Source organism: Heptranchias perlo, chromosome 10, assembly GCF_035084215.1.
Source record: "Heptranchias perlo isolate sHepPer1 chromosome 10, sHepPer1.hap1, whole genome shotgun sequence".
Taxonomy (NCBI): domain Eukaryota; kingdom Metazoa; phylum Chordata; class Chondrichthyes; order Hexanchiformes; family Hexanchidae; genus Heptranchias; species Heptranchias perlo.
The window spans coordinates 78,426,102-78,911,655 of NC_090334.1; the positions used below are offsets into that span (position 1 = coordinate 78,426,102).

At 45.3% G+C, this 485,554-nt stretch overlaps 2 protein-coding genes and 1 non-coding gene across 3 annotated transcripts in view; 2 read left to right on the forward strand and 1 right to left on the reverse strand.

The window, feature by feature from the left end:
- calm1a (calmodulin 1a) overlaps positions 1–12,711 on the forward strand; it is a 20,315-nt gene extending 7,604 nt beyond the window's left edge. Inside the window, exons 3-6 of the mRNA XM_067992067.1 lie at positions 365–508; positions 5,914–6,020; positions 7,943–8,078; positions 11,828–12,711. Of these exons, the coding sequence (XP_067848168.1) occupies positions 365–508; positions 5,914–6,020; positions 7,943–8,078; positions 11,828–11,856 (416 nt within the window). The 3' untranslated portion in view covers positions 11,857–12,711. The remainder of the gene's footprint in view (positions 1–364; positions 509–5,913; positions 6,021–7,942; positions 8,079–11,827) is intronic.
- A 27,771-nt stretch (positions 12,712–40,482) lies between these two features.
- Positions 40,483–40,589, forward strand: LOC137326815 (U6 spliceosomal RNA). Its single transcript, XR_010964277.1, has one exon. It is a non-coding gene; the product is annotated as a U6 spliceosomal RNA (small nuclear RNA).
- Positions 40,590–100,857: 60,268 nt separating this feature from the next.
- Positions 100,858–437,260, reverse strand: ttc7b (tetratricopeptide repeat domain 7B). Its single transcript, XM_067992068.1, has 20 exons — positions 437,059–437,260; positions 421,622–421,776; positions 408,299–408,467; positions 372,349–372,482; positions 348,968–349,089; positions 320,573–320,651; positions 314,784–314,956; positions 303,498–303,561; positions 298,599–298,736; positions 284,885–284,968; positions 278,903–279,007; positions 264,174–264,291; positions 263,323–263,380; positions 259,699–259,771; positions 256,416–256,576; positions 247,341–247,457; positions 229,590–229,687; positions 210,734–210,874; positions 198,350–198,552; positions 100,858–107,465 (listed from the first exon to the last, which is right to left on the reverse strand). The coding sequence occupies exons 1-20, from the start codon at positions 437,177–437,179 to the stop codon at positions 107,244–107,246; spliced, it is 2,535 nt and encodes an 844-aa protein (XP_067848169.1). The 5' UTR covers positions 437,180–437,260; the 3' UTR covers positions 100,858–107,243.
- Between the last annotated feature and the right edge of the window lie 48,294 nt (positions 437,261–485,554).

A 485,554-nucleotide genomic window follows, 5' to 3' on the forward strand; every position in this document is an offset into this window, starting at 1 on the left:
CAGTATGCTGGTGGTCACAATCTGATTGTATTATTTCATCCCCTAATGGAAAAGGGGTGGAAAGAACAGACTCGCCTTCAGTAGATAATTAAAATCCTAAACATTTTCCTGTGGTTTAGAAGGCAGTTTTCAGTGATTTATGCACATTGAACTGTAGCTGTAGTGTTAGCATGTTAATTGTTTGTCAAATCTGTTGCAGCCTGCTGGCACTGTTGGCATAACAAAGTTTTACTTTGTGCATTGCAAGACCTTCCAGGATAAATTGATTCGTTTTGAGGCTTGTGAAGTGTCAAAAGTTATGTTACGCAGGTTGTGTAATTGTAGTTTCCTCCCATTTGTTAACCTAACCATCTGTTCTTTTCAGAATTCAAAGAGGCATTCTCCCTCTTTGATAAAGATGGCGATGGCACCATCACAACAAAAGAGTTGGGGACTGTAATGCGGTCTTTGGGGCAGAATCCTACTGAAGCAGAGTTGCAGGACATGATCAATGAAGTTGATGCTGATGGTAAGTTTGGCAGTTGATTTTTCACTTTGCTACATGAAGGTAGCCAGATTGCAATCCATTCCCCCAACCCCAATTGTCACAATTGTTCATTAGCCAAAACTGGACTGCTTAGAACACCAGGGCTAGTATTTGCTGAGTTAATACTTATGAACCTGTTTTAGATGTAGGTGTGCTACACAGGTTTTTCCAGTGGTAATATGTTCTTGATGTGAGTAAATACAACACTGTTTTTAGAGAACTTGCTTGCTTTATACTGCCTTGCAGCTTTTGACTACATGCCAAATTGTAGCATAAACCAAACATTGAACAAACTTCTATCGCATACTGCTAGGGTTTGATTTGTTCACTTAATCACTGGCATCATTTACTAATGAATGGAGTGGGAAGGCTTGAAGTGTTTTTCCATTTGTGGTATTGGAGTAACTGGCTCAATATGAAATCCTTTTCACCTTTTTGAGGGCTAGTTAGTTTTAACCAAAAAAGTTTAGTACAGCAGTATTGAACATCATGCCTATAGGTAGTTTCAAAATGTAAAATTACAAAAATTCCAAAATAAGACTGCATCATCCTTTTGACTACTTGAATGTCACTGGAGATGAAAGTTGATGTCTGCCCAGTGAGTGGTGATGAGTTTAAAAATGATTTGAGGCTTGTTTTTGTTTATCACTTGACACATGCAGCTGAGCACAGCATTCTAATATTTAGCCTTTTGGGCTTCTAAGACTCTAGGGATTGTTCTTTCCCACAGAGTAAACATTATCTTACTAACTATTTTCTAGGTGTGTGCCCACCAGAAAAGGCTTGTTCCAAGTCTCATTTGAGAGCTGTTAATTTAGATTTGCTGCATCCCAGGGCTACACAGCCTGCATGCATTCTTGAAAGTAATATAGCATTCCAATGTACTCCCAACTATTATGCAAAGTATGTCAATCCTCAACCTTTGTTCTGTGCTGAGTCATTTGATATTGGCTAGAGAGGCAGTGGGAGCAACAGAGTTCTGCTTCCCTGGGCTAGGAGGAGGGGGATAAATTCAGTTCCTTGCTCCTGATTGTTGTCATTGGGTAAGAACAGGATCAGGCTGGACTCTGCTGTTCCTCACCCTCACAATGGTTAAAAATAGCCTGACACTTTTTGGATAGGGTCACATTATGGCTAACGAGTTGGGCAAGCTGCTGGAATCCTGGTACCCTTGGAAACATGTCCTCAAATCACCTGTTGGGGTGGGGGGGGGGGCGGCGGCGCAGAAGTCACACGTTACCTATTGACAAACATATAATGGAGGAAGTAATTTAATTGGGGTCTAAGTGAACTCAAACAGCAAGAATACATTCTGTTGATGGATGTCACTTTAAGCCTAAAATTTAATTAGCTTACTGAAGTCTTTGCTAACACTAACTGCCTTAGGATATATTGAGTGGCTGCATTATTAAATTAGGCCATTTCATTAATCCTTTGGATTAAATATTGGTTTCTAAAGTTAGTGCATCTTATATGCCATGATGTGGAGATGCCGGTGATGGACTGGGGTGGACAAATGGACACCTGGTGTTGTAAGACTCCTTATATTTGCATCTTATATGCACAAATCTTTGAAGCTGGCAGGACAGGTTGAGTGTCTTTTTTTTAAAAAGCATACGCAATCCTGGGTTTTATAAATAAAGGCATAGAATACAAAAGCAAATAAGTCATGTTTAAACTTTATAAAACACTGGTTTGGCCACATCTGGAGTATTGTCTGATTCTGGGCACTACACTTCAGAAAGGATGTGAAGGCCTTAGAGAGGGTGCATAAAAGATTTACAAGAATGGTTCCAGGGATGAGGGACTTCACTTATGTGGATAGACTGGAGAAGCTGGGATTATTCTCCTTTTTAGAGCAGAGAAGGTTGAGAGGAGATTTGATAGAAGTGTTCAAAATCATGAAGGGTTTAGATAAAGTAAATGGAGAAACTGTTCCCAGTGGTGGAAGGGTTGAGAACCAGAGGACACAGATTTAAAGTGATTGGCAAAAGAACCAAAGGTTATGTGAGGAAAAACTTTATGCAGTGCATAATTATGATCGGGAATGTGCTGCCTGAAAGGTTGGATGTGGCTTTCAAAAAGGAATTGAATGAATATTTTAAGGGAAAAAAATTTGCAAGGAAATGGGACTAACTGGATTGCTCAAGAGCTGGTGCAGGCTTGACTTCCTCCTGTGTTGTAATGATTGTGATTATATAGGAACCAGTCAATTTGCAGTTCTAAAGTTCTACTTAAATGAGTGTATTCTCAAAAGAATTTAAAAAAAGTGGGCAACAGTATATGACCTTACAAGTTGACTTAATTGAATTCCTGTCAAGCAGAACATTTTGACCCCTAATGGCTGAGAAATATCTTGCTTGATATGGTACTGAGCTGTATGCTAAAGGTCTTTGGTCTTAATTTGCTGATCTTGACTGAAGTGTCCTTGTATTGGGCTGAGGGGATAGTTAGCCCTTGCTGTGCCAGCAATTAACAATCCAATCCAACAGAATGCATGTTAACTTCTGGAGAATGATGTGGTGAAGAGCAGTTTGGAAATTACACATACTAACTTAAAATTAAATTTTAATGAGGATTCAGTTTTCTTTAATTTTCAAATTTCAAGACTTAGCTGCCATGGATGTGGCTGCTTTTGGATTAAAAACTTGGGTGGTCCGATGTGCAGTCTGTATAGACAGTTTTAGTCTTTTCCCTTCACCTCTGAATCACATCGTGTGTAATAGGCATATGGGAATGTAGCAGGCCTGTTTTTTCCAGTGCAGCGCCTCTCCTGTCGTTATATTGACATGCAGCATAAATGGCCTGTTTCTACCAACAGGGAAGGCACAGCTCTGAGCATTATGCCCAACTAATTAGTGGCATGACTCATTCATTACTAACCAAATTCAATCTATTCCTAACTTGGCTGAATGAGGACACTAATAATGACATCTTTTGTTTCATTTGAATCCCTAGCTAATTAACTAATTGCAGACTTGTAATACTTGAAAAGTGAAGACATTAAAAATTATTTCTGCCTTCTGGCAGCAATAAAAGATTTTTGTTCAGCTGACCAACTGGTTTGGGACTCTTACTCAGGTTTTGAACTCGACAGTCCATGGAAATTAAAGAAGGTAAATTACACCCTTATGAGGCTGCCTGTGTTCAAGAATGAAGTGACTTCACTGTCTGGCAAAAATATGAATTATCAGTTATTTTTGGACTTTGCAGTGTAATTCTGCACAGCTGTCATACCACTTTTGTTTTTTTTTGTAATTGATCACTTTACATGGCTCTGGTTCTAGTGAACAGTTTAAACATGTCGCTAGGGAAATTAGCAACCCTGATAGTGGCTAAATGGATTTGAGTAGCAGAATTAGTGTATGGCAGTAACTTGCACCTAAAATGCCACAATGGCAAAGGTCATGAGGCAGCTATAAAAATCTGAAATGCTTTTGGACTACAGACTCTTTTTACTACATTTCTCAAGTGGCTCACATGTGAAGTCCCTAATCTGGCTCAAACGAGTTCCTGGTCTATTGGGTTGCTGCAGTGTCCAAGTTGGGGAGAAAGAAAAATAGTCATCGTTTTTGCTGCTGACTGCTGTACAGCATTGGTTTTCAAACTGGGGTTCCCTAACCTGAGGGGGGTGATGAAGAAATCATGAGTGCTAAGGTCTGGAGTTCTGTGTTTTGACTTACTGATGCATTGTTTCTGTTGTAAACAATTTATTAGTATACAACAATGATAGCACTGTTTCCCTTTTGGGTAATTGGCAGTGTCTTTGGGTAGTTATGACAGGGATCCTTAGGATTGTGCATATTTGCAGAGGTGAAGACTGTTTTGTGATGTGTATGTGCCAAAATGTTTGTTTTATGCTTTGCATTCACCCACTTATTCAAGCACTGGGTCATATACATAATTCTTCAGTTTTACTGCATCCAGATTGCTGGTTTCAAATATGTAAAAGTGCCATTCAGAGCAACAAACTGGCTTTATTGAAATGGTAACATGCAAAGATTGCTGTAAAATGCATCACTGCAGTCTGTAAGGAATCTTACAACACCAGGTTATAGTCCAACAGTTTTATTTGAAAATCACAAGCTTTTGGAGGCTTTCTCCTTCGTCAGGTGTGTTCTCCTTTGTCACCTGACGAAGGAGAAAGCCTCCGAAAGCTTGTGATTTTCAAATAAAACTGTTGGACTATAACCTGTCCATCACCGGCATCTCCATCACTGCAGTCTGTTCAGTGCTGGAGTTCCATTTCAGTTCCCAAACCAGTTGATGCTTAAGCAGGATGAGATTCAGCATGGCAGTGGCCAATTCAGAAACTGACCTGTTTACTGTAGCTTGGCAGTCTGGTTTTGGTCAACATTGGTGCCATTCTTAAGGTGTAGTAAACCAGGATATTGAAGATGTTACATGCTCTGCTAGTGGTATATTTGGTTTCCACATCAGCTAGTGATATTTAAATATTAAGAAAAATGTGAAGACTGTACAGGAAGCAAGGTACTGAGACTTGTTTTATAAGGGTGGTACTTGGAGTATAATCCAAATAGTAATAGTGGAACTCTATCTGCCATAATTGAGGACATCTCCTTCCTCATACACACCAAATAATCGTGCCCCAAACATTGGCAGTTTGCTAGTTATAGGGAATGCAAATGAGTTGAAGGCATTGTACTTAATCTATCCTGAGCTCTGGTTGATTCCCGTTGGACAAGTTTGGTATTTACAATCTGCAGAGGCAAAAGCTTGCCCAAGCCTTTTGTCTTGCAAAAACTGACAATATCAGGAAGGTGGATAATTGGAGCACAGATACTGCTGGCTCTGCTGTATCCTGTAGTTAATTACAAGGTGAAAATTGTGCTGTTAAGGTACAATTGAAATGAGAACAATGAAAGCTATTATAGAGCATAATTAACTACAAACATTGAAGTTTCTCATTAACTTGGTGTCTCTGAACTTGCCTAGCTGGATAATTTCAGAAGGATCTATTTATGGTTTAATGAGATTGGATTGGAGCTTTAATTAGGTCAGCAGAAACGGTGTATGGGGTCGCATCCTGATTTAGAAAATTAAGATTTGCTAGCTGTTGAGCCGCTTTTAATTGTAGCTATGACCAGCATTTTTAACTCTTACAATTTAGATCTTGTGTAGTTGCATGTAAACATTGGATAAGTTCTTTAGTCTCTTAGTAAGTATACAAAACAAGTTTACCTGGATGGAAGTTGTTCTTTGCCACTGTTCAATATAGACTGTTAAGCTTGCATCTATAAAACTGGGTGCATCAGCCTGTTCTGTAAAAGACTGTGGCTTTTTGGATATTGTAGTATTTTTTGCTTTAAGCCTTAAATGTGTCATAATAGTTTGTTCTCTTGAATGAATGTTTCTTTTGTTTTTAGGTAATGGAACTATTGACTTCCCTGAGTTCTTGACCATGATGGCCAGGAAAATGAAGGATACAGATAGTGAAGAGGAAATTCGCGAGGCGTTCCGTGTATTTGACAAGGTATGCATTTAAAAAATACTGCTAGTGTAATATTGCACAAGGGTTGGAGTACAAGAGTAAGGAGATCTTGCTGCAATCATATAGGGCTCTGATGAGACCACACCTGGAGTACTGGGTACAGTTTTGGTCTCCTTTCCTAAGGAAGGATATACTTGCCATAGAGGAGGTGCAACAAAGGTTCACTAGGTCGCTTCCTGGGATGAGAGTTGTCCTGAGATTGAGTAGAATGGGCCTATATTCTCTGGAGTTTAGAAGAATGAGAGGTAATCTTGTTGAAACGTATAAAATTCTGAGGGCTTGGCAGGGTAGATGCTGAGAGGCTGTTTCTCCTGGCTGGAGAGTCTTGAACTAGATCATAGTCTCAGGATAAGGGGTTGGCCATTTAGGACTGATGTGGAAAAATTTCTTCACTCAGGATTGTGAATCTTTGGAATTCTCCACGCCTGAGGACTGTGGATGCTGAATCATTGAATATAGTCAAGGCTGAGATGGATAGGTTTTTGGACACCAAGGGAATCGAGGAATAGGGCAGGACAGTGGAGTTTAGGTGGATCTGCCATGATATTGAATGGCGGAACAGGCTTTGATTAACTTTGTGCAGATTCTAGCACCTGGTGGTTGGGGAAATATTTAAAATGGAAATCTGTATGGATTAGTATTTTGAAGTCAGTCACTATCCAGAGGGGGAGGGGTGGTGTTTTAAGACTAGAAACTTTTTGCAGAAGTCTCTTGGCTGTGGGGTATGGACTGTCTTTTGAACAGTCTACTGGTTTCTTCACTCTGGCTACAGTTGTAGAAGTTGTACAGATATAGAAGCTGTAGTTTGTAGGATATTTCAAGTTTACCAGAAACCTAAAGGTAATAAAAACAATGCTGTCAGCAAGTCAGGCAGCATCTGTGGCAAAAGAAAGAGTTAACGTTTCAGGTTGGTGACCCTTCGTCAAACTCCTAAAGGAACCTAGAAACCTAAAGGTGTTCCCAGGAGGATTAAACTCTTCCATTGCCGAGGTTGTGGTTCCCTCCATTTTTTTCCTCCGGCACTGAGCCCGCCACAGTCAATCATAGCTGAGTGTCAGGGTTCAGCTTGCAGATTGTTGGCATTAGAGGTACTTCAATGACCTTGAAAGAGTATACTTTCCCCTCCATTCTCTCACTGACTTGAGATTGAGGGCTTATTGCTATTAGTGTGGCAATATAACTTCAATTTGCCTTTACTATTTTTTGCTAACTCTAAGCCAACAATTAAGTCCTTTCCAGTTGTGCTTGTTGTAAGTAAATGTTGAAATATTAATGTACTTCAAGCAGATCCAAATACTTTTCTCTGGCATTCCTTTTAACCTGTGTAGATTACTTCATTGTTAAGTACCTTTCCTGTGCCCTCAAATTTGTTCCAGTCCAAAATCAGGTGTGTCAGTGATGCCTATTGCTGCTTGCTGCAGTGCTAGGCTTGTGGCATCTATCTGATTCATTATAAGATGCAGGAAATTCTCAGCTTGTAAGTGCTGCACAAGGTGCCTTTGGATCAAGGTGAATGAGTATTTTTGGATATAGGAAGGCTCTTTTGTAAACTCCTGGGGGGTAGAATCCCTCTCAAATAGTGGTGCCCTTTTAATTTGTTACATTGCTGATCCAAACATTGGTTATGTTTACAGAAACGTCAGTGGTGTCCTAGCAAGTTTAATGTGCAGTGCCAGAGTGACTGGACTTTGGATCATGCCCAGATTGATCCCAATCTGTTACGATGAGATGCCATGTTTCTTACAAATTGCTTTTATGTGCATCTCACACTGGTGTATCATAAATTCATGTAGGAATAGGTTACTGTTATTTCACTGATCTTAGTGTGAAGACCCTTCACATGGGAGAAAAATCTTTAGAAAAGAATTTAAATATTTTAAAAGTCCACTGAATTTCTCTCTCAGGATGGTAATGGTTACATCAGTGCGGCAGAGCTCCGTCACGTTATGACAAACCTAGGTGAGAAATTGACAGACGAAGAAGTAGATGAAATGATTAGAGAAGCAGATATTGATGGTGATGGCCAAGTCAACTATGAAGGTAAGTGCATATTTTTTTATCTAGGGTAGAAGTGGAACTAATAGAAGCTTGTGTATCCCTGTATGAATAGTACAAGAAATCTTGTCAATCATTTGTCAATCGCAATTTGATTACAGGCTCTTGTCTGCCACTGGTGTAAAACTGTATGCTACAATGTAATGCTTCCAAGTGATCCAAAAAAGATTGCATTTTTGAGGTTAACAGCATTAATAAATTATGAATGCAACCCTCCCCCTCCAAACCCCACCTGTTCTTTGGGACATGAGGCTTACTTTGTTTAAATAATTTGCTGTATGAGAACCACGTGTCAGTAATGTCCTGAATGCAGGGAATATGGATCAGTTTATATATTCATTCTCTTGTATTCATACATGCATACTAGATGTATTGATTTTCCTTTTTGTTTCCCTCCATTTTGCCTCCTTGGAAGGTGTCAACTTATGCTGTAATACATTCCACTGTGGCAGCCTTCCAGTATCTTGCCGTTGGCCATTTTTGTGTGAACCTGGGTATTGAGGCCATTCACTTGGGCGTCTCAGCGGAACCCAGTCCTGTCCATGGTTGCACTTTAAACTGGAGTTGTTGGGAGCAAAACCTCAGCCTTTCCCTTCTCTAGCCTAGATATATTGACAATCCTGTGTATTTAATTGTGCACCCTGCTGCTACACTGGCAAGACAATTTCTGTACCAGAGGGATTAAATTTGGGACCTTTTTGCAAAGTGCTCACAATTTGGGGAGTGGGGGGGTGGAGGAGGAGGCTGTTAACCTTAACTGTAATTTACAACTGCAGCAGAAAGGATTAAAATCCTAGCAGAACAGTATATTTCCAATCAAACAGTTGAAGGTTTTTTTAAAAGTCAACTAGAGGAAGAATTGAGCTAAATTATGTATTTCTGCTTTGGCTAGATTTCATTGTCACTTGCAGGGAGCTGAATTTAGACTTTACAAATAAGCTGCATTTTTTTTTTAAACTGTTGCATGGGTGATATATTTCCCTTGTGCATTTGAACTGCAAGGCAGTTTGTTGATTACTTGACTCCATTTCAAATAACTGGCTGGAAGCTTCCAATAGGCTTAGTAGGCCAGTGTGCTGCCTTCTGCAGTACTGAGCTGGAGACTAAAGGTCCTTGGTTTGATTTCTGATCTTCGGCTGATCTCAGCTGAGACTGTTGTATCGGCACTACAATTGCCCTTGGCATTTGGGCTGTGGCAGTTTTTTTAAAAAATCAGCCAAAGTTCTGGCTCCTGATCACATGATCTATGCTGGAAAGTGTGTAGACATCTGGTGAGATTAGGGTTGAGCTTGATCCTTTGTAGTCCATTAGCATACCAATTCTGGGGTTCATGTGTGGACTGGCCTCTTGAGTATTGGATGGGTGGGACCAGAACAGCAAGAATGAATTAATTCAGTATATACGATTGAAGGGCTTGCTTATATAAGTGAAAGTTTTGCCTTTCTGGAAAATGTGCAAACATGTTAATTTACAATGGAGAGTATTTATCAGATCTCCTTTGGATCGGTATATCCAATCTGGTTGTCAGCCTTGAGCTAAATGTGAGATGGTAAATATCACTTAATCTTGAATGTCGTCTGATCTTGGTAGCTTCATTTTATTTGAAGTAATAATAGGATTTACCCAACTTATCATTTTATATAGCTTGATAAAGTTCCCTTTCTTTCCTCCCCTTTTAGCTAACTCTTTTAAAGCAGGCCATGGGTTTCTTTGTAATGCATTCACTTTTTCCTTGGGATTATTCTTTTTGCACCCTCTCCAATCTGTTCTTTTCAGTGTGACCATTGTAAAGCCTTAATGTAACCTCAATTATACTGTTAATTATGTAGTCCAACATACTATTTGCTTTAAGTTGCTTTTCCACAGTCAAGACATTGAAAGTGACAAATCCATTAATTTCAGGTCACCATTTCTCTACTAATTCTGTTCCATTCATTGCATACTTTATATTACACTTTTTCACTTAATACACATACTTCACATTTGTCTGTATTAAATCTCATTTGTTTGGCCTATTGCATAACTGACCAGTCCTTTTTTCAAGTCCTATATTTCAGCATGCAGGTAACTTTATATAGATAAATGAGGTCTAGACACTGAGGCTGTGTGGAAATCCCCATCCCTGCCCAGTCTGATACCTTACAATTAAGGATTTACTTTTTAAAAACAGCTTCTTACATGGATTTGCATTCATGACCAGTGTACTGAAACCAAATATAAGTTTGGTCAAATTTTCTCACTGGAATAGAGGCTAGAAACAGAAGACTGGTTTAAGATTTGCAGTCAGTGTTATGGCAGGCTGGGAAGGTCCTAGGTTTGATCCCTGCTCTGTTCAGAGATGGCTAATCTCTGCTAGAGTAGTTGTGGGAATGCTTGTCCCTAGGCTACAGTTGAACAAGAGTTTCCATTTCTGACTGCTATCTCCCCTTCCCCTCCACTTCACCCCACCATTAATGGCTCTGCCTTCAGCCATCTAGGCCCCACGCTCTGGAATTCCCTCTTTTTAACCCACCTTCTAATATCTCCTCCTTTGCCTCAGTCCATTTTTTGATTATGCCTGTCATACACCTTGGGGTATTTTTCTATATTAAGTGCTATAAAAATGCAAGTTACTATTATCCACTGATTCTGGTGGGATGCTAAGGAGTGAATCTGGCACTAATATGCTGGCTATGGGTGAATTGCTTAGTACCTGTGAAGAATGGTTAGTTGAGCACTAATTGTGGGACAGGTCCTGGCATAAATCACTGCCTTAACAGGTGTGGCTGGAAAAATGACAGCCAAATATTAACCTTTAAAGAACTGAATTTTTACAAGCACTGTTGCAATATGGTGCAGAGTAAAAATGTCAACAACTTAAGGAAGTTCATAGAGGAATGCAAATAAAGCTGGCCCATGTTGCTGCAAGTGGCAGACTTGTTACAAATTTGACCATATTTAAAAGTTCTATAACATGGTAAATTCAAATTGTGGCCTATTGAGGTGCAGAGCAAGGTGGTTGCTAGGACTACTTTATTAACTATTAGGTCATCAAAGTTCCCAGTCTGCCTGTTTGTGTACAGTATACAACATTATCATATGTAGCTATGCAGGACAGACTTTTCACTGACTTGTAATTAATCACATGACTAGGAGAACTCTTAGACCAATCACCACAGAACAGTTCTGTCATTTGTTCTTAAGCATAACAACTGCTGAGTAATGGGTCTGTTTTCATAGGTGACGTTCATGCAGAACAAGAGAGTTACGAAAGATGGCTGCCTTTTCCCATCCCCCCCTCATTAAATGGCGGAGGGTCCTGTTTTTGCAGCTTTTAACAGTAGTTTTTCATTTTTTAAAGTCTGAAACATTACAATTGGCTAATTTTGCCAGTAGGAACATTTCTCAATTAATTGTTTTCAAATCTTGTATGATGGTTGCTTGAAATCGTAGTCTGCTATTTCCCTCTTACCAGCCGTGTTTACTTCAAATCAGTTATGTGCTGGCTCCTTCAGTTTCGAAGTAAACTATTTGGAAGTAGACAGCTCCAAACTCAAAAGAATATAGGGTGAAACGAGACACCAGAAATGTGTTGCCACATCGGCTCAGGCTTATTAGTGCTTTGTTCTGAAGCAGCTATCTTACCTTGCTGTGTGCAAAGAGGCAAATCTGAACAGCTGCTGATACTGATTTGTATTGAATTACTTTTTGAAAGCAAACTTCAATTAAATTCTCATCCTTGATTGTTTTTACAGAATTCGTACAGATGATGACTGCAAAATGAAGACTTTTACCTTTCCCCTTCCTAGAAAAAAAGTTGAAATCTTTTACTTACCTCTTGCAAAATGTTCATTTATTCATTCTGTTTCTGTATAGCAAAAGTTACTGAATGTCAAAGAAAAAAATAACCTGTCCACAAACTCTGCATGTAATGATCAGTGGTCCTGTCCCCAAAGATCTTCAAGCCATGCATCAGTAAAACTTGTACTACCTTAAAAACAAAAGCAATTGGACTCTATGAAGTTCCATACTAATAAATACACTGTTTGGGCTGGCCAGTTTTTCATGCATGCAGCTTGACAGTTGAGCACAGCCTGGCTCTGTTAATTCCACTTTATGTTCTTCGTGGGAGTAGTTTAGTTTTTTCCAGTTTGTATATTGTACCAGGATGATTGTTCCTGAAAAGTTGGTTAATTTTTTTGAATGCTAAGGCAAGCGAAAACTGCAATAGAAGGTTGTAATTGTATGACAGTCCCTGGAGTGGAATCGTTTTCATACTTAACAGTGTGCTCACAAAACAATTACCAGGATTGAAGATCTTAATTTAAAAAAATAATATAAAAAAATGGATGGCATGTCTGTATAAAACTTGGTTAACGTGTCTGCATTGCACTATAGTGAAACGGATGTCAGGCAATTTACCGTTCACTGAATTTTTAAAAAGTTACCTATGATAAGGGAGTGTCTTGGACTCTCGTGTTTATCTTCTGTTCTGTACCATAACTTGGAGCCGTCAGAGTATATATCTACATAGGACTTCAGCACAATGACGACATGGCTGTTCAGCAAATTACAATTATGTCCATTCCAAGTTGTAAATGCTAGTCTTTTTTTTTCCAATAAAAGACCATTAACTTAAGTCTCTTGGGTGCCAAATTTATTTATCCAACTATTTATCGGTTATTCACATGACCTGTAGGTGACTTCAAATTATTTTCTTGTTGGTTTTTCGTATCAGCCAATGATCGCTGTGTGCTTCAGCTTATGTAAGACCAGTAAGTAGGTTTGCAATGAAATGTTTTTTAAAAAAAAATAAGCCTATTGGGTGGTAAAGTCCACAGTAAAGGTTGAATGCACCAAAACCACAGTTTGAGACCACTTTACGGTGGCATGTATTTTAACTTCAGTATATCCGGATTTTTAAATTTTTTTGCAGTTAAATACTAATTTGCTTACTAAAACTTGTCTTTCATGTTACTTGTTGCTGCAAACTTACAATAAATTCATATCAAACCAAGCAATTTCTGACCAACTTTTATATTTAAAGATTCTTGTTATAAGAAAAAATACTGTTCCTGCTGTATGTAAAATTCAGATGTTTGAAAGCTGAATTAATTGAACATTAAACTACATGTTAGCCCTTGAAGAGTAGTTTATCCTTTTGGGTAACTTTGCAATGCACCTAGGTCTACCTTTTGTTCACAGCTGACCCTGTTGAGGCTATTTCCACCCCTTGGGGCTGGGATGTCCCAGTGTTTTGAAGCTGGGGAGCGGATATGTGAGAAGGCTGCATGTGATTATTCAAAATTCAAGGCTCCATTTGCAAAAAAAAGCCCTGCTCTACTCATACTTCCTGAAGTCTAGTTCTCCTATTTCCTTCCTCCCCATCCCCTCTGGTGTGCTGCTTCATCTTTTTGGTCACTGTACACCTTCAGAGATTCCATTATCTTACATTTAAAAAAAATCTTCACTTCAAAAGGTTGTCAGCAGGGGCAGAGGTCTGCCTGCAGGCACTAGAGAAGGACAGTGCTTCAGCTCTTCAACATTGACAGGCACGGAGGATTGATGATGGCTGCTCCGTGACTGGGGATTAGGGTCCAGGCCCAGGAACTTTTCATGGCTCGAAGATGCTGAAGGCAGCTTCACGCGCAAACTCAATGAAGCGATCTGGCAGGAGGAGCTTTCTTAGCCACATCAAAGAAGCTTGACCTAGTGGAAGGCAACCAAGACTGCGATAAGAAGCTGGCACTTTTAATTCCTGTGTTTAGCTAATGAAGTGAATTCTTTTGAGAATTGATATAGTATGGTCCAGTGGAGGAGGCCATTCACCCTCTTGGAAAGACTTATCCCATTCTGCTGCTCTTCCTCATAGCCCTGTAATTTTTTTCCCTTGCGTATTCATCCAATTCCCTTTTGAAAGTTACTATTGAATCTGCTTCCACTGTCCTTTCAGGCAGTGCATTCCAGATCATAACAACTAGCTTTTTTTTAAAAAAATGGCTCTTTTGCTGATCACCTTAAATCTGTGTCCTCTGGTTACCAACCTTTCTGCTACTGGAAACAGTTTCTCATTTACTCCATCAAAACCAATCAAATCTCCCCCTAACCTTCTCTGCTCTAAGGAGAACAACCCCAGCTTCTCCAGTCTCCACATAACTGAAGTCTCTCATCCCTGGAACCATTCTAGTAAATCTCTTCTGCACCCTCTCCAAGGCCTTAAACATCCTTCTGAAAGTGTGGTGCCCAGAATTGAACACAGTACTCCAGCGAGGCCTAATCAGTGTTTTATAAAGGTCCAGCATAATTTATTTGCTTTTGTATTCCATGCCTCTTAATAAAGCTCAGGGTCCCATATGCTTTTTTTAACAGCCTTCTCAACTTGTCCTGCTACCTTTTAAGATTTGTGTATCTGCCCCTCCCTTAAAATTGTACCATTTGATTTATATTACCTCTCATTCTTCCTACCAAATGTATCACTTAACACTTCTCTGCATTAAATTTGATCGGCCATCTGTCTGCCCATTTCACCAGTCTGTATGTCCTCCACATTATTTACTAGATTTGAGTTTCATGTCATCTGCAAACTGAAATTACACCCAAATCTAGGTCACTAATATATATCAAAGAGCAGTGGTCCTATTACTGACATCTGGGGCACACCACAGTATACTTAACTCCAGTCTGAAAAACAACCATTCACCACTACTCTGCTTTCTGTCCCTTAGCTAATTTTGTATCCATGGTGTCACTATCTCTAATCCTATGGATTTTAATTTTGCTAAGAAGCCTGTTATGTGGTACTTATCAAATGCCTTTTGAAAGTCCATATTCACCTCAACTTAAGTGTATGACTTCACATTTGGAAATTAAGTATCAAAACAACTAGATTTCACAATTTTCAGATTCCATAAATCTGAAAAATGGCATTCTGTAGATCATGGTAATGCATTATCAGCTTCTGTAACCTATCCTATCTGCTTAACCGCTCAAAGACCAATGGCCAGGTTTTGGATATAAATATGTAACTTCGAAAACTCAGACCATCACAGTTCATAGTTTCAGCTAGCCTTTTTCATAGTGCTCGATTACAGCTGTCATTTTTTGGTGTTATGTAAAGTATACTGTATAGCAGTATTGAGGCATGTATAGTTGAAGAGGTAGATGACTGGATTCTGACTTTTGTAGTGCCTGATGCTTTTCAAGGACATTCTGGGCACTGACTGACTGACTGACCTATGTGTAAAACTTGTGTACAAAAAGTATGGGTGCTGTGAGGTTTATATTTGCAGAACTCTAAAGTGAATGCATTATCACCATGCCCTAGGCATTGGCCGTATTAGTACATTTTATTTTTGCAAATCTGAAGCTTTTTACCCAATGATTTTTTTCTATTGGACAATTTAAATTGTATTGCATTCTTTTGCCCTTTTGTACATGGCACCAATGGAGCTGACTGACTACATGGTATTATTCCCCACACAATTTCCAGGAAATTGAAAATTTGAAATGCTTCACAAATTGATGAAATATGTGCAGTGATTGTGTATTAAAGGAATAATGTGTGTGTAGATGGGGTTTTGTAGTTGACATTAAACAGCAGGAGCTTCTTGTGAGCAGCACAGCGTACCATAAAATAAGTGCATTATTACCATTCACCATCAAAGTGGTTGTGAGGTGTAGAACTTCAGCAGGATTTACTGCCTCTGTAACCCAATTGTGATAGAAGGTGAACCCCAGATACAAATTTCTGTTGGTATGAGGACTCCTTCCACCAGCTATTGTCCCTAAGCGTAAGGTTTTCTCATCAGCTATATACAATGGACAGTTGCCAGCAATGGCGAAGCTTGCAGTGTGAGACCCAGCTAGCTGTGGGTGTCCCAAGTTCAGCGTTACTGGATCTCGTACAGGCTTGAAGAAGCGCCTTTTGTTCCATACCTCGGAGATCTGAATAAATAAGGGTTTAGACACATTCTTGGTACAAGCTTAATCTGTATTGGGACTTTCATTGAAGAAAGATGGAGAAAACCAATGTGCTCTTTTTCCCTTTTAAGCATCAACAACAACTTGTATAACACCTTTAACATAGCAAAACGTCCCAAGGTGCTTCACTGGAGTGTTATCAAACAAAATTTGACACTGAGCCACGTAAGGAGATATTAGGACAGGTGACCATCAGCTTGGTCAAAGAAGTAGGTTTTAAGGAGAGAGAGGCGGAGAAGTTTGGGAGGTAATTCCAGAGCTTAGGGCCTAGGCAGCTGAAGGCACAGACGCCAATGGTGGAGCAATGAAAATCGGGGATGCGCAAGAAGCCAGAATTGGAGCAATGTAGGGCTAGAGGAGGTTACAGAGTTTAAGAGGGGTGAGACGTTAAGATTTTGTCCAGGCTAAATGTATCCCTCCAGTTATTAATCAACAATTGATACAGATGCCCTATATATCTTCCAATCGGTACCTTTTGAGGTCCTCACTCTGCAAAGTCATAATATGGCACTTGAGGGCACCAATTACCATATAACTGGTCAATCCATTGTTTAATTTGATGAGTAGCTATCTAGGTGAATGCCAACAACAGTGTCACCTGCAAAAAAGAGCACTGCAGTTCTTCGCAAATGCCTGCAACAGACACTCTGATGCTATCCAACCCATTGAAGGCACTGAATTAAATAGGATATGATGGATGGCCTGGCCTCACTCTTTCATAAGAGATTGATTCAGTGAGTCTCCCATCTGCTCTTATTTTGATCTTAGGGGCCAGGATGAAATGTTACTATACACTGGGGAGATTAATTTTGCACAGTATTTTGCAGATGCATAGAGAATATGTCATAAATATTTCACTAACAGGACCAGAACAGCCAAGTGTTCTAGCTGAAGTTAACAAAATTCTTGAAGGAGGAAGGGTATAAATACTTGAGAGCAGTGGGAGGGAGGTGGGCATTGGAAAAAGAGGACTTAAGGCCAGGTATAAAACAATTTGAAAGATTCTAAAGCTCCAAAGTGATGGAAAGACAAGTAACTGGAAACTTCAAATAGGGAAAAAAATCAGCTGCTGCCCGCCCCCCATAAAAAATCAGAAAATTAGGCCACCTCACCCTGACACTATACCAGCCTGAGAGTTTCTTAAGGAAGTGGTGAAAACGTGTTAATATTTGAAAAATTACGGGATAGTTATCACATTTGCAAGGAGATCGATGGCCTGTTGGGATATCAAACATAAATTGTCTTCAAAATTGGAATGCCTGAGGTGACAGCCTCAGATTTTGCCTCCCTCTTATTGCAAAGTGTTAAGTACCATCTCTTGAGACTAGGACGAGACACTCTTTCAAAACTAGTTTCTTCCCTGTACTTTCCATTATCAGTGACCAAGACAGAGGATGACCATTCCCAGGCTTCTTCTGATCCAATGTCAGTAACTGGAATGGAAGGATTTTTCCTCCAAATTTCCCTTCTTTCTTTGAAGACACCCAACACTTTCCTGTCTGAGAGCAGGAGCTCAGCATGTGCAGTACTGAGTGGGTGCTGCACTGTCAGTGGTGCCGTCTTTTGAATGAGACGTTAAACCAGGGCCTCGTCTGCCCTCTCAGGTGGACGTAAAAGATCTTATGGCACTATTTCGAAGAAGAGCAGGGGAATTCTCTCCGGTGTCCTGGCCAATATTTATCCCTCAACCAATATCATTAAAATAAATTATCTGGCCATTATCACATTGCTGTTTGTGGGACCTTGCTGTGCGCAAATTGGCTGCCATGTTTCCTACATTACAACAGTGACTACACTTCAAAAAGTATTTCATTGGCTGTTAAGCGCTTTGGGATGTCCTGAGGCAAAAGGCGCTATGCAAATGCAAGTTCTTTCATAACTTGGCGTGTTGGGGCTCCAATGTACTGTGCCATTCAACCATGACTTTGTTGTTTTGTGAGTTACCTCGACAGCCTGCATCTTAGGAAAATAAATTGTATTTCCCAGCTGGCTATAACCTCTTCAAGGAATTTTAAAATTCTTGTTTGAAGAAACAAAATAATTTATTTAATTCAATTGTACAAGCTGTTGCAGGATGGAATCTTAAAGCAGATTTTGCATGAACTTCAAACCTGGGAAATCATTCAAGAAAACTCATTGGTAAAATGTGGCTGTACTTGCATATCACACCCAGGATGCTCCAAATGGCTGCTTTTACATCAACTTTTCATTACTCTTTATGTTGGAAACAAGGAAATTAAAATTAGATTGCCTCCGCTGTAAATGCTTCCTGGTTTGAAATTCCCATGCTAAGCTGCAAAATGGAGAGCATGGAAGGGAGGTAGTTCAGTTAATAACCCACGATGAGAGCAACAGTTTTGTGTTCATTTAAGAATTCTGCGTGGAGGTTGGAAGCAACCCGAGCAATTCTGAATCCAGACAAGTTTCATTAAAGCATTCGTTAAAAACTTTTGTTGCAATAAAGGCTCATAAATGTGTTATTTCCTATCTGTGTATGTTCTTTGTGCATGAACAGATGAGTGAGGTTATAGAGACAGCCGTATAACAATAGGAAATCTCGCAATAGAGGGGCAACATGATTTCTGACATGGAAAAGTTATGCAGAGCTCAGCAAGCTACGACTATGTGGGATTCTCAATCTGGGGCATACTACAAAGCCCCTCCTGATCTATCAATGCAATGAAAGTAGTACCCTTTTAAGACTTGCGTTTATATAGCGCCTTGCACAACCTCAGGACAGCCTAAAGCGCTTTACAGCCAATGAAGCACTTTTGAAGTGTAGTCACTGTTGTAATGTAGGAAACAGCAACAGCAAGGTCCCACAAACAGTAATGAGATAATGATCAGATAATCTGTTTTAGTGATATTGGGTGAGGGATAAATATTGGGGGAAACTCCCCTGCACATCTTTGAATATTGCCGTGGGATATTTTACGTCCACCTGAGAGGGCAGCCAGGGCCTCGGTTTAATGTCTCATCCGACAGTGCAGCACTCCCTCAGTACTGGCACTTGGAGTGACAGCCTGGATTGTGTGCTCAAGTCCCTAGAGTGGGACTTGAACCCACGACCCACGGCTGACAAACCATCCGATAACTTGACTCCCTTCCTCATAGAACTCAGGGAAGGGCTGGAATTCCTGAGGATGAGTGCATCACGACAACTTGCAGCAAGGCTGGCATTCATATGGAGAATTCTTTGCATCCGGTCACACACCCTCAGTACAAACAGCGAGCGGTACCCCTTTCTATTCAGAAAGTTTAAAGGTTTTACTGAAGAAGCTCGTAATTCTAAGTCTGTGCCAGTTGCTGCACCCTGCACTTTGAGGAACCCCGGGGCATGATAAAACTGCACGGTCCTAACACACTGTTGCCTTACGTGGTGCCAAACTGGATGAGTTCCTCAGTTCTGAAAAATACAAACCCAGACCGCACTCTGGGTGATACTGCGCTGATTCTCAACACCCCCCCACTCCCATGCTGCTGAAAGAATCAGTGGTATAACAGCTGAAAATGTTTGTCACTTTCAGAGGCAAAGCCGTCTGAACACAGCTCTTCACATAGCAAAAAGAAAACAGGAAGAACTTGCATTTATATAGCACCTTTCATGACTAAAGGACATCCCTAGGGGTTTACAGCCAATTAATTACTTTTGAAGTGTAGTCACTGTTGTAGGAAATGTGGCAGCCAATATGCGCAAACAGCAATGTAATAATGACCAGAACATCTGTTTTAGTGATGTTGGTTGAGGTATAAATATAGGCTAGGGCATTTGGAAGAAAGCTCCTTCTCTTCTTCGAAATGGTGCCATAGGATCTTTTACGTCCACCTGAGAGGGCAGACGGGGCCTCGATTTAACGTCTCATCCGAAAGTTGCTACCTCCAACAGTGCAGCGCTCCCTTAGCACTGGACTGGAGTGTCAGCCTAGATTTTGTGTTCAGGTCTCTGGAGTAGCTGGCTTCGTACCCCTAGTGCCTCTTTGGTGAAGCGCACTCTTCTAACACTGTGCTCCTTGCTAAGGTCATCACAGGATCTACGTGGCCTGTAAGTTCTTTGTGGGAGGATAATATCTTGTATGGTGATAATGTCTTGTTGCCTCACTCTCCTTTTCCTTCATCTTCTCCTGCTCCTCCTCCATTAAAATTGCACACAAGGAAATGTCCATTGGGGATCTTAAGGTACTCAGAATCTCTTATTGTGGGTGGGGGCAAAAGTTTTCCTGGTGGTCTCAGAGGCCCTCAGTCTGTTAGAGGCAAGTCCAGTTCAATCCAGGTGAAAGGCAAAAAAAAACCAAACAACTTGCATTTATATAGCGCCATTGGTGTAGTAAAACGTCCCAAGGCACTTCACAGGAGGGCAATCTGACAAAATTTGACACCGAGCCACATAAGGAGATATTAGGATACACAGGATGCACTGCAGCAACTCGCCAAGGCTTCTTCGACAGCACCTCCCAAACCCGTGACCTTTACCACCTAGAAGGACAAGAGCAGCAGGTACATGGGAACAACACCACCTGCACGTTCCCCTCCAAGTCACACACCATCCCGACTTGGAAATATATCATCGTTCCTTCATCGTCGCTGGGTCAAAATCCTGGAACTCCCTTCCTAACAGCATTGTGGGAGAACCGTCACCACACGGACTGCAGCGGTTCAAGAAGGCGGCTCACCACCACCTTCTCAAGGGCAATTAGGGATGGGCAATAAATGCCGGCCTCGCCAGCGACGCCCACATCCCATGAACGAATAAAAAAAAATTAGGACAAGTGATCAAAAGTTTGGTCAAAGAGGTAGGTTTTAAGGAGAGTCTTAAAGGAGGAGAGAGAGGCGGAGAGGATTAGGGAGGGAAGTCCAGAGCTTAGGGCCTAGGCAGCTGAAGGCACGGCCGCCAATGGTGGGGTGAAGGAAGTGGGGGGTGGGCAAGAGGTCAGAATTGGAGGAATGCAGAATTCTCGGAGGATTGTGGAGCTGGAGGAGGTTCCAGAGAGAGAGACGGGGGACGAGGCCATGGAGGGATTTGAACACAAGGATGAGAATTTTAAGTTGAAGGTGTTGGTGGACCGGGAGCCAATGTAGGTCATGGGTGATGGATGAATGGGACTTCTGTAACTCCAGCAATCTCTCCCGAAAGTTTCTTCAGGCTGCAGCCTCCAAAGCGAGGCATTTCCGCCTGATACCGGCAATTAATTACCTGTGGTGCGAAGGGAGCGCAAGCCATGGGATTTGGGGGAACTCCAACCCATTCTCCCTCGGTAAAATTTATGGCGATGAACATCCAGCAGCATCGGCAAGTGGGCACATGGAAAGCTCCTAGCAGGACCCATAACTGATCCAAGCACACAACATTGGTTTGTTTGTTTGAACGTGGCTTGCCTCCTGCCCTCAAGCTTTCTGTAACCTTGGAGACAACTCAATAAACCTTCACAATATTTGTATCGAGTTAAGCTGGACGCATGATTCTGATTGTAACTTTTTTAAACTCCTTGGAGCAGAAAATCTGCAGTGAGGGTGGTGGGGGAGGGGGGTTAGGTTTAAGTGGACCATATTTAAATATTTTTTAAAAACTTACCATCAAAGAGTGAGGTCCAGAGCTCGACGCCAGCATCAACCCTGCTCTTTGATGGCACTGCCACTGATCCTATGCCAGGTCTGCCAAGGGGAATTCCATCTAATGGGAGTCCCCGCCTCTCCTATGTTGCTGGCCTTTCGGTCCCAACTTAATTTCCGATCCTGCCGGCACACTCCCACCGGACTTGTGGCGGGAATGCACCAGAAGGGCCAAGGAATTTTTGGCCCCCCTCTATCGTGACATCTTCGGCAGCACGTCCCAAACCCGCGACCTCCACCACCTAGAAGGACAAGGGCAGCAGCAGAGAGCGTGGGAACACCATCACCTCCAACTCACACACAGCATCCCGACTTGGACATAAAACTAGGGGGCATAAATATAAGATATTCACTAATAAATCCAATAAGGAATTCAGGAGAAACTTCTTTACTCAGAGAGTGCTTAGAATGTGGAACTTGCTACCACAAGGAGTAGTTGAGGCGAATAGTATAGATGCATTTAAGGGGAAGCTAGATAAGTACTTGTGGGAGAAAGGAATAGAAGGATATGCTGATTGGTTGAGATGAAGTGGGTTGGGAGGAGGCTCGTATGGAGCATAAACACCAGCATAGACCAGTTGGGCCAAATGGCCTGTTTCTGTGCTGTAAATTCTGTGTAATTCTATGCAATATCGCCGTTCCTTCAACATCGCTGGGTCAAAATCCTAGAACTCCCTCCATAACAGCACTGTGGGAGCACCTTCACCACATGGACTACAACAGTTCAAGAAAAAGGCTTTCCACCACCTTTATAACAGCAACTAGGGAGGGGTTATAAATGTCAACCTTGCCAGCGATGCCCATATCCCGAGAATGAATTAAAGAAACACTGAGTTAAAGGAACCACTAAGACTAGATAAAAATGCTTAATTTTCTTTCCTTTTCACCGAAACACACTTTGGGGTACAGTTCCACAGGCGCTGGCTGCTCTCCGATATATCATCCTAGTGGGACGTTCTTCAGGTGTCAGCTTAGGGAGTGTTGTCAGGCTATTTGACTGTGGAGGGAATCACAGCTGAGCCTGAGCCTGTCCCCACCAGATGCACACACACACACACACACACGTGCTTTCCGGCAGGGGTCAATAGATTGTGATCAGGAGAAGGAACCCTGGCTGATTTTTTTTTTCCCTCTCTGGCCAAATGTGACACCGCCATTGCTGTCCCTGGCTGAGATAAAGGGTTAAATTATGAGGACAAGTTGCATAAACTTGGCTTGTATTCCCCTGAGTTTAGAAGATTGAGAAGTGATCTAATCGAGGTGTTTAATATGACAAAATGACTCGATTGAGTAGATACAGAGAAACTATTTCCTCTGGTGGGGGAATCCAGAACAAAGGGGCATAATCTTAAAATTAGAGCACGGTCTTTCAGGAGTGAAATCAGGAAGAACTTTTTCACACAAATGGTATTGGAAAGCTGGAACTCTCTTCCCCCAAAAGGCTGTGGCTTTTGGGTCAGATTTTTGTTAGTAAGGGTACCGAGGGATATGGATCAAAGGCGGGTAAATGGGGTTGAAGTACAGATCATCCATCATCTAATTGAATGGCGGAACAGGCTCGAGGGGCTGAATGGCCTCCTCCTGTTCCCAAACTAACTCAGCTCAGATTGGGGATCAAAGCTTTGTCCCTTCCTGGTCTGTGTGTGACTTGCACTGTACTGCCCACCTGAGCTCTATCTTTCAATCGAAAACAGAATCTACAAAGAGAAAAGAGAGGTGAATGTTTCGAGGGAGGGGAACTGAAAACCGAACGAATCTATTTTTTAACATTTAGCCCAAAAATGAAATGAACAGCTGGCTACCCTCTGCCCTAATATATTTCTGGTAGGTAATCTAAAGCTAGCTAAAATTTCAGGATCAGCTTTCACAGATTTTATTGCCTAAAGCACAAATCCCCTTGCAGAAATCAAGTCACTTAAACTCTGACAAAATTGGAGATAAATCAATCGGATTTGTAAAGCTGAGGTAATACGGGACTGGTGTCTCTGAGGACACTCAGTGCGGGAGGTGTGGCTGATAAACAGGCAGAATGGAAATTGCAACACAGGTTTATTGTGGTGAAAACAACGGGAGGGAGGAGAACTACAAACTGGCTGATGTATCACGAGAAGCTGGCCAAAGTTTCTAGGGGCGTTCGGTTCCGGTTACTCCGCCTGGAATTCTGTGGGAAAAGGCCTGGCCAGAGGATTCTGACTGCCTACAAGTTATCTCTGTTCCGACTCAACGGCAACAACAACTTGCATTTATAAAGCGCCCGTAACGCGGTAAAAACGTTCCAAGATGCTTCACAAGAGTGATTATCAGACAAAAAAAAAATTGACACCGAGCCACGTAAGGAGATATTAAGACAGGTGACCAAAAGCTTGGTCAAAGAGGAAGGTTATAAGGAACACCTTAAAGGAGGAGAGGGAGGTAGCGAGATTTAGGGAGGGAATTCCAGAGCTTAGGGCCTAGACGGCTGTAGGCAGGGCCGCCAAATGGTGGGGTGATAGAAATCGGGGATGTGCAAGAGGCCAGAATTGGAGGAGCGTAGAGATCTCTGAGGGTTGTTGGGCTGGAGGAGGTTACAGAGATAGGGAGGGGCGATGCCATGGAGGGATTTCATTGCAAGAGGATTTGAGTACAGGAGCAAGGATGTCTTACTGCAGTTATACAGGGCCTTGGTGAGACCACACCTGGAGTATTGTGTGCCATTTTGGTCTCCTTACCTAAGAAAGGATATACTTGCCATAGAGGGAGTGCAGTGAAGGTTCACCAGACTGATCCCTGGGATGGCAGGACTGTCGTATGAGGAGAGATTGGGTCGACTCGGCCTGTATTCACTCGAGTTTAGAAGAATGTGAGGGGATCTCATTGAAACATATAAAATTCTGACAAGGCTGGACAGACTGGATGCAGGGAGGATGTTTCCCCTGGCTGGGGGGTCTAGAACGAGGGGTCACAGTCTCGGGATATGGGATAGGACATTTAGGACTGAGATGAGGAGAAATTTCTTCACTCAGAGGGTGGTGAACCTGTGGAATTCTCTATCACAGAAGGCTGTGGAGGCCAAGTCACTGAATATATGTAAGAGATAGATTTCTAGACACAAAAGACATCAAGGGGTATGGGGAGAGAGCAGGAATATGGTATTGAGATAGAGGATCAGCCATGATCATATTGAATGGCGGAGCAGGCTCGATGTTTCTATGTACACAGTCTCAAGTTATTAATCAGCAGGATAATTGACAAAAAAACTCCTCAGCTCTTCAAAGGATTTTGTACCCCTTAATTTCTCTCCCTCCCCACTTCCCACGGACTTGATACTGGGTTCCCATTCCAAAGTCACTGGCATCCTTATACCTTGCCCAAGTCGTCATTTTTCACAGGTGAAGGACAAAGATAAAACAGGAGTAAAAGTTCTAAATTGGGAAAAGGCCAATTTTACTAAGCTGAGAAGTGATTTAGCAAAAGTGGACTGGAAACAGCTACTTGAAGGTAAATCAGTTTCAGAGCAGTGGGAGGCATTCAAGGGGGAGATTCAAGGGGTTCAGAGTAAACATGTTCCCACAAAGAAAAAGGGTGGGACTCCCAAATCGAGAGCCCCCTGGATGAAAAGGAGCATACAGAGAAAGATAAGGCAAAAAAGGGAAGCTTATGTCAGACGCCAAGAGCTCAATACTGCAGAAAGCCTAGAGGAGTATAGAAAGTGCAGGGGTGAAATTAAAAAGGAAATTAGGAAAGCAAAGAGAGGGCATGAAAAAATAGTGGCAAGTAAAATTAAGGAAAACCCAAAAATGTTTTATAAATACATAAAGAGCAAGAGGATAACTAAGGAAAGAGTAGGGCCTATTAGAGACCAAAAAGGTAACCTATGTGTGGAGGCAGAAGATGTGGGTATGGTTCTTAATGGCCTTCACAAAAGAGGGGGGCGATGTAGAGATTGTAGTTAAGGAGGAGGAGTGTGAAATATTGGATAGGATAAACATAGTGAGAGGAAGTATTAAGGGGTTTTGAAAGTAGATAAATTGCCAGGCCCACATGAAATGTATTCCAGGCTGTTAAAAGAAGCAAGGGAGGAAATAACGGAGGCTCTGATCATCATTTTCAATTCTCCCTGGCTGCAGGCGGATTGGAGGACTGCTAACGTTGTCCCGTTGTTTAAAATGGGAGAAAAGGATAGACCGAGTAATTACAGGCCAATCAGTCTAAACTCAGGTGGTTGGCAAATTATTGAAATCAATTCTGATAGACAGTATAAACCGTCATTTAGAAAGGCACGGATTAATCAAAGACAGTCAGCGTGGATTTGTTCAGGGAAGGTCGTGTCTGACTAACTTGATTAAATTTTTTGAGGAGGTAACCAGGAGGGTCAATGAGGGTAACGCGTTTGATGTAGTCTACATGGATTTTAGCAAGGCTTTTGACAAGGTCCCACATGGCAGACTGGTCAAAAAAGTAAAAACCCATGGGATCCAAGGGAAAGTGACATGTTGGATCCAAAATTGGTTCAGTGGCAGGAAGCAAAGGGTAATGGTCGACGGGTGTTTTTGTGACTGGAAGGCTGTTTCCAGTGGGGTTCCGCAGGGCTCAGTACTAGATCCTTGCTTTTTGTGGTATATATTGATGATTTGGACTTAAATGTAGGAGGGCATGATTAAGAAGTTTGCAGATGATACAAAAATTGGCCATGTGGTTGATAGTGAGGAGGAAAGCTGTAGACTGCAGGAAGATATCAATAGATTGGTCAGGTGGGCAGAAAAGTGGCAAATGGAATTCAATCCGGAGAAGTGTGAGGCAATGCATTTGGGGAGGGCAAATAAGGCAAGGGAGTACACAATAAATGGTAGGATATTGAGAGGTGTAGAGGAAGAGAGGGACCTTGGAGTGCATGTCCACAGATCCCTGAAGGTAGCAGGACAGGTAGATAAGGTGGTTAAGAAGGCATATGGGATACTTTCCTTTATTAGCCGAGGCATAGAATATAAGAGCTGGGAGGTTAAGAACATAAGAACATAAGAAATTGGAGCAGGAGTAGGCCAATCGGCCCCTCGAGCCTGCTCCGCCATTCAATAAGATCATGGCTGATCTGATCCCAACCACAAATCTAAAGAACACAAGAAGTCGGAGCAGGACCCGGCCACATAGCCCCTGGGACCTCTCCGCCACCCACAGGGCATTGACCGATCCGAACTCAGCTTCATGTCCAATTTCCTGCCCGCTCCCCATAACCCCTAATTCCCTTTACTTCTAGGAAACTGTCTATTTCTGTTTTAAATTTATCTAATGATGTAGCTTCCACAGCTTCCTGGGGCAGCAAATTCCACAGACCTACCACCCTCTGAGTGAAGAAGTTTCTCCTCATCTCAGTTTTGAAAGAGCAGCCCCTTATTCTAAGATTATGCCCCCTAGTTCTAGTTTCACGCATCTTTGGGAACATCCTTACTGCATCCACCCGATCAAGACCCTTCACAATCTTATATGTTTCAATAAGATCGCCTCTCATTCTTCTGAACTCCAATGAGTAGAGTCCCAATCTACTCAACCTCTCCTCATATGTCCGCCCCCTCATCCCCGGGATTAACCGAGTGAACCTTCTTTGTACTGCCTCGAGAGCAAGTATGTCTTTTCTTAAGTATGGAGACCAAAACTGTATGCAGTATTCCAGGTGCGGTCTCACCAATACCTTATATAACTGCAGCAATACCTCCCTGTTTTTATATTCTATCCCCCTAGCAATAAAAGCCAACATTCCGTTGGCTTTCTTGATCACCTGCTGCACCTGCATACCAACTTTTTGATTTTCTTGCACTAGGACCCCCAGATCCCTTTGTACTGCAGTACTTTCCAGTCTCTCGCCATTAAGAAAATAACTTGCTCTCTGATTTTTCCTGCCAAAGTGCATAACCTCACATTTTCCAATATTATATTGCATCTGCCAAATCTCCGCCCACTCACCCAGCCTGTCCATATCCCCTTGCAGGTTTTTTATGTCCTCCTCACTCTCTACTTTCCCTCCCATCTTTGTATCATCTGCAAATTTTGATATGTTGCACTCGGTCCCCTCCTCCAAATCGTTAATATAGATTGTAAAGAGTTGGGGACCCAGCACCGACCCCTGTGGAACACCACTGGTTACTGGTTGCCAGTCCGAAAATGAACCATTTATCCCAACTCTCTGCTTCCTGTTCGATAACCAATCCTCCACCCATGCCAGAATATTACCCCCAATCCCGTGATTTTTTATCTTAAGTAATAATCTTTTATGTGGCACCTTGTCGAATGCCTTCTGGAAGTCTAAATACACTATGTCCACTGGTTCCCCTTTATCCACCCTATACGTTATATCCTCGAAGAACTCAAGCAAATTTGTCAGACATGACTTCCCCTTCATAAAGCCATGCTGACTTTGTCCTATTAAATTATGCTTATCTAAATGTTCCGTTACTGTCTCCTTAATAATAGACTCCAAAATTTTACCCACCACAGATGTTAAGCTAACTGGCCTATAATTTCCAGCCTTCTGCCTACTACCCTTTTTAAATAACGGTGTTACATTAGCAGTTTTCCAATCTGCCGGGACCTCTCCTGAGTCCAGGGAATTTTGGAAAACTATCACCAAAGCATCCACAATCCCTACTGCCACTTCCCTCAAGACCCTAGGATGGAAGCCATCAGGTCCAGGGGATTTATCCGCCTTGAGTCCCATTATTTTACTGAGTACCATCTCTTGAGTGATTTTAATCGTATTTAGCTCCTCCCCCCCGAGAGTCCCCTGTTTGTCCAGTGTTGGGATATTCTTAGTGTCCTCTACTGTAAAGACTGAAACAAAATATTTGTTCAGCATTTTTGCCATCTCCATGTTTCCCACCATTAATTTCCCGGTCTCATCCTCTAAGGGACCTATGTTTGCCTTAGCCACCCTTTTTCTTTTTATATAACTATAGAAACTCTTGCTATCTGTTTTTATATTTTTTGCTAATTTCTTTTCATAATCTAACTTCCCTTTCTTAATCAATCCTTTAGTTACTTTTTGCTGTCTTTTGAAGAATTCCCAATCTTCTATCCTCCCACTAAGTTTGGCTACCTTATATGTCCTTGTTTTTAGTCGGATACTATCCTTGATTTCTTTACTTAGCCACGGGTGGCTGTCATTTCTTTTACACACTTTTTTCCTCAGTGGAATATATTTATTTTGAAAGTTGTAAAATAACTCCCTAAATGAACACCACTGCTCATGTACCGTCTTACCCTTTAATCTATTTTCCCAGTCCACTTTAATCAATTCCGCTCTCATACCATCATAGTCTCCTTTATTCAAGCTCAGTACGCTTGTTTGAGAATCAACCTTCTCACCCTCTAATTGGATATGGAATTCAACCATGTTGTGGTCGCTCGTTCCAAGGGGATCCTTAACTAGGACATTATTAATTAATCCTGACTCATTACATAGGACCAGGTCCAAGGTTGCCTGCCCCCTTGTAGGATCAGTTACATACTGCTCAAGAAATCCATCCCTGATGCACTCAATGAACTCGTCCTCAAGGCTGCTCTGCCCAATTTGATTTGTCCAGTTAATATGATAATTAAAATCCCCCATAATTATGGCTGTTCCCTTATTACATGCCCCGACTATCTCCTGATTAATACTTCTTCCAGCAGAGTTGCAACTATTAGGAGGCCTATATACTACGCCCACTAATGTTTTTTTTCCCTTATTATTCCTTATCTCCACCCAAACTGTTTCATTATCTTGATGCTTTGTCCCAATATCATTTCTCTGTATTACAGTGATTCCTTCCTTTATTAACATAGCCACCCCACCTCCCCTTCCTTCCTGCCTGTCCTTCCTGATTGTTAAATACCCTGGCATATTTAATTCCCAGTCGTTGTCACCCTGCAGCCATGTTTCTGTAATGGCCACAAGATCATACCCATACGTAGTTATTTGTGCCGTTAACTCGTCCATTTTATTACGAATGCTACTTGCATTCAGATAAAGAACTTTCAAATCTGTTTTGTGACGCTTAGTTCCTGCTTTTTCCTTTTTTAACACTTTACCTATTACTCCATACCTTCTGTCCCTTCCTGTTACGCTTTCCTCTCTCTCCCTGCTCAGGTTCCCAACCCCCTGCCACTTTAGTTTAAACCCTCCCCAACAGCACTAGCAAACACTCCTCCTAGGACAGCGGTCCCGGCCCTGCCCAGGTGCAGACCGTCCGGTTTGTACTGGTCCCACCTCCCCCAGAACCGATGGTTATGCTAGAACGGTTTAAAACATTAGTTTGGCCACAGGTTGAGTACTGCATACAGTTCTGGTCACCACATTACAGGAAAGATTGTACTAGAGAGAGTACAGAGAAGATTTACGAGGTTGTTGCCAGGACTAGGGGATTTTAGCTATGAGGAAAGATTGGATAGACTGGGGTTGTTTTCTTTAGAACAGGGGAAGCTGAGGGGAGATTTAATTGCGGTGTATAAAAATTATGAGGGGCCTAGATAGAGGGGACAGGAAGGGCCTATTTCCCTTAGCAGAGAGGTCAATATCCAGGGGCATAGATTTAAAATAATTGGTAGAAGGATTAGAGGGGAGCTGAGGAAATATTTTTTCGCCCAGAGGGTGGTGGGGGTCTGGAACTCACTGCCTGAAAGGGTGGTAGAGGCAGAAATCCTTGGATATGCACTTGAACCTACAAGGTTACGGACCAAGTGCTGGACAGTGGGATTAGTCTGGGTAGTTCTTTATTGACCGACACAGACACGATGGGCCGAATGGCCTCCTTCTGTGCTGTAAATTTTCTATGTTTCTAAGTCTGGACAGAGTTGGATACCAATCTGTCCTTGGAAGGGTGGAATACAGTGGCGGGGGATGGGGGAGGAGAATGAGTCGATGCATCAAATGTCCACAACCAGACTTTTATCAGGAGTCATTGGATAACAGTAGGATGGGAGTTCCTGGCAGATTTTCCCCCTCTCTAATCCTCTCTAATAGCAACTGTGCTATTCTCAACACGGAGTCTTTATGTGGCGGAGATCTGCTTACCCAGCACAGAACAGAAATCAAAGCTGGCAAACACATGGTGGGTTAAAGTTGCACTCTGTGATGTTAGTAATGACAGCATTAACGAAATAAAAGAAAGTGTGTTAATAGAAACATAGAAAATAGGAGCAAGAGTAGGCCATTCGGCCCTTCGGGCCTGCTCCGCCATTCAAAATGATCATGGCTGATCGTCTAACTCAGTACTCTGTTCCCGCTTTTTCCCCATATCCCTTGATCCCTTTAGCATTAAGAAATATATCTATCTCCTTCTTGAATACATCTAATGACTTGGCCTCCACTGCCTTCTGTGGTAGAGAATTCCACAGGTTCACCACCCTCTGAGTGAAGAAATTTCTCCTCACTCGGTTCCAAATGGCATACCCCGTATCCTGAGACTGTGACCCCTGGTTCTGGACTCCTCAGCCATCGGGAACATCATCCCTGTATCTAGTCTGTCTAGTCCTGTTAGAATTTTATATGTTTCAATGAGATCACCTCTCATTCTTCTAAACTCGAGTGAATATAGGCCTAGTCGACCCAATCTCTCCTCATACGTCAGTCCTGCCATCCCAGGAATCAGTCTGGTAAACCTTCGTTGCACTCCCTCCATGGCAAGGACATTCTTCCACAGATAAGGAGACCAAAACTGCACACAATACTCCAGATGTGATCTCACCAAGGCCCTGTACAACTGCAGTAGGACATCCCTGCTCCTGTACTCAAATCCTCTTGCGATGATGGCCAACATACCATTCGCCTTCCTAACTGCTTGCTGCACCTGAATGCTCGCTTTCAGTGACTGATGTACAAGGACACCCAGGTCTTGTTGGACCTCCCCTTTTCCCAATCGATCACCATTCAGATAATAATCTGCCTTTCTGTTTTTACAACCAAAGTGGATAACCTCACATTTATCCACGTTATACTGCATCTGCCATGTTCTTGCCCACTCACCCAACTTGTCTAAATCACATTGGAGCCTCTTTGCATCCTCCTCACAACTCACATTCCACCCCAGCTTTGTGTCGTCTGCAAACTTGGAAATGTTACGTTTAGTTCCCTCATCCAAATCACTGATATATATTGTTAGTAGCTGGGGCCCAAGCACTGATCCCTGCGGTACCCCACTAGTCACTGCCTGCCACCCGGAAAAAGACCCGTTTATTCCTACTCTGTTTCCTGTCTCTTAACCAATTCTCAATCCATGCCAGTATATTCCCCCTAATCCCATGTGCTTTAATTCTGCACACTAACCTCTTGTGTGGGACCTTATCAAAAGCCTTCTGAAAATCCAAGTACACCGCATCCACTGGTTCTCCCCTATCTATTCTACTAATTACATCCTCAAAAAACTCCAGTAGACTTGTTAAGCATGATTTCCCTTCTATAAACCCATGCTGACTTTGTCCAATCCCATTAATGCCCTCCAAGTGTTCTGTTATCACATCTCTTATAATAGACTCTAACATTTTCCCCACTACTGATGTTAGGCTAACTGGTCTGTAATTCCCTGTTTTTTCTCTCCCTCCTTTTTTAAATAGTGGGGTTACATTTGCCACCCTCCAATCTGTAGGAACTGTTCCAGAGTCTATAGAATTTTGGAAGATGATCACCAATGCATCCATTATTTCCAGGGCCACTTCCTTTAGTACTCTGGGATGTAGATTATCAGGCCCTGGGGATTTGTCAGCCTTTAGGCCCAATAATTTCCCTAGCACTATTTTTTTTACTAATACTGGTTTCCTTCAGTTCCTCCCTCTCACTAGACCCTTGGTTCCCTAACATTTCTGGGAGGTTATTTGTGTCCTCCTTTGTGAAGGCAGAACCAAAGTATGTGTTTAATTGTTCTGCCATTTCTTTGTTCCCCATTATAATTTCCCCCATTTCTGACTGTAAGGGACCTACATTTGTCTTCACTAATCTTTTTCTCTTGACATATTTATAGAAGCTTTTACAGTCAGTTTTTATGTTCCCTGCTAGTTTACTCTCATACTCTATTTTTCCCCTCTTAATCAATCTCTTTGTCCTCCTTTGCTGAATTCTGAACTGCTCCCAATCCTCAGGCTTGCCGCTTTTTCTGGCAATTTTATATGTCTCCACTTTGGATCTAATACTATCCCTAATTTCTTTTGTAAGCCACGGTTGAGCCACCTTCCCTGTTTTATTTTTGCGCCAGATAGGAATGAATAATTGTTGTAATTCCTGCACACGTTCTTTAAATATTAGCCATTGCCTATCCACCATCATCCCTTTTAGTAAAGTTCCCCAATCTATCATAGTCAGCTTGCACCTCATACTTTCGGAATTTCCTTTATTTAGATTCAGGACCCTAGTTTCGGATTCAACTACTTCACTCTCTTGATGAGGAATTCTATCATGTTGTGGTCGCTCTTCCCGAAGGGACCCTGCACAACAAGACTGTTAATTAATCCTTTCTCATTGCACAATACCCAGTCTAGGATCACCTGTTCTCTAGTTGGTTCCTCAACATATTGGTCTAGAAAACCATCACGTACGCACTCCTGGAATTCCTCCCCCACAGTATTATTGCTAATTTAGTTTGACCAATCTATGTGTAGATTAAAGTCACCCATGATTATAGTTGTACACTTCTTGCATGCGTCTCTAATTTCCTGTTTAATGCCCTCCCCTACATCTCCACTAATGTTTGGGGGCCTATAAACAACCCCCACCAACGTTTTCTGCCCCTTGGTGTTTCGTAGCTCCACCCATACAGATTCCACATTGTGATTTTCCGAGCCAATATCCTTCCTCACTATTGCATTGATTTCCTCCTTTACTAACAACGCTACCCCACCTCCTTTCCCTTTTTTCCTGACCTTCCTAAATATTGAATACCCCTGGATGTTCAGTTCCCATCTTGGTCACCCTGCAGCCATGTCTCTGTAATCGCAACTATATCATAACCGTTAATATCTATCTGCACTGTTAATTCATCTAGCTTATTGCGAATGCTCCGCGCGTTAAGACACAATGCCTTTAGACTTGTCTTTTTAAGATTGCTAGTCATCTTAGTTTTATTTTGCACTATGGCCCTATTTGTTTTTCGCCCTTGTTTTCTCTGCCTTCCACTATTGCTTCTTCCCTTTCTGTCTTTTGCTTCTATCCTTGTTTCCCCCTCCTCTGTCTTCCTGCTCAGGTTCCCATAATATATCACCTAGTCACATCTTCAGTTCATTACTATTGAAATGTAGCCACTGCTGTTATGTTCATGCAGCAAGATCCCGCAAACAGCAAATGAGATAATGACCAAGATAATCTGGGGTATTTTTTTTGTCGAGAGAAGAATATTGGCCAGGACACCACACAGACTCCTTACTCTTCTTCCAATAGTGCCTTTTGATCGATCTTTTATATCCACCTAAACGAGGCTTCAGCTCATTTATTACCTGGAGTGTCAGCCTAGACTTTGGTCTTAAACCATAAAGTGGGGCTTGAACCTACAATCTCTCATAGAATTACATAGAATGTACAGCACATGAACAGGCCATTCGGCCCATCAGGTCTATGCCTGTTTTTATGCTCCACACAAGCCTCCTCCCACCTTATTCATCTAGCCCTATCAACATATCCTTCTATTCCTCTCCACCTCATGTGTTTATCTAGCTTCCCCTTAAATGCATCTATACTATTCGCCTCAGCTATTCCTTGTGGTAGCGAGTTCCACATTCTAACTACTCTCTGAGTAAAGAAGTTTCTTCTGACTCAGAGGTAGAATCATGGGATTATAGAATCATACAGCACAGAAGGAGGCCATTCGGCCCATTGTGCCTGTGTTGGCTCTTTGAAAGAACTGCCCAATTTAGTCCCACTCCCCAGCTTTTTCCCCATAACCCTGTAAATTAGTCCTCTTCAAGTACATGTCCAATTGCCTTTTGAAAGTTCCTACGGAATCTGCTTCCATCACCCTTTCAGGGCGTGTGTTCCCGATCTTAACAACCCTCTGTGTGAAAAAATTTCTCCTTATTTCCGCTCTCGTCCTTTTCCCAATTATTTTAAATCTGTGACCTTTGGTCACTAACTCACTTGTGGAGAGAAACAGTTTCTCCATATAAGCTCTATCAAAACTCCTCATTATTTTGAGTACCTCTATTAAATCTCCCCATAACCTTCTCTGCTCTAAGGAGAACAACCCCAGCTTCTCCAATCTCTCCACATAACTGAAGTCCCTCATCCCTGGTATTATCCTCGTAAACCTACTCTGTACCCTCTCCAATCCTTGACATCCTTCCTAAAGTGTGGTGCCCAGAATTGAACACATTACTCCAGCTGCAGCCTAACCAGTGATTGGTAAAGGTTTAGCATGACTTCCTTGTTTTTGTATTCAATACCCCTATTTACAAGGCCAAGTATCCTATACGCTTTCTTAACCACCTTATCAACTTGCCTGCCACCTTCAAAGGTTTGTGAATATGCACCTCAAGGTCCCTCTACTCTCGCACCCCCTCAAAATAGTTCCATCTAGATTATATTGTCTCTCCATGTTGTTCATCCCAAAGTGCATAATTTCACACTTATCTGCATTAAATTGCATCTGCCATGTATCTGCCCATTTCACCAGTCTATGTCCTCCTGAAGTCTGCTACTATCCTGCACACTATTTATTACGTTGCATCGTCCAGTTTTGAATCATCCACAAACTTCAAAACTGTACTCCCTATACCCAAGTCTAGGTCATTTATATATAACAAGAAAAGCAATGGTCCTAATACTGATCCTTGGGGAACCCCACTGCATACTTCTCTCCAGTCAGAAAAACATCCGTTCACCACTACTCTCTGCCTCCTATCCCTTAGCCAATTATGTACCCAAGTTACCATCATGACTTTAATCCCATGTGCTTCTATTTTCCGAATAAGTCTGTTATGTGGTACTTTATCAAATGCCTTTTGAACGTCCATATATACATCTGCTACACTACCTTCATCAACCCTCTCTGATACATCAAAGAACTCAATCAGGTTAGTCAGACATGATTTGCCTTCAACAAATCCATGCTGGCTGTCCCTTATTAACCCATTCTTCTCCAAGTGAGAATTAATTTTGTTCTTGAAAATGGTCTCTGGTAGTTTTCCCACTACTGATATTAGATTGACTGGCCTGTAGTTACCAGGTTTATCCCTCTCCCCTTTTTTTTTTATTCGGGGTGTAACATTTGCAATCCTCCAGTCCTCTGGCACCACTCCCATATCCAAGGAAGATTGAAAGATTGTGGTCAGAGCTTCTGCTATCTCCACCCTTGCTTCCCTTAGCAACCTAGGATACATCCCACCTGGACCGGGTGACTTGTTCATTTTGGGTGATGCCAACCTATTTAGCACTTCCTTTCTATCTATTTTTTATCCTGTCCAACATCTCTACTCCCTCCTCCTCTACCACGACATTAACTTCATCCTCTTCTTTTCTGAAGAAAGATGCAAAGGCCTCATTCAGTACCTCAGTCACACTCTCTGCCTCCACAAGAAGATTTCCTTCTTTGTCCCTAATCGGCCCCACCTTTCCTTTAACTATCCATTGACGTTTTATATGTTTATAAAAGATTTTTGGGTTCCCTTTTATGTTACCCGTTAGTCTTTTCTCATACTCTCCCTTTGCCCTTCTTATATCCTTTTTCAATTTCCCCCCCCTGCACCCTCTGTATTCTGCCTGTTTTTTTATTGTATTCTGTATCTGACATTTGTCATAAATCTCCTTTTTCTGTTTTATTTTAACCTCTATTTCCTTTGTCATCCAGGAAGCTCTAGCTTTGTCCGTCTTATCTTTCCTCCTCTTGGGAATATGTTTGGTTCATACCCTAACTATCTTTGCCTTGGAGGCCTGCCATTGCTCCTTTACTGTTTTCTTGGCCAATCTTTGTTTCCAGTCCGCCTGTGCTAGATCCCTTCTCAAATCACTGAAATTGGTTCTCTTCCAATTGGGTATTTTCACCGTTTCTTTTTCTTCGTTCCTTTCCATAATTACTTTAAACCTTATTATATTATGATCACTATTACCCAGATGTTCTCCCACTGAAACACACTTCACTTCATTCCCCAGAATTAGCTCCAACAATGCTTCCTTCCACGTTGGGCAAGAAACATATTGATTAAAAAAAGTTCTCCTGTACACATTTTAGGAATTCTTCACTCTCCTTGCCTTTTACACTATTTTTTCCCAGTTTATATTAGGGTAATTGAAGTCCCCTACTATTATTTTTACATTTCTCTGAAATTTGCCAACAGATTTGCTCCTCTATCTCCTTCTCATTATTTGGGGGTCTATAGTAAACACCCAGCAATGTAACAGCTCCTTTTCTATTCCTTAACTCTAACCAAATAGATTCAGTCTTTGAACCCTCTAGTATATCGTCCCTCTGTAGAAGTGTAACATTATCCTTGATCAATACTGCCACCACCCTCTCCTTTCTTTTTTCCTTCCCTATCCTTCCTGAATACATTGTAGCCAGGAATGTTTAGTTCTCATTCCTGCCCATGTTTAAATCAGATCTCCGTTACAGTCACTATACCATAACCCAATGTGGCAACTTGATCCTGCAGTTCGTCAACCTTATTGGTAACACTCCTCGCAGTAACACACATGTATTCTGCTATGCTGCTTTACTTTTTTCCTCCATCTAATTCCTGCTCATTCTACACTATTCTTTATTCTGTTGCTACATGTCCCTGCTAGTTTTCTATGCACCTTGTTTCTCCTCTCTGTTGCTACATCTTGGTGCCCCTCCCCCAGCCAAATTAGTTTAATCCTTCCCCCTCAACACTAGTTAACCTCCCCTCAAAGACATTGGTCCCAGCCCCGTTGAGGTGCAACCCGTCCGGCTTGTACAGGTCCCTCCTGCCCAGAACTGGTCCCAACGCCTCAGGAATCTGAAGCCCTCCCTCTCCAACCATTTCTCCAGCCACGCATTCACCTACATTATCTTCCTGTTTCTGTACTCACTAGCATGTGGCACTGGAAGTAATCCAGAGATTATCACCGTTGAGGTCCTGTCCTTTAATCTTCTTCCTAGCTCCTGAAACACTGTCTGCAGGACCTCAACCCTTTTCCTACATAGAAACATAGAAAATAGGAGCAAGAGTAGGCCATTCGGCCCTTCGGGCCTGCTCCGCCATTCAAAATGATCGTGGCTGATCGTCTAACTCAGTACCCTGTTCCCGCTTTTTCCCCATATCCCTTGATCCCTTTAGCATTAAGAAATATATCTACCTCCTTCTTGAATACGTCTAATGACTTGGCCTCCACTGCCTTCTGTGGTTGAGAATTCCACAGATTCACCACCCTCTGAGTGAAGAAATTTCTCCTCATCTCGGTTCTAAATGGCTTACCCTCTATTCTGAGACTGCGACCCCTGGTTCTGGACTCCCCAGCCATCGAGAACATCCTCCCTGCATTTAGTCTGTCTAGTCCTATCAGAATTTTATATGTTTCGATGAGATCACCTCTCATTCTTCTAAACTCGAGTGAATATAGGCCTAGTCGACCCAATCTCTCCTCATATGTCAGTCCTGCCATCCCAGGAATCAGTCTGGTAAACCTTCGTTGCACTCCCTCCATGGCAAGGACATTCTTCCTCAGATAAGGAGACCAAAACTGCACACAATACTCCAGATGTGGTCTCACCAAGGCCCTGTATAACTGCAATAAGACATCCCTGCTCCTGTACTCAAATCCTCTTGCAATGAAGGCCAACATACCATTTGCCTTCCTAACTGCTTGCTGCACATGAATGCTCGCTTTCAACGACTGGTGTACAAGGACACCCAGGTCTCGTTGCACCTCCCCTTTTCCCAATCTATCACCATTCAGATAATACTCTGCCTTTCTGTTTTTACAACCAAAGTGGATAACCTCACATTTATCCACGTTATACTGCATCTGCCATGTTCTTGCCCACTCACCCAACTTGTCTAAATCACATTGGAGCCTCTTTGCATCCTCCTCACAGCTCACATTCCACCCCAGCTTTGTGTCATCTGCAATCTTGGAAATGTTACATTTAGTTCCCTCATCCAAATCATTGATATATATTGTGAATAGCTGGGCCCAAGCACTGATCCCTGCGGTACCCCACTAGTCACTGCCTGCCACCCGGAAAAAGACCCGTTTATTCCTACTCTCTGTTTCCTGTCTGTCAACCAATTTTCAATCCATACCAGTATATTCCCCCCAATCCCATGTGCTTTCATTTTGCACACTAACCTCTTGTGTGGGACCTTATCAAAAGCCTTCTGAAAATCCAAATACACCACATCCACTGGTTCTCCCCTATCTATTCTACTAGTTACATCCTCAAAAAACACCAGTAGATTTGTTAAGCATGATTTCCCTTTCATAAACCCATGCTGACTTTTATAATAGACTCTAGCATTTTCCCCACTACTGATGTTAGGCTAACTGGTCTGTAATTCTTACCTATGTCATTGGTTTCAACATGGACCACGACTTCTGGCTGTCCCCGAACCCCTCGCAGAATGTCCTGTACCCTCTCAGTGATCTCCTTTACCCTGGCACCAGGGAGGCAACACACCATTCAGGACTCACGTTGGTGGTTGCTAAAAGACCTGTCTAGCCCCCTGACTATTGAATCCCCTATAACAACTGTATTTCTTTTGCCCCCCTAGTGCAGCCGGGTCTCCCACGATGCCGTGGATTTGCTCCTGACTGCACTCCCCCGAGGTGTCATCGCCCTCACTGGTTTTCAACACTGAATACCAGTTTGTGAGTGCCACACTCCCAGGGGACTCCTGTACTGCCTGCCTGTTCCTCCCAGTCTGTCTGGGGTCACTAACTCCCTCTCTGCCTGAATTCTCTGTAGCTGTGGGGTGACCACCTCCTGAAACATGTTATCCACGAAACGCTCAGCTTCCTGTAAGCACTGTGATGACGTCAGCCGTCCCTCAAGCTCAGAAATCTGAGCTCGAGCAGTTGGTGGCACTTCCTGCATAAGTGGTTTTCCAGGACACACACAGTGTTCTGGAGTTCCCACATGGCACAGGATGTGTGTATGATGGGCCCCAGCTGTCCTACCATGTTAGCTAACTGTTATTTAAACTGTTTGGCTTTAAGGCTATTTAACAGTTTCGCTCACACTAAAATACTAACCACTAAAAACACTAACAAATAAACTAAATACTTACACTTGTTAATTGAATCCATGTGATTTATATCACTTAGTGTTAATTGTATTCAGGTGGTGTGTATCAGTTGGGAACTCTCTTGTATCCATTTATAAGAAAGCTGATCTAAGGTGTGCTGTGTAATGTGGAACTCTGTGAATAAAGGCTTGGAAGTAAATGAAGACTAGACTCTAGTATTTGATCCTTCACCACTGGGCTATCCAGCTTCTAATGACACTGACTTACCCTCTGTGTTTCTCCTTGTTTTGAAACGTTGGTTTTTGACTTTTTGATTTTTTTTTTTCCAATCTCTTTCAGACTTGCTGCTCCTTACGAGGTCACTCCTTGGACCACTTGTGATGTTCTGCTGGTTCTCTCCCACTCCTTATCTAGCCGCTTCTCTGGCCTCTCGCGATGCTCTGCCGATGTAGATAGTGTTTCGGTGCCATAGTTTTGATGGTCAAAGCACCTGTCTAGTAAACAAGAGATCCTGGGTCCAAGTCCCTGCGCTGCCTGTTTTCTGCAATTTATGTCAGGCCTTGGTGCAGTGAGTAGCACTCTCTCCTCTGAGTCGGTAGGACATGGGTTCAAGTCTCACTTGACCTCGAATGACAATCCCAGTGCTGGAGTGCTGCACTGTCAGAGGTGCCATCTTTTGGATGAGATGTTAGTGCTCCCTTCAGCGGCACGTATACTAAAATCGGACTGATACAGAGATGATTAGCATGGCCCCTGTGCAAGGATGACATGCAAATTTGTGAAGTGTCCTAACTCAAGAGGTCAAAGTACTACCAACTGATCCAAGCTACCACTTAATGTGTTGGTATTAATTCCCCTGTTGGCCATTTTAACAAAGTCATTAACCTGTTTCCTCCACTTGGGTTTGTTAAAATAGCAGACTGAGGAATTTCCTCTGAAAGTGTTAATCTATCTCTCAGTAAGATTGCAAAGCTAAGATTTTAACCCCACAAACTGAGCCATAGGGAGCTTGATATTACATTGTTAGTATTTTCTTTTCCTTTTCCCCTGACTACATCTTCCCACTCCATGCACCTTCCTTAACCGAGAGAATATGGTAGAGAACGTGTTACCAGTTTCGGCCAATACAGCAGCATGACCAGGTGCTAGGCGGTGCCCCGGGGAGAGCTTGTGTGACCGACCCTCTGATTTCCCTGTTCAGATGTCCTGTCTTTCACTCGTTGCCTCTGGGCGAGAGACCTGTTAAAAATTCCGAGAGGGAACTTAAGTCTAGGGGTAGGCTGCAGCTCACAAACAGTTCGAATGAAAGCCCCCCACCAACTGAAATCAGAAGAAAAGATAAACAGAATGTGAAAAAGAAACGAGAGTGAGAAGCAAGAGTGACAAAGGAGAGGGAAGAAAGGAGAAATTAGATTGGAAAGCCACAGATGTACAGTTGCGATGATTAAACCTGCAAAGGTGTACAAGGGAGGATGTTGTCTCAGACTCAAATATTTAACCATCTCCCAGAAATAACTGGAATCTAAATTATGCCGACTGCTTTGTAGTTAGGTCTGACACTATAATTAAGGGAAGGACCAAAAGTAACAAACCACATGTATAAAGCCCTTAGATCAGCAGAGGCCAGGCCAGGAGAAGAATTTAATAGAGTCTGGGAGGTGAATGTGTACTGGTTGTTACTGGACTAATGATCTAGAGACCAGGACTAATCATTCAGAAGAATGTGAGTCCAAATCCCACCATGGGCAGTTTGAGAATTTGAACTCAGTTTAAAAAAACAAATCTGGAAATAAAAAGCTGGTATCAGTAAAAGTGATCATAAAGCTGTCTGATTGTCGTTAAAAAACCCCAACTGATTCGCTTCCTTTAGGGAAGGAAACCTGCCGTCCTTACCCAGTCTGGCACCAACGTGATTGACTCTTAACTGTCTTGCTAGGCCACTGCAGAGGGCAATCAGGTCAATTAGGGATTGGCAATAAGTACCAGCCCTGCCAGTGACACTCACATCCTGAGAATTAATTTTTTTTAAAATACAAAATAAAATGACAGGAAGGAAATGGGATTTCTTTCCTCCTCCACCCTCTGCTCCTCAAAAATAACCTGCACCATTTATATAGAAAAGTATCCCAAGGCACTTCACAAAGGCTTGAGGATGATGGATGCTGAGCCAAAGACAGGGAAGAGCCAAGGAATGGGAGATTGACAGGTGACAGAAGCTTGGTCAAAAATAGTAAAAAGACAGCACTAGCATTCGTAACAAAATGGATGAATTGACAGCTCAAATAGAATTAAATATGTACGATCTGATAGCCATTACAGAGACATGGCTGCAAGATGACAAAGGATGGAACCTGAATATTCAAGGGTACTTGACATTTCAGGAAGCTAGGAAAAGGTGGAGGGGTCGCTCTGTTAATTAAGGATGACATGAGTATAATAGAGAGAAATGACCTTAGTTCTAAAGACCAAGATGTAGAATCAGTTTGGGGAGAGATAAGAAATAGTATAGGCAAGAAGTCACTTGTGGGAATAGTTTATAGGCCCCTTAACAGTAACCACACTGTAGGACAGGGTATACAGGAAGAAATAATGGGGGCTTGTGAGAAAGGAACAGTGATAATCATGGGCCGATTTTAATCTACTTATAGATTGGGAAAATCTGATTGGCAAAGGTAGCCTGGAAGATGAGTTCATAGTGCTTTCGGGACAGTTTCTTAGAGCAGCACGTTCTAGAGCCAACCAGAGAGCAGGCTCTTCTAGATCCGGTAATGTATGATGAGACAGGATTAATTAATGACCTCATTGTAAAGGAGCCTCTAGGTAGCAGTGATCACAATATGATTGAATTTTGCATTCAGTTTGAGGGAGGGAAGAGTAAGTCTAAGACTAGTGTTTTAAACTTAAATAAGGGCAATTATGAGGGCATGGAGACAGAGCTGGCTAAAGTGAACTGGAAAATTAGGTTAAGGGATAGGTCAATAGAGATGCAGTGGCAGACATTTAATGAGATAGTTCATATCACTCAGCAAAGATACATTCCAGTGAGAAAGAAAGACTATAGGGGAAGGATGTACAATCCGTGGTTAACTGAGGAAGTTAAAGATAGTATCAAATTGAAAGAAAAAGCATACAATTCTGTGAAGATTAGTGGCAGGTCAGAAGATTGGACAGAATATAAAAAACAGTAAAGAATAACCAGAAGAATAATGAGGGAGAAATTAGAGTACGAGAGAAAGCTAGCAAGAAATATAAAAACAGATAGTAAGAGTTTCTACAGGTATTTAAAAAGGAAAAGAGTAAGTAAAGTGAGTGTTGGTCCTCTAGAGAATGAGTCTGGGGAATTAATAATGGAGAATAAGGAAATGGCGGATGAGTTGAATAGATATTTTGCATCTGTCTTCACTGTACAGGATACAAATAACATGCCCGAAATAATTGTGAATCAAGAGGTGAAAGGGAGGGAGGAACTTAAAACATTTACAATCACCAGGGAAAGGGTTCTGAAAAAATTATTAGAACTAAAAGTTGACAAGTCCCCAGGTCCTGATGGACTTCATCCTAGGGTCTTAAAAGAAGTGACTGCAGAGATAGTAGATGCATTAGTATTAATTTTCCAAAATTCCCCAGATTCTATACCAATGACTTGGATGAAGGGACCGAATTTGCTGATGACACAAAGGTAGGTAGGAAAATAAGTTGTGAAGAGGACATAAGGAGTCTGCAAAGGGATTTAGATAGATTAAGTGAATGGGCAAAAATTTGGCAGATGGACTATAATGTGGGAAAATGTGAACTTGGCAGGAGGAATAGAAAAGCAGTATATTATTTAAATGGAGAGATTGCAGAACTCTGAGGTACAGAGGGATCTGGGTGTCCTAGTACATGAATCACAAAAAGTTAGTATTCAGGTGCAGCAAGAGATTAGGAAGGCAAATGGAATGTTGTGATTTATTGCAAGGGGAATGGAATATAAAAGTAGAGATGTTTTGCTACAGTTGTACAGGGCATTGATGCACAGACCACATCTAGAATACTGTGTGCAGTTTTGGTCTCCCTATTTAAGAAAGGACATAATTGCTTGAGGTGTTTCAGAGAAGGTTCACTCGACTGATTCCTGGGATGAGGGGGTTATCTTATGAGGAAAGGTTGGACAAGTTGGGCCTGTATACACTGGAGTTTAGAAGAATGAGAGGTGATCTTATTGAAACATATAAGATCTCGAGGGGACTTGAAGGGGTAGATGCTGAGAGGATGTTTTCTCTTGTGGGAGAGACTAGAACTAGGGGACACAGTTTAAAAATAAGGGGTCTCCCATTTAAGACGGAGATGAGGAGAAATTTTTTCTCTGAGGGTCATGAGTCTGTGGAACTCCCTTCCCCAGAGAGCGGTGGAGGCAGGGTCATTGAATATTTTTAAGGCTGAGTTAGATAGATTCCTGATCTAACAAGGGAGTCAAAGGTTATAGTAGGTAGACTGGAAAGTAGGGATGAGGTCAAAATCAGATCAGCCATGATCTTATCAAATGGCAGAGCAGGCTCGAGGGGCCGAATGGCCTACTCCTGCTCTTAATTCGTATGTTCGTATGTATAAAGAGCTTGGTTTTAACAACAACAACTTCCATTTATATAGCTCCTTCAATGTATAAAACATCCCAAGGTGCTTCACAGAAGTATTATCAAACAAAATTTGACACTGAGCCACATAAGGAGATATTAGGACAGGTCAAAGAGGTAGGTTTTAAGAAGTGTGTTAAAGGAGGAGAGAGGTGGAGAGGCGGAGAGGTTTAGGGAGTGAATTGCAGGGCTTAGGGCCTAGGCAGCTGAAAGCACGGCCGCCAATGGTGGAGCGTTTTTTAAAAAATTATTCATTCATGGGATGTGGGTGTCGCTGGCAAGGCTGGCATTTATTGCCCATCCCTAATTGCCCTTGAGAAGGTGGTGATGAGCTGCCTTCTTGAACCTCTGCAGTCCATGTGGTGAAGGTGCACCCACAGTACTGTTAGGGAGGGAGTTCCAGGATTTTGACCCATCGACAATGAAGGAACGGCGATATATTTCCAAGTTGGGATGGTGTGTGACTTGGAGGGGAACGTGCAGGTGGTGGTGTTCCCATGTGCCTGCTGCCTTTGTCGTTCTAGGTGGTAGAGGTCGCGGGTTTGGGAGGTGCTGTCGAAGAATCCTTGACGAGTTGCTGCAGTGCATCCAGTGGATGGTACACACTGCAGCCACAGTATGCCAGTGGTGGTGGGAATGAATGTTTAGGGTGGTGGATGGGGTGCCAATCAAGCGGGCTGCTTTATCTTGGATGGTGTCGAGCTTCTTGAGTGTTGTTGGAGCTGCACTCATCCAGGCAAGTGGAGAGTATTCCATCACACTCCTGACTTGCCTTGTAGATGGTGGAAAGGCTTTGGGAGGTCAGGAGGTGAGTCACTCACTGCAGAATACCCAGCCTCTGACCTTCTCTTGTAGCCACAGTATTTATGTGGCTGGTCCAGTTAAATTTCTGGTCAATGGTGACCCCCAGGATGTTGATGGTGGGGGATTCGGTAGTGGTAATGCCGTTGAATGTCAAGGGGAGGCGGTTAGACTCTCTCTTGTTGGAGATGGAAGATGGCAGGACAAGTTGATTAAAAAAAGTAAAGAGCAAGAAAGTTATGCTAAACTTTTATAATCACTGGTTGGGCATCAACTGGAGTTTTGTGTCCAGGCAACATACTTTAGGAAGGATGCTAAGGCCTTGGAAAGGATGCAGAGGATAATTACTAGAATGATATTAGGGACTTCAGAAAAAAAACTCTATATTCAAGGTAAAAGGCGGGAGGTTTAGAGGGGATTTGAGAAACAACTTTTTCACCCAGAGGGTGGTTGGAGTCTGGAACTCACTGCCTGAAAGGGTTGTGGAGGCAGGAACCCTCACAACATTCAAGAAGCATTTGGATGAGCACTTGAAATGCCATAGCATACAAGGCTACGGACCAAATGCTGGAATATGGGATTAGAGTAGACAGGGCTGATGGCCGGCGCGGACACGATGGGCCGAAGGGCCTCTATCCGTGCTGTATGACTCTATGACTCTCTATGACTCTATGGTCATTGCCTGGCACTTGTTTAGCATGAATGTTACTTCCATTTATCAGCCCAAGCCCCATAAAAATCAGGGATGTGCAAGAGGCCTGAATTGGAGGGTTGTAGGGCTGGAGGAGGTTACAGAGATAGGGAGGGGCGAGGTTTCAACACAAAGATAAGAATTTTAAAATTGAGGCGTTGCTGGACCGGGAGCTAATATAAGTCAGCGAGCACAGGGGTGACGGGTGAACAGGACTTGGTGCGAGTTAGGATACAGGATGAACTCAAGTTCATGGAGGGTGCAAGGGGGGAGGCTGGCTAGGGGAGCGTTGGAATAGTTTAGGCTGGAGGTAACAAAACAAAGGTCACTGGTAATTGAACAAAAATGGATTTTTCTGTGTAATTTGTGGCCATCTGAAGGGATTAAATATAAATGGACTTGTATGCACTGATTTGCATACAGTCTCAAACAATAATAAGGAACAGCGATACAATCTGTTAACAAGTGTCTGATATCAATCACTCTGAAGCTTTTTAATGCTGCTAGAAATCAGTGAAGAGCATCCTGTTAGGAACTTGTTTTTCCTGTGTACATAAGTACATAAGAAATAGGAGCAGGAGTAGGCCATACGGCCCCTCGAACCTGCTCCATCATTCAATCAGATCATGGCTGATCTTCGACCTCAACTCCACTTTCCCACCCGATCCCCATATCCTTTGATTCCCTTAATGTCCAAAAATCTATCGATCTCAGTCTTGAATATACTCAACGACTGAACATCCACAGCCCTCTGGGGTAGAGAATTTTAATAGATTTGTCAAACACTATTTCCCTTTCATAAAACCGTGTTGACTCTGCCTAACCATATTGTGATTTTCCAAGTGCCCTGTTACCACTTCCTTAATAGATTCCAGCATTTTCCCAACAATTGATATCAGGTTAACTGGCCTGTAGTTCCCAGTTTTCTCTCTCCCTTCTTGAATAGCGATGATACATTTGCTACCTTCCAATCCACTGGGACCGTTCTAAAGACTAGGGAATTCTGGAAGATCACAACCAATGCATCCACTATCTCTGTAGCCACCACTTTTAGAACCCTAAGATGTAGGCCATCATGTCCAGGGGATTTGTTGACTTTTAGTCCCATTAATTTCTCCAGTACTTTTTCTTTACTAATATTAATTACTTTAAGACCCTTGGTTCCCCACTATTTCTGGTATGTTTTTTGTGTCTTCTACTGTGAAGGCAGATACAAAATATTTGTTTAACGTCTCTGCCATTTCCTTATTCCCCATTATAATTTCTCCTGTCTCGGTCTCTAATGGACCCACGTTTACTTTCACTACTCTCTTCCTTTTTACATACTTGTAGAAGCTCTTACAATCTGTTTTTATATGTCTTGCTAGTTTACTCTTATATTCTATTTTCTCCCTCTTTATCAATTTCTTTGTCATCCTTTGCTGATTTTTAAAACTCTCCCAATCCTCAGGCTTACTACTCTCCATGGCAACATTATAAGCCTCTTCTTTTAATCTAATACTATCCTTAAATTCTTCTGATAGCCATGGATGGATCACTTTTCCCATGGAGTTTTTATTTCTCAATGGAATGTATATTCGTTGAGAATTATGAAATATTTCTTGAAATGTTCGGCATTGCTTATCTACCATCATATCTTTTAATCTAATTTCCCAATTTACCTTAGCCAACTCGCCCCTCATACCTATGTAATTGGCTTTGTTTAAGTTTAAGACTCTAGTTTCTGACTTAAGTACGTCACTCTCGAACTCAATCATATTATGATCACTCTACCCCAGAGGATCCCTTACTATGAAATTACTAATTAACCCTGACTCATTACACAAGACAAGATCTAAAATAACCTGTTCCCTGGTTGGTTCCACAATGTACTGTTCTAGGAAACTGTCTCGAATGCATTCCACGAACTCGTCCTCCAGACTACCTTTGCCAATTTGATTTGTCCAGTCAATATGAAGATTAAAGTCCCCCACAATTACTGTATTACCTTTGTTACAAGCTCCTATTATTTCTTGATTAATACTCTGTCCAGCAGTATAATTACTGCTAGGGGGCCTACAAAATACTCCCACCAGTGTTTTCTGCCTTTTGTTATTTCTTAGCTCCACTCATACTGATTCTATTTCCTGATCTTCTGAGCCAAGATCCTTTCTCACTACTGTCTTTATGTCTTCCTTTATTATCAGGGCTACCCCCCACCCACCCCTTTTCCATTTTGTCTGTCTTTTGGAAAAGTCAAGTACCCTGGAATATTTAGTTCCCAACCTTGGTCACCTTGCAACCATGTCTCAGTAATAGCTACTAGATCAAACCCATTTATCTCCATTTGTGCCATTAATTCATCTATCTTGTTATGAATGCTTCGTGCATTCAGATAAAGCACCTTTACTTTTAACTTTTTCTATTTTTCCTTGATTTGACCTTATTCACCGATGACTTAACTATTACTGTTAAACTCTCTGCCCCTTTCCAACACACTCTGCTTATCTCTACACTGGCAAATCGCTACACTGCTCTATGGCCTTGGCTTTTCTCTTTAGATTTATAAATTTACCCTTACCTGAACCTTCCCCCCCCCACCCCTTTTTAGTTTAAAGCCCTATCCATTGCCCTAGTAATTCGATTCGCCAGGACACTGGTCCTAGCCCGGTTTAAGTAGAGCCCGTCTCAATGGAACAGCTTCCTCTTTTCCCAGTACTGGTGCCAGTACCCCATGAATTGAAACCCCTGTTCTCCCACACCACTCTTTGAGCCACGCATTTAACACTCTGATCTGTTTGATCCTATGCTAATTTGCACGTGGCTCAGGTAGTAATCCAGAGATTACCAACTTTGAGGTTCTGCTTATTAATTTGGACCCGAGCTCCTCAAACTCCCTCAGCAGAACCTCATTCCTAGTTCTACCTATGTCGTTGGTTCCTGTGGACCACGACAAATGGATCCTCCCCCTCATGCTCCAAGTTCTTCTCCAGCTGCGAGGAGATATCCTTAACCCTGGCACCGGGCAGGCAACTCAGCCTTCGGGACTCCCGGTCGCAGCTGCAGAGAACAGTATCTATCTCCCCTGACTATACTATCCCCTACCACTACCACATTCCTTTTTACTCCCTCTTCTTGAATGGCCCCCTGTACCATGGTGCCGTGGTTAGTTTGCCCATCTTCCCTGCAGTCTTTGTTCTCATCCACACAGGTAGCTTACAGGTCTCGTACCTGATGGACATGGTCAAAGACTGAGGCTCCTCCATCACTCGATCCTGGGTCCCTATACCTGCCTGACTCGCAGTGACATCCTCCTGTCCCTGACCACTGACCAAATCTAAACTACTACCTAACCTAAGGGGTGTGACCGCCTCCCAGATCAAAGTGTCCAGATAACTCTCCCCCTCCCTGATGCAACGCAATGTCTGCAGCTCGGACTCCAGCTCAACAACTCTGAGCTGAAGTTCCTCGAGCTGCAAACACTTACTGAGGATGTGTTTGCCGGGATCTCGCTGGTCTCCACAAACTCCCACATGCTGCAGTTATGACACACCACCTGCCCTGCCATCCCTATCTAACCATGTTGCATACATTTAATTAATTAAAGTTTTTGTTCACTCGATATTTTTAGTTTTATTAACTAATTAGTTTATCTAGTTTAATTTGATGAAATCTAAAATCTGTCGAAAGATGGTGGCGTTGATCAAGTTATCGTGAAGCACGAGGGACTTGAAATACATGCTGCTCGCGGCCAGGATGTTTTTGTGGGCACGGAACAGGGCATTTACGACCACTATGATGTTGCAGAAGAATCCTTTGCTACTTTAATAAAGTAGAGCAAGTTGTAGTTTCCCTGCTTTTAGTTTAAACCACTGCCCTCGCTTCGAGTGCAAATAAAGGCAATACTCACCAACCAATCACCTACCTGTTGTCCTTGAAGTGATATGACTGAATGATGATTACAAACTAGTTACCAGTCATGAATTCAGAACCCAGAACTTTCTAATAATGAAAATATGTTTGGAATCTTAGAATCATAGAAACATACAGCACAGAAGGAGGCCATTCGGCCCATTGTGCCTGTGCTGGCCCTTTGAAAGAGCTATCGCATTAGTCCCACTGCCCTGTTCTTTCCCCATAGCCCTGCCAATTTTTTTCTTTTTAAAATATTTATCCAATTCCCTTTTGAAAGTTACAATTGAATCTGCTTCCACCGCCCTTTCAGGCAGTGCGTTCCAGGTCATAACAGCTCGCTGCGTAAAAACAGTTTTTCCTCATCTCCCCTCTGATTCTTTTGCCAATTATCTTAATGGTGATTAAAATAGTGATTAAAAATAGTCTCCCCCACCCCCGATGGGGCTGTGTCTGTAAATGCAGTGGGTCTCCCATGTTAATGGGACCAAGAAAGTCCCAGGCCTGGTCTGTGTTGAGTTGGTGATCTTGGTCAGGGGCTGAAGTAGAAGGACAGGTTGCATAGACTAGGCTTGTGTTCCCTTAAGTATAGAAGATTAAGGGTGATCAAATTGAGGTGTTGAAGATGATTAAAGGGTTTGATAAGGTAGATGGAGAAACTATTTCCTCTGGTGGGAGAGTCCAGAACAAGAACAGAACAGAGTCCAGAACAGAAATAGACAGTTTCCTAGAAGTAATGGGAATTAGGGGTTACGGGGAGCGGGCAGGAAATTGGACATGAATTTAAATTTGAGGTTAGGATCAGATCAGCCATGATCTTATTGAATGGCGGAGCAGGCTCGAGGGGCCGATTGGCCTGCTCCTGCTCCTGTTTCTTATGTTATGTTCTTAAAGGGGGCATAACCTTAAAATTAGAGCTAGGCCATTCAGGGGTGATGTCAGGAAGCACTTCTTCACACAAAGGGTAGTGGAAATCTGGAAGTCTCTTCCCCCAAAAAGCTGTTGAGGTTGGAGGTCAATTGAAAATTTTGAAATTGAGATTGATCGATTTTGTTGGGTAAGGGTATTAAGGAATATGGAACCAAGACAGATAAATGGAGTTACGATACAGATCAGCCATGATCTAATTGAATGGCAGAACAGGCTCGAGGGACTGAATGGCCTCCTCCTGGTCTTATGCTCCTATGTTCCTATGCTCTATTTCCACAACATCCCTAATCCAGAGAGGGAAGCATATTGGGGACTCCTGACCACTATTCGGTGTCCTGGAAAACGTTTATCCCTCGGAAAACACCACAAAACAGATTATCTGGTCATTTATTCAATTGCTGTTTGTAGGAGTTGCTGCGTGAAAATTGGCTGCCGTGTTTGCTACATTACAACAGTGGCAACACTTCGAATGTACTTCATTGGCTGTAAAGTGCTTTGGGATGTCCTGAGGTCGTGAAAGGCGCTATATAAATGCAAGTTCTTTATTTCTTTTTTTCTAAGGATGGGCAATAAATGCCAACTTTGCCAGGGCCATCCACAACCCAAGAATGAATGTTTGAAAAAAAAACACTCACTGTCTAGGCTCATTTATGAATGGACTTTTGGGTGAGGTGACTGAGGGTGAGCTGTGTCCCTGCTCAAGGGAAGAGGTGGAAAATGGGGATTTTAATGAGACATGAAGCCCGTGGAGAGTTTTGACTGAATTATGAATCATCCATCTCATAGAATCATAGAATGGTTACAGCACAGAAGGAGGCCATTCGGCCCATTGAGCCCATGCCAGCTCTTTGTAAGAGCAATCCAGTTAGTCCCATTCCCCCACTCTTTCCCCGTAGCCCTGCAAATTTTTTCCCTTCAAGTATTTATCCAATTCCTTTTTGAAACACACGATTGAATCTGCTTCCACCACCCTTTCAGGCAGCTCATTCCAGATCATAACAACTCGCTGCGTAAAAAAGCTTTTCCTCATGTCACCTTTGATTTTTTTTGCCAATCACCTTAAATCTGTGTCCTCTGGTTCTCGATCCTTCTGCCAATGGGAACAGTTTCTCTTTATTTACTTTATCTAAACCCTTCATGGTTCTATCAAATCTCCTCTTAACCTTCTCTGCTCGAAGGAGAACAACCCCAGCTTCTCCAGTCTACCCACGTAAATGAAGTCCCTCATCCCTGGAACCATTCTAGTAAATCTTTTCTGCGCCCTCTAAAGTGCGGTGCCCAGAAATGTACACAATACACCAGTTGTGGCCGAACCGGTATTTTATAAAGGTTCAACATAACTTCCTTGCTTTTGTACTCTATGCCTCTATTTATAAAGCCCAGGACCCTGTATGCTTTTTTAACAGCTTTCTCAACCTGCCACCTTCAAAGATTTGTGCCCTAGTGGTTGTGCACCCCTATTAGAATTTTACCCTTTAGTTTATATTGATTCTCCTCATTCTTCCTGCCAAGATGTATCACTTTGCACTTCTCTGTGTTAAATTTAATCTGCCATGTGTCCATCCATGCCACTAGTCTGTCTATATCCTCTTGAAGTCTATTACTATCCTCCTCACTGTTTATTACCCTTCCAAGTTTCGTGTCATCTGCCAATTTTGAAATTGTGCCCTGTACACCCAAGTCCAAGACATTAACATACATTAAAAAAAAGCAGTGGTCCTAGTACTGACCCTTGGGGAACACCACTGTGCACCTCCCTCCAGTCTGAAAATCAACCATTCACCACTACTCTCTGTTTCCTGTCACTTAGCCAATTTTGTATCCATTTTGCTACTACCCTTTTATTCCATGGGCTTCAATTTTGTTGACAATCCTATTATGTGGCTCATTCAGACATCAGTCACTTTGTTGACCCCAAACACTGATGTGAATGGATGAGCCTCCCACAGGATGGTACTCAGGAAATAAGTATTAAAAGCGATTGGCTGCACAAGTGGTTGTGAAATTAATCCAGAATTACTGAGCGGTTTTACCCCTCAGGAAAGATTGAACAGGCTGGGGCTCTTTTCTCTAGAAAAGAAATGACTGAGTGGTGACGTAATAGAGGTCTTTAAGATTATGAAAGGGCTTCGATAGGGTTGACTTAGAGAAGATGTTTCCACTTGTCGGGGAGACCAAAACTAGGGGCCATAATTATAAGCTAGTCACTAATAAATCCAATTGGGAATTCAGGAGAAACTTCTTTACCCAGAGCGTGCTTAGAATGTGGAACTTGCTACCACAAAGAGAAGTTGAGGCGAATAGTATAGATGCATTTAAGGGGAAGCTGGATAAACACATAAGAGAGAAAGGAATAGAAGGAAATGCTGATAGGGTTAGATGAAGTAAGGTGGGAGGAGGCTCGTGCGGAGCATAAACACCGGCATGGAGCAGTTGGGCCGAATGGCCTGTTTCTGTGCTGTACATTCTATGTAGTTCTATGCAATCTTGGTATAGAAGCTGCTTCAGCCACAGGTCTATTGGCCAGAGAAATTCTAGATTTAAACTTGTGCCACTTTGATAAATCATCTAATATATTATTTTGATTTCATACATAATTTGACAGAATCCAGCTGAAGATAATAAAATTCATAACCAGACTTGCTGAATACAATTTGAATGTTAATGAATCTTCTCCAATAGAAACTCCTTTACTGACCTGGATATCCACTGCTGACTTTTAGTTTTACATTTTCTTCCATTACATATCTTGAGTGTTCTATATTTTCCTGAGTAGTTGTCAGCTGTGGCTCAGTTGGTAGCACTCTGGCCTACAAGTCAGAAGGTTGTGGGTTCAGGTCTCAGTCCAGACAAATGAACTAATAATCTAGGCTGACAATCCAGTGCAGTACTGAGGGAGTGCTGCATTGTTGGAGATGCTGTCTTTCAATGAGATGTTAAACCAAGGCCCTATCTACCCTCTCAGGTCGACGTGAAAGATCCCATGGCACTACTTTAAGAAGAGTAGGGGAGTTCTCCCAGGTGACCTGGTGAATATTTATCCCTCAACCAACATCACCAAAACCGATGATCTGGTCATGACCACATGGCTGTTTGTGGGACCTCGCTGTACGCAAATTGGCTGCCGTGTTTTTTTTTTATTCGTTCATAGGATGTGGGCATCACTGGCAAGGCCAGCATTTATTGCCCATCCCTCATTGCCCTTGAGAAGGTGGTGGTGAGCTGCCTTCTTGAACCGCTGCAGTCCGTGTGGTGAAGGTTCTCCCACAGTGCTGTTAGGAAGGGAGTTCCAGGATTTTGACCCAGCGACGATGAAGGAACGGCGATATATTTCCAAGTCGGGATGGTGTGAGACTTGGAGGGGAACGTGCAGGTGGTGTTGTTCCCATGTGCCTGCTGCTCTTGTCATTCTAGGTGGTAGAGGTCACGGGTTTGGGAGGTGCTGTCAAAGAAGCATTGGCGAGTTGCTGCAGTGCATCCTGTGGATGGTACACACTGCAGCCACTGTGCGCCGGTGGTGAAGGGAGTGAATGTTTAGGGTGGTGGATGGGGTGCCAATCAAGCGGGCTGCTTTGTTCTGGATGGTGTCGAGCTTCTTGAGTGTTGTTGGAGCTGCACTCATCCAGGCAAGTGGAGAGTATTCCATCTCATTCCTGACTTGTGCCTTGTAGATGGTGGAAAGGCTTTGGGGAGTAAGGAGGTGAGTCACTCACTGCAGAATACCCAGCCTCTGATCTGCTCTTGTAGCCACATTATTTATGTAGCTGATCCAGTTAAGTTTCTGGTCAATGGTGACCCCCCCAGGATGTTGACGGTGAGGCATTGGCGATGGTAATGCCTTTGAATGTCAAGGGGAGGTGGTTAGACTCTCTTGTTGGAGATGGTCATTGCCTGGCACGTATCTGGCGTGAATGTTACTTGTTACTTATCAGCCCAAGCCTGGATGTTGTCCAGGTCTTGCTGCAGGTGGGCACGGACTGCTTTGTTATCTGAAGGGTTGCGAATGGAACTGAACACTGTGCAATCATCAGTGAACAACCCCATTTCTGACCTTATGATGGAGGGAAGGTCATTGATGAAGCAGCTGAAGATGGTTGGACCCAGGGCACTGCCCTGGAACTCCTGCAGCAATGTCCTGGGGCTGAGATGATTGGCCTCCAACAACCACTACCATCTTCCTTTGCGCCAGGTATAACTCCAGCCACTGGAGAATTTTCCCCCTGATTCCCATTGACTTCAATTTTACTAGGGCTCCTTGGTGCCACACTCGGTCAAATGATGCCTTGATGTCAAGGGCAGTTCCTCTCACCTTACCTCTGGAATTCAGCTCTTTTGTCCATGTTTGGACCAAGGCTGCAATGATGTCTGGAGCCGAGTGGTCCTGGCAGAACCCAAACTGAGCATCGTTGAGCAGGTTATTGGTGAGTAAGTGCCACTTGATAGCACTGTCGACGACACCTTCCATCACTCTGCTGATGATTGAGAGTAGACTGATAGGGCGGTAATTGGCCGGATTGGATTTGTCCTGCTTTTTGTGAACAGGACATACCTGGGCAATTTTCCACATTGTCGGGTAGATGCCAATGTTGTAGTTGTACTGGAACAGCTTGGCTAGAGGCGCAGCTAGTTCTGGAGCACTAATGTTTTCTACATTACAACAGTGACTACACTTCAAAAATACTTCATTGGCTATAAAGTGCTTTGGGATGTCCTGAGGTCGTGAAAAGTGCTATAAAAATGCAAGTTTTTCTTTCTTTCTGTGACCTAACACCATATACCCGCCTTAGTTCCATATCTCTTAATACCTTTGGTTAACAAAAATCTATCAATCTCAGATTTAAAATCTAAGAAAAGGATCAGGCTTCACGCTCGCTGTAGTCGAATAGCCTGGCAACACTCATCGTCCAGGCTCACGTATGAAGAATGGCTAACTAAATGAGGTACTAGAGACTGTGGAACCATAACTGAACAAGGCATTAGAGACTGTGGAACTATAACTGAACAAGGCATTAGAGACTGTGGAACCATAACTGAACGAGGTACTGGAGACTGTGGAACCATAACAGAACAAGGTACTAGAGACTGTGGAACCATAACTGAACGAGGTACGAGAGACTGGGGAACCAGAACTGAACGAGGTAGTAGAGACTGTTGAACCATAGAACCATAGAAAAGATACAGCACAGAAGGGGGCCATTCGGCCCATTGTGTCCGCGCCGGCTCGAAGAACAACCAGGTGCCCACCTCAACCAAGTCAACCCTCAGCCTCCTCTTCTCCAAGGAAAACAACCCCAGCCTATCCAATCTCTCCTCATAGCTGCAATTTTCAAGCCCGGGTAACATTCTTGTAAATCTTCTCTGCACTCTCTCCAGAGCAATTACGTCCTTCCTGTAATGTGGTGACCAGAACTGCGCACAATACTCCAGCTGTGGCCTTACCAGCGTTTTATATAGTTCCATCATTACATCCCTGCTTTTGTATTCTATACCTCGGCTAATAACGGAGAGCATTCCATATGCCTTCTTCACAACCTTATCTACCTGTACTGCCACCTTCAGGGACCTGTGCACATGCACTCCAAGGTCTCTCACTTCCTCTACCCCTCTCAATATATTCCCGTTTGCTGCGTATTCCCTTTTACTGTTTGCCCTCCCTAAGTGCATTACCTCACACTTCTCCGGGTTGAATTCCATTTGCCACTTTTCCGCCTACTCCACCAACCCATTGATATCTTCTTGGAGTCTGCAGATATCCTCTTCACTATCAACTACACGGCCAATTTTTGTGTCGTCTGCAAATTTGCCAATCATGCCCCCTACATTCAAGTCCAAATCATTAATATATACCACAAACAGCAAGGGACCCAACACTGAGCCCTGTGGCACACCACTGGAAACGGATTTCCATTCGCAAAGACATCCATCGACTTTTACCCTTTGTTTCCTGTTCCTGAGCCAATTTTGGATCTAATTCGCCACATTTCCCTGTATCCCATGGGCTTTTACCTTTCTGACCAGTCTGCCATGAGGGACCTTGTCAAATGCCTTACTAAAATCCATGTAGACTACATCCACTACACTACCCTCATCAATCCTCCTTGTCACTGTCTCAAAGAATTCAATCAGATTTGTAAGGCATGAACCTTCCCTGAACAAATCCATGCTGACTATCCCTGATTAAACCATGCCTTTCCAAGTGACAGTTTATCCTATCTCTCAGTATTGATTCTAATAGTTTGCCCACCACCGAGGTAAGACTGACCGGCCTATAATTGTTCGGCCTTTCCTTTGTACCCTTTTTAAACAATGGTACTACGTTTGCAGTCTTCCAGTCCTCCGGTACCTCCCCTGTATCTAGTGAGGATTGGAAAATGATCCTCAGAGTCATAGAGTCATAGAGTTATACAGCACGGATAGAGGCCCTTCGGCCCATCGTGTCCGCGCCGGCCATCAAGCCCAGTCTAATCTAATCCCATATTCCAGCATTTGGTCCGTAGCCTTGTATGCTATGGCATTTCAAGTGCTCATCCAAATGCTTCTTGAATGTTGTGAGGGTTCCTGCCTCCACAACCCTTTCAGGCAGTGAGTTCCAGACTCCAACCACCCTCTGGGTGAAAAAGTTCTTTCTCAAATCCCCTCTGAACCTCCCGCCTTTTACCTTGAATCTATGCCCCCTTGTTATAGAACCCTCAACGAAGGGAAAAAGCTCCTGAGTATCCATCCTATCTATGCCCCTCATAATTTTGTACACCTCAATCATGTCCCCCCATAGCCTCCTCTGCTCCAAGGAAAACAAACCCAATCTTCCCAGTCTCTCTTCATAGCTGAAGCGCTCCAGCCCTGGTAACATCCTGGTGAATCTCCTCTGCACCCTCTCCAAAGCGATCACATCCTTCCTGTAGTGCGGCGACCAGAACTGCACACAGTACTCCAGCTGTGGCCTAACCAGTGTTTTATACAGCTCCATCATAACCTCCTTGCTCTTATATTCTATGCCTCGGCTAATAAAGGCAAGTATCCCATATGCCTTCTTTACCACCTTATCTACCTGTTCCGCCGCCTTCAGGGATCTGTGAACTTGCACACCAAGATCCCTCTGACCCTCTGTCTTGCCTAGGGTCCTCCCATTCATTGTATATTCCCTTGCCTTGTTAGTCCCTCCAAAGTGCATCACCTCGCACTTTTCCGGGTTAAATTCCATTTGCCACTGTTCCGCCCATCTGACCAACCCATCTATATCGTCCTGCAGACTGAGGCTATCCTCCTCGCTATTTACCACCCTACCAATTTTTGTATCATCCACTATTTCCTCCCTGGCTTCCTTCTATAGCCTAGGAAACAATCCATCCGGCCCTGGTGACTTATCAACTTTCAAGGATTCCAGTCTCTCTAGTTCTTCCTCTCTCGTTATGTTTAACTTATCCAATATTTCACACCTCTCCTCTTTAACTACTACGTCCGGATCATCCCTTTCCTTTGTGAATTCCTTGGGACTAGAGACTGGGGAACTATAACTGAACAAGGTACTAGAGACTGAGGAACCATAACTGAATGAGGTACTAAAGACTGTGGAACCATAACTAAATGAGGTACTAGACACAGCGGAACCATAACTGAACGAGGTACTAGAGACTGGGGAACCATAACTGAACGAGGTACTAAAGACTGAGGAACCATAACTGAATGAGGTACTAGAGACAGCGGAACCATAACTGAATGAGGTACTAAAGACTGAGGAACCATAACTGAATGAGGTACTAGAGACAGCGGAACCATAACTGAACAAGGTACTAGAGACTGTGGAACCATAACTGAATGAGGTACTAAAGACTGAGGAACCATAACTGAATGAGGTACTAGAGACAGCGGAACCATAACTGAACAAGGTACTAGAGACTGTGGAACCATAACTGAATGAGGTACTAGAGACTGGGGAACCATAACCATAACTGAATGAGGTACTAGAGACTGGGGAACCATAACTGAACGAGGTACTAGAGACTGTGGAACCATAAGTGAATGAGGTACTAGAAGCTGGGGAACCATAACTGAATGAGGTACTAGAAGCTGGGGAACCATAACTGAATGAGGTACTAGAGACTGAGGAACCATAACTGAACGAGGTACTTTGTTTAATTGTCCACCATAATATGGCCCACTATATACCATAATATGGCCCCACTCTATACCATAATATGGCCCTAATATATACCATATGGCCCCACTATATACGATAATATGGCTCCATTATATACCATAGTATGGCCCCACTATATACCATAAAATGACTCCACAGTATACCATAATATGACCCAACTATATACCATATTATTGCTCCATTATATACCATAATATGGCCCCACTATATGCCATAATATGGCCCCATTATATACCATAATATGGCCCCACCATATACCATAACATTGCTCCACTATATACCATACTATGGCTGCACCATATACCATAATATGGCCCCATTGTATACCATAATATGGCCCTGCCATATGCCGTAATATGGCCCTGCCATATGCCGTAATATGGCCCTGCCATATGCCGTAATATGGCCCTGCCATATGCCATAAAATGGTCCCATTATGTACCATACTCTGGCCCCATTATGTGCCATAAAATGGCCCCACTATATACCATAATATGGTTCAGCTATATACCATAATATGGCCTAATGATGTACCATAGCATAACCACACTATATACCATAATATGACCCGACTGTATACCATAATATGGCCTCGCTATATACCATAAAATATGGGCCCACTATTTACCATGCTATGGTCCCACTATATACCATAAAATGGCACATCTATATACCATAATATGGCCCCACTATAACCATAATATGGCCCAATTATATACCATAATATGGCCCAATTATATACCATAATATGGCCCCACTAAATACCATAATAGTGCCCCACTGTATACCATAATATGGCCCATCTATATACCATAATATGGCCCCACTATAACTATAATATGGCCCCACTATATTCAATAATATGGCCCCACTATATACCATAACATGGCTCCATTATATACCATATATGGCCCACTATATATCATAATATGGCCCCATTATATAATATATGGCCCCACTATATACCATTGTATGACCCCCGCTATATACCAAATCATGACCCCGCTTTAAATCATAATAGGTCCTTACTATATAACATAACATGGCCCCACTAGATACCATGATTTGGCCACACAAGATTCCATAATATGGTCGCACTATATGTGCCCTACTATGGTCCCACTATTTTTTATTGTATGGCCCCACTATATATCATAATATGGTATGTAGTGGGGCCATCAGATAATGAAGCAGTCCGTGCCCGCATGCAGCAAGACCTGGACAACATCCAGGCTTGGGCTCATAAGTAGCAAGTAACATTCGCGCCAGATAAGTGCCAGGCAATGACCATCTCCAACAAGAGAGAGTCTAACCATCTCCCCATGACATTCAATGACATTACCATCGTGAATCCCCACCATCAACATCCTGGGGGTCACCATTGACCAGAAACATAACTGGACCAGCCATATAAATACTGAGGCTACAAGAGCAGGTCAGAGGCTGGGTATTCTGTGGCGAGTGACTTACCTCCTGACTCCCCAGAGCCTTTCCACCATCTACAAGGCAAAAGTCAGGAGTGTGATGGAATACTCTACACTTGCCTGGATGAGTGCAGCTCCAACAACACTCAAGAAGCTCGACACCATCCAGGACAAAGCAGCCCGCTTGATTGGCACCCCATCCACCACCCTAAACATTCACTCCCTTCACCACCGGTGCACAGTGGCTGCAGTGTGTACCATCCACAGGATGCACTGCAGCAACTCGCCAAGGCTTCTTTGACAGCATCTCCCAAACCCGCGACCTCTACCACCTAGAAGGACAAGAGCAGCAAGCACATGGGAACAACACCATCTGCACGTTCCCCTCCAAGTCACACACCATCCCGACTTGGAAATCTATCGCTGTTCCTTCATCGTTGCTGGGTCAAAACCCTGGAACTCCCTTCCTAACAGCATTGTGGGAGAACCTTCACCACAAGGCCTGCAGCGGTTCAAGAAGGAGGCTTACCACCACTTCTCAAGGGCAATTAGGGATGGGCAATAAATGCAGGCCTCACCAGCGACGCCCACATCCCATGAACGAATAATAATAAAAAAATAATATGGTCCCACTATATACTATAACATGGTCCCACTATATACCATATCATGGCCCCTTTATATATCATAATATGGCCCCCTACACACCATAGCATAGACCCACTATATACCATTTTATGGTCCTACTATATACCATAATATGGGCGCACCACATAACATAATATGGTCCCACTATATACCATACAATGGCCCCACAATATACCATGATATGGTCCCACTATATACCATAATTGGCCCCAATGTATACCATAATATGACCCCCACTATATACCAGAACATGGCCCCAGTATATACCAGAACATGGCCCCACTATATATCATAACATGGTGCCACTACAGACGATGATATGGCCGCACTATATACCATAATATGGCCCCACTAACTACCATTAAATGGCCCCACTATATCCTATAATATGGCCCCACTATATCCCATAATATGGCCCCACTAAATACCATAATATGGGTCCATGATATATATCATAACATGGTCCCACTATATACAGAAATTGGCCCCAATATCAAGCATAACATGGCCCCACTATATATTAAAACATGGCCCCAGTGTATACCATAATGTGGCCCCACTATATTCCATAATATGGTGCCACTAAATACCATAATACAGTACAACTAGATACCATAACATGGCCCCACTATATACCATAATATGGCCCCACCATATACCATAGTATGGTCCCACTTTATACCATAGTATGGCCCCACTATCAAGCATAACATGGCCCCACTGTATATCATAACATGACCCCACTATATATCATAATATGGCCCCGGTGTATACCATAATGTGGCCCCACTATATTCCATAATATGGTGCCACTAAATACCATAATACAGTACAACTAGATACCATAACATGGCCCCACTATATACCATAATATGGCCCCACCATATACCATGGTATGGTCCCACTTTATACCATAGTATGGCCCCACTATCAAGCATAACATGGCCCCACTGTATATCATAACATGACCCCACTATATATCATAATATGGCCCCAGTGTATACCATAATGTGGCCCCACTATTTACCATAACATGGCTCCAGTATATACCATAATATGACCCCCAATATATACCATAATATGTTCCCACTATATACCATGATATGGCCCCATTATATGCCATAACATGGCCCCACTATATACCCTAATATGGCCCTACTATATATTATAGCATGGCCCCACAATATACCATAACATGGCTCCAATATATACCATAATATGGCCCCACTATATACCACAACACAGCCCCACTATATACCATAATGTCACCCCACTATATACCATAATATGGTCTCACTATATATCATAACATGGCCCCACTTATATCATAACATGGCCCCATTATATTCCATAATGTGGCCCCATCATATGCCATAACGTGGCCCTACAAAATAGCATATCATGGCCTCACTATATACCATAATATGGCCCCACTATATACCAAATCGGGCCTCACTATATACCATAACATGGCCCCACTATATACCATAACATGGCCTCACTATATACCATAATATGGATCCACTATATACCATATCGGGCCTCACTATATACCATAACATGGCCTCACTATATACCATATCATGGACCCACTATATAGTATAACAAGGCCAAAATATGGACCTATTATATAACATAACATGGCCCTGCTATATACCATAACGTGGCCCCATTATATAGAATACCATGGCCCCACTATATACCAAATCATGGCCCCACTACATAGCACAACATGACCCCACTATATAGCATAATCTGGCCCCACTATATACAAAAAATGGTCCCACTATTTACCATAACACGGCCCCTCTATTTACCATAACACGGCCCCTCTATTTACCATAACACGACCCCTCTATTTACCATAACACGGCCCCCCTATATGTCATACAGCACTCCCTAAGCACTGGACGGGAATGCCAGACAGGATTATGTCCTCACCTCCTGTAGTACCACTTGAACCCAAAACCATTTGACACATCTGATCGCAATGTTGCACAGGAAGACGTAGAACAGATGTAGACAAAATAAGGAGATGCCAACACAAGGGAGAGCTACTGGAAACAGGACAAATTCCGCCTTGCAGGGAGGAACCGTCAAAAACAGGACAGTCAGCACAATCAGCTCAAGTTGTAATATCAGACGTATTTACAACAGCAGCAAACCAACGTCAGGGGGTAGCACTCTCACCTCTGAGTCAGGAGGTTGTGGGTTCAAGTCCCACTCCAGAGACTTGAGTACATAATCCAGGCTGACGCTCTCAGTGCAGTACAGGGGGAGTGCTGCACTGTCGGAGGTACTGTCTTTCAGATGAGATGTTAAACTGAGGCCCCATCTGCCATCTTGGGTGGATGCAAATGATCCCATGGCACTATCTGAAGAAATACTTCCCACCAAAACTGGCAGTGATATCACTCACCAAAAATAGAAAAGTTATTCTTTTTGCTCATCACGGTGCAGGTTACCAGTTCTGAAGAGCAGGGCAATGTCTCCACTTTTGTCACCCAGCGTCATCATGGGCTGTGAGCATGTCCCTTTAAATGTCATCTGCCATATCTGTCACATACCTTCACACCTTGCGGCTGCGCGTCACCATAGCAACTATACTTCAAGCTAATTATAAAATTAAAATTAAAAGCTCTGGAATGTTCATCATTAGAAATGTGCAGCAAGTCAGGTATTGTGCAGAGGGAAAGTCTAAAAATAAAAATTAACTCTTTGGGATCCAAAGAATGATGAGACTTTACTGTAAGCTCCCTGGATGTGGAGGGAGCAGGGCAGTGGGGTTAGTGTTGGATTGCTAGTGTAGACACATGGAATTACATAGAATTTACAGCACAGAAACAGGCCATTCGGCCCAACTGGTCTATGCCGATGCTCCACACGAGCCACTTCCCCACCATATTTCATCTAACCCCATCAACACACCCTTCCACTCCTGTCTCCCTCATGTACTTAGCCTTAAATTCATCGATGCCATTCACCTCAACTACTCCTTGTAGTAGCGAGTTCCTGTGGTTCATTCTCACCACTCTCTGGGTAAAGATGTTTCTCCTGAATTCTTTATTGGATTTATTAGTGACTATCTTATATTTATGGGCCCTAGTTTTGGACTCCCCCATAAGTGGAAACATCTTCTATACATCTAACCTATCAAATCCTTTCATAATCGTAAAGACCTCTATCAGGTCACCCCACAGCCTTCCCTTTTCTAGAGGAAAGAGCCCCAGCCTGTTCAGTCTTTCCTGATAGTTATTAGCTCTCAGTTCTGGTATCGACCTTGTAAATCTTTTTTGCACTTTCTCCAGTGCCTCTATATCCTTTTTGCAATATGGAGAGCAGAAGAGGATTAATTTGCAGGGATATGGGGAGAAACTGGGGCGGATAGCTCTATTCAAAGAGCCAGCATAGGCACGACGGGTCGAATGGCCTCCTTCTGTGCTGTAAGAGTCTATGATTCTAAGATTCAGAACTGTGCACAGTACAGTAAGTCTAACCAAGGTTCTAGACATAACCTCCCTGCTTTTCAATTCTATCCCTCTAGAATAGAATGGGGACATAAATCCATCCCGGGCGATAGCCAAAACAGGCGAGAACGAGTCGACAGCCTCTTTTGCACTCTGCCCGATTTGTAAAACGGACTGTCGATTCGCTATCATCCAAGACCATCACATACCCCATGGGCCGATTGGCCTCCTCCCACCGCTCTATGGTATCGTATCTGCGCATGTGACCATAACAAAGTCTCCATTTTGAAAGCTGCGTTGATGAATTTAAACTGCGGCGGGTTCACAGGGCGGTACAGCACTGTCCTGACCATGCTGGCTCTTTGAAAGAGCGATCCAGTCACGTTACGATTCAGCACGGCCGAGACTTAGTGCATCCATGTTCATGTGAAATGAACAGTCGGAAAATCGTGGGCAGTGAGCGCCTGTATTTGTGATCTGTGCTGGCAGCGGGTAAGGCTCTTGCACCCTGGTAGCGCCCGCCCTCCTGAAGGAGTGCTTGCAAGCCCTCGTTCTTGTGGATTGAGATGGTGGAAGTGCCTTTGGTCATTGAGGGGCTGTCGTAGATATGGGTTTCGGTGTGTTTTACATCAGGTGTTATTTCATTAAAAGATTCTTTTGACTTCCTCTGACCCTCTCCTGAACCCGATGTGATGTGGTTTGACAGGTACCAGCCCTGCCCTGGTACCTATTTTCGCATTCCCATTCTGCACCTCATGATCCTAGGAAGTGTCAGCAGGCTATTCAGCCAAGGGGGTGGTGTAGGTCTCTCAGCTGACCTCGCTCTTGTTCTCACCCAACAAGTAGTAAAGGGGTCAGTGGAAGGCAGTCAGAATCAGCTGCCCTGTGACCAGCTCACTCAATCAGGAGCGGCTCACTCTATTTGTTTAAACAAGGGAGAAAAAACTCACCAAATACCTTTTCATGAAGACATAACTGCTGTAACCATCAAAATCCTAGATTTCCATTTGACTAAACAACCGTGGGACTGTATTAGTTTTAATATGTGCGCATGTATTTGTATATAAGTGTGTGTATATGTGTGTGTGGGTGTGCGCGCATGTGTCTATGCAGCATGTGTGCGCGTTTGTATGTTTGAGTTTGTGTGTTAGTGTGTGTGTGGGCGTTTGTGTGTTTGTACATGTGTCTGTGTGTTTGTGCATGTTTGTGTGTTTGTGCATGTTAGTGTGTGTGTTTGTGTGTATGTTTGTGTGTATGTGTTTGTGAGTGCGTGTCTTTGTGCATGTTAGTGTGCATGTGAGCATATGTGTGTGCATGTTGGTATGTGTTTGTGTGTTTGTGAGTGTGTGTGTTTGTGAGTGTGTGTATGTTTGTGAGTGTGTGTGTGTGTGTGTTTGTGAGTGTGTGTGTATGTTTGTGAGTGTGTGTGTTTGTGAGTGTGTGTTTGTGAGTGTGTGTGTTTTTGTGTGTGTTTGTGTTTGTGTGTGTGTTTGTTTGTGTGTGTGTGAGTGAGTGTGTGAGTGAGTGTGTGTTTGTGAGTGTGTGTGTTTTTGTGTGTGTTTGTGTTTGTGTGTGTGTTTGTTTGTGAGTGTGTGTGTGTGAGTAAGTGTGTGTGTGAGTGAGTGTGTGTGTTTGTGTGTGAACTAACCTTTCAGCAATGACTTAAAAGAAAGGATTTATGTTTAAAGTTGTGGAAAGGCTCAGCAGAATTATCTATAAAAATGTTATGTCTTGAATAACAGATCCAAAGATCTAAGTGGAGTGTTCAGACCTGCTCTGCGTCTCCTCATGAGGACCCGGGGCTAACGAAACACCTGAGGCAGGCAGGAGGCCTTTTATCTGCCTAAAGGAAGGGATCGGGGCGGGGTGGGGGGATCCTATATCTGTCTAAACACTCGCAGTAACATCAAACTGCTAATCAGCCGGTGCTGCATTGCGCTGAGGAGTTAGCAGTCATAAAAAATGCCTCCTGCCTGCCCACGTACACATTCATTGGCAGACATGCATCAGAAACTGCTGCACTGCAGACCTTAACAGTATAAACAAAATAACCTCCAGTCTGACTCGAAGCAGCCCCATGTCCTGAATGTTGAGTGACTCCAGTGCTGCAGAGATCCTGTGTGATTTATTAACTTGTTCTGCTTCAGTTAGATTCGGCCTGGTACAGATTTTTTTTTCCAAAACGTGCGAACCTTTGGGACTGTTCCTCCTGCGGAGTGTTGGGAAACCTATCCTGGGATTTGCCTCCCTTACAGCACAAGGCTCGAGGGGCTGAACGGCCTCCTCCTGTTCCTGCTATCTTCCTAGCACTGCGCCCACTGCTTTGCCACAATGTTGGCAACCACCAAGAGGTTGACCACTGCCTTGCCAAATCCAAAAACCGGAAAGGGCGGGGTTTGGGGGAGCAATATAGGAGTGGGGCCTGGGGTGGGATCACAGCTTGGGTTCAGAGAGTAGAATCATACAGCACAGAAGGAGGCCATTCGGCCCATTGTGCCTGTTGCTGGCTCTTTGTAAGCGCTATCCAATTAGTCCCCAAAGCCCTGCAAATTTCTCCTTTTCAAATATATATCCAATTCTCTAGAAAAGAGAAGGCTGAGGGATGACCTGACAGAGGTTTTTAAGATTATGAAAGGGTTTGATGGGGTAGACATAGAGAAGATGTTCCCACTTGTGGGGGAGACCAGTACTAGGGGCCATAAATATAAGATAGTCACTAATAAATCCAATAGGGAATTCAAGAGTAACTTCTTTACCCAGAGAGTGGTGAGAATGTGAAACTCGCTACCACATGGTCTAGTTGAGGCGAATAGCATCGATGTATTTAATGGGAAGCTAGATAAACACATGAAGGAGAAAGGAATAGAAGGATATGCTGATAGGATTAGATGAAGAGGGGTGGGAGGAGGCTCGTGTGGAGCAAAATCTCCGGCATAGACCTGTTGGGCCGAATGGCCTATTTTTGTGTTGTGCATTCTATGTAATTCTAATTAATTCCCTTTTGAAAGTTACTATTGAATCTGCTTCCACCACCCTTTCAGGCAGTGGTATTTCAGATCATAACTGTCAATTGTTTATATCAATGTGGTTTATATCAATGAGTGTTAATTGTATTCAGGTGGTGGGTATCAATTGGGGACTCTCATATCCATTTATAGGAGGGAGCTTATCCAAGCTTATTCCTTTCTCCCTCATGTGCTTATCTAGCTGTAAGGGTGATCTCTGTGAATAAAGGCTTGGAAGCAACTGAAGACCAGGCTCTACAATTCTATCCTTCACCACCAGGCTATCTGACTTTTTACAATTACAACTTGCAGCGTTTAAAATCACTCCTCATCTCCCCTCTGTGTCCTCTGGTTACCGACCCTCCTGCAAATGGAAACAGTTTCTCCTTATTTACTCTGGAGTTCTGGTGTTTGCTTTCCTGCTGAACTTATCTGTAAACTTTAATAACATTTATACCTCAAGCTACACCATCAAACCCTGATGAACTTCTCGTTTATCTCATTTGCTGTGTGTGGGGCCTTGCTTTTCCTAAGTTGGCTGCTGAGTTTGTCTAGAAAACAGTGACTGCACTTTGAGAGTAATTCATTGGCCGTGGGGCATTCTGTGGACATGAAAGGTGCTATTTAGATGCAAGTTCTTTCGCATTTTTCATTTGTTCTCCGGATGTGGGCGACGTTGGCGAGGCCGGCATTTATTGCCCCTCCCTTGTTGCTCTGAGAAGGTGGTGGTGGGCCTTCTCCTTGAACGACTGCAGTCCGTGTGGTGTTGGTGCTCCCACAGTACTGTCAGGTAGGGAGTTCCAGGATAATGGCTCAGCGACTAAAGCCACTACCTCATGGGGCACCATAAAGAAAGTGGGAAAAATTGGACTTTTGTTTCAAAATCATTCCTTTGGAATTCACAGAATTAGATAGAATTTACGGCACAGAAGCAGGCCATTCGGCCCAACTGGTCTATGCCAGTGTTTATGCTCCACACGAGCCTCTTTCCTCCCTATTCATCTCACCCTATCACCATATCCTTCTATTCCTTTCTCCCTCATGTGTTTATCTAGCTTCCCCTTAAATGCATCTATGCTATTTGTCTCAACTACTCCTTGTGGTAGCGAGTTCCACATTCTAACCACTCTCTGGGTAAAGAAGTTTCTCCTGAGTTCCCATTGGACTTATTAGTGACTATCTTATGCCCATATTCGAACTCGCACCAAGTCCCGTTCACCCATCACCCCTGTGCTCGCTGACCTACATTGGCTCCTGGTCCGGGAACGCCTCGATTTTAAAATTCTCATCCTTGTTTTCAAATCCCTCCATGGCCTCGCCCCTCACTATCTCTATAACCTCCTTCGGCCCTACAACCCTTCGAGATCTCTGCGCTCCTCCAATTCTGGCCTCTTCCGCATCCCCGATTTTCATCGCTCCACCATTGGTGGCTGTGCCATCAGCTGCCTGGGCCCTAAACTCTGGAAATCCCTCCCTAAACCTCCCCGCCTCTCTATCTCCCTCTCCTCCTTTAAGATGCTCTTTAAAATCTACCTCTTTGGCCAAGCCTTTGGTCATCTGTCCTAATATCTCCTTACGTGGCTCTGTGTCAAATATTGTTTGATAATCACTCCTGTGAAGCACTTTGGGACCTTTCACTACTTTAAAGGCGCTATATAAATGCAAGTTGTTGTTATATTTATGGCCCCTAGTTTTGGATTCTCCCACAAGTAGAAACATTCTGTTCATTTTTTTACAAATTTCTGGATGCACCGTTCAAAGAAATAAATACAAAAGTCTGGTCCAAAACCCGGGGCGAATGGCAGCTCTACCAGAAACTGTAATGTGAGTGAGGTGTAACCAATGGCTCCATGAGTACCAATTCAAGCAAGTGCTTTATGTCTGGCAAAGAGTGTTCAACACTTGGGACAGACTCCCGGAATCTCCAATGTGGGGTTATTTTAAAATTCTCATCCTTGTTTTCAAATCGCTCCATGGCCTTGCCCCTCCCTATCTCTGTAACCTCCTCCAGCCCTACAACCCTCCGCGATCTCTGCGCTCCTCCAATTCTTGCCTCTTGCACATCCCCCACTTCCTTCACCCCACCATTGGTAATTGTAAACAATTTTACAACACCAAGTTATAGTCCAACGATTTTTATTTGAAATCTACAAGCTGTCGGAGGCTTCCCCCTTCCTCAGGTAAATGGGGAAGGAGGAAGCCTCCGAAAGCTTGTAGATTTCAAATAAAAATCGTTGGACTATAACTTGGTGTTGTAAAATTGTTTACAATTGTCAACCCCAGTCCATCACCGGCATCTCCACATCATGACCACCATTGGTAGTCGTGCCTACAGCTGCCTAGGCCCTAAACTCTGGAATCCCGCCCTAAACCTCTCCACCTCTCTCTCTCTCTCTCTCTCCTCCTTTAAGACACTCTTTAAAACCTACCTCTTTGACTAAGCTTTTGGTCACCTGTCCTAATATCTCCTTATGTGGCTCGGTGTCAAATTTTGTCTGATAATCGCTGCAGTGAAGTGCCTTTAGATGTTTTACTACGTTAAAGGCGCTATATAAATGCAAGTTGTTGCTGTTGTTGTTACTGTGAGGTCTTTCTGGATGGGTGAGCTAAGGTGACCTTCCTCACCCACAGTGATCTTGTGACAATTTTTTCCTATGTGCAGCCAGTTATAGCTTAGGAGACAGAACATTTTCTCTTCCTTATTTATTTTAAACTCAGGATGCTGAATAAGTTTAAGAAAGAAAGACTTGAATTTATATATAGTGCCCAAACACATCTCTGAGGAATGTCTCAATACAGTGACTGTCTTTGTGTCAGCAAGATGGCCGCCATTTGTGCACAGCATGATTCCACAAGCAGCAGTGAGATGAGGGACCGGTTAATCAATAATGGCTGTGTCAGTCATGGCTCATTGGGTAGCGCTCTCACCTCGCAGTCAAAGGTCATGGGGTCAGGTCCCACACTCAGGACTTGAACACAAAATCTAGGCTGACATTCCAGTGCAGTACTGAGGGAGTGCTGCACTGTCTGATGGTGCTGTCTTTCGGATGAGATGTTAAACTGAGGCCCAGTCTGTTCTCTCAGGTGGATGTAAAAGATCCCATGGCACTATTTGAAGAAGAGCAGGGGTACTCTGTCCTGGCTAATATTTATCCCTCAACCAATATCACTAAAACAGGTTATCTGGTCATTATCACAGTGATGTTTGTGGGATCTTGCTGTGCGCAAATTGGCTGCTGCGTTTCCTACATTACAACAGTGACTACACTTCATTGGCCGTAAAGCGCTTTGGGACGTCCTGCAGTCGTGAAAGGTGCTACATAAATGAAAAAATCCCTTTGCTTCTTTTCTTTTTTTTCTTTCATTTGTGATCGCATGCTGCTGATTCATTTTAACTACAAACCTATTCAGAAGTTATGGGTTAAACTTTCTTGACGGAGGCTGAAAGCGATTGTGTTCCAAGAAACCTGAAGCGAGCTGGGTGCAGCGGAGTCGATGCCTGGGCACCATCGACCCAGCCAAGTTTGAGGAAAGGTAATGCTGAGGCCCACAGAGTAACCTTGAAGCTCACATTAACCATATCACTTACGCTTGTGAGCTGTCACAACGGTTGAAGATGTTATCACATTGCTGAGGCAAAGTGGGCTCTGTGTGAAGTACTTAGCTTCATGGTTCCATTTTCTTTATAAATTGCTCATTAAAGATTCATCGGTGGCATTGTCTTTTAATCCATTCACCCACCACTTCCCATTTTACAGCTGGGGATTGTACTCAGTCAAGTGGTTTAAAGACAGAAGAGGTTTACTAAGCACCATATGGTCTGTGAACAATTGCTCTTCTATTTTTCATGAAGAGTTGGTTTGAATGAGAAATTGTTTCTGTGAAATGTTTTTAAAAAAATGTCCTTTCCTCCATAGAGAGGCACGGGAGAAGGTGCAAAAAAGATTTACAAGGATGATACCAGAACGGAGAGGTTATATCTAACAGGAAAGACTGAACAGGGTGGAGACCTGATAGAGGTCTTTTAAGATTGTGATAGGGTAGACGTAGAGAAGATGTTTTCATTTGTAGGGGAGACCAGAACTAGAGATCATAAATATAAGATAGTCACTAATAAATCCAATAAGGAATTCAGGGGAAACTTCTTTAATCAGAGAGTGGTTAGAATGTGGAACTCACAAGGAGTAGTAGAGGTGAATAGTATAGATGCATTTAAGGGGAAGCTGGATAAACACATGAGGGAGAAAGGAATAGAAGGATATCTATTTTGCACCTTCAGCAGTGCCTCTATATGGAGGAAAGGAAATTTTTACACTGTGAGTTGTAATGATCTGGAATGCACTGCCTGAAAGGGCGGTGGAAGCAGATTCAATAGTAACTTTCAAAAGGGAATTGGATAAATACTTGAAGAGAAAAAATTTACAGGGCTATGGGGAAAGAGCAGGGGAGTGGGATTAATTGGATAACTCTTTCAAAGAGCTGACACAGGCACGATGGGCCGACTATGATACTATGATATGCTGATAGGGTTAGATGGAGCAGGGTGGGAGGAGCCTTGTGTGGAGCATAAACACCAGCAGAAACCAGATGAGACACTTCGGATGTTGGTGTGTTTTGTGGAATGGGCCAGTATGTTTCTGATAGCAACAGATCGATATAATGTCACCCACAGTATGCCTGCAACTCGCCTTAAAATATATTCAAGGCTATGCTCACATCCACACTGAGCTTAACAGATAAAATTCTCACAAATGCTGTGAAAAAGTGCCAGAGCTGGTTTTTTATTATTAATATATAATTTATTCAGGAAAAGAAAATCACATTTGTTACGCTTGCTATTTCCCAATTAAAGCACAATGTTTTTTTCAGGGTTTGTTTTTTTGACCCATTTAAAAAATATATATTTTTTTTCCATCTTTTCATTCTCCTTCTCCCCTCCCCCTTTCCGTGCTCTGTTCTGCAGTGGAAAGATCAGCAAGGTACCTTTTGCTCGGCCGCCTGGCAATGGATTGGTGCCTACGTAGAGGTTGCCAACTCTGCTTGGCTTATTCCTGGAGGTTTCATCACATGACCTCCTGCCTCAAACCGCCCTGCCCAGTCAAACAACCGTTCCCACCCCACTCTCCCAACATCTCCAACATTTTTATAACTAATCAATAAAATTGTTCAAGGAACATTTAAAAAAATGCCCCGTAACTTTTCTCCTGGTTGTTGCTCGCAGCAGTGCCCAGGAGATTAATCTTTAATTCCTGGCGACTCCAGGGCAATCCTGGAGCGTTGGCAACCCTGTGCCTACACCCCAGCTGGTGATTCTCCATCATCCCAATGTTTTGCCCAGATTGAGTAACATAATGGTCTGGTCCTCGGTAGCTAATGCCTGGATTTGGGGAAGGGAGAGAATGAGGAACAGAAGAACATTTCCATAGAGGGCAGCAGGCGGGGATTGATTATGGAAAGGTCAGAATGGGCGAATACACTGCAGACTTGCTCGATTATCTTTGGGATCGGCTAGTTTTATAAACAACTTTCCCTCAAGTGACTAAATGGGTGGATAGAGTCCATGATAGGGGAGAGTGTATCTGGACTGTGGGAGGTTATTAAATGGGTGGGTAGAGTCCATGATAGGAGAGAGTGTATCTGGGCTGTAGAAGGAGATTAAATGGGTGGGTAGAGTCCATGATAGGGGAGAGTGGATCTGGGCTGTAGAAGGAGATTAAATGGGTGGGTACAGTCCATGATAGGGGAGAGTGGATCTGGGCTGTAGAAGGAGATTAAATGGGTGGGTACAGTCCATGATAGGGGAGAGTGTATCTGGGCTGTAGAAGGAGATTAAATGGGTGGGTAGAGTCCATGATAGGAGAGAGTGTATCTGGGCTGTAGAAGGAGATTAAATGGGTGGGTACAGTCCATGATGGGGGAGAGTGTATCTGGACTGTGGGAGGAGATTAAATGGGTGGGTAGAGTCCATGATAGGGGAGAGTGTATCTGGGCTGTAGAAGGAGATTAAATGGGTGGGTAGAGCCAATGATAGGGGAGAGTGTATCTGGGCTGTAGAAGGAGATTAAATGGGTGGGTACAGTCCATGATAGGGGAGAGTGTATCTGGGCTGTAGAAGGAGATTAAATGGGTGGGTAGAGCCAATGATAGGAGAGAGTGTATCTGGGCTGTAGAAGGAGATTAAATGGGTGGGTAGAGTCCATGATAGGGGAGAGTGTATCTGGGCTGAGGGAGGAGATTAAATGGGTGGGTAGAGTCCATGATAGGAGAGAGTGTATCTGGGCTGTAGAAGGAGATTAAATGGGTGGGTAGAGCCAATGATAGGGGAGAGTGTATCTGGGCTGTAGAAGGAGATTAAATGGGTGGGTACAGTCCATGATAGGGGAGAGTGTATCTGGGCTGTAGAAGGAGATTAAATGGGTGGGTAGAGTCCATGATAGGAGAGAGTGTATCTGGGCTGTAGAAGGAGATTAAATGGGTGGGTAGAGCCAATGATAGGGGAGAGTGTATCTGGGCTGTAGAAGGAGATTAAATGGGTGGGTACAGTCCATGATAGGGGAGAGTGTATCTGGGCTGTAGAAGGAGATTAAATGGGTGGGTAGAGCCAATGATAGGAGAGAGTGTATCTGGGCTGTAGAAGGAGATTAAATGGGTGGGTAGAGCCAATGATAGGAGAGAGTGTATCTGGGCTGTAGAAGGAGATTAAATGGGTGGGTAGAGTCCATGATAGGGGAGAGTGTATCTGGGCTGTGGGAGGAGATTAAATGGGTGGGTAGAGTCCATGATAGGGGAGAGTGTATCTGGGCTGTGGGAGGAGATTAAATGGGTGGGTAGAGCCAATGATAGGAGAGAGTGTATCTGGGCTGTGGGAGGAGATTAAATGGGTGGGTAGAGTCCATGATAGGGGAGTGTGTATCTGGGCTGAGGGAGGAGATTAAATGGGTGGGTAGAGACCATGATCGGGGAGAGTGTATCTGGGCTGTAGAAGGAGATTGAATGGATGGGTACAGTACATGACAGGGGAGAGTGGATCTGGGCTGTGGGAGGTTATTAAATGGGTGGGTAGAGACCATGATAGGGGAGAGTGTACCTGGGCTGTGGGAGGAGATTAAATGGGTGGGTAGAGTCCATGATAGGGGAGTGTGTATCTGGGCTGAGGGAGGAGATTAAATGGGTGGGTAGAGTCCATGATAGGGGAGAGTGTATCTGGGCTGTGGGAGGAGATTAAATGGGTGGGTAGAGTCCATGATAGGGGAGAGTGTATCTGGGCTGTGGGAGGAGATTAAATGGGTGGGTAGAGTCCATGATAGGGGAAAGTGGATGCAGCAAGTTTAATAGGCTGAGCAGACTTTGCTTATTCCTTTGGTTTTTCACTGGGAAATCCATAGATCATGTAAAAAAAATTAAACAACAGTCAATCCTAAAGAGCTTTGTGAAAATAGAGAACAGCAGCAGATCAGCGAATAAAAGCGGCTGTTTAACAAGGAGATCGCAAAGCCCATTTCCTTATCTACTGATGGCTCCACCAGCTGCTGTCCGATTCACCATCGACGGCACTCACTCACATCGCCCTGTGCTCAAACAGACAGGCTGTGACCCTCCACACTGCTTTTAAAATGAAGTGGGAGGTTAAGGAAAACGTTTAATTTGCTTCTTTCTTCCACCTTTCAGCCCCAACCATCTCTGAGGAACATCCAGAGGGGAAGCTCGATAAACACACAAGGGAGAAAGGAATAGAAGGATATGCTGAGAGGGTTAGATGAAGGAGACTCGATGGAGCATAAACACCAGCATAGACCAGTTGGGCCGAATGGCCTGTTTCAGTGCTGTACTTTCTATGTGATTCTATGTAACGCTTACAAGGCGGCTGCCTACAAAAGGCCAACACCCTTTGCACAAATCAGCTCGTTATAAGCAGCTCGCATTATAATTCCAGCATGGGATCTTTCCAAATATCTACCATTACAAGTCTACAATAGATCAAAAGGGGATTCATCACAGTGCAGTAATAGCTCCGTATGGCAACAGCTGGGAACCTGGAACGAGTGTTCAGAGAATCATGCCATCTTAAGAATTTTATAAGTTAGGCATCTATCAGTTTGCAGTAATTCAGATAGATGGCAGGTTAGTAAAATTGAGTCAGAAAGAAGTGAGCTATGGGAAGGAGTGTAGTGTATCTGGTTACGGTATTGGACTAGTAAACCAGCAATCAAAGATAAAGACTCACCATAGCAACTTGGGGAATTGAATTCAATAAATCTGCATGGTAAAATTTTTTAAATTTTTGATAGGTAAGGGTATCAAGGAATTTGGAGCTGAGGCGGGTAAATGAGGTTGAGTAAAGATCAGCCATGATCTAATAGAATGGCGGAACAGGCTCGAGGGGCTGAATGGCTGAATGTTCCTACGTTCCTATGACTGGTAGCAGAAACAAAATGGCCGTGGAAAGTGGGCGGATCATTGTAAAAACCTACCTCTTCACTAATGTGCTTCAAGGGAAGGGAACCTGCCACATTTCTTCTCAGCACCTCCCAAACCCGCAACCTCTACCACCTAGAAGGACAAGATGTGGAGATGCCGGTGATGGACTGGGGTGGACAAATGTAAGGAGTCTTACAACACCAGGTTATAGTCCAACAGCTTTATTTGAAATCACAAGCTTTCGGAGGCTTCCTCCTTCGTCAGGTGAGTGTAGGATTCCATAAAGGTATAGCATATATAGTCAGAGAACAGAAGGACAAGAGCAGCAGGCACATGGGAACAACACCACCTACATGTTCCCCTCCAAGTCACACACCATCCCGACTTGGAAATATATCGCCGTTCCTTCATCGTCGCTGGGTCAAAATCCTGGAACTCCCTTCCTAACAGCACTGTGGGAGAACCTTCACCACACGGACTGCAGTGGTTCAAGAAGGCGGCTCACCCCCACCTTCTCAAGGGCAATTAGGGATGGGCAATAAATGCTGGCCAGTGACGCCCAAATCCTGAGAACTAATTTTTTTAAAATGCACTATTAGGGCCCTATAAACCTCCCTCCCTAGCCCAGTGGGCTAGTGATCTGCCTCGTATATTACTGAGCCACAGGGACCAGTTGGGCAGCAGTAGGGGTGCTACAATTGGCTGCAGTGCCATGCACTAGGGCTGGGAAAATCAGCTCCTGGTCCAGGGACACCCACTGGACAATGTGTAGGAGGCTGTTGAGTGAGGACAGAATCCAGCTTCGCTGTGATGCTCCCCACAGTTGACTGGCCTGTTGTTCCTTACTATTCAGGCTCGTACGTGAAGAATAACCCGGAGGATGGAGTATCACAGGGTGACGACGCCAGCACGGGGTGGGGGGAGAGACATTTACAACAGTTTCTTGGGATCCAAAGAAAGCTGACAGAAAGAAAGGAAGGAAGGAAGGATTTGCATTTCTATAGCTCCTTTCACAACCTCAGGGCACTCCAAAGCGCTTTACAGCCAATGTAGTCACTGTCGAAATGTAAGAAACGCGGCAGCCAATTTGCGCATAGCAAGATCCCACAAACAGTAAGGTGATAAATGACCAGATAATCTGTTTTAGTGATGTTGGTTGAGGAATAAATATTGGCCAGGACATCGGGGAAAACTCTACTGCTCTTCCTCAAAATAGTGCCACGGGATCTATTACGTCAACCTGAGAGGGGCAGAACGATGCCTTGGTATAACGTCTCATCCGAAAGATGGCACCTCCGACAGTGCAGCACTCTCTCAGTACTGCGCTGGGAGTGTCGGGCCTATACTACGTGTTGAAGTCTCTGGAATGGGACTTGAACCCACGACCTTCTGACTCAGAGGCGAGGGTACTGCCACATAGAATCATAGAATCATAGAAGTTACAACATGGAAACAGGCCCTTCGGCCCAACATGTCCATGTCGCCCAGTTTATACCACTAAGCTAGTCCCAATTGCCTGCACTTGGCCCATATCCCTCGATACCCATCTTACCCATGTAACTGTCCAAATGCTTTTTAAAAGACAAAATTGTACCCGCCTCTACTACTGCCTCTGGCAGCTCGTTCCAGACACTCACCACCCTTTGAGTGAAAAAATTGCCCCTCTGGACCCTTTTGTATCTCTCCCCTCTCACCTTAAATCTATGCCCCCTCGTTTTAGACTCCCCTACCTTTGGGAAAAGATTTTGACTATCGACCTTATCTATGCCCCTCATTATTTTATAGACTTCTATAAGATCACCCCTTAACCTCCTACTCTCCAGGGAAAAAAGTCCCAGTCTGTCTAACCTCTCCCTGTAAGTCAAACCATCAAGTCCCGGTAGCATCCTAGTAAATCTTTTCTGCACTCTTTCTAGTTTAATAATATCCTTTCTATAATAGGGTGACCAGAACTGTACACAGTACTCCAAGTGTGGCCTCACCAATGCCCTGTACAACTTCAACAAGACATCCCAACTCCTGCATTCAATGTTCTGACCAATGAAACCAAGCATGCCGAATGCCTTCTTCACCACCCTATCCACCTGTGACTCCACTTTCAAGGAGCTATGAATCTGTACTCCTAGATCTCTTTGTTCTACAACTCTCCCCAACGCCCTACCATTAACGGAGTAGGTCCTGGCCCGATTCGATCTACCAAAATGCATCACCTCACATTTATCTAAATTAAACTCCATCTGCCATTCATCGGCCCACTGGCCCAATTGATCAAGATCCCGTTGCAATCCCAGATAACCTTCTTCACTGTCCACAATGCCACCAATCTTGGTGTCATCTGCAAACTTACTAACCATGCCTCCTAAATTCTCATCCAAATCATTAATATAAATAACAAATAACAGCGGACCCAGCACCGATCCCTGAGGCACACCGCTGGACACAGGCATCCATTTTGAAAAACAACCCTCCACAACCACCCTCTGTCTTCTGTCGTCAAGCCAATTTTGTATCCAATTGGCTACCTCACCTTGGATCCCGTGAGATTTAACCTTATGTAACAACCTACCATGCGGTACCTTGTCAAATGCTTTGCTGAAGTCCATGTAGACCACGTCTACTGCACAGCCCTCATCTATCTTCTTGGTTACCCCTTCAAAAAACTCAATCAAATTCGTGAGACATGATTTTCCTCTCACAAAACCATGCTGACTGTTCCTAATTAGTCCCTGGCTCTCCAAATGCCTGTAGATCCTGTCCCTCAGAATACCCTCTAACAACTTACCCACTCCAGATGTCAGGCTCACTGGTCTGTAGTTCCCAGGCTTTTCCCTGCCGCCCTTCTTAAACAAAGGCACAACATTTGCTACCCTCCAATCTTCAGGCACCTCACCTGTAGCGGTGGATGATTCAAATATCTCTGCTAGGGGACCCGCAATTTCCTCCCTAACCTCCCATAACGTCCTGGGATACATTTCATCAGGTCCCGGAGATTTATCTACCTTGATGCGCGTTAAGACTTCCAGCACCTCCCTCTCTGTAATATGTACACTCCTCAAGACATCACTATTTATTTCCCCAAGTTCCCTAACATCCATGCCTTTCTCAACCGTAAATACCGATGTGAAATATTCATTCAGGATCTCACCCATTTCTTGTGGTTCCGCACATAGATGACCTTGTTGATCCTTAAGAGGCCCTACTCTCTCCCTAGTTACCCTTTTGCCCTTTATGTATTTGTAGAAGCTCTTTGGATTCACCTTTGCCTGATCTGCCAAAGCAATCTCATATCCCCTTTTTGCCCTCCTGATTTCTCTCTTAACTCTACTCCGGCAATCTCTATACTCTTCAAGGGATCCACTTGATCCCAGCTGCCTATGCATGTCATATGCCTCCTTCTTCTTTTTGACTAGTGCCTCAATCTCCCGAGTCATCCAAGGTTCCCTACTTCTACCAGCCTTGCCCTTCACTTTATAAGGAATGTGCTTACCCTGAACCCTGGTTAACACACTTTTGAAAGCCTCCCACTTACCAGACGTCCCTTTGCCTGCCAACAGACTCTCCCAATCAACTTCTGAAAGTTCCTGTCTAATACCATCAAAATTGGCCTTTCCCCAATTTAGAATTTTAACTTTTGGGCCAGACCTATCCTTCTCCATAGCTATCTTAAAACTAATGGAATTATGATCACTTGTCCCAAAGTGATCCCTCACCAACACTTCTGTCACCTGCCCTTCCTTATTTCCCAAGAGGAGGTCAAGTTTTGCCCCCTCTCTAGTCGGGCCATCCACATACTGAATGAGAAATTCCTCCTGAATACACTCAACAAATTTCTCTCCATCCAAGCCCCTAATGCTATGGCTGTCCCAGTCAATGTTGGGAAAGTTAAAGTCCCCTACTATTACCACCCTATTTTTCTTGCAGCTGTCTGTAATCTCCTTACATATTTGCTCCTCAATTTCCCGTTGACTATTTGGGGGTCTGTAGTACAATCCTATCAAAGTGATCTCTTCCTTCTTATTTTTCAGTTCTACCCATATAGACTCAGTGGGCGAACCCTCGGATATATCCCCTCTCACTACTGCCGTGATGTTCTCCCTAATCAAGAACGCAACTCCCCCTCCTCTCTTACCTCCTGCTCTATCTTTCCTATAGCATCTGTACCCTGGAACATTGAGCTGCCAGTCCTGCCCCTCCCTTATCCATGTTTCAGTAATAGCTATAACATCCCAGTCCCATGTACCCATCCATGCCCTGAGTTCATCTGCCTTGCCCATCAGACTTCTTGCATTGAAATAAATGCAGTTTAATCTAGACTTCCCTTGGTCTTTGCCCTGCTTTCTCAGACCATCTGTCCGGTCATGTTCTGTACACTCTCCCTTACTGCCTTTTGTTTCTGTCACCATTTTATTTCCCACTGACTTCCTGCATCGGTTCCCATCCCCCTGCCACATTAGTTTAAACCCTCCCCAACAGCACTGGCAAACACTCCCCCTAGGACATTGGTTCCAGTCCTGCCCAGATGCAGACCGTCCAATTTGTACTGGTCCCACCTCCCCCAGAACCGGTTCCAATGGCCCACGAATTTGAATCCCTCCCTCTTGCACCATCTCTCAAGCCACGTATTCATCTTAGCTATCCTGTCATTCCTACTCTGACTTGCCCGTGGCACTGGTAGCAATCCTGAGATTACTACCTTTGAGGTCCTACTCTTTAGTTTAACTCCTAACTCCCTAAATTCAGCTTGTAGGACCTCATCCTGTTTTTTACCTATATCGTTGGTGCCTATATGCACCACGACAACTGGCTGTTCACCCTCCCCCTCCAGAATGTCCTGCAGCCGCTCCGAGACATCCTTGACCCTTGCACCAGGGAGGCAACATACCATCCTGGAGTCTCGGTTGCGTCCGCAGAAACGCCTGTCTATTCCCCTTACAATTGAGTCCCCTATCACTATAGCTCTGCCACTCTTTTTCCTGCCCTCCTGTGCAGCAGAGCCAGCCACGGTGCCATGAACCTGGCCACTGCCACCTTCCCCTGGTGAGCCGTCTCCCCCAACAGTATCCAAAACGGTATACCTGTTTTGGAGGGAGATGACCGCAGGGGACCCCTGCACTGCCTTCCTACTCTTCCTCTGTCTGTTGGTCACCCATTCACTATCTCCCTCAGTAATTTTTATCTGGCCTTTAACATGGTAAAACGTCCCAAGGTGCTTCACGGGAGCTTTATCAGACAAAATTTGACACCGAGCCACAAATGGAGATATTAGGACAGGTGACCAAAAGCTTGGTCAAAGAGGTAGGTTTTAAGGAGCATCTTAAAGGAGAGAGAGGTAGAGAGGCGGAGAGGTTTAGGGAGGGAATTCCAGAGCTCAGGGCCTAGGCAGCTGAATGCACGTACGCCAATGGGAAAACGGGGATGTGCAAGAGGCCAGAATTGGAGGAACAGAGAGTTTTACTACGTCAAAGGCACTATATAAATGCAAGCTGTTGTTGTAGTAGTAGTAGTAGTAGTAGTTAGTTAGTTTGGGGGAACAGAGGTGCTATTCTTTACAAGGCATGTCCTGGAGATGGCGTAGACACAACACAACCGGACTCCACCATTTTCTGGGGGGTAGGGGTGGGGTGAAATCAACTGTGGTCCACTGGGGACATCAGCAGCCCCCCACCCCCCCACCCCCCCGCCGATCTTCTGCCTCTGCACCTACGGTTACGCTTATGTTCCCCATCACAAATTTTTACATCCACCACTGTGAAAGACGCATTTTTATGTACTTCAGATTTTCCCTGGGACATATGGAGTATGTCAGAAGCTAAAGCTGCACCCAGCTCATATCCCACTGCACTCTCAGTATAACTACTTGTTTTCGCATTGTAGCCAAGGCCTGAAGCTTTTGTTTTTCACAGATAAAGTTGTATAAAGTAATCATGAAATGCTGGGGGAAAACGCTATGATCCTGTGCAATAGATCAAAATTCAATCCAGTTAGTCACCGTAAAACAATGGCCCTGGTTAAATAGGCCTACGTTCAGGCCTGTTTTTCAGTTGTTGGTTGTTTCTTGTTTTTGAAGTTTTCGATCACCTTTTTGTGAGTTTTCCAGTTTTGGGCACTTGTGAATATGCGCACATTGGGTTAGAAAGCTACTTATTTAAATTAGTCCATCACCGGCATCTCCACATCATATTTAAATTAGGTATCGGAGCTCTAAAAACGTGGCCTCCCAGAGGGGCAGGTCTTTTAGTGTTGGTCACAGGAGGCAGCCAAAATGGCCACGTTTTTAGAGCTCCGATACCTAATTTAAAAATAAACAGCTATTTGGAGAAGTTGAATCTTGTAGCAAAATAAATTATATAAAAACAGTAATGTGCGCATACAATGACTTCCCAAAACATATGCCTGCACATAAAAATCCCTTGAAATAAATAAAAACTGCATTACAGTTTTATAAGCAGAAAGTGCTGCTGCTTTAAAGTATGGCTTACATGTGACTGCTTGTGTTGGACCACTTAAATAGCTCCACAATTCAGGATGGTATTACTGATGGGTTTATGCTCTAATTTTGGCTCTCCTCCATGTAATGAAGGGTTTAGGTACAGATAAGACATCTATGTGGGTTGTAATTATCATTGAAAGGAAAAGGAGGGAATCATCTATGTGTGTACGGAGAATCATTTCAATCCATTTGTCTGCTTTATATATTTACTGTAAATCCTCTATGGTGGGACATTCTTTACGAGCTTGGTGCATCTTGTGTATCTGTTCCTGAGGTCCAAATGTTGTTAATGTTCTGACTGGTAAAATCACCGGATGCCTTGGTAGGTAATTCCATCACACAGTGCAGCACTGAGCTATACAGACCAGGAGGTTCTGTAATACTGAGCTATACAGACCAGGAGGTACTGTAATACTGAGCTATACAGACCAGGAGGTTCTGTAATACTGATCTATACAGACCAGGAGATTCTGTAATACTGAGCTATACAGACCAGGAGGTACTGTAATACTGAGCTATACAGACCAGGAGGTTCTGTAATACTGAACTATACAGACCAGGAGGTTCTGTAATACTGAGCTATACAGACCAGGAGGTTCTGTAATACTGAGTGTTGCAGACCAGGAGGTTCTGTAATACTGATCTATACAGGCCAGGAGGTTCTGTAATTATGAGTGTTGCATACCAGGAGGTTCTGTAATACTGATCTATACAGACCAGGAGGTTCTGTAATACTGAGCGTTGCAGACCTGGAGGTTCTGTAATACTGATCTATACAGGCCAGGAGGTTCTGTAATACTGAGCTATACAGACCAGGAGGTTCTGTAATACTGAGCTATACAGACCAGGAGGTTCTGTAATACTGAGCTATACAGACCAGGAGGTTCTGTAATACTGAACTATACAGACCAGGAGGTTCTGTAATACTGATCTATACAGGCCAGGAGGTTCTGTAATACTGAGTGTTGCAGACCAGGAGGTTCTGTAATACTGATCTATACAGACCAGGAGGTTCTGTAATACTGATCTATACAGACCAGGAGGTTCTGTAATACTGAGCGTTGCAGACCAGGAGGTTCTGTAATACTGATCTATACAGACCAGGAGGTTCTGTAATACTGAGCGTTGCAGACCAGGAGGTTCTGTAATACTGATCTATACAGGCCAGGAGGTTCTGTAATACTGAGCTATACACGAGGTGCCAGGTTTAGTTCTGTGGTGAGTTAGCTCATCTCAATTTGGCTAATGGGATAGTTGCTACAATTACCCTCAGTGTCCTTGGGTTAGGGAAGTAATAATTTATCCACGGTTCCTGCTCCCAGTGGGATCTTGCTGTGCACAAACAGGCTGCCGCGTTCCTTACATCGCAACAGTGACTACGCTTCAACAGTATTTCATTGGCAGTGAAGCATCTTTCTTCCTCTCACTCTCCTCACCAGTAACACAGTCACCCCTTCGTGGATCGGGGCAGCTGCCTATATCAGGAAAATGGCGCTAACCATTTCCACTGAAATCAATTAGAAAGATGCTGTTGAAAACACATTAACGGTGCTGACTGTTTCGGGCGGACTTTGTCGTCTCACTTTCCTTTCTTGCTCTGCCACTTCGGTCGTCTCCTGTTCAATTGGATAGAAGGTAATTTCAATGAGCTTCCAAGCAGTGAAAACTGTGCTCCCTGACCTACATTGGCTCCCAGTCCGGCAACGCCTCGATTTTAAAATTCTCATCCTGTGTTCAAATCCCTCCACGGCCTCGCCCCCTCCCTATCTCTGTAACCTCCTCCAGCCCTACAACCCTCCGAGATCTCTGCACTCCTCCAATTCTGGCCTCTTGTGCATCCCCGATTTTCATCGCTCCACCATTGGAGGCCGTGCCCTCAGCTGCCTAGGCCCTAAGCTCAGAAATTCCCTCCCTAAACCTCCCTAACTCTCTCTCCTCCTTCTAAGATGCTCCTTAAAATCATGATCGTGTTCAAAATCATGAGGGGTCTAGACAGGGTAGATGGAGAGAAATTGTACCTATTGGCAGAAGGGTCGAGAACCAGAGGACATAGATTTAAGGTGATTGGCAAAAGAACCAAAGGCGACATGAGGAAAAACTTTTTTACGCAGCGAGTAGCTATGATCTGGACTGCGCTGCCTGAAAGGGCGGTGGAAGCAGATTCAATTGTGGCTTTAAAAAGGAATTGGATAAATACTTGAAGGGAAAAAATTTGCAGGGCTACGGAGAAAGGGCGGGGGAATGGGACTAACTGGATTGCTCTTACAGAGAGCCGGCACGGGCTCGACGGGCTGAATGGCCTCCTTCTGTGCTGTAACCATTCTATGATTCCATGACTAAAACCTACCTCTTTGACCGAGCCTTGTGGTCACCTGTCCTAATATCTCCTTATGTGGCTCGGTGTCAAATTTTGTTTGATAATCGCTCCTGTGAAACACCTTGGGACATTTTGCTATGTTCAAGGTGCTATATAAATGCAAGTTGTTGCTGTTGTTGAATCAGCTGTATTAAAGTAGAACTTTAATGGCTCTCTTGCTCTTAAAAGCTCCTACAGTTGCATGATTGAGGTCAGGAGCGGTGAAGTTTAAGGTGGCGAGCAAGCAGAAGTGCTGAAAAGCAATCTGTGTAGTCATTACGATGATAGCACCTCCCCCTCAACGCTCATTGAAATTCTTATTGAAAGGACTGTGGCATTAATTTGAATCTAATTTGCACGATTTTCTCAGCTGTTACAGTCCGAGGACAGGTGATAGTTACTCACACGACTGCCTCGTGCCTTCCTGCGGCTTGTCATACCGCCCGCCGCCTATAGTGGGCAAATCTCGTTATCGCCAACGTGCCCGCTATAAGGGGTGGTGGGGATTGTATAACGACTTTTTACACCATCTCATTTGCCACCAGAACCTCAAAACTGTGGAACCCCTCATCTCCCTCAGTCATCCCCTTCCTCCTACAATCTACAGGCTTTAAAAACCCGAAGCTTGGCACCGCCTAACTGCTACAAGAAGATTTGCCACATCTTCCTTTAAATAAGGGTTGTGTCCTACGTCAAGGGCCTTGGCCCTTCTCAACATAAACCAATACCTTCTCCCTACTGCAAGAGATCACTTTGATTCCCTGTACTGTGTACAGCACCTTTGGTTTCCATTAACCTTCAACTCATCAGTGATATCCTGTTCCTCAGCAGAAATCCCGTGACTTCTACATTGTCACATCAAGCACGCACTCTACATGAACCTTAGGCTGACTTATCCCCAGCAACAAGTCCCTGAGCGTTCTTTGCTGTCTAGACTGCTAAAGATTGCCCATGTGCTCAGAATACATCGATGCTATGAGATGTGATGGTTTATTCTAGGCATGTCATCCCTGTATCCGTGGCTGATGGGCCCAATAAGTATAACCATCTGTATAACGCCATCTGTATGTCCTCCTGTCTATTTTAAAAGGTAAAATACAGGAAAAAGCCCAACATTGTTTTGTTGCATATAGAAAGGAACCACAGAATACAGTCCACACTACTGTCCTCACTTATCACAGGCGGCTGCCTATATATCAGGCAAACTGCACTAACCATTTGTCATCACCATAGGTGTCAATTGCAAAGCTGCTGCTTAAACCATATTAAGTGTGCCGAGCATTTTAAGAACATAAGAAATAGGTGCGGGAGTAGGCCATACGGCCCCTCGAGCCTGCTCCGCCATTCAATAAGATCATGGCTGATCTTCGACCTCAACTCCACTTTCCCGCCCGATCCCCAAATCCTTTGATTCCCTTAGAGTCCAAAGATCTATCGTTCTCAGTCTTGAATATACTCAACGACTGAACATCCACATCCCTCTGGGGTAAAAGATTCACAACCCTTTGAGTGAAGAAATTCCTTCTCATCTCAGTCTTAAATGGCCGACCCCTTATCCTGAGGCGATGCCCCCTAGTTCTAGACTCTCCAGCCACGGGAAACAACCTCTCAGCATCTTCCCTGTCAAGCCCCCTCAGAATCTTATATGTTTCAATGAGATCACCTCTCATTCTTCTAAACTCCAGAGAGTATAGGCCCATTCTACTCAACCTCTCCTCATCCCAGGAATTAATCTAGTGAACCTTTGTTGCACCCCCTCTAAGGCAAGTATATCCTTCCTTCAATAAGGGGACCAAAACTGTACATAATACTCCAGTGAGGTCTCACCAAAGCCCTGTACAATTGTAGTATGACCTCCTTACGCTTGTACTCCAACCCCTTTGCAATAAAGGCCAAAATGCCATTTGCCTTCCTAATTGCTTGCTGTACCTGCATGCTAACTTTTTGTGTTTCTTGTATGAGGACACCCAAATCTCTCTGAACACCAACATTTAATAATTTCTCAACATTTAAAAAATATTCTATTTTTCTATTCTTCCTACCAAAGTGAATAACCTCACATTTCCCCACATGATACTCCATCTGCCACCTTCTTGCCCACTCACTTAACACTATATCCCTTTGCAGACTCTTTGCATCCTCCTCACAGCTTACTTTCCCCTTTTTGTTCAGTTCACCCCTGTGCTCACTGACCTACATTGGCTCCCGGTCCGGCAATGCCTCAATTTTAAAATTCTCATCCTTGTGTTCAAATCGCTCCATGGCCTCGCCCCTCCTTATCTCTCTAACCTCCTCCAGCCCTACTACCCTCTGAGATCTCTGGGCTCCTCCAATTCTGACCTCTTGCGCATCCCCCACTTCCTTCGCCCCACCATTGGCGGCTGTGCCTTCGGCTGTCTGGGCCCTAAGCTCTGGAATTCCCTCCCTAAACCTCTCCGCCTCTCTCTCCTCCTCTAAGACACTCTTTAAAACCTACCTCTTTGACCGAGCTTTTGTTCACCTGTCCTAATATCTCCTTACGTGGCTCGGTGTCAAATTTTGTTTGATAATCGCTCCTGTGAAGTGCCTTGGGACGTTTGACTAGGTGCTATATAAATGCAAGTTGTTGTTGATATTGGGTGTGGTCAGGAGTGGACTTGGCCTTGAAGTGCTGCATGGTCAAACAATCTGCTGACCATCATTAGCCAGGCTTACATTTGAAGAATGGACTCCTTGGAATGAGGCAGCTGAGGGTGACTGAAAAACCACACGAAGCAAGAGTTAGTGACCTCAGGAGAGGAGGAGAATATACAATTTGCAAATTTTATTATTGGTGATTGTCCCATAGATTCATGGAATTTTACAGCACAGAAGGAGACCATTCAGCCCATTACGCCAGTGCTGGCTCTCTGATAGAGCTATCCAACTTAGTCCCATTCCCCCGCCCTTTCCCAATACTCTTCTTAAATGTTTATTTTTCCAATATTTGTTCACTTTCCTTTTACAAGCTATTAAGGATTCTGCTTCCTCGACGTTGTTTCTGGTCAGGCCGCCCATGTCCTAAAAACCCTCTGTAATCTATATTCCCTTGAGTATAGAAGATTAAGAGGTGATCTGATTGAAGTGTTTAGGATGATTAAAGGAGTTGATCGGGTAGACAGAGAGAAACTATTTCCTCTGGTGGGGGGAGTCCAGAATAAGGGGGAATAACCTTAAAATTAGAGCTAGGCCATTCAGGGGTGATTTCAGGAAACATTTCCTCACACAAAGGGGAGTGGAAATCTGGAACTCTCTCCCCCAAAAAAGCTTTTGAGACTGGGGGTCAAGTGAAAAATTCAAAACTGAGATTGATAGATTTTTGTTGGGTAAGGGTATTAAGGAATATGGAACCAAGGCGGGTAAATGGAGTTAAGATACAAATCAGCCATGATCTAATTGAATAGCAGAACAGGCTCGAGGGGCTGAATGGCCTACTCCTGTTCCTATGTTCCTACCTTCCTATTCGTTACAAATTCTCCTAACCTCTCTTTCTGAGGTGATCCTGAGTAAGATATTATGTATTGTTTCTCGGTGTTAGAACGGCCTACACCTATTTCACTGCCTTTAGTTGGACTGTCTCGAGGGCCGAGACTGAGTACTGCAGTACGGCCTCCGAATATCTCACCCACTCCATCCCGCAAACTTTGAGCAGTCCTTGGAAACAAAAAGCCTGGGTCAGTTTCCCAAACAAAAGGCCAAGTGCATTAGTTAAATAAGATCGTATGCAAAACATATTAAACATTTAAAGTCCCCGCAGAGGCATATGGCAAAGAAAGAGAGGTTTCATGATTTAATCAGCAGCATTGATGGAATCCCCTTGTCCAGCTGCAGTAAGATTAGACCGAGCTCCAGATGGATAACGAGCCCACAGAACATCTCTTCGCTCCCAGCCTCAGTGTAAATTATTCAGTCACAGATGAAACCCTGGCTGTTTGTTTTAAAACTGGCGTCTTGTACCTGAGCTCTGGTTGTCATCGTGTTATGCAATCACTTCAGTCAGAGTTCCAGAAAGTTCTTCCTTGGAGCTTCAAACTGCTGTGTGTGTTTTAATGCTTTCCAAAACCAGGGTTTTATTAACATTTCTTTCCCCCCCTCTGAACTATTACTTCATAGCACTCCAAGAAACCATTACAAAATAATCCCAATCCTAGCTAATTTCTTGTTCGCAGGAGATAGTTGCCAGCTGTGGCTGCTGAGGGAGAGCTGCACTGTCGGAGGAGCCATCTTTCGGATGAGATGTTAAACTGAGGCCCCGTCTCAGGTGGACGTAAAATGATCCCATGGCCACTATTTCGAAGAAGAGCAGGGAAGTTCTCCCTGGTGTCCTGGCCAATATTTATCCCTCAACCAACATCACTAAAAAAACAGATTATCTGGTCATTGCATAGAATGTACAGCAAAGAAACAGGCCATTCGGCCCAACTAGTCTCTGTTGGTGTTTATGCTCCACACGAGCCTTCTCCCACCTTTCTTCATTTAACCCTATCAGCATATCCTTCAATTCCTTTCTCCCTCATGTGTTTATCCAGCTTCCCCTTAAAGACTTCTATGCTATTTGCCTCAACTACTCCATTCCAACCACTCTCTGGGTTAAGGTGGTTCTCCTGAAATCCCTATCGGATTTATTAGTGACGATCTTATATTTATGGCCCCTAGTTCTGGTCTCCCCCACAGGTGGAAACATCTTCTCTACGTCTACCCTATCGAACCCTTTCATAATTTTAAAGACCTCTATCAGGTCTAGAGAAAAGAGCCCCAGCCTGTTCAATCTTTCCTGATAGGTATAACCTCCCAGTTCTGGTCTCATCCTTGTAAATCTTTATTGCATCGTCTCGAGTGCCTTTATATCCTTTTTATAATATGGAGACCAGAACTGTGCACAGTACTGTCTGTGGGACCTTGCTGTGGGCACATTTTCAAACTGACTGCCACATTTCCTACATTACAAAAGTACTTAATTGGCTGTAAAGCGCTTTGGGACGTCCTGAGTTCGTAAAAGGTGCTATATAAATGCAAGTCTTTCTTCCTTCTATGGGTAGCATTGATTGCTCCTCCCAAGTTGTCGAGAGAAGATGGTGGTGGACTTTCTCCTTTAAGCAGTGATTTTTTTTTTACAACTGAGAGGCTTGCTAGGCCACTTCAGAGAGCGTTAATAGACTCCAGTGTGGACTGGAGTCAGGTGTAGACCAGACCAGCTGAGCACCTCCGCTCAGTCCGCCAGCGTGACCCTGACCTGCCGGTCGCTTGCCATTTTAATTCCCCGTCCCACTCCCACTCTGACCTCTGTCCCTTATACTGTTCCAATGACGCTCAACAGAAGCTCGAGGAACAGCACCTCATCTTTCAATTAGGCAATTTACAACCTTCTAGACTCAACACTGATTTCAATAACTTCAGATCACAACCACTGCTCCCATTCTTTTCAGCTAGCAGGTGCTGGTGCTGCCATTTACAGCTCCTCTAGACCCATCTTTTGTTTCTTTACTTGTCCCATTCCCGCCCTCCTTGCCTTGCACCATCATCCCTTTTGTCATTTAATCACTCCTGCCCTCCACCCTATCACAGACCTTCCCTTTTGTTCTTCCCTCCCTCCCTTTCTCTGACTCTGTACTTGCTTAAAAACTGTTTAATCTTCAACTTCTTCCAGTTCTGACGAACGGTCATCGACCTGAAACATTAACTCTGATTCTTTCTCCACAGATGCTGCCTGACTTGCTGAGTATTTCCAGCATTTTCTGTTTTATTTTAGACCAGGTACAGTTGGGTTTGTACAACAATCCAGCAGTTTTCATGGTCATTTTCCTCCGCTGGTGCCAGCCCATAAATGATCCGATTTGTTGAATTTGATGTCACATGCTGAGATTTGAACTCCGTGTCTCTGGTCCCAGACCATAACCATTCTCCTACCCTACCCTCCTCTCCTGCAAGCACTGACTCAGGCTGGGTTACAGTTCCCTAGGTCATGGGCCACTAGTACTTTGCTCGAGAGGCCATTATTCATGTGTGAGCTGAGACAGTGAGTGTCGGCAGCCTATTTGACTGTGAAGGGCATCACAGCCGAGCCCAATCCTGTTCTCATGTGTCATCTGGCATACACCGGACCAGCCACATAAAGAGATTTTAGGCTGGATAGCTCTTTATTGGCTGGCGAGGACATGATGGGCCGAATGGCCTCCCTCTGTGCCATAAATTTCTATGATCCTATGATAGAGCAGGTCAGAGGATGGGTATTCTGTGGTGAGTGGCTCACCTCCTGACTCCCCAAAGCCTTTCCACCACCTACAAGGCACAAGTCAGGAGTGTGATAGAATACTCTCCACTTGCCTGGATGAGTGCAGATGCAACAATACTCAAGAAGCTCGACTCCATCCAGGTCAAAGCAGCCCGCTTGATTGGCACCCCATCCACCACCGCAAACATTCACTCCCTTCACCACCGGCGCACTGTGGCTGCAGTGTGTACCATCCACAGGATGCACTGCAGCAACTCGCCAAGGCTTCTTCGATAGCACCTCCCAAACCCGCGACCTCTACCACCTAGAAGGACAAGGGCAGCAGGTACATGGGAACAACACCACCTGCACGTTCCCCTCCAAGTCACACACCATCCCGACTTGGAAATATATCACCGTTCCTTCATTGTCGCTGGGTCAAAATCCTGGAACTCCCTTCCTAACAGCACTGTGGGAGAACCTTCACCACACGGACTGCAGCGGTTCAAGAAGGCGGCTCACCACCACCTTCTCAAGGGCAATTAGGGATGGGCAATAAATGCTGGCCTCGCCAGCGACGCCCACATCCTGAGAATCAGTATAAACACACACACGCTCTCCAGCAGTGGGCACTGACTAGCAATGAGGACCAGGAGTTCTGGCTGATTCTTTGCCCACCCCACCCAAGGCCAGGCCATAAACATTGAGGCCAACTGTAGTGCCCCCTGCTGCTGCCCCAGCTAAGGTCAACTAACTCAGCACAGACCTAGGACTCTTGATTTGGCTTCAAAACAAATCTAGGGATCAATGTACCATTTACAAATGGAGATTGAATTACTGTTTTTTTTCAATGACCTAAAATCCAAAAGAGTAAACATCAGTCAACATCTTAATCTGATTGCCGTAATGTAATTGAATCTCGAGCAACAAGAATAATCTGCTATTTCAATTTGTTAAAATCAAGGTGTTAAGTGTCGCCATGGCAAAAAAAAAATATGAGCCAATGCAAAATGTCATTGCCCATCTGCATTCCTCACGTGCGCGATGTGACATGATCGCTTTCTTGGAAATGGACTGGAATGTTAATTACTGCATTGTGTGGGGGGCAACGAAACAGACCATGGAATCGGGGCTTGTTTGCTGTTGACACTCACCTTTAGGCACATTCTAACAGTGAAAGACTAGACCCAAGGCTCCTCCCTAACTTAAATCAACACCTTCTACCAGACTGTGCGGCAGGTCACCCGGCGAGATTTCTTGTCCCGAGATCGGGGCCATCACACTCCTGACTTGTGCCTTGTAGATGGTGGAAAGGCTTTGGGGAGTCAGGAGGTGAGTCACTCGCCGCAGAATACCCAGCCTCTGACCTGTTCTTGTAGCCACAGTATTTATGTGGCTGGTCCAGTTAAGATTCTGGTCAATGGTGACCCCCAGGATGTTGATGGTGGGGGATTCGGCGATGGTAATGCCGTTGAATGTCAAGGGGAAATGGTTAGACACTCTCTTGTTTGAGATGGTCATTGCCTGGCACTTGTCTGGCGCGAATGTTACTTGCCACTTATGAGCCCAAGCCTGGATATTGTCCAGGTCTTGCTGCATGCGGGCTCGCATTTATTATTTGAGGGGTTACGAATGGAACTGAACACTGTGCAATCATCAGCGAACATCCCCATTTCTGACCTTATGATGGAGGGAAGGTCGTTGATGAACCAGCTGAAGATGGTTGGGCCTAGGACGCTCCCCCGAGGAACTCCTGCAGCAATGCCCTGGGGCTGAGATGATTGGCCTCCAACAACCACTAACATCTTCCTTTGAGCTAGGTATGACTCCAGCCACTGGAGAGATTACCCCGATTCCCATTGACTTCAATTTTACTAGGGCTTCTTGGTGCCACACTCGGTCAAATGCTGCCTTGATGTCAAGGGCAGTCACTCTCACCTCACCTCTGGAATTCAGCTCTTTTGTCCATGTTTGGACCAAGGCTGGAATGAGGTCTGGAGCCGAGTGGTCCTGGCGGAACCCAAACTGAGCATCGGTGAGCAGGTTACTGGTGAGTAAGTGCCGCTTGAATGCACTGTTGACGACACCTTCCATCACTTTGCTGATGATTGAGAGTAGACTGATGGGGCGCTAGTTGGCCGGATTGGATTTGTCCTGCTTTTTGTGGACAGGACATACCTGGGCAATTTTCCACATTGTCGGGTAGATGCCAGTGTTGTAGCCGTACTGGAACAGTTTGGCTAGAGGCGCGGCTAGTTCTGGAGCACAAGACTTAAGCACTACAGCCGGGATGTTGTCAGGGTCCATAGCCTTTGCTGTATCCAGTGCACTCTGCCGTTTCTTGATATCACGTGGAGTGAATCGAATTGGCTGAAGACTGGCTTCTGTGATGGTGGGGATATCGGGAGGAGGCTGAGATGGATCATCCACTCGGCACTTCTGGCTGAAGATAGTTGCAAACGCTTCAGCCTTGTCTTTTGCACTCATATGCTGGACTCCGCCATCATTGAGGATGGGGATGTTTACAGAGCCTCCTCCTCCCGTTAGTTGTTTAATTGTCCACCACCATTCACGACTGGATGTGGCAGGACTGCAGAGCTTTGATCTGATCCATTGGTTGTGGAATCGCTTAGCTCTGTCTATAGCATGTTGCTTCCGCTGTTTAGCATGCATGTAGTCCTGAGTTGTAGCTTAAATCATAGAATGATAGAAAGGTTCAAGCATGGAAGCAGGCCATTCGGCCCATCAAGTCCGTGCCAGCTCTATGCAAGAGCAATCCAGCTAGTCCCACTCCCCCGCCCTTCCCGCGTAGCCCTGCAAATTTTTTTTTCTTTCAAGTACTTATCCAGTTCCCTTTTGAAAGCCATGATTGAATCTGCCTCCACCACCCCCTCAGGCAGTGTATTCCAGATCCTAACCACTCGCTGTGTAAAAAAGTTTTCCCTCATGTCACCTTTGCTTCTTTTGCCAATCATCTTAAACCTATGTCCTCTGGTCCTTGACCCTTTCGCCAATGGGAACAGTTTCTCTCTATCTACTCTGACTAGACCCTACATGATCTTGAATACCTCTATCAAATCTCCTCTCAACCTTCTCTGTTCCAAGGAGAACAATCCAAGTTTCTCCTGTCTATCCATGTAACTAAAGTCCCTCATTCCTGGAATCATTCTAGTGAATCTCTCCTGCACCTTTTCAAAGGCTTTCACATCTTTCCTAAAGTGTGGTGCCCAGAACTGGACACAATACTCCAGTTGTGGCCGAACTTTCCAGCACCCGGTCCGTAGCCCTGCAGCTTACAGCACTTTAGGTGCAGGTCCAGGTACTTTTTAAAAGAGTTGAGGGTCCCTGCCTTTACCACCAATTCGGGCAGCGAATTCCATACACCCACCACCCTCTGGGTAAAAAAATTTTTCCTCATGTCTCTAATCCTTCCACCAATCAGCTTAAATCTGTGCTGGCTTTCCCTAATCAATCCATCCTCGTCCAAGTGACTGTTATAAAAGTTTCCCCACCACTGAGGTTAAACTGGCTGGCCTATAGTTGCTGGGTTTATCCTTACACCCTTTTTTGAACAAGGGTGTAACATCTGCAATTCTCCAGTCCTCTGGCACCACCCCTGTATCTGTGGATGTTTGGAAGATTATGGCCAGTACTTCCGCAATTTCCACCCTTACTTCCCTCAGCAACCCAGGATGCATCCCATCCGGACTGGGTGACTTATCTACTTTAACTACAGCTAGCCTTTCTAGTACCTCCTCTTTATCAATTTTTAGCCCATCCAGTATCTCAACTATATCTTCCTTCACTGAGACTCAGGCAGCATTTTCTTCCTTGGTAAAGACAGATGCAAAGTACTCATTTAGCACCTCAGCCATCCCTTCTGCCTCCATGAGTAGATCTCCTTTTTGGTCCCTGATCGGCCCCACCCCTCCTTTTACTACCCGTTTACTGTTTTCTTGCCTGTCGAAGACTTTTGGATTCCCTTTTATGTTGGCCGCCAGTCTATACTCATACTCTCTCTTTGCCCCACTTATTTCCTTTTTCTCTTCCCCTTTGAACTTTCTATATTCTGCCTGGTTCTCACTTGTGTTATCAATCTTACATCTGTCATACGCCCCTTTTTTCCGTTTCATCTTACTCACTATCTCTTTTGTCATCCAGGGAGCTCTGGTTTTAGTTGCGCTACTTTTCTGCCTCATGGGAATGTACCCAGACTGTACCTGAACCATCTCCTCTTTAAAGGCCGCCCACTTTTCAATTACAGTTTTGCCTGCCAATCTTTGATTCCAATTTACCGGGGCCAGATCTGTTTTCATCCCATTGAAATTGGCCCTCCTCCAATTGAGTATTTTTACTTTAGAGTGGCCCGAGTCCTTTTCTATAGCTATTCTTAACCTTATGATGCTATGATCGCTGCTCCCTAAATGCTCTCCCACTGACACTTGCTCCATTTGGCCCACCTCATTCCCTAGAACCAAGTCCAGCAATGCCTCCTTCCTCATTGGGCCGGAAACATACTGGTTAAGAAAGTTATTAAGACTGGTAGTCCATTCCAGTCCGTAACAACCTAAAGAAAGAACTTGCGTTTCTATCGCAACTTTCATGGCCCCAGGACATCCCAAAGTGCTTCGCAGAGAATGAAGTACTTTGGAAGTGTAGTCACTGTGGGGAAAGAATAGCACTGAGGGAGTGCTACAGTGTTGGAGACGCTGTCGTTCAGGTGTGATGCTAACCGAGGTCGTCTGTCTGCTCGGGTGGATGTGAAAGATCCACTTAGATGAAGTGTAATGTATCCAAGTTTGCTGATGATACAAAGCCAGGTGGGAAAGTAAGCTGTGAGGAGGACACAAAGAGTCTGCAAAGGGATATGAACAGTTTAAGTGAATGGGCAAGAAGGTGGCCGATGTGGGGAAATGTGAGATTATTCACTTTGGTAGGAAGAATAGAAAAATGGAATATTTTAAATGGTAAGAAACTATTAAATGTTGGTGTTCAGATGGATTTGGGTGTCCTCGTACAAGAAACACAGAAAGTTAACATGTTGGTACTGTAAGCAATTAGGGAGGCAAATGGTATGTTGGCCTTTATTGCAAGAGGGTTGGAGTACAAGAGTAAGGAAGTCTTGCTACAATTGTACAGGGCTTTGGAGAGACCACACCTGGAGTACTGTGTACAGTTTTGGTCTCCTTACCTAAGGAAGGATATACTTGCCTTGGAGGCGGTGCAATGAAGGTTCACTAGATTGATTCCTAGGATGAGAGGGTTGTCCTATGAGGAGAGATTGAGTAGAATGGACCTATACTCTATGGAATTTAGAAGAATGAGAGGTGATCTCATTGAAACATATAAGATTCCAAGGGGGCTTGACAGAGTAGATGCTGAGAGGTTGTTTCCCCTGGCTGGTGAGTCTAGAACTAGGGGGCATTGTTTCAGGATAGGAGGTCCGCCATTTAAGACTGAGATGAGGAGGAATTTCTTCACTCAGAGGGTTGTGAATCTTTGGAATTCTCTACCCCAGAGGGCTTTGGATGCTCAGTCGTTGAGTAAATTCAAGGCTGAGATAGATCGATTTTTGGGCTCTAGGGAACTCAAGGGATATGGGGATCGGGTGGGAAAGTGGAGTTGAGGTCGAAGATCAGCCAAGATCTCACTAAATGGCACAGCAGGCTCGAGGGGCCATATGGCCTACTCCTGCTCCTATTTCCTATGTTCTTATGATCCCATGGCACCATTTGAAGAAGAGCAGGGGAGCTCTCCTGTGGTCAGGGTCATTATTCAACCCTCGACCAACTCCACCAAAAAACTCTCCCATTTCCCTCCAATTTATTCTGACACTCTTCTCCAATCTCACCTTCCACTCTGTCTTGCCGTTTAGGTGTGCCAATGACAGTATTGTACTCATGCTTTCTCTATATTTTTTTCTTTTACTGCAAGACACCAGGAGATATGTTTGTGAACATATCTGCTGCAGAAGTCAGTCACTTTGCTTACCACCATTTTATTTTGACAGCTGCCCTCTCGCGGATCGCAACATTATCTGACCGATGCGTCACGCATGAGGATGTCTCTTGGCTGAACCTCGCTGACCGCCATCTCATGGCCAAGATCAAGTACTGCCCTCCTTACCACTCTTTGGCACGATGCACTGGCACAGCAAGATGGCAGCAGGGGGGCCTAAAGCCAGAACATTTTATCGGGGTAGGGGGCTAAATATTTGTCTTCACCGCCTGGGCAGTGATCCCATGGAGCAGATCCCCTGACTGTTCTCAGCCGTGGCTCAGTGGGCAGCAAACCTACCTCTGAGTCAGAAAGTCATGGGTTCAAGCCCGACTCCAGGGACTTCAATGCAAGATCTAGGCCTGACATTCCCACTGCAGTACTGAGGGAGTGCTGCATTGTCAGGAGGTGCTGTCTTTCAGATGAAATGTTAAACCGAGGCCTTGTCTGCCCTGTCAGGTGGACGTAAAAGATCCCATGGCACCATTTCGAAGAAGAGCAGTGTTTTTTTTTCACGGGATGTGGGCGTCGCTGGCAAGGCCAGCATTTATTGCCCATCCCTAATTGCCCTTGAGAAGGTGATGGTGAGCCACCTTCTTGAACCGCTGCAGTCCGTGTGGTGAAGGTTCTCCCACAGTGCTGTTCGGTAGGGAGTTCCAGGATTTTGACCCAGCGACGATGAAGGAACGGCGATATATTTCCAAGTCGGGATGGTGTGTGACTTGGAAGGGAACGTGCAGGTGGAGTTGTTCCTATGTGCCTTCTGCTCTTGTCCTTCTAGGTGGTAGGGGTCGTGGGTTTGGGAGTTGCTGTCGAAGAAGCATTAGCGAGTTGCTGCAGTGCATCATAAAGATGGTACACACTGCAGCCACTGTGCGCCAGTGGTGGAGGGAGTGAATGTTTAGGATGGTGGATGGGGTGACAATGGGTTGCGAATGGAACTGAACACTGCAATCATCAGCGAACATCCCCATTTCTGACCTTATGATGGAGGGAAGGTCATTGATGAAGCAGCTGAAGATGGTTGGGCCTTGGACACTGCCCTGAGGAACTCCTGCAGCAATATCCTGGGGCTGAGATGATTGGCCTCCAACAACCACTACCATCTTCCTTTGTGATAGGTACAACTCCAGCCACTGGAGAGTTTTCCCCCTGATTCCCATTGACTTCAATTTTACTGGGGCTCCTTGGTGCCACACTCGGTCAAATGCTGCCTTGATGTCAAGGGCGGTCACTCTCACCTCACCTTTGGAATTCAGCTCTTTTGTCCATGTTTGGGCCAAGGCTGTAATGAGGTTTGGAGCCGAGTGGTCCTGGCGGAACCCAAAATGAGCATCGGTGAGCAGGTTATTGGTGAGTAAGTGCCGCTTGATAGCACTGTCGACGACACCTTCCATCACTTTGCTGATGATTGAGAATAGACTGATGGGGCGGGTAATTGGCAGGATTGGATTTATCTTGCTTTTTGTGGACGGGACATACCTGGGCAATTTTCCACATTGTCGGGTAGATGCCAGTGTTGTAGCTGTACTGGAACAGTTTGGCTAGAGGCGCGGCTAGTTCTGGAGCACAAGACTTCAGCACTACAGCCGGGATATTGTCGGAGCCCATAGCCTTTGCTGTATCCAGTGCACTCAGCCGTTTCTTGATATCACGTGGAGTGAATTGAATTGGCTGAAGACTGGCTTCTGTGATGGTGGGGATACCGGGTGGAGGCCGAGATGGATCATCCACTCGGCACTTCTGGCTGAAGATGTTTACAGGGCCTCCGTTTACAGGTCCACCACCATTCACGACTGGATGTGGCAGGACTGCAGAGCTTTGATCTGATCCGTTGGTTGTGGAATTGCTTAGCTCTGTTTATATCATGTTGCTTCTGCTGTTTAGCATGCATGTAGTCCTGAGTTGTAGCTTCACCAGGTTGGCACCTCAGTTTTAGGTACGCCTGGTGCTGCTCCTGGCATGCTCTTCTACACTCCTCATTGAACCAGGGTTGATCCCCTAGCTTGGTGTACTGGCCAATATTTATCCCTCAACCGACCCCTAAAAAAGATTATCTGGTCATTATCACATTGCTGTTTGTGGGATTTTGCTGTGCTCAAATTGCCACGTTTCCTACATTACAACAGTGACTACTTAACAAAAAAGTACTTCATTGGCTGTAAAATGCTTTGGGACTTCCTGAGGTCGTGAAAGGTGCTGCATAAATGCAAGTTCTTCTTGTCGAGTCTGACTGATCATTGTTCAGTTGAAATCAGTGGAATTAGTATTGGGCAGGTTCTACAACGGGCAGGCGATTTGCTCCCAAGAGCTTAATGGCCAGGCGGTGAATACAGAAAATTCTCCCCAGTGTGAGACCCTCCCTCAGAAGCCTGGGGGGGTGGGTGGGGGAAGAGCACAGAAAATAAAACCGTCTGTGGTACAAATACCGAGGGAGACTGTGACGATGTTGAACTTGTTTGCATTGTAAAATGGAAGGGTGAATGATCTAGGCCGTTTAAAATGCTGAGGAGGCAGATCTGGAGATCAAAAGAAAATGTTTACTGCAGCGGGTAAGATGTCAGCTTCACTCCATGACACACTGTGCAATTCACGTTGGGGCCAGTCTTCAGAACCAGGACAGGCTGTCCCGAGGCACTGGCTGGCCAGGGACTTCACCCTATGATCTAGCCGCCAGGGATAGGAGATAAACCCCATGCTGCTCCCTCAGCAAGAGTTTGATGGGGTAACAAATAAACCCGATTCCTTTACATTTTGCGCTACTATTCCTAAAGTGATTAGCTCCCTAATTCTTCGTTACTCTGCACTTGTGGCTCGGGGAGGGTAACCAGATAACCTGGAAAATCAATCTTAAATGGAACAGATGTTAGAGTGTAATATGCACCAACTCACATAAACGAAAAAGAACAAACTTGCATTTATATAGTCACGATCACAGCCAATGAAGTATTTTTGAAGTGTAGTCACTGTTGTAATGTAGGAAACGCGGCAGTCAATTTGCGCACAGCAAGGTCCCACAAACAGCAATGTGATGATGACCAGATAATCTGTTTTTAGTGATGTTGGTTGAGGGATAAATATTGGCCAGGACACTGGGGAGAACTCCCCTGCTCTTCTTCGAAATAGTGGCCATGGGATCTTTTACATCCACCGGAGAAGGCAGACGGGGCCTCGGTTTAACGTCTCATCTGAAATGCCATAGCATACAAGGCTACGGACCAAATGCTGGAATATGGGATTAGAGTAGACAGGGCTGATGGCCGGTGCGGACACGATGGGCCGAAGGGCCTCTATCCGTGCTGTATAACTCTATGACTCTATGACAACACCTCTGATGGTGCAATACTCTCCTCCCTCAGTACTGGCACTGGGAGTGTCAGCCTGGATTTTGTGCTCAGGTCTCTGGAGATTGTGAACCCACGACCTTCTGACTCGGAGGCGAGAGTGCTACCCACTGAGTCATGGCTGACATTCCATTTAGTCTAATTTTCTCTGCTGCTCTCCTGAAGGTGATTCTGTACCACAAGTGTCGCCAGCCCGCTGGTACCTTGCTGTTCTTCATGTGTGAGCCCAGGTGGTCAGCAGGATATTCGACCATGGGAATCATCACTGCTGAGTCCAATCTTGTCCTCACCTGTCACCTACATAGGATTGTTTTCCAAAATGGGTGTCACTGGATGGGAACGAGGATGAAGGAGCTCTGGCTGATAGTTTCTTCATCTTTGGCACCGAGGCCAATCACAGCGCCCCTAACACCATCAGGTCTGGTCCTAGTTAACTCAGCACAGACCAGAGCTCCAACCTGGGATCTTCCTGGTTTCTTGTGGCCTAGTTCCACCCCCAAGATTGCCCTTTAAAGTGAAAAAAAATCAGGGAAAAGGACCACAGGTGATTGAAACTGGGTTAACTTCACCACAAACAAGGGTTGAAAGAAATGAGCACACGCTGTCAGATTGAAAATAAATTTAATAACAATAAATATTGACCTGCCAAAAAATAACTATTACACTGTGGGACAACACTGCAGCCACACTTAATTAACAATGCGATCTTTTTACATCTGTTGCACTGATAATGAATTGACAGCAGCCGACTTGAGTTCAACACAACACAAATATACATGAAATCTGTAGCTACAGTACAGCGTCACCCTGATGTACAGCACACAGTTAAAGTCAATTTGAGATTAACCCGGAACACAGGCTTGGTAGTGCCCCGAATTAGAAACACAAGAGATATTTTTACATAGTTTTAATTTTTAATGTGCCTTTCTGCTTTGCGTGTTTTTTTTAATAAAAGGATCCAGTATTTTTTTTCCAGACTGAATCTGACTCAGAATTCAGTGATAAATGTCACAGGCCTTTGCTCTTTCATTCCCCCCACCACTCCTCAAGGTGTTGACCCTTCCTAGAGTACGGTTTCTTGGGGGCACTGACACCCTCTAGAACCTCTACCCAAATGGCCATTCCTCGTGCTTTAGCCTACAAAAACGGGCTATTTCACCACCTGGGCACCCGAGCCCGATTTGATCCTGACCCCACATCCGGCCGTGTGCATTTTCCAGCAGGAGGCAGTAGCGTCTGGGAGTAGGAAGCCTCAACAGGGGCACTGAGGCTAATTGCATTTCCTCCTGCTCCTACCTTAGCTGAGTCAGCACGGACCAGGGATCGAACCTGGGACTGGCCTGCTCTGTGTGGCTGAGCTCCCTAGTGAGCAGTGCACTTTGCCTACCAAGGGGTAGGAGAAGCACAGATCGCTGTTTGTACACAGGGTTCATTATTATGGCTCCGGGGTCTGGCTGCAGACTCGGTCAAAGGAATTAACACACAGCGACCTTAGGATCATCGTAAGAAGGCAGGATAGCGCAATGGTTTACAATCCCAGGGAGATATCAGTGTCTGGTCGAAACTCTACACAGTCCTCATGTGTTAAGAATTTTGCCAGGATTACTGTTTTCTTTCCGTAACCCCATTTGGACCGTGCAGCTATATCCAGTGATGGTGAGAAGGGCTCACTTCCAAACATAATTACCTTGCACCAGGTTGAGTTTCTGTAAGAATTCTCCACGTACACCTCTCGAATACCGATCAAACGTCTCGCCCTTTCTACAGCACATCTCAGGGAGTGCTAATTGATGGGGCTTGTCAATTTGATATGCTATAAAAATCAACTATCTTACGCTCTGTGTCAGATTGATTTTCAGATGCTCAGTCAGTAAACTGATTATCTAATCCAGAAATAAATAACATTTACGTTTAAATGGAATTTTGAACAGGAGTGTGTGCGTGTGCTTTCAAATCCTGTTTCTAATTTTGGCCTCTAATGAACTGAGACACAGTTTCTCCACCTCTTTGGTACGTGAAGGAGCCTCCGTAGATGGGCATCCTATCTCCATATTGTGACATGAGTTGCGGGCCTCAGTTCTGAACAGTGACTTGTTCAAGGGTCACTCTTACAGAGCCACCAAAATGACTCCATCTACTTATTTTTGCATATTTTTCTTTTTTAAATCTCTCCCTCTTCCTGAATACCGGCTCCAGCAACCTGCCAGGGCTGGTGGGCTGTCAACTGAGGCCCTGAGTCACACGGAGCAAGAGGTCTGCCAAGGGGTTATAGGTGAAGGGTGATAGACACAGGTGAGGGGTGATATGTACAGGTGATGAGGTGATAAGTACAGGTGAAGAGGTGGTGGATACAGGTGAAGAGGTGGTGGATACAGGTGAAGGGTGGTGGATACATGTGAAGGGTGGTGGATACAGGTGAGGGGTAGTGAATACATGTGAGGGATTAAAAAGGTGGTGAATACAGGTGAGGGGATGGTAGATACAGGTGAGGGGTAGTGGATAAAAGTGAGGGGTGGTGGATACAGGTGAGGGGTGGTGGATCATAGTGGGGTTATAGATCCAGGCAAAGATGTGGTGAATACAGGTGAGTAGTGGTGGATACAGGTAAGGGGTGAAGAGGCGGTAAATACAGGTGAGGGGATGATGCATATTGGTGAAGAGGAAATAGAAGGACAATCCTTTTCATGTTAGTTTTATAGAATCCCCATTGAGATGTTCATTTTCTGCCTCCTGATCTTGCCCAATGTAACAACTGTGTTCTTTGCCTGTACAGGCAGGCTGAGAGCTAACTTGCTGCCATACTCAGTGTTTACTGGGAGTCTCTGGGAGTGTGTCAATAATTGGGAGTCTCTGGGAGTGTGTAAGTATTTGCTGGGAGTCTCTGGGAGTGTGTCAGTAACTGGGAGTCTCTGGGAGTGTGTTGATATTTACTGGGAGTCCCCAGGATTGTGTTAGTATTTACTCAGGGAGTCCCCAGGGGTGTGTCAATACTGGTTAGTGATCTCCAGGATTGTGTCTCGACGTTTGCTGAGAGTGTAGCAGTGTTTACTGTGTGTCAGTATTTATTGGGGGTCTTCAAGGATGTGTCAAAATCCGCTGGGGGGTCGCCCACATAGAAAAGTCTGAAAACCACTCATGTACATAGTTTTCTGATGTACATATTGCAACAGGTTCAGTGACTAAAGGCATCGCCTGGTGCAATATTGAGCCATAAAGGCCAGGATGCCCTGGGCTCGATCTCCAATCTCGGTCAAGATATGCGATCTAAGTGGCAAGTCCCCTGGCCACCAGGCAACAGCTTCCAGCAATGCTGCTCAAAGGTGCACGGAGACTGGCTCAGAATGACTCCTTCCAATTTCCCTTCCTGCAGCAATTCAGCTGAGCTGGGGTGGTGGGGCGGAAATTAAAGCTGCATCCTCCACTGCATCAACCAGATAAGCAGAGTTTGGCATGTGACTACTGGCAAGGACTGACCTTATAATGGTGCTTCACAGAATGCACAGGCATAACTAGGACTCAACATGCTGCCCACCGACAACCATCAGGCATGAAAGGGAAAGCAGATCAAAGGGTCTGTACGTTTCACAGCTGTCCCTTTCTCATGCAGCGACCCAGGGAGGGCTGATTTTCTTGAATGGATTCTGTATTGGATCTTCCTGACTTCATGATCGAAAGGTCAGGATCCACAGCCTGTTTCCTCAACCTACTTAATTCCGAGGTTCACCATTCAGAACAGTCTGGTGCTGCTCCCACTGTAAACTACCCCGCAGAGCTAGAGAGACAGTCAGAGAGAGAGAAAGAGAGAGACAGTCAGAGAGAGAAAGCGAGAGACAGTCAGAGAGAGAGATAGAGAGACAGTCAGAGAGAGAGATAGAGAGACAGTCAGAGAGAGAGATAGAGAGACAGTCAGAGAGAGAGATAGAGAGACAGTCAGAGAGAGAGATAGAGAGACAGAGAGATAGAGAGACAGTCAGAGAGAGAGATAGAGACAGTCAGAGAGAGAGATAGAGAGACAGTCAGAGAGAGAGATAGAGAGACAGTCAGAGAGAGAGATAGAGAGACAGTCAGAGAGAGATAGAGAGACAGTCAGAGAGAGAGATAGAGAGACAGTCAGAGAGAGAGATAGAGAGACAGTCAGAGAGAGAGATAGAGAGACAGTCAGAGAGAGAGATAGAGAGACAGTCAGAGAGAGAGATAGAGAGACAGTCAGAGAGAGAGATAGAGAGACAGTCAGAGAGAGAGATAGAGAGACAGTCAGAGAGAGATAGAGAAAGAGAGAGGCAGAGAGAGAGAGAGAGTGAGAGAGAGAGACTTGATTTCTATTGTGCCATTCGTGACCTCAGGACATCCCAAAGCGATTTAAAACCAATGAAGTACCTTTGAAGTGTAGTCACTGTTGTGATGTAGGATCCTGGGGACCCTCAGTAAATACTGACATACTCCCAGGGACTTCCAGCAAACACAGACACAATTCTGGGACCCCTAGTAAATATCTACAGTGCTGCATCTATATAGGGATTTGTTTCCCATTTTCTCTACGAGGCTATATTTTTTTGTATGGCACTAATGCTCCTGTTTACAGCACTCCCACCCCAAGTAGCATCACCTGACTTTGGCGACAAGGTTGGAAAATCTACCATACCCACTTGGTGGAATAGTCGGTGATGCTGCTGGACACAGCAGCGCCCCCCAGTGGCAAACAGAAACAGTGCTACCGCAAGCAGAGGCAGCTGGCCTTTCTGGCTATGGGAGGGCGGAGAGCCCAGCCCACTTGTACTGGCCAGTAACGTGGTTCCTCAGCCCACAGAGTGTGTATTTGCGCATTGAGTTAAGAGTCTGATTTCAACACGGTAGAAACAAACACAGTAGCTCACACGCTCAGGGTTGGGATTGATATGGTGGGGGGGGGGGGGGAGAGGTGACCGTGAAATATATCAGCGACAGCACAAAGCAGATGCTTATGGGACAGAATATCAAGTGAGGTGCGAGGGGTTTTATTCTACCCTTGCACCCACAGCCCAGCACCAGGCTTCTTTACACCCACAGCCCAGCACCAGGCTTCTTTGCACCCACAGCCCAGCACCAGGCTTCTTTGCACCAACAGGCCTCAATTTTCTTTTGACAAAGGACATTTGTTTTTTGTTAACCAATGAAATAAAGGAGAGCTCTCAATTTCTTTAGTCCCATATAAGGATTTAACCATTCAAAGGGCAGTTAGTTTGTTCTGGAAATAACTGTGATAATTAATCTGTGTGTTCTTTTTCCTTTAAAAATCCCTATTTTAGTGCTCCATTTATCAATGGTTGATCCCTTTCACTATATGATCCCCAATTTGAATCCAAGCCAGAGTTCAAAGGTCTCAGGATGGTATTCTAACACACTGGCCTGAAACCCAGTCCAATATGGGGTGTATAGTTCTAGATTTAAAGGCCAAGAATTTGGAATTACGCCAGTTACTAGCCATCTCTTACTGAATAAACTCCCAATATATAAATATAATATACACTGCTGTACATAAATACACACACACATATATATATTTTTCTATATATATATATATATATATCTATATGAACCATATATAGAGATTGACCACTTTCTAAAATTCATTTTGGTTCATGGTGTGGGCTACAAATCTCGAAAGAGGTGAATTTATAACAATTTATTTCAAGGTGTGGATCAGGGTGAATCCTATAGCACAGAGGAGACCTCGACAGGAAGGCATCGGGAGAGGGAGGGGTGCAGATTATGTAAACGGAGCAGCGATTATTTTAAGTGCAGCATTTTCCCACTGATTGGCTAAGGGAGGTAGATGCTGGGAAACTGAATTGTTTTCTGCTCCCTGAACTCAGTCTAAGCACCCTGCACTCCCAGCTCAGGTTCAGCATGGGTTAGACCAGAGGTTTTCGAATCCAGCTTAATCAGTTCCATTTGCGTTTATATTTCTCACTTACTGGTTTGAATTTTATGGACCTGGAAGTTTAGAAAGGGCGGTTCTTAGCACTGTAGCCTCATTGGTGGATCAATCCTAATTCAGAACACCAAGATCAGTTAGTATCAGCACCATGAGAAACATGGAGATTAATGGGAACAGGGATTTAACTTCAGATGTGGTCGCTGAGTCCCCAAGCTTCCCAATTATGCGGCTCACAACAGGCAGGAAGCTTGGGACACTCCTAGATTGGATGCAGATTAAAACTCCCTCTACACTGCCCTCTACAATCATGTTCCGTTTCCAAACATTCCTCATCTGGTTGAATAACTGATTCTCAGCAGAGCACCCCTTCCGCACACCAGGCTCTCTCACCTCAACCAATCCCTGTAAGATCCATAACTCCACGAAAGAGAGATGAGGGGGTTGTCATACCAACAGAGCTGGGAGTATGGTAAAAAGGAAGAGGTAGAAGATAAAATAAAGCTCCCAGCTCCCTCAGTGGCTCAGTTAGGATACGCACCGCGTGGCACTGAGGCTCACAACCAGGGAAAGGTTTCAGGTTGGCCTCCAATCTCCTGAGTTCGGGAGGTGAAAAATGAGCCAGTGACTCCCGCCGGAACGTGCACAGAGGCGAGCAGCGAGTGAAAATAGGAAATAGACTCAGGTGCGATCCCTGCTCATTTTTCCCACCCTATTCCACGGGAGACTAGCCCATCCAGCAGGCTGATGGTGCGTGAAGGACGGGTGAGATACCAGAGGGCACCTGCGGAACTGTCACCCAGCAAGGAGCACCAGTGCTTTCGTAGGAGGAGGGAAGCGTGAGATCTAGAAGAAATAAAAAGGGCGAGGGTGAAGGGGGGGTGGTGTGGTGACGGAGATCAAATCATTTGGTCCGCGGGATACTTTAATCCACAATAAAACACACCTGCACAATAAAAGAGAGGGGCGGGGAGGATTGTGCGTGCATTCAGTGAGTGGCTCCCAGCTGGTGTCTGACCTCTACGGGAGGTCAAGAGTTACCTCTTACTGAACCACACCTGCGCCAACGCTTAGGCTCAAAGTGTCCTGGGGATGATGGTGAAGGGGACGATGGGGCTGCTGGCTTCCAGCTCCAGCGCCGTGAGGAAACATTCTGTCGCCGCGCCGTCGCTGCCCTGGGCCTGCAGCACCTCCCCCAGGTTGTTCCACACCTCGTGGGCGGTGGAGTTGACCTGCACGGCGTCACGGAGGATCTTCTCGGCCAGGCTGTAGCGGCCCAGCTGCTGAAGGACCAGCCCCTGCAATAGAAGAAGGAGGAGGGGAGAAGTTTAACTGGCAACCCCTTTAGGTGCAATATATTTACCGACTGAATCACAAGAAAATGTACGACATTTATAGAATGATACAGCACAGGAGGCCATTCAGTCCATCGTGCCTGTGCTGGCTCTTTGAAAGAGCTATCCAATTAGTCCCACTTCCCTGCTCCTTCGCTATAGCCCTGCAAGTTTTTCCTATTTAAGTAGTTATCCAGTTCCCTTTTGGAAGTTTCTATTGAATCAGCTTCCGCCACCCTTTCAGGCAGTGTATTCCAGATCATAACAACTCGCTGCGTAAAAAAAGATTCTCCTCATCTCGCCTCCGGTCCTTTTGCCAATTACCTCAAATCTGAGTCCTCTGGTTACCGATCCTCCTGCCAGTGGAAGCAGTTTCTCCTTATTTACTCTACCAAATCTTGTCATAATTTTGAACACCTCTATTAAATTTCTCTTTTAACCCTCTCTGTTCTAAGGTGAACAATCCCAGCTTCTCCAGTCCCTCCACTTAACGGAAGTCCCTCATCCCTGGGACCATTCTAGTAAATCTCCTCTGCATCCTCTCCAAGGTCTTTCCTGAAGTGTGGTGCCCCGAATTGGACACAATTCAGTGAGACGTAGTAAAACATTCCATGCTGGCTATAAGGGAGTGAGTGTGCTTGCTGCTCTTTCCAGAAGGTGCTGTCCCTGGGGAGCTGTCCTGGGGGTGCTGCTCTACGTGTGCTGATTCTCCCCTGGATCTCGTCCAAGCAGCCATTCTTCACATGCGAGCCTGCACGGTTAGAGCTGATGGGCTACTGGGCCTCGGGCATCAGGGCTGAGCGCGATTGCCCGCTTACCAGTGCCCCCCCAACCCACGCATGCACGCACCCCACACCCGCCCCCCACACCACTCTCACACATACACAACCCAACCCCACATCCGCCCCCGCTCACCCCACACACACACCCCCGCTCACCCCACACCCACCTCACACACACACCCGCCCCCACATACACACCTCACACACACACCCGCCCCCGCTCACCCCACACACACACCCGCCCCCGCTCACCTCACACACACACCCGCCCCCACATACTCACCCCACACACACACCTGCCCCCACCCACCCCACACACCCCCGCTCACCCCACTCTCACACATACACAACCCAACCCCACATACACACCTCACATCCGCCCCCGCTCACCCCACACACACTCACACACACACACCCGCCCCCACCCACCCCACACACCCCCACTCACCCCACCCCCACCCCCACTCACACATACAAACCCCAACCCACAAACACACCCTACAAACAAACACACACATCACATACACACCCACCCATCCCCCCCACACACATACACATACTCACCCCACACATGCCCACACCCGCCCCCACCCACCCCCCACACACACACCCGCCCCCACCCACCTCCCACACACACCCGCCCCCAGCCACCCCCCCACACACACACCCGCCCCCAGCCACCCCCCACACACACACCCGCCCCCAGCCACCCCCCACACACACACCCGCCCCCACCCACCCCCCACACACACACCCGCCCCCACCCACCCCCTACACACACACCCGCCCCCACCCACCCCCTACACACACACCCGCCCCCACTCACCCCACACACACACCCGCCCCCACTCACCCCACACACACACCCGCCCCCACCCACCCCCCACACACACACCCGCCCCCACCCACCCCCCACACACACACCCGCCCCCACTCACCCCACACACACACCCGCCCCCACCCACCCCCCACACACACACCCGCCCCCACCCACCCCCCACACACACACCCGCCCCCACTCACCCCACACACACACCCGCCCCCACCCGCCCCCCACACACACACACCCGCCCCCCACACACACACACCCGCCCCCCACACACACACACCCGCCCCCCACACACACACACCCGCCCCCCACACACACACACCCGCCCCCACTCACCCCACACACACACACCCGCCCCCACTCACCCCACACACACACACCCGCCCCCACTCACCCCACACACACACCCGCCCCCACTCACCCCACACACACACACCCGCCCCCACCCACCCGCCACACACACACCCGCCCCCACCCACCCCCCACACACACACCCGCCCCCACCCACCCCCCACACACACCCGCCCCCACTCACCCCTCACACACACCCGCCCCCACTCACCCCACACACACACCCGCCCCCACCCACCACACACACACCCGCCCCCACCCACCCCCCACACACACACCCGCCCCCACCCACCCCCCACACACACCCGCCCCCACTCACCCCACACACACACCCGCCCCCACTCACCCCACACACACACCCGCCCCCAACCACCCCCACACACACACCCGCCCCCACCCACCCCACACACACACACCCGCCCCCACCCACCCCCCACACACACACCCGCCCCCACCCACCCCCCACACACACACCCGCCCCCACCCCCCCACACACACACCCGCCCCCACCCCCCCCACACACACCCGCCCCCACCCCCCCTCCACACACACCCGCCCCCACCCCCCCTCCACACACACCCGCCCCCACCCCCCCTCCACACACACCCGCCCCCACCCACCCCACACACACCCACCCGCCCCCACCCACACCCACCCGCCCCCACCTACCCCACACACACACACACCGCCCCCACTCACCCCACACACACACCCGCCCCCACCCACCCCCCACACACACACACCCGCCCCCCACACACACACACCCGCCCCCCACACACACACACCCGCCCCCCACACACACACACCCGCCCCCCACACACACACACCCGCCCCCCACACACACACACCCGCCCCCCACACACACACACCCGCCCCCCACACACACACACCCGCCCCCACTCACCCCACACACACACACCCGCCCCCACTCACCCCACACACACACCCGCCCCCACTCACCCCACACACACACCCGCCCCCACTCACCCCACACACACACACCCGCCCCCACCCACCCGCCACACACACACCCGCCCCCACCCACCCCCCACACACACACCCGCCCCCACCCACCCCCCACACACACACCCGCCCCCACCCACCCCCCACACACACCCGCCCCCACTCACCCCACACACACACCCGCCCCCACTCACCCCACACACACACCCGCCCCCACCCACCACACACACACCCGCCCCCACCCACCACACACACACCCGCCCCCACCCACCCCCACACACACACCCGCCCCCACTCACCCCACACACACACCCGCCCCCACCCACCCCCACACACACACCCGCCCCCACCCACCCCACACACACACACCCGCCCCCACCCACCCCCCACACACACACCCGCCCCCACCCACCCCCCACACACACACATGCCCCCACCCCCCCCACACACACACCCGCCCCCACCCCCCCCCACACACACACCCGCCCCCACCCCCCCCCCACACACACACCCGCCCCCACCCCCCCTCCACACACACCCGCCCCCACCCCCCCTCCACACACACCCGCCCCCACCCACCCCACACACACCCACCCGCCCCCACCTACCCCACACACACACACACCCGCCCCCACCCACCCCACACACACCCACCCGCCCCCACCCACCCCACACACACACACCCGCCCCCACCCACCCCACACACACCCCCACTCACCCCACACACCCCCACCCACCCCACACACACACCCGCCCCCACCCACCCCACACGCGCCCCCACTCACCCCACAGGCGCCCCCACTCACCCCACAGGCGCCCCCACTCACACATACAAACCCCAACCCACGCACACACACCCCACAAACAAACACACACATCACACACCCACCCATCCCCCCCACAAACCCACATGCCCCACACACACACCCACATGCCCCACACACACATACTCACCCCACACACACACACTCACCCCACACACACACACTCACCCCACACACACACACCCACCCCACACACACATACTCACCCCACACACACACACCCACCCCACACACACATACTCACCCCACACACACACACCCACCCCACACACACACACCCACCCCACACATAACATGCATGCATGCACCCACACCCACCCATCCCACACACACTCGCACAACCATCCCACACACACTCAGCACAACCATCCCACACACACTCAGCACACATGCACCCACCCCACACATTCACCCCCACTCCACACACATGCATGCTTTCCCATGTGGGTCACTGGACAGGAGTTAAAAGTGGGGAACTTATGTCCGATTTGCTCAAGGCAATCACCCTCTCCTACCATGGCTGGTACAGACCAGGTTCTGAACCTGGCACATTTCTGGTCTGCACACTTCAGATCTACATTGTACCATGCATTTGTACACGACCCTGGTCAGCCTAGTTCAATTTCATACTGGCAGGAGGGTCGGTAACCAGAGGACGCAGATTTAAGATAATTGGCAAAAGAACCAGAAGGGAAATGGGGAGAAATATTTTTACTCAGCGAGTTGTTATGAACTGGAATGAACTGCCTGAAAGGGCAGTGGAAGCAGATTCAATAGTAACTTTTAAAACAACATTGGATATATACTTGAAAAGGAAAAATTTACAGAGCTATGGGGAAAGAGCAGGGGACTGGAACTAATTAGATAGTTCTTTCAAAGATCTGGCACAGGCACGATGAGCCGAATGGCCTCCTTCAGGGCTGTATGATTCCATGAAATGTGCTGTGTTTATAAAGGGAGCGGCATCTATAAATGAGATATACATTTCCCACTTAGTCTCCAGACTTTTACAGCAGGTTTGGATTGAAATGGGTTCCTTCTCGTTTTGTAGCTGGAAAAAATAACTCAGAATGTACAGCTCCCGAGGGATCAGCCGTCTGACCTCCTGGCCTCTGGGGGGAAACTTCAACAAAACAAGCAGCTCTGGCATTTAACAACCAGGCTTCATATCTTTCCCTCCCAATTTAGTGTCACAATTTTGCAGAGTTATTTTTCAGTGATTTGATGAGAGGCGTTTCCCTTCCCAGCGCACAACCTGGAAAATTGGCAAAACGTGACCAACGGTTTCAAAAACAGCTGACAACATTCTATCACTTGTTAAATAAAAAACATAGAATAGAATCATGCAGCGCAGGAGGAGGCCATTCGGCCCATCATGCCTGTGCCGGCTCTTTGAAAGTGCTATCCAATTAGTTCCACTCTCCTGCTCTTTCCCCATAGGCATGCAAATTTTTCCTTTTCAAGTATTTATCCAATTCCCTTTTGAAAGTTATTATTAAATCTGCTTCCACCGCCCTTTCAGGCAGCACATTCCAGATCATCATAACTCGCTGTGTAAAAAAATTTCTCCTCATCCCCCCCCCCCACCACGGATCTTTTGCCAATTACCATAAATCTGTGTCCTCTGGTTATTGTCCCTTCTGCCAGTGGAAACAGTTTCTCCCTCCCTACTCTATCAAAACCCCATATAATTATGAATAGTATATATGTTTTACATATATATATGTATATCATACTATATATACATTTTATATAGTGGAAGATTTTGGCAGACGTTGCTGGGATTGTCCCTATTTCCTTGTGGAAATATTATGGGCTTTTGTAGATATGTATTGACATTCTTGTTACCATATTTGATTGTTAAATTGTATTAAAATTGCTTATCCAATTGCCATGCTGACATGTTGGCTCACTTCTTCCCCCTCACATCCCACTTCATGCAGTCATTCTTCTCCCCCTTCCCTCTCCATTCACTCTGGCGATTTTCTGCCCCATTTCATGCTATCACTTTGGTTCCTCCTCCCCTCTAGTTCATGCTTAGAGACTTCTCCCCTCCCGTTCATACAGTCACTCTCCTCCCATCTCCCCTCCCATTCATACAGTCACTCTCCTCCCATCTCCCCTCCCGTTCATAGTCACTCTCCTCCCATCTCCCCTCCCGTTCATACCGTCGCTCCCCTCCCGTTCATACCGTCGCTCCCCTCCCGTTCATACCGTCGCTCCCCTCCCGTTCATACCGTCGCTCCCCTCCCGTTCATACCGTCACTCTCCTCCCATCTCCCCTCCCGTTCATACCGTCGCTCTCCTCCCGTTCATACCGTCGCTCCCCTCCCGTTCATACCGTCACTCCCCTCCCGTTCATACCGTCACTCTCCTCCCGTTCATACCGTCGCTCCCCTCCCGTTCATACCGTCGCTCCCCTCCCGTTCATACCGTCGCTCCCCTCCCGTTCATACCGTCACTCCCCTCCCGTTCATACCGTCACTCTCCTCCCGTTCATACCGTCGCTCCCCTCCCGTTCATACCGTCACTCCCCTCCCGTTCATACCGTCACTCTCCTCCCGTTCATACCGTCGCTCCCCTCCCGTTCATACCGTCACTCTCCTCCCATCTCCCCTCCCGTTCATACCGTCGCTCCCCTCCCGTTCATACCGTCACTCTCCTCCCATCTCCCCTCCCGTTCATACCGTCACTCCCCTCCCGTTCATACCGTCACTCTCCTCCCATCTCCCCTCCCGTTCATACTGTCACTCTCCTCCCGTTCATACCTTCACTCTCCTCCCGTTCATACCTTCACTCTCCTCCCGTTCATACCTTCACTCTCCTCCCATCTCCCCTCCCCCGTTCATATCGTCACTCTCCTCCCGTTCACACCGTCACTCTCCTCCCACCTCCCCTCCCTTTCGTACCGTCACTCCCCTCCCTTTCGTACCGTCACTCCCCTCCCTTTCGTACCGTCACTCCCCTCCCATCTCCCTTCCCAGTTCATTCGGCAATCTTCTCCCATTCTTCCGTCCAATTCACACTGGCACCCTCTCCCCTCCCCTCCCCTCCATCACACCTACTCTGGGGGGTAGAATTCTGCCGCAGCTGGTGGGCAGAATCTTGCGATACTTATTCAAGGTCAGGAATTCCTGCTCATAGCATGCAGATGAATTCCATCACTTGGATCATCAGGTAGTAGAGAGCAGCGGTGGTGAGAGCCAAAGCCGGGGAGGACATGAATTCCAAAATGGGAAATTAGCCTTGATTTCTCTTACAACAATTTGCACGAGCACATAAGAGGGCAGACTGTAGGAATGCTCCTTCTCTACAGGGGCAAATTCTAGTATCCCTAGGACAGTAGGAGAAGGGGACACTAGTCCAAATAAGCAAACTGCAAATTTTGGACTGATATCAAGAAGTTTTTGCTCACACAGAGAGTGATCAACACTTGGAATGGGCTTCCAGCTGGGGTAGTGGGAGCATTTGAGAAACGGCTAGATCCCAAGATGTAGTTAATTTGTAGATGGATGAGCTAGGATGGGCTGAATGGCCTTCCTCGTCAATTATTGTCTTTACCTATGTGGGATTGGGGGCAGAAGGAAAATTGATGGGAAAGCAAATGTAAACCTGGCTATGTACAACGTGAGTGAATCGATTTTACTCTAATGTAACGTGCACTCCATTGCCATTGTTAAGAAAAGGGGAAAGAAGGCAGACAGGGTTTGTGCCCCCAATCACTATCCATGGAACCCTGCTGGAAAGTGCCCACAGGTGGGACTGGGATTATGCTGTGATGCCGCTCATAGTGGAATAGTCTACTGAGACTCTTTGCCCGGCTTAAAAATGAAGAATGGCTACTTGTGAGTGGTACTGGGGGTGACTTGATACCCATGGAAACATAAGCCCATCCTGAGTTAGCATCTTCAGGAGGAGAGAAGAAACAATTGGGAGTGGGGAAGGTGGAACACAAATGGGAGACAACACTCAAAATAATAGCAACTTGGATTTATATAGCGCTTTTAACGTAGAGAAAATGTTCCAAGGTGTTTCACAGAGGTGTGAGGAAAAGAGACATAGAATCAAAGAAGAGTGGGGAGGAGGGGGGTAGGTTGATTAAAAAGATTGATTGAAGAGTTGGGTTTTAAGGAGAGAGAGATGGAGAGATGAATGTCCGATCACGGGGCCTAGGTGGGTGAAAGCAGGGCCGCTAGTGGCAAACAAAAGGAAGGGGGATGCACAAGAGACTGGAGTCAGAGGAATGGAGAGTTCAGGGAGAGCGGAGGTTACCAAGATACTGAGGGGAGAAGCCATGACGGGACTTAAAGGTGAGGATGAGAATTTTAAACTCGAGGTGTTGGGGGACCAGAACCAACACACACAGCATGTACAACATACAAAGATTTTAAACCCGAAAATGATGGTTAAACCTCTTGATAACCGTATCATTAACCAAGCAAACACACCACTTAACCTAAACCTAACCTTAACTTAAGGCTGTACAGCAAATACCAACACAAGTTGAAATGCCTTGTGTACAATACATTGGGAGTCTTAACATTTTCTTATTTGTCCCTTCTCCCAGTGTAAAGATTTATTCACTCGATTTCCTCATCTTACTCCTAACTGACGGAGCGCACACAAAGAGTTATGTGTGATAGCTGCCGAGCCAAGATCTTTTATAATCCACCCACGCCAAATAAACACCTCTCCCTAACCATTACACAGAGATCTGCAGACAGGTTGCTAGGATGAAATCTGTTGCGTGGCAACAGCTTAAATCACCATCCAATTGTGCCAGCTTAAAGGGATGGTTCTAATCGTGATGGGACGTCCTCAGTAATAACTGGAAAAGAATCAGACACGGGACAAAGTGGGAAGGTGATTACTGGAAAGATAGCAGAGTTCTTTCGGGAGGGGTCTTTAATCGATCAGATTACAGTTTTGCCTCTCCCACAGTACCAGATAACGTGTTCCTGCGGAGCTGGCTGCCACAGTTAGAGTGTGTTCAGGAGACCAGCATCTTGGGGGGAGGGGAGGAAACTGACACTATTCATCAGAGCCTTCTCCAAGCCCATCTCGTGTAGACTAATCATCAAAATGGGGGAAATCTCTAAGGGAATATTTGTTCAAAAATGCTCCCCCTCTTCCAATCTCTATTTAAAACAGCCTAGTTGGTGATATTCGTAGAATCTCACAGGAGTTATCCCTGGTGTCCCAGCCAATATTTACTCCTCAACCAACATCATTAAAAAGATTATCTGGTCATTATCACATTGCTGTTTGTGGAAGCTTGCTGTGCGCAAATTGGCTGCCGCATTTCCTACATTACAACAGTGACTACACCAATAAAAATACTTAATTGGCTCTAAAGCGCTTTGGGTCGTCCTGAGGTCGTGAAAAGCGCTATATAAATGCAAATCTTTCTTTCTTCCTTCTTTCTTCACAGCACAGGAGGCGGTCATTCGGCCCATCGTGCCTGTGCTGGCTCTTTCTTGACCCTTTTCTTACTGAATCCAATCTCCAAAATGGATATGGAATATTTCAGAGCTCCTTCCACAGCGATAAAAAATAAACCCTTGCATTTATATCGCACCTTGTTGTGACATCTCAAAGCGTTTTGCAAAATGAAGTGCTTTTGATTGTTGTTATTTAGGCAAACACACCAGCCTTTCTGTAGCAGGAGCTTACCATAGTTTCACACATTGAGCCATACAGGCTAGGAGGATCCCAGACATACCCTCAATCTGTGTCGAGCCAGCGGACAGTGGGCGTGCTTTGGTCTAGTGAAGGAAAATTGAAGAGGTGCTACTCCTCATTATTGTCCAATGATTCCTGCTAGAAAATGCAGGTGTGCTAGAATCATACAATGCAGCAGGAGGCCATTCGACCCATCGAGCCTGTGCTGGGTCTTTGAAAGAGCTATCCAATTAGTCCCACTCTCCTGCTCTTTTCCCAAAGCCCTGCATCCCTGCATATATCCAATTTCCTTTGGAACGTTACTATTGAATCTGCTTCCACCACCCTTTCAGGCAGTGCATTCTAGAACGTAACAATTCGCAGCGTAAAAACATTTCTCCTCATTTCCCCTTGGCTCTTTTGCCAACTATCTTAAATCTGTGTCCTCTGATTATCAACCCTCCTGCCAGTAGGAACAGTTTCTCCATATTTACACTGTCAAAACCCCTCATAATTCTGAACACCTCTATTAAATCTCCCCTTAACCTCTACTGCTCTAATGAGAACAACCCCAGCTTCTCTAATCTCTCCAGATAACTGAAGTCCCTCATCCCTGGTACTATTCTGGTAAATCTCCTCTGCACCCTCTCTAAGGCATTAGATACGGAACGTTCGTCGCACTTTTCAGTCCGTTGTTTTATCATTTATCTTAAATGGTTTAACATCTCTGTTTGGGGAGTCAGTGATGAGGGGGGTCAATTTAAAATTGTAACTAAGACAATGTGGAGAGAGGTCAGGAGGAATTTGTTTATGCAAAGGGTTGCTGGCAACATCTTTTAAGGTAAAATTGGATAAATATTTGAAGCACAGCAGGGCTATGGGGCAAGAGGAGGGCAGTGAGGATTAGTATTGCATTATCCCTCAACCAACATCATTAAAAACAGATTATCTGGTCATTATCTCATTGCTGTTTGTGGACTCTTGCTGTGCGCAAATTGGCTGCCACGTTTCCTCCATTTCAACAGCAATTACATTTCAAAAAGTAGTTCATCAGTTGTGAAGGGCTTTGGGGCGTCCTGAGATCGTGAAAGGCGCTGTGTGAATGCAAGTCTTTCTTTCTTTATTGCTCCAGCAAAGGGCTGGCACTAACTTGATGGGCTGAATGGCCTCCTTCTGTGCTGTAAACTTCTGTGGTCGCCACTAAAATAGTGGATGGGGGGGAAATGTTACATGAACATGTTAAGCTTTCATCTGTTAATTCTGGCAGCAGTAACTTACAGGTTAATAGGTTTTTAAAAATATGTCGATGTTTTATTTACAGAGAACCGCCATTTTCGGTCTCTTCACCTGCAGAATCCTCCAACAATTTTACTGAATGGGAGGAGTGCTGTGTGAACCGCACCAGCTCCAGTGTTTGTAATGAGGCCACAAACTTGGACCGGCCCAGGAGCTGATACAGAACAACCTGACCCCGAGGAGGAAAAAAAAATCACACACACACATTGTTTTTATGTAGACAATAGGGGAGTACTTTAAATTTTAAAAAAACTTCCGCCCCACCCCCCACCCTAGACTTTTCTTATCCGTTAAGCAACGAACGCACCATAGTCTACAGACAAGCCACCTCACCAGCTCAGCGTAAGGTGATAACGTACAGGCAAGGGGTAGGAGAGGGAAGGGGGGGGGGGGGGGGGAAACAGTTCAAAGAAAGTTTAGTCCAATAAAGTCTAAACGCCATGGGAACCTCACAATCAGCACATATTATCTTGTGACAGAGGTCTTCTTTTGTTTCATGCAAAAAGGCTACCTGGAAAGTGAGGTGATGCAAAAATCTGCAATTAAACTGCACTCGCTGTGCTGATGGAATGTTGGCCTTTATCTCAAGAGGTCTGAATACAAAGGGGAGGAAGTGATGCTTTAGTTGTATAGTTGTAAACAATTTTACAACACCAAGTTATAGTCCAGCAATTTTATTTTAAATTCACAAGCTTTCGGAGGCTACCTCCTTCCTCAGGTGAACGATGTCCACATCGTTCACCTGAGGAAGGAGGTAGCCTCCGAAAGCTTGTGAATTTAAAATAAAATTGCTGGACTATAACTTGGTGTTGTAAAATTGTTTACAATTGTCAACCCCAGTCCATCACCGGCATCTCCACATCATTAGTTGTATAGAGCCTTGGTCAGACCCCATTTGAAGTACTGTGTTCAGATGTGGGCACCGCACTTCAGGAATAGATATATTGGCCTTGGAGGGGGCGCAGCGCAGACTCACCAGAATGATACCGGGGCTAAAAGGGTGAAATTATGAGGACAGGTTGCATAAACTTGGGCTGTATTCCCTTCAGTATAGAAGGTTGAGGGGTGATCTGATTGAGGTGTTTAAAATTATAAAATGTTTTGATAGGGTAGACACGGAGAAACTATTTCCTTTGTCGGGGAATCCAGAACGAGGAGGCACAATCTTAAAATTAGAGCTCGGCCATTCAGGAGTGAAATCAGGAAGCACTTTCTTCACGCAAAGGGTAGTAGAAATCTGGAACTCTTTCCCCCAAATCACTGTGGATGCTGGGTCAATTGAAATTTTCAAGACTGAGATTGACAGATTTTTTTTTGGGTAAAGGTATCAAGGGATATGGAGCTAAGGCGGGTAAATGGATTTGAGGTACAGATCAGCTATGATCTAACTGAATGACGGAACAGGCTGGAGGGTTGAATGGCCTACTCCTGTTCTTTACTGTTGAAGAACATAAGAACAGAATAGGCCAGTCAGCCCCTCGAGCCTTTTCTGCCATTCCATTAGATCATCGGGCTGGAGAGAGGTTTATGTGTTTTCAGCTGAGCATTTTTGTCTGTTGCATATAGTTGGGCGGAGGGAGGAGGAAGAGAAAGATCGGGGTAATGTCGACATCTGATTTTCACTATATAGAAACTGTGGTCACCCTGCCAATATAGGGTTAATTTCTCTACAAATCTTTTTCTGAGAAGAGTTCATCTTTTATTGACTCTGGAGGAACCCTTTGTAAAGGTAGAGAGGAAAAGGAGTTAAAGAAAAAGCATCTGTTGACTTAGAATTTACAGAGTTCTGATCCTAGATTAAATCTTGCTGACCTTAACCCAGGTTCGATCAAAGAATATTGGACCTGAGCTATGACAAATTAATGGTTTTGATGAAAGCATCATATTGCCTAATGTAATTTAATGCTTTTAATCTTTATACAAGCTGGAGAGAGGAGGTTCTTATCTAAATTTTAAGTTTTAGTCATCAACGGTTTCTAATTCAGAAGCAGATTGAGGAAGTAAGGAGTGTTAGGGAGTGTTCGTAACATGCTTCAGAGATCAGTCCCAGTAGTTGTAATCAGTGAAAGTATACCATAACTGTAAGTGCATGTTAACTGAAGTTGGAAGGAAGAAGACTGCAATGACTTACTTAAGGCGTTTTTATATTAATACCGCCTTAAACAAGAACAGCAGAAATGTTCTCTGTTTCTTCAGTATATCAACTAAAAAAAAAGGTAACTTTACCAAGCATAATCAGTAATCTTCTAAGCTGAACATTCTTGATGTATGTATTAAGACGAATCCAGTTAAGGCTGTGATACAGTGGTTCTGAACTGAGTTATGCAACATTAAATTGAACATAGTTCACAAGTTATTGTAATTCCTAAGCCAGTTTATTGTGCTGTTTGTGACTAGACAGAGGCACAGCAATAAACTGGCTATTGGTTGTGCTTCGAACTATGCCCTATTCAGTCCTAGATATCTTTGGGGAAAGCCAAGAGTTAAATGATTCCTTTTAACTCAATTGGTTTACGTTCAACAAATTCAAGAGCCAGCCAAGTTAGATATCACAAGGTAATCCTACACACAGACATAGATCTCAATCTATTGTTTGTACATTTACTTGTATTGTATAACCCTGAACCAGTAGTGACGGTATATATGGCACAAAGAGCCAAAGTTAAACGATGAGCCAATCTGCAAGAAAGAGTAAATCCATTTTAAAGCAACAAAATTAAGTAATGGATTTGCAATATTTTTATTTTACGCTGCTCTCTGGAAGGGTTAAGCTGATTGGCTGAGGCAGCAGAGAGCAGGAATAAACTTTACGTCTAGTTATTGGAAATGCTTTCTTTCTTTTAAACACTTGGGAACGTGTACAATGAGGTAAGCTGAAAGCATATATATGTAATTAAAATTCACCTTGCTCTGTAGCCTACACTCCGTGATACTGGCAAGTTAAACAATCACTGTTTGAGAGCGAGCTGCAGTACAGAGGCACTGTTCCTAATATCAGAAGTTAAAGTATTTTCAGCAAAAAAGAGAATTACTGATCAAACTGGCTTTAAGATGTTAATTTTCCAGGTAACAATAAATTTGACAGAGCTGCCATTTTTAAAATCAGGCCCTCCTCTCCTGAAGGCGCTGACCCTGTGCTGAGGTGGGGGTCCCACAGGCACCATCAGCCCTCCGGTCCTCTCACTCACGTGGTCATTCAGCAGGCGTGAGCCTAGACAGTGAGTATCACTGGGCTATTCCACCATGGGGAAGAGGAGAAGAAATCGCAGCTGAGCCCAGTCCTATCCTCACTTGACGCCCACATAGGCAAACTTTACAAGAAGGGTCACTGGACAGCAATCAGAAGCGGGAACACTGACTGAATTTTGTTCCTCCTTCTCTAGCTTCTGTCTGGGTGGCTCAGTTCCACACCAGGCAGCGCACTTAACAACTTAGCTATTCAGGGGAACCAACAAATCTGAAATTTAACCCTAAGATTGTGAGCAGGTTCAAGGAAAACCCTCCCTCTCCCTGGGCTGACTGGTTTTGTTTGTTTTTAGCTCATGAACTGTGCCACTGAAATAAACACTAATATTACAGTAATAAAACTATTCAAACATCAGAAACAGTAAACTGTAATACTAACCCTAAACTACTAAACACCTAACACTAATTACATATACAAATAAAAAACATCTAACGTGTTCACCCTAATGTCTTTTCTTCCCATTCTCTTTCCTTTTTAAATGTAATTTTAATTAGACCCTTTTTCTAACTAATATACTTTTTTGCTACTTATTCTAAACTTCTACATTTACTGGCAGAGTATGGGCGAGTAAACATGTAAATAGCCCCACATAGTCCCTGCATTCTGATAGCACTCAGACGAGTCACCTTGTCACCACCCACTGCCCCCCACTACAGCCTGACAGCACCCAGACAAGTCACCTTGTGAACCCCCCCCCAGCCTGACAGCACCCAGACAAGTCACCTTGTGAACCCCCCAGCCTGACAGCACCCAGACAAGTCACCTTGTGACTGCCCCCCAGTCTGACAGAACCCAGACAAGCCACCTTGTGACCTCCCCAAGTCTGACAGCGTCCAGGCAAGTCACCTTGTGAACCCCCCAGTCTGACAGCACCCAGACAAGTCACCTTGTCACCACCTCCCCCCCCACCACAAGTCTGACAGCACCCAGGCAAGTCACCTTGTGACCGCCCCCCAGTCTGACAGCACCCAGACAAGTCACCTTGTGACCCCCCCCCTCCAAGTTTGACAGCACCCAGACAAGTCACCTTGTGACCGCCCCCCAGTCTGACAGCACCCAGACAAGTCACCTTGTGACCGCCCCCCAGTCTGACAGCACCCAGACAAGTCACCTTGTGACCTCCCCCTGTCTGACAGCACTCAGGCAAGTCACCTTGTGAACCCCCCCCCAGTCTGACAGCACCCAGACAAGTCACCTTGTGACCGCCCCCAGTCTGACAGCACCCAGACAAGTCACCTTGTGACCGCCCCCCAGTCTGACAGCACCCAGACAAGTCACCTTGTGACCTCCCCCAGTCTGACAGCACTCAGGCAAGCCACCTTGTGACCTCCCCAAGTCTGACAGCGTCCAGGCAAGTCATCTTGTGATCCCCACCTCAGTCTGACAGCGTCCAGACAAGTCACCTTGTCACCACCACCCCCACCACTCAAGTCAGACAGCGCCCGGACGAACAAACAGATCCGCAGGGCTCAGAGGTTTAAGGGAACTTCTGTTCCCACACAGCCAACCTATAAAAAGACAATTCCCTCTTCATCATGACAGAGTGCGTCTTTGTAATTAGCTTTCCAGCCTTCACTTCAGCACCTTTCCGTTCACTGCTGTTAGCTGACAAGAAAATAACATTTAAGATTCAAACAAAATTACTACTTTCACCGCTTCACAGACCTGGCATTTGGTGGTAGAAATTAAATCCCAAGAGTACAATTAATACATTATACTGAGCCATGATACCATGTTGTGGGGATTGTTATTGGGGTGGTGGAGGGGGAATATTTTCCAGCGTACTCTCTGCACATTTTTTAAAAATCCAATTTTCTGCTCTCCTCTTCTGAGGTGGAGGTGCTACTATTGGGGTCAGCGGAGAGTGTACTTGGCCAGGGTTCCTGCTGAAACAGTTTTAAACAGTTAGTAGGACATTAAGTGAGGACAGGATTGGATTTGGCTGCGCTACTGCTCCACAGGTGCCAGGCATCCTCTAGTACCTCTGCCAAGTGGGCATTCTTGTGTGGGTTTAGGCACTTGTGTGTTGACTATGGAATACATTAACAACTTGCATTTATATAGCGCCTTTAACATAGTAAAACATCCCAAGGCACTTCACAGGAGCGTAATCAGACAGAAATTGACACCGAGTCAAACAAGGAGACATTAGGACAGGTGACCAAAGGCTTGGTCAAAGAGGTAGGTTATAAGGAGTGTCTTAATGGAAGAGAGAGGTAGAGAGGCGGACATGTTTAGGGAGGAATTCCAGAGCTTAGGGCCTAGGCAGCTGAAGGCACAGCCATCAATGGCGGAGTGAAGGAAGTTGGGGATGGACAAGAGGCCAGAACTGGAGGAGTGCAGAGATCTCGGAGGGTTGTAGAGCTGGGTGAGGTTACAGAGGTGAGGCCATGGAGGAATTTTGAACACAAGGATGAGAATTTTAAGGCCAGTCCTATTCTCATATGATGTCCACATGCAGTCTTCAGCAGGGAACCCAGATAGTGGGAATCCTAGTGGATGTCCCACTCCCTGAGAGGAGGTTCTACAATCAATTGTAGCACATCTACTACTGCTCTGGTTAAGAGCAACTTATTCAACATAGACTGGGGATAGATCATGAGATGTTCCCCATTGAGCAACTGAGGGACAGTGTGCATTTTAAACTGGTTAGTAAAAAACATTCCTTGCAAGGCAAATAATACATGGACAGCATCAGCCCAATGAAAACGCCTTCAAAAATATATTTTCATCCCCAACTTCTGAGACTGATCACATATAATCATTAAATATGTAGAGAAGTATTAGGAACAGGAGTAAAGAAGAAAGAACTTGCACTTATATAGTGTCTTTCACAACCTCAGGACTTCCCAAAGCAGTTTACAGCCAATGAAGTACTTTTTGAAGTGTAGTCACTGTTGTAATGTAGGAAATGCGACAGCCAATTTGCGCACAGCAAGGTCCCACAAACAGCAATGTGATAATGACCAGATCATTTGTTTTTCATATTAGTTGAGGGATAAGTAATGGGCAGGACACCAGGAAGAACTCCCCTGCTCTTCTTTGAAGTAGTGCCGTGGGATCTTTTACGTCCACCTGAGAGGGTAGACGGGGCCTCGGTTTAACGTCTCATCTGACACTCGGCACCTTCGACAGTGTAGCAGTACCTCAGTGCTGCACTGGAGTGTCAGACTAGATATCTGTGCCCAAGTCTCTGAAGTCGAACTTGAACCCATGACCCACTGACTCAGAGACGAGAGTGCTAACAACTGAGCCACGGCTGACATGCCACTCAGCTCCTACAGCCTGTTCCGTCATTCAATTAGATCATGGCTGATCTATACCTCAACTCCATTTACCCACCTCTGATCCATTTCCCTTGATTCCCATTTTTATTGAGACTATTGATCTCAGTCCAAAAAGGAATTCCACCTCAGGGGCAGCGCACCTCGGGAGAAACTACTGGATTATCCAAGGTCTGCGACTGTGACTCTGCTGAGATTCCAGGTAGGTATGCAGCAGCTGATGGGCTCTCTCTTTAACAGGAACGCTCCTTTCAAGGGGGGCGAGTACTCAAATCACGACCTGCACATTCTACTGGGACAGCATCTGGTGTAAAAGGGCAGCTCGAGTGGCAGGCAGTGCTGAAATTAGGAAAGTTGTTTGGGATTTCATTTTTTCCCCCCCAATATTAATAAGAACATAAGAACATAAGAAATTGGAGCAGGAGTAGGCCAATCGGCCCCTCGAGCCTGCTCCGCCATTCAATAAGATCATGGCTGATCTGATCCCAACCACAAATCTAAAGAACACAAGAAGTCGGAGCAGGACCCGGCCACACAGCCCCTGAAAACTTTTAATGACTTAAAAGTTTGCCCTTAAAAGTTTTCAGGTCGCTGGCTGACCTCAATCAATGTGCCCACCGACGCCAACTTGTGTGAAACACTGTGCTCATGCATCAGTTGGCCTGGTAACTTGGCAAGTCCACCCGCCTCATTCCCAATACCCTACTCTCCTCACCCACCCGCTTGTCTCAATCCCAATACCCTACTCTCCTCACCCACTCGCTTGTCTCATTCCTAATACTCTACTCTCCTCACTCACCCGCTTGTCTCATTCCTAATACTCTACTCTCCTCACTCACCCGCTTGTCTCATTCCTAATACTCTACTCTCCTCACTCACCCGCCTGATTCATTCCCAATACTCTACTCTCCTCACCCACTCGCTTGTCTCATTCCTAATACTCTACTCTCCTCACTCACTCGCTTGTCTCATTCCTAATACTCTACTCTCCTCACTCACCCGCTTGTCTCATTCCTAATACTCTACTCTCCTCACCCACCCGCCTCAATCCCAATACCCTACTCTCCTCACCCACCCGCTTGTCTCAATCCCAATATTCTACTCTCCTCACCCACTCGCTTGTCTCATTCCTAATACTCTACTCTCCTCACCCACCCGCCTCAATCCCAATACCCTACTCTCCTCACCCACTCGCTTGTCTCATTCCTAATACTCTACTCTCCTCACCCACCCGCCTCAATCCCAATACCCTACTCTCCTCACCCACCCGCTTGTCTCAATCCCAATATTCTACTCTCCTCACCCACTCGCTTGTCTCATTCCTAATACTCTACTCTCCTCACCCACCCGCCTCAATCCCAATACCCTACTCTCCTCACCCACTCGCTTGTCTCATTCCTAATACTCTACTCTCCTCACCCACCCGCCTCATTCCCAATACCCTACTCTCCTCACCCACCCACTTGTCTCAATCCCAATATTCTACTCTCCTCACCCACCCGCTAGTCTCAATCCCAATATTCTACTCTCCTCACCCACTCGCTTGTCTCATTCCTAATACTCTACTCTCCTCACCCACCCGCCTCAATCCCAATACCCTACTCTCCTCACCCACCTGCTTGTCTCAATCCCAATATTCTACTCTCCTCACTGACTCGCTTGTCTCATTCCTAATACTCTACTCTCCTCACCCACCCGCCTCAATCCCAATACCCTACTCTCCTCACCCACCCGCTTGTCTCAATCCCAATATTCTACTCTCCTCACCGACTCGCTTGTCTCATTCCTAATACTCTACTCTCCTCACCCACCCGCCTCAATCCCAATACCCTACTCTCCTCACCCACTCGCTTGTCTCATTCCTAATACTCTACTCTCCTCACCCACCCGCCTCATTCCCAATACCCTACTCTCCTCACCCACCCGCTTGTCTCAATCCTAATACTCTACTCTCCTCACCCACTCGCTTGTCTCATTCCTAATACTCTACTCTCCTCACTCACTCGCTTGTCTCATTCCCAATACTCTACTCTCCTCACCCACCCGCCTGATTCATTCCCAATACTCTACTCTCCTCACCCACTCGCTTGTCTCATTCCTAATACTCTACTCTCCTCACTCACTCGCTTGTCTCATTCCTAATACTCTACTCTCCTCACTCACCCGCTTGTCTCATTCCTAATACTCTACTCTCCTCACCCACCCGCCTCAATCCTAATACCCTACTCTCCTCACCCACCCGCTTGTCTCAATCCCAATATTCTACTCTCCTCACCCACTCGCTTGTCTCATTCCCAATACTCTACTCTCCTCACCCACCCGCTTGTCTCATTCCCAATACTCTACTCTCCTCACCCACCCGCCTGATTCATTCCCAATACCCTACTCTCCTCACCCACCCGCTTGTCTCAATCCCAATATTCTACTCTCCTCACCCACTCGCTTGTCTCATTCCTAATACTCTACTCTCCTCACCCACCCGCTTGTCTCATTCCCAATACTCTACTCTCCTCACCCACCCGCCTGATTCATTCCCAATACTCTACTCTCCTCACTCACTCGCTTGTCTCATTCCTAATACTCTACTCTCCTCACTCACCCGCTTGTCTCATTCCTAATACTCTACTCTCCTCACCCACCCGCCTCAATCCTAATACCCTACTCTCCTCACCCACCCGCTTGTCTCAATCCCAATATTCTACTCTCCTCACCCACCCGCTTGTCTCAATCCCAATATTCTACTCTCCTCACCCACCCGCTTGTCTCAATCCCAATATTCTACTCTCCTCACCCACCCGCTTGTCTCAATCCCAATATTCTACTCTCCTCACCCACCCGCTTGTCTCATTCCTAATACCCTACTCTCCTCACCCACCCGCTTGTCTCAATCCCAATATTCTACTCTCCTCACCCACCCGCTTGTCTCATTCCCAATACTCTACTCTCCTCACCCACCCACCTGACTCATTCCCAATACTCTACTCTCCTCACCCACCCGCCTGATTCATTCCCAATACTCTACTCGCCTCACCCACCAGCCTGATTCATTCCCAATACTCTACTCGCCTCACCCACCAGCCTGATTCATTCCCAATACTCTACTCGCCTCACCCACCTGCCTGATTCATTTCCAATACTCTACTCGCCTCACCCACCAGCCTGATTCATTCCCAATACTCTACTCGCCTCACCCACCCACCTGACTCATTCCCAATACTCTACTCTCCTCACCCACCCACATGACACATTCCCAATACTCTACTCTCCTCATCCACCCCCATGCCTAATTCCTGACACACTACCGGATTTGCCAATGGTTTGTCTCTCCCTGTTGCTGATTCAACTGGCTGCAATGATGGACAAGCTACACCAGCAGGTTCTGGCCAGATCCTATTCCCGGTAGCTTTGATTCAGCTGGAGCAGGCTGGTAACTGGAACCTGCCTGCCAGATGCCCATTTGTCCACATCTGCGTCTAATGAAAATAAAAACAATTAAACTTTAGATGACAGGTTGACTGATCTGCTCTAGCTTTTACCCTAACTCGATAAGCTGCGTTTTAAAATTTTTAATTTACAAAAATATTTCTGCCTAATCCTTTGAGCCTATGCTACAATGGAGAGGCCAAAATTAAAGACCGTCACCAGCCAACCTGTGTACTGTGGGCTGAATCACACTGACAACTAGCTGCATCGACTGGCTAATGCTGCCTTAAAACAGATCGTATGGCTTGTGTGCTGTGATGCAGCGCCTGCAGTCGGGAAGTCATGTCAGTGCAGTTTACTATACATTAGAAATCACCCAACTGGACTTGATCACCACTGACCGCTGCATCAGAAAAGAAAGATTTGCATTTGTCTGGAATGCACTGCCTGAAAGGGCGGTGGAAGCAGATTCAATAATAACCTTCAAAAGGGAACTGGATAAATATTTCAAGGGGAAAAATTTGCAGGGCTATGGGGAAAGGGCAGGGGGATGGGACTAATTAGACTGCTCTTTCAAAAGCTGGATAGACACGATGGACCGAATGGCCTCTTTCTGTGCTGTATTATTGGATTCTATAGCCCCTTTCACAGCCTCAGGATGTCCCAAATTGCTTTACAGCCAATTAAATACTTTTTGAAACGTAGTCACTGTTGTAATTTAGGGAAATGCAGCAGCCAATTTGCGCACAGATGGGTTCCACAAACAGCGATGAAATAAATGACCAAGTAATCTGTTTTAGATTTTGGTTGCGGATTAAATATTAGCCAGGACGCCAGGGAGAACGTCCCTGCTCTTCTTTGAAATAGTGCAATGGGTTCTTTTACGCCCACCTGAGGGGGCAGACGGGGCCTTGGTTTAACGTCTCATCTGAAAGACGGCACCTCCAACAGTGCAGCGCTCCCTCAGTACTGTACTGGAGTGTCAGCCTAGGTTATGTGCTCAAATCTCTGGAGTGTGGCTCGAACCCACAATCTTCTGACTCAGAGGCGAGAGTGTGACCACTGAGCCTTGACAGATAAGCTTGTGGGCCATGGAAATTGCTGCCGGTTTTAGGGAGGCTCCATCATGATTTATGGCTGCCACTTACGTTAGAGCTGGATGTCGCTTAAATACCCCTCCTGTAGATTTTCCAGTTAGTTCTGGACCCTTGCCAGTGAAATTGATCATTTTCTTAATCAGCAGTGCACTGGAGTGTCAGCCTAGATTATGTGCTCAAGATCCTGGAGTGGGACTTGAACCCACAACCTTCTGACTCAGATGCGAGACTGCTGACACCTTTTATTGACAGTGTAGTCGTGGAAACAGTAACTGTACACTCCTAAAAACATTCCTAGTGGTTTAATTGTCTGCAATATTAAAGTGCACGACTTATATAGAAAACAAACCGAGGTGACAAAATAGACTGAACCTGAGGCACCGGCAAACTCTACAATAAGCTTACAAACACTTCTACACTCAACAGGATTCTCACACACGAGTCTGCAAGCTCTTGACCTAGGACTGTGATCTCACACCTGTATGCATTGTGCTGGTGATTCCCATTTTTTTTTCTTTTTAACTGGACATTGAGAGCAGGCAAGAGAATCAACAATAGGGGCAGGGCTATCCTAGCATCCATAGCAGCTATGGAAGCTCTCTATTAAATCTACAGGCACGGCTGAGATATCAAACAGCAGCCAGCAAGGAGTAAATGCCTTCGGGAAGAGAGAAATAAAGGAAAAGTAGTTTTACTAGGGACTTCTACTGTTTCTGCAAATGCTGGGATAATACTCATTCCATGGTGTCCTATTCCTTTCTCTTGCAATTCAGTAAGAGAGAATAGTCACAAATCCCACAGTAAGGTGGGACATGACACAGAGAGAGAGAGAGAGAGAAAAAGTGAGAAAAAAGAGAAAGGGAAGGAGAGAATGAGAAAGAAATCAAAAACAGAGAAAAGGAGACGGTAAGGAAATTGGTTAATAGAAAGAAGCACAGAACACAAGATGGAGCTTTACATTTCAGCAATGCCTCAGGTAAACAGCTCAGTTCGTGGCCGGAAACCTTTCAGTGAGGATCTGTCCAGTGTCAACAGCTCTGACAAATAACTCTAGAAATGAAAGCTCGCTGCACACTGAACTCTAGTCTTCTCGGTATTCTGCTAAGTGTTTCTCTCTGCCCAGTGCTCAATCTCATTTATTACTACTGTTCTCCAAATATTTACATTCAACGGTGCTGCAAGAGTTGACTTGGTTGCGCAGTTCGTCCATTTAATTATTGTTTATGGAGGAGAGCCGTTTCCGTCCAAATGAACAGATTATTTTTCTTTAGTGCAACGTAAAACTAATTAGCGCACCCTCACCTCCACCCCCTCCCCCCACTGCCTTTAGTTAGTAAATACACTGCTCAGTATGATACTGAGCCATATAGATCAACAAGGTCCCCAGATCAGTCACGGGTCTGTGCCGAGTTAGCTGATCTCAGACAAGATACTTATATGGCACTACAATTTATAAATCACTAGTTAGGCCTCAACTGGAGTATTGTGTCCAATTCTGGGCACCACACTTTAGGAAGGTTGTCAAGGCCTTGGAGAGGGTGCAGAGGAAATTTACTAAAATGGTACCAGGGATGAGGGTCTTTAGTTATGTGGAGAGATTGGAGAAGCTGGGATTGTTTCTCCATCAAGATTGCAGCCCATGTAATAAAGGGGGCAGCAGCAACATGGATACAGAATTGGTTAAGGGACAGGAAACAGAGAGTAGTGGTGAACGGTTGTTTTTCAGACTGGAGGGAGGTTTACAGTGGTGTTCCCCAGCGGTCGGTGCTGGGACCACTGCTTTTCTTGATTATATATTAATGACTTGGACTTGGGTGTACAGGGCACAACTTCAAAATTTGCAGATGACATAAAACTTGGAAGGGTACTAAACAGTGAGGAGGATAGTGATAGACTTCAAGAGGATATAGACAGGCTGGTGGCATGGGCAGACACGTGGCAGATGAAATTTAATGCAGAAAAATGCAAAGTGATACACTTCGGTAGGAAGAATGAGGAGAGGCAATATAAACCAGAGGACACAACTCTAAAAGGGGTACGGGAACAGAGAGAATAGAGGCACAGAGTACAAAAGTATGGAAGTCATGAAGAACCTTTATAAAACACAGGTTTGGCCACAACTGGAGTATTGTGTCCAGTTCTGGGCACCGCGCTTCAGGAAAGATGTGAAGGCCTTAGAGAGGGTGCAAAACAGATTTACTAAAATGATTCCAGGGATGAGGAACTTTAGTTATGTGGATAGACCGGAGAAGCTGGGGTTGTTCTCCTTGGAATAGAGATGGTTGCGAGGAGATTTTATAGAGGTATTTAAAATCATGAAGGGTCTAGACGGAGTAGATAGAGAGAAACTGTTCCCAGTGGCAGAAGGGTCAAGAACCAGAGGACATAGATTTAAGGTGATTGGCAAAAGTACGAAAGGTGACATGAGAAAACATTTTTACACAGCGAGTGGTTAGGATCTGGAATGCACTGCCCGAGGGGGTGGTGGAGGTAGATTCAATCATGGCCTTCAAAAGAGAACTGGATAAGTACTTGAAATGAAAAAATTTTGCAGGGCTACTGGGATAGGGCAGGGGAGTAGGACTAGCTGGATTGCTCTTGCATAGAGCCGGCACGGACTCGATGGGCTGAATGGCTTCCTTCCTTACTGTAACCTTTCTATGATTCTACCTTTCTATGATTCTTAGAGCGTAGGAGGTTAAGGGGAGATTTAAAAGCGGTATTCAAAATTATGAAGGGTTTTGATAGAGTAAATAAGGAGAAACTGTTTCACTGGCAGGAGGGTCAGTAACCAGAGGACACAGATTTAGGATAATCAGCAAAATAAACAGAGGGGAGATGCGGAGAATTTTTTTTTATAAGCAGCGAGTTGTAATGGTCTAGAATGCACTGCCTGAAAGGGTGGTGGAAGCAGATTCTATAGTAACTTTCAAAAGGGAATTGGATAAATACTTGAAAAGGAAAAATTTGCAGGGGACGGAGAAAGAGCAGGGGAGAATGGAACTAACTGGATAGCTCTTTCAAAGGGCCGGCACAGGCAGGATGGGCCAAATGACCTCCTTCTGCGCTGTACGATTGATTCTATGATTTGGCTTCAATGCCTCTGGGCCAGGGAGGGGTAAAAATCAGTCATGGCGGGGTAAAAATCAGGCAGGGCTGATATATTCCTTTGGAAATATGTATGTGAGTGTAAGGATGTCGGGTTTGGGCTCGTCTTATGACATTCCCCCAGTGGTCAAATATCCTGCTGATGCCCACTGTCTAGGCTCACATAAGAAGGAGCTGCACTTGGATGAGGTACCACACTACTGCTGGCATCTGCAAAATGACTCAAAAATAATTTTAACTCAGTTAATCCAATACATTGGCTGCGACAGATTTGATGGATGACACAATGTCATGCTCTCCTTGACGTTGATACGAGCTAAGCTCTTGTGAGACACTTGGCACTGGCGAGACCTCTTGTGAAGGTGGCAAGGTCTGCAGATTGTAGTGTTGCTTAAGTCAGACTTTTGACAGGTCTCAGTTTTGGAAATTAAAAATTAAAATAGTCCAAACCATTTCAAATGGACCTTGTTGGCAACATGACATCATTTATGCACACAAGTGATTTTCTGAAAGCTTGTATTTAGGAGAAAAAAAAGGTTGACAGAAATATCTAGTTGCCTGAATATGAATATGGGATGTTGACAAGAATGTTAAATTGAGCTTCAAATGCTAGAATTATCCGACCACACAAAAAAACCTTCCATTTCACTGAAAATGTATTCAAATTCCATCCCAGTACCTCTATCAATTGACAAGTCCTGCTATTAAAAATCAGACCCTGGTATACACAGGTCACAGCTGGCTGATTCTGAACTCGACAAGTTCTGCAGTGGCTATTATGAGAGAGGCTGTAAGCTTTTTCCCTCCAGTATTCTCCACCTCCCTCTCCTGCTGGCTTTGAATCTTGCTGGGGTATGGCTCCACCATCATCGGCTTTGATCTGGCATGGGTCAAAACGGCTTCTTCACGTGTTACGTTCAGACCCTGACTGTAGAGGGGATCACAGTGTAGCCTGAGGTTACCCCTTGTCCTATGTCCGCACCTGTACTTTCAGATGACCCGTCTGCCCCCTCAGGTGAACGTAAAAGATTCCCCGGCCACTATTTCAAAGAAGAGCAAGGGTGTTCTCCCCGGTCTTCTGGCCAATATTTATCCCTCAGTCAACATCACTAAAAAAGAGTGGGCTATAAATTGGGCTGCATAACACCCGTTTGTAGGCGCTATGTGGCCTCCTAAGGATTGAAAATGGCATCCGGAATGCGTGCCTTCTAGCGTGACGTGCGCCGGGCACCATCTTGGTAAAGGCGTTTGTGCATGCGCAGTTAACGAATGTCAGCAGCATGTAAAGTAGGGAGAATATGTGGTCGATTAGTGTGTAACGCTGATTTAAAGGGGCAGATGCAATTATGGAACTCAACACTCCAGCCAACGCACTGTCTTAACCTCGCACAGCTGAACAGGCTGTAAACAGCATGGAGAATCCCCCATCAGCGCTATTTAAAGGGATCTTGCAGGAGTTACAGGTGAGTTGCTCGATTATTGCTTTTGGCTGCTGATGCATTTGTACCTGTTTTTGAAGGTCTCCTATACTTGAATATTAGGACTAGGGGACAGAGCCTAAAAATTAGAGCCAGGACTTTCAGGAGTGAAGTTAGGAAACACTTCTACACGCAAAGGGTGGTAGAAGTTTGGAATTCTCTTCCGCAAACAGCAGCTGACGCTAGCTCAATTGTTAATTTTAAATCTGAGATTGATAGATTTTTGTTAACCAAAGGTATCAAGGGATATGGGGCTAAGGCACATATATGCAATTAGGTCACAGATCAGCCATGATCTCACTGAATGGCGGAACACGCTTGAGGAACAAAATGGCCTACTCCTGTTCCTATAATAAAGTTTCAATACTCTACAGGGAGTGGGCTGGCTAGCTGACAGGCAACAGCAAGGGCACTGGCAGAGTGGCGGGGGTGGGACAGAAATGCTGTCATCCTGAGAGAGGACTGCAGGTTCATGTTCCATGAAGCCACTGCCGCTTGCTGCCTCCTGTTATGCGCCACCTTCTCCTGCAAGAAAGCGGGATGTGTGTTAGTGAGTGTCCTGCAAGATGTTTGGGTGATGTGCTTGTCATGGTTGAATAGCTGCCAGTGTGTGTGACCTGTGAGTTGTGGGTGTGTGGCTTGCAACAGTGGTAATATGTGAGAGTGGGAGGAAGCATCTGATTGGAAGAGTTGAGTACTGATTGAAAGAGTTTGTTGGTATGTGGGTGATGGGGTGTAGTGTGTGGAGCAGTGGATGCGGCTAGTGGTGCAGTTGGTAGGAGATGACGCTTGACAGTTGACCTCACTCACTATGAGCACTTGTGTCAAAACACTGAACTTCTTCCTGCACTGCATCCATGTTCATGGTGCTATGTGCCTGGCGTTGACTTCGTCCCCAACTGCCTTGGGAAAATATGTCTGGAAGGTCCCTTGCCCCTCTCTGCAAATATAGGATGCCTCTCTTTCTGTCCATCTCTTGCACCAAGGCCTCTAGTGCATCATCAGAGAACCTTGGCGCACGTACTCTCACAGGCCTGGCACAAACTCAGATCGGCAGATTGGTGAGGTCTGGTGTGCAGATTGGAGGATGTGGGATTTAGTAGTGCGCAACCATTATTCAGTGTTTTTAACATAACAACACTGTTATGTTGTTATGTTACGTGCGACCCCCACGCCCGGTTTTCAGGAGTTATCCAATTTAACCCTCATTATCTGGTCATTATCACATTGCTGTTTGTAGGATCTTGCAGTGTGCAAATTGGCGGCCGCGTTTCCTACATTGCAACAGTGACTACATTTCAAAAAAAGTACTTAATTGGCTGTAAAGCGCTTTGGGACATCCTGAGGTTGTGAAAAACGCTGTATAAATGCAAGTTCTTTTTACTTTGTATCCAGGGGTCACTGGCTGTCAATCAGGAGAGGGATTTGGCTCATTTTGTTCGCCCTCCCCAGCCCAGGACTGCTGAACCCAACAGCAGAGCTCCAGCTGAAATTGCCCAGAACCACAATAAGTGTTGCATCAGCCAAATGAATGATCAGAGGAGCAATGTTGCAGCTTTAAAAGTTATGCAAATACAACCAACTCTACTGTTAATTTCAACATCAATGCCGTCTTCCGAAGCTCCATCAAGATTTAATAAATAAAACATGTAGTGTTTTTTTTAAAAGGAAAAGATCTTTTAAGTAAAGCGTGCTTCCAAATAATCATCATTAATTTACAAGGCCTATTTTCTGGCCGAGTTGCTGTCTGAATACGATGCGGACACGATGCAGCACCTGTAACACAATCCACCATGGATCTTGAGAAGCAGCAAGTCCCCTGGCGGGAGAGGTTAACCTTGGCAAGGCTGTGCTGTCTCTCTTCTCTGGCACCATTTATTAATGAGCAACTCACCAGGCACACTCAGGACCGTGCCAGCGAGGCCCTCCCTTTGCTGATTCGTGGAGGGCCTACATGGTTTGTAAGGAATGGGAGCAGTAGTTTCTGGGCCCTTTCACCTACTGCTGTGTACTTCACTCTTCCCCCAGAATAAGATACTGGATACAGCTTCCATCTTACGTTGTTAGAGTAACTCTTATTGTCAGTTAGAATTATACTGTGAGTTTCAGTATCCAGTAGGGGTGGGACGTAGCCATGCAGACAATTGTGGGCGCAAATCTTTGCCTCGGTTATCCATGTTGGAAGACAAATACATCGAAACCTAGGCTACAATAGTGATGCTGAACTGTCTCCATATTCAAGCAGGTGACCTATGGCATTGCTCACAGTGAGTTGGAAGATAAGCTGCTTTATAACAACGGGGTTGTTAGCAACTAAGAGGGATGGGGAAAGTGTTGCAGGAAGTAAGTTTAACATTTACCGGAATTGTTATACGCAAGACATTCAATCCATCTATGTATTAATAATCTTATGTTTGCATGCGTTCCTGTCAACTTTTTCTATTATTAATTCCTATCTCCACATTTAAAATGGAAACTGCCTATGTAAACTTGTCACACTGTAATTACACCCTCCTTCCACAGGCGGCACTGCAGCACCAGAAATGCTGCACGCTGCCTGCAATAGCTATTTCATGCCTCTACAAAATTTAATTACATCATTAACTGCACTTTGAAACAAAGCATAGTACAAAAATATTAGAAATTAATATTTTACTAACAATTTTCTTTTTTTTTGGTCCCTCGCCTGATTTTGAAGTTGCCCACTCTTGCTGGGATACGGTTCTAAAGGTGCCAGCTGCCCTCTGTCACCTCAATCAGGTGGACATTCATCACGTGTGAGCCTAGACAAGGTGGCAACTGGCTATTTGACCGTGGAGGGAGGGAGGAGCGGGAGGCAGCATAGCCAATCTCGATCCTCTTCTCACCCAACATTCACATACAGGTGCATTTTGCAGTAGATAGCACTTTGGAGCAGGAACTGACGTTTAACTCAGGGCCACTGAGGTCGAACAAGGTCTGGGATAACTGAACACAGACCACGGATGACACCTGGAATCCTCCTGGTCATAAAGGCTCAGCTCCACACAATCCAGAGAGCAGGGGAGAAAAATGTCCGGGGGAGGGAGGAAAGAAAAAGAAATACATTCAGACATAATTTCACAAAAACTATAGCTTTGCAGAGAGGGTCTAATGACAGGATGTGGGGAATGGGTTAATAGACAAAGATTTGATTTAAATTAATTAAAAACAAAAACTTATTTGGAAAATTCAGCCTGGTGCACAGAATTAAATTGTGTTGCAATAATCAGCCTTAGATACTTACAGAAAATTCCAACCCTCCTACACAGATATTATATGATAACCCATGAAAACAACAACAACTTGCATTTATATAGCACCTTTAACGCAGTAATACATTCCAAGGCGCTTCACAGAAGCGTAATCAGACAAAAATTGACACCGAGCCACATAAGGAGATATTAGGACAGGTGACCAAAAGCTTGGTCAAAGAGGTATTACACAGAATGTACAGCACAGAAACAGGCCATTCGGCCCAACTGGTCTATGCTCCACACGAGCCTCTTCCCAGCCCTCTTCAATTAACCCTATCAGCATAACCTTCTATTCCTTTCTCCCTCATGTGTTTATCTAGCTTCCCCTTAAATGCGTCTATGCTATTCACCTCAACCACTCCTTGTGGTAGGGAGTTCCACATTCCAACCACTCTCTGGGTAAAGAAGTTTCTCTTGAATTCCCTATTGGGTTTATTAGTGACTCTCTTATATTTATGGCCCCTAGTTTTGGTCTTAAGTTTTAAGGTTTAGGTAGGTTTTAAGGAGTGTCATAAAGGAGGTACATTTGGAAAACCAAGACAGATTTGTCTCAACAAGCAAGTTGGTAATCTTCTCCTTACCGTGAAACACCATTCAGCCGTTGCGTCACTCTGTGCGTCTGGTTAACCCCAGGTTCAGTTTGATCAGCACTGCCGATCCCTTTGTTCTAAGCGGTCTGAGTGTCAGTGATATGAGCACAGTGGCCACACTCTGCCTCTTCATGCTGGAAGATTAGTGCGCCTTGATAAAGTTGTGCGAGCTGGGAACCTCAGAAAATCCCAACAGTGATTGCTCGAGGGAGCCGCTGAGTTCACTGACTGCCTTGCAATTAACTTTAAAACAACACTGCCATGGTTGGCCAAACACTGCGAGTGCTTAATCAAAGGTATCAGTCCTGGCTCAGACAGTCATTAGCAAACAGAATCCAAGAACCGGGGTACTAAAAGTTCCATTAGGAACATAGGAACAGGAGGAGGCCATTCAGCCCCTCGAGCCTGTTCGCCATTCAATTAGATCATGGCTGATCTACATCTTAACTCCATTTACCTGCCTTTCTTCCGTATCCCTTAATACCCTTACCCAACAAAAATCTATCAATCTCAGTTTTGAAATTTTCAATTGACCCCCAGCCTCGACAGTTTTTTGGGGAGAGTTTTCCAGATTTCTACTCCCCTTTGTGTGAAGAAGTGCTTCCTGGCATCATCCTTGAACGACCTAGCTCTAATTTTAAGGTTATGCCCCCTTGTTCCGGACTCTCCCAACCAAAGGAAATAGTTTCTCTCTACTCCTTTGATAATCTTAAACACCTCAATTTGATCACCCCATAATCTTCTATATTCAAGGGAACACAAGCCTAGTCTATGCAACCTGTCTTCATAGTTTAGTAAGCTCCCCAAATGGCTGAGTCAGTAAACGCAATGGCTCAATGTCGAACTTAGCCACACAGACCAGGAAAGTACCAGGTTTGATTCCCAGTCTGTGCTGAGTTCCTGATCTCAGTCTGAGTGGTAGTAGCAGCACTAGCCAAGGTGTCCCTGGGATAGATAGGGGTAAAGATAATCCCGAGCTCATGCTCTTGATCACACTTCAGCGACGCCTGTACTTGTGCGGATGGCAGACGAGGCTGTGGTCGGTGTACCTGCGATACCCTCCGTGGTAGAACAGCCAGCCCTGAACGCACTGTCTATGCACGATGATTGGCGAGTCTGGCGAGATATTGGAGGGTGCCCACGCAGCCATATGTTAGCGTGAGTCCGCACCTTCAGAAGAGAGGGAGAAGACTCGAGCTTCTAAAAGTATCAACTGTTCCTTCTTCAGGAACATAGGAATAGGAGTAGGCCGTTCAACCCTCGATCCTGTTCCGCCGTTCAATTAGATCATGGCTGATCTGTGTCTTAACTCCATTCCATAACCCTTAATACCCTTGCCTAACAAAAATCTATCATCTCAGTTTTTAGATTTTCAATTGACCCCCAGCCTCAACAGCTTTTTTGGGGAGAGAGTTCCAGATTTCCACTACCCTTTGTGCGAAGAAGTGCTTCCTGACATCACCCCTGAACGGCCCAGCTCTAATTTTAAATTAATACCAAAACCTTCATTACGAATGATCTGTTCAAGCCTCAAGCTATGAGCATTCCCCAAATTTAGGATTTCCACTTCACAGAAACGTTAAATAACCAATCCAGAAATGTTAATGGCTGACTACAAAATTGAATATAAAAACTGAATAAGAGGCAGTCAAAATATTAAGTAAATAAGGCACCGAGTCACACAGTACAACCCGACTCAGCCTGTTTGGAGCTGGTATTGGGCTGTGAAAGGTGTCAGCCGTGACTCAGTGGGTCGCATTCTCGCCTCTGAGTCAGAAGGTTCTGGGCTCAAGTCCCACTGCAGGGATTTACGCATATAATTCAGGCTGACACTCCCGTGCAGTACCGAGGGAATGCTGCACTGTCGAAGGTGCCATCTTTCGGATGAGATATTAAACCGAGGCCCCATCTGCCCTCTCAGGTGGACGTAAAAGATCCCATGGCACCATTTTGAAGAAGAGCAGGGGAATTCTCCCCGGTGTCCTGGCGAATATTTATCCCTCAACCAACATCACTAAAAACAGGTTATCTGGTCATTACCTCATTGCTGTTTGTGGGACCTTGCTGTGCGCAAATTGGCTGCTGCATTTCCTACATTACAACAGTGACTACACTTCAAAAGTACTTCATTGGCTGTAAAGCGCTTTGGGACATCCTGAGGTCGTGAAACGCATTATATAAATGCAAGTCTTTTTTTGAATTGAGCCAAGGTGGTTAGGGTGAAAATCTCTCTCTCTAATGGCTGAGCCCTTAGTGAAATGGATTTGGAGAGTCACACTCCAGCTCCCGTGGGCACTGGCCTACAGCCTGAAGTATTTTTAAAATCAGTCCTAATTGGCCTTAATGTCACGTTGAGAGAGACGAGGTGTAACACAGTGGAATAATGATTAAAGGTCTGCTGATTTCATTTTCCTGAATTAGGGTAAAGCAAACGGATAAAATCAGCTGCAAACATATCTGAGCTTTTCCAGATCAAAATGTGAAATGATGTTCCTGCTCAGAAAACTAGGAGCAAATAAATTAATGTAAATAACACCAACAACTTGCATTTATATTTGTAAACAATTTTACAACACCAAGTTATAGTCCAGCAATTTTATTTTAAATTCACAAGCTTTCGGAGGCTTCCTCCTTCCTCAGGTGAACGTTTGTTGGAAATGAAATCCTCGAAATGAAATCGCATTTATAATTCACAGAATGCGATTTCATTTCGAGGATTTCATTTCCAACAAACGTTCACCTGAGGAAGGAGGAAGCCTCCGAAAGCTTGTGAATTTAAAATAAAATTGCTGGACTATAACTTGGTGTTGTAAAATTGTTTACAATTGTCAACCCCCAGTCCATCACCGGCATCTCCACATCATTGCATTTATATAGCACCTTTAACATAGTAAAACATCCCAAGGCGCTTCACAGGAGCGTTATCAGACAAAATTTGACACCGAGCTACATAAGGAGATATTAGGACAGTTGACTAGATGCTTGGTCAAAGAGGTAGGTTTTAAGAAGGGTCTTAAAGGAGAGAGTGTTGGAAAGGGGGAGAGGTTTAGGAAGGAAATTCCAGAGTTTAGGGCCTAGGCAGCTGAAGGCACGGCCGCTAATGATGGGGTGAAGGAAATTGGGGATGTGCAAGAGGCCAGAATTGGAGGAGCACAGAGATCTCAGTGGGTTGTAGGGCCGGAGGAGGTGACAGAGATAGGGAGGGGCGAGGCCATGGAAGAATTTGAAAACAGGGATGAGAATTTTAAAATTGAGGTGTTGGAGGTCTGGGAGCCAATGTAGGTCAGCGAGCACATGGGTGATGGGTGAACGGGACTTGGTGCGAGTTAAGTAAACATTACATGCCTCATAGGGAAGTGGGTGGACTTTGTTAGCTGTGTCCTCGGCACCTCGTCCATTGTGGAACTTCAATCAGCCGCGTATATGTGATGTAGCGCCATACGACAGCTCTGATGTGCCATCTTCCAGCATAACTGCACCACAAGTCGATCAGCACAAGTGCACAGCGAGAAATAAAAGGGAGCTAACAAGCTGCCCATGTCCCTTCCCTCCACCCCCCTGCACCCACCCGCCTCTCTCCTGTAGGCACTTGGCTATGGTCCTATAGGTACTGGCAGTTCTCTGATATCTTGTCCAATTCCTCACCTGTGAGCCAACGTAAATAGCACTGACAGGTTGTTCAACTGCATCATATCTGAAACTAATCCCATCATCAATCGACATCAAGAGCTTTCTGGAAGGCGTGACTAGACAGTAATCTAAGAGTCTGTGCTGAATCCGCTGGTTACTTTCAGGGTAGTGGTCGGAGGACTTGCAGGTGCCCGCACATGAGAGAAGAGTTCTTGCACCTGATCATCATCCAGTGAGTGTGAGTGTGTGTCTGTCTCCGATGAGGGCAGGATTGGGTTTAGCTGTAATAACCCTCTCTCCCCAACACACCGCTGTCAAATAGCCAAGCAGCACATATTGTCTAGGCTCACGGGATGGCCAAGAACCGCAACCCAGTAGCGGTGGGAAGAAACCAATTATAAGAACATAAGAAATAGGAGCAGGAGTAGGCCACAAGACCCCTCGAGCCTGCTCCGCCATTCAATCAGATCATGGCTGATCTTCAACCTCAACTCCACTTTCCTGCCTGATCCCCATATCCCTTGATTCCCTTAGAGTCCAAAAATCTATCCATCTCAGTCTTGAATATATTCAACGACTCAGCATCCACAGCCCTCTGGGGTAGAGAATTCCAAAGATTCACAACCCTCTGAGTGAAGAAATTCCTTCTCATCTCGGTCCTAAATGGCTGACCCCTTATCTTGAGACTATGACCTCTAGTTCTAGACTCTCCAGCCAGGGAAAACAACGTCTTAGCCTCTACCCTGTCAAGCCCTCTCAGAATCTTATATGTTGCAATGAGGTCACCTCTCATTCTTCTAAACTCCAGAGAGTATAGGACCATTCTACTCAATTTCTCCTCACAGGACAACCCTCTCATCTCAGGAATCAATCTAGTGAACCTTCGTGGCACTGCCTCTAAGGCAAGTATATCCTTCCTTAGGTAAGGAGACCAAAACTGTAAAAAGTACTCCAGGTGTGGTCTCACCAAAGCATTGTACAATTGTAGTTAGACTTCCTTACTCTTGTACTCCAACCCCCTTGCAACAAAGAATAACATATTATTTACAAGTAGGTGTACAGGTGGATTCAGCGAATGGTAGCTGCGAGCAAGCTACAGGTCGAGGCTATTCTTTAACACTGAATCACATTCATCGTTTTAATCAGACTATACGGGAGGCACTAGAACAGACAGCCAGTGCTGTTGTAGAGCTGGGCTCACCCCCCCTCATTGTACATTTGCTAGGGTTCGGGGGTGGGAGGGAGAGGAGGGGGTGATCACTTCATGTGACAGTAGATTCTTGTGTTCATACTTACATCTACGGGCAGGTTTCATTTTGTCTAAATGATAGATTTTGCTCTTTATTTTCCAAGTTTATAAATTTACTTTGCAGAAAAATATCTTGTGCAACTCTGCACCTTCGATACATTTCATTTTGTACAAATGAAGATAACTAAAAAAACTCATCCCTGCATACAGTGCAGCTCGTTACAGCATTCTCCCTCAACAACCATCAAATGCAGACACGTGACTAGATTCTGCTCTTTATGTTTGCAACCCCTATTCTCTCCTACCTGTTTATTCTCTACCTTCAACGGCTGCTCCAAGAGCTGAGTGGGGCATCGTTGCAGGATCACAGGCAAGATTCAGGCATTGAATCTCATCCCTCCACACACCGCCACCACCCCCCCCAACAAAAAGAAATAGAATGCCTTACTCTGATGATAAGCCAATCCCACCCACCCAGCCAGTCCGAATGCACTGAAGCTCCTGTACCACATGGATACAAATTCTTTAACTCTTCCCCTCCCCCTGATTTTTCCACCAATATTTTTTTCATTGCTCCTCTTGAAGATGCTGTTTCAAGCTAGAAGTGTATGTATGTGCATGCGTGTTTATGTGTGCGTGTATGTGTATGTGTATGTAGATGTGTGCGTGTGCATGCGTGTGTGTGTATGCGTGTGTGTGTATGTGTATGTGTGCGTGTGCGCCAGTACCCTCTGGTGTCTCACTCAATTGGCCACCCCTCACATGTGAGCCTACAGTGCGTGTTGCTAGGCCTGAGTGACTGCAGATGGCATCAAAGGTGAGCCCAATCCTTGATGTCCACACTTGATGTCCACACTGTGTGGCATGGGGCACTGAAGCTTTGGCTGATGTCTCCACCACCCCCCACCCCGCCCCAGTTCCCTAGCCTGGGGCACTGAGACCAAGTTTAGTGTTTAAAACACCTACCCTGGCTGGGGTCAACCAGAAGCTGGGAATCAAACTTGGGATCTTCTGCCACAGGTACCACACTGGGTTGTGCACTTAACCACTAAGCAACAGATGCAATGAAATTCAAGTGTGAATACAGCAAAGTGTCGCAAGAGATCAATCCCACAATTCACTGCCTATTCTACTGGGTGCTTGAAGAAAGATCGCCAAGCACATCAATAAATCATCAGTCCCTTGATGGCTTGTAATAATTAACCAAGCTACATAAAAGCTTTTGATCTGCACTAATGAATCAATACAGAAGGATGCTGTTATGCAAAAGGCATAAGTACAGCGCGAGCAGCTGGATCTCTGATGGAACACAATAATCAGGGGTTATACAACGCGTGACACTGTGTGTCTGGCTCTGCAACAGTGCAACACAATCGCAGCCTCCACCTGCAGAGAGAGAGAGAGAGACACACACAGAGATGATGAGTGTCTTCAGGCAAGTCAGGATCAGGCTGGAAATAAAACACCACACGCTGTTCTGCTAATTTGTTGACAGCCCATTTCTTTTTCTGTAATGATATACGTTTTGTGCAATTTTAATACAAGGGAGACCATGTATAATTTACCAAATTACATCTGGGAATCAAGGCAGATAAAACTCATCTGTCCTGAGTTGAAGGGATTTGAGGGCCAATGGGACTGCTTTGCCAACATTTTACTGAGATTAAAATAATAATAATAATAGGCTCTGCCACTCAAACGAACACGAAGCTAAGGGTCAGCTGGAGAGCTTGAGGGGAAGTGCAACTGGTTTGGTCGGAACTGATTGGGAAAGCTGTGTGACACGTGTCATCACCCACAAGTCACATAATTCTGCAATTTGAATGATGTCATCACAACACGTATTGCAAACAGCTAGATGCATTTAAGATAAATACATGAGAGAGGAAGGAATAGAAGGATATGCTGATAGGGTGAGATGAAGTAAGGTGGGAGGAGTCTCATGTGGAACATAAACGCCAGCACAGACCTGTTGGGCCGAACGGCCTGTTTCTGTGCTGTAAAATTCTATGTAATTCTATGAAAAACCTGTGATTTTATTGTGGGGTCGGGTCAACTGGGGAGAGTGCAATGTTGGATCTGGTGATACCAATTCAGAAATGAGCTGGACCTGTTCCTGGCTGGGGCAGAGATCGCCTTGTATAAGAGGTAGGTACTATGTAACATTAATCAGGGATAGAGAGTGGCCTCCTGGACTAGTTTCGATCGCCTACGGGGGTCAGAGAGGAATTTTCCAGATTTCTCCCCCCTAATTTGACCTGGGTTTTTAATCGTTTTTTTTGCCTCTCCCTGGAGATTACATGGCACCGGATGGGGTGGGGAGTATCTGTATCGTGATGCTCATTTGTGTGGGGCAGGCTGGATTGACCAGTAGGTCTTTTCCTGTCTGTCATTTTTCGTATGTTCGTACTTCACCCACGTGCTCATTCCTCATGTCTGAGCCTTGACAGTGAGCGCCTGCAGGATATGTGAATGGGGGTGGGGCTGGGGAGAAGAGAAGCATCACAACCCAAGCCCAATCTAGTCCTCACCTGATGCCCACACACGCACTTTCCAGCAGGAGGTCACTATATAGTGATCAGGTGTGGAAACCCTGGCTGCATTACCCTCTTGCAAGCCCAAGGTACCAAGGCCTCCAACCACCCAAATTGAGGTCGACTAACTTGCCAAATGCAAATGACTGAAACAGGAACTTCCTTGTCTGTTTCCTATTGGGGAAACTTGTTTCCTGTTTTCGTTTCAGTCCCTTCTTATTATCCTCCAATTCTGACCTCTTGCACATTCCCGATTTTCATTGCCCCACCGTTTACGTCCGTGCCTTCAACTGCCTAGGCCCTAAGCTCTGGAATTCCCTCCCTTAATCTCTCCGCCTCTCTCTCCTTTCCAACTGATGCTGGTTAAAGTGTACCCCAGCAGCAGTCAATGACAAGAGGAGGAGGGAGGGGGAAAAAGAATTAAGGAAAGTGCTGGAGAGTTTGTTCTCTATCTTGTGTTGTTTACCTTCTCAAGCAGCACTGCCGTCTACTGCTCTACCACAATTATCCGCTGCAGACATAAAATGCACAATACCGACCTTAGCACTAAAAACTGACACAGTATTTTGACAAGCGAAGAGTTTAGATATGGCAAAAAAATAACCTCAGCTCTTTTACTGACACGCACAAGGAGAATTAAACACACTTTTGCTTGAAGTGATCATCCTGTAAAGCATAATGCTGAAGTATCACAGAGAAACAGTGACAACAGGAAGAGATGCATAGAAAAACCTCCATTCCACCGCAATATTAGCAGAACTTATTGTTTTAAGGTGGTATTGACCACACAAGGCAACTATAGATAAGAAACAACACTGAGAATGTTGGAAGTCTGAACTAAACACTGAAAACCAATGGTTTTCCATTTTCATTTAAGATTAAGGAAAACTGTTTCCTCTGGCAAGTGGATCAGTAATCTGAGGTGACAGATTTAAAACAATTGGCAAAAGAACTAGCAGGGAAATGAGGAGAAATATGTTCACACAGAGGGTTCTTAAGATCAGGAATGCACTACTTGAAAGGGTGGTGGAACCAGATTCCATAGGAACTTTCAAAAGAAAATTGGACATGTACTTGAAGAGGACTAACTTGCAGGGTTATGGGGAAAAAACTAGGACATGGGACTAATTGGACAGCTCTTTCAAAGAGCCGGCAGAGGTGCTGTGATTCTATGAAAAAGGGCCCATTGAGTTGCTGTTGGGCCTTGACAACCAACCAAGGTTCCCTCCCCCACTCTCCCCAACCAGTAAGACAGGGTCCGACACAAAATAATCAATCAAAACCGGTGATGGGTCCCATTCAAAACACAAACCTATCTTATCTCTTTCAGATGCTGCCTGACCTCCTGTGCGTTTTCCATCAGTAGGATAGAAGGAAAGAACTTGCATTTCTACAGTGCCTTTCACGACCTCAGGATGTCCCAATGCGATTTACATCTAATGAAGTACTTTTAAAGTGTAGCCACTGTTGCAATGTAGGAAACTCGGAGGCCAATTTGCACACAGCAAGGTCCCACAAACAGCAATGAGATAAATGACCAGATAATCTGTTTTAAGTGTGGTTGAGGGATAAATATCGGCCAGGACATCGGGGAGAACTCCCCGTCTCTTCTGAAAAATAGTACCATGAGATCTTTTACGTCCCCGAGGATTGGTTTAACATCTCATGCAAGAGGTAGCCAGGGATCAGCCAAATCTAACCTTCTGCAGAAATCGAACACAATTCTCACACAAATGTACATACACGATTGACATTCAACGACATTACCATCACCAAATCCCCCACCATCAACATCCTGGGGGTCACCATTGACCAGAAACTTAACTGGACCAGCCACATAAATACTGTAGCTACAAGAGCAGGTCAGAGGCTGGATATTCTGCGGCAAGTGATTCACCTTCTGACTCCCCAAAGCCTTTCCACCATCTACAAGGCACAAGTCAGGAGTGTGATGGAAGACTCTCCACTTGCCCGGATAAGTGCCGTTCCAACAACACTCAAGAAGCTTGACACCATCCAGGACAAAGTAGCCCGCTAGATTCGCACCCCGTCCACCACCCTAAACATTCACTCCCTTCACCACCGCAACGTGGCTGCAGTTTGTACCATCTACAGGATGCACTGCAGCAACTCGCCAAGGTTTCTTCGACAGCACCTCCCAAACCCGCGACCTCTGCCACCTAGAAGGACAAGAGCAGCAGGCGCGTGGGAACACCTCTACCTGCACGTTCCCCTCAAGTCACACACCATCCTGACTTGAAAATATATCGCCGTTCCTTCATCGCCACTGGGTCAAGATCCGGGAACTCTCTTCCTAACAGTACTGTGGGAGAACCTTCACCACACGGAGTGCAGCGGTTCAAGAAGGCGGCTCATCACCACCTTCTCAAGGGCAATTAGAGATGGCAATAAATGCTGGCGTTGCCAGCGACGGCCACATCCCATGAATGAATAAAAAAGCCACCCTTTGCTCCGGCTGTTTTGGGCCAGTTCCTGGCCTTGTGTCTAGGGCACTTCAGAAGCCACCGGCAGAGAATGGTTAGGTTGGGCTGGCTTGTCTGTTAAACATTACTGGAGCACTCAATTAGATGTGACCTAAGAAAACAAACCAGCTGTGGTGACAGAAAACTGCAGAATAAGGGGAGCTGCAATTACCAAAAGCTCCAAATTGGCCTTTGTTCATCAGTATTTTGGCTCCAGGGATACGAAACAGCAATGTGGAGTGGACTTTGTACACCCCATCTCTCGTGAAGGTGCTGACTCTTGGTGGGATACAGTTCCACGAGTGTCAGCATTCAGTACCTCTCCCAAAAGCTTAGCTATTCAATTGTGCACAGAACTCAGCCCATTCCTGTCCTGACCCGATGACAACACGCACGCATGCACATTCCAGCAGAGGTCGCTGGTGAGCAGTCAGCAGTAGGGAGCCCGGCTGTTTGTCTCCCCCTAACCCCTTACCATCACCTAACTGAAGGCACTGAGATCGACTGCAGCCAACAGGAGAAGTCCCACCCCCACCTTCCCAGGGCGGCGAAGGACGGGTAATAGAATCATACAGCACAGAAAAGGCCATTCAGCCCATCGTGCCTGTGCTGGCTCTTTCAAAGAGCTTTTTCCAGTTAGTCCACTCCCCTGCTCTTATCCCTCAGCCCTGCAATTTTGGCCCAGCCAGCATCACCCATGTTCTGAGAATAATTAAAACAAAGGATTGGGTTGTTTTGTTGGCAGTTCCCCATGGTATCTGGGCAGAAATCCACAGGGGCTACCCTACCAAATCTGGGGATTCCATTTGGTCGGGTCACCTTTGTTCCACCAGGTGGATGTGGCAGTGCCGTCTCATTTCAGCCCGGTCTCCTCTTGCTGGGGTGGGCTGGGGAGGTGGGGCAAGAGCTGTCATTTGTAAAGCAGGTAAAGTGACATCCTGTGAATCCACAGGCTGATAGGAACATAGGAATAGGAGTAGGCCATTCAGCCCCTCGAGACTGTTCCCTCATTCAATGAGATCATAGCTGATCTGTATCTTAACTCCAGTATCCCGCATTAACTCCATATCCCTTAATACCGTTACCTAATAAAAATCTATCAATCTCAGTTTTGAAATTTTCATTTGACCCCCAGCCTCAACAGCTTCTTGGGTGAGTGTGAAGAGGTGCGTTCTGACATCACACCTGATTGGCCTAGCTCTAATTTTAAGGTTATGCTCCCTTGTTCAGGACTCCCTCCCTCCCTCCCCCCCATCCAGAGCAAATAGTTTCTCTCAAATAGCCTATGAAATCCTTTAATCATCCTAAACACCTCAATTAGATCACCCCTTAATCTCCTACATTCGAGGGAATACAAGCCTAGTCTATGCAATCTTAATTGTCTAACTATTGCCGAATTATCCGATCATTTGCAAGGTTGAGCATTAGAAGCAGAGGAAGAGGTTATGAAAACAAAGTCACATTTTGCACAATGCAAAGGGAATTTATCAATCAATTAAGACAGTGCATTTTCAATATGGAAAAAGGGGAAGTGAGACATAAATAACATATCTGAAGAAGAAACAGGTACCAGTGCTTTTTTTTAGGGTGGCAAGTAATTGGCTTTTAAACAGAAATAGTCAGTATCAGATACAGCATTGAACAAGTGCTTTTTTACTGCAGCTCAGAGACAGCCTAAGTGAGCTTCATGTTATTCTCTCCATGACTGCAGAATGTTTTTGATGAGTACTGAAGATATGAAGAACATATTCAGAAGTGTTATTCTGTCAATTTGAAATAGGTACTTCATGGGGCAATAATAAACTGCAGCATCCCATCAAAGGCCTCACCTTCCCACTACATTCATCCCTGTAATAAAAAGACAGACTTGGATTTCTATCAAGCCTTTAAACGATCTCAGGACGTTTCAAAGCGCTTTACAGCCAATGAAGTACTTTTGAAGTGTAGTAAAGTAGGAAACTCGGAGTCTTTGAAATGTAGTCACTGTTGTAATGTAGCAAAAGGTGGCAGCCAATTTGTGCACAGCAAAGTGCCACAAACAGCAATGAGATAAATGACCAGATAATCTGTTTTAGTGATGTTTGTGGAGGAATAAACATCCACTTGAGAGGGCAGATGGGGCCTCAGTTTAATGTCTCATCTGAAGGATGGCACCTTCGACAGTGCAGCACTCCCTCAGTAATGCACTGGGAGTATCAGCCTGGATTTTGTGCTCAAGTCTCTGGAATGGGACTTGAACCCACGACCTTCTAACCCACTGAGTCACGGCTGACACACAGGAAACCAAAGCAGTAGCTTTTTAATTAAGGGAAATTTTATTTACTTCTTTCAATATCACCCCTCCTCCTCCTTGCGGGGTACGGTTTCATTCTTCATCAGTGGGCCTAGACAGACAGAACTGGCAGACTGTTCAAAGGCATCACGTCCGAACTTGATTCTCTGGTCGATAGGTGTGCTCATGAATTTGCAGCAGGTGGAAGCATCTCTCACCACCCCCCCCACCCTTACTCACGTGATGCCCTTGCGTGTGTAATTCATAGAATCTTACAGCACAGAAGGAGGTCATTCGGTCCATCGTGCCTGTGCCGTCTCTTTGAAGGAGCTATCCAATTAGTCCCACTTCCTTGCCCTTTCCCCATAGCCCTGCAAATGCTAAAAAAAATTCTCATCTCTCCCCTGGCTCTTTTGCCAATTACCTACTTTCTAGCAGGGGATAATAATCAGGAGCGGGAATTCTGGTTGGTTTTCCACTCCGTAGCACAATTAGCTGGAGCACTTCTACTATTCCCCTGGCTGAGGTCCATTGACTCAGCATAGATTGGGATTCAAACTTAGTACCTCCTGTTCTGTACGGCTCAGTCACTGCCTTTACAGACTGAACCACTGTCAGTATTTTCTGCCCTCAGGATTAGGTTTGCCAACCCTACAGGATTGTCCTGGAGTCTCCAGGAATGGAAGATTGATCTGCGAGTAACCCAGAAGAAAAATCATCGGAGCATTAAAAAAATGGTGTATTTTTTTTCATTTTCTTTGAACACATTTGTTTATTAGTTATAAAATTAGAGGAGTTGGGGAAGAAAGGCTGTTCTGACAGTCAAGAATCATCCAATTGAGTGATGAAGAGTCTGTTCGCTTTCCAATTGGCGGGTTGTGAGGATGGCAGCGGAGGCTCAAGATTAAAAGCGCGAGAGCACAGCGAGAGCGAGGCCAACTCAACCATAGGTAGAAATTTGAAAACATGACAGCAGAATCAGCAGAGAGAGAAAGGAGCGGCAGAACCCGGGGGAATTAAGATAAGCATCGAGGTTATGTATTGAGGTAAGGATCTAGGAAAAAGAACTAGAATAAGGATCTAGGATAATCTTTAAAAGAAAATTAAATTAAAAAGAAAATTAAAACCTTTAAAAGAAAATTAAATAAATAAAATAACTAGACTAACTAAGTAAATAAACAAATAAAAACTAGAAATGGCACTGCAGGTTATGTGTTGGGATTGGAGTTTGTGGACAGCGAGACTGTCCCACATTGCCACATCTGCAGTAAATGTCTCTGGCTTGAGACACTCCCACTCAGAGTCATGGAGCTGGAGTGCGAGTTAGAGACACTCTGGCACATAAGGAAGGGAGAGGAATATCTGGACAGTTTTCTCCAGAATCCAGTCACACCTCAGAGGATAGCACAGGTACAGGAGGGGGAGAGTGTGTCTGTTAGTAGCAGGGTAGTGGAAATAGAGGGGAGCTAGAGAAGGAGGTCCCAAAGACACTCGTCCTGTCCAACAGCTACAATGCGCATCATACCTGTGAGGATAAGGAAAAAGACTGTGGGAAGGACAACCAGAATGCTGACCAATGCATCCTGGAGCAGGAGGCTGTCTAAGGGGAGGAGGTGCAGAGTAGAAAGGTGGTGGTTATAGGAGATTCGATAATTAGAGGGATAGACACGATTCTTTGCAGTCAGGATCAAGAGTCCCTAAAGGTGCGTTGCCTACCCGCTGCCAGGGTAAGGGACATCTTGAGAAGGCTGGAAAAGAATCTGGAAAGGGAGGGGGAGGGTCCAGTTGTTGCGATCGACTTTGAAACCAACGACATAGGATAGAAGAGGGAGGAGGTTCTGCTAAGGTAATATCAGGAGTTAGGAACTAAATTGAAAAGCAGGACCTCCAGGGTAGTATTCTCAGGATTATTACCTGAGCCACGTGCAAATTGGCAAAGGGACAATCAGATCAGGAAAGTAAACATGTGGCTGAAGGAGTGATGTGGGAAAGAGGGGTTTCTTTTCATGGGACACTGGCACCAGTACTGGGACAGGAAGGAGCTATACCATTGGGATGGGCTGCACCTGAACCAGGCTGGGACCAAGGTCCTAGCGGAAAGGATAAACAGGGTGGTTAATAAGACTTTAAACCGATAAAGGGGAGGGGGGGGGGGGGGGAGGGTTCAGGCAAATATATTAGTAAAAAAGATAAAACAAGAGTAAGAAAAACAGACCAGAGTAAAGTCCAGGCCAGTGTTGTAGAAACCATAAATATTCCAGATCTGGGAAACAATAAAATAACTGAAATAAACACAGCCGGAGTGATAAATACTAAAAATGATAAGGTAAAAAGTGTAAAAGTAAAAGGAACAACTACTACAGACGATTTAAACTGCCTGTACAGCAATGTACACAGCGTCTGAAATAAAACGGAGGAACTGGAGGCAATAATCCGAAGCGAGGAACTAGATGTAGTAGGATTAACTAAAACATGGCTACACAAAGAACAGGACCAGCAACTAAATGTAGCAGGTTATAACTTAATCAGAAAGGATAGGGAAGGAAGGGGGGTGGATTAGCTGCACTAATCAGGGATAACATAATGGCAGTTGAAAAAAGGGACATTACTAACAGAAGAATAGAAACAGAATCCATATGGATTGAAATAAAAGATAAGGGATTGATCACGCTAATAGGGGTATACTTCAGACCACCTAATAGTGGAAAGGAGGTAGAGGAAGAAATATGTAAGCAAATATGTGAAATGAGTAAAGGGCGTAGAATAATAATCATGGGGGATTTAAATTATCCCCAAATAAATTGGCAAGAAGAAGTAGGTAGGGGTAAAGGGAATGGAGTTTTTACAATGTGTGCAGGACTCCTTTCTCACCCAACAAGAGAGGAAGCACTGCTGGATGTAGTAATGGGAAATGAACCACAACCGATAACAAAAGTAAGCATAGGAGAACATCTAGGCAATAGCGATCACAACATAATAAGGTTTAAGATAAAGATTGAGAAGGACATAAGTAAGACAAAGACCAAAGTGATAAATTGGAAAAAAGCTGATTTTGAGGGGATGAGAATGGAACTAGGAAAAATAAACAGGAAAAATTTACTGATAAACAAAGAAATAGAACAGCAAAGGGAAACATTTAAAATGGTGATCAAGAGTGTCCAGGAGAAATATATCCCACTAAAAAGCAAGAACAAACTAGCCAGTAATGACACACCATGATGAATAAAGAAACAAGGGCAAAATTGAACCTAAAGAAAAGGCATACGTCGACAGTAAAGGAGAGGATAACAAAAGAGAATACGAAAAGGTTAGGAAAGATGTCAAAAAAACAATTAGGGAGGCAAAAAGAAACCACAACATTAAATTATCAAGGAATAAAGTATTCTTCATAAATAACAAAAGAAAAATCGGGATAGCGATAGGGCCACTAAGGGGTACGCACGACATACTAACAGGCAATGACAGCGAAATGGCAGAAATATTAAATGATTACTTTGCTTCAGTATTTATCAGGGAGACGAATATAGTGGGCATGACATTAGAAGAAGAGATTAAAAAAGATGTAAAAACATTTAAGACAGAAAGATTGGAGATAATTGATAAACTAATCAAACTTAAAGAGGAAAGAACCCCAGGTCAGGATGGATTGCATCCGTGAATATTAAAAGAAATTAGGGAAGAGATAGCAGAGCCACTATTACATATACATAAAAAAATCATTCGAAAAGGGAACAGTGCCAGAGGACTGGCGGGCTGCTAATGTGATTCCTATATTTAAAAAGGGAGATAGAACAAGTCCAGGGAACCTTCGACCAATTGGCTTAACGTTGGTGGTAGGAAAGATAAAAGAATCTTTATTCAAAGATGGAACTGAAAGACATCTAGAGAATGAAAATATAATAAAGAATAGTCAACATGGATTTCAAAAGGGAAGGTCATGCTTGACCAACTTTATTGAATTCTTTGAAGAAGTAACAGAAAGTGTAGACAAGGGAAATGCAGTAGATGTAATATATTTGGATTTTAAACAGGCCTTCGATCAGGTACCGCATAGTAGACTCATGACAAAGGGGGGTCAGAGCATGTGGAGTCAGGGGACAAGTAGCACAACGGATAGCAAACTGATTACAAAACAGAAAACAGAGAGTAGTGATTAAAGGTAGTTACTCAAACTGGCAAAAGGTGGGAAGTGGTGTTCCACAAGGATCGGTGCTGGGACCACTGTTGTTCACCATAAGCATAAACGATTTGGACTTGGGAATCGGAAGTACAATTTCAAAATTTGCAGATGACACCAAATTGTGGGGGTATAGTTAATACTGAGGAAGATATTAATAAGCTTGCAGAATGGCCGTGTAATTGGCAAATGAATTTCAATATAAATATGTGTGAGTACATTATGGTAGGAAGAATAAGGGCGCCACATATTCCTTGGAATATAAGAGTCTAAATGGAGTAGAGGAGCAGAGGGATTTAGGGGTACAGATACAGTAAAAGTAGTGACGCAGGTTAATAAGACAATAAAAAAAGCAAACCAAGCACTGGGGTTCATTTCTAGAGGGATAGAATTGAAAAGCAGAGAAGTTAGGCTAAAGTTGCACAGAATGATGGTTAGACCACACTTGGAGTACTGCAAACAGTTCTGGTCTCCACATGACAAAAAGGATATAGAGGCACTGGAGAAGATGCAAAAAAGATTTACTAGGATGATAACAGAACTGAGAGATTATACCTATCAGGAAAGATTGAATAGGCTGGGGCTCTTTTTTCTAGAGAAGACTGATAGAGGTTTTTAAGATTATGAAAGGGTCTGATAGGGTAGACGTAGAGAAGATGTTTCCACTTGCGGGGGAGATCAGAACTAGGGGCCATAAATATAAGACAGTCACTAACAAATCCAATAAGGAATTCAGGAGAAACTTCTTCACCCAGAGAGTGGTAAGAATGTGGAACCTGCTACCACAAGGAGTAGTTGAGGCGACTAGCATAGATGCATTTAAGGGGAAGCTAGATAAACACATGAGGAAGAAGGGAATAGAAGTATATGTTGATAGGATTAAATGAAGAAGGGAGGGTGGAGGCTCATGTGGAGCATAAACACCAGCATGGGCCTGTTGGGCCGAATGGCCCGTTTCTGTGCTGTATATTCTTTATAATTCTTTGTAATGTGTTGGTAGACAAATGGCGGGAGCGTGGGGATGGGGCAGTAGGAGGCAGGATGTCATGTAATGAAACCTCCAGGAATACATCCAACCAGAGTTGGCAACCTTAGCTCAGGTGTAGTGTGAGGAATTGTAGCTGGTCTGAGTCCACTTTCTCCACATCAAGGGATAAAGTCCAGCAACATGTTCACTGGCCCATCATCTCCAAGGACACGGGTGAATCTTGCAGAACATGTGTCCATTGTCTCAGACTATGCTACCCACATTTTACTGCTCACCAGCACGTGTTCAAAGCACACTACTGTCATTTCAACCCTGAGTTAATAATGAATGAAGTCAGAAAAATCTAAAAGCACTGAAAATATCTTAGGTTTTCCACCGTTTTTCTTTTCAAAGTAGCTCAGCCTAATCCTTCACCCTTTTCCATCCTCTCACTCTAACTACTTCTCCCCAAAGGTGTAGTTTATAACTGCCTAAAAAATGTTAGGCATTCTGAATGGTTCCCTGGAGATATGCTGGTGCCAGCTGAAGAAGATTTTAGTCAACGGTTGCCGTGGTAACAATAATACAGCACTATCCAACAGACCTCACAGTACAAAGAGACTGAAGAACTTTTCCCTCTAGTTTCCCCTCTCTCTTTAAGGTGCTGACCCCTGAACACAGTTTCAAGAATGTTTGCAAACCTTCAGTAGCTTGTCTGAGCGGCCATTTTTTATTTGTAAATCTTGGACATCTGTTCAGCCATTGGAGGACATCACAGCCAAGTCCAATCTTGACTTCCTCCTTCCAGGTTCTGGTAGAAATCACTGAATAGCAATCAAGAGCAGGAGACCGACTTATCCCTAACCCAAGCGCACAAGGATGCTGCTACTATCCAGGCCCAGCTCAGTCAGCTCGGCGCAGACCTGGGCTTAAACTTGGGACCTTCCTGGTTGGTACAGCTCAGTGCAACCGGACAGTGCAGTCACCATCTGAAAAACCAATCTGTTTAAAGGATGAAGGTACGCACCAGAACGCAAGGTACGCACCAGAACGCAAGGTACGCACCAGAACGCAAGCTACAGCTATAATGTAAGGTACGCGCCAGAACACAGGGTACCCGCCAGAACAAGAGTTGCGCACCAAAACGCAAGGTACGGCTATAATGCAACATATGTACTAGGACACAAGGTACACACTAGAACACAAGGTATGCACCTGAACGCAAGTTACGCACCTGAACGCAAGGTATGCACAAGAGTGCAAGGCACGCAACTTAACACAAGTTTCGCACCAGAGCGCAAGCCAGGCACCAGAACAAAGGCTCTCCAAGTTAGTCCAAATCATACACTTCAAGTCTTATATAATTTTAAATTATTTACAAAACCAATTTGCTTTGGAGGTTGAATTATTTAAATTTTAAAAAAGGCACAGTTTGAATTAAAATGAAATGCTCCTGATTGATTACTAAAGAACTTTTCTTAAATTCTATTCAAAGTTTGTATTTTACTTCATCTCCAGTTACTGCACAATAGTGTAACTCCAGTGCTCAAGGACTCACTTGGCAGAAGTACCCAACTCACAGAGTTCCTTTATAAAATTACTGTATGCTATACTGTGCTTTAGACACAGGCAAGTGTCCATATTTAGGATATGCTTGACATTACACATCGCACACAAAAACAGTGGGCTGGAGATATTAATGAGACAGATCTACAATTGCATAGTATCAGAAATGGAAATGAATCAAAAGTCAATTTAGAGCAGATGTCGGGGTAAACTTTTGCTTAGAGAGAGAAGGGTTTGGGATAATCTTTCAAGCAAGTTAACAGGCAAAGGGGTTACTCAAAATTATTTGAACTTATATATCGCCTAATCATGTAGTCAAACTATCTCACACAGTGAATTACTTTTTCAGTGCAGTAGATACCATGACAAGAGAGTTAATAAGAACATAAGAAATAGTAGCAAGAGTAGGCAATACGGTTCCTCGAGCCTGCTCCACTATTCAGTAAGATCATGGCTGTTGTTCTACCTCAACTCCACTTACCCGCCCGATCCCCATATTCCTTGATTCCCTTAGAGTCCAAAAATCTATCGATCTCAGTTTTGAATACACTCAATGACTGAGCTTCCACAGCCCTCGGGGGTAGAGAATTCCAAAGATTCACAACCCTCTTGAATGAAGAAATTTCTTCTCATCTCGGTCCTAAATGGCCCACCCATTATCTTGAGACAATGACCCTTATTCTAGACTCTCCAGCCAGGGGAAACAGCCTCTCAGCATCTACCCTGTCAAGCCCTCGAAGAATTTTATACATTTCAATGAGATCAGCTCTCATTCTTCTAAACTCCAGAGAGTATTTTTTTTATTCGTTCATGGGATGTGGGCGTCGCTGGCAAGGCCAGCATTTATTGCCTATCCCTAATTGTCCTTGAGAAGGTGGTGGTGAGCCGCCTTCTTGGACTGCTGCAGTCCGTGTGGTGAAGGTTCTCCCACAGTGCTGTTAGGAAGGGAGTTCCAGGATTTTGACCCAGCGACGATGAAAGAACGGCGATATATTTCCAAGTCGGGATGGTGTGTGATTTGGAGGGGAACGTGCAGGTGGTGTTGTTCCCATGTACCTGCCGCCCTTGTCCTTCTAGGTGGTAGAGGTCGCGGGTTTGGGAGGTGCTGTCGAAGAAGCCTTGGCAAGTTGCTGCAGTGCATCCTGTGGATGGTACACACTGCAGCCACTGTGTGCCGGTGGTGAAGGGAGTGAATGTTTAGGGTGGTGGATGGGGTGCCAATCAAGCAGGCTGCTTTGTTCTGGATGGTGTTGAGCTTCTCGAGTGTTGTTGGAGCTGCAAGTGGAGAGTATTCCATCACACTCCTGACTTGTGCCTTGTAGATGGTGGAAAGGCTTTGGGGAGTCAGGAGGTGAGTCACTCGCCGCAGAATACCCAGCCTCTGACCTGCTCTTGTAGCCACAGTATTTATGTGGTTGGTCCAGTTAAGTTTCTCGTTAATGGTGACCCCTAGGATGTTGATGGTGGGGGATTCGGCGATGGTAATGCCGTTGAATGTCAAGGGGAGGTGGTTTTGTTGGAGATGGTCATTGCCTGGCACTTGTCTGGCGCGAATGTTTCTTGCCACTTATCAGCCCAAGCCTGGATGTTGTCCAGGTCTTGCTGCATGCGGGCACGGGCTGCTTCATCATCTGAGGGGTTGCAAATGGAACTGAACACTGTGCAATCATCAGTGAACATCCCCATTTCTGACCTTATGATGGAGGGAAGGTCACTGATGAAGCAGCTGAAGATGGTTGGGCCTAGGACATTGCCCTGAGGAACTCCTGCAGCAATGACCTGGGGCTGAGATGATTGGCCTCCAACAATCACTACTATCTTCCTTTGTGCTAGGTATGACTCCAGCCACTGGAGAATTTTCCCCCCGATTCCCATTGACTTCAATTTTACTAGGGCTCCTTGGTGCCACACTCGGTCAAATGCTGCCTTGATGTCAAGGGCAGTCACTCTCACCTCACCTCTGGAATTCAGCTCTTTTGTCCATGTTTGGACCAAGACTGTAATGAGGTCTGGAGCCAAGTGGTTCAGTATAGGCCATTCTACTCAATCTCTCCTCATAGGACAACCCTCTCAACCCTGGAAGCAATCTAGTGAACCTTTGTTGCACTCCCTCTAAGGTAAGTACATCTTTCCTTAGGTAAGGAGGCCAAAACTGAACACAGTACTCCAGGTGTGGTCTCACTACAGCCCTACATAATTGCAGCAAGACCTCCTTTCTCTTATACTCCAACCTCCTTGCAATAAAGGCTAACATACCATTTTCCTTCCTAATTGCTTGCTATACCTGCAAGTTAACCTCCTGTGATTCATGTACAAGGACACCCAAATCCCTCTGAGTACCAACATTTCTTAGTCTCTCACCTTTTAAAAAATATTCTGCCTTTCTATTCTTCCTACCAAAGTGGATAATTTCACATTTGCCCACATTATACTCCATCTGCCACCTTCTCGCCCACTCACTTAAACTGTCTATATCCCTTTGCAGCCTCTTTGCATCCTCTTCACAGCTTACTTTCCCACCTCGCTTAGTATTGTCAGCAAACTTGGATACATTACACTTGGTCCTCTCATCTGAGTCATTGACTAGATGGATGAGCTTTAATGGGCACAAAGGCCTCATCTCATCCCAGAATGTTTTTAAAATTCTTTCGGCAATCTCAGCATCGTACCAAATAAATCCCCAGTGTTACAACTCGTTTATATGGAGTTCTGGTGCCTTAACCCAGGATCAGTATTCTATGCAGATGGATTGAGTAGAGCTGCTTTCTTTAGAAAGAAAGACTTGCATTTGTGTTGTGCCTCTCACAACCACAGGACTTTACAGCCAACGAAGTACTTTTTGAAGTGTAGTCACTGTTGTAATACAGGAAACGCGGCAGCTAATTTGCGAAACAGCAAGGTCTCACAAACAGCAAAGTGATAATGACCAGATCACTAGTTTTAGTGTTGATGTTGGTTGAGGGATAAATATTGGAAAACTCCTCTGCTCTTCTTCGAAATAGTGCCATGAAATCTTTTACGTCCACCTGAGGGGGCAGACGGGGCCTCAGTTTGACATCTCATCCGAAAGATGTCACCTCCGACAGTGCAGCACTCCCTCAGTAAGTGTCAGCCTGGATTATGTGCTCAAGTCTTAGGATTGGGGCTTGAACCCAAAGCCCTTTAGCCCAGAGGTGAGAGTGCTACCCACTGAGCCAGGTCTGACACCTATTCAGAACTGGTGCACTTCAGAGTTACTGATACCCTGAGGTTGTGAAAGGCGCGCTATAAATGCAAGTTATTTTTTTTCTTCTAATACGCACAGAAAGATCCTGTACGTCAGGAAGCCAGATCACAGAATGGATTTGGAGAAGGAAAAAATAACAAGCGGCACTTTTTTTTGCATGTAGTCACAGACGAGTCCTACTATCGAAGACAAATGTAAATGTAAAATGGAACAATGCCTCAGGTTTCATTCAAAATTTGGTTGTTAATGTAGTCCAACTGTGCCAGGGTTGTGAAGCAGCATTTTTAAGTGACTTTTCTACCACTAAAGGTCCTGATTTGTATGTTTTCAAAATTCATACCTGTGGCCATTCTTCAGGTGAAGTCTAGGCGGTGTGGCAGAAGCCTACACCACCTGGGCTAACTTGTCTTTCCTCTCTCTGAGGATGCTGAGGCCAATTTATCGTGCCCTCACCATCGCGCCAGGTTGATACGAGCTGACTCAGCACAGAGCAGGGATTGAACATAGCACCTTCCCTGGTCTGTGTGGCTCAGTTCCATACTGAGTAGTGCACCTTCCAACTGAGTCATTCAAGATTTTAATGTGGATTTGGTTGAAAACTGCAATAAACCTCAGTGACTATATAGCGTGTTTTCATTAAACTGGGTCTTCAATTTGTGTTAAATAACAATCTTCACAAAATCAAGTTCAGTGAAATGAGCCTAGATATCCAATAACTGTATGTATTGCTACTCTTCTGATCTCCCAAGTTCTCACTTGGTACCCAGTGCTGCTAATTATTTAGGCATGGAGTTAATAATTAGACAGAACCGGTACAAGGCTTAGTGAATTTAAGTTGCAGAGAGAATGAGGCTCGAATAAGCAGAATCGCTATTCATAACTGCACTTATCACCTGACATGTCCGCTGTGTCTCGGTGGTAGCATCTCACCTGAGTAAGAAGGTCGCGGGTTCAAGCCCCACTCCAGGACGTAGGAGCTTAATTCAAGCATTGGAAATGGCTCAAAGGGCCACAAGGCTGATCCAAAGAGTTAAAAGTCTGAGATATGAGGGATGACTGGAGAAAAGTGGGCTTTTCAGCCTTTATAGGAGGAGTCTGAGAGGTGAGCTTATAGAAGTATATGATAGTTAAGGAAAAGGTAAATCTGGAACACTGCTACAAGAGTAGGACAAGGGGGCGCAGGTTTAAACCAGTAAAATGGCAAATTTAGGACTGATAGCGAAAAGTTTTTCTTCATGAAGGGAAATGTGGCAGCCAAACTGCGCACAGCATGGTCCCACAAACAGCAATGCGATAATGACCAGGTAATCTGTTTTATCGTGAAGTTGGTTGAGGGATAAATATTGGCCAGGACACAGGGAGAACTCTCCCATACTTCTTCGAAATAGTGCCATGGGATCTTTTACGTCCACCTGAGAGGGCAGACAGGGGCCTCGGTTTTACGTTTCATCTGAAAGGTATCTCTGACTGTCAATATCACTTGCCATGTCAAGGCCAGGCATTTCCCCACAGGGTGAAAAATAATATAAAGGACCAGTAGTTCTATAAAATGAATGGAGGCACAAATGCACACAAAGCCACAAATCTACTTAGGTGGGGAGGGGGCTGCTAAGGACGCCCGCCCATATTATGAGTACTATATAACTCAGACTGTCAGTAGGAAGGAGTCTTGCTGCTGGTTCTCCGTTGCCCTGTTCTTGCTGCCTGAAGTTTGGCTCTGTGTATAAAACAAACAAGAGCAGTGCAGGAAAACACTGCAGTGTTGGCATTGGCAACTGTTTCCAGGAGACAGCTACTTAAGAGTTTCTTTTTTTAAACAGCACCACACAGCAATGATGATGCAAAGGTTGTGCAGGGGCTTTCTTTAACACACAAAAAGTACAGGGCCAAAACCAAATGTTTTCTTTCCCGGTCGAGAACCAGAACCTGATGCGCACATGCACTCAACACAGTGGAGCAGCGGGGGTTGATGCAAAAGTACAACTTTCCTCAGAACTGCCCCTAATGGCTCAGTGGGTAACTGCACGGGCCAGCACGCTGAATGGATCATTTGGCGGTTTATGTCACATTAGCCGATTCAGTCGTTATAGCGTTTGAGGCACTCAGTCGGCCTCAGAACCTCCAAGCCTGAGATCAGCCAGAGTTGCTGCTCCCGGTTGCTATCTAGCAACCTCTACTGGTTAGCCTATATGTGGTACCCAAGGCAGGTTGATGGACTTAAGATACAGATCAGCCATGATCTAATTGAATGGCGGAACAGGCTCGAGGGGCCGAATGGCCTCCTCCTGTTCCTGTGTGTGTGGATGTTAGGATCGGAGGTGGCTGTGATCTCCCCACGGTTGAAAAGCCTGCTGCCACTTACCGCCATGGCTCAGGCATGAAGATTGGCCGCTTGAGCACCTTAGGATGTTTTACTACGTTAAAGGCGCTATATAAATGCAAATTATTGTTGTTGTTTCCATGGAACCGTACCCCAGTATAAGTCGGCACCTCTAAGAGAGGAAGGAAGATAATATGGCAAAGAGAAACTTTCACATTAACAAGGGTCAGATGAAATGCGACTTTCTCACTCACTGCTGTATATCTTAACCTTTAACAGTGGGGTTCTCTACTTGAAACGCCAACCTATATTTTTCTCTTTTCAGATGTTGAAGTATTTCCAGAATTGACTCTTCTATTTCACATTTCAAGCATGTTCAGTTTTCCCTTTCTCTGGGGTGGGTATGGATTTAATCCCTGGTGAGGTAATCAGAGTTGTAACTACTGGCAGATAGAGCGACACTAAGTGAGTGAGATCAAGAGTACACATTGTGGGACTTTCAGCACAAATAAAAAAAGATTACTTTTGATTAGATGCTATGTTTGAGCAGGCATTAGTTCTGTTTAATTATTATACTGGCAAAAATGAGCCTTTCTTCAGAAACAATGCTACAAGAGGTCGTTTTGTTAACGTTAAATGATCATATTTCCTCTTAATTTACTTGCAAAACAGACGGTGAATATTTTGGTTGCAGCTTGTAGTCACGAGTAAGTATAAATAGGTAAAATTCCGTTTCTTTCAGCCTGCGTTGTTTCATTTTGTTGTATTAGTTCAATTCTATCATTTCTTCACTATTCATGTTGAACCACACTGTTCACCACCTCAATGTCCTATTCAACCCCGAGTTCAGTTTTCAACCCCATATCCTCTCCATCACAAAGACTGTCTACTTCCACCTCCGTAACATCACCCGCCTCATCCAATCTGCTGCTGAAACCCTCATCCATGTTTTTGTTGCCTTCAGATGAATACTCTAATGCTCTCCTGGCCGGTCTTCCATTTTTCACGCTATGTAAACTTCAGCTCATCCAAAACTCTGTTGCCCGTATTATATTTCGTACCAAGTACTGCTCACTCATCACCCTTCTGTGCTCGCTGACCGACATTGGCTTCCAGTCCTCCAACACCACCAATTTTAAAATGTACGTCCTCATGTTCAAATCCTTTTGTGGCCTCTTCCCTCCTTATCTCTGCAACCTTTACCAACCTTACAATCATCTTCCACCCTCAACTCTCTGTTCCTGCGACTCTGACTTCTTGTGCAATTCCCCTCCATTTGCCCCATTGGTGGTCGTGCCTTCAGCCTTCTAGGCCCTATGCTGTGGAATTCCCTTCACAAATCCCTCTGCCTGCCCGCATCCTTCGCCTCCTTTAAGACCCTCCCTAAAACCCACCTTTTTGACCAAGGGTTTGGTCACCTCTCCTATTATTTCCTTCTTTGGATCAGTATCCATTTTTGTCTGATTACGCCTCTGTGAAGCACCGTGGGAGGATTTTCTATGTTAATGGAAACACACAAATGCTTGTTGTTGTTGATGATGATGATGGTCTGGCAGAATCCTTATAACCAGCAGACAGAGAGAGGAAACATTCCAGAGCATCATGGAAATTTACAGCACAGAAAAGAGCCAATTTAACCCAGTGTGTTTGTGCTAGTTCTTTGCTGGAGCAAACCAAAACTAACCCCACTCCGTATTCAATCTCCCGATAGTCCTGTATCAAACCAAAACTAACCCCACTCCCTATTCAATAAGGGTACGGTAGCATAGTGGTTATGTTACTGGACGAGTAATCCAGAAGCCTGGACTAATAATCCGGAGTCATGAGTTCAAAGCCCGCCAGGGCAACTGGGGAAATTAAATTCAATTAATAAAATCTGAAATTAAAAAAATTTATATCAGTAATGAAACTACCGGATCGTCTTAAAAACCCATCTGGTTCACTAATGCCCTTTAGGGAAGGAAACCTGCTGTCCTTACCCGGTCTGGCCTAAATGTGACTCCAGACGCACAGCAATGTGGTTGATTCTTAATTGCCTTCTGAAATGGCCTAGCAAGCTACTCAGTTGTACAATCTCGCTAAAAAAAGTCATAAGAATAAAACCGGACGGACCACAAGGCACCGGACACGACAAAAGCAAACCAAGCCCAGTCGACCCTGCAAAGTTCTCCTCACGAACATCTGGGGACTTGTGCCAAAATTGGGAGAGCTGTCCCACAGACTAGTCAAGCAACAGCCTGACATAGCCATACTCACAGAATCATACCTTTCAGCCAACGTCCCAGACTCTTCCATCACCATCCCTGGGTACGTCCTGTCCCACCGGCAGGACAGACGAACCAGAGGTGGAGTACAGTGATATACAGTCAGGATGGAGTGGCCCTGGGAGTCCTCAACATTGACTCCGGACCCCATGAAATCTCATGGCATCAGGTCAAATGTGGGCAAGGAAACCTCCTGCTGATTACCACCTACCGTCCTCCCTCAGCTGATGAATCAGTCCTCCTCCATGTTAAGCACGACTTGGAGGAAGCACTGAAGCTGGCAAGGGCCCAGAATGTACTCTGGGTGGGGGACTTCAATGTCCATCACCAAGAGTGGCTCGGTAGCACCATTATTGGCCGAGTCCTGAAGGATATAGCTGCCAGACTGGGCCTGCGGCAGGTGGTGAGCGAACCAACACGAGAGGAAAAACCTACTTGACCTCGTCCTCACCAATCTAACTGTTGCAGATGCATCTGTCCATGACAGTATTGGTAGGAATGACCACCGCACAGTCCTTGTGGAGACGAAATCCCGTCTTCGTACTGAGGACACCATCCAACGTGTTGTGTGGCACTATCATCGCGCTAAATGGGATAGATTCAGAACAGATCTAGCAGCTCAAAACTGGGCATCCATGAGGCGCTGTGGGCCATCAGCAGCAGCAGAATTGTATTCCAGCACAATCTGTAACCTCATGGCCAGGCATATTCCTCACTCTACCATTACCAACAAGCCAGGGGATCAACCCTGGTTCATTGAGGAGTGTAGGAGAGTCATGCCAGGAGCAGCACCAGGCGTACCTAAAAATGAGGTGCCAAACTGGTGAAGCTACAACTCAGGACTACATGCATGCTAAACAGTGGAAGCAACTTGCTGCAGACAGAGCTAAGCGATTCCACAACCAACGTATCAGATCAAAGCTCTGCAGTCCTGCCACATCCAGTTGTGAATGGTGGTGGACAATTAAACAACTAACGGGAGGAGGAGGCTCTGTAAACATCCCCATCCTCAATGATGGCGGAGTCCAGCATGTGCGGGCAAAAGACAAGACTGAATCGTTTGTAACCATCTTCAGCCAGAAGTGCCGAGTGGATGATCCATCTCGGCCTCCTCCTGATATCCCCACCATCACAGAAGCCAGTCTTCAGCCAATTCGATTTACTCCACGTGATATCAAGACACGGCTGAGTGCACTGGATACAGCAAAGGCTATGGGCCCCGACAACATCACAGCTGTGGTGCTCAAGACTTGTGCTCCAGAACTAGCCACGCCTCCAGCCAAACTGTTCCAGTACAGCTACAACACTGGCATCTACCCGACAATGTGAAAAATTGCCCAGGTATGTCCTGTCCACAAAAAGCAGGACAAATCCAATCTGGTCAATTACCACCCCATCATAAAAACAGATAGCAAGAGTTTCTATAGTTATATAAAAAGAAAAAGGGTGGCTAAGGCAAACGTAGGTCCCTTAGAGGATGAGACTGGGAAATTAATGGTGGGAAACATGGAAATGGCAAAAATGCTGAACAAATATTTTGTTTCAGTCTTTACGGTAGAGGACACTAAGAATATCCCAACACTGGACAAACAGGGGGCTCGAGGGGGGGAGGAGCTAAATACGATTAAAATCACTAAGGAATTGGTACTCAGTAAAATAATGGGACTCAAGGCGGATAAATCCCCTGGACCTGATGGCTTACATCCGAGGGTCTTGAGGGAAGTGGCAGTAGGGATTGTGGATGCTTTGGTAATAATTTTCCAAAATTCTCTGGACTCGGCAAAGGTCCCGGCAGATTGGAAAACTGCTAATGTTACACCCTTATTTAAAAAGGGTAGTAGGCAGAAGGCTGGAAATTACGGACCAGTTAGCCTAACATCTGTGGTGGGTAAAATTTTGGAATCTATTATCAAGGAGACAGTAGCGGAACATTTGGATAAACATAATTTAATAGGACAAAGTCAGCATGGCTTTACGAAGGGGAAGTCATGTCTGACAAATTTGCTTGAGTTCTTTGAGGACATAACGTGCAGGGTGGATAAAGGGGAACCAGTGGACGTAGTGTATTTAGACTTCCAGAAGGCATTCGACAAGGTGCCACATAAAAGATTATTGCTCAAGATAAAGAATCACTGGATTGGGGGTAATATTCTGGCATGGGTGGAGGATTGGTTATCTAACAGGAAGCAGAGAGTTGGGATAAACGGTTCATTCTCGGACTGGCAACCAGTAGCCAGTGGTGTTCCGCAGGGGTCGGTGCTGGGTCCCCAACTCTTTACAATCTATATTAACGGTTTGGAGGAGGGGACCGAGTGTAACATATCAAAGTTTGCAGATGATACAAAGATGGGAGGGAAAGTGGAGAGTGAGGAGGACATAAAAAACCTACAGGGGGATATAGACAGGCTGGGTGAGTGGGCGGAGATTTGGCAGATGCAATACAATATTGGAAAATGTGAGGTTATGCACTTTGGCAGGAAAAATCAGAGAGCAAGTTATTATCTTAAAGGCGAGAAACTGGAAAGTACTGCAGTACAAAGGGATCTGGGGGTCCTAGTGCAAGAAGATCAAAAAGTTAGTGTGCAGGTGCAGCAGGTGATCAAGAAGGCCAACGGAATGTTGGCTTTTATTGCTCGGGGGATAGAATATAAAAACAGGGAGGTATTGCTGCAGTTATATAAGGTATTGGTGAGACCGCACCTGGAATACTGCATACAGTTTTGGTATCCATACTAAAGAAAAGACGTACTTGCTATCGAGGCAGTACAAAGAAGGTTCACTCGGTTAATCCCGGGGATGAGGGGGCAGACATATGAGGAGAGGTTGAGTAGATTGGGACTCTACTCATTGGAGTTCAGAAGAATGAGAGGCGATCTTATTGAAACATATAAGATTGTGAAGGGGCTTGATCGGGTGGATGCGGTAAGGGTGTTCCCAAGGATGGGTGAAACTAGAACTAGGGGGCATAATCTTAGAATAAGGGGCTGCTCTTTCAAAACTGAGATGAGGAGAAACTTCTTCACTCAGAGGGTAGTAGGTCTGTGGAATTTGCTGCCCCAGGAAGCTAAATCATTAAATAAATTTAAAACGGAAATCGACAGTTTCCTGGAAGTAAAGGGAATTAGGGGTTACGGGGAGCGGGCAGGAAATTGGACATGAATTTAGATTTGAGGTTAGGATCAGATCAGCCATGATCTTATTGAATGGCGGAGCAGGCTCGAGGGGCCGATTGGCCTACTCCTGCTCCTATTTCTTATGTTCTTATGTTCTTATCAGTCTACTCTCAATCATCAGCAAAGCGATGGAAATTGTCATCGACAGTGCTAACGAGTGGCACTTACTCACCAATAACCTGCTCACCGATGCTCAGTTTGGGTTCCGCCAGGACCACTCGGCTCCAGACCTCATTACAAAAAAGCTGAATTCCAGAGGTGAGGTGAGAGTGACTGCCCTTGACATCAAGGCAGCATTTGAACGAGAGTGGCACCAAGGAGCCCTAGTAAAATAGAAGTCAATGGGAATCAGGGGGAAAACTCTCCAGTGGCTGGAGTCATATCTAGCACAAAGGATGATGGTAGTGGTTGTTGGAGGCCAATCATCTCAGACCCAGGACATTGCTGCAGGAGTTCCTCAGGGCAGTTTCCTAGGCACAACCATCTTCAGCTGCTTCATCAATGACCTTCCCTCCATCATAAGGTCAGAAATGGTGATGTTCGCTGATGACTGCACAGTGTTCAGTTCCATTTGCAACCCCTCGGATAATGAAGCAGTCTGTGCCCGCATGCAGCAAGACCTCAACATCCAGGCTTGGGCTGATAAGTGGCAAGAAACATTCACGCCAGACAAGTGCCAGGCAATGAACATCTCCAACAAGAGAGAGTTTAACCACCTCTCCTTGACATTCACCGGCATTACCATCGCCGAATCCCCAACCATCAACATCCTGGGGGTCACCATTGACCAGAAACTTAACTGGACCAGCCATATAAATATTGTGGCTACAAGAGCAGGTCAGAGGCTGGGTATTCTGCAGCGAGTGACTCACCTCCTGACTCCCCAAAGCCTTTCCACCATCTGCAAGGCACAAGTCAGGAGTGTGATGGAATAATCTCCACTTGCCTGGACGAGTGCAGCTCTGACAACACTCAAGAAGCTCAATACCATCCAGGACAAAGCAGCCCGCTTGATTGGCACCTCATCCACCACCCTAAACATTCACTCCCTTCGCCACTGGTGCACAGTGGCTGCAGTGTGTACCATCCACAGGATGCACTGCAGCAACTCGCCAAGGCTTCTTTGACAGAATCTCACAAACCCGCGACCTCTACCACTTAGAAGGATAAGGACAGTGGGCACATGGGAACAACACCACCTGCACGTTCCCCTCCAAGTCACACACCATCCTAACTTGGAAATATATCGTCGTTCCTTCATCGTCGCTGGGTCAAAATCCTGGAACTCCCTACCTAATAGCACTGTGGGAGAACCTTCACCAAACGGACTGCAGCGGTTCAAGAAGGCGGCTCATCACCACCTTCTCAAGGGCAATTAGGGATGGGCAATAAATGCCGGCCTTGCCTGCGATGCCCACATAAAAAAAAAATCTCCCCATAGCCCTCTATCAAACCAAAACTAGTACAGAAATTGGCTCTTTTCTGTGCTGTAAATTTCCATGATGCTCTGGAATGTTTCCTCTCTCTGTCTGCTGGTTATAAGGATTCTGCCAGACCATCATCATCATCAACAACAAGAAGCATTTGTGTGTTGCCATTAACATAGAAAATCCTCCCACAGTGCTTCACAGAGGCATAATCAGACAAAAATGGATACTGATCCAAAGAAGGAAATAATAGGAGAGGTGACCAAACCCTTGGTCAAGGAGGTGGGTTTTAGGGAGGGTCTTAAAGGATTTTCAATCTCCCCACAGCCCTGTATCAAACCAAAACTAATCCCACAGCCCTGTTCAATCTCCCCACAGCCCTGTTCAATCTCCCCACAGCCCTGTATCAAACCAAAACTAATCCCACTGCTCTGTTCAATCTCCCCATAGTCCTGTATCAAATCAAAACTAATCGCACTGCCCTATTCAATCTCCCCATAGCCTTGTATCAAACCAAAACTAATCCCACTGCCCTGTTCAATCTCACCATAGCCCTGTAGAATCACAGAAAGGTTACAGCACGGAAGGAGGCTATTCGGTCTGTCGAGGCCGTGCCAGCTCTATGCAAGAGCAATCCAGCTAGTCCCACCCCCCACCCTATCCACATAGCCTTGCAATTGTTTTTTTTCCAAGTACTTATCCAGTTCCCTTTTGAAAGCCATGATTGAATCTGCCTCCACCATCCCCTCAGGCAGTGCATTCCAGATCCTAACCACTCGCTGCATAAAAATGTCGCCTTTGCTTCTTTTGCCAATCACCTTAAATCTATGTTCTTGACCCTTCTGCCAATGGGAACAGTTTCTCTCTATGTATTCTGTCTAAAACTTTCACAATTTTAAATACCTTTATCAAATCTCCTCTCAACCTTCTCTGTTTCAAGGAGAACAACCCCAGCTTCTCCAGTTTATCCACGTAACTAAAGTCCCTCATTCTAGTAAATCTCTTCTGCACCCTCTCTAACGCCTTCACATCTTTCCTAAAGTGCGGTGCCCAGAACCGGACACAATACTCCAGTTGTGGTCGAACCAGTGTTTTATAAAGGTTCATCATGATTTCCTTGCTTTTGTACTCTATGCCGCTATTTATAAAGCCCAGGATCCCGTATGCTTTTTTAACCGCTTTCTCAAACTGCCCTGCCACTTCCAACGATTTGTGCACATATACCATCAGGTCTCTCTGCTCCTGTACCCCTTTTAGAATTGTGCCCTCTGGTTTATATTGCCTCTCCTCGTTTTTCCTATTGAAATGTATCACTTCGCATTTTTCTGCTTTAAATTTCATCTGCCACGTGTCCGCCCATTCCACCAGCCTGTCTGTATCCTCTTGAAGTCTATCACTATCCTCCTCACTGTTCACTACATTTCCAAGTTTTGTGACATCTGCGAATTTTGAAATTGTGCCCTGTACACCCAAGTCCAAGTCATTAACATATATCAAGAAAAGCAGTGGTCCTAGTACCGACCCCTGGGGAACATGACTGTACACCTCCCTCCAGTCCAAAAAACAACCGTTCACCACTACTTTCTGTTTCCTGTTACTTGGCCAATTTTGTATCCATGCTGCTACTGCCCCCTTTTATTCCATGGGCTTCAATTTTGCTGACAAGCCTATTATGCAGCACTTTATCAAATGCCTTTTGAAAGTCCATATACACCACATCAACCGCATTGTCCTCATCGACCCTCTCTGTTACCTCATCAAAAAAATCTATCAAGTTAGTTAAACCAAAATGTATCAAACCAAAACTAATCCCACTGCCCTGTTCTCTCTCCTCATAGCACTATATCAAACCAAAACCAATCCCACTGCCCTGTTCAATAATCCTCATAGCCCTGTATCAAACCAAAACTAATCCCACTGCCCTGTTCAATAATCCTCATAGCACTGTATCAAACCAAAACTAATCCCACTGCCCTGTTCTCTCTCCTCATAGCCCTGTATCAAACCAAAACTAATCCCACTGCCCTGTTCTCTCTCCTCATAGCCCTGTATCAAACCAAAACTAATCCCACTGCCCTGTTCTCTCTCCTCATAGCCCTGTATCAAACCAAAACTAATCCCACTGTCCTATTCAATCTCCCCATAGCCCTGTATCAAACCAAAACTCGCTGTGTAAAAAAAAAATTCTCATCTCACCTCTGGTTCTTTTGCCAATCACCTGAAATCTGAGTCCCCTGGTTACCATCTCTTCTGCCACTGGAAACAGTTTCTCCTTATTTACTCTATCAAAATCCTTCATGATTTTCAACAATTCTATAAAATCTCTCCTTAACCTTCTCTGCTCTAAGGAGAACAACCCCAGCTTCTCCAGTTTCTCCACCTAACTGAAGTCCCTTGTCCCTGGTACCATTCTAGTAAATCTCCTCGGCACCCTCTCCAAAGCCTTGACATCCTTCCTAAAGTGTGGTGCCCAGAATTGGACACAATACTACAGCTGGGGCCTAACCAGTGTTTTATAAAGGGTTTAGCATAATGTCCTTGTTTTTGTACTCTATGCCTCTATTAATAAAGATGTGGAGATGCCGGTGATGGACTGGGGTTGACAATTGTAAACAATTTTACAACACCAAGTTATAGTCCAACGATTTTATTTGAAATCTACAAGCTTTTGGAGGCTTCCTCCTTACTCAGGTAAATGTGCATTTACCTGAGGAAGGAGGAAGCCTCCGAAAGCTTGTAGATTTCAAATCTATTAATAAAGCCCAGGATCCCATATGCTTTTTTAATGGCTTTCTCAACTTGTCCTGCCACCTTCAAAGATTTGTGTACATACATCCCCAGGTGTCTCTATTCCTGCACCCCCTTGTACCATTTGATACTACTAAATTGTACCATTTAGTAGTATCAAACTAAAACTAACCCCACTGCCCTGTTCTCTCTCCCCATGCCCCTGCATCAAACCAAAACTAATCGCACTGCCCTGTTCTCTCTCCCCATGCCCCTGCATCAAACCAAAACTAATCGCACTGCCCTGTTCTCTCTCCCCAAACTCCTGTATCAAACCAAAACTAATCGCACTGCCCTGTTCTCTCTCTCCATCAGTCTGGCCTAAATTCAAACTGAGATTCAAGAGGTGAAATGACAAGAGTGTAATCGACTGAACCAAGCTGGTTCTCAATTTCTCCCTCTTCTCTCATTACTTTCAGTGAGTGGGATCTGAGATTGGACGCCTTGGTGCTGGCATCATTCTGACTAATGGTGTTTCACGGTGCTGGTTATTTTATCCCTCTTTTGATACATTGGGAGTAATATTAGCCTAAGCCACCTGTCGGGAAACTGACGGGATTGGGTGCAACGTTGGATTTACACCCTGCCCGATTTTACTCTCCACTGAAGTCAGCGGAGAGTAACATTGGGCAGGGTGTAAAACCGGCGTTCCACCTGATCCCGTGGGTTTCCCGCCCAATGAGTTAGGTTAAAATTATCCCCATTATGTCTGATTACAGCCTTCAAGTTGCAGTGCCTCCATTAGCAGCATGTACTGGTGCGATTTGAACACATTCACAGCAGAGCCAGAGCGAAACTTACCAGGGAACACAGTCCAAACAAAACAAACAGCAGCGTGATCAAAGCAAATAGACACAAACCCACACATGGAACCAAAAGGCAGGCAGACACTACGCCTCCTATAGGCAATTAAGACAAAGGTGCGGAAGGGCGTTAGGACTCAGACACCAAAAGGCACATTGCAACCCTTGTAAAGTGACGGCAGGCATGCTAGTGTACCTTCTAATAAGAGATTCTAGACAATAAAAGAAGATAAACCACATTAAACAATTTAAAGACATGCCTACAGATGCCGCTTGCGAATGAAAGCCCTGGGAGGGCGAGCGAGCAGCATGTGCCAGGTACCCTGCTGCTTTCATTACTACACAAGCTTCCAGCTCCTGCTAAGATATAAAGTATTTACACAAAATTACAGCACGAAGGAGCCCTTAAGGCGCAGCAGTGTACACAATGGTCCTCTCTTACGAGGCAGGTATGTTCCAATGTACCCAGTTTATTAAACTATTTTGTTTTGCTGTTGGAAGAAACTGTATGCTCCCCGCAGGGATAGGAATCATACAATTGGGTCGCGTGTTCCAGACTAGGATTCAGGGATCCTCCCTGAACCTTGCATTCAGGATACCTTCTTGCTTTTCAATATTCGTGCTGGGCAAAGTGAGGGATTAGAGTGCTGGGGAATGGAGCCCTTCCCATTTCAGGCACGACTTAGTTACCTGTGCATTAAATCTGATCTGCAAGAGAGCGACTGGTGTGTGTCCTTTGTTCTCCTGTCGGATCCATTTGGAAAATGGGAATCTCAGGCTTTGGCGTTCCTGCTTTCCGGTAACTCCTGCTAGAAAATGCCATGAGAGCATGGGGCAAGGACAGAATCAGCCTTGGCAGTGATGCCCCCATCCCATAAACTGCCAGCACTTGGGGAACCGTATGCCAGCACGGGACAGCAGCCTCCAGGAGAGGAGAGGAGGAAATCAGGAAGAAAAATGGGGGCAACTTGTTCAATGCGCACTGCAATGGACCAGGAGGAGAGGGATGCATTTCAAGTTGTGGGGGAATACAAAACTAGGTGCCGTAAATATAAGATAGTCACTATTAAATCCAATAGGGAATTCAGGAGAAACTTCTTTACCCGGAGGGTGGTTAGAATGTGGAACTCGCTACCATAAGGAGTAGTTGAAGAGAATAGCATAGATGCATTTAAGGGGAAGCTGGATAAGTACATGACGGAGAAAGGAATAGAAGGTTATGCTGATAAAGTTGAAGTAAGGTGGGAAGAGGCTCGTGTGGAGCATAGACACTGGCATGGACCTGTTGCGCCGAATGGCCTGTTTCTGTGCTATAAATTCTATGTGTCTGTGCCAGCAATCCAACACTAACCCCACTGCGCTGCTCCCTCCCCATATCCGTGTACAGGACAATAGAGGCACTGCTTATGGCAAAGTTCCATCATTTTTTGGATCCTGAAGAAAAATCAGCAGAGACTAGTTGGGTTGAATGGCCTGTTTCTGTGCTATAAATTTTATGTAATTCTATGCAAGTTACTTTCTTGGTTTGGGAAAAAGACCTGTTTATGTACAGATAGATATGTCGCATGACAGCACAGGGCTACGTGAATCCCTTTGCAACTGGAAGCTTCAATGTTATCACATTTCTTTGCATTTGTTTTACAGGAGCGATCAATCATCCGATAATGGATTAAGGTGCTGGAGATGTTTTACACAAACAAGTGGATGATGGCAATCTGAAAAACCAGGACTGGTGACAGAACAGCTGGATTCACTGGCGCAAAAATGCAATAGTATTTTGGGAGGAAAAAAGTCTTCATTGGGTTCCCTGGATAGCTCAGGTGGTTATGGTATTACCTGGTATGGTACTGAGCCACATAGACCATGAAAGTCCCAGCTTCAACCTGTGGCCTGTGCTGAGCTAGCTGGGTGAGGCACAAGTCACCTTCAGCCTTCCTGGGCTACTGATACTCAGTATCCTGAGATACACTTCTACGTCTTGGCAGCTCTATGTGTGAGCCTAGATATTGACTGTCTCCAGCCTACGGGGACAATGCAGTCCAAACATGTCCTCACTTGACATTAACATTCTCCTTTTATAAGGAGAAACTGTTTCCATTGGCAGGTAGGTCAGTTACCAGAGGACACAGATTTAAGGTAATTGACAGAAGAACCAGAGGAGAGATGGTGATAAAAAATTTTACACAGCAAGTTGTAATGATCTGGAACGCACTGCCTGAAAGGGCGGTGGAAGCAGATTCAATAGTAACTTTCAAAAGGGAATTGGATAAATACTTGAAGGGAAAAAAAATGGCAGGGCTATGGGGAAATAGTAAGGGAGTGGGACTGATTGATCTGTGTTGTATGATTCTAGCACACCTGCACTTTCTAGCAGGAATCACTGGACAATAATGAGGAGTAGCACCTCTTCAATTTTCATTTACTGGACCAAAGCACGCCCACGCCCTGGCTGGAGAGTCTAGAACTAGGGGGCATAGTCTCAGGATAAGAGGTCGGCCATTTAGGACTGAGATGAGGAGAGATTTCTTCACTCAAAGTGTTGTGAATCTTTGGAATTCTCTACCCCAGAGGGCTGTGGATGCTCAGTTGTTCAGTATATTCAAGGCTGAATATCGATAGATTTTTGGACTCTAATGGAATCAAGGGATATGGGGGATCGGGCGGGAATGTGCTGCTGAGGTCGAAGATCAGCCATGAACTTATTGAATGGCGGAGCAGGCTCGAGGGGCCGTATGACCTACTCCTGCTCCTATTTCTTATATTCTTAGAACTTAAAAAAAGGCTGGAAATGATAGAAAATGAGTAAAATTAAAGCTAAAGTAAGAAAATTGCTCTGAGAGAATGAGGAAAATAGGGACTACAGGGTGAATACAGATATCCTTTCAATATTTTATTGTTTTTGTAAAATTACATAGGAACAGGAGTAGGCCATTTAGCCCCTCGAGCCTGTTCCGCCATTCAATTCGACCGTGGCTGATCTGTATCTTAACTCCATTTACCTGCCTTGGTTCCATAACCCTTAATACCCTTGCCTAACAAAAATCTATCAATCTCAGTTTTGAAATTTTAATTTGACTCCCAGCCTCAACAGTTTTTGGGGGGAAAGTGTTCCAGATTTCCATTACCCTATGTATGAAGTGCTTCCTGACATCACCCCGAATGTCCTAGCTCTAATTTTAAGGTTATACCCCCTTGTTCTGGACTCTCCCAATAGAGGAAATAGTTTCTCTCTATCTACCCTATGAAATTCTTTAATCATCTTAAAACACCTCAATTGTGCTTTTTGTGCTTTGTGTTCATTTTAGCAGTTCAAGGTTAATATTACAGTGATGCAGCTATTGCTGATGCGTGAGCAGCTTTATTACTGTAATGTTCGGGTTTATGTCACAGTTCGCGAGCTGAAAACAGGCTATGACAAGGTAACAAGCTGCCCATTATCCTGCTCCATGGTACATACAATTGCTCAATGAATTGAGAGAAGATTTGAAATGCGTCTCATTCCGAAAATGTGGAAACTTGCAAACATAATAAACACAACTCAATAAAAGGCAGTAAAAGCTGCACTTAATGGAGCAAAGGGAAACAGCACATCACTGCTAGGCAGGAACAGCCTGGAATCTCATCCCTCTTTTGCTGGTTAATTGCGTAAACTGAAACAGCAGAAACAGTCTGATAACACAGCATCTCAGGCCAGCTGACCACGGGAACCCATCAATTTCCCAAAAACAATTCCACGGCTGCTGTGCGCAGAGACAGTTAAAGGACGGCAGAGTGAATTTTCAAATTCCCAGAGGACTGTAGCCTTATCTTGTTAACTGGAAAGCCAATTTGTAGCAGCAGCTATATTGCTGCACCAGCATTGCACTGTCACTTTCCTCATTCCTGTGCTTTGCAGAATTAAGATACCAAAACAGTTTTCTAAAAGCAAAGAAAGAAATGACCTGCATGTATACAGCGCCTTTCACAATCTCAGGACATCCCAAAGCACTTTACAGCTAATGAAGTACTTTTGAAGTGTAGTCACCGTTGCAATGTTGAGAACCATTTTTAATTAAATCAAATCAAATTAAAAATAACAGAAAATGCTTGGTGTGCACAGTCTGAATAAGGAAGGTTATTGCTTCAGGCGGGGGACCCTTCAACGCATCATTTCTGCTTCGACAGACCTATATTGCTGTTGTATTGCCCAGTTATCTGTTATTCTCTTCTACTTACCGCCCCCGTCTCATGAAGATGCTGGTTCTGGCTGGGCACTTGGTGACACTTTGCGATACTTTGCCCAAATCTACATGGATCAGTCTAGAGAGCGAGTAATGGCAGGATATTCAACTGTAGGGGCGTCACCTCCAATCCTGTCCTCACCACAACATGCATTCACGGTTTGTAGCAGAGGTCGCACGATAATGATCAAGAACAGGAACACTGGCTAATTCCCAGCAGATCACAAATCGGTCCATGAGATCACAAACAAGGTCGAGGAGATCACAAACCAGGTCGAGGCGATCACAAACCAGGTCCAGGAGGTCACAAACCAGGCCGAGGAGGTCACAAACCAGGCCGAGGAGGTCACAAACCAGGCCGAGGAGGTCACAAACCAGGCCGAGGAGGTCACAAACCAGGCCGAGGAGGTCACAAACCAGGCCGAGGAGGTCACAAACCAGGCCGAGGAGGTCACAAACCAGGCCGAGGAGGTCACAAACCAGGCCGAGGAGGTCACAAACCAGGCCGAGGAGGTCACAAACCTGGCCCAGGAGATCACAAATCGGCCCAGGAGATCACAAATCGGCCCAGGAGACTACAAACCCAGTCCAGGAGATCACAAGTCGGTCCAAGAGATCACAAACCGGTCCAGGAGATCACATGGACCATGTATTATCTATAAAGCCACTTTTCAAAGTGTAGAAAATGAAAGATGACCTTCCGGTGCAGTGAGGTTGGGGCTGAGGCACATTGTTGGGGGGAAGAGCAGATGAAGCATCTACTCTTACCTAACCTGTGCTATACCTGGGCTGGGACTCGCTGATGTTGACATCGCAGGTGCCTGTTCCATGGCCCAGCATAGATAGCCCTCCAAATTGAACACAATATTCGCAAACAAAAAAAAAAGTTAAAAAAAAATTTAGGCAGGAGGATTAACAGAAAGCAAGATGATAATTAATATCTAGATAATTGAAAGCAATATCTGTTAGGTCGGGCTAAATGATTATTTGGGAGATACTGCCCTCACACACGTTTACATTGATGAATGCTGTATCTGCATACTGCCACAGGCATGGCACATAATGATGTTCCTATCACCATGTAGCTAGAGTTCACCGAATAGAAAAATTGCTGTTTCAAATGAGATAAAATACCACAATATTCCTGCGCTTTATTTTCCATAATTTTCAATGCAGCTGCAGCCAGATTCCTTCAAAAATACAGACGCTTCCCGTTCAGAAAACGATATAAGGGAACTGCTGCTATTTAATTCTAAAATTGATCAGGTATTTTTCGAGTGGTCACTTCCAAGTATTATATACAGGTCTGCTGTTTCTGCACAGGGTGACTTTTTAACACAAAGGTTGATTCTTCTGCACTGAGGAGCAGGTTGATAACTCCAGTGCTGCTTTCTTAACACTAACAGGGAGAAAATAAACAGCACAGGCCTAGCAAGCAACTCAGTTGTATCCAGGGCACCTAGGGACCGGCAATAAATGCTGATCTTGCCAGCAACACCCACATCCTGAGGATGAATTAAGAAAAAGATATTATGATCCCCAGAGCAACACTGGCTGCAGCGCAGACATGAAGCTCTGTAGTGTGGATGCTGCACTCTGGTACCGTCTCATATTCTAACTCATTCTTTCCCAGGTCCATAAAACTGTGGAACTCCTCCACACTCCACCCCCAGTTTTCCCTTCCTCCTACAAGCTGCAGGTTTTAGAATCCCAAGCTTAGTTTCCTTAATCTACTACTTCTTGATTTATCTTATCTCCTCCCCTACTCTTTTGAACCTCGCTGATGTCCTGCACACTGGTCCTTCCCTTGGTTTTCTCAGTATGCACATATATAAAAACCCAACATGAATGCTTTTCAGCCCAGCTCCAAGTATTTTTTTTTAAACTCAGTGTTTTGCTCCTTCTAGTAACATCTGCAAATATTTCATAATGACGGAGATTTAAAGCAGGAACAGCACAAACTTATTCCGAGATCTCTGCGCTCCTCCAATTCTGGCCTCTTGCGCACCCCCGATTTTCATCGCTCTACCATTGGCGTCCGTGCCTTCAGCTGCCTAGGCCCTAAGCTCTCGAATTCCCTGCCTAAATCTCTCCGCCTCTTTCTCCTCTTTTAGGACCGCATAGTAGAGTCATGACTAAGGTCAAAGCATGTGAAGTCAGGGGACAAGTTGCAGAATGGATAGCAAGCTGGCTACAAAACAGAAAAGAGAGTAGGGGTTATAAAGGTAGTTACTCAGACTGGCAAAAGGCGGGAAGTGGTGTTCCACAAGGATCGGTGCTGGGACCACTGTTGTTCACCATTTACATAAATGATTTGGACTCAGAAATCAGAAGTACAATTTCAAAATTTGCAGACAATACAAAATTGGGGGTATAGTTAATACTGAGGAGGGCTGCAACAAAATACAGGAAGACATTAATAAACTTGCAGAATGGGTGTGTAATTGGCAAATGAATTTCAATATAGATAAGTGTGAGGTATTACATTTTGGTAGGAAGAATAAGGAGGCCACATACTCCTTGGAAAATAAGAGTCTAAATGGGGTAGAGGAACAGAGGGATCTGGGGGTTCAGATACACAAATCACTAAAAGTAGCGACGCAGGTTAATAAAGCCATAAAAAAAGCAAACCAAACACTGGGGTTCATTTCTAGAGGGATAGAATTGCAAAGCAGAGAAGTTATGTTAAACTTGTATAGAACCTTGGTTAGACCACACTTGGAGTACTGTGAACAGTTCTGGTCTCCATATTATAAAAAAGATAAACAGGCACTGGAGAAGGTGCAAAAAGATTTACTAGGATGATACCAGAACTGAAAGGTTATACCGAACAGGAAAGATTGAACAGGCTGAGGCTCTTTTCTCTAGAAAAGAGAAGGCTGAGGGGTGACCTGATAGAGGTCTTTAAGATCATGAAAGGGTTTAATAGGGTAGGCGTAGAGAACATGTTTCCACTTGTAGGGGAGACTAGAACTAAGGGCCATAAATATAAGATAATCACTAATAAATTCAATAGGGAATTCAGGACAAACTTCTTCACCCAGAGATTGGTTAGAATGTGGAACTCACTACCACAAGGAATAGTTGAGGCAACTAACATCGATGTATTTAAGGGGAAGCTAGATAAACACATGAGGGAGAAAAGAATAGAAGGATATACTGATAGGGTTAGATGAAGTAGGGAGGGAGGAGGCTCGCATGGAGCATAAACACTGGCACAGGCCTGTTGGGCCAAATGGCCTGTTTCTGTGCTCTACATTCTATGTAAAGACGCTCCTTAAAACCTACCTCTTTGACAAAGCTTTTGGTCACCTGTCTCAATATCTCCTCATGTGGCTCGGTGTCAAATTTTCTTTGCTAACTCTGTGAAGCGCCTTGGAATGTTTTACTACGTTAGAGGTGCTATATAAATGCACGTTGTTATGTTTTTGCAACCTCTGTTTGAAATGTAATGCAATTAAAACGTTACTAATGATTCCATTTATATGTATAGCTCTCCTACAAACAACTTGTTTTCATCAGTCCCAAAATTTTTTCCCCCTCATTAACTAGTACGCTCATTTGTTACGGTTACAATAGTTAATCTGTGTTAAAACGCTGGGGTATTCATGACCTTTCTCCTTCTCCAGGTATACTTTACCCTCCATAGTACATTGGGATGGAGACCTTTGTTCCAAGTAAGGAAATCAGACCCTTAAGGTGTGCTCTTAAGATTTCAGGAGCGCTTGTTTGATGTTGCAGGGCTTCAGATTAATCCACAATCTTCCTGCTAGACAATAGCAGGGCCAAGGAGATAGTGAATGAGGAATATTTCCATTTACAGTGACAATAATGAGTTATTAAATTGTCCGGAACTAAATCACGCACTGAATCTGGAGAGACTGGCAGGTAAGTGCTCATTTTCAATATGTGCTGCAGGCAAAATGGTAGCTGATAACAAAAATTATTAATTCCACTGGTAGGGGACTGGAACGGAATAGAATATCTACAAGAGAGGATAAAAATAACTATTAAGTCGCATCCAGTTTTAAGCTGAACGAAAACCATAAATCATGTTCGAGCCTCCATAAAGCAAGTACCAATTTCCATGCCTTACAGGCCTGGTCTGCCTGAAGCTCTTATGTTCATCATTTACACCCCTATTCCAGAGAAATACGAGTCAGGTCTTAGACACAGTTTCAAATCAAAGATGTGTGGCTTTTTTTTAAAAAACAAAGAGGAGTGTTTAACAGCCATATAAAAACAGATTGCTTCAGGCACAAAGGTACTGTTCCAGCTGCTGCTTTCTGAATGAACAGCACACTTACAGATGTTGGGTTTTTTATTTATACCATATTTGGGAATATCGTACCACTCATGCATTTACAGGATACTGATTCACTGTACATCCACAGAGACTGGGAGGAATGATTGGTGACACTTACTACTTAGAAATGCAATTAGCCACATGTGGCTAGTGGCTAACGTATTGGATAACACTGATCTAGAGCTGCAAGCACTTCGTGTTAGCACGCCCAGCTAGCAGGCTACTTGCCTAGGGCCAGACAGTTCCGGACAGGCTCCCAATCCAGTTCAAAGTTGTGGCCCTCAATGCAATGAATGGAGCTGCTCCATGGTGCACCAGGCTCCCTCCTGTATGTAAAGCGGCCCAGTGGCAAGGAGGCCCGTTCAATTTGAAACTGTGCCTCAGAGCAGGCTGCCTACCATGGAATAAGAGGGTAAATGGTGAATATAGGAGTCGTAAAGAAAAGAACTTATAATTATACAGCGCCTTTCTCGACCTCAGAACGTCCTAAGACGCTTTACAGCCAATGAAGTCACGTTGATGTGTAGTCACTGTTGTAATATAGGTAACGGGGCAACCAATTTGCGCACAGCAAGATCCCATTAAGAGCAGTGAGATATACAACCAGGTAATTTTTTTAAAATTGATGTTGGTTGAGGGATAAATATTGGCCAGGATACTGGAGAGAACTCCCCTGCTTTGCTTTGAAATAGTGCAATGGGATCTTTCATGTCCACCCGAGAGGCTAGATGGGGCCTTGGTTTAACGTCTCATCCGAAAGACCGCACCTCCGACAGTGCAGCGCTCCCTCAGTACTGCATTGGAGTGTCAGCCTAGGTTATGTGCTCAAATCTCTGGCGTGTGGCTCGAACCCACAACCTTCTGACTCAGAGGCAAGAGTGCGACCACTGAGCCTTGACAGATAAGCTTGTGGGCCATGGAAATTGCTGCCGGTTTTAAGGAGGTTCCATCATGATTTATGGCTGCCATTTACGTTAGAGCTGGATGTCGCTTAACAGTCTTATTTGTACCCCTCCTGTAGATTTTCCAGTTAGTTCTGGACCCTTGCCAGTGAAACTGATCATTTTCTTAATCAGCTCCTGTTCTTCCTGATGTGTGACTTGGGAATGAGCTCTGTTATCTGTCAGTCTCTTCAGATCACAGAATGATTACAGCACAGGAGGCGGCCATTCGGCCCATCGAGCCTGTGTCGGGTCTTTGTAAGATCAATCCAGTCAGTCCCATTCCCCTGCTGTTTCTCCATAGCCCTGCAAGTTTTTTCCCTTCAAGTATTTATCCAATTTCTTTTGAAAGCCACGATTGAATCTGCTTCCGCCATCCTTTGAGGATTCCAGATCGTAACTACTCACTGCATAAAAAGACTTTTCCTCCTGTTGCCTTTGGTTCTTTTGTCAATCACCTTAAATCTATGTCCTCTGGTTCCCGACCCTTCTGCCAATGGGAACAGTTTCTTTTTATATACTTTATCTGAACCCTTCACGATTTTGAATACTTCTATCAAATCTCCTCTCAACCTTCTCTGTTCCGAAGAGAACAACTCCAGCTTCTCCAGTCTATCCATGTAACTGAAGTCCCTCATCCCTGGAATCATTCCAGTAAATCGTTTCTGCACCCTCTCTAAAACTATCACATCCTTCCTAAAGTGCAGTGCCCTGAATTGGACACAATACTCCAGCTGTGGCCAAACCAGTATTTTATAAAGGTTCATCATAACTTCTTTGCTTTTGTACTCTTTGTCTCTATTTATAAAGCCCAGGATCCTGTATGCTTTTTTATCTGCTTTCTCAACCTGTCCCGCCACCTTCAAAGATTTGTGCACAGATACCCCCAGGTCTCTCTGTTCCTGCACCCCCTTTAGAATTGAACCATTTGATTAATATTTGCCAAAATGTATCACCTCGCATTAAATTCTCTGTGTTAAATTTCATCTGCCATGTGTCTGCCCTTTCCACCAGCCTGTCTACGTTCTCTTGAAGTCTATTACTATCCTCCTCACTGTTTACTACACTTCCAAGTTTTGTGTCATCTGCAAATTTTGAAATTGTGCCCTATACACCCAAGTTCACGTCATTAATATATATCAAGAAAAGCAATGGTCCCAGCACTGACCCCTGGGGAACACCACTGTATACTTTCCTCCAGTCCAAAAAACAACCGTTCACTACTACTACTCTGTTTCCTGTCACTTAGCTAATTTCCTATCCATGCTGCCACTGCTCCTTTTATTCCATGGGCTTCAACTTTGCTGACAAGCCTATTATGTGGCACTTTAGCAAACTAGGATGCATCCCATCCGGACCGGGTGACTTATCTACTTTAAGTACAGCCAGCCTTTCTAATACCTCCTCTATCAATTTTTAGCCCATCCAGTATCTCAACTACCTCCTCTTTTACTGTGACTTTGACAGCATCTTTTTCGTTGGTAAGGACAGATGCAAAGTACTCATTTAGTACCTCAGCCATGCCTTCTGCCTCCTTGCTTTGATCTACTTTTTGGCCCCTAACCGGTTCCACCCTACCTCTTACTACCCGTTTACTATTTATATGTCTATAGAAGACTTTTGGATTCCCTTTTATGTTAGACGGCAGTCTATTTTCATACTCTCTCTTTGCCACTCTTATTTCATTTTTCACTTCTCCTCTGTACTTTCTGTATCCAGCCTGGTTCTCACTTGTATTATCAATCTGACATCTGTCATATGCCCCCTTTTTCTGCTTCATCTTACTCTCTATCTCTTCCGTCTTCCAGGGAGCTCTGGATTTGGTTGCCCTACCTTTCCCCCTTGTGGGAAGTATCGAGACTGTACCCGAACCATCTCCACCTTAAAGGTTGCCCATTGTTTGATTATGGTTTTGCCTGCCAATCTTTGATTCCAATTTACTCGGGCCAGATCCATTCTCAACCCACTGAAATTGGCCCTCCTCCAATTAAGTATTTTTACTCTAGATTGCTCCTTGTCCTTTTCCATAACTAATCTGAACCTTATGACACTATGATCACTGTTCCCTAAATGTTCCCCCACTGATACTTGCTCCACTTGACCCACTTCATTCTCCAGAACCAGATCCAGCAATGTCTCCTTCCTCATTGGGCCGGAAACATACAGATCAAGAATGTTCTCCTGAACACACTTCAGAAATTTCTCCCCCTCTGTGCCCTTTACACTATTACTATCTCTGTTTATGTTAGGATAGTTGAAGTCCCCCATTATCACTACTCTACAGTTCTTGCGTCTCTCTGTAATTTCCCTGCAAATTTGCTCCTCTATATCCTTCCCACTAGTTGGTGGCCTATAGAATACACCAAGTAGTGTAATGCCACCACTACTGCTTCTTAACTCTAACCAAATAGATTCTGTCTTGACCCCTCCAGGTCATCCTCTCTCTCCAGCGCTGCAATATTCTCCTTAAATCAATACTGCCACCCCCCTTCTTTTTTTTCCTTCCCTATCTTTCCTGAACACCTTGCATCCAGGCATATCTAGTACCCAATCCTGCCCTTTTATGAGCCAGGTCTCCGTTATCGCCACTATATCATATTCCCATGTGGCTATTTGCACCTGCAGCTCACCAACCTTATTTACCACGCTTCGTGCGTTTACACACATGCACTGTATACCTATCATAGACCTTCTTGTATTCTCTCTTAGTCTGATCCCATGTAATACCGTACTATTTCTTACTCTAGTGCTATCTTTCTCTCCCAATCCTTTGTACATCTTGTTTCTCCTTTCCAATGCTACATCCTGGTGCCCACCCCCCTGCCAAATTGGTTTAAACCCTCCCCCACAGCACTAGGGAACCTCACTGTGAGTCCCAGCTCTGTTGAGGTGAAACCCGTCCATCCTGAACAGGTCCCCCCTGCTCCAGAACTGGTCCCAATGTCCCAAGAATCTGAAGCCCTCCCTTTTGCACCATGCATCAACCTGCTTTATCTTCAGTGTTTTAAAAAAAAATGGAGTTTGAGTAAGGAGATGGAACAAAATGTACTGCTCCTGGGGGCTTTCTCGCTTAAATTTAAATTAATGGTACACACAGTTCAAAATCCCACCACTGAATCAATGAATGTTGACCTGGAAAATAAATATAGTACAGATAGTCACTGCGTTGGTCACAGACCTCATGCCAGAGTACAGTTCCCAACTTCACACAAGTGACAATGCTTCATGTGTGAACCTGGACAGTAGCTGTTTTTACATTGGCACTCACTTAATCTGGATTCCAGGAGATCAGCTTCTGTGAGGAGGCTCCCTGCATTTACACTACTATACCCAGCACTGGCATTTACATTACTAAATCCAGCACTGACATTTACACTACTAAACCCAGCCCTGGCATTTACACTAATAAACCCAGCACCAGCATTTACATGACTAAACCCAGCACAGGCATTTACACTACTAAACCCAGCACAGGCATTTACACTACTAAATCCAGCTCAGGCAGTTACACTACTAAATCCAGCACCGCCATTTACACGACTAAACCCAGCACCGGCATTTACATAACTAAACCCAGCATTGGCATTAACATCACTAAACCAGCACTGGCATTTACACTATTGAACCCCAGCGCTGTATTTGCACTACTAAATCCCACCCTCAGATTCACATGACTAAATCCAGTCCTGGCACTTACACTATTTAACCCTGGCCCTGCAGTTACACTACTGAACCTATTCCTCGCATTCACACTGCTAAAACTGGCGCTCACCACAGCAGCAGAATTGTAGAACCAGTTTTTTGTATCAGAGCTGAGCCTGGTCCTGTCCTCCTCTGACATCCACACCCCGGGACTTCTCAGCAGAGGTCACTGGATATTGATCAAGGGAAGGAGCTCTGTGAGATTCTTTTCCCGCTCCACAGCTCTCAGAGGTGGTAGACAATCACCCCTAGGCTGGTGTAGTTGAGATAAGCTAACTCAGCACAGACTGGGGACCTCCCAGGTGTGTAGGGTTCAGTTCAACACCATTGGCATTTACCAACTAAGCCACTGGGTGAAGACTGCTGATAGTAAACTTTTCAATCATCAGGAACTGACTGGCGCTACAGCACCTACCTGAGTTTATAAATTTGCAAGTTTTAAAGCAGGACAAGCACAGTCTGCAGCGATACCTGTTCCCTTCCATTTTCTAAAAGGGTTAAATTATGAGGACAGGTTGCATAGACTTGGCTTGTATTGCCTTGAACACAGAAGATTAAGGGGTGATCTAATTGGGGTGTTTAAGGTGATTAAAGGATTTGGTAGGAGATAGAGAGAAACTAGCTCCTCTGGTGGGGGCGTCCAGAATAACCGTACAATTAGAGCTAGGCTGTTCAGGGGTGATGTCAGGAAGCGTTTCTTCACACAAAAGGGAGTGGAAATCCAGAATTCTCTCCCCCAAAAGTGAAGTTGGAGAAAAAGAGCGAAATGAGAGGGGGGGGGGGGGGGAGGGGAGGGAGAGGGAGAGATGCAACAGAGACTCCAATCAGGGGCTGGGAGTTAATGAGCTGAATGACCAGCAGACTGTAATGTTTTGGGTGAAGTCTTTCAGCAGTTCTGGTGAAGGGTTTCCCCATAACATACAAAATTGACGGGCAGGCTTATACTCATGACGTGAGCACCATGACTAAACACATCCTCCCTTCCCCCACGCGGCCATGTAATCTCCTGGGAGAGGCAAACAACCAGAGAAAAAACCCAGGGTCAACAAAGGATAAAATACTCTGGAAAATTCCTCTCCGACGCCCCTCAGGCGATCGAAACCAGTCCAGATCACATGAAGCTCTCTCTCAGTTGCTGCCTCACCTGCTGTGTAATTCCACAAATTTGCTGTTTTTATTTTAGATTTCTAGAGTCTGTGGTTTTATATCTCTGACATCTCTCACCTCGCTGATCAGAAAATACCTCCTTTTCCACCCCACCCCCAACTCCCACCCACCCCCTAAAATAAACTAGTAGCTTGTCCTGGGACCAGCAGGCTGACTGTGGGAGGTGTCTGAGTTGTTATTTGTGTCTGCATATTACCGGCTCCGATCCTTTCTCAGTTCATCTGTGGATTGTCTTCACAGTCGAGCACTTGCCAAAGATGCACCAGCAGCCAACGGAAGCATCTTCTGCGCGCCTTCTAGCTTCTGCAAACTGGATTCTTTTGGCTCAGGGTCAGGCAGACAGTTCTGCAGCTTGTGGTTGTGACGGTTCCACCATTCAGACCCACAGCAGCATACTTTTTTCCATTCCAGCCACAAATACACGAATCCTGTTATTTTTCATGCACAGTTTTCCACCCACGTGACATTACACAGGCTTACAAAAACAAACGGAAGTTACAGACAAAATGAGGAACTTTTTTTTTTATTCGTTCATGGGATGTGGGCATCGCCGTCATTTATTGCCTATCCCCAATTGCCCTTGAGAAGGTGGTGGTGAGCCACCTTCTCGAACCGCTGCAGTCCGTGTGGTGAAGGTTCTCCCACAGTGCTGTTAGGAAGGGAGTTCCAGGATTTTGACCCAGCGACGATGAAGGAATGGCGATATATTTTCAAGTCAGGATGGTGTGTGACTTGGAGGGGAACGTGCAGGTGGTGATGTTCCCATTCGCCTGCTGCTCTTCTCCTTCTAGGTGGCAGAGGTCGCGGGTTTGGGAGGTGCTGTCGAAGAAGCCTTGGCGAGTTGCTGCAGTGTATCCTGTGGATGGTGCACACAGCAGCCACAGTGCGCCGGTGATGAAGGGAGTGAATGTTTCGGATGGTGGATGGGGTGCCAATCAAGTGGGCTGCTTTGTCCTGGATGGTGTTGAGCTTCTTGAGTGTTGTTGGAGCTGCACTCATCCAGGCAAGTGGAGAGTATTCCATCACACTCCTGACTTGTGCCTTGTAGATGGTGGAAAGGCTTTGGGGAGTCAGGAGGTGAGTTACTCGCTGCAGAATACCCAGCCTCTGACCTGCTCTTGTAACCAGAATATTTATGTCACTGGTCCAGTTAAGTTTCTGGTCAATGGTGACCCCCAGGGTGTTGATGGTGGGGGATTCGGCGATGGTAATGCCGTTGAATGTCAAGGGGAGGTGGTTAGACTCTCCCTTGTTGGAGATGGTCATTGCCTGGCACTTGTCTGGCGCGAATGTTACTTGCCATTTATCAGCCCAAGCCTGGATGTTGTCCAGGTCTTGCTGCATGCGGGCACGGACTGCTTCATTATCTGAGGGGTTGCGAATGGAACTGAACACTGTGCAATCATCAGCAAACATCCCCATTTCTGACCTTATGATGGAGGGAAGGTCATTGATGAAGCAGCTGAAGTTGGTTGGGCCTAGGACACTGTCCTGAGGAACTCCTGCAGCAAGGTCCTGGGGCTGAGATGATTGGCCTCCGACAACCACTACCATCTTCCTTTATGCTGGGTAGGGCTCCAGCCACTGGAGAGTTTTCCCCCCTGATTCCCATTGACTTCAATTTTACTAGGGCTTCTTGGTGCCACAATCAACAAGAAAGTTATTCAAAAAGTAGTTACATGGGAAGGAGGTAAAGTGGAAAAGAAGGAAAAAACTGACATTTATATAGCGCCTTTCATGACCTCAGCCCGTCCTAAACTGCTTTACAGCCAACAAAAGACTTATTAAAGTGTAGTCACAGTTGTAATTTAGTAAACATGGCAGCAAATATTTGCACAGCAAGATCCCACAAACAGCAATGAGATAAATGATTATATGATCTGTTTAAGTGATGTTGGTTGAGGGATAAATATTGGCCAGGACACCAGGGTGAACGCCCCTGCTTTTCTTCTAATAGTGCCACGGGATCTTTTACGTCCACCTTAGAGGGCAGACGGGGCCTCGGTTTAATGTCTCATCAGAAAGACGGCACCTCTGAAAGTGCAGCACTCCCTCAGTACTGCACTAGAGTGTCAACCTGGATTATATACTCAAGTCTCTGGGATACGGCTTGAACTCACAACCTTCTGACTCTGAGACGAGAGTGCTACACACTGAACCGAGCTGACAAAATTAAGCGAGTGATGAGTTACAAAATGGTAAAGTTGAAAGGATTAAAGTAATAATTCATCGCAAAGTAAAGGCTTGACGTGTCCACGTGGCTGGTGAAAGCCATTATTACCCTGTCTGGGTGCACAAAAGTTTTAGGCCTTGCTGCAAATAGCATTCTGCTTATCCAGAGACGTGAGCATATAATCCAGGCTGACTCGCCCAGTGCAGTACTGAGGGAGTGCTGCACTGTTGGAGGTGCCGTCTTTCGGATGAGACGTTAAACCGAGGCCCCGTCTGCCCTCTCAGGTGGAAGCAAAAGATCCCATGGCACTATTTCGCAGAAGAGTTCTCCCCGATGTCCTGGCCAATATTTATCCCTCAATCAACACTACAAGGAAACAGATTATCTGGTCATTTATCACACTGCTGTTCGTGAGACCTTGCTGTGGGCAAACAGGCTGCCGCGTTTCCCATAGTACAACAGTGACTACATTTCAAAAGTACTTCATTGGCTGTGAAGCGCTTTGGGATGTCCTGTGGTTGTGAAAGACGCTATATAAATGTAAGTTTCTTTTTTTCTTTCTTTATAGTAAGAGCCAGTGATATAAAATAGGGCCAGCACTTTCATAGGAACATAGGAACAGGAGTAGGCCATTCAGCCCCTCGAGCCTGCTCCACCATTTGATAAGATCATGGTTGATCTGTGATCTAACTCCATATACCTGCCTTTGGCCCATATCCCTTAATACCTTTGGTTGCCATGAGTGGACTGATGTTCCACTAGTAGCAGTCCTGCATTATGATGTTGGTGCTTGTGTTCCATGAAACAGCGGCAGCACCGCAACAATTATGCGTGTGCAAGATTCGCCCGCATGCAGTTCCTCTGAAGCTGTGTTCACGACAATATGCAGAGAATGGATAAGTTAACGTTTTGGGTGTAACCCTTCATCAGATCTGAAAGAATGAAAGACAATCTGATGAAGGATTACACCCTAAACCTTAGTTTATCTGTTCTCTTCACAGATGCTGACTGACCTGTGTATTTGCAGCAGTTTCTGTTTCAGATTTACAGTGTTTTGCTTTTAATTCACAATTTTAGGACAGTGCCAGCTGACCTTTTCCTTGTGCCTCTGCAAAGAAACTGATTTATTTAGGTCCAACCAGAATATAGGAAACAGGGTCATTTACATGGTAATGGCAATGAATCATCACAGTTATCATCACTGGTTAAAAGTTCATTGCAGAGGTGCAGGCTCTTGTCACGAAGTGATGTCCTTTGGTTTGGCAATTGAATCATTCATTTCATTTGCGCTTCTAATCTAATCTAAAGCAGGGTGAATGACATCAGAAAACTGATGTTTTCTCTGGGATTCTGACACAAGATACCAAACCGTGGCTGCAGTGTGTACTATGCTGGTGCTAGTTTCAGACTGCAGCACCTCTAAAACCCATGACTTCCACCACCTGGAAGGACAAGGGCAGCAGGTGCGTGGGAACGCCACCAGCTCCAAGTACCCCTCCATGTCACACAACATCCCGACTTGGAGATATATTGCCTTTCCTTCATCGTCGCTGGGTCAAAATCCTGGAACTCCCTATCTAACAGCACTGTGGGAGAACCTTCACCACACGGACTGCAGCGGTTTAAGAAGGCGGCTCACCACCACCTTCTCAAGGGCAACTAGGGGGCAATAAATGCCGGCTTTGCTAGCGACGTCCACATCCCGAGAATGAATTATCTTTGAAGGCACTGACTCGTGCTGTGGTAAATACCACAAGTGACAGACGCTGTATAACGCCACAGGTGTCGGCCTTGGTATATTACCTTGGTGATGGGTGCGGTATATTACCATGGCGACAGTTGCCCTTTGGTACCTAACCCAAATTAGTATTCATGCGTCAGCAGCTATTTTATCGTGGAGGCCTTCAAAACCAAGCCTTGCCTGATTCTCAGATACACAATAGTTTCCCAGCAATAGTCACTGGACAGCTATGAGCTGAAACCCTGGTTAAATGTTCCCACTCCTAGCCCAGGGTTGTTGCACTAATTAAAGGGGCTGTTCTAAAAGATTTGGCGATATCGCTACAGATATGGATCAAGAGTTTTAGTCCTGGTAGATGGTCCAGGGAGGATTTCTGTTACTCACTGGATGGTGGAACGCATGCAAGGCAATATCATTTTTCTTTAATTGTTCACTTTGACAGCTGTATGTGAGTGGAAGTGGATGCAGGAAACGGGCTTAAAAGGGAAACGTGTGTGAAATTTGACAAAAATCTGGCAAAGTCACAAGTCACCAAGCAGCTCAGCCAGATGGGCAGTTAAGCGGTTTTCATAATGGCATTTGATGGGGTCGGGTTCCAGGAACCTGTGAGCATTTACACTGCTAAATCCAGCAATCTTATTCCCATGTCAGAGTTGCAGACCCATGAGAAACTGGGTCAATGCTTGTTCCAGCGGGACAAAGGAGCTAGATTTAGCGGGGAAAATGCGGGAGGAGGCTCATGGAGATCTGTGGACTAAACGAGTGCCAGTATAAAGGTGGGCACAGAGTCCATTATTCCTGCTCCTGTTGGGAGTGGAGGAATTAAAAAAGAAAACTGCAAGTCATTCATTCTGACAAGGGGTCTCACCTGTCTTTTCTCTTTAGAGTTGGTGATGGATTTACTGTGTATTTCCAGAATTTTCTGCCTAGATTTCAGATTTCTGACATTGTCAATTACTAAAGAAAAAGTGCCATGTAAAGCATGCTAAGAGTGACTGAAGGACATACTGACAACCCCTCCAGAACAGTAGCTCAGTGAAACCTGCTCCATTTTGTTTCTCCTGTATCCTGTACACCAGATGCCAACAACATTCAATGTGTTAGTTCTGAAGTCAACTAGCTGACTAAAAATTATAAACTTTTCCAAGGAAGGCCCGTGTGATTCTCCTTTAAAATATCAGAGGAGCTGCTACCCAATAAATACTGTTCAATTAATATTCTCGAGAAGGACATTGCTGAGGAAACAATTGCGCCGTCAAACTAACAGTGTCATCAGACTGTCTGACCCTTTAAAACAACTGCCCTGATTGCAGCCCACTTCACCAGGCATTTTAAAGAATAAAAATAAAATTTTACTCAAGGAAAAACTAGCTGATGGTTCAGGTCCGTCAAGAATCGAGCAACGTTTATTCTTGGCTGTTTTTTGAAAAGGCTCCCGGCCAATTCCCAAACGTTCCAAGCATTGGCCCACTTTCTTCCCCTCTAAAATACAAGCAGACCTGACACCTATTAAAACTCAAACCATTCAATTAATGCGCTCAAGCAGGACTATATGGAAACCGGCAACAAAATTTGCAGCACTATGGGGAAAGAGCGGGGAGAATGGGACTAAATGGATAGCTCTTTCACAGAGCCGATACTGGCACGATGGGCCAAACGGCCTCCTTCTGTGCTGTAAGATTCTATGAAATGTCAAAGGAAGACATCCATAAGCAGTAAATGCACCATTTAGGAGGGTGAGGTTGATGCTACATTGTGGAGGCTCATGCTTCTCTCTTTTGACACAAACTAATAATTACTGTATACGTATTTTTTTATTTGACCTAAGGACGTGTTTATTGCCCAACCTAGTTGCCATAGTAATTTTTTTTGTTGTTCTTTGCTAGACCACTTTAGAGGGCATTATGAGTCAACCACATATTGCATTTAAGGGAAGCTAGATAAGTACATGAGGGAGAAAGGAATAGAAGGATAAGCTGATAGGATGAGATGTTGTAAGGTGGAAGGAGCATAAACACTGGCACAGACCAATTGGGTTGAATGGCCTGTTTCTGTGCTGTAAATTCCATGCAATATTGTGAGACTAGAGTCACATGTAGGCCAGACCACATCAATGAACTAGTTAGCGTTTTTTTTATACACAACAATGCAGTAGCTTCCATGGTCATTTTTCATGTACTGAATCCAATTTCACAACATGCTACAGTTGCTAGCCCAGTACTATAGGCAACACATTACTGTACACATTCATAAACATCAGACACTCCTTCTAAGCCCTTACCACTTGAGTCTTTACAAACATCAGTAAGACATTACTGGAGGAGAATTATTTACAAAAATGAGAAATATTAAGAACATAAGAAGTAGGAGTAGGCCATGCTGCCCCTCGAGCCTGCTCTGCTATTCAATCAGATCATGGCTGATCTTCAACCTCAACTCCACTTTCTTGTCCGATCCCTTAATTTCCCTAGAGTCCAAAAATCTATCTATCTATCTCAGCATTGAATATACTCAACGACTCAGCATCCACAGGCCTCTGGGGTAGAGAATTCCAAAGATTCACAACCCTCTGAGTGAAGAAATTCCTCCTCATCTCAGTCTTAAGTGGCCAACCCCTTATCTTGTGACTATACCCTCCAGTTCTAGACTCTCCAGCCGGGGGAAACAACCTCTCAGCCTCTACTCGGTCAAGCCCCCTCAGAATCTTATATGTTTCAATGAGATCACCTCTCATTCTCCTAAATTCTAGAGAGTATAGGCCCAGTCTACTCAACCTCTCATCCCAGGAATTAATCTAGTGAACCTTTGTTGCACTGCCTCTAAGGCGAGTATATCCTTTCTTAGATAAGGAGACCAAAACTGTACGCAGTACTCCGGGTGAGGTCTCACCAAGGCCCTGTTCAACTGTAGTAAGACTTCTTTACTCTTGTATTCCAAACCCTTTGCAATAAAGGCCAACATGCCATTTGCTTTCCTAATTGCTTGCTGCACCTGCATGCTAACTGTTAATGCTTCTTGTACCAGGACACCCAAGTTTCTCTGGACACCAACATTTAATAGTTTCTCAACATTTAAAAAAAATTCTGTTTTACTATTCTTCCTACCAAAGTGAATCTCACATTTCCCCACATTATACTCCATCTGCCACCTTCTTGCCCATTCACTTAACCTGTCTACATCCCTTTGTAGAGTCTTTGTCCTCACAGCTTACTTTGCCAGCTAGTTTTGTATCATCAGCATACTTGGATACATTACACTTGGTCCCTGCATCCAAGTCATTAATATAGATTGTAAATAGCTGAGGCCCAAGCACCGATCCTTGCGGCACCCCACTAGTTATAGCCTCCCAACCTGAAAATTACCTACTCTCTGTTTTCTGTCCGTTAACCAAACCTCTATACATGCTAATATGTTACCCCCAATCACATTAGCCCTTATTTTGCGTAACAACCTTTTATGTGGCGCCTTATCGAATGCCTTTTGAAAATCTAAATATACTACTTCCACTGGTTCCCCTTTATCTATCCTGCTAGTTAGATCCTCAAAAAACTCTAATAAATTTGTCAAACATGATTTGCCTTTCACAAAGCCATGTTGACTCTGCTTAATCTTATTGTGATTTTCTAAGTGCCCTGTTACCACTTCCTTAATAATGGATTCCAGCATTTTCCCGATGACTGATGTCAGGCTAACTGGCCTGTAGTTCCCTGTTTTCTCTCTTCCTCCTTTCAGGATTACATTTGCTACCTTCCAATCCGCTGGGACCATTCTAGAATCTAGGGAATCTTGGAAGATCTTAACTAATGCATCCACTATCTCTGCAGCCACCTCTTTTAGAACCCTCGGATGTAGACCATCAGGTCCAGGGGATTTATCAGCTTTTAGTCCCATTAGTTTCTCAAGTACTTTTTCTCTACTTATATTAATTACTTTAAGTTCCTCACTCTCATTAGCCCCTTGGTTCCCCACTATTTCTGGTGTGCTTTTGTGTCTTCTACTGTGAAGACAGATACAAAATATTTGTTTAACGCAATTGTCATTTCCTGATTCCCCATTATAATTTCTCCTGTCTCAGCCTCTAGGGGACCAATGTTTACTTTTGGTAAGGAAACAATCAGTAAAAAAAAATCACCCCTTTAGGCTCACCTCAGTTAAGGGAATGCTGATGGATAATTCTCTTTCCCCCCTCTCCACCCAACACTTAGACTAATAAATTATTCATGTTTTCTGCAGCTTAGCATGTCTTGGTTACTGATCTAATTCAGAGGTAACGTGGTTTGGAGCATCACTGAGTTGGGAGCTGACTGCAGCTCCGGTAGAAACCGCTGGTAATTCAGGATTCGAGAGCCTTCATTTCCACAGTTTTCTCCCCTCCTCGTGCTGAAAGATTGACTCATGCTGGGTACAATTTCATGGACCCAGGTGGCCAGTTTTTGTGCGTTGGCCAAGGTATTGGATGTCGGCAGGCTATTCAACTGAGGGACGTAACCTTCATAACCTTAGAATTAGAGCTAGGCCGTTCAGGGGTGATGTCAGGAAGTACTTCTTCACACAAAGGGTAGTGGAAATCTGGAACTATGTCCCCCAAAAAGCTGTTGAGGCTGGGGGTCAATTGAAAATTTCAAAATTGAGATTGATAGATTTTTGTTAGGCAAGGGTATTAAGGGGTTACGGAACCAAGGCGGGTAGACGGAGTTAAGATACAGATTAACCAAGATCTAATTGAATGGCGGAACAGGCTTGAGGGGCTGAATAGCCTCCTCCAGTTCCTATGTTCCCATGTCACAGCCAAGCTCAATCCTGTCCTCACCTCAAGTCCCAGCAAATGTATTTTCCAGTAGGAGTCATGGATTTGTTAAAGGCAAATCATGTTTAACCAACTTGATTGAGTTTTTTGATGAGGTAACAGAGACGGTTGATGAGGGCAACGCGGTTGATGTTGTGTATATGGACTTTCAAAAGGCGTTTGATAAAGTGCCACATAATAGGTTTGTCAGCAAAATTGAAGCCCATGGAATAAAAGGGGCAGTGGCAGCATGGATACAGAATTGGCTAAGTGTCAGGAAACAGAGCATAGTGGTGAGCAGTTGTTTTTTGGACTGGAGGAAGGTGTACAGTGGTGTTCCCCAAGGGTCGGTACTAGGACCACTGCTTTTCTTCATGTATATTAATGACTTGGACTTGGGTGTACAGGGCACAATTTTAAAATTTGCAGATGACACAAAACTTGGAAGTGTAGTAAACAATAAGGAGGATAGTAATAGACTTGAAGAGGGCATAGAGAGGCTGGTGGAATGAGTGGACACAAGGCAGATGAAACTTAACGCAGAGAAGTGCAAGGTGATACATTTTGGCAGGAAGAATGAGGAGACAGTATAAACTAAATGGTACAGTTCTAAAGGGCGTGCACGAACAGAGAGACCTGGGGGTATATGTGCACAAACCTTTGAAGGTGGCAGGACAAGTTGAGAAAGCGGTTAAAAAAGCATACGGGATCATGGGCTTTATAAATAAAGGCATAGAGCACAAAAGCAAGGAAGTTATGTTGAATCTTTATAAAACACTGGTTTGGCCACAATTGGAGTATTGTGTCCAATTCTGGACACTGCACTTTAGGAAGGATGTGATAGTTTTAGAGAGGGTGCAGAAAAGATTTGCTAGAATGATTCCACGGATGAGGGACTTCAGTTACGTGGATAGACTGGAGAAACTGGGGTTGTTCTTCTTAGAGCAGAGAAGGTTGAGAGGAGATTTAACAGAAATGTTCAAAATCATAAAGTAGATAAAGAAAAACTGTTCCCAATGGCGGAAGAGTCGAGAACCAGAGGACACAGATATAAGGTGATTGGCAAAAGATCCAAAGGTGACATGAGGAAAAACATTTTTATGCAGCGAGTAGTTAAGATCTGGAATGCACTGCCTGAAAGGGAGGTGGAAGCTGATTCAATTGTAGCTTTTAAAAAGGAATTAGATAAATATTTGAAGGAAAACAATTTGCAGGGCTTTGGGGATAGAGCTGGGGAATGGGACTAACTGGATTGCTCTTACTAACAGCCAGCATGGGCCGAATGGCCTCCTTCTGTGCTGTAACCATTCTATGTTTCTATGACAGCAATCAGGAACAGGGACCCTAGATCTTCCCCCCATCCCCTGGTCCACAGTCCATAAGCATCACTACTGAGATCTTGAATGAGATCAGCTAACTCAGCACAGGCTGTGGATCGGACCGTACATTCACTCATTCACATTGGACTGTACATTCACTCACTGAGTCAAGACCAGTGAATTATTTAGGCAAATGTTATCCTATCGATATCATGATGGGTTATATAGGGAATGACTTTTTCCTCCAGTAGGGAATCCCAATCCAAACTAAGCCAGTTCAAAGTGCATCCAGAAAAATTATTTCTTCATACAAAGGGTTGTGAGATGGTGGAATCTACTGCTCCAGAAGATTGTTGATGCTAAGGAGAAAGATTTCTTAACTAAATGTTCAGGCGCTATTTCCATTTACCCAAAACAAATTTCTAGAACTGAAGGATACTTGGTGTTGAACTCATGAATCTCGCAATTGTCCCCTTTAGAAAAAATAATCTTGCAACAGTGCCCTATGACAATCAGGAGACGATCAAACGGGGACTCATCATTAGATTTCACATCATTAATTAAATCAGTGACTCCGATTTATTTTTAAATACTAGTTGATTTCCTGAAGCGTAGCACACAGTGAATCAGGATCAAGTTTTTGGGCGGTGAGAGGTTTTTAAAAAAATTATTATTTCTAGGGATGTGGGTATCGCTGGAAAAAAATGGCATTTATTGTCCATTCCTAGCTGACCTGAGAAGGTGCTAATAGACCTTCTCCTTGAATCTTTACGGATTGATACAATTGAGTGGCTTGCTAGGAAACTTCAAAGGGCAGTTAAGTGGTGTGGGACTGGAATTACAAATAGGTCAGACCAGGTAAGGACGGCAGATTTCCTTCCCTAAAGGACATTAGTGAACCAGTTGGGTTTTTACGACAATCTGACAGCTGCATGGTCACTTTTACTGATACCAGTTTTTTATTTCCAGATTTTTAAACTGAATTCAAATTCTCGGCGCAGGGATAATTGGATCAGGCATGCAGATGTAATTCATACAGTCAAAGATTCTGTCCTTATCTTGTACTTCCATTAAAAATTCTTGCGTGCACATTTATAATGGAAACTTTCTATGTAAACTTGTCACGCTGTAATCATACCTTTCAACCATTGGTGGCGCTGCAGCCATAACAATGTTTCTATCATAAATGCGTACATAAGAATTGATGATGGAAAAGTTTGACGGGAATGTTGGTGACGCTAGTGTTAATGGCACAAAAAAACCTGGATGGAAATAACATTGAAACCATCGATATAAAATGTTTTTTCACTACATGATTACGCAAATATAACTAACCAGAACAACTTAGGGGTTTAATTTACAGGCTGCAACATCAGTTTAGAAACACAGCTGTAATAATTCACTTACCAGCCTTTGCATTGTCTTGACGTGAGTGGGACTGATGGACAGAGCCTCTTCATACCAGCGCTTAGCTTCATCAATATTCCCTCGGAGCTCTGCCACTTGACCACGCATGAACAACACATTGTGCGACGTGGGGAAGAGGTTAGCTGCCTCCTGGATGCAGGCGGTGGCCTCAGTAGGCTTCCCTACTCCAATGTACACTTCAGCTGCAAGATAAATTGAACTGGAGCTTAATAACACTGCATATTCCCAACTTTCTCCACCCCTCTTCTGATGGACCTGACCTAAGGAGGTGTACAGTTAAACAGGAACTGGCAGCCATCAGCTGGCCCACCTATCGGCCATTGTTCATGTGCGAGTCCAGCCAGTATGCGTTGGCAGGCGAGTGCACCTCGGGGCGCATCACAGTTGATCTTGATATTTACTGCACCAATCCCCCTACCCATATGCTTTTCTATACTGGATAGCGACCAAGAGTTGGAACCTTGGTTGAATTTTCCCCTATCCAAACCAGCAACAACTGAAGCCATTCGCAGCAATTCAACTGCTGCCCCAGTTGAGATCAGTTAACCCCGCACTGGCTACAGATCGAGTCTGGGACCTTGCTGATTCGCATGGCTCGACACCACACTGGAAGGTGCGCTTAGCCACAATAAGGAAAACATGAGCGAGCAATTGGTTTTCTCTGAGAACAGAAGATAAAGCCCAGGGTGAGAGAAGGCCATTCGGCCCATCGATCTTCCTCTCTGGTATTTCAACTCACTCATAGCATCCAACAGCATCTTGAACTTCCCTTTACTACTTTGATTCCACTACCCTACCTGGTAGATCATTACAAATAATTTTAACTCTCGAGTAAAAATGGTTTCTTTCTAAGACCTGCTTTCAAGTTACATTTCATTAATTTAAATTTGTATTCTGGTGGCCTGACTTAAAAATTAATATTCTGGATCACCAACTGGCCTTCATGCAGCAGATTATTACATTCGGGTCAACATTATCAGTAACAACAACAACTTGCATTTATATAGCATCTTTAACATAGTAAAACATCCCAAGGCGCTTCACAGGAGCGTTATCAAATAAATTTGACACCGAACCACATAAGGAGATATTCATAGTATCATACATTTCTCATAGTATCATAGTAGGTACAGCACAGGAGGAGGCCATTTGGTCCATCGTGCCTGTGCTGGCTCTTTGAAAGAGCTATCCAATTAGTCCCATTCCCCTGCTCTTTCCCCATAACCCTGTAAGGACGGATATTAGGACAGGTGAGCAAAAGCTTGGTCAAAGACATAGGTTTTAAGCAGCGTCTTAGAGGAGAGAGGTAGAGAGGTGGAGAGTTTTAGGGAGGGAATTCCAGAGCTTAGGATCTAGGCAGCTGAAGGCAAGGCCGCCAGTGGTGGAGCAATGAAAATCGGGGATGCACAAGAGGCTAGAATTGAAGGAATGCAGAGATCTCAGAGTGTTGTAGGGCTCGAGGAGGTTACAGAGATAAGGAGGGGCGAGGCCATAGGGGCAGGGGTCGATTTGAAAATGAGGATGAGAATTTTAAAATAGAGGCATTGCTGGACCGGGAGCCAAAGTAGGTCAGCGAGCACAGGGGTGATGGGTGAACGTGACTTGGTGTGAGTTAGGATATGGACAGCAGAGTTTTGGATGAGCTCAGGTTTATGGAGGGTGGAAGATGGGAGGCCGGCCAGGAGAGCTTTAGAATAGTCTAGAGGTAACACAGGCATGGATAAAGGGCATAAATGGTTAAAATCTGTGGCTAACCAGCTGGCCTTCACTCAACAGATTACTGAGGTAGGGTCAACGTTTTCTATCAACAAATTAAACAGTGCAGTGGGTGGTAGGTTATGTAACCCAGCAGTTCTGCTAACATTACAGCCTGAGCATCGTATTTGTCTTAAAGGGACACTGTCATTATTTCAGGAGTGAATTGCAGCAGCTTTGTTCTGAAGGAGCTTATTTTCATTTCTCATCATTCTGATGTTACATGTGCTGTTTCTTTTTATGCAATGTGAATGAATGCACTGTTTATAAAAAGAACCTTTTATATTACAAAACATTCTAAAGCTCTTTACAGATAAAACAACAGACTCCGAGCAGGAAATGGGCGAGGTCAGGGAAAGCTGACCAAAGCTCTGTCGAAGAGAAAAGATTTGATGGGGCTATTGAAGGAATGAAGAGAGACAGCAAGGCAAAGAGGTTCAAAAAAGAAAAAAGAACTTGCATTTATATAACGCCTTTCACAACCTCAGGCCTTCCCAAAGCGACTCACAGCTAACGAAGTACTTTTGAAGTGTAGTCACTGTTGTAATGTAGGAAATGCAGCAGCCAATTTGTGCACAGCAAGATCCCACAACAGCAATCAGATTATCTGTTTTTAGTGCTGTTGATTGAGCGCTAAATATTGGCCAGGAAACCGGGCAGAACTCCCCTGTTCTTCTTGGAAATCATAGAATCATAGAATGGTTACAGCAAGGAAGGAGGCCATTCAGCCCATCGAGTCTGTGCCGACTCTCTGCAAGAGCAATCCAGCTAGTCCGACTCCTCCGCCCTATCCCCGTAGCCTTGCAAATTTTTTCCCTTCAAAAATTTATCCAATTCCCTTTTGAAGGCCATGATTGAATCTGTTTCCACCACCTCCTCAGGAAGTGCATTCCAGATTACAACCACTCGCTGTGTAAAAAAAGTTTTTTCTCATGTCACCTTTGGTTCTTTTGCCAATCACCTTAAATCTATGTCCTCTGGTTCTTGACCCCTCCCCCAATGGAAACAGTTTCTTTCTATCTACTCTGTCCAGACCCTTCATGATTTTGAATATCTCTAACAAATCTCCGCTCAACCTTCTTTGCTCGAAGGAGAACAACCCCAGCTTCTCCAGTCTATCCACGAAACTTAAGTCCCTCATCCCAGGAATCATTCTAGTAAATCTCTTCTGCACCCTCTCTAAGGCCTGGACATCTTTCCTGAAGTGCGGTGCCCAGGACTGGACACAATACTCCAGTTGTGGCCAAACCTGTGATTTATAAAGGTTCATCATAACCTCCCTGCTTTTGTAATAGTGCCATAATAATTAGAAAATAGTTTAGGGTCAGAGCTTCAGAGTGCAGAGGCATGATGACTGAAGCTCGGCCATTGATGATGGAGGAAGGGCCAGGAAATCTATAGTAGAGCAGAGTGAAAGAGCGGAGAATGCGAGCTGGGGTGCAGAGCTAGGCAAGAGTGCAGTGGCAGAGTGGAGCAAGGCTGTGGAGGGAGCTGAAAACAAAGGAAAGGATTTTGAAATTGACATACTGTGGGAATGGGGCGTTACAGTGGAGGGCTTCATGAATAAAGCTAGGGATTGGGTGTTACAATGAGTTAATCCACTTGTCTTTGGACCTGGGGTTGTTTCCAGTCCAGGCTGATGGGGCAAAATTCCCCACTTGATGATAGCTCTGTATGAAATGAGTTTGGACAGCCTCAACACAGTTCCTACTGGGCATGGACAAAATTATATATCTCACTCAGTGAGGCTAAAAGGATTGCATTTTGGGAAATGGAAATGTTACAGTGGTACAGTAGGCGGTGATCCTTTGATGTTAGAGGTACACAGTGGAGAGTGCTTTATTCTGTAGCTACTCTCAATCTTTAATACTAACACTGGGTGCCCAAAATGGGAAAAGGTTCCATTTCTCTGTGCCACAAGCCTTCACACTTGAGCACAAAATAAAAGGTCAAAACATTGCCAATAAATTTACAGAAATAATGATGCTCTTGTAAAAATGCTCTGCCACGGTCAGTGATAAATGCACCATACATTGTGGTACTAACCCATAAACATCAAGAAGGTCCCAAGTTTGGTTCTCCACACTGCACTGAGTTAGCTGATCCCAGCTAGGTGGGTTGTAGGGGCATGATAATTGGATGCAGAGCACCTGGGATAAGGAGCAGTAGAGTTAGACTAGAGAAGATCGGGGGTTCCTGCTCCTGATCAATACGCAGAGATTCCAACTGGAAAGTGAACACGTGTGGATTCTAGCCGTCATGCCCGTGACAAGAACCTTCGAGAGTCACGTGTGTAGAATGGTTACTTGGACGAAGTAGAAAAGAGCCGCCCCCAAGCTGTGGAATCGTAGCCCACCATGCAACAGCGTTGCGCCTGATGTGCTGTCACAGCCCACGCTGCAAAAGGGCTGCCCCCCCGCTGTGTATTATAGCCCATGCTGCAAAAGGGCTGCCGCCAGCTATGGTATTATAGCCCATGCTGCAAAAGGGTTGCCGTCAGCTATGGTATTATAGCCCATGCTGCAAAAGGGCTGCCGCCAGCTATGGTATTATAGCCCATGCTGCAAAAGGGCTGCCGTCAGCTATGGTATTATAGCCCATGCTGCAAAAGGGCTGCCGTCAGCTATGGTATTATAGCCCATGCTGCAAAAGGGCTGCCCCCCCGCTGTGTATTATAGCCCATGCTGCAAAAGGGTTGCCGTCAGCTATGGTATTATAGCTCATGCTGCAAAAGGGTTGCCGTCAGCTATGGTATTATAGCCCATGCTGCAAAAGGGTTGCCGTCAGCTATGGTATTATAGCTCATGCTGCAAAAGGGTTGCCGTCAGCTATGGTATTATAGCTCATACTGCAAAAGGGCTGCCGCCAGCTATGGTATTATAGCTCATGCTGCAAAAGGGCTGCCGCCAGCTATGGTATTATAGCCCATGCTGCAAAAAGGCTACCGTCAGTTATGGTATTATAGCCCATGCTGCAAAAAGGCTACCCCCGCCCCCCCAGCTGTGGAATTGTAGCTCAACCTGAAGAGTCAGCACCACCAAGAAAGAACAAAAAATTATAATTTTTTCACCTACTGTATTTTGTATTTAAAGTCAGTGAATTGAAAATGATGGTGCAGTTTGACGTTCTGATTGTTGACATTCTAGTCACTAGAAACATCTTCCAGCCAGGCTCATGATTAAATATTTTCCACTCACAGTACGCTGCCTTTATTGTGCCATTTAAATCAGTTTCATCTTGATTCACATGGTTTTACTGGGAAAAAATATGATTTACTGAAGACAATTCCAGACACAAGTAAAGCCACTGTCCTTGAAAGATGCAATTGCACCGCTCTTAAAAGGCTCTTTCTAAGGCTGATTTTGGCCGAGATCCCAGAGGAATAGGTGTCATACCTTTGGGCGCTATCATCTGGGTATATTCAAACAGTGGTAGCACTCTCACCTCTGAGTCAGGAGGTTGTGGGTTCAAGCCCCACTCCAGAGACTTGAGCACATAATCCAGGCTGACACTCCCAGTGCAGTACTGAGGGAGTGCTACACCGTCGGAGGTGCAATCTTTCAGCTGAGACGTTAAATCGAGGCCCCGTCTGCCTTCTTGGGTGGTAAAAGATCCCATGGCACTAATTCAAAGAAGAGCAGGTGCGTTCTCCCTGGTGTCCTTGCCAACATTTATCGCTCAATCAATATCACTAAAACAGATGTAGGGAAACGCAGCAGCCAATTTGCGCACATCACAACAGTGACTACACTTCAAAAGTACTTCAATGGCTGTAAAGAGCTTTGGGACATCCTAAAGTCACAAAAGGCTCTATACAAATGTAAGTCTTTCTTACTTTCTTGTGTTGGTAGGACTCAGTTTGGGCAGTGGTAGGGATACAACTAGCCTCAGTGCCCTTGTGTTAGGGAGGGGGATAAAAATCAGCTATATATAGTAACACAAGATGTGAACTGTTCATTCTTTTAACAATGTGGAACTGGCTCAGCAAATTTAGCAATCATCCGCAATGTCAATAGGGAATCAGTAAAGAGACAGGAGAGATGAGCTGCCCTGACAGAGGCCAGCAAACGTACATATTAATAAAATATCAGTGCGTGTGTGTGTGAAGTGTTTCTCTAGGGAAATGTACATCTGAATACATTGTCATCAAATATGTTGGATATCCCCAGTGTTTGTGCTGAGTTGGCTGATGTCACTGTGGGGGGAGGGGGGTGGAGGTAGAGGCGCTATTATTGGCCTCAGTCCCCCTGGGTGGAAATCAGGACTCACTGCACTAACTCCGACTCCAACTCATTCTTTCCCTTGATTTCAAAGCTGTGGAACTCTTTACCTCCCTCAGGCTTCTCTTCCTCCTACAATCCGTTAGAAGCCAACCTTGGTATTATGTGATCACAAACTCTTACACATGAATCTACAGGATCTGAAAGGCCCATTACAGTCCACCTGGCCAGTCCCAGTGTCTAGGAAATACCATATTGCACGATACCCAGCATACCCCTCTATCAGGTTTTTCACCAGGTACTTGAATTTGATGGGTACAGTCAACCTTGGCAGTTCTTTCCTTACATTCATTACCATCTGTGTAAAACAGTTAAACCTAAAACTGCCTTTTCATCTTCCATCTTCTGTGGCTGTGCCCTCATGATTTATCTTGCCTTCTCTTCAATCCGATTTTTGGTCTTGGACCAATAGCAAATCCACCATGGCCAAAGTTACAAATGACATCTTAGATGCCTGCACGGAGGGCACTATCCCTCCTCAACCTCTCTGTGCCCTTAGATGCAGTAGACCATTCCATCCTCTTCCACTGCCTCTCCTCCCTGGTCCATCACTGTGGCACTGTCCTCTCATGGTTGCATTCCTACCCGTTTTAATGCAGTCATTATATCTTCTCCAGTGACTCCTCCTGTGCCTGAATTGTGCCCCAGGTTCTATCTGTGTTCTCCTTTGATCTATTATCTATATGCTGTCCCTTGGCAACACCATCTGCAAACATGGAGTCAGTTTCCATTAATATATATCAATGATTTGGATGAGGGAACCAAATGTAATATTTTCAAGTTTGCTGATGACACAAAACTAGGTGGATCGTGAGTTGTGAGGAGGATGCAAAGAGGCTTCAAGGCGATTTAGACAAGTTGAGTGAGTGGGCAAATACATGGCAGATGCAGTATAATGTGGATAAATTTGAAGTTATCCACTTCCGAAGGAAAAACAGAATATTTCCTAAATAGTGATAGATTGGGACATGTTGATGTACAAAGGGACCTGGGTGTCCTTGTACACCAGTCACTGAAAGCAAACATGCAGGTGCAGCAAGCAGTTAGGAAGGCAAATGGTATGTTGGCCTTCATTGCAAGAGGATTTGAGTATAGGTAAAGGAGGTCTTACTGCAGTTATACAGGGCCTTGGTGAGACCACACCTGGAGTATTGTGTGCAGTTTTGGTCTCCTTACCTAAGAAAGGATATACTTGCCATAGAGGGAGTGCAGCGAAGGTTCACCAGACTGATTCCTAGGATGGCAGAACTGACGTATGAGGAGAGATTGGGACGACTAGGTCTGTATTCACTCGAGTTTAGAAGAATGAGAGGGGATCTCATTGAAACATATAAAATTCTGTCAGGGCTCGACAGACTGGATGCAGGGAGGATGTTTCCTCTGGCTGGGGATTCCAGAACGAGGGGTCACAGTCTCAGGATACGGGGTAGGACATTTAGGACTGAGATGAGGAGAAATTTCTTCACTCAGAGGGTGGTGAAGCTGTGGAATTCTCTACCACAGAAAGCTGTGGAGGCCAAATCACTGAATATATTTAAGAAGGAGCTAGATAGATTTCTAAACACAAAAGGCATCAAGCGTTACGGGGAGAATGCGGGAATATGGTATTGAGATGGAGGATCAGCCATGATCATACTGAATGGCGGAGCAGGCTCGAAGGGCCGAATGGCCTACTCCTGTTCCTATTTTCTATGTTTCTATGCTGATACCCAGCTCTACCTTTTCACCTCCATGCTTCATTCCATGACTGCCACAGTGCTGTTGGATTACCTGTCTGATATCAAATCCCGCATGAACCACAGTATCCTTCAGCTCAAAATGGCAAGACCAAAGCCATCCTGTTTGGCTCCCGCTGATACTAACTCACTCCCCAAGGCTGCTCATACAGACTGAATGTGATTTGGATGGGGTAGGAGACAGGATTGGGTGGGATAGGAGATGGGATTGGATGGGATAGGAGACGGGATTGGATGTGATAGGAGACGGGATCTAATAGGGCAGGAGATGGGATTGGATGGGGTAGGAGATGGGATTGGATGGGATAGGAGATGGGATTGGATGGGATAGGAGATGGGATTGGATGGGGTAGAAGGGAGCACAGCAGAGCCTGATCCTCTGCTCACCAGATGTCCGTGCACATAATTCCAGCAGCAGTCGCTTGATAACAATCAGAAGCAGAAACTGTGGCCGTTTTTATCCTCTAGGTGCAGAGTTTAACTGCAGCACCTTAGCCCGTGAACTAGCTAATTCAGCATAGATCAAGGATAAAATCTAGGATCCTCCTGGTCTGTAGAAGAACATAGGAAATAGGAGCAGGAGTAGGCCATAAGGCCCCTCGAGCCTGTTCCGCCATTCAATAAGACCATAGCTGATTTTCTACCTCAGCTCCACTTTCCCGCCCTATCCCCATATCCCTTCATTCCCTTAGTATCCATAAACTTAGCTTAACTATTCACTGGATAAGCTCACTGAGCCAGTGGGGGAGGGTACACTTTCCAACCTACTGTCCTGCATTATGAGCTTTGGTCTTTCACCCTAGGTTTCTCTCAAAAATCTAAATCACTTGCTTTTCTGATCTAGCAGTTTATGAGCTGCGATGTCACGCAACAACAACTTGCATTTATAAAGCACCTTTAACATAGTAAAACATCCCAAGGCGCTTCACAGTAGAGATTATCAAATAAAATTTGATACCGAGCCACATAAGGAGATATTAGGGCAGGTGACCAAAAGCTTGGTCAAAGAGGTAGGTCTTAAGGAGGAGAGAGAGGTAGAGAGGCGGAGGGGTTTCCGGATGGAATTCCAGAGCTTAGAGCCTAGGCAACCGAAGCACAGCTGCCAATGGTGCAGCGATGAGAATCGGGGATGCGCAAGATGCCAGAATTGGAGAAGTGCAGAGATCTTGGAGGGTTGTGGGATTGGGGAAGGTTACAGAGATAGGGAGGGTCACAGCCATGGAGGGATTTGAAAACATATGGTGGCTTATTTCTCAGTAAAATACTTCACTTCCAGATTTATTTTGTATTTCAAGTGCAGAATTATAACTCACTGATACTGAAATACGTATCCACAATGGGGCTGGAGAAGGCATTTTTCGTGAATGTTTAGATGTTGTTTGTTGATGAATACGTCACCGTAATACAGTCACACAAGCACGAAACTGAAACCTCAGTGAGCTGGAAGCTGCCACGTTTCACAGAAATCATCTGCATGCACACTGATCAGAAGGTGTTTACTTCCTCCGTATGTTCAAGCCGATTATTTAACATTCTCAATGCTGGATTTTTTTGAGCTGCAAAAATCTTCCAATCCAACGACAGAATTTTTTTAAAATCCTCTCTCTTGAAAGTTTCCACTTGCACCTTCCCAGGGTAAGAATGTGAGCTGGAGATGTGCTTCCCTTCTGCTAAAACTATTCTAAGAGGTCCAACAAACTGGGTGACCGGCCCTACAATTGGATGCGTCTGGCTTTCTCTCTACAATAGACACTGAGATCGGAAACTCACTGTGCACCAGGCTATTCTAACCGTTTGAGGAGTTCCAGCTCACCACCAGTGTTCCATTCTCCCCCTAATAAAAATCAATCGATCTCAGTCTTGAAAATTTAATTTGACCCCCAGCATCTACAGCCTTTTGGGGAAGAGAGTTCCAGGTTTCCATTACTCTTTGTGTGAAAAAGTGCTACAGTCCCCACAACTTAAAATGCCCACGTTTAAAACGGGCAGTCGCTAATATCGACTAGATATCCATCTGCATTAACGTCAATTTCAAAGTTGCTGGTTATAGAGTTTCAAGTGACGTTTATTTTGGGCAGAAACAGCTGGGTTTACTCACGTTCGCTGAATGTAATAAAAGGGCCTTAGTGAGGCAGACTTCACTTCCCTTAGGCTTTCATTTCTTCTAAAACAATCCGGATACGAGCCAGCGCTTAAGCAAATTCACTGCGGGAAGCACTTTGAGAAATTCCGATAATGTGACAAGGCGCTATATAAATGCAGAGATCTCTCTTCTTTAGATTTTTATAAGCAAAATAAAATTGGGTTTAAATGAGAGCTCCATCATTTTGCTGCATGATTATTTTTATGCCCTGGAGCTGGGAATGTGCTACATTGATTCAGATGTTACAATTTCTCTTAATACATGAAACCTTCTGATTCACAGCCTCTGCTGTTGATAGATAAAGTTAGGTTTGGTACCATCCACTGCAAACCACCCCCAATATTACTGACTCCTATATACATTTCACCATTTCCTAATTTGTAGCTTTTTATCTGAAATTTGATCATTCCGTTTCACTCTTAATTCTGGGCAAATGATTTAAAAAAAATTGTACTTCTAATTTCATTAACACTGGCCATCGCATATAGCGGGCAAATCATGTTTGTATGAAACCGCTCGTTATGTGGTGGGGACTGTACCCGATTTCATTCCGAAATGGCCTAGCTCTAATTTTAAGATTGTGCCCCCTTGTTCTGGATTCCGCCACCAGAGCCTCCCCACAGCTTCTCTGTATCTACCCTGTTGAAATGCTGAGTTTGAAACAAAAAGAAGAAATAATTTCAGTAATGTTTTTAGATCAATAAATTTTGAACACTGGAACCTGTAATTATAAATAAATAAACCGCCTTCTGTCGAGTGTTTCCTCCTATAGAAGCTGTCTCTCATTTACTTTATTTTACGTTCTTCTTTGGTTTTAACTGATGCTCCATTTAATTCAATCAACACCTAAAATATACCAGCATAACACATTCTCTAGTATCCTATATCATCTTCATCTCCTTATGAAACAACACATTATGTGCAAATATACAAACATTCATGGAGTTCGAGACTCATAGCGTTGTTGGTTCCCAGGTTGATGCCCATTTATCCTGTACTCCTTGTTTGAATCCCTTCAAGCAGGTTTCCGCCTCTCCCACTGCACCAATTAGCCCCAACCAAAGTCATGAATGGCATTCTCTGTGACTGTGGCGCATTATCCCTCTTCGTTCCCTCTGCTGCCTCAATCACACCATCCTCCTCCAATGCTTCTCCTCTGTTGTCCAGCTTGGTGGGACTGCCCTCACTTGTTTCCACTCTTACCTATCCAATTGTGGCCAGAGCATCTGTAGCAATGGCTTCTCTTCCCAACCCCCCATTGTCACCTTGGGAACACCTTGGACCCCCTCCTGATCTATATGGTGTCCCCTGGCCACATCATCCACGTGTACATTAGTGGCACCCAGCTCTCCACTACCTCTCTGGACCCCTCCATTGCTTTGGTACTATCCAACCTTTGATGAGCTGCAATTTCTTCCAGCTAAACATTGGGAAAACCAAAACCATCGAATTTAGTTCCCGACACAAATTCTGTACCCTTGCAACCGATTCCATCTCCCTCCCCGGTCACTATCAGGCTGAACCAGATTGTTGGAAACCTTGGTGTCCTATTCGAACTCCAGCTGAACTTCTGACCTCATATCCTCTCCATCACAAAGGCCGCCTACCTCTACCTCTGTAACATTGCCCACCTCCACTCCTACCTCAGCTCGTCTGCTGCTAAACCCTCAAACAAGCTTTTGTCACCTCCGGACTCAATTACTTCAATGCTTTCTTGACTGGCCTTCCATCCTCCACCCATCGTAAACTTCAAATTGTTCATATCCTTTCCCGCACCAAGTCTCACTTGCCCATTACCCCTGTCTTCACTGACCTATATTGGCTCATGATCCACCCCAATGCCTCGAATTTAAAGTTATCATCATGTTTAAATCCTTCCATTGCCGTATCCCTCCCTATCTCTATAACCTCCACCAGCCTTATAACACCCCTTCCGCATTCCAAACTCTACGCTCCTCTGACACCGGCCTCCTGTGTATCCTCCTCCCTTTGTCAGGCATGCTTTCAGCTTACTAGGCACCCCCCTCTTGATTTCCTTCGCTAAACCCCTTTGCTTCTCCACATTTAAGACTCTCCCTTACACCTACCTCTTTGACCAAACTTTTTGGTTTACCCTTCTAATCTCTTCTTTGGCTCGGTGTCTGTTTTTCCTTACACATCTGTAAAGCACCTTGCAAAGTTTTTCCATATTAAAGGCAACGCATAAATGCAAGTTGCTGTTGTTGTGCTTTGTGCAATACATGGTATAAAGCTCCTGTCAGTTTATAACTGCATAAAATGACTTACCAGGAGGACGTACCAGCAATGCTGCAGGAGATCTGCTCATGTATTTTGAAAAAACGTGTGTGCGCGCGCGCTTGGAATGTTGCTTTGCATCTTTTTAACCTCATTCTGTAGCTGAATACAAAAGTAGAAACAAAAGAGCGGCACAGAATCACCGCAAGTTAACCTGCATGCAACCAGATCTGGGCCAAGGTCATCCAGGGGTGCATCGGACCCTGCTTGGGCATGCTGCTCTGCAAGGACGAGGCCACCTCCGACAGTGCTTGCTCCACTCTTGAGACTGCGATCGACGTGGCGTGCACCGAACCTGGGGGCGCAAGAGAGATGGTCATCATTAACATCGGCAGTGGGCCAAAGTTTCACAAGGACTCAAAACAGAGGGTACAGCACTTCACATCATCAGGCTCAACCACCACAATGAAGCAGTCCTTCACCTGCCAACTCTAAGCTGCCCTTTGTAGAACTGTGTCAGGGGATTAAATGTGACTTAAAACCTACCTCTTTGCCCAAGCCTGTCACCAAGCCTAATATCTCCTTAAATGGCTTGGTGTCAAATTTTGTTTGATAACACTCCTGTGAAATGCCTTGGGATGTTTTACTATGTTAAAGCAGCGATATAAATGCAAGTTGTTGTTGTTTGGTCGGGATTTCTTTTCAATTTTGTATTTTAGCTGAAACTGTACAGAATGAAAAACTAAAAGGTTTTAGAGCTGTATTTTTATTAGCTATCTGAAGAAATGTTAATTTAATTATATTAATACGATATACAAAGATATATAAAAAGAACATTCTTATGAATGGAAATAAGTGAGACTGCGAGTTCTGTAATTGAGGACAGCTAAAAATGGATAGGTCGCCATTTACTTCTTCTCTAACAGGATGAGATTAATTGAAGATTTTTGATAGTATCAAACCTACTCAAGATTTACTTTCAGCTGAAGACATTGATAGGATCACAGTGAAAGCAAACTGCAGTCAAGCCCAGAAATGTGCTGGATTAACAGGGCTTTTTTCGGCTAATTTCTTGTATGGGTAAGAACTTAAGAAATAGGTTCAGGAGTAGGCGTGCGGCCCCTCGACCCTGCTCCGCCATTCAATAAGATCATGGCTGATCTTCGACCTCAACTCCACTTTTCCGCCCAATCTCCATATTCCTTGATTCCCTTAGAGTCCAAAAATCTCAGCCTTGAATATACTCAGCGTCCATAGCCCTCTGGGATAGAGAATTCCAAAGATTCACAAATCTGTAACAGCCCCAAGTTGGTGATGCCTACACTGCCACTGTATATATCCTGCTGAGTGTGCAGTTATACCGCAGGTACTGTTTTAGAGAGTGTACCTGTTTTTAGAGTCATGCAAGCTGCTGGTGCTGAGTTCTGCAGTTATCTCCACACCTCTCCCAAGCCCAGGAACCTGAGTGAATTTTTTAAAAGGTTGGTAAAGTTTAAAAAGTTCCCTGGTTGGATTGCCTTTAAGTTAGGTCTTTACCAACATTACAAACGTTACACTGTTCGCAGATATACTGGTTCATAGTGTGAAATTAACTACATGACGTGATCTTATATCCAAATCCAAAAGTCACTCAAAGCTGACTGGTGACCTGTAAACTGGCTGCACTTTAGAAGCCTGTTACTCCTTCCGTGTACAGAATGGCTTTACCCTACTTTCTTATGCATGTGCCTGTCTCTTCAGTGGATGCACAGTCTTCCTACCCTCCTATAGGAGTTGCTGACGCGGTAGGCTGCCAGTGAATGGAGGTGAAGGGTGTAAATTGGTAGTTGTTGCATCAGTTTGCAATTTACCCCACTGTGACCCCCTGCTGGAGGAAAGACATGTCTGCAGTCACCTGCCCATCAGCTGCAGCCCAGAGTGTGCATTTAGAAGGCATGTCGAGGGCTTAAACAGGAATAAACATACAAAAGAAAACAGAGTGTCTTGTGGACAGGAAATACATTATTATGCCATGTTTATAGTCAGAAATGGAATCCAAACCAAAAAATACCACAAAAGGCAAATCGTGTTTAACTAACTTGATAGAGTTTTTTTTGATGAGGTAACAGAGAGGGTCGATGAGGGCAATGTGGTTGATGTGGTGTATAAGGACTTTCAAAAGGGGTTTGATAAAGTGCCGCATAATGGGCTTGTCATCAAGATTGAAGCCCATGGAATAAAGGGGGCAGTAGCAGCATGAATACAGAACTGGCTAAGGAAACAGAGAGTAGTGGTGAACGGCTATTTTTCAGAATGGAGGGAGGTGTACAGTGGTGTTCCCCAGGGGTTGGTAATAGGACCACTGCCTTTCTTGATATATATTAATGACTTGGACTTGGGTGAACAAGGCACAATTTCAAAATTTGCAGATGACACAAAACTTGGAAGTGAGGAGGATAGTGATAGACTTCAAGAGGATATAGACAGGCTGGTGGCATGGGCGGACACCTGGCAGATGAAATTTAACACAGAAAAATGCGAAGTGATACATTTCGGTAGGAAGAATGAGAAGAGGCATTATAATATAAACTAAAGGGCACAATTCTAAAAAGGGTTTAGGATCAGAGAGATCTGTGGGGTATATGTACACAAATCGTTGAAGGTGGCAGGACAGGTTGAGAAAGCGGTTTAAAAAGCAGAGGGGATCCTGGGCTTTATAAATAGAGGCATAGAGTACAAAAGCAAGGAGGTCATGATGAACCTTTATAAAACACTGGTTTGGCCACAATTAGAGTATTGTGTCCAGTTCTGGGCACTGCACTTTAGGAAAGATGTGAAGGCCTTAGAGAGGGTGCAGAACAAATTTACTAGAATGATTCCAGGAATGAGGGACTTAAATTATGTGGATAGACTGGAGAAGCTGGGGTTGTTCTCTTTGGAACAGAGAAGTTTGAGAGAAGATTTGATTGAGGTGTTCAAAATCATTAAGGGTCCAGACAGAGCAGATAGAGAGAAACTGTTCCCACTGGCGGAAGGTTCAAGAGCCAGAGGACATAAATTTAAGGTGACTGGCAAAAGAACCAAAGGTGACGAGGAAAAACCTTTTCATACAGCGAGTGGTTAAGATCTGGAATGCACTGCCAGAGGGGGTGGGGGAGGCAGATTCAAAAGGGAACTGGATAAGTACTTGAAACTAAAAAATTTGCAGGGCTACGGGGATAGGGCGGGTAAGTGGGATTAGCTGAATTGCTCTTGCATAGAGCTGGCACAGACTCGATGAACCAAATGGCCTCCTTCCATGCTGCAATCTTTCTATGATTCTATGAAAAGCTGTATATATGTAAAGTATTCTGAAAACTTTTAAGCAGGGAATCCCTGCCAGTATAAATTCAGGTGGGCCTTACCTTGCATGATCAGATATTATGCGGAAGCTGAAATGAAACCCCTTGTGTGTAACTCAGTGAGCCTATTATGCTGCTGTACTGAGGGAAGTGCCTTGTTGTCAGGTATCCAGATGCTATATGTTGTTGGCCCCTTCCCTCTTTGCTGGCTAGTTCCACAATGGGGCTTTGCCAGTCTGACAGTGTGGATCCTGATGAAGGCTCCAATTCGTAGCAGGGCAGGTTGAGAAAGCAGTTAAAAAGCAGAGGGGATCCTGGGCTTTATAAACAGAGACATAGAGTACCAAAGCAAGGAAGTCATGATGAACCTTTATAAAACACAGGTTCGGCCACAACTGGAGTATTGTGTCCAGTTCTAGACACCGCATTTTAGGAAGGACGTGAAAGCCTTAGAGACGATGCAGAGGAGATTTACCAGAATGATTCCAGGGGTGAGGGACTTAAATTACATGGATAGACTGGAGAAGCTGGATTGTTCTCCTTGGAACAGAGAAGGTTGAGAGGAGATTTGATAGAGGTGTTCAAAATCATAAAGGGTCTAGACAGAATAGATAGAGAGAAACTGTTCCCATTGGCGGAAGGGTCAAGGACCAGAGGGTATAGATTTAAGGTGATTGGCAAAAGAACCAAAGATGATATGAGCAAAAACTTTTTTACACAGTGAATGGTTAGGATCTGGAATGCACTGCCTGAGGGAGTGGTGGAGGCAGATTCAATCATGGCCTTCAAAAGTGAACTGGATAAGTACTTGAAACGAAAAAATATGCAAGGCTACGGGGATAGGGCAGGGCAGTGGGACTAGCTGGATTGCTCGTGCATAGACTCGATGGGCCGAATGACCTCCTTCCACGCTGTAACCTTCTATGATTCTATGAACCATTAACAATGACAACAACTTTCATTTATATAGCGCCTTTAACATAGTAAAACGTCCCATGGCGCTTCACAGGAGTGTTATCAAACAAAATTTGACACAGAGCCACATATTAGGACAGGTGACCAAAAGCTTAGCCAAAGAGGTAGGTTTTAAGGAGCGTCTTAAAGGAGGAGAACGAGGTAGCGAGGGGGGAGAGGTTTAGGGAGGAAATTCCAGAGCTTGAGGCCTAGGCAGCTGAAGGCATGGCCGCCAATGGTGAAGCCATTAAAATTGGGGATGCACAAGAGGCTAGAATTGGAGAAGTGCAGAGATCTCGGACAGTTGTAGGGTTGGAGGAGGTGACAGAGCTAACCTCCCTCTTTCAGATGCTGATTGCCCTGCAGAGTATTTCCAGCATTTTCTGCTTTGATTTTATGGTTCTTTCACAGTTACTGCAACGCCCTTTAGAAAGGATGTGAAGCCCTTAGAGAGGGTGCAGAAAAGATTTACTAGAATGGTTCCAGGGATGAGGGATTTCAGTTATGTGGATAGACTGGAGAAGCTGGGGTTGTTCTCCTTAGAGCAGAGAAGGTTAAGAGATTATTGGATTGTCGTGTTCAAAATCATGAAGGGTTTAGATAAAGTAACTGAAGAGAAACGGTTCCCACTGACGGAAGGGTCAAGAACCAGAGGACACAGATTTAAGGTGATTGGCAAAAGAACCAAAGGTGACATGAGGAATAAGTTTTTTACGCATCGAGTAGTTATGATCCGGAATGCGTTGCCTGAAAGGGTGGTGGAAGCAGATTCAATCATGGCTTGCAAAAATGAACTGGATAAATATTTGAAGGGAAAAAATTTGCAGGGCTATGGGGTAAGAGCGGGAGAATAGGTCTAACTGGATTGCCCTTACAAAGAGCCGGCATGGGCTCGATGGGCCGAATGGCCTCCATCTGTGCTGTAACCACGCTATGATTTTATGTTAAAAAAGATTTAAAAGCTACAGGTTTAATACTAACAACTAACACTTCGTTTTTACTTGCTACTACTTTTAAGTTTCAAGATTAAAAGCATTCATGAGATTGCCTTAAAACCCCCCAAAAAGCAAAATTTAATATTGTATCAGAAGCTGTGCAATAAAAACAGGGAACATCTTATGTTAACTACTATGAAGAAAAATATATTTAAAAATGCTTGTTAAAATTTCTATGGCTTACTAGACTCATATGGCTGATGAACTAAAATGAAGAGTTACATTATAGAATTGATATATCGTGTAATAGCTAATGCTCCAATTGACTAAGTCACTCCCGTCATACTGTTCTACTTGCCTGGATTTACATTTCAATCGATAAAACATTTTACTGCACTAACGTTTTCTATTGACCAAGATCTGAACGCTACAGAGATATGACTCATGCAAAATAAATAGACTTGAGAGTCGGACACGCACAGAGAGACAACAAACACAGCGGCTGTGTGCAGCCCAGCAGCAGGCCAGCAATGCTAAACAACCACATGGTATCAGCCTCCGGCACATGCGGGGTGCGGGGGAGGGAGGGAGGGGGAGGAGAGAGAGGGCAGACTGCGTCGCAGCACGAGACAGGCAAGAGCAGCTTTGTAGACTTAAATCAATATTGCTGGCCGAGTGTACTCAGATCTCATGATTGTACCAGGGCCTGAAGAGGCAGAGCACGGGAAGGGGGGGTGGGTGAGGGGACAAACAGCGACAGCCTCAGCTTGTAGCACCAGAACACGCTCCTGCTGATGAAGACTCAGCGGTCACATTCGAAGGTGGACAATAACGTGACTGAATCGAACTAGTAGGGCTGTAAACAAACTCTTACTTACAAACTGAAAAAAGGGAGAAAAAACCATGAAAGTAAGCATCTGGAGGGTTGCCTTCAAACAACAAATCAAATCAGCAATTAAAATCTCATTAAAACCTCCTGCAAGCAGATTTGTGATTATCTTTCATACTTTCTTTAAAAAATAAAATTTTGTTGAGTGTACTTTCAACTTTTAAGTACCCATGAGATTCAGGTACGGATTGAAGTGGACGTCAGCCATTTTAGGGCAAGGTAATGGCAGATTCAAATACAGAAGTATCTCCATCTCTCCTGATGGCACTAAATCATGCTGAGATATGGCTCCACAGCCCCCCTGCACCTCGCCAGAATGGCAGCTTCTTCATGTGTGATGAGGGTCAGCAGGCTGTTTGACTGTGGAGGGCGTCAGAGCCAAATCTGAACCTGTCCTCACCCGACATCCACACGCACAATTTTTACAGGAGAGCTACCAGGAGCCGAGATCCTTGCCCATTTATAGCCCAGAGCTACAGTGGCTTATTGTAGCACCCCTGATGCTGCCTGGCTGAGGTCAACTTTGTATGGTCCTGGGATCAAGGGATTAAACCTGGGACATTCCCGGTCTGTTTGGCTGAACACCACGCTTAGCCAGTGCACTCACCAACTGGGGGAGCTATGGGATTGAAATCCTTTCCCACTGTTACAAAATGCATATTAGAAAAGCATGTACATCCCTGCTAACAAGCACTGCTCATTAATGTGACTGGAACATATGTCTTCTCTAAACTGAAGATAAGGAAGGGCATTTGAAAGCCTTTTGCTGTGAAGCAGAATAAATTGGTGGCCCGTGGCTCTGTGCCATGGGTTCACACCATTTATTTAAATTTGGGGCCAAGCAGAATGAAACACGGAAATCTGCACAGCCTGATAACATCCAGCAGTTTGTTGTTTACAAGATTCTGCTTGTCTTCTCTTGCAGCTTCTACTCAATGAGGAGGTACGGTCCCAATGGGTGCCCTGTACCTTGCACAAGTGGCCATTCTTCATGGATGAGCCGAGACAGTGAGTGCCAGCAGGCTATTCCTCAGGGAAGGGTTTCACAGCCTAGCTCAATCCTGTGCCCGTCTGATACTCAGACACACGAGACTTCCAGCAGGGGTAACTGGATCAGGAGTGAGAATTCTGGCCAATTCTCCCCCTCCCTAACCCACAGATGCTGATGCCAATCGAACACTAATTGTTATGGAATCAATGTTGTCCACAAGAATTTGTACAATAGCATCCATTGGACTCTCACAATACTGCATGGGAATCCTCTCCCTCTTTCATTCCAGTCTTGTTGTCATGAGCACTTGTAGACAGCAAATGTCTGGCTAAACCTTGTGTGGATTTCTCTATATCTCATTGTTATACTCTATTTCAGGTGTCGCTGGGATTTCAGTGAAGCAAAAGGTTGTGTGCATCTGACATTTTCATCTTATGTCAACTAGAACAGTGAAGAACATCCTGTACAATTACAAATTTTTCTCCTTGTAACCTGGGATTGTGTCTGGAGAAAGCATTTGGAGCTGTATAGCACTAAGGTGAAGTTAGAGGTCGGTCACTGATACTTGTAGTTGTGGAACCACTTTAAAGTGACTAGAGTTTCCAACTCTGGTTGAACGTAGTTCTAGAGGTTTCACCACATGACCTCCCGCCTCCAATCACCCCGTCCAGTCAAACAGCAATTTTTTCCCCCGCATCTTCGATATTTTTATAACTAATAAACTACAGTGTTCAAAGAAAATCAATTTTTTTAATGCCTCTGTTTCTCCTGGGTTGTTCACAACAGTGCCCAGGAGATTAATCTTTAATTCCTAGAGACTACAGGACAATCACAGAATTATAGAATGGTTACAGCACAGGAGGCGGCCATTTGGCCCATCAAGCTCGTGCCAGCTATATGTAAGAGCAATCCAGTTAGTCCCATTCCCCCGCTCTTTCCCCGTAGCCCTGCAAATTATTTTCCCTTTAAGTATTTATCCAATTCATTTTTGAAAGCCACGATTGACTCTGCTTCCACTACCCTTTCAGGCAGCACATTCCGGATCATAACTACTCGATGCGTAAAAAAGTTTTTGTTTCTCGATCCTTCTGCCAATGGGAACCGTTTCTCTTCATTTACTTTATCTAAACCCTTTGTGATTTTGAACACTTCTATTAAATCTCCTCTCAACCTCTGCTTTAAGGAGAACAACCCCAGCTTCTCCAGCCTATCCACATAACTGAAGTCCCTCCTGGAAGTTGGCAATCTTAGAGGTGACGGATTAACAGTTTCACACAAAAAGTGTATTGGCACAACACCAACTTGAATTGGCTTATGTTTTTTCTATTCCAAAGCTTATTGATGTCTGTACACTAAATCTCCAAACTGCAGTGCATGGGCTGCATGCAGCCTGAGCCCTGGCAATTCGTCCCGCGAAGCTCAGGAACTCAGTGCAATCTGTGCTTACATTTCTTATTCCTTGGTTTTCCAATGTGAATTTTGCGGGGCTGGTTGTTTGGAAAGGGCTGTTTTTAGTGGCTGCATATAGTGATACCACTATTTCCAGCCAGAATGGAGATGATTGGGTAATTCCCCCGTCAGGAGATCACACTACTGTAAGTGACTGGGATTGATTTTAGGCACATAATTTGTATTATGTAACTATCCCCCACTCACTACATTTTGCTGGAGAAATCACCCTGCTTTTATCGGGAGACGTTGCTGCTACAGAGGGTACAAAGGAGATTTACGAGGATGTTGCCAAGATTGGAGAATTTTAGCTATGAGGATAGATTGGATAGGCTGGGGTTGTTTTCTTTGGAAGAGAGGAGGCTGAAGGGAGATTTAGTTGAGGTATATAAAATTATGAGGGGACTAGATAGAGTGGATAGGAAGGACCTATTTCCCTTAGCAGAGGGGTCAATAACCAGGGGGCATAGATTTAAAGTAATTGATAGAAGGATTACAGGGGAGCTGAGGAAAAAAATTTTCACCCAGAGGGCAGTAGGGGTCTGGAACTCACTGCCTGGAAGAGAAGTAGAGGCAGAAACCCGCATTGCATTTAAAAGGTGCTTAAATGTGCACTTGAAGTGCTGCCACCTGCAAGGCTACGCGGATCAAGAACTGGAAAGTGGGATTAGGCTGGATGGCTCTTTTTCAGCTGGCACAGGTACGAAGGGCTGAATGGCCTCCTTCTGTCCCGTAAATTTCTATGCAGTCTCGGTCATGAGTTGGTTTGTTGTAGTTCGTAGAGACTCCTTTTAAATAGACTCTGTAGATTGTTTGCTGTGGTGCGGTGTTTAAACAGACTCTGTTTGCTGAGTAAATAGACTTTGCTTTGCTGTAAAAGAGATTTCCAGGGTTTCTCTAAAGGGGTAGACTTGGTGCTGTGTTTGCAATTGGCACAGGACATGCGCTCCCATGGAAATGAAGCTGGGAAGGGGGTCCTATCTCATTTTCCCCAACCAAAAGGCACCCAGACTTGGAGCAGCCCAAAGGGACTGGCAGCAAGTCTTGCACGGGGGACCCCCTTCAACTTGAGGGTCTGTTGGGTCCAGGCAGCAAGGTGAAGAAGGCACAGAAAAATTAGTGGCCTTTTTTTTTGCAGGGACCCTTGGGATCTTCAGGCCAGAAGATCCTGAAGCTGGCAGCCAGACTTGTAGCTATGCTGCTGTTTCCACAGTATCAGCTGTGGCTCAGTGGTGGCACTATCTGAGTCAGAAGGTTGTGAGTTCAAGACCCACTCCAGAGACTTGAGCACAAAATCTAGGCTGGCACTCCAGTGCAGTACTGAGGGAGCGCTGCACTATCGGAGGTAATGTCTTTCAGACGAGACCTTAAACCGAGGCCCCATCTGCCCTCTCAGGTGTACGTAAATGATCCCACAGCAATATTTCGAAGAAGAGCAAGGGAGTTCTCCCAGTGTCCTGGCCAATATTTATCCCTCAAACAACCTCACTAAAACAGATCATTTAGCCATTTATCTCATTGCTGTTTATGGGATTTTGCTGTGCGCAAATTGGCTGCCGCGTTTCCTACGTTACAACAGTGACTTCAAAACTACTTAATTGGCTGTAAAATGCTTTGGGACGTCCTGAGGTTGTGAAAGGCGCTATATAAATGCAAGTTCTTTCTTTCTTTCCCATCCTCAGTTCTTGGCATAAGGCCCAGTGCTTGGGGTGCGACCGAACCGCTAACGACCCAATTCAGGTGCTCTGAGGTCAGGACAGGTGGACCACACCTTGCGCACCCTCTGCCCCAGGCAAGAGGGCAGGGCCATGATGATCAGCCCCTATATCTGTCCCCGAGGCTCCGTGGTACACGTAACTATGCAGGCCAAGAAGACAAAATACTTGGACATCCAATTGTTTTCAAGTGTATATCCAATTTCCAATTGGATATATACTTGAAAAGGAAAAATTTGCAGGGCTACGGGGAAGGTCAGAGGAGTGGGACTATTTAAATAGCTCTTTCAAAGAGCCAGCACAGGCACAACAATGGGCCGAATGGCCTCCTTCTTTGCTGTATGACTCTATGATCCACTAAATGAGCCCGGTGACATAACTGGGAAAAGTGTTCAGATCCGAAGCTTCTGAAATAAAGATTTGACAGGAAAAAAAATGAGCACTAAGTATAACGTCATCATAGAGAATCTGTATTTCCAGGAGCCTCGGACGAAGAGAAAAGAATCGCAGCCCATTATTTCTGATTGTGCTGCTGCTGCTATTGCTGTTCGGAGAATTATTTACATATTTTACATGTAAACAACTGCTTGTGGCAGCAAGTTAATAATTAAACAGGATCTAGCCATAAATTCAAGAACACACCTGAGAACTCCCACGAAGGGTCCCATTTGAAACAACCTATCTTTGTCTATCTCAGCGCTTGATCAATCTAGAATCATAAAACACAGAAGGAGGCCTTTCGGCCCACTGTGCTTGTGCCGGCTCTTTGAAAGAGCTATCTAATTAGTCCCACTCCCCTGGTCTTCCCCCATTGCCCTCCAAATTTTTCTGTGGGATATTTCCAGCACGGCCTGTATTTTTTAACCCTCAGTTTACATAGGATGGCATAGAAAAAGGGCGTTTGGCCCAACTGGTCAATGCTGGTGTTTATGCTCCACACGAGCTTCCTCCCGCCCCATATTCATCTAACACTATCATCTATTCTTTTCTCCCTCATGTGTTTATCCAGCTTCCCCTTAAATGCATCAATGCTATTCGCCTCAACTACTCCTTGTGGTAGCGAGTTCCACATTCTTACCACTCTCTGGGTAAAGAAGTTTCACCTGAATTGCCTATTGGATTTATTAGTAACTACCTTATATTTATGACCCCTAGTTTTGGACTCCTCCATAAGTGGAAACATTTTCTCTACGTTTACCCTATCAAACCCTTTCATGATCTTAAGGCCTCTCAGGTAACCCCTCAACATTCCCTTTTCTAGAAAAAAGAGCCCCAACTTGTTCAGCCTTTCCTGATAAGTATAAACTCTCAATTTCACTTTTCTTGAAGTTACCCCTTACTATTTCCCCCCTTTTCCTCCAGAGCTCTCAGTGTACGTGCATTTTCCGTGGTTTGCGGGGGCGGGGGCGGGGGGCTGTGGTGTTCTTCAATTGGCAACTAGGAAGTCCCGAGGCCGCTGGAGGCGATGACCTGTTGGTCACCTCCCTGTCCACAGGCATATGGCAGGACTGCAGTGTGCGCTGCTCCGTGATGATGCCAGAGAGGTGTCAACTCACCGCAGAGGGAAATGCAGATCTGAGCTCATGTTGTACTGCATCATGGAATGGCTCCTACATGCCACCTTCTCAAGTATTATCCTATAGGTAATTATGATAGTTTCTCCTTATTTACTCTATCAAAACCTGTTTCCACTGGCAGGAGGGTCATTAATTAGAGGACACAGATTTAAGGTCATTGGCAAAATAAGCAGAGGGGACATGAAAAGAAACTTTTTTATGCAGCGAGTTGTTATGATCTGGAATGCACTGCCTGAAGGGACGGTGGCAGCAGATTCAATAGTAACTTTCAAAAGGTAATTAGATATATACTTGAAAAAGAGAAATTTGCAGGGATGAGGGGACCAGGGGAGTGGGACTAATTGGATAGCTCTTTCAAAGAGCCGGCACAGACACAATGGACTGAATGGCCACATTCTGTGCTGTATGATTCTAAGTATCAGCTTTGATCCCTGCTTTGTGCTGAGTTTGCTGATTTCAGCCAAGGCAGTAGTAGTAGTGCTACAACTGGTCTCAGCATCGCCGAGCAAGGAAGGGGGAACATCTCAACCAGGGCCCCTGCTCCTCGTCACTATCTAGTGCTGGAATGTGTCAGGGCATGTGTGTTGAGTGAGAATAAGATCAGGGATCGACGTGAATGCCCCTATGGTTATATATCCTGCTGACACTACATGTACTCACAAATGAAGAATAGCCACTTAGGCAAAGTAACTGCTGAGATATGGGCACCTTCATGAGCAGAGTAAACACAAGGGGAGAAAGGTTGTCTCTTCTTGCCACCAAAAATTTCTAGTGCAGATAATGTCCACGGTGGGCGCCAACATGACCTGCCTGGCTCAAGTTACTACACTCAGTGGCTCCCTAATGAGGTGCTGGCATCGTGCAATCTCATCCCATAATGGGTAACAACAAACAGAAATCCAATGAGAGATTGCTGTCCACTCACGTCACATAGCATACGCCTCCCTCACACACGGTCAAAACAGCTTCCAGTTCTGCATATAAATGCAGGCTATCTGCTATAATTGGGTAAAAAGCATTGTTCCCTCAGGCTACAGCCTTTCACTTCAGGCACAACAAATCATTCTCAGTCACTTCTACAACTGTCCCAAGGACACTCGGGTATCTTTGTGTCAACTAACTCCACTCAATACTTGTATGCTGTTTTAAATCAGTGTGACAGCACACATATGCCAGTCACGTCTTCTGGGAAGAATATGAAGAGTTATTCATTTTTCTAGGTTTTTCTCTGTCACTACTGTTTATGTCAAACTTGGGAATTAATAAACAGGACAAATTTATGCAGTCCTTGTGCAATAATGAAATTGAGCTCAAATCCATTTCTTGGAACAGTCCTGCTTTTCAAACAGATAGATAGACTGAGAGGATGCGTCAGGGAGCTGCAATAAATATCTCCAACAAAGTGACGCTGATTGTGTAGCTCAGGAGTGACAAAGTCTTGTTAGTCTAATGAGTGAAGACGTCAATCAAACTTCATGGCCGCCTGCACTTTATATGTTTGTGGTTGTACGGTGGCATTTTTGACTGGGACATCGGTCCCCACCTTCAAGGTGCGCTTTCTAGAATAATGGAGAATCACCTGTAGTGTTCCAGGGAAACCACAGGTAGGTGGGTTGATCTGAAGGAGGTCATCGGTAGCTGATTTGCTGCCTTATTTTTGCGTTGAAGTTCAGTACCTGGGTTTGAGCAGAAGTGGAGAGGCATTTTAACACGTTGAAAGGGCAACTGACTGTCAACGGGCCTTTTAGGTGCGAGGGAGTGCCTGGGTTCACCTTAGTTAAGAAGGACAAGACATAACTAGACACAATGAATTCTCAAACAATGTGACTGAATAGAAAGTAGTTTCCCTACATTACAACAGTGACTACACTTCAAAATACTTCATTGGCTGTAAAGCACTTTGGGACGTCCTGAGGTCGCGAAAGATGCTATAAACAAAAGTCCTTTTTTTCTTCTTTCTAGATCACTTTTGGGTTTGAAGTGAAATGAACTGCCATTTGATAAGAATGGGGAAAGATGTTCTCTCTGTGACTTGTGTGCAGCAGAATTATTAACCTGTTCTTTACGAACACCCCGACGAAATCTTCCCCCAATGAGGCTGAGCTCACATTACAAATATCTTGTTTATTTAGTGAAGTACTTTAAAAACATATCTTTTTGATGCTGGGATATAAATTACTGGAGAGGTTTTTAAAAACAGAGGTAAATGCTGAAAATCTGAAACAAAAATAAAACTGAAAATGACTGATACACAAGTCAGCATCTGAGAAATGGTTTGGGTGTGGCTCTTCATAAATTTGATTTGAGCATACCAGTGGACTAGGGGTTTCAGTTAAAGCTAATCAAAATGTTTGAGTCTATCTTAGCTGGTGACTGTATTGATACCATGTCCTTCCCAGCCCATTTCATTCTTAGAATGGATGTGAGCTGGAATTAGAACTAATGGATGATCACTATACCTTGATGTGACTGGGTACCTTGCATGTTGATATACTAAAAGATCTGGGGCAGTTAGATCAAAATCCTTCAACAGGTCTATTGTAATTATGTCTGCCTCCATGCAGTTCCAGCAACCGGTTTGAGGATGTGCAGGTACCAGTACCTTGTGCATCACATTTTTGGATCTGTCCTTCTTAGACACTGTGCTAATGTAAGTCTAGACCATTGCCCAAATTGAACGTTTCACTGTTTACTGGGGTGGCCCTCGAACACTCCTTTTGAGCACTGCCCAAGTAAATTGCTTAGTTTTCTGATGTTCTCTGACAGTCACTGAAACCCCATGGGTCCGCAACAAAAGGCTTATACCTGCAGGGGAAACATTAATTCCTTCATTACTGAAGAAAGCATTTAGTCGCGTAAATGGCGTCTCTACGTCAGGACAAGTCTTTCTGTGTCTAGTCTGTCACACGGGGAAATGGATTGGGCCAATTAAATTGAGCTGAAAGCAGGTCAAACCAGTTAATTGAAATGGGGAGAAAAATCCCACAGCGTACGTTAGGAATTGTTGTTTATCCTTCTGTTTCAGAACACTGTTTCCCTGTGTACAAATAGAATATGCACCCTGATCTCCAAAAAGTTCAACTATAATCTTAACCTCAACATATGTTTCCATTCATGATTCTTAACCAGACCTCTCACAGCTAAGGCTCCTTAATTAGTCCACAATACAGATTCATTAATGTCATTAGTGAGATTAGTGCTCAAATCACCCTTACAACCATCATTGTGACATCTTTATTCCCCTGCCTTCTCAGATCTGCATTTGGACTTAGTTTTAAAACGAGGGGATTTACATTGACTGCATCTTAAAGCTGAAATGCTAGCAAACTTGTAATTCAATCAATCATTACGCCAGCAACTGTACTGAGGACACCGTTGGTTAGTGCTCTGAATAGTTTTGGGAGCTGAGCCAGCCAAACTAAGGCTAGTTCCCTGGTCTGTACTGAGTTAACTGACCTCAGCTTAGGTAGCAGTAGGGGTGCTATGATTGGCCTTACTGCCTTGGGTCTGGGATGAAGGGGGGGGGGGGGGGGGGGGGGGAGAGAATCAGTCTGAGTTGAAGAGGAAAATAAGCCTGTAAGCCTGAGGTGGGGGGGGAGGGGTAGGGAAATGAGCCAGGCCGGGGGGGGGCGGGGGGGGGGGGAGGAAATGAACCTAGTGTGGGGGGAGGAGGGGAAATGAGCCTGGAAGTGGGGAAAAACAACCTCCAAGGGGGAGAAAATCAGCTTAGTTCCTACACCTGATCACCAGTGTCCTTGCTAGAAAGTGCAAATGTAGATAAGAGAGCCAGCACAGGCACAACGGGCCAAATGGCCTCCTTCTGTGTTGTATGATTCTATGTTAACAGGCAAGGAAAGGATTTACCTTGGCGTGAGGACAATCCCCACACTGGAATAGGACGTTCATTGTCCAAGCCCACACATAAAGAACGGTCACTTGGGTGAGATACAGGAGGGGAGCTGGTGCTAATGGAACTGCTCTCCAGCACAAGCAGGGCAAAAATAATCAGTCAGACCGCTTCAGAGGAATTTCTGCCCAATATAACACAGCACCGGCTGAGTACAATGACTTATAAAACGCAAATTTATATTCAGACATCAGAAGTTTCTGACTGGGATTACGATGCAGAATGCAACATACCATTCAATCAATGAAAAACATTAAGCAGACATGATTACAACTAAGCCTTCTGAGCCTCCCTGATGGTTCAGCTAGTTTACGTAGTGAGCAGCTGAGCCATGCCGACCAGTGTGATCCCAGAGTTTGATGCTGTGTGTGTGCTGGGTTACCTTATCCCAGCCAGGGCAGCTTCAGTGCCCCGTGGGTTAGGGAAGAGGAAATAAAATCAGTCAGCAGTCTCTCTCCCGATCCTGAGATGGCAACTCCCCTGGAAAGTGCACTGGTGTGGACAGGATTGGACTTGACCCTGATCTCCGTCCCCACCCCATGACAGAACTGCCTGTAGACATTCACAGTCAAGGCTCATGTATTAATGATGGGCACCTGGGTGGCCAGTGTTCATGCAAGTGTACACCAACAACAAAATGCTTTTTGGAAAGAGCACAGGAAAATAATTACCAAGGAAATTGGTGAGCGTGGTTTCAATTGATGGCAATCTAAGTGCTTAAGCAGTAACGTTATTAAACTATGTTTAACAGCAGCTTTGAGTGGCTATAAAATGGGCACTCAGTTCTCAGAACTGACTCAAATCTAATCTACAACCTCCTGTTGTTGCCAAACAAAATGGACTCACTCCGGTCCTGCTAGCTGCAGTTTGTGGAAAACCTGATCACTGATGCATCACAAATTCTGTCATTTTTCCCTGCTATTTTCTCTCCTTAATTTATTCCTTCATGTTTGCAACATCTTCCGTGGTCTGGAGAGCAGGATAATCCAGCCCACTTATGCTGTCGGTTCAACTCTTCGTTTGATCTAATTGGTGGCAAGCTTGAACTAAATGAAAGTGTGCCCTCTTGGAAAGTTTCACTCCTTTCACTCTACAGGTAAGCTCGCCGAGACTGGCAAACGTCTCTATGAATCCCCTATCCCCACCCCAAACTGACTGGAAGTGAAGTGTGCGCATGTGTGTATGCACAAAGTAGACCAAAATTGTCAGAGGAGACAGAGAGTGTAGTTAGCAAGCCCCGATACTGAGGGGGACAGGGTCTCAGGCTCAGAATGAGATAACAAGAGGAGGTCAGTTAAAGACAATTTAGCAGACAATGAATCAAGACACCTGAAAGGATATTGAGGTCAGCAGGAATATTGTCAGAAACTTGGCAGCACAGTGGATTTCGTTGGAATGTGTTGAAATGGGAAGGCAGTGACTAAAGCAGGGATTCCTTCTGACAGCTGGGTTATCAGAGATTTAAGCAGAAAAAGTACTAGGACAAATAGGGCAAATAATCAGACAATATACAGTAGAGGTTGGAAAGACACAGCAGCAGAAAACATATGGCACTTTTCACATACTGATGATGTCCCAATGTGCTTCAAGCCAATGAATTACTTTTGAAGTGGAGTTATCATTCTACCACATCATTATACAAACATGAAAGAAATGAAAGAATTTGCATTTATATAGCGCCTTTCATGACCTCAGGACGTCCCAAAGTACTTTACAGCCAATTAAATGCTTCTGAAGTATAGTCACAATGTAGGGATATTTGCGCACAGCAAGGTCCCACAAACAACAATGAGATAAATGACCAGATAATTGGTTTTAGTGATGTTAGCCAAGAAGCCTATTTATTAACAATCTGGAGCAGGGTATAGACAGCACAGTTATTAAATTAGCAGATTATTCCAAATTCTGTGGTAGAATCAGGACATTAGAAGGAAGACTTTGATTACAATGGGATCTAGATAGATTGAGGAAGTTGGCCCAGGATTGGCAAATGTCCTTCAATATAGATAAGTGTGCAGTTATGCACAAGGGCGCACAGAATTTGGATATAGAGTATAGCATGAGTGGGTGCAGGTTAGAGGTGACAGGAAACAAAGAGACTTGGATTGGCCATTGACAGTTCCCTAAAGGTTCAAGTGCAGTGTCAGGCAGCTGCAACCAAAATGAACAGGGTCCTGGGCTATATTGCCTGGATTGTTCAGTATAAAACTAGGGCCATGATAACAGGGTTATGTAAAGGCTCTGGTGAGACCTCTGCTGGACTGTTGTGTACCATTTGGCTTCCTCCCCTCCCCCTCAATCTTAAGGGGGACATTGTGGCTTTACTGGAGGTACAGAGAAGGGCAATGATGATGAGCCCCTGCCATTGAGGTGCATTGAGCTGTGGAGATAGATTTCATGCCTCGAGTTTGGATTCGCTGGAGAGGCGTAGGCTTAAGAGGGGGGAATCTGATTCAGGTCTCATTACTGAGGATACTGATAACATACAAATAGATAGATTGTTGAGGCGATGGAGCTGGGTAGAACAAGGAGTCGTTCATTTAAATATGAGAAAGCAGGGAGTGAGTTTGGACGTGCAGAAGTTTTATTCTTCTCGGGGGGTGATCGAACTGTGGAACAGCATTCTGGAAGTGGCAGTGAGGACTGACTCATCACAGTCCTTCAAGAAGGCATGTTTGGAAACAATGCGATTGCGGCAAAAGAAAGGTTAAATTTGGGGCAATAACCAAAAGGCGAGGGCCTCCTGGGGTTTGCATGATCGCCCTTGAGGGGTCAGAGGGTAAGTTTTGACAAAAGTTGCTTGAAATAGCCATCTCTGTGTTTTTTGCTTCTCCTAGGAAGGTGGGGGGGGGGAGAAGTAAGTGTGGCGGTATGGAGATGAATCCAGTAAGAAGTGGAACAAATACATATTGGCCTAATGACCGTTTCTCATCTTCAGTACTTAACATATCAAGACTGCAGCACACTGAATTTGTACACCATTACATTCTGCCACAGATGTAGGTCCTCCCCACCCACCCTCCAATTTAAAATGCATTTAAATCAGTGTACAAGTTACTTTAAAGTAGTGCTGGGCCTAGTCCATTTGATGTACGCATTACGCTATTTTACAGCTCACTGTGGGAGCCCACACCATGCTCACTGTGATCCCCGATCATCTATGTCAGCTGTTCGCCTCCTGTTGCAGCGTCTTAGAACTGAAAGTCTGCCGTATACAGACTGCAGAGGCGATGGAATAGGTTAATGGAGTGAACTCTTAAATCAGCAACACTCCCATGTAGCCCGTCCAGAATAAGACGATAATGTTTAATGAAGACAGAACATAATATTTACCTGTCTCGAGGTCACTGAAATCGGGCAAAGTGACGGTGTTAAGGTTCCGCCTGTCAGCTATGACTCTGTCCAATAGGCTGCTCCCTCTCCCTGAATCACTGCAACAGAGTCCAAAATTCACTACAACATGGTAAAAGAAGATAGGCTGAAAAGGTGATGGGCTAAACAGTTAACGTGTTAAGTGCTGCACAATCAGAAAGAAAGACATGCAATTCCATAATGCCTTTCACAACCCCAGGACGTCCCAAGGCATTTACAGCCAATGAAGTACTTTTTGAAGTGTAGTCACTGTTGTAAATTAGGAAAAATGCGGCAGCCAATTTGTGCACAGCAAGATCCCACAAACAGCAGTGTGATAATCACCAGATCATCTGTTTTTTTAAAAAGTGATGTTGGTTGAGGGGTAAATATTGGTCAGGACACTGGCAAGAACTCCCCTGCTCCTGTTCGGAATAGTGCCATGGGATCTTTTATGTCTACCTGAGAGGGCAAAGACGGGGCTTTGGCTTAATGTCTCGTCCGAAGGATGGCACCTCTGACAGTGCAGCATTCCCTCAGTACTGCACTGGAGTGTCAGCCTAGATTCGTGGAAGGGTCAAGAACCAGAAGTCATAGACTTAAGGAGATTGGCAAAAGAACCAAAAGTGACAGGAGGAAAAGCTTTTTTACACAGCGAGTGGTTATGATCTGGAATGCACTGCCCGAGGGGGTGGTGGAGCCAGATTCAATCATGGCCTTCAAAAGGGAACTGGATAAGTACTTGAAAGGAAAACATTTGCAGGGCTACGGGGATAGGGTGGGGGAGTGAGGCTAGCTGAATTGCTCTTGCATTAGAGCTGGTGCGGACTCGATGAGCCGAATGGCCTCCTTCTGTGCTGTAACCTTTCTATAATTCTACGATTTTGTGCTCAAGTCTCTGGAGTGGGTCTTGAACCCTCAACAATGCACTAACTCCACTCGGCTGCACAGTTTGTCGGTCTTTCTGTTCAGTAAGCAAAAACAAAAAGAAATACCACAGTTACTGCATTCACTGCTGCTAATTCAATTTCATCAGAGTGATCGCTAAGTCTGTCCTCCACTTCCAAGTAATCAGGTGAGATCACCAATGTCGCACTGATTTCAGATTTTATTTTGTTACATTACATAGAATGTACAGCACAGAAACAGGCCATTCGGCCCAACAGGTCTATGCCAGTGTTTACGCTCCACAAGAGCCTCCTCCCTTCCTACGACCAGAAAAGTTTCTCCTGAATTCCTATTGGATTTATTAGTCACTATCATATAATTTTAGGCCCCTAGTTCTGGTCTCCCCCGCAAGTGGGAATATCTTCTCTACGTCTAATGTTAATTTTGTTGCGATTGAGGTTAATGCTGGGGAACGGAATGCTTTCGATTTCAGACATCCTAGGTCAGCATCAAGCACTCCCAGGTCAGGTACTGCATGCTTAGATGCCAAGTGATTCTCCCTCTACACTGCCCCAACAAGAAGAACACTGTGCTTTTGCATCAGAGTGATGTTTTTGCTTTTCTCACATAGGTTAAAGTGGCATTCGTAACCCCGGTGTCAATTTAGCGCTGAAGTAGGGGCAGCCCATGCCCAATAGGAACTTGATTGAGACTTTCTCAAACGCATTTCATGTAGGCCCGTACAAGCCTATCAACACCAAAAGAGCAAAGGGAGTGGTTGGAAGAATTTTTTTTTTACGTGGAGGGTTATAGGAGATGGAACGCCCGACCAGAAATAGCAATGGAAGCGGAATCCATAATAACTTATAATATGGAAATGAATAAATATTTGAAAAAGAAAAATTTCAATGGGCGAAGGAATGGGACTAAGTGGATAGCTGTTTGTGAGCTGGTGCTGGTACGATGAGCTTAAAGGCCTGTGATGTAAAATTCTTTGATTCAAAGTACACCTCAACAGCAATAATTCCAGACTGAGGAATCTGTCAACTGCATTCTTTATCTGTTTAACTCTAGCTTAGAAAGAAAGAACTTGCATTTATATGGCGCCTTCCATGACTTCAGGACGTCCCAAAGCGCTTTACAGTGGGTCCCCAATGCCATTGGTTCGCTGAACTTTGGATTGTTTGCACTAAGAAATGTGGCTGAGGGAAACCTGTGCATCTGCCATCATCTGCAATTGTCCAGTGTAAAACCTCCGCTAGACTCCTGGCTGGCTCAGAGAAACTAGTGTCTTTTGGCCAAGTGTGTTTTTTCTTTCCTTTCAGCTCATGGACTGTGACCCTGAAATAAGCACTACAGTAATAAATCTGTTCAAACATCAGGACAGATTTAGTACTGTATATGGATCATTAACAACTAACACCCAAAATCAAAACTTTTCACAAAAGGTTCTTAAAAAATTACATAAATAGTTTACTTGTGTTGATCCGTTTCCTTTTCCCTTCTATTCTCTCTTTAATTTTAATTTTCACTTCTGTGAAGTACTTTGGGATGTTTTATGATGTTAAAAGCGCAATATAAATGCATGGAGTTGTTTATTTTAATTTTCCTCTTCTTCCTGATCTCTATTCTAATCCATTTTTGTTGTTTATTTTAAACTTTAAAATGTTTATTTTATCTCTACTCTTCTGTCTCCCTGCTCCTAACATCTAATTTTCCTTGGCTGAAATCTACTTTTAAAGGGGCAATGTTCTAGCCAATGAAAAGCTTAAATTCGGAAGACTGAAATGGTTTTAAGAAAAATACTTCATTAATTTTAACATGGTGGGCAGGTGGTTTGGGTTAGGGTTAGGCAGGAAAGAGATCCAAGTCTGAATGATTGGTACTTTGTGGAGCAGATAGACTATTTGGTGCAACTTCTATATACTCTGGAAGAGAGAGAGAGAGACAGTGTTTGTTGCGTGAGAGAGCGAGAAAGACAGAAATAGATAAGAGATATGACAGGTGGTTGGAAGGTAAATTACTGAGAAGTCAGTCTTGGGGTTTACACAATTAGCAAACACAACTAAATCCATTCTCAGGAACACATGGCTTTGTAACGCACCTCAACCATCCCACTGTTTCATATATAAAAGGGGAATCTATTAGCAGGTGCTGATCAATTCTCAAAGCTGATGCTGAATCCCTGTCTGAGACAAAACTTCTTAATTTCCACAATTAATACGATCTCCCAAATAGCCCTATCACTCAAAACTTGGTGTTAATGCTATTAGCACCATACTCTATGGATATAACAAGCTGATGACAACTGAGCACCTGCAGATTTTCCACCATAGTCTTTACTTAAAGGAACTATAATTAAAAACAATTAAAGCTTTAGTGACTTGATTTTCAGACCCAGCTGAACAATCTGTGTTTAAAGAGCAGCGCTTTTTGAAGATAAGTTTGCCAGCCTCTCTTGCTGGGTCAACAACTTGCATTTAAACATAGTAAAATGTGCCAAGACACTTCATAGGAGCGTTATCAGACAAGAATTGACACCGAGCCATAGAAGGAGGTATTACGATAGGGAAGGAGAGAAAGGTGGAGAGGCAGGGGTTTAGGAAGAGAATTCCAGAGCTGAGGGCCTAGACAGCTGAAGGCACAGCTGCGAATGGTGGTGTGAAGGAAGGGGGGGGATGGACAACGGGTCAGAGTAGGAGGAACGCAGAGATCTCGGAGGGTTGTAGGGCTGGAGGAAGTTAGAGATAGGGAAGGGCAAGGCCGTGGAGGGATTTGAAACCAAGGATGAGAATGTTTAAATGGAGGTGTTCAGGAGCCAATGTAGATCAGTGAGCATAGGGTTGATGGGTGAACGGAACATGATGTGAGTTAGGATACGGGTAGCAAAGTTTGGATGAGTTTTAGTCAATGAAGAGTGGAAGATAGGTAGGGAATTGATTTGAAGGTAGGAGACAGGGAGTAGGGATAATGGGTATGTACTCAAATTGGAAGGATGTGACTAGTGGTGTCCCCGAGGGATATGTACTGGGGCCTCAGCTTTTCACTATATTTATAAATGACTTAGTTTAAGGAATAGAGAGCCGTATATCCAAGTTTACTGACGACACTAAGTTAGCTGGCACAGTAAATATTGTAGTTGGGAGCAGAAAGTTGCAAAGGGACATTGATAGATTAAGTGAGTGGGCAAAACTGTGGCAGATGAAGTTCAATGTGGGGAAGTGTGAGGTCATCCACTTTGGACCTAAGAAAGATAGATCAGAGTATTTTCTAAATGGTGAGACATTAGTAACTGTGGAGGAGCAGAGAGATTGAGCGGTCCAAGTACAGAAATCACTTTACTTTAGAGGACAGGTTCAAAAAATAATGAAAACGGCTAATGGAAAGTTGGCCTTTATCTCAAGGGGGCTGGAATACAAAAGGATGATAGCTATGTTGCAGCGATCTAAAGTGCTGCTTAGATCCCATTTAGAGTACTGCGTTCAGTTCTGGGCACCGCATCTTAGGAAGGATAAATTGGCCGTAGAGGGGGTGCAGTGCAGATTCACCAGAATTATACCGGGGCTAAAAGGGTTAAATTATAAGGTCAGGTTGCATAGACTAGGCCTATAATCCCTTGAGTATAGAAGATGAAGGGGTGATCAAATTAAGGTGTTTAAGATGATTAAAGGAGTTGATAGGATAGGTAGAGAGAAACTATTTCCTCTGGTGGGGGAGTCCAGAACAAGGGGGTATAACCTTAAATTTAGAGCTAGGTAGTTCAAGGTGATGTCAGGAAGCACTTCTTCACAAAAAGAGTAGTGGAAATCTGGAACACTCTCCCCAAAAAGCTGTTGAGGCTGCGGGTCAATTGAAAATATCGGAACCGAGATTGATAGACTTTTGTTAGGCAAGAGTATTAAAGGTTACGGAACCAAGGCGGGTAAATGGAGTTAAGATACAGATCAGCCATTATCTAATTGAATGGTAGAACAGGCTCGAGAGGCTGAATGGCCTCCTCATGTTCCTATGGGAGGCCGGCCAGGAGAACATTGGAATAGTCGAGTCTGGAGGTAACAAAAGCATGGATGAGATTTAGCAGCAGATGGACGGAGATGGGCGATATTATGGAGATGGAAGTAGGTGGCCTTGCTGATGGAGAGGACATGGGATCGGAAGCTCAACAGTCCATCACTACTGCACTGGAGCGTCAGCCTAGATTATGTGCTGTAGTCCTGGAGTGGGGCTTCAACCCTCAACCTTCTGACTCAAGAGGCAAGAGTGCTTCAACTGTGCCTTGTTGACAATGGAGAGAAAATTGGAAAGGACAAAAATAATGGGGTAGTATCTTTATGAAAAAGTGGTTAGTAAAGTGATTTTGTTGGGTGGGGGAGATGAAGCCAAGCCAAAATATCTGCGTTCTGTTTTTCTGAAGTATGAGGGGCCCATCAATGCAGCATGTGGTTACGAACAAAATTAGTTTCTCATGAAGGCAGTGTCCCTTTAAAAAATCTGTTTCATTGACCCGGTTCTTTATATTTTTTTGAGGCTACACTTTTACCCACTGATTCAGTTGGGGAGCTGCATTCAAAGTAAAATGCGAACACATTGGTAGATTTTATTTCCAATCTCCTTCAGTAACTGCCTGTAAAGGACGAAAAAAATGGCACAAGTTTAGGAGATAATGTGCACTCTTTGAATAACTGATTTTGTTTAAGGTAATGAGCCTTTCCATTAGGGTGTGACTGGCTCTCAGTTCCTGCACTGTAATGAGTTGCAAGTCTGTTCTTCCTCCGTCGACTGGCAGTGGATATGGTGCTAATGAACAGCCCTGTAAACTGGGGAATGGTTTGCCTTTTCCCTGTGTATTCCCATGATCGCATTGCCATTCACTTAAGGGAAAAAAAATTTCTTGTTAAAGTATCCCCGTCATATAGGATATGATTTACTTCACTTAAAGCTACAGTTGATGTAAAACTGAATGGAGGGGTGTTTAACCCTTTTGTGTGCAAACATTTTTAATTGGTACTTGCGGCTGTTTTCACTGAAGAGCGAGAATCAAAGGATACAAGAGGAGGTGGAGCGACGAGATAGGATAACTATAATAAGGATGCAGTACTGATTCAGCTGGTGGAACACAAGAGTGGAAAAGAGTCAGGACCCCGATGGTGTGTATCTAAGGGAAGTCAGAGAGGAGACAGCTGAGGCTCTGACACAATCTTTCAAACATCATTAGAAATAGAAGTTTTGCCAGAGAATGTACCATTGGATGATAACTGCTGAAAGAATTATCTTGCACACTAACAACAACTTGCATTTATATACCGCTTTTAACGTAATAAAACGTCCTAAGATGCTTCACGGGAGTGTTATCAAACAAAATTTGACACCGAGCCACATAAGGAGATATTAGGACAGGTAGGTTTTAAGGAGCGTCTTAAAGGAGGAGAGCGAGGTAAAGAGGCGGAGAGGTTTAGGGAGGGAATTCCAGAGCTTAGGCTGAAGGCTGAAGGCATGGCTGCCAATGGTGGAGCGATTAAAATCGGGGATGCGCAAGAGGCAAGAATCGGAGGAGCGTAGGGCTGCAGGAAGTTACAGAGATAAGAGGGGGGGGCGAGCACAGGAGTGATGGATGAACGGGACTTGGTGCGAGTTAGGGCAGAAGAATTTTGGATGAGCTCAAGTTTACGGAAGGTAGAAGATGGGAGGCCAGCTAGGAGACCATTGGAATAGTTGAATCTAGAAGTAACAAAGTGGGGTCGGAAGCTCATCTTACAGTCATATAAGTTGTGAATGGTCTGGTTCAGCCTCAGATAGTGGCCAGGGAGGGGGATGGTGTCGGTGGCTAGGGAACGGAATTTGCAGCAGGGACCAAAGATAATGGCTTCGGCCCAATATTTAGTTGGAGGAAATTTTTGCTCATCCAGTACTGGATGTCGGACAAGCAATGTGACAAATGAGAGACAGTGGAGGGGTCAAGAGAGGTGGTGGTGAGGTAGAGCTGGGTGTCGTCAGCTTGTAGGTGTACAAAGGATATTTCACAGCTTGTTATGCACTAGTTGAGTATATATATTTCAGAGACATTTAAAGTACACTACGGTTATAAACTTAGGTAAAAATTTCTGTTTTATATCAACAATAGGCTGAGTTAGGATTGTTGGAGCAAGGTATCTACTTTGACTAGATCCCAGCTGGTAAATGAATCGTTACCAAAGGTTGTTTTCAATATCTCCCCTTGTGGCTGAACAACAACTTGCATTTATATAGCACCTGTAACGTAGTAACATGTCTCAAGGTTCTTCACAGGAGCGTTATCGGGCAAAATTTGACACCAAGCCACATAAAGAGACATTAGGAGAGGTGACCAAAAGCTTGGTTAAAGAGGTAGGTTTTAAGGGGCTTCTTAAAGGGGGGGGGGGGGGGGGGGGGGGGAAGAGAGAGTTAGAGAGGCGGAGAGGTTTAGGGAGGGAATTCCAGAGTTTGGAGCAAGGCAGCTGAAGGCACGGCCGTCAATGGAGGAGCGATGAAAATCGGGGATGCTCAAGAGGCAAGAATTGGAGGAGCGCAGAGATCTCGGAGGGTTGTAGGGCTGGAGGAGGTTACAGAAATTGGGATGGGCGAGGCCTTGGGGGGATTTGAAAACAAGGATGCGAATTTTAAAATCGAGGCATTACCAAACCGGGAGCCAATGTAGACTCAGCTCAGGAGGTGTATACGCCACCAGGCTTGCTTCACCACGTGTACAAATGTTGGGTGAGGACAGGGTCATGCTCAGACATGATGCCCTCGTCCACAGTCAGATAGCTTGATAGGTAAACACACCACCCTGTTTGCTTCACCACGTCGGGTGAAGACAGGATCAGGCCTGACTTTCCACAATGAAACAGCCTGTTGACACTCGCGGTGAAGGCTCACAAACAAATAATGGGTGGGTGAGAGCAAGGTACTGGAGGACGACGAGTGTCCACAGAATTCTACTCCAGCAATGAGTTAACATCTGCAGGAGAGAAGAGAAGTAGAGAATAGCTGACAAATAAAAGATTTAAAATGACAGATTTAAAATGGTTAACCACACAATTGGAGTAGGTGGTAATGTTTGGCTGTGGCATAGAAATGCTACAGAATGGATGCCAGCAAACTCGTGTGTAAATGTGACCATGATCCCGAAAGAGTTTATCCATATCAATCACAGTTTAAGCCAACTGCATATCTTCCCTGAATAACAGTCAGTAAAGTCTTTATCCTCAGAGCTATTCTTTCCCTTTATAATAGTTTCCACATGGTTCCTTGCAAACTGGTTGTTTCTGGATTTACTGCTGGCAGAGGTTTTTACAATATTCGTTTTTATTTTTAGTACATGGATCTAGAAAATCTATCTACAGGCGTCTCTTGTCATCACCGGTTGCATCAATACACCAGGCACACAGATTAGAAGCTGGGACTTATTTCAGCCAGGTTCAAAAAATAGATTGCATTCACTGACTGCCGAAACCAGAGGTGTCTGACCTTTCCTTTCTTCGTGGGCCACTTTGGTTTGTATCCCAGGTACCATTTACATTATAGGCTAGATCTTAGGATAGCAGCCTAAGGGTGCTGCTCTCTCAAAGTTACTTAAGGCTGGTTTCTCTCTGCAATGCTGCTGAAAGGTACATGCATGCACAGACTGACCGTGGCCGTATGACCATTGTGCACGTGCAAAGTATTTACATCAACACCAACAACTCGCATTTACATAGTGCCTTTAACGTAGTAAACATCCCAAGGTGCGTATGACGTTACTGCCTTCCTATCTATGTAGCCTCTTCCAGCCCTACAACCCCCCGCTACCCACCACCCCGAGATCTCTGTGCTCCTCCAATTCTGGCCTCTTGTGCATCCCGATTTCTATCACCCCACCAATGGCGACCGTGCCTGCAGCTGCCTAGAGCCTAAGCTCTGGAATTCCCTCCCTAAACTTCTCAGCCTCTCTACCTCCTTTAAGTCGCTCCTTAAAACTTCCTTCTTTGATCAAACTTTTGGTCTTTATGTGGCTCAGTGTCAAATTTTGTCTGATAACGCTGCTGTGAAGCGCCTTGGGACGTTTTTACTACGTTAAAGGCACTATATAAATGCAAGTTATTGTTGCCACGGGAGAGCCCTAGTCAAACTGGTGATGGCCAGGACGGCACAATGAAAAATGGGTCTCCCTTGTTACCAGTATAAAAAGCGCAACAGGTTTACATCGATATAGTTGCCGGCTGCAGGAGATTCACGCTACAGGAGCTGGGGAGGGGGAGGGGGTGACGGGGACGGGTAATATAAAATCGGCTCAAATTTAAATCCACGTTCCCATTAGTTTGCATACATCACAAGGTACAGATCCTGGTGTACTGATTGAGGATTTATCCATCAAAGAGGCCATAACCCTTTTCAAACCTCCAGCTCCATATTATTCAAATAGGATACACCAGCGAACAAGAAATATAAGTTCAAGTGGAAATGAATTTTCCTGGCTTTGAGGGCTTGTGTGCCAGGACTTGGGGTTGCAGGTGGCCCATGGGCATGGTTTAGAAACCCTTGGCCTAAACTACTAAGGTTGCAGGGAGCTCTTTCTGAACCTCTCTGCCTTGCCACTTCTCTCTCCACCCTCAAAAGTAACCTCGAACTCTTTGATCGCAGCCTCGTCACCTCTCTTCTCCTAACTCCCGCTTACTATCCGATTCCCACAGTGACGCTCTGCTATGTTAAAACTTCTCTATAAGTGCACGTCGTCGTTGTGGGTGCAGAAGGCTGTAGGTATTAAAATTTGTAATCGCTAAGTTAACCTGTAATAAGATTGTAAACAATTTTACAACACCAAGTTATAGTCCAGCAATTTTATTTTAAATTCACAAGCTTTCGGAGACTTCCTCCTTCCTCAGGCAAATGTTTTGCCTGAGGAAGGAGGAAGTCTCCGAAAGCTTGTGAATTTAAAATAAAATTGCTGAAAAACATTTGCCTGAGGAAGGAGGAAGTCTCCGAAAGCTTGTGAATTTAAAATAAAATTGCTGGACTATAACTTGGTGTTGTAAAATTGTTTACAATTGTCAACCCCAGTCCATCACCGGCATCTCCACATCATGTAATAAGATTAGCGGGAACGGATTTGGCAGCCACATAGCACAGTACTCCACAGACTGCACAAGACTGATTTTATTAGTGTGATGAAATGAACACTGGGATGTGGGTATAAATTTCAGTTTAATAGCTGTCCAACTGATGTGTACCAGATAAAAAATGTAATATCGGAGGCCTGGTGGGAGTTGGTGCAGGCAGTGAATTCACGCATCCAATTTCACACACAGCAGGCTGCCGATCGGGATGTCAGGGGGTAACAATTGCAAAGGAAAACGTGTTCATGGGAGAAACAAGGAGCGAGTCATCACTGGGTATTCTTGTGCATCTCCTAGTTGCTCATGACTGGATTAATTCCTGGGATGAGAGGGTTGTCCTATGAAGAGAGGTTGAGTAGAATGAGCCGAAACTCTCTGGAGTTTAGAAGAATGAGAGGTGATCTCATTGAAACATATAAGATTATGAGGGGGCTTGATGGGGTAGATGCCGAGAGATTGCTTCCCCTGGCTATAGAGTCTAGAACGAGAGGGCATAATCACAGGATACGGGATCGGCCATTCAAGACTGAGATGAGGAGGAATTTCTTCACGCAGAGGGTTGTGAATCTTTGGAATTCTCTACCCCAGAGGGCTGTGGATGCTGAGTCATTGAATATATTCAAGGCTGAGATCGATAGATTTTTGGACTCTAGGGGAATCAAGGGATATGGGGATTGGGCGGGAAAGTGGAGTTGAGGTTGAAGATCAGCCATGATCTGATTGAATGGCGGAGCAGCCTCAAGGAGCCGTATGGCCCACTCCTGCTCCTATTTCTTATGTTCTTATGTGACAGCAACTAGGTAGCCCATTTAGGAATGAAATCAGGAAGCACTTTTCCACACAAAGGGTAGTGGAAATTTGGAACTCTCCCCAAAAGGCTGTGAATGCTGGGGGACAATTGACATTTTCAAGACTGAGATAGATACATTTTTGTTGGTTGGGGATCAAGGAATATGGAGCAACAGTAGGTAAATGGAGTTGAGGTACAGATCAATCATAATGTCAGTGAATGGCAGAACATGCTTGAATGGTTGAATGACCTACTCCTGTTCCTATATTTCTGTATAAAGCCCACGTTACACCTCTATCATTAAAAATTGTTACTATGCAATTAACCTTTTTAGCTGTTCCTTAGGAAAAATAATAAAAAGCATTAAAAAAAACTGCAAATGTTGAAGATCAGGATCAGAAACCCCAAAATGCTGGAACCATAAACAGCAGGTCAGTCAACATCTGCAGAGAGAACAGATGGATCAACATTTCAGGCTGGGACCTACTTGAGACAACCCGTCTGTTCTCTCCACAGCTGCCAACTAACCTGCGTGTGTTTCCAGCAGTTCCTGTTTTTGTTTCTACAGATCAAGTCTATAAATACGATTCTTTTTTTTGAAAAATTCATTCATGGGATGTGGGCGTCGCTGGCAAGGCCAGCACTTATTGCCCATCCATAATTGCCCTTGAGAAGGTGGTGGTGAGCTGTCTTCTTGAACCGCTGTAGTTCGTGCGGTGAAGGTTCTCCCACAGTGCTGTTAAGTAGGGAGTTCCAGGATTTTGACACAGCGACGATGAAGGAACGGTGATATATTTCCAAGTCAGGATGGTGTGTGACTTTGAGGGGAACGTGCAGGTGGTGTTGTTCCCATGTGCCTGCTGCCCTTGTTCTTCTAGGTGGCAGAGGTCGTGGGTTTGGGAAGTGCTGTCAAAGAAGCCTTGGCGAGTTGCTGCAGTGCATCTTGTAGATAGTACACACTGCAGCCACGGGGGTGCGCCGGTGGTGGAGGGAGTGAATGTTTATGGTGCTAATTAAGCGCGCTGCTTTGTCCTGGATGGTGTTGAGCTTCTTGAGTGTTGTTGGAGCTGCACTCATCCAGGCAAGTGGAGAGTATTCCATCACACTCCTAACTTGAGCCTTGTAAATGGTGGAAAGGCTTTGGAGAGTCAGGAGGTGAGTCACTCACCACAGAATACCCAGCCTCTGACCTGCTCTTGTAGCCACAATATTTATGTGGCTGGTCCATTAAGTTTCTGGTCAATGGTGACCCCCAGGATGTTGATGGTGGGGGATACGGCGATGGTAAAGCCATTAAATATCAAGGGGAGGTGGTTAGACTCTCTCTTGTTGGAGATGGTCATTGCCTGGCACTTATCTGGCGTGAATGTTACTTGCCACTTATCAGCCCAAGCCTGGATGTTGTCCAGGTCTTGCTGCAGGTGGGCACGGACTGCTTCATTATCTGAGGGGTTGCGAATGGAACTGAACACTGTGCAATCATCAGCGAACATCTCCACTTCTGAACTTATAATGGAGGGAAGGTCATTGATGAAGCAGCTGAAGATGGTTGGGCCTAGGACACTGCCCTGAGGAACTCCTGCAGCAATGTCCTGGGCTGAGATGATTGGCCTCCAACAACCACTACCATCTTCCTTTGTGCTAGATATGACTATAGCCAATGGACTTCAATTTTACTAGGGCTCCCTGATACCACACTCGGTCAAATGTTGCTTTGATGTAAAGAGGAGGTAAGAGAGGAGGGGGAGTTGCGTTCTTGATTAGGGAGAACATCACGGCAGTAGTGAGAGGGGATATATCCGAGGGTTCGCCCACTGAGTCTATATGGGTAGAACTGAAAAATAAGAAGGGAGAGATCACTTTGATAGGATTGTACTACAGACCCCCAAATAGTCAACGGGAAATTGAGGAGCAAATATGTAAGGAGATTACAGACAGCTGCAAGAAAAATAGGGTGGTAATAGTAGGGGACTTTAACTTTCCCAACATTGACTGGGACAGCCATAGCATTAGGGGCTTGGATGGAGAGAAATTTGTTGAGTGTATTCAGGAGGAATTTCTCATTCAGTATGTGGATGGCCCGACTAGAGAGGGGGCAAAACTTGACCTCCTCTTGGGAAATAAGGAAGGGCAGGTGACAGAAGTGTTGGTGAGGGATCACTTTGGGACAAGTGATCATAATTCCATTAGTTTTAAGATAGCTATGGAGAAGGATAGGTCTGGCCCAAAAGTTAAAATTCTAAATTGGGGAAAGGCCAATTTTGATGGTATTAGACAGGAACTTTCAGAAGTTGATTGGGAGAGTCTGTTGGCAGGCAAAGGGACGTCTGGTAAGTGGGAGGCTTTCAAAAGTGTGTTAACCAGGGTTCAGGGTAAGCACATTCCTTATAAAGTGAAGGGCAAGGCTGGTAGAAGTAGGGAACCTTGGATGACTCGGGAGATTGAGGCCCTAGTCAGAAAGAAGAAGGAGGCATATGACATGCATAGGCAGCTGGGATCAAGTGGATCCCTTGAAGAGTATAGAGATTGCCGGAGTAGAGTTAAGAGAGAAATCAGGAGGGCAAAAAGGGGACATGAGATTGCTTTGGCAGATCAGGCAAAGGTGAATCCAAAGAGCTTCTACAAATACATAAAGGGCAAAAGGGTAACTAGGGAGAGAGTAGGGCCTCTTAAGGATCAACAAGGTCATCTATGTGCGGAACCACAAGAGATGGGTGAGATCCTGAATGAATATTTCACATCGGTATTTACGGTTGAGAAAGGCATGGATGTTAGGGAACTTGGGGAAATAAATAGTGATGTCTTGAGGAGTGTACATATTACAGAGAGGGAGGTGCTGGAAGTCTTAACGCGCATCAAGGTAGATAAATCTCCGGGACCTGATGAAATGTATCCCAGGACGTTATGGGAGGTTAGGGAGGAAATTGCGGGTCCCCTAGCAGAGATATTTGAATCATCCACCGCTACAGGTGAGGTGCCTGAAGATTGGAGGGTAGCAAATGTTGTGCCTTTGTTTAAGAAGGGCGGCAGGGAAAAGCCTGGGAACTACAGACCAGTGAGCCTGACATCTGTAGTGGGTAAGTTGTTAGAGGGTATTCTGAGGGACAGGATCTACAGGCATTTGGAGAGGCAGGAACTAATTAGGAACAGTCAGCATGGTTTTGTGAGAGGAAAATCATGTCTCACGAATTTGATTGAGTTTTTTGAAGGGGTAACCAAGAAGATAGATGAGGGCTGTGCAGTAGACGTGGTCTACATGGACTTCAGCAAAGCATTTGACAAGGTACCGCATGGTAGGTTGTTACATAAGGTTAAATCTCATGGGATCCAAGGTGAGGTAGCCAATTGGATACAAAATTGGCTTGACGACAGAAGACAGAGGGTGGTTGTAGAGGGTTGTTTTTCAAACTGGATGCCTGTGTCCAGCGGTGTGCCTCAGGGATCGGTGCTGGGTCCGCTGTTATTTGTTATTTATATTAATGATTTGGATGAGAATTTAGGAGGCATGGTTAGTAAGTTTGCAGATGACACCAAGATTGGTGGCATTGTGGACAGTGAAGAAGGTTATCTGGGATTGCAACGGGATCTTGATCAATTGGGCCAGTGGGCCGATGAATGGCAGATGGAGTTTAATTTAGATAAATGTGAGGTGATGCATTTTGGTAGATCGAATCGGGCCAGGACCTACTCCGTTAATGGTAGGGCGTTGGGGAGAGTTATAGAACAAAGAGATCTAGGAGTACAGATTCATAGCTCCTTGAAAGTGGAGTCACAGGTGGATAGGGTGGTGAAGAAGGCATTCGGCATGCTTGGTTTCATTGGTCAGAACATTGAATGCAGGAGTTGGGATGTCTTGTTGAAGTTGTACAGGGCATTGGTGAGGCCACACTTGGAGTACTGTGTACAGTTCTGGTCACCCTATTATAGAAAGGATATTATTAAACTAGAAAGAGTGCAGAAAAGATTTACTAGGATGCTACCGGGACTTGATGGTTTGACTTACAGGGAGAGGTTAGACAGACTGGGACTTTTTTCCCTGGAGAGTAGGAGGTTAAGGGGTGATCTTATAGAAGTCTATAAAATAATGAGGGGCATAGATAAGGTCGATAGTCAAAATCTTTTCCCAAAGGTAGGGGAGTCTATAACGAGGGGGCATAGATTTAAGGTGAGAGGGGAGAGATACAAAAGGGTCCAGAGGGGCAATTTTTTCACTCAAAGGGTGGTGAGTGTCTGGAACGAGCTGCCAGAGGCAGTCGTAGAGGCGGGTACAATTTTGTCTTTTAAAAAGCATTTGGACAGTTACATGGGTAAGATGGGTATAGAGGGATATGGGCCAAGTGCAGGCAATTGGGACTAGCTTAGTGGTATAAACTGGGCGACATGGACATGTTGGGCCGAAGGGCCTGTTTCCATGTTGTAACTTCTATGATTCTATGATTCTAAAGGGCACTCACTCTCACCTCACCTCTGGAATTCAGCTCTTTTGTCCATGTTTGGACCAAGGCTGTAATGAAGTCTGGAGCCGAGTGGTCCTGGCAGAACCCAAACTGAGCATCAGTGAGCAGGTTATTGGTGAGTAAATGCCGCTTGATAGCACTGTCGACGACACCTTCCATCACTTTGCTGATGATTGAGAGTAGATTGATGGGGAGGTAATTGGCTGGATTGGATTTGTCCTGCATTTCTCCAGTCGCATTGTGTCAGTTCTGTTGAAGGGTGCCACATTAACCTGTCGATCTCTTTACAGATGCCGATCAACCTACTGGACAGTGCTGCACTGTCGGAGGTGCCGTGTTTCAGATGAGACATTAAACTGAAGCCCCCTCTGCCCTCTCAGATGGATGTAAAAAAACACGTGGCACTTGTTTGAAGTAGAGCAGGGGAGTTCTTCTCGGTGTCCTGGCCAATATTGATCCCTCAACCAACATCGTTAAACAGATTGAGGGGTAAAATTCAACTTCAGCGGGGTATAAAACTGATAGTAGCGGAACAGCCGCCCGTTATACAGCACACCCGATCTTCCTTACCATTGAAAATCGAGCAGGGTGTATAATGGACTGTCGGTCCACTACCACCCATTTTGTGCCCCCTTCGAAGTTGAATTTTACGCCCATTGTCTGGTCTTTATTTCATTGCAGTTTGTGGGCCTTGCTGTGTGCAAATTGCTGCTGCATTTCCCTACATCACAATGACTGCATTTCAAAAGTTATTAATGGCTGTGAAGCCCTTTGGGACATCTTGAGGTCATGAAAGCTGCTATATAAATGCAAGTTCTTTCTTTCACTGGTGTAAAAATTAGCTCTTTCTCTCACGCGCAGAATCACACAATGTTACAGCATAAAAACCTTTATAAAACACTGTTTTGGCCACAGCTGGAGTATTATGTCCAATTCTGGGCACTGTGTTAATTGCATCTATGTGACTTATATCAATTTGTGTTAATTGTATTCAGGTGGTGGGTATGAATTAGGCACTCTTTCATAGGAGGGTGTATAATGTTGGCCTCTGTGAATAAAGGCTTGGAAGCAACTGAATCATAGAAAGGTTACAGCATGGAAGGAGGCTATTCAGACCGCGCGAGAAAGTTTACTGGCAACGAGTTCAGTAACAAACATGAATAACAATACCCAGGATTGATTGGACTCCGGACTGGTGGCTACCCAGAAGCTAGCTACAAATCTTGTGTAGCTAGCTTCTGCCACTGCCTCCCGTATTGGGAGTCTGCCGTAGCTGACCATGTTGAAGGTAAACCTGGCAGGACTTTTCACACCCGTGAAAGAAAGAAAGAACTTACATTTATATAGCACCTTTCAGGACCTCAAGATGTCCCAAAGGGCTTCACAGTCATTAATAACTTTTGAAATGCAGTCATTGTTGTGATGTAGGGAAATGCAGCAGCCAATTTGCACACAGCAAGGTCCCACAAACTGCAAAGAGAAAGCAGGCTCTAGTATTCTATCCTTCAACACCTGGCTATCCAATTTATAACACACTGCACTTTAGGAAGGATGTGATCGCCTTAGAAAGGGTGCAGAAAGGATTTACTAGAATGGTTCCAGGGATGAGGGACTTCAGTTACGTGGATAGACTGGAGAAGCTGGGGTTGTTCTACTTAGAGCAGAGGAGATTTGATAGAAGTGTTTAAAATCATGAAGGGTTTAGATAAAGTAAATAAAGAGAAACTCTTCCCACTGGCAGAAGGGTCGAGAACCAGAGGAAACATATTTAAAGTGATTGGAAAAAGAACCAAAGGCGACATGAGGAAAAACTTTTTTACGCATCGAGTAGTTATGATCTGGAATGTGCTGCCTGGAAGGGTGGTGGAAGCAAATTCAATTGTGGCTTTCAAAAAGGAATTGGATAAATACTTGAAGGGAAAAAATTTGCAGGGCTACAGGAAAAGAGCGGGGGAATGGGACTAACTCGACTGCTCTTATAAACAGCAGGCATGGGCTCGATGGGCCGAATGGCCTCCTTTCGAGCTGTAACCACCATTCTAGGGTTCTAGGCCATTTGTCCTGTCAAGTCTCTCAGTGTTTGTCTCCACATATGCGTTTCCCATAGTAAAATTCCTCTTTTTTAAGCGACTATCTAATCGGGACGTCCTAAGGATGTGAAAGGCGCTATATAAAAGTGCACGTTCCTCCTTTCTTTCTCAACACTACGTAAGGGCAGCTCCAACAAAGGGCCTAGTGTGACAAACCAACCGTTACTCCTAGCCTTTGTATTTTGCATTCCAACCATCTTTCTAATTACGTGACTCCATTCTCCTTAATTCCACGTGCCAGCATATTTGTTGTAAATCTCTTATGCGGTACCTTATCAAATGCTTCTTTGCAAATAACACACAAATCATATTCATTGCATTTCCTTTATCTGTCCTCTGTTTTTTCTTATAAGAATTCTAGATTTAGAGTTTAGATTTAGGAGCCCCCACTCTCTTACCTGGGGTTTGTGAGTTTGTAGCATGACTTCCAGATCTGAAGCATATGCTTGCAGGTGAGCAGAGCATCGTCAGGACCCCTGCACACCGACTCCAGCTTTACTTTAGTGAACAGCAATCTGTGGGAAAAAGAATGCAGGGTTAATCCTGAGATATCACAGAATCACATAGCACAGGAGGCAGCCATTCGGCCCATTATGCTTGTGCCGACTCTTTGAAAGAGCTATCCGATCAACTCCCATGAAAGTACGTTACTCAAGACTGCTTAAGAGAGCAACTGACGCTGTTGAATCCAAGAAGGTTATCTCCAGCAGACCCAAATATGTGATAATGACGTGAATAAGTTCTGGAATTTCCTCCTTAAACCTCTTCACCTCTCTCCTCCTTTAAGACATTCCTTAAAACCTCTCTCTTTGACCAAGCTTTTGGTCACCTATCCTAATTTCTCTTTGTGGCTCGGTATCGAGTTTTGTCTCATAACGCTCCTGTGAACTGCCATGGGACGTTTTACCACGTTAAAGGCGCTATATAAATGCAAGTTGTTGTTGTTGTTGATGATGTAGGGGTGTTAAATTGTTAGGGGAGAGGAAGCTGAAGGAGGTCAGGGGCTCCAGGGTTTTGAAGTCCTGAGAAGACGGTGATTCTTGCTGGGGTATGCTTCTCAGGAGCAGGCCATTCCCCAATATCTCACCCAACTGGCCCCCTTCAAGCGCAAATCTAGATAGTGAGTGTTGCCATCAGGCCATCACAGCTGGGCCCACTCCTGTTCTCATCTAATACCAATACCAATGCACTTTCCAGCAGGGCTAACTGCACAGTCTTCTGGAGCGGGAATCCCAGCTGATTTTCCCTCTCCCTAACCCAGGCGCACTCAGTCAATTGCAGCATCCTTATCATCTGAGCTGAGATCAGTTAACTCAACATAGACCAGTGATAAAACTTTCTCATTATTGATAGTGATCAGCAGTGGGAACCCTTATTGAAGTATCCTCTCCTTAGCCCAAGGATACTGCAGCACCCCAACCACTGCCATAGTTGAGAGCAACCAACACAGAATAGGATGAAGCCTGGGGTTTTCTAGTTTATGAGATTGATTTAAATGGCTCCTTTAATGGAGAAAAAGTCCCTGGCAATTCAGAGAAATAATGTGGAACAGCGCAGTGCTGGTGAACGTCTGAAAATATATTCTGCAGCCAAACATGGGATTTCGGGCTGAGTACCACAGCACCATTTACCCACTAATCCATTAGGGGAGCTGTCTGTTCCATCCTTTGACTGCAGGGATGTGCTAGCACTACATAACCTATTACACTAAAGGTGCTGAATGAATGTTGGAATCAATCGTTCCAATATTCCATCCCTCAAGTCTCTATAATGCAGCAAACAAGACTGTTAAGTTACTGAAGTACATTCCAACAGGCTCACTGTTCCCTCGACAATCAAATGTGATGGGAGGCAGGAACTAATTATTTTGCCCCACTGCCTGGAACTAGCTCAAACCCGTGTCTCAAAACTAGGCCTTTTACTGAGGTCCCATCTGTCGGCCCTGGTGCCTGATAATGGCTCTCACAAACTAAACCAAATTGCAAGGTGATAAGCCAGTGTCCAATATTCCATTAAGACAACTCTCCCGCTGTGCTACTTCACTTAAAGCCCCAGTATCCAAAACTAGGGGCCACAAATATAAGATAGTTGCTAATAAATCCAATAGGGAATTCAGGAGAAACTTCTTTACCCAGAGAGTGGTGAGAATGTGGAACTCGCTACCACAAAGAGTAGTTGAGGCGAATAGCATCGATGCATTTAAGGGGAAGCTAGATAAGTACATGAGGCAGAAAGGAATAGAACGATATGCTGATAGACTGAGATAAAGTAGGGAGGGAGGAGGCTCGTGTGGAGCATAAACACCATAGACCTGTTGATCCGAATAGCTGTAAATTCTATGTAATATGTAAATAAAATCAGCAACTCCTCTGAATAATATACTTTCAAATGGAGAAGAAATGGATTATTGATTCCTATAAAGAGTCAGTACTTTTGTCGGGGGGGCGGGGGGTGGGAGGGGCAGAAGAGAGAAAATTGGAAGGAAAAATAATAACAGGTGTACACATAACTAAGACTATCTTCAAGCATCCCAACAGGTTAGGAACAGGAGTAGGCCATTCAGCCCCTTGAGCCTGTTCCGCCGTTCAATTAGATCATGGCTGATCTGTATCTTAACTCCATCTACCCGTCTTGGTTCTGTAACTTTAATACCTTTACTTAACAAAAATCTATCAACTTCAGTTTTGAAATTTTCAATTGACCCCCAGCCTCAACAGCTTTTTGGTTAAAGTTAAGTAATGTTGAGCCTGTGGCAAGCCAAAATAATTCGAGCAATGTCAAGTTTATCAGCTACAGGTAATTCACACTGTATTACCTCAGTGTACCTGATAGTTATTGTACAAAATGTTTGTACATGGCAAAGTAATGCAGACAGGTGGCAAATCATAATGCAGCAAAACCTATAGAACTTTATTCAACATGTCGAAGAAATTACTACAGCCAAACCATCAGCAGAATTTTATTTCAGGTCTAACAAGACTGCAGGCCATAGCATGACTGTAACTGCGAAATATCCAAAGCAGAACACTGCTCAACATATGGGGCTGCATGACATTTCATCGCCAACAGTGTGCCTTCCAAGCATAATATTAAACATTACAGTATTAGGTATTAAATTAACATGCACAGGCTTCTCAAATAGCCCCATGGCTTCCCTGTATGCTTTCCAGCTCGATGACAGCTGTTACTTGTGTCCCTTCTGCTAACCCGCATCAAAATATCAGCATTCATTGTTTCATGGATCTGGTGTGAAGCAGTCACTTCACCGGCTTCCTCCATCTCAGGTAACAAGCACTGTCCAAGTGAACTCATAAAAGAAAGAAAGATAGAAAGAACTTGCATTTAGTCAGACCGATGGCCGGGAAGCAGATCAATCAGAAGCGCTGGGATATGTTCAGTTCTCTGCGGCACCAGATCCTAGGGTCAGACAGCTCGCCGACTATTGTTAATTAAACACCGTGGTGAAGTCATCTCGAGGGAGATGTTTACTTCTCATCAAGTAAAGTTAAAAAATTACGGTCCACCGGTTAAAAATCACTGGTCGGTAGAAAGAACGAACTTGCATTTATACACCACCCTTCATGACGTCCCAACATGCTTTACAGCCAACGAAATCCTTTTGAAGTGTAGTCACTGATGTAATGTAGGAAACATGGCAGCCAATTGGCATGCAACAAGGTCCCACAAATAGCAATATGATAATGACCAGATAATCTGTTTTTTAGGTGTTGGTTGAGGGATAAATATTGGCCAGGACGTCAGGGAGAACTCCCCTGCCTGCTCTTCTTCGAATAGTGTCATGGGATCTTTTACGTCCACCTGAGAGGGCAGACAGGGCCTCGGTTTAGCTTCTCATCCAAACGATGGCACCTCCGACAGTGCAGCACTCCCTCAGTACATCACTGGGATTGTCAGCCTGGATGTTATGCTCAAGTCTCTGGAGTGGGACTCGAACACACAACCTTCTGACTCAGAGGCAAGAGTGCTACCACTGAGCCAAGGCTGACACCTTGAATTAAAACATTTAGGATTTCAAGAAATTTAAAACTGGCACGATTACAGAAATATTAGCTGTGGGACTCGGGCACTAAATATAATGAAGATTTGACTCGGGCGGCAAATCCACTGCATGGCATTGGTACCAAGTCATACAGACAACGAAGCTCCCAGGTACATTTGAGTCTCTTGCTGAGTTATCTAATCTCAGCTAGGGTAACACTGGCACTTCAAAGGGCGCCTGGAATGGGTAGGGAGAAAAAAAATAATCAGCCAAAGCTCCTAAATCCGATTGCGATCCAGTGACCCCATTGGAAAATTGCAAACGTTGAGTGATGAAAAGATCGAGATCCCCACGATGACGCTCCTCAAGGTTAAACAATCTGCCAATATTCGCCGACATGCAAAAAGATTGGGCAAGATACTGGGGGGGAGCTCCTACCCAGTGGAACTGTACACCAGTACTTATGGGACAAAATCAAAGAATGGGGGAGGTGGACTGAAAAATACAAATACAGGCAGATGCCTCAGTCAGAAAGTTTAAACATACATTTAGTGCAGTGGCAGGCTCAGCCTTACATTCAATACTGCTCTTGCAATGACAAATTAATTGTGGAGGTGCTGTAGTATTTTAAGTAACTATAATTACAAGAAAAAAAAACTTGAATTGGGGAAAAAAAAGTCTTTGTGATTAGCTGACAATTCCTGCTGTTTTATTCCCGCACCCACCCACAATTTTCTCCCCTCCATGACTTCACCCAAGTGGCCATTCTTTACGGGAGGCTAGGCATTGGGGTGTCACCGGGCAATTTGACCATGAGGCATTATAGGAGAGGCCGATTCTGTCCTCGTGAGCGCATTTTCCAGGAGGGGTTACTGAATGCTGATCAAAAGCCAGAACAGTGGCCGACATCCACCACCCCCCATCCCCAGCCCCGGCCTAACCCATGAGTTCTCGGACCTTTACCACCACTATGGTTGAGGCCGGATAACTCTGCACAGATCACTGACCTGACCTGGAAACTTCCAAAGTAGCTACAAAGAAGTTAGTGCAATACAACAACATACTTTTATATAGCGCCTTTAACATAGGAAAATGTCTCTGGAGCTTCACAGAAGCATTATCAGGTAAAAATTGACACCGAACCAAAGAAGGATATATTAGGAGGAGTGACTAAACTCTTGGTCAGAGTTAAATTATAAAGAGGGTCTTAAAGGAGGAGAGAGAGGTGGATAGTGAAAGATAGCAAAGTTTGTAATAAACTGTTCCATGCTACTTCTTAAAATGGAAGGATGACAGCTGCGGGACCTCTCAGAGGGTAAAGTTATACTCTAGTACTTGACATCCTTTCACTCATATCTCTTAGCTCTCCTGTTTTAATCAGACGTCTCAACATAACATAGAATATACAGCACAGAAACAGGCCATTCGGCCCAACAGGTCTATGCCGGTGTTTATTCTCCATACCAGCCTCCTACTTCATCTAACCCTATCAGCATATTCTTCTATTCCTTCCTCCCACGTGTTTATCTAGCTTCCCCTTAAATGCATCTATGCTAGTTGCCTCAACTACTCCTTGCGGTAGCAAGTTCCACATTCTAACCAGTCTTTGGGCAAAGAAGTTTCTCCTGAATTCCTTATTACATTTATTAGTGACTATCTTACACTTATGGCCCCTAATTCTGCTCTCCCCCACAAGTGGAAACATCTTCTCTACGTCTACCCTATCAAACCCATTCATAATCTTGAACACTTCTATCAGGTCACCCCTCAGTCTTCTCTTTTCTAGAGAAAAGAGCCCTAACCTGCTCAATCTTAGAATCATAGAAGAATCATAGAAAATTTACAGCACAGAAGGAGGCCATTCAGCCCATCGTGTCCACGCCGGCCAAAAATGAGCCACCCAGCCTAATCCCACTTTCTAGCACTTGGTCCGTAGCCTTGTAGGTCACGGCACTTCAGCTGCACATCCAGGTACTTTTTAAATGAGTTGAGGGTTTCTGCCTCTACCATCCTTTCAGGCAGTGAGTTCCAGACCCCTACCACCCTCTGGGTGAAAACATTTTTCCTCAGCTCCCCTCTAAACCTTCTACCAATCACTTTAAATCTATGCCCCCTGGTTATTGACCTCTCTGCTAAGGGAAATAGGTCCTTTCTATCCACGCTATCTAAGCCCCTCATAATTTTGTACCCCTCAGCCTCCTCTCTCCAATAGAGAACATCCCCAGCCTATCCAATCTTTCTTCATAGCTAAAATTCTCCAGATCTGGCAACATCCTCATAAATCTCCTCTGTACCCTCTCTAGTGCAATTACATCCTTCCTGTAATGTGGTGACCAGAACTGTACACAGTATTCAAGCTGTGGCCTAACTAGTGTTTTATACAGTTCCAGCATAACCTTCCTGCTCTTATATTCTATGCCTCGGCTAATAAAGGAAAGTATTCCATATGCCTTCTTAACCACCTTATCTACCTGTCCTGCTACCTTCAGGGATCTGTGGGCATACACTCAAAGGTCCCTCTCTTCTTCTACACCTCTCAGTATCCTCCCATTTATTGTGTACTCCTTTGCCCTCCCCAAATGCATTACCTCACACTTCTCCGGATTGAATTCTATTTGCCACTTTTCTGCCCACCTGACCAGTCCATTGATACCTTCCTGCTGTCCACAACTTTCCTCCTCATTATCAACCACATGGCCAATTTTTGTATCATCTGCAAACTTCTTAATCATGCCCCCTACATTTATGTCCAAATCATTACTATATAATCGCAAAAAGCAAGGGATCTAGTACTGAGGCCTGTGGAACCCCCCTGGAAACAGCCTTCCAGTCACAAAAACAACCGTCAACCATTACCCTTTGCTTCTTGCCACTGAGCCAATTTTGGATCCAACTTGCCACTCTCCCTTGGGTCCCATGGGCTTGTACTTTTTTGACCAGTCTGCGATGTGGGACCTTGTCAAAAGCCTTGCTAAAATCCATGTAGACTACATCAAATGCACTACCTTCATCGATCCTCCTTGATACCTCCTCAAAAAATTCTATCAAGTTAGTCAGACAAGATCTTCCTTTAACAAATCCATGCTGACTGTCCTTGATTACTCCGTGTCTTTCTTAGTGATGGTTTATCCTGTCCCTCAGAATTGATTCCAATAATCTGTCCATCATCAAGGTTAGACTGACTGGCCTATAATTACTCAGTCTATCCCTCGCTCCCTTTTTAAACAATGGTACAACGTTAGCAGTCCTCCAATCCTCTGGCACCACGCCTGTATCCAGTGAGGATTGGAAAATGATGGTCAGAGCCTCCGCTATTTCCTCCCTTGCTTCTTTTAACAGCCTGGGGTAGGATTGGAAAATGATGGTCAGAGCCTCCGCTATTTCCTCCCTTGCTTCTTTTAACAGCCTGGGATACATTTCATCCGGCCTTGGTGATTTATCTATTTTCCAAGATGCTAATCCCCTTAATACTTCCTCTCTCACTAAACTTATCCCATCCAATATTTCACACTCCTCCTTAACTACAATGTCTGCATCGTCCCTCTCTTTTATGAAGACAGACGCAAAGTATTCATTAAGAACGATACCAACATCTTCAACCTTCACACATAGGCTATCTTTTTGGTCTCTAATAGGCCCTACTCCTTCCTTAGTTATCCTCTTATCCTGATAGGTATAACCTCTCAGTTTTGGTTTCATCCTAGTAAATCTTTTTTGTACCTTCTCCACTGCCTACATATCTTTTTTATAATATGGAAACCAAAACTGTTAACTGTACTCCAAGTGTGGTCTAAACAAGTTTATATAACTTCTCTGCTTTTCAATTCTATCCCTCTAGAAATGAACCCCAGTGCTTGGTTTGCTTTTTTATCGCCTTATTAACCTGCATCGCTACTTTTAGTGATTTGTCTATCTGTATCCCCAGATCCCTCTGCCCCATTTAGACTTCTTATTTTCCAAGCAGTATGTGGCCCCTTTATTCTTCCTACCAAAATGTAATACCTCACACTTATCTATATTGAAATTCATTTGCCAATTACACACCCATTCTGCAAGTTTATTAATGTCTTCCTGTACTTTGTCACAGTCCTCTTCAGTATTAACTATACCCCCCAATTTGGTGACAACTGCAAATTTTGAAATTGTACTTCTGATTCCTGAGTCAAAATCGTTTATGTAAATGGTGAACTGTAGTGGTCCCAGCATCGATCCTTGTGGTACACTATTTCCCACCTTTTACCAGTCTCGACATTGAACACCACTTGAGAAAACCAGCATGAGTGCACACGACTCCCAAGCGGACAAAAACTGGCTGATTTGCAGCTTCCAATGGACAACTGCACTCTTGCCCCAAATGCTGACTCAAATTCCACCCTTTTCGCACTCAGCAATTTAAAGGGAACGGTCTCATATGATGAGATACTGTCACAATCCTCCATCACAAAGTTTGGCTCATCTTAGTCAAACGATGGTTAACATATGGCAACTGCATGAACAGCAAAGCTGGGCAGTGGCAATGGAAATTAAAAATAAGGCACGAATGGAAAATCCTGGCTAAAGTAATGGCAACTCCCCACTTCGGAGTGGCTCTGCAATGTGTGTCGGAATTGGATTGTGTCTTCTCACTTTCGGGTTGCACACTTTCCCCGAAGTCAGGGGATGGTCCATACAGGCCTGCCTGCAGTCAGAGCAGAATAGTACCATGTGGAGTCTACTGTCACCCCCGTGTGTGTTTGGTCTCTTAGAAATTCACCTCAGCAGCTGGGTCTGGGTAAATGTAGAAACATGAATGTCACCTCATTTATATTAGGTGTCAGCCATGGCTCGGTGGTAGCACTCTCGACTCTAAGTCAGAAGGTTGTGGGTTCAATTTCCACTCCAGAGACTCCAGTGCAGTACTGTGGGAGTGCTGTACTGTCGGAGGTGCTGTCTTTCAGATGAGACGTTAAACCGAGGTCCCGTCTGCCCTTTCAGGTGGACATAAAAGATTCCATGGCACTATTTTCAAGAAGAGCAGGGGAGTTCTCCCCGGTGTCCTGGCCAATATTTATCCCCTAACTACATCACTAAAACAGATTATCTGGTCGTTATCACATTGCTGTTTGTGGGACCTTGCTGTGCGCAAATTGGCTGTCACTTTTCAACAGTGACTACACTTCAAAAGTAACCCACTGGCTGTAAAGCGCTTTGGGATGTCTTGTGGTCGTGAAAGGTGCTATATAAATGCAAGTCCTTTCTTTCTTTAGAATGATAAATTTGCAAATGCAACTTCACAGTAAGTGTGGAGACATCATTTGGTATGTGGCAGTGACGCCGGCAGGCTTCAACTTTAGGGGAATCAGGTGGATCGATATCCCACAATATAAACAGGAATTAAAACACGGGATGCTCTTCAGTGCAGTGACTGTAGTGTTGCAGTAAAGCTTATTAATTCCCCGCTAGTGTTTAGAAACAGAAAGGGTTAGGCACTCACATGAAGTGTTCAGGGTATTCGCTCAGTGCCATGTCGATAATATTTACAGCATCGTGATAGTGCTTCTGAGCCGAAAGCAGCAACGCCAGTAGGTGCAGAGAGTTCACGTCGTCTCCCTGCAGCTGCAAAGCTTGTCGGACGTAACCCAGCGCTTCTGGGATCTGCAAGTAACAAATCGGCGTCACACACAATAACACGGCAACAAGCCTGGAGTGCAATGAAATCCTCCGAAAGCACCGTGCTCATTTTAGTGCTGCTTTCAGTCTCATCACATTATTTGCAAATGTTGAATTGACCATTCCTGGTGCTCAAACAAGCAATGAGGAAAAAAAAGAACACCTGACGTGAGTTTGTGGAAACAAGTCAGATTAGAAAAGGGGACCCATGATAATTGAAGGGGAAGGAAGTTCAAAGCTATCCACGTCCGAACCCCGCTCCCCCAATTTATAATGAAAAAAATACAAATGAGAGATAATCTTTGATGTTTCTGTAGATAAATACCCAGCTGGCAGCATGTTTATCCAGAGTCACATGGCTCTCGATTGGTTCCTGATCAAAGTCACGACCCCCCGCTTGCTTCACTGGAGCCACTCTGACACGTCCTCTATTGATGGCATCAAAGAATGTAGCCGAGCAGCAAGATCATGAACAAGAGACATGGTCTTGTCCCTAACTGCCCTAAGAAGGTGGTGATCATTAAGAGCCAACCAGGTCAGGTGACCTAGAGTCATGAGGAGGCCAGACTGGGTAAGGATGGCAGGTACCCTTCCCTGAAGGACATTAGTGAACCAGTTGGCTTTTTGCAACAATCTGGCAGCTTTTATGGTCGCAAATCACTAGATTTATTAAATTCAATTTCACAATTTGCTATAATGGGATTTGAACTCATGACTTCCGGACTGTTAGTACCATACCGTAGAGATGAAGTCCCGTCTTCGCACTGAGGACACCATCCAACGTGTTGTGTGGCACCACCACCGTGCTAAATGGGATAGATTCAGAATGGATCTAGCAGCTCAAAACTGGGCATCCATGAGGCGCTGTGGGCCATCAGCAGCAGCAGAATTGTATTCCAGCACAATCTGTAACCTCATGGCCCGGCATATTCCTCACTCTACCATTACCAACAAGCCAGGGGATCAACCCTGGTTCAATGAGGAGTGTAGAAGAGCATGCCAGGAGCAGCACCAGGCGTACCTAAAAATGAGGTGCCAACCTGGTGAAGCTACAACTCAGGACTACATGCATGCTAAACAGCGGAAGCAACATGCTATAGACAGAGCTAAGCGATTCCACAACCAACGGATCAGATCAAAGCTCTGCAGTCCTGCCACATCCAGTCGTGAATGGTGGTGGACAATTAAACAACTAACGGTGGGAGGAGGCTCTGCAAACATCCCCATTCTCAATGATGGCGGAGTCCAGCACGTGAGTGCAAAAGACAAGGCTGAAGCGTTTGCAACCATCTTCAGCCAGAAGTGCCGAGTGGATGATCCATCTCAGCCTCCTCCCGATATCCCCACCATCACGGAAGCCAGTCTTCGGCCAATTCGATTCACTCCACGTGATATCAAGAAACGGCTGAGTGCACTGGATACAGCAAAGGCTATGGGCCCCGACAACATCCCAGCTGTAGTGCTGAAGACTTGTGCTCCAGAACTAGCTGCGCCTCGAGCCAAGCTGTTCCAGTACAGCTACAACACTGGCATCTACCCGACAATGTGGAAAATTGCCCAGGTATGTCCTGTCCACAAAAAGCAGGACAAATCCAATCCGGCCAATTACCGCCCCATCAGTCTACTCTCAATCATCAGCAAAGTGATGGAAGGTGTCGTCGACAGTGCTATCAAGCGGCACTTACTCACCAATAACCTGCTCACCGATGCTCAGTTTGGGTTCCGCCAGGACCACTCGGCTCCAGACCTCATTACAGCGTTGGTCCAAACATGGACAAAAGAGCTGAATTCCAGAGGTGAGGTGAGAGTGACTGCCCTTGACATCAAGGCAGCATTTGACCGAGTGTGGCACCAAGGAGCCCTAGTAAAATTGAAGTTCATGGGAATCAGGAGGAAAACTCTCCAGTGGCTGGAGTCATACCTAGCACAAAGGAAGATGGTAGTGGTTGTTGGAGGCCAATCATCTCAGCCCCAGGACATTGCTGCAGGAGTTCCTCAGGGCAGTGTCCTAGGCCCAACCATCTTCAGCTGCTTCATCAATGACCTTCCCTCCATCATAAGGTCAGAAATGGGGATGTTCGCTGATGACTGCACAGTGTTCAGTTCCATTCGCAACCCCTCAGATAATGAAGCAGTCCGAGCCCGCATGCAGCAAGACCTGGACAACATCCAGGCTTGGGTTCATAAGTGGCAAGTAACATTTGCGCCAGATAAGTGCCAGGCAATGACCATCTCCAACAAGGGAGAGTCTAACTACCTCCCCTTGACATTCAACGGCATTACCATCGCCGAATCCCCCACCATCAATATCCTGGGGGTCACCATTGACCAGAAACTGAACTGGACCAGCCATATAAATACTGTGGCTACGAGAGCAGGTCAGAGGCTGGGTATTCTGTGGCGAGTGACTTACCTCCTGACTCCCCAAAGCCTTTCCACCATCTACAAGGCACAAGTCAGGAGTGTGATGGAATACTCTCCACTTGCCTGGATGAGTGCAGCTCCAACAACACTCAAGAAGCTCGACACCATCCAAGATAAAGCAGCCCGCTTGATTGACACCCCATCCACCACCCTAAACATTCACTCCCTTCACCACCGGCGGACTGTGGCTGCAGTGTGCACCATCCACAGGATGCACTGCAGCAACTCGCCAAGGCTTCTTCGACAGCACCTCCCAAACCCGCGACCTCTGCCACCTAGAAGGACAAGAGCAGCAGGCACATGGGAACACCACCTGCACGTTCCCCTCCAAGTCACACACCATCCCGACTTGGAAATATATCGCCGTTCCTTCATTGTCGCTGGGTCAAAATCCTGGAACTCCCTTCCTAACAGCACTGTGGGAGAACCGTCACCACACGGACTGCAGCGGTTCAAGAAGGCGGCTCACCACCACCTTCTCGAGGGCAATTAGGGATGGGCAATAAATGCCGGCCTCGCCAGCGACGCCCACATCCCGTGAACGAATAAAAAAAAAAATACCATAACCACTACACTGCTCTATCCTATATATCCCTCCAATTACTTGTTCTCTAAACCGCAAAGGAACAGCCACAATTCACTGAACATGTTAAAGAAATCAATGTGTTGTGTCCATTACTGACCTGTCTTGATATGGCGAGCTGAAGAGCCAGGTAGAAAGCTGCCAGGTGATCGGTCGGAGATAAACCATGAGCTCTGGGGTGGGCAAGGGACAGGAAAAGCAATGGTGAGTATCGAGGCTTGCGTTTTCTCTGGAAAAAACAATTTAAAGCTGCAGTGCTCTGCAGAGGTCAGAACCTTTTCCCTGTTGGTTTTCTCCAAAGCTCAATTTATGGCCTCTAATCTTCCATGAAACTACAGCTCATCCAAAACTCTGCTGCCTATACCAAGTCCTGCTCCTCATCACTCCTGTCCATGCTGACCTACATTAGCTCCCAGTCTCCTAACGTCTCAAATTTAAAATGTTCATCCTTGTGTTTAAATTACACAGCATTGTGCTACAAGCACAAGCTAATGGATCCTGCACTGTGCTATAAGGACAAGCAAGTGGACATTGAACTGGGATGTATGGACAATCCAGTGGGCATTGCACTGAGCTATACAGACAATTTGGTGGGAACTTCACTGTTCTGTGCTATATGGACAAACTAGTGAGCATTGTATTGGACTATACAGGAGATCTAGTGAGCATTGCATTGGGCTATACAGGAGATCTAGTGAGCATTGCATTGGGCTATACAGGAGATCTAGTGAGCATTGCATTGGGCTATACAGGAGATCTAGTGGGCAATGCACTGGGCTATACAAGAGATCTAGTGGGCACTGCATTGGGCTATACAGGAGATCTTGGGTCTGAAACTAATGTATTAAACTTAAATAAGGACAATTATAAAGGAATGAGGGCGGAATTGGCTAAAGTGCACTGGGTAAACAGATTAGATGGTATCAATGCCACCAATCTTTGTGTCGTCGGTAAACTTAGAAATGAGACTTTCTATGCCTTCATCTAAGTCGTTAATAAATATTGTGAATAATTGAGGCCCCAAGACAGATCCCTGCGGGACTCCACTAGTCACATCCTGCCAATGTGAGTACCTTCCCATTATCCCTACTCTCTGTCGCCTTTCGCTCAGCCAACTTCCTAACCAAGTCCGTACTTTTCCCTCGATTCCATGGGCTTCTATCTTAGCTAACAGTCTTTTATGTGGGACCTTATCAAATGCCTTCTGGAAGTCCATATAAATAACATCCACTGACATTCCCCTGTCCACTACTTTAGTCACTTCTTCAAAAAATTCAATCAGGTTTGTCAGGCACGACCTACCTTTCACAAATCCATGCTGGCTCTCTCTGATTAACTGAAAATTCTCGAGGTGTTCAGTCACCCTATCCTTAATTATAGACTCCAGCATTTTCCCCACAACAGATGTTAGGTTAACTGGTCTATAATTCCCTGGTTTCCCTCTCTCTCCTTTATTAAAAGCGATTTTACAACACCAAGTTATAGTCCAGCAATTTTATTTTAAATTCACAAGCTTTCGGAGGCTTCCCCCTTCGTCAGGTTTCACATCGTTCACCTGACGAAGGGGGAAGCCTCCGAAAGCTTGTGAATTTAAAATAAAATTGCTGGACTATAACTTGGTGTTGTAAAATTGTTTACAATTGTCAACCCCAGTCCATCACCGGCATCTCCACATTATTAAAAGCGGAGTGACATGTGCAATTTTCCAATCTAGAGGGACGGTTCCTGAATCTAGAGAACTTTGAAAGATCATAATTAGGGCATCTGCGATGTGCTCACCTACTTCCTTTAAAACCCTGGGATGGAAACTATCTGGTCCTGGGAATTTGTCACTCTTTAGTGCTATTATTTTCTTCATTACTGTTGCTTTACTTATGTTAATTTTATCGAGTCCCTGTCCCCGATTCAATATTAGTTTTCTTGGGATTTCCGGCATGCTATCCTCTTTTTCTACTGTAAATACTGATGCAAAGTAATTGTTCAACATGTCCGCCATTTCCCCATTGTCAATGACAATATCCCCACTTTCAGTTTTTAAGAGGCCAACACTGCTCCTGACCACCCTTTTTTTCCTAATATAACTATAAAAGCTTTTCGTATTGGTTTTGATATCCCTTGCAAGTTTCTTTTCATACTCTCTTTTTGTAGCTTTATCTGTTTTGTGACCCTTTGTTGATCTTTGTATCTTTCCCATTCGCCAGGATCTTTGCCATTTTTTGCCTTTTTGTATGCCCTTTCCTTATGTCTTACACTGTCCCTTACCTCTTTAGTTGTCCATGGCTGTTTTTTATGGCAAGTAGAGTTCTTGCCCCTCAGGGGTATAAACTGATTCTGTATCACCTTAAATGTTTCTTTAAACATTTCCCACTGATCATCAGTCGTTTTACCCATTAACAGATTTGCCCAGTTTACTGTGGACAGTCTCTGTCTCATCCCATTGAAGTCGGCCTTACCCAAGTCCAGAATCTTAGCAGCTGATTCACTTTTCTCCCTTTCAAACACTGCCTTGAACTCGATCATGTTATGATCGCTATTGGATAGATGTTTACGCACAGTTAAGCTGTTAACTAAATCTGGTTCATTACTCATTACTAAATCTAGTATAGCTTGCCCCCTTGTTGCCTCTAAGACATACTGCTGTAGAAAACTATCCCGGACACACTCAAGAAATTCACTTCCTTTCTTACAGTTGCTAGTCTGCTTTTCCCAATCTATGTGAAGGTTAAAGTCCCCCATTAAGACCACTATGCCTTTGTTACATGCTTGTCTAATTTCTGCATTTATACAATCTAGCACTTCAGAGCTGCTGCCAGGGTCCTATACACAACTCCCACTATAAGTACTTGAAAGGAAAAAATTTGCAGGGCGGAGGAGTGGGACTAGCTGGATTGCTCTTGCATAGATCCGGCATGGGCTCAATGGGCCGAATGGCCTCCTTCCATGCTGTAACCTTTCTATGATTCTATACAGGAATCTAGTGGACATTGCACTGTGGATCATTGTTCCAGTTGAGACCGATGGGATAAATCTCCTCTGACTCGCACTTGTTAAGTGTTCCATCTGGAATGAACTTGGATTAACTCATAATGGGTGCACACCAACCGTACACACTGCTCTTATTTTGGCACTAAAATTTGCAATGTTGCTCAGACAGACTACAAGAATGGCTGGTGCGGGAGGTGGAATTCTTATATTTGCACAGTGGCAAACTACTGCCCTGAAGGTGGAGTAGCGTGCCATTAGCAGTACACTGTGGCCTTCTGAAAGTGGGCTGAGATCACATAGTTGGGGGATGATTAGAAGCAACTTTACTCTGCAGCTGGCTCTACTTGAAAAAAGATTGTTCCATTTTCTCAGTGCTAACATCCCTCCCATGGTGAGCTCTAAAACTCTCGAAAAAAGAACTCCATTTCCTCTTAACTTCCATGCTTCGGTGACGTGTTTTTTTCCCACACGATGACTATCAGACACCCACTCAAAAATATGCTCCAATTAATCCTAAAAATAGGACGCACACTGCTGGTAATTTGCTAGCACTTATCTTGTAGTAGGAAATGGTGCTTGCTCTCCACTGGAGAGCTCAGATAGTGCTGTGCGTGAGTAAAGCTCGCAAGGACAATTTCTCATCCATTTTAGTTGTCATGGTAATAGTAAGAGATTGTGACTTTCTGATGTCTTACCTTTTCTGATAGAGGTTTATATATATAAAAAAAATCTCACACACCTCTGAAATGCTCGAAGTGCTTTTTTCTGGAGATCCTCTTGCATTCCTCTCAATGTTGCTTTTTAAAAAAATAAAATCAACAGGTTGTTAATAAAATGTGTGCAGACCAGGATCATGCCTACCAGATTTAGCACGGCTTGTGACTTCACGATTTAGAAGGGGCAAGATCTGTATCTGCAAGACTTGGGTGAGATGCAAAATCAGACACTAATGTAATGAAGCACAGTTCTAAAGAAGGTGGCACTCATGGGCCTGAGTGAATCCTAGACATATCACATGATTAACTGTACTGCTCTTTGAGCATGTACACATATCCACAACACACACATGCCCTGCATAGGATGATTTTGTTTGGAGCAGCCAGGCCCACAAACTTATCTTCCATAGGCAATTACAGCCCGTACAAAACACAACTGAGGTCAAACACCACATAAGTGAAACCATTTTGTGACAATAGTTTCATACCAAGGGGTCATTTTAAAAACTGAATGTTGTTGGTCCATGAACTATGAAGATGAAACTTCTTGTCCTAAACTGGTTTGGCACACAGTGTGGTGAGTTAGGATTTATTTGTTAAATTGAGAAACCAAGGAGAAGGGCCAAGACCACAGTGCAGGACACCACCCAGTAGAGGTTAGGTGGCACCAGGCTTGGTTGTCAAAAGTCTGTAGGTTTTAGGAGGAAGGGAAAACTGTGGGAGGTGAGGAGCTCTGTCGCTTTGAAAGAATGAGTTAGAGTAGAAAACGATGATGAGCCTCAATTTCAACACATTGAGAATACAGGGAGGAGGAGGAGGGTGTGGCACTGCACATGCCATGGGGCCACGTTGTCAAGTTTTATGGTGCCCTTACCATCTGTGGCCTGGAGACTGTAGGTCAAGCCGAGAGCTAAGAAGCCTTTAGCTCGAAACTCAGCTGCTTTCTCATTCATCTCGGTCACCATCTTAGCAAACTGCTCGCCCTCTCCCAACTGAAGAATGGAAATAAAACAGAGATCAACGTTAGTTTTGTTAAAAGAAGAAAAATGCAGATGATAAAAAAAAAGGGGCAACATTGTTTACTTGCTTGTAAATCCTCATTTCCAGAATTTACCACGAATTAGGTTAAATTCAAACATAATAAACTTACAGGGTCATTCCATCAACTACCTGCAGTGAAACAAGCAAAAAAACAGAAAATGTTGGAAACGCAGCAAGCAAGCAAAAAACAGATGGGGCCAGCTTCTGAAAGAGAAAGATAGATTAAAGTTTTGAGTGTGACGCTTGCACAAGAATTAGCCTTTTGGGAGGTCTCGACCTGAAATGTTAACCCGTCTTCCTCTTTCGGATACCGACTGTGCACTCAGGTGTTAATTCAGATTTCCAGTGTTCATGGTTTTTCCTTCTCTCTCACCCTTCAATGACAAGTGGATTTCAGACTCAGAACCAACCAGTTCACTGATTTTGACATATGGCCATTAACATGTGCTACAATCAGCTTTTAAAAGTGTTCTTGTATTATTTTCCCACCAATTTCTCTCTGGTCTCTCCTGAAGGCTTTGACTCTTTGCTGGGACACAGTTCATCAGGTGCCCGGTGACCTCTGGTATCTCGTTCAAGTGGCCACTCTTCACACAAAAGCCTTGACGATGAGTGCTGACAGGCTAATGGACCCTTATTTCGGATGAGGCATTAAACCGAGGCCCCGTCTGCCCCCTCAGGTGGACGTAAAAGATTCCACGGCCAGTATTTCGAAGAAGAGCAAGGGAGTTCTCTCTGGTGTCCTGGAATATTTATCCCTCAATCAACATCACTAAAACAGGTTGCCTAGTCATTATCTCATTGCTGTTTGTGAGACCTTGCTGTGTGTTAGTATTTGCAGCGGGGTCTCCGAGAGTATTAATATTTGCAGGGGGTGCCTGAGAGTACTAATATTTGCAGCGGGTCCCTAAGAGTATTAATATTTGCAGGGGATTCCCGAAAGTGCTTTAAAAAGACTTGCATTTATATAGCGCCTTTCATAACCTCAGGGCGGCCCAAAGCGCTTTATAGCCAATGAAGTACTCTTGAAGTGTAGCCACTGTTGTAATGTAGGAAACGCAGCAAGATTCCACTAACAGCAATGAGGTATTGCATTGTGTGCTCAAGGGGCCAATTTTCGGATGGCCGAGCACATGCGTTGGTGGCTCCTAAAATGGCGGAATACCGGAGCGGGTTTGGAGCCCGGCGCCAACCCGATGACTTCCGGGTTCCCCAGTGACGCATTCGGGTGCGCGTGCAGCTCCTGAATGCGGGACTCTCACCGGCAATTAAAGCCGGTGGGATGCTGCTTTAGATAGTTAGTTAGATACTTGAGGTACTTGACAGACCTCATTGAGTGGAGATTTTGGCAGGGGTGCAATTTTGAAGGATCCTCAGCGTGTTTTCCATGCTGTAGGAACTACTCCCTGTTGGAGCAGACGTGTTTCAGCCAGCAGCCAGTGGGAGATGCAAAGGATTATTTGACAGGTGGGGGGAAAACCTCATGTATTGAGCAGGGCACTCTGTCACTTCAGACAAAGTTTTGACTGCAACACCTTTGTCTTTCCAAGCAAAATGCTTAATTTATACCTTAAACTCTGCTGTGCAAACATATTTACCCACTTTGCGGACCCCCTCAAACTCACACTGTCAGGATGGGGGTGGTGCCATAGCTGCAATCATCACTTCATCCGAGGATGAGCAACATCACCAGCCTCGCCAGGCACGCCGTCCACCTCCGTCACGTGGAGCTCCACAACACAGTGCTGCACCACAGGCACCTGCACAAAATAGTTGTGCAACTACACATACACCCACTGTAGGGTGACTCAATGGGCGGCATCAAGTGTGGGTGTTCATGGTGAACCTCATGAAACGGACTTACTACACAAGCCAGTCAAGAATGGCCAAGCCATAGCAGTAGTGGTGACAATAATAACATTTAATGTGCCATTAACAAAAATCAAATATAAATAAAAAACATGACAAACCTTCAAACACCCTTGTGCATCCCCTTTGTGCTCACAAAACATTTGCCGTACGCTTACGAGTACTCCTACGTGGTGCTTCCCCTGTGGCTGCAGCAGAGGTAGTGGCAGGTTGCTCTTGTTCATGCCCTGACCGATTAGACGCTTTGGGCCTACGCCCTCTGGGTTTCGGTGTCTGTGAAGGCCCCTCCAAAGACTGCTCCACCTACACTTGTGCAGGGGCAGACTCGACCACCTGGAGAGGAGGCAGCATTGCGGGTACTGGTTGAGAGGGGGGCAATAGGTGAGATGTGGGGGCGCTTTGAGTGGCGTCCCCACTTCCATGTCCCCTTTCGCCATCATTCCTCTCCTGGGCCAGGCCCACATCACTCCTACCACCCTGCTGGACGACAGTTTAGAGGACATGTGTGAAGCCTCGTAAGGCCAGTGCCAGAATATCTGCCTGCTTGTTTAAGGCGGCAGAAAGTTGTTCACCCTGAGTCTGAAGGGCCGTTGTCAGGGCCTCAATGGAATCATTGGTGAGCCGTGCTTGAAGCCCGATGGAGGCTAGCCTTCCCTCCATCGCGGACATTCCCGCACTTACCCACGACACTATCTCAGAGATGCCCTCATGTCCCTGTGACAGTATCTCAGAGATTCCCTCCTATACCTGTGCCACCATTCCACTCATGCAGGAGTTGGACTCCTCCATCCTCTGCGCGATTGTGGAGAGTGCGCATGGTATTTGTTCCAGCACCTTGCAAATGCGCTGCTGCCCCTTGATCATTCTCCTTTTCATGGATGGCCCTCAGGGTTCAGCAACTGTGTCCAGCTGAGCAGAGCCTGGAGAAGAGTGCTCCCACTGACGTGGACTCTCCACAGCTGCCCCTGCCACCAGTGTCTGCCCGTGCTCACATGTGTAGTGACTCACCCATGTGCGATCCCAACTAAGTGAGGATAGGGACCCACCGAGGAGTGCGCATCTGCGCTGGTGGATGGCTCGCTCAGATGTGACGGTGCCCCCTCAGAGGCTGGCTGGTGCTCTGAGGAATCGCCCTCCACCGTCACTGAAGGCCCTGTAAGAGAATGATGTGGAGATGCCGGTGATGGACTGGGGTTGACAATTGTAAACAATTTTACAACACCAAGTTATAGTCCAGCAATTTTATTTTAAATTCACAAGCTTTCGGAGGCTTCCTCCTTCGTCAGGTGACGAAGGAGGAAGCCTCCGAAAGCTTGTGAATTTAAAATAAAATTGCTGGACTATAACTTGGTGTTGTAAAATTGTTTACAACTGTAAGAGAATAGAAGGCAATATTAAGCATGATGACAGATGTTGAGGTGCTGAAGATGGCAAGGCATGTTAACATCATTTGCTATTGTGAGTGCTGAATGTTAAAGTTCTGTCACCAGATGTTTGTCGGATGCCAGTCTCGGCGTCCCCGACGGACAGGCACTTGAGGGTGCGGCTGAGTTCCAGAGCCTCCTGCTCCGCGCCTGTGAGGACAACCAGATTTTGCGGCCCCCCTTCCGGTGTTCGCCCTCTCCCGTGCATTCTGGGCTCTCTTCTCCTATAAGGGGAGAAAGTAGAGAGGCGTGAGTGAGGGATGGTGACGTGGCCAACCGTTGAATGCATTGGTTTGGGTGAGGCTGATCGTAAAAGAGATGCATCAGAGGGTGAGTATGAGCCGAGCCATGACATTGTATGAGTGGTGGGATGAGTACTGGGGAGGTGAGTAAGTGCAGGTAAGTTGAGGATGAGGTTTGAGTGAGTGTGAGGAGTGATGTGATAGAGTAGTGTTGGCAGTGCAGAAGGAGTTGTGGGGTAGGGGCGGTGATGTGGAAGATGGAGTGTAGGAGAATGCGTAAGTGTACTCACTTTGGCTGACCTGGTTAGGTCATTGAAGTGCTTCCTGCACTGTATCCATGTGTGGGAGACGTTGCTGCTGCTGATGATCTCCTCTGCCACCTCGAGCCAGGCCTTCTTGGTGGCAGAGGTAGGCCACTTCCTCCCGTCCGCTGGGTAGAAGATCTCCCTCCTCCTCCTCACTCCATCCAGTAGGACCTGGAGTGAGGCATCGGTAAATCTGGGAGCAGCCTTTCCCCTGGTCTGCTCCATTCTATAATTTTGGTTCTTTGCTGCAGGAGCAGCATTGGAGGACTGCCTCTTTAAATAGGGCTCCTCTAGCTGACAGCCTGTGATGTGGGTGCGCAGTCCGCCCGCTGCGCAGGTTGACAGCGGGAAACCCGGAAGCCAAGGTAAGTGGCTTCCAATTTACCCGTGATCGCGTGGGGAACGGACGGATTTTACTGGGCGAATTACCCACATGACCAGTCACCCCCCCCCCCCCCCACCCCGCTGCCATCCCGCCTCCCTGGTAATATCGGGGCCCAAGTCTCTGGAGTGGGACTTGATCCCATCACCTTCTGACCCAGAAGTGATAGTGCTACCACTGAGCCATGGCTGACACACTAAATATGTGCAGGGTCCCTGGGTGTGTGCTAGTATTTCCAGGGGGTCCCTGGAGTGTTAGCATCTGCAAGGGGTCCCTGGGAGTGTGTTAGTATTTGCAGAAAGGGCCCCGAGAGTGTTAGTATTTGCAGGAAGGCTCCCGGGAGTGTTAGTATTTGCAGGAAGGTTCCCGGGAGTGTTAGTATTTGCAGGAAGGCTCCCGGGAGTGTTAGTATTTGCAGAAAGGTCCCCGGGAGTGTTAGTATTTGCAGGAAGGTCCCCAGGAGTGTTAGTATTTGCAGGGGGTCTCCAGGGAATATTAGTATTTGCAGGGAGTCCGTGGAGGTGTTAGTATTTACAAGGTGTCCCTGAGAGTGTTACTATTTGCAGGGTGTCTCTGAGAGCATTACTATTTGCAGGAAGGTCCTTGGGAATGTTAGTATTTGCAGGGAGTGGTCCCCAAGAGAGTGTTAATATTTGCAGGAAGGCACCTGGGAGTGTTAGTATTTTCAGGGAGTCCCTAAGAGTGTTAGTATTTGCAAGAAGGCCCCTGGGAGTGTTACTATTTGCAGGTGTCCCTGAGAGTGTTAGTATTTGCAGGTAGGTCCCCGAGAGTGTTAGTATTTGCAGGGAGTGATCCCCAAGAGAGTAAAATATAAAACTCACTGCCTTATTGCTGCCCTGGCTGAGGTCAGCAAACTCTTCCAAGCACAGGGATTTTCCTGGTCTGTACAGTTCAGATACTCACTGCCTTGGTAGCTGACATATTTGTTTCACAGTAGTATACCAGGATGCCCACTGATTCCTTAAACATAGGAGATCTTCAGTGTGCTATTAATATTATAGCCATCTATTCTGCTGGGGTATAAATTTAGGCAACAATGTACAAAACCCTTTGTCGAGGGTTTTGCTCAACTGTGGGCTAGTTGAAAGTGCACAGGCAGAGCCTGCTGAGCTCAAATGCACCCTGATGTGTTCAAAGTCACGTAGGGAAACATTTGAGGTTATTTTTAGACTGTTTAATTACAGGCATGAGTTTTTGTTGTTCATTCTTTCCCTCATCTAGATTTCAGGGCTGGAGTTCTACCACAGATTAACGAGATGCTCTGAGATACGGTCTGTTATGTTCCTCACTCTCCCCGCCCCCGCAACCCCCCCCCACCGCCCCAAACAGCATCATTCTTTGAAACAATCAGAAATTGTTATTTGATTCTTATTCACTAACTTTTACATCACCAATAACCCCGACCAATGTGTTGCTTGAGGGTCACTCTCAGGAATGCGGCAACAAGGAGTGATAGGCCGGGAGCCTGCATTTATGATCCCTGCAAACATGCCACTTGGGGGCAGTTGCCAAGTGGAGGCTGGAAGAGAGAAATAAAACTCCAGGACCCACAGTTCCGCTCAGCAATCCTACTTCATTAGAACCTTTCCATTTGTTCTATGGAAGTTAGTTCTTCTTCACATTCTGTTGCCTTCTTTTGCTGGAGAGCAAGAAAAGGGAGGGAATGACACTGAATCCCAATTTGGTCAATGAGCTCCATGGAATAACCGAAGGTAAGAGAGAGAGAGAGAGAGAGAAAGAGAGAGAGAGAGAGCGAGAGCGAGCGCGAGAGAGGAGGGAGTTGAACAATTGCTCCCAAGGCTATGTGAAAAGTCGCAATGCTTTGAACCAATCTACCCAGCATCTAATGGAAAGGGCAGATTGATTAAAACCTGAGCATAAATCCACTAACACACTCCCAGAGACCCCCTGCAAATACTAACATACTTCCAGGGACCCCCTGCAAATACTAACACACTTCCAGAGACCCCCTGCAAATACTAACACACTTCCAGAGACCCCCTGCAAATACTAACATACTTCCAGGGACTCCCTGCAAGTACTAACATACTTCCAGAGACCCCCTGCAAATACTAACATACTTCCAGGGACTCCCTGCAAATACTAACACACTCCCAGAGACCCCCTGCAAATAGTAACATACTTCCAGGGACTCCCTGCAAATACTAACACACTCCCAGAGACCCCCTGCAAATACTAACATACTTCCAGGGACCCCCCGCAAATACTAACATACTTCCAGGGACCCCCCGCAAATACTAACACACTCATAACAACAATGAGAGGAAAGAACTAGGATTTGTTTGGTGTTTTATCATGTCTCTACAAATTACCCAAAAAGTGTTTTGCATACAGTGAATTTCCTTGAGGTGCAGTGGTTGCTGTTCTGAAGGCAAGTGTGTCAGCTAACGTGCACACAGCAAGATCCCACAGACAGCAATGATGTGAATGACCTGCTAATCTATATTTTTTAAAGTGATGTTGATTGAGGGAATAAAGTTGGCCACGATATCAACAGAACTCCCTGCTCTCCACTGAATAGTGCATCATGATCTTTTACATCACTCAGAAGAGTCAAACGTTTCATCCGATAGGACTGCATCTCCAACAGTGCAGCTCCCCTTCAGTACTGCACTGGAGTGTCAGGCTGGATTATGTGCTCAAGTTCTGGAGTGGGACTTGAATTTGTGACCTTCTGACTCAGAGGCGAGAGTGCTACCAAATGAGGCAAACTGACAACCAGCTAAGGAGAGAGAGACCAATTAGAGAGAAACAGCTTTCACATGCTATTTTAAAGGCTGAAATCATGATTTGAAATACTTGAGCTGCTTCTTTAATCCTAAGTGTTAATTAACTTGTTGCTGCAAATCACATGAGACAGAAGTCATTTATTATCATAAATTAAAGGATGTATATCCAATTACAGTATCAGTCCAGGTGTTTTCACTCAGTAACTCATTAATATTTCATTGCGTTAACCACTTTCCAGTATATCCCCCTCAACAGCACCAAGTTGGAAGAGCAACTAATTAAGTAATAATTAATTCCACTGTTAGCCTCTGGCTCACTTTGTCCTCTTATCTGTCTTTCGAAATGGACGGTAGGGACCTGCAGCAGTCCATCATTCAGAGCCATGCCTTCTAGGACATTTGAATCGAACACTTCTTAAACAATATCCATCTCCCCCTCTCCAAAAGACAGTGACTCTAGATGGGGTACATTTCACAGGCACTGGCCAGCTTCCAGTTCCTGCTCCAGGTGATCACTTCAATTTGAGTCTAGATAGTGTCAGCCAGGTATTTGTCTGAGGGGTGGGGGAGAGGCATTACTGCCACACTTGATCCTGTTCACACTCAGCATTCACGCACTCTCTTTCGGGAGCCATTGGGTGACGATTAGGAGCAGGAACCCTGGCTGGTTTCCCCCTCCCTATTGCAGGGATTCGAGTACCCCAACCACCATCTAGATCAGGGGTGTCAAACTCAATATGGTGGGCCTGTTTCGACATCCTGGCACTGGGCCACATTCAGCAGAAGTTATTTGGACACACAGGGGCAGAAATTAAAATGCATTTTGCCCGTTCTTTGGGCAGAAAACGGGCGCAATGAATAGTAATTTCTGGGTCAGAGGTTTCACCCCTCCACCAGCCGGACCCATTTTCGGTCACCCCTAAGTAGGTGCCGGCAGGGGGTGACGTCACGGAGGAAGTGGGGGGTGGGTAGGGTGGCTGCTGCGGCAAGAAATTTAAACGGCGCAGTTCTCCTGGGCTGTTAGAAGTGGTGCCAGGGAGATTTATGGCCCATTCAGGGAGACTAAGCACTGCACACTGCGGACCCGATGGAACTGTTCTACGATCAAGATCAGCTAACTCAGCACAGACTGGGGATCAAACATGGCATCCTCCTGGTTCAGTTCCACAACAGGCACTGCATTTATCTGCATATTTGTATTAAACAATTAGGAAACCTTGAGCCTGTCGCTGTATCCCTCAGATTTGGTTTGTGACAGGCTTATATCTTCCTTTTCCCTTTGTGGTTCTGTTTTGGGCTCTACTATTTCCCCCATCTGGCAGTAAGCCTGATTCTGAGCACCAGCGGTACCAACTAGTGGTAGCGATGAAGATTAATTAGTAAAACTGATTTGACAGCTACCGGTACCCACCTATGCTCTAAGGATCTTGGCCCTGCTACTCCACACTGAAACGCTAGTGACTACACTGTCTGCAATTTAATGAGCTTCAGTCTAACAACGTGGCACTCACAGAATGCTGAGCAGCCCAACCTGCTACGTCATGGATCAATGCTCTGGTTTACAAAGGGTTTTGAAAACAAAAAAACTTCATGTATTCACAGCCATCTTCACAAAGAGACTTGCTGTCTGCAAAACAACGGCTATGTACTTTTTTTTTATTCGTTCATGGGATGTGGGCGTCGCTGGTGAGGCCAGCATTTATTGCCCATCCCTAATTGCCCTTGAGAAGGTGGTGGTGAGCCGCCTTCTTGAACCACTGCAGTCCGTGTGGTGAAGGTTCTCCCACAGTGCTGTTAGGAAGGGAGTTCCAGGATTTTGACCCAGCAACGATGAAGGAACGGCGATATATTTCCAAGTCGGGATGGTGTGTGACTTGGAGGGGAATGTACAAGTGGTGTTGTTCCCATGTGCCTGCTCTGATCAGCATCTCTAAAGTTTGGTTAAAAAGGGTACATTTCTCATCAATCTCCTCTGTGCCCCGTGCATCCATCACCCTTGTGCTCGTTCATCGACAATTGGCTTCTGGTCTGGTCACCTCAATTTTAAATTTCTCAACCTTGTGTTCAAATCCCTCCATGGCCTCACCCTTCCTCTGTAACCTCCTCCAGCCCTACAACCCTCCGAGATCTCTGCGCATTCCTGAATTTAATCGATGCACCAATGGCGGCCGTGCCTTCAGTTGCCTAGGCCCTAAGCTCTGGAATTCCCTCCCTAAACCTCTCCACCAGTCTCTCCTCCTTTATGTTGCTTCTTAAAACCTACCTCTTTGACCAAGCTTTTGATCACCTGTCCTAATATCTCCTTATGTGGCTTGGTGTCAAATTTTGTTTGATAATCGCCCCTGTGAAGTGTCTTGAGGCATTTTACTACGTTAAAGGTATTGTTGTTGTTGTTCCCATGTACCCTGTTCTATGGAGGACAGATGTTACTTGTACGGTGAAGTGTCAGTGTATTAGTGCAGGAAGAGGGGTTGTGGGAGCACGCAATAACAGTAGTGGGATGTAGTATAGCAGGAGGGGTTTCTGAGGTCTGGGAGTAGCATGCCAGGGTGTAGCAGCAATGGGAGGGAGTGCTAGAGAGATAGTACTAGGGAGTCTGGGGTCTGGGTCTGGGTCTGGGAGTCATAGTATCATAGTATTGTACAGCACAGAAGGAGGACATTTGGCCCATTGTGCCTATGCCGGCTCTTGGAAAGAGCTATCAAATTAGGCCCACTCCCCTGCTCTTTCCCCATAACTCTCTAAATTTTTTCCCTTCAAGTATTTATCCAATTCCCTTTTGAAAGTTATTATTGAGTCTGCTTCCACCACCCTTCCAGGCAGTACATTCCAGATCATAACAACTCTATTCGTAAAAAAATGTTTTCTCATGTCACCTCTGGTTCTTTTACCAATCTGTGATCTCTGGTTACCAACCCTCCTGCCACTGGAAAGAGTTTCTCCTTATTTACTCTATCAAAACCGTTCATGATTTTGAACACTTCTATTAAATCTCCATTTAACCTTCTCTGCTCTAAGGAGAACAACCCCAGCTTCTCCAGTCTCTCCACATAACTGAAGTCCCTCATCCCTGGTAACATTCGAGTAAATCTCTTCTGCACCCTTTCTAAGACCATGACGTTCTTCCTAAAATGTGGTGTCCAGAATAGGATGCAATACTCCAGATGACCAGTGTTTTTTTAAAGGTTTAGCAGAGCTTCCTTGCTTTTGTACTTTATGCCTCTATTAATAAAGCCCAGGATCCCATATGCTTTTTTAACAGCCTTCTCAACTTGTCCTGCTATCTTCAAAGATTTGGGTACATACACCCCCAGTTCTCTCTGTTCCTGTACCTCCTTTAAAATTGTACCATTTAGTTTATATTGCCTTTCCTTGTTCTTCCTACCAAAATGTATCACTTCACACTTCTCTGCGTTAAATTTCATCTGCCATGTGTCTGCCCATTTCGCCAATCTGTTTATGTCTTCCTGAAGTCTGTTACTATCCTCCACATTGTTTACTACATTCCCGAGTTTCGTGTCATCTGCAAACTTTGAAATTATACCCTCTATACCCAAGTTCAGGTCATTAATATATATCGAAAAGAGTAACGGTCCTAATACCGACCCCTGGGGAACACCACCCTCCAGTCTGAAAAACAACCGTTCATTACTACTCTCTGCTTTCTGTCTCTTCGCCAATTTTGTATCCATGCTGCCACTGTCACTTTAATCCCATGGGCTTTAATTTTGCTTACAAGTCTATTATGTGGTACTTAATCAAATGCCTTTTGAAAGTCCATATATACATCAACCGCACTACCCTATCAACCCTCTCCGTAACTTCATCAAAGAACTCAATCAAATTAGTCAAATGCGATTTTCCTTTAACAAATCCTTGCTGACTTTCATTTATTAGCCCATACTTTTCCAAGGGCCAATTAATTTTGTCCCTGATTATAGTCTCTAAAAGTTTCCCCACTACTGACGTTAGGCTGACTGGCCTGTAATTGCCGGGTTTATCCCTTTCCCCTTTTTTGAACAGGGGTGTAACATTTGCAATCCTCCAGTCCTCTGACACCATCCCCATATCTAAGGAGGATTGGAAGATTGTGGCCAGAACCTCCACAATTTCTACCCTTACTTCCCTCAGTAACCTAGGATGCATCCATCTGGACCGGGTGAATTTTCTACTTTGAGTGCTGCCAATCTTATAAGTATCTCCTCTTTGTCTATTTTTAATCCTATCATGAGGTACAGACAGTATGAGGTGTCGGCACATTGGACTGAGCGTGGATAATTGGAGAATTGGGAAGGGGGTTACGGCATCTAGCTACATATGGGAAGAGGGTACCAGCGAGGATGGTTGGTGAGAGGCAGTAGGAGGGAGTGAGGCAAGGCACAGGCACTATATGCTGCATACAACAACTTCCATTTATAAAGCGCTTTAAACATAGTAAAACGTCCCAAGCTGCTTCACAGAAGTGTTATCAGACAAAAGTTGATACCAAGCCACAAAGAGATATTAGGACAGGTGACTAAAAGTTTGGTCAGAGAGATAGGTTTTAAGGAGCTTCATAAAGGAGAGAGAGGTGGAGAGATGTAGAGGTTTGGGGAGGGAATTTCAGAGCTTAGGGCCTAGGCAGCTGAAGGCTGTCAATGGTGGGGTGAAGGAAGTGGGGGATGGATAAGAGGCCAGAGTTGTAGGATCGAGATAGTGAGGGGCAAGACCATGGAGGGATTTGAACATGAGGATGAGAATTTTAAAGTCAAGGTGTTCGGGGACAGGAGCCAGTGAGCACATGGTGATAGGTGAACAAAACTTGGTTCAAGTTAGGATACGGGCAGCAGAGTTTTGGAAGAGGTCAGCTTTGGAAATAGGGTCGGCAGTTATAGGAAATGGATACAGGAAGTCTGGCAATACGCAGACTTTGAACATATTGAGTAATGAACCAGATTTAGTTAACAGCTTAACTGTGCGTGAACATCTATCCAATAACGATCATAACATGATCGAGTTCAAGGTAGTGTTTGAAAGGGAAAAAAGTGAATCAGCTGCTAAGATTCTAGACTTGGGTACGGCCGACTTCAATGCGATGAGACAGAGATTGTCCACAGTAAACTGGGCAAATCTGTTAATGGGTAAAACAACTGATGATCAGTGGGAAATGTTTAAAGAAACATTTAACGTGATACAGAATCAGTTTATACCCAAGGGGCAAGAACTCTAGTTGTCGATGACTTTTTTATTTGGCAAGTAAAGAGGTAAGGGACAGTATAAGACATAAGGAAAGGGCATACAAAAAGGCAAAAAATGGCAAAGATCCTGGCGAATGGGAAAGATACAAAGATCAACAAAGGGTCACAAAACAGATAGTAAGAGCTACAAAAAGAGAGTATGAAAAGAAACTTGCAAGGGATATCAAAACCAATACGAAGAACTTTTATAGTTATATTAGGAAAAAGAGGGTGGTCAGGAGCAGTGTTGGCCTCTTAAAAACTGAAAGTGGGGATATTGGCATTGACAATGGGGAAATGGCGGACATGTTGAACAATTATTTTGCGTCAGTATTTACAGTAGAAGAGGATAGCTTGCCGGAAATCCCAAGAAAACTAATATTGAATCGGGGACAGGGACTCGATAAAATTAACATATGTAAAACAACAGTAATGAAGAAAATAATAGCACTAAAGAGTGACAAATTCCCAGGACCAGATGGTTTCCATCCCAGGGTTTTAAAGGAAGTAGGTGAGCACATTGCAGATGCCCTAACTATAATCTTTCAAAGTTCTCTAGATTCAGGAACTGTCCCTCGAGATTGGAAAATTGCACATGTCACTCCACTTTTTAAGAAAGGAGAGAGAGGGAAACCAGGGAATTATAGACCAGTTAGCCGAACATCTGTTGTGGGGAAAATGCTGGAGTCTATAATTAAGGATAGGGTGACTGAACACCTCGAGAATTTTCAGTTAATCAGAGAGAGCCAGCATGGATTTGTGAAAGGTAGGTCGTGCCTGACAAACCTGATTGAATTTTTTGAAGAGATGACTAAAGTAGTGGACAGGGGAATGTCAATGGATGTTATTTATATGGACTTCCAGAAGGCATTTGATAAGGTCCCACATAAGAGACTGTTAGCTAAGATAGAAGCCCATGGAATCGAGGGAAAAGTACGGACTTGGTTAGGAAGTTGGCTGAGCGAAAGGCGACAGAGAGTAGGGATAATGGGTAGGTACTCACATTGGCAGGATGTGACTTGTGGAGTCCCGCAGGGATCTGTCTTGGGGCCTCAATTATTCACAATATTTATTAACGACTTAGATGAAGGCATAAATAGTCTCATATCTAAGTTTGCCGACGACACAAAGATTGGTGGCATTGTAAGCAGTGGAGATGAAAACATAAAATTACCAAGAGATATTGATAGATTAGGTGAATGGGCAAAACCGTGGCAAATGGAATTCAATGTAGACAAATGTGAGGTCATCCACTTTGGATCAAAAAAGGTTAAAACAGGGTACTTTCTAAATGGTAAAAAGTTAAAAACAGTGGATGTCGAAAGGGACTTAGGGGTTCAGGTACATAGATCTTTGAAGTGTCATGAACAGGTGCAGAAAATAATCAATAAGGCTAATGGAATGCTGGCCTTTATATCTAGAGGACTAGAGTACAAGGGGGCAGAAGTTATGCTGCAGCTATACAAAACCCTGGTTAGACCGCACCTGGAGTACTGTGAGCAGTTCTGGGCATCATACCTTCGGAAGGACATATTGGCCTTGGAGGGAGTGCAGCATAGGTTTACTAGAATGATACCCGGACTTCAAGGGTTAAGTTACGGGGAGAGATTACACAAATTGGGGTTGTATTCTCTGGAGTTTAGAAGGTTAAGGGGTGATCTGACCGAAGTTTATAAGATATTAAGGGGAACAGATAGGGTGGATAGAGAGAAACTATTTCCGCTGTTTGGGGATTCTAGGAGTAGGGGGCACAGTCTAAAAATTAGAGCCAGACCTTTCAGGAGTGAGATTAGAAAACATTTCTACACACAAAGGGTGGTAGAAGTTTGGAACTCTCTTCCGCAAACGGCAATTGATACTAGCTCAATTGCTAAATTTAAATGTGAGATAGATAGCTTTTTAGCAACCAAAGGTATTGAGGGATATGGGCCAAAGGCAGGTATATGGAGTTAGATCACAGATCAGCCATGATCTTATCAAATGGCGGAGCAGGCACAAGGGGCTGAATGGCCTACTCCTGTTCCTATATTCCTATGTTACTATATTGTTATAGATAAATCCCAAGACCGTATTGCTCCCCATAAACTATATAGAAGGCCAATGTGATTTATTTCAAATGCATTAATATAATTCAATTCATAGCACAAATCCATCAATATAATTTTTTAATGAAAAATTGCCATTTAGTTAACAGTTTGTACTAGTCTGAAAACCCACACAGGAAGGAAATGTAGTGTACAATGTCACTGCCCATAATCCAGATGATTCTGTAGCACCCTACAGAGGCAATTTGAATTCAGTTCTTAGACGGTCTTACTGTACCGCACATACAAAGAGAATTCACAGGACTTACCCAGTGAAGAGATCCGATGCACAATTTGGTAGCGAGGAGTGGAATTGTGGGATCATCTGGTTTGAGCCTTATACATTCTCTCAGCACCCTCACTGCCCGGGCAGACTAGGGAAAGACAATGGTAGAAAAACATCCTGTTCTAAAATTATTTCTAAATCCAACTGCCTCATTTATATTTGCATTTTGCTACGTTTCTGGTCCCATCCAGTTACATCACTATGAATCAGGAGAGGCTGATATCGACATTACAGCTTCAGTTCCAACCGCCACACTTAGAGTCACACAGAACAAAAGTAGGCTATTCTGCCCATCGTGCCTGTGCCGGCTCTTTAAAAGAGCAATCCAATTAGTCCGACTCCCCTGCTCTTTCCCCACAGCCCTGCAAATTTTTCATTTTCAAGTATGTATCCAATTCCCTTTTGAAATTTACTCTTGAATCTACTATCACCACCCTTTCGGGCAGTGCATTCCAGAACATAGACATAGAAAATAGGAGCAAGAGTAGGCCATTCAGCCCTTGGGCCTGCTCCGCCATTCAAAATGATCATGGCTGATCGTCTAACTCAGTACCCTGTTCCCGCTTTTTCCCCATATTCCCTGATCCCTTTAGCATTAAGAAATTTATCTATCTCCTTCTTGAATACATCCAATGACTTGGCCTCCACTGCCTTGTGTGGGAGAGAATTCCACAGGTTCACCACCCTCTGAGTGAAGAAATTTCTCCTCATCTCCGTTCTAAATGGCATACCCTGTATCCTGAGACTGTGACACCTGGTTCTGGACACCCCAGCCATTGGGAACAGCCTCCCTGCATCTAGTCTGTCTAGTCCTGTTAGAATTTTATATGTTTCGATGAGATCACCTCTCATTCTTCTAAACTCGAGTGAATATAGGCCTAGTCAACCCAATCTCTCCTCATACCTCAGTCCTGCCATCCCAGGAATCAGTCTGGTAAACCTTCGTTGCACTCCCTCCATGGCAAGGACATCCTTCCTCAGATAAGGAGACCAAAACTGCACACAATACTCCAGATGTGGTCTCACCAAGGCCCTGTATAACTGCAATAAGCATAACAACTCGCTGTGTAAAAAATGTTTTCCTCATTTCCCCTCTGGTTCTTTTGCGAATTATGTGAGCTGTGGTGCAGTGGGTAGCACTCTCACCTCTAAGTTAGAAGGTTGTGGGTTCAAACCCCACTCTAGAGACTTGAGCACATACTCCTAGCTGACACTCCTGAGCAGTAGAAGGAGTGCTGCACTTTTGGAGTGCCTTTTCGGATGAGACGTTAAATCGAGGGCCTGTCTGTGCTCTTAGGTGGACGTATAAAATCCCATGGCACTATATCCAAGAAGAGCGGGGGAGTTCTCCCCAGTGTCCTGGACAATATTTTTCCCTCCTTAAAACAGATTATCTGGTCATTATCACTTTGCGGATTGTGGGATCTTGCTATGCGCAAATTGACTGCCACGTTTCCTACATTACAACAGTGACTACACTTCAATGGCACTTCATTGGGTGTAAAGCAAGAGGGCAGGCCATATTAGATTTAATAATGAGTAATGAGCAGATTTAGTTAACAGCCTAATGGTGCGTGAACATTCATCTAATAGCGATCATAAGATGATCGAGTTCAACGTTGTGTTTGAAAGGGAGAAACCCGTATCAGCTACTAAGATTCTAAATTTAGGTAAGGCCGACTTCAACTGGATGAGACAGAGACTGTCCACAGTAAACTGGGCAAATCTGTTAATGGGTAAAACTACGAAGATCAGTGGGAGCTGTTCAAAAAAGAATTTCACCTGAAACAGAATCTGTTTATACCCCTAAGGGGCAAGAGCTCCACTTGCAAAAAAAAACAGCCATGGATGACAAAAGAGGTAAGGGATAACATAAAACTAAACAAAAAAACATACAAAAATGCAAAAAATAGCACAGATCCAGGCGACTGGGAGAGATACAAAGACCAGCAAAGGGTGACAAAACAGATAGTAAGGGCTACAAAAAGGGAGTACGAAAAGAAATTTGTATGAGATATCCAAATCAACACGAAAAATGTTTACAATTCTATTAGGAAAAAGAGGGTGGTCAAGAGCAATGTGGGCCCCTTAAAAACTGATAATGGTGATACTGTAACTAAAAATAAGGAAGTAGCAGACATGCTAAATAATTACTTTCCATCAGTATTCAGTAGAGGAAGAGGATAACATGCCAGAACCCCCCCCAAGGAAATTAATTTTGATTATTGACAGGGACTCACCATAATTAACATAAGCTAATTAACAGTAATGAAGAAAATAATGGCACTAAGGAGTGACAAATCCCCAGGACCAGATGGTTTCCATCCCAGGATTTTAAAGGAAGTAGGTGAGAACATTGCAGATGCCCTAACTATAATTATAAGTTCTCTCGATTCAGGAACTGTTCCTTTAGATTAGAAAATCGCACATGTCATGCCACTATTTAAGAAAGGTGAGAGAGAGAAACTAGGGAATTATAGACCAGTTAGCCTAACATCTGTTGTCAGGAAATTACTAAAGTTTATAATTAAAGATAGAGCAACTGAACACCTTGAAAATTTTCAGCTGATCAGTGAGCGCCAGTTTGGATTTGTACACAAAGACAGGCAGCATTGTAAACAGTGTAGATGGAGGCATAAAATTACAGACAGATATTAATAGATTAAGTGAATGGGCAAAGTTGTGGCAAATGGATTTCAATGTAGGCAAGTGTGAGGTCATTTGGACCTAAAAAGGATAGATCAAAGTATTTTCTTAATGGTGAAAAGCTCGAAACAGTGGAGGTCCAAAAAGACTTAGGGGGTCATAGAAACATAGAAAATAGGAGCAGGAGTAGGCCATTCGGCCCTGCGAGCCTGCTCCACCATTCAATATGATCATGGCTGATCCTCTATCTCAATACCATATTCCTGCTCTCTCCCCATACCCCTTGATGCCTTTTGTGTCTAGAAATCCATCTATCGCCTTCTTAAATATAGTCAGTGACTTGGCCTCCACAGCCTTCTGTGGTAGAGAATTCCACAGGTTCACCACCCTCTGAGTGAAGAAATTTCTCCTCATCTCAGTCTTAAATGTCCTACCCCATACCCTGTGACACCTCGTTCTGGACCCCCCCCACAGCCAGGGGAAACATCCTCCCTGCATCCAGTCTGTCCAGCCCTGTCAGAATTTTAGACGTTTCAATGAGATCCCCTCTCATTCTTCTAAACTCAAGTGAATACAGACCTAGTCGACCCAATCTTTCCTCATACGACAGTCCTGCCATTCCAGGGATCAGTCTGGTGAACCTTCGCTGCACTCCCTCTATGGCAAGTGTATCCTTTCTTATGTAAAGAGACCAAAACTGCACACAATACTCCAGGTGTGGTCTCACCAAGGCCCTGTATAACTGCAGTAAAACATCCTTGCTCCTGTACTCAAATCCTCTTGCAATGAAGGCCAACATACCATTTGCCTTCCTAATTGCTTGCTTTCAGTGACTGGTGTACAAGGACACCCAGGTCCCAACATTTCCCAATCTATCACCATTTAAATAATACTCTGCCTTTCTGTTTTTCCTTCCGAAGTGGATGACTTCACATTTACCCATGTTATACTGCATCTGCCATGTATTTGCCCACTCACTCAACTTGTCTAAATCGCCTTGAAGCCTCTTTGCATCCTCCTCACAACTTACAAGCTCACCTAGTTTTGTGTCGTCAGCAAACTTGGAAATATTACATTTGGTTCCCTCATCCAAATCATTGATATATATTGTGAATAGCTGGGGCCCAAGCACTGATCCCTACGGTACCCCACTAGTTACTGCCTGCCACCCTGAAAAAGACCCATTTATTCCTACTCTCCATTTCCTGTCTATTAACCAATTTTCAATCCATGCCAGTATATTACCCCCAATCCCATGTGCTTTAATTTTGCACACTAACCTCTGATAAAGTCATACATAAAAGGCCTTCTGAAAATCCAAATACACCACATCCACTGGTTCTCCCTTATCTGTTCTACCAGTTACATCCTCAAAAAACTTCAGTAGGTTTGTCAAACACGATTTCCTTTTCATAAATCCATGTTGACTTTGTCTAATCCTGTTGATATTTTCTAAGTGTCCTGTTATCACATCCTTTATAATAGACTCTAGCATTTTCCCTACTACTGATGTTAGGCTATGGGTCTATGTACGTAGATCATTAAAATGTCATGGACAGGTACAGAAAATAATCAAAAATGGAATGCTGGCCTTTGTATCCAGGGGACTAGCATACAAGGGGGTAGAAGTTATGCTACAGCTATACAAAGCCCTGGTTGGACCACACCTGGAGTACTGTGTTCAGTTCTGGGCACCGCACCTTAGGAAGGATATATTGGCCTTGAAGGGATTGCAGTGTAGATTTACTAGAATGATACCTGGACTCCAAGGGTTAAATTATGAGGAGAGATTACACAAACTAGGGTTGCATACCCTGGAATTTAGAAGATTATGGGGTGATTTGATCAAAGTTTTCAAGATATTAAGGGGAACTGATAGGGTAGATGGAGAGAAACTATTTCAGCTGGTTGGGGAGTCTAGGACTAGGGGACATAGCCTAAAAATTAGAGCCAGGATTTTCAGGACTGAAATTGGGAAACACCTCTACATACAAAGGGTGGGAGAAGTTTGGAACTCTCTTCCGCAACGGCAGTTGATGCTAGCTCAATTGTTAATTTTAAATCTGAGATTGATAGATTTTTGTTAACCAAAGGTATTAAGGAATATGGGACGAAGGTGGGTATATGGATTTAGCTCACAGATCAGCCATGATCTCACTGAATGGCGGATCAGGCTTGAGGGGCGAAATGGCTTACTCCTGTTCCTATGTTGTACTTAGACATACAGTCCAGGAACATCCCAGGTTCAATCTCAAGTCTGCGCTGAGCTAGCTGACTGGCTGTTTGGGCACTCCAACTGATCTTGACACCACTGGGATGGATAAGGGGGAGACCAACTGGGGGTTGTCACCTATAATCACTATCCAGTGGCACCTGCTGGCAAGTGCAGGTGTATGCGTGAGGACAGGATTGCGATGCCCCCATAGTTGAATGCCAATACTCACTGTCTGAGCCTATCTACGAAGAATAGACACTTGGGCCAGGTCTTGGAGGTCGAGGTAACAATGAAAATGGGTATCAGTGGTGAGGCAACATTATTACCACTTGATTTCATTGCAAAGTATCAATATGCGAACAGACAACACCCAGGCTGGCCTTATTTTGGGGATGTCCAAATAAAAATAATCGGTTAAGTAATAAAGGCCAGTGCAGTGGTCTTCAATGCAGCTCCCAATCTGAGTTATGCTGAGCGGTGAGGCACTACGTGCAGGATGTGATGTCTCCCTGCAAGGCTGGGGGGGAGGAAAGAAATCAGAAGGGAGAGAGAGCCCGGACAGTCTGTGGCACTTCCTGGCAGCTTGGCAGCAAGCCTCGTGTCTGCCGTCTCCCTGCCAGGTGACAAAATAAATAGGGATGCACACGTAAAAATAAGAGAAAGAAAAACTTGCATTTAAATAGCGCCTTTCATGACCTCAGGACATCCCAAAGCACTTTACAGCCAATGAAGTACTTTTGAAGTGTAATCACTGTTATGATGTAGGAAAACGCAGCAACCAATTTGTGCACAGCAAGATCCCACAAACAGCTATGAGTTAATGACCAGATAATCTGTTTCAGTGAAGTTGATTGAGGAATAAATATTCGCCAGGACACAGGGGAGAACTCCCCTGCTCTTCTTCAAAATAGTGCCATGGAATATTTTATGTCCAGCTGAGAGGGGGCCTCGGTTTAACGTCTCAACTGAAAGATGGTACCTCTGACAGTGCGGCACTCCCTCAGAAGGAACTTAGCAGATTACAAAAATAAAGGGAAATAATTGTTTTGGTAATTGCAATTTAAAAAAAAATTAACAACTCACATTTATTTAGTTTGTACTCACCTTGCCAGCAGCCATCAGGGACAATGCAAACTGGTACCAAAGGTGAAACTCTTCAAATGTAAACTTCATTGCTCGTTCCAAGCACTAGAATTGAAAAAGAAAATGAAAACATCTTCATTTCAAAATCTCTTGCATTTGCTTCGATATCAGAGCAGTCTAATTCTCAAGTGTTGAAAAGAAACTTTATTTCCTGTATTTTGTTTTTATTCATTCATGGGATGTGGGCATCGCTGGCAAGGCCAGCATTTATTGCCCATTCCTAATTGCCCTCGAGAAGGTGGTGGTGAGCCGCCTTCTTAAACCGCTGCAGTCCGTGTGGTGAAGGTTCTCCCACAATGCTATTAGGTAGGGACTTCCAGGATTTTGACCCAGCGATGATGAAGGAACAGCGATATATTTCCAAGTCGGGATGGTGTGTGACTTGGAGGGGAATGTGCAGGTGGTGTTGTTCCCATGTGCCTGCTGCCCTTGTCCTTGTCCTTCTAGGTGGTAGAGGTCACGTTTGGGAGGTGCTGTCGTAGAAGCCATGGTGAGTTGCTGCAGTTCATCCTGTGGATGGTACACACTGCAGCCACTGTGCGCCGGTGTTGAAGGGAGTGAATGTTTAGGGTGATGGATGGGATGTCAATCAAGGGGGCTGCTTTGTCCTGGATGGTGTCGAGCTTCTTGAGTGTTGTTGGAGCTACACTCATCCAGGCAAGTGGAGAGTATTCCATCACACTCCTGACTTGTGCCTTGTACATGGTGGAAAGGCTTTGGGGAGTCAGGAGGTGAGTCACTTGCCACAGAATACCCAGCGTCTGACCTGCTCTTGTAGCTACAGAATTTATGTGGCTGGTCCATTAAGTTTCTGGTCAATGGTGACCCCCAAGGATGTTGACCCCCAAGGTAGTTAGACTCTCTCTTGTTGGAGATGGTCATTGCCTGGCACTTGTCTGGTGCGAATGTTACTAGCCACTTATCAGCCCAAGCCTGGATGTTGTCCAGGTCTTGCTGCATGCGGGCTCGGACTGCTTCATTATCTGAGGGGTTGTGAGTGGAACTGAACACTGTGCAATCATCAGCGAACATCTCCATTTCTGACCTTATGATGGAGGGAAGGTCATTGATGAAGCAGCTGAAGATGGTTGGGCCTAGGATACTGCCCTGAGGAACTCCTGCAGCGATGTCCTGGGACTGAGATGATTGGCCTCCAACAACCACTACCATCTTCCTTTGTGCTAGGTATGACTCCAGCCACTGGAAAGATTTCCCCCTGATTCCCATTGACTTCAATTTTACTCGGGCTCCTTGGTGCCACACTCGGTCAAATGCTGCCTTGATGTCAAGGGCAGTCACTCTCACCTCACCTCCATGTCTGGGCCTAAACATGGAGAATGGGCATTTGGGAAAGGTAGCAGCAGGCTGCCGTCCATGGGATCATAATTCACCACATTTAGGAAACGAGAAGTGAAAGGTGAAAGGGCAGAGTCGCAGGATAAGGGGTTGGCCATTCAAGACTGAGAAGAGGAGGAATTTCTTCACGCAGAGGCTTGTGAATCTTCGGAATTCTCTACCCCAGAGGGCTGTGGATGCTGAGTCATTGAATATATTCAAGACTGAGATAGATAGATTTTTGGACTCTTGGGGAATCAAGGGATAGGGGGATAAGGCAAGAAAGTGGAGTTGAGGTTGAAGATCAGCAATGATCTGATTGAATGGCTGAGCAGGCTCAAGGGGTCATATGGCCTACTCCTGCTCCTATTTCTTATGTCCATGTAAAACTGGTGGATACGTCCTATGAAGGATTGGATTTTTTAAAAAAACCTGATCTACCAGCCCTTTCCACAATCTCTGACCCCAAGCAATGCTCTCCTGCGCATTTTCATCTGCTAAACACAGAAGGCTGTAATAGTTGGCGAATGATGCAACTAGGTTTGAGGCTCCAATTTGACAAGTGTTGCAAATGCAACATGATTATCAGAATATCTCAATTTATGGCAGCAAGCTGTAGTCTTGACACCAAAGAACAATTTTCTCCCACTTGGCCTCATTATGCCTGTAGAATGGAAAACAGTTTGGATGCCTGAAGTATATTTACCGCTGAAGGGAACATGCAGTAGCTAAACAATCTGTGCAGGGTCCTGAGAATAACTGCGCCAGATTTAACTGTTACTCTAGGAGGGCAGACCCAGCTTTGCGATGAAAATCTGGAAAAGTCATCTATCCAGCAGATCAAAGAATCAAACGTTCATGACAGGAGTTGGTCTAGCTTCACTCACCCAGAGCTTCTGACAATCTATCAGGATCCAAAAGAAATATCCAAATAGTTATTCCCCCCTCAATAAACCAAAGATCAAACAGTATATTCATCAGACTTGTACATAAGAACATAAGAAATAGGAGCAGGAGTAGGTCAGACGGCCCCTTGAGCCTGCTCCGTCATTCAATCAGATCATGGATGATCTTCGACCTCAACTCCACTTTCCCACCCGATCCCCATATCCCTTGATTCCCTTAGAGTCCAAAAATCTATCCATCTCAGCCTTGAATATATTCCATGACTCAACATCCACAGCCCTCTGGGGTAGAGAATTCCAAAGATTCACAAGCCTCTGTGTGAAGAAATTCCTCCTCATCTCATTCTTGAATGGCCGGCCCCGTATCCGGCAATTATGCCTCCTCGTTCTAGACTCTCTAGCCAGGGAAAACAATCTCTCAGCATCTACCCTGTCAAGACCCCTTATAATCTTACATGTTTCAATGAGATCACCTGTTATTCTTCTAAACTCCAGACAGTATAGGCCCATTCTACTCAACCTCACCTCAAAGGACAACCCTCTCATCCCATGAATTAATCTAGTGAACCTTCGTTGCACTGCCTCTAAGGCAAGTATATCCTTCCTTAGATAAGGAGACCAAAACTGTATGCAATACTCCAGGGTGAGGTCTCACCAATGCCCCATACAACTGAAGTAAGACTTCCTTAGTCTTGTACTCCAACCCCCTTGCAATAAAGGCCAACATGCCATTTGCTTTCCTGATTGCTTGCTGTACGTGAATACTAACTTTGTGTTTTTTGTACGAGGACACCCAAGTCTCTCTGAACACCAACATTTAATAGTTTCTCACCATTTAAAAAATATTCTGTTTTTCTATTCTTCCTACCAAAGTGAATAACCTCACATTTCCCCACATTATAATCTATCTGCCACTTCCTTGCCCACTCACTTAACCTTTCCGTATCCCTTTGCAGACTCTTTGTGTCTTCCTCACAGTTTACTTTCCCACCTAGCTTCGTATTGTCAGCAAACTTGGATACATTACACTCGGTCCCTTCATCTATGTTATTAATATAGATTGTAAATAGCTGAGGCCCAAGCACCGATCCTTGCAGCACCCCAATAGTTACAGCCTGCTAATCTGGGAATGACCCGTTTATTCCTACTCTCTGTTTTCTGTCCTTTAACCAATCCTCTATTCATGCTAATATATTACCCCCAGCCCCATGAGCCCTTACCTTATGTAACAACCTTTTATGTGGCACCTTATCGAATGCCTTTTGAAAATCCAAATATACCACATCCACTGGTTCCCCTTTATCTACCCTGCTAGTTACATCCTCTTTGTAGAGAAAGGGTTGGAAAGAAACCCACGCTTTGTTGATTTTGGGTCTAATTACAGATGTATTGCACATGTAATTATTATGTACTTTAGGATTTTAAAAAATGGATCCATTCTTCTCAGGTCAGTCTGGCCTGGTGCTGTATACTTCATTCAGCCAGAGAGACATTAGTCATCAGAGGGATCAGTAAACAGACCGTGTTTGGGACTTAACCCTTGCGAGACCATTACACTTGCGCTTCCTTCTCTAAACTGGCTTTATTGGTAAAATGGAATGGAGCCATACGGTCCAGAAAGGTTGCAGGTTTGATCCCTGGTTGGTGCTCTGAGTTTCTTGATCTCAGCCGGGGCAGTGCTGCAATTGGACTCAGTACCCTGGGGGAACGGGGGCGGGTCAAATTCAGCTAAAGTACGCTCATCTGATGGTCGTGCAGTGAGCCGTACAGGGAAAGTAAGCACGAACGGACTCTGGGTAAAGTTTGCTGTGAGTGTCGTCTCTCAGCAATTGCTTGCTGACACACTATCTTTAGGCTCATATATGAAAAGTAGTCACATGACCAAGACACCAGAAATATGGCTAGTGCTAGTACAAAATGTACCCTAGCAAGAATCTGCAGCACCAGGAAAGGATGGGAGGAAACCGGAAGAATTAAATGAAAAGCTTCTGCTGGTTCCTGATTAACCTCAAATATCTAACGTACAGTGCAGTGGATTGCCTCGAAAGGCAAGCACCCAAAGGAAACAGATAGCAGGATTTTCTGAGCAGCTCCAACATCAGCTGTGCCATGAGTATTGGAACCAGCTCCAACGAGGAGTGCGTTGTATCACTGTCTGACTTGTTGTATATCATTCCAAGAACTTTTAGAAAGAAAAAGACTTGCATTTATAGAGCGCCTTTCATGACATCCCAAAGCATTTCACAGCCAATGTAGTACTTCTTGAAGTGTAATCACTGTTGCAATGTAGGAAACATGACAGCTAATTTGCACACAGCAAGGTCCCACAAACAGCAATGTGATAATGACCAGATAATCTGCTTTAGTGGTGTTGGTTGAGGGATAAATATTGGCCAGCTCATCGGGGAGAACTCCCCGGCTCTTCTTCGAAATAGTGCCACGGGCTCTTTTACATTCACCTGAGAGGGCAGATGGAGCCTCAGTTTAACGTCTCATCGGAAACACAAAAGACCTTTGGTACGTTGATCTGAACGTCTGTGTGAAAACACCTCGTCAAATTTGGAAACGTTTTAGGTCTTTTAACTTGTTGTCATTATCAGCCAGAGATTATCATTTTGAATTACCAAAAAGACTGAGGTCCAGAATGAGTAGGTGAAGAGATCCAGCTGCTGGGAGGCCAGTGAGTACTATAATGAAAGTTAGTGTGTTCAAGCCAGCACCAAAATCAGGCAGTCCTGCACTTGCATCTGGTACTCCCACATCATCACTAATCAAACACGGAGCACATGAAGGGAATGACACCAGCGGCTGTACAGGTACAGTCCCCATTTTACTGTGTAATGGTTCACCAATACAGTGACATCTCAGATCTATTATATGACATTAAGATTTTATACTTACAGCAACTGAAACTCTTGTAAATGCGACTGAAGGTAATCCTACAATTTGGTGGACTCTGAATATTAAAGACAAGATCTCAAACTAGGTAGCCCACTGATAAAAGGCTATCCATGGTGGGTACTGATGGGTTACTTTTCAAAGTATTATCACATTTGTATGATAGTGGAGTTAAATCAGAAGTATTAGGGCTGTAGGGCTTCTCGTGCTCTCTCTGTATCCAATATGCAGCTGTTTGACATGAAGGAATTAACAGGACTCCTTTCTCCCTCTCTGAGGGCTTTGAATGATAACTTATTAAATCTATGAAGGGTTCTCAAAATTCCCACATTTTTCATATCATCAATGAGGATATGACTTTTGGACTTTTATGGCAGAGGACCCAACTGCTGGGTTAAATATGGATCCCTGCAGTCAGGAGATTCGGCCCATGAGGGCCTGGGACTGGACATGCCCGGGCTTGTTGGGTGCAGTGTGGATTGTTCCTGAAAACCAGACAATGAGAGAAGACAGAATATGCATTCTTCCCTTTAAAACAATCAACCCAGAGAAAGACTTCAGCTTACACGAAACTAAAGCCCATCAAAACCTTGCATAAATTATCGCTACTAACTACTAAAAGCAGGAAGGGAGCAATCAATGCAATTATGCAAACCCATCAATACAAAGGCTTTCAGTTCAAGACTAGTAACGGGGACAGGAAGCCAACAATCACCTGAAGAAGACAAAGAACTAACCTTGTTTTGGATTCAGATAAGAAATTCGAAAAAAACAGTATAACTGGGCCACCAGTTACGAAGCACAGGGGGGTTGGTTTTGGAGCAGGTTCTAAGCAGTTCAGTTTTAAACAGCAGTTTTGGAGCAGCAACAAGACAACCGCAGCCCTCCACGAAGATCGCCCACCCACAACTGCGCCTTACCGTACCAACAGACTCTATCCAACTGAAGAACCTTCGCAGATTCCACAGACCAGGACCACGTGGGGACGGCAGGGCCCAGAGGACACAAAGAGCGTACCCCAAAACTGCAACTGGCTTACCTGGCTGGATTTCGAACTGTCAAGGAACCCTGGTTTGGTGAGCATGATCCCTGACCTCTCCTAGTTCAATTTAGTTAGGTTTTGGGGGTGGGACAAGGGTAAGGGGATTAGTAGGGTGATTTTCCCTCGTTATGCCGTGTGTTCCCCATTCTTAACTAAGTGTACTTTGTATGTCTGTATAATCTCAGTGTTATCCTAATGTTATAAGTTCATTTGTGACTTCAATAAACCCAGTTTCTTTTCTTGTACCAAAACCAGTTGTCTGCTGCACTTTTTGTCACAACCCCCAAATAAGTCCAAGGTCTAGAACCCAGGGAGTGGGAGCGATTCGGACCACTCAGTAGTCAGAGGTGAAGCTGACACACACCACCACCCCCTACATCTAGGACCGCAAGGGAGCTGCGAACGAGCGTATATTTAAAAATAAACACACTATGCGTTGTACTGTACAAAGAATGGCAATTATTCATTACTGCAAAAATGTTTTTAAAAAGTATCCTGGCTAAAATCTGGTCAGAGCACCAAAGTATGAAGCTTCTGCTGGAGTTTAGGGGTCATCATAATAGAAAGAGGGAAATCTGGGAGATTTGATTTTCTATTCCTCAAATACGACAGCGAAAAGATCTCTGGTTGAAACGTTCTCATTAATTGTAACAGAATTTTGGGGGGGAAGAAAACTCAACCCATTCATTAAATGTTCAGCTCTTTCTGTGATGTTAATATCCCTAATGAGAAAGCTGCTGCTGTGGACCACATTATAAAGCACATTACTCTAGAATATCATTAAGGGAAAGTAAAATCCCATATGTCCCTTGTAACCTTTCTTCTATTTACACTGAAAAGTCAGTAAATGCTGATCAGTAGTAAAATATTCATAATGTATTCACTGCTGGGTACATGCAGGAACGACTTGAACTTACACAGCACCTTATCACATCTCTCCAAAAGGTCTCAAAGTGCTTCACATACAATGAAGTGCAGTGACTGTTGTTATATAGGCAATTTCCGCAGCATTTGCAATGAGATAAATGACCAGTTAACCTCTGTTTTTGCTGGCGCTAGTTGAGGGAGGAATGTTGGCCAGGACACCAGGATAACTCCTGGTTCTCCTTCAAAGAGTCCCATGGGATTTCAATTTTGATCTGAACTACTGGAAAAGGCAGTTTTATAGTCTCAGCCAAAGAATGGCACCTCAGACAATCCAGCACTCCCTTAGGGCTGTGCTGGAGCTAAATACTTAGATAGTGAGGTCAAACTCCCGACACAACCTTCTAATCCACATGCTACCACCTGAGCCAAACTGATAAGCTCTAGTTGACTGACATGCACTGTTTGCGAGCAGCAGGTAATTCACTGCCACCCTTTACCTGTATGTCAAGCAACTGCTTAATCTGGCAGCAGACTTGTCAAACTCTGGTCAGACGGCCGAGGCAGATTGAATCTTTTGATTTATAAAAGGAGAATTCCCATGGACGTGATAAGTTCTCACATGGAGTAGTTAGGGAATATTTCACCGACTCGTATAACAGTGGTGCTCATAATCCAACCCAAGGATTATTTGCAGCCTGCCTTTGCTTCACTCGTGATGTAGTCCTCCATTTATAAAAGGGCTCCAAATCATGAATAGCCCAGTTGTGGAACAATGCAGGCGATGCGCTTCAGCCACAGGATCAAAACCCTAATAGAACAATCAGTCCTGGAGATTTACTTGTTCTTTCCACTGAGAAACTCTCTCACTTGGGTACTATCTGAGATGGCATAATATAAATCCCTCTTCCTCGGTTCTAGTGACGTGAGGCAATTAAACACAAACAGCTATGTGAAATGATGGGCTTTACACAGGAAAGTGCAACGCTCACTGGCAGTCTACTCATAATTCTTAGCAAGAAATTCTGTTGTGACAACCCAAGTGATCTAAATAAGATGGACTGCAATATAGAAAAAGAACAGCATCAAAAACAGAAACAGTGAACAATGTAATTAAATGGAATTTATTTCCTCTTTGAAGAGTGTCAGAATGGTAACTGAGCCATTTAACTCCCTCAAAAAGGTGCAGGATAACATAGAATCATAGAAAATTTACGGCACAGAAGGCCATTCGGCCCATCGTGTCTGCGCTGGCCAAAAATGAGCCACCCAGCCTAATCCCACTTTCCAGCACTTGGTCTGTAGCCCTGGAGATTACGGCACATCAGGTGCACATCCAGGTACTTTTTAAATGAGTTGAGGGTTTCTGCCTCTACCACCCTTTCAGGCAGTGAGTTCCAGAGCCCCAGCACCCTCTGGGTGGGAGCATTTTCCTCAGCTCCCCTCTAATCTTTCTACCAATTACTATAAATCTATGCCCCCTGGTTATTGACCTCTCTGCTAAGGGAAATAGGTCATTTCTATCCCCTCTATCTAGGCCCCTCATAATTTTGTACACCTCAATTAAATCACCCTTCAGACTCCTCTGTTCCAAGGAAAACAACCCCATCCAATCCAATCTTTCCTCATAGCTAAAATTCTCCAGTCCTGGCAACATCCTCATAAATCTCCTCTGTACCCTCTCTAGTGCAATCACATCTTTCCTGTAATGTGGTGACCAGAACTGTATGCAGTACTCAAGAGCTGTGGCCTAACATCTGATTGGCAATGGGACTACGGGTTATAGGGATAGTTACAGACCAAGGTGATCAAACACTCCACAGAGCAGGATTGTACACGGGCTGTGGAAGGAGATTAAATAGGTGGGGTAGAGTTTGATGGTGTAGATTGTACACGGGCTGTGGAAGGAGATTAAATAGGTGGAGTAGAGTTTGATGGTGTAGATTGTACACGGGCTGTGGAAGGAGATTAAATAGGTGGAGTAGAGTTTGATGGTGTACATTGTACACGGGCTGTGGAAGGTGCCTGGAAGGTGCTGTGGAAGGAGGCTGAGGAGTGATTTAAATAGGTGGGGTAGAGTTTGATGGTGTAGATTGTACACAGGCTGTGGATGGAGATTAAATTGGCTGAGGTAGATTTCGACAGGGTAGACTGAATATGTATGGAAGGAGCAGGCGTGATGAGCCAAACAGTCTTTTCTCTAGGGTAGGGAGGGGAAAATCACTCCTCTCCTTTGGAAAATGTAGGGATATTGGATGAAGGCAGGACTGATTTCAGCTCTGATGTTCTCCACCTTCAAATAGATGACCTACTCACTTGTCTGGACCTGAAGAATGCCCACTCGGGTGGGGGCACTGTAGGGCTGTTGGCACCTTTGGGACCGCAGGACAACAAACGTCTGCTCTTCAAGAAAGAGGAGGAGAAAACTGGAAACAGAGATATATTTCCTGAGATCAAGCACTTCAAGTGTTGAGAAAGCTCATGGGCCCAGATTGAGTATGTTAATGTTGAATATGTGTGTAAGTAGCTATGCAAATGTCATTTTGTAGTCAATACAAAATTGATTCTAAAGAAACCTTAAGACGCTAATATAAAATTCAGCATAATAATATCTACAAGACCAAGTCACATATATACTACTACAGGTGGAAGGAGTATCAGTGGAGAGTATTTTGGTGGTAGTGATCATAATTCAGTTAGACAGGACAAAGTTCTAAATTGGGGAAAGGCCAATTTTATTAAGCTGAGAAGTGATTTAGCAAAAGTGGACTGGAAACAGCTACTTGAAGGTAAATCAGTGTCAGAGCAATGGGGGGCATTCAAGGGGTTCAGAGTAAACATGTTCCCATAAAGAAAAAGGGTGGGACTGCCAAATCTAGAGCCCTCTGGATGATAAGGAGCATACAGAGAAAGATAAGGCAAAAAAGGGAATCTTATGTCAGACACCGAGAGTTCAATACTGCAGAAAGCCTAGAGGATAGAAAGTGCAGGGGTGAAATTAAAAAGGAAATTAGGAAAGCAAAGAGAGGGCATGAAAAAATATTTATAATGTTTTATAAATACATAAAGAGCAAGAGAATAACTAAGCAAAGAGTAGGGCCTATTAGAGATCAAAAAGGTAACCTATGTGTGTAGGCAGAAGATGTGGGTATGGTTCTTAATGAATACTTTGCGTCTGTCTTCATAAAAGAGGGGGGCGATGCAGAGATTGTAGTTAAGGAGGAGAAGGAGTGTGAAATATTGGATGGGATAAACATAATGAGAGAGGAAGTATGAAGGGGTTTAGCATTTTTGAAAGTAGATAAATCGCCAGGCCCGGGTGAAATGTATACCAGGCTGTTAAGAGAAGCAAGGGAAGAAATAGCAGAGGCTCTGGCCATCGTTTTCCGGTCCTCCCCAGCTACAGGCGTGGTATCGGAGGATTGGAGGACTGCTAACATTGTACATTTGTTTAAAAAGGAAGAAAGAGATAGACCGAGTAATTATAGGCCAGTCAGTCTAACCTCGGTGGTGGGCAAATTATTGGAATCAACTCTGAGGGACAGCATAAATCGTCATCTGGAAAGGCACGGATTAATCAAGGACACTCAGCATGAATTTGTTAAGGGAAGGTCGTATCTGACTAACTTGATTGAATTTTTTGAGGCGGTAACAAGGAGGGTTGATGAGAGTAATGGTTTGATGTAGTGTACGTGGATTTTAGCAAGGCTTTTGACAAGCCCACATGGCAGACTGGTCAAAAAAGTAAAAGCCCATGGGATCCAAGGGAAAATGGCAAGTTGGATCCAAAATTGTCTCAGTGGCAGGGTAATGGTTGATGGGTGTTTTTGCGATTGGAAGGTTGTTTCCAGTGGGGTTCCGCAAGGCTCAGTACTAGGTCCCTTGCTTTTTGTGGTATATATTAATGATTTGGACTTGAATGTAGGGGGCTTGATCAAGAAGTTTGCAGATTTTACAAAAAATTGGCCGTGTGGTTGATAGCAAGGAGGAAGCTATAGACTGCCGCAGATATCAATGGACTGGTCAAGTGGGCAGAAAAGTGGCAAATAGAATTCAATCTAGAGAAGTGTGAGGTAATGCATTTGGGGAGGGCAAACAAGGCAAGGGAATACACAATAAATGGGAGGATACTGAGAGGTGTAGAGGAACAAAGGGACCTTGGAGTGCATGTCCACAGGTCCCTGAAGGTAGCAGGACAGGTAGATAAGGTGGTTAAAAAGGCATACAGGATACTTTCCTTTATTAGCTGAGGCACAGAATATAAGAACAGGGAGGTTATGCTAGAACTGTATAAAACATTGGTTAGGCCACAGCTTGAGTACTGCATACAGTTCTGATCACCACATTACAGGAAAGATGTCATTGCACTGGAGAGAGTACAGAGGAGAGTTACAAGGATGTTGCCAGGGCTGGAGAATTTTAGCTATGAGGAAAGATTGGATTGGATGGGGTTGTTTTCTTTGGAACAAAGGAGGCTGAGGGGAGATTTAATTGAGGTATATAAAATTATGATGGGGCCTAGATAGAGTGGATAGGGAGTACCTATTTCCCTTAGCAGAGGGGTCAATAACCAGAGGGCATAGATTTAAAGTAATTGGTAGAAGGATTAGAGGGGAGCTGAGGAGAATTTTTTTCACCCAGAAGTTGTTGGGGGTCTGGAACTCACTGCCTGAAAGGGTGGTAGATGCAGAAACCCTCAATTCATTTAAAAAGTACTTGGACATGCACTTGAAGTGCTGTAACCTACAGGGCTACGGACCAAATGCTGGAAAGTGGGATTAAACTGGATAGCTCTTTTTCGGTCGGCACGGACACGATGGGCCGAATGGCCTCCTCCTCTGCTGTAACTTTTGATGATTTCACACAAACAAAATCAAGGCACATATATACTACCTACTTCTCATAAATTTAAGATCAGTGCGAAAAGAACAAAGGGATATATTGAGACATTTTTTTAATGATTTAGTCCTTCAGAAAACAGATGGTAATTTCTAGTCCAGTGCAAAATTACAAAATAAAGGTAACAGTGGCAGCGTCAAGCACTCCTTGGTCAAGTACAGTACATCCATTCGCAGAGTAAAGCTCCCTCTAGTTTGTCCCAACAATGGGATGTAACCCCAGCCCCCAAAGGCACCCCTCATTGCACTAGTGTGACATTGCTTCCATTTCCCACACCAACCACTCCGCAGCCTTTCTGAGCGAGATCGCCAATCATGCCTAGTTAGGGCAGTTTATGCTGTCGGTCCATTCTCATTAGGAATTGGATTGAGATGGCCGATAACCATTGCATATAGGACCCTTACAGCCAGCAGACAGAGGAGATTTTCATCGTATCAGTCTGAGCTGGATTTGAACCCAAAGATGAAAGGATCTTTGTATTGCGCAGTTTTGTATTCTTTGTATTCCTCATAATTTATAAATTATAACAAACAAATGACTTGCATTTATAAAGCACCTTTAACAAAGAAAAATGTCCCAAGGTACTTCACAGAGGGGCAAAGAAAAAAAAACAAGAGGATGGCCAACAGCTTGGTCAAAAAGGTGAGTTTAAAGGAGGGTCTTAAAGGAGGAGAGGGAGGTAGAGAGACAGGGAGGTAGAGGAATCGCCATAGTTTTCATTCATTTTTACAACACTATTTCAAGGAGAAGCGTTTAGGTTTTCATCTATAGTTTACTATCATGTTAACTGCCTGGTTCTCACAGTACTACCCTACTGTGGAGAGGGATGGGGGGAAAGAGACAGAGGAAGAGTAAAGAAAATAACCAGGGGAGGGGGGGGAAGAGAGACAATGAAAAATAGACTGGGAGGGAGGAAGAGGGAGAGAGATCCGAAGAGAGGTAAAAGGGAGTCAGCGGGAGAATATACCCATAAATATTTTTCAGAGTATTTTTTTTTCCCTTATTGGCCCAGGGAATTTTCTCTTTTTTTTTGCCTCTCCCAGGAGATTACATGGCTGCAGGGGTGGGCGTGGGTGGGAAGAAGTGTTTAGTCACGATGGCCCACCATGAGGTGCGGAGCAGGCATGATGGACCAGTTGGTCTTTTCCTGCCCGTCAATTTTGTATGTTCGTATACAAAATAACTGGGGGGAGGAGGAAGAGAAGAGAAATATAAAAACAGAAAGGGAGGAGAGGAGGAAGAGAGAGGAAAGGAGACAAAGAGTAAAGAAAATAACTAAAAGGGGGAAAGAGAGAGCGCACGGAAAACAGAGGGAGGAAAGTGGGCAACAGAGAGAGAGAGAGGAAGAGTGACGATGAATGAGGAAGAGAAAAAAAGGGGCGAGTGGAGGGAAGTGGAAAGGGAGGAGAGGGACAGAGTGTGTGTGCACCCTTCCTTCCTTAAAGGGGAACTGTATGCTTCTGAACTGCTCCTTAATTCCTAAATGTAAAGAGAAAGATCTGTACATTTATCATTATCACTCAGTCATTCCCTGTCACTGAACTTTATATTTTAAAACTACTGGGAGTGTAGACATTTTCTGTGATGTGACATAAATGGGGAATAGTGGGCTGTGGGTAATACTCCATATCATCAGAGTGGAATGTCATGATGTCATGTGGAACATATTCGACTGGCAAAGTGTTTGTGTGAAGGTAAGCCTGCAATGAACTGGCTTCTGGACTGGACTCACCTCTGACAGCATTTCGTATTGACCTCTGCGTCCCAGTGCTATTGTTAGAAGATCATAGACAATAGACGCGCTCTGTAAACTGGTAATGCGATCGTTGTTGTGTTCTGGGATCCGGCTCAGCACTGCATCCCTGTTAGCCTGGAAAATACAACACAGTGAAGGACCTACACTGGAGCAGAGCCACTGGCCACACAATTACTTTCAGTACTTCAACAAATTATTATTTTGCCACGCTTAACTAAACAATCAGAATTGGAGCCATCTTAGAAACCAAGATTAAACATTTGTCTCAATACTTTGCTTAAAGCACAAATCTCACTGCCAATTAAGAAGTAGCAGCAGCTTTGGCATTCCTTTGGTTTTCCCTCGTCTTCTTTCCCGATCTCCTGCAGTGGTTTCCACAGGTGCTGGCAACCCTCCTCTACCTTACCTAAGGACCAGTCTTTTATGTGTGTGCCACGACTGAGGGGAAAGAGGGGAGGGGTTATTATAACTCAGTTTGACCGCGTCCTCACATAACTACAAGAGCTACAGGATAGTGACCAGGAGCACAATTCATTGATTGATTTTTTATTTTCCTCCTCCTCCTTACTTCAGGTTCACTGAAACTAATCGTACTGCCTCTTCCTTTAAGGGGAAGCTAAATAAGCACATGAGGGAGAAAGGAATAGAAGTTTATGGTGATAGGGTTAGATGAAGTAGGAGGAGGAACTCGTGTGGAGCGTGAACGCCAGCATAGATCTGTTGGGTCGAATGGCCTGTTTCTGTGCTGTAGACTCGTGTAATTCACTGATTAGCATAGGCCAACGAAAGAACGCGGAACCTTCTAATCTATACTCAGCACCAGACCACGGGCTACATTTACCCAGTGAGCCACCAGTGGAGCCCTCAGAGGACTGACAGCAGCTGAGTTTATTAGAAACAAAGAAAATACATTGCATCACCTTTCTGCAAATAGATAGCTTCAAAATAGCACACAATTACGAGCAGCATGAGGGAAACAGGGTGCAGCACACTTGACAAAAATACACCACAAGAAATTACATTCTAATCAATTTGTGTGGTTGGAGTACATCAGCATTTCACAAGAGATCAGAGGTACTGAACAGAGAACTGAATCTAGTCGTCTTCAAGGGATGGGATCAGTGAGGTTATGTCTAGGCAGAAGAAGTCAGAAGCCCCATTTATACCAGTACCTGTAACTGCTTAGTTTCAAACTGCATCGAGCATCAGGCAGTTTAACTATGAACTCCTTTCACACCACAGCACACATTGAGGGTGTTCTGTAAATTGACACATACCCAAATTTAATCTGCACAATATCAGGCAGGAAACAGGTGGGTAGGAAAATCACAATCTACATCATGACAACACATGCAACTCCTGACCCGACGTGTGCTCACAATAACATTTTAAATGATCACAGTTTTTTCTCAGGCACTTACATCAGTATCTCTTCTGATCCACACTGAAGATAGGATGAACTGGGCACTCAGTATGTTTTGTTAGTAAACAAATTTTAAACAAACAAATTTGTAAAAAATGTGTAGGAAGAGTACATGAGAGTTCTCCGACACTGTTTCTCGATAGGTCAGAGGTATTAAAGAGAGAACTGAATCTGAGAGATTCACCTCAACTTCAATGAGGGGTTCAGTCTAAAAATAAGATTGTAAACAATTTTACAACACCAAGTTATAGTCCAGCAATTTTATTTTAAATTCACAAGCTTTCGGAGGCTACCTCCTTCCTCAGGTGAACAATGTGGAAATCGTTCCACATCGTTCACCTGAGGAAGGAGGTAGCCTCCGAAAGCTTGTGAATTTAAAATAAAATTGCTGGACTATAACTTGGTGTTGTAAAATTGTTTACAATTGTCAACCCCAGTCCATCACCGGCATCTCCACATCATAAAAATAAGATGACGACTCAAATGGAGAAGTTAGAAAGTCCATTTATACTGGTACATGCAATTAGTTTCAGGTTTAAATATTGACGGTTTATATGGGACTGCTCACAGTAGGTGTCCAAAGTGGAAACATACTCCAATCTCCAACACTGGAATCCTCATTGAAAGCTATAAGTCACCAATGAAAGCCTTGATTTTAAAGTTCTCATCCTTATTGTCAAATCCCACCATGGCCTCACTCCTCTCTATCTCTGTAACCTCCTCCAGTCCTACAGCCCTTCTCAAATTCTACATTCCTCCATTTCTGGTCTCTTGCGCATCCCCGATTTCCTTCGTCCTTCGGTGGCGGCCGTGCCTTCAGATGCCTAGGCCCTAACCTCTGAAATTCCTTCCTAAACCTCTTCACCTCTCTATCCTCCTTTAAGATGCTCCTTATAACCTACCTCTTTGACCAAGCTTTTGGTCACCTGTGCTAATATCTCCTTATGTGGCTCGGTGTCAAATGTTTGTCTGATAACGCCTTTGTGAAGCGCCTCGGAACATTTTACTACATTAAAGGCGCTGTATAATGCAAGTTGTTGTTGCTGTTAAAAGCAATATCCAGTTTATAGTGCTCGTGCACTTGCGTTTTTTGTTCCATTGATATATCCGTAAAAATTTACGTCTTCCCCCACTTCTGTAGGTACACCTAGTCCACTCACTGTTGTCTACCTCCGAAGCCAGAAGGATAACCTCCCAGGCTGTTAATCTGATCCTCAGAAGATGCCTGAGTGAGTTCTGGGGTAACCCACCCACCTATTTCCTTACTCTCCACATGGAGCATGCCCAATCTTTGCTCAGCACTTCATTTTGATCAAGAACTTGCTGTGTGGGGAATCACTGATGCAAGTTCTTGATGGCAGTGCACTGTAGCACCGACGCTTTACAGCAAGGTTCAATTGTCCATTAATAGGAAAGGAAAAACAACGATAAAACAAAATAGGATAACCTTTTGAAACCTGAACTCTCTACATAGATTGGGTAACCGTAAACATTAAATAAGAACATAATAATAATTACAGAGAATTTACAGCACAGAAACAGGACATTTGGCCCAAATAGTCCATGCCGGTGTTTACACTCCACATGAGCCTCCTCCCACCGACTTTATCTAACCCTATCAACATACCTTTCTATTCCTTTCGCCCTCATGTACTTATCTAGCTTCCCCTTAAAGGCATCTATGCTACTCACCTCAACTATTCCGTTGGTAGCAAGTTCCTCATTTTAACCACTCTCTGGGTCAAGAAGTTTCTCCTGAATTCCCTACTGGATTTATTAGTGACATATCTTATATTTATGGCCCCTAGTTTTGGTCTCCCCCACAAGTGGAAACATTTTCTCTACGTCTACCCTATCGAGTCCCTTCATAATTTTAAAAGACCTCTTTTGAGTCATCCCTCAACCTTCCCTTTTCTAGAGAAAAGAGCCCCAGCCTATTCAGACTTTCCTGATAGTTATAACCTCTCAGTTCTGGTATCATCCTCGTAAATCTTTTTTTGCACCTTCTCCATAATTGTTATTGTGCTGGTTGATCTCCCAAACATTGCTCACAGAGCAAATTTTTTTTTTTTAAATTGCAGTTTGAGTTGCCATCTGTGGTGAATGTTAGGAGACATGGGTAAGAAAGGGTTAAAATGTAGCTTCTGTACACAGTGAAGCACAGGCAGGAAGGTTCTCTCTCCATACCAAAGCACTTGAGAGAGAGAAAGGTTCCATTTGGGATAAACTCCTGTATTTTCATCATGGCTTGGACCATGAGAGAATACTGCCCATTAAGACTTAATTAAAATGGTCACCTCGGGAATGAGATAAGGAAGCTGAGAAAATTGAAAAGAAAGATGATTGGAGAATTAAGTTATCTTCACCCATGTCAATCAATAGTATAACTTTATCCATTGATTTTATTTGTATATATATTATACAGCTTAGAGTTGCATGCCTTATAAGGGCATTTAGATTAGTGATTTGTAGTCAAGAAAGGTGTATAAAGCAGTTAATTACAATAGGAATTTGGATTCAATTCAGGAAGATTGAGCTCAAGAACTGTATATTCGACAGGCCCTGTTTCCCCGAATAAAGTTAAATTGATTTGTAAATACTTTACCTTATTTGGAGGATTAAACTTTGAATAAGTTAAACTTTGCTTGTGAGCATATTGTTTCACCATCATTGATTGAACTCACATAAACCTAGCTAGCTAGGTTTATGTGAGTTCAAGGATTAAATCTGTGATCTTCCTGTACAGCTCAGTGCCCCGCCAGTTAGTGCTTTAACCCACTAAACCACTGGCTGGCTGGGTGGGGGGAGGAGGTTGAAGCACCAATTTTATTCTGTAGACAATAAAAGTGGCTCAACACCAGGAGCAAGAGATGGGCCATTTGCTGAACCGAAGTGCTAGCCATGCCTCAGTGCGTAGCAATCTCACCTGTGAGTCAGAAGGTTGTGGGTTCAAGTCCCACTCCAGAGACTTGAGCCCATAATCCAGGCTGACACTCCCAGTGCAGTACTGAGCGAGTGCTGCACTGTCGGAGGTGCCGTCTTTCGGATGAGACGTTAAAGTGATGCCCCGTCGGTCCTCTCAGGTGGATGTAATAGATCCCACGGCACGATGTTGATAAGATGAGATGAAGTAAGGTGGGAGGAGGCTCGTGTGGAGCATAAACACCAGCACAGACCTGTTGGGTTGAATGGCTTGTTTCCATGCTGTTATTTCTAAGTGTTTGGAAGCTTGGAGTTCTCGGTAAAGTGCACAAGTATGATTTTTTTCTTGCTGTAGCTGTACAGCCCAAATAGCCTGTCAAAGCATCCAAACAGAATTTATTAACATGCTATTTCTTCACAACGGCTCCATTTCTCCTGCATCAAGTTACCATTTCCGTTGGGGCGATTATAATTACATGAAATGTCACCACACTGAACTTTTCTTTCAGCTGTGAAGCCATCACACTTACCATAGATTCACTAATGAGCAGCAGCAAAAGAGCTTCTTCTGTGTTTTCTTGAGGACAGAAAATGCTGGAATGATAAAAAGGATACAATAATGCAATTAACAGCTTCACTCGGTAGAGTTTTAAAAAAAAAGTTGTGAAGATAAATCTATAATTGCAATTTGTGAACACCTCGCAGGGTGTGGGGGGGGGGGGGGGCGGTGAAGTTTCTCCTGGCATAAATTTTAGCAAAAAAGTCAGTGTGAGGAGTTCCCATTTTGTACTCATGCTGATTTTTTTTTGCACTAAAAGCAATTTAATTCTCCGCCTTTGTGATCTGGCAAAACAGGCTAATATTCCCCACAATCGAGGGAAAGCTTTGGTCATCCTTGGAATCATAGAATCATAGAAAGGTTACAGAACGGAAGGAGGCCATTCAGCCCATTAAGTCCACACCGGCTCTACGCAAGAGCAATCCAGCTAGTCCCACTCCCCCGCCCTATCCCTGTAGCCCTGCAATTTTTTTCCTTTCAAGTACTTATCCAGTTCCCTTTTGAAGGCCATGATTGAATCTGCCTCCACCACCCCCTCAGGCAGTGCATTCCACATCACAACCACTCGCTGAGTAAAAAAGTTTTTCCTCATGTCACCTTTGGTTCTTTTGCCAATCACCTTAAACCTATGCCCTCTGGTTCTTGACCCTTCCGCCAATGGGAACTGTTTCTCTCTATCTACTCTGTCTAGACCCTTGATAATTTTAAATACCTCTATCAAATCTCCTCGCAACCTTCTCTATTCCAAGGAGAACAACCCCAGCTTCTCCCATCTATCCATGTAACTAAAGTCCCTCATCCCTGGAATCATTCTAGTAAATCTCTCCTGCACCCTCTCTAAAGCCTTCACATCTTTCCTAAAGTGCAGTGCCCAGAATTGGACACAATACTCCAGTTGTGGTCGAGCCAGTGTTTTATAAAGGTTCATCATGACTTCCTTGCTTTTGTACTCTATGCCTCTATTTATAAAGCCCAGGATCCCGTATGCTTTTTTAATCGCTTTCTCAACCTGCCCTGCCACCTTCAACGATTTGTGCACATATACCCCCAGATCTCTCTGTTGCTTTTAGAATTGCGCCCTCTAGTTTATATTGCCTCTCCTCGTTCTTTCTACCAAAATGTATCACTTCGCATTTTTCTGCATTAAATTTCATCTGCCACATGTCTGCCCATGCCAACAGCCTGTCAATATCCTCTTGAAGTCTATCACTATCCTCCTCACTGTTCACTACCCTTCCAAGTTTTGTGTCATCTGAAAATTTTGAAATTGTGCCCTGTACACCTAAGTCCAGGTCATTAATATATATCAAGAAAAGCAGTGGTCCCAGCACCGACCCCTGGGGAACACCACTGTACACCTCCCTCCAGTCTGAAAAACAACCGTTCACCACTACTCTCTGTTTCCTGTCCCTTAGCCAATTCTGTACCCATGTTGCTACTGCTCCCCTTGTTCCATGGGAAAAGTAAAATGGGGGCAGAAAGAACATAATAATACATAATTTGCAACAAATATATATTCATTTAAGGCACAAAAACCAAACAGGAAAAGTGGTCCAACCGTGGTTAATAAGAGAAATTAAGGTAGTATTAAATCAAAGAAAGAGGCATATAAAGTTGCCAGAAAAAGCAGTAAGCCTGAGGATTGGGGGCATTTTAGAATTCAGCAGAGGAGGACCAAGAAATTGATAAAGAAAGGGAAAATAGAATATGAGAGTAAACTACCGAGAAAGATAAAAACGGATTTAAAAGTTTCTATAGGTATGTAAAAAGGAAAAGACTGGCAAAGACAAATGTGGGTCCCTTACAGACAGAGATGGGAGAATTTATAATGGGGAATAAGGAAATGGCAGAGAAATTAAACAAATACTTTGTGTCTGTCTTCACGGAAAAACCTCCCAAAAATACTAGAGAACCAAGGGTCTGGCGAGAATGAGGAACTGAAGGAAATTAGTATTAGTAAAAAAAAAGAGAAATTAATGGGACTGAAAGTCGATAAATCCCAAGTACCTGATGATCTACATCCCAGGGTTTTGAAAGATGTGGCTATAGAGATAGTGAATGTATTGGTTGTCATCTTCCAAAATTCTATGGATTCTGGAACGGTTCCTGCAGATTGGAGGGTAGCAAATGTAACCCTATTATTTAAGAAAGGAGGGAGAGAGAAAACAGGGAACTACAGACCTGTTAGCGTGACATCAGTAGTAGGGAAAATGCTAGAATCTATTATAGAGGATGTGATAACAGGACACTTAGAAAATAATAATAGGAATTGGCAGAGACAACATGGATTTATGAAAGAGAAATCATGTTTGACAAACCTACTGGAGTTCTTTGAGGATGTAACTAGTAGAATAGATCAGGGGGGATTAGTGGACGTGGTGTATTTGGATTTTCAGAAGGCTTTCGATAAGGTCCCACACAGGAGGTTGGTGAACAAAGTTAGAGCACGTGGAATTGGGGGTAATATACTGGCATGGATTGAGAATTGGTTAACAGACAGAAAACAGAGTTAGGAATAAACGGTTCTTTTCAGGTTGGCAGACTGTGACTAGTGGGGTACCGCAGGGATCGGTGTTTGGGCCCCAGCTATTCACAATCTATATCAATGATTTGGATGAGGGGACCAAATGTAATATTTCCAAGTTTGATGACGACACAAAACTGGGTGGAAATGTGAGTTGTGAGGAGGATGCAAAGAGGCTTCAAGGGGATATAGACAGGCTAAGCGAGTGGGCAAGAACATGGCAGATGGAATACAATGTGGAAAAATGTGAAGTTATCCACTTTGGTGGGAAAAACAGAAATGCAGAGTATTTTTTAAATGGTAAGGTACTGGGAAATGTTGATGTTCAAAGGGACCTGGGTGTCCTTGTACATGAGTCACTGAAAGCTAACATGCAGGTGCAGCAAACAATTAGGAAAGCAAATGGTATGTTGGCCTTTATCACAAGAGGATTGGAGTACAGGAGTAAAGATGTCTTACTGCAATTATATAGGGCCTTGGTGAGACCGCACCTGGAGTATTGTGTACAATTTGGTCTCCTTACCTAAGAAAGGATATACTTGCCATGGAGAGAGCGAAACGAAGGTTCACCAGACTGATTCCTGGGATGGTGGGAATGTTGTATGAGGAGAGATTGAGTCGACTAGGCCTGTATTTACTAGAGTTTAGAAGAATGAGAGGTGATCTCATTGAAAGTTATAAAATTCTTACAGGTCTGGACAGGATAGATGCAGGGAGGATGTTTCCCCTGGCTGGGGAATCTAGAACCAGGGGTCACAGTCTCAGAATAAAGAATAGGCCATTTAGGACTGAGGTGAGGAGAAATTTCTTCACTCAGAGGGTGGTGAATCTTTGGAATTCTCTGCCCCAGAAAGCTGTGGAAGCTCAGTCATTGAGTACATTCAAAACAGAGATCGATAGATTTCTAGATATTAAAGGCATCAAGGGATATGGGGATGGTGCAGGAAAATGGCATTGAGGTAGAAGATCAGCCATGATCTTATTGAATGGCGAAGCAGGCTCGAGGGGCCGGATGGCCTACTCCTGCTCCTATTTCTTATGTTCTTATGTTCTTTTAATAAGATGACAAGTGGACCAAAATCTATTGACGGAAAAACAGCCTTCTTACCATGAATTAATTGCATCAGAGCTCTCCGTGGGTTCAGTATTCATTCCTTTCTTTTTCCTGCCCTGAAGTATGCAAGCATTCCACAGGTAACTTGCCTAAATGGTCTTTCTTTATGTCTGAGGCTAGGCAGCAAGCGTTGGCAGACTATTGCACCATAGCCTAGAATCACTGCCTCTTCCGTCTACATATGCAAACTTGCAAGCAGGAATCCAATGGATCTTGATCAGGAGCAGGAATGCTGGCTGATTTTTTCACCCCCTTCTCTAGCCAAGAGATATCTAAACCAACTGTACCATCGCTGAGATCAGCTAACCCAGCACAGAGCAGTAAATGAACCTCAGATCTTCTTGATCTCCATGGATTTGCTCTCTAAGTCATCAGGGGAGCCTATAATACATTGTTAAATGCTGTACCAGAAGGGAAACATCAGCCTTGCTTTTTGGAGTCCATCAGTTGCATCCCCATCTTGAACATGCCACCTGCTTCTGAGTTAAAGAGATTCTCTTGCCAGGATGAAACACTGGTTTTACATAGAATTTACAGCGCAGAAACAGGCCATTTGGCCTAACATGTCTACGCTCCACATGAGCCTCCTACCACCTTTCTTCATCTAACACTATCAACATAGCCTCCTATTCCTTTCTCCCTCATGTACTTATCTAGCTTCCCCGTGAATGCATCTATGCTAGTCGCCTCAACTACTCCATATAGTAACGAGTTCCACATTCTCACCGCTCTTCTGAGTAAAGAAAAGTTTGCTTTCCCAAAGCGATGCACAGTGATGTTTTGCTGACTGTCTCAGTATTTTCCTTTACTTTATGAGGCTGCAGCTGTTTAAAGGTCACTTCAGAACTGGAAAGGGAATTTTCTAACATGGCTTCAACTGCTGCGCACACAAGAAGTTTGGTAGACTAAAGGAAACAAAAAGCTCATCAATAAAAGTCAAAATTCGCCCCCATCGAAAGATCAGATTCACCATCTTTTCGTTCCTCCAATTCCTTCCCTCCTCTCCGGGAGGCCATGACTCGAGCTGGGGTATGATTCCACCACTATTGGCAGCTAGTGTTCACCCATCACCCATCACCCCTGTGCTCGCTGACCTATGTTGGCTCCCAGTCCGGCAGCATCCTTGTTTTCAAATCCCTCCAAAGCCTCACCGCTCCCTATCTCTGTAACGTCCTCCAGCCCTACAACCCTCCGAGATCTCTGCGCTCCTCCAATTCTGCCCTCCTGCGCATCCCCGATTTCCATCTCTCCACCATTAGTGGCCCAGCCTTCAGCTGCCTAGGCCCTAAGCTCTGAAGTTCCCTCCCTAAACATCTCCGCCTCTCTACCTCTCTCTCCTCTTTTAAGATGCTCCTTAAAACCTACCTCTTTGACCAAGCTTTTGGTCACCTGGGACACATCACTACGCTAAAGGCGCTATATAAATGCCGGTTGTTGTTGTTGTTGTTGTTGCTGCAGTGAGCATTTTTCGCCTGTGACACTGGACTATGAATGCTGGTGAGCTATTTGAAATAAATCATAGTTGAGCCAATTTTCTCACTTGAAGTCCATTGGGTAATTAAAGCCTTGGTCTTCAGCCCCTCCCACAAACGCCACTCCTTCACCACTGACTCCATCCCCCTCCCATCACTGTCTCCGTCCACATTCAGTTCAACCCCAAGCAGAAATTTTGATCCCAGATTCTCTCCATCAGAAAGGTTACCTATCTCCTCCTTTGTAACATTATCTGCTTCTTCCCCTACCTCAACCTGTCTGCCACAAACTATTATACATGCCGTTATCACATCAGGGCATCAAATTAGGGGGTATAGTTAATACCGAGGAGGACTGTGACAAAATACAGGAAGACATTAATAAACTTGCAGAATGGACGTGTAATTGGCAAATGAATTTCAATATAGATAAGTGTGAGGTATTACATTTTGGTAGGAAGAATAAGGTGGCCAGATACTCCTTGGAAAATAAGAATTCAAATGGGGTAGAGGAGCAGAGGGATCTGGGGGTACAGATACACAAATCACGAAAAGTAGCGACGCAGGTTAATATGGCCATAAAAAAAGCAAACCAAGCACTGGGGTTCATTTCCAAAGGGATAGAATTGCAAAGCAGGGAAGTTATGTTAAACTTCTATAGAAGCTTGGTTAGACCACACTGTGAACAGCTCTGGTCTCCTTATTATAAAAAGGAAGCAGAGGCACTGGAGAAGGTGCAAAAAAGATTTACTAGGATTATACCAGAGCTGAGAGGTTATACCTATCAGGAAAGATTGAACAGGCTGGGACTCTTTTCTCTCCAGAAAAGAGACGACCGAGGGGTGACCTGATAGAGGTCTTTAAGATTATGAAAGGGTTTGATAGGGTGGACGTAGAGAAGATGTTTCCACTTGCGGGGGAGACCAGTACTAGGGCCATAAATATAAGATAGTCACTAATGAATCCAATAAGGAATTCAGGAGAAACTTCTTTACCCAGATAGCGATTAGAATGTGGAACTCGCTACCACAAGGAGTAGTTGAGGCGACTAGCATAGACGCATTTAAGGGGAAGCTAGATAAACACGAGGGAAAAGCGAATAGAAGGATATGTTGATGGGGTTAGATGAAGTAGGGTGGGAGGAGGCCTGTGTGGAGCATAAACACCGGCATTGACCTGTTGGGCTGAATGGCCTGTTTCTGTGCTGTACATTCTATGATCATCTTACCTCCACTCTCCAGTTTGCCTAAAATTCTGATGATCATGTTCTATAACCAACCCAGTCCTGCTCACCCAACAAGCCCTTCCTCATTGTACTACATTAGTTCCCAGTTCATCCACACCTCAAATTTAATATTCTTGTCCTTATCTTCAAATCCCTCGCCCTTGTATCTCTGAAACCCGCTCCTGTCCTAGAACCCATACTCTCCGTTCCTCTGACTCCAGTCTCTTGCGCGCCCCCATTCCCTTTGCACCCAGATCAGCGGCTGTGCCTTTATTTGCCTGGGCCCCACACACTGGAATTCACTCCCTACTAAACCTCACCCCTCTCCTTTAAGACCTTTCTTAAACCCACTTCTCTGACGAAATTTTTGGTCACCCTTCCTCTGGCTCTTTTCTTCACGCCTCTGTGAAGCACCTTGGGATGTTTTTCTATGTTTAAGGCATTGCATTAATGTTAGTAGCAGTTGTTGTTGTACTAAACTACACCTGCTACCTACCTGCTCACTCTACTAACCTGTCTATGTCCTCCTGCTATCTCCCTCACAGTTTGCCATGCTCCCTAACTTGATATCATTATCAAACTTCATTCCTCTTGTGCCTATGTCCAAATCATTTCAAATGAAAAAGGAAAAAAGTCCCAGCATAGATCCCTGGGGCACACTGCCACCCAAATTCTACCAATCCAAAAAACACCCATTTACCCTAACTGGTTACTTTCTGTTCTGTAGCCATGTTATAGGGAGAGGTTGGATAGACTGAGACTTTTTTCCCTGGAGAGTAGGAGGTTTAGGGGCGATCTTATAGAAGTCTATAAAATAATGAGGGGCATAGATAAGGTAGATAGTCAAAATCTTTTCCCAAAGGTAGGGGAGTCTATAACGAGGGGGCATAGATTTAAGGTGAGAGGGGAGAGATACAAAAGGGTCCAGAGGGGCAATTTTTTCACTCAAAGGGTGGTGAGTGTCTGGAATGAGCTGCCAGAGGCAGTAGTAGAGGCGGGTACAATTTTGTCTTTTAAAAAGCATTTGGACAGTTACATGGGTAAGATGGGTATAGAGGGATATGGGCCAAGTGCAGGCAATTGGGACTAGCTTAGTGGTATAAACTGGGCGACATGGACATGTTGGGCCGAAGGGCCTGTTTCCATGTTGTAAACTTCTATGATTCTATGATTCTATGTCTCTATCCATTCGGCTGCATTTCCTTTAATACCATGTATCTTAATTTTTGTAACAAGTCGCTTAAGTGGCAACTTATAATATGCCTTCTGAAAATCCATTCATACAGTGTCCATGCCGTGATTCCCTCAAAAAACAGAATTATATTAGTCACAAATGGCCTGCTCCTTACCAATCCATGCTGATTGTCCCTGATTAGCCTATACCTTTCTAAGTGTTCACTAATTTCATTAGGGTCTAAAGCAGTTTACCTACTTTCGAGGTAAGATTAATTGGCCTATATTTCCCTGGTTGATCCCTTTCTTGAATGGGGTGCAACATGTACCACTCTCCAGTTCTTGGTTCCATTTCGGTCTCTAAAGATTTCTGGAATATTATGGTTAGTGCCACCACGATCTCTTCCCCAACTTCTTTCATTATTCTAGGATGCATACCATCTGGGCTTGGTGACCCAACATCATGCTACCTTCATCAACTGAGCCATAGATGGAGCTGAATGGACATTTTCATTCTGTTATCTCTGAAGTGTCTACGGTTAACAGAATTAAAGGAAACTCAAGTTGTGGATTTGAGTTTGGGTTTGACAGCTTACAAAAGCTGCTTTTTAAAAAAAAACTAGCAGGGGCTCCTTTCAGAATTATCGATTGCTTTCTGTAACAGCCAGGTAAATCTAATCGTACGCTGACATGGCATCTGATTTTAACGGAATAAAAGTAAGCCTCAAAATAAATTGACATGTACTGAGCTGCTTCCGGTGGCATAAGAGGATTAGGCAGCATGCACCTTGGGAAATATGTGTTCATCATGAAAATCTGGATAACTGAGCTTCTGTCCCAAATGTGCAATCAATACCCACGTTGTAATTTATCACCATAAAACCACAACAATTTTCTGTGCAAACTATCAAACACATTTCTTCAGTTCTTAAGGATCGCAATTATTACTGCTGCTGATATTAAGGACACTTTAATTAGTTAAATCATCTGGGGCCAAACATTGAGAAGCTTAAGCACCTAAATACCTCCCAAGGCACCTGAAATGGTCCATTCTGAAGCTGAATGCCGATTATTATATTTTATATGAAGACGGAACAATGGAAACGAGAGAGAGAGAGAGAGAGAGAGAGAGGAATTGAAATTAGCCTTCAACACTTCTATAAGTTTCATGATGTCATTGAGAAATTGTTAGCTTGTGCAAACTCTTTAACACTGTTGAAGGTTGATGAAAGACTTGCACTTATAGACCGCCTTTTACAACGTCCCAAAGCGCTTTACAACCAAAGCACTGCTGAAGTGTAGTCACTGTTGTAATTTAGGAAATGCAACAGCCAATTTGCACACAGCAAGGTCCCACAAAAAGTGATGAGATAATGACCAGATAATCTGTTTTTATGATGTGATGTTGGTTGAGGGATAAATATTGGCCAGGACACCGGAGAGAACTCCCTGCTCTTCTTCGAAATAGTGCCATCGGATCTTTTACGTCCACCTGAGAGGGCAAACAGGGCCTTGGTTTAACGTCTCATTCGAATGATGGCATCTCCGACTGTGCAGCACCCTCTCAAGTAATGCACTGGGAATGTCAACCGAGATTTTGTGCTCAAGTCCCTGGAGTAGGACTTGAACCCACGACCTTCTGACTCAGAGGCGAGAGTGCTACCAACTGAGCCGTCTTGACTCCTTGCCTTCTCTTTCTTTCCGAAGACATGGGACACCTCGTTTCCTTGGAGCCTTCTTCCACCATTCCTTGATCAAGACATTCCAGTCTGGCTTCTGCCCCAACCACAGCAATGAGACTGCATAGTCAAAAATCACAAATGACATCCTGTGTCACTACAACCACGACTGACTGTTGATCACTCCAACCACTCCCAGCGTCCCTCCATTACAATCATAGGAACATAGGAATCCACCAAGACTTCAGAAAGAAAGTATCAGGAAAGACTGAACAGGCTGTGGCTCCTTTCTCTAGAAAAGGAGGCTGAGGGGTGACCTACTAGATCTTTAAATTTATGAAGAGGTTTGATAGGGTAGATGTAGAGAAAATGTTTCCACTTTTGGGGGAATCCAAAACTAGGGGCCATAAACATAAGAAAGTTATCAATAAATCCAATAGGGAATTTAGGAGAAACTTCTTTACCCAGAGAGTGGTTAGAATGTGGAACTTGCTACCACAAGGAGTTGTTGAGGCGAATAGCACAGATGCATTTAAGGGGAAGCTGGATAAGTACATGAGGCAGAAAGAAATAGAAGGATATGCTGATAGGGTTAGATGAAGTGGGGTGGGAGGAGGCTCGTGTGGAGCATAAACACCGGCATAGACCAGTTGGGCTGAATGGCCTGTTTTGATGCTGTAAATTCTATGTAATTCTATATAACGAGAAGGCAAACAGTCAACATCTTCCAGAGAGGAGGAGGAGAAAACTAGATCAAGAAAGGAGATCAAAAATGGAGCCAGAAGCAGTATGCCCTTATCCCGGTTGGGCAAATATTCAAGCACTGGTTTGGCTCATTTTAAATGATTTAAACTAATGTGGCAGCTTCATATTTCTGAGTTTACCAGCTGGTAGCACTCTCGCCTCTGAGTCAAAAAATTGTGGGTTCAAGCTCCACTCCAGGATTTGAGTGCATAATCCAGGCTGACACTCCAATGCAGTACTGAGGGACGCCCTGAGGATGTGATCTTTTATGTCCACCTGAGAGGGCAAACGGGGCCTCAGTTTAATGCCTCATCCGAAAGACAGCACCTCCGAAAGTGCAGCACTCCCTCAGTACGGCACTGGAGTGTCAACCTAGATTATGTGCTCAAGTCTCTGGAATGGGACTTTAACCCACGGCTTATTACTTAGTATTGGAGCCCATTTGTAGAGGGTTGTCCAACTGCAAATGCTGTGGCGAGCGATCTACCCACTGAGCCACGGCTGGGTCCACAAGGTCTACCCCTGTTAAGTCAAAGTCATTTTTTGCTTGAAAAAAATTCTAAATGTTTCAGTTATTCAAATTAAGCAGTTTTGAATAAAACAGAACAGGAGGCTTTTTTTTGTTGCATAATTGGATTGGAATGAAGAGATAATTCAAATTAAGCAACTTCAATTTAAGACGAGGTGACTACACACTATAAAGCCAGAAGTGTGGAACTGAGCCAGTCAGACCAGCAAGGGCCCAGGTTCGATCGCTGGTACATGCTGAGTTTCCACATCTCAGCTAGGTCAGCGGAAGAGGACTATAATTGGCCTCAGCATCCCATCACTAGGGAGGAGAGGGAGGGGGAAAAAAAAAATCAGCAGATTTCCCCATTCCGATTGTTATCCAGTCACTTCAGTTGGAAAGTGCGTGTATTCCTTTGACTAAAGAAGATCAAGGGGTGATCTAATTGAGGTGTTTAAGATGATCAAAGGAGTTGATAGGGTAAATAGAGAGAAACTATTTCCTCTGGTGGGAGAGTCCAGAACAAGGGGAGATATCCTCAGAATTTGAGCTAGGCTGTTCAGGGGTGATGTCAGAAAGCATTTCTTCACACAAAGGATAGTGGAAATCTGGAACTCTCTTCCCTCAAAAAGTTGTTGAGGCTGGGGTTCAATTGAAAATTTCAAAACAGAGATTGATAGATTTTTGTTGAGTAGGGGTATTAAGGGTTATGGAATCAAGGCGGTAGATGGAGTTAAGATACAGATCAGCCATGATCTAATAGAATGGCGGAACAGGCTCAAGGGGCTGAATAGCCTACTTCTGATCCTATGACTCACCTATCTCCAGTGTACACTTTTGGCCTTCTGCTGAGTGCGTAGTTCTTGGTATTAGAGCCCGTTTGAGGAGGGTCATCCAATAGCGAATGCTGTGGGGGATCTTCCAGTGGATTCCAGTAACTCTGTTCACACATTCCTCGCAAGAGTATCTCTGCCAGCTGCCTGGCAATTGTCTGCAAGGTAAATGTGTGTGTGAAAAACGTGGGCACGAAACAAAGAGAAAAGGTGCATTCTAATATTATCAGTTTTACTACCAATAAAAATATATATTTCAGCGACAAACACTTTTACTTTGGTTCTTAGCTCCATATTTTTTTTATATCTCTCCCCTACAAATTCCTCCTCCAATTTTCTTCCTTACATCTCCATTCCTGAAGGCCCAGAGACAAAATCTATGCTGACACTCCAGTGCAGTACTAAGGGAATGTTGCACTGTTGGGGGTGCCGCCTTTCGGTTGAGATGTTAAACCGAGGCTCTGTCTGCTCTCTCAGGTGGACGTAAAAGGTCCTATGTCGCTATTTTGAAGAAGAGCAAGGGAATTCTACCTGGTGTCCTAACAATATTTATCCCTCAACCAACATCACTAAAACAGATTATCTGGTCATTATCTCATCGGTTTGTGGGACCTTGCTGCGTGCAAATTGGCTGCCCTGTTTCGTACATTACGATAGTGACTACACTTCAAAAGTACTTCATTGCTTGTGAAGGGCTTTGGGATGTCCTGAGGTTGTGAAAGGCACTTTTCTTTTATTCGTTCGTGGGATGTGGGCTTCGCTGGCAAGGCCAGCATTTATTGCCCATCCCTAAATACCCTTGAGAAGGTGGTGGTGAGCCGCCTTCTTGAACCGCTGCAGTCCGTGTGGTGAAGGTTCTCCACTATACAAATGCAAATTCTTTCTTTCATTTCTTTCTAATGGAACACTTTATACCAGTGACCAGGCCAGAGTATGGCAGTAAAAGGAGTCAAGTTCCACTGAGAAGCATTTGTTCATTTCTCTTGACTGCTCTCTTGCAGTAGCTGTTCCCAACTGTGGTCTTCCGTGACAGAGTGTTCATAATTAGTACATCTCTGCATTTTTGGAAAATGTCCCCGGTATCTTTTTTTGGACTTTAATTTGGACATTTAAAAAAAGGGTGAAAAAAGCGAAGGAAAAAGGTCACAATTTTGGTGGAAATTGGAGGGGAAAAATTATTTTACTTAGCTGGAGAAAGTTCTCATCGGTATTTATTCTTAATGTACAATTTGTAGCTGCAAGTGTGGAAAAGGAGAAAGCATTATTACAGGATTCCTAATTTCATTGGAATGCAGGCCACGAAGAGAAGAAAGGCTGTTTGGAAAGTCAGGAACACTTGCAGTTCAAATAAATGGAAAAAAACAGCTCTTGATTGGAGGATAATTAAACAGATGGCGAAGGGTGTGAATCAAGAGTGTAAAGAATGGTCCGAGGGGGAAAAATGCGGGAACACTTCTGTGAAAAGTGAAAACACAAAGTCCTGATAATTAAGAAGAAAACTCTTCAGTCTGTGTGACACCCACTCTGTCTATATTTAACTACAAATCTTCTGTTGGAAACAGATTTTATGCCAGTGAAAATGATTCAGCTTTCAGTTCTCCCAAAGGTCACATCACAGCCCATGGGATTAAAGGGACAGTGGCAGCGTGGATACAAAATTGGCCAAAGGACAGGAAGCAGAGAGTAATGGTGAATGGTTGTTTTTCAGACTGGAGGAAGTATACAATGGTATTCCCCAGGAGTCAGTATTAGGACCACTGCCCTGATTGATATATATTAATGACCTGGATTTGGGTATACAGGGTATCATTTCAAAGTTTGCAGATGATATGAAACTTGGAAATGTAGTAAATAATGTGCAGGATAGTAACAGACTTCAGAAGGTCATAGACAGACTGGTGAAATGGTGGTGAGTCTTCTTATCTAGTGGCAATCCGCGTAGCGAAGGTGCTCCCACAGTGCTGTTAGGTAGGGAGTTCCAGGATTTTGACCCAGTAACAATGAAAGAATGGTGATATATGTCCAAGTCAGGATGGTGTGTGACTTGGAAGGGAACTTGGAGGTGATGATGTTCCAATGCAACCGTTGCCCTTGTCCTTCTAGGCGGTAGAGGTTGCGATTTGGGCAGTGACCTAAACTGCAAGTGCTTGATGCTGACAGTGGGCCTGCAAAGTACAAAAGTATCTCATCACCTAGCAATGACATTGCTCATCTTGCAAATCACAACGAATTCACCAGAAAGAGCAATAGAGAGGGTGCGAAGAACAGAAATAATTCCAATGAAGAAGAGTTAAAAAAAAGGTAAATTTCTAAAGCGTAGAGAGAAGCCGTTAAGGGGGAAGGAACCTTGTGGAGCATATAAAATATTAAATGCGATTAGAGACGTGAAATCCCGAATATTATTTTAAAATAAGTCTGGATATTAGGACCAATGTTATAAATATAAACATGTGAAAAATTAATTTGGAAGAGACAAGAATGTCTTCATATAATAGGGTGATAACTGGAATAATCTGCCAGGCAGGGGAGTAGAGGTGCTGATGTTAGATACTATTCAAAACACAGCTGGATGCTAAGCTGGGGGAGCTTGAATAGTAGAGGGGTGAGCTATGGTGGGTGAAAGGCCTTTCTCAACCTTGGCTTTTCAATGCAACTATAAATTCATTGTGACTAAGTGCAGCATGTGATATACACATCACTGCTGAGATAATAATGCTTTGCAAAAAAAACGATATCAAGAGTTCTTCCAAATGAGTGCCAAAGGACAGGATTAAACTATCTCTCATAACAGCTAATTGTTATTTGTCTTGGTCTTGTATACATTAACACTCGGAAGCCTACAGCAAGCAGCATTCCTACATTACACATCATCACTAGGCTATAAGCATATTTAGGATGGAGCTGCGTAGTTATTATTCTAAGCTCAACAAAGTTACAACATCAACTGCTAAAGAATTTCAATATAGATAAGTGTGAGATGATGCATTTTGGTAGGAAGAATAAGGAGGCCACATACTGCTTGGAGAATAAGAGTCTAAATGGGATAGAGGAGCAAAGGGATGTAGGGATACAGATACACAAATCACTAAAAGTAGCAACACAAGTTAATAAGGTCATTAAAAGGGCAAATCAAGCACGAGGGTTCCTTTCTAGAGGGACAGAATTGAAAAGCAAAGAAGTTATGTTAAACTTGTATAGAACCTTGATAGACCACACTTCGAGTATTGTGCACAGTTCTGGACTCCATATTATAAAAACCATATAGAGGCATTGGAGAGGGTGCAAAAAAGATACACAAGGTTGATACCAGAACTGAGAGGATATCCTTATCAGGAAAGACTGAACAGGCTGGGACTCTTTTCTCTAGAAAAGAGAAGGCTGAAGGATGACCTGATAGAGGTCTTCAAAGATAATGATATGGTAGACGTGGAGAAAACATTTCCACTTGTGGGAGAGTCCGAAACTAGAGGTCATAAATATAAAATAATCGCTAATGAATCCATAGGGAATTCAGAAGAAACTTCTTTACCTGAAGAGTGGTAAGAATGTGGAACTCGCTACCACAAGTAGTTGAAGCAAATAACATAGATGCATTTAAGAGGAAGCTAGATAAGCACATGAGGGAGAAAGGAATAGAAAGGTATCCTGATAGGGTTAGATGAAATAGGGAGGGAGAAGGCTCATGTGGAGCATAAATGCCGGCATAGAACAGTTGGGCCGAATGGCCTTTTTCTGTGCTGTAGTTTCGATGTAACTTGATGTAAAGAACTTCCAACCTCATCTACCCAAGTGAGTGATGGAGTGGAAGAAGCTAAGTGATACGATGGCATCACCACAGGCTAATGTGGTGTATTCTTTTTGTTTATGGTCACTTGGCCTGTCCTCAACTAGTGAGTGGGAGAAGGAATCCGTTTTGTCTTTATGCCCTCTCAGAGGGCACTTTAAATTCCTCAGGGCGGATTCTTTATAGCTGTCAATTATTATCATCTGCTCCTGGTTCAATCAATCAAATGGGAATCTTAAAATTATCCCCAGATTTGAAAACCTTTTTTTCAGATCAGTGCATCATTCTCTAGCTCCCTCACTCCCTCCACCCCACTTTTTCCTGAAGGTGCTGACCCTTGCTGCAATATGGTTCCACAGGTGCCAATTGACTTCCTCGTTTTAGTAGCCATTCTTCACATCTGACAGCAAATGTTGAAGCAACAGCACAGCTGAGCCCAATCCTGTCATCCACAAACAGGGGTCACTGGATAGTGAACAGGAGTGATAACCTTGTTTGATTTTACCTTCCCTCACTCAACAACAACTTGAGTTTATACAGTACATTAGCATATAGAACAAAAACAAATCTCAAAGCACATCGCTGAGATGTAATCAAAAAACGGAAATTAAGGCAAGTTACAACACACCCATACTATTGTCCTGGCTGAGATCAGCTAACTTGGCAGAGGGCAGGGACCGATCCTCCGACCTTCCTGGGCTCTATAGCTCAATACTGCAGCCAATTGAACTATAAAGGCATCGGAAGGTGGGGGCCTCTGATGATCACTTTTAAATGATTATCCTTGCGGCTTGTACTTCTGTAAAATAGTGATTTGCAGGCACTTTTGCTACTAAACCATTAGTGACTATATGTGGATTCATTTAAACGGCTGTAAGGAGTTGCCGATAATTCTCTTCTATTTCAAATATGTGATTAACATGGCCTTGCCCCTCCCTATCTCTATAACCTCCTCCAGCCCTACAACCCTCCGAAATCTCTGCACTCCTCCAATTCTGGCCTCTTGTGCGTCCCCAATTTTCATCACTCCACCGTTGGCAGCCGTGCTTTCAGCTGCCTAGGCTCTAAGCTCTGGAATTCCCTGCCTAAACCTCTCCACCTCTCTCTCCCCCTTTAGGACGATTAAAACCTTTGCCCAAGCTTTTGGTCACCTGCCCTAATAGCTCCTTATGTGGCTCGGTGATTTTGTCTGAGTATGCCCCTGCGAAATGCCTTGGGACGTTTACTACGTTAAAAGCACTATATAAATGCAAGTTTTGTTGAACAGGATGAAGATAAAATGCCTCAGCTACTCTTTACATCCATTCTGTCACAAAAATAAATGGGACTTGAAAACTGTATCCAATTTAACGTGTGACCATTTTCTTATACAAAACATCTCCCGGTAGGTGAGCTGTACAGACCAGGAGTTCAACCACAGACTGTGCCGAGTTGGCTGATTAGCAACGAGGCCAGCAACTAAGGCGCTATAATTGGCCCCAGTACCAGGGCGAGGGAGGTGGAAAAAAATAATGAGCCAGGGTTCCTTGCTCTTCATCACTATCCAGTGACCCCTGCTGAAAAGTATACGTGTGTGGGCTCAGTTGTGATGCCATCCACTGTGGAGCAGCCTGTTCACAGATGAAGAACAGTCACTTGGGCAAGGGGACAGAAGGTAGCTGATGATCATGCCTCTGCATCCCAGCATCTTCAGCAGAGGAAAAGAAACTGGAGTTGGGAGAAATTCATTTTCTTCAAAAAGAAAATAACTGGAAAAATCTTCTGTAATTACCCAGAGTCCTGTAACACTGCCAGGGTGGCACAGTGATAGCATCTGGCTTTGTTTGGAATGCCCAAGGCAAGCAACCCCATTCTGTTAGTGGCTACTTTGGCAGTGTTCAGGTTGCTGTAACAAGTGCCTTACATATTACCGATCTCAGCTCACTTTTGATAGTGATAGCAAAGTAGCGAGCCCTCTCTCCCACTCTGTGGAGCACGTCTGGTCACTTACCATCCGCAAATTCTGCGTCGTCCTCGTTTCCACAGCTCTCAAGATTTCTCGAAACCGGGTAACTCCTCTTGTCAAGTTTCTGTACAAATGTAATGTACAAGAATTAATGACAGCAATAAGAAATTAGCAAAGATAGGTTTCATTCGAAGATGAGCACAATACCCCAACAACCGGTTTCAACTAAACAATACCACAGGCCTCTTAGCTGGTATTAGTAATAGTGACTTTGAAGCTGTCGGATTGTCATAAAAACCCAATGGTTCACTAATGTCCTTTAGGGAAGGGAACCTGCCATCCTTACCGGGTCTGGGCCTATATGTGACTCCAGTCCTGCACCAACGTGGTTGGCTCTTAACTGAAATGGCCTAACAAACCACTCAGTTGTATTAAAACTGCTACAAATAAGAATAAAACCAGATGGACCACTGAGCTGCAACCTCGGCATAAAATTCTCTGGCAAGGCCGGCATTTATTGCCCTTGAGAAGGTGGTGGTGGGCCTTCTTCTTCAATCCCTGCAGTCCGTATGTTGAAGGTGCTCCCACAGTGCTGTTAGGTAGGGAGTTCCAGGATTTTGACCCAACGACAATGAAGGAACGGCCAATATACGTCCAAGTCGGGATGGTGTTTCCATGCACCTGCTGCTCTTGACCTTCTAGGTGGTGGAGGTCGTGGGTTTGGGAGGTGCCACCGAAGAAGCCTTGGCGAGTTGCTGCAGTGCATCCTATAGATAGCATACACTGCAGCCACTGGGTAGTATAACAGTAATATGCTGTCAGACCACTTTAGGCAATAGACGCCGTAAGAAGTTGAACCTGGCAGTGGCTGGTAGCAGAGAAAAAAACTGCAGGATTGTAGTGTTATGCTGACAAGATAAATCTGGGTGGATTGCAGCATCCCTACTGCTATCCGAGGTAACTCAGAATTCATAAAATTGACATTTTGCTTTAAATTGAATTAAATAAACTCAGCCAATCAAGAGATCCTGCTTTAATTGGCCATTTCGTTATCAGGCACTGTCAAGGGAGAAAAAAAATCAGTCGGTTCAATTTCGGAAACTGTCGGGGGAGTTCATCTGATAAAGAGTGCTGCAACATTAAGTGCTGCAATGACTTGCTGTGTGATAATTTACAGTCTGCAATGGCCATTAGAATGGCCCTCTATCCTCTTACACTAAACAGAATTCCAAGCCTTTCTAGAAAAGTGAGTATCGTTAGAAAACACACATTCAATAAACCCAGTTATTGGTTGTTCTAAGACCGTAAGCATTCCTCCCTTCCCAGGAGTCTATCCACGGATTGTTTTATTTTTGCACCGTTCTGTCAAAGAAGCAATGGGAAAGTGTGGAATTTCACTGTAAGATTCCCTCCACAACACAAGACACAGCTCACTGAATGTTTTATCGTTAAATAAATTGCTGGTTCGTTCTGAATTTAATCTCACCTGCTCCACACCTGCATGTAAAATCAGCAAATTGATAACCCTGAGCCTAATCACACTATTAGCAGACAACCATTGTTAAAAGAACTGCAGTTAACCCTGTACATAACAAACAGCATTTTGCCACGTTAAACATTTGTGTGTGGGCGCTCAGTCTATGCTGGGGTATTAACTACAAATCTAATTATCCTTACACCCTTGGTCATAAAAGGGTGTAAGGATAAACCCAGCAACTACAGGCCAGTCAGTTTAACCTCGGTGGTGGGGAAGCTTTTAGAAACGATAATCCGGGGCAAAATTAATAGTCACTTGGACAAGCGTGGATTAATTAAGGAAAGCCAGCACGGATTTGTTAATGGCAAAATGTGTTTAACTAACTTGATTTGATTTGAGTTTTCTGATGAGGTAATAGAGAGGGGGTTGATTGGGAAATGCGGTCATTGTTGTATATATGGACTTTCAAAAGGCGTTTGATAAAGTGCCACATAATAGGCTTGTCAGCAAAATTGAAACCCATGGAATGAAAAGGGTAGTGGCAGCATGGAGACAGAATTGGCTAAGTGACTGGAAACAGAAAGTCGTGGTGAACGGTTGTTTCTCGGACTGAAAGAAGGTATACAGTGATGTTCCCCAGGGGTCGGTACTAGGACCACTGCTATTTTTTGATATATATTAATGACTTGGACTTGGGCGAACAGCGCACAATTTCAAAATCTGCAGATGACACAAAACTTGGAAGTGTACTAAACAGCAAGGAGGATAGTAATAGACTTCAAAAGGACAGACAGGCTGGTGGAATGGGTGGACACATGGCAGATGAAATTTAACTCAGAGAAGTGCAAAGTGATACATTCTGGCAGGAAGGAGGAGAGGCAATGGTACAATTTTAAAGTGAGTACAGGAACAGAGAAACCGGGGGGTATATGTGCACAAACCTTTGAAGGTGGCAGGGCAAGTTGAGAAAGTGGTTAAAAAAGCATATGGGATCGTGGGCTTTATAAATAGAGGCATAGAATACAAAATCAAGGAAGTTATGTTGAACATTTATAAAATATTGGTTCAGCCACAACTGGAGTATTGTGTTTAATTCTGGGCAGCGCACTTTAGGAAGGATGTAGAACCACAGAAAAGATACAGCACAGAAGGGGGCCATTCGGCCCATCGTGTTCGCGCTGGCTCTAATCCCACCTTCCAGCACCTGTCCGTAGCCCTGCAGCTTACAGCACTTTAGGTGCAGGTCCAGGGACTTTTTAAAAGAGTTGAGGGTCCCTGCCTCTACCATCAATTCGGGCAGCGAATTCCATACACCCACCACCCTCTGGGCAAAAAAGTTTTTCCTCATGTCCCCTCTAATCCTTCCGCCAATCAGCTGAAATCTATGTCCTCTAGTTCTTGAACTCTCCGCTAGGGGAAACAGGAACTTCCTGTCTACTCTATCTGGGCCCCTCATAATTTTGTACACCTCAATCAAGTCTCCCCTCAGCCTCCTCTGCTCCAAGGAAAACAACCCCAGCCTATCCAATCTCTCCTCGCAGCTGCAATTTTCAAGCCCTGGCAACATTCTTGTAAATCTTCTCTGCACTCTCTCCAGAGCAATTACGTCCTTCTTGTAACGTGGTGACCAGAACTGCGCACAATACTCCAGCTGTGGCCTTACCAGCGTTTTATATAGTTCCATCATTACATCCCTGCTTTTGTATTCTATACCTTGGCTAATAACGGAGAACATTCCATATGCCTTCTTCACAACCTTATCTACCTGTGCTGCCACCTTCAGGGTCCTGTGCACATGCACTCCAAGGTGTCTCACTTAAACTACCCCTCTCAATATATTCCTGTTTACTGCATATTCCCTTTTACTGTTGCCCTCCCTAAGTGCATTACCTCACACTTCTCCGGGTTGAATTCCATTTGCCACTTTTCCGCCCACTCCACCAACCCATTGATATCTTCTTGGAGTCTACAGCTATCCTCTTCACTATCAACTACATGGCCAATTTTTGTGTCGTCTGCAAATTTGCCAATTATGCCCCCTACATTCAAGTCCAAATCATTAATATATACCACAAACAGCAAGGGACCCAATACTGAGCCCTGTGGCACACCACTGGAAACGGATTTCCATTCGCAAAGACATCCATCGACTTTTACCCTTTGTTTCCTGTTCCTGAGCCAATTTTGGATCCAATTCGCCACATTTCCCTGTATCCCATGGGCTTTTACCTTTCTGACCAGTCTGCCATGTGGGACCTTGTCAAATGCCTTACTAAATTCCATGTAGACAACATTCACTGCACTACCCTCATCAATCCTACTTGTCACGTCCTCAAAGAATTCAATCAGATTTGTAAGGCATGACCTTCTCTGAACAAACCCATGCTGACTATCCCTGATTAAACCATGCCTTTCCAAGTGACAGTTTATCCTATCTCTCAGTATTGATTCTAATAGTTTGCCCACCACCGAGGTAAGACTGACCGGCCTATAATTGTTCGGCCTTTCCCTCGTACCCTTTTTAAACAATGGTATTATGTTTGCAGTCTTCCAGTCCTCCGGTACCTCCCCTGTATCTAGTGAGGATTGGAAAATGATCCTCAGAGCATCCGCTATTTCCTCCCTGGCTTCCTTCAATAGCCTAGGAAACAATCCATCCGGCCCTGGTGACTTATCAACTTTCAAGGATTCCAGTCTCTCTAATACTTCCTCTCTTGTTATGTTTACCTTATCCAATATTTCCCACCTCTCCTCTTTAACTACTACGTCCGGATCATCCCTTTCCTTTGTGAATACGGAGACAAAATATTCGTTTAAAACCCTACCCACATCCTCTGCTTCTACACACAAGTTACCCTTATCATTCCTGATAGGTCCCACCTTTTCCTTAGCTATCCTCTTGTTCTTAATGTACTGATAAAACATCTTTGGGTTTTCTTTAATCTTACTAGCTAATATTTTTTCATGTCCTCTCTTTGCTTTCCTTATTTCCTTTTTTACGTCATCACTGTACTTTCTATACGCCTCTAGGCTTTCTGCAGTATTTAGTTTTCTGTGACAGTCATAAGCTTTCTTTTTCTGCTTTATCTTGCCCCGTATATTTCTAGACAACCAGGGGGCTCTAAATTTGGCAGTGCCACCCTTTTTCTTTGAGGGGACGTGTCTGCATTGTACCCGTAGAATTTTACTTTTTAGAGCCTCCCACTGGCTTGCCACTGATATCTCCTCAAGTAGTTGTGTCCAGTCCACTTCTGCCAAATCACCTCTTAGTTCTGCAAAATTTGCCTTCCCCCAATTTAAAACATTTACTCCTGATTTAACTGTGTCCTTTTCCATAATAATGCTAAAACTAACTGAATTGTGGTCACTATCCCCAATATGGTCACTCACTGTCACTTCACCCACTTGCCCATGTTCATTTCTCAGGGCTAAATCTAGAATTGCATCCCCTCTTGTTGGGCTTGTCATGTACTGGCTAAAAAAGTTCTCCTGGACACCGATCAAGAATTTTGCACCCTCCGTGCCTCTCACACTGTTTAAATCCCAGTTGATGTGAAGGCCTTAGAGAGGTGCAGAAAAGATTTTTTTTTATTCGTTCACGGGATGTGGGCGTCGCTGGCAAGGCCGGCATTTATTGCCCATCCCTAATTGCCCTCGAGAAGGTGGTGGTGAGCCGCCTTCTTGAACCGCTGCAGTCCGTGTGGTGACGGTTCTCCCACAGTGCTGTTAGGAAGGGAGTTCCAGGATTTTGACCCAGCGACAATGAAGGAACGGCGATATATTTCCAAGTCGGGATGGTGTGTGACTTGGAGGGGAACGTGCAGGTGGTGTTGTTCCCATGCGCCTGCTGCCCTTGTCCTTCTAGGTGGTAGAGGTCGCGGGTTTGGGAGGTGCTGTCGAAGAAGCCTTGGCGAGTTGCTGCAGTGCATCCTGTGGATGGTGCACACTGCAGCCACAGTGCGCCGGTGGTGAAGGGAGTGAATGTTTAAGGTGGTGGATGGGGTGCCAATCAAGCGGGCTGCTTTATCTTGGATGGTGTCGAGCTTCTTGAGTATTGTTGGAGCTGCACTCATCCAGGCAAGTGGAGAGTATTCCATCACACTCCTGACTTGTGCCTTGTAGATGGTGGAAAGGCTTTGGGGAGTCAGGAGGTGAGTCACTCGCCACAGAATACCCAGCCTCTGACCTGCTCTCGTAGCCACAGTATTTATATGGCTGGTCCAGTTAAGTTTCTGGTCAATGGTGACCCCCAGGATGTTGATGGTGGGGGATTCGGCGATGGTAATGCCATTGAATGTCAAGGGGAGGTGGTTAGACTCTCTCTTGTTGGAGATGGTCATTGCCTGGCACTTATCTGGCGCGAATGTTACTTGCCACTTATCAGCCCAAGCCTGGATGTTGTCCAGGTCTTGCTGCATGCAGGCTCGGACTGCTTCATTATCTGAGGGGTTGCGAATGGAACTGAACACTGTGCAGTCATCAGCGAACATCCCCATTTCTGACCTTATGATGGAGGGAAGGTCATTGATGAAGCAGCTGAAGATGGTTGGGCCTAGGACACTGCCCTGAGGAACTCCTGCAGCAATGCCCTGGGGCTGAGATGATTGGCCTCCAACAACCACTACCATCTTCCTTTGTGCTAGGTATGACTCCAGCCACTGGAATGATTCCAAGGATGAGTGACTTCAGTTATGAGGATAGACTGGAGAAGCTGAGGTTGTTCTCCTTGGAGCAGAGAAGGTTAAGACGAGATTTGATAGAAGGATTCAAAATCATGAAGGGTTTAGATAAAGTATATAAAGAGAAACCGTTCCCATTGGCTGAAGGGTCGAGAACCAGAGCTCACAGATTTAAGGTGATTGGCAAAATTGGAACCAAAGGCAACATAAGGAAAAACTTTTTTACACAGTGAATAGTTATGATTTGGAATGCGCTGCCTAAAAGGGTGGCGGAGGCAGATTCAATTGTGGCTTTCAAAAAGGAATTGGATAAATTCATGAAGGGAAAAAATTTGCAGAGCTACGGGGACACAGCGAGGGAATGGGACTAACTGGATTGCTCTTACAAAGAGCCGGCACAGACTCGATGGGCCGAGTGACGTCCTTCTGTGCTGTAACCATTCTATGATTCTATGATAATTTTGCATATGCTGTTCTTCTGACACATTACTCTGCTCCACCCAACTGAGTCCTCTACACTAATCCCTTCCATGAGTCCCTGACGCTGCAACTTGGAGCAAGTCACCATCGCCTCCCCCGACAGTCCCCAATGCTGCGGTCTCTTTCTCCCCCGACAGGCCCCAAGGCCGCTATCTCTCTCTCCCCCTTCAGTCCCAAATGCTACTGCCTCCCTCTCCCCCGTCAGTCCCCAATGCTGCTGCTCCTCTTCCATTTCTGAATGATTCGGCCACTAAAAAAAGATAAATCAGGTGCAGATCAAGGCACCTTTTCTGCTGCCAATGGCCACTGTTCAATGTTAAAAGGTGAAAAATTCACAGATCTGTTGTCATTTGTACCATCACATTGCTGCCACACATTGTGGGAACTCCAGCATCCCAAAGGGACTAATTTGATTGTCGCAAACCTGTAATTCATTTATTATATTTGTGCGGTATTTACATAGAGTTAAATTACACTCTATTCATGACATTCAACTATGTGGATTACAGACAGGGATTTACTATAGGTGGGTGCACTTTAGGAGGCTCCTTAATGTTTGGTATGAATGAAACTCTTCGCTAAAGAACTAGTTTGGATGCTTGCTTATCCTTGCCATTTTCCAGCAGTAGCATCCATTTTTAAGCAACTTTATACATTTTTTGTAAAAAAAGAAAAAGGCTGAGGCAGCTGCAGCTGGAAGGACCAAGCTACTTGGCACAAAGATTCCAAAAAAGAGAGCAGGTCAATATAATTAGCACTGATTGCTCAAGCAGCATCTGTGCATAAAGAGACTAACATTTTACAGAATCATAATTACCTACTATGGGATTATGGCAACTAATTCCTTTAGTTCAAGAAAATCATATATGGCTCTCTCTCTCTTTAAATATAAAAAAATCTTATGGCTGCCTAAACGCAGCCTCGTCTATAAGCTTTAATACCTGTCACTGTTATTGGTCACACTTTTGTGTCAACTTTTCCCACTGTATGTTCCTATGTCCACATTTTCCATTCAATTTTCTTATGCCAACTTTCACCATCAAAGCTTGTTTGGAACCAACAAAACTGCTCAAAATGCTTTTAAAAAAAAAAATTGCCATTTTCTCAGTAACTGAAATTTCTAACGTCCAAAATAAAACATAAAATAAAAAATTAACATGTTTCACAATAACATGATTAAATTTATCAATTCAATTTTGTGTATTTTAATACCTTCATTAAAACTTTTACTTAAAAGCTTCAGCCTGTCCAAAAAGTATCGACTTTTTGCCAAGAGTGATAACTCTGTTAGCTAAAGTCGGGTCCTGTACTGTGAGTATATGCAGTGAACTCATTATCCCAGGATGCATCAGTAACAATTAAGCTGTCCAAATAATTGTCTGCTCATGGAATGCTTCCCCCTCCCCTATCAGTTTCTAACAAAATCTAGTTGGTTGTTTTTCAAAATTATTTGAAGAAAAGCTAGAAAACAAATTTCAAAAGTTTTATTCAGTAAAATTTATATTGACAGCTTATTTAAAGCAGCAAGGCTGTGTGTGCGTGTGAGTGAGTGAGTGAGAGTGAGAATGACAGATTACACATTTGTTATAGCTTTAGTGTATGAATTATGCTCTATAAAGAGCTAGAGGAATAGAACAATGCCTGCATGCACAAGGTAAGGGACAGAAGGGAAGGCGGCGCATGTGAACTGGGAGGGGGGAGCAAGAAGAAATGAAGCTCCATGAACTAGATGGATCAATAAACAATTTTAAAATAATTTAACAACTTTACAATCAGATTTGTACTTTTGTGCATACATATCACCGTAGTCTGCATTTTTGCAACAAGAAATGAGAAAAACACCTGCAATTTTTGCAAATCTTCTGTCGTTGTCCAATGGCCACCCCATAGCCTTAAATGCCATTCCTAACCAGTTATTTATCCAGCTCTTTTTTGAAGGAGTTAGTCAACTCAGGATTAACAGCTTTTGCTCTGTGGAAATCCAATTCTTCTAATCTCTATTCTCACTAAGGACATAAGAACATAAGAAATAGGAGCAGGAGTAGGCCATCCGGCCCCTCGAGTCTGCTCCGCCATTCAACAAGATCATGGCTGATCTTCGACCTCAACTCCACTTTTCTGCACCATTCCCATATCCCTTGATACTTTTAATATCTAAAAATCTATCGATCTCTGTTTTGAATGTACTCAATGACTGAACCTCCATAGCCTTGTGGGGTAGAGAATTCCAAAGATTCACCACCCTCTGAGTGAAGAAATTTCTTCTCATCTCAGTCCTAAATGGCCAACCCTTTATTCTGAGACTGTGACCCCTGGTTCTAGATGCCCCAGCCAGGAGAAACATCCTCCTTGCATCTACCCTGTCGAGCCCTGTAAGTATTTTGTATGTTTCAATGAGATCACCCCTCATTCTTCTAAACTCTAGAGAATACAGGCCGAGTCGACTCAATCTCTCCTCATACGACAATCCCGCCATCCCCGGAATCAATCTGGTGAACCTTCGCTGCACTCCCTCTATGGCAAGTATATCCTTTCTTAGGTAAGGAGACCAAAATTGTATACAACACTCTAGGCCCTATATAATTGCAGTAAAGTCTGGTTGATATTGTACATGTGGCCTACAGTTCTGTTATCATACCAGAGGCCAAAGAGCCAGCTGACATCATCATTTATGCTTCACAGCATTTTAAGGATTTCTTTGGTGCTCTGTGAACCCACTAGCACAGAAAATCAAATCTGCATGCGCAAATTTTAACGAATGGACTATTTATAGTTCTCTGTTTTTGGTTGCAAAGGTGGTGGGAAGTCCTACTCTTGGACTTCTACCAATTTTGAAACCAGCTGCTAAAAAGTACTTGAGAACACTCTGGAGATGCTTCTCTCTTTACATTTTCCCTCCCTCCCTGTGGAGAAGTGCCTGCATTCCAAACTGAAATAAACAGTTGTTTACTGCACCCTCCAGTAAAATTGCATGGGATCAGAGATGTTTATTAGGTTATATCATTACGCAGTCCCCACTGAAAGGAATGCAAGATGATATCCCATTTATATAGCCCTGTTTCTGTTTGCAAATTCACCAGTTTACACTGTTCTGGCAGCAACACCAGAACAGCTGTGAATGGGCAGTTTTTACAAAGTCACACCAATCGGGACACAGATCATCACTAATATCAAGACAGCAATGTTAAAATCAGATTACTGACCTAAATGGGCAGGCTGAGAGCTCAGCCCACTCACCGCTAGAACAAAAATATTAATACTGTAATGTAAATGGGTATTAGAGTCACTCAGTACAAACATCTATATTTCTGTAACATGCAAATTCTCCACTAAGTTAATAGGGCAGTACCATTTAGTGAGATAAATGTCAATATTATGATCAAATTGAGAACTAAAAAGTGGTTCATGATTTCGCTGTTTTCTTTACGTTCCTTAGTAACAGATGCTAAATACCAAAATGGAAATGCTTGTACTTGGGCTGCAGTGCAAGACCGATCACTTTAATGGAGATAGTCTAAATTGTACAAACATGCCCCATCTCACTTTTATAGAATTAAGGAGGCGGCACTGGAAAGCCCATAAATGTGATGGATTCCATCTTTCACACTTCGTTTCCCTGAACAATAACACAGGGGCGAGCAGCAGGAGTGTCACAGGCTGGCAGCCCAGACCCTGTACAAACAATGGGATTTGTGGTGGAAGCTGAAGCCAATTAATTTTTTGTTTGGGGGGGGGGGATGAGAACATGCTTATTTTTCCCCCTCTGCTATTTTTTTTAATGGGTAACTTCTTTGAGACTGTGCTAAACCAATCATTTAAATTAATCAGTCAAGTGATAGATTTAATTGACAGATATTTAAATAGAATTATATGGAACGTACAGCACAGAAACAGGTCATTCTGCCCAACAGGTCCATGTCGGTGTTTATGCTCCAGACAAGCCTCCTCCTTCCCTACTTCATCTAACACTATCAGCTTCCCCTTAAATGCATCTATACTATTCGCCTCAACTACTCCATGTGGTAGCGAGTTCCACATTCTAGCCACTCTCTGGGTAAAAAGGTTTCTCCTGAATTCCCTATAGGATTTATTAGTGGCTCTTATATTTATGGCCCCTAATTCTGATGGAACTAGCAAGTTTCGCAAGTGGATACATCTTCTCTACGTCTACCCTATTAAACCCTTTCATAATCTTAAAGACCTCTTATCAGGTCCCCCTCAGTCTTCTCTTTTCTAGAGAAAAGAGCCCCAGCCTATTCAAACTTTCCTGATAGGTATAACCTCTCAGTTCTGGTGTCATTCAAGAAAATCTTTTTTGCACCTGTTCCAGTGCCTCAAATCCTTTTTATGGTATGGAGACCAGAACTGTTCACAGTACTATAGTATGGTCCAGCCAAGGTTCTATATAAATAACCAGAATTGAGAGGTTATAATTATCAAGAAAGACTGAATAGGCTGGGGCTCCTTTCTCTAGAAAAGAGGCTGAGGGGTGACCTGATAGAGGTCTTCAAAATTATTAAGGGGTTTGATAGAGTAGACATAGAGAAGATGTTTCCACTTACGGGGGAGACCAAAACTAGGGGCCATCAATATAAGATAGTCACTAATAAATCCAATAAGGCATTTGGGGGAAACTTCTTTACCCAGCAAGTGCTGAGAATGTGGAACTTGCTACTACAAGGAGTAGCTGAGGCGAATAGCACTAGATTCATTTAAAGGGAAGCTAAATAAACACATGAGGGAGAAAAGAATAGGATATGCTGATATGGTTAGATGAAATACAATGGGAGGAGGCTCGAGTGGAGCATAAACACCAGCAAAGACCAGTTGCACCAAATGGCCTGATTCTGTGTTGTAAATTCTATGTAATTCTATGTAACAGATTAACTGCTAGGTTGAACCAGCCAACTCTAGCGTGGTTCAGCACTGGACAGGCATTCGATTGGCTATTGAGAGCTGCTCTGTGGTACACTGCTGATGTTTCTCAGTAGAAAACAATCCCTGAAATGAAACCACAGCTTGTTATTTGGGCAAGTTATATTTGTATTGACTGAAAAAACATAATGCAAGCAAGCTGATGTATATTCAGTGTGATCTTATTACAATGAAAGGCAATGAGACCTTTAACCTAGCAAGCAGCATGATGGCTACGATTGGTTATTGTGCCAGGTGTTTGATTTTATCGATTTAATTTCAAATTAGTGAAGCCTTTGGTGGAATACACAAACATCCCCAGGTCTCTGAACAAGTTTACTGACCAATGGTAAGAATATATATGATGTGGAGATGCCAGTGATGGACTTGGGTGGACAAATGTAAGGAATCTTACAACACCAGGTTATAGTCCAACAGTTTTATTTGAAAATCACAAGCTTTCGGAGCTTACCTCCTTCGTCAGGTGAGTGAGTGAAGGGTTCTAAGATATATAAGGAGCAATGTCAACCATGATAATAACCCAAAGGTCGGGAGTTCAAATGCCACCATAGCATACTGTGAAATTGAATTCAATAAATCTGCTCCCAGAAAATGACCATGAAAGCTGTCAGATTGATGTAAAAACCCAACTAGTTCACTAGCATACTTCAGGGAAGGGAAACCTACCACTCCTACTCGGTCTAGCCTACACCTGACTCCAGTACCACATTATGTGGTTGACGCTTAATGCCTCAAGGCAACTAGGGATGGACAGTGTCATCCATATCCCAAGAACGAATATTTTTAAAAATGCAATATCTCTCAGTGGGATGAGGTGGGGATGCTGAGGGTGGAACTGTGATGCAGACAATGGCCTGATGCTCAGTGAACTATCAGGCCTGACACACCTGATATGTGGTCATTGTGAGAGTTTGAGAAAGGAAGAATATCCAATGGATAGGGGAGAAAGAGACTCAATTATAGAGGGAAGACTGCGCAAAAAAGGGTGAAATGAGAGAAAATACAAATGGTGACAAGTATGTGACGGAAGAGAGAGGTAAGGAGGGATATCAAGCTAGAGAATGTGCTGGGGGGAGGGGTGAAAGAAAAAGACAGAGAGAGAAAGCACTCACACAGGTGAGTGAGAGACACAGAACTGCAACCTTACTGAAAATAATTTTGAATTATCAGGAATTTTGCTGTTTAATCCACTCTAATTTTAAACTGGCAGCATCTTAAGTCACAAATTTGCTTCATCACTGACACCACATCAGTAGGAACAGCAGTAGCATTCCAAAATAAGTTACCAGGAAAGGTCATTGAAGCATGCAGTATAAATAGGTTCAAAAGACAATTCGACAAATTTCTGGAACTGAAGGATAAAGTGACAAGTTAGGGCAATCGATAAGCTTGTTATCCTAATGCTCTCTATACTCTTATATAAACCTTAGTTTCCAGAGCAAGATGATAGTTTGACACGGATACAGCTGTCCTTATACTCTGCTCCTACTCGTTAATGATGACAGTTAACTGATTTATTCCTGTGCAGCTCCCAACACAGGAATAACCCTTTCTGAAGTGTCATTGCGATGCCCACTCTACATTGAGCGTTCCTCCTTTAATTTACTAACATTTCCTAATTCAGGGTAGAAATCCAGGACATCCCAGAAAATCCTTTCATTTTATCAGAACATACTTAGTAATGAAATTGATCTTGACTATCCACATCGGCAAGAGTACCTCAGTGGAATTTTCCATGAACTTCTCTGCAATAGATGTGTTTGCTGGTAGCTCAATCATACTTTGCCATTACTTGGATCTACCCACTTCATGTTTCAAAAAGCCTTTCAGGAGCTGAGGGCTCTTGATGAATAGGCCTGCCAGCCAACCTGTACAGGTGTAGGGGTGTATTCGCTCAATCTATCTCTCTTGCTGGCAGCAGCCATCTCATTTATATTTCAGACGTCTCTCTCTCTTGCTGCACAGGTCAAAGGTCTCTGCTGAGATCATTCTGACATGGTATATGGCATAAATCACAATTAACATCAGAGCAGAGGCAGACATGAACCTCAGGCTTCAGTGATGTGAGGTTTAATTACATTAAGATACATTTAATTAGCACAGCAGCCAGTGAGAATGCTTAGTGCAGTAATTTTGCCCAGCTATTGGGCTTGCTGCGGCTTATTGCTGTGGTATTTCACACATTTCTTCCCATCAGTGCAAAATAACAAGTTATTGCCAAATATAATAGTGCACATAAATGGTTAGATAGTGAAAGTATTTGAGGGCAAACTACAGCATTCAAAATGGACCAGGGAAAAACTAACTGGAGGAAGGGGCCTGCTCTGGGAAATAATAAGCATTTGGGAATCATGGATGGATAAAAAAAAAAAGGGGGTGCTGCAAGTTTGCTAATAAAACCAAAAGGGGCTCTCCTGTGCTTTTTACTTTGTAGGCAAATAGTCTAACGCACCAGGACGAGAGGACAGATCTTTACACCACAACAGATTCTGTTTCTTCACATGGGCCAGTACTTTTTTTTAAATGCAAACTTAACATGAAAATCTTTAGGAACAGGATAAGGCCTAGGAAGACTGCCCCATTTATCAGATCAAACAATTCTCCGTGTGAAATAAAAATGGAAATGCTTTATTATTTAAGTGGCCCTGCTGTACTGTGAATACTCCCTTCCCCTTCTTAAAAATAATGCCAGCATTAGTATGTATGTGAAACTTGACCAGAACAAGATGCAGTTTACTTGTGTCCCTATTACTCTTCTCAATTCAGAATCATAGGTTGGGTTTGTAATGTTTACTTTTTATATCATATGCATTTTTATTCAAAATTTATATAGCAATCAGAACAATTATACAGTACATTCAGACATGTAGTCAAATAGTACATCAACAGTCAAGCTATAGAACTGGATGGCCTTACTGATCTAACCCGGAAAGAGGATCCAAGATCACGGTATCCCTTGGGCTCCTCAGATAATTCTTTTAGAAGAAGCTGCCTTGTTTGGTAGCGCTAAACGCTTCCCCCGCAAAATGCTCTACCTTTACAGAATAGTCGATTTGATTTTCAGGACTAAAGAGCAAATCATAAGAGAATTGTTTCATTGGGTTACCAAGGGAACCAATCGTCAGATGATTGAAGGGGTAAGACCAGGCAAAGTTCTACAGTTCAGAACGTTTTTTCATATATATATTGAGAAATGTGGGTGGAAACACCAAACCCCACAGTGCAGGACACCACTAAGGCTGAAAAGAACAGTAGATGAGATAACAGAAAGAATGTGCATTTATATAGTGCCTTTCACAACCTCTGGACACCCCAAAGCGCTTCACTATCAATGAATTACTTTTGAAGTGTAGCTACTGTTGTAAAGTAGGGAAACGTGGCAACCAAGTTGCATATACAAGGTCTCTCAAAAAAAGAAGTGATAAATGACTAATCAAAGTGTTTTTAGGGATGTTGGTTGAGGGATAAAGATGAGGGTAAATCTAGAGGTAGTGGTTGGATGATTACTGACTTGGGTTTAAAACCCTGTGTATTGCAGAAAGAAGGTAAGACTGAGGGAGATAAGGAGTTCCACAGTTATGAAAGAATGAGCTACAATATCGGACAGTGTGATGAGTCCTGCTTTCAACACAGTGAGGATGGAAGGAAAAGGAAGGGCAGGTGGGACTACATATTGGGAGCTTGGAAGGAACGATGCACGGAGGTTTAGAGAGGCGCTATCTGCAGCAGTACTTACAAAACAGTAACGGCTTAGAACAGGTAGAAGAAACAGTATTGCTTCTCTGTACTCCCTCTTTCTGGAGATGAATCAACATAATAACGATACAGACATCTGCAATGCACCAGCTTGATCCCGGTTTATCCGATCAACATGCAGATTGTATCCCGACTGTATGAAAGCAGTTTCAACCCAAAATCCATGATCTATTATGAATCATCTGATCCCTTAGACTCACCATTTCTTACATTTGAAATCTTATTGAAGCTAACCCTGGTTTCATTTACTTGATTCTCCAACAGCATTTCTGACATACAGCATTTCTGACATACAGACCCCACTACACATCTTCTAACTATTTTGAGATGGTGTTAATTTTCTTTATACTGGGCAAAAGACATGGAAGGAGCTGGTGAACAAGTCACTAATGAAGATCAAGTGTAATTTTTTGCTCCAAAGACTACAACTTTATAAATCACTGGTTAGGCCTCAGCTGGAGCATTGTATCCAAATCTGGGCACCATACTTTAGGAAGGATGTCAAGCCCTTGGAGAGGGGGCAGAGAAGATTTACTGGAATAGTACCAGGGATGAGGGACTATGTGGAGAGACTGGAGAAGCTGGGATTGTTCTCCTTAGAGCAGAGAAGGTTAAGGAGAGATTTAATGGAGGTGTTTAAAATTAAGAAGGGTTTTGTTAGAGACTAAGAGTTCCAAGTATATGAATCATTGAAGTGTCATGGACAGGTACAAAAAATAATCAAAAAGGCTAATGGAATGCTGGCCTTTATATCTAAAGGACTAGAATACAAGAGGGTAGAAGTTATGCTACAGCACTCAAAGCCCTGGTTAGACCACACCTGGAGTACTGTGTTCAGTTCTGGGCACCGTACCTTAGGAAGGATATATTGGAGGGAGTGCAGCGTAGATTTACTAGAATGATACCTAGACTCCAAGGGTTAAATACCTTGGAGAAGAGATTCCACAAACTAGGGTTGTATTCCTTGGAATTTAGAAGATTAAGGGGTGATTTGATCGAAGTTTTCAAGATATTAAGAATTGCTGATAGGGTAGATAGAGAGAAACTTTTTCCGCTAGCTGGGGAGTCTAGGACAAGGGGACATAACCTAAAAATTAGAGCCAGGACTTTCAGGACTGAAGTTAGGAAACACTTCCACATGCGAAGGTTGGTAGAAGTTTGGAACTCTCTTCGGCAAGTGGCAGTTGATGCTAGCTCAATTGTTAATTTTAAACCTGAGATTGATAGATTTTTGTTAACCAAAGGTATTAAGGGATATGGGGCTAAGGCGGGTATATGGAGTTAGGTCACAGTTCAGCCATGAGCTCACTGAATGGCAGAACAGGCTCGAGGGGCTATACAGCCTATCCCTGTTCCTAGTAAATAAAGAGAAACTGTACCATTGGCAAGAGGGCTGGTAACCAGAGAACACAGATTTAAGGTAATTGGCAAAAGAACCAGGGAGGAGATTAGGAGAAATTTTTTTTACGCAGCGCGTTGTTATGATCTGGAATGCACTGCCTGGTGGAAGTAGATTCAATAGTAACTTTCAAAAGGTAATTGGATATATACTTGAAAAGGAAAAATTTGCAGGGCTATGGGGAAAGAGCAGGGGAATGGGACTAATTAGATAGCTCTTTCAAAGAGCCGGCACAGGCACGACGGGCCGAATGGCCTCCTTCTGTGCTGTATGATTCTATGATACATGTACTTTAATGATCGATATTAAAGTTAACTTGGAGGGTGTATTTACACTACACCTGCAGTCGGGGCAAAGCAATCTTGCTTCGCACAAAACTGAAGTTACATTATAAATGCAGCCTGAATCCAGCGTGTGGACCCAACCCGATATCAGAATGAAGCGGATTGTGCCATTGAGAGGAACAGGATTCTGCACGGGTTAGTGATGGAGCCACCTGGTCAATCCTTACTACCAAAAGTCTCAACATTTCCAAGCTGCTAATCTTCACCTGTTGTCAGCAGAAGAGGCAATGGGACAATAAACTATGTTGCTAGTAAAACTTATTGGGGAGGAGATAATGTTGGCTCTGACCAGAAGAACTTGACTACGATGGTTTGCTAGGGAGCACCAAGCCTCTTTTGGGAACCATCGAGGTTCCGAAGCGAGTGTACGTTCTTGCCCGAAACAAGCAGCACATCTTTTATCATCAATATTGAAGTTGCAGGCATCTGTGGAAAGCATACCAATGACAGCCGATTTGAATGCTGAGGCTCGACCTGATGCAATCTCACTGACGATGACTATTTGTCATATATGCGAGAAATGAAGACCCTTGGTCAGTGCTGGCTGTGGATGAAAAAGCCTACCAGTTGATCACCGGGATCAATCAGGAAGTGCAATTGGGTCACTGTTCATGTCCATCAGGAATCTCAAAGCTTCTATAGCCTCTAGTTCAGCCAGCTAGTTGTGAACTACAATGCTGTCCTGTTCCATGTTCATTACAACGACTGAGATCTGCTGGATCTCAATCCCTGACAAGTCAATCTTATTACTGAAGAAAATGGAATTTACCTGTTCAGACTGGTAACTCATCTTTCAGCCCTGTGACTCTCAAAAGATACAATGCTGTTGATCCCTGACTTTTATCCCTTGCTGTTTGAGCAGAAGAATCTTTCAATCTTTTTTGTGATGTGGAACATTGTGAATTGGACATTGCAGACACAGAAGATTAATTGTCTTGAGTTTTCAGTGCAGAGTGGCTGTTTTTGAAGCTGACACTTGTTTTCAAGGATTGGGAATGGAAACTACTATGGCCAAAAGTGACCATTCCAGCAAACAGATTCATACCATTTCTCAATTCATTGTTCATCTGGTGTTTGCATTTTGCTCCCTCCAATGTAAATGATCCCATCTCTTCACCTGTGCCGCCAGAAGGGGCAGCCTGCTCAGATACCCTTCAATGACCTTTTGGCCAGCCAGTAAGCACAACATCCTCATGTGGGAAGATATTGCAGACTCCACCCAGTGCCTCCTTACTTTGCGTGGCTTAGATTGGGAGTGGGGGAATGGACCTGCTTGCTCGCACTGAGCCTCCGAGGCTCAATTCATTTTGCTTCTCATCTACTTTTTAATCACACGTTCAAATCAGTGAGTCAGTTGGGTTCAATTGTCTATATAGCTGGGTTATATCGTACAAAAATAAATCAAATATTTTTATGGATGGCATTTGATTAGGAGCTCATTTTAGCAAGAGAGCCTTTCCAACATTCGTCAGTCATGAGCAATGCCTCTTTAATCTTTATGTACCATCCTCTACAGACTGATCAGTGTGATGACAGAAACCCGGGTTCACAATGGAGTTTTAATATTTGAGGGATACCCAAGCTAACTGGCAAGGATTATGGGTTCATAATACACACACACTTAGGTTACTAATCTATGTAGGAGAGATCTTGCAAATAACCACTAATCTGCACTGCTGCAAACTTGTTCCAAGGAAAACTGCAGGCTGGGCAGGGATATTTAATCAGCACTAACTAAACACAGTCTAAGTTGATGCTGAGCTCCAGAAAATACAAAAGCGTTGTTGTGGAAACAAACACTAAACAAAAGAACCATTGAGACTGAAACCCATTTTCCATAACTGGAATGAACCATTCCTGCTCTTTCTCATGAGGTGAAGAATGACAGCTATTTTAATTATTCAGTCTCTTAAACTTCTTAGTTACTTCAAACTGACCTTTCAAAGCTATTCTGTGTCTTTGACAACCAAAATCTTCAAAAAAAAAACTGCAACTTTACTGAACTCTGGGAGATGTGATTTATCCTGCAGTGCACAAAGTTTTCAAACTGGGGTTCCTGGACCCTAAGAGCTGTGTGAGGGGATCCCAGGACGCCCCGAGGCCATCTAGTTTCTGAACATGCAAAGAGACTTGTCCATTTGTTTCTCCATTGATTTATTTCATGTGATATTTCGGTTGCTCTATACTAATAAAAAACGACTTCTGCGATGATAGCACTGTTTGAATAGATGACATTATCTTTCAGAAGTTTGGACGGGGGTCCCCTGGAATTGTGTTAGTATTTGCGGGGCTCCTCCCCCAACCATCTCCCCACAATCACAGAAATGTTTATAAACCACTGCTGCAGAGATGCTGTGTGGCGTTTAACTATCCTGTTTACCTGCGTGCTCGTTCAGAAAGACCAGTACAGTTTGTGCATCACTATCCAGTGACTCTTCATCAGTGTCTAGTGACCCTTGCTGGAAAGTGCATGTATGTGTGAGGACAGGTTTGGGCCCAGCTGAGAGGTTCTCCCACAGTCGAATGATATGTTGACGCTCAGTGCTAAGGCTCACAATGAAGAATGACTACTTGGGTGAGGTAACTGGAGGGTGGCTGGTTCATCTGGAAGCCATACTGCCTAAGAGTCAGCACCTTGAGAAGCAGAGAGGAGCAGCGGGAATATACTTCAGAATGGGTGTTAATATAATTAAACAAACATTTTTCTTTGGTCTGTAAACAGTGTGTTTGTGGCCATACTTTGCTGCACAGGTTAACAGAAAACTAATTATTTTCTTGCTTGCAGTTTCATTCTTGATATTAATTGATATCTTCTGCTATTCCAAAAGAATATTTCATGTGTAACTACAATTACTGATGACCTTGGATGTATTTAAAACAGGACAGTGCTGTCCCCACCCACGCAGGGCACCAGTGATGAAACTGCAGCCTTTACTGGCACTAAGGAATTACAGCTAAATGGTACTTGCTGTATTGACATAAAGGGCGTGATTTTAACATTGAAAAAGGTGTTGTTGGGGGCAGGGGAGCATTCAAAATTACAACCATTTTGGACCCACCCTCATCCCACCCATTTCCGGTTTTCAATGGGGCGGGCAACCAAACCGCTCCCAGGAGGCAGGTTGGTCAATAAAGCCTTTCAAGGAGGCTGTGGGCCTCCACTTTTGCAGAATTTGCAATTTCAACCCCTGGGAGCCGCGATTTCTGGGCCTTCCCCTTCACGCCACGTGAAACGAGGTGAGAAGGCCCGAAACTGAAGGTAAGTGACTTTCTGGCACAGCTTGTGGGCGCGGAGGAGCAGGAGTGCTTCCCCTAGGCCCAACAAGCCTACTTGCAACGACCCCCTCCCCCCAACGACCTCGTCACCACCACCCCACAACGATTGTGGACCCACCCTCCCCAAACGATCGGAGACCCTCCCCCAATCTCCAACTCCACACCCCCCCAACGATCCCCGACCTCCGCCCACTCCAACGATCCCCGACCCCCCCCAAAATGATCCAGGACCCTCTATCCCAACACCACCCCCACCCCGCGACTGACCCCCGATCCCTCCCCCCGCGACTGACCCCCGATCCCTCCCCCCATGACTGACTCCCCCGTGACTCCCTTGCCCACTGGTGCCCACCAGTGCCCCATGCCCACCCGTGCCCCACCCCCCACCATCCATACAATCAAAGACTTAACTGAACACGTCCTCTCCCATCCAACTAAAACCAGCCTGTCAATCAAGCCGGTCAGTTGGACGGGAAACCGACAAAGAAAAGACATCCTTATGTCAAAGTCGTAAGGACGTCCGGGAAACCCATACTTCCATGTTTCCTGTCCGCAATTTGAGCCCTCTGCCCCTTCCCGGCTCGGGGTCAAATCATGCCCATACTGTTTACCTTCACAGAGATTCCACCTGGAATGCAATGTTAAAACAAGTGGTGTAATACGATTGAAATCTGTAATTGTGAAACATGTTCACATTCTTAGTTTGAAGTAGAAGAGTAAGTAGAAACCCTTGCAGAGAGGTTGGGATCAGTATGATATTGAAGATGGATCACCATTCTAAGTGTGATTAAGGATTCTGGTTCTGGTACTGTAACTTCCTCTTCCTGGAGTCTCCCTGCACTAAGCACCCTCCCCAGTCAGCAGTACAGGACAAATCTGGATACAGTAGTGGTTATGGTGCTGGACCAACAACAAAGAGGTCGCGAATTCAAGTCCCATCTTGGCAAGTTGTGAAATTAGGTTCAATAAATCTGGTAACTTATAGGCTGGAATGAAAAAAAAATGACCATGAAAGCTACCAGATTGTTGTAAAAACCCAACTGGTTCAATAATGTCATCCAGGGAAGGGAACAAGCCGTCCCTATCCGGTCTGGCCTACATGTATCTCTAGTCCCAATGTGGTCAACTCTTAATGGGCTCTAAAAACAATTGCTACGAATCGTCCAACACTTTCTCAGAGCAACTAGGGATAAAGGAAAAGAACAATCCTTTCACATCCTCAGGATATTCCAAAAAGCTTCATAGTCAATGAATTACTTTTTGAAGTGCAGTTACTGTTGACTCATCCTTGTTTTCAAATCCCTCCATTGCCTCGCACCCCCCCTGTAACCTCCTCCAGCCCTACGACCCTTCGAGATCTCTGTGCTCTCCCAATTGCGCATACCGATTTTCATCGCTCCACCATTGGCAGCCATGCCTTTCAGCTCCCTAGGCCCTAAGCTCTGGAATTCCCTCCCTAAACCTCTCCGCGCCTCTCTCCTTTCAGGTGCTCTTTAAAACCTACCTCTTTGACCAAGCTTTTGGTCACCTGTCCTAATGTCTCGTTATGTGGCTCGGTGTCAAATTTTCTTTGATAACGCTCGTGAAGCGCCTTGGGACGTTTTACTACATTAAAGGCGCTATATAAATGCAAGTTGTTATTGTTGTAATGTAGGGAAACCTGGCAGTCAATTTGCATATAGTAAGGTCCCATAAACACCAATTAATGGCATTGTTTAAGGGATAAATGTTGACCAGGACAGTGGGACAATTCCCCCGCGATAAATGCAGCCTTGCCAGCATCATACACACAGAAAGATCTGTTTCCAGACCCCCACCAAAAGGAGCTCAGAGGCACCCAGATTTGGGCTGAAGCAACACATCCTTTGATGGGCCCTCCCTCCCAAAGTGTTCAGTGGACAGTGCTGATCAGTCTAACAATGTCATAGTTTTATGCACCAGTTGGATTACATTCTGAAGCACAGGCTGTGAATACACCTAAACTAGGCTGAGTGAAAACAAAAAACTTAGATTTACCACAAACTCTAATTGGTTGCGTCTTTCAAACATTCATGTAGAAATTTAAACACTTGAAAAATGTGCCAATATGTGAAAACCCCCATTTCCCTTTCCAGTTTCCCAAGCCCCTGCATACCATGCATCTCTCGTGGCCAATGGGAAGGGACACCCTGTTCACTGTATTCAACCACTGCAGTTTAAAACCAGCTGCTGGAAGCTATGTTTTTGGCCAATATTTATCTCTTAACCAACATCACTAAAAGAAAGATTATCTGGTTATTACCTCACTGCTGTTTGTGGGACCTTGCTGTGCGCAAATTGGCTGCCTCAATTCCTACATCACAACAGTGACTACACTTCAAAAGTATTTCATTGGCTGTGATGCGCTTTGGGGCATCCTGAGGTCGTGAAAGACGCTATATAAATGCAAGTTCTTTCTTTCTTTCTATGTGAGCACATTCCCAAGGATAGAACTTGCTATTGATATTCCTCCTCCTCTTCCTGTGATGCGCTTTGGGGCATCCTGAGGTCGTGAAAGACGCTATATAAATGCAAGTTCTTTCTTTCTTTCTATGTGAGCACATTCCCAAGGATAGAACTTGCTACTGATATTCCTCCTCCTCTTCCTGGCAACTCCTATCAGGTGCAAGGCAGAGATGGGGAACTCAGTAGAGTGGGGAATCAGGCCAATGGCTCTTCTGATGCATCGCATCCCCTTAAATCCCACTACTAACATAATGGACATCTCTGTAATGATTAGCTGATCATTTTACACGCTCAGACTGACTGGTTAAATCACGCACTAACGCTCATATTTCAAAATTTGGAATTTAAAAGTTAACCACAAACAATCTATGACTAGCTGTGATGCAATCTCCATCAGGTTCAATACTGGAATCAGCGAGCGTGACCAGATCGAAGCACTAGGTTTTCATGGGCATGTGTAAGCAACTCTGGTCTCCTAACCCAGAATAAGAAACAGCATGAAATTGTACTATTTACTCATGTGGAAAGACATAAAATTTAATTAGAAACAGACAATAAATTCCTCAGGGAGGCAGTATGAAGTTTGGCAAATGTACATTTTCAAACTCTTTCGAGGTGAAACATAAAAATTTCCACTTATGTCCCAGTATTTAAAACTGAACCTTCTTTGACCCTTTGACACAAATGACTGTTATGTAATTGTGGAATGAATAAGAAATCAGGCCAATATCTTCCTCAATTCAATCATTGTGAACTCCCTAAACTCTCATTTTTTTTCCCTGTCCTAGTTAGTTATCAGTAACATCTACTGCAAACCAGAGGATTCCACCTGGGGTATGCACAGCGAGGCAGCACTCAGGAAATCACTCAGCTTATTGCACCCAGCAAATAACTGACTTTATTCCAGCAAGAAAAGTAAAACTCATCTTAAAAGCAATTCTACTGCCAACTTGTGCCAGTGGCTGTGCTTCAGTACTGTTTGGAAAAACATTGCAGGCCTTTATTTTTTCAGACTAGTCAATCTCCTGTGTTGTTGCACACAGGAAATCAAAGAGCAAGTGCAATTTTCCAGTGAAACGGAGTGAGAGAGTAGGGGATAATTGGACCAGGGTACGCAGATGTAATTCGGTCCAAAATTTGAAGTCGTATATTCTGTCCTTATTTCTTTATATGGTATTTTGATTTTATGTTTTCATTTACAGTTAAATAACAAAACAACAATTTGGGAAGCAGATTGGTTTGGAGTAGAGGTTGAGGAGTTGGGAGGCACTGTAGTGCCACCACTGGTGGGAGGGTGTAATTACAGCGTGTCAAGTTTACATAGGCAATTCCAGTTATAAATGTAGCCATATGAATTTATAATGTGAAAAAGTATCACAACAGAAAGCAGGGTTTTGCAGACGGGAAGTGCGCACAGATGATTTAAAAATTCATCCTTGGGATATGGGCGTCGCTAGCAAGGCCTGTATTTATTGCCCACCCCTAATAATATATTAGATATAGATTGACAGTTTTACACTGTTGCATTTTTTGAAAATACACAGCAGGAGAGAACTAGCTACCTTGATGGCTTCATGGATAAATGCGTCACTCTGTGCGGTACTGTGTCACACAGGCCGGTAAGATCCCAGGTTTGAATCCCTGACCTGTGAGAAGCTAGCTGATCTCACTCAGAGCAGAGTGCTACAATTGATCTCAGTGCAACCAAGGCCACAGAAAACATCACCCAAGGTTGCCCCTCCTGATCACAATTCAGTGATTTATTATTGGAAGTGCGTATTGGTGAGTCGGGTGAGGACGGTTTTGTGTTCCGCTGTGATGTCCGCCTTCGCTCTCTACCTAGGCTCACACGGGAAGAATGGCTTTTGGGTGAGGTACCAGATGTAGGGTTGCCAACCCTCCAGGATTGTCCTGGAGTCTCCAGGAATTGAAGCTGAACCTCCTGGACACTGCTGCGAGAAACACCCGGGAGAAAAATCACAGGGGCGTTGAAAATCTAACACTTTTGTTTATTCCTTATGAAAATATTGGAGATGGGGGAAAAAAACTCTTTGGGCATGAGTGGGGAGGTTATCTGATGAAACCTCCAGGAATGCATCCAATCAGAGTTGGCAACCCTGACCAGAGGTGCCCAGTGCCTGTTGGATAGTGCCCCACCAAAGAGTCTACAACTTTCAGAGTGGGTGGGAGGAAATTAAAAAAAGAGAGAAAATAGAAATAAACGGATTAAAAATAAAAACCTGTTTGGTCAAAAAAAGACAAAAATAAATTGGAACAGGAAGGAACTAATAGAAGAAAAAAAAATAAAAATGGGAATAGCAAAAAGAAATCCCTCCAAAAATGAAAAATATAATGAAACACAAATAAAGCAGCAGAAACCAGGAGAAGGAAAATAGGCAGGATTGGAAAAAGCAGGGGAGAAAATAAGAAAAGAATACCGGGGCAATGAAAACATGTCAGCTTTCCCTCGCTGTCGGGCCGAAGGTTAACGGTCGTGCTTATTAGTGCTGGGGTCCACTGGGAGCCAGCCTGCAGCTGCCAGAACTCATTTCAGAGATAAGGCCTTGCCATATAAACTCACATACAAGATGAGAAATTTATGCCCCTGTTTGAGCCTAAAAGCAAAGGAGTCATCTTATGCATTTCTTCTATTCTCCTCTGGTTTATCTCCTAGGAGAGAACGTTTACATACGAACATACGAATTAAGAGCAGGAGTAGGCCATTCAGCCCCTCGAGCCTGCTCTGCCATTTAATAAGATCATGGCTGTTCTGACTGTGACCTCAACCATACTTTCCCGTCTACCTACTATAACCTTTGACTCCCTTGTTAATCAGGAATCTATCTAACTCAGCCTTAAAAATATTCAATAACCCTGCCTCCACCACTCTCTGGGGAAGGGAGTTCCACAAACTCACGGCCCTCAGAGAAAAAAATTTTCCTCATCTCTATCTTAAATGGGAGACCCCTTATTTTTAAACTGTATCCCCTAGTTCTAGTCAATAAGATCATCTCTCATTCTTCTAAACTCCAATGTATACAGGCCTAATTTGTCCAACCTTTCCTCATAAGATAACCCCTCATCCCACGAATCAGTCGAGTGAACCTTCTCTGAACTGGCCCCAAAGCAATTATGTCCTTCTTAAATAAGACGACCAAAACTGCACACAGTATTCTAGATGTGGTCTCACTGATGCCCTGCACAACTCTACTTTTATATTCCATTCCCCTTGCAATAAATCACAACATTCCATTTGCCTTCCTAATCACTTGCTGTACCTGCATACTAACTTTTTGTGATTTCATGTACTAGGAAATTCAGATCCCTCTGTACCTCAGAGTTCTGCAATCTCTCTCCATTTAAATATACTGCTTTTCTATTCCTCTTGGCAAAGTGGACAAGTTCACATTTTCCCACATTATACTCCATCTGCCAAATTTTTGCCCTCTCACTTAACCTATCTCTATCCCTTTGCAGACTCCTTATGTCCTCTTCACAACTTACTTTCCTAACTACCTTTGGGTCATCAGCAAATTTAGCAATCATACATTTGGTTCCTTCATCCAAGTCATTGATACAGATTGTAAATAGTTGAGGCCCAAGCACTGATCCCTGTGGCACTCCACTCGTTACATCTTGCCAACCTGAAAATGTCCCATTTATGCCTACTCTGTTTCCTGTTAGCTAACCAATCCTTTATCCATGCTAATATGTTACCGTCTACACCATGAGCTCTTATTTTGTGTAGTAGCCTTTGATGTGGCACCTTGTCAAAAGCCTTCTGGAAATCCAAGTACACCACATTCACAGGATCCCCTTTATCCACGTTGCCTGTTACTTCCTCAAAGAACTTTAATAAATTAGTGAAACACGATTTCCCTTTCACAAAGCTGTGCTGACTGCCTGATTGCACTGAGATTTTCTAAGTGCCCAGCTATAACCTCCTTAATAATAGATGCTAGCATTTTCCCTATGACAGTTGTTAAGCTAATTGGCCTGTAGTTTTCTGCTTTCTGTCTCCCTCCTTTCTTAAATAGAGGAGTTACAGTCGCTATTTTCCAATCTAATGGGACCTTTCCAGAATCTAGGGAATTTTGGAAAATTAATATCAATGCATCTACTATCTCTGCAGCCACTTCTTTTAAGACCCTAGGATGAAGTCAGTCAGGACCTGGGGACTTGTCAGCTTTTAGTTCTAATAATTTTTTCAGAACCCTTTCCCTGGTGATTGTAAATGTTTTAAGTTCCTCCATCCCTTTCACCTCTTGATTCACAATTATTTCTGGCATGTTATTTGTATCCTCTACAGTGAAGACGGATGCAAAATATCTGTTCAATTCATCCGCCATTTCCTTATTCTCTATTATTAATTCCCCAGACTCTCTCTCTAGAGAACCAATGATCACTTTACTTACTCTTTTCCTTTTTAAATACCTGTAGAAACTCTTACTATCTGTTTTTATATTTTTTGCTAGCTTTCTCTCGTACTCTAATTTCTCCCTCCTTATTATTCTTCTAGTCATTCTTTGCTGTTTTTTTATATTCTGTCCAATCTTCTGACCTGCCACTAATCTTCACGGAATTGTATGCTTTTTCTCTCAATTTGATACTATCTCTAACTTCCTTAGTTAGCCACGGATGCTACATCCTGCCCCTAGAGTCTTTCTTTCTCACAGGAATGTATTTTCGCTGAATGTTATGAAATAGCTCATTAAATGTCTGCCACTTTTAGTTCATTTTTAAGGCCCCTGCAACAGAAACAAGTAAATACAACTTCCCCATTCTGAGTTTGTACCTTTGAGAACGGAGGGGGAAAAAGCATTGGTCAGAGGATTCATTTGAAATACATAGGAACAGGAGTAGGCCATTCAGCCCCTCGAGCCTGTTCCGCCATTTAACTAAATCATGACTGATCTACATCCCAACTCCATTTGCTCACCTTTGATCCATATCCCTTGATACCCTTACCTAACAAAAATCTGTCGATCTCCGTCTTGAAAATTTCAATTGACCCCCAGCATCCACAGCCTTTTGGGAGAAGAGAATTCTACATTTCCACTACCCTTTGTGTGAAAAAGTCCTTCCTGATTTCACTCCTGAATGGCCTAGCTCTAATTTTAAGATTGTGATTCATTTGAAACTAGTTTCTTTCTAAATTTGCATGACAGCAAGAAAATCTGCTCTTGTAACAAAACACAAAACAAATCAGAATTACTGCTCTCTATAAATGTGCAAGCATAGCTTAAGGTTAAATCAGTTACTCATTTTCACTCAGCTTTTTAAAGGAACAATTCAAGGTTTTTCCTCCCCTCCACAATCGTGGAGCTGTTCCAATAAATCCTTTTATTGGAATTCTCTTTCCTATCACATTTTCTCTCTGCAACTTTTTGGCCATGTTCCCTGAATGCATTTTAGTTGGAAAAACACAGACACACATGTGCAACTGCACTCACATGCACACACACACACAGACAGACTCCAGCAAGCTGACCAACACTCCCCTGCACACACCCATGCTACCTCATACACATCTATGCACTTACACACACCTGCACCCATAGGTGTGTGCACACACATGCATAAAGTGCCAACAAGTAACCCAGATCTCACCCATTTTTGAAATAAATGACGTGTGCTCTTTGAAGTCCTGTTTCAAGGAAGAATCCCAATTCTTGTTCTTGGAATGCTGAACCCGGCTTCGGACTCCTGTTCTGGATATTAGTGTTCAATACCTGGCTCCGAAAACAAGAATAATTCATTATTTTTTTGCCAATCTGGCTTAACTTGGTTAAGGAAAAAAATATACACACCTCTCTATAAATAAGCACATATGATTGAGATTGGATATACTGAAGAGAAAAAATATCCAAAAGAGGGGAAAATGCAGACTTTGAACTGAGGCTGTGTAGTAAAATATGTTTTAATTCTGTGTCAGTTATAGTACATGTTTTGAATTGACACAAAGCAGTTTCAGATTGACAGAAAATATGCAGCTTAAATCTGGTGCAAAGTTACCCAAATCGGTTTTAGACAAGGAATGTGAGACCATCCAGAGGCAGTATTTTGACTTAATTCCCGCTGCCGTATTGCTGCAATCTTTGTAAAGAAAACTGTGAATAATTTCAACTGACTGCCTGGGGGTGCTTTTGAAATAAAATTTTCACCTTTTTGTTAACAAAGTAGCTGTCTCTTTGACTATTTTTTACACCATTTCTACACCAGTGAGCAGAGCACTGCCCAGTCGTATATGCAAAACTTTGTCCAAGTGTCCAAGCATGTATGTATGTGGAGAGCTCTATCCAAGCTTACAAGCATGCATGCTTGTTGTAGGTGCATGCATGCGTGTGTGTGCTCCTATGGGTGCAGATACCTGTGGTATGAGGTAGCATGGGTGAGTGCAGTCGCGTCTGCGGGGAGTGTGGACTTGCGTGCTGGAGTGTGTGCGTGCATGCGCTTGTGCATGTAAGTGGGTCTGTTTTTCTTTAATTAAAATACTTTCAGGGAAAATGATCGAACAATATGTCCAAGCGTGTATACATGCATTGAGAGCTCGGTCTCCCCTCGCTGGAGAGCAATGTAGAGGCAGCAGTATAGCATGAGCGTGCCACTTCTACATTCCTCTACGCACATGCACATCTCAAACCGGAACCCTATGGTGTAACCGAGCCAAAAATACAGGAAGATTTCGGCTGGAACTTCCGTGGGTGGTGGGGCTCTTGCTGTAACCTCAGCAGGAGATTGGCAGGAAACCCGGGGAGACAGCCACTTACGCCGTTTCCCTGGGGTTTCAATCAATCTTCCACCAAAGTTATGGGGGGGGGGGGGGGAAGGGGAGGGGGGTGATTGGATAACCGCCAGCAGAAATTCTAGCACTTTATCTCTCTATTTGCCTAGATAGGAATCAAACCTATGGTATCTCAATCACAGGTCTTTTATGGTTTTTACAGGAATGTGTGAAAATAGAAACCAAATTATCATAGCTGGAATGTGATTCTGCCTTTAAGTCTGCAGAGTATACAGAGATAACAGGCATTTAAATTTACAGTACGTAGCCAGCAGTTTGAATACTGAGTACAACTATGATCCCAGCCAGAGAACAGTAATAACGCTCTCTAACTGTTCACCAGTTTGGTCTATATAAAGCAGGGCATTCTTAGCTTGCGGCATAAAATTAAAGCAGTCCTTTGTCAATCCAGATTTAAGAACCACAACAGAACTGCAATTTTCTTATAAACATACTAAAGCTTACTGTATTTTTGTGTACCAGCATGCATCTGTACATGGCACCCTCACAGACAGGACTTTGAACAACATTGCCCATTTAACCCTTTCAACAACATAAACGGTCAAGAATGTCGAGGGAGTCACTGCTGCCTCTGCCCATTAATAAATTCGCCTGTCCTTTTTGCTCACCAGGTAGCACGTCTGAATATTATGTCTCAAAAGTAAATAAAAATTTAGATATGAGAAATAAGAACCACATCCCCCCCCCCCCCACCCCTCTGCTTTTCACCCATAAATTATAGATGGAAAATTTCAGAAGCCCACAGTGCCATGCGACAGAATGGTGCAAAAAGTTAGTACATTACAAATCACGCAACACCGAAGTAGGCAAACAGGTTGGCAATTTTTAATACTTAGTTCTATAACTCCTCCAGTAAAATACTACTTTTCTTCAGTTCATATTTTAGGAGATAAAAATAACAAAATGAAAAAAAAGGGGGGCAATAACATAACATTAAATGTATCACAATACCATCTGATGCTGTTAACAAGAGTTATACCTTGACAACAACAACAATTTGCACTTATATCGCGCCTTTAACGTAGTAAAACATCCCAAGACGCTTCACAGTAGCGTTATCAGACAAAATTTGACACGGAGCCACAAAAGGAGATATTAGGGCAGATGAACAAAAGCTTGGTCAAAGAGGTAGGTTTTAAGGAGCGTCCTAAAGGAGAGAGGTAGAGAGGCAGAGGGGTTTAGGGAGGAAATTCCAGAGCTTAGGGCCTAGGCAGCTGAAGGCATGGTCACCAATGGCGGAGCGATGAAATTATTGACGGACAATCTCTGAAAGCTCCACCATGAGCACCTGTTGGGAAAGGAATCAAGGGATATGGGGGATCAGCCATGATTATTTTATCTTGCTCCTATTTTCTATGTTTCTATGAAATTACAGGCAACTTTTGTCCTAAGAAACGAATAGGCGTAAAATTGTGAGGAGTACGCTCGTGGTGCCCACTATCCACTGTCAGAGAAGTGGAGGCTCCACGTCGGGAGCATCAATTCATAAAATCGGCCTAGAGAAGTCCTTCAATAGGCATTAGATCCCTAATTTACATATGCAAGGGGATTAACGCTTGTCTTAGACGACCACCCAAAACGCCTAAAAATTGGTCTAGACAGATTTAGCACTCGCCCGAACACCCATGCAGATTGGGTGCCGACCGTCCCACTGAATCTGCCAGCATTGCCCATTTTAAGCCCAAAAAACAGGCGCAACGCATACCAATTTCATATTAGCCAGTATATTTGGAGCATGAGAGAAACAAGAGAAGGAAGTTCAGGGCAGCGGTGATCATAGTAGCATCAATAAAATGGAGAGAGGCAGGAAGGTTGTGAAGGAGTCTGCAAGATCCACTAAGGTATCTGAGTATTACCTTGCTGTATCAGGAAAGTCTCGAGTCAGTTTGGCTATTTCTAAAAAATTAATTTATAAAACAAATCAGGCAACAGAGCCCCAATACAATGATCAATGTGCCGCCACCAGCATTCTGCCTCCCTAAACGAAAGTAGCTGGGAGAGGAAGGGCAGAATTGGAAGTCTGAACACAGAAAGTAGCTTTGAAATGAATTTTGGAAAAGAAAAAGGGTCAGATGATTTTGGCATATTTGGTATTTGTGGCAGAAGTGCCTTGTACAACCTTGAATCTCCTGAAGACACCTGTGCATGCCAAGCCATTTCCTTCAAGTCAGTTTGTGGCCCAGTAATATTTGGCAGCAGTTTACATTACAACCAACATAGACTTCACTCCAGGATATGCGTTGGCTTCGTAAGAACGTGGTATGGCAGGCAAAATCAAGAGAAACAATTTACAGATTTTAAGGACTGAGTCACCTTTTCTGAAAGCTCAACAGAGAGACAGCAATGTGGGTAAAGAAAACGATATGTACTTTCTCCTACCAATGGTTGGTTCAGTTTTGAAATGCATCTATGCGAGTCAGCCATGGCTCAGTGGGTAGCACTCTCACCTCTGAGTCAGAAGGTTGTGGGTTCAAGTCCCGCTCCAGAGACTTGAGCACAAAATCTAGGCTGACACCGAGGGAATGCTGCACTGTCTGAGGTGCCATCTTTCGGATGAGACGTTAAACCGAGGCCCCGTCTGCCCTCTCAGATGGACGTAAAATATTCCACGTCACAATTTTGGAAAAGAGCACTGGTATCCTGGCCAATATTTATCCCTCAACCAACATCACTAAAACAGATTATCTGGCATTATCACATTGCTGTTTGTGGGATCTTGCTGTGTGCAAATTGCTTGCCGGGTTTCCTACATTACAACAGTGACTACACTTCAAGAAAGTACTTAATTGGCTGTGAATAGCTTTGGGCCATTCTGAGGTTGTGAAAGGTGCTATATAAATGCAAATTCTTTCTTTCCATAGGAATCTTGGAATTGCTAGACAAAAAAAGACCAAGATCCATCTAGTTCACCTTCTGCCATCCTGGTAGTCGCCTGATACAGCGATAACGGAGTTGTTGACTAATCATAGCAATCAATCTCTATTAGTTAGTTTACAACAGACCCAGAATTGACCCTCAAAATTCCAAGTTCATCTTTTGGTTTGTGGAGAGTTAGCTGATCTCACTCAGGCAGCAGATGGTTCTTGCATTTGGTCTGGGCCAGGAAGGGCGGGGGGAAAAAAATCTGCCAGAGTTCCTGATCCTGATCACTATCCAGCATTCCCAGCTGGAATGAGCACATCTGTAGACCCACGCAGATATGCAGTTTCCGGCAAGGGGGTGAGGAGACAGGAGAAGGTCAGGCTTGGCTGTGGCACCCCTCACGGTCCAATAGCCCAGCAACAGTCATTAGCACTCACAAGTAATAAATGGGAGTTTCGGGGAAAGTGCTTGGCACACATGGGGACCCATACTCCAGTAAGAGCCTCAGGAGAAACAAACAGAGGAGAGATGTGGGGAGACAAGAGTTTTGTGAGTGAAAGGAAAAAAACAAAGTTTTGCTTACTTTATTTGCTTGGAAGCTTGAAAAATATTCTATTTTAATGACTAAATGAAAGCCTTTACATAAAGATCAGAACAGTTTTTTTTTTGATGGTGGAAAGAAGTACTTGTGCAAATTACAATGTGGAATCTAAACTAATCTTTATGGTCAAGTTGGGACTTTGCGGCACAACTCCGAACAAGTCAAAATTGTGCTGCGGGTTTAGAAACATCCTTTCTTTCTCCACTCCTTCGAGCTGAACCGGTGCCAATTCTCTGCCACCTTGGAATGCAAATCAGCTCAGTTATGACAAACACGATTACTGTGGAAAAAAATAACAAAATCACATCATTTCATGACTTCAATCCCGAAATATGTCTTTTGACATACACAAGAAAAAAATTAATGATCTCCTTGGCTTTTCGAAGGCATTGTTAATGAGACAGGGTACGCAGTGAAGAGCTCCAGAGAACCTCACCCATACATCACTGTAATTAGCTCCATACACTGCGCTGCAGTAATAAGCCAGGCAGCAGTTTAGTGCTCCCCCTGTACTTATTTGGTACAATGACTTTTGTTATATGAATCCGCGGATGTTGTGTATGTCTGCTTGGGCACTTGGCATCTCCGGAATGGCATCTTTCCATTATACATCTGTTTTTCTAGAAGATAAATTATACTTCAGATTGCAGCTTATCAGTACTCTCAATCTAATCAGACATTTTCCACCTTCTCGGAGGAGGGATAAAGAAAGAAGCAAAGAGACAACCTGCTTTCATAGAGCGCTTTTCATAAACTCGGGACATCCCAAATCATTTCACAGCCAATACAGTGCTTTTTGAAGTTTAGTCATTGTTGTAATGTAGGGAAATGCGACAGCCAATTTGCGTACGGCAATGAGATAAATGACCAGATAATCTATTTTTTTGATAGTGTTGGTTGAGGGATAAATGCTGGCAAGAAATCAGGAGAACTCTCCTGCTATTCTTTGAATAGTGCCATTGGATATTTCTCATCCACCTGACAGGGCAGACAGAGTTTGGAAGAAAACAAACCTGCACCTTGGCAGAAAACATAGCAGGATAAAAACCAAATATGTTCACAAAATGAATGGCTAAGGAAGGCCATTCAGCTCACCAAATTTCATCTATCCAGAAAAACCCAACAGTTCCCTCCATCACACCATCTATTTTGCCTCCCAAATGATTCCAGGGTTTATGCACCATTACCCCACCTCAAATCCATTCTGTGTTTGTTAAAGGACTTCTTGACAATAGCCCTAAATTTTCCTTTTGCCACTTTGAACTTGGTGAGGACCACACCTGGAGTGCTGCATACAGTTTTGGTCTCCTTACCTAAGGAAGGATATACTTGCCTTAGAGGGGGTGCAACAAAGGTTCACTAGATTGATTCCTGGGATAAGAGGGTTGTCCTATGAGGAGAGATTGAGTAGAATGGGCCTATACTCTCTGGAGTTTAGAAGAATGAGAGTGATCTCATTGAAATGTATAAAATTCTTAGAGGGCTTGACAGGGTAGATGCTGAGAGGTTGTTTCCCCTGGCTGGAGTATCTAGAACTAGGGGGCATAGTCTCAAGGCAAAGGGTCAGCCATTTAGGACTGAGATGAAGAAAAGTTTCTTCACTCAGAGGGTTGTGAACCTTTGGAATTCTCTACCACAGAGGGATGTGGATGCTTAGTTGTTGAGTATATTCAAGACTGAGATCGATCAGGATACTAAGGGAATCAAGGGATATGGGGATAGGACGGGAAAGTGGAGTTGAAGTAGAAGATCAGTCATCTTATTGAATGCCGGAGCAGGCTCGAGGGGCTATATGGCCCACTCGTGCTCCTATTTCTTATGTTCCTATATTTCCCCAATCACAGTAAATGACACTGAATATGTAAATCCAGGATACTGCTTCTTATTAAACCATGTCACATACCTCACCTATTTGAGCTTGCCTTCCCCTAGCTCTCTCCTGGAAGGACTAACTCACCCTGGGCTGTGGCTCAACACCTCTTTCATTATGTTTAGTTAGTGACAAGGAATGCCCGATAATTTCACAATTACTATACCAGTTAGATTGACTTTGTTAAGTCACATAACGGCTCAAGAACAATAGCTAATTCGCTTAAAAAATAACTCCCATCCCCCCCTTCATATAACGTAATTTTACTTCAAAGCAAAACCCAAATTTAACCAAAATTATTAGCCCTTGCCAATAAAACATTCTGATCTGATGTGTACAACACTGGTACACCAGTACATAGAACAAAGCCAAATTCATTATGTTAGTGTTACTTCCTGTAAATGTCACAAACAGTATACAATTGAAATAGTACATAGATGTGTTAAACTGTGTAAAAAATGACACACTTGTTTGGCATTTTTATCAAAGCTCAGAATAGACATACAGACCAGAAAAGTCCCAGTTCGCTACCCCAACTGTGCTGAGTTAGCTGAACCCAGCTAGGGCAGCTGCAGGGGTGCTACATTGGGCCTCAGCCCCTCACCCCAAGGGTTAAGAAGGGGGAACCGTGCCCAAGGTTCCTGCTCTTGATCGCCATCCAGTGATGCTCTGCTGCAAGTGGACATATGGCGAGGAAAGAGAGCAGGCTGTGTTGCCATGCTTCCTTCTGTGGTTGCATAGCCTGCTGATACTCGCTGTGTAGACTCAGACAGTTACTTGGGTGAGGCACCAGAGAGCAACTGGTGCTCGAGGTAACCGTACCCCATCAAATCAATGTTATACAGAATGTAGAGCACAGAAACAGGCCATTCGGCCCAACTGGTCTATGCTGGTGTTTATGCTCCACATGAACCTCCTCCCTCCCCTCTTCATCTAACTCCAGCAGCATATCCTTCTATTCCTTTCTCCCTCATGTGTTTATCTAGCTTCCCCTTAAATGCATCTACGCTAATCGCCTCAACTACTCCTTGTGGTAGCAAGTTCCACATTCTAACCACTCTCTGGGTAAAGTACTTTCTCCTGAATCGCCTATTGGATTTATTAGTGACTATCTTCATATTTATAGCCCCTAGTTTTGGTCTCCCCCACAAGTGGAAGCATCTTCTCTACATCTGCCCTATCAAACCCTTTCATAATCTTAAAGACCTCCATCAAGCCACCCCTCAGTCTTTATTTTCTAGAGAAAAGTGCCCCAGCCAGTTCACTCTTTCCTGATAGGTACAGGCTCTCAATTCTGGTGTCGTCCTTGTAAATTTTTTTTGCACCTTCTCCAGTGCCGCTATATCCGTTTGATAATATGGAGACCAGAACTGTGCACAGTACTCCAAGTGCGGTCTAACCAAGGTTCTATACATGTTTAACATAACTTCTTTGCTTTTTAATTCTATCCCTCTAGAAATGAACCCCAGTGCTTGGTTTGCTTTGCTTTTTTTTTTAAAATGGCCTTATTAATCTGAGTTGCTACTTTTAATGATTTGTGTATCTTCAGGGGAGGAGGAGTGGGGAGAAAAGGGAGGAGGGGAGGGGAGGAAGAGAGAAGAAAATAAATTCCACATCTTTACTTTGGGTTTAAATAGAAATTCATACAAGGGCAATGAATGACTTAAAAAAAAGTCTGTTCTAAAACAGAGCACTGGAAAGCAGACATTAAAGTATATAAATGAAATGGTGGCACTTTCCACTGTGTAACACTTGCCAGCTGAGCTTAAACACCAGGGAGACATTGTTCTGATTGGGAGTATTACCGGCTGACAAGGAAAGGCACCATATGGCAACATAATTCTCAGATCCATGAATGACTCTCTGTGAAATCCTAATGTTGGACGGACAAATCTGGTGCTGTGCTCCACGTCTCCTCCCTTTAGCAAATCAGCCGAGCTCCCTGGCACCAGTGAGCGTGATTGTGCAACGGTTCAGTTCCAGGGCACCGTTTAATAAATCCTGGCTACTTGAGTTCTGCACTTTTGACCAAGGCAAGTTAATTTTTAAAAACTAAATATTGCTAGAACTGGTGAAAAACAAACATGCAGTTCTGAATACAAGTAACCCTTCCCTGCAGCACCAGCAGATCACAGCCTTGGATATAATACACTGCTCGTGGGCTACCCATTTAATATAGCATGCCTTCTCTTTGACTTATCCTTCATGACAACCTTGATTTTCTACATGTCTTGTCCTGAGGGACTCTTCCTGCCTGATTGGAAGAGCGGGCTAACACATGTTTTTTTTTAAAACCACCACCATCCATCAAGCTGATCCTGTCCTCACCAACGTCAACACATTCACAATGCTCGACAGGGATTAGTGGTAATCATCAGGAGTATGAACCCTGACTCATCTATCCCCTCCCTAGCCATGGGGCAATTGTAGCACCCCCAACTATTGCCCCAACTGAGGTCAGCAAACTCAGCATGTACCAGAGATTAAGCCTGGGACCTACCTGGTCCATGGAGCCCAGTACCACTCCTGGGGGTGCATTTACCAACTAGGCCAGGCTTTCTGTCTCCATGGACCACCTGTAAAGGTTTAAATGAACATGCAGCTTAAATTGCAAGTATCTCAAGCTGCTGATACTAACAGATCTTGGTGTTGTGAATTAGAATTCATCCGCCAAGCACTAATTACAGCCCTTTCCAAAATCTCCACGCCCACAAAATTCAAACAGGACAAATCGTCGAGTGAAAAATAGAAGCACAAATAGAACTGCGTTGCCTGGATTTGGTTGGTGTGCTGCAGTGTGAGCACCCATGCACTAGGTTATCAAGAGATCTGCCCTTTGTCCGATTTATACTGCACTTCAAACGAGGTCAGCTGCTGACATCATCCGAACTTACAGCTGATGTCAACATTACTGGCTAATGGGCAATTAAGCAGTGAGAAACATTAGCGCCTGAAAAATAGGTCTCGCATTATGTTTTATGCAGACAGAGGTAGGAAAGTACATTGTCACCATCAATCTCTACAAGCTCTACTCCATCATTCTGAAAATGGGATGACTCAATAATAGTGCATAATTGTACAATTATTAATACAAACCAGCAGATCTCCTATGGTGCTGCTCGTAAGAAGTCAGAGGATATGCTGTATTATAAAGACAGCAGCATTATAACATGTAATGCACAATGTATTATTCTGTTAAGATGGAGCCTAATTGCTGTAAATAGCCTGATGATCTTTTCTTGCAAACTGCTAGTGCAATATCAGCCACGTCAGTTTTTCCACTTCCCTCTCTCAACCTCCCTCTGAACTTGCAGTCCTCCATTCTCTCATGTCCAATCTAGGCAGCAATATCAAACCCATTGATAAAATGGGGTGGAGTTGTTGGGTGGCAGAAGGACCTCTACCTTGTTGAGACTGAGCACTAACTCCTATCTCCCCCTGGACCACAACCACACTGTTGTGTGCCAAGCCATCATTTCCCAGACCGTTACTGACCTTTTTTCCTCTGGAGATCTTCCCTCAGCAGCCTCTAGCCTCACAGACCCCAATCCCGCACAGCTCTCACCTACCTACTCCCCAAGATAAACAATAAGGACTGTCCCAGTATTCAGATTATTTCAGCCTTCTCCTGTCCTACTGAACCAATTTTCCCTTGACTCTATTCTTCCCCACCCTGTCCAATTTTTAAAAAATAATCGTTCATGGGATGTGGGCGTCGCTGACGAGGCTAGCATTTATTTCCCATCCCTAATTGCCCTTGAGAAGGTGGTGGTGAGCCGCCTTCTTGAACCGCTGCAGTCCGTGTGGTGAAGGTTCTCTCACAGTGCTGTTAGGAAGGGAGGTCCAGGATTTTGACCCAGCGACAATGAAGGAACGGCGATATATTTCCAAGCCGGGATGGTGTGTGACTTGGAGGGGAACGTGCAGGCGGTGTTGTTCCCATGTGCCTGCTGCTCTTGTCCTTCTAGGTGGTAGAGGTCGCGGGTTTGGGAGGTGCTGTCGAAGAAGCCTTGGCGAGTTGCTGCAGTGCATCCTGTGGATGGCAAACACTGCAGCCACAGTGCACCGATGGTGAAGGGAGTGAATGTTTAGGGTGGTGGATGGGGTGCCAATCAAGCGGGCTTCTTGAGTGTTGTTGGAGCTGCACTCATCCAGGCAAATGGAGTGTATTCCATCACACTCCTGACTTGTGCCTTGTAGATGGTGGAAAGGCTTTGGGGAGCCAGGAGGTGAGTCACTCGCCGCAGAATATCCAGCCTCTGACCTGCTCTTGTAGCCACAGTATTTATATGGCTGGTCCAGTTAAGTTTCTGGTCAATGGTGACCCCCAGGATGTTGATGGTGGGGGATTCGGCGATGGTCCCTACCTACCTAAATCCATGACTCTTCTGATGCTCTCTGGTGTTCTGCCCCTAACTGTCTTCTTTTCACATCTCCATCACTCCCCAGATTGGCCTGCGAGCCCTTCACTTCTTCCTCGAGTAGCACCCAACTAGCCCCCACCCACCACCACCCTCCTTCATCTGGTTGAATTTGTTTTCAAATTGAACACATTTTTTCTTTAACAGCATTCTCTTCCTCCAGCTAAAAGGTATTGCGATGGGAACTCGCACGGGTCCCAGCTTTATCTATCTTTTTGTAGGGTATGTTCAACACATACCCTACAAAAAGGTATGTGTTTTTGTAGGGTATGTTCTAGTCCTACTCAGGTCCCTTCCCTGACCTCTTTTTCCATTAATGCAAATTACAATGTTGGTGTTGCTTCCTGCTCTCGCCCTGATCTAGAGAATTTCATTAATTATCCTGCTAATCTCCATCCGTCCCTTTTCTTTACTTGTTCCATCTGTGTCTCCTCCCTCCCGTTCCTGGGCATCTTTCTCCTTATCCCTGAGGTGGGCTGTCCACTGACATATATTATAGTTCTACTGACTCCCACAACAATCTACATTATATTTCTTCCCACCCTGTAAGGACTTGGTTCCTTTCTCCTTGTTTCTCGTCTCCGCCACCTTGATGATGTCACCTTCCACACCAGAGCTTCCGAAATGTAGTCCTTTTTCCTTAGTCGAACATCTCCCTCCACTGTGATAGAGAGGACCCTACACCGGGTCCATGCCATTTCCTCTGCTTCTGCTCATACCCCCATTACTCCTCACAACTATGATAGGGTACACCTTGTCCTCGCTTCTACCACACCAGCTTCCGTGTTCAGTCAGGGGCAGTCTGCACCCTGTACGAATGCACATGTATGTATATGTGTAGGTATGCATGTATGTATGTGTAAAGGTGTGCATGTATGTATGTGTAAAGGTGTGCATGTATGTATGTGTGCGTGTTTTTACCCTCCACTTCCCTTTATTCTGTTCCTTTTTAAATGCTCCTCACCTGCAATACCCTCCCAGTTCTGATGAAGGGTTCACACCTGAAATATTAACTTGTCGGCACTCTCCCCGATGCTGCCTGACCGGCTGAGTGCTGCAAATAGATCTATCCGGAGGTGAAATACAGGTTAATTGCCGTAAGCTAAGTGAAGCTTGACTGCAGATTGGTCTCCCTTCCAGATGTTATCAAGAGGAGGAAAAACACCATCAGGAAATGACTTTCTTCCTCCCTCTTTTCAAGGATATATATTTTTAAAGATGTTACTCATTTTTCGGTAGGTTTCCTATCTGGTTGCTGTTTTGTGAGTTTCATATTTGAGCGCAAATGTGACACAAACGTTGCATATGTAACACTTTCAAGTGGAACGGACATGCTAAATGCAAGACAGGCAGGCAGGCAGACAGGCAGCAGAAAGACAGACAGATATAGAAAAATAGATAATACTAAGACAATGAAGGTTAGGTAAAGCCACGGACACTGAGTCTGGATAGATTTTGAACTACCCCCCTCACTATGCAAATGACCCTTCGGTGAGTCTCCCTCACTTTCTTTCAATATATCTGTTCTGTCCCAATCTCTCAGCTTCCCATGCAGCTGTTTCATTTATCCTGTGGTTAAGTTTTTTTCTCCTTTTCTTTGTTATTGTAACCTCACACTATTCTTCCAGATGAACACATTTTTTAAAAAAATGCTCAACAAGCTAAGGGATGTTACTTCTGGGGAATGGAATACTGCCACACTGTCAGCATCAAGCATTCTCCGCTTTGGTATAGGATAGACAATTACAGGATAAAACTCTCTTGACTCTGCCCTAACGAAGTGCCTTAGGCCCAGCCTCTGAAAGAGCATCCCCTAGTGCACCACTGTCACATTCACAATTCCCACAAAAGCCAATTTTTGCAACTTTTCTGAGCAAGACTGTCCATTTATGGGAAGGGTGGGAATGGTGTCTCATCGCTCTACCAACCATGTATGACATGAGCTTGCGCAGTCTTAACCCAGCTCCCAATCAACATGAGCCCAGAGCACCAAACTGCCCTAATGATCTGGAACGAGGCAATCTCATCTTCCACCAGTCAGGAAGATCACCTCTGGTTGTTATGTGTTGTCATGTCATAAGTAAACACGGGAAGAAACCGTCAGCATGCTCAAACCGAACGAGGTTTCAATTAAACTAGAAAACCTGACCAGAGAAAATCTTCCTACATTTATTTATGCTGTTGCTCCACAAAATGACTATAGGAAATAATTCCCATCGATGAGCAGAGGACTGAACCAAAATATATCAATAAAAAAAACCTCTACATGTTAGACAATGATACTCAACAGTAAGCACACTTTCTGCAGAGGGAAAAACAAATCAGTAAACTGACGCCAGGGCCTGGATTTTAACTTGGAGCCAGGAAGAGAAAAGTGGGGGTGGGGAGATGTTTATCGGAAGTGAAATTGGTGAGTCGGAATCTGCGATTGCAACTTAATTGAAGGATAAAAATTTTACTTCCGGGTTTTGTGCCCAGTAGCCAGATTGACAGGCCAGGGAGAGATCAGAGTCTTCGGGGATTGCATGGGGAAGGTCGGGGGAAGAGATCGGGATCTTTCGGGGTTGGATGGGGCAAGGGGACGCTGAGAAGTCAGATCTCACTGGGGGGAGGTGAGAAGTTGGACATCCGGGTTTGGGGGTGGGGGGGGGGGGGGGAGGGGGGGAGGGGGGGAGAAGTCAAACTCCGGGGGGGTGGAGGGGGGGGGGGGGAAAAGAGAGAGGTCAGCTATGTGGCGGGGGGGAGGGGGGGTCTGGGACATCCGGGGGGGGAGGGGGTATGCCTCGGACATCCGAGGGTGGGCTTGGACGAACGCAGAGCTCCAATCTTGGCAGGTAAGCTTCTTAGGCCTGGAGGAAAAACTCCTGGCTCAACAAGCAGTACATTAAAGGCACTTAGAACATAAGAACATAACAAATAGGAGCAGGAGTAGGCCAATCGGCCCCTCGAGCCTGCTCCGCCATTCAATAAGATCATGGCTGATCTGATCCTAACCTCAAATCTAAATTCATGTCCAATTTCCTGCCCGCTCCCCGTAACCCCTAATTCCCTTTACTTCTAGGAAACTGTCGATTTCCGTTTTAAATTTATTTAATGATGTAGCTTCCACAGCTTCCTGGGGCAGCAAATTCCACAGACCTACTACCCTCTGAGTGAAGAAGTTTCTCCTCATCTCAGTTTTGAAAGAGCAGCCCCTTATTCTAAGATTATGCCCCCTAGTTCTAGTTTCACCCATCCTTGGGAACGTCCTTACCGCATCCACCCGATCAAGCCCCTTCACAATCTTATATGTTTCAATAAGATCGCCTCTCATTCTTCTGAACTCCAATGAGTAGAGTCCCAATCTACTCAACCTCTCCTCATATGTCCGCCCCCTCATCCCCGGAATTAACCGAGTGAACCTTCTTTGTACTGCCTCGATAGCAAGTACGTCTTTTCTTAAGTATGGAGACCAAAACTGTATGCAGTATTCCAGGTGAGGTCTCACCAATACCTTATATAACTGCAGCAATACCTCCCTGTTTTTATATTCTATCCCCCGAGCAATAAAAGCCAACATTCCGTTGGCCTTCTTGATCACCTGCTGCACCTGCATACTAACTTTTTGATCTTCTTGCACTAGGACCCCCAGATCCCTTTGTACTGCAGTACTTTCCAGTTTCTCGCCTTTAAGATAATAACTTGCTCTCTGATTTTTCCTGCCAAAGTGCATAACCTCACATTTTCCAATATTGTATTGCATCTGCCAAATCTCCGCCCACTCACCCAGCCTGTCTATATCCCCCTGTAGGTTTTTTATGTCCTCCTCACTCTCCACTTTCACTCCCATCTTTGTATCATCTGCAAACTTTGATACGTTACACTCGGTCCCCTCCTCCAAATCGTTAATATAGATTGTAAAGAGTTGGGGACCCAGCACCGACCCCTGCGGAACACCACTGGCCACCGGTTGCCAGTCCGAGAATGAACCATTTATCCCAACTCTCTGCTTCCTGTTAGATAACCAATCCTCCACCCATGCCAGAATATTACCCCCAATCTAGTGATTCTTTATCTTGAGCAATAATCTTTTATGTGGCACCTTGTCGAATGCCTTCTGGAAGTCTAAATACACTACGTCCACTGGTTCCCCTTTATCCACCCTGTACGTTATGTCCTCAAAGAACTCAAGCAAATTTGTCAGACATGACTTCCCCTTCGTAAAGCCATGCTGACTTTGTCCTATTAAATTATGTTTATCCAAACGTTCCGCTACTGTCTCCTTAATAATAGATTCCAAAATTTTACCCACCACAGATGTTAGGCTAACTTGTCTATAATTTCCAGCCTTCTGCCTACTACCCTTTTTAAATAAGGGTGTAACATTAGCAGTTTTCCAATCTGCCGGGACCTCTCCTGAGTCCAGGGAATTTTGGAAAACTATCACCAAAGCATCCACAATCCCTACTGCCACTTCCCTCAAGACCCTCGGATGTAAGCCATCAGGTCCAGGGGATTTATCCGCCTTGAGTCCCATTATTTTACTGAGTACCAATTCCTTAGTGATTTTAATCGTATTTAGCTCCTCCCCCACTAGAGCCCCCTGTTTGTCCAGTGTTGGGATATTCTTAGTGTCCTCTACCGTAAAGACTGAAACAAAATATTTGTTCAGCATTTTTGCCATTTCCATGTTTCCCACCATTAATTTCCCGGTCTCATCCTCTAAGGGACCTACATTTGCCTTAACCACCCTTTTTCTTTTTATATAACTATAGAAACTCTTGCTATCTGTTTTCATATTTTTTGCTAATTTATTTTCATAATCTATCTTCCCTTTCTTACCTCCTGATTCAGCCCTTCTCACCTCCTTTTCACTGGCGAGATTCACGAGCCCTGGCGTTAAATTTAAAGTTAAGTCAAATTCAATTTAAAAAGACCTACTTAACATCTCACAAGGACGTTAATTGATGCTATAAATACCTGCTCGCCTGAACTAATTAAGGTCCAGACTGCGGCGAGTGGGTTACTCACACACTTCCGTCAAACCTGGAAGTGGGTGCGTTGGAGTCAGGTTGCGGTCCCGCTCCAAAAATCAAATATATTAACTACCCACCCGCCCCCAACCCACTCATTCTTGGGGGTTAAAAGTCTCCCCCTAGGGTACCATACATCATCCAATTTCCAGCTTGGATTTATTTATATTGCTCAATGCCTGCGATGTTACAATACGTGCTCGGTGATTTATTCTTTTTAAGTATTTTCTGTCTTTTGTGAAGGACAATGCCTCCAGCATTGTTAAAAGGACAGACACGAAACTAAAATGGAAGGAGCTATAATTACAGGAGTCATTACCCTGCTGTAGTGTTAAATATGTGCTGACAACTGGTTGGTTTTATGGTGCCTTGCCATTGGTCCACTACCAATAAATCCGTCGCTGTATGTAACAATGAGAAAATCAGTCTTCTGTTTCACTCCCTATCAAGGCCGCACCCATGTGCCCAGGGAAACCTAACCTTTTGGGAGCCACAAGCAAGAACCCAAATCCTATCACTTTGTGGAAGCAGTAATAACCAATGCCACCATCTTAAACCTCAGCTTAATCATGCATCAAATTATCTGTATAGAATCTGTATTACCAGTATAGAGCGATATCAAACAAAATTTGACACTGAGCCACATAAGGAGATATTAGGACAGGTGACCAAAAGCTTGGTTAAAGAGGTAGGTTTTAAGCAGCATCTTAAAGGAGGAGAGAAAGGTAGAGGGGTGGAGAGGTTTAGAGAGAGAATTACAGAGCTTAGGGCATAGGCAGCTGAAGGCACGGCAGCCAATGGAGGAGCAATGAAAATTGGGGATGCGCAAGAGGCCAGAATTGGAAGAGCGCAGAGACCTCGGAGGGCTGTAGGGCTGGAGGAAGTTACAGAATAGGGAGGGGCGAGGCCATGGAGGGATTGGAACACAAGGATGAGAATTTTAAAATCAAAGTGTTGCCAGACCAGGAGCCAATGTAGGTCAGCGAGCACAGGTGCGAGTTAGGATTCAGGCAGTAGAGTTTTGGATGAGCTTAGGAACGTGCAAGGTGGGAGGCTGGCCAGGAGAATAAAAGAGGGAAATAATATTAAAAAATGACCAAAATGAATCTTATTGCACTGTTATAATACTGTGCAACATTAACAAAGAATCGTTGCCCACAACTAAATTCTAGAAAGCAGATAGGTGGATCAGCCACGAAAAGCCAGTGCCGTACCATATAGAATCTCCACATTTTACAAGATTGTAGTTTCCAACCTGGTGGAAAGGAACACACAATGCAAGGCTGGTTGAGCAATGACACACTGCTTATCCCTGCTCAAATGGCACAAATCCGTTCAACGTTCAACAGAATATTGAAGTATTGATCGGATTTGTGCAGACACTTTCACAGTCCCTCAGCTGACGACTGCCAAGCCAAGATCACATAACAAACAATGTGCTCAGCTACCGTATCCAAGTCGGTGGGTGTTCATAACGGAGTTTACAATGGGTACTTCGAGGACATCTTACTTCTTCAGAGATGGGACACACAGATGATGGTCAACAGACATGTGTTTCATTCCTCTTTTCCTGTTCCTTTCTGGGTAAATCTGCGAGCTTGCAATAGCACATTCCTGAATTCCTTAAAGGAACAACTGTCACAATAAAATTATTTGCTCCTCCTCCCCAACAAAAACATGACAACATTGCAACATCATATGCAGAGTTCAGTTTATGTTAAGCTTAATCCTCCTGTAAGATTTTTGGGATTTTTACCTATTTGGCCTGGAAGGGGCTTTGTTTTAATTTATGATGTGATAATGCTGTGAAGTTAGATTCAGTTTACAAAGAGTTAACTTCTGGAGTCATGCAAGCCATTTAGAATATTAGAATGACCCCAAGCTCCCTGTCGCTAGCTGTTTCAATTCCACGTCCCACTCCCACTCTGACCTCTGTCTTTGGCCTTTGACACTGTTCTAATGAAGCTCAAAGTAAGCTCAAGGATCAGCACCGTATCTTTCTATGAGGCACTTTGTAGCCCTCGTGTCTTAATACTGACATTACTAATTTCAGAGGCTAACTATAGCTCCAACTTTCTCTTCGGCAGGATGTGCTGGGTGTGCCAGTGTTTCCAGGAATGGGAGAGAAGGGGTTGGTGTTTGTGGCGGGGACCCTGTATTGGAACACCTTGTTGGCGAGGTGGTCAGCACTCTTAATGTTGACCTGCCTTTTTCTTCTCTTAGTCCCCTAGGCCACTGAAGCCTGTCAGTTTTTTGCACTTCTACCTGCCTCATTCCCAATATCTTTCAGCTATTCATACATTCTCTGTGACTTGTATGTGTCTTTTATTTCTTTGATTTCTCTCATTATGCCACCTATTGGTTCATGGTGATATCACTTCTGCCATTTAACCATCCCTTTTCTTTCTACTTAAAGAAAGACAGACTTGCCTTTATACAGTGCCTTTCACGACCTCAGGACTTCCCAAAGTGCTTTACATAGCCAATTAAGTACTTTTGCAGTGTAGTCACTGTTGTAATGTAGGGAAACACGGCAGCCAATTTATGCACAGCATGGTCCCACAAACAGCAATGTGATAATGACCAGATAAACAGTTTTACTGATGTTGGTTGAGGAATAAATGTTGGCCAGGACACCAGGGAGAACTCCCCTGCTCTTCTTTGAATAGTGCCATGGGATCTTTTACGCCCACCTGAGGGGGCAGACGGGGCCTCGGTTTAACGTCTCATCCAAAAAGCACTTTACAGGTCATTCTACTTCTTTCCATGTATTTTTTTCCCCTCCCCTTTACTCTGTTGCTTTTTTAAATGCTGTTCATCTGTAATATCCTCCAGGTTTGATGAAAGGTCCACACCTGAAACGCCAACTCCTCTGTTCGCTCCCCAGGTGCTGCCTGACTGAGCACTTGTTTTGTATAATTTTTGCATGTTAGATCAGCATTAAACAACAAGATGTCATTGGGCACATTCCACAGGAGTTCACACCCCGATGGTAGAATAGGTTTCATTCATTATGCCTGACAGGCAGGTTTAACTCAATGGAATATACAGGTGCTGGGAGCTTCCACATCAAGGGGGTGGTTTCTCATTGAAGGTCATGACTTTATTGGCAGCACAGCAGGCCAATACTTGCCATACACATTAGAGGGAGGGGTAGCAGAACAGTCTCTCTCTCTTTCACACTTAATGTTTTCTTATGGTTCTGTTTTAGCTTGCATCACTCTCCCTTTTCAGGAACTGGTTTCTGTTGGGCTCCGTTCCACAATATACAGAGACCCAGATTACCAACCCCTGGGGCCAGCATCCCAATTTCACTTAACTGGAAACCAGCCATCTTTACCCGACAGCACATTTGTAGACCCACCAAGCCTTTGGTTCCCCAAATGCTGGGCAATTTATGCTATGCAGCTGACAGACCAAGACCCATTCATCTGCCATTAGCAGTACTCCGCAGTGTAAAAGCTCTTAAAGTGAGAAGTGTTCTGCTCACCAAAACTAACACCCTCACTTTCAACACCAATAGATTCACCTTAATAGGGATGGTGGAAATGCACATGTTGGAAGATTATTTGAAATCTTTCCTTTCACTCTTTTTATGTGCTCCCACCTTTTTCTTACCTTTCTCATTTTGTTCCAATCTTACCCTGTTCATATTCCATGTCCTAATTTCTCTTTAATACCCTATTCATATTCCATATCCTAATTTCTCTTTAATACCCTGTTGAGATTACAACCTGCCCTTGGAGACATAGACCACCTGGCAAACTGTATTCATTCTTCGCCTCCAGAGGCTGAAGACAACCGACCGTAAATATAAATGGCCATCAGTTCTTCTGACCATGGGCAGGCCCAGGGGTACAGGCTGCTGGCCTGTAAAAAATAGTCCAATCCAGAGTCTTTACAATCGCAAAGGCAGCTACTGAACAGCTGTGAGTTCACAGTTGTGCCAACATTGCCACCAGTGTTCTGAATCTGCCCTGCAATGTAAATGGAGCAAAAGCAGAGCACCAGCAGCCCCATCATATCGGGCTCAGTCAGGCTACTTATTATGCTATCTCGAGGAGGTGTCCCCAGTTGTATCGGTATCAAACTGGGATTGCAACTAGTGTAAACCCAACTTTTTAACCTTAAATTTAAGAGGTGTCCAAGGCAATCCATGGGACCACTTAGAATCATAGAATCGCCCAGCAAAGAAGGAGGTTATTCTGCCCATTGTGCCCTTGCCGGCTCTTTGAAAGAGCTATCCAATTAGTCCACCCTTTCCCCATAAGCCTTGCAATTTTTTACTTTTCAACTATTTATCCAATTCCCCATTAAAAGTTACTGTTGAATCTGCTTCCACCACCCTTTCAGGCAGTGCATTCCAGATCATAACAACTCGCAGTGGTGTCAAATTTTGTTTGTTAACACTCCTGTGAAACGCCTTGAGACATTTCACTATGTTAAAGGAGCTTTATAAAGGCAGGTTGTTGATCGCTGGCAGACGGCACAGAGGAAGGCTGGACCCCTCTGGGGTCTCAGAGATAGCGTCATCATCAAAAGGACTATTGCAGGAGAATCCCAAGCAGTAATCAATACATTCTGATGCCTAGATACAGTATTTCAAAAAAAGTAAAATCACAGCAGACTCACAGTCTGCATCACGTTTGATGGGTGCTGTTGCTACTAACAACTTAAGTTGTTCTGGGTTACTATATTACCAGTTAATGATTACCAGATGTAGATTTTTCTCTTCAATGTTGCTGAAAATGGATTTTAAGAAATAGTTTGTGGTCACAATATAAACATTAAGTCATTTTTGTCACATTCCCAGAAGCTGCTGTGTAATTTGTGATTTTGTGGTGTTTGGGAACCAAAGTAATGAGCGCGCTTACGCAGCATGTCTGGGGGCAGGAGCCCTGGGGGGGGGGTGGTGGTGGGGGCAATCCACTCCTGACCTGCAACTGCCGTTATTAGAGAAAAAACTGCTGGCCGAGCTACATGACCTTAATTTGTGCATTTGTGTGTAATCTACATTGTTGCGCCCTCTTCAGGCAGTTGGAGGAAAACGTACAGAGCAAGTTTGGATGCAGTGCTACTCAAGTGCAGAACGGGCAAAAGATTAGCCTCCATTTTTTCTGTGCATTGCATCTGCTTCTTGGGTTCTATTTGGGCACTAAATCCAGGAAAATATACCCGTACAATGCTAGCACTGCTCCCAAAGCAGGTACAGGTACTTGCGGTATAACTATAGCATTATAGTAGTGACACAACTACACAGGCAAAGTGACCAGTTGGGATTGGGGTCACATGACGTCAGATTGTAAAGTCCATATTTTTGACCTTGATGACATCACAAATGTAAGTTATATAATTGTCTGAAGAAATTCTCAAATCAAATAGCAATAGTTATACTTTCAATCTACAATAGTTGAATTTAAATTTCCCGCTGCCTGTATCTTGCTCTGAGCAAGGTCGTACCCATTAGGTTTAATTCAACTAAAATACTGGGGTAACATTCCTTTAAATGTGAAACTGACTAGAGCTCCTCAGGCCTTCAGATGTATGCTTGCAAAAGGTTTTGGAAAAATTATTAGGTAGACTATCCTGAGAGTGACTCATTTTAATTGGATCTGCTAAGTCATAAAATTTGCATGGCCATTTACTTTGTGTTTTTAATTAGTTAGCCCAAATTTTTAATTTGGTATTATATAGTCTCGCCATAGGTCCCAGCTGAAAATTAGTTTGAGCTAATTCAGGTTTTTTTTTCCCCTATCACCGTGGCTGTAAATTATCATGCTAAACCAGCAAATAAACTAGCTAGAAAGAAAAGAAAGACTTGCATTTAAATTTCATTGCACCAGCTCTCTCAGAAGCGTCTCAAAGGGCTTCACATGAATACATGCGAAGTGACGGCTATGTGGGCTCGTGCTACAGCCACTTTTTCTCACTGCAAGATTCCACAATCAGCGATGGGATGAATGAATCCATTTTTGGTGGCCTCAGTCGAGGATGGAATGTTAGCCAGGACACCAGGGAAACTCAGATCGTGCCACCTTTAATGTACACCTGAACTACTGCTTTATTTAAGGGTGTGGAGTAAGGAAAGGTATGGATATGGAGGAAGGGGAAAAAAAGAGAGAAAAGAAGAAGAAAAAGCATTTATATAGTGATTTATCCCATCCTCAGTATATCCCACTGGGCTATAGAACCGATAAATCGCTTTTCTTTCTTTAGTGCGATCAGTTATGTCGACAAACAGCTGCAGATTTGTACACCACAAGGCTCCACAAACAGCAATGAGATGACTGACCAGTTGGTCTGTTTTTGGTAGTGTTGGATGGGGGTGGGACTCTGGTCAGGAGGTGATGAAGGTGTAGTGGTTCACTCTTCTTGCACTGCAATGACTGAAGGTCGTGAGCAACGACGGTGTGCAATCTGGAGGAACGTAAAGTAGAATCATCAGCAAAAGATGACGGTAGAGTCAGATGTTTTGTGGAGGAATGAAAGATAACAATCAGGAAAGGCTGAACAGGCTGGGGCTCTTTTCTCTAGAAAAGAGAAGGCTGATAGAGGTCTTTAAGATTATGAAAGGATTTGATAGGGTAGACGTAAAGAAGATGTTTCCACTTGTGGGGGAGTCCAAAACTAGGGCCCATAAATATAAGATAGTCACTAATTGATCGAATAGGGAATTCAGGAGGAACTTCTTTACCCAAAGAATGGTGAGAATGTGGAACTCGCTGCCACAGGGAGTAGTTGAGGCGAATAGGATAGATGCATTTAAGGGGAAGCTAGATAAACCCATGAGGGAGAAAGGAATAGAAGGATATGCTGATAGGGTTAGATGAAGTAGGGAGGGAGGAGGCTCGTGTGGAGCATAAACCAGTTGGGTCGAATGGCCTGTTTCTGTGCTGCACATTCTATGTAATTCTATGAAGGAGGACCGGAGTGGGAGGATACAGCCCTGGAAAAACCTGAAGTTAAAGGAGTAAGAAAGGGTGGGCCATCGTCAAATGCACAAATAGAATACTCTGAGATGATACAAGGTAACTGTGTGCATGGGTTTAGGGCGAGGTTACGTGACGGTTCCCTGTTTAGTGGTGCAGGGTTTCAGATATCCAAGACAACAGTGGATGATTCATCGAGGTGTTCAAGAGCAGAGTTTTAGAGACACATAACATAAACAACAAGATGACCAGTGGAATGGCCATGATTAAAATCATACTGCCAATCGGCAACTGTTCAGAACTTTCAAGGTGATGGGATAATTTGAGCAAACTGCAACTTTAGAAAGTTCCAATGTAACTTAGAAGAGATCACCTTTCTCAGGGATTTCAGTGAGGAATAAAACAAAGATTTAAAAAGCACAGTGACGTATGATACAGAACAGTGTGATCTTATCAGCATTAACAGTAAAACCCAAGCAGATTCTTCTTACCCTTTCAGTTTCTTGTAAATAAATCAGCGCTATATCACCAGCTTTCTCATAACATGTAATTATTTCTTGTTCGGGATCCGGCTGCAGATCATTTTTTGGCGATGGTGATGCTACCAGCTTCTCCAAACACAAACCTAAGAAGAGAAAGCATAATTAGATATGCTGATTTATGAACTGAACTGGGTTTGACTCCCTCAATGGCACAATGGAGAACTGCACTGAGCTGAACTCAATACTCTATGGCCCCAGATTTGATCGCTGACCTGTGACGAGTCTGCTCATATCAGGACAGTGTGAAAGAGCTACAATCTTCCCTGGCTTGGAGGCGCATCATCAACAACAACTTATATAGTGCCATTAACATAGAAAACACGTCCCAGGTTCTTCACAGACGTTCAAGGAAAAAAATTAACATTGAGCTAGAGGAGGAAATATTAGGAGGGGTGATCAAATATTTGGTCGAAGAGCTGGGTCTCGAGCAGGGTCATAACGGAGAAGAGGGAGATGGTGAAACAGAGGGGTTTAGGGACGGAATTCCAGAGCATGGGACCTCAAAAAATAATAAATCAAACATTCTGTCCCCTCTGTGGGCTGACTTACTTGTCTTTGGTATAATCTTTCTTTCAAGACTACTCCTAACTGCAAAATTTGACCTCCTGCTTCTTAGCTTCCAGCTCCAAGCCCAAGCCCAGGCCTGCACCTTGCCATCTCCTGACTGACTGACTGTCATGAGCCTCTTTTTTTCCTTTTCCTCTGTGTTCTAAGCAATTGGGAAGGCTGTGTCTTAAATTTCTTCCCTGTAGGCTTGTCAACTAAACCAACTACCTCCTCTCCCAAGAGTATATTCTCAGCAGGCAGCTTACATTGGGTTCGCACGAGTAGAACTATCCCCACAATAGGTGCGGTGGCTTCGTGAGGGAATTGGCTAACGGATTGCTCAATGCTCCTGGTCGTCACGGACAACAATAAGATTGGTTGGCTCATTCCCACATCAATTCCCCCCCCCCACCCCCCAAACAACTGACCCAGTAGCCGCAGCCAGTATGAATTCATTTTGTTTTAAACATAGCACTTAAATATTGTTATGATCTGGAATGCACTGCCTGAAAGGGTGGTCAATTGTTAACAATTTTACAACATCAAGTTATAGTCCAACAATTTTATTTTAAAATTCACAAGCTTTCGGAGGCTTCCTCCTTCCTCAGGTGAATACCTGATTCACCTGAGGAAGGAGGAAGCCTCCGAAAGCTTGTGAATTTTAAAATAAAATTGTTGGGACTATAACTTGGTGTTGTAAAATTGTTTACAATTGTCAACCCCAGTCCATCACCGGCATCTCCACATCATGAAAGGGTGGCGGAAGCAGTGATGGGCCGAATGGCCTCCTCTGTGCTTCTATGACTATAACTCATTCCAAAATCCATGAAGGGGAAAAAAAAGATAAAAATCCTTAAACGTGACAGTCTCACGGCCCCGTCTGCTCTCTCAGGTGGATGTAAAAGATTCCATGACACTATTTTGAAGACGAGCAAGGGAGTTCTCCCCGGTGTCCTGGCCAATACTTATTCTTCAACCAACATCACTAAAAACAGATTATCTGGTCATTATCTCATTGCTGCTTGTGGGGCCTTGCTGTGTGCAAATTGGCTGCCGTGTTTCCTACATTACAACAGTGACTACACTAAAAATACTTAATTGACTGTAAAACGCTTTGGGATGTCCTGAGGTAGTGAAAGGCACTATAAAAATGCAAGTCCTTTTTTTCTTTTTCACGGTCAGAATCATAAATTTATGCACTCTAGTTACCAGCTCACTGACCTGTGGAACTAGCTTTTGTCCGGTTACTTTATCAAAACTGCTTACAATTTCAGATCTCCTCTTAACCTTCGCTGCTACTCTAGTTTCACAACTAAAACACACTGCTTCCACCGCCCTTGCACTCATTTGGGCCCAGCTGTCAGCCAGAACCCATGTGGAGTGTGCAACATCATCATGGGAAGGTCAGTCAGATGTCCAAAAATGTAAACTTTTGACCATGACTTTTGAAACAGGTGCACATCTCGGGGAGTGCGGAGTTGCTCCACCGGTCGGTTGTTCTGAATCCAGTATGCGCTGTAAACAGGCTGAATTCGGAGCAGGAGCAACCCGACCAGGTGGTGAAGCCACTTCCGGTGGCAGCAGCTCTGAAATATAAACGAGTTGAGAGACACTCGTGCAATAGCAGCTTCCAGCAGCTTTGCTCACGGGTTGCCATGGAAACTGAGTTGGTAACTACCATGATTTATTTATAATTTTATTTATTTTTGTTTTACAGCATACTGCAGTAAAAGTTCTGACTAGAAAATGACAGGAAGTGCTCAGCAGTGGGTAATTGTCATCTGGCATAGGAGACGGCTCAAAAATGTCCCATTTCTGTTCACTTATACATTGCGATGCTTTTGACCAATTTATTTTAGTTGCCATAGGAACGCTACGTGACCAGACAAAACTTCTCAAAACTCCCAACCAAGTCACAGCACCGCAATGTTTCTCACAAAATGTGATCGCAGTAATGTTTACAACCTCCTGCAGCACCTTAAATATAGCAGGGCCGATTCTATTGAGTTGTCGCATAATTTTGAATGTCGTTCACAACAACTTGCAGTTATGCAGCCCCTTTAATGTAGAAAACATCCCAGGCCCTTCATAGTGGGAAAATGGACACCGAGCAGCAGTGGGAGAGTTCAGAGATATGAAAGGACAGGTTTGAAGAGGCTTACAGTTAGGGAGAGATGCAGCAAGGTTTAAAGAGAGAGTCCGAAAGAGTAGGATCTAGAAAGAGAAAGCTCTGCCACCAATTGAGGAGCAGAGGGGCAGATGCACAGGAGGCTAGAACCAAAGCAAAAGGATTGCGACCCGGGGCTGGAGGAATTTGCAGGTTAGGGGTGAAACAATGGAAGAATTTGCAAATGAGGATGAAGATTTTCATGCATTGGGGACAGGAAGCTAATGGAGGTTGGAGAGGACAGGAAGGATGGTGAAGTAGGGCTTAGCACAGGGCAAGGTACAGGCAATAGAGCTTTGGGTGAGTTGCAGCATATAGCTCAGCTCAGCACGCTGGCAAGGAGAGCAATGGAAAAGCCGAGTAAGGGCAAGGGATTTGGCAACAGTGGGTTGAGGTATTGGCAGAGACGGGCAAATTTGAGGAGGTGAAGGCAAGCAGCCTTGCATGTTGTCGGGATACATATAGAAACTGACCACATGACTTCATATGATACTGCCAATCATAGAAAGGTTACAGCACGGAAAGAGGCCATTCGGCCCATCGAGTCAGAGCCGGCTCTATGCAAGAGCATTCCAGCTAATCCCACTCCGCCGCTCTATCCCCATAGTCCTGCAAATTTTTTACTTTCAAGTATTTATCCAGTTCTTTTTTGAAGGCCATGACCAAGAGGTAACATGTAAACAAGGACAAAAGACCAAAGACAGAATCATGGGTACTACAGGGGTGATTGTGCAGAGGCAAGGGGAGTAGTCATTACTGGAGATGCGTGAGGGCAGTCTTGCAGAGGTGCATCACAGTTCAGCTGGCCACAGAGGAGATGGAGGAGGATGGAATGACCAACCATGCAGCTATTCACAATATATATCAATGATTTGGATGAGGGAATCAAATGTAATATTTTCAAGTTTGCTGATGATACAAAACTGGGTGGGATTGTGAATTGTGAGGAGGATGCAAAGAGGCTTCAAGGCGATTTAGACAAGTTGAGTGAGTGGGTAAGTACATGGCATATGCAGTATAATGTGGATAAATGTGACGTTATCCACTTTGGAAGGAAAAACAGAAAGGCAGAGTATTATTTAAATAGTGATAGATTGGGAAACGTTGATGTGCAAAGGGACCTGGGTGTCCTTGTACACCAGTCACTGAAAGCAAACATGCAGGTGCAGCAAGCAGTTAGGAAGGGAAATGGTATGCTGGCCTTCAATGCAAAAGGATTTGAGTACAGGAGCAAGGATGCCTTACTGCAGTTATACAGGGCCTTGGTGAGACCACACCTGGAGTATTGTGTGCAGTTTTGGTCTCCTTACCTAAGAAAGGATATACTTGCCATAGAGAAAGGTTCACCAGACTGATTCCTGGGATGGCAGGACTGTCGTATAAGGAGAGATTCGGTCGACTAGGTCTGTATTCACTAGTTTAGAAGAATGAGAGGGAATCTCATTGAAACGTATAAAAGTCTGACAGGGCTAGACAGACTGGATACAGGAAGGATGTTTCCCTTGGCTGGGGGTCCAGAACGAGGGGTCACAGTCTCAGGATGCGGGTTAGGACATTTAGGACTAAGATGAGGAGAAATTTCTTCACTCAGAGGGTGGTGAACCTGTGGAATTCTCTCCCACAGAAGGCTGTGGAGGTCAAGTCACTGAATATATTTAAGAAGGAGCTAGATAGATTTCTAGACACAAGAGGCATCAAGGGGTATGGGGAGAAAGCGGGAATATGGTGTTGAGACAGAGGATCAGCCATGATCATATTGAATGGTGGAGCAGGCTTGAAGGGCCTATGTTTTTAAGTTGAATGGTTAAGGAGGAGAGGTCGAGAGATTATCCACTTCTCCTGCAGTTTGTTACCCTGTTTTATGCTGACTATTGGCAGGCAGTTCGTTTTTCATATTGTAGGGCAGGTGTGGGGCGGGGGGGGGGAATGGTGGGATGATAAATAACAGTGGGTGCCCAGATCTGTTCCTCACAGTGAGTCGGAGGTTTGAAAGAGAAGTACTGGAGGACAAAGTAAACGGTTGGCGGTGAAGTGTTTTTTAGTTTATTACTGGGAAACCTGAGCCAATCAGGATAAATGGATAGCAATGAAGTGTGTTATTTTGACTGGTTCCTGAGAAATTAAAATAAATTGGAACATTTTTGGTGCTACAGATGCGCTGTATGCAGCCTTTAATAAATTAATTAACTAGATGTGTTTCCTGGAGAGACTTATAATATGTTGGGGAGCAAATTGTTTTTTTTGGGGGGGGGGGGGGGGGGTGGAAGACAAAGACAGTTAAACACCAGACAGCTAAACACCAGACAGCCTACAGTATTCACTACTGAACAACCAACTTTGTAAAGAATGCTATCAATCATCCAACTAAGGAGCCGTTCTACTGTACAGCAATTAGGGATTGTAAATGGGGGACACTTCCCAGAAAAACATAGCTTCTTCAAGTGGCGAGACCATATAGGTGGTTGGCACCGTATAGTCAGTCTTAAAGAAAAGAATAAAGCACCTTTCACGAGCTCAGGATGTCCCAAAGCGCTTTACAGCCAATGAAGTATTTTTTTGCAGTGTAGTCACTGTTGTAATGTAGGAAACACTGCAGCCAATTTGCACACAGCAAGCTCCCACAAACAGCAATGAACAGATAATCTGTTTCAGTGATGTTGGTTGAGGGATGAATATTGGCCAGGGTACCGGGACGGGGCCTCGGTTTATCGTCTTATCCGAAAGACACCACACCCAACAGTGCAACACTCCCTCAGTACTGCACAGGAGTGTCAGCCTGGATTATGCACTTAAGTCTCTGGAGAGGGACTTGAATCCACAACCTTCTGACTCGGAGGCGAGAGTGCTATCAACTCAGCCATGGCTGACACCTAGGTATGGAAGTGGAGCCAACGTCACACCATCCCCCGTTCTGTTTGTAACACTATTGTTACAGGAGTTTTCGTGTGGTGTAGCAATGATCCATACAGTCCCCACTCTGTGCTTAGATGACCTCGACTGGTATGAGATCTTTAACAGTGCTAGGGAGGAGAAGAGAAGAAAAAAAACTGCTTCTGATCACTATCGAGATTCCTGCTGGAAAAACAGGTGTGTGTGGAGTTTTGGGCTCTGTTGTGATGCCCTCCACTGTCGAATAGCCAGCCACATTTCACCATCAAGACTCACATAAAGAAGAATGGCCACTTGAACAAGATAGTGGAGGGTCCCCAGCATCTGTGAAATTGTACCTCAAAGCAAGAGTGAACTCCTTCAAGAGTAAAGTGGGCTGGGGGACACTTTAAAGGGTGATTTTACCCTTGATTCTTTGAAGAACACATTACTTAGTGTTAAGTGAGATTTATTTTCACAATTCTCAGACCATTCCAAAGCTGGTAAAAGGGGCCCAGGTCAACGAGAGATGCGTAAAAGATTCATCATAGCTCACTGTGGGTTATAGAATTCTTTTAAACACCGATATTTCTAACAATACAAAATCCCCCTCTGAAGAAAAAAATACAAGATGATAAGTGGAAGCTCCCCCTCTACCACAGTAAAACCACATCGATGGAAATACACTTATTTGCATCAGTGTCGATGGAAATTCACGTATTTCCATCTGTGACACCTCCTCCCCTCCAAGCACTACTATCAATCGGTTTTATTTAGTGCAGTCAGAGTGTGTTACTCATTTCTCAGACCTGGATTTGCTGTCTCCATGTCCAATCTTTGAGGGAGAATGGCAGATAAAGCCGTTGAAAGAGGCAGGGCCCTAAGAATACCTTATGGTTTTATCACGCACGTGCAGTAATACTATGACTGGAACTATCACTGTGCCCAAGGGCACCTTAGCCACAAGCCATGCATCACAGAAATATTTCCCACACCGGACTGAAGTCCTGAGCTCTCATCCAGCACAGTGCAGTCCCTGTTCCCACTCAGCCCCATCATTTTTTTTACATAATGGTTTAATTTCTCACTTCCAATTGTTTTAATTACAATACAGATTTCACAAAATTGGTGCACGTATCTTTTAAAGAATTAAAACTACCCTCCTCCCATTTTATAGAGTCTGACAGCACAGGAGACCTTTTGGCCCATCGTGCCTGTGCTGGCTCTTTAGAAGAGCGATCCAATTACTCCCATTCCCCCGCTCATTCCCTAGCCCTGCCTAACTTTATGCTTCACTTTCTCTGCTCTTTTAACTCTCCTCCTCCATGCACCTCCAATACTCACCATCACTGCAACTTTCCGAAGCAAGCTCGAGAGGCCATATGGCCTACTCCTGCTCTTATTTCTTATGTTCCAGCAGCTATCTGTACTTTGTACAAGTGACCGTTCTTCATGCGTGCAACAGGCTAATCAACCACTGAGTTCATCGCAACTGAACCAAATGCTGTCCTCGCTCGACATTTACATACAGCAGAAACAGTGGATACTGATCAGGAGCAGGAACCCTCCAAAGTCCGCAATGAGCCAATTGTAGAGCTCCCACCACCAACCATGTTGAGATCATGGGCACATAGGAACAGGAGTCGGCCTTTCAGCCCCTCGAGTCTGCTCTGCTATTCAATTAGATCATGGCTGATCTGTACCTCAACTCTATTTATTCTCCGCTGCTGCGTATCCCTTGATATCCTTACCTAACAAAAATCTATCGATCTCAGGCTTGAAAATTTCAATTGACCCCCAGCATCCACAGGTTTTTGGGGGAGTGAGTTCCAGATTTCCACTACCCTTTGTGTGTAAAAGTATTTCTTGATTTTACTCTTAAAAGGCCTAGCTCTAATTTTAAGATTGTGCCCCCTTGTTCTGGACTCCACCACCAGAGGAAATAGTTTCTCTCTATCTACCATATCAAATCCTTTTATTATTTTAAAGACCTTAATCAGATCACCCCTCAATCTTCTAAACTCAAGGGAATACAGCCCACATTTATGCAACCTGTCCTCATAATTTTATTTATTAAGCCCTGGTATCATTCTTATAAAGCTGTGCTGCACCCCCTCCAAGGTCAGTATATTCTTCCTGAGAGGTACGAACATACGAATTAAGAGCAGGGGTAGGCCATTCGGCCCCTCGAGCCTGCTTTGCCATTTGATAAGATCATGGCTGATCTGATTGTGACCTCAACCCTACTTTCCCGTCTACCTATTATAACCTTTGACTCCCTTGTTAATCAGGAATCTATCTAACTCAGCCTTAAAAATATTAAATGACCCTGATAGTGGTGCCCAGAACTGAACTTTAAAAAAAAACAATGGGGGTAAAATTCAACTTCAGCGAGGGCACAAAACGGGCAGTAGAGAATTGTCGCCCAACTGATTCTCCTTTCCACAATGGGTGGCCAATCTGCTCCTGCACGTTTTGTGCCCCTTGCTGGATTTACCCCGTTGATCTAAACTTTGTGCATCCCTGCTGGAGAGGTACAGGCTAACGCTACGGTATCAGAGCTTTGTAGTTGTGTTAGGATTGGTTATGGTCTAGGGTTGCCAACTCTGGTTGGATGTAGGATGTTCCATCACATGATCTTCCTGCCACATGAGATCGAAAATTAAAAGAACACATACAGTGAAATCGCCTCTAGCTATTCTGGAAATTTTTAAAAAAGTCTCAGCGCTCAAAACTTCAAATAAACTTTTAAAAAAAAAAGATCCAGTGAAGCTGCATGTTATTGGGCAAAAGGTGTGGGGAACTAGGATTCAGAGAACAAGTTGAATGGGGGAGAATAGTGTGATCGCTTCCTCAGAGGTAGTGAGCTAATCCAACAAGTGGCATTAAACATACAGGAGATAGTTAGAGGTTTTTTTAAAACATTTTTTTTTTAAAGTTGTCAAATCCTCTTTCTGTGTCAGCCGTGGCTCAGTGGGTAGCACTCTCGCCTCTGAATCAGAAGGTCGTGGGTTCAAGTCCCACTCCAGAGTCTTGAGCACATAATCTGGGCTGACACTTCAGTGCAGTACCGAGGGAGTGCTGCACTGTCGGAGATGCCATCTTTTGGATGTGACGTTAAACCGAGGCCTCGATGCCCTCTCAGGTGGACGTAAAAGATCCCATGGTACTATAGGAGTTCTCCCCAGTGTCCTGGCTAATATTTATCCCTCAACCAACATTATTAAAACAGATTATCTGGTTATTATTACATTGCTGTTTGTGGGATCTTGCTGTGCGCAAATTAGCTGCCGAGTTTCCTACATTACAACGGTGACTACACTTCAAAAGTACTTCATTGGCTTGTCCTGAAGTCATGAAAGGCGCTATATAAATGCAAATGTTTCTTTTTGTGCTAGCAGCAGTGCAGTATAAAAGGAAGAGACTATTTTATTCATTTATTGCTGCAGCAAGTCTTTGGCCCCATGGTCACCACTAAGTTGACAGATATGGGAATTTAGTAGTAGCAGTACTGCAGTAAGTCAGATAGGCTGCTGTTAGTGCGTTAAGTCAAAGATGAAACATGACCACGAGATGGGCCACTGATTAATGCAGTTCTGTCTAACCATACTGCTTACAGGAGTCACATCCAGTCTGTCCTCAATTAGATTAAAATGAAAACCAGTATCTGATAGCATTTTCCTCCTCTTCAATGCAGCTTATCCTTTTACACCCAGCAAGGTCTTTGCACTGGGAACCGGAGCTTAAACACAGGGTAAGAGCCCCATCCCATGATGGCTCCATGAATAAATACACCATGTGGTTGGTAATGAGCCATAAAGGCCAAATAGTCGCAATATTGTTTTTTTCCCTCTTCTTTTGCCAATTTCCTCCCCTCCCCATCTCAGCTGTAGTTCACTGGGTAGCACTCTTGCCAGCCAGAAGGTCATGGGTTCAAGTCCCACTCTAGAGACTTGAGCACAAAATCTAGGCTGACATTCCAGTGCAGAACTGAGGGAGTGCTGTGACTGTTGGAGGTGCCACCTTACGGATGGCACTATTTTAAAGATGGAAGTTCTCCCCGGTATCCTGGCCAATATTTATCCCTCAACCAACATCATAAAAAAATACAGATTATCTGGTCATTATCACATTGTTGTTTGTGGGACCTTGCTGGGTGCAAATTGACTGCCACGTTTCCTATATTATAACAGTGACTACACTTTAAAAAATACTTCATTGGCTGTAAAGTGCTTTGGGACATCCTGAGGTCATGAAAAGCACTATATAAATGCAAGTCTTTCTTTTTACCTGAAGGCACTGGCTTCTCATTGGCGTATGGGTCTACAGGCATCAGACACCACTCATTCGCAGCACTACTTGCACTGGTGCTGAAGCCAACTCCAGCTTCCATTACCTCTGTCCCAGCTAAGTCACGCCTCGGGTCCAAACTGTAGTCCGTGCGGAGTTCATCGATCTCAGCCAGAATAAGGGCACTGTCACTGGCCTCAGCGCCCCTGAGCTAGGCAGGGTGGAGGGAAATTATCCAGGGTTCCCACTCCTGGTCCTTACCCACTGACACCTGCTGAAAAGTGCAGCTGTGTGAAACACAAGGGAAGGTAGAATTGGGCTCAGCTCTGATACCTCTGCAGTCAAATGGTCAACAGATACACAAGTGAGGAATGGCCACTTGAGCGAGGTATCAGAGAGCCACCATCACACGTGGGACTGTCATTTCTTAAATTATAAATTCATTTTCCAAGCTGATTTGTTTTGAAAATAGATGGTGGAGAAGGGGCAACGAATGATAATCACACTATATAACCCGGCTCTAACACATTAATACTCCCAGTACTGCAGTGATCTTCCAACATAGTGTTGTGTGTAATAAACAGCAGATACATAGGAGCCAGAGTAGGCTATTCAGCCCCTCCTGCCTGTTCCGCCATTCAATTAGATCAAGGCTGATCTGTATCTTAACTCCATCTATCCGCCTTGGTTCCTTAACCCTTAATACCCCTTGGCTAACAAAAATCTATCAATCTCAGCTTTGAAATTTTCAATTGACCCCCAGCCAGAACAGCTTTTTGGGAGAAGAGAGTTTCAGATTTCCACTAGCCTTTGCGTGAAGAAGTGCTTCCAGACATCACCCCTAATTTTAAGGTTATGCCTCCTTGTTCTGGACTCCCCCACCAGAGGAAATAGTTTCTCTGTATCATCTTAAATACCTCATTAGATCACCCCTTAATCTTCTATACTCAAGGGAATACAAACCAAGTCTAAGCAACCCGTCCTCAAAATTTAACCCTTTTAGCCCCAGTATCATTCTGGTCAAGTGTACAAGTTGGTGTGGAACCATCAGACTGAGGTGGGGTTGCGTTTGAAGTTCACTTTATTAGTTGACAGAACTTTTAAAAACTCTGCCGGAGCCATTATCAAAAACCCCTGTTTCATGTTTTCTATTCACAGGCTGTTAGAGAGTGAGAAAGAAAGTCAGAAAGAGGGATAGAACAGGGATAAGGAGTGAGACAGACAGAGTGAGGGGGGAAACAAACAAACAGAGAGAAAAATGAACAGAAAAAGAGAGACAGATACAGACACACACACACAGAAAAAGGAGAGAGCAAGATGGAGAAAGACAGACAGGAAAAGAGAAACAGGCAGATTCAAGGAATTGGATCTGAAGGACACTGATTCGGTGTCTCATGTCAATCCAGGATAAGATTGATCTAATTCTCTCAGCACTTCATACAGCTGCCCAAAATTCATCAAGATACTGCTGGCCAAATCTTTGCAGATTAAAGGGGAAGAAAAGGCATAAGAATAAAAGAAATTTTGGAGCGTGAAAAGGCCATTCGGCATATTAAGCGCACTCCAGAGAGAAGTCCATGGACTTCCCTCTCCTCTCTGTTCAAAGAACTCCCTGAATATCCATGAAAAGTAAAAAGAACGAACTTGCATTCATGTAGTGCTTTTCAGGACCTCAGATCGCCCCAAAGCGCTTTACAACTAATTAATTACTTTTAAAGTGTAGGCACTGTTGCAATTTTTTTTATTCGTTCATGGGATGTGGGCGTCGCTGGTGAGGCCAGCATTTATTGCCCATCCCGAATTGCCCTTGAGAAGGTGGTGGTGAGCCGCCTCCTTGAACTGCTGCAGTCCGTGTGGTGAAGCTTCTCCCACAGTGCTGTTAGGAAGGGAATTCCAGGATTTTGACCCAGCGACGATGAAGGAACATCGATATATTTCCAAGTCGGGATGGTGTATGACTTGGAGGGGAACGTGCAGGTGGTGTTGTTTCCATGTGCCTGCTGCCCTTGTCCTTCTAGGTGGTAGAGGTCGCGGGTTTGGGAGGTGCTGTTGAAGAAGTCTTGGCGAGTTGCTGCAGTACATCCTGTGGATGGTACACACTGCAGCCACTGTGCGCCGGTGGTGAAGGGAGTGAATGTTTAGGGTGGTGGATAGGGTGCCAATCAAGTGGGCTGCTTTGTCCTGGATGGTGTCGAGCTTCTTGAGTGTTGTTGGAGCTGCACTCATCCAGGCAAGTGGAGAGTATTCCATCACATTCCTGACTTGTGCCTTGTACATGGTGGAAAGGCTTTGGGGAGTCAGGAGGTGAGTCACTCACCGTAGAATACCCAGCTTCTGACCTGCTCTTGTAGCCACAGTATTTATGTGGCTGGTCCAGTTAAGTTTCTGGTCAATGGTGACCCCCAGCATGTTGATGGTGGGGGATTCGGCGATGGTAATGCCGTTGAATGTCACGGGGTGGTGGTTAGACTCTCTCTTGTTGGAGACGGTCATTGCCTGGCGCTTGTCTGGCACGAACGTTACTTGCCACTTATCAGCCCACGCCTGGATGTTGTCCATGTCTTGCTGCATGCGGGCACAGACTGCTTCATTATCTGAGGGGTTGCGAATGGAACTGAACACTGTGCAATCGTCAGCGAACATCCCCATTTCTGACCTTATGATGGAGGGAAGGTCATTGATGAAGCAGCTGAAGATGGTTGGGCCTAAGACACTGCTTTGAGGAAACACGGCAGTCAATTTGCGCACAGCAAGCTCCCACAAAAAGCAATGAAATAAATGACCAGATAATCTGTTTTTAGTGATGTTGGTTGAGATAAATATTGGCCAGGACACCGATGAGAACTCCCCAGATCTTCTTCGAAATAGTGTCATGGGATCTTTTACGTCCACCTGAGGGGGAAGACAGCGCCTCGGTTTAACGTCTCATCTGAAAGACGTTAAACCTATGTAGGAAGAAAATACAACGAGAAATATATGTTCTAAAATTACTGAAATCTCCTTGGAGTATCAGCCTTCACAGAGGGTTGTCATTTCCATCACACCATTCACGTCTCAATAATGGCAAGATATGCACTGCACTCAAGACAACAGTTATGCTTTCCTGGCCTCTGGTGGTTCTGGATCAGTGCCCCAGGGGTACAGTCCTCATTAAAGAGTATGCAACCGCTCAGGCATTGCAGGCAGACTTCCCTGTCAGTCACATCACCAGAGAGAGCCGATCTGGAGCGAAGCAGACTGTAAACGGCTGACCTCTGCAAAGGCTGAAGACGTGAGGAAATTTTGAAAGTGGTAAAACATGATTTTCTTTCAAACAGACGTCAGGGAAGTACTGTGAGCAGACAGTACAGCTCTAGGCTTTCCTTCCCTTTTAAAGGGCTGAGAGAAACAGCTGGATTCGCCGTTCACAGGCTGGCACTCACGTGCAGCACTGAGGGAGCATGGCACTGTCAGAGGTGCCATCTTTTGGATGAGACGTTAAAACCGAGGCCCCCTCTGTGCCCTCAGGTGGACGTAAAACATCCCAGGGCACTATTTCGAAGAAGAGGCAGGGGAATTCTCCCTGATGTCCTGGCCAATATTTATCCCTCAACCAACACCACTAAAACAGACTATCTGGTCATTATTTTATTGCTGTTTGTGGGACCTTGCTGTGTGCAAATTGGCTGCCGTGTTTCCTACATTACAACAATGACTGCACTTCAAAAGCACTTCATTGGCTGTAAAGCTGGGAAGTCCCGAAGACATGAAAGGTGTTATATAAATGCATGTCCTTCTTTCTTTATTTCTTTGCACTAAATGTAGATACTAAATGAAAATTCTGTTAAGGGACTCCCCAGAGAAGGCTCACAATAATCCTGTTTCCTAACATCAAAATTTAAACTTAACTGCAGAAGTTATTTTGTTTAATTCTACAATAGCCATGAATAACACCAACATTCATCACATACCAGTGAACAAGTACGGTCCATTGGGCGGGTAGTATAATCCTCATAGTGGCACTTTACTGCACTCAACAACTACTTGCACTTAAATAGCTCCTTTAATGTAGTAAAACGTCCTAAGGTGTTTCACAGGAGACAAAATTTGACACCGAGCCACATAAGGAAATAATAGGACAGGTAACCAAAAGCTTGGTCAAAGAGGTGGGTTTTAAGAAGCATCTTAAAGGAGGAAAGAGAGGTGGAGAAATTTATGAAGGGAATTCCAGAGCTTAGGGCCTAGGCAGCTGAAAGCACGGCTGCCAATGGTGGGGTGAAGGAAGAAGGGGACGCGCAATAGGCCAGCATCGGCTCAGTATCATTGCATATTACTTTTGGGCATTGTAGCACTCTGAAAGTGAACTTGGGATTCATATGATGGCTACATTCTTCCTGCCTAGATTTTGTGCTCAAGTTTCTGGAGCGGGTCTTGAATTCACAACCTTCTGACTCAGAGGTGAGAGTGCTACCCACTGAGCCATGGCTGGCGCCTTACAACAGTGACTACACTTCAGAAGTAGTTAACTGGCTCTGAATCACTTTGGTACTTCCTGAGATCAAGATAGGTGCCATATAAATTCAAGTTCTTTTTTTAACAATCCTTTTCACTGATTGCAACTGTACCTACGCACCATTTATTCTCTTTCAGCAAGATCATGATATATATGTATATAGACACTGAAAGCCATTTGGCCCATCTCAGATCAACCATCCAGGCAGTTGTGCCCCAACTATAGCATCCAAAAAAGTTTCTGAAATTATTCTCGTGTTTTTGTCTCCATTACTCTACCATTGCACTCCATTCCATGTGTTGGCCATTCTGTGTGAAGAACTTTCAGATATCAGTTCTATATTAGTCTTTCACTAGTTTGCCTTCTTTTCCTATATTATGGTTTAGTTTAAAGTAGCGTTCTCGTTTATTTTCCCATACCATTTACTATCATATACCTAGACAAGATCACCTCCTTCTTCCAAAGCTGTAAAGCCCAAATTTCTCCAGTCTTTCTTCACAGCTCAGTCCTCTGAAGGTAGGGAACAGAATTGTCGTTCTTCTCTGCATCGCCTCCATGATTTGAATGTGTCTTGTTGACCAGATTGGAAGGTGTGGTCTGACCAGAGCACCGTATAATCTGAGCCCAACTTCCTTCAACCTGTTTTGACTGTATAGTTCATCAGTCCATGATGCTCCAGAGTGATTGGATATGTTGAATGTCAACTTTAGTAAAACTCTGAGATTTTAATCATAGAATCATACAGCACAGGAGGTTGTCACTCAGCTCATCATGCCTGTGCCGGCTGTCGGAAAGAGCTATCAATTAGTCCCACTCCCCTGCTCTTTCCCCATAGACCTGCAAATTTTTCCTTTTTAAGTATTAATTCAATTCCCTTTTGAAAGTTACTATTGAATTTGCTTCCACCAGCCTTTCAGGCAGTGCATTCCAAATCATAACAATTCGCTGAGTAAAAAAAATTCTCATTTCCCCCCTGGCTTTTTTGCCAATTATTTTAAATTTGTGTCCTCTGGTTACCAACTCAGTGGAAACAGTTTCTCCCTATCTAATCTATCAAAACCCCTCATAATTTTGAACACCACTATTAAATCTCTAGCTGAGGTCTAGCCAGTAATTTATAAGGGTGTAGCATAACATAATCTGTACCTATTTTAACACCATTCATGAAATATTTATGCCACAGTAATTTGTGCTGTATTTTACGCTTTAAAATACCTGCCATTGTTCGATCTTCGCCTCTCCACTTTCCATCAACTCCCCAATTGTGACCATGTAGCGCCTTTCACGACCTCAGGACGTCCCAAAGTGCTTTTATATTTTAATCTTATTTTTTTGCCTGAAATGATGGTGGAAGCAGATTCAGAAATAACTTTCAAAAGGAAATTCGATAAATACTTGAAGGGGGGGGGGGGGGGGGGGGGGGGAGTTTGCAGGGCTACGGGGAACAAGTAGGGGAGTGGAACTAATTGGATAATCTTTTCAAAGAGCTGGCACAGGTACGTTGGGCCAAATGGCCTCCTTCTGTGCTGTATCATTCTATGTCCCCATAATGTTTGTCTAACATCAAGTCACAGGCAAGCTAGCAAAAAACAGTCCACAATGCCTGCCTAACCTCTTTACCCTTTGGTTTGAACAAGTTCTACCTGATTTTCCTTCTTACTCTTCATTTGCTAATTTCTAACTTGTGTCCCATGGGATTCCAACCTTTCACCACAGTAACAAGTTGCCTTGATCAACTGCCAGTTCCCTTCATAAGATGGAATGCTTCAATTAGGTCCTCGTGAAATCTTAAATTCCTGATTCCTCCCCTCTGTATCCTCTCAAAATTAATAAACTCATTCCTATAACTAAGACACCAAAACGGTATACAGTGTTCCAGATTTATGATTCACATATTTATATGGTTATACTGATAGGATTATAATGGACAGAACAAACTGAGCCTCCAGTTCATCACCAGAGGAAGGTTTTCTTACTGATAAGGACCACTTGTCAGGGTTACAGAGAAGGGCACCATCACTTCAAACTTTTTACCATTATAACAAAGGTTTTAGTCGGTGATTCCGAGCCTTAGGCCAACAGCATTCAGTTGCTTAACTTTTACAGTTTGTGACTTGTGTGCCTGGACAGATCTTAGTGCTCTATGCTGTATCAGTTGTGCACTATTTTCCAAATATGAAACTGAGCTATATCATCAGATGTCAGGCTCTATCACACTGATGATGCATCGAGTTCTTGCAAGAGGCGTGAGAACACCTCGAGGGGACATAAGCACATAATCTAGGTTGACACTCCAATGCAGTACTGAGGGAGTGCTGCATTGTTCCATTGTCAGAGGTATTGTCGAAAAGATGATGCATTAAACCCCGTCTGCTCATTCAGGCAGTTGCAAATGATTCCGTGGCAGTATTTGAAGAAAAACAGGGAATTCCGGTGCCTTGGTCAATACTCATACCTCAAGCAACATCACCAAAACAGACTGACTGGTCTTTTATCTCACTGCATTTGCCTATATAACAACAGTGACTACAGTTCAAATGAAATTAATTGATTTGGGATTTCCTGTGACTACCAGGGTGTTAGAAGGTGAAATTGATGGATCTTGGTCTATTTTCATCTAACAGTTCCTATATCCCTGGGATTATGAACAAAGACATACTTGCTCTCGAGGCAGTACAAAGAAGGTTCACTCGGTTAATCCCGGGGATGAGGGGGCGGACATATGAGGAGAGGTTGAGTAGATTGGGACTCTACTCATTGGAGTTCAGAAGAATGAGAGGCGATCTTATTGAAACATATAAGATTGTGAAGGGGCTTGATCGGGTGGATGCGGTAAAGATGTTCCCAAGGATGGGTGAAACTAGAACTAGGGGGCATAATCTTAGAATAAGGGGCTGCTCTTTCAAAACTGAGATGAGGAGAAACTTCTTCACTCAGAGGGTGGTAGGTCTGTGGAATTTGCTGCCCCAGGAAGCTGTGGAAGCTACATCATTAGATAAATTTAAAACAGAAATAGACAGTTTCCTAGAAGTAAAGGGAATTAGGGGTTATGGGGAGCGGGCAGGAAATTGGACATGAAGCTGAGTTCGGATCGGTCAATGCCCTGTGGGTGGCGGAGAGGGCCCAGGGGCTATGTGGCCGGGTCCTGCTCCGACTTCTTGTGTTCTTTAGATTTGTGGTTGGGATCAGATCAGCCATGATCTTATTGAATGGCGGAGCAGGCTCGAGGGGCCGATTGGCCTACTCCTGCTCCAATTTCTTATGTTCTTATGTTCTAAGCAATATAAATGCAAGTTTAGACCATAAGACCATAAGAGATAGAAGCAGGAATAGGCCATTTGGCCACTCGAGCCTGCTCCGCCATTTAATGAGATCATGGCTGATCTGATTTTTACCTCAACTCTACTTTCCCGCCTTTTCCTCATATCCTTTCACTCCCTTGCTGATCAAAAATTTGTCTAACTCAGCCTTGAATGTATTCAATGACTCAGCCTCCACAGCTTTTTGGGGTAAAGAATCCCAAAGATTCACTACCCTGTGGGAGAAGAAATTCCTCCTCATTTCTATCTAAAACAGGCAATCCCTTATTCTGAGACTGTGCCCCCTAGTTTTAGATTCCCCCAGGAGGGGTAACATCCTCTCAGCATCCACCCTATCGAGTCCCCTCAGAATCTTGTACACAGTACTCCAGGTGTGGTCTCACCAGCACCCTGTGCAGTTGTAGCATGACTTCCCTGCTTTTATACTCCATCCCCCTAGAAATAAAGGCCAATATGCCGTTTGCCTTCCGGATTACCTGCTGCACCTGTATGTTGACTTTTTGTGTTTCATGTACGAGGACACCCAGTATTTTGTAGTATTTCTCCATTCAAATAATAATTTGCTTTTTTATTTTTCCTCCCAAAGTGGATGACTTCACATTTTCCCACATTATATTCCATCTGCCAAATTTTTGCCCATTCGCTTAACCTGTCAATATCCCTCTGCAAACACTTTGTGTCCTCATCACAACTTGCTTTTCCATCTATCTTTGTATCATCAGCAAATTTGGCCACAAGACACTCTGTTCCTTCATCCAAGCCACTGATATATATTGTAAATAGTTGAGGCCCCAGCACCGATCCCTGCGGCACCCCACGAAAGAGAGAGGGAAGTCAGGGAATTATAGACCAGTTAGCCTAACATCTGTTGTGGGGAAAATGCTGGAGTCTATAATTAAGGATAGGGTGACTGAACACCTCGAGAATTTTCAGTTAATCAGAGAGAGCCAGCATGAATTTGTGAAAGGTAGGTCATGCCTGACAAACCTGATTGAATTTTTTGAAGAGTTGACTAAAGTAGTGAACAGGGGAATGTCAATGGATGTTATTTATATGGACTTCCAGAAGGCATTCGATAAAGTCCCACATAAGAGACTGTTAGCTAAGATAGAAGCCCATGGAATCGAGGGAAAAGTACGGACTTGGTTAGGAAGTTGGCTGAGCGAAAGGCGACAGAGAGTAGGGATAATGGGAAGGTACTCACATTGGCAGGATGTGACTAGTGGAGTCCCGCAGGGATCTATCTTGGGGCCTCAATTACTCACAATATTTATTAACAACGTAGATGAAGTCATAGAAAGTCTCATATCTAAGTTTACCGATGACACAAAGATTGGTGGCATTGTAAGCAGTGGAGATGAAAACATAAAATTACAAAGTGATATTGATAGATTAGGTGAATGGGCAAAACTCTGGCAAATGGAATTCAATGTAGACAAATGTGAGGTCATCCACTTTGGATCAAAAAAGGATACAACAGGGTACTTTCTAAATGGTAAAAAGTTAAAAACAGTGGATGTCCAAAGGGACTTAGGGGTTCTGGTACATAGATCATTGAAGTGTCATGAACAGGTGCAAAAAATAATCAAGGCGGCTAATGGAATGCTGGCCTTTATATCTAGAGGACTAGAGTACAAGGGGGCAGAAGTTATGCTGCAGCTATACAAAACCCTGGTTAGACCGCACCTGGAGTACTGTGAGCAGTTCTGGGCATCGCACCTTTGGAAGGACATATTGGCCTTGGAGGGAGTGCAGCGTAGGTTTACTAGAATGATACCCGGACTTCAAGGGTTAAGTTACGAGGAGAGATTACACAAATTGGGGTTGTATTCTCTGGAGTTTGGAAGGTTAAGGGGTGATCTGATCAAAATTTATAAGATATTAAGGGGAACAGATAGGGTGGAGAGAGAGAAACTATTTCCGCTGGTTGGGGATTCTAGGAGTAGGGGGCATAGTCTAAAAATTAGAGCCAGACCTTTCAGGAGCGAGATTAGAAAACATTTCTACACACAAAGGGTGGTAGAAGTTTGGAACTCTCTTCTGCAAACGGCAATTGATACTAGCTCAATTGCTAAATTTAAATCTGAGATAGATAGCTTTTTGGCAACCAAAGGTATTAAGGGATATGGGCCAACGGCAGGTATATAGAGTTAGATCACAGATCAGCCATGATCTTATCAAATGGCAGTGCAGGCACGAGGGGCTGAATGGCCTACTCCTGTTCCTATGTTCCTAAGTAATACCACAGGAGATCCTCTCGTGCATTCTACATTCACCCAGGTTCTCACTATTACACAAGTCTCAGTGTCAGGAAGCTTTATATTTTGGCTGCTGCTTCCTTCCTACATCATTTAGACACAGACATCAAGTTTCTACAGAGCTGCAAGAAAGCAGACAAGATCCCGAAAGGACTCCAGATCACGAACCCACTCAAGTCCACATACAACTCGGATTACGCTGAGAGACTCTGCCGCCGTACCTCTCGCACACTCCGCAACCATCTCATACACCAACTCTACAGCAGACGCCACAACCTCGAAACCAAGATAGAGTCCATACTCTCAACCTGTACTCAGGACACAGCAGACCAGCTACGTTATACCGCCAAACAGACGAGGCAACGGAACTACGTTGCCTACATGAAAACCAAGAGCAGGAAGCTTGAGAAACTCGGCATCACCACCAGCAACGACCAAGCTTCCCCTGGTACCACGGTTGCAACCACAGGGAAGTCTATTGTCAATTTATCCGACCACACCCTTCAACCAGACGAAATCGAAGTTCTCAGCCGAGGGCTCAATTTCTGCCCCACTACCAAAATGGACCCCACTAGTCTCGCGGCGGACACAGAGGAATTCATCAGGAGAATGAGGCTCCGGGAATTCTACCACAAACCCCAAGATTTCAGCAGCGAACCCAATGAGACAATCGACGATCCGGAACAGCAGACAGAGGGATCCGCGGTACAGCAACCGAAGAGGAAAGAGTCAAACTGGACTCCTCCGGAGGGTCGCTGCCCTCAGCTGGACATGTATGCTCAAGCTGTCAGGAAATGCGTCAATGCCAGATTCATCAGCCGCACTCAGAAGACAGTCCAGAATGTCACCCGAGCACAACGCAACGCCATCAACGCTCTCAAGACCAACCGCAACATCGTCATCAAACCAGCGGACAAAGGAGGAGCCATAGTCATACAGAACAGAACAGACTATTGCAAAGAAGCATACCGACAACTGGACAACCAGGAACACTACAGACGGTTACCCGCAGATCCGACCAAAGAACACACCCACCAGCTCAACAAACTGATCAAGACCTTCGATCCAGACCTTCAAAGCATCCTACGCATTCTCATCCCACGTAATCCCCGCGTGGGAGACTTCTACTGCCTCCCAAAGATACACAAAGCCAACACACCCGGACGTCCCATCGTATCAGGCAACGGAACCCTGTGTGAGAACCTCTCTGGATACATCGAGGGCATCCTGAAACCCATCGTACAGGGAACCCCCAGCTTCTGTCGTGACACTACAGACTTCCTACAAAAACTCAGTACCCACGGACCAGTTGAACCAGGAACACTTCTCACCACGATGGACGTCTCGGCACTATACACCAGTATCCCCCACGATGACGGCATCGCTGCGACAGCATCAATACTCAACACCAACAACAGCCAATCTCCGGAAGCCATCCTACAACTCATCCGCTTCATCCTGGATCACAATGTCTTCACCTTCGATAACCAGTTCTTTACCCAAACACACGGAACAGCCATGGGGACCAAATTCGCACCCCAATACGCCAACATTTTCATGCACAAGTTCGAGCAGGACTTCTTCACTGCACAAGACCTCCAACCAACACTATACACCAGATACATCGACGACATTTTCTTTCTATGGACCCACGGCAAGGAATCACTAAAGAGACTACACGATAACATCAACAAGTTCCATCCCACCATCAAGCTCACCATGGACTACTCCTCAGAATCAGTTTCTTTCTTGGACACACGAATCTCCATCAAAGACGGGCACCTCAGCACCTCACTCTACCGCAAGCCCACGGACAACCTCACGATGCTCCACTTTTCCAGCTTCCACCCTAACCACGTCAAAGAGGCCATCCCCTATGGACAGGCCCTGCGAATACACAGGGTCTGCTCAGACGAGGAGGAACGCGATGGACACCTACAGACGCTGAAAGACGCCCTAGTAAGAACGGGATATGACGCTCGACTCATCGATCGACAGTTCCGACGGGCCACAGCAAAAAATCGCATAGACCTCCTCAGGAGACTAACACGGGACGCAACCAACAGAGTACCCTTTGTCGTCCAGTACTTCCCCGGAGCGGAGAAACTACGCCATGTTCTCCGCAGCCTTCAACATGTCATCAATGAGGACAAACACCTCGCTATGGCCATCCCCACACCTCCACTACTCGCCTTTAAACAGCCACCCAACCTCAAACAGACCATCGTTCGCAGCAAACTACCTAGCTTTCAAGAGAACAGCGTCCACGACGCCACACAACCCTGCCACGGTAACCTCTGCAAGACATGCCAGATCATCGACACAGATACCACCATCACACGAGATGACACCACCCACCAGGTGCATGGTTCATACTCCTGTGACTCGGCCAACGTTGTCTACCTCATACGTTGCAGGAAAGGATGCCCCAGAGCATGGTACATTGGCGAGACCATGCAGACGCTGCGACAACGGATGAACGGACACCGCGCAACAATCGCCAAACAGGAGGGTTCCCTCCCAGTCGGGGAACACTTCAGCAGTCATGGACATTCATCCACCGACCTTCGGGTAAGCGTACTCCAAGGCGGCCTTCGAGACACACGACAACGCAAAATCGTCGAGCAGAAATTGATAGCCAAGTTCCGCACCCATGAGGACGGCCTCAACCGGGATCTTGGGTTCATGTCACGCTACACGTTACCCCACCAGCGAACAAATGTTATCTGTTTTTAATATAATGGGTCATTTGCTGGCTCTCTCTGCCTTCCGGATGTTTCTGCCTCTCTCTGTGTTTTTTTTTTCTCTGTTTTTTTTCCCTGTTTGTTTTTTTGTTGAATGTGTATTCGGGGGTTCTGCAGGTAACACCTCTCTGTCTGAACACGGTGATTGCCTTGGCAACGGGCAGTTGCAGGGGCAGTCTGTAAACACCATGTATTGTTCAATATGTATAAATGCGTAGGCTTCAAGGAGCTCTTGAAACATTTGCCTGAGGAAGGAGAAAATCTCCGAAAGCTTGTGAATTTAAAATAAAATTGCTGGACTATAACTTGGTGTTGTAAAATTGTTTACAATTGTCAACCCCAGTCCATCACCGGCATCTCCACATCATGACTACATCAGGAGAAACTGTGTCTCTCTTCCTTCACCTACCCACCAAGTGGAAACAGGGCCATTTTACCAGCAAGGGGCCAAAACCAGCAGCAGGCAGAGCTGCTTTTCACACTGGCTGTAAGATATAAATGAGGTAATAAGAATTACATAGAAATTTACAGCACAGAAACAGGCCAATCGGCCCAACAGGTCTATGCCGGTGTTAATACTCCACAAAGCTCCTCCCGTCCCGCTTCATCTAAACTATCAGCATAACCCTCTATTCCTTTCTCCCTTGTGTACTTATCTAGCTTCCCCTTAAATGCATCCAAGGTATTCGCCTCAACTGCTCCTTGTAGTAGCGAGTTCCACATTCTCACCACTCTCTGGGTAAAGAAGTTTCTCCTGAATTCCCTATTGGATTTATTAGTGACTATCTTATATTTATGGCCCCTAGTTCTGATCTCCCCCACAAGCGGAAACATTTTCTCTACGTCTAACCTATCAAACCTTTCATAATCTTAAAGATCTCTGTTAGGTCACCCCTCAGCCTTCTCTTTTCTAGAGAGAAGAACTCAAGCTCAATTTCACAGCCCCGGGATCAGACCGTTATTTGGATCTTTAAGGCTCGCTCCCACTACATAAGTCACTGCAGAAGTAGACAGTAGCAGCAGCTGAGTCACAGAAACATCACTTGGCAAACCAGTGCTAGGGCTGGACTCCCTGCATACGATCCAAAAAATATGCACCAGATCTGTTTGAAGCGAGCTGCCATCAACAGCAGCGACGACTCAGCCATGACAGTGTGTTAACAGTATACTTCAAGAGCTAAAGTTACAACTCACACAACCTGTCAGGTGTTTGCTTTGCCCTTGGAAAAAGAAATTCAGATTTCTTCATGTCAGGATAGTGAAGTACTGAACGAACATGTTTGAAATAATGCCTGTTTGTTACTGCAAATGTCTGCAATGTACAGTATAATAATATTTGTAGTTACATAGCACAGTTTTGACTAGCAGTGTTACACTGTAGCTTAGTGTCGGAGGCAATGTAAGACAGAAGTGCATCAGCTGATATGTTGCACTGTGTCATGTATACCCTACAATTATCTAAAATAAAAATACATACAGTCTGCTCTTAATTTGAAGTCAGTCCATCCGAATTTTTTTACACATTTATTGGTGTCACCATTTTAATTAATTCGAATTACTGGTTTGTTGAATTATTTTTGTACAAAAAAAGGGCTGAATTATCAGGAGTAGATTCTAACGCAGTGAAGGCACGTGAAGTAAATTTTCACTCGATAGATGGTTTAAACTCACTTAAACAATTCCATACATGAACACCACTCCTCACAATCAAGACACCAGGGCTCTTCAACAAGACACTCTAACCAATTACATTTCTATAGCGTTTCTCGGGCACAGGAAAACATCCTAAAGTGATTAACATTGAGGGAGGGGTGGGGAAAATCAGCAAATTCATGGGGGGGGGGGGGGGGGGGGGGGGAGGGAGAGGGAATTTCATGGGGAAGCTTTTGAAAGTGGGGAGAGAAATAGCAAGCAGGGGGTTTTTTGGAAAAAATGTTCCAGAGTACAGGGTGGCTGAAAGCTCTGCGGATTAAATTGAAATGTAAAACAAGTGACAATGTGCAGTATAAGGAACAAGCAGGTAGTCATGAACAGTATTTATGAATTCCCAGCCGTAACATGCTCCCAATGTTACTGTACTGTAATAAAAACTGCTGTGGAAGCGTGAGTTAAACATCTCCATGGGGATCTTCTCTTCCATTAAAAGGAGTGACCTGATAGAGGTCATTAGGATTATGAAAAAGTTTGATAGGGTAGATGCAGAGAAAATGTTTCCACTTGTGAGGGAGACCAGAACTAGGGGCCATAAATATAGAGAGTGGTTAGAATGTGGAGCACGCTATCACAAGGAGTAGTTAAGGCGACTAGCATAGATGCATTTAAGGGGAAGTTAGATAAAGACACGAGGGAGAAGGGAAAAGAAGGTTACGCTGATAGAGTTAAATGAAATAGGGAGGGAGGATGCTTGTCAGGAGCATCAACACCAGCATAGACCAGGTGGGTCGTGTGGCCTGTTTCTGTGCTGTAAATTCTATGTGAAAAGAAGGAAGCTACAGCAGTATTGTCAGTGGGGTTTTTTCCCATTACTGTGTCAGGAGTGAAAATATTACAGATGCAATGATTTCTAAACAGATTCTGCACTGGGAATTAGTTTGTAAATTATTTATACCATTGGCCTCGCCTCACAGAGATCTCCAGCAATTCCAGCCAAGAAGCCCTGGAAAAGATGCAATTAATATACTATCGCCACTGCTTGACTATGTGTGACATATTTATTGATTCTAGGGTGTGGGTAATGCTGGCAAGGCCCCATTTATAACCATTCCTAATTGCCCAGAGGTAGTGGGCCAATTCAAAGAGCATTAAGAGTCAACCATGTAATTGTGGGGCTGAAGTCACACGTCGGCCAGGGGAAGGGTGTCAGGTTCCCTTCCCTGAAAGACATTAGCGAACAATCAAGCAGCTTTCATGGTTATTTTTGTTTTGCAAGCCCACAGATTAAATTTCACAACTTGCCACGGGTTGCTACTCCAGTACCATAACCACTTACACCCTCAGTAATGTGCTGACCAGTTCTGGTCTGTAGGCTGGAGGTCTCTGTTATCCCTTTTCTTTTCTAATCTGATTTAAAAAAGACATACAAGCAAAGAAGACAGATTAATTAATGTTAATTGCAGGGTAGGTTTTGCATGCATAAGCATGGGCACACACACACGGAATGGAAAACCATAATCAGCCTGTGCAACGAACAGTGAACCTGCCCCTGAAGATGATTCCAAGAGCAATGAGTTGCAGTCGTGTGTACTCAGACGCCCCCATCTGGACAGAAAGCATAACTGCAGTAACAGACCTCACTCTCAACGAACATTTTCGGAAACAATGCATAAATAAAATGCCTCCCATTCTTCCCACTCACACCCAACAACTTTTATAAGATCACAAACAGCAATGCACGTGAGCTGCAACTTTCATTTATATACATGGGAGATGTGAGTGCTGAGGAATGAAACACTTTGCACTTTCAGGCCTCCATTGTCAGCATCAAGTACAGACAGGTCAGTAGATACGGCTCAGGTTAGATACTCTTTGGCTGACCCCAACAGTGTGCCTCAGCCCCAACCTCAGAGCAGTACCTGCTACTGCACCTCTGTGACACCGTTCCATTACCAACACCAGGCAACCTCTGGTCTTCGAGATTGCTAACTGGTGTAAAATGATGCAGTTTCTTGTTGTAGGCCCGTAGCCGCCAGGAACTTTGTGAAGTAAGACTGATCAGACTCACTTTACACAGCCAGTGCACAAAGGAGGATTTGAACCCAGGCCCCAGAGGTGAAAGGCCAGTGCTAACCCACTTCAGCACCCAGTCTTCCAGTACCAGACAAGAGGCAAACATTGAAGTTTTGAATGAAAACTGAAGTGAAATTTGAGCCGAAATCCACTCCCAGTCCTTGGTAAAGAGTTTGTTCTCAACAACAACAACCACTTGCATTTATATAGCGCCGTGCACGTAGTAAAATGTCCCAAGGCACTTCACAGGAGCATTATCAAACAAAATTTGCTACCTAGCCACATATAGAGATATTAGGACAGGTGACCAAAAGCTTGGTCAAAGAGGTAGGTTTTAAGGAGCTTTTTAAAGGAGGAGAGAGAGGCGGAGAGGCTCATTACTTCTGAACAACCCCAGCCCACAAATCCCTACTCGAGGCACCCTACTGCCCTGGACTGTGTGATACCTTACCAGACCTCCTGCCAGCATTTCTACTCTCTTCATGGGACTTATATGAGTTAACAAGAAAATAATGTGGAGAAATTGGCAAAAGAACCACAGGGGAGATGAGGAGAATTTTTTTTCACGCAGCGAGTTATGATCTAGAATGCACTGCCTGAAGGGGCGGTTGAAGCAGATTCAATGGTAACTTTCAAAAGGGAATGGGATATATACTTGAAAAGGAAAAACTAGCAGGCCTATGGGGAAAGAGTAGGAGGAGTGGGACTAACTGGATAGCTATTTCAAAGAACAGGCACAGGTACGATAGGCCGAATCTCCTCTTTCTGTGCTATATGATCCTATGATTCTAAATGGAACATTGTCCAACTGCACTTAAAAGGATCTTGCAGATTCACCTCCATCCACCCCCAACCCCGTACCTAAGGAGATTTTACTCCCTCTGGGTAATAAATGTAAATCTTCCCTCACCACCACCCCCCCCCCTCCAAACAAAAATAATCCATCAGCAATTCCTCACGGTCATGAAAATCCCTACTGTTCAGGATTGGGGCTACAACACGGAGATATGGCTCATTGTAAAGTAAAGGCTGGCAAAGAGGCTATTTTAGAGTCATCTTTTCGTCTGACAGATGCTGTGATTTATAGCTGACCTTGAACCTAGACAGACTGCCCTCAAACGGTTCAACTGGCCGTTCTCCAAGACAAGAAAGCAGCATCCTCCGAGTCTATTTGCACAGTAAATAAAGTAAACATTTTTTCAACAGAAATTCAAAGAGAACACTCGCATTTAAAATGTTTAGAGCAAATATTTGGCATGGAACGTTCTAGTAATCAACTCTCAATTGTCCCACAATGATCATATCAGGCTCGGGGCTGTGGAAGAGCACAGGGATTTGGGGGTGCAGGTTCACAGGACATTAAAGGCAGAAACTGAGTTTGATATGGCTGTAAAAAAAAACTAATGGAATTCCAGGTTTTATCACAAGAGGTATAGAATAAAAAAGCCAAGAGGTAACGATGAGTTTATATAAACCCGTAATAAGATCTCAGTTAGAATACTATGTAGTATTGGGATCCAATCTATAGGAAGAATATAGAGGCTTTAGAAAAGATACAGCACAGATTCACTAGGATGCTGCCTGGTATGAGGAAATATGAAAGGCGACTTGAAAAATGGGAGTTTTTTTTCATTAGAACAATGCAGATTATGGGGCAAGATGGTAAAGATGGATTGAAATTATGAAAAGATGGGACAGGGTAGGTAGAAACAGGCTGATTCCAGTAGTTGAGGAAAGAACAAGGGGGCCATAGAAACAAGATTAAATGTAAGAGATTTAGAACAGAGGGCAGGAGAAACTTCTTCACAGAGAGTTGTGAAGCTGTGGAATTCACTTCCAGGGTTAGTGATTGAGGCAGAAACTATGTCAATATTCAAGATTAGATTGGATAGGTGGATGAAGGAAAAGGGGTCAAAGGGATATCGGAACAGAGTGGGTAAATGTGATTAGGACTATTCGCTCACGAGGAGGGTAAACACTGACATGGACTGGTTGGGCCGAATGGCCTGTTTCCATGTTGTAACTTACTTCTATCTATTTCTTTGATTAAATCTCTTCTGTGATAAGACAGAAAATTATAGAAATGCACAACAGGTCTGTGTACATGTGAAAGGATAAAAAGAGAGACAGGTTTATCTTTTGGGTGGGTCTTTTCATCAGATCCCACCCAAAACACAAACGCATCTTTTCTCTTTCAAAAAGCCGACTGACCCACTGTGTATTTCTGTTCTTAATTCAGAATTCCACTGCTTGCAGGTTTTTCCTTTTCAAATCTCTTTGTGCGACTGTTATCACAAATAGTTTTAAAAGGGAATTAGACAGCTGTTTGAAAAAGAATATTGAAGGATGTGGAGAGTGAATAGGAGAGTGGGATTTGACCAGGTGGCTCGTGGAGAAATTCCAGCATAGATTTGATGGGAGAGATGTCCTGTTTCTGTGCTGTAGCATACTATGATTCTACTGAGAGGGCAAAGGTAGATCCCGACAGACAATAACAGGTATAAACTGCTCAAGATTCACTTTTGCGTTTTAAGATGACATTAGAACCCCTCAGCCTCAAGCTATGTAATCACTCCCCTTGCTCCATTATTCTTTACTGTATACGCTTACTATTAAATGCAGCTATTAAAGTACATTTCACAAGTCTCCTAAGGCCAGCCAAAGTTAGTATTTCGGGAATGGTTCACCAAGTCCAAATCCAATCCAGCAAATTACCGCCCCATCAGTCTACTCTCAATCATCAGCAAAGTGATGGAAGGTGTCGTCGACAGTGCTATCAAGTGGCACTTGCTCACCAATAACCCGCTCACCGATGCTCAGTTTGGGTTCCACCAGGACCACTCAGCTCCAGACCTCATTACAGCCTTGGTCCAAACATGGACAAAAGAGCTAAATTCCAGAGGTGAGGTGAGAGTGACTGCCCTTGACATCAAGGCAGCATTTGACCAAGTGTGGCACCAAGGAGCCCTAGTAAAATTGAAGTCCATGGGAATTAGGGGGAAAACTCTCTAGTGGCTGGAGTCATACCTAACACAAAGGAAGATAGTACTGGTTCTTGGAGGCCAATCTTCTCAGACCCAGGACATTTCTGCAGGAGTTCCTCAGGGCAGTGTCCTAGGCCCAACCATCTTCAGCTGCTTCATCAATGACCTTCCCTCCATCATAAGATCAGAAATGGGGATGTTCGCTGATGATTGCACAGTGTTCAGTTCCATTCGCAACCCCTCAAATAATGAAGCAGTCCGAGCCCGCATGCAGCAAGATCTGGACAACATCCAGGCTTGGGCTCATAAGTGGCAAGTAATATTCACGACAGACAAGTGCCAGGCAATGACCATTTCCAACAAATATAAGGAGTCGTACAACACCAGGTTATAGTCCAACAGCTTTATTTGAAATCACAAGCTTTTGGAGCTTTGCTCCTTCGTCAGGTGAATGCAGGGTTCCATAAAGGTACAGCATATATAGTCAGAGAACAATGCCTGGTGATTACAGATAATCTTTCCAACTGCCCGTTATTACACCTCGGCAGAGAGATAATCACAGCAATCAAAGGCAATTTATGGGATTAGAGTAGACAGGGCTTGATGGCCGGCGCGGACACGATGGGCCGAAGGGCCTCTATCCGTGCCGTATAACTCTATGAGTGGATGGTGTTCAGACAGGGAAACATTACATCCAAGAATACTGAATACACAAGCAGTCAGATCACAAAGACAGAGAGAGAGAGAGAGAGAGAGAGAGAGAGAGAGAGAGAGAGAATGACCAGTTGTATTAAAAACAGGTAACTTTTTTTCGCTGGTGGGGTTACATGTAGCGCGACATGAACCCAAGATCCCGGTTGAGGCTGTCCTCATGGGTGCAGAACTTGGCTATCAATTTCTGCTCGACGATTTTGCGCTGTCGTGTGTCTCGAAGGCCGCCTTGGAGAATGCTTACCCGAAGATCGGAGGCTGAATGTCCTTGACTGCTGAAGTGTTCCCCGACTGGGAGGGAGCCCTCCTGTCTGGCGATTGTTGCGCGGTGTCTGTTCATCCGTTGTCTCACCGATGTACCGTGCTCCGGGGCCTCCTTTCCTGCAACATATGAGGTAGACAACGTTGGCCGAGTCACAGGAGTATGAACCATGTACCTGGTGGGTGGTGTCCTCTCGTGTGATGGTGGTATCTGTGTCGATGATCTGGCATGTCTTGCAGGGGTTACCGCGGCAGGGTTGTGTGGTGTCGTGGACGCTGTTCTCCTGAAAGCTGGGTAATTTGCTGCGAACGATGGTCTGTTTGAGGTTAGGTGGCTGTTTGAAGGAGAGTAGTGGAGGCGTGGGGATGGCCTTAGCGAGGTGTTCGTCGTCATCGATGACATGTTGATGGCTGCGAAGAACATGGCGTAGTTTCTCCGCTCCGGGGAAGTACTGGACGACGAAGGGTACTCTGTTGGTTGTGTCCCGTGTTTATCTTCTGAGGAGGTTGTGTCCCATGTTTGTCCTCCTCAGAAGACAAACACGGGACACAACCAACAGAGTACCCTTCGTCGTCCAGTACGTCCCCGGAGTGGAGAAACTACGCCATCTTCTTCGCAGCCATCAACATGTCATCGATGACAACGAACACCTCTCTAAGGCCATCCCCACGCCTCCACTACTCGCCTTCAAACAGCCACCTAACCTCAAACAGACCATCATTCGCAGCAAATTACCCAGCTTTCAGGAGAACAGCGTCCACGACACCACACAACACTGCCACGGCAACCTCTGCAAGACATGCCAGATCATCGACACAGATACCACCATCACACGAGAGAACACCACCCACCAGGTACATGGTTCATACTCCTGTGACTCGGCCAACGTTGTCTACCTCATACGTTGCAGGAAAGGACGCCCCGGAGCATGGTACATTGGTGAGACCATGCAGACACTGCAACAACGGATGAACGGACACCGCACAACAATCGCCAGAAAGGAGGGTTCCCTCCCAGTCGGGGAACACTTCAGCAGTCAAGGACATTCAGCCTCCGATCTTCGGGTAAGCGTTCTGCAAGGCGGCCTTCGAGACACACGACAACGCAAAATCGTCGAGCAGAAATTGATAGCCAAGTTACGCACCCATGAGGACAGCCTCAACCGGGATCTTGGGTTCATGTCGTGCTACATGTAACCCCACCAGCGAAAAAAAGTTATCTGTTTTTAATACAACTGGTCTGTCTCTGTCTCTGTCTCTGTCTCTGTCTCTGTGATCTGACCGCTTGTGTATTCAGTATTCTTGGATGTAATGTTTCCCTGTCTGAACACCATCCACTCCTTTGATTGCTGTGATTATCTCTCTGCCGAGGTGTGATAACGGGCAATTGGAAAGATTATCTGTAATCACCAGGCATTGTTCTCTGACTATATTTGATGTGCCTTTATGGAACCCTGCACTCACCTGACGAAGGAGCAAAGCTTCGAGAGCTTGTGATTTCAAATAAAGCTGTTGGACTATAGCCTGGTGTTGTACGACTCCTTACATTTGTCCACCCCAGTCCATCACCGGCATCTCTACATCATCTCAAACAACAGAGAGTCTAACCACCTCCCCTTGACATTCAACGGCATTACCATCGCCGAATCCCCCACCATCAACATCCTGGGGGTCACCATTGACCAGAAACTTAACTGGACCAGCCATATAAATACTGTGGCTACAAGAGCAGGTCAGAGGCTGGGTATTCTGCAGCGAGTGACTCACTTCCTGACTCCCCAAAGCCTTTCCACCATCTACAAGGCACAAGTCAGGAGTGTGATGGAATACTCTACACTTGCTTGGACGAGTGCAGCTCCAACAACACTCAAGAAGCTCGACACCATCCAGGACAAAGCAGCCCGCTTGATTGGCACCCCATCCACCACCCTAAACATTCACTCCCTTCACCACCGGTGCACAGTGGCTGCAGTGTGTACCATCCACAGGATGCACTGCAGCAAATTGCCAAGGCTTCTTCGACAGCACCTCCCAAACCCGCGACCTCTACCACCTAGAAGGACAAGAGCAGCAGGTACATGGGAACAACACCACCTGCACGTTCCCCTTCAAGTCACACACCATCCCGACTTGGAAATATATCGCCGTTCCTTCATCATTGCTGGGTCAAAATCCTGGAACTCCCTACCTAACAGCACTGTGGGAGAACCTTCACCACACGGACTGCAGCGGTTCAAGAAGGCGGCTCACCACCATCTTCTCAAGGGCAATTAGGGATGGGCAATAAATGCTGGCCTCGCCAGCGACGCCCACATCCCATGAACTAATAAAAAAAAAGTACTAGAAGCGAGTAAAAATACTTCTTGAATCTGCACTTAGCAGTGTTTTTACAAGACATATTTAGCACACCAGTATTAGTAACACAGTAACAGTTTCAGGCAGGCTAAGACCTTCGGCCCATCTAGCCCACCTATCCATAGTATTCCCTTGATGCATTTCTAACAACACTGAATCCTATTTGTCAACAAGAACCTGTCTAGTTCCTTCTCGAAATTTATTGCGGTTTCTTGTTCCCCTATCCATGCCAGTAATTTGTTCCACGTACTTAGCACCCTTTTATTAAAAATGTTCCTCCTGCATTTCCTATTTTCTGTTGTTGTCCTTAATTTGTAAATATGACCCCTTGTGCTTAAATTCTGTACATGACAGAAAAGCCAATTTGTCCAAATCTTTCATAATTTTAAACTCTTCTATCATATCCCCTCTCAGTCTTGTCTTTTCAAGAGAGAAATGGGCTGGGGTAGTCAGTCATTCCCTTAAGTTCTAGGATCATCGCGGAGCCTTCTTCTGCAGCACCTCAATAACTGAATATCCTTTTTGAAATAGGGAGACCAGAATTGCACACAATTCTGCAGATGAGGTCTTACCAGGGCCAAATACAGTTTTAGAATGACCTCTCTGGATTTCTATGTTGTACCCTTTGCTACGCATCTCAACATTTGGTTTGCTTTTTTAACAGGATAAAATAGGGTGAGATGAAGTAAGCTGGGAGGAGGCTCGTGTAGAGCATAAACACCAGCACAGACCTGTTGGGCCAAATGGCCTGTTTCTACGCTGTAAATTCTATGTCATTCTATATCACGTCCTGGAAACATTGTGCTGATGGTTTTAGTGACCTGCCCACTTAAGCTCCAAAATCTCTCTCCTGATCTGACACCTCAAGCACCTAGTCTACATCAACCCTCCCTCTGCCAAATCTCAGTACCTGACTTTTCCCTATATTAAATTGCATCTGCTGACTGATCAAGTACAGTTTCCTTTTCAATTTATGCACATTGATATTCATCATTTTCCACCACTTCCAATTTGGTATTATCTGCAAATCTGAACACTTTGGATACAATTCCTTCCTCTAGATCATTTATTAAAAATTATAAACAGTGGCCCCAATAATGAACCTTGTGACACCCCACTGGTAACTGGCTGCCAACCAGATACCTGCCCATCCACTGCTGCTCCTTCTCGTCTATCAGCCAACCAATTGCCATACTAGTTTAATACATTCCCATCTATCCCATGGGCTTGGACCTTATGTAGTAGCCTATTATGTGGGTCAGTGTTGAATGCCTTCCTGAATTGCAGGTAGATAACATCCACTGCTTCTTCCCTATCTACCTGGTCCAGCGTCTCCTCAAAGAAATACAATAAACTAGTCAAGCATGAACTCTCCAATCCTAAAACTACGGTGACTGTCTCAGATTAGCTCATGCCCCTCAAAGCGCTCCCTTACATTATCCCTCAGGATATTTTCAAACACTTTCCCACCAGTGGAAGTAAGGCTTACAGGTCTATAATTTGATGGTTCATCGCTCACCCCTTTTTGTTTTGAAGATGGGAGTCACATTTGCTGTTATACAATCCTCTGGGATTTGACCCGAGTCCAGTGAATGCTGAAAAATATCCTCAAGAGGACTCGTAATCGTTTGTGCCAATTCCTTCAGAACCCTGGGATGAAAGTTGTCAGAGCCAGGAGCCTTATCGACTGTGAACTGTAACAACCTCCCAAATATATCCTCTTGAAATTTTACATTTTTTCAGCCTACATTCATCTTTAAACTGTACCCCCAATTCTGCCATTTCTTCCACCCATTTCCTTAAAGAACACTGTTGAAAAATAAAATGGCTAAATACTTCAGCAATATCTCTATCTTCAGATACCACATCCCTATTGTCTTTTTGTAGTGGGCCAAACCCTCTCTGCACTCTTTGTTTACTCCAGACAGACTTAAAGGATGCTTTACTGTTCTGCTTTATGTTTTCAGGTATGTTTTCCTCATGAGCTCTCTTTGCAGTATTGACACATCATAGAAGTTTACAGCAGAGAAGGAAGATCTTCAGCCCATCGCGTACGTGCCAGCTCTTACTAAAGCAATCCAAGACTAACCCTACTGCCCCCTTCTCTCCCCATAGTTCTGTATCAATCCCAAAAACTAATCCCACTGCCCCGCTCTCTCCCCACATGCACTACTTCAAATATTTATCCAATTTTCCTTTAAAGATACAATGGTCTCTGCCTCAAGCACCATACTCCAGGAATCCTCTGTGTAAAGTAATTTCTCCTAACCCGTCACTCTCAGTGAAGATTTTAAATTGATGACCCCTCATCACTGACTCCCCAACCAGAGGAGAAACTCTTCTTATTTACTCTATCAAAACCCTTTATTATTTTGAAATCCTCTATTAAATCTCCTCTTAGCCTTCTATGCTCCGGTGGAAAAAGTCCCAGTATCACTAGTCTCTCCTTGCACTGAAAGGGAAAGGAAAGGAAGTATTTAAGCATTTTATTGTTCAAAGTATTTCCCTTTCTTTTTACATAAAATAAGACTCGTATCAGATATTTCACTGACTGTTCTTTAACATGTCAATTGCAGCGACAGGACAGAAACCAGTGAAGGAGAGTGCCCTCTCTGCTAAACTCCTCTGGTGCTGCGTCAATTAAAGAATGTATCTCGAGGCTGCAAATCCATTTCAAACAGTGGGTGGAAGGGAGGGGGCAACTTCAGACTGGACTGGTGAATGCTCAGTCACCCCCCTCAATACAGGTTGCTTCTCTTTCTGACTCTTTCTCTGTTGAATATGATGGGAGGGGGAGGGAGGACTCAGTACTATACTGGTCGAGCTAAGTCATCAAGGGAGCTTCTAATTATGTTAATAATAACATATAAGAACATAAGAAATAGGAGCAGGAGTAGGCCAATCGGCCCCTCGAGCCTGCTCCGCCATTCAATAAGATCATGGCTGATCTGGTCCTAACCTCAAATCTAAAATCATGTCCAATTTCCTGCCCGCTCCCCGTAACCCCTAATTCCCTTTACTTCTAGAATCCCCTGAGGGAGTGAATAACTTTGAAGATGAAGCCCCCTCTGCCAAAACAACATAACATCACAGGAGGTAAACTAACAGCACTCTTTTTTTCAGTTGACAGCACAGGAGCAGGAAGGAGTTCGAGGCTAATAAGGGAATCGTTCTCACCTTTTGTAGCATAGGATTCAGCGATCATTCTGAGCCTGTAGACAGGCACTGCCACCAACTGCATGTTGTCCAGACTCATCTTGGCATAGAGAGAGAGAGATCGTGTGTGATCACCTTCTACGTAATAACACTTGGCCAAAATCAAGTTGGCTTCCTGCGCAAAGTCTTGCTGAAAAAGAACAAGATACAAACAGTGTGTGAACATCTCACTAGCTGATCTTCTGTGGCTCTGCTCACAGTACGTCACTGTTTTATAATGACAGCAATATTTACATCATGTAATGCACAGTGCATTATTCAGTTGCTTAGGTGGACCTGTGTTTAAGTTGACCTATCCCATTAGGGCCACAAAATCCAATTCCTGTAAACCCCAGGTCAATTAGAGTTCAATTGCTGCAGGCGAGACACATTTGCAGATTGGAAGGTGGAGACGTTAAACCAAGGCCATGTCTGCTCTCTCAGGTGGACGTAAAAAAATCTCATGGCACTATTCGAAGACGAGCAGGGGAGTTCTCCCCGGTGACCAGACCGATATTTATCCCTCAACCAACAACTAAAACAGATTATCTGGTCATTTATTTCATTGCTGTTTGTGGGATCTTGCTGTGTGCAATTTGGCTGCTGTGTTTCCTACATCGCAACAGTGACTGCACTTTAAAAAGTACTTCGTTGGCTGTAAAGCGCTTTGGGACGTCCTGAGGTTGTGAAAGGCACTATATAAATGCAAGTGTGCAGCAGGCTCGAGGGGCCGTATGGCCTAGTCCTGCTCCTATTTCTTATGTTCTTAAGTCTTTTTTAAATTTCCAGCTTCAGGGTGATCTCAAACTTATCTCAACAACAGTAAATAGCCTGTAGCTGACCTGAGCATGACCTTTCTTATATACCTGTGACATTTTGAAGTGTGAAGTCTGAGGTGTAATGGACACTCACAAAACTTTTATTTATGACTCGTGAGTCTCCCGTGGCTCTGCTCACAATAAATCAGACAACTTGCATTTATATAGCGCTTTTAACATCGAAAAACATCTCAAGGTGCTTCACAGAAGTGAAATCAGATAAAAGTGGATGCCGAGCCAGAGGAGATAGTAGGAAGGGTGACCAAAAGCTTGGTCAAAGAGGGGGGCTTTTAAGGAGAGTCTTAAAGGAGGAGAATGATGTAGAGACACAGAGGGGTTTAGGGAGGTAATTCCAGAGCTTAGGGCCTAGACAGCTGAACAGGCAATGGTGGGGTTGAAGGGAGCGGGGCGGGGGGGGGATGCACAAGAGGCCTAAGTTGGAAGAATGGAGTTTTGGGGAGGTTATGGACAAAGGGCAGACAAGGTCATGAAGGGATTTAAACATAAGGATGAGAATGGCACTGTTTTATGAGGGCAGTTTACACCACGTAATAGGAACAGGAGTAGGCCATTTACCCCCTCAAGCCTGTTTCGCCATTCAATCAGATCATGGCTGATCTGTGACCTAACTCCATATACCCGCCTTAGCCCCATATCCCGCAATACCTTTGGTCAACAAAAATCTATCCAACTCGGATTTAAAATTAACAAATGATCTAGCATCAACTGCGGTTTGCGGAAGAGAGTTCCAAACTTCTACCACCCCCTGCGTGTAGAAGTGTTTCCTATCCTCACTCCTGAAAGTCCTGGTTCTAATTTTTAGGCTACGTCCCCTTGTCCAAGACTCCCCAACCAGCAGAAATAGTTTCTTTCTATTTACCCTATTAATTCCCCTTAATATCTTGAAAGCTTCGATCAAATCACCCCTTAATCTTCTAAATTCCAGGGAATACAACCCTAGTTTGTGGAATCTCTTCTCCAAGATAATTTAACCCTTGGTTTCAAGGTATCATACTAGTAAATCTACGCTGCACTCCCTCCAAGGCCAATATATCCTTCCTAAGGTGTGGTGCCCAGAACTGAACACAGTACTCCAGGTGTGGTCTAACCAGGGCTTTGAGTGCTGTAGCATAACTTCTACCCCCTTGTATTCTAGTCCTCTAGATATAAAGGCCAGCATTCCATTAGCCTTTTTGATTATTTTCTGTACCTGTCCATGATATTTTAATGATTCATATATATGGACCTTTTAATCTCTATCAAAACTCTTCTTAATTTTAAACACCTCCATTAAATCTCTCCTTAACCTTCTCTGCTCTAAGGAGAACAATCCCAGCTTCTCCAGTCTCTCCACATAGTCCCTCATCCCTGGTACTATTCCAGTAAATCTTCTCTGCCCCCTCTCCAAGGGCTTGACATCCTTCCTAAAGTATGGTGCCCAGATTTGGATACAATGCTCCAGCTGAGGCCTAACCAGTGATTTATAAAGTTGTAGTCTTTGGAGCAAAAAATTACACTTGATCTTCATTAGTGACTTGTTCACCAGCTCCTTCCATGTCTTTTGCCCAGTATAAAGAAAATTAACACCATCTCAAAATAGTTTTCCCATCACCTTCAAATTCCACAAGTTAGAAGATGTGTAGTGGGGTCTGTATGTCAGAAATGCTGTATGTCAGAAATGCTGTTGGAGAATCAAGTAAATGAAACCAGGGTTAGCTTCAATAAGATTTCTAATGTAAGAAATGGTGAGTCTAAGGGATCAGATGATTCATAATAGATCATGGATTTTGGGTTGAAACTGCTTTCATACAGTCGGGATACAATCTGCATGTTGATCGGATAAACCGGGACCAAGCTGGTGCATTGCAGATGTCTGTATCGTTATTATGTTGATTCATCTCCAGAAAGAGGGAGTACAGAGAAGCAATACTGTTTCTTCTACCTGTTCTAAGCCGTTACTGTTTTGTAAGTACTGCTGCAGATAGCGCCTCTCTAAACCTCCGTGCATCGTTCCTTCCAAGCTCCCAATATGTAGTCCCACCCAGCCTTCCTTTTCCTTCCATCCTCACTGTGTTGAAAGCAGGACTCATCACACTGTCCGATATTGTAACTCATTCTTTCATAACTGTGGAACTCCTTATCTCCCTCAGTCTTACCTTCTTTCTGCAATACACAGGGTTTTAAACCCGTCAGTAATCATCCAACCACTACCTCTAGATTTACCCTCATCTTTATCCCTCAACCAACATCCCTAAAAACACTTTGATTAGTCATTTATCACTTCTTTTTTTTGAGAGACCTTGTATATGCAACTTGGTTGCCACGTTTCCCTACTTTACAACAGTAGCTACACTTCAAAAGTAATTCATTGATAGTGAAGCGCTTTGGGGTGTCCAGAGGTTGTGAAAGGCACTATATAAATGCACATTCTTTCTGTTATCTCATCTACTGTTCTTTTCAGCCTTAGTGATGTCCTGTGCTGTGGGGTTTTGTGTTTCCACCCACATTACTCAATGTACATAAAAACACAAGTTCTGAACTGTAGAACTTTGCCTGGTCTTACCCTTTCAATCATCTGACGATTGGTTCCCTTGGTAACCCAATGACACAATTCTCTTATGATTTGCTCTTTGCTCTGCGTACAGTTTTGGTCTCCTTATCTAAGGAAGGATATACTTGCTTTAGAGGCGGTGCAATGAAGATTCACTAGATTAATTCCTGGGATGAGAGGGCTGTCCTATGAAGAGAGATTGAGTAGAATGGGCCTATACTCTCTGGAGTTTAGAAGAATGAGAGGTGATCTCATTGAAACAAAGAAGATTATGAAGGGGCTTGACAGGGAAGATGCTGAGAAGTTGTTTCCCCTGGCTGGAGAGTCTAGAACTAGGGGGCATAATCGCAGGATTCGGGGTGGGCCATTCAAGACCGAGACGAGGAGGAATTTCTTCACTCAGATAGTTGTGAATCTTTGGAATTCTCTACCCCAGAGGGCTGTGGATGCTGAGTCATTGAATATATTCAAGGCTGAGATGGATAGATTTATGAACTCTAGGGCAAATCAAGGGATATGGGGATCGGGCCGGAAAGTGGAGTTGAGTTCGAAGATCAGCCAAGAACTGATAGAATGGTGGAGCAGGCTCGAGGGGGCATATGGCCTACACCTGCTCCTTTTTCTTATGTTCTTTAGTCATGAAAATCAAGTCAGCTATTCTGTAAAGGTAGAGCATTTTGCGGGGGAAGCGTTTCGCGCTACCAAACAAGGCAGCTTTATCTAAAAGAATTATCTGAGTAGCCCAAGGGATACTGTGATCATGGATCCTCTTTCCGGGTTAGATCAGTAAGGCCACCCAGTTCTATGGCTTGACTGTTGATGTACTATTTGACTACAGTCTGAATGTGCTGTATAATTGTACTGATTGCTGTATAAATTTTGAATGAACACACATATGATATAAAAAGTAACCATTACAACCTCAACCTATGATTCTGAAGTGAGAAGAGTAAAAGGGACACAAGTAAACTGCATCTTGCTCTGGGCAAGTTTCACATACATACTAATGCAGGCATTATTTTTAAGGAGAGGGGAGTATTCACAGTCAGCAGGGTCAATTAAATAAACTTCTACCACCCTTTCCATGTAGAAGTGTTTCCTAACTTCACTCCTGAAAGTCCTGGCTCTAATTTTCAAGCTACGTCCCCTAGTCCTAGACTCCGCAACCAGCGGAAATAGTTTCTCTTTACCTACCCTATCAGTTCCCCTTAATATCTTGAAAACGTGTGATACTTGATAATGTATATTATAGGGCCATAATTAACGGTGTTTGCCGATAGTTAGACTTGCCCTTGCACGTTTAGGTTTTTAATTTTGTGTGACAAGTTGCTGAAAGTGCAAGCTGATAACGGCGCAGCGAAGGAAACAGGACATCTGGGACCTGAGTGAACAGGGCAAGCAACTGTGTATCTCCTTAACCAGATTGGAGGATTGAGAAATAAACAGCGTAAGGACTGTATAAATTAGAGTGGGTGAATTCAATGTCAAATCAAGTACAGAAAGAGAAATAAAGTAAGGGAAAGAAAGATTGGAGTAAGAGAGAGAGAAAAAAAACAGAAAGGAAAAGTTAAAAAAAATTAAAACTTTTAAATTTGACACTTTTAAAATCTCCAACAACAATTAAAACCTGAAGGAATGAAACTCCACACTTATAATCAGTAATTTTCAGTGCTAGAGAGGTTGATTGGCAGTAATTAACACTTAGCACATCGTTAAATCTTTGACAGCCAAAAAGCTACCTTTGTTTGAATTCAGAATGAATTAAATATGCTCTTAAATGGCTCTTGCGTCACTTCAGACCAGCCCTAACTTTGAGGCGAGTTTAGTTCGTATCTACTATGCAAATACAGCAACCTCACACCGTTCAATGTATTTTAATGGTGAGGCAGACAGTGAGATGCCATTTGCACAAAACAAACAGCGGAGCAGTGCATCTCAGAGAGCAACTTTTGGATTCCCACGTTCCATCTGCCCCTCGCCTGAGGTTGCTGTAGCCTTTGCGCATAAATAATGGATAACGCCATTAGCCTCACCGTACTTTTGACAGCAAAAACTGGGCCATTATTCTGCTGGGGTAGCAATAAAGTCCAAGCATTGTAAAGTAATCACAGGCTGAGATCAATCAGAGTTTAACCGTTACGAGTGGATCTCCCGTGGCATTGCCCATGGAAAGAAAGCACAATGCAAATTTCCCTCAGTGCATTAGTGATGTTAAAGGTGGGGATCTGGTGAAGCTCCTTCTAGTTGTAGACATGAACAGTTGCATGTATGATGGTGTGACAGGTAGCTTTATAATGGACAAATCCTATCCAGACACCATCTGGAGGCATGACAGAACGATGATGCCCATATAAGGAATGCACAACATACAAAGCAAATTTAATATATTATCAATTTGGTCAGGGAACTTTGTCAATAAGAGAATGCTTATTAATTCGGCTCTAGCTCAGAAGATTTTACTTTATTAATTCTCGGGATGTGGGCACCGCTGACAAGGCCATCATTTATTGCCATCCCCAGTTGCCCCTAAGAAGTTGGTGGTGGGCCGCCTTCTTGAACCGCTGCAGTCCATTCTTTGTGGTCGGCCATGTCGAAGCTGTCAAAAGTTTTCAAGATATTAAGGGGAACTGATAGGGTAGGTAAAGAGAAACTATTTCCGCTGGTTGCGGAGTCTAGGACTAGGGGACGTAGCCTGAAAATTAGAGCCAGGACTTTCAGGAGTGAAGTTAGGAAACACTTCTACATGGAAAGGGTGGTAGAAGTTTATTTAATTGACCCTGCTGACTGTGAATACTTGAGGAGGACGAGATGGGATAATACAACACAACCATAGTCAAAGAAAATGTCATTCATGATATTGGTTAGGGCCGTTTTGGTGCTGTGGTGGGGCTGGAAAGCTGATTGAAGGGATTCAAACAGGGTGTTGTGGGAGAGGTAAGTGTGGTGAGGTGACTACTATTAATTAATAACACTACCCTCGGAAAAGCTACCCAGCTGAAACAGCTCACCTACCAAGCTAGGAATTTTAAAAAATACCTCAGGCAGCACTATGGGTTTTCCCAGCAGGAGTACACTGGGATGAGACGCAATTCCCACTCTTCCTTCAGACAGGACTTGAGGTGTTGTTGATTCCCGAGACAAGCCCAGTGGAAGAGATCGGTAGCACAGCTACGAGTGGGAGCTGCATGTTCAACCAGTGCATTCCTGCTGGAAAGTGCTCCCTCCTCCTATGCGCCAATGTGGATATCTGGTGAGGACAGGATGGGGATCAGTCAAATAACCTGCCAAAAATCACCGTTACACTCAAGCTCATTGAAATGGTTACTTGCAGGTGGCCAACACTCATGGAACCAAACCAAACATATTTCAGCACTGAACACCAGCACCAGACCACTAGCATAACTAAACACCACACACAACACAACCCAGCACAACTCAGAAAACAAACACTACGCCCAGCTTGGCTCCATACACTACACGCAACACAACAAACCCGGCACAACTCGGCTCTGCGCACCGGCACAACTTGGCTCTCATCCCAGGAATGAATCTAGTGAACCTTTGATTACCCCCTCCAAGGCAAGTATATCCTTCCTTAGATGAGGAGACCAAAACTGTACACAGTAGTCCATGTGTGGTCTCACCAGAGCCCTAAATAATTGCAGCAAGACCTCCTTACTCCGATACTCCAACCGCCTTGCAATAAAGGCTAACATTTGCTCTCCTAATAGCTTGCTGTACGTGGATGTTGACTGTCTGTGATCCATGTACAAGGACATCCAAATCACTGACTACCAACATTTCTTCGATTCTAAACAGCTGAGGCCCAAGCATTGATCCTTGCAGCACCCCACTAGTTACTACCTGCCAAATCGAAATGGATCCATTTATTCCTACTCTCTGTTTTCTGTCTGTTAACCAATCCTCAATCTATGCTAATATTTTACCCCTAATCCCATGAGCCCTTATCTTGTACAAGAACCTCTTGTGTGGCACCTTATTGAATGCCTTTTGAAAATCCAAATATTCTATATCCAATGGTTCCCCCTTTTCTAACCTGCTAGTTACACTCTCAAAAAATTCAAATGGATTTGTCAAACACAATTTCCCTTTCATAAAACCGTGTTGACTCTGCCTAACCATATTATGATTTTCTAAGTGCCCTGTTACTATGTCCTTAATAACAGCATTTTCGCTACTACTCAGGCTAACTGGCCTATAGTTCCCTGATTTCTCTCTCCCTCCTTTCTTGAATAGTGGGGTTACATTTGCTACCTTCCAATCCACGGGGACCGCTCCAGAAACTAGGGAATTCTGGAAGATCAAAACCAATGCATCCACCTCTTTTAAAACTCTGGGATGTAGGCCATCAGGTCCAGAGGATTTGTTGGCTTTTAGTCCCATTAATTTTGCCAGTTCTTTTTCTATACTAATCTTAATTACTTTAAGTTCCTCACTCTCATTAGACCCTTAGTTCCCCACAATTTCCAGTATGTTTTTTGTGTCTTCTACTTTGAAGGCAGATACAAAATATTTGTTTAATGTCTCTGCCATTTCCTTATTCCCCATTATAATTTATCCTGTCTCAGCCTCTAAGGGACCCACATTTACTTTCACTAATCTCTTCCTTGTTACATACATGTACAAACTCTGACAATCTGTTTTTATATTTCTTGCTAGTTTACTCTTGTATTCAATTTTACCATAAGAGACCATAAGACTATAAGAGATAGGAGCAGGAATAGGCCATTCGGCCCCTTGAGCCTGCTCCGCCATTTAATGAGATCATGGCTGATCTGATTTTTACCTCAACTCCACTTTCCCGTCCTTTCCCCATATCCTTTGACTCCCTTGCTGATCAAAAATTTGTCTAACTCAGCCTTGAATATATTCAATGACTCAGCCTTCACAGCTTTTTGGGGTAAAGAATCCCAAAGATTCACGACTCTCGGAGAAGAAATTCCTCCTCATTTCCGTCTTAAACAGGCAACCCCTTATTCTGAGACTATGCCCCCTAGTTTTAGATTCCCACATGAGGGGTAACATCCTCTCAGCATCTACCCTATCGAGTCCCCTCAGAATCTTGTATGTTTCAATAAGATCTCCTCTCATTCTTCTAAACTCCAATGAGTATAGACCCAACCTGTTCAATCTTTCCTCATAAGACAATCCTTCCACACCCGGAATCAACTTAGTGAACCTTCTCTGAACTGCCTCCAATGCAAGTATGTCCTTCCTTAAATAAGGGCACCAGAACTGTACGCAGTACTCCAGGTGTGGTCTCACCAGCACCCTGTACAGTTGTAGCATGACTTCCCTGCTTTTATACTCCATCCCCCTAGAAATAAAGGCCAATATTCCGTTTGCCTTCCGGATTACCTGCTGCACCTGTATGTTGACTTTTGTGTTTCATGTACGAGGACACCCAGATCCCTCTGTACCGCAGTATTTTGTAGTATTTCTCCATTCAAATAATATTTTGCTTTTTTATTTTTCCTCCCAAAGTGGATGATTCACATTTTCCCACATTATATTACATCTGCCAAATTTTTGCCCATTCGCTTAACCTGTCAATATCACTTTGCAGACACTTTGGTCCTCATTGCAACTTGCTTTTCCACCCATCTTTGTATCTTCAGCAAATTTGGCCACAAGACACTCTGTTCCTTCATCCAAGTCATTGACATATATTGTAAATAGTTGAGGCCCCAGCTCTGATCCCTGTGGCACCCCACGAGTTACAGATTGCCATTTTGAAAATGACCCTTTTATCCCGACTCTTTGTTTTCTGTTAGTTAGCCAGTCCTCTATCCATGCCAGTATATTACCCCCAACACCATGTGCTCTTATCTTGTGCAGTAATCTTTTATGTGGCACCTTATCGAATGCCTTTTGGAAATCCAAATATACTGCATCCATTGGTTCCCCTTTATCAACTCTGCCCATTACTTCCTCAAAGAACTCTAATAAATTTGTCAGACATGATTTCCCCTTCATAAAACCATGTTGATTCTCCTTGATTGTATTAGGAGTCTCCAAATGTCCTGCTACTACTTCCTTAATAATGGATTCTAGCATTTTCCCAATGACAGATGTTAGGCTAACTGGTCTATAGTTACCTGCTTTCTGTCTCACTCCCTTCTTGAATATGGGTGTTATTTTTGCGGTTTTCCAATCCGCTGGGACCTTTCCAGAATCTATCTAGTGAATTCTGGAAGATTACAACCAATGCATCCACTATCACTGTGGCCACTTCCTTTAAGACTCTCGGATGCAAGCCATCAGGTCCAGGGGACTCGTCAGCATTTAAACCCACTAGTTTACTTAGCACTTTTTTTCTGGTAATAGTGATTGTTTTTAGTTCCTTTGCCCCTTGATTTTCTACTATTATTGGTATGTTATTAGTGTCTTCTACTGTGAAGACAGATACAAAATATCTGTTCAATTCCTCTGCCATTTCCTTGTTTTCCATTATTATTTCCCCCATCTCATCCTCTAAGGGACCAATGTTTACTTTAGCTACCCTCTTCCTTTTTATATACTTGTAGAAGCTTTTACTGTCAGATTTTATATTTCTTGCTAGTATACTCTCATAATTTATTTTCTCCCTCTTTATTATTCTTTTAGTCATCCTTTGCTGGTTTTTAAAGTTCTCCCAATCTTCAGGCTTACCAGTAATCTTTGCCATGTTGTATGCTTTTTCTTTTAACCTGATACCATCCTTGACTTCCATAGTTAGCCATGGTTGGTTCACCCTTTTTGTGGGATCTTTCCTCCTCACAGGGATTTTCCCCCTCTTTATCAATTTCTTAGTCGTCCTTTGCTGATTTCTAAAATACTCCCAATCCTCAGGCTTGCTACTCTTTTTGGCAACATTGTAAGCTCCACACGCCAGCATGACTCAGCTCTATAGGAACAGAAGAACAAAAGAAATAGGAGCAGGAGTAGGCCATTCGGACCCTTGAGCTTGCTCTGCCATTTAATAAGAACATTTCTGATTGTCGATCTCAACTCCACTTTCCTGCCCGATCCCTATATCTCTTAATTTCCTTAGTGTCCAAATATCCATCGATCTCAGCCTTGAATATACTCAACGACTGAGCATCCACATGACTCTGGGGTAGAGAATTCCAAAGATTCACCACCCTCAGTGAAGAAATTCCTCCTCATCTCAGTCTTAAATGGCCGAACCCTTATCCTGTGACTATGCCCCCTAATTCTAGACTCTCCAGCCCGGGAAACAACCTCTCACAATCTACCCTGTCAAGCCCCCTCAGAATCTTATTTGTTCCAGTGAGATCACCTCTCATTCTTCTAAAGTCCCAGGAATTAATCTTGTGAACCTTCGCTGCTCCGCCTCTAAGGTAAGTATATCCTTTCTCAGATAAGGAGACCAAAACTGCACAGTACTCCAGATGAGGTCTCACCAAAGCCCTGTAGTAAGACTTCCTTACTTTTGTACTCTAACCCTGTTGCAATAAAGGCCAATTCCATTTGCTTTCCTAATTGCTTGCTGTACCTGCATGCTAACTTTTTGTGCTTCTTGTTCGAGGACACCGAAGTCTCTCTGAACACCAACATTTAATAGTTTCTCACCATTTAAAAAATATTCTGTTTTTCTATTCTTCCCTACCAAAGTGAATAACCTCACAATCCCCACATTATACTCCATCTGCCACCTTCTTGTCCACTTACTTAACCCTATATCCCTTTGCAGACTCTTTGTGTCCTCCTCACAGCTTACTTTCCCACCTAGCTTTGTATCGTCAGCAAACTTGGATATATTACTCTCGGTCCCTTTATCTAAGTCATTAATGTAGATTGTAAATAGCTGAGGTCCAAGCACCGATCCTTGCGTACCCCACTAGTTACAGCCTGCCAACCTGAAAATGACCCGTTTATCCCTACTCCGTTTTCTGTCCTTTAACCAATCCTCTATCATGCTAATATGTTAACCCCAACCCCATGAACCCTTATCTTGTGTAACAACCTTTTATGTAACACCTTATCGAACTCCTTTTGAAAATCCAAATATACGACATCCACTGGTTCCCCTTTATCTACCCTGCTAGTTCTATCCTCAAAAACTTTAATAGGTTTGTCAAACACGATTTCCCTTTCATAAAACCATGTTAACTCTGCCTAATCATATTACGATTTTCTAAGTGCCCTGTTACCACTTCCTTAATAAAGGATTCCAGCATTTTCCTGACAACTGATGTCAGGCTAACTGGCCTGTAGTTCCCTGTTTTCTCTCTCCCTCCTTTTTTAAATAGGGGGGGGGGGGGGGTCACATTTGCTACCTTACCGTTCTAGAATCTAGGGAATTTTGGAAGATCACAACCAATGCATCCACTATCTCTGCAGCCACCTCTTTTAGAACCCTCGGATGTAGACCTTCAGGTCCAGAGGATTTATCAGCTTTTAGTCCCATTAGTTTCTCAAGTATTTTTTCTCTACTGCTATTAATTACTTTAAGTTCCTCACTTTCATTAGACCCTTAGTTCCCCACTATTTCTGGTATGCTTTTTGTGTCTTCTACTGTGAAGACAGATACAAAATATTTGTTTAACAAATCTGCCATTTCCTGATTCCCCATTACAACTTCTCCTTCTCAGCCTCTAAGGGACCAACATCTACTTTCGCTACTCTCTTCCTTTTTACATACTTGTAGAAGCTCTTACAATCCGTTTTCATATTTCTTGCTAGTTTACTTTCATATTCTATTTTCTCTCTTTTTATCAATTTTTTAGTCATTCTTTGCTGGTTTCTAAAACTCTCCCATTCCTCAGGCTTACCATTCTTCTTGGCAACATTATAGGCCTCTTCTTTTAACTAACACTATCCATAACTTCTTTAGCTAGCCACGGGTGGATCACTTTTCCCGTGGAGTTTTTATTTCTCAATGCAATATATATTTGTTGTGAATATTGAAATATTTCTTTGAATGTTTGCCATTGCTTTTCAACCGTCATACTCTTTAATTTGGTTTCCCAATCTACCTTAGCCAACTCGCCCCTTATAAATAAAGTCAATTACATAGTTAAGTTTAAGACTCTAATTTCTGACTTAAGTACGTCACCCTCAAACTCAATGTGAAATTCTATCATATTATGATCACTCTTCCCCAGAGGATCCCTTACTGTGAGATTACTAATTAGTCCTGTCTCCTTATATAATACAAGGTCTAAAATAGTCTGTTCCCTGGTTGGATCCATGACGTATTGCTCTAGGAAACTGTCTCGTATGCATTCCATGAACTCGTCCTCCAGACTACCTTTGCCAATTTGATTTGCCCAGTCTATAATGAAGATTAAAGTCCCCCACAATTACTGCATTACCTCTGTTACAAGCTCCTATTATTTCATGATTAATACTCTGTCCAACGGTATTGCTACTATTATGGGGCCTATAAACTACTTCCACCAGTGTTCTCTGCCCCTTGTTATTTCTTATTTCCACCCATGCTGATTCTACTTCCTGATCTTCCGAGCCAAGATCATTTGTCATCACTGTTCTTATGTCATCCTTTATTATTAGGGCTACACCTTTCCATTCTGCCTGTCTTATCTAAAAGTCATGTACCCTGGAATATTTAGTTGCCGACTTTGGTCACTTTGCAACCATGTCTCTAGAATAGCTATTAGATCAAACCCGTTTATCTCTACTTGTGCAACTAATTCATCTATCTTGTTATGAATGCTCCGCGCACTCAGATAAAGAGCGTTTAATTTTGACTTTTTGCCATTTTTTTCCTGCTTTGACATTATTTGCCGATGCATTATTATTGGTAAACTCTCTGTCCCTTCCTGCCACACTCTGCTTATCTTTACCCAAATCTCTACACTGCTTTGTTGCCTTGACTTTCCTCATTAGATTTCTAAATTTCCCTTCACCTGACCCCTCCCCCCGCTTTTTAATTTAAAGATGAATTACCTTTAAGTTCCCTCTATCGAGTGCAGCTGTCAAATGCTTCTTCACCTCCATTAGCTTTGGCTTGGGACCGAGCGGACTGGCCCCCGGTTTGACTGGGTTTTCCTTCAGGTACTGCTCCAGCTTCGACTCCCCGAGAAGCAGCTCTGCCAGATCATCTGGGAAAGAGTAGAGAGGACAGAGTCTTAAAGAGAGCCATTCGTGGGATTGCTGCTTCTTATTCAGTTAGCTTCAGCTGCACTTGTGACAGTTGTAAATAAAACCAGGTTATCCAGTCATTATCACATTGCTGTTTGTGGGACCTTGCTGTGCGCAAATTGGCTGTTGCGTTTCCCTACATTACAACAGTGACCACACTTCAAAAGTACTTCCATTGGCTGCAAGGGGCTTTGGAATGTCTTGAGGTCGTGAAAGGCGCTATATAAATGCAAGTTCTTTCTTTTATTTAAACATCTGCATTCTGTTCGCAACACTGGTTCTGACTGAAGTGCAGAAGATGACTGCAGCATAATCTCTTCAGAAAAAAGAGATCACTATGTGGCACTTGTGTCAGCTTGGCTCAGTTGGTAACTAAGATTTGTAATAAATTCAACTCTGACACCTTGTGGGTGGTGAAGAGTTCTTTATTGAGGTGATCAGACAAATTTTAAAAATTACAATGCACAAGCCATAGTTACAAGAGCAGAACAAAATTACCCCGTTCTCTTCTGAGCAGAGATGCTCGACCTGCTCGGATGATTCCTTCTTCTCTGTAGCTTCTTCCTCTCCTACTGACCTCTTACAATCACCTGTACTTATACTGGTCTTGCAACCAATACCAGACCGGCCCTTGAACCTGGAACCTCTAAATGTGATGTTGTTTTTCCAACATAACAAGGTCAGGGAAGACAAGGGGGATTGGTTATTGTCAGCTTGATGAGTGGGAGACCAGGCCGTTCAGACATAAGCGGCTTATGTCAACAGGCTAAATTCTTTACTACAGTGACTAAGATAAGGCTGGTTGACCATGATTGGCTTATTTCAACAAAGCCTTATTACAAATTTATTTTTACAGACATTGCCTAAAACTACAGCAAAGCATTTTAGTCATTCAGATCATTTTTGTTTGTGGGACCTTGCTGAGTTCAAGTTGGCTGCTGCATTTTCCTACATTACAACAATGACTACACTTCAAAAAGTAATTCATTCACGGTAATGTCCTGAGATGTGAAAGGTGCTATTTAATGCTTTAATTCTTTCTTTTATTTCCATCTACCCACTGAATGGAAGAACACAAAGATTTTTCAGGAAAAGGGGCATTGGGATCTGATGTTTTCTGAGTAGATGCTCTACCTGGTCTTTTTGTTAGATCTGAACTCCACCTCCTCACTCTTCCCTCCAGAAACACATTTAATTATCTCTCAAAGCCATTTATACCATCAACTTCAGGTATCTTATCCGCAACTCTATCACACTTCAACTGAAAAATTGTACCCAACTTCCTAATGATGAGTTATGCCAGGTGTGCGTTTTTTAAAAATTCATTCTTGCGATGAGGGCGTCACTGGCAAGGCCGGCATTTATTGCCCATCCCTAATTGCCCTTGAGAAGATGGTGGTGAGCCGCCGCCTTCTTGAACCGCTGCAGTCCATGTGGTGAAGATTCTCCCACAGTGCTGTTAGGTAGTGAGTTCCAGGATTTTGACCCAGCAACGGCGATATATTTCCAAGTCAGGATAGTGTGTGACTTGGAGGGGAACTTGGAGGTGATGGTGTTCTTATGTACCTGCTGCCCTTGTCCTTCTAGGTGGTGGAGGTCGTGGGTTTGAGAGGTGCTGTTGAAGAAGCCTTGGCGAGTTGCTGCAGTGCATCCTGTAGATGGTACACACTGCAGCCACGGTGCGCCGGTGGTGAAGGGAGTGAATGTTTAGGGTGGTGGATGGGGTGCCAATCAAGCGGGCTGCTTTGTCCTGGATGGTGTCGAGCTGCACCCATCCAGGCCGGTGGAGAATATTCCATCACACTCCTGACTTGCGACTGAGAGGCTTTGGGGAGTCAGGAGGTGAGCCACTCATTGCAGAATACCCAGCCTCTGACCTACTCTAGTAGCCACGGCATTTACGAGGCTGGTTCAGTTGAATTTCTGGTCAGTGGCGACCCTCAGGAGGTTGATGTTGGGGGATTCAGAGATGGTAAGGTGAATGAATGTCAAGGGGAGGTCTTGTTGGAGATGGTCATTGCCTGGATTTTGTGTAGTGCGAATGTTACTTGCCACTTATCAGCCCAAGCCGAGATGTTGTCCACGTCTTGCTGCACGCAGGCGTGGACAGCTTCATTATCAGTATGGTGCGGAGTTATGCTGCTAAGTCGTGATGGGTGGGGTGCGTGGCGCAGGGCGGGGTGCATGGCGTATTGTACGTTCTCAGCACCCAGCACTGCACCCAGCTAGTTTACTGCCAATGTATTTTTATTCCGCCCTGACCAACCTATTCACCCGAGGTTCTAACCCATACTGCAGACTCACTCTTAAAGAAGAGATACATCTTAAACTCCTGCAGAAGAAGGGCAGAGAAGGCCTTGCAACAAGTCACAGTCGTGCAAGAGGGGTGTTTCCCAGGGTCATCACAGAGTAGAACAAATCCCACTTCAATCAATACACTTGACGTTTTGTGCGGTTCTGAATTATCGTCATCTCAAATTTGTCTGTCTCCCACCAGCACTTCGCCCGAGTGTTTTACAGCTCCTAGTTTATCACCATCAGCTAGCTTGTAATAAAAATTGCCCAACAATTATTGTTGCAGTGGCAGAGGCCCACTGGGAAGAGCGAACAGCAGAGGGAGGGCAGAAGTGACGGGGGGGGGGGGGGGGGGGGGGGGGGGGGGAGAGGGGGGCAGAAGTGACGGGGGGGGGGGGGGGGGGGGGGGGGGAGAGGGGGGCAGAAGTGACGGGGGGGGAGGGCGGCAGAAGTGACGCGGGGGGCAGACGTGGCGGGGGGCAGAAGTGACGGGGGGCAGAAGTGACGGGGGGCAGAAGTGACGGGGGGCAGAAGTGACGGGGGGCAGAAGTGACGGGGGGCAGAAGTGACGGGGGGCAGAAGTGACGGGGGCAGAAGTGACGGGGGGCAGAAGTGACGGGGGGCAGAAGTGACGGGGGGCAGAAGTGACGGGGGGCAGAAGTGACGGGGGGCAGAAGTGACGGGGGGCAGAAGTGACGGGGGGAGGGGGGGCAGAAGTGACGGGGGGAGGGGGGGCAGAAGTGACGGGGGAGGGGGGGCAGAAGTGACGGGGGAGGGGGGGCAGAAGTGACGGGGGGAGGGGGGGCAGAAGTGACGGGGGGAGGGGGGGCAGAAGTGACGGGGGGAGGGGGGGCAGAAGTGACGGGGGGAGGGGGGGCAGAAGTGACGGGGGGAGGGGGGGGCAGAAGTGACGGGGGGAGGGGGGGCAGAAGTGACGGGGGGAGGGGGGGCAGAAGTGACGGGGGAGGGGGGGCAGAAGTGACGGGGGGAGGGGGGGCAGAAGTGACGGGGGAGGGGCGGCAGAAGTGACGGGGGAGGGGCGGCAGAAGTGACGGGGGGAGGGGCGGCAGAAGTGACGGGGGAGGGGCGGCAGAAGTGACGGGGGGAGGGGCGGCAGAAGTGACGGGGGGAGGGGCGGCAGAAGTGACGGGGGGAGGGGGGCAGAAGTGACGGGGGGAGGGGGGCAGAAGTGACGGGGGGAGGGGGGCAGAAGTGACGGGGGGAGGGGGGCAGAAGTGACGGGGGGAGGGGGGCAGAAGTGACGGGGGGAGGGGGGCAGAAGTGACGGGGGGAGGGGGGCAGAAGTGACGGGGGGAGGGGGGCAGAAGTGACGGGGGGAGGGGGGCAGAAGTGACGGGGGGAGGGGGGCAGAAGTGACGGGGGGAGGGGGGCAGAAGTGACGGGGGGAGGGGGGCAGAAGTGACGGGGGGAGGGGGGCAGAAGTGACGGGGGAGGGGGGCAGAAGTGACGGGGGGAGGGGGGCAGAAGTGACGGGGGGAGGGGGGCAGAAGTGACGGGGGGAGGGGGGCAGAAGTGACGGGGGAGGGGGCAGAAGTGACGGGGGGAGGGGGGCAGAAGTGACGGGGGGAGGGGGGCAGAAGTGACGGGGGGAGGGGGGCAGAAGTGACGGGGGGAGGGGGGCAGAAGTGACGGGGGGAGGGGGGCAGAAGTGACGGGGGGAGGGGGGCAGAAGTGACGGGGGGAGGGGGGCAGAAGTGACGGGGGGAGGGGGCAGAAGTGACGGGGGGAGGGGGGCAGAAGTGACGGGGGGAGGGGGGCAGAAGTGACGGGGGGAGGGGGGCAGAAGTGACGGGGGGAGGGGGGCAGAAGTGACGGGGGGAGGGGGCAGAAGTGACGGGGGGAGGGGGGCAGAAGTGACGGGGGGAGGGGGGCAGAAGTGACGGGGGGAGGGGGGCAGAAGTGACGGGGGGAGGGGGGCAGAAGTGACGGGGGGAGGGGGGCAGAAGTGACGGGGGGAGGGGGGCAGAAGTGACGGGGGGAGGGGGGCAGAAGTGACGGGGGGAGGGGGGCAGAAGTGACGGGGGGAGGGGGGCAGAAGTGACGGGGGGAGGGGGGCAGAAGTGACGGGGGGAGGGGGGCAGAAGTGACGGGGGGAGGGGGGCAGAAGTGACGGGGGGAGGGGGGCAGAAGTGACGGGGGGAGGGGGGCAGAAGTGACGGGGGGAGGGGGCAGAAGTGACGGGGGGAGGGGGGCAGAAGTGACGGGGGGAGGGGGGCAGAAGTGACGGGGGGAGGGGGGCAGAAGTGACGGGGGGAGGGGGGCAGAAGTGACGGGGGGAGGGGGGCAGAAGTGACGGGGGAGGGGGGCAGAAGTGACGGGGGGAGGGGGGCAGAAGTGACGGGGGGAGGGGGGCAGAAGTGACGGGGGGAGGGGGGCAGAAGTGACGGGGGGAGGGGGGCAGAAGTGACGGGGGAGGGGGGCAGAAGTGACGGGGGGAGGGGGGCAGAAGTGACGGGGGGAGGGGGGCAGAAGTGACGGGGGGAGGGGGGCAGAAGTGACGGGGGGAGGGGGGCAGAAGTGACGGGGGAGGGGGGCAGAAGTGACGGGGGGAGGGGGGCAGAAGTGACGGGGGAGGGGGGCAGAAGTGACGGGGGGAGGGGGGCAGAAGTGACGGGGGGAGGGGGGCAGAAGTGACGGGGGGAGGGGGGCAGAAGTGACGGGGGGAGGGGGGCAGAAGTGACGGGGGGAGGGGGGCAGAAGTGACGGGGGGAGGGGGGCAGAAGTGACGGGGGAGGGGGGCAGAAGTGACGGGGGGAGGGGGGCAGAAGTGACGGGGGGAGGGGGGCAGAAGTGACGGGGGAGGGGGGCAGAAGTGACGGGGGGAGGGGGGCAGAAGTGACGGGGGGAGGGGGGCAGAAGTGACGGGGGGAGGGGGGCAGAAGTGACGGGGGGAGGGGGGCAGAAGTGACGGGGGGAGGGGGGCAGAAGTGACGGGGGGAGGGGGCAGAAGTGACGGGGGGAGGGGGGCAGAAGTGACGGGGGGAGGGGGGCAGAAGTGACGGGGGGAGGGGGGCAGAAGTGACGGGGGGAGGGGGGCAGAAGTGACGGGGGAGGGGGGCAGAAGTGACGGGGGGAGGGGGGCAGAAGTGACGGGGGGAGGGGGGCAGAAGTGACGGGGGGAGGGGGGCAGAAGTGACGGGGGGAGGGGGCAGAAGTGACGGGGGGAGGGGGGCAGAAGTGACGGGGGGAGGGGGGGCAGAAGTGACGGGGGGAGGGGGGCAGAAGTGACGGGGGGAGGGGGGCAGAAGTGACGGGGGGAGGGGGGCAGAAGTGACGGGGGGAGGGGGGGGGGCAGAAGTGACGGGGGGAGGGGGGCAGAAGTGACGGGGGGAGGGGGGCAGAAGTGACGGGGGGAGGGGGGCAGAAGTGACGGGGGGAGGGGGGCAGAAGTGACGGGGGGGAGGGGGGCAGAAGTGACGGGGGGAGGGGGGCAGAAGTGACGGGGGGAGGGGGGCAGAAGTGACGGGGGGAGGGGGGCAGAAGTGACGGGGGGAGGGGGGCAGAAGTGACGGGGGGAGGGGGGCAGAAGTGACGGGGGGAGGGGGGCAGAAGTGACGGGGGGAGGGGGGCAGAAGTGACGGGGGGAGGGGGGCAGAAGTGACGGGGGGGAGGGGGGCAGAAGTGACGGGGGGAGGGGGGCAGAAGTGACGGGGGGAGGGGGGCAGAAGTGACGGGGGGAGGGGGGCAGAAGTGACGGGGGGAGGGGGGCAGAAGTGACGGGGGGAGGGGGGCAGAAGTGACGGGGGGAGGGGGGCAGAAGTGACGGGGGGAGGGGGGCAGAAGTGACGGGGGGAGGGGGGCAGAAGTGACGGGGGGAGGGGGGCAGAAGTGACGGGGGGAGGGGGGCAGAAGTGACGGGGGGAGGGGGGCAGAAGTGACGGGGGGAGGGGGGCAGAAGTGACGGGGGGAGGGGGGCAGAAGTGACGGGGGGAGGGGGGCAGAAGTGACGGGGGGAGGGGGGCAGAAGTGACGGGGGGAGGGGGGCAGAAGTGACGGGGGGAGGGGGGCAGAAGTGACGGGGGGAGGGGGGCAGAAGTGACGGGGGGAGGGGGGCAGAAGTGACGGGGGGAGGGGGGCAGAAGTGACGGGGGGAGGGGGGCAGAAGTGACGGGGGGAGGGGGGCAGAAGTGACGGGGGGAGGGGGGCAGAAGTGACGGGGGGAGGGGGGCAGAAGTGACGGGGGGAGGGGGGCAGAAGTGACGGGGGGAGGGGGGCAGAAGTGACGGGGGGAGGGGGGCAGAAGTGACGGGGGGAGGGGGGCAGAAGTGACGGGGGGAGGGGGGCAGAAGTGACGGGGGGAGGGGGGCAGAAGTGACGGGGGGAGGGGGGCAGAAGTGACGGGGGGAGGGGGGCAGAAGTGACGGGGGGAGGGGGGCAGAAGTGACGGGGGGAGGGGGGCAGAAGTGACGGGGGGAGGGGGGCAGAAGTGACGGGGGGAGGGGGGCAGAAGTGACGGGGGGAGGGGGGCAGAAGTGACGGGGGGAGGGGGGCAGAAGTGACGGGGGGAGGGGGGCAGAAGTGACGGGGGGAGGGGGGCAGAAGTGACGGGGGGAGGGGGGCAGAAGTGACGGGGGGAGGGGGGCAGAAGTGACGGGGGGAGGGGGGCAGAAGTGACGGGGGGAGGGGGGCAGAAGTGACGGGGGGAGGGGGGCAGAAGTGACGGGGGGAGGGGGGCAGAAGTGACGGGGGGAGGGGGGCAGAAGTGACGGGGGGAGGGGGCAGAAGTGACGGGGGGAGGGGGCAGAAGTGACGGGGGGAGGGGGGCAGAAGTGACGGGGGGAGGGGGCAGAAGTGACGGGGGGAGGGGGGCAGAAGTGACGGGGGGAGGGGGGCAGAAGTGACGGGGGGAGGGGGGCAGAAGTGACGGGGGGAGGGGGGCAGAAGTGACGGGGGGAGGGGGGCAGAAGTGACGGGGGGAGGGGGGCAGAAGTGACGGGGGGAGGGGGGCAGAAGTGACGGGGGGAGGGGGGCAGAAGTGACGGGGGGAGGGGGGCAGAAGTGACGGGGGGAGGGGGGCAGAAGTGACGGGGGGAGGGGGGCAGAAGTGACGGGGGGAGGGGGGCAGAAGTGACGGGGGGAGGGGGGCAGAAGTGACGGGGGGAGGGGGGCAGAAGTGACGGGGGGAGGGGGGCAGAAGTGACGGGGGGAGGGGGGCAGAAGTGACGGGGGGAGGGGGGCAGAAGTGACGGGGGGAGGGGGGCAGAAGTGACGGGGGGAGGGGGCAGAAGTGACGGGGGGAGGGGGGCAGAAGTGACGGGGGGAGGGGGGCAGAAGTGACGGGGGGAGGGGGGCAGAAGTGACGGGGGGAGGGGGGCAGAAGTGACGGGGGGAGGGGGGCAGAAGTGACGGGGGGAGGGGGGCAGAAGTGACGGGGGGAGGGGGGCAGAAGTGACGGGGGGAGGGGGGCAGAAGTGACGGGGGGAGGGGGGCAGAAGTGACGGGGGGAGGGGGGCAGAAGTGACGGGGGGAGGGGGGCAGAAGTGACGGGGGGAGGGGGGCAGAAGTGACGGGGGGAGGGGGGCAGAAGTGACGGGGGGAGGGGGGCAGAAGTGACGGGGGGAGGGGGGCAGAAGTGACGGGGGGAGGGGGGCAGAAGTGACGGGGGGAGGGGGGCAGAAGTGACGGGGGGAGGGGGGCAGAAGTGACGGGGGGAGGGGGGCAGAAGTGACGGGGGGAGGGGGGCAGAAGTGACGGGGGGAGGGGGGCAGAAGTGACGGGGGGAGGGGGGCAGAAGTGACGGGGGGAGGGGGGCAGAAGTGACGGGGGGAGGGGGGCAGAAGTGACGGGGGGAGGGGGGCAGAAGTGACGGGGGGAGGGGGGCAGAAGTGACGGGGGGAGGGGGGCAGAAGTGACGGGGGGAGGGGGGCAGAAGTGACGGGGGGAGGGGGGCAGAAGTGACGGGGGGAGGGGGGCAGAAGTGACGGGGGGAGGGGGGCAGAAGTGACGGGGGGAGGGGGGCAGAAGTGACGGGGGGAGGGGGGCAGAAGTGACGGGGGGAGGGGGGCAGAAGTGACGGGGGGAGGGGGGCAGAAGTGACGGGGGGAGGGGGGCAGAAGTGACGGGGGGAGGGGGGCAGAAGTGACGGGGGGAGGGGGGCAGAAGTGACGGGGGGAGGGGGGCAGAAGTGACGGGGGGAGGGGGGCAGAAGTGACGGGGGGAGGGGGGCAGAAGTGACGGGGGGAGGGGGGCAGAAGTGACGGGGGGAGGGGGGCAGAAGTGACGGGGGGAGGGGGGCAGAAGTGACGGGGGGAGGGGGGCAGAAGTGACGGGGGGAGGGGGGCAGAAGTGACGGGGGGAGGGGGGCAGAAGTGACGGGGGGAGGGGGGCAGAAGTGACGGGGGGAGGGGGGCAGAAGTGACGGGGGGAGGGGGGCAGAAGTGACGGGGGGAGGGGGGCAGAAGTGACGGGGGGAGGGGGGCAGAAGTGACGGGGGGAGGGGGGCAGAAGTGACGGGGGGAGGGGGGCAGAAGTGACGGGGGGAGGGGGGCAGAAGTGACGGGGGGAGGGGGGCAGAAGTGACGGGGGGAGGGGGGCAGAAGTGACGGGGGGAGGGGGGCAGAAGTGACGGGGGGAGGGGGGCAGAAGTGACGGGGGGAGGGGGGCAGAAGTGACGGGGGGAGGGGGGCAGAAGTGACGGGGGGAGGGGGGCAGAAGTGACGGGGGGAGGGGGGCAGAAGTGACGGGGGGAGGGGGGCAGAAGTGACGGGGGGAGGGGGGCAGAAGTGACGGGGGGAGGGGGGCAGAAGTGACGGGGGGAGGGGGGCAGAAGTGACGGGGGGAGGGGGGCAGAAGTGACGGGGGGAGGGGGGCAGAAGTGACGGGGGGAGGGGGGCAGAAGTGACGGGGGGAGGGGGGCAGAAGTGACGGGGGGAGGGGGGCAGAAGTGACGGGGGGAGGGGGGCAGAAGTGACGGGGGGAGGGGGGCAGAAGTGACGGGGGGAGGGGGGCAGAAGTGACGGGGGGAGGGGGGCAGAAGTGACGGGGGGAGGGGGGCAGAAGTGACGGGGGGAGGGGGGCAGAAGTGACGGGGGGAGGGGGGCAGAAGTGACGGGGGGAGGGGGGCAGAAGTGACGGGGGGAGGGGGGCAGAAGTGACGGGGGGAGGGGGGCAGAAGTGACGGGGGGAGGGGGGCAGAAGTGACGGGGGGAGGGGGGCAGAAGTGACGGGGGGAGGGGGGCAGAAGTGACGGGGGGAGGGGGGCAGAAGTGACGGGGGGAGGGGGGCAGAAGTGACGGGGGGAGGGGGGCAGAAGTGACGGGGGGAGGGGGGCAGAAGTGACGGGGGGAGGGGGGCAGAAGTGACGGGGGGAGGGGGGCAGAAGTGACGGGGGGAGGGGGCAGAAGTGACGGGGGGAGGGGGGCAGAAGTGACGGGGGGAGGGGGCAGAAGTGACGGGGGAGGGGGGCAGAAGTGACGGGGGGAGGGGGGCAGAAGTGACGGGGGGAGGGGGGCAGAAGTGACGGGGGGAGGGGGGCAGAAGTGACGGGGGGAGGGGGGCAGAAGTGACGGGGGGAGGGGGGCAGAAGTGACGGGGGGAGGGGGGCAGAAGTGACGGGGGGAGGGGGGCAGAAGTGACGGGGGGAGGGGGGCAGAAGTGACGGGGGGAGGGGGGCAGAAGTGACGGGGGGAGGGGGGCAGAAGTGACGGGGGGAGGGGGGCAGAAGTGACGGGGGGAGGGGGGCAGAAGTGACGGGGGGAGGGGGGCAGAAGTGACGGGGGGAGGGGGGCAGAAGTGACGGGGGGAGGGGGGCAGAAGTGACGGGGGGAGGGGGGCAGAAGTGACGGGGGGAGGGGGGCAGAAGTGACGGGGGGAGGGGGGCAGAAGTGACGGGGGGAGGGGGGCAGAAGTGACGGGGGGAGGGGGGCAGAAGTGACGGGGGGAGGGGGGCAGAAGTGACGGGGGGAGGGGGGCAGAAGTGACGGGGGGAGGGGGGCAGAAGTGACGGGGGGAGGGGGGCAGAAGTGACGGGGGGAGGGGGGCAGAAGTGACGGGGGGAGGGGGGCAGAAGTGACGGGGGGAGGGGGGCAGAAGTGACGGGGGGAGGGGGGCAGAAGTGACGGGGGGAGGGGGGCAGAAGTGACGGGGGGAGGGGGGCAGAAGTGACGGGGGGAGGGGGGCAGAAGTGACGGGGGGAGGGGGGCAGAAGTGACGGGGGGAGGGGGGCAGAAGTGACGGGGGGAGGGGGGCAGAAGTGACGGGGGGAGGGGGGCAGAAGTGACGGGGGGAGGGGGGCAGAAGTGACGGGGGGAGGGGGGCAGAAGTGACGGGGGGAGGGGGGCAGAAGTGACGGGGGGAGGGGGGCAGAAGTGACGGGGGGAGGGGGCAGAAGTGACGGGGGGAGGGGGGCAGAAGTGACGGGGGGAGGGGGGCAGAAGTGACGGGGGGGGAGGGGGGCAGAAGTGACGGGGGGGAGGGGGGCAGAAGTGACGGGGGGGGAGGGGGGCAGAAGTGACGGGGGGGGAGGGGGGCAGAAGTGACGGGGGGGGGAGGGGGGCAGAAGTGACGGGGGGGAGGGGGCAGAAGTGACGGGGGGAGGGGGGCAGAAGTGACGGGGGGAGGGGGGCAGAAGTGACGGGGGGAGGGGGGCAGAAGTGACGGGGGGAGGGGGGCAGAAGTGACGGGGGGAGGGGGGCAGAAGTGACGGGGGGAGGGGGGCAGAAGTGACGGGGGGAGGGGGGCAGAAGTGACGGGGGGAGGGGGGCAGAAGTGACGGGGGGGGAGGGGGGCAGAAGTGACGGGGGGGAGGGGGGCAGAAGTGACGGGGGGGAGGGGGGCAGAAGTGACGGGGGGGAGGGGGGCAGAAGTGACGGGGGGGAGGGGGCAGAAGTGACGGGGGGGGAGGGGGGCAGAAGTGACGGGGGGGAGGGGGGCAGAAGTGACGGGGGGAGAGGGGGGCAGAAGTGACGGGGGGGGCAGAAGTGACGGGGCGGGGGGGGTGACAGACCGGGCGGAGGCAAGGGGGGGGGAACGACAGCCCGGGCGGGGGCAAGGGGGGGGGGGAAAACGACAGCCCGGGCAGGGGCAAGGGGGGTGTGACAGACCGGGCGGGGGCAAGGGGGGGGGGGGTGACAGACCGGGTGGGCGCAAGGGGTGGGGGGTGACAGACCGGGCGGGGGCAAGGGGGGGGTGGTGACAGACCGGGCGGGGGCAAGAGGGGGGGTGACAGACCGGGCGGGGTCAAGGGGGGGGGTGACAGACCGGGCGGGGTCAAGGGGGGGGGGGGGGTGACAGACCGGGCGGGGTCAAGGGGGGGGGTGACAGACCGGGCGGGGGCAAGGGGGGGGGGGGGGTGACAGACCGGGCGGGGGCAAGGGGGGGGGGGGGGGGTGACAGACCGGGCGGGGGCAAGGGGGGAGGGGGTGACAGACCGGGCGGGGGCAAGTGACAGACCGTGCGGGGGCAAGGGGGGGGTGACAGACCGGGCGGGGGCAAGGGGGGGGGGGGTGACAGACCGGGCGGGGGCAAGGGGGGGGGGGGTGACAGACCGGGCGGGGGCAAGGGGGAGGTGACAGACCGGGCAGGGGGCAAGGGGGGGGGGGGGGTGACAGACCGGGCGGGGGCAAGGGGGGGGATGACAGACCGGGCGGGGGCAAGGGGGGGGGGTGACAGACCGGGCGGGGGCAAGGGGGGGGGGGGTGACAGACCGGGCGGGGGCAAGGGGGGGGGGGTGACAGACCGGGCGGGGGCAAGGGGGGGGGGTGACAGACCGTGGGGGGGGGGGGGGGGGGGGGTGACAGACCGTGGGGGGGTGGGGAGAGGGTGACAGACCGTGTGGGGGGGGGGGGGGGGGAGAGGGTGACAGACCGTGTGGGGGGGGGGGGGGGGGAGGAGGGTGACAGACCGTGGGGGGGGGGAGGAGGGTGACAGACCGTGGGGGGGGGAGGAGGGTGACAGACCGTGGGGGGGGGAGGAGGGTGACAGACCGTGGGGGGGGGGGGGGGGAGGGTGACAGACCGTGGGGGGGGGGGGGGGGGGGAGGGTGACAGACCGTGGGGGGGGGGGGGGAGGGTGACAGACCGTGGGGGGGGGGGGGGGGGGGGAGGGTGACAGACCGTGGGGGGGGGGAGGGTGACAGACCGTGGGGGGGGGAGGGTGACAGACCGTGGGGGGGGGGGAGGGTGACAGACCGTGGGGGGGGGAGGGTGACAGACCGTGGGGGGGGAGGGTGACAGACCGTGGGGGGGGAGGGTGACAGACCGTGGGGGGGGAGGGGTTGACAGACCGTGGGGGGGGGGGTTGACAGACCGTGGGGGGGGGGGGGAGAGGGTGACAGACCGTGGGGGGGGGGGGGTGTGTGGAGGGTGACAGACCGGGAGGGGGGGGGGGGGGGGGGGGAGGAGGAGGGTGACAGACCGTGGGGGGGGGGAGGAGGGTGACAGACCGTGGGGGGGGGGGGGGGAGGGCGACAGACCGTGGGGGGGGGGGAGGGTGACAGACCGTGGGGGGGGGGGGGGTTGACAGACCGTGGGGGGGGGGGGTTGACAGACCGTGGGGGGGGGGTTGACAGACCGTGGGGGGGGGGGTTGACAGACCGTGGGGGGGGAGGGTGACAGACCGTGGGGGGGGAGGGTGACAGACCGTGGGGGGGAGGGTGACAGACCGTGGGGGGGGGGGGAGGGTGACAGACCGTGGGGGGGGGGGGGGGGAGGGTGACAGACCGTGGGGGGGGGGGGGGGGGAGGGTGACAGACCGTGGGGGGGGGGGGGGGGGGGAGGGTGACAGACCGTGGGGGGGGGGGGGGGGGAGGGTGACAGACCGTGGGGGGGGGGGGAGGGTGACAGACCGTGGGGGGGGGGGGAGGGTGACAGACCGTGGGGGGGGGGGGGGGGGAGGGTGACAGACCGTGGGGGGGGGGGGGGGGGGGAGGGTGACAGACCGTGGGGGGGGGGGGGGGGGGGGGGAGGGTGACAGACCGTTGGGGGGGGGGGGGGGGGGGGAGAGGGTGACAGACCGTGGGGGGGGGGGGAGGGTGACAGACCGTGGGGGGGGGGGGGGGGGGGGTGACAGACCGTGGGGGGGGAGGGTGAAAGACAGTGGGGGGGGAGGGTGACAGACCGTGGGGGGGGAGGGTGACAGACCGTGGGGGGGGAGGGTGACAGACCGTGGGGGGGGAGGGTGACAGACCGTGGGGGGGGGAGGGTGACAGACCGTGGGGGGGGGAGGGTGACAGACCGTGGGGGGGGAGGGTGACAGACCGTGGGGGGGGGGGGAGGGTGACAGACCGTGGGGGGGGGGGGGAGGGTGACAGACCGTGGGGGGGGGGGGAGGGTGACAGACCGTGGGGGGGGGGAGGGTGACAGACCGTGGGGGGGGGGGGAGGGTGACAGACCGTGGGGGGGGGGGGGGGAGGGTGACAGACCGTGGGGGGGGAGGGTGACAGACCGTGGGGGGGGAGGGTGACAGACCGTGGGGGCGGGGGTTGACAGACCGTGGGGGGGGGGTTGACAGACCGTTGGGGGGGGGTTGACAGACCGTGGGGGGGGAGGGTGACAGACCGTGGGGGGGGAGGGTGACAGACCGTGGGGGGGGAGGGTGACAGACCGTGGGGGTGGGGGGTTGACAGACCGTGGGGGACAGACCGTGGGGGGGGAGGGTGACAGACCGTGGGGGGGGAGGGTGACAGACCGTGGGGGGGGAGGGTGACAGACCGTGGGGGGGGAGGGTGACAGACCGTGGGGGGGGAGGGTGACAGACCGTGGGGGGGGAGGGTGACAGACCGTGGGGGGGGGGGGGGGGGGGAGGAGGGTGACAGACCGTGGGGGGGGGGGGGGGAGGAGGGCGACAGACCGTGGGGGGGGGGGGGGGAGGAGGGCGACAGACCGTGGGGGGGGGGGGGGAGGAGGGCGACAGACCGTGGGGGGGGGGGGGGAGGAGGGCAACAGACCGTGGGGGGGGGGGGGGAGGAGGGCAACAGACCGTGGGGGGGGGGGGGGGGGGGAGAGGGTGACAGACCGGGGGGGGGGGGGTGTGGAGGGTGACAGACCGGGAGGGGGGGGGGGGGGGGGGGAGCAGGGTGACAGACCGTGGGGGGGGGGAGGAGGATGACAGACCGTGGGGGGGGGGGGGGGGGGGGGAGGGCGACAGACCGTGGGGGGGGGGGGTGACAGACCGTGGGGGGGGGGGTTGACAGACCGTGGGGGGGGGGTTGACAGACCGTGGGGGGGGGGTTGACAGACCGTGGGGGGGGGGGTTGACAGACCGTGGTGGGGGGGGGGGTTGACAGACCGTGGTGGGGGGGGGGGGTTGACAGACCGTGGTGGGGGGGGGGGGTTGACAGACCGTGGTGGGGGGGGGGGTTGACAGACCGTGGTGGGGGGGGGGTTGACAGACCGTGGAGGGGGGTGACAGACCGTGGAGGGGGGTGACAGACCGTGGGGGGGGGTGGGGGGAGGGTGACAGACCGGGGGGGGGGGGTGGGGGGAGGGTGACAGACCGGGGGGGGGGGGGGGGGGTGGGGTGAGGGTGACAGACCGGGGGGGGGGAGGGTGACAGACCGGGCAGTGGGAAGGGGATGAGACGGGGTGTTTTGCGTCGCGGGGTGAGAGTCGGGGAGTTTGACGTGGAAGGGGGGGCAGTGAGTGGGGTGGGGAGCGCACTCGGGCCGGTATAACTCCAGTCTCTGGGGTTGCGAGGTTTATTCCGGTTGCTGGAAGGTTCTATCCGCGGGTCCGGCGATCTGAGGTGAAAATTCCTCGCTTTCTGCGTCCGGCAACAAACAGGAAAAGATCCGAATGGAAACTTCCAGATTTATTATCAATAGAGTTGAATAAAACGCCGCGCCCGCCCGCTGCCCGGTTATTCTAATCATTGTGCTTCATTCGACCAGGGAGCCCGGGCCCTCCCGTCTCACAGGCTCCAGGAGCCGGCTGCGGTTCTGACAGGAGAGGCCGAGGCTGTGAGCGGGTGGCTAGGCCGCGGGTCCTTACCGTTGCCGATGAGTTTCACCGACAGATGCTTGATGAGCTCCGGGATCTTCTCCCACAGACACTCGTTCCGGCAGCGCTCGATCTCAGTCTCCAGCCGCGATCCTGCCTTCTTTGCGGCCATTTCAGCGGATGAGGCCGGTGGGGGGAGAGCAGCGTCCCGGGCGGCGGGTCCGGGAATTACAACACCACCAACCCTAGCGGCGGGTCCGGGAATTACAGCACCTCCACCTCCCCCAGCGGCGGGTCCGGGAATTACAGCACCTCCACCTCCCCCAGCGGCGGGTCCGGGAATTACAGCACCTCCACCTCCCCCAGCGGGGTCCGGGAATTACAGCACCTCCACCACCCCCAGCGGCGGGTCCGGGAATTACAGCGCCTCCACCTCCCCCAGCGGTGGGTCCGGGAATTACAGCACCTCCGCCACCTCTAGCGGCGGGTCCGGGAATTACAGCACCTCCACCTCCCCCAGCGGCGGGTCCGGGAATTACAGCACCTCCGCCGGGTCCGGGAATTACAGCACCTCCACGTCCACCCCCAGCGGCGGGTCCGGGAATTACAGCACCTCCACCTCCCCCAGCGGCGTGTCCGGGAATTACAGCGCCTCCACCTCCCCCAGCGGTGGGTCCGGGAATTACAGCACCTCCGCCACCTCTAGCGGCGGGTCCGGGAATTACAGCACCTCCACCTCCCCCAGCGGCGGGACCGGGAATTACAGCACCTCCACTTGCGGCGGGTCCCCCAGCGGCGGATCTGGGTTCTACAGCACCACCCCACGCCCTAACGGTGGATCCGAGCACTACAGCACCTTCCCCTTCCCAGCGACGGGTACAGGAACTAACGCGCCCCCAGCGCCGGGTAATGAAACTACAGCGGCAGACAGAGCATCTCCAGCACAACCCGTGCCCCCTGCGGCGGGTACAGGAACTGCAGCTCCAACCGGTACAGGGAAGCACAGCAGCAGTACCCCTTCCCTCCCCTAACATTTACCTGAGGAAAGAGGAAGCCTCCGAAAGCTTGTGAATTTAAAATAAAATTGCTGGACTATAACTTGGTGTTGTAAAATTGTTTACAATTGTCTCCCCTAACAGGGTACAGAGATCCATACCACGAGTAGCTGTGCTCACTCCCTCCCCCAGCAACACAGCAGAGAAGGTTAAGGGGAGATTTAATAGAGGTGTTTAGAATCATGAAGGGTTTTGATAGAGTAAATAAGGAGAAACTGTTTCCAGTGGCAGAAGAGTCAGTAATCAGAGGACACAGATTGTAATTGTCAAAGGAACTAGAGGCAACATGAGGAGAATTTTTTTTACATAATGAGTTGTAATGATCTGGAATGCCTGAACTTTCAAAAGAGTATTGGATAAGTACTTGAAGGTTAAAAATTTGCAGGGCTATGGGAAAAAGGCAGGGGAGTGGGACTAAGAGTGGCTCTTTCAAAGAGCTGGCACAGGCAGGATGGCCTGAATGGCCTCCTCCTGTGCTGTATCATTCTGTGGTTCGACATACAAGGAACAGAAGCAGCCTGCATCAGATGACCCAAGCTAATCATTGGCACGTGTCCCTCTGGTGGCAGGTGTCAGAAACTACATAAGAATATAGGATTTTAGACAAAAAAAGACAAAGGTCCATCTCGTTCGCCTTCTACCATCCTGGTAGTCGCACAATACAACAACAATGAAGCTGCTGACTAATCATAGCAATCAATCTCTATCTAGAACATGTTGTAAACAATTTTACAGCACCAAGTTATAGTCCAGCAATTTTATTTTAAATTCACAAGCTTTCGGAGGCTACCTCCTTCCTCAGATGAACGATGTGGAAATGAAGTCCTCGAAATGAAGTCGCATTTATAATTCACAGAACAACGCTTGGTGATAACAGACAGTTTTTTCAACTGCCCGTTGCCAAGGCAATCAGTGTGCAGACAGACAGGTGTTACCTGCCAGGTCTCAGAATATACAAATCACCAAAAAAAACAACAAACAAAAAAACATCGTTCATCTGAGGAAGGAGGTAGCCTCCGAAAGCTTGTGAATTTAAAATAAAATTGCTGGACTATAACTTGGTGCTGTAAAATTGTTTACAATTGTCAACCCCAGTCCATCACCGGCATCTCCACATCATGACTACCATCGACACCACAAACTGCCGGCTCACAGTGGAAAGGATATCCAAGAAGATCGCGCATTTAGACACAGACATCAAGTTTTTACAGAGCTGCAAGAAAGCAGACAAGATCCCGAAAGGACTCCAGATCACGAACCCACTCAGGTCCACATACAACTCGGATTATGCTGAGAGACTCTGCCGCCGTACATCTCGCACACTCCGCAACCATCTCATACACCAACTCTACAGCAGACGCCACAACCTCGAAACCAAGATAGAGTCCATACTCTCAACCTGTACTCAGGACACAGCAGACCAGCTACGATATACCGCCAAACAGACGAGGCAACGGAACTACGCTGCCTACATGAAAACCAAGAGCAGGAAGCTTGAGAAACTCGGCATCACCACCAGCATCGACCAAGCTTCCCCTGGTACCACGGTTGCAACCACAGGGAAGTCTATCGTCAATTTGTCCGACCACACCCTTCAACCAGACGAAATCGAAGTTCTCAGCCGAGGGCTCAATTTCTGCCCCACTACCAAAATGGACCCCACTAGTCTCGCGGCAGACACAGAGGAATTCATCAGGAGAATGAGGCTCCGGGAATTCTACCACAAACCACAAAATTCCAGCAGCGAACCCAATGAGACAATCAACGATCCGGAACAGCAGACAGCGGGATCCACGGTACAGCAACCGAAGAGGAAAGAGTCTCACTGGACTCCTCCAGAGGGTCACTGCCCTCAGCTGGACATGTATGCTCAAGCTGTCAGGAAATGCGTCAATGCCAGATTCATCAGCCGCACTCAGAAGACAGTCCAGAATGTCACCCGAGCACAACGCAACGCCATCAACGCTCTCAAGACCAACCGCAACATCGTCATCAAACCAGCGGACAAAGGAGGAGCCATAGTCATACAGAACAGAACGGACTATTGCAAAGAAGCATACCGACAACTGGACAACCAGGAACACTACAGACGGTTACCCGCAGACCCGACCAAAGAACACACCCACCAGCTCAACAAACTGATCAAGACCTTCGATCCAGACCTTCAAAGCATCCTACGCACTCTCATCCCACGTACTCCCCGCGTGGGAGACTTCTACTGCCTCCCAAAGATACACAAAGCCAACACACCCGGACGTCCTATCGTATCAGGCAACGGAACCCTGTGTGAGAACCTCTCTGGATACATCGAGGGCATCCTGAAACCCATCGTACAGGGAACCCCCAGCTTCTGTCGCGACACTACAGACTTCCTACAAAAACTCAGTACCCACGGACCAGTTGAACCAGGAACACTTCTCACCACGATGGACGTCTCGGCACTCTACACCAGTATCCCCCACGATGACGGCATCGCTGCGACAGCATCAATACTCAACACCAACAACAGCCAATCTCCGGACGCCATCCTACAACTCATCCGCTTCATCCTGGATCACAATGTCTTCACCTTCGATAACCAGTTCTTTACCCAAACACACGGAACAGCCATGGGGACCAAATTCGCACCCCAATACGCCAACATTTTCATGCACAAGTTCGAGCAGGACTTCTTCACTGCACAAGACCTCCAACCAACACTATACACCAGATACATCGACGACATTTTCTTTCTATGGACCCACGGCGAAGAATCACTGAAGAGACTACACGATAACATCAACAAGTTCCATCCCACCATCAAGCTCACCATGGACTACTCCTCAGAATCAGTTTCTTTCTTGGACACACGAATCTCCATCAAAGACGGGCACCTCAGCACCTCACTCTACCGCAAGCCCACGGACAACCTCACGATGCTCCACTTTTCCAGCTTCCACCCTAACCACGTCAAAGAGGCCATCCCCTATGGACAGGCCCTGCGAATACACAGGGTCTGCTCAGACGAGGAGGAACGCGATGGACACCTACAGACGCTGAAAGACGCCCTAGTAAGAACGGGATATGACGCTCGACTCATCGATCGACAGTTCCGACGGGCCACAGCAAAAAATCGCATAGACCTCCTCAGGAGACTAACACGAGACGCAACCAACAGAGTACCCTTTGTCGTCCAGTACTTCCCCGGAGCGGAGAAACTACGCCATGTTCTCCGCAGCCTTCAACATGTCATCAATGACGACGAACACCTCGCTATGGCCATCCCCACACCTCCACTACTCGCCTTTAAACAGCCACCCAACCTCAAACAGACCATCGTTCGCAGCAAATTACCTAGCTTTCAAGAGAACAGCGTCCACGACACCACACAACCCTGCCGCGGTAACCTCTGCAAGACATGCCAGATCATCGACACAGATACCACCATCACACGAGAGGACACCACCCACCAGGTGCATGGTTCATACTCCTGTGACTCGGCCAACGTTGTCTACCTCATACGTTGCAGGAAAGGATGCCCCAGAGCATGGTACATTGGCGAGACCATGCAGACACTGCGACAACGGATGAACGGACACCGCGCAACAATCGCCAAACAGGAGGGTTCCCTCCCAGTCGGGGAACACTTCAGCAGTCAAGGACATTCAGCCACCGACCTTCGGGTAAGCGTACTCCAAGGCGGCCTTCGAGACACACGACAACGCAAAATCGTCGAGCAGAAATTGATAGCCAAGTTCCGCACCCATGAGGACGGCCTCAACCGGGATCTTGGGTTCATGTCACGCTACACGTTACCCCACCAGCGAACAAATGTTATCTGTTTTTAATATAACGGGTCAGTTGCTGTCTTTTCTATGTTTCTACCTCTCTATCTCTGTTTTTTTTTGTTTGTTGTTTTTTTTGGTGATTTGTATATTCTGAGACCTGGCAGGTAACACCTGTCTGTCTGCACACTGATTGCCTTGGCAACGGGCAGTTGAAAAAACTGTCTGTTATCACCAAGCGTTGTTCTGTGAATTATAAATGCGACTTCATTTCGAGGACTTCATTTCCACATCGTTCATCTGAGGAAGGAGGTAGCCTCCGAAAGCTTGTGAATTTAAAATAAAATTGCTGGACTATAACTTGGTGCTGTAAAATTGTTTACAATTGTCAACCCCAGTCCATCACCGGCATCTCCACATCATATCTAGAACATGAGGTGAGGAAAACCCCCAGTGGTGGAGGGAGAGCTTTGGGAACCATAGATCCAAAGTCACCTGTTCCTCCCAAGCATGTTACACTCACCACATTATGTCTCAAATTACTCATATACTATAACCCAAAATGTTATTTTCTGAAAGAAATCTATCTAATTTGCATTTGAATGAATCAATACTAACTGTTTCTCCAGGGAGCTGTTCCATAGATTGGCCACTCACTCACTGAAATATTGTTTCCACAGATTAGTTTTGAATTTACCCCCCTTCAAGCGCAGGCCGTGTCCGCTGGTTCTACTGTGCTGGAGAAGGTGATTCAGTTTGTCACAGTCTACATTATCCACTCCCTTTAGAATCCTAAAAACAGCAATCAGATCACCGTTATCACATTAGTGTCCCCAGGCAGTGTGTTAATAAAATTGCAGCATCAGCACCCCTTGCAGCAGGTCATCTGAACTGCAGCATTAACTGCACCATTGTGTTTGCAGTAGCTAATGCAACAGTGTTTCTTCGTGGATAATTGCAGCCCTAACGAGAAGCCTGCTCTCTCCTCCAAGCAGCAGATGCACTGAACCCCAACAGCCTCCTCTAGTGGCAGATTCATCAAACTGCAGCAATATATATTAATGATCTGGAATTGGATATACGACAACAACAATAACTTGCATTTATATAGCGCCTTTAACAGGGTAAAATGTCCCAAGGTGTGTCACAGGAGCGTTATCAAACAAAATTTAACACCGAGTCACATAAGGAGATTTTAGGATAGGTGACCAAAAGCTTGGTCAAAGAGGTAGGATTAAGGAGTGTCTTAAAGGAGGAGAGAGAGGTAGAGAGGTGGTGAGGCTTAGGGAGGAAATTCCAGAGCTTAGGGCCTAGGTAGCTGAAGGCACGGCGGCCAATGGTGGGGTGATTACAATTGGGGATGTGCCAGAGGCAAGAATTGGAGGAGCGCAGAGATCTCGGAGAGTCGTGGGGCTGGAGGAGGTGACAGAGAGAGGGAGGGAGGGGGCGAGGCCATGGAGGGATTTGAAAATAGGGATGAGAATTTTAAAATTGAGGCATCCCTGGACCAGGAGTCAATGTAGGTCAGCGAGCACAGTGGTGATTGGTGAATGGGACTTGGTGCGAGTTAGGATATGGGCAAGAGAGCTCAAGTTTGTGGAGGGTGGAAGATGGGAGGCTGGCCAGGATAAAATTACAAAGTTTGCAGATGACACGAAACTCGGAAACGTAGTAAACAATGTGGAGGATAGTAACAGATTTCAATGGGCAGACACATGGAAGATGAAATGTAATGCAGAGAAGTGTGAAGTGATACGTTTTGGTAGGAATAATGAGGAGAGGCAATATAAACTAATGGTACAATTTTAAAGGGGGTGCAAGAACAGAGAGACCTGGGGGTGCACACACACAAATCTTTGAAGGTGGCAGGGCAAGTTTTTTTTTTATTCGTTCACGGGATGTGGGCGTCGCTGGCGAGGCCAGCATTTATTGCCCATCCCTAATTGCCCTCGAGAAGGTGGTGGTGAGCCGCCTTCTTGAACCGCTGCAGTCCGTGTGGTGACGGTTCTCCCACAGTGCTGTTAGGAAGGGAGTTCCAGGATTTTGGCCCAGCGACAATGAAGGAACGGCGATATATTTCCAAATCGGGATGGTGTGTGACTTGGAGGGGAACGTACAGGTGGTGTTGTTCCCATGTGCCTGCTGCTCTTGTCCTTCTAGGTGGTACAGGTCGCGGGTTTGGGAGGTGCTGTCGAAGAAGCCTTGGCGAGTTGCTGCAGTGCATCCTGTGGATGGTACACACTGCAGCCACAGTGCGCCGGTGGTGAAGGGAGTGAATGTTTAGGGTGGTGGATGGGGTGCCAATCAAGCGGGCTGCTTTATCTTTGATGGTGTCGAGCTTCTTGAGTGTTGTTGGAGCTGCACTCATCCAGGCAAGTGGAGAGTATTCCATCACACTCCTGACTTGTGACTTGTAGATGGTGGAAAGGCTTTGGGGAGTCAGGAGGTGAGTCACTCGCCGCAGAATACCCAGCCTCTGACCTGCTCTCGTAGCCACAGTATTTATATGGCTGGTCCAGTTAAGTTTCTGGTCAATGGTGACTCCCAGGATGTTGATGGTGGGGGATTCGGCGATGGTAATGCCGTTGAATGTCAAGGGGAGGTGGTTAGACTCTCTCTTGTTGGAGATGGTCATTGCCTGGCACTTGTCTGGCGCGAATGTTACTTGCCACTTATGAGCCCAAGCCTGGATGTTGTCCAGGTCTTGCTGCATGCGGGCTCGGACTGCTTCATTATTTGAGGGGTTGCGAATGGAACTGAACACTGTGCAGTCATCAGCGAACATCCCCATTTCTGAACTTATGATGGAGGGAAGGTCATTGATGAAGCAGCTGAAGATAGTTGGGCCTAGGACACTGCCCTGAGGAACTCCTGCAGCAATGTCCTGGGGCTGAGATGATTGGCCTCCAACAACTACTACCATCTTCCTTTGTGCTAGGTATGACTCCAGCCACTGGAGAATTTTCCCCCTGATTCCCATTGACTTCAATTTTACTAGGGCTCCTTGGTGCCACACTCGGTCAAATGCTGCCTTGATGTCAAGGGTAGTCACTCTCACCTCACCTCTGGAATTCAGCTTTCTTGTTCATGTTTGGACCAAGGCTGCAATGAGGTCTGGAGCCGAGTGGTCCTGGCGGAACCCAAACTGAGCATCGTTGAGCAGGTTATTGGTGAGTAAGTGCCGCTTGATAGCACTGTTGATGACACCTTCCATCACTTTGCTGATGATTGAGAGTAGACTGATGGGGCGGTAATTGGCCGGATTGGATTTGTCCTGCTTTTTGTGGACAGGACATACCTGGGCAATTTTCCACATTGTCGGGTAGATGCCAGTGTTGTAGCTGTACTGGAACAGCTTGGCTAGAGGCGCAGCTAGTTCTGGAGCACAAGTCTTCAGCACTACAGCTGGGATGTTGTCGGGGCCCATAGCCTTTGCTGTATCCAGTGCACTCAGCCGTTTCTTGATATCACGTGGAGTGAATCGAATTGGCCGAAGACTGGCTTCCATGATGGTGGGGATATCGGGAGGAGGCTGAGATGGATCATCCACTCGGCACTTCTGGCTGAAGATGGTTGCAAACGCTTCAGCCTTGTCTTTTGCACTCACGTGCTGGACTCCGCCATCATTGAGGATGGGGATGTTTGCAGAGCCTCCTCCTCCCGTTAGTTGTTTAATTGTCCACCACCATTCACGACTGGATGTGGCAGGACTGCAGAGCTTTGATCTGATCCGTTGGTTGTGGAATCGCTTAGCTCTGTCTATAGCATGTTGCTTCTGCTGTTTAGCATGCATGTAGTCCTGAGTTGTAGCTTCACCAGGTTGGCACCTCATTTTTAGGTACGCCTGGTGCTGCTCCTGGCATGCTCTTCTACACTCCTCATTGAACCAGGGTTGATCCCCTGGCTTGTTGGTAATGGTAGAGTGAGGAATATGCCGGGCCATGAGGTTACAGATTGTGCTGGAATACAATTCTGCTGCTGATGATGGCCCACAGCGCCTCATGGATGCCCAGTTTTGAGCTGCTAGATCTGTTCTGAATCTATCCCATTTAGCACGGTGGTAGTGCCACACAACACGTTGGATGGTGTCCTCAGTGCGAAGACGGGACTTCATCTCCACGAGGACTGTGCGGTGGTCACTCCCACCAATACTGTCATGGACAGATGCATTTGCGACAGCTAGATTGGTGAGGACGAGGTCAAGTAAGTTTTTCCCTCGTGTTGGTTCGCTCACCACCTGCCGCAGGCCCAGTCTAGCAGCTATGTCCTTCAGGACTCGGCCAGCTCGGTCAGTCGTGGTGCTACCGAGCCACTCTTGGTGATGGACATTGATAGTCCCCCACCCAGGGTACATTCTGTGCCCTTGCTACCCTCAGTGCTTCCTCCAAGTGGTGCTCAACATGGAGGAGGACTGATTCATCAGCTGAGGGAGGATGGTAGGTGGTAATCAGCAGGAGGTTTCCTTGCCCATGTTTGACCTGATGCCATGAGATTTCATGGGGTCCAGAGTCAATGTTGAGGACTCCCAGGGCCACTCCCTCCTGACTGTATATCACTGTACCGCCACCTCTGGTGGGTCTGTCCTGCCGGTAGGACAGGACATACCCAGGGATGGTGATGGAAGAGTCTGGGACATTGGCTGAAAGATATGATTCTGTAAGTATGGCTATGTCAGGCTGTTGCTTGACTAGTCTGTGGGACAGCTCTCCCAATTTTGGCACAAGTCCCCAGATGTTAGTAAGGAGGACCTTGCAGGGTCGACTGGGCTTGGTGTTTTGCCGTTGTCATGTCCGGTGCCTAGTGGTCCAAAGCCGGGTGGTCCGTCCGGTTTTATTCTTATTATGACTTTTCGTAGCGAGATTTTACAACTGAGTGGCTTGCTAGGCCATTTCAGAGGGCAATTAAGAATCAACCACATTGCTGTGGGTCTGGAGTCACATATAGGCCAGACCGGGTAAGGACGGCAGGTTTCCTTCCCGAAAGGACATTAGTGAACCAGATGGGTTTTTACAACAATCCGGTAGTTTCATGGCCGTCATTACTGATACTAGTATTTTAATTCCAGATTTATATTTAATTAATTGAATTTTTAAAAATTAATTAATTGAATTTTTTTTAAATTCGCCAGCTGCCGTGGCAGGATTAGAACTCATGACTCTGGATTTTCATCCAGGCCTCTGGATTACTAGTCCAGTAACATAACCACTATGCTACCGTACCCTCTTGCGAAGACTGTTAAAAAAAGCATATGGGATTTTGGGCTTTATTAATAGAGGCATGGAGTATAAAAGCAGGGAAGTTATGCTAAACTTTTATAAAACACTGGTTAGGCCTCAGCTGGAGCATTGTGTTCAATTCTGGGCACCACACTTTAGGAAGGATGTCAAGGCCTTAGAGAGGGTGCAGAAGAGATTTACTAGAATGGTACCAGGGATGAGGGACTTCAGTTATGTGGGGAGACTGGAGAAGCTGGGGTTGTTCTCTTAGAACAGAGAAGGATAAGGGGAGATTTGATGGAGGTATTCAAAATCATGAAGGGTTTAGACAAAGTAAATAAAGAGAAACTGTTTCCAGTGGCAGAAGGGTCGGTAACTAGAGGACACAGATTTAAGGTGATCGGCAAAACCAGAGGCGACATGAGGAAACATTTTTTTATGCAGCGATTTGTTATGATCTGGAATGCGCTGCCTGAAAGGGTGGGGGAAGCAGATTCAATAATAACTTTCAAAAGGGAATTGGATAAATACTTGAAGGGAAAACATTTACAAGGCTGTGGGGTAAGAGCAGGGGAGTGGGGCTAACTGGATAGCTCTTTCAAAGAGCTGGCACTGGCACAATGGGCCAAATGGCCTCCTTCTGTGCTGTATCATTCTATGAAACTATAATGCCAGCAGGTGGCAGGCAGCAGCACCCCTCCACAGTGGCAGAAATGCTGGGAATAAGCAGCAGCTCCAATCACATTTGTAAAGAGCAAAAATTTGGTGAATGTGGCTCCTTCATCGGTGTCAGCCGTGGTTCAATTGGCAGCAAACTCACCTCTGAGTCAGAAGATCATGGGCTCAAGTCCCAGTGTAGAGACTTGAGCACCAAATCCAGGCCAACACAGTACTGAGGGGGTGCTGCAGTGTCAGAGGTGCCCTCTTTCGGATGAGACGTTAAAACCAAGGCCCCACCTGCCCTCTCAGATGGACGTAAAAGATCCCATGGCACTATTTTGAAGAAGAGTTCTCCCTGGTGTCCTGGCCAATATTTATCCCTCAACTGACATCACTTAAAAACAGATTATCTGGTCATTGTCTCATTGTTGTTTGTGGGAGCTTGCTGTGTGCAAAATTGGCTGCCGCGTTTCCTACATTGCAACAGTGACTACACTTCAAAAGTACTTCATTGTCTGTAAAGCGCTTTGGGTCGCGAAAGGTGGTATATAAATGCCAGTTCTTTCTTTTATCCCTCTATTCCCTCCTCCCTCATGTATGCATCAAGCCTCCCCTTAAATGCAGCAATGCTATCTGCTTCAACCAGTCGAAATGGCAGCGAGTTCCACATTCTCACCACTCTGTATGTAATGTCGGAATAGGGCCTGTCATAATCGATCCTATGTCGGATTCTAGGAGCCTGAGATCTTTGAGCTGGTTCCTGATATTTAAAATATATTCCACTGAGGAAAAAAGGGTGTAAAAGAAATTACAGCCATCCGTGGCTAAGTAAAGAAATTAAGGTTAGTATCTGACTAAAAACAAGGACATATAAGGTAGCCAAACTTAGTGGGAGGATAGAACATTGGGAAGTCTTCAAAAGACAGCAAAAAGTAACTAAAGGATTGATTAAAAAAGGGAAGATAGATTATGAAAATAAATTAGCAAAAAATATAAAAACAGATAGCAAGAGTTTCTATAGTTATATAAAAAGAAAAAGGGTGGCCAAGGCAAACGTAGGTCCCTTAGAGGATGAGACCGGGAAATTAATGGTGGGAAACATGGAGATGGCAAAAATGCTGAACAAATATTTTGTTTCAGTCTTTACGGTAGAGGACACTAAGAATATCCCAACACTGGACAAACAGGGGGCTCGAGGGGGGGAGGAGCTTAATACGATTAAAATCACTAAGGAATTGGTACTCAGTAAATTAATGGGACTGAAGGCGGATAAATCCCGTGGACCTGATGGCTTACATCCCAGGGTCTTGAGGGAAGTGGCAGTAGGGATTGTGGATGCTGTGGTAATAATTTTCCAAAATTCTCTGGACTCGGCAAAGGTCCCGGCAGATTGGAAAACTGCTAATGTAACACCCTTATTTAAAAAGGGTAGTCGGCAGAAGGCTGGAAATTATAGACCAGTAAGCCTAACATCTGTGGTGGGTAAAATTTTGGAGTCTATTATTAAGGAGACAGTAGCGGAACATTTGGATAAACATAATTTAATAGGACAAAGTCAGCATGGCTTTATGAAGGGGAAGTCATGTCTGACAAATTTGCTTGAGTTCTTTGAGGACATAACGTACAGGGTGGATAAAGGGGAACCAGTTAACGTAGTGTATTTAGACTTCCAGAAGGCATTCGACAAGGTGCCACATAAAAGATTATTGCTCAAGATAAAGAATCACTGGATTGGGGGTAATATTCTGGCATTGGTGGAGGATTGGTTATCTAACAGGAAGCAGAGAGTTGGGATAAATGGTTCATTCTCGGACTGGCAACCAGTAGCCAGTGGTGTTCCGCAGGGGTTGGTGCTGGGTCCCCAACTCTTTACAATCTATATTAACGATTTGGAGGAGGGGACCGAGTGTAACGTATCAAAGTTTGCAGATGATTAATTTAGATAAATGTGAGGTGATGCATTTGGTAGATCGAATCGGGCCAGGATCTACTCCGTTAATGGTAGGGCATTGGGGAGAGTTATAGAACAAAGAGATCTAGGAGTACAGGTTCATAGCTCCTTGAAAGTGGAGTCACAGGTGGATAGGGTGGTGAAGAAGGCATTCACAGCATGCTTGGTTTCATTGGTCAGAACATTGAATACAGGAGTTGGGATGTCTTGTTGAAGTTGTACAAGACATTAGTTAGGCCACACTTGGAATACTGTGTACAGTTCTGGTCACCCTATTATAGAAAGGATATTATTAAACTAGAAAGAGTGCAGAAAAGATTTACCAGGATGCTACCGGGACTTGATGGTTTGACTTATAGGGAGAGGTTGGATAGGCTGAGACTTTTTTCCCTGGAGAGTAGGAGGTTTAGGGGTGATCTTATAGAAGTCTATAAAATAATGAGGGGCATAGATAAGGTAGATAGTCAAAATCTTTTCCCAAAGGTAGGGGAGTCTATAACGAGGGGGCATAGATTTAAGGTGAGAGGGGAGAGATACAAAAGGGTCCAGAGGGGCAATTTTTTCACTCAAAGGGTGGTGAGTGTCTGGAATGAGCTGCCAGAGGCAGTATAGATGCGGGTACAATTTTGTCTTTTAAAAAGCATTTGGACAGTTACATGGGTAAGATGGGTATAGAGGGATATGGGCCAAGTGCAGGCAATTGGGACTAGCTTAGTGGTATAAACTGGGCGACATGGACATGTTGGGCCAAAGGGCCTGTTTCCATGTTGTAAACTTCTATCATTCTATCTATGATTCTATGATACAAAGATGGGAGGGCAAGTAGAGAGTGAGGAGGACATAAAAAACCTACAAGGGGATATAGACAGGCTGGGTGAGTGGGCGGAGATTTGGCAGATGCAATACAATATTGGAAAATGTGAGGTTATGCACTTTGGCAGGAAAAATCAGAGAGCAAGTTATTATCATAATGGCGAGAAACTGGAAAGTACTGCAGTACAAAGGGATCTGGGGGTCCTAGTGCAAGAAAATCAAAAAGTTAATACGCAGGTGCAGCAGGTGATCAAGAAGGCCAACGGAATGTTGGCTTTTATTGCTCGGGGGATAGAATATAAAAACAGGGAGGTATTGCTGCAGTTATATAAGGTATTGGTGAGACCGCACCTGGAATACTGCATACAGTTTTGGTGTCCATACTTAAGAAAAGACATACTTGCTCTCGAGGCAGTACAAAGAAGGTTCACTCGGCTAATCCTGGGGATGAGGGGGTGGACATATGAGGAGAGGTTGAGTAGATTGGGACTCTACTCATTGGAGTTCAGAAGAATGAGAGGCGATCTTATTGAAACATATAAGATTGTGAAGGGGCTTGATCGGGTGGATGCGGTAAGGATGTTCCCAAGGATGGGTGAAACTAGAACTAGGGGGCATAATCTTAGAATAAGGGGCTGCTCTTTCAAAACTGAGATGAGGAGAAACTTCTTCACTCAGAGGGTGGTGGGTCTGTGGAATTTGCTGCCCCAGGAAGCTGTGGAAGCTACATCATTAAATAAATTTAAAACAGAAATAGACAGTTTCCTAGAATTAAAGGGAATTAGGGGTTACGGGGAGCGGGCAGGAAATTGGACATGAATTTAGATTTGAGGTTAGGATCAGATCAGCCATGATCTTATTGAATGGCGGAGCAGGCTCGAGGGGCCGATTGGCCTACTCCTGCTCCTATTTCTTATGTTCTTATGTTCTTAAGGCTTAAGTTTGGCTTTTGCAGCCTGTGGACAGACTTGTAGATCCAGAAAAATGGAAGTTCCGTGCGAGACAGATAAACACAAGTCTGGAGTTAATTTGTTAATTAGTGTAATTTTGCAGTTAGTGATAGAGGCTTTCCCTCATTGTTTCTCTAGAATCCAGTAATTGTGCAAATCACGTTGATCTCGTTATATTTTTGCATGTGATATTAAACAAGACTTCTCAATTGAATTATCAAAATTATAAATGTTTTTTTTTCCCCCTCACGGGAGAAAACAAACAGAGAACTGTGTTTCATCTCAGTGAAAGATCATTGGGGGAGTGCTAATTATCCTATCACAGTGTGTGGAGCTGAATCGAACAGCAACACAGGATGCTGTGAGATTTCAGCCACATAGCAACCAGAATAAAGACTTGCATTTATACAGTAACCTATCGGAAACATCTCATAGTGCTTCACATATAATGAATTACTTTGAAGTGTAGTGACTTTTGTTATGTAGTGACTAATTTGTGCACAAGGTCCCATAAATAATAATAGGTTTGTTTGGTATATTGGTTCATAGAATCATAAACCATACAGTACAGAAGGAGGCCATTTAGCCCACCATGCTGCTGCCGGCTCTTTGAAAGAGCTATCCAATCCTATGTTAAAGGAAAATCATGTTTACTAACTTGATTGAGTTCTTTGATGAAGTAACAGAGATGGTTGATGAGGGTAGTGCGGTTGATGTTGTGTATATGGACTTTTAAAAGGCATTTGATAAAGTAACACATAATGGACTTGTTCGCAAAATTAAAGCCCATGGGATTAAAGGGACAGTGGCAGCACGGATACAAAATTAGCTAAGGGACAAAAAGCACAGTAGTTATTTTTCAGACTGGGGGGGGGGGGGGGGGGAAGTTTACAGTGGTGTTCCCCAGGGGTCAGTATTAGGACCACTGCTCTTTTTGATATATATTAATGTCCTGGACTTGGGTATAGAGAGTATAATTTCAAAGTTTGCAGAAGACATGAAACTCAGAAATGTAGTAAACAGTGTGAAGGATAGTAACAGACTTCAGGAGGACATAGACAGACTGATGAAATGGGCAGACACATGGAAGATGAAATGTAACGCAGAGAAGTGTGAAGTGATGCATTTTGGTAGGAAGAATGAGGAGAGGTAATATAAACTCAGGACAAGGTGAGAAGGCTGTTAAAAAAACATATGGGATCCTGGGTTTTATAATAGAGGCATAGAGTACAAAAGCAAGGAAGTTATGCTAAACCTTTATAAAACACTGGTTAGGCCGCAGCTAGAGTATTGTATCCAATTCTGGGCACCACATTTTAGGAAAGATGTCAAGGCCTTAGAGAGGGTGCAGAAGAGATTTAGTAGAATGGTACCAGGGATGAGGGACTTGAGTTATGTGGAGAGACTGGAGAAGCTGGGGTTGTTCTCCTTAGAACAGAGAAGGTAAACGGGAAATTTGATAGAGATGTTCAAAATCATGAACTGTTTTGATAGAGTAAATAAGGAGAAACTGTTTCCAGTGGCAGAAGGGTCGGTAACCAGAGGACAACAGATTTAATGTGATCGACAAAAGAACCAGAGGTGACATGAGGAAACATTTTTTTATGCAGTAAGTCTAGAATACAGTGTGCAGTTTTAGTCTCCTTATTTAAGAAAGGACATAATTGCTTTGGAGGCAGTTCAGAGAAGGTTCACTGGATTGATTCCTGGGATGAGGGGGTTATCTTATGAGGAAAAGTTGGACAAGTTGGGCATGTATACACTGGAGTTTAGAAGAACGAGAGGTGATCTTATGGTAGTGGTTGTTGGAGGCCAGTCATCTCAGTCCCAGGACATTGCTGTGGGAGTTCCTCAGGGCAGTGTCCTAGACCCAACCATCTTCAGCTGCTTCATCAATGACCTTCCCTCCATCATAAGGTCAGAAATGGGGATGTTTGCTGATGATTGCACAGTGTTCGGTTCCATTTGCAACCCCTCAGATAATGAAGCCGTCCGTGCCCGCATGCAGCAAGACCTGGACAACATCCAGACTTGGGCTGATAAGTGGCAAGTAACATTCGCACCAGACAAGTGCCAGGCAATGACCATCTCCAACAAGGGAGAGTCTAACCACCTCCCCTTGACATTCAACGGCATTACCATCGCCGAATCCCCCACCATCCACATCCTGGGGGTCACCATTGACCAGAAACTTAACTGGACCAGCCACATAAATACAATGGCTATAAGAGCAGGTCAGAGGCTGGGTATTCTGCGGTGAGTGACTCATCTCCTGACCCCCCCAAAGCCTTGCAACCATCTACAAAGCACGAGTCAGGAGTGTGATGGAATACTCGCCACTTGCCTGGATGAGTGCAGCTCCAACAACATTCAAGAAGCTTGACACCATCCAGGACAAAGCAGCCTGCTTGATTGGCACCCCATCCACCACCCTAAACATTCACTCCCTTCACTACTGGCGCACCATGGCTGTAGTGGGTACCATCCGCAGGATGCACTGCAGCAACTCGCCACGGCTTCTTCGACAGCACCTCCCAAACCCGCGACCTCTACCACCTAGAAGGACAAGGGCAGCAGGCACATGGGAACACCACCACCTGCACGTTCCCCTCCAAGTCACACACCATCCCGACTTGGAAATATATCCCCGTTCCTTCGTCGTCGCTGGGTCAAAATCCTGGAACTCCCTTCCTAACAGCACTGTGGGAGAACCTTCACCAAACAGACTGCAGTGGTTCAAGAAGGTGGCTCACCACCACCAGCGACGTCCACATCCCAATCCCATGAACATATATAAAAAAAAAGAAACATACAAGATCCTGAGGGGAATAGAAGGGTTAGATGCTGAGAGGATGTTTCCCCCTGTGGGAGAGATTGGAACTAGGGGCACAATTTAAAAATAAGGGGTCTCCCATTTAAGATGGAGATGAGGAGAAATTTTTTCTCTCAGAGGGTTGTGAGTCTGTGGAACTCCCTTCCCCAGAGAGCAGTGGAGGCAGGGTCATTGAATATTTTTAAGGCTGAGTTAGATTGATTCCTGATTAACAGGGGAGTCAAAGATTATAGTAGGTAGACAGGAAAGTTGGGTTGAGGTCATAATCAGATCAGCCATGATCTTATCAAATGGCAGAGCAGGCTTGAGGGGCCAAATGGCCTACTCCTGCTCTTAATTCGTATGTTCGTATGAGTTGTAATGATCTGGAATGCATTGCTTGAAAGGGTGGTGGAAGCAGATTCAATAGTAATTTTTAAAAGGTAATTGGATAAATACTTGCAGGGAAAAAATGTACAGGACTATGGGGAAAGAGCAGGGGAATGAGACTAATTGGATAGCACAATGGGCCGAATGGCCTCCTTCTGTGCTATCAGATTCTATAAAATGGGAGGAGGGTAGTTTTAATTCTTTAAAAGATATGTGCACCAATTTTGTAAAATCTGTATTGTAATTAAAACAATTGGGAGTGAGAAATTAAACCATGATGTAAAAAAAAATGATGGGGCTGAGTGGGAACAGGGACTGCACTGTGCTGGATGAGAGCTCAGGACTTCAGCCCGGTGTGGGAAATATTTCTGTGATGCATGGCTCATGGCTAAGGTGCCCTTGGGCACAGTGATAGTTCCAGTCATAGTATTACTGCACGTGCGTGATAAAACCATTAGGTATCACAGAATTCTTAGGGCCCTGCCTCTTTCAACGGCTTTATCTGCCATTCTCCCTCAAAGATTGGACGTGGAGACAGCAAATCCAGGTCTGAGAAATGAGTAACACACTCTGACTGCAATAAATAAAAATTATCCAGTTAGTCCCAAGCCCCTGCTCTTTCCACAAATTTTTCCTTTTCAACTATCTATCCAATTCCCTTTTGACAATTACCATTGAATCTGCTTCCACCATTCCAGATCATAACAACTCGTTGCATTAAAAATATTCTCCTCATCTCCCCTCTAGTTCTTTTGTCAGTTATTTTAAATCTGTGTCCTCTGGTTACTGACCCTCCTCCCAATGGAAACAATTGTGCAGAAAGTGTGTCCACCTGCAGCTACTGACCGATCGTATCTCGGAGCTGGAGCTGCGGGTGGACTCACTGTGGAGCATCCGCGATGCAGAGAAACTCGTGGATAGCACGTTTAGCGAGTTGGTCACACCGAAGGTAAAGGGAGTACAGGCAGGAAGTGAATGGGTGACCACCAGGCAGAGTAAGAGGTGCAGGCAGGTAGTGCAGGGGTCCCCTGTGGCCATCCCCCTCCCAAAGAGGTATACCGTTTTGGATACTGTTGTGGGAGATGGCTCACCAGGGGAAGGTGGCAGCGGCCAGGTTCATGGCACCGTGGCTGGCTCTGCTGCACAGGAGGGCAGGAAAAAGAGTGGCAGAGCTATAGTGATAGGGGATTCGATTGTAAGGGGAATAGACAGGCGTTTCTGCGGACGCAACCGAGACTCCAGGATGGTATGTTGCCTCCCTGGTGCAAGGGTCAGGGATGTCTCGGAGCGGCTGCAGGGCATTCTGGAGGGGGAGGGTGAAGAGCCAGTTGTCGTGGTGCATATAGGCACCAAAGATATAGGTAAAAAACGGGATGAGGTCCTACAAGCTGAATTTAGGGAGTTAGGAGTTAAACTAAAAAGTAGGACCTCAAAGGTAGTAATCTCAGGATTGCTACCAGTGCCACGGGCTAGTCAGAGTAGGAATGACAGGATAGCTAGGATGAATACGTGGCTTGAGAGATGGTGCCAGAGGGAGGGATTCAAATTCCTGGGACATTGGAACTGGTTCTGGGGGAGGTGGAACCAGTACAAATTGGACGGTCTGCATCTGGGCAGGACTGGAACCAATGTCCTAGGGGGAGTGTTTGCTAGTGCTGTTGGGGAGGGTTTAAACTAAAGTGGCAGGGGGATGGGAACCGATGCAGGAAGTCAGTGGGAAGTAAAGTGGTGACAGAAACAAAAGGCAGTAAGGGAGAGTGTACAAAACATGACCGGACAGATGGTCTGAGAAAGCAGGGCAAAGACCAAGGGAAGTCTAGATTAAACTGCATTTATTTCAATGCAAGAAGTCTGATGGGCAAGGTAAATGAACTCAGGGCATGGATGGGCACATGGGACTGGGATGTTATAGCTATTACTGAAACATGGCTAAGGGAGGAGCAGGACTGGCAGCTCAATGTTCCAGGGTACAGATGCTATAGGAAAGATAGAGCAGGAGGTAAGAGAGGAGGGGGAGTTGCGTTCTTGATTAGGGAGAACATCACGGCAGTAGTGAGAGAGGATATATCAGAGGGTTCGCCCACTGAGTCTATATGGGTAGAACTGAAAAATAAGAAGGGAGAGATCACTTTGATAGGATTGTACTACAGACCCCCAAATAGTCAACGGGAAATTGAGGAGCAAATATGTAAGGAGATTACAGACAGCTGCAAGAAAAATAGGGTGGTAATAGTAGGGGACTTTAACTTTCCCAACATTGACTGGGACAGCCATAGCATTAGGGGCTTGGATGGAGAGAAATTTGTTGAGTGTATTCAGGAGGAATTTCTCATTCAGTATGTGGATGGCCCGACTAGAGAGGGGGCAAAACTTGACCTCCTCTTGGGAAATAAGGAAGGGCGGGTGACAGAAGTGTTAGTGAGGGATCACTTTGGAACCGATGATCATAATTCCATTAGTTTTAAGATAGCTATGGAGAATGATAGGTCTGGCCCAAAAGTTAAAATTCTAAATTGGGGAAAGGCCAATTTTGATGGTATTAGACAGGAACTTTCAGAAGTTGATTGGGAGAGTCTGTTGGCAGGCAAAGGGACGTCTGGTAAGTGGGAGGCTTTCAAAAGTGTGTTAACCAGGGTTCAGGGTAAGCACATTCCTTATAAAGTGAAGGGCAAGGCTGGTAGAAGTAGGGAACCTTGGATGACTCGGGAGATTGAGGCCCTAGTCAAAAAGAAGAAGGAGGCATATGACATGCATAGGCAGCTGGGATCAAGTGGATCCCTTGAAGAGTATAGAGATTGCCGGAGTAGAGTTAAGAGAGAAATCAGGAGGGCAAAATGGGGACATGAGATTGCTTTGGCAGATAAGGCAAAGGTGAATCCAAAGAGCTTCTACAAATACATAAAGGGCAAAAGAGTAACTAGGGAGAGAGTAGGGCCTCTTAAGGATCAACAAGGTCATCTATGTGAGGAACCACAAGGGATGGGTGAGATCCTAAATGAATATTTCGCATCGGTATTTACGGTTGAGAAAGGCATGGATGTTAGGGAACTTGGGGAAATAAATAGTGATGTCTTGAGGAGTGTACATATTACAGAGAGGGAAGTGCTGGAAGTCTTAACGCGCATCAAGGTAGATAAATCTCCGGGACCTGATGAAATGTATCCCAGGACGTTATGGGAGGTCAGGGAGGAAATTGCGGGTCCCCTAGCAGAGATATTTGAATCATCGACAGCTACAGGTGAGGTGCCTGAAGACTGGAGGGTAGCAAATGTTGTGCCTTTGTTTAAGAAGGGTGGCAGGGAAAAGCCTGGGAACGACAGACCGGTGAGCCTGACATCTGTAGTGGGTAAGTTGTTAGAGGGTATTCTGAGAGACAGGATCTACGGGCATTTGGAGAGGCAGGGACTGATTAGGAACAGTCAGCATGGTTTTGTGAGAGGAAAATCATGTCTCACAAATTTGATTGAGTTTTTTGAAGGGGTAACCAAGAAGATAGATGAGGGCTGTGCAGTAGACATGTTCTACATGGACTTTAGCAAAGCCTTTGACAAAGTACCTCATGGTAGGTTGTTACATAAGGTTAGATCTCACGGGATCCAAGGTGAAGTAGCCAATTGGATACAAAATTGGATTGACGACAGAAAACAGAGGGTGGTTGCAGAGGGTTGTTCTTCAAATTGGAGGCCTGTGACCAGCGGTGTGCCTCAGGGATCGGTGCTGGGTCCGCTGTTATTTGTTATTTATATTAATGATTTGGATGAGAATTTAGGAGGCATGGTTAGTAAGTTTGCAGATGACACCAAGATTGGTGGCATTGTGGACAGTGAAGAAGGTTATCTAGGATTGCAACGGGATCTTGATAAATTGGGCCAGTGGGCCGATGAATGGCAGATGGAGTTTAATTTAGATAAATGTGAGGTGATGCATTTTGGTAGATTGAATCGGGCCAGGACCTACTTCGTTAATGGTAGGGTGTTGGGGAGAGTTATAGAACAAAGAGATCTAGGAGTACAGGTTCATAGCTCCTTGAAAGTGGAGTCACAGGTGGATAGGGTGGTGAAAAAGGCATTCAGCATGCTTGGTTTCATTGGTCAGAACATTGAATACAGGAGTTGGGATGTCTTGTTGAAGTTGTACAAGACATTAGTAAGGCCACACTTGGAATACTGTGTACAGTTCTGGTCACCCTATTATAGAAAGGATATTATTAAACTAGGAAGAGTGCAGAAAAGATTTACTAGGATGCTACCGGGACTTGATGGTTTGACTTATAGGGAGAGGTTGGATAGACTGAGACTTTTTTCCCTGGAAAGTAGGAGGTTTAGGGGTGATCTTATAGAAGTCTATAAAATAATGAGGGGCATAGATAAGGTCGTCAAAATCTTTTCCCAAAGGTAGGGGAGTCTATAACGAGGGGGCATAGATTTAAGGTGAGAGGGGAGAGATACAAAAGGGTCCAGAGGGGCAATTTTTTCACTCAAAGGGTGGTGAGTGTCTGGAACGAGCTGCCAGAGGCAGTAGTAGAGGCGGGTACAATTTTGTCTTTTAAAAAGCATTTGGACAGTTACATGGGTAAGATGGGTATAGAGGGATATGGGCCAAGTGCAGGCAACTGGGATTAGCTTAGTGGTATAAACTGGGCGACATCGACATGTTGGGCCAAAGGGCCTGTTTCCATGTTGTAAACTTCTATGATTCTCTATGAATTTCTCCTTATTTACGCTTATCAAAACCCCTCATAATTTTGAACACCTCTATTAAATGGAGTTGCTGTACTAATGAGGGATAACAGAATAGCAATAGAAAAAAGGGACATAACTGACAGAAGGATAGAAACAGAATCCATTTGGATTGAAATAAAAGATAACAAGGGATCGATCACGCTGCAGACCACCTAATAGTGGAAAGGAGCTGGAGGAAGAAATATGTAAGCAAATATGTGAAATGAGTAAAGGACATAGAATAATAATCATGGGAGATTTTAACTATCCCCAAATAAACTGGCAAGAAGAGTTAAGTAAAGGGGTAAAGGGAATGAAGTTTTTACAATGTGTGCAGGACTCATTTCTCACCCAGTGTGTAAAAAGCCCAAGAGAGGAAACACTGCTGGATCTAGTAATGGAAAATGAACCACAACACATAAAAGAAATAAGCATAGGGGAACATCTAGGCAACAGCGATCACAACATTTTTTTTTATTTTTTATTCGTTCACGGGATGTGGGCGTCGCTGGCAAGGCCGGCATTTATTGCCCATCCCTAATTGCCCTCGAGAAGGTGGTGGTGAGCCGCCTTCTTGAACCGCTGCAGTCCGTGTGGTGACGGTTCTCCCACAGTGCTGTTAGGAAGGGAGTTCCAGGATTTTGACCCAGCGACAATGAAGGAACGGCGATATATTTCCAAGTCGGGATGGTGTGTGACTTGGAGGGGAACGTGCAGGTGGTGTTGTTCCCATGCGCCTGCTGCCCTTGTCCTTCTAGGTGGTAGAGGTCGCGGGTTTGGGAGGTGCTGTCGAAGAAGCCTTGGCGAGTTGCTGCAGTGCATCCTGTGGATGGTGCACACTGCAGCCACAGTGCGCCGGTGGTGAAGGGAGTGAATGTTTAGGGTGGTGGATGGGGTGCCAATCAAGCGGGCTGCTTTATCTTGGATGGTGTCGAGCTTCTTGAGTATTGTTGGAGCTGCACTCATCCAGGCAAGTGGAGAGTATTCCATCACACTCCTGACTTGTGCCTTGTAGATGGTGGAAAGGCTTTGGGGAGTCAGGAGGTGAGTCACTCGCCGCAGAATACCCAGCCTCTGACCTGCTCTTGTAGCCACAGTATTTATATGGCTGGTCCAGTTAAGTTTCTGGTCAATGGTGACCCCCAGGATGTTGATGGTGGGGGATTCGGCGATGGTAATGCCGTTGAATGTCAAGGGAAGGTGGTTAGACTCTCTCTTGTTGGAGATGGTCATTGCCTGGCACTTATCTGGCGCGAATGTTACTTGCCACTTATCAGCCCAAGCCTGGATGTTGTCCAGGTCTTGCTGCATGCAGGCTCGGACTGCTTCATTATCTGAGGGGTTGCGAATGGAACTGAACACTGTGCAGTCATCAGCGAACATCCCCATTTCTGACCTTGTGATGGAGGGAAGGTCATTGATGAAGCAGCTGAAGATGGTTGGGCCTAGGACACTGCCCTGAGGAACTCCTGCAGCAATGCCCTGGGGCTGAGATGATTGGCCTCCAACAATCACTACCATCTTCCTTTGTGCTAGGTATGACTCCAGCCACTGGAGAGTTTTCCCCCTGATTCCCATTGACTTCAATTTTACTAGGGCTCCTTGGTGCCACACTCGGTCAAATGCTGCCTTGATGTCAAGTGCAGTCACTCTCACCTCACCTCTGGAATTCAGCTCTTTTGTCCATGTTTGGACCAAGGCTGTAATGAGGTCTGGAGCCGAGTGGTCCTGGCGGAACCCAAATTGAGCATCGGTGAGCAGGTTATTGGTGAGTAAGTGCCGCTTGATAGCACTGTCGACGACACCTTCCATCACTTTGCTGATGATTGAGAGTAGACTGATGGGGCGGTAATTGGCCGGATTGGATTTGTCCTGCTTTTTGTGGACAGGACATACCTGGCCAATTTTCCACATTGTCGGGTGGATGCCAGTGTTGTAGCTGTACTGGAACAGCTTGGCTAGAGGCGCAGCTAGTTCTGGAGCACAAGGCTTCAGCACCACAGCTGGGATGTTGTCAGGGCCCATAGCCTTTGCTGTATCCAGTGCACTCAGCCGTTTCTTGATATCACGTGGAGTGAATCGAATTGGCCGAAGACTGGCTTCCGTGATGGTGGGGATATCGGGAGGAGGCTGAGATGGATTATCCACTCGGCACTTCTGGCTGAAGATGGTTGCAAACGCTTCAGCCTTGTCTTTTGCACTCACGTGCTGGACTCCGCCATCATTGAGAATGGGGATGTTTGCAGAGCCTCCTCCTCCTGTTAGTTGTTTAATTGTCCACCACCATTCACGACTGGATGTGGCAGGACTGCAGAGCTTTGATCTGATCCGTTGGTTGTGGAATCGCTTAGCTCTGTCTGCAGCAAGTTGCTTCCACTGTTTAGCATGCATGTAGTCCTGAGTTGTAGCTTCACCAGGTTGGCACCTCATTTTTAGGTACGCCTGGTGCTGCTCCTGGCATGCTCTTCTACACTCCTCATTGAACCAGGGTTGATCCCCTGGCTTGTTGGTAATGGTAGAGTGAGGAATATGCCGGGCCATGAGGTTACGGATTGTGCTGGAAGACAATTCTGCTGCTGATGATGGCCCACAGCGCCTCATGGATGCCCAATTTTGAGCTGCTAGATCTGTTCTGAATCTATCCCATTTAGCACGGTGGTAGTGCCACACAACACGTTGGATGGTGTCCTCAGTGCGAAGACGGGATTTCATCTCCACGAGGACTGTGCGGTGGTCACTCCTACCAATACTGTCATGGACAGATGCATTTGCGACAGGTAGATTGGTGAGGACGAGGTCAAGTCAGTTTTTCCCTCGTGTTGGTTCGCTCACCACCTGCCGCAGGCCCAGTCTAGCAGCTATGTCCTTCATGACTCGGCCAGCTCGGTCAGTAGTGGTGCTACCGATGGACATTGAAGTTCCCCACCCAGAGTACATTTTGTGCCCTTGCTACCCTCAGTGCCTCCAAGTGGAGTTCAACATGGAGGAGGACTGATTCATCAGCTGAGGGAGGACGGTAGGTGGTAATCAGCAGGAGGTTTCCTTGCCCATGTTTGACCTGATGCCATGAGACTTCATGGGGTCCAGAGTCAATGTTGAGGACTCCCAGGGCCACTCCCTCCTGACTGTATATCACTGTACCGCCACCTCTGGTGGGTCTGTCCTGCCGGTGGGACAGGACATACCCAGGGATGGTGATGGAAGAGTCTGGGACGTTGGCTGAAAAATATGATTCTGTGAGTATGGCTATGTCAGGCTGTTGCTTGACTAGTCTGTGGGACAGCTCTCCCAATTTTGGCACAAGTCCCCAGATGTGAGGAAGGAGGACCTTGCAGGGTCGACTGGGCTTGGTGTTTTGCCGTTGTCGTGTCCGGTGCCTAGTGGTCCGATGCCGGGTGGTCCGTCCGGTTTTATTCTTATTATGACTTTTCACAGCGAGATTTTACAACTGAGTGGCTTGCTCGGCCATTTCAGAGAGCAATTAAGAATCAACCACATTGCTGTGGGTCTGGAGTCACATATAGGCCAGACCGGGTAAGGGCGGCAGGCTTCCTTCCCTAAAGGACATTAGTGAACCAGATGGGTTTTTACGACAATCCGGTAGTTTCATGGCCATCATTATTGATACTAGTATTTAATTCCAGATTTTTTTATTTAATTAATTGAATTTAATTAATTAATTGAATTTAAATTCGCCAGCTGCCGTGGCAGGATTTGAACTCATGACTCTGGATTTAGTCCAGGCCTTTGGATTACTAGCCCAGTAACATAACCACTATGCTACCGTACCCAATAAGGTTTGAGATAAAGATCGAGAAGGACATAAGTAAGACAAAGACCAAAGTAATAAATTGAAAAAAGCTTTTCAGGGGATGAGAACGGAACTTGGAAAATAAACTGGAAAAATTTACTGACAAAAAAATGGAACAGCAATGGGAAACATTTAAAATGGTGATCGATAGAGTCCAGAAGAAATATATCCCACTAAAAAGCAAGAACAAACTAGCCAGTAATGATACACCATGGATGAATAAAGGAATAAGGGCAAAATTGAAACTAAAGGAAAAAGCCGACACTAAGTATTACAAACAAAGCAGATGAGCGAAGGGCACAGATAGACACATGGCAGCATGATATCATTGCTATAACGGAAACCTGGCTGAAAGTGGGGGATAATTAACAGTTGAATATCCCTGGATATAGAGTTTTCAGGCAGGATAGAGTGGGCGATAAACAAGGAGGGGGAGTAGCATTATTGGTTAAAGAATCAATTACAGTTTTGAGAAGGGATGATGTGCTAAATGGATCATCAATCAAGGCCATGTGGGTTGAGCTAAGAAATAAAAAAGGGGCAGTCACACTACTAGGAGTGTACCATCGACCCCCGAATAGCGAAAGGGAGATAGAAGAACAAATATGTTGGCAAATTTCTGAGTGCAAAAATAAGAGGGCAACAATAATAGGGGACTTCAACTACCCTAACATCAACTGGGATTCAAACAGTGTGAGGGGAACAGAGGGCGCAAAATTCTTGATCGGTGTCCAGGAGAAATTTTTTAGCCAGTACATGACAAGCCCAACAAGAGGGGATGCAATTCTAGATTTAGTCCTGGGAAATGAAGATAGGCAACTGGGTGACCATATTGGCGATAGTGACCACAATTCAGTTAGTTTTAGCATTATTATGGAAGAGGACAGAGTTAAATCAGGAGTCAATGTTTTAAATTGGGGGAAGGCAAATTTTACAGAACTAAGAGGTGATTTGGCATAAGTGGACTCACTGTGGGAGAACCGTCACCACCAAGGAGCCCAAGTAAAATTGAAGTCAATGGGAATCAGGGGGAAAACTCTCCAGTGGCTGGAGTCATACCTAGCACAAAGGAAGATGGTAGTGGTTGTTGGAGGCCAATCATCTCAGCACCAGGGCATTGCTGCAGGAGTTCCTCAGGGCAGTGTCCTAGGCCCAACCATCTTCAACTGCTTCATCAATGACCTTCCCTCCATCATAAGGTCAGAAATGGGGATGTTCGCTGATGACTGCACAGTGTTCAGTTCCATTCGCAACCCCTCAGATAATGAAGCAGTCCGAGCCCACATGCAGCAAGACCTGGACAACATCCAGGCTTGGGCTCATAAGTGGCAAGTAACATTCGCGCCAGATAAGTGCCAGGCAATGACCATCTCCAACAAGAGAGAGTCTAACCACCTCCCCTTGACATTCAATGGCATTACCATCGCCGAATCCCCCACCATCAACATCCTGGGGGTCACCATTGACCAGAAACTTAACTGGACCAGCCATATAAATACTGTGGCTACGAGAGCAGGTCAGAGGCTGGGTATTCTGCGGCGAGTGACTCACCTCCTAACTCCCCAAAGCCTTTCCACCATCTACAAGGCACAAGTCAGGAGTGTGATGGAATACTCTCCACTTGCCTGGATGAATGCAGCTCCAACAACACTCAAGAAGCTCAACACCATCCAAGATAAAGCAGCCCGCTTGATTGGCACCCCATCCACCACCCTAAACATTCACTCCCTTCACCACCGGCGCACTGTGGCTGCAGTGTGCACCATCCACAGGATGCACTGCAGCAACTCGCCAAGGCTTCTTCGACAGCACCTCCCAAACCCGCGACCTCTACCACCTAGAAGGACAAGGGCAGCAGGCGCATGGGAACAACACCACCTGCACGTTCCCCTCCAAGTCACACACCATCCCGACTTGGAAATATATCGCCGTTCCTTCATTGTCGCTGGGTCAAAATCCTGGAACTCCCTTCCGAACAGCACTGTGGGAGAACCGTCACCACACGGACTGCAGCGGTTCAAGAAGGCGGCTCATCACCACCTTCTCGAGGGCAATTTGGGATGGGCAATAAATGCTGGCCTCGCCAGCGACGCCGACATCCCGTGAACGAATAAAAAAAAACTTGAGGAGAAATCAGTAGCAAGCCAGTGAGAGGCACTAAAAAGTAAAATTCTACGGGTATAATGCAGACACGTCCCCTCAAAGAAAAAGGGTGGCACTGCCAAATTTAGAGCCCCCTGGTTGTCTAGAAGTATACGGGGCAAGATAAAGCAGAAAAAGAAAGCTTATGACTGTCACAGAAAACTAAATACTGCAGAAAGCCTAGAGGAGTACAGAAAGTACAGGGATAACGTAAAAAGGAAATAAGGAAAGTAAAGAGAGGACATGAAAAGATATTAGCTAGTAAGATTAAAGAAAACCCAAAGATGTTTTATCAGTACATTAAGAACAAGAGGTTAGCTAAGGAAAAGGTGGGACCTATCAGGGATGATAAGGGTAACTTGTGTGTGGAAGCAGAGGATGTGGGTAGGGTTTGAAACGAATATTTTGTCTCCGTATTCACAAAGAAAAGGGATGATCCAGACATAGTAGTTAAAGAGAAGTGTGAAATATTGGATAAGGTAAACATAACGAGAGGGGAAGTACTAGAGGGACTGGAATCCTTGAAAGTTGATATGTCACCAGGGCCGGATGGATTGTTTCCTAGGCTATTGAAGGAAGCCAGGGAGGAAATAGCGGATGCTCTGAGGATCATTTTCTAATCCTCACTAGATACAGGGGAGGTACCGGAGGACTGGAAGATTGCAAACGTTGTACCATTGTTTAAAAGGGGTACGAGGGAAAGGCCGAACAATTATAGGCCGGTCAGTCTTACCTCAGTGGTGGGCAAACTATTAGAATCAATACTGAGAGATAGGATAAACTGTCACTTGGAAAGGCATGGTTTAATCAGGGATAGTCAGCATGGATTTGTTCAGGGAAGGTCATGCCTTACAAATCTGATTGAATTCTTTGAGGAAGTGACTAGGAGGATTGATGTGGGTTGTGCAGTGGATGTTGTCTACATGGATTTTAGTAAGGCATTTGACAAGGTCCCACATGGCAGACTGGTCAGAAAGGAAAAAGCCCATGGGATACAGGGAAATGTGGCGAATTGGATCCAAAATTGGCTCAGTAACAGGAAACAAAGGGTAAAAGTCAATGGATGACTTTGCAAATGGAAATCCGTTTCCAGTGGTGTGCCATAGGGCTCAGTGTTGGGTCCCTTGTTGTTTGTGGTATATATTAATGATTTGGACTTGAATGCAGGGGGCATGATCAGCAAATTTGCAAACGACACAAAAATTGGCCGTGTAGTTGATAGTGAAGAGGATAGCTGTAGACTCCAAGAAGATATCAATGGGTTGGTGGAGTGGGTGGGAAAGTGGCAAATGGAGTTCAACCCGGAGAAGTTTGAGGTAATGGACTTAAGGAGGGCAAACAGTAAAAGGGAATATGCAGTAAATGGGAATATAGTGAGAGGGGTCGTGGAAGTGAGAGACTTTGGAGTAGGTGTGCACAGGTCCCTGAAGGTGGCAGTACAGGTAGATAAGGTTGTGAAGAAGGCATATGGAATGCTCTCCGTTATTAGCTAAGGTATAGAATACAAAAGCAGGGATATAATGATGGAATTGTATAAAACGCTGGTAAAGCCACAGCTGGAGTATTGTGCGCAGTTCTGGTCACCACATTACAGGAAGGACGTAATTGCTCTGGAGAGCGGGCAGAGAAGATTTACAAGAATGTTGCCAGGGCTTGAAAATTGCAGCTGCGAGGAGAGATCGGATAGGCTGGGGTTGTTTTCCTTGGAGCAGAGGAGGATGAGGGGAGACTTGATTGAGGTGTACAAAATTATGAGGGGCCCAGATAGAGCAGACAGGAAGCACCTGTTTCCCCAAGTGGAGAGTTCAAGAGCTCGAGGACATAGATTTAAACTGATTGGCGGAAGGATTAGAGGGGACATGAGGAAAAACTTTTTTACCCAGAGGGTGGTGGGTGTATGGAATTCACTGCCCGAATTGGTGGTAGAGGCAGGGACCCTCAACTCTTTTAAAAAGTACCTGGACTTGCACCTAAAGTGCTGTAAGCTGCAGGGCTACGGACCGGGTGCTGGAAGGTGGGATTAGAATGGGCACCTGGTTGTTCTTTGAGCCGGCGTGAACACGATGGGCCGAATGGCCCCCTTCTGTGCTGTATCTTTTCTATGGTAAGGACATAGACAACAAAGGAGAGGATGACAAATGGGATTACAAAAATGTTAGGAAAGAAGTTAAAAAAATAATTAGGAAGGCAAAGAGAAAAAGAAATAGTAAAGTATTCCACAGACACATAAATAACAAAAGAAAAATCAGGATAGGGATAAGGATAAACTCACAGGTAATGGTCATGAAATGGCTGAAATATTAAATAATTACTTTGCTTCAGTATTTACCAGTGAGACTAACATGGTGGGCATGACATTAGAAGAAGAGATGAAAAAAGATATAAAGACATTTAAGAGAGGAAGTGGGGGGGTGGGGGGAGATAATTGATAAACTAATCAAACTTAGAGAGGATAAAACCCCTGGTCTGGATAGATTGCATCCGTGAATATTAAAAAAGTTAGGCACTATTAAATGTATATAAATACTCATTAGAAAAGGGAATAGTGCTAGAGGATTGGCAGACAGCTAATGTGATTCCTATTTTTAGAAAGGGAGATAGAACCAGCCCAGGGAGCTACAGACCAATTAGCTTAATAAGAACATAGTAACATAAGAAATAGCAACAGGAGTAGGCCATACAGTCCCTCCAGCCTGCTCCTCCATTCAATAAGATCATGGCTGATCTTTGGCCTCAACTCCACTTTCCCGCCCGATCCCTATATCTCGAGTCCAAAAATCTGTCTATCTCAGTCTTGAATATACTCAACGACTCAGCATCCACAGCCCTCTGGGGTAGAGAATTCCAAAGATTTGCAACCCTCTGAGTGAAGAAATTCCCCCTCATCTCAGTCTTAAATGGCTGACCCCTTATCCTGAGACTATGCCCTCTAGTTCTACACTTGCCAGCCAGGGGAAACAACCTCTCAGTATCTACCCTGTCAAGCCCCCTCAGAATCTTACATGTTTCAATAAGATCACCTCTCATTCTTCTAAACTCCATAGAGTGTGGGCCCTCTTAGGCCAACCCTCTCATCCCAGGAATCAATCTAGTGAATCTTCGTAACACCACCTCCAAGGCAAGTATATCCTTCCTTAGATAAGGAGACAAACTGTACACAGTACTCCAGGTGTGGTCTCACCAAAGCCCTGTACAATTGCAGTAAGACTTCCTTACTCTTGTACTCTAACCCCCTTGCAATAAAGGCCAACATGCCATTTGCCTTCCTAATTGCTTGCTGTATCTGCATGCTAACTTTCTGTGTTCCTTATACGAGGACAGTGTCAGTGGTAGGAAAGATAATGGAATCCTTACTCAAAGATGTAATAGAAAAACATATGAAAACCAAAAATATAACAAAGAATAGTCAGCATAGATTTCAAAGGGGAAGGTCATACTTGACCAGCCTTATTGAATTCTTTGAAGAAGTAACAGAAAGGTTGGACAAGGGTAATATAGTAGATGTAATATATTTGGATTTTCAAAAGGCCTTCGAAAAGGTCAGAGCATGTGGAGTTAGTAGAACAAGTAGCAGAATGGATAGCAAGCTGGCTACAAAACAGAAAACAGACAGTAGAGGCTGAAGGTAGTTACTCAGACTGGCAGAAGGTGGGAAGTGGTGTTCCACAAGGATCGGTGCTGGGACCACTGTTATTCACCATCTATATAAACGATTTGGATTCGGGAATCGGAAGTACAATTTCAAAATTTGCAGATGCAAAATACAGTAAGGAATTAATAAACTTGCAGAATGGGCATGTAATTAGCAAATGAATTTCAATATAGGTAAGTGTGAGGTGGTGCATTTTGGGGAAGAATAAGGGGGCCACATACCCGTTGGATAATAAAAGTCTAAATGAGGTACAGGAGCAAAGGGATCTGGGGGTACAGATACACAAATCACTAAAAGTAGCAACGCAGGTTAGTAAGGCAATAAAAAAAAGCAAACCAAGCACTGGGGTTCATTTCTAGAGAGATAGAATTGAAAAGCAGAGAAGCTATGTTACACCACACTTGGAGTACTGCGAACAGTTCTGGTCTCCATATTATAAAAAGGATATTGGGGCAGTGGAGAGTCTAGACCTAGGGGGCATAGTCTCAGGATAAGGGGTTGGCCATTTAAGACTGAGATGAGGAGGAATTTCTTCACTCAGAGGGTTGTGAATCTTTGGAATTCTTAACCCAAGAGGGCTGTGGATGCTGAGTCATTGAATATATTCAAGGCTGAGATAGATAGATTTTTGGACTCGAGGGGAATCGAGGGATTTGGGAATCGTGCGGCAAAACGGAGTCGAGGTTGAAGATCATGATCTTATTGAATGGCGGAGGAGGCTCGTGGGGACATATGGCCAACTCCTGCTCCTATTTGTTATGTTCTTATGTACTCATGAGAAGGTGCAAAAAAGATTTCCTAGGATGATGCCAGAACTGAGAGGTTATACCTATCAGGAAATATTGAGCAGGCTGGGGCTCTTTTCTCTATAGAAGATGCATCCACTTGCGGGGGGAGACCAGAACTAGGGGCCATAAATATGATAGTCACTAATAAATCCAATAGGGAATTCAGGAGAAACTTCTTTACCCAGAGAGTGGTTAGAATGTGGAACTCGTTACCACAAGGAGTAGTTGAGGCGACTAGCATAGATACATTTAAGGGGAAGCCAGATAAACACATAAGGGAGAAAGGAATAGAAGGATATGCTGATAGGGTTAGATGAAGTAGGGAGAGAGGAGGCTCATGTGGAGCATAAACACCAGCATGGACCTGTTGGGCCGAATGGCCTGTTTCTGTGCTTCACATTCTATGTAAATCTCCCCTTAACGTTCTCTGCTCTAAGGAGAACAATCCCAGCTTCTCCAGTCTCTCCACCAACTGAAGTCCCTCATCTCTGGTATCATTCTGGTAAATCAACTCTTCATCCTCTCTAAGGATTTGCCATCCTTCCTAAAGTGTACTGCCTAGAATTGGACAAAATATTCCAGCTGGGGCCTAACTAGTAGGAACATGGGAACATAGGAACAGGAGTAGGCCATTCAGTCCCTCGTGCCTGCTCCGCCATTTGATAAGATTATGGCTGATCTGTGATCTAACTCCATATACCTGCCTTTGGCCCATACCCCTTAACCTTCTAAACTCTGGAGAATACAACCCCAATTTGTGTAATCTCTCCTTGTAACTTAACCCTTGAAGTCTGGGTATCATTCTAGTAAACCTACGCTGCACTCCCTCCAAGGCCATATGTCCTTCCGAAGGTGCGGTGCCCAGAACTGCGCTCAGTACTCCAGGTGCAGTCTAACCAGGGTTTTGTATAGTTGCAGCATAACTTCTGCCCCCTTGTACTCTAGTCCTCTAGATATAAAGGCCAGCATTCCATTAGCTTTATTGATTATTTTCTGCACCTGTTCATGACACTTCAATGATCTATGTACCTGAACCCCTAAGTCCCTTTGGACATCCACTGTTTTTAACTTTTTACCATTTAGAAAGTACCCTGTTCTATCCTTTTTTGATCCAAAGTGGATGACCTCACATTTGTCTACATTGAATTCCATTTGCCACAGTTTTGCCCATTCACCTAATCTATCAATATCGCTTTGTAATTTTATGTTTTCATCTCCACTGCTTACAATGCCACCAATCTTTGTGTCATCGGCAAATTTAGATATGAGACTTTCTATGCCTTCATCTAAGTCGTTAATAAATATTGTGAATAATTGAGGCCCCAAGACAGATCCCTGCGGGACTCCACTAGTCACATCCTGCCAATGTGAGTACCTACCCATTATCCCTACTCTCTGTCGCCTTTCGCTCAGCCAACTTCCTAACCAAGTCCGTACTTTTCCCTCCATTCCATGGGCTTCTATCTTAGCCAACAGTCTCTTATGGGGGACTTTATCAAATGCCTTCTGGAAGTCCATATAAATAACATCCATTGACATTCCCCTGTCCACTACTTTAGTCACCTCTTCAAAAAATTCAATCAGGTTTGTCAGGCACGACCTACCTTTCACAAATCCATGCTGGCTCTCTCTGATTAACTGAAAATTCTCGTGGTGTACAGTCACCCTATCCTTAATTATAGGCTCCAGCATTTTCCCCACAACAGATGTTAGGCTAACTGGTCTATAATTCCCTGGTTTCCCTCTCTCTCCTTTCTTGAAAAGCAGAGTGACATGTGCAATTTTCCAATCTAGAGGCACAGTTCCTGAATCTAGAGAATTTTGAAAGATTATAGTTAGGGCATCTGCAATGTGCTAACCTACTTCCTTTAAAACCCTGGGATGGAAACCATCTGGTCCTGGGGATTTGTCACTCTTTAGTGCTATTATTTTCTTCATTACTGTTGCTTTACTTATGTTAATTTTATCGAGTCCCTGTCCCCGATTCAATATTAGTTTTCTTGGGATTTCCGGCATGCTATCCTCTTTTTCTACTGTAAATACTGATGCAAAGTAATTGTTCAACATGTCCGCCATTTCCCCATTGTCAATGACAATATCCCCACTTTCAGTTTTTAAGGGGCCAACACTGCTCCTGACCACCCTCTTTTTCCTAATGTAACTATAAAATTCTTTGTATTGGTTTTGATATCCCTTGCAAGTTTCTTTTCATACTCTCTTTTTGTAGCTCTTACCATCTGTTTTGTGACCCTTTGTTGATCTTTGTATCTTTCCCATTCGCCAGGATCTGTGCCATTTTTTGCCTTTTTGTATGCCCTTTCCTTATGTCTTACACTGTCCCTTACCTCTTTAGTTGTCCATGGCTGTTTTTTTTGGCAAGTAGAGTTCTTGCCCCTCAGGGGTATAAACCGATTCTGTATCACGTTAAATGTTTCTTTAAACATTTCCACTGATCATCAGTTATTTTACCCATTAACAGATTTGCCCAGTTTACTGTGGACAGTCTCTGTCTCATCCCATTGAAGTCGGCCTTGCCCAAGTCTAGAATCTTAGCAGCTGATTCACTTTTTTCCCTTTCAAACACTACATTGAACTTGATCATGTTATGATCGCTATTGGATAGATGTTCACGCACAGTTAAGCTGTTAACTAAATCTGGTTCATTACTCATTACTAAATCTAGTATGGCTTGCCCCCTTGTTGTCTCTAGGACATACTGCTGTAGAAAACTATCCCGGACACACTCAAGAAATTCACTACCATTCTGACAGTTGCTAGTCTGCTTTTCCCAATCTATGTGAATGTTAAAGTCCCCCATTAAGACCACTATGCCTTTCTTACACGCTTGTCTAATCTCTGCATTTATACAATCTAGCACTTCAGAGCTGCTGCCAGGGGTCCTATACACAATTCCCACTATAGTCTTAGATCCTTTCCTATTTCTCAATTCAACCCATAAGGTCTCCGATGGCTGCTTACCTCTCGTTATATCCTCCTTTATCATTGAAGTGATTTCATCTCTAATCATTAAGGCTACTCCTCCCCCTCTTCCATTTTCCCTATCTCTCCAGTAGACCTTATAACCCGGTAAATTTAGTTCCCAATCCTGACCATCCTGCAGCCAAGTCTCAGTGATAGCTATCATGTCATACCCTCCAATTTGAATTTGAACCTGTAGTTCATTTAATTTATTCCTTATACTCAGTGCATTTGTATACAGAACTCTTAGTTGGGCCACACACCCTAGCCTGATCTCCAGCTTTGATGCTGGGTTAATCATGATTTATAAAGGATTAGATTGACAGAGGAACAATGGTCACTCTTTAAATAGGACATCGGATCTTTAACATCCACACGAAGCACAGAACAGGTAAACGGGATCCTGGCTTAACATCTTAAGTACTGCACTGGTGTGTCATCCTAGGTTTTGTGCTGAAGGCCTGCATCATGCTTGAACCCACAACCTTCTGACTCAACAGGTGAAAATCCTACCAACTTAGCCAAACTGACATTAAAACAAATGTTGGAAATACACAGCAAACCCATCAGTAACTGAAAATAACTAGTAGAATGCCGGGGTAGAAAAGTACGTCCATAGTATGAGGCAAAGAAAGTGAATAGAAAAGAAAGACATGCATTCATATTGCCCTTTTCACAACCTCAGGACGCCCCAAAACACTTTACAGCTAATTAAGTACTTGTTTTGAAGTGTATTGTAGGAAGCGTGGCAGCCAATTGGTGCACAGCCATCTCCCACAAACAGCACTGTCAATCTTTAAAGCATTGTCGAGGGACTGGGTGTTGAAGTGGGTTAGACACTGTCACTTCTGGCACTTGGGCTCAAATCCAGCCCAGGACTCTGGGATGAAAACAGAAAATGCTGGAAATACGCAACAGGTCAGTCAGCGTCTGAAAGACAATGGCAGGTTGTGTCGTTTCAGGTGTGTACCTTCAACAGAATTGAAGACTGAAAGATAAACAGGCACTTTAGTAAGGTTTGAAAAAAGTGTGTGGGGAAGGGCACCTTTTGATACACTAATCACAGAGGGGGACGTTAATGGGTTAACTAACCTGCAAACTGCTTAATAGAAAGCTGGTGAAATAAAAAATAATCAATCGGATAATACAGACAAATAGAAATTATGGGGTGGGGGAGGGTGAAAAGACACAGGAGAGGTCCACAGAGAGAGAGTGTGAGAAAATGAGGAAAAATAAAGAGGAAAAATGCAGGTTGAAGATATATGAAATTAAAACCAAAAAAAAGTGAAACATGGGTGCGTCTGTCAATCATAGGAATCCACACAGGGGGCTCAGTCTCCCCTCCCTCCCCCCTACCAGCACGGTGCTCCAACGAAGCGTCTCTAACCCAAATGTAAACTTGTCTCCCCACCCCGGACCATTCCCACGTTGCACATACGTACCTACTACTGTGAAGAAAATGTAGAGTGTAACTAAGGTCTGAAATGACTGAAGTCAATGTTCAGAATGTGGGGTCTCCTCTACTGGGTGTGCTCAGGCAGACTCCATTCAGTCCCTAAGGGGCATGGGCTGATGGCACCAAATTGGCAGTCTTAGCCAAGCGACCTCCCTCTTTGTGACTTTGCTTGGACCTTCCCCCAATGCGGATCTACATTTCGTTACCCTTCGTGACCAGGTAAATGTCACGGCCGGTGGGACGGATAGGTTTCCGTCTGCATTTGTTCACTCGCCGGCAGACCAGGCAATGTTACATCTAGTGGCAGCGATGAGATAATCAGAATCTCCACTAACTCCACACTACCAGTGTCCCTGCCGACCATGTGTGCGGGAAGTGTGTCCACCTGCAGCTACTGACCGATCGTATCTCGGGGCTGGAGCTGCGGGTGGACTCACTGTGGAGCATCCGCGATGCAGAGAAACTCGTGGATAGCACGTTTAGCGAGTTGGTCACACCGCAGGTAAAGGGTATACAGGCAGGAAGTGAATGGGTGACCACCAGGAAGAGTAAGAGATGCAGGCAGGTAGTGCAGGGGTCCCCTGTGTCCATCCCCCTCTCAAACAGATATGCCACTTTGGATGCTGTTGGGGGGGATGACTTATCAGGGGAAGGCAGCAGCAGCCAACTTCCTGGCACCACGGGTAGCTCTGCTGCACAGGCTGGGAGGAAAAAGAGTGGCAGAGCTATAGTGATAGGGGACTCAATTGTAAGGGGAATAGACAGGCGTTTCTGCGGCCGCAACCGAGACTCCAGGATGGTGTGTTGCCTCCCTGGTGCAAGGATCAAGGATGTCTCGGAGCGGCTACGGAACATTTTGGAGGGGGAGGGCGAACAGCCAGCTGTCGTGGTGCACATAGGCACCAACGATATAGGTAAAAAAGGGGATGAGGTCCTAAAAGCAGAATATAGGGAGTTAGGAGGTAAATTAAAAAATAGGACCTCAAAGGTAGTAATCTCAGGATTGCTGCCAGTGCCACGTGCTAGTCAGAGTAGAAATAGGAGGATATTTCAAATGAATACGTGGCTAGAGGAATGGTGCAAGGGGGAGGGATTCAAATTCCTGGGACACTGGAAACGGTTCTGGGGGAGGTGGGACCAGTACAAACCGGACGGTCTGCACCTGGGCAGGGCCGGGACCGCTGTCCTAGGAGGAGTGTTTGCTAGTGCTGTTGGGGAGGGTTTAAACTAAAGTGGCAGGGGGTTGGGAACCTGAGCAGGGAGAGAGAGGAAAGCGTAACAGGAAGGGACAGAAGGTATGGAGTAATAGGTAAAGTGTTAAAAAAGGAAAAAGCAGGAACTAAGCGTCACAAAACAGATTTGAAAGTTCTTTATCTGAATGCACGTAGCATTCGTAATAAAATGGACGAGTTAACGGCACAAATAACTACGTATGGGTATGATCTTGTGGCCATTACAGAAACATGGCTGCAGGGTGACAACGACTGGGAATTAAATATGCCAGGGTATTTAACAATCAGGAAGGACAGGCAGGAAGGAAGGGGAGGTGGGGTGGCTATGTTAATAAAGGAAGGAATCACTGTAATACAGAGAAATGATATTGGGACAAAGCATCAAGATAATGAAACAGTTTGGGTGGAGATAAGGAATAATAAGGGAAAAAAAACATTAGTGGGCGTAGTATATAGGCCTCCTAATAGTTGCAACTCTGCTGGAAGAAGTATTAATCAGGAGATAGTCGGGGCATGTAATAAGGGAACAGCCATAATTATGGGGGATTTTAATTATCATATTAACTGGACAAATCAAATTGGGCAGAGCAGCCTTGAGGACGAGTTCATTGAGTGCATCAGGGATGGATTTCTTGAGCAGTATGTAACTGATCCTACAAGGGGGCAGGCAACCTTGGACCTGGTCCTGTGTAATGAGTCAGGATTAATTAATAATGTCCTAGTTAAGGATCCCCTTGGAACGAGCGACCACAACATGGTTGAATTCCATATCCAATTAGAGGGTGAGAAGGTTGATTCTCAAACAAGCGTACTGAGCTTGAATAAAGGAGACTATGATGGTATGAGAGCGGAATTGATTAAAGTGGACTGGGAAAATAGATTAAAGGGTAAGACGGTACATGAGCAGTGGTGTTCATTTAGGGAGTTATTTTACAACTTTCAAAATAAATATATTCCACTGAGGAAAAAAGGGTGTAAAAGAAATGACAGCCACCCGTGGCTAAGTAAAGAAATCAAGGATAGTATCCGACTAAAAACAAGGACATATAAGGTAGCCAAACTTAGTGGGAGGATAGAAGATTGGGAATTCTTCAAAAGACAGCAAAAAGTAACTAAAGGATTGATTAAGAAAGGGAAGTTAGATTATGAAAAGAAATTAGCAAAAAATATAAAAACAGATAGCAAGAGTTTCTATAGTTATATAAAAAGAAAAAGGGTGGCTAAGGCAAACATAGGTCCCTTAGAGGATGAGACCGGGAAATTAATGGTGGGAAACATGGAGATGGCAAAAATGCTGAACAAATATTTTGTTTCAGTCTTTACAGTAGAGGACACTAAGAATATCCCAACACTGGACAAACAGGGGACTCTCGGGGGGGAGGAGCTAAATACGATTAAAATCACTCAGGAGATGGTACTCAGTAAAATAATGGGACTCAAGGCGGATAAATCCCCTGGACCTGATGGCTTCCATCCTAGGGTCTTGAGGGAAGTGGCAGTAGGGATTGTGGATGCTTTGGTGATAGTTTTCCAAAATTCCCTGGACTCAGGAGAGGTCCCGGCAGATTGGAAAACTGCTAATGTAACACCGTTATTTAAAAAGGGTAGTAGGCAGAAGGCTGGAAATTATAGGCCAGTTAGCTTAACATCTGTGGTGGGTAAAATTTTGGAGTCTATTATTAAGGAGACAGTAACGGAACATTTAGATAAGCATAATTTAATAGGACAAAGTCAGCATGGCTTTATGAAGGGGAAGTCATGTCTGACAAATTTGCTTGAGTTCTTCGAGGATATAACGTATAGGGTGGATAAAGGGGAACCAGTGGACGTAGTGTATTTAGACTTCCAGAAGGCATTCGACAAGGTGCCACATAAAAGATTATTACTTAAGATAAAAAATCACGGGATTGGGGGTAATATTCTGGCATGGGTGGAGGATTGGTTATCAAACAGGAAGCAGAGAGTTGGGATAAATGGTTCATTTTCGGACTGGCAACCAGTAACCAGTGGTGTTCCACAGGGGTCGGTGCTGGGTCCCCAACTCTTTACAATCTATATTAACGATTTGGAGGAGGGGACCGAGTGCAACATATCAAAATTTGCAGATGATACAAAGATGGGAGGGAAAGTAGAGAGTGAGGAGGACATAAAAAACCTGCAAGGGGATATAGACAGGCTGGGTGAGTGGGCGGAGATTTGGCAGATGCAATATAATATTGGAAAATGTGAGGTTATGCACTTTGGCAGGAAAAATCAGAGAGCAAGTTATTTTCTTAATGGCGAGAGACTGGAAAGTACTGCAGTACAAAGGGATCTGGGGGTCCTAGTGCAAGAAAATCAAAAAGTTGGTATGCAGGTGCAGCAGGTGATCAAGAAAGCCAACGGAATGTTGGCTTTTATTGCTAGGGGGATAGAATATAAAAACAAGGAGGTATTGCTGCAGTTATATAAGGTATTGGTGAGACCGCACCTGGAATACTGCATACAGTTTTGGTCTCCATACTTAAGAAAAGACATACTTGCTCTCGAGGCAGTACAAAGAAGGTTCACTCGGTTAATCCCGGGGATGAGGGGGCGGACATATGAGGAGAGGTTGAGTAGATTGGGACTCTACTCATTGGAGTTCAGAAGAATGAGAGGCGATCTTATTGAAACATATAAGATTGTGAAGGGTCTTGATCGGGTGGATGCAGTAAGGATGTTCCCAAAGATGGGTGAAACTAGAACTAGGGGGCATAATCTTAGAATAAGGGGCTGCTCTTTCAAAACTGAGATGAGGAGAAACTTCTTCACTCAGAGGGTGGTAGGTCTGTGGAATTTGCTGCCCCAGGAAGCTGTGGAAGCTACATCATTAGATAAATTTAAAACAGAAATAGACAGTTTCCTAGAAGTAAAGGGAATTAGGGGTTATGGGGAGCGGGCAGGAAATTGGACATGAAGCTGAGTTCGGATCGGTCAATGCCCTGTGGGTGGCGGAGAGGGCCCAGGGGCTATGTGGCCGGGTCCTGCTCCGACTTCTTGTGTTCTTTAGATTTGTGGTTGGGATCAGATCAGCCATGATCTTATTGAATGGCGGAGCAGGCTCGAGGGGCCGATTGGCCTACTCCTGCTCCAATTTCTTATGTTCTTATGTTCTCAACATTTAGCTGCATCACACAATCATTCATTCATCACTTTCACTCCAGCTTGTGGTTTTAATTTATTCCAAAGCACACATTGTATAAATATATGTAAATAAATATTAAATGGCTCTGTGCTTTCCTCCAGTATTGACTGACTGGTTTTCTTTGGGGGAGTCCAAAACTAGGAGATGTAAATATAAGATAGTCACTAATAAATCCAATAAGGAACTCAGGAGAAACTTCTTCAGAGAGTGGTTAGAATGTGGAACTTGCTACCACAAGGAGTAGTTGAGGCAAATAGTATAGATACATTTAAGGGGAAACTTGATAAACACATGAGGGAGAATAGAAGGATATGCTGATAGGGTGAGATGAAGTAGGGTGGGAGGAGGCTCATGTGGAACATAAACATCGGCATAGACCAGTTGGGCCGAATGGCCTGTTTCTGTGCTGTAACTTCTATGTAATATAATATTCCATCTTTGTTCATTTATTCTACTTTCAGCCTTGAGCAGTTGTCAACACTTCAGAGTGAATCAATTATAAAGGTCTGTTTCTGAAAACGTTGAAGTACAGGATTTGTTAAACCCAGATATAATTGGAGCTGTAACGAGGAGCTTTGGGATTATGTTACTTGTAGAATTCTAGCAAGATGTTAGACACAGGATGTTGAAGCAAACACTCAGTAGCGCATCATAACAGTAAAGTGTGTAATCTGGTGAGCAGGAATTAGCTGCTGAAATGACTGAACTGGGTGGCACAGGATCCAGATATACTCTATTCTCCACACAGCAACATCTGACTCTTGATGGGTGGGGGGGCGGAATGAGATGTCTGTGCTCCATGCCTCTTTGCACCAAGTTAAAGGGTCCCTTGTCCATCCTCGCAGTGATCGTGGGACTATGGGGTGAGGAGGACAAGGCATAAAGAATCAACAAATTAAAGATTGGATTTAAAATGAAATTCCTTCCAATTTTCTCCCCTCCTTTTCTGCTGCCATTGACTCTTTCTGGGGTTCAGTTTTACAGGAACCCTCTGGTAATGCATCTACTGGCCATTCTTAGTTAAGAATATCAGAACCGTGAGGGGCATCACAGCCAAGTTCCAACCCATCCGCACCCGACGCCCGTTCTTCCAGCAAGGGTCCGCTGGATAGCGATTGGTTGATAGAGCCCCTGGCTGACAGTTTTCCCTCTCCCCCAGCTCAGGGGCACCTCCGACCCCAGCTGAGATCAGCTAATTCAGTAGAGTCTGGCAATCAAACCTGGGACCGCACTGATCTGTACAGCTGAGTTCCACACTTGCTAAAATGTTCCCAATCAGCAAAATTAAATGGATGTTGAAATATCAGGGTCTCCAGAGGTTAGTATCATGGCTAAAGGGATGTACAGTAAGTTCAAGAACACCTCATCTAATCTAATTAGGGACTTAATTAATTATCAAGATGCTACATCTTATGAATAGAAGTATCGTGTACTGGATATGATTTCTTCACCCAAGGATGAATACTGAATAATGGGCCGCCAGAGGTGTACGATTACAGATGTTGCCCTTTGTTATGGGGAGGTGAATGTTTGAAGAACTCCATTTAAGACTGGAGAGTGTGCATTAATGAAGTTACCTATCTTTTCCTTATTTGTTGGATGCAAATTCAATCCTCCATATGGATTAAGTCTATCATTAGGTATGGAGACAGGGAAGGTAGGGGCAACGTGCCTTTAAGGACTTGGTGGTAGTTTTAAGATACTTCCAGCTTCCCTTTAACTGTCTCTCCTCCTCTCTCAAAAGTACTGATTCTTGCTAGGGAATGCAGCCGTGGGTGATGGCAGTACTCCAAGATGCTGCTTGAGTGGCCATTCTATATGAGCGAGCCTAGGCAGCAAGTGTCAGTAGGTTTTAGGTGGAAAAGCTCATAGATGAACCTGATCTCATCATCGCCATGGCTCAGTAGCTAGCACACTCTCGCCTCGGAGTCAGAAGGTTATGGGTTCAAGTCCCACTTCAGAGACATTCCCAGTGCAGTACTGAGGGAGTGCTGCGCTGTTGGAGGTGCCATCTGCCCTCTCAGGTGGACGTAAAAGATTCCATGGCACTCTTCCAAAGAAAAGCAGGAGAGTTGTCCTGGACAATATTTATCCTTCAATCAACATCACTAAGACATCTAGGGGTGCCAGAGGACTGGAGAATTGCAAATGTTACACCCTTATTCAAAAAAGGGTATAAGGATAAACCCAGCAATTACAGGCCAGTCAGTTTAACCTCAGTGGTGGGGAAACTTTTAGAAATGATAATCCAGGACAGAATTAACAGTTACTTGGATGAGCGTGGATTGATTAGGGAAAGCCAGCACTGATTTGTTAAAGGCAAATCGTGTTTAACTAACTTGATAGTTTTTTTGATGAGGTAACAGAGAGGGTGGATGAGGACAATGCAGTTGATGTGGTGTATATGGACTTTCAAAAGGCGTTTTGATAAAGTGCTGCACGGTAGGCTTATCATCAAGATTGCGGCCCATGGAATAAAGGGGCAGTAGCAACGTGGATACAGAATTGGCTAAGGGACAGGAAACAGAGTAGTGGTTGTTTTTTGGACTGGAGGGAGGTGTACAGTGGTGTTCCCCAAGGGTCAGTGCTGGGACCACTGCTTTTCTTGATATATATTAATGACTTGGAATTGGGTGTACAGGGCACAATTTCAAAATTTGCAGATGACACAAAACTTGGAAGGGTAGTAAACGGTGAGAAGGATAGTGATAGACCTCAAGAGGCTAGAGATAGGCTGGTGGTATGGGCAGACATGTGGCAGATGAAATTTAATGCAAAAAAATGCAAATGATACATTTCGGCAGGAAGAACAAGGAGAGGCAATACAATCTAGAGGGCACAACTCTAAAAGGGGTACAGGAACAGAGAGATTGGGGGGTTTATGTGCACAAATCGTTGATGGTGGCAGGGCAGGTTGAGAAAGTGGTTAAAAAAGCATACGGGATCCTGAGCTTTATAAATAGAGGCATAGAGTACAAAAGTATGGAAGTCATGATGAACCTTTAAAGAACACTAGTTCGGCCACAACTGGAGTATTGTGTCCAGTTCATGGCCTTCAAAAGGGAACTGGATAAATGCTTGAAAGGAAAATATTTGCAGGGCAACAGGGAACGGTCGGGGGAGTGGGACTAGCTGGATTGCTCTTGCGTAGAGCCAGCTCGGACTCGATGGGCCGAATGGCCTCCTTCCGTGCTGTAACCTTTCTATAATTCTATGAACAGATTATCTGGCCATTATCTCTTTGCTGTTTGCAGGATCAACTGTGTGCAAAATTGGCTGCTGCATTTCCTGCATTACAAACAGTGACTACATTTCAAAAGTACTTAATTGGCTTAAAGCGTTTTGGGATGTCCTGAGGTTGTGAAAGGTGCTATATAAATGCAAGTCTTTTTTTCGTTTCACCAGACATCCACACATGAGCAATTTCTGCCGGGGACACTGGATAATTATCAGGAATGGCTGATTTTTCTTCACAATGGACCAAGGGATGGTAAGGCCAAATGCAGCATCCTTACAACACTGCCAGATAACCTAGAATCATAGAATCGTTACAGCACAGGAGGCGGCCATTCGGCCCATGCTGGCTCTTTGAAAGAGCAATCCAGTTAGTCCCATTCCCCCCTCTCTTCCCCGTAGCCCTGCAATTTTTTCCTGTCAAGTATTTATCCAATTCCTTTTTGAAAGCCACGATTCAATCTGCTTCCACCACCCTTTCAGGCAGCGCATTCCAGATCATAACTGCTTGCTGTGTAAAGAGGTTTTTCTACATGTCGCCTTTGGTTCTTTTGCCAATCACCTTAAATCTGTGTCCTCTGGTTCTTGACCCTTCCACCAATTGGAACAGTTTCTCTTTATTTACTTTATCTGAACTCTTCATGATTTTGAACACTTCTATCAAATCTCCTCTTAACCTTTTCTGTGCTAAGGAGAACAACCCCAGCTTCTCCAGTCTATCCACGTAACTGAAGTCCCTCATACCTAGAACCTTTCTACTAAATCTTTTCTGCGCCCTCTCTAAGGCCTTCACATCCTTCCTAAAGTGCAGTGTCCAGAATGGGACACAATACTCCAGTTGTGGCCGAACCAGTGTTTTACAAAGGTTCAACATAACTTCCCTGGTTTTGTACTGTATGCCTCTATTTATAAAGCCCAGGATCCCGTATGCTTTTTTAAACCACTTTCTCAACCTGTCCTGTCATCTTCAAAGATTTGTGCAGATATAACCCCAGGTCTATCTGTTCATGCACCCCCTTTAGAATTGTACCATTTATTGCCTTCTTCCTGCCAAAATGTATCACTTCGCACTTCTCTGCATTAAATTTCATCTGCCACGTGTCGGCCCATTCCACCAGCCTGTCTATGTCTATTGCTATTATTGCTATCCTCCTCACTGTTCACTACACTTCCAAGTTTTGAAATTGTGCCCTGTACACCAAGTCATTAATATATATCAAAAAACGTAGTCCTAGTACCGACCCCTGGGGAACACCACTGTATACCTTCCTCCAGTCTGAAAAACAACCGTTCACCACTACTCTGGTTTCCTGTCATTTAGCCAATTTCGTATCCATGCTGCCACTGCCCCTTTTATTCCATGGGCTTCAATTTTGCTGACAAGCCTATTATGTGGCACTTTATCAAACACCTTTTTGGAAGTCCATCTACACCACATCGATTGCATGTTGGAAATGAGGTGCTCCCTGGTCTGTATGGCTCAATAGCACACGGGGCTGCGCAATTGTCCACTGAGCCACCAGGGGGAGCTGCTGCATGAGTTTTTGGCAACACAGCGTAACGACACTCAAATCAATTCCGCAAGAAACGAATACACTTATTTCATACTATTGGCAAGTTTATTTCAGTTCAAAAGACAGACAGTAACAAGTACATTTATACACATAAATGTCTCTGAAAGTGTGAGCCCTTGGTTTCAATAGTAATCCTACACTTAAATTGAATGAAACTGAAGCAAGCACGTTAGTACATGCCAAACACTGCGTCACTTCTTAAAATAGCATTAGTTTACAAAGCACAATTTTCCCCATCGTCCAACGTAAGTTGTCAAGTTGATGCAACTTATTCTGTAAATTCCCTAAAGAAAAGGAAAGGTTGTTTCCATTATGACTAACTCCTGACACCAAGTTTGCAAATGCTGTCCTCTGCACCATTAAAATACTCTTGATTTGGTTATCATCTCTGCAATAAATAAACCACATTATAAAACCCAAGTCACCTTGTAATATATTTCTGTACTAACCATCACCATAATTTATCAGTTTATATAACAAGCTGATATTTCTCTCTATGGCTTAGCGGATATGTACAGCGAGGGGTGAAAATACAATACTTTGGCATTTGATTTTTTTTTGTTTTAAAAACCTTCGCTATCAACCCAATGTTGCCAAAGTTCTACACAGATATGCTTCAACACTTTCAATTCCTAGCCCAGCTAGAAAAAAAGAGACTAGTTCTGAACAGACTATTGGATACCTAACGTACGAGTACAGTCTTGTGTTGCATAAAATGTAAAACTGCTTGTAGGATTTCCACAGTATGTAGCTTACCTTATACAGGGAGAACTACTCGTGTGGCACACAAGAACTGCTGTGCGTGTGTTTTATTTCCCTGTTACAACAGCAATGTGTGCGAAATATATATTATATATAAATAGGAATTATCCTCTTAAGTCAAATATATCAAGCCATATTAAACAAGTACAGTAGCTATTCACATTGTAACTCTCCATCCCCCCCCCCCCCCCACATACCTTTAAAACCTCTAAAAACCTTTTTCTATCAAATACTGTTACAAATCCACTGTTAAAAAAATCCTTCAGCTTATTTAAATTTAAATTTCTATGTCCTTCTCTGGCAGGCCTACTAAAAGCTATATTCAGGCTGGGAAGTCTTAGGTAGTTGCTAGGTCGGGGACAGAGAGATCATTTTACTGGTGATTTGACATGTCAACTTCTTTTCCCTCCAGGTTTTTAGGCTCTCTCCACCAAGTACAGTTGGCCAATTAGAAGGGCAACCAGGTGACTCGTTGCCAGATCTCGAACTCTTTTCCTGAAGAGCTACAGAACAGCGCGCCCTTCAGATTGTATTATTTTTACACCACAACTTGCTGGAAGTGTGAGCTGATAACAGCGTGGCGAGAGCAACGGGGCATCTGGGACCTTAATGAACGTCGGTTCCAACCGTCTATCCCCTTAATCGATTAAATTTAAAGATAAAGAAACAGAGAAATGACGGAGAAGAAAAAAGGGTGAATTAGAGTCAAATTAGATACAGAAAGAGAGGGAAACAAAGATTGGGTTAAGAGAGAGAAGAAATAGACAAAGAATTAAAAAAAAAATTTAACATATAAAAAGCCTCCAGGAATAATTTACTACCTGCAGGAGTGAGACTCCACAGTTTCAATTCCCTTTCTGGGCCTCCAAGGTTGAGTGGCATGTCAGGACTATAAATCACATCATTAACAGGGTCCTTATGACATGAGTTACCTGCCCTAAATGGCTGGGGCAAGATTAATTTGTATTAATGGTGTAAATCCAGCCGTTTCTTGACGCACAACGGGGAGACTCACGCGAGATGGTTTTTTTTTCGGTTTTGATGACGCTAATGGGGGAGCTGCGCAAATTGTCCATAAATTTGTACCGAATCGGAACTCACGGCGTATCTCTTCATCACAAATTGCTGGGGTCTTTATGAACTAACAATGGCGTGCGCAGTGAACGCACCATTATTTTTCCAGCAAATTCTGGGCCAATGTATTTTTCTGCCCACTTGAACAGTTTGTATTCTAGCAAGTTAACAGGGAATGCTGTTGTAGCAGACAGTTTTCAATGGATACCAGAAAGTTGGCATTGTTTCTAGAGAAGGGATTGGGGATGTGGTAAGGTTGCCACTAGGTGGGGTTGATTGTCAAAAAGGAATCTAGCTTGTCGGGCCCAATGGCCTGTTCCTATGATCTATCGCCTTCTATGGATT

What these genes read in the sequence shown, in the direction of transcription:
- ttc7b (XM_067992068.1), bottom strand. Translation starts at nt 437,179, where the DNA reads ATGGCCGCAAAGAAGGCAGGATCGCGGCTGGAGACTGAGATCGAGCGC. An exon ending in GGTGAAACTCATCGGCAACG is followed by an intron (nt 421,777 to 437,058) that starts GTAAGGACCCGC and finishes ACTCTTTCCCAG; the next exon opens with ATGATCTGGCAGAGCTGCTT. An exon ending in ATTTACAAGAAACTGAAAGG is followed by an intron (nt 349,090 to 372,348) that starts GTAAGAAGAATC and finishes TTTCGGAGCCAG; the next exon opens with GTATTGAACACTAATATCCA.